General features: G+C 37.7%; 16 protein-coding genes and 2 long non-coding RNA genes across 53 annotated transcripts; 13 read left to right on the top strand and 5 right to left on the bottom strand.

Moving 5' to 3' along the window:
- Nucleotides 1-92,044: 92,044 nt before the first annotated feature.
- Nucleotides 92,045-114,311, bottom strand: LOC127978955 (angiopoietin-2-like). Its single transcript, XM_052583979.1, has 9 exons — nucleotides 113,574-114,311; nucleotides 106,337-106,483; nucleotides 104,828-104,949; nucleotides 102,129-102,361; nucleotides 101,774-101,898; nucleotides 99,175-99,276; nucleotides 97,168-97,334; nucleotides 94,124-94,254; nucleotides 92,045-92,789 (listed from the first exon to the last, which is right to left on the bottom strand). The coding sequence occupies exons 1-9, from the start codon at nucleotides 113,853-113,855 to the stop codon at nucleotides 92,629-92,631; spliced, it is 1,470 nt and encodes a 489-aa protein (XP_052439939.1). The 5' UTR covers nucleotides 113,856-114,311; the 3' UTR covers nucleotides 92,045-92,628.
- Nucleotides 114,312-135,392: 21,081 nt separating this feature from the next.
- LOC127978956 (trafficking protein particle complex subunit 3-like) lies at nucleotides 135,393-143,281 on the top strand. Its single transcript, XM_052583980.1, has 5 exons — nucleotides 135,393-135,559; nucleotides 136,646-136,743; nucleotides 138,589-138,688; nucleotides 141,780-141,962; nucleotides 142,053-143,281. The coding sequence occupies exons 1-5, from the start codon at nucleotides 135,518-135,520 to the stop codon at nucleotides 142,170-142,172; spliced, it is 543 nt and encodes a 180-aa protein (XP_052439940.1). The 5' UTR covers nucleotides 135,393-135,517; the 3' UTR covers nucleotides 142,173-143,281.
- A 63,708-nt stretch (nucleotides 143,282-206,989) lies between these two features.
- LOC127979706 (collagen alpha-2(VIII) chain-like) lies at nucleotides 206,990-259,381 on the top strand. Of its 3 annotated transcripts, XM_052585308.1 has the most exons (4): nucleotides 206,990-207,644; nucleotides 238,380-238,476; nucleotides 250,422-250,586; nucleotides 255,173-259,381. In XM_052585308.1, the coding sequence occupies exons 3-4, from the start codon at nucleotides 250,439-250,441 to the stop codon at nucleotides 257,083-257,085; spliced, it is 2,061 nt and encodes a 686-aa protein (XP_052441268.1). In that variant the 5' UTR covers nucleotides 206,990-207,644; nucleotides 238,380-238,476; nucleotides 250,422-250,438; the 3' UTR covers nucleotides 257,086-259,381. The 3 variants fall into 3 exon arrangements, with proteins under 3 accessions (XP_052441268.1, XP_052441269.1, XP_052441267.1); XM_052585309.1 differs by lacking the exon at nucleotides 238,380-238,476 and having other exon boundaries at nucleotides 206,990-207,639; XM_052585307.1 differs by lacking the exon at nucleotides 238,380-238,476 and having other exon boundaries at nucleotides 206,991-207,644.
- Nucleotides 259,382-260,342: 961 nt separating this feature from the next.
- LOC127978926 (protein tyrosine phosphatase type IVA 2) lies at nucleotides 260,343-288,916 on the top strand. Its single transcript, XM_052583943.1, has 7 exons — nucleotides 260,343-260,507; nucleotides 276,394-276,670; nucleotides 276,968-277,076; nucleotides 277,178-277,270; nucleotides 285,825-285,955; nucleotides 287,334-287,408; nucleotides 287,759-288,916. The coding sequence occupies exons 2-7, from the start codon at nucleotides 276,666-276,668 to the stop codon at nucleotides 287,868-287,870; spliced, it is 525 nt and encodes a 174-aa protein (XP_052439903.1). The 5' UTR covers nucleotides 260,343-260,507; nucleotides 276,394-276,665; the 3' UTR covers nucleotides 287,871-288,916.
- LOC127978927 (uncharacterized) lies at nucleotides 278,940-282,369 on the bottom strand. Its single transcript, XR_008158672.1, has 2 exons — nucleotides 279,811-282,369; nucleotides 278,940-279,388 (listed from the first exon to the last, which is right to left on the bottom strand). It is a non-coding gene; the product is annotated as an uncharacterized LOC127978927 (long non-coding RNA).
- A 1,473-nt stretch (nucleotides 288,917-290,389) lies between the features above and the next one.
- Nucleotides 290,390-305,417, top strand: LOC127978604 (anillin). Of its 6 annotated transcripts, none has more exons than XM_052583379.1 (26): nucleotides 290,411-290,573; nucleotides 291,763-291,913; nucleotides 292,012-292,422; nucleotides 293,053-293,378; nucleotides 293,492-293,870; nucleotides 293,954-294,150; nucleotides 294,235-294,339; nucleotides 295,762-295,843; nucleotides 296,014-296,100; nucleotides 296,311-296,528; nucleotides 296,626-296,780; nucleotides 296,869-297,013; nucleotides 298,117-298,252; nucleotides 298,348-298,536; nucleotides 298,630-298,756; nucleotides 298,840-298,888; nucleotides 298,992-299,042; nucleotides 299,123-299,176; nucleotides 299,429-299,461; nucleotides 300,224-300,245; nucleotides 300,337-300,449; nucleotides 302,994-303,047; nucleotides 303,332-303,418; nucleotides 303,525-303,632; nucleotides 303,710-303,882; nucleotides 303,967-305,417. In XM_052583379.1, the coding sequence occupies exons 1-26, from the start codon at nucleotides 290,556-290,558 to the stop codon at nucleotides 304,079-304,081; spliced, it is 3,585 nt and encodes a 1,194-aa protein (XP_052439339.1). In that variant the 5' UTR covers nucleotides 290,411-290,555; the 3' UTR covers nucleotides 304,082-305,417. The 6 variants fall into 6 exon arrangements, 5 of the variants coding, with proteins under 5 accessions (XP_052439340.1, XP_052439342.1, XP_052439339.1 ...); XM_052583378.1 differs by having other exon boundaries at nucleotides 293,951-294,150; XM_052583380.1 differs by lacking the exon at nucleotides 302,994-303,047 and having other exon boundaries at nucleotides 290,390-290,573; nucleotides 293,951-294,150.
- Nucleotides 305,418-306,828: 1,411 nt separating this feature from the next.
- LOC127978603 (adenylate kinase 2, mitochondrial) lies at nucleotides 306,829-311,307 on the top strand. Of its 2 annotated transcripts, none has more exons than XM_052583376.1 (7): nucleotides 306,829-307,019; nucleotides 308,379-308,504; nucleotides 308,616-308,726; nucleotides 308,820-308,914; nucleotides 310,247-310,319; nucleotides 310,406-310,601; nucleotides 311,132-311,307. In XM_052583376.1, the coding sequence occupies exons 1-7, from the start codon at nucleotides 306,921-306,923 to the stop codon at nucleotides 311,191-311,193; spliced, it is 762 nt and encodes a 253-aa protein (XP_052439336.1). In that variant the 5' UTR covers nucleotides 306,829-306,920; the 3' UTR covers nucleotides 311,194-311,307. The 2 variants fall into 2 exon arrangements, with proteins under 2 accessions (XP_052439336.1, XP_052439337.1); XM_052583377.1 differs by having other exon boundaries at nucleotides 310,406-310,653.
- Nucleotides 311,308-312,858: 1,551 nt separating this feature from the next.
- LOC127978602 (E3 ubiquitin-protein ligase RNF19B) lies at nucleotides 312,859-330,338 on the top strand. The gene is made up of 10 exons (XM_052583375.1): nucleotides 312,859-313,140; nucleotides 318,672-319,854; nucleotides 323,553-323,752; nucleotides 325,060-325,204; nucleotides 325,286-325,448; nucleotides 325,777-325,891; nucleotides 326,745-326,885; nucleotides 326,981-327,170; nucleotides 327,291-327,425; nucleotides 328,473-330,338. Exons 2-10 carry the CDS (start codon nucleotides 319,274-319,276, stop codon nucleotides 328,891-328,893), a joined length of 2,091 nt encoding a protein of 696 aa, XP_052439335.1. The 5' UTR covers nucleotides 312,859-313,140; nucleotides 318,672-319,273; the 3' UTR covers nucleotides 328,894-330,338.
- Nucleotides 330,339-331,243: 905 nt separating this feature from the next.
- Nucleotides 331,244-334,119, top strand: LOC127978652 (NADH dehydrogenase [ubiquinone] iron-sulfur protein 5). The gene is made up of 3 exons (XM_052583453.1): nucleotides 331,244-331,397; nucleotides 332,580-332,806; nucleotides 333,879-334,119. The coding sequence occupies exons 2-3, from the start codon at nucleotides 332,591-332,593 to the stop codon at nucleotides 333,981-333,983; spliced, it is 321 nt and encodes a 106-aa protein (XP_052439413.1). The 5' UTR covers nucleotides 331,244-331,397; nucleotides 332,580-332,590; the 3' UTR covers nucleotides 333,984-334,119.
- A 2,451-nt stretch (nucleotides 334,120-336,570) lies between these two features.
- On the top strand, nucleotides 336,571-500,575 carry LOC127979107 (microtubule-actin cross-linking factor 1). 25 transcript variants are annotated; one of them, XM_052584264.1, is made up of 102 exons: nucleotides 336,571-336,750; nucleotides 341,659-341,893; nucleotides 401,457-401,518; nucleotides 403,528-403,617; nucleotides 404,284-404,379; nucleotides 405,793-405,870; nucleotides 406,491-406,583; nucleotides 414,539-414,705; nucleotides 414,812-414,924; nucleotides 415,049-415,155; nucleotides 415,268-415,387; nucleotides 416,088-416,183; nucleotides 416,453-416,580; nucleotides 416,665-416,758; nucleotides 417,096-417,250; nucleotides 418,749-419,169; nucleotides 419,375-419,452; nucleotides 419,822-419,983; nucleotides 420,282-420,386; nucleotides 421,094-421,189; nucleotides 421,274-421,399; nucleotides 425,347-425,499; nucleotides 427,000-427,154; nucleotides 427,873-427,999; nucleotides 428,090-428,273; nucleotides 428,355-428,521; nucleotides 429,981-430,159; nucleotides 430,265-430,403; nucleotides 430,789-430,982; nucleotides 431,060-431,219; nucleotides 431,304-431,387; nucleotides 431,514-431,621; nucleotides 431,732-431,830; nucleotides 431,969-432,088; nucleotides 432,222-432,313; nucleotides 432,592-432,727; nucleotides 434,474-442,108; nucleotides 442,199-442,357; nucleotides 442,458-442,673; nucleotides 442,771-442,920; nucleotides 443,032-443,322; nucleotides 444,321-444,470; nucleotides 444,592-444,825; nucleotides 444,898-445,068; nucleotides 445,155-445,496; nucleotides 445,584-445,775; nucleotides 445,856-446,032; nucleotides 446,202-446,325; nucleotides 446,583-446,782; nucleotides 446,889-447,206; nucleotides 447,320-447,486; nucleotides 448,715-448,871; nucleotides 448,970-449,081; nucleotides 449,638-449,700; nucleotides 450,639-450,877; nucleotides 451,400-451,529; nucleotides 451,822-452,021; nucleotides 452,277-452,784; nucleotides 453,089-454,083; nucleotides 455,128-455,628; nucleotides 474,725-474,886; nucleotides 474,968-475,138; nucleotides 475,305-475,471; nucleotides 475,636-475,795; nucleotides 476,233-476,559; nucleotides 476,815-476,899; nucleotides 476,985-477,211; nucleotides 477,349-477,555; nucleotides 478,369-478,596; nucleotides 478,822-479,040; nucleotides 479,578-479,781; nucleotides 481,084-481,309; nucleotides 481,404-481,630; nucleotides 482,154-482,276; nucleotides 482,361-482,462; nucleotides 482,551-482,652; nucleotides 482,744-482,917; nucleotides 483,273-483,428; nucleotides 483,515-483,712; nucleotides 483,965-484,093; nucleotides 484,923-485,105; nucleotides 485,235-485,390; nucleotides 485,997-486,203; nucleotides 486,286-486,405; nucleotides 486,497-486,666; nucleotides 486,765-486,924; nucleotides 488,053-488,247; nucleotides 488,342-488,614; nucleotides 488,722-488,910; nucleotides 489,013-489,124; nucleotides 489,698-489,852; nucleotides 489,974-490,136; nucleotides 490,221-490,375; nucleotides 490,460-490,534; nucleotides 491,252-491,269; nucleotides 492,362-492,479; nucleotides 492,872-492,934; nucleotides 493,562-493,594; nucleotides 495,117-495,328; nucleotides 496,687-496,800; nucleotides 497,238-497,343; nucleotides 498,947-500,575. In XM_052584264.1, the coding sequence occupies exons 2-102, from the start codon at nucleotides 341,671-341,673 to the stop codon at nucleotides 499,183-499,185; spliced, it is 24,948 nt and encodes an 8,315-aa protein (XP_052440224.1). In that variant the 5' UTR covers nucleotides 336,571-336,750; nucleotides 341,659-341,670; the 3' UTR covers nucleotides 499,186-500,575. The 25 variants fall into 25 exon arrangements, with proteins under 25 accessions (XP_052440224.1, XP_052440225.1, XP_052440237.1 ...); XM_052584268.1 differs by lacking the exons at nucleotides 336,571-336,750; nucleotides 341,659-341,893 and adding exons at nucleotides 347,449-347,708; nucleotides 348,137-348,324; XM_052584265.1 differs by lacking the exon at nucleotides 404,284-404,379 and having other exon boundaries at nucleotides 336,572-336,750.
- Nucleotides 500,576-502,704: 2,129 nt separating this feature from the next.
- On the top strand, nucleotides 502,705-511,490 carry LOC127979109 (bone morphogenetic protein 8A). Its single transcript, XM_052584281.1, has 7 exons — nucleotides 502,705-504,023; nucleotides 509,643-509,835; nucleotides 509,997-510,145; nucleotides 510,386-510,577; nucleotides 510,672-510,751; nucleotides 511,035-511,145; nucleotides 511,235-511,490. Exons 1-7 carry the CDS (start codon nucleotides 503,528-503,530, stop codon nucleotides 511,382-511,384), a joined length of 1,371 nt encoding a protein of 456 aa, XP_052440241.1. The 5' UTR covers nucleotides 502,705-503,527; the 3' UTR covers nucleotides 511,385-511,490.
- LOC127979111 (uncharacterized) lies at nucleotides 508,799-513,200 on the bottom strand. The gene is made up of 2 exons (XR_008158727.1): nucleotides 513,070-513,200; nucleotides 508,799-509,805 (listed from the first exon to the last, which is right to left on the bottom strand). It is a non-coding gene; the product is annotated as an uncharacterized LOC127979111 (long non-coding RNA).
- A 675-nt stretch (nucleotides 513,201-513,875) lies between these two features.
- Nucleotides 513,876-515,595, bottom strand: LOC127979110 (zinc finger protein 706). Of its 3 annotated transcripts, none has more exons than XM_052584285.1 (4): nucleotides 515,454-515,595; nucleotides 514,737-514,879; nucleotides 514,512-514,642; nucleotides 513,876-514,418 (listed from the first exon to the last, which is right to left on the bottom strand). In XM_052584285.1, the coding sequence occupies exons 2-3, from the start codon at nucleotides 514,869-514,871 to the stop codon at nucleotides 514,547-514,549; spliced, it is 231 nt and encodes a 76-aa protein (XP_052440245.1). In that variant the 5' UTR covers nucleotides 514,872-514,879; nucleotides 515,454-515,595; the 3' UTR covers nucleotides 513,876-514,418; nucleotides 514,512-514,546. The 3 variants fall into 3 exon arrangements, with proteins under 3 accessions (XP_052440245.1, XP_052440244.1, XP_052440243.1); XM_052584284.1 differs by having other exon boundaries at nucleotides 513,876-514,447; nucleotides 514,737-514,957; nucleotides 515,454-515,526; XM_052584283.1 differs by having other exon boundaries at nucleotides 514,737-514,957; nucleotides 515,454-515,520.
- A 303-nt stretch (nucleotides 515,596-515,898) lies between these two features.
- On the top strand, nucleotides 515,899-518,508 carry LOC127979609 (proteasome subunit alpha type-2-like). The gene is made up of 8 exons (XM_052585191.1): nucleotides 515,899-516,033; nucleotides 516,803-516,879; nucleotides 517,160-517,292; nucleotides 517,433-517,555; nucleotides 517,637-517,718; nucleotides 517,822-517,895; nucleotides 517,985-518,042; nucleotides 518,125-518,508. The coding sequence occupies exons 1-8, from the start codon at nucleotides 515,993-515,995 to the stop codon at nucleotides 518,239-518,241; spliced, it is 705 nt and encodes a 234-aa protein (XP_052441151.1). The 5' UTR covers nucleotides 515,899-515,992; the 3' UTR covers nucleotides 518,242-518,508.
- A 1,953-nt stretch (nucleotides 518,509-520,461) lies between these two features.
- On the top strand, nucleotides 520,462-521,661 carry LOC127979608 (forkhead box protein Q1). Its single transcript, XM_052585190.1, has 3 exons — nucleotides 520,462-520,761; nucleotides 520,838-520,933; nucleotides 521,029-521,661. Exons 1-3 carry the CDS (start codon nucleotides 520,561-520,563, stop codon nucleotides 521,569-521,571), a joined length of 840 nt encoding a protein of 279 aa, XP_052441150.1. The 5' UTR covers nucleotides 520,462-520,560; the 3' UTR covers nucleotides 521,572-521,661.
- Nucleotides 521,662-528,628: 6,967 nt separating this feature from the next.
- LOC127978988 (protein NDRG1) lies at nucleotides 528,629-538,743 on the top strand. 2 transcript variants are annotated; one of them, XM_052584046.1, is made up of 16 exons: nucleotides 528,629-528,794; nucleotides 531,706-531,777; nucleotides 531,887-531,922; nucleotides 534,236-534,341; nucleotides 534,440-534,560; nucleotides 534,660-534,722; nucleotides 534,804-534,864; nucleotides 535,088-535,174; nucleotides 535,257-535,313; nucleotides 535,406-535,509; nucleotides 535,600-535,662; nucleotides 535,741-535,792; nucleotides 535,901-535,948; nucleotides 536,338-536,373; nucleotides 536,645-536,696; nucleotides 537,427-538,743. In XM_052584046.1, the coding sequence occupies exons 2-16, from the start codon at nucleotides 531,721-531,723 to the stop codon at nucleotides 537,633-537,635; spliced, it is 1,152 nt and encodes a 383-aa protein (XP_052440006.1). In that variant the 5' UTR covers nucleotides 528,629-528,794; nucleotides 531,706-531,720; the 3' UTR covers nucleotides 537,636-538,743. The 2 variants fall into 2 exon arrangements, with proteins under 2 accessions (XP_052440006.1, XP_052440008.1); XM_052584048.1 differs by lacking the exons at nucleotides 528,629-528,794; nucleotides 531,706-531,777; nucleotides 531,887-531,922 and adding an exon at nucleotides 533,137-533,558.
- Nucleotides 538,744-539,919: 1,176 nt separating this feature from the next.
- LOC127978989 (CCN family member 4) lies at nucleotides 539,920-544,365 on the bottom strand. The gene is made up of 5 exons (XM_052584049.1): nucleotides 544,074-544,365; nucleotides 542,038-542,329; nucleotides 541,526-541,780; nucleotides 540,679-540,872; nucleotides 539,920-540,584 (listed from the first exon to the last, which is right to left on the bottom strand). The coding sequence occupies exons 1-5, from the start codon at nucleotides 544,119-544,121 to the stop codon at nucleotides 540,285-540,287; spliced, it is 1,089 nt and encodes a 362-aa protein (XP_052440009.1). The 5' UTR covers nucleotides 544,122-544,365; the 3' UTR covers nucleotides 539,920-540,284.
- A 25,574-nt stretch (nucleotides 544,366-569,939) lies between these two features.
- Nucleotides 569,940-574,314, top strand: LOC127979640 (src-like-adapter). The gene is made up of 8 exons (XM_052585226.1): nucleotides 569,940-570,279; nucleotides 570,873-570,971; nucleotides 571,077-571,170; nucleotides 571,343-571,429; nucleotides 572,115-572,218; nucleotides 572,348-572,479; nucleotides 572,560-572,689; nucleotides 572,778-574,314. Exons 2-8 carry the CDS (start codon nucleotides 570,905-570,907, stop codon nucleotides 572,980-572,982), a joined length of 819 nt encoding a protein of 272 aa, XP_052441186.1. The 5' UTR covers nucleotides 569,940-570,279; nucleotides 570,873-570,904; the 3' UTR covers nucleotides 572,983-574,314.
- The last annotated feature ends 2,402 nt before the right edge of the window (nucleotides 574,315-576,716 follow it).

Genomic DNA, 576,716 nt, shown 5'->3' with positions numbered 1-576,716 from the left:
TTACTCTCAGTCAGATAAACAAACATGATGATAGTCGATCAACTTTCTGTAGCTTATAATGTGAAATCTGAATGGCCAACATTATGAAAATCTATATATTATTTAATATAATGTTATGTGCCACTTTTTCTGAAAATCGGTGTCTGTATACTAAGCTGTAAGCTCATTTTCATGTTAGTTAATAATTCTAAAAGCATTATTGCTATGTATATCCATACATAGAATTTCAATTCTAGCAAAACACCAAATCCATTTTTTTAAGGACATGGTTCTTCAACTTTTTCGTTTTATCCTACTTTTTCAAACTTGTCCTAGGCCATTGGTTCAATTCACATGAAAATTGATGTGCATTATCTAGTTGTGCTACAAACAAAAAAGGTATCAAAAGAATTTTGATTGTTAATTGTTTTGCAAATATAGGCCAATATGTTTTTAGGTGTGGCCCAAAATGAATAATATCTTGTGACTGAAAAATCCAAACTTCTTTCATGACTGATGCATCTTAAATAGACAGTCAGCAATCACAGATAAAAATAAACCCCTAAGAAGGCTAACAAGAGGAAGGCATTATTTGCTGACTTCTCCAATGGCAAAATGCTGATCATGTATGGTGCTTTCTACCTGTGCTTGTCTCCTGTCATGCGTATCGGTGACCCGAGTCACCTCAGCCATAAATTGCCGGCAGCGAAGCAGGAGACAAAAGCATTCATCAATGTAATTAGAGTGCTGTGCACACAGTGTGTTTAATAGGGGCAGTAGGGAGATGGATCCCTGGCTCTTTGACAGATGAACAGTGCGTTCGTAGGCCACAGGGATACACGGTGCGTGAGCTGCCTGTCAGGAATCTGCATGTGTCGGGAGATTGGCGCCATGTACTGAAGGCTTTCAATGGGTTTTAGGGCTGCGGTGGCAAGGAGGCTTATTATGGCATCATCCAGTCATCATTTCAGCAGAGTGCTGTGGTAATTACAGGGGAACGTGGCTTATTGCCATGAAGAAGGAAAAAAATCAAAGCATTGTACTCCCAGTGGCAGGCACGGAGTTCTAATCAGAGAGCAAAAAATGTCCCTGGCACTCGAGTGGTCGTGACTTGAAAATGATTTTACAGATGTCAAAATGAGAACGGTGCCAGCCACTAACTGTGACATGTCACACATCACTTTACCATGCTAATTATCATTTTCATATTAGTTGTGACCTCAAGTACGTTACATCAACCTACTCTCATCACCAAAAACCCAAAGTGAAGTTTAATTGCAGAGGTCTGGTGATCAAAAACTTGACTCCTCCACTGGCTCAAAGTCTATTTTGGTGTTGACGTTGACTGTCAAATTCTGTCACCATTTCTATACTGAAAGTCTTCTAAACATTGCCATAAAACTAATGAGAGTTATATCTGGTAACCTGGACAATTAACGTTAAAGACCCCGTAAAACCACAGAGAGAGTTTTGCGGCTTTTGGTATTTTTTTTTTTTTTTTTAGCAGTGGAACTGAGCTGGACTGGAACAAGGGATAATTTAATTACATTATTTTAATTTATGACAACATGTTAAAACAAATGTATTGTGTTCCTAGAACAGACTAACCTGATATTAAACTAGTTACCCCACCCAGTCCACGCATATATATATATATATATATATATATATATATATATATATATATATATATATATATATATATATATATATATATATAAAATCACAAGTATTTACAATAACAAAACGGTGAAATTCATAAAAGTACAATAAATGCCACAGAACTCTGACACCAATATCACATTTGATTCAGTCTCAGCACATCATATAATGAGGCTTTGGTTTACTGTGATTGGAATCAATCACATTTATTTCCCTGTAATAAAATGGGCAAAATAAAATTTTACTCAAGGTGAGTGAAACCGGCTTTAGCAAGAGAATAAAACTTGCTGTAACTTTATTAGAAAATGTAACACAGTATGTGGTTTAAATCAAGTTTTAAGAATTGTATTCTGACCTTCACTGATATGTGTGGCATGAGCAATTCAAATCAAAGTCACACAATCCATCTATTAAAAAAAAAAAAATTCCACAAATGTGAACTATAACTCGCATTAGGCCATGGAAATAAAAATACAATGAACAAAATCACAATACAATAGGTATCTGTTTTTTGACAAGGGCAGTTTCACTACAAGACTCATCTTATACAACATGCAGTGAGTGACTCCATAATCCTAAATAATCCTATTGTTATAGGGCTATGATTTCAAATAATGACCAGATCCAGATCTATTTCTCTTCATTATCCTCTTGGAAATGAGTGGGTCTCTATGGCAAACAGGGTTTGTTTTCCCCCATGCTAAACCAATGTTTCTTTGGAATCATTATTTTACTCAGACGTCATGGACATGTTGACCTGCTGTTGTAATAACACATTTAAATGATACCTAGGTGAAATTGAGGGGCCTCCTACTCCCGATTTTACAGATAACTAGTAGGGCTATTTAAGCAATGCAATGCAAAATCACTCAACAAGACATATCCGGAGTCAAACAGCATTCATGGGGTCCCTTCTTCATCCTGGAGCTATCTCGCTCCCAATCTGACACAGTGATTACATCCTTTCTGGCTTCTTGACATAATTACAGCTGTTACCTGTGGAGAACACACTCGTCTGCACGCTCTGATTGGTTATATAGGTTTGTTGACTCTGTGTCCGGTCTGGCAGGTATAGTGGATTAAAGCAGAGACATTCATTTGTCAGTTCTGCACTATAACAGTGACCCTTCTTGCTGATGGAGGAGATGACCTCTCCACTCTTTTTGGCAACATTCATCAGATGGGCTGGGTCGAACACCGGCCTCTGCTATATTGCTGAAGTGCGAAAGTACAAAAAGAAAAAGAAAGATTTCACTGCCATAAAGCATAGACTGTAAAAAAAAAAAAAACATTTAATCCTTTAATCCACATACTTCAAATTCAAGTTTAATTCAATGGATTACTTGTAATTTCTTTGTAATTGCTTAATAAATTTGCTACAGTACAGTTATAATAAATCTTTAATAATAAAAAACTGCAAATAAAAAATCTAATTAAATGTGACATTTTAAAGGATAAATGAATTAGATTTATTTTTTTATTTTTTTTGTAGAACTACAATAATCTGTTTTTTATTATTATTTTTTAGAAATGTTCTGTATGTGAGCACAATGTGAATTAAGCACAATGTGAGACATTATTGTTGCATTTATTTCCATTTGTCTAAACATAGTATAACATGAATAACATGTTGCTTAGTATAACATGATCTTAGTTTTTCATATTTTTTCAGTTACTTTTTTTCTTTTGTACTTGCTGTTTTAGCTTTATTTTAAGAACTTGTCCCAGAAATTTACTTTTATTTTATTTTATTTTATTTTAAAATATGAATAAGTAAGAAGAGGCTTTCTGAATAAAACAAATAAACCAAACTCCCATGTGATGGCTTTAAATCCACAGAAACAAGTAGCACTTTGACTTATGACAGAAGCCTGCTAACTTGATGGATATAATCCAAACGCTTTCATTTGCATTGCATTTAATTATCATCTACAATTAATCACATCACCCTATTCCTATGACTTGTCTCACCGCTTAAAACCTTCAACGGAGACTAATTCTTTTGATATGCAAACTGTGAGATAATTATTACGATGGTTCAAGAATCAATCCATATTGTGCTATTTAAAATGCTGTCATCGGTTGACGGGTTAAAGCGAAGTGTGAGTGTTTGAATGCTGATTCAAACATGAAGTCAAATTGAATAATGATATGAAAACGATGCTGTGACCTCAGTGAATTTCTGCCGCTTCGAACTCAACCCCCTTTGCACAAAACCTGGGCTTTTTAATCAAAGTTTTAGCATACATTATTTGCATAATTGGTGTCATTAAGCGTTATCGCATTGTCATTTTGCCAGGACATTTGTGAAGAACAGATTTTTTATCTAGTTGAAAAACATGCATGATGTATTCAAATGATTTATTTTGTTAAATTTCAAGTCAGGTATTTTATCCAGTCTGAGTTCTGCTGGAAAACAAAGTATTAAATGATTTCTCTTTTGCATGATCACACACGGACTCCAAGCTGCAATGTTCCGCCAAAACCTGAAATGACAACGTAGTATTTTGCCAGAACAAAAACTTCAGTTTCAGTATAATATGGACCTGAAATAGAGTTCACTCACTCAAGGTGTTGTTAATGTCTCTCTGATTTGAATTTTTATTGATGCAGCCAAACATCTCGAGTCCTGACAGGTGAAATAAAAAGCGTGACACAATTATCTGCCTGATTACACCTACCGTGGAGCATATCAAACAACTAGCATGATACTGGTGAGCCAGTCATTCATAGTAAATTCAGTTGGCTTCTTCAAACAGAAGTGAGCATATGTAAGCTCAAATAAAATCATGGCTTATGGACCAAGCTGCATCAGAAAATTAACAGCAGCTACTTGAATGCAGATAAGTAGTTGACATCCAGATCTTGTAATCATCTCGAGTAAACAAAACTGTCACTGGGTTCATAATCCATGATCTGCATATTAAATAAGAAGATTTCCCTTTCCGCTGGTCTGGTTTTCTAGAAATGCTGAAGATGTATTGCAGGTAGTGCAGATGGCCGGTGTATACCTCAACTCTCGTGTTTTATAAAAGAGTGTTTGTCATCTCCCACCACCACGTAATTTTGTCATTCCAGATGATTGAGCTGGCAGTGGAGCGTGGGAATGTGACAGAGTTTCATCACCGCGTGGCTTAGCCTACAGTCTGCAGTTAGAAATCCTGACACGATTTGTGTCAAGTTTTTTTTTTTTGTGTCGCCGTGTCTTGTAAAATTCAAAATGTAGCGCTTTATTGGAATGTTAACCTTAAAAAAGGACACTTTAGGCATGCATGAATTTCCCTGCTGGTCTTGTCTGGATAGTGTTGCTTTGGTCTAGCATAGCCATGTAGTTCACTAGCAAAGTGTTTACTTACACAATTTCTTTGTTTTTCTGGATGTGCATGCTTTCTTTAATACCTCAGAAGTTAAGAAGACTGTTTTGTAAGGTCACTAGCACAACTGTGGACGAACAAAGACTTGACCAGCAATGCTCTTTTCAAAATACAGTACAGACCAAAAGTTTGGACACACCTTCTCATTCAAAGAGTTTTCTTTATTTTCATGACTATGAAAATTGTAGAGTCACACTGAAGGCATCAAAACTATGAATTAACACATGTGGAATTATATATGGAATTATATACATAACCAAAATGTGTGAAACAACTTAAAATGTCATATTCTAGGTTGTTCAAAGTAGTCACCTTTTGCTTTGATTACTTCTTTGCACACTCTTGGCATTCTCTTGATGAGCTTCAAGAGGTAGTCACCTGAAATGGTCTTCCAACAGTCTTGAAGGAGTTCCCCGAGAGATGCTTAGCACTTGTTGGCCCTTTTGAATTCTGTCTGCGGTCCAGCTCACCCCTAAACCATCTCGATTGGGTTCAGGTCCGGTGACTGTGGAGGCCAGGTCATCTTGAGCAGCACCCCATCACTCTCCTTCTTGGTCAAATAGCCCTTGATGCCTTCAGTGTGACTCTACAATTTTCATAGTCATGAAAATAAAGAAAACTCTTTGAATGAGAAGGTGTGTCCAAACTTTTGGTCTGTACTAGGGATGCACCGAAATTTCGGCCACCGAAAATTATCCGCCGAAAATGGCCTTTTCGGTTTTCGGCCGATAGACTTTTATCACCGAAACAACACGGCCGAAATGTTGTGATGACGCAAACAGAAACCGTGACCTGCACGTGCACCTGCATAGCAAAGACCACGAGCTCCACGCGACATTCACTTAACACCAGTGAGAACATTCTCTTCTTATTCCTTTATTCGCAACACTAAAGCGTCTCCAAACAAAGAGATTAAGACGGACCACGAAGTAAAAACAAAGAAAAGTACAGTCTTATAGAGTCTGTTAGCACACGTCTCACTGAGATCTTTTCGGATCCTCTGCACTTCATCGCGAATGTGCTTGATCCGCGTTATAAAGAACACTACTTGGATGCGGAAATAAGGCAGCGCGCACGAGAAATGATCCAGGCCGCGCTGGATGCGGAGAACCCGCGTGGAGACGGAGAAGCGCCAAGTGCAGGAGACAGATCAGAGCGCAGAAAAAAAAGACTCGTCTCTGCACCAGATGAGTGGCATGCACCATCGTTGTCTGATATGTTCAGTGGAATTCTGCAAGAAAGTGCCTCAAATAATAATAATAGGTTGGCTATTTTGTTCTTAGGCTACTATACACACACACACACAAACATATATACATACATAATATCAGATTGTAGCCATATTTATGTTAGATTTTCTGCTAGATTTCTGCTTTAATTTGATAAAAATGTTCATTTATGCCCTGACCCTATTTAAATACACTCTCTCAAATATTTCTCAAATGTCAGGCAGATGACAAGCTCAACTGCTCAACAGCTAGATGGTTATCTGTCTGAAGTCCCCATCCCCAGAAGTGATAACAGTCTTGCCTACTGGAGAGGTAATGCACTTTCTAGTCCTACATAGAAAAATTTCAAATGCACTTCACCTAAATGCACTTTGTTTTTATGAGAGAACTGTTCATTTTAAAACCTTTCTGCAGGCCAGTAGGCCTGTACATTATTATTAAATATACACATGAGTGGGATAAATTTTTAGTTTGAATTTTATTATTCAAATTTTATTATTTTATTTTCTACTGTGCATTGTTGCAATGTGCTTAATAAATATTTGCATCATTTGTAATTATGTATTTTTATGTTTTTAAATAAGTTATGTAATTGTAATTATTTTTGAAACTTTAATATTAATTTATGCAATTGCAATGTCTTAATTTTAGTAAAGTTAGTACACGGTCATAGCAATAAATGCAACGGTACTAATAATTGGCATATTTTCTTTCGGTGTTTCGGTTTCGGTTTTCGGCCTTGGTTTTCTCTTTTTCGGTTTTCGGTTTCGGCCAAGAATTTTCATTTCGGTGCATCCCTAGTCTGTACTGTATAAGGTGCACATTTTGTTGTCATTATACTGTTTACAAGGCTTTTGGAAGCACTAAAATATCAGTGTTTCACAATCTTTGAAATAATTGTATAGCTGCAATATCTCTGTTTCCCGAGCAGGTTTCAGGAGGAACTCATCAGCTCATTAGTACAGCGCTCTATGAACTGAACACAAAATAAAATCCACATATCAAACTGTATATGAAAGCATGCTGTTCATAGCTTTCATCATCAGCGTTAACAGTACAGCTTCCAATGCTGGACCATTCAAAGCCCAGTAGTATGATATCAGGATAATATCTAGCCAATGAGCCATCCAGCTTCAGCGCGCTGTTGTCCAGCCGCAGACCACACAGCCAAAGCAGCTAATGATTCTGGCTGAGTTCAGTCGTTGTGAGAGCAAAGAGATACACTAGATAATAAAGCAAAGGGATTCATACAGCATACAAAATAGACAAGGACCCCAAGAGAAAACTTAGGGCCTAAAGTGGGACTCTTTCATTTGTAATTCATTTGTAAAAAGTTCTAGCTGTGCTAAGGCCTCATGAATAATTAAATCAATAAACTAATTAGTTCAAGTACTTCAAATAGAATATGTTGTGCTGCTTTTGCATTAATGTGAGTATTTGATGATTCATGTTTATTAGTTTCATATTGTTACAGCTCCCTCTGAGTCATTTCAAAGCCCTCCACCCTGGCAAAGATAATTTTTTGAGAAATGATCCGATCAGTTTTGAGTTGATTTAAGGTTTCTCGGATATGATATTGTTATAGTTTTCATGTTGTTAGTATCGTTTATTTTTATGATGATTTGTTATGCTTTAATATCAATCTCATTTATTTCCACTTACTGTAGAGCAGTTGAGGACAGAGCTGTGTGCTACTGGGTGCCAGCTGAGAGATGGGAGATGTGCATATTAATCTTGTGGAGTGATGCTTGTGAACAGTTGGCTGCTTCTCTGGCCTCAAGCTGCACTGCACTGTTGCGCTTTGAATAATATGACTTGCGAGATCATGCCAACTTTCTGTCTCACTCTGCAGTAACACACACACATCTTGAAGTCAAAGTAATAATGACAAATGACAGAAGTTTAAGATATATACACATTCACTTATCTAAATCAGGACATTGTTGTTTAATATATAGCTAATTATAAAACTAACCCTCACAGAAAACATAATACAAATTGAACACATTTCAACAATGTAAATGTTTCCTTTCATCAAATAATCCTGAAATATTAAGCAGCTTTACTGTTTTAAACTCTGATAATTATGTTTATGTACAATTTGGATGCATTAAAATGCTTAAATGTAAAATTACTACATACAGTATTTACAACTAAAAACATCAAATATTGATTATATTGAATTTGACTACTGTTAAATTAAAATATAATAGTAGTAAACTTTGAGTACACAACTTGTTTACATCTATTTTTTGTTTGTACTGCCACTATATTTAAAGTGAACTTATAAGTATACTGATAGTTTACTAATTAAGTACTTGTAGCATTTGTGATACACTTTGAAGTATAGTTTCAGTAAAGTTCTAGTTTAGTAGTTTTATACTGCAAGTATACTCGTAAGTTTTCTTTAAGTGAACTTTACATCATACTTTAAGTATACTACTATGTCCCTATATAGGTATTAATTTGTACATAGCTTGTTATATGAATATCTGAACAAACAAAACATCAAAAGAACAGGTTGTCTCCTTGGAAACCAAAACATTGTATTGTAGCTTCATGCATCCTTTGTGTGTGTGTGTGTGTGTGTGTGTGTGTGTGTGTATATAAACACTTGAATGTGGGTGTTATAGAAAACTAAAAAGAAAACATTTGAACAGAATGCTGAAAAAAGACTATTAATTGGATTCAGAATGATAACCAAAATGTAGATGGAGTCGATCAACACCCCAAAGCTTGACAGTCTTTAGCTCTTCAATCGTATATAGACATTTTATTCCATAATATTGCACAGTTCTAATGTTCTAATGTCTGATGATCATGTTAGATTACACATGAAACCATCTGTTGTTTCAGTTTCTTCTTCACTTGTTTTTTTTTTTTCTATACAGAAAATGTGTAATAGTGCCCCCTACCGTATAGTAATGAAAACACAGATTCAACTATATTTACACTTTTTCTAAGTAAAGTGTTGTTATCTAATGGCTTCATCTTGTTGTATTGTGTTGGTCTATCTGAAGTCTTCTGAAGATATAGATATTCATAAGCGTATAACTACAGATGCAGTGCAGATGCAACAGCAGCTTACTCAAGTGTTCACAGACCAGCTTTGATAATCCAATATGGCTGTTTATGTATAGCTTCCAATAGCAGTGTTGCCAGATTAGAAATTCCCAAGTATCGTACAAGTGGCTCAAAATGATCGTAATTGGAAGAAAATGATTGTACATGAGCCAAACGTAGAGAATACAGCTATTTACCTACTAACAACTTGACACAACCTGAAAATAATAGATAAATAACCACAATAGATAAATAACTAAGCTACATTATTGGGAAAGTCCAAACTTCTCCTAATTGGATGCCTGTGTGTTGCCAGATGTTGAAGGCGGGTATCCTTTTGTGCTACAGATCTGATGCCGTGATGGACTTTGATGCCGTGATTTTTCTGGTGGAATCACAATCAGATTTTTTTCTAGATCCTGCATTAAATTAATATTTTGACCTCACTATTCGGGGAACACACACAGTCTTAATAGATTGGACAGCGCAAATAATTCTATTATTTAAGCAGGTAGAACAGAATCCATCATAGCAGTTTTTTTGAGAATTGGCTTACTATTCGTTTGGAACGTAGCATCCTGGAGATGTTGTCTGACAGGAGTTCTGCTCAGACTCTGCAGACCATCAGTGCGAAAAAGCCTAGAATGTCTCAGAAAAGATTCCAGTTATTAACTAAGAGCAGTTTCTGCTCTTTACACCATAACAAAAACCATTCATTTAAATCAAAAAGTCTACTGAAACTTTTGTGTCCTTGTTGATTCATGGTAAGCATTCCTGACATAATGCTGCGCATCATCTCGATGAAGCTCCTGAAGTCCCTCTTCAGTGTCTCAATCTCCTGCAGCTTGGTGTCATTGTTTGATGTGTAAACTTTACCTTCTGCTAACGTAGCACAGACGTGCCGGACTGTGTAGAGGTGGTAGGACTGTTAGCAGTGTGCTGAATACTCATCTGCGTTTCCAGCACGGTTCTCCGCTCTCTCAGCTGGGCCTGCACCAGATCACGAATCTGTTTCTCCACTGAATGCAGTTTGAATGTGTCCTCACCTGCACTCACAGGTAGACAAACATCAACCATTAAAGCAAGTAACAGTGAGTAAAATGGTAAAGTGTGTGAATAGAGTATTAGCAATTTACCTGAGGTTAGCGGCAACCACGCTGCCAATGCTAACTGGCTATATGCTAAAAAAGTGGAAAATCTAAATAAAACTATAAGGTGGTCTGATTGTAGAATACGATAGAGGATATATTCTAAAATGATGGTGTATGAAATTGATTTTAAGATAAAAAAATAGACGATAAAGGATTAACTCAAAACACAAGGCAGCAACAAACAGGGAGTGACATCAGTGACTGAATACAATATAATAAAAATGTATGCAGCGATATCAATATTCTTAAGAATTCATTTGTAAGTTTTCAAGGTTGTTCATAGGTAAATAATTTACATTGTATCTGTTGTCATTATGCCAGTATTATACGTTTTACATTCTGTAAACACTTTGTAAACGTATGTACAGTACATTTTGTAGAACCACATTTTATGTAAAATACATAGGGATCCTCATGAGATCACGTTGAAGATTCAAAATAGTAGCTTGTTTCCAGAATAGACTATAATCTTCTGTTGATTCAGTAAATACTTGATCGCAGAAGTGTAAACAGTACTGCAGAATTTTAGGACATGGTTTTGACATCATATGGCCACCAAATTATGCTATAAACATTACCTTGACTTAATACAGCAACAACTCTTATTTTTGGATATATTGCTTCCTCAAACTTAGTGTTTACCTAATTTTTCCCCAGATTGCAATATTACGACTGAGGTTAATGAAGTGCATGGACATGAAGCATGCCTCATAGAAGTGGTCCAAACAACAGCTGGAGAGTGTCTCTCTGGTGGCCAGCTGTCCAATGGTGTGCCACATTAGTTTGCTTAAGATGGCCACCAGCCATGGCAGAGTATTAGAGAAGCACATCCAACAAGACTTCAGCCCAAAAGACTCTAACCTTTCTGAGCATGACAGATTCCACCAAAGTGGTTAGTACCATTCAAGGCCACCAAAGCCTTGATTCACAAAGCACTGAATAGATGCAAGAAATACAAAGACATCAGAGAGCGCATCATATCCTGTTCACTCTGCCTGATGGCCATATGGCCAGTGTTATGATAACAGAAGCACCACTAAAGCCCAGTTGTTTTCCTCAGAAGGCTAAAGCAGCTTGAATTTGTGAGTCATATTTTCTTTTAAACACAGATTTTAGAACACTTTGGGATAAGCAGAGAGTCAAGGCATGGAATTTCATGCTAATTGTTTGAATAACATTTAAAGGGAAATTGCAACCAAAAATGAAAATTCTGTCATCATTCTTTCACCCTCAAGTTGTTCCAAACTTGTATGAATTTCTTTCTTCTGCTGAAAATAAAAGAAGATATTTTGAAGAACACTGGTAACCAAACAGCTGCTGGTCCTCATTGACTTCCATTGTATGGAGAATATATATCACTATTATTATTAAATATTTTTATATTTAGTGTAGAAAAGACTGTTATGTTACATTTTAGGCTACTTGAAATTCCTGAAAACAAGTATTTTTGTGTTGACCATTTAGTGCACTCAAATAGCATGCCAAAGAGCTTGGAGTAATACAGTGAAAATAAGCCTCTGATACTCACTTTCTAAACCTCTTTGCAGAAGGCCAGGAGGTGAATCTTTATCTCCTGTTATTGAATCTAACACAGTCCTCTCTCTTGCTGTGATCAGATACTTGACTAGATTTTGGTGTTCTTCTTTTCCTCCCAAGCACTTTTAAGGGCAGCCATTCAAGTCAATGTGATTCAGAAGAGATGAGCTTCAGGGAATGATTTAAAAATTCAGTTGTACTGACACTTATTTACTGGACAGATTGATGCCGAATGCTGTGTCTGTGAATCTATTAGAGAATACCTAATTAGTGATGCTACTTAATTACATTTTGAGTAATGGTAGTTTAGCAGTTTTTAAAATGGTGTTTATTTTTCTGCTAACAGACTACTTGTTCAGTTAATGCTGCACCTCAAATTAGATTTGTTAATTTATTGAAAACCCTATTTGTTTTTGGTTCCATAAGAATGTGGTTCTAAATAAATTATAGTCATATGGTAGTTTTACATATATATATATATATATATATATATATATATATATATATATATATATATATATATATATATATATATATAATATGATAATAAAAAAATCCTATAAAATTAAGAAACCTGATCTTCCTGACACCAATGTGTATTGTTTAAAATTTAGCTGCAGATATTTATTATGATGCACCATATCTTTAACAACTTTATGCATTTTAATATACAATTTATTTGATTATGATGGATCTCCTGTTTCATGCAGAGTGCTACAATCTAATAGGTCATGGGCAAAATGAAACAAAATACAATTTGCTTTACATGAACATGACATTATACATTCATTCGTGAAGGTTTATGGTTTTGGTTCCCAAATGAGAATACGTCAGCGCTGAATCTAAAACCCAAAGGCCCGAGGATAATACAAAGGCATCTGCATAAAGATGTAATGAGATATGACACACATTTACTTCTCAAGGATGAAATTGATCTTTACATGACCATTTAAGCAGGGATAGTACTAATGTTCAATTGGCCCTGTCCACTTTCCAGCAGCATTAGCATTAGATCAGTGCTGATGCTCTGTCACATGCTTGTGTTTCTTCTGGGGAGCCATTGATAAAAAATAAAATAAATAAAATACTTTTGATAAACTGATAAACCATTTAATGATTCTGTTCTCCATTTTTTTTAAGCAATCTGAATAAGAAATAGCAGGAAAACTTTAGTCTCCTAATGAGCAATAAATAAATCCTATAAATATATAAGAAAGAATATATATAATAGATTTTACTAATTCCATTCAAAAAGTGAAACTTGTATATTATATTCATTCATTACACACAGACTGATAGATTTCAAATGTTTATTTCTTTTAATGTTGATTATTATAACTGACAACTAAGGAAAATCCCAAATTCAGTATCTCAGAAAATTGGAATATTACTTAAGACCAATACAAAGAAAGGATTTTTAGAAATCTTGGCCAACTGAAAAGTATGAACATGAAAAGTATGAGCATGTACATGTAACGATCGGGACACAGGAGACGAGAGATCCAAGAGTAGTGTGTGCTTATTGGGTAATCCAAAAATCAGAATCCAAACAAGCAGGGGGTCATAACCAAAAATCAGTCCAGAAACAAACAGGAACAAGAAACTCGAAACACGAGGAAACCAGGTGACGGAAAATAAGGACTCCATGACACAGAGAGAAAACAGACAGGTTTAAATAGACAGGATAATGACGATGAAAGTGAAGACAGCTGAGTGAAATTAACAGGTGTGCAATTACCGTGATGAAAGGACAAGTCTTTGTGAGAAATGTAGTGCCTGCAGTGAGGTGCCTATGGGGAAGTGAGACCACTATTGGACACCCAGGGAAACACAGACCAGACACCGTGACAGTACAGCACTCAATAATTAGTTGGGGTTCCTTTTGCCGAATTACTGCAGCAATGCAGCGTAGTATGGAGTAGATCAGTCTGTGGCTCTGCTCAGGTGTTATGAGAGCCCAGGTTGTTCTGATAGTGGCCTTCAGCTCCTCTGCATTCTTGGGTCTGGCATATCGTATCTTCCTCTTCACAATACCCCATAGATTTTCTATGGGGTTAAGGTCAGGCTGGCCAATTAAGAACAGGGATACCATGGTCCTTAAACCTCTAAAACTTCCTGGTATACGGCTGCGTTGACCTTGGACCTCAGAAAACACAGTGGACCAACACCAGCAGATGACATGGCACCCCAAACCATCACTGACTGTGGAAACTTTATACTGGATCTCAAGCAGTGTGGATTGTGTGCCTCTCCTCTCCTCCTCCAGACTCTGGGACCCTGATTTCCAAAGCAAATGCTAAATTTGCTTTCATCAGAGAACATAACTTTGGACCTCTCAGCAGCAGTCCAGTCCTTTTTGAAGCGAGACGCTTCTGACGCTGTCTGTTGTTCAAGAGTGGCTTGACACAGGGAATGCAACAGCTAAAATCCATGTCTTGCACACAGTACGTCTGTGCGTAGTGATTCTTGAAGCACTGACTCCAGCTGCAGTCCACTCTTTGTGAATCTCCCCCACATTTTTGAATGGGTTTTGTTTCACAATCCTCTCCAGGGTGTGGTTATCCCTATTACTTGTACACTTTTTTTCTACCACATCTTTTCCTTCCCTTCGCCTGTCTATTAATGTGCTTGGACACAGATCTCTGTAAACAGCCAGCCAGCCTTTTGTGTCTTTTTTTTTTTTTGTTTCTTTTGGACAACTGCCAAGTCAGCAGTCTTCCCCATGATTATGTAGCCTACAGAACTAGACTGAGAGACCATTTAAAGGCCTTTGCAGGTGTTTTGAGTTTATTAGCTGATTAGAGTGTGGCACCAGGAGTCTTCATTATTTTTCACAATATTCAAATTTTCTGAGATACTGAATTTGGGATTTTCCTTAGTTGTCAGTTATAATCATCAAAATTAAAAGAAATAAACATTTGAAATACATCAGTCTGTGTGTAATGAATGAATATAATATACAAATTTCACTTTTTTGAATGTAATTAGTAAAATAAATCAACTTTTTGATGATATTCTAATTATATGACCAGCACCTGTGCGTGTGTGTGTGTGTGTGTGTGTGTGTGTGTATATATATATATATATATATATATATATATAATTTTTTTCAAAACTGATTACAGTTAAATGATAACACTTAATGTTATAAGTGATATAGGTGCAATTAGAGAGAAAAATTAAAAATTTAATAAAATCAAATATCTGTAGGAAAAAACACATTTTTGAAGAATATCATATAGGTATTTATTTTTTTACTATACTTAATTATTTAATTTAGAAAATGGCATACAACAACACTTAAAGTTTTATTAATAAGAAATTACTAGTATACTTTGGTAACCATAAATAAAGGTTGTTTTACTCATTAAATTAATTCCTACCTTCTTAGCTTCATGTATTGTCTTGACCTTTGCCTCTGACAAAGACTACATTCTTTAATTGTACGTCCATTCATTCCTTTTATCTCTGTTACATCCACCTCTGTGTATTAGATTAATTGTGACAGACTTATGCATAGACCTGCTCCATGTAGTGTAATTAGGGTCAATGAACCTTCAGGATGCATGGGCCATTGACCATTATATTGACTTTGACTGCCACCACAAGAAATTAAAGTTAAACAGCTCAGCGTTTATAGCCTGGACTCATCTTCATTCCAATTAATAAAGGAAAACACAATGCTTTCAGAAGCAAATTACTTCCTTATAGAATATAGTAGCACTTGTATATACTTGAATATATTCACAAAGCACATGTATGTTCCCCTGTAGTTTTCTGTTTGTCCTTATTTGGTTTGGTTCCTGCTCTCATTATTAAGTGGTGGTGGGCCACCTGGCAGGATACATGAGGCAGGAATTCATTTAATGAGTAAAACAACCTTTATTTATGGTTACCAAAGGATACTAGTAATTTCTGATTAATAAAACTTTAAGTGTTGTTGTATTCCATTTTCTAAATTAAATAAGTATAGTAAAAAAAAGGAAAAAAAAGTCAATATCGTTTATTTAACTGATAATATCATATGATATTCTTCAAAAAAGTTTTTTTCCTACAGATATTTGATTTTATTTAATTGTTCTCACTAATTGCACCTACATCACGTATAACATTAAGTGTTATCATTTAACTGTAATTAATAAAAGTAATACAATTTATATATATATATATATATATATATATATATATATATATATATATATATATAATATACACAGACAGGTGCTGGTCGTATAATTAGAATATCATCAAAAAGTTGATATTTTTACTATTTAAAATATTTGAATATATTTTGTAATTGTAAATGTAATTTATTTCTGTGACTTCAAAGCTGTTTTTTGTTGTTGTTGTTGTTTTTTTTTTTTACATTACTCCAGTCACATGATCCTTCAGAAATATATATATATATATATATATATATATATATATATATATATATATATATATATATTTTTTTTTTTTTTTTTCAGGTTTCTTTGATGAATAAAAAGTTCAGAAGAACAGCATTTATCTGAAACAGAATCTTTTGTAACATTATGAATGCCTTTATCATATTTTGATCAATTTAAAGCATCCATGCTAGATCATTTTAATTGAATTTTAATAAATAATTCTATAATTCTATAAAAACTCTATACTGAGTCCAAGCTTTTGAATTGTAATGTATAAAAGCTTTTCATCAAAGAATCCCGAAAAAAAAAAATGTACTCAACTGTTTTAAATTTTTATGATAATAATAATAATAAATGTTTCTTGAACAGCAAATAAGCATATTAGAATGATTTCTGAAGGATAATGTGACAATTAAAACAGGAGTAATGATGCTGTAAATTTAGCTTTGATCAGAGAAATAAATTACATTTTAAAATATATTTCATTAGAAAGCAGTTAATATAAGTATTTTAAATGTAAATGTATTTTGGCTCAAATAAATGCAGGCTTGATGAGAAGCTATTTCACATTAGTAAAAAATATATATATATATATATATATATATATATATATATATATATATATATATATATATATATATATATATATATATATGAATTTGTGTGTATATATATATATATATATATATATATATATATACAAATTAAATAATAACTTCAAATAGTAACTGTATATATATATATATATATATATATATATATATATGCATGTATGTATCACACTCATATCACATCTAGTTGTTTTGGAGAAGAATAAAACATCAAGTCCAACAATATCGGGATTTTTATAATTTAAATCTAGATTTATTTACATTGGCTCTTGGAAACTTCTACGAACACACTTGACTGGACTTGGTCAAAAAAGCACAGGTGCCGAATTAAAGTTTTATTTAAAAGTGTTTCCATATTCTGGGCACGCACATACATTATAGGTTAGATGCCTGTCTCCGCTGCGAGTCCCTGTCATGCACTTTACTGATTCAACTACCCTTCTCCTGCCTGGTTCTTTGGCCCACATCCCTCATCATGGAGCAAGCCTGTTCTTGATAAATTTGCTGTGAAGATGTGGGAAAAGCCGATGAGGAAGAAGTTGGAGTGAAGTGATCTTTATATAGACAGAGGAAAGTAGGCTACTTCATCGCTCCATCTATAGTGCATTGTGATTGGATGATTTACACTGTCGATATAGCAGACAATCCAATGTAACTTTTCAGTTTCTCTATAAATGTAAAGTTGCCTGTTTGATTTTCCTCGCATTCAATAACAAGTAAAATCTAGGTCTAAATTTGACTGTTGTGCATGAACCTGTCCATAGCAGTGAACCTGTCCATACTGACAGCCCATTTCATATTGGAATGAAATAAGACTAGGCTGATAATCCTGCAGTCTGCTGGCAGCATCTGGGTGCTACATCTGCCTGCTTATTTGCTTTCATTTTCTATGACAAGCTGTGTGTGTTCTCCCATGAGGCAGTGCTGGTGTCTGGGCAGGAGGTTTGGGAAGTAGACTTGAGGGTGAGCAGGGACAGTTCCCCAGTGTGTGTGTGTGTGCACTTGCAGGGGTCGTGGAGTGCGTTCTAAATTGAGTGTGTTCTTCAGAGTATTCAGAGTAAAATCTCTAGAGCGTGCTACTTGCATTTCAGTGATGTTGAAGAGCAAAGCTCTCATAGCCAGAGTTTATGTTTGGTACTTTAGAATGGAAAAACATTTTAATGCACAGAGGCAACATAAATGTACTAAGGCAGTTAGTCATAATCACACCATGCAATCCACAATAATAATAATAATAATAAAAACATGAATTTTATTTACTCTACGCATATATTCAAAAATAAAATAATTACTGTTACAATACCCCCAAACTCTCAGTTTCAGTTAATATTACCTCATTTGCATTGGCTTTAATGTTATGTACACTAAATTAAGCTGATTATATTTAATTCTGAATAAAATTCTTGCTGTGGAAGTCATACATCCTTCATATCTGGGTCCTTTGTCAGCTATACTGAAACACATAATAATCCATATTAGGCCACTCTGAAAGATATTACTTAATTATACCACCATCGTTATAGAAATAATTTAAGCATTTGAATGAAATCGACCACATTAGTTAATTATTTTATTCTTTACTCATTTTTTTTTTTGTGTGTTTTACCCTTATTATCTGGCTGGGTTGGCGGTGATTAAGACAGCATAATTCCCGCAGGCTGCCACACTCATTTCATCTGGCTCATCTGTATTAAAATTTCCCTGATGCTATTTGCCTAGTAGGGCACCAGAGCCTATGTGTATGTCATTTTGCTGGAGACGGACACTCAAGGCCAAGGACAATGGCTACCCATATCAAAACAAATGACCATGGCCTATTACAGAGACTAGAAACAGAACACAGCCAATGACAAGCGAGGCTGCATAACTCAAAAACACAACAAAGAATATGCACATACAAACTTGTTTTCCCATGAACCATCTTGACATATTTGAATGTTGGTTGTTGGTGCTAGATGGGGTGGTCTAAGTATTTTAGAAAATACTGATCTAAAGGCTTAGAGCCGGAAATCGGAGACTGCAGTTCACACAGACTCACCAATACTGGACAATAGAAGACTGTAAAAGGTAGTCTTTTGAAGACGCGCCACCATTTCACATACAATTCATAATGGACTGAAAAATTCATGCAGAATTTCATTTGCTCAAGCAGGCATCAGATTTCTAATGCTGTCCATTTTGGCACTTTTTTTCCTGGTTACTGCTCTCATTGCACAATCCCTATTCATCATCATAAACTGAGCCTCTATTTATTTTAGAGTCTCTATTTATCAGAAACTGAGGACCGCTCACACAGTGTGTTGCATATTTTGGTGCAATGTAAATCAGGTCCCTCATCAGAGAGGAGGTATAGTCTTCTCATTTTGTCCATGGGAGAGCGACACAGTTCATAAAAATTGTGAATTTTAGCAGGGTCCCTGATGTACATAATGTGTCTTTACTTGGCTCATTTAAAGTTCAGGTAACAAATACAGTGTGTGTATTGTGTCTGCTGTGGACAGTAATGTAGTAGGCCTAGGGTGTTTTTACAAACATTCCATTGGTATTATAGTGTTTTACATTGGTAATGTCATAGGGAGCAGGTAATCTTATTAAAATAGAACCATGGTTTATTAATCCCCAAAAGGGATGTGTCATATTTTGGTATGGTTAAGGGTAAGATAATGGCAGATTTATTTACTTAGAGCATTATGGAAGAGTCACCAGTAACTGGGATTGATATCAGTGATGTACTAATAGGATGGGCACATCCATGCAAGGATGTTTTAGTAATTTATCTTTGCTCAAATCTTTTAATTAGCTGCAGTGATAAGAGGCTTTGTAAGCATTTGCACTGGTGTGTTGTGAATGCATGCAGTGTTTGGTCTCTTGGTAGTCGCCAGCTGTACCTGGAATTAATACAGTGTTTCATCCAAAAATGGAAAATTGTTTGTCAGTCCAAACTTCTTTGTTGTATTTTATGGTGAAATATCGTATGGTAATTAGTATCTATGGTGAATTATTCATATACTAGCTTAGCATAACTGAACATGACACAGCAGTTTTAATATCAGGGATTGAGAATGCAATTTGAAAGCTTCCGCTGAAGGTCTTCAAGTAAATAGTGACAAAATTTCCTAGTGATTGATGCTTCAATTGGTTCTTCAGTGAAATGTGTATAAATATGTGCTAATTACCCATGCAGTATAAGTATATTCACTGTAGTGGAAGTGACTTTCAGAGTCACGAATTCTGGTTAATGTTTTTTTCTGTGTACATTTCTTATTCTTGTCATCTTATCTGTCTGCTGAAATCGTTCCGTTTTTTTATTTCTCCTGACATTGCAGGGTATGTGTGTTTGTCTAATGGGTCCTGTGGTAAAGATCAAGTATTATCTGCCTCGCAGGATGACTAATTTCTAGTATTCTTTCGTGATACTAATTCAGGCATACACATATCTGACAAAACATGATTTATTTTTCCCCAGGCCCCTGCATGTTATATGTTGATAAATTGACAAATCAGGTGTGATTGGTTCCCATTTAATCACATAGAGAGATGAGATGCCAGGGCCAGGGCCTGGCTGCATGCACAGTCTATCAGACTGAATCTATTCAGGCTAAATCCTATTTCAGCTGAGGAACAGTTCTTGTCACAGCATCCCCATTTTTACTTTGATATGCTACAACACAGGAGCAATGGCTCAGGGCTGCCACAAAAATATGTTTCAGATTTGAACAAAAATAATTATAGCGGAATACTGAAAATGCCTTAAAATATTACAGAAATATTGTCGCTTTGACAACAACAGTGCTACAGCAAAGAATAACCCAATTCCTTGCAGAAATGTTTTCAGTATTCTAGAAGAAATCGAGTGCAGAACATCATTTGATAGCAGATAAAGACCTTATGAGGTGGCTAATGGATCCCTAACTCTAATTAAAAATGAGGCCCTGAATTCCGGGGAAGTCCTGATTTTATATCCCCTGGTGATTAAGGGACACTAACTGTCCTCTGGATCCATTTCTTATATGGCCATTTCAGAGATCCAGACAAGAAAAAGTGCCTTTTATTTTACAGTTATATAGAGCTCCCATAACTGTCTGCTCTTGTACAGTATTTAACTGATGGCTGTACAATGACAAAGATAAGATGGTGCAACGTTTTTTAAGTCAGAAAGGGAACAACCACTGAGATAGATTGTTCTAGAGACCACAGAACTGATAGATTTTTCAGGAATTCATACTTAATAACTATTGACCCACTTCAGACTCATTAGAAAATGCTGACTTGGACAATGAATGAATCAGTTATTCTGTATCAGGTCAGATTTTGCTTGAAAATAATTACTGCAGCCTAAACCTCTAACAGTCCCTGGGAGAGTACAAATCGGATTTTGTATACATTCTCTTTCGTTTAAAACATTAATCAGTGCCTCCATCTAAATCAAGGTTGTTCTCTATGATTAACACAATTACGATCTTATCTGCCTGCAATGGCACTTTGAGGCCAAGGCATGATAGCTAAATCACTGGAAAATGTAATTTCCAAGCCCGTCCGAATTGCAGTATGTATCCTCCCTGAACTCATTTCGTATTCCCCTCTCCAGTCTCTGACGTTCAGAATTAGCAATATCGGATGGTGGCGGCACAAACAGCTTGTTAAACTCATGATGAACGATACAAATAACTGAAAATTGTGTTTTCTGTTGAATCACCTTGCATCACATGCCCAGATGATCAAGGTCTTTATATGTCATGGGTTTGTCAGCGGCTTTGACAAACACTACAGCCAAGGATACGCTGTGAAAGAGACGATTCCTTGCTTTTCTATAAATGTTGAACACGTCCTTCGAGATACAGTTGATTTAATGGCATATTTTAGAGGTCCAATGAAATGCATAGCCATCTGCTCCTAAAATTAGGAAATCTGTTTATCTCAGAACTCAAAGACTGAAAATAACTGCAGTAACCATTTATTTTTTTAGCTATCTCTTCAGCAATATTATACAGTAACAATCTTCATAATTGGTTTTGAGATTTAACTGTCATTTGACTTTTTGAGCTTTTTTATGCTTATTTTTATAAGTTGTATTTTTATGGCTGACTGATGAAAAAGGGATATGACATATACTGTATTTAGCACTTCCCTTAATATTCCAAAACAAACACTTTTCTTCAAATTCAAATCTAGTATAAAGTATATGGTATTTGTGTTTGGGAAATTGCAATCTCCTTTTACAAATGACTGAAATATAAAACATCTGAATTGCCAGATGGTTTAGATTTGCAAAAAAAAAGCATACATTGACATGTGGAAAGTCTTTCCCACTGAGATATAAATTGAGCATTCACTCAACCTTATCAGGCACAGAGGAGGAACGCACAGCAGTTAGGGCCCTCGTAGATGAGATAGAGAAAAACATCATGATATCATTTCAAAGATTCTCTTCAGAGTGTTTTCCAGACTAATGATTGTGCCTCTGCTAAAAATCATTAAGTTTTCCAGTGATGTAAAGGCTTCTATAAACATAAACCCTGATTGCTTCATTCTTGAGGCTAATATGGATAAAAGAAGCTCTTCAAAAACTTAGAGCAGTACAAAAGCACGCCCAACTATAATTAAAGAATACACCCTGGTGAACAGTTTATACAACAGTTCAATAAACAAGTAACTTTGAGTAACTTACTGTACATAATACATAATATTGCCATTTCATTTGTCTGTTTTGCTCTGCCAACAAAGCAACAGAAGAACTGTTGCAGCAGCGTGCAACGGCGTTGTTGTTTATTTCCTGAATGAATCAGCGCTTTTGAACAAACTGGTTGAAGGAATAAATCAAAAACGTATAAAGATAGTTTCTAAAATTAAAATGCATACCTGTATATCTTTACATGGCAGAGCTAGTAAGTATAGTTTGAAACTGTTACAATTCCAGAAAGAATCAGTTTTTGAATGAATCAGTTGAGTGAATGACTCAAAATACTTGCTCATCGCAGTCCCATGATTCTTATAAAAGATTGAGTTTCGAGTTATCATAATTGTGCACCATCTGGGCTTCATCAATTCACTACACTGGCCAAACATTTTGGAGAACCTCTTTCAAAAAGGGTAATTCTGTGAAGAACTTACAAGATGGGGTTGCAACCCATGATTTCCTGCTATAACTCGTCTTTGGTTCCACTATAACCTTATCATAAGGAAAAGGCTTTGAGGCATGTAAAAAATATATATGTAAGTTCATTGAGTACAAAATAGGATATCTGAGATCATTTTAAAAGGTTACCTTTATGTTCTTCAGAGGTTTTCACCACTGTGGCAGTCTCAGGCCTAAAGAATTGTTTCATTATTACAGTATAACATATTCTTCACAGGTTTCCCTCACATATATTGGCATAAAGAATCTGAATTACTGATGATGTGGACAATCCTTCAGCTGTGGCACTTTGTGGAAGGAATGAGGTTTTGAAATGGAAGAACAGCCTGCAACTCATGCAGAATACTATCAGGTTTTAGCTATATTACTGTACATTAATTTAAGGTCCCTAGTTTAATGGAAACTATACCTTCACCTAATGCAGAAAGAACTCACTGAGGCTTCAAATGCAAGGTCATCTCTTTAGAGGCTATAGCGAGCGTAGTATCTATTTAATGTAAGCCCTAAAATGCTAATTTTTATCTTTTCCTTTGAATAAAAAGGGCTTGTTTAATATTAGAGAAATGTACTTTAATATTGGGCAGATGTACTGCAAGTTCCTCAAATCATCTTGCAAATTACTTCCATGCCAATAAATATCATGGCATGTTATGTATTACATGCTAATCCGGTATTTGTTATTTATCAAATGCCGTTGTTGTTTATTTTCAAATACATTATTAACCAAATTCCCTTCAAAGAGGGATTAGATGCATCCTTTGTACTGTTGAAAATGTCAAATCCTGTTGATATCATTTACTTTATAACATGTCAACACTGCTACAGTTAATGCCTTGGCCATTATGGGTGAATAAAAAAAAATGTCTTTCAGAGAAAATCAGTGATTTCATGCATTCATATGATGGTGCAACTTCCTGCTGTCTGCTCGTAATGTATACAACTGGATAATCTTTGAATCTGTCATTATAGGCTTTCAAGTAACTCCTTAGGGTAATGGTTCACCAGTGACCCCGTGAATGATGGAGAGATTACCCAACCATCATCCTTTAAGTCAAAGGTGTCATTTTCATTATAGCTGTAGGATGAGTGCTGATGACAGGTTTGCCAATTTTAAAATCCCTGCGGACATCAGTTGGAGTGACAAATGATGAGGTTAATTGCGTTACGGTCACTCCCATTAAGTCCACTCAGATTTTATTTGCAGGAATAAATCCATAGTTAGGTTCCATTTCTACATATCTATACCTAGTGGAAGAAACTACCCCAATCGTCTAGAGTGTTCTTTAGCTTTTCAACCGGAAATGATAAAATGTGAAGTACTGATAGCTGTTGTGGTTGTCAAATGATCAGTATTCAATTGTTCTATACTTATTATGGACTCATCTGAGATCAGGTATTGCTTATTAAGGTCTTTAATGAGTTTGGTGGTAAAAACTATAGAGTAGAATTGAGGAAATGAAACAAAGACAGCAAAGTTACAAGATCATAAAGCCATTCTCATCTCCACTGCAGAGTTTAGGCCAGCAATTGAGCTTCACCCTTTTGTTGATGCGTTTAGCAATGGGGAGCAGGGAAAGAAACGATTCAAGAGGGTGAAAGAAATAGCGATCCAGGCTCTATAAATGGCTAATGTCTGAGTCACTAAGCATTTCTTTCAGCATTTCACCAACTTTCATGCCTTCTTGTTTGTATAATCTCTGGCATGTAGAATAGGGAAGATAGAGGGCCTCAATCATGAAAGGCGAGTCAAACTCCAAGCCCCCTCCACTTTAGCAGTGCGAGGCACAGGCATTGAAGTTAGGAAGCAGCCCAGGTATAGACTTTTGTTACTGATTATGCCTGTAGTGAGACTCGGGGTTAAGCCATGCAATCTCTCGTGTCTGACAAAAGGAAGAGCCTCTGTTCTAATGACTCCTGCAGGGTAGGCCAGCTGCTCGTGTACCACATGACCTAAATGCAAATGCTCAATTAAAACACAAGCACAATCTACCTTTTATCCTTTGGCTTAGAGTAAGACCCCATAGAAGATCTTAAAATATGTATCCGTAGTGTCTATCACATGTGAAATGTAAGGCATGTAAGGAAAAGTCAACCTTACATCTAATCTATTATTAATATCTTGTTCTGCTGCCAAGCTCTGCTTTTATGATACATGTGAGCCCTCTAGTGTTCCTATATCTGAGACCTTAATTTAGAAAATGAATGGTGCTGTTTGGGAACACCTGTAATGTTGGAGATGGTTTAAAACTGGCTGAGAACCCAGCGAGCTTCGAGATACTCGTGTTACACGTTATTGTAAGGGACAATGGTTGTATTTGAGAGAAAATGAAAGAAAATTCACTAGGATTATGAACGATTGTCCTCAGTGTAGATATTATCAGCCTGGTGTGAAAAACTGATCCTACAAACAGACATTTATTTGGAAAATTCTGTTTTTGAAATTTCACTCAGGAACAAATCAATAATATATTCAAAAAATATGTGTAAAAACAATTAAATGTGAGACTTGAGTCATGTCAATAGACTAATAAAAGCTTTAACTGATATGCAAATCATTTTATCCTGGGAGGGAGCCCAGTTAAATGGATGTCTCAGCTGTTTCCATGCTATTTCGGTCTTCCTAAGAATTATTATATTGAGGTTTTAAATATTATGACTCCAGATAATTCCTGCTATTTGGATCCTGATTAGTAAGTTGTCGAACATATGATCTACAGTGATTGCTTCTGTTTTACACATTTGCTTCAATTGTTTCATCATGGAGACTAACCTGATTTTCACCTGTTTTCCTGTTCAGCTCATTTTTGAAGGATAGTGAATCGTTAGTGTTCTCAAACTCAGAGTGTTCATTCAATTTTTCTGATCCTAAATTGGATAGGCATATACCGCATATACCCTGCAATTTGCAATGTAAATGTTGTCTTACTTTCCTTTTGGCATATTTTCCCTGATCTAATCCAACTGCTTAAAAATAAATCAATCTCAATCACTAACAACAACTACGAGCCCTCTTCCTGAGCTTGCAGAAATGACTTGCCAGTACACTTGATATTATTATAGATTTAGCAGCATCTTTAGCTTAGATCTATCTGTGGAAATTACAGTTTTACTTATTTTGATACTTTGGGAGAAATAAAAGCTATATGATGAGTAGTTTTCTTAAGTAGATGAGACATTTCAAAGGTGGAAAACAGCCAAGATATTGAGTAACTTTTAGCCACAAAAGAAGATATTTTGAACCAGTTGATGGTAGCCACTGACTACCATAGTATGGAATAAAGACCCACGTTTCTATAAAATATAAATATTCTGTTTCTGTAGAGGTTAACAAACTTTTTACATTTATTTCATGTGATCCTGGACCACAAAACTAAACCTTATTTGAATGAACTGATAATTTCACAAACTCTGTTTGCAGTCTTCAAAAATGTAATTAGTTCTCTGGAGATAGCTAAAAGAATAAAAATATATCACACTTTCCTGTGATCTACTGTTCAGTTGAGTAGATGTTTACTGAAAGACAGCGATCATTTAACACTGTCTGGGTTGATACGTTGAATGAGGAGGAGATGGATGGGCAGGCCAGCAGGTCATGCCACAAGGGCATTGAGACTTTACACAGGGAAGGTTACAAGGATGTGATGTGTCTCCCTGTTGATGACAGATAAATCAATCATCAGCGAACTTTGCCATATGGTGTCTGCTTTTTAGTTTGGACATTCAGAGGTTTGACACTGGACATGGGTATACAAAAAAATCCTCATTGCATCCATTGTAGTCTTTTTGTTACATCTAGACACATATAATGAGAAAATGGGAAGAATGCACTAATATAACTGTGGAAAGTGGACAATTAGAGGTGGGAGCTATGGAGACGTGTTTTATAAGAGCATCATTTGCCTGTGAATTATAAACTGCAGTGCACCCATTATCACATTACTAATAACATGATTTTTTGTCTTAGCGCTGCTCTTGATGGCTGTAGGTACTTAGACTGTGAGCCATTTACCATCATTAGTGATGAATAGACACATTTTTGCCTCAATCTAGCATATTTAGTTTTTTTTTTTTTTCTATTTGATGAATGCTTTAAAAATGATCAAAGGGTTTCACTATCTGTAATATTCAGATCTAAACTGAAAACGCCTATAAAGTCTGCTTTATAAATTAAGGTAGCAAACTGGATGCAGATTTGAAATTCATAATATAAAGTTCAAAATAGATCTAACAATTTTGTCATTCCTCTTCAAGTTCAAATTCAGTACTAAATCACACTCATGTTTTAAAGCCAATTCTTCAGTTTTGACTTTTGCACCACCTTGGAAATGTTGCAGTACAATATATTCACAGACCATGTGTGTGCAAAGCAACAAGATTTCCATGCAATTCAAGTCAGGAAAGACAGTCAGCCTTGGGCGAACAGCTAGACCTTCAATCTATAGGTCTACCACTTGGTATATAATAAATCTCTAGCAACTTTACTCAGCTCTTATGAACAGCAGGTCAACCCCACTGACTGTATTGTGCTTTAGACATGATGGCTGATGTATGGGCCATTATTGTGCAAGTGTGAAATGTAAATCTAGTGATAAATCCCTCCATCAAATCAGGTTCCACACCTCATCAAGGCAACTGTGCTGCCCGCTTTCCCCTTCATTGGTAGAATAATGGGGCGATGTAAGGGCCGTCCACCAAGCAAAATTGACGATCAGGTCCATTAGTGCAGCTTTAATGGCCAAACTCACAACCCAAAATCTTAGTGGGGCACCACCATTTGAAAAGCTCACAGTAGGTATTGTAGGTGGAGGAATTTTTCACAGTGGATTTTTAGAAGCTATGAAGAACTTCCAATCAGACTTAAAAAATGCCTACTGTAAGTAAAGTAAGGTGTCTTAAATCAATTCATTCCTTTTTTAAAAGGTAATTTCTTTATTAAGCAGAGCAGCTCTCAGACCTGTATGTTCATACTGCAGACACATTTGTTTTCTAATAAACCTAACATCCTTTGAGCATGTACATCTTATCAGATCAATAAAATAACTGGTATTGTTATACCGCAGGGAGGGTGAGAAATGAAGGTGTTTTTATATTATTTTTTTAAGACCTGCAGCAGTGTATTCCTCTTAACAGTAAGCATCCATTAAAAATAATGAGGCTGTTGGGTTCAAATCTCGTTCACCATTGTCAAAATCCTGCAGATATTTTGTTTATGCAGACATGGCATGGCATGCTTTCATCAAAATCTGAAGATGTCAAAGAAGGATGAGGAATTTTAAAAATCAGCCAGACAATGATGTTCATGACCCATGTTATGACCATCTATCTACCTCTATGCTTGTGATAATGATATGGACATTTTAAGTGTAGTACATAGAAAGCCTGCTTCACAGTATCTTTTAATGTACATGGTTACCTACATTTTACAAAAAAAGGACTGGGGTGATGCTAAAGCACTGAGAGTTTATAAATCTACTCTCTCTCTCTCCTTTTAATTTTTTTTTTGTACAAATTTTATGAAGTTCAAAGGAAACATCCCAGCTTCTACAGCACTGTTTTATTTTACCATATTAATGTTTAATATTAATAAGTTGTAATGGAAGTGATGGCTCCGAATCAGACAATACTGAGAGGTTTTGTGGACTCAAGCCAATTGCTGTTTCAATTTGCTGTCAAGCTAAATTTTGGGTTGTCATCTACATTAACATTCAAATCATTTCTCTTTTGTTGTGGCAGCAAATGAGTATGAGGTTGTTGGACTAATTCAGTTATGTGAGTGATTTTGCTTATTTGTGTATCTTATGAAATACATATTCATATTTAATTAGATTTGGATGCACAACATTATTTTATAAATGTGTACACTTTTTTAGTATTTAAATGTGCTATTATTGTTGTACAATCAACTTAAGAGATCAGTGTTCAGAACAATTGTTTCTCATTAAATATCCTTAAAAAAATGTGAAACAGAAATCCTGGCATTTGATTGGGACAGATTCTACATCTTTTATATATATATATATATATATATATATATATATATATATATATATATATATATATATATATTATGTAATATTTTCCAAAGTAAGCTGATGTAAGATAAATTCCCCTCAAAACAATCCAACCCCTGACCACAATATTGACACCAAGACTGGTGTACCGCTGGAGGCTTGTTTGGTGCGAATTTACCCAACTGCCAGAGTAGAGCCAAACAGCAATTCATCAGGCTAGCTTCGGTTTCTGAAAACACTATAACACTGACAATGTAGTATTTCAGAATCGAAGCAACTTGACTCCCGGCAGTGTTTTTTTTTTTTTTTTTTTTTTTATCTCAGCAACTTGTGTCTTAAATTCAAGGCTTAAGAGGACTGTGAGCTCAAAGGTGTCTTTGTGAGTTTGTTAGGCTCATTTAGTCACAGCCAGAATAATGAGCTCCAGCAGTACATCTGCATCTGTGCCCCAAGATCCTGGCATCCAAACAGGAGAGAGAATTAGCCTTGTCCGTAGATATATGACACTGTCTCACCTGCCAGCATCTCACTATCACATGTATATTTTATTTTGTTTATGTCATAAAGTTGAAAAATAACGGTCATACTGGCTCCTATATGATGAAAGAGAAGCCCTAGGAAACATTTGGTTATTATGTAGTTCTGAAAGAGTAAATGGCTGTAAAGAGTAATAAAACTGTAGAAAAATAATGAAAGGAATAAATTAATGTACCTGTGTCAAAATCAGTTAAAATAAAAAGCTAAGCATACCTGGCACTGAAAGCATGATGCATTTACACAGTTTGATTTTCCCAAGGTGGGCTATATGATAAACGTATACAGGCTTATTTGTATAAAACAAGAATGTTTATTTGTTGACTGGTTGTTAATCATTAAACCATATAAGGAAGTTTGAATCACGAAAATTCCGGGGGGAAATGTAGCCTTTACAAATGAAATAAATACTGTGAAACTTATTTTTCAGACAAATAACTCGTGACTATAGAAAGTGAAACTAGGGCATAAAACTGACCTCAAACAGAATCAAAAGACAAAAAACATTTAGAGTTTTATTTCATGAATTATACATTATGCACTAAATCTATCTTTTGAGCACTACGTCTGTAGCAGGCATCCACTCCTTTTGATTTTTAATCTTTAATCAGCCTTCTGGTGTTCTTTTAGGCATTTATTTGCAGAACGCAGTCTGTGATGCCAGTTAATTCCAGTTTAGCTTTGTGCTGTACTACCGTGAACACCTTTTAATTGGAATTATAATGTAATGCTTTCTTAACATGAATGCTTATTTTATCCAGAAGAGATTATAAAACTTCATTCATTCTTCGAATATGGCTAATTCTTCTTTAATGTGTGGCTTTGTGCCTTGTGAAAAGTATGCATATTAATGGTTAAAATCAGTTTATGTTGTTGTTAATGGACTGATAAACGGCAGAGCCAAATAATTCCGTATCAGAGCAAAGCCACCATTTGGCATTCAGTCGCAGTTTTCCATTAACAAAAAACAGTCAAGTTTATGCCATCATTTCAGAAACAGACTTAAAGGCAACTGAGATATGCTTCAGGAAATGATGCCGAGTGTCAAACTACGTCACATGACATGGAGTACTGAATGTATTTAATAGAAAATTAAATGATAAAACGTACAATATGGGAAAATGAAGAAGGTTTAAAAAGAAGATTAATAGACAGATTTGTGGCATAATGTTAATAAACAAAAATAAATAAATAAAATAATTTTCCGTTTGTTCTTTAATTGGGGCCTAAACATTTTTAAATACTTCAATATTATAGACATAATATGGAAACAATATGGTTTTATGCATATGATTTTAATTTCTTAATAACTTTCTCTGTGTAACGTTACATTAAAAAAATTATGAGAACTTAAAGAATACACAAGTTTTAACAGAAATATATTGTAGGCACTTTTATAAAATGATGAGCTTCATATTTCTGCTTTCAAATTCCTCAAAAAATCGACCACTCTGTCTTTCATTGTAATGTTTGGTATTCATATCAATGTCAATGTTGCACTGGGCCCAAGTTTTGATTTATTTATTATTTTTATTAAAAGGGGAAGAGTCAAGTATATTCAAGATTATGCCCCAAATGGATTGAGTTTAACTTGAACACAAAATGTTACTCGAGTAGCATCACCATTTGAGTTGCCAAGAATATTCAGACTGAATTTGTTTAAATAATCTGTCTCTGTCAACAGCTTGTGTCTACACACTTCAGTAATTATCACTGATCGTCGTGTTGAGTGAATGGTTTGATATTCATGTTCTCTGGTATGTTTATCTGAATTAATAACATATCAAGAGTCCAGTATTCATTATGTGACTGATTTTAGGCATCAATAAAGGCATTTCCTTACTTTCTACATTTATTTTGTGGAAAGGATTATCATCATATTTACAGACAATCTTTCCCTTTGTTGACTGTGCAGTTCGGTGTGAATAAATTAGTTATCCACCTCTGAGTTCTAATCCAACAAGACTGATAATAAAGGGCACCTACATAGGAATTATATGTTTGCCAAATCCATATACAGAAGCAATCTCACCATCTTTATGAATATTCATGAAGGTTCAATCAAAACACTTTCAAAAATGTAGATTAGTTTTTAAAGCTGCCTTTAATTACTCATGTGAAAGCGCATTCCAATTTTATCCATTTATTTAATTATTTTTTGTAAACAAATGAGTTAATTGCTTTACCTTGATTGTGTTATGTCGACTATTGGTCTCAGTTCTTGGCTCTAATGGACTGTGAAACTTAAATTGCAAAACTACGGACGTCATAAACAGATGCTTCTCATCCAAATCTCTTAAATTGTAAATGCTGTCTTTCAAACATATGTTAGCATAGCTGACAGCTCTTAAGGAGAAAAGATGATAAATGGATGAGACAGCCAATGTATATAAATGAATCACTTATCAATTTAAAACTTCACCATTTGTTCTCATTAAAAATAATATGCTAACATGCTAGCATTGTTGCTCTTGACATTGTCCTCAGGCTTTGGTCCCGCAGCTATGATTGGTCATGCATGTAAATAGTGAAGATGAAAGGATGAGCAGTGATTTACCAATTATTTATTGATGCTGATTGAACAATAAAAAAACAAATGTGTTCCTGTGTGCATCTGGACCCTTAGCTCTATTGTCCTGACAAGGATCATTATGCATATGGTAACATGGGTATATAAAATTGGCCAGTGTTCAGAGCGAGGTTAAATGTGTTCATCCTGTTTTATTCAAATAGATGTTTGAGGCTGTAATCACATCAAAAGAGCATTCAGGGCAAATTATTGCAAGGTTTACACAATGATTTAAATGAATAGTTCAGCCTAAAATGAACATTTGTGCAAAATGTACTCACCCTCAGTCCATCCAAGATGTCAGTGAATTTGCTTCTTTAAAAAAGCTTCTTCAAACAGCTGATAAAAACATCACATTAATCAACTAGTAATCCACACATCTCCAGTTGATCAGTTAACATCTTGTGAAGCAAAATGCTGGGAGTTTGTAAGAAACAAATCCATCAAGGTGTTTTGACCTTAAAACTTGTGAACGTTGCTTGATCTGTGCACATTTCTCTCCTGATTCACACAAGATAAATTTATCACTGAAGAAAGCAATATTACGGATAGAGATCGGAATTAACATAAAAAAAAAAGCAATTTTCAGTTTTGGTCGGACTAGAGCTCTTTAACATTTATGTGTGTTATGATGGTCTTTTGGATATTTCTTTTTTGTATTGCTAAAAAAAAGTATAGACTGGCTTAAATGAATTACAGTCTTAAAAAAAATCTATGTGATGTCTTTGATAATTGGTCAGATTGCAGTTTATGAGAAATAAAATCTTTGATTTCTCCAAAAAAAAAATGCCAACTCTTGACATCAGATCACATTAATACCCTTAATATATATATATATATATTAAGCCAGGCTGATGAAAGATGTGTATTTGCTCTGCCACTCATGTTTCTCAACTGTGTACCCCCCTTCCCCTCCCCAAGTGGTGTTAGTAGCCCTGCTTTCATGTGTCCGTCTCTCTCAGAATCATTTCACTACATGGACGGAGTCTTGAGCTGGCCATAGACAGCTGCTGCATTATACACTGTTCCAATATTATTACTACATGAAGAGCATCTGGAAGCATCCGGGAGAGGTTTAGACAAACATGCCATGCCACGTTTCTTGCATTGCTTCAATCAGTGCTCTGAACTGTTGCTGAGAGGTACCGGGTTTGGGACAAATAATATTTCATGTTTAACTTATTTTATTTTGATGAGTTGCTAATTATACAGTGGTGGCCAAAATGATTAGAACAGTCAGTTATTTCTATCTTTTGATGTAGTGTGTCAATAGGAAATATCAGTTTACATTTCCCAAAAAATAATTTAGCCATTAATTGTAATAAATCAGGGTTTTTTTCTGACAACAGCCAGTTCTCCACACTTTACTTTAAGATTTTCATTTTAAGACTTTCATTTAATATTATAGGCCTATACTTTAGTTTTTAAAGCTGCGAATATGTAAATACATTTAAATTTTGATGCATATGTCTGTCCATTTTATGCAATCATACAAAAATGACAGATAGAAGTTGTTACACAAGACCTAAATATACTAAAGAGAACTGGTTTCTTTGGTGTAGGTGGTATTTTAAAAACACTTAGATTCAGAAGAGACTAAAGGGTATGAAATTCAACTGGATAAAAAATAATTTAGATTCAAATTTGCTGTTGGAAAAGACAAAAACAATGTGCAACAATACGCCAACACATTTTCCATGCATCGTCAAAATTTGTCTTTTGTAATTCATTTGGACTGTTTTACTGATTTACTGGTTGACTTTTTTTAAGCTAAGCAAATAATTATGATATTTTCCCTCAGTATGGCACAGAAATGCATGGAATGCAAATGAGAAATGACCTTTGTATCTTCTGTTCCGCAGTTACAAGCTGGAACAGCCACAATGAGAGAGGTTCAAATGGGAAATAATAGACAAAAATATACTCTGTATAAATATGCACTGCAATTTCAGAACTATATAACAAAAAAGTACTGTGCATCATTAAAATGGCTCTTATACCAGTCGTAGACTTAGATGATGGTTATCATTTATAGATGGTTTCCGTGGTGAGGGGAATGTCTCTGCAAGACCCAACATAACTATTTTAAATAGACATAAATATACATTATACAGTGAGTTAGGAAGATTTGAAAAATCACAGGCTACAGGTCTCCATTTCACCTTTTTTTTTAGGTGGATGCCAAAGAGCTTCAGAAGCAGAGATTTTCTCCTTGGCCGTCCTGTCAGGTTTCATACTGACTAATGGCCTCGTCATGATTGACTGCTTTGCATGACGTATGATACACCCATCAGTCTGAGTCTATCATGCCGTTAATCACAGTTGAAATATGGAAGAATATGTGTGGACAGTCTCAGTAAATCATAGTTATCCTTCATCAGGTAGTCAATTATGCAACACCAAAAAAGGGTTTCTGCAATAACCTTGAAGATCTACAAATAAAGAGAGAGAGAGAGAGAGAGAGAGAGAGAGAGACCTGAAGTCAGAGAGCTATAAGATCAAATCTATGATAAAATGTCAGGCATCGCTGAATATCCCTCTAATCAGCTTCTATCCAGTTTTATCTCATTTTTATGATTTTATCTGTCTTACAGATTAGGTAGGTATTAGTAATAGATATAATCCCTTTAGAAGTTAGAAACTGAAGGATCTTCTGAGATGTATTCCAAAGCACCCTCAGTATTTCAGCGGTGTACAGTACTTACTAGCACTATTTGATTAGATTGTCAAACTAATAAAATAAATACTGTACAATTATTAATATAGGACTTTATGTACTATCTATGTTTCTATGATTTCATGTACTGATTTGAGGCATTGCTACAGAAGTGTCTATTGTCTGGATATGAGCATTAAAGTTATGCACTTAATGTGCACATCACAAAACATTGAATTTATATAAAGACTTAAATAGGCACACAACTATGTATATAATTAAGGAAAGTGATGGATTATAATAAGGATTGTAAGTGCCATATCAGCAGGTTATCAGAATATATATATATATGTGTGTGTGTGTGTGTGTGTGTGTGTGTGTGTGTGTGTGTGTGTGTGTATGTTTGTATATATAAACACACTTTTAATAAAAATTAAATATAATAAATAAAAAATTAGAAGAGATGCTCCACCCCAAAATTAAAATTTGTCATTAATCACTTACCCCCATGTAAGAGCTTTGTTTGTCTTCGGAACACAATTGAACATATTTTTTGTTAATGAAAACTGAGAGGTTTGTGATGTCCCATAGACTGCCAAGTAAGTTACATTGTCAAGGTCCAGAAAACTGTGAAAAGCATCATCAGAATAGTCCATCTGCCATCAGTGGTTCAACCATAACGTTATGAAGCGATTAAAATACTTTTTTTTTTTTTTGCGAAGGAAACAAAAATAACGACTTTATTTAACAATTCCTTTATCAACAGTCTTCTCTGTGTCTCGCCACATCACTCAAACTCCCTACTCTCTTCTGTGTCAGCTGGGCCACAAGGATGCACTGATTCTGCATGTATTTATGCTTTGATTTGAAAGAAAACAGTGCACCCTTGTGGCTTGGCTGACACAGAAGAGCGTGGGCAGTTTGAGTGATATGGAGAGACTGTTGACAAAGGAATTGTTGAATGAAGTCATTATTTTAGTTTTCTTCGTTTACAAAAAGTACTCTCATCGCTTCATAACATTATGGTTGAACTACTGATGGCAGATGGATTATTCTGATGACGTCTTTCATACATTTCTGGACTTTGACAGTGTAACTTACTTGGCAGTCTATGGCACAGTCACGAGCCTCCCGGTTTTCATCCAAAATAGCTTAAATTGTGTTCCGAAGATGAAAGAAGCTTATACAGGTCTGGAACAACATGGGGGTAAGTGATTCATAAAAACATTTTCATTTTAGGGTGGAGTATCCCTTAAATCTAATGAGATGCAAGCAGTACTGAAACACCAACTGTTAAAGTTTAATGCACAATTAATTTCAACAAACAGTGAATAATAATAATAAAAGTTTTACTTTACACTTAAGTTAATAATAAACATGGAGAAGCAGTGTGAAAAATAATACAAATAAATCACAGACATTACTATCTGGAGGGGCTATGATTTCTCACAGGACCCCTGATTTACCTGAAAAATTATAGGTAATATGCTCCATAATTTTTACTGAGGTTGTGAGAGAAAGAAAGAACAAGCTTTTAGGATTTGGATCGGATTAAAATCACAAAGTACATCTGTGAAGCACAAACTCACCTAATTTCCACAGGGAAATCTGGTGTCATCCAAATGGAGCATTTGCCTTATTTTTTATCACTTTGCATACATTTCAGTGAAGCTATTCAAATTTGTATTTCTTTATCTCTTTAGATAGTGTTCAGAGCCACTTCAAACAGCACAATTGGTTATGACAGGTTGGATTTCAATTTGGAATCCATAAAGCTGTTATGGCGGTCTTGGAACTGATGCAAATATATTACTATTTCATTATTTCAGTTTCATGGGCAAAACCTGAACAATATGATCTGAGCTGGAACACATGCTATCCACTCTTATTTTTTTAACATACAGTTCTACTTGTAAGTTTACATACACCTTGCAAAATATGCATGTTTGAGTTCTGAATAAGCTACTTCACACAACAGATGTTTACATGTATTCCAGAAGACACAATAATAACTGAATTTACATAAATTAGTTTACCTTTGGATCGTAATTTGCTGTATAACCTGCATGATCAAAGACTGCTTTTATGTTTTGTGATAGTTTTGTCCTGAGCAGTTAAACTGCCACAGTTCTTGAACCCTTTCCAAGTCACTGCACATTTTCGAGATACATCTTGGTGAAAACATGTTCTAATGCTCAAGAATGATGCATTAAGAGCCGAGGGCTGTAAACTTTTGAACAGTATGATGATCTGTAATTTTTCCATTTTGTTTAAAGATCATATTTTTTCATTTAGTTCAGCCCACGAGGAGCTACATAAGTTATTTACATGTTTCCCAGAAGAAAAAATAAGTACAAAATTAGCACTGTAAGCGCAGACCCAGCCATTTGTAGCTGTGCAAGGCTTCTGATGTTAGTCGCTTCAGTTATTTTATCTGTATAAAAACAGTTATGCAGGAAAACTGGTCGTTGTTATACTATTATTTTTCTGTATTATCATTATCATAAACACACTGGTTTTGTAGCTTATAGTGTTACCGTTTACTATGCTTTGTCATTCTTCTAATAATTTTCTGTGGGTAATGAATCTAAAATCTCACATATGGTACTGAAATAATCAAAATAATGTGTTTAATTGTTGGTGTTCACAGAACATCAAAGCTAGATAACATAAAGTAGCTTTATCCATTATCATTACCCAGAATGCCTTATCTGATTGCAGAGGCAGGTTTACAAAAACAGGTAATAATTCATGAAAAGATTGTACGTGCTGATCTTAATAGTGAAAATAAAAATCAGTTAAGGAGAAAGAAAGATGTCCAGTCCCAGGCACCAGCCAAGAGAGATGTCTGTAGTAAATAGAGTAATGTAGAAGAAAGTCTCATCACTCCCTGGACAGTTTTATTCTCCTGATAAAATCGCCCTCTCAGAGCTGAGAAGCAGTCCCAGCCTCACTGGATGTTTATCAGACTCTGTCAAGCAACAACTCTTTGAGAGGCTCATTCCCTTTAACTCAACGTCATAGTCCTGCTGTATGTAGTGGAGATTGGACATACATTCCCCCAGGCAGGTCATTACACTAACCTGCTAGAATATGACTTTGACCTACCTCCATTCTATACCCCTGCCTCCCACATGCAGCTGTAAGCATGTTTCCGCCTGCGTCCGGTACGTGATGAACTGTTTTAACACTGCGCAGCTCCAGTAGGCAAGAATAAGTTAATTTGATTAAAGCAGAATTTGTGTATGTCAGCAGAGAGCGAAACAGTTGTGGATGGAAGGGGGAGGTGTAGCAGACATAAAAACAGATGAGGAAGTGGGGGATAAAGAACATAAGTGAGTGAGAGATGGAGGCAGAGGGGCAGAGGGGTTGTGCATCAGTGGGGTGAGAAATTGCTGTCAGCTCATCAGAGTGCTGCAGATGGCACAGGCTTACCTTCATCGGCAGCAGGCTGCCATTTGTCTGCAGTGGTCTGACGCCCTCTCCACTTACCACGTCCTTCACTCCTCACTTTGCTCCGATGCATCGCTCTGCCTAAGCCGTTGCTTCTTCTACAGGGTCACAGGAAATGGAAACAATTAAATTCACAAGAGCCTGCTGCTTATGGCAGACTAAAGCAGCTGAAAGGTAGGGCAGAGTGGGGTAAAACGCCATCTTTTTTACCCCACCCATGGGGGACATTTTACCCCACTCTAACCTGCATCTTGTGGAAAAATTTGTAAATAACCTTTGTTATTTACCTATGTTTATTTTGAGAATTTATGAAAGATACAGCTAAGGCACTGCTTGAGGCAATGCAAAATTATGCTCTAAACCTTCACCCAAAGCAGATGCATGTGAATCTTTTTTTTTTTTTTTTTAAGAAATCAATACTTTCATTCAGCAAGGACACATTAAATTGATCTAAAGTGACAGTATGTGTTTATTTCTATACAGTAAATATCACAGAAATGGTATATTTAATATATATATTAAAATAGAAGCAGTTATTACATAATACAATAAACAGTATAATTTAATATGCTAGATGTTAATATACCAGAACTTACATTTTAGAAACTATTTTTCTATTTTTACATTGTCAGTAAAAATAGTTCCAAATGTAGCCAAATCAGAATCAAGCTTGTGTCATGTAACACATAACAGTAGCGCAGTGTATAGTTCTGATATTAACATAAATGAATCATAAAGACAATCACTTGTCAGCCTGCATAAAGTTTCATTATAGTGCATTCACATAATCAGACTAAACTTATATTTTTCCTTTATCGTTGTAAGACTACAGAACAAAAACTGACTGACTTAGCTTATCACTTTTATTTCTCCTGCCATGTAAATGCATTCTGTCAGATTACTGAAGTGCAAGTGTAATATATGTCAGGAAAATGTCCTTATAGAAAAAAGTTATCATCTCATGCAGCCATAGGACAAGTAGTGCATTTGTAGAAACTTCAAATATGGGAATGAGCAAGTTTCCGCTTTATTTAACACAACTAGTGTAAAAATGGAATACTCTGAGTACAATGCATGCTTACAGTTTGATGTCACCACTGGGAAACCAGATTTTCTATTTAATAGTCTTGTAAATATGGTTTACTTCCTTTGCTGGGTTATTGATTTGCATGTACAGTTTGGTTGTTTTCAGCATATTGGTGTGCATGTAAACACTCTCAATGAAAAATCCCCACCCCACAAACAGCCTTTGTGGCATAAATATTCCACATATTGTTTGTGTGATTTATATATGAGTTCTTTTTTAATGTCTGCAAGAAATCATATATAATACACTAACACAAAGGCGGTATTGTAATGCACTTCATAATTACAGGTACACCGGCTCTGAGGAAGATACAGTAGTATGGTGTTTGAACTATAATTTTGATTGGATGACTTTTTTGCAGCCACAGAGCCACGGGAATCCTAGAATATCTATCCAGTGGCATTAAAAGACAATAAGTGAAATATTACACAGCTCCACTGTGAGTTCAGGAGATGCAGAGGTAGGCTAACTCCAGGAACAGATGTGTAGGCTGTAATAAAGCTGCTGGTGATTGTGTTTGCGAATTTTATCGGCCCCCCATCTGCTAGGGATTTACAAGAAATATCTCTTTTTCACAACACGCTCTGGGGTTGACATTCCCAGCATCACCCCTCAAGCCTTTCCTCTTATTTCACTCACCTACAGGCCAAACATTTACTGTAATTTCTGAAACCATATGTGACAAGATACCCACTAAATACCCACAAGTGCATACTCAGCTTACTATATAACACCAACCCAGTGCAGAGTCGCTTTGTCTTGTCATAAACAGCAATGGGCTTTATTATTTCATGTTTAACAGGTAATCAAAGGCAGAAGCAATAAACAAATCTGATAACCAAAGTTGCCAGTTTTTAAAGGGTTAAGGTTAAGGTTAACAACAAATTAAAAAAGTACACTTTATAAAAAAGGATATATAAAATACTTATTGCATTAATAATGTACTTTGTAATGATATACTGTACATGTACTTAAGTGTGTACTGAATGAAATAGCTTTATGATACTTAATTTCATGTTAAATGCAATTAAATGAGGAAAAAAACTGCAAAAAGTGTAACACTTTATTTTAAGATGTACTTGTTACACTTGTTACATGTAATTACTATAATAATAACAATTAATTATGCATGATTATAAGTAACCTTAAGCCAAACGCTAATCCTAACCCTAACCATATAGTAAGTACATGTAGTTAATTCATATTACTCAGCACTTAAATATATAATCACACTGTAATAAGGACACCTTAAAGTGAAACACACACACACACACACACACACACACACACACACACACACACACACACACACACACACACACACACACACACACACATATATATATATATATATATATATATATATATATATATATATATATATATATATATATATATATATATATATATATATATATATATATATATATAAACTTTTAAATATAATATCAAACTACAGTTATAAGTCATTGTAATCAAGTGCATGTACATTAGTAGGTAGTCAACACATCAAAATATGTGTTTAAATTCATATACAATTATTTGAAATGTGCTTTGAATTACGGTAAAACTTTTACTTTTGACTATTACAAAGTGCACTTTTTAAAAGTGTTCTTAAGTTAAGAAACAGAAATTAAAGTGTACAATTAAGTACATATAAAGTGTATTTTTTCATTAATATTTAACCTGCAAGTACAGTTAAAGATATAGTTTAAAGATGTCAACTGCATTACAAGTGCACACTTCTTTTTCTGCTAGAAGGGATTCGCTGTCGCTGTTTTAGGTTTAGCACAGTTAGGTTTGTTGTTTCGTCATAATATCTTTGTAACTGTACCTGTGTAAACAGATAGAAGAACCAGTGTTTACTGTTTTATTCATTTCCACATCTTCAAAATATGCATACATGTATAACAAGAAAAAAATAATCTGTATGAACAATCTGCAATTTTAGATAGACATGGTGACTCATCTGAAGAAACTTGTAGAATATTTTCTTGGTTCATTGTGTCATGTCAATCAATTTGCTTTTAAAACTCACAATAAATTCAGCGCACTTAAAAGAAACAGTGCCTGCCATGAACCCTCAGTCGCCGAAGAGCGGATGTAGCCTTTAAGATCCAATTGTGCCTTTTATAAATCACCCTAATTGTGCTTTTGCATAATGTATGGTGCTAGGAGAAGCAGATGGACCAACTCAGCAGCGATTCCTGTATTGTACTTTAAGTCTTAGGGATCAGGTCGACACCATTAGGACATCCCTGTCATAAAAAAAGGGAGAGGTAGGGTAATTTAATTCCACTTTTGACCCTTTTGTTTGATGGCGTTGAGAGAAAGCTCCATTTTTCTCCTGTCACGTTATCTCATGCTTGATTTATTGACATTGCTACACTGCTATCTGAACAGTACTGTTACCCTTAAGGGGAAAGGAACAGTCATCTTGCTTAGGGATCGTTCAAGCGGGTCAAAAAGGCTCGTTTACAAGTATTCTGAATTTGAAGATCGCCAGCGGCAAAAAATCCCGCTGTACTCTCGCTGTCCCCTCCAGGCTCCTCCTAAATCTATGATGGGATGTTGTGTGAGAGCAGTTGATTTGGAGATAAGAGGGAATGTAGAAGCAGCACTTCCCCTCAGAGAGAAAGAGAAATGGTGGCAGCAGTGATAGAGAGGGGTTCTCACAGAGTCCAGGTCACCGCATGAACTCTTAAGGCACCCGGTAGATCACAAAGTGTTAGACGGGTAGAGACAGTTTAGGAAAGAGGAATGTGTTGCCTCCTTTTGATTTCTCGATTTTGATCCTTTGGATTGTGGCAAGAGGTAAATGACTAGAAGAATAACAGTGTGTGATAAACGGTTGAACTACAGTAAGTGTGTTTATGATTAATGCAATACATTTAAATAACGTGATGATGATAGAGAGAGGTGGTAGAACAATTTTGCTAAGATCAATTTGTTTATGGGTATCATTTATAAATGTGAATAATGTGATAATTACCAGTTTGCAACATCAAGTAGCATATTTGACTGATTTTGTACAGCTAAAATAACATAGTTCACGGTTTAAACTCCAAAGGCATCTGGTAAATCACAAACTACAGTGTATCAGATTAGTTGGGACAGTTTAGGAAAGAGGAATGGGAAAACAAGGTTTCACTCCTTCAAAAGGAGTAATTGTGGAATAAATTGAGTGAGAATGAGAGGGTTGTTGCTAGAGGTGAATCATTGGAAGAATAACAAAGTGTAGTAAATGGTAAGACTCTTTTGTGCTACAATCAGTTTTTTTTATTAATATAATAAAGGACCTGATAGATGATAAATGCATGAACTCTAGAGGAACCCGGTAGATCACAAACTGTCAGATGCACTGGGACAGTTTAGGAAAGAGGACCAAGAAAACAGAATTCCCTCCTTCAAGAGCAACAATCATGGGAAAGATTGAGTGAGAACGAGAGGGTCGGGCTGGACGCCCCCTCACCCGTCTCTATACACTTTGGAGATATTGCTCAACTCCAGGCTTGACGGACGGTGGATCAGGGAGCCATATTGATCAAAACAATGCCAGCGGCCAACGAAATGGAGGACGGTATCAGACATGCAATCTCACAGCCCGGTCTGGTGTGGGGAGACGGCTGGGGCCATCCATCTCCTCACATTACATTCAGCTGCTAGGACATTAAGCTGAGGGATAAAGGCTGTCTGGGGTGCTTAGAGAAACGTCTGGTTATCAAATCATGAGGCCGAGTTCAATACAGATTTACACCGCGGCATGGGCACTGCTCTGCAAGTAAATCCTTAGCATGAATGTGGAAAACAAGGGCTTGTCTGCCTCATGAGGAATCCTAGTGGAGCCATATTATTGCAGGTGGTCTCAGAGGAAATTGTACCGGACAGCAGCAATGCTCCTGACCCCAAACAAAGGCTTATTTACCTTTCGGTAAGCTTCTCAGCTAGGGGATGACTGTGTGCTATTCCTCTCAGCAGAAAACTGCTTTTCTGATGCATTTCACACCACTTTTATTGTAAGTGCACCCGCTGACCAATGTTTGGTGTGAAGAACAACTTTACTTATCTTGACAAAGCTTGTTGTGCTTCCAAAAATCAACTGAGAATGATTTCTCAAGATCTAGCTTGAGTCCTTGAGTCTGCTATCTTGCCTTATTTCATAAGATTGACTCATCTTTATGAAGTTAGTCCACCAACAGTTTTTCTATATCTAGATATTGGAGAAAATATACCATCGGTGCAGCTTCTATCATAAAAACCAATCTCGCATAGACCTTGTATTTGTTTTATTGAGGAAACAGCTTCAAAGCTTCATAGCTTTTGGTTAAACAGGGTGAAGTAATTTATCACTATCTTCCATAACCAACTCCTGGTGTTAAGATTTACTACTACTATATCCATAGACTAGAGCTGCAAACAAAAGTGCATTCCCCCCTTTTATTATTTGTATTTGTGCTAACTAGGCCAGATTAATGGACCTAACAGTTATTGCAGTTCCATCCAAAGTGCTCATTGTAATTAAATGTAGATCTTCTGAATACATTTTGCCTAAATGCACTTAGATGAGCTTGTCCATATGTCACTTAATCACAGACATACCTTTGAAATCCTTCATATTCATGAAATTTTCATTGTATTGCCCCTTTTTTCATACTGCCATGTTTGAGGACTAGGACACATATAAAAGTGCACAGTTAATCATCGACAGATGCTAAACCCAGGTTTAAAGATAACAATAAAGTATGTCTTAAAATGAATATACAGGGTGCAGCTGGCTATTTTCTTCCAAGGGGCTAAAATGATGGAACTAGAGTCCTTCAGACAGATAATAGGCTGGCCGGAGAGGTGTAATCAAAGCTGCTAGGTCCTAAACATTTCACTTGCCTGAGGCTTTTTTCTGAGTTTTAACAATCTGCGGTCATACCGACCTTATATTAACACTTGCACTTGCTCACTGCTACCTATATTTACTTGTGAAGACCAAAGAATATGATTTAGAAGTGATAAAAATACATATTTTCATATAAATGTGAATATGTCTTACTGTTGTGCCACATTCTAGGTCTTTAACACTAAATATCGCAAACACACCAAGCAAAACAATGCTAGCAAAACATGCTAACAAAGCCAACAGTTATTAGCTTTTAGAAAAACTGCATTCATTTGTCTCAGACAAAATCGTTCCTAACATTCCACTTTTCCCTGAAAAACGGCAAGCTATTCGATTGAGTATAATTTGACTATTTCTGTTGTGTGCATATAAACTCCTTGGCTCCAGACTGAGAAGAATTCTTGATGGCTGCCAGCGATGTTGATGGTCTTCATATCACACATCTAGTTTCAAACGTTGCCAAAAGTGGAACAGAGCCGCCTCCTCGCTGTTTGCCCATTTCACGGTAAATTGTGCTAGTGTATGCATGGTGATTCTGTAGCCCACAGAACCGTGCAGGCACTGCGGCTCCAGGGACCGAGTGAGGAGAAAAGCAAAAAATATTGTGTAAATACAGCTTTCACAAACAGGTCCGGTGATATGAAAAGTCACATTCATTTAGTTGGCAAATACACTGGATTTGATGGTATCTATAGAATACATATGAGTAACAAACAGCTTAGCTAGGCTAGTATGGGAAACTCATTTAAAATAGAAGTTTGATTATACTTCTTTGAAGAATGCACAATGTTCCTTACTCACTGTGGACTACACACTTTTTGTTGTTGTTTTCTGTGTGGAATTTTATAGATATTGGAAAGCTTTCAGCTACAGAGTGAATGTGGGGTTATTTGTGTACATACACACATACACACATTGAGCTTTCACCCGCAACATTAGACTAATATGTTTGTGAACTATAGCCGTGGGAGATATGGCTACTGAAAATTATTACATTTTTACTTCAGTGCAACCAAAGACATGATTCATCAGCGCTTAGGAGATAGATTTTTCTAAATCTATACCATTATAGCAGGATTAGTATGAATTAAAAGCATTATAAACAATCAGAGATCATCAGAGCTCTTGTTTTTTTTTACTATAGGTTCGCAGTTTCTGACAGTTTCACAAGTCTTTGAAATCGACACAAGCAAAAAAAATGGTCACATTATGTCTGAGTGTAAAGTGCTTATACCCTTAGAGTCAGCTACAAACATGAGTTAAGCTTATTGCTCTAATATAGCTGTGGTTGGGTCATTTGACAAGATCTCATTTGTTGTTAAAAACATTTAATTCTCTGAACACTCCCACAGGAAAGAGTAATTACTAACAAGACCTCTTTAATATCACGGTTGTTTCTCCTAGACGGCAGTGAGATTAAAGTCAGAATGAAATGGAAATTCCCCCGTCGTATTTTCTACATGCATGTTATTGATCTTAATGTGAATAATTCATCAATGCATGTTTAAGTATTTATTTATTTCAAAATCCATTCAACATCTGAGGAATAGCAGTTAAAGAGCTTTTTGAATCCGTTACTCAGATTTACATCACAATACTGAAGAAAATATCTGTTTCTACTTCCATTACTAAGTCTAAGATCTCAATATCTCACACTGTGATTAAATTTGCAAAAAGTCTGCAATCAAATGTATTTTTTTATTATTTTTTTTTTTTTATAAACTCAGTTTGTAACACTTTAGTATAGGAAAATTCTCAATGTGAACTTTTAGCTTATTAGCATGCATATTACTAGTGTATTGTCTATTTATTATAAATTACATAATTTGCATGACCATATTCTATATCCCTAATCCTACCCAATACCTACATTTAATTACATCCATAATAACCAGTATTTAGTAGTTTATTGAGGCAAATTCATAGTTAATAGTTAATTAATATTGAGAATTGGACCTTTAAAATAAAATGTGACCACTCAATTATTTTTGTTAAATAAATTTTTTCCGAAACCAAATTATTTCAGCAGTTCTATCTACATTTTGTGAGGCTCATTGTATTGTGTATCAATAATTGTCTATTTGTATCTACTTTTATTTAATATATATTTATTTTAATTTATTTATTTAAATTTAATTTATTCCATTAAGACTCCTGAGCAACATCTGAGTGACCAGTGATGTACACAATCACCGCTGATGCATTCATTTATCCATTTATTTAATGTTGATGTGTTCATTTATCTGTGAATTAGTTTTTGAGGTGTCCTGAATACCTCTCTAAGCAGAAGAATGAGGTCTGTAGGGACATTGTTTTTCAGCTGTTTGTTGTATTCCTCACAACGCCCAGCAGGGTGGGGAAATAATAGAATGTGTTTATTCTTTCACTTGTTCCATTAGTGCGACTGACTGAAAATGCTAGCACAGACCCCCTGCCTCTTTCTTCTCCTCTGCCCTATCGCAGCGGTGCACATCCTCTCCCTCCTGCCCCAAACCTAATAAAGCCGGGCTTTCACTGAAATTACTGCAAATCATTAGCACAGTGAAATTCTCTGCCAGTCCAAGCAACACTCTCTCGTTTGCCTTTCACATTGAGGAGTAGCATCCAGGCAGTTAGTATCAGTGGTAACCGCATTATATAACAACCACTGAACAAAAAGAGAAATCAATTAAACATTTATGTTTCATTAACTCCATGATTTAAAGTCGTAATGTGACAAAAGTAGTGACCAGAGTTATTTTAATATCAAATATACTAATACAGTTTTTATCAAAAGGGATAGTTTACCCAAAAATGAAAATTCTGTCTTTAATTTTTATTTAATTACCCTCACGTCGTTCCAAACCTTCATTCATCTTCGGAACACAAATTAAGATATTTTTGATGCAATCTGAGAGCTTTTTGACACTGCATAAATAACAACATAACTGACATGTTCAAGGCCCAGAAAGGTAGTACTGTCAAATGATTAATCGCGATGAATCGCATACAAAATAATATATGTATGTTTTCTTTGTATATTCATTATGTATATATAAATGCAGCCACATACAGTATGTATGAAAAATTTATAAATATGTATAAACATTAAGATGTTTATTATGTTATATTATATTTATATATAAATTAGGGCTGTCAAATGATTAAAAATTTTAATCAAATTAATCAGAATTTTCAGTGGATTAATCATGATTAATCACTATTTGCAATTACACCTGAATCGTAACCATTTTTTTCTGAAATGCATACCAAAAGATAAATAACAGGACACAGATACATAATTTTCATGTATTGATTCATCAATATGTGGTTCTTTTTTTTCTGAATTTCAAAAGTTTAACATTTACATAGATCAAATTTACCTGTGCACTATATCAAACCATGCCATTTAACTACAGATAGTGTAAGAGTTTTAGGTGAACCAGTGGTTAAATATAGCCACATATCTATGAAATTATGCATAGAGAAACTCGAAAGAATGAACTCAGAAACACACTCTGGGCTCTCTTGTTTTTGGGAGGTGTTCATTTGCTCTGCCACAATACTTTAGGATCGATATTTTCACATTCTGAAGGCTTCAAGTGCCAGTAAAACCAAGTAAAAATGCATATGCTTTTCCAAACAGCTGTAATTTTCCCTGCATTGCATGTATGCGTTCTGCGCATGGGAAATGTGAAACACAGGACGCTATAACAGGAAGAAGCTCCAGCGTATCAACTACCAAAGTCTTCTCAGTTTATCGAGCTTGTCATGAATGTATTTGAGAGTAACTGGTGTAAAACCTTAAGCTTCTTCTGTGTTTTCGTCTCAGCGCTCGCCGCTGTTTTTTACTATCTTGAGAATTCAGAAATCGACGAGACTTTCCTGACCTGAAAAATTTGTCACACTGAGCATGCGTGAAATGCGTTAAAAAAATTGACGTAATTAACGACAAACAACTAATTAACGCCGTTAACGCGCAATTTTTGACAGCCCTAATATAAATATATTTGATATAAAAACGAGATATATACATGCATGTTTTTTCGTATATAAATAATAAATATGCACACATATGTATAACACATATATTATGTAAACAAAAATGTTTATTAAAAAAAACTACTATTTTGAATCGCAATTAATCGTTTGACAGAACTATCTATAATATATATATATATATATATATATATATATATATATATATATATATATATATATATATATATATATATATATATATATGTGAAGGAATTTTCCATATTGATTTTATTTAAATTTTTTTAACCTGTATTTAGAATTGTGCTATTCACTGCATTGATTTTTTTCTATTCACATCCAGGTAAAACACAACCAGGCTTCTGTCCATTAGCTCTGTATTGGATAGACTGCAGTTGAATGTAAAAACGGGGCAGATTTAAGTAATTGATTGGAGCACCAAGTGAGAAGTCTGTCATTCCACCAGAAAATCAAGTTATGTTTTGATTAAAAATGTCAAAATAGAGGGAGGGAGAGCAAGAAGATCTTTAAGATCTTTGTTAAGACCAGCCATTTTCATGCTGACTTTAAGTGCAATGTGAAACATTTCCAATGTTATGCAAAGCAGTTAATTCAAACAAAATGAAGTACTCTCCAGAATGATTGTTGAATAGTCTGGTGGCTTGTGGGAAGAAACTGTTCCTTAATCTAGATATTTTGTCCTGAAGGCTTTTTAGCCCTTTTCCAGATGGTAAGGGTGGGAACAGAACATTGGATGGGGCAGAGATCCTGCTTTATACACTTTTCATTAGAGATATCCCTGATAACAATAAGATTGGTATCAGTGACGAACAGGCCACAGCTAAGGCTTCCTGCCTGAGCTCAAACCATTTACTATACCTCAACATCTGGCCTGTTAACTTGGATATGCATTCATCATACTTGTCACTTTGAGATGGCCTCCAGATGATCTGTAAATAAAAATGACAAAAAAGCAGAATATTTTTTTTTTCATAGTGCCAATGCCAGCAAAGATTTGCTCAAGGTAACATCACAGTAAAAAAAATAAATAAATAAATAAAAATCATTGTTTTTCATCTCATCTGTAACACGTGATGATTGTGTGCTATTTAGGAAGACAACAATAGATCAAGAAAATGAAAGTCTGCATACAGTATGTGTCTTACTACCAAAAACAGCATGACATTGACAATGACCTCAGATGAAGAGAACTGGATGAATACATCAGTTCATGCTAGTCAAATGGTTTCGACGGCACACATAATGAATGAAAACAGTGCAGCACGAATAGCTAAGGTTGGGATCACTTGTTCTATGCACATTCAAAGTATTCGCCAGTGGATCTGGGAGGCTTTTAAAGTTAGCATGAAACAATGCTCACAACTGTTTTACTTCCATAATCACACGTTTCAGGGATGATCGAGAATACAGAAAAATGTAGGGTGTGCCTTGATATTATTCATAGGCAATTGATTGGATACATGGTGGCTGGAGGGAAAAGGCTCAAAAATAATAGTGCTTGGTAACATCAACTGAACAAAAAAGTCATTTCAAAGGTGGAGAATATTCACATTTTATATTTACGTTACATTTTGATGTGAGCTTATGACGACAGACCTTTTTTCTTTGGAAATAACCAAACCCCTGCTGGCACATATCATAACTATACTATCCCAGTGGCAAAAAGCATTTTTCTCCAGTGATGGCTGTTCAAAAGGTAGCCATGTATTCAGATTGAAACCATCACAGAATATAAATTGTTGACAAATAGCTTTTTCTTATAGACCTCCCTGGGAATAACATGTACTGATGAATTGTTCCTAGTAACACCTGGAAAATGTATTAAGAAAGTAAATAGGATCAATTTTGGTGTTTAACAAACCAAGCAGCTAGCGCATTGAGACTATATGCACTTGATTCTAACGATTTGTATGCCTTAGATATCCTTAGAACTGCTTTCTCTAAATCTATTTTGAATGTTTAACAGTGGTCTTGGCATATGCATGCAATAGTGGCAGTGAGGACAAACAATAGAGTTTGAGCTGCACTACTTGTGTTTTTCTGTGAGATGCTGCAATGCCTCTTGAGTGCACTGAAATATACATGCCATTTACATTCATTTGGATTCCCATGCAGAATCCAAGCGCTTCAGAGTATCTCTGAGGCAGAGCAACTCATTTGGCATTCCTGTAGGTTTACCTGAAAAGCTGCTTAGCATACTCAATCACGCTAATTCAGAATAGTTATCTGTCTCTCGTTCTCAACTTTGAGGCTTTAATACGACAACAAATATGTAATACCTGACACACAGACATTCAAATGAAACATAGCTCCCTGTTAAGTTCTGTCAGGAGTGTATGTTTTACACCTACAAATCCCTAAAAATCATCAAATTCTTATTAAAATGTTGTAGAAAAGCCATCCAGGAGGAATCAGGGGATGTCATAGATTTGGACGTAGGAGGAAAGAATAATACTATCTGAACTTTAATATGAGAATTTAAAGTTTTATTAGCTGAGGGGGAAAAAAATCAATTTTCAATGGGAGGAGAAATCAACCTTTTCTCACTGAAGAACCTAATATATGACCCGAAAACAAATCTATTTTGTTTTAGCCTTGACAGGGAGTCTGTCTGGTGTAATTCATCCTAAAACCTGTTAAAACGAAATGGCCCTCTTCACTAGGTGCCATTATAACACAGGTGGCTGGGACATGGGAGCTGGTGGGACATTGAAGAATGCACTTATGTTATTTCTGGTAAAACAACACCACCATGAGTAATTGAGTGATTGTGGTTATTGCCTACTCTATTTTTCCAGCTTTACCTCAGGCGACAGGTGAGGCATGCAAGGGGGTTGCATGTGTTGCCCAGGCCTTGGCCTCTCCAGCTGATGGATGTATAATGTCATGTCCCATATACAGTATAAGCTCACTGCGGATGAATTTCACGTCCATCCTAACCCTCTGAACCAACACTTTGGTTCCCTTTACCCTCCATTTGCATACAAGGCAAAACAGTAGTTTTGAGCAGAGACTTACAGACACATTCACTGTTCAATGAATTTTCATGGGTGGAAACCAGTTATTTCAACAGGAATCCATGCAAATTTGGATTTTCACCCTGCACGATCCCATTAATTCCTACTGAAATAAAATAATTCCAAGTTTTATATTGGACATGCTTCTTCGACCAACAGAAATCTGCTTGGTTTCTAGTCTCATGTGTACTGACAATAAACAATGGACCTTTTTGCCCATGAAAAATTGTCTAATTTGATCACACCTTTTTGAAATAATCAAGTTCCTTTCAATAAGCATTATTGCTAGTTATAGGGTCAAGAATGTTATCGAACAAGTATTAAGCAGAACTATCATGTTGTGAAGTATGCCTCCAACATTAAGTTGAAGGCATACTTCACAACATGATAGTTCTGCTTTTCATATTTTACTGAACAATAATTAAAGTTAAGGGAGTATCTGTGGTCATTATGGCAAGTCAGATATCTTTTTTTTTTTCATCTTTGCTTTTGCCTAGTCAGGCACTTGTTTATATTATAGTAAAACACCTCAGGTTCCCTAGGGAACAGTAGTGGCTGAGGTACTTACATGAATGCTGTACTTTGTTCCAAGACAGAAAACAGCACAACAAACTCTTCTCACTTTATTATTACATGCAGCCCCTGCCAGTTGGATGGCTGCTGGGAGGTCAGTGACTCGAAAAACCTGTGCTACTTCTGAGAAATCATTATTCCCCGGGTCTTGGGCTGGCAAACATGATAGAACTTTTTTTCTGTGCCTTGCTACCACAAGGCATTTACATGTCTGATCAAAGGAAGTGTGCACCCAAATAGCAAATGTCTTCTGGCCCAGATCCGGGCCACACAACGACTTTTCCTTTGGCCCAAGTACCGCAAAGAATGACGGCCCGAAAGTGGCCCAGAACTGGATTAAAGACTCGGGCCACACATGGGCCATAACGGGCCCGAATCTCAGCCAGTTAATCAGCCTTAGCTGGCCCTGATCTGGGCCAAAACAGGTTTTATTATTGGTGCCAATTCTCAGCCTTAAGTAAACCAGAATCCCCAAATCTGAGCCACACCTGAGCCTTATATCGCCCAGACCCAACCAAGACATCAAGCAGTGTCGGCCCAGATCCGTCCCGAATGGATTTCAGACAGGCCAGATGTGGGCCGGATCTGGGCCAACACTATATTGCTGTCTGGGAATTTTTATATTTCATATTATTACCTTGTATATTACTATGATCACAATTATTCATTTTGTGACATACTTTAATGTAGACACAAACAATTTCAATAAAGTACATTCAACTGAATAGAAAATCAGACTTTAAAACCCATACATCGTAACTGTGCAAAAAAAAAAAAAAAAAAAAAAAAAACGTATGCCAAACAACTGAGAATGTGATCCCAGGTTAAACAGCTGGTCTTAAGTCTGGTCGTGACTCCTCTTTCATGCAAGGCATTTCTAAAGATAAACAAAACAACAATACATTCATGATATATTGTTGATGTATTTCTTATTCATTTAAGGATATTTTAAGACACATCCCTTAAGGACTATTTAAATCAAGAGCTTAGTAAAATGTTGATGAATAGCAAGATTTTAATTATTATTTATGGTTGTGTAGCATGAGCAGTTTGCAAAACACACACTATTGAATCAAGAATAGGAACAACCTTAAACAGAAATAAACGTGACATCTATTTAATTCCGACTTATAACTCCATCTGTTAAAAAGGTGATGAGTTTTGATCAATATTGTATTGGACACTGCAATTTTCTGTCATTTTTATTTGCAAGAGATGAGAAAAAGGGAGATTACACAAAGAAAACCACCTAGAGAAAGAAATGTATAAACAGAAAACACCTGGAATCTGAATTTTTGGAAATAGGTTTTTTTTTTTCTGTTAATTATATCTTGTCAGACCTTATTCTTTCCGCAAGAAAAATTAACGACATTAACAACAACAAATAATATTGTCATGGTCTCTTTCCCTTACCTCTCCAAGGGTTTATTCGAGGAGCCCTAGGGACCAGTGTGCTCTTTTCCCAGAACTACGAGATCAGACCTGCTTTAGCATATCAAAGCAGTTTGCCGAGAAAGAAATGCTCTCATTATACCAAACCAGAAGCATATGACAGAGTCAAGCAAGAGGAAAGCAGTTTATGAATCTCTACTAGCATATCATTACTGTAAGAAGCACCTTAAGCGTCAAAATAGCTGGCCATTAACATAATATTATCACTTTGGTCACACACGGAAAAAATATCACTATCATTATTTGAAAACGTGTCTAAAAAGAACAGGTGAAATAAAACTCTTGAAAAACTCCCTTTTTTGTTTTATGTCAGATGTATTTTATACTGGAGTATACATTTCTGCCGCAAATTGGGTTGTAATGAGGCTTGGATATTAACTGCACTTTTACAAATGTAAAAAGTCTGAAATCATTTACTCACCCTCATTTTGTTCCAGACCCCCATGACTTACTCACTTACTAAAAAAGTGGTTTTGAATATTATTCTGGCTACTCTTTTCAATATAATGAACATGACCGAGAACAAAGACTGTCAGAAAAAAGGGAGAGAGAGAGAGAGAGAAACATCATAAAAATACCACAAGTACTCCACATGCAAGTTTTCTGAAGCTCTTTGTGTAAGAAACAGACCAACTTGACTTGTCCCTGGCATGTCAATTAGAGAAGTGCATACTGTATATGAATCATTTTAAGTCAGATCTTTTTACCAAATCATTTGATCCAATTCAATAAATTATTCCTTCACAAATCACAGATCCAGTCACAATGGTTAACAGCCCACTGTGAAAGATAATCGCTGAATAAAGATTTTAATTTCTATCAGTTCATCACAATAGACTTGGGAAGTAACATGGATCCAATTTTATGATAATTTATGGAATTTTAAGGTTTATTTGAGTTCTTCTGGAAGCTTAGAAGCTCCAGTCACTGTTACTTGTGTGTCGCAGAACAAAGACACACATGTTTGGATCAACATTACGAGTAAATGATGACAGACATTTTCATTTTGGAATAATGTGCATGGCAGTTAAGTAATTCTATATCCTATTTCTTCTTATCTGTTCCCTCTTTTTTCTTACCATCTTACATCCTGCACTCTGTCTGAGCCTGATAGGCTGCTGAGTTTCAGTCGTGATTAAGTCAGTGAGTCAGTATGGTGTGTAATTTGGGAACGTGCTGATCCATATCAGTTTCAGCTATCACACAGACATAGTGTTGGGGTTAAAGGTCTTTACAGCTGCATGCATTAATAATATAGATTTGCTCTCTTCACTGTGTCAGGAAGTGACACGCTGTCAAGTGAAACACAGATTTCCTTCATTCATATTCTGCAAGATGGTCCTCTTGGACATGTTGCACTCTTTGCTGCATCCCTCAGTGCTACTGAAGTGTTATGTGTTCAATGGCATTGGTTTAGCTTTCTAAAGTTGTTTTGGACCCCATTGACTGAATGGCATTGTATCAGATTCTTTAAAATTCCTTCTTTTGTGTTGCTCAGAAGAAAACGTCATACAATTTTGTAACAAAATGATGAGAATATTTATTTTATGGGTGAACTGTGTCTTTGTGTATTTTAGGGATTTGGAGTCAAATTGTGTCAGTCAACTGCCCTAGCAATCAATGTGAGCGTGCGGTTTTCTCCCTAGTAACCAGGTGCTTGTCTCTTGTGAGTGCATTTGCAGAACTGCCTTCCATCAATTCACATAAAAAAATGTCACATTATTTTCCACTGTGGGGAATTCATTTCTGGATATGATTTTCTTTGGCAGTAAAAATGGATATCTTGTCCTTAAATCAGAATGTCAAAAGAGTTTTCTACATGCTATATGCTGGTACACTCAAGACATTGGTTTACCTAAAAATAAACTGAACCTTTTTTTTACGTTCCCTATCTTTCTCTTACTAATGTCTTTTTTATAATTCGTATTAATTAAAAACTGTTTAATGAGTACCCAGTATTAGAATGATTTCTGAATGATCAATTGACACTGAAGACTGGAGTAATGGCTGCTGAAAAATAATTTTTGTGTTGTTTTTTTTTTTTTTTTTTTTTTGTATCATATTATTTATCAAAATAATGCAGCCTTGGTGAGCATTAGAGACTTCTTTCAAAAACATCAACAAATATTATTTTATTAAACACTCTTTTAGACTGCACAGTTGTGGACTCTGATATGCCTCACTGTTCAAACTTTAATAAATATTTGGCAGGTAGTCTTTTTGAAAAACATCTAAAACAACATCTTCTACCACTCTACTTCCTCATTTTTCTATGAAAAGGAGAGTCAGCACTCCTCTCAAAAGGCGCTTTTTATTATTTCGCTGAGTGCTGAATTCAGAGTATTGTAATTATGAGGAGCCAGCTCACTGTTGCAGCTACCGCACAAACTGGCACGTTAGCGAGGTGGGCAGCTCTTATGCCAGAGGTTCATTAAAGTACTGTGCACATTTCAACGCCTGCCGACCTTAAAAGCTGTGATTTGATTGTAGTTTGATGCAGTGAGACTAGCTTTAAAAGCATTTTGTTGTCATGCCATAGCTGGCACCAAACACCAGCATGGCTAGATATTCTAGAAAAGCAATATACAGATCCTGTAATGTTGTTTCAGAAAATCATTAACATTTTTAGCATGAACGAGTCTGCACTGCAGACGTTCAAGCAGAGCCAGCAAGTGTATTAGCCAAGATCCTTCAAGGCGCGCAAGTGATCTAACCACTTAGAAGATAAAACTAATTGGTCCAGATATGGTCTTTCAGTCATTTGTATTGGCATCCAAGCACTATAAGCTTTTTGGATCATTTAGTTGTAAGCCAATATCATTTTGAAAATATGCCAAAATGATCCTTGTTTCCAAATACTGCATCTTAAAGCGGCTTATGCTAACTATTTCTTTGCACAGCAAAGAGCTTTTAATGAACAATTTGTAACCGACGTGAGTCACATTTATTGACAATTGTACAATGAGAGGTTACTGTACTTAATTGAGTGAAAATAAGCACTAAAAACCTAATCACCAATTTCAAGGAAATATGCTGCAGAAGCTTTTGTCTCTGTCCTTGTCCAGTTCATTTTGGCGCAATCATGCAGTCCCTAAAATAAATTAATTTAAAAAATCAAAACACCACAAGCAAGAACAAAGGCCTGCATGTACAGAAATAAACACCACACTGAGCTCCGTGGTCTATTCAGGGAAGTTTCCAGAGAGTGATGTGAATGTGGAGGGAAAGAGTGATGAACATTCATAGCCAAGGTTGCCGGTTGATTTGCCGTACTGAAGAGTCATCTGCTGAGCCCATCGCCGGCCACAGCAGTCATTTAAATCTGCTCTTATTGGTGCTGATTTTCCTCATCGGTACACACTCCTCTCTGTTAGCGACAGAGCATCAATCCCACTTATACTGATAACAGGCAATGTATTTGTCAAGGATATACACACTTGAATGGAAGTCCTTCTCTGGATTGCAAAGTATCGTTGGTGTTACTGGAGTCTGCAAAGCCACTTTTAAACTAAGTGTGTGTGTGTGTGTGTGTGTGTCTGTACACATAAAATATTTTAGCAACATTTTAGCAACAAAATTTGAGTTTAAATGTTTATTCATCACATCTACAGATGAATAAACAGTAAGCAATAACAACATCCACTTACAAACTTGTTTTAATCATACACCCTCAAAGCAGCTGTTTTAAATGGGTTTTGGAGAATCCTCTCTCGCGCTTTCTATCTCTTTCGGTTTGCTCCCTTTATCAGGGGTCCACGCTGCCTGATTTGGCACATGGTTTATGCCGGATGCCCTTGTTTTGGAGAATCCTAACAAGCAATATTTTCAGCTTTCATCTGTTCGTCTGTTAAATCTACTGTTCATCTGCCTGAATGACACTTGTGCTCACTTGTTTGAATCACACAGAATGCACATGTAAACAGAACAGACTTTTCAGATTTTGTGTTACAATATAATATGAATTGAACAAATTTTGAGACAGCCCTGCTACTGCAATCTCACAAGTATTCATCTTTAGCACAATGTTTTAACTGCTGCACACAACTCCCAACAACTGTGTTAACCTTGTTTTGGAGAATCCTGACAAGCCTCCATTATTTTCAGATGTCATCTGTTTGTCAGTTGCATCTGCTGTTCATCTGTCTGAGGTTGGGATCACTTGTTTGAATCACACAGTATACACATGTAGACAGAAAAGACTTGTTCATATTTTTGGTTACAGTATCATATGATTTGATTGAACAGATTTCGATTACTGTGCACCATGTCACAAAATGTAAATATATTTACAAATATGACCAATAAGTTCATATTTGTAATAAAGGATAAAATTCACTTCATTTCTATGTAGAGAATCAACTCATTTCCCTGTAGGACTTTATGATAATCACACACAATGAACAACAAAAAATGCAGCTCACGGGCTGGGTATATCTTTACAGAAACACTGAAAAAGGTAACTAGCTGGGATGTTCACAGCTAAAAAAAAACTGACTGAACATGATTTGAGCGAGTTGAGGAGGGGGTTTGGGAGAAGCATCTTGACTGCCCAAGACGTTCTCCGCATCTTCATGCCAAACTGGTTTCTCTAACACACTTTCAGCTTGCACTTAAAACCGAGATGGCTCAAATCTGTTTTTCTTTTAAAAACACTGAGACAGTTCTTGGGGAGAGACAGACAGTGTATGTTCCCTTACTTTTCATGAATGATTCAGCAGGTACAACTTGGAATAGAGATGGTCCCTTGCTCCCGCCCCATCCTGAGGGGGCATGAAGTTGAAGATGCAGTCCTGGAGGACTGGGGAGGGCTTTGGTGTTCTGTTTCTCTCTCTCTGTCAGATTGTGTGAGGAAATGAGAGGTGGAAAGATATTGAATTATGAATGATTTTTATCTCACAGTTCACAGATGAGAGAGAGAGTAACACTGGATTAGCATTCAGGGAATGTCTTGCGAGTGAAGGGGGAACAGCAAAGGCAAGAAAGAAGTGAACAGAAGGGCAAACGCTTCACCACACCACCCAGAAATGCCCTGAAGTACTGCAAATCTCCAAACGTAACAAGTCACATTAGTAGAGCTTTACTACTTGTAAAAGCAGCCTGTTTCAGAACTGTCTGACACATTGTTAACATCTATTACTGTATCTGTATGCTTTATGCATATTTGGATCCCATAAACATATACCAGTGTAATTAGGCTGACATTTTCTTAGATGTTGTTGTGTTGTTTAATCCTCACAGGGACAAAAAGTTTTTCAAGGGCGATTATTCTGATCTAATTAAAAAAAAAAAAATTAAGTTTGTCCCTCTAGGGAAATTTGTAAAGTGCTAGACAGAGCACAGATACTGACAAAAGATTTTAGGTAAAACTATAAGGATCCTTTAAAGGGTTAGTTCACCCAAAAATCTAAATTATGTCATTAATAACTCACCCTCATGTTGTTCCAAACCATTTATCTTCGGAACACAGTTTAAGATATTTTAGATTTAGTCCGAGAGCTCTCAGTCCCTCCATTGAAGCTGTGTGAACGGTATACTGTCCATGTCCAGAAAGGTAAGAAAAACATAATCAAAGTAGTACATGTGACATCAGAGGGTCAGTTAGAATTTTTTGAAGCATCAAAAATACATTTGGTCCAAAAATAGCAAAAACGATGACTTTATTCAGCATTGTCTTCTCTTCTGTGTCTGTTGTGAGAGAGAGTTCAAAACAAAGCAGCTTGTGAAATCCGGTTCATGAACGAATCATTCGATGTAACTGGATCTTTTTGAACCAGTTCACCAAATCGAACTCAATCGTTTTAAACGGTTCGCATCTCCAATACGCGTTAATCCACAAATGACTTAAGCTGTTAACTTTTTAAATGTGGCTGACACTCCCTCTGAGTTCAAACAAACCAGTATCCCGGAGTAATTCATGTACTCAAACAGTACACTGACTGAACTGCTGTGAAGAGAGAACTGAAGATAAACACCGAGCAGAGCCAGATAATGAACAACAGACTGAAAGTTAACATCTTAAGTCATTTGTGGATTAATGCGTATTGGAGACGTGAACCGTTTTAAACGATTCAGTTCGATTTGGTGAACTGGTTCAAGAAGATACGGTTACATCGATTGATTCTTTCACGAACTGGATATCATTGAACTGCAGTGTTTTGAAATCTCACAACAGACCTGAAAGAGAAGACAATGCTGAATAAAGTCGTAGTTTTTGCTATTTTTCGACCAAAATGTACTTTCGATGTTTCAAAAAATTCTAACTGACCCTCTGATGTCACATGGACTACTTTGAAGATGTTTTTCTTACCTTTCTGGACATGGACAGTAGAACGTACACACAGCTTCAATGGAGGGACTGAGAGCTCTCGGACTAAATCTAAAATATCTTAAACTGTGTTCGGAAGATGAATGGTGGTCTCACGGGTTCGGAACAACATGAGGGTGAGTTATTAATGACACAATTTTGATTTTTTGTGTGATCTAACCCTTTAAGGTCATCAAAACATAAAATTACATTTAAAATGCTTTTTTTAACTTACATAAATTCACAGCTTTCTAAATACATACTTTACTATGATTTTAAATGCATTAATTCAAATATTTTTCTCCGTTTCAGCATAATTTGATACATTTACAGAAAAACAGCTTTACAATATTTTAATCACTTTATTGTTCAGAACTTATTTTATAACTAGTCATTTATATGACCTCTTGTGGTGGGGAGGTGGAGGTGCATGTCCCCAAACCTATGATCTCCTCATTATTCTGTGTCTTTTGGATGTTCCTATAGGCCTATATGAGCTGAATGGTTTGCATTTTCATAGCAAAAGTTTTCAGAGATGATTTCAGTCCTCATCCAAAGACCATAATCATTCTTCTGAATCCTTGTAATCCACAAGGTTACATCTAACTGCTTTGGGAAGTCAGGCTGGCCAGACTTTTGGTTACATCTAGAGCAGGTGGTGTCAGAAGACTGGGTATGATTGAGGACACAAGCGTCAGCGGGGAGTCATGAAAAGGGGGTAGGATATGGTAATTAGATGGGAGATGTAAACAGTATGAAACCAGATTGATATGTCTTATTACTTTGAAGAATTCATTCCTTGGACTGAGTTTACAGCTTGGGACATCCAGAGCGAGATCTCTTGTAAAAAGCCAGACCATCTGTCAAAGTTGGAAAGTGGGTGCTGGTCTGCATCTGCCATCTGCTTGGATCTTCTGGTGTCAAACAGCACATTGTAACCTGACATGATTTGCCTCCCAGTTCCTTTCACTGCTGCACATACTGTCATCCTCTTCTGGAACCTCAGAAGATTCCCCAGATCATGGAAAGTGAGTGTCCAGAACACAGTAGGGATGCCAAACCTGTTGATGATGAGTTTGTGAGGTAAACAGTTCTTCATGCATCTGGCCCAGTGTCTAAACTTACTCCACTCTCACTGACTGCTTGTAAAATGACTCTAGCAATCTCCATATTCAGATGTTCCTGTAGATGGCAACCACTTAGTGCCCCTCTGAGTAGTGTGATTTTTATTGTATCATTACTAATAATCCAGACACTGACGCATTGACTCTGAGTGGCAAAATATTAGCAAAATGTGAGAAGTGGCAGTATGCATAAAAAAGTGAAGGTACACCCCACTGATTCTTTACAAATCTTTACTTCTAAATATGTTATTCTCTATCAGATTGCATGACAGCAATCATCAGTGCTGTGGCACTGATTATTGCACGGCACTGATTATTTCAGCACTGATTATTGCTGTCATGCAATCTGATAGAGAATAACATATTTAGAAGTAAAGATTTGTAAAGAATCATTGGTGGCAATGGCTCTACGATGTACTTATCTTATACTTTTGGGAAACACAGCCCTGGGCTTAAAGCTTAAAGGCACAATATGTAATTTTTTCGCTGCTTGAGGTCACATATTAAAAATTAGCAAAGACAGGTAGCGTAGTTTGATGATGCCGATGAGTGTGGAATCATGGGAATTGTCGTCTTCATCCGCACAGCCGATACAATCCGACAGGACTTGGTCAGAAATCATGTTCATGGATGAGCTAATGATTTGTTAACGTAGTAGAACGAAGCAGATTGAGGCAGCAAGCTGTTGATGCAACTTCGATACACTGATACAAGAGCCTTTTTTATTTAATTTTTTTGTGCATTGTGTTAAAAATACTTGTTAAATGGCAAATTTTGATGTGATGTTGAAAACTATTTTAAAATGGCACATTAGTATTTCAAAAATATTGTAAATCAAGAAACGTTGAGATAAAAAAAAAGAAAAAAAAGAGGTTGCACAAACAGAAGAGGGAAATTCAATGTTTAAGAAATTATCAATTTTATGGACACCTGAATGCCATTTACAAAGATTTATGACACTGGCAAAGGCAGTTGTGACAAACTTTGACAGTTGACATTTACTCTAAATGCTAATGTTAAATGCTTTTACAATGCTGTGCCAATTAAAAATAAGCCTGAACCTAGAATTGCCATATTCATAAACAGTAAAAGTAATGGTTTCATCCAATGGGTTCTGTAATACCTAGTGAAAGCTACCATTTAAAATTAATCTTAAAAGCAGTTCTGCAACACCATTTTTATGTAGAATACTGCACGTTTCGAGTGAAAAGTCCAGTGAGGGGCGCTAAAACGCAGGTTCAATACGTGGCCCTGGCACTTTTTTATATGCTGATATACACACGCATTGCTGTATTTTTATTTATTTATTTATTTTTATTACATTGCTTCAGGTACATATTGCGGTAGTTCATAATTCAAATATCCAGGGAGTGCTGCTAAAAGTTAATGCTATCTGTTGGTAATATGCCCGACCAAACCCAACCCTAAACCTGTCTGATAGTGTTAAAAAAAAAAAGCAAAACTGGTATAAAAAATAGATTTGCTGTTGCAACCATTTCATTTGAACTTCCTTATTTGCAGGTTTGTTTTGAGAAGCCATAGTTTCATGGGATACGTAACCGAGCTCGAAGTCGAACTTCATACTGTGTGAGCTTTTTTCAGTTTTGGGGAAATGTATTTAGTTGTATTTTGTTTTTTATAAATGCCCCATATGAGTTATTGTCTAATATTTATATAATAAGATAAACAATATCACACGTGCAGCAAGAGCAGTAGGCCTATTACTTGAGTGCTGAATTTTTCCTTAATATCCGAGTTGCATTTAGTGAGAAGTAAGAACTTGATATTGTGTTATATTTTATACACAATATTTTCATTTTTTTTTTTTTTTTTTTTTTTTTTTTGCGAGATGAACACATTACCTTTAAAATCTGTGTGAACTGGAAGTTGCTGCTGACTTTATTTCAGTATGGTGACTTCTTTCCAACTGAAACCGAATGTTTAATAGAGGGCGGGGTTTTAATTTTGGCTCCTTCTCCCCATCCCAGCAAACTAACGGTTGGAAGGATGTGGTTAATGATATAGATAGATATTTGTATTGTTTTAGAATATGTTTGCAAAATTTACTTTTTCTGCAGCAATTACTCCAGTGTCACATGATAATTTAGAAATTTTTCTAATACAATGTTTTGGAACTCTAGAAACATGCATTAGTAGTAGTAGTAGTTGTATCAAATGTTGAAAACAGTTTTTTTTTTTCATAAATAAAAATATTTTGTAACATTTATAAATGCCTTTGTACTGTCAAATTTGATCAATTCAATTACAACCTTGCTAAATAAAAGTATTAAAAGTATTTAAAATTAAATAAATCTCACTGATCCCAAAATCTTGAACTTCAAACTCTCAAAATTGGGACTGCCCAATTTGTATCAGCACCTGTTCTATAAATAAACTGCTGGGTTTTCTTAATATCACATGTCAAGCATCAAGCACATCATTAGTAGTGAAGAGAGGAGTCTGACAGCCAGATTAAACTTAATTATGTCAGCTATTCCAATACAGTTCTCCATTGCAAGTGACATGCATTCAAAGCTGTCAAACTGTGCTGCTAATAAGCTAATATCGCCAACAATTGGTAATTAGGCGTCCCAGAGTAAGCAATTAATTATCATTTTACAATGTGGCTTCCCTCGTTAATAGTTGGTAAAAGACAGCTCACTTGATGTTTTGTTTAATAGTCATAAACTTTATTGGCTCTCAAACATGAAAAGTCAATTACATGTGACTGAGAATGCTTAACATAGGTCCCTGCAGAAGGGGAGGTTGATTGAGGGCACGCAATTCCTCAAAGCATTAAACGGATGCCGGCCAAATAAATGAAAGGCTGATAATTAAAAATCATCAAGAGACAACAGACTCTCTCGGTTTGCCTCTCTCTTTCAGTCTCGCCACAACCCTGTAAAGGTGTCACAGTAAGACATCTGGATTACCAAATCCCTTCGGCAGGCGCTTTTCTCTGTAACATTCATCTTTTCATTCTTTTTTTTTAAAGAAAAGAAGACCATTTTGAATATTTTACCGTCTTAAATGATTTAGATGGTGAACTAAAAAGTTCAGCATCCTAAAAACATGATAAAAGTGTAAAAATTAATGTCTCAAGAGGGCATCTGAACAATTGCACATTCATAATGGTTCCTCTTATATTTTAGAGGTTTGCAGTGAGTGGGTGCTATAAATGGACACGGTGATGCTCCAGTAGTTTCCACAACAGACCAAACTGGCTGATGACTCATTCACCCAATACTCTCACAGCCACGGTGGCTCAGAGGTTTCTGGCATGTCATATATTGTTAAGAAAGCTACTTGTAAGAAGACTACGTTTGGATGGTTGACAGGATTAAGTTTAGGTGGCTGACGGGGCTAAATTTGGATGGCTGCCAATGCCAAGTTCTGATGGCTGATTAGGGTTGTCCTATGGGACGAAACCCAATTGTGCCAGACCATTTTTTTTTTTTTTTTTTTGCTAAAATATTGGAGACAGGGAATGGTTGAATTTAGCTCTATTCATCTCAGACTTTGACTTTTTAATTAAAGCTGTTTAAAAATGTATAACTTATCCCTAAATGTTGTAAATTAATGTCAAGTAGAAATAACTCTGTTGTGACAACGTAACACTATTAGAAAACTTTGGACATCAGTTTTAGTTTGGTACACTACCGTTCAAATGTGTTTACAAGATGCATTAAGAGCTGGGGGGTGAAAACTTTTGGAATTTGAAGATCAAGGTAAATTGTACTTAATTTGTGTACCGGGAAACATACAAGTATCTTCTGTTGCTCACGAAGGGCAGAACTAAATGGAAACAAATTATATTTCAACAAAATAAGACAAATTTGGCCATCTTCATCGTGTTCAAAAGTTTTCACCCCCAGTGAAATAATGCATCTTGTTTCCTTCTGGAGCATCAGTGAATGTTTGAATCTTTTTAAATAGTTGTGTTTGAGTCCCTCAAATGTCCTCAGTGTGATAAGGTGTATCTCAAAATCATAAAGTCACTGCTGGAAAGGGTTCAAATATGCAAAGGTACTGGAAAACTGAAGAATCTGCAGGACCTTAAAGATTTTTCTGAAGAACGCTGCTCAGTTTAACTGTTCAGAACAAACAAGGGACTCATGCACAACCATCACAAAACAGAAAGACAGCCGAGGATCATCAGGTAACAGCACACAGTACTAAGAACCAAGGGTTCCCAAACTTTTGAGTAGGGTTATTTTAATAATTTCAGCATTTTTTTTGTCTTGTGGAATAAATGTTAATATCTTTTATGCACAATTTCTTACTCAGGACAGTACTAAATAAAATATAACATGCATTTAGGATGATCTCTCTTATTTTTTGAAAATTACTCATATTTTCACAGATTCTGCAAGGGGTGCCCAAACTTTCGAGCCCCACTGTACCTTATACAGACAAAATATATCTTGTACTTTTTTTAAGCATATGTATTTTTGCTTTTTTACGGAAATGTACTTACAGATATCCTAGAATCATAGAATATTTGTATTAAAGTATGTCAGTAAAATAAATAAAAATATATGTTATTCTAATAAATTATTCTATTCTACGTCTAATAAAATAAGTATTTTGGGCTCATGTGTATGTAATCATAACCACTGATGAGAAATACAGCCTAAAGAAAACAGAACAGAGAAAATGCATACTGATTTCTCAGAGAGCTCTTTGAAACCAGATTGTGTTTGGCTTGTGTTCTTTTCTAATTATTTGTTTGTTTTGACATGTTAATGGGACAGCTGATGGACTTGTTTTCTGATATAATATGGCTGCTTGAAGTTGCAGCTGACAGTGCTTGAGAAGGTCAGCAGTCAGTCAGATCACCTTCTCTCTGCTGTCCTCAGTCACTGAGGCAAAGCTAAAAGCCGCCTAAGGCTGGACAGACGTCAAGCCAACCTCTGGAACATGCCACCTGTCACCAGCACATCAAGACAGAAGGTTTCCTGACGTGAATTGCAGAAGAGGGCCAAGATATTAGGGCATGAACTACTGGCACTTCCAAAGGAACAAAAGAACACTCATCCGTAAAGTGTTTTCTGATTGTCAGTTGATTTTAATGGAACATAAAATAACAGGTCATTTAAGGTATTCCTTGATAATAATTAGGTTATATGCAAAAACATATGCTTGAGTAAATGTTTATCATGCTAAATTTCGGCACAGGTGCACATGCACATAAACTTACAGTGACTGTGGAGTCTCTTGGCTGTGGCCGAGAACGTTGTTTTGTTGTTTTCAGTTATAATTAGGCCCAGATTTGAATTAGGCTACAAAGAAATTGCTCTTACAGTATCCAGAAATAAATGAATGAATATCATCACCTTGTTCAAAATCATATGACGTTTTGATAAACAGGAATGAGAAAATGTGCACATTATAAAATTGATGGCGATACATTTGCACAAACCAGTTCTTTCTTATGGTTTAATTAACTGAACCTGTTTAATGGATCAAACTGAGCTTTTACACACAGCGTCCTTCTGTAGTTTATTACTTTTCTCACTGAAACTGTATGGACACTTTTTTTTCAGTCTCTGGGTCTGTCACCCTTTTTTCTTTCTTAAAAGCTAGGCTATGTGACCATGCTCTCATGTCAACTCTTGATTTTATGTTTTGGCGAATAGGATGAATTTGTATGATTCTCATTAGTTGTCTTCTTCCTCTTCTTCTAAAAAATCAAACATTTCCCAACAAATCAAAATGTACAAATTCCCAGGATGTTGTGATGAACCTCTGACAGAAGAAGGCGAGATTTCAGCACATGCAATCCAGATGCACCGAGTTACCCTCAAACTGGCTCTAAATTCTTACATTATTTAAAACCCTCTACTTTTGGGCATTGGTGTTCCTGTTGACTGCAAAAAAAAAAAAAAAATGCAACTAATCCTACAACTCCAGTAGTCTATTGTTCTCTTGCCTGAGGAGCAGCCATACAGGCAAGTGTATATCAGCAATTCTTTACGCAGCATGTACCCACTATTGCCGACTATCACTTTCCAGTTCTAGGTGAAATGTTGTACAGCAGACCAGAGAACAAAAGGTTGTTTCTCCGTTTTTGCCAGAAGATTGCATCTACAAGAACACAAGATGCTTTTTCTGACTGAACTTCTCTCTGTCTCCACCGCCTCAAAAACTAGAAAGACACACATGACCCATCAGCCATAATAAATGTAGATTGTTTATTTGTGTGAAGTTTTAATCTTGTCAAGAATGCTTTTTGAACACCTGGTGGTTTTACAGCAGCACTTGTAATGTATAGAGAACAATAGGGTGGATTGCACCTGTATATCTATGGATCTACAGTGACCCCTGATGGTTGGACGAAGCAGTCTTGCAGCAGACAGTACAGTGAATGCAATCCTTGACCTACTTAGTGCTTCTCTGAGTTTCTTACTAATCTCAAAGAATTGTGTGCAGAACTAATGCAAATAGATCTGTACAGAGTAAAGCGTATTTACACAGAAAAAGAAGGCTACAATAAAAACCACTGTATATATATATAAATATACATTTTGAAACTTGTGCATTAAAAAAATTCAATGCACACAGACTGAAGTAGTTTAAGTCTTTGGTTATTTTAATTGTGATGATTTTGGCTCACATTTAACAAAAACCCACCAATACACAATCTCAAAAAATTGTAATATGGTGACATGCCAATCAGCTAATCAACTCTAAACACCTGCAAAGGTTTCCTGAGCCTTCAGAATGGTCTCTCAGTTTGGTTCACTAGGCTACACAATCATGGGAAAGACTGCTGATCTGACAGTTATCCAGAAGACAACCATTGACACTCTTCACAAGGTAAACCAAACATTCATTGCCAAAGAAGCTGGCTGTTCACAGAGTGCTGTATCGAAGCATGTTAACGGAAAGTTTATTGGAAGGAAAAAGTGTGGAAGAAAAAGATGAACAACCAACCATGAGAACCGCAGCCTTATGAGGATTGTCAAGCAAAATCAACTCAAGAATTTGAGTGAACTTCACAAGGAATGGACTGAGGCTGGGGTCAAGGCATACAGACGTGTCAAGGTACAGTATTTGGCTACAGTTGTCGTATTCCTCTTGTTAAGCCACTTTTCAGATGGGAGCAAGTTTTGTATTTCATTTGGAACCAAGGTCCTAGAGTCTGGAGGAAGGGTGGAAAAGCTCATAGCCCAAGTTGCTTGAAGTCCAGTGTTAAGTTTCCACAGTCTGTGATGATTTGGGTGCACTGTCATCTGCTGGAGTTGGTCCATTGTGTTTTTTGAAAAACAAAATTCACTTCACCTGTTTACCAAGAAATTTTGGAGACCTTCATGTTTCATTCTGCCATCCAGCTTTTTGATTTCATTCTCCAGCAGGATTTGGCACCTGCCCACATTGGCAAAAAGCACCAAAAGTTGGTTAAATGACCATGGTGTTAGTGTGCTTGACTGGCCAGCAAACTCACCAGACCTGAACCCCAGAGAGAATCTGTAAAGTATATTAACATACTTTCCAGAAGGTCTTATGAAGTATTCTAATCTGTTGAGATAGTGAAGTGGTGGATTTATTTTAAATGTGAGCCAAAATCATCACAGTTAAAAGAACCAAAGACTTAAACTACTTCAGTCTGTGTGCACTGGATTTATTTAATACACAAGTTTCACAATTTTAGTTGAATTACTGAAATAAATGAACTTTTCCACTGTATATATATTAGTGCTGTCACAAACACATTTTAGATATTTTATAAATATTTACATGTATTATCTTCTATATTTATAGTCATATAATTTATTGTATAAATATATTTAATATATAAAAAATAACATATTTTTCTGAAATATATATATATATATATAATTCTCAATGGCTGGTTGTTGTTATTCATTTCACAAACCTCAGTATCTGAACCCATTTGTCTCTGAATAGCAGGATTATTGTGGATCCTAAGATTAGCAGACAAAGTGGGAGCATGTAGGCTTGCAAAGACCATTTTAGTTTAACCTAATCTCAGAGGAAAATTCATATGTTGATTCAATATTACGATATATAGCCTTTGCTTTCCATTATGATTTTACTCTACAGACGTGTGCAGTACATATCTGATGCTGCACCCACTAGATCATGAAGGGAATGATTTCATCCCTTCAAAGGCTCTGATCTTTGCAGGCTCAGTAATAATGAAAGCCAGCACTTGTTTACACAGGCCATTTACTCAGACCTACTAAATGTATACAAATTGTTTTGAGTGTCAGCAGGCGGTGAGGTGTCTTCTTCTTCTTCTTCTTCTTCTTGCTTTACAGTGGATCGCAGACTTAGAAGTACATTACTGCCACCTATCTCTCGAATGGACCATTGACACTCTATCTACAATCTTAATTAGGAGGGTCAATGGTCCTCTTGAGAGATAGGTAGTGGTAATACACTTACATATCTGCAATCCACTGTAAATCAAAAAGAAGAAGACACCTCATGTGCCTGCTTGAGAACACGCTTAGGAGGATGTGCTAAGGACAGTTGGGACATTGCGTGAATCAGAGGTTAAAAACTAAATAAATACTGTTCTGTTTCTTGCACAGAATGATCATTTTGTGTCTTTGCACATCAGTGTATCGTCACAAGCCCCAGGGCTTAATTGTTTTTTTCTTTTGTTTTTTTGTATGCTTTAGCCTTGATTCCAATTAACCTCCATTATAAGACTGCAACGGTTTGAGCTAAAAATCTTTGTTTGTATTCTACTGAAAAAACAAAGTCACCTACATCTTGGATGCCCTGGGGGTAAGCAAAAAAAACATCAAATTAAAATTTTTGAGTGAACTATCCCTTCAAGGCTAAATATCTTGCTCTGACATATCTTAAAATATTTCAGTGCCATTGTTCTGTCACAAGGTAAACACCTGTAGCATCTTTTTCTAAGGGATTTTTATAAAAAGTTGCTTAAATACCTTAATTTAACTAAGGCCAAGTCCTGGTTTAAGAATAACTCTGAGAAAGAGGACTGTATGAAATGATGAACTGATTAAATTCAAACCTTCTCATGTTTTTATATATGAGAGAGAGAGGTTTCATCATATTACAGTATAGCATGAACAAAGTAGCTTACTGTAAAAGTTACACTATTACAAAAACAGCTACTCCTTTTACTGAAGAATAGTTTAGATTAGTTTGTTGCTTCCTAACAATGTCTCACTAAAGCTTCTGATTTCTTGACCAACTCAACAGACTTTTCCATCCAGACTACCTGAGGGCAATTCACGTAGGGTTGCTCTGGTTCATTTCTGACATTCATACTGTATAAAGTTAGGTTCTGTGGGAATGATTTTCCATCCACAAAGCAAGTCTACCATATCTTCCACCAAATCTCCATGGCTCCCACCAATCAAACACTTCCCTCTACCTCCTATAAAGTCTCAGTCTGTTAATTTCCTCAAGGACCCAGTACCTCAGTCCAGGGTTTAACCTCTCTGAGCGCACCCTTGCCCTTCTTTTGGCAAAGCACTCTTTTGACTTTAAACTCTTTTATCCTTGTTCTCCTCTAAGAGGATGTGTTACCCAGACTGCACATCGGTAACCTCTCAGTCCAGTCTGCAATTTTCTTTTCTGACATACATGATTACTGACTTTATTCTTATTTTGAAATGAAAAGGTAATTTTTAATACAACTCATTAATCCAGACTGTTAATTATATTTTTGCTTCTTTTTCATATTCCTTAATGTAACAAATTACAAGTGTTTACTAGTACTGGAGAAGCTTTTAAGACTGAAATGCTTTGCATTTAACATTATTTTTTTAAGTCAGCTCTATTATCATAGATGTTTAAATGTTTGATTATTATTATAAACAAATGTAGCTTTGAAATGTGAGAGATTTAGGACAACTCAAACGTCTGTTGTCAGAAGTCTCTTATGAAAGTAGTCTCCTACTGTATGCTCACCAAGACTGCAATTATTTGGTCAAAAATATTGTAAAAACATTAATACTGTAAAATAGTCTTACACTTTAAAGCAACTGCTTTCTATTTTAATACAGTTTAATATGTCATTTATTCCTGTGATGACAATCAGTCTTTAGTGTCACATGATGCTTTGGTAATCATATTAATATTTGGATTTGGTGCTCAAGAAACATTTCTTATTATTTCTTTCTATTTTAATAAATTTAATGCATCCTTACATCCTTATTAACATTAATTTATTTGGAAATGAATGAATGAACTTTTGACCCCAAACCTTTTGGAAAGAAGGCCACAGAGTAGAAGTGACATAGCTTTGGATGAAGCTCATGGTTGGTAACACAACAACCATTTCATAATTAATGTTACCTTGACGCCCCCCTTTCAGGAGCAGATAAGGGGCAGTGTTTAATCCTCTCTTTCACATTGGCACTGAAACCATCATCACTCACTTGTATATTTCTCCGAGTGGAGCAGACCTCCGGGGCCTCTTAAAGAAGAAAGTGATGCTTTAAAGGTTCAGTCACTCTGCATTGCCTGACACCAGACTGATATATTTCCAGCTGCTCAGGCTTTCTGTCAGCAACAGCTAATGGAATCAACATGGGTGACGGATATACCAATGAAAATAAGTTGTCAAAGAGACCTAGGCCTTTCATCAATGAGTCTGATGTTTGATGCTGCCATGACCCTCCTGAAGTTTCACAGAAGGTTTATCATCTGAACACCGAAATTGCGGTTCAAGTGGTTTGACGTAAGGACTAGGGCAGAGCTGTTTGTGAAGGTCAGTGAGATGGATGCAAGAGAATCCCTCCCATGTTCTTAGACCACAACAGGTTCAATGAATATTAAGGTTGAGGTGGAACCAAACCGATATGGAATACTGGGACCTGGAATGTAGCACTTTACTGTACAGTACTGTTCAAAAAGTGAGTCTTAAGTTATTTTTTTTATTTATTTTTTTGCTGTTGTTTTATTTGAAAGAAAAGAAAGAAAAATACTTTTATTTAGCAATGTTTCTTGTGCCGCAAATAAGCATATTAGAATAGAATGATTTCTGAATGATCATGTGACACTGAAGACAGCTTTGCCATCATAAGAGTAATTCACTTTTAAAACATATACTGAAAAAATAATAAATAATAAGTTCTAAAATAATGTCTGATTATTTGTTTAATAATTGTACTGTACTGAATTATACTTGGGATCACACATTTTTCATTTCTTCCCCTGAAAACAATTCTCTATTTTTTTCTTCACTTCTAATCCCTATTTGCATTCATTACTAAGAAGTTTTATGAAGAAGGTAAACACAGAAAATTATGAAAAAAAAAAAAAAAAAAAAACATTTTAAATTGTCCATTTGTTAGTTTTTTTTTTTTTTTAATTGTTAATGAAAACACTTCAGTTAATGCAACCTTTCATGCAATATGTAAGGGTGATTTGCATTTTGTGGGGGTAGAGATGCTTTGGAATGAACATGCACACATAAATGTGCTGGATATGAAATTCCCAGTATATTGCCATTGTCACTGACTGAATGAAACCTTCACTGTTTTCTGACTTGTGTGAAATGCGTCATTCTATGTGGAGAGACATTGTTTAACGCCGCTGATTTTGCCATTTTCAAGACATCTTCACTGGTATATCTTATTGATATTAATTTCCATGGAATCGTGTTTCAGAAGACTGCCAGGGTCCGGAGAGTAGTCTTTTCAAGTGACGTTTCAGCGTCTCAAACCTCCCTTCTCATACAGTTTGCAGTGAAAAAGGAATATGCAGATCAGAGACCTATATTTAAACTTTAATACTGACACTTGAAGTTTTCAGTCTGTTTTTCGTTTCAGAGACGGTGGCAGCAATCACACCCCGACTGCTCGCCAATCGTGTCAGCCAATAAGCTGCTTGATGGGAGTGTGAATCTGTCCCCGTTTTGGAGTGAAGATTAGGAAATCAATATTCTCATCCCTCTTGACATTTTTATTAACTTCATATCCTGCATCTCCTCAGATGCCAAGATTGTCATGCGCAGCAATCTCAATGTGCAAGTGTAATAGGAACATAAAATCATACGAGATCTCTAAATTTCAGAAAGAAAATAGCTAAATGGCCTTCCGATTCAAATACATCATATGCAGTTCATTTTATTTTATTCTGTCAGGGAAGGGAGTCATGGAGAGATTCATTATGCATCTGAGCAAAGATGTGTATGAATGTGTTCACTGTTGCCATTTAATAAAGGCTCTTGGTACTGACAGATGCATTTTGAGTGTAGCATTAGTTCCCACAGATAGATAACACATTTATCTTTGTTTGTCATATTAAAATGAAGGGTGCCATGTACTTTAAAAGGTTTAGAATGGGAGGATATTGATCTGTAAGCTGGTTCAGGTAAAAGCATCTGCTAGATAAAATTGAACTTGCAACAGAAAAGTTGAAGTGACGTGAGGTTAGAAGCATAATGACAGAATGTATTTTTAATTATATATATATATTTTTATTATTTGCACTAATGTAATCACCACAATATCACAGACACAGAAAACATAAACATTAGATATTTGTTAAGTTTAGAAAGCTACAGTAATTTAATCACAAATTTGTATTAAATATTTTGTTGGTCAGGTTATTTGATTAATTACAGAGTAACTGTAAAATTCACATGCAGCAGTATTATTTTATTGAACATGAACATGTGGGTGAATTTCTGGGTGAGTCTCTAAGCTCTTAAAACTTTTGATTAGAAATTTGGGAAAATGGAGCCTTCTCTAATATGGTGTAACCTGGTTTTTCTATCTGCATTTCCATGTTTTCACAGGCAACAAGCATTTACTTTGTGGGTTTGGCAGAACAAGACGTGTGTCTATGTGAAAAGAATATGAAATTTTCATCCAGCACGAGTTCCCTAAGGCCTCACAGTCTGCTGAAGGAATCGTCTGCATCTGTGCTGGTTGAATCACAGTTCAGCAGCCAAACATCACAAGGTGACGTGAAAGTGAAGTTCATAACCAGCATCATCTTGAATTCATATATACTGTATGTACACCTGCAAGCTTGTCCCTTTCCGTTTTGGGAAATGGAGATGTGATGGTCTCTTGAGATAATCTCAGTAGAAGTGCATATGCTTAAGAGGTCTCCCCTACTGTTTTAGAAGAGCGCATTGTATTTCAGGGGGGCATAACTAATATCCTTGAACATATTGCTGCTATGGCTGGCTATTCTCATCTCCAGCTAATGAGCTCTGCTGAAATCACAATTACCGTCACAGTGAATGAATTAATAAATGAATGGGTTGCACCCTGCTGGTGAACTCTTATGTCTATCATTATATAATAATAATCAGTTCTCTGTATATCTTCCTATCTGTATGAATCGGACTTTGTTCAAAAGGGTTTAACCCACACGGCAAATATATATATCTTCATATATATATATATATATATATATATATATATATATATATATATATATATATATATATATATATATATATGAAGAGTTTGATTCCAAAATGAAATAAACCCATTTTGATTGAGTAAAAATGTGTTTTCTTTACCAAGAAAGCGGCTAGATAAAAACCACTATTTTCTGTTTCAAACTTTCACATAGCATGTTTAGTTTATAATAACATAAAAAAATTAATCCGGGTTTTGATTTTCAAGTTTTTCATTTTGTTTTTTCTTTTCAAAATGCAATAAATCCATTGAATCAGTATATATATATATATATATATATATATATATATATATATATATATATATATATATAAAAAAAAAAAATTTCATATTGAAACTGATGAAAATGCACAACATTGTAAGTTGATCCACATATGACAGCCTCTGAACTTGGTCAATACTAATCTTATATACAAGCACTGGACTAAAAATACATTGATCAGTCATCGCTTCCAAAATGAACTCAGTGGGTCATCTCATTAATGCTATAAATTAATTACAGCAATAAAATAAAATTTCATCATGAACAAGAACATGAACAACATCAAATTAAACCACAGAAATTCCAAAATTACATTTCCATTACATTCAACTTCCAAAAGTGCATTAATCTTTGCCATGTTACATTAATTTAGTTGACTAGTGCTATGTGCTGTATTACAAAAACATGAATGGTGTTAATAAAAACAATAACACTGACAAGTTACGCAGTGTTGTTGTGATGTTGTTCATGTTGATAATCAAATGTGATTTATCTAATGAACGCGTTATAACATAGCTTGTCGGTGATCTACGGCTCCGTGTATTAAATGCATCTGAATAATTTCCATTTGAAAGCACGTGATGGAGATTTACCTGTATTATTAATCACAGAACCGGCTTTACTGATGAGATGCACATGGCAATCACATGCGATTTATCATGCAGCCCTTGTTTGTTGATCACAAAGTACAAAGTAGATGAGGAAAATTAGGATGCCGGGTGTATTCCTAGCGCTTCCATTACTGTCTAGAGTGCATGGAATGGTGCTCTGTGATTGGTTGACCGGATATATCGAATTCTGCAAAAAAGGGAGACTGGCGTTTATCTGGGTTTTGAAAAAAGTGAGAAAACATGACCTAATAACTCTGCAAATATTGCATTTTGTGTGAAAAAATAAAATAAATCTTTTCAGCACTGACCAGATGCAATACTGTTTTGGCAGAAACAGTAATATTTATCTCGTACAAAAAAAAAAAAAAAAAAAAAAAAAAGTTGTTTAATAGTTGATGATAAAACCATTATTAGTGGATAAGAGCATAACAAATACTTTACAAATACATAAACATCAAATTTTAATATTAACATGGGTAACAATATCTTAGGTTTTTACCCATGAAATCAAAAATGGAGAGAGTTTCATCTTTGACTCTGTCAGTTTTATTTTTGTAAAATTAAACAAAAAAATAGCACTGCATTTTGCAAGATATAAGCTTTGTTAAAAAGAAGCTGATTATAGTACTTTTTTTTTTTTTTCCTGAAGAACAGACTCATCAAGCCTCTAATTACTGTGACTTTAAAAACTAGGGCTCAGTTGGAGCACAGTACTGACCCTTGTTGGCCTGCAGTGATGGACATTTAGTGGTAATTTGAAGGTCAGCTCCCAGTGGGCATTTTACTACTACACGTATAAGAGATGCCGTTATTCTTCTTCTTAACTCACACTGCTTTGTCCAGGAGAAATGCTCCAAGTCATGCTGTAGTAAACTACCCACCTAAGTTCATAAGAATTCATTTTGACATTCTGGCTTGTTTGGAACACAGCAACAAACTGTGCCGCCTAATGTGGCTGCAAATTTGTATTTTCTCTTTGGCTGCTATTCATCTAAAAATTCCTTCAATGCTCTTCAGTTAAGAGTCAAACACACTTTGCTAAACAGTAGAACAGATACACTTGGATGAGTGTTTGAGTGAAAAACAATCACTCTTACCTCTTAATCGCTGAATTTGACTGTCATGGACATAGATAAGGGCTCGGTGACAAACAGACCCTGAGGTATGTTTCTGTGGCGTATTTAAACACCCCGAAGTCCAAAGATATTTAAATTGCAGTTTTCACTCCCAAAGCATACACAAATTGTGAGAGCCTTGACTTCTTTAAGTCCTTAGGGTTCACATCTTCACAGCTACACATGCAGACTGAGAACAACATTTACTTTTTATGGCATGATAAACATTTCTACTGTGAAACTGTATTTTAAAACTTAAAAAAAAAAAAAAAAAAATATATATATATATATATATATATATATATATATATATATATATATATATATATATATATATATATATATATATATATTTTATTTTTTTTTTTTTTTTTTTTTTTTTTTAAGTTTTAAAATATATATATATATATTTTTTTTTTTTTTTGTAACCAGGATAATGAAAATACTTAACTATTTTTCTATAACTATCTTTTCTAAAAACAATAAAAAAGCCATTGTTTCACTTGCAGCACTATATACAGGACAAGTCTGCATTTCTGCTGAAACTGAATCTGTCACAAATCCATTGTGTTGACACTTCAGTATGGGAGAAAAATAAACATTTTCAAGGCATCCCAGGAAGATATATGAGGGTTATTTTCCACACTTTTTCTTTAGTGCACATATGTAATTTATCAGTTTACTGTTCAATTGAAACCATATATTGTGTTGCATTTCCTAATAACGTTACTGGTGAGTAAGTCTTTTATTTTATTTTTAGTTTTATTTAGTCACCAAAATCAGATTTTACTTTTATTTGGTACTTGAGAAGTTATTAAAATATTTTGAGACTGAAAAAAAGCTAACAATGTTTATTATTATTAAACCAAATCTCATTCTGGTTTGCACTGGCTTCTATAAGAGGGACATAAAAACAGTGAAAATATATTATTTTGCGTTCCAGTGAAGAAAGAAAGTCAGAGAGGGTTGGAGCGAAATGAATGTGTGTAAATGATGACAGGATTATCATTGTCATTTAGAAATGTTGCAAAAGCTCATACAAAAATAAAAATAAAAATATAACAAATATTTAAAAGTAACTGAAAATATAAAATTAAAAGCTAATTGAAAATATATAATAGCTAAATATAATTGTCAATAGACACTATTTGTAAATCAAAAAAAAGAAAAAAAGAAAGAATAATAATAATACTTTTGTTTTTATTGTACAGTAGTATAAAAAGTGTAAAACAAAGTCTAACTTTGCTGTAAACTCACTAATGAACTTTGAATATCATGCACTGTGGAACACACTCAAAAGGTTCATTTATACTGGGACTCTTGAATGAGAAGTTTTGCAAATTTGAAACGGCTCAGTGAATTCTAGAGGAGTGTCATTTACTCCCTCTCTCTGCACAGCTGCTGTGCTGGTGCAAATTAAAAATGCTCATAGGCATATTTTATCATGCTACTCCTCACCTAAAATTAGCTTGGGTCAAATACAGTTCCTCTCATTTGCCTCTTCTAAGCTGAGCTCTGGAGTTAAGACTCTTCTGACCGTGAATAAGTTTTCTCTTCATTCTTCCTGATGTCCCCTAAGCCCATGAGAGGCCTTAAGCGTTGCTAAAGGACCCTGCAGAGCAGATGTGCTGCCCACCTGCTATATTAACACTAATTCTGTTTCATTTACTTCACCCCTTCTTCATCATCTTCCTCCTGTTTCTCAGTCTCTCTTGGAAGCTTTGGACTTTCAGAGCAGGTGATGTGTGCCAGAGGTCTTTACACACAGTTACTTCTTTTGCCCTTCCACCATGAAGAAAGAGGCAGTCATGTGGAGGACATTATGGCATCTGGCCCTTAAGTCAAGAGCTTACATGGCTGCAAAGTCTTAGCGAGATGACAGCTAAGGCTGAAATAGTTGACCTCTTCTATTTTCAAATCTAGTAGATGTTTTTAATTTCAGATTTACTGCTTGTAGCTTTTTCATTTGACTTGGATTACCGAGCATGCATATCTTATTATATATCAGATCTTCTTTACAGTTTATGCAGAACTTGAACCGTTGAGCTGCCACATTTTTCTAAGGAGGAATGTAAATATGAATAAAAACATTTCGTTTTCGATACTTGAATAGAAATGGTAAACTGATCTGACTTGTTGTCCATAATGGATCCTATACAAACTGCGGTAGGAGTGAGGTACACATAACTGTTCCACTTCGATACGTTTCTTCAGAAAAATGCAGCAAAATAAATAAATAAATGTAAAAAAGAATAATAATACAAATAATAATATATTATAACAATTGAAATAACTATTTTAATATATTGTATTTAATATATCTCATTAAAAAAAATTGTTTAATTTTTTTAGCACCACTGAAAACAATTTTCAAGATTTGATTAATAAAAAATGTAAAAGAACAGCATTTGAAATCAAAACCTTTTTTATTTATTTACGGTCACTCTTGATAAGTGTAATGCATCCTTGCTGAACAGTACTATAAGAAATCCATTAAATAAATAAATCCATTTAGTAAAATCATAAAATAATTGAATAAAAAAACAGAAATAGATATTAATAAAACATTGTATCTAATAATAATAAAAATATATAAAAAGTTTAAAACAAATATTTAATTATATAATAATAATGAAGATTTATGATACTGTGGCTAAACAGAGTTGAATGCTCAACAGTTGTCTGCTTAGGCTTTTTACTCAATGATTTATCTTTCTTATTATAAACACACTCTATTAAGTCGGGTCATCAATTACAACCTGATTGTCCGAGAGGAATGTTTCTGGCTTCCTTTTACAAAACTAAGTTGTTCATAATGTTTCATATTGCCTGCCAAAATGTATTTCTCCAGACCATCTGCTGAGGAATTCTGAAGTTTCACATGACAGAAAAGAAGCACTTTTTTCTAGCCCTCGTGAAAAATGTCCCATTTATAGCTGTTGTAACACAAACATATTCTTCATCATGTTAGGCAATCTTTAAATAAGAATGAAGAGGAATTGGTCCTTGTGTTAGTTGCTGTACTACAAACAATATATGTTTAAACAGGCTCTGCTGGTTTTAGATAAATGGTGATATAGTGAGGAAGAGAGTGAGGAAATCATTCTTCTGTGGACTGTTGATTTGAAAAAGTAATATAAAGCTTGAAATAACATATAGTATTACACCCTGGTATTTGCAGCCTATTGAGAAAACCAGTGCTTTAGAGAAGAATACCAAAATTCAGCATGACTTGCAAATGAGCTCAGACACATCTGTGGGAAATACAATGCTCTGCATAGAAACCAACCATAAAAGAGGTTTAAAATCAAATCAAATCTCACTCTTTGGTATCTTTGGTGTGTCCCCGTTGAAAGGGCAAGTGTGATGGGCTATGAACTTTTTATTCAGGCATTAAAAACAAAAACCAATGAGTGCACCAGCACACAAAGTTAAAATGCATCAGTGCTCTTTCACCAGTTCAGTAAATAGACCCTTTGAACCTCACACTTCCTCACATCTCCAGGTCACTCTAGGAAACTGACTCTGAGAGCTAATGGTGTTTTTGCCAGGTTTATCAGCACCTTCTCCTCTCGCCGTGCTTGTTCCACTTGAAGGATTGGGATGAATTGAGAAGGGATATATTAGAGGGTCAAGTGAAGGAGCAGAAAATGGCTGAGGAACAGTGCCGGGAATGAGCTGCATGTGTGTACAGCAAGGGAGCAGAAAATGTCATGAGAAGGGGAAAGAAATCAATGGGCTTGAATTAATTTCATCCAGCCATCAAATATGCCATGACAACTGGTGCGTGAGGCTTATTTCTGCAGTTTAGAGGTACTTTCAAGCATTCAGTACAGATTGCGGTGGATTTTTACTAAGTATGCAATGCACTATTCGATATTTAGCAGGAAACCAATGTAAAAAAGATATTGATTTGCTAGTAATATGATTACTGTTTTGTGTGCTTGTCCACTCTAGTAGTTATTGGTATATGGTTAAAGCGACGGGTGAAGAAAAGCTTTTTGAAACTTTAAATCAACTGAACCAATTGCTTCACAAAGTTTTTCACTGTTTCAAAAGCAATATACGCTTAAAGCCCCAAAAACAATGCACAAAAAATGTTCCACAAAACTACTGTGTATTGCAAATGATTTCTTGAAATTTAATGCATAATATCAGTTAATAAGATTTAAGATCCACAAATGTAGTGCTTTAAGCCGATTAAAGAATATTTTAGTTTTTTTATTTTTTTATTCAAAGAGTCAAACCAGTGACTCGTTATGAAGCCTCCATTACTGAATTTTGGTATATTGTACTGTGTTCTTATTCACAAGGTCCCTAGTGTTTACTGCTCTTTACTCCCTGATCATAGTGTATCTGGTGAAGTTCACTTCACTTGACAAAAAGTGTTCATTTGAATGTGGAACACCCTGCAACATTATCCCACACACACGCCACAGGAGTCCTGCATATTAGAGGAGTATGATGTCATAGGCTACTTCTGTAAACAAATATAATAGAAATAGGACATCTGTGTATAATACATTTAAGTGCATTTATATAAAAAATGTTATATTGTATTTAGAAGTGTAAAATATTATATAATGATTTATTTTTTTTAAATTTTTTTTTTTGTTGTTGTATGTTAAGTGCCAGTATTCAATGCAATGACATATTCACTTAACCCAGGTTTAACCTATAATTTTATCTATTTATACTACTGTTCAGAAGTTTAGGGTTATATTTTTATTCAGCAAGGAGACATTAAACTAATTAAATGAAAATAAAGACTTTTACACTGTTTTTTTATTATTATTATTTTAAATAAATGTTGTTCTTTCTATTTTAATAAAAAAATAAACTATGTAGTTATATTAGATTAGTAAATTTATTTAACTGTAAATTTTCCTTTCCACTTTAAAAGAAGTGGTGTGCCTTTATTCAGACTGCCGTTTGAGTGTGAACTTAACCTTCACACTCCCTTCAGACTGGAAGTCCACTTCACAGGGCACTTACAGTGTGGTCGAATTTAATGCATCTTCAATCAGTTGCTTCAGTCAGCACTGATGTAAAACAAAAGATTCATCAAGCTTTAATCTCCATTCTTCAAACAAGCTCATCACTTGTTATTACTAGACCTGATTCTACTTCCTGTTTCAGAGTGATTTTCCACAAATGCTGGCAATACATCGGTGGCAGGCAAACAGCGTTCTGAATCTGTTCATTCGCTGTTAAATCTGAAGCAACGAAACATGAATAAAACAGCAAAGCCGGCATGTTCTTGTCCTGAATCATCTGGTAAACAGGTGAAAAAAGCCTGAGACTCACATGCTTGAGGCAAAGTGGTGTCAAGAGAAGGGAATTTGATGAGAATGGGTCCTGATGGAGCTGATGTAAAATTTATTTGGTGAGCATATGGGACATAGACTGGAATAAGAAATGTACACATGTAATGGTAATTTATCACCTGTATTTGTCTCTGCAATTTTTAGACCCTCTTTGGATGCAAAGATATTTTACATATTGAAAATAAATTGACAGTATAAAAGCAGATTAACACAAACATTAACTGATAAAATATACCAAATCACTCAAATAATTTGATAAACTGGTTAAACAAATTTTAGCTTTCTCCAAAAGTTGTTTCGTATAAATAAAAAGAAAAATATGCACAGATCAAGTACCATTTACAATAACATTTAGCAGATGTTTTTATCCAAAGCGACTTACAATTGAGGACAATGGAAGCAATCAAAATCAACAAAAGGGCAATGATACAATGATATGCAAGTGCTATAACAAGTCTCAGTTAGCTTAATGCAGTTCACATAGCAAGTTTATTATTATTATTATTATTATTATTATTATTATAAAGTAAAAAGAATAGAGCAAGCTAGTGTTAGAGTCCTTATTTTGTTTGTTTGTCTTTTTTTTTATTTTTTTTTATTGTATAATATTTAAGAATATAATTAGAATAGAGAGTGCTAGAGTTAGAGGGTAAAAAAAGATGGAAGATACGTGTTTTTAGATGATTTTTGAAGATGGCTAAGGACTCTGCCGTGATTTTGTGCCTTTTTGGGATGGCACAATAAAGTGACATTCACTTGCAGAATGTCCTATGCCAATAGGAAGATCTGGTGGTTAACCATGTCAAAAGCAGCAAACAGATCTAGCAAGATCAGTATTGAAGATTTGGAATCCACTCTTGCCAGTCTTAGGGCTTCAACAAGTGAGAGCAAGGCAGTCTCGGTTGAATGTCCACTTCTGAAACCAGACTGGTTGCTGTCAAAGAAGTTGTTCTGTGCGGAATGCAGAGACTTGGTTGAACACAGGTCATTCAAGTGTTTTTTTGTAATAAAAGGAAGAAGGTAAGCCAGTCTGTAGTTCTCTAAAAGAGATAAGGGTGGGTTTGTTAAGTAGTGAGTGAGGTACAACTGCAGGAGAAATGTCTTGAAGGAGATTAGATAGAAAAGGATCAAGCGGACAGGTAGTAGGATGATTAGAAAGGATGAGTTTGGAGACTTCTGCCCCAGAGACTGAAGAGAAGGATGTGAATGAGTGTATGTTTATATTTGTAGTGATTTTTGCTTTCGCCAACCTAGAGAGGTGAAATAGTGTACTGATGGGTACTCGCCAATGACACTTTGTTATTTGGATCACGTGTCACTTAACGTGTGGATATGAGTACATCACACAAGAAACATTGGTGGGATCTCTAACTTACAGAACCTCTTTCTGTATCATCAACACAAGGTAGACACAAGTGTAATAAAATAGATTTTATTGACAAAAGATAGACAAGAGTAATCAAAAGCTACTAAATGAATACCATAAATTAAATAGGAATAAAGTGCATAAGATGCATAAAATTCAAGTAATTATGTTGGGTGTTGCAATTTCAGAGCTAATGTATTTGGAAAGATAAATTGTTGCTACTATGAAAGAAATAAAGTGATCAGAATATGTAAATCATTGTCACATTATAATTTTCTACATTTCAACCATTTACCAATGAAACTATTGTGTTTGCATGCATCTGTGATAATGGAAGTACTCTTCGGTGATAGGAGAGATGGTCTGGCGGTAGGGTAGACCAGACCAAATTGATGAGATGAGAGTTCAATGTTATGCCCTTCCTTGGTAGTGAGTCTTATAAAGTGGCATTACTAATAACCCAGACACTGACTCATTGACTCTGAGTTGCAAATGAAAGTATGAGCAACATGTGAGAAGCAGTTTTTTCTGTGGGACATGGTGAAAAACAACTGCTGTGGATACAAACATCTGACAGATGTCTTTAAGATGTCAGTTTTACATACATTCTAAATCATTAGCATCTTAAAGACAGCTAATAAACGTCTATTTGACATCTAATAGGTAACATCCTAATACTTCAGTTTATATGCATGTATCCAAAATGCTTATGTTTCATGTTCTGCATGTGCAGCCAGGTGTCAGTTACCTGCGACAGATCTATGCTCTGATAAATTGTACATCAGTGTTAATTTACAGTGACAGAAAGTTACTTTAGGGGACATTTACATTTCACAGAGAGACTTTTGTTTTCCTCCAACAAATTCCTAATAATGTCAGAAATTTTCCCTTTTCTGTTTCCACAAGCAAACCATACACTCAGCAGCACATGCTCATTGCATGTGCACCTTTTATAGGTGTCAAATGCAAACAGATGTACACTTATAGAAGCATGTGATGTGAAAAATGCTGGTACTCTCTTGTGCACAGTCTAGCATTTGCAAATCATTGTCACAGTGGGGTTTTTTCAAATACTTGGAGATATTGCTGGTACATGATACATTTATTTACTACAGGGCACAGGGGCCAAATTGGCACCAACACCAGATAGTATGGTTTATATAGTCTCATTACTAATCCAGACACTGACGTTTTGACTCTGAGAAAAGAATATAGAAAAGAGAATGAATATACCTGTAGAAGTGCTGTACTGCTAAATTGCCCACTTACAGCATTGATTTCGAGCATTTTTACAGTGTTTAAGCACCAATGTTATACAAAGGTCAATAAAGCAAAACAGCATGGGACCTTGAGGACACTGTGCCTTTTTCATTTGACAACAATTGTTTCGGTCAATTTGAGAGAATTTTAAAACCCATGGCAAAACTTGAAATAGAAGCCTGAAATAGAATGATATTTCTCCTCATTAAACACTCAAGGTCACTGAAATCGCCGCTTGAGCCCCGAAGGGTTGCATCAGTCAGGAAACACATGCAGCAGCATGAGAGCACTACAAGGGGGGCAAAGAAGAGGCAGCGGTGTCCAGTGGACTTATCAAAGTCTATTGCTGTATTGATGTGTTTGCACATCGGATATCTGCCCAACTTTTTAAATGTCAGGCCTAAAGGTGTTTGAATGAATCATCAGTCTGCCTGCTCGAGTTCATCTTCAGCTCAGCTTTCTCAGCCATTGGCCATCTCCTAGCACTGACCTCTATCAACATTAAGAGTCTGAGAGGTGTCACTTAAAACCCACCTTCTCTTCCGGTGACCCTTCAACAGCTGTCCCAAAGAGACATTTTACTCTGCAAACAAACAGGGAGACATTGAGCCCTGCCCACACTGACAGTCATTGATAGTACAGTTCATAAATACATAAATAAATGTGTTTATTCATTATACGCAAACAAGCTCACCTTCACATGCATCTAGTTAATGATAAACAGACCATGAGTCTCTAAATATAGGATGTTCTCTGTAATGATTAGTAATGATGGACAAGATGGCCAGTGTAGCCAAAGCTCATTACCTCTCTCTGGTCTAAGGCAACTGTGCATGTTAGTGCAGCGTGAGCTCACTGCTAATCATTGGCCATGGCTCAGCCCCTCAGTACTGTTATGACAGTAATGCACACATCAGATAGCATTAGTGCAGAGGTGAAATAAGTGAAATGTTGGATGTTTTTTAAATGCTAATGTAACTCATTTTCCAGCCTTTGCACAACATACATAACATTTCCAATTAAGTTACATGCATTTTTTTTCTATAAGCTTTTCAAAGCAGCATAATGGAATATTTTATAAGAGTGGCAGTATTCAGTGTAAGGCTGTATTTAAAATACTACTTTTTACTTTATGTAGAACACATTAATTGTATTATTTTATTTTATTTGCATCTCAATAAATTAGAATGTCTTGTAAAGGTTCATTTATTTCAGTAATTCAACTCAAATTGTGAAACTCGTGTATTAAATAAATTCACTGCACACAGACTGAATTAGTTTAAGTATTTGGTTCTTTTAATTGTGATGATTTTGGCTTACATTTACAGGTGCCAAATCCTGCTGGAGAATGAAAGCAGCATCTTCAAAAAGCTGGTCAGCAGAAGGAAGCATTAAGTGCTCCAAGATTTCTTGGTAAATGGGTGCATTGACTTTGGTTATCAAAAAACACAATGGACCAACACCAGCAGATGACATTGCACCCTAAATCATCACAGACTGTGGAAACTTAACACTGGACTTCAAGCAACTTGGGCTATGAGCTTCTCCACCCTTCCTCCAGACTCTAGGACCTTGGTTTCCAAATTAAATCCAAAACAAGACTTTGGACCACTGGACAACAGTCCAGTTATTCTTCTCCTTAACCCAGGTAAGATGCCTCTGATGTTGTCTGTGGCACAGGAGTGGCTTAACAAGAGGAATACGACAACTGTTGCCAAATTCCTTGACACGTCTGTATGCCTTGATCCCAGCCTCTGTCCATTCCTTGTGAAGTTCACTCAAATTCTTGAATCGATTTCAGTTGGTTGTGCATCTTTTTCTTCAAAACTTTTTCCTTCCACTCAACTTTCTGTTAACATGCTTGGATACAGCACTCTTTGAACAACCAGCTTCTTTGGCAATTAATGTTTGTGGCTTACCCTCGTTGTGAAGGGTGTCAATGATTGTCTTCTGGACAACTGTCAGGTCCTTGATGGAATTCTTTAATGAAGATGAAAAATGTATAAAGGGCACTATTTTTCCTTGGCCCTCTGGAACTGAAACCCTAATTCCTTATATGTTCATCTTGCATCCAATATTTTCAGCTTAAAATATTCTTATTAATGGGGACAATGGTACATTGAAACCTAACAAAAATGTATGTGGTGCAGAAAGATCTGTCAAACAAGAATGTTCAAGTTTGTGAGCTAGTTTCTCACCATCGTTTCTGTTTTTAGAAACAAGCTGGAGAGTGTCGGCTGAGAAATAGCGCATAATAGTGGAACTTAGAATCAAGAAGTTTTCCGAAGTTTTCGAAATTATATATCCATGCATCCAACTATTTTGAACTTTTAGGTTCCTTCATATAATTGCACATTTTTGAGTTTATGGATGATGGTTATGGTTATGGTTTGAGTTTATGGTTGATGCTTAACTAGGGATCATCATCTTTTCACCATCAGATAAGACCAGATATAAGAAATACTTTTATAGTTTGTAGATGTCCAACTTTTTCCCTCTTGAAATGCATTGGGAAATTAAAACATATAAATGTCAAAGCAGCAATTAGCTCTAATTGAGCCTTCTGGATAAATTCATGATGTGAGTCATGGGGAGAGTGGATACGGACGGGGGCATTTGCAGTGCTTAAGGAAACAAAGGTTATTAAAATGCATTTCTAAATAAAATTTGGTGTTCTGCACTGAAATTATAAATGGCAAGTTCTGATATGAAGCATTGTGAGCACAACATCTGCTATGGGACTTACTGTACTGTGCATTTCAATTAGCATGGTATGCAGGACCCCGTTATATTCCCATTGCTCTATAAGCTTCTTGCGAAGTGTCTTATTTCTCAACAAATTTAAATGCAATGTTCCCTTTTTCCTGACATTTTGATTGACGGTTGGTGGTGTAGTGAATTTGAAGTTGACAAGCCCAAGGCTCTATGTACCCATTCAGTCGACAGTGCTACTTCATTGCATTCTTTTTCTCCTCTCTCAGCACACTGCAATGGAGACAGCCAAGCACGACAGACAAAAAATAACTTTTATTCCATAACACAGTTTCCTCCTCTTCCTTGAGTCAGTTTCTCTCCGTCTTCCTGCTTCCCCTTCACACACAGGAGGGAGCAGTCAACAAGTAGCCAGGGGTCATACCAACAATTTTATTTGCTCTTCACGTTCGCTCCTAATACATATGCTATTGGAAGAGGGGAGTTTTTTTTTTTTTTTTTTTTTAAATAAGCTAAATAAATAATTAAGTGTATTAACTCATGGCCTGCATTTCCCATCTGAATCAAATATTTATATATTTATATATTTTGTGCCCTGGGTCAAGACTGTGCTTTGCCTTAGTAGATTCTGTTGTGATTTTTCACGCTTTTCCCTAAATTCTCTTTGAGGTGGAAGAAGAAGGAGACACATCAGCTGTCAGGGTTGAACTGGAGACTGAGTTCTAATTTTACTAAAGCTTCAAGAAAGTAGGTTATTAAATATTTTACGTTAAAGTTGCCTTTTTAGATATTTACCTAAGATATCATATATACAAAATACTTGCATATGTTCTACTGCTAGGATCATAAGCTAAGCATGTTGGGTTTTTTGAGGTGGGGTTGCGAATTTGATGACTTTTAGCTGATTTTTTTGCACATAAAAATATCATAAATTATGGTAATGTGTAAATGTAAAAAAAAAAAAAAAGTTATATTCTGTTCTAATTTTACTCTATTATATATTATTTTATACTATTTTGCCAGAATAAATTAAAAATAAAACACTAAAAACTAAAAAGTGTATTTGGCTCCAATACAATATGAAAAATGGAAATAAGATTTGTTATTAAACTATTAGTCTTTTGAAAGGTTGCCTTTAAGGGGGTAAAATGCTTGTTTTCACTCAATATCCTGTTAATCTTGAGTACCTATAAAGTAGTACTGCAACCTTCATAACTCCAAAAAGTCTTTAGTTTTATTATATTCATAAGAGAATAATAGTCTGCACCGATTTTCCCCGGAAAAACACGATCGACTGGAGGCGTGACGTGTGGGCGGAGCTAAAGAATCACGAGCGCCAGTAGGCTTTTGCATTGAGAGCGTTTGGAAGCTGTGACTTTACCTTGAGGAAAAAACCATCATCCAAAACAAACCATGGCTAACAGTCAGATTCAGCCATTTATTTATGATCCAGAATCAGATCCCAAGGCTGAAACTGAACGAGAGCAGCAGCAGCAACGACTCGCTCCGAGCGGGACTCGAACCCGGGTCTCCGGCATGGGAGGGGACGCACTAACAAGGAGGCAGAGATATTTGAAGCAGTTTTACTCACCGCCTGCGGTTCCAACACACGATCGTGACCCTTTTTCGTTGGGATTGCATCATCCTTAAGAAATAAACGATACGCAAATCCGTCGTCAAACTGGGCTTTGTTTGTAAAACAAGCATCTTCGAAATGTAGGGAACAAACACAAACACTTGCACAACTCCGTTGATGCTCTGTAAAAATAAACTCCATCCACTGGTCCCTTAATGCTGTTTTTTCTTTGGTAATCTGTGCAGGGTTGTCTTGCCCTGGCAACCAAAAACACACTCCTTTTGTGACATTTCGCGACGCTCTCGCTCTGATCAGTGATTGTCTGTGCTCAGCCTTTCTCTGCTCTGCTATACGGGAGTGCGCGCTCTTCCGGCAAACGTGCCCTTAGCACCCATATAAGGAAATTCCGCTCCATTTAACGTCACACAGAGCCATCCTCAAAAAAAACTTTCCGAAGCTTGTGACAAACCGGAAGGAGTATTTTTGGAACAGAAATACTCCTTCAAACGTAAAACTTAATTTTTGAAACTTTGTCCATGTTTAGTATGGGAATCCAACTCTTTAACAGTGTAAAAAACTCAGTATGCATGAAATAGCATTTAGCATAAGGGTTATTAAAATAAGGTGAAATTTGCATTTGTCTTTTTTCATCCTGACAGATCCCTAAAATTGGTGGGGGGGGGGGGGGGTGGGGGCGTCCGGTAAAAAGCTCCAATTGTCACCGAAATTGTGCACATTGCACTACTAAGAAAATTCAGCATTGCTACTACAAGAATAAATTACATTATAAAATATATTAAAATATTAAACAGTTATCTTAAATTGTCATAATATGCCACAATATTGCTGTATTTGTATGCCTTTGTGAGCAAAATATATATTTTTTTCTTTTTTAAGCATTAAGCTTATTAACCCCAATCTTTTGAACAGTAGTGTAATTCATCTGTAAACAGATCCCTGATGATGTCTGCTCCACATAAACACATCTAGATTGCTATTTCACACGCAACACCAGATCATCTTGTCAATATAGCAGAGCGCATTATGAACAGACTGTATTGTTGGTTTCTTTTCCCCCTCCTAGCCCTCCTCATAATTCGAACACTAGGTGTAGGCATTATTGCTCCACTTGCATCCTCTTGAGAAGGACCCCTCCTTTTGGAATGACAACAGCAGAGTGCAAGTCGTTTCTCTTTCATATGTAAATATGCTGTTGGAAATAATGAATTCAAGTAAAATGAAATGGAATCAAGGTTGAACAAATGGAGTGGATTAATTACCAAAATATAACTTTCAGTTCGTTAGGTGTTGCACTGAATAGCTTAACAAATTAACATCAGAATCTAAGAGTCTAAGAGATGAAAAACAACTGTAATAATGCTGCATATGCAGCATATGCAGCATAAGAAGACACCCCCACCACAGAGACAGAGAAGGAAAGACCCTAGACTTTGAAGTGCTAATAGGTTAGATCATTACCCAGCTGACACTGACAGATGACTAGGTTCGCAGAAGCATTTGCAACAATATGTTCTCTGTGTTTCAGCAGCATTAACGAGCCCATTCTGATGGTCTTCCAACCTTTTTTGACTTTCACTTGTTAGTGCACATATCATTAACAGATTCCTGATGCTTTATGAGCAAGTATCACACGATTCCACCATCAAACGCCCCTTTTTTTCCAGCCCTCCATTCGACCATCCGTTTGAGACAAAGGCACAAAAGAGTCACCTCATAATAGTTATGACTAACATGCATAAGAAGTTGCAACAAAAACAGAATAATAAGAGAGAAAAGGCAGAGCAAAGAGGAGACAAACTCCCTATCAGTTCTGTAATCCAAATAAACAGCTTCTATTTGGTTTTAGAAACATGGTTGGCTGTTTCTGTGTCTCCAGTGCCCCCTACTGGCAACAAGAAACATTTTGTCTGCAAACATGATTAAACATGCTACATGTAAACAAACAAACTGAGAGAGAATACAAAAACCGTTTTCATTCGAGGTCAGTAGTCTCTGCTCTGCTGAGCCATCAGTATCACACCGTCCCCTAGATTCATTATGACACATCCCTGACTTCACCTGTCTTCACATCCGGTCTACCATGTGGAACTGAGGCTGGACAGAGATTTATGTGTGGAAACCATGCACTCCCTCCCTACTGAGCTTGCTTTCTTCTCTGTTCTCTTGCTCAAGGAGATGATAAATTCTTGGAGGCGCTCAAAGGCTCTACTGGTGCGGAACCCCTTGTCAGTGTAGGGCATCTCATTTGCACACTGAACCAAGTCAGTATTATGAAGGCGTCAACAAATAATACATGCTCCAAGCCCAGGATCATACCTGCTCTAAACCGAGAGGAGCAAGCTGTCCAGATCTCTCTTTAAACTCAAATATGATGGAACCCCCCCAAGCTTAACCCTCATTTCACCAGCAGTAATCTATCACAGCTGCTGCTGCTGGACCCATAATAAAGTTGTGCTAGCTGTTATTGCACATGGGGAAAGTCTTCTTCCATACAAGCCTTGCAGTATATTTCTGGCAAATGGCTGGCAAATCAATGCAGAATCTCATGCGAAAGAGCACGGCAGGTAAGGCTTCTCTGGGGTTGTAGACCAGAGCATTAAATCATGAGAGTAGTAGCATGGCTAAGTGCTGAGTGTGAACACAGGTCAGCAGGCCAAGAGAGCCAGCCTCTGAGAAGTGTTTTATAGGAACAGCCTTTACTGAATGATTCATCAAGCGATTGGCATAAAAGCGTGGCTAATATAGACTCTTTTAACACGCTGCATGGATGGTCAGTCTTCCACAGCCGCTTTAAACCAAAGCTGCTGCTTTTGCAATTATGAAAATGGCAGAGTGCAAGCGTAGACAACACCACAGTAATTACCTCATAGTGGATTTGAGGCTTTTTCCTGCACCACGTTCCAGCAGAGCTCTCGCTACTGCTGAATCTCCAGCGCCACAGCAAAATAAGCGCGTTTGCAGTCTGTAACAAATCCAATATAGAGAAGCATACTGTAAAATAATGCCAAGAAATGTCTATCTGTTGAACTGTTGTCACGGGATGTACAGTATGAAAAAAAAAACATACAGCGTATGTGTGTGTCTGTGAATCTGAAACAACAATGCTTTTAATCTAGTTTGATTCCCAATGAATGATTCTTATAAACTGGTTCTTTTGAATGATTTAAAAACATAGTGTGAACAGTATAGTGTGATTGCCAAATGAATGGCTGTTGAGAATCGGTTCTTGTTTGGAAATCAAAATCCATGACCAGAATGACAATCAAAAAACACCACAACCAGTGTAGCCTGATTCACGAATAAAGAACTCTTATAAACTGATTATTTTTAGTTAAATGAACCCATAAATAAATCCAAATCTGATTCCCAAATGAATGAGTACAGTAGTTTGAAGAATAGTTTGATGACTTACCGGTTTGAATCAGATGATGAATCCTTCACTTCATTCAGTTGAAATGAATTACTGAATCAATACTTCTCACATACTCACAAGTTATCATTTGAGTCACGTCAGTATCACATTTTTTTTTTTTTCTGTTTGATTAAACAATCTTTTTGCTAAACATACATTTAACAAATTACACATTTACATATCATGAAAAATATAAGTTTGTAATGAAGGAATATTCCCAAAGGCCTTTATTGTATGGAAGGTTGGAACAGAATTCTGTAGGAAAGTCTGGATTAATGTCTGTTGTTTTATGACAAATATATATTTATAATGAAAGGTATGCTTATAAAACATACACCTGTTTCAGAGTCTTGAGCGCTTTTATAAAGGTATTCTCTCTTAAACCCTTTAAAAGCACTAGAATGGGAGAAGAAATCTCAGGAGAGCCGTCGTTCCACTGGATAGAGGAGGAAGATAGGTTAGTGTTTTACCAGACAGACATTGGGCTCAAACACCAACTACAAATGTGAGCACTGATCAGCCATTTCAGTTCATTGCATTTTTCATTGGAAGAGTTTGCTATACAGGGAGATAAAACATTTATGGTGCAATTTGTGTCTGTTTCGCCAGACTAAACAAACAGAACGGAGACAGATTGAATGGCTAAAATGGCATGGGCATAAGCTGTCCAGTGCTCAAGTTGGCCATAATTTTCATTGATGTCACCAGCTTGTTTGGATGATTTGGCTGTCAGTAAAGTCAAATGACCCATTTGTGAGAGTCTCTTCCTGCTTTTAGAAGTCCACAGGCCGTATCATCATAGTGGTCATGGTCGCCATCCAGCTCGGCCCTTTCCAGTAGTACCACTTTATACTGTTATACCGTATCACATTGGAGCTTCCAGAATAGTATATCCCATTGAGATTGGAAGGACCACAAGCTTCAAACCACCACCCTACAGGGACAAAAGACAGGTAATTTTAATTATTTTTGGATTGGTTTAAATGTCCTTCATTAATATTTAAGAGGTCATATCAATCAGATTTTCCTTCATCTTACGAAATAAAATAAAAGCTTTAGTTTGAGTGAATTTTGTTATGGGCATATTATATGTGTCTGTGTGTGTGTTTCAAAGCTTAATTTATTTTTTCACTTTTATTAATATTTGTAGTTTCACATATTATTATCTATTATTATAACATAAGCTTTTATTTCAATTAAAAGTAATAGTTTGCTGAAGAAAATTTGCTGAAAATGTAATGAAATTTAACATCACTTTCTCACCAAAGGGTCCTCTGAGTGAATTGGTGCCATCAGAATGGCAGTTCAAATTGCTGATAAAAACATCAAAGTAATCCACATTTCTCCAGTCTCCATTATTGTGATGATTTTTTTTTTTTTTATCATTTGTTTAGAGTCTCATTCTGACGGCACTCATTCACTGCAGAGAATCCATTAGCAAGCAAGTGATGTAATGCAGAACCTCTCCTAAAGAAAAACTGATCTACTGTACATCTTGGATTGCCTGAGGGTAATCACATTTTCAGCAAATTTAAAATTTTGGGTGAACTATTCCTTTAATAATAACAACACTGAATATTGGCTTTGTAAATGCAGGCTCTGTCAGAGGTAATCTGCCACAAGACTCTGCAGAGGTGCATCACACTGACTTGGCATTGAGATAAAATAGCAGACAAGCTTCACATTTGATCAAATATGTTTTGATTTATTGTAAGCAGCACACAAGGGATGGATTCGTGGATATTTTGTGAGTTACTTTTACCTGTTTGAGGTAAGGACAGAGCTTGGTTCCAGCAACTCTGATCTGTGGCTCTTCCTAACTTTAGTAAAGAGTGTCCAAAGTTTGTTTTTAACAAGGTCCCTGATCACATCAACCCAAACTTCAGAGTTTGTGCAGCACAGTAAAGTGAGGATTGTTTTGTGGTTCTATCAGGGTGGAATGCAGGCTTTGGAAAAATGCTGCTATTAAAGTATAAGGCACTGCCTACTGTATTGAACCAACAGCAAACCTACATTACCTGACTAATCATATCGATATGAAAAAAAAATTAGTTTATACCCCTTTTGATACAGTGCCATATTTTGTTTCGATCAACATCATTATTTAAGTCAAGTAAATGTGAACTGCTGTTTTAATTAACACACACTATCACTACTTTCTCAGTTGCCATTGAAATCCCATTGACTTGGTTGATGTTGGAAAACAAAAATTCTGTATATGCAATTTAATAATTACATACACTGTTAGAAAGAATGTAAATGTGATACCTCCTGTGGCCATCTGAGCACACTTGCAGCTGCACTGGTCATTGTCCTGATCCTTAGTGCTGAACAGAGTTCCTGAGTGGGTAAGACTACTGGTGCGTCCAGCTGTACCACTGAAACCACTTGCATGGAGACTAAAGAGAAAAAGAAACACGTGGATGGATACAGAATAAATAATACACAAAACATGGTTTTTAATGTTTTTTGATACTGCAGCCTCCCAAATATGGTGTCCCCCTTGTGAGGGACCCCCGTATATAAATATAAAGGCAAATATATATGCTACCCTTAAAAGGTTTGGGGTTAGTATGATTTTATTTTATGATATACTTTAAATACTTTTATTAAGCACGGATCCGTTAAATGTAAATGAAAGTAAAGATATTCATAATGTTAATCTTTTGAACTTTCAATTCATCAAACAATAGATCGATCATAATAATAAATGTTTCTTGGGCAGCAAGTCAGTGTTTTAGAAAGATTTCTGAAAGATCATTTGACACTGAAAGCTGAAGTAATGGCTGCTGAAAATTCAGCTTTGCCATCACAGGAATAAATCTGATTTAAAAAAAATTATAATAATAATAATATTCAAATAAATAAATATGCTTCTTTAATAATAATAATAATAATAATACCACCCCAAATCTTGAGCACTATTTTCATGCATATTTATAAATATTATGGGGTAAAAAAAAATTAACTTTATGTTTGAAATATGATCTGGATTTTTAAATTGACAGTGTGTTTTTTTGTCTAATTAAAATAAAATAATTTGATTGATCTGCAACCAATGACAAGTGTAGAATGAAACTGTAATCATTTCTGATTTATTATTGTTGTTGTTGAAAAAGTTTTCCCAGACCCCAATAGCACCTTCAAGGTCCCTTGGGGATGTAACCCCTTGAAAATCAATACTTTTACAATAAATATTTGCATAAACATTCCTATCATGTAGTCTTAGTCTTAAATCTACCTCTATAATGTGTATGGTAATCTATGTCTACAGCTGTGCCAGAAAACTTTGCTACTACCACCTTCTCTTTTTTGCCACTTGTTGTATTAATCAGCCCCAACACATACCCTGTTTTAGATTAGTTAACTTAAATACTATACACAAAGGATCACGTATAATGTTTTAGTTTTTTTTTTATTATATTTTTAAATAATCAGATGAAAGCATCTACATCTATTACATCCACTGTTAACCCCAGTAATTGGACCTATATAAGATATTCCTAAGTGATTTATCTTTTCCTCTTTCTTATTTTTCGCTCTAAGACTCATTAATGTGTATTCCAAAGATATTCGCCCTCCATTATCCACAATCCATTGTTGATTTTGTCTCATCAGGAAGAATTGTGAACACACTGTGTCAGAATAAGGACCACACAGCTAGGAACTGCAGGAGATTGTTTTGGCATCAAAACATATTTGCACCATAGGTTGCTTGGCTGGTTAATCCCAAACCGGCTCAACACCCTCGAGACCATGCCAGGATTCTCAGCACGCTAATAAAATGCACACTTACCATATGAGGTAAACTAGAAAACAAACATGGTGGGATTTGGCAAGTGTTTGTTCAGCAATTTCTTTACCTGTTTACACACACACACAAACACAATTCAGCGTTTCCTACTGATACCACTGCTACAACACTCTATCATTCTATAGCTGTATTCCAAATCATTTATTTTGAGTTAAATTTAATATTTCTGGTTCTGGTTCATTCACTGTATAAGTATGCCCACAAGCAATGCTGCATGTTTAATTGCATCCCTTAAGAGAGGTGTGAGATTTGTTTAACTCGGCAGTTTTCTGGCAAAGCCTCATGCTGGAAATTGTTTGCCCTGTTCCTCTTTTGTAGGCAGATCTGCTCCTGGGATCAGCAGACCAGAAGCAATAATGATGCTGGGAGCAATACTGGTTTACCGTAAATTTAGCTCATCATTTTTACTTGTGGACATAATCCCACAAGTGTCTCTTATCCCAGGAAAAATGACAAAGAGAAAACATTTAATGTGTCAATAATATGCTGAAAATATGATTCACTTTGCAAATCTGAATGCAAATCAAGTCTTAAACAGATTCTAAACAAGAACAATTAGATACTGAACATATTCTACTTAAATGACACACAATGCATAAAAATATATACAGCATTACTCCCACCAGCTCAGTTCAGTCTGGCTTTGACTAATACATAGAATAAAACACGGCTCTGATGAAAAACCCAAAATACTAGAGATTTTATCTTCTGCTAATTTGTTTTTCCTAAGTCACTTGTATCCATATAGGGGTTCTTTATGATGGAGACTGGTAGGATGTGTTCGTCATGGGTGATTTTATCCCCAGCACTTGATGAAATAGATCAGGGATGCTAATACTAGGAAGCATCTTCAAATGCTGAGTAGGAGTTTTCAATTTGTGAGAGGGTATTATAATGAGTCTTGTGCTGGAAGTAATCATTTTTAATGTTGTGTTGAGTGATTGTTGCAGTTGCCATCAGTGGAGGAAAGCTTTTGCCTGGAATGTCCTCTACCACACACTGCTCTGCAACCTCCCTTTCACTTTCCACTGCTTGTTATCCGTTCCAGTTAAATCACAGAACAAAATGCAACCAAATGTTTTTCTGTTGCTGATTTTGGTTTACTCAAGTGAAAGGTTATATTAGGGAACCCCTCATAGTTAAGGCAAAAACACTGCCAATATACCAATCATATCCGAGCTCAAGTTGGTTGGAAAAAAATATTGCACCCTCAAATAACTGTGTAAAAACAGCCACTCAATGTGCTATTGAAGCTGGTTTAAAAGATTAAGTAGTTTTTTGGTAATAGAAAAAACAAGCCTAGACCAGCTCAATACATCACTGAGACTATTTATCAAAGTAAAAATAAAACATTATATTATTTGCACATAACTAAATTATATAAATTGTCATGAGCTAATTGCAAACTTTCCATGTGCATCTCTTTTATAAGCAAAGTTATGCCCATTTGTATGCATCACAACATCTAGAATCAAGAGAACAAGGAACATTTTGGTACCTGTATTTCTTATCCTCTCCATCAATGTAGAAATGGTCGTATTGAGAATAAGCCTCCTGTCCCTCTGCGTCTTTGAGGTGGACCCGGAGAGTGTAGTCTTTTGATGTTGTAAGCAGGTAGATGGCATCATTTCCTAACCAGTGTTCTCCCGATGGATCTCCAAATCCCTACGTCATACAGAATGTGAAGTAAAATAAAAAATATTGCTTTATCTGCTTGACATACATCTCATTTTAACAATCTCCGACAAACAACCTGAAGTCATTCCTTTCCCGTGAAGAGTGGTGTACAGTTAACTTAGAACCTATTTTCACTCAAACTGCTGACAAAATGTTTAAGTACAAAGAATTAAATTAGATTTTCCTATAAAATGTACTCACATATCTATTGATTATTTTTTTTACTATGAAAATTATCATCTACATTGTACAGGAGGTATGTAATTCATATTATTTGTAAATGCCAAATATTTCAGCTCCAGCTATAAGCTTTGAGTGGGATGAAATATTCACATTTTTGCGGCTAGACTGTATGTGACTACCACACAGGATGTGATGTGTTATTTTAAACTAAAACTAAGAGCATGAGGTGTAAATTACCAGTATTTTTGTATTCTGTAAAACAGACAATTATGAATAACTATGTCTACAATGATTATTTTATAAGTATTGCATAATTATTTACACTGATAGCAGAAAGACGCGTCAGAAGAACAATCCTGGAGTTCCTTGTCACATACTAGTAAACATTTCACAGGACCTCCCATAACCACAGGAAAATGCTGCATTTCCATCTGTTTTGCCCAGCAAATGAGACGGCACATTTGAACACTGTGAGATGTGGTAGTGCAGTTGGGCATTCAAATGCTTCAATGCACACGTTATCAACAATCTACAGGGGCTCCCCACTCCCACGCTCCATCTGGGACCAAATATTTATCATTCACTTGTAAAAACATTTTTCTTGGAAAACAACAGGGAAAAGAGAAAGCAAAACTTATGCGGTTCTGACGCACTCCCAGAGCAGCTATAGCAATTTGTCTGTTGAAGTGACCCAGGTGAGATGTATTACCACTGTTTTTGCATTTAAAACTCTATAGTTTCCAAACATATCAGCTCTCCAGGGAATTGTTAATTTCACAGGTAGAAAACACTGATTTTAAGCAAGCATTATAGCATTGTGTGCTCTCCTTTTATTCTATAACTTGTTTTAAAAAATGGACGTAGTGCGTGAATGATGACATCCTACTTAAATTCTAATGTCTTTTCTTATCTTTCCTTTTCAAATGACCCTGTGACCGAATTAATATATACTTATCCTCCCAGATAGGGAGGGGATGCAGGTGTAACAACATAGGGAGACATGGGAATGCAGAGAGAGCCAATCAGAAATCCCTTTCTTGAAGAAAGGTCAATGGGGTCACCAACACATCAGTATTCTATGCCTATACACATAAGACACATCACGCATGAGTTAGACTTTCTCCATCAGTGCAGGTTAAATATGTGTTTTAAATGTTAGGCGCCTCAGATTAATGGTAGCTGAAGTGGATATAAATCAGAAATCTCAATGAAGGATAGACGGACCCACATGTAAATGATAAAGTATGTCTTCATTAAAGGAGTGATCATACTTCATCGTCCAAAGCAAAATCAAAAAAAAAAAAAAAAAGTTAAGCAATCTTGAATGGTGGCACAAAATCTAATTAATTCAGCTTGGTACTTGGTACAATGTTCACCTTGTCAGTTATGATGCATGACAATATGTGCATTTTTTCAAAACATGACTGATATTGTGGAATTTACCAGATGGGTTTTCTTTATTCCAATCTTTCTCAAGATATTAGATAAATGTAGACCTGCTTAATGTAGATGTCTGTGATAAAATAAACAATCAGAGATCGAAGATTGAATTTTAAGCCAAACTGTGGAAAGTTACAACACTTGCTCCTAAAGCTATAGCATACGTATACAGTTAAATGGATTATATGTGCGAAATGCTTCCTACCAGTTTGTAATCATTCCAGCCAAGGTTAAAATTGACGGATCCATCATGGCGATGCTGAAAGACAGTCCAGCCTCCCCCTTTAGTTTTCATGTCACAGTATACCTGGTTAGAAACAACCATTAAGAAAAAACACATACATGCAATATAAATATATCTTGCCAATATGCTTTGTATACATTTTACACCGGCAGAGACTGAGCGATAACACTTGTATGAGCTACCTAGGAAACTAAATTAAACATTCAATTTCTTTTCAGATAATATTTGTGACAAAACTATTTGAGAAAAAAAATGCTGTGAGACTCTTTACAGGTGCAAATTAATTGTCCATGATTTCATCATTACATTGATGTTATATTCTAAATTTGGTAAATATTCTCACACTATTCAGAAAATAAGTGCCTTTTTTGACATTTGACCACTCGAACTACTGTAATTTCCCAGGATATGCCACAAAGCACTAATCTCAACTCATGATGTTTTGAATAAGGACCTTTCTTATATCTGTGGGTTACACTTACTAAATAAACTGATAACTGAAATTGTAGAATATGAACTTTAAGAGTCATCATGAAATCAACAAAAACTAAGGCCCACAATCCTTTTAAATGTGCATGGGGATGAGACTGCTTCACAGACCACAACATTTGGACCTCCGAGGCAGGACATTCTGTTCCCGTCCACAGTGAGATGGTAGGTCTTTAGGCTATATGAGTACTCTGCTGGATTTGTATTTAGCTTTTAACTTTGGTTAACCACTTTGCTGTAAACTTGCCAATGATGAAGTGTACCAATTTTAACCATACAGTACAAACAAAGTCTCCTGCGGACATTTTTGGGACATGAGCACACTTGTCTCGGTGCAGTTTAAACACTCAAACTTACACTAATTTCTTCATTGTGATTCCACTGAATCTTTTACTTACCATTGATTTGGTATTGAACACAAAACAACTGAATAATTTACTGTTTTGTGGCAAAAACAGCAAATTAGTATGAGCTATGAGTGGCAAAATAAAATAATGAAAGGCCAATTCATTGAATTCCATCATCCGGATCCATCAAAACTAATTAAAACCAATCCCGTAAAGGATTTTATTCTGAAATATTAAATAGTTCTAGCCTGTGGGTGTCAAGTGAAAACATTCCAAGTAAATATCCTCTGAATGATTTTTCTCCAATTTTCCCAGCTGTTTTTGAGAAGAATTAAGCGTAAGAAGGCTAAAAGCAATAAGATCTACTTGGCAAAAACAAAAAGTGGGATAGTGCACATTTCCATCCCTTGGCAGGACCAGCTCATTTAGCAACACATGAGACTGTCCATCGTGAAACTTTAAACGGCTAATCAGGGTTTAAAGACAAAGCTCTTGCATTAATGACATCTGTAGAGAGTTTGCTTTTGGGGAGTATGAATTGATTTCATTCTTATTCGGCACAACTTATCCTTCTATTTGCATAACAGATGTAAGGGAGTCTTTTCTTAGCTTGTCTCTGGCAGCAAAAAAAAATAAAAAATTGAAACTTTCACAGAAGTTTTTTTAATAAATGAGCATGACTGATCAAGACTTTCCAAAGGAACCATTTATCAATCAATTTCAATCAGCACTGATCAATATCCTTCAAAATATAAAAAAGAGCAATTTGAACTCTAAATGAAGAGAGCCACCCAGTGTGTTTCTCTGAGGGGTAGCACAGAATGAAATGTTGGTGATACTACAAATACCAGCTCGCTCTCACTTTATGTATTAAACCCTGTGTTGGCAGGAAGATCCCGAATCTTTGCCAAACACCTGGCTCCTATGCCCACAGGAAATGGAAGGAAAGACGAACGAGTGCACAGGAAAACAATGAATAACAAAACAATTTGGGCCACATTTTTAAAATGTTCATCACCTCAAGAGCCTGCCAGTAATTAGATATGACTCTGGAAGTCAAAGGCAAAACACAAACCTTTAGGAGTTTTCTTGTGGTTCAGTGGGGCAAGATTTTGAAATAAATATGGGTGCATATTCTGAGTTAGATGGACTGAGAATTGGCCTGAAGGAAATGTTTCTGACTTCTTGATTTGGTTTTCTTTTCCACATGACATTTTCATCTTAGCCTTTTTTCAAAGACGTACTAAAATTGCAGTACATTAAAAAATGTTGTCCTTCCAGGTTATAATTTAGTACTCAAAAACAAATGTCAGGAGAGCTCAGTTTCTTCAGTAATCAAGATACATGCCAAGATTCATACTTTACAAACTGGTTTTGTTTTGAATGCAATATGTATTTTTTATTTATTTATTATATTTATATAGAATTCTGTCACACTTTATTTTAAGATCCAATTATCGCTATTAACAAACCATTAACAACGACTTTTGCCGCAGTAAACTCCTAATTTGCTGCTTATTAATAGTTACTAAGATAGTTGCTAAATTTAGGTATTTGGTAGGATTAGGAATTTAGAATATGGTAATTATGAATGTGTGCATAAGTACTAATACACAGCCAATATGTTAAGAATAGGCATGCTTATAAGCAACTAGTTATTAGTGAAAATTGGTCCCTACACAAAAATGTTACATGGAATTCCATAAAAGTGAAAAAAAACAAACCTTAGTTTTCTGGGTGGAGTTAGGAAGATGAATGCTGTATATCCCACTTTCTGTAACTCCAGATTTTAATATCTCAGCACAGTCTCTGAACTTTAACATCTCCTTTTCAACTGGAGTGGAAATATCTGGAAACACACAAGGTATTATTAGGTTTGAGAAAAATAAATACAAGTATACCCCAGTCCTATTTTGATTGATTGAATCAATTTTGATTTACACTGCAATCTTCTTGGAAAATTGTTAGACAGACCACTTCTGGGAATTTAAGCAATTGTCCAGTTTAGAGACACTCTTTTATTCCCACTGAGCTGGTCGTATGCAGCTTAGCCTTTGATAATGTGAATTTGGCACTAACCATTACAGTGAGTGACCATAGCCAGTAGCTGCTGCACTGTGTCAGTGAGTGTGGCCTGCTGTTGTTGGAGCAGTGTGCTGTTAAGAGTGGAGCTGGCCAGTTCTCCCTCCAGCAGGCTGACCAGGTGATTCTGTCTGTCCAGAAGCTCCAACAGCTGCTGTTTCTCCTGCTGGATGGCCTGTAGCTCCCTGCTGTGCTTGGCCTCCATGGCAGCAAAACGCTGTTCCAGATAGCTGAGAAGAAACAGGCTGGTTCATATATGGTCTTGCTATTTGCATATTACAAGCACAACAATTTTAGAAAATTATTTATATATTTTCTGATATAACAGTCCAACAGCACTGAGATTTTTCACTGTTTGCATACATTTTAATGCATACATTTTAATGCATACATTTTAATGCATACATTTTAAATAAATGTATGCATTTAGCAGACGCTTTTATCCAAATCGACTTACAGTGCATCCAGGCTTACATTTTTTCACATGTTTGGAACGACAAAAAAAAAATCACTTTGTTCATTTCTTTCATTTGAGCGGAGTTAAATTAAATTACTATGGCTAATTTTTAATATGTTCCCTGAGTGATATTCTTGATTATCAGTAAATGTTGAAAGACTTTTTATTAGCAAATTTATATATAAAGGAATTATTATGTTTTACCATTTGGATTGCTCAAGCAGGCTACAGTATGTTGACGGGAAGCACATAAATCGCACCTTTAGACACAATTGTTCTGTCTTACTATATTAAGTGTCATATCAAATCCTAATTTTAAATACTTCACTCTGTGTGTGAATAGCTGTTTGTTGGTTCATGCTGCTCTCAGCACAGACGACACCCTTGAACAAGCCTCTCAGATTCCACATAACACACCTCTGTGAGCTCAAGAGGCTAGTAGACCTGTAAACACCTGGACTCGCTGCCATTCACAGATGGTGTTGTTGCCTGGGCTTCTCTATCAAAATCAAAATCAACACTCTGACAGGCTGTGTGAGCTGGCACCGTACCATGCTCCAAATAAAGACAATAAATCCCACAGGCCTGATCTTTATGAGTCCGACTAATGACTTTGCAGCAGTTTTGTTATTGAAACGATCCACCCACACAGATTGAATAAGCGACTTTCAGCTAGTCGAAAGAAACATTCCCTAAATCTCTGTTTGCTTGCTCTTTCTGTTCTTCCAGCATGCATCCCTTCAAGGAGCTCTGCACTTGAGTATACCTTGTCATGTTGTCTGAAAATACACAAAATTGTTTTTAAGTTATCTATCTTTTAAGTTTATTTGTGGACATGAAGCATTGCTGTTGTTAAGCTGCAGCTTTATTGTAAAGCAGCTTGTCTCAAACTAATATCCAACAATATTTCACTCCTGAATAGATTATCTTACTGTCCCATATCCAGACAGAAAGTTTCCACAAAAAACCTTGCATATTTTAATTTTGGTTAGCAGAAAGATGCATAATTACTGAGCCATACTAAGACCACCAGGGAAAGATGAAAATGTGTTTCCTTTATTACTGGCTCTTGACAGCCAATTTATTGTAACAGAGTGCTGTTTTTTGTGTCAAAGGTACTTGGTTCTCTGCAGCATCATTGTTTATTTGAATGTAATTATAAAGTCATAAAAGAGATGTGAAACAGGTGATGCTTGTTTTCTAACTCATTTTCAGTATATAGGATAATAAACACCTGGAATAAACAAGAAGATGAGATGATTTTGGTCTTGTTTGCAGCTGATATTAAAGGGATTGGTTCAGCCAAAAATTTAAATTCTCTCATCGTTTACTCATCCTCATATTGTTTCATAACCTGTATAATTGTCTCTCTTCTGTAGCACAAAAAAATGAGATATTTTGAGGAATGTTGGTAACCAAACATTTTGTTTCCCATTGACTTTCACTGTATTGACAAAAAATACAATGGAAGTCAATGGGAACTGAAACTTCTTGCTTACCAACATTCTTCTTTTGTGCTACACACAAGAAAGAAATACACACAGGTTTGGAATTACATGAGGATATGTAAATGGTGACAGTGCTCTTTAATCTTTACTCACTTTTATTCATCTTCAAAACACAGATGAAGATATTTTAAAAGAAACCAAAGAGATTCCTGTCCCTCCACTGAAAGTCCATTCTACTAAGATACCATCTTTTAATTGTATATATACATTGATCAAAGTAGTGCATACATAAAGAATATCAGATATTGTAAACAGATGCTCAAATGCACTTGCTTGATGCACAAGAACAAATTTCATTTTATTCTTGCACATCAAGCAAGCATGTTTTAGTTTCTGTTTACTATATTTGATCAGGTCCATGAATGTGCGTGGAATCAATGTTTAATACTAGAGTTAAGTACAGGAGGACATGAGGTCCAGTGGATTTTATTTTGTATAAAAAAATAAATTAAAAAAAACTACATAAAAAGAAAGCTGAAAAGAGGAGACATGCTCTAATTAATACTATTATTGTGTGATGTGTAGTTCATGGACAGACACATATTCATCTTTTTGAACAAACTTGTATGTATGAACAACTTCTGAGGTACGGTTTAATATCACTGTTTTTTTTGCATCTTTTTGTGCTGTTTGCCTTCCTGTGTCAAAAATACACATTGTAACAATTTTAGAGACAGAGTTCATGTACAGGAATGTGTGACTGAGACGCTGCACATTTACAGATCACTCACCTGTTTTTGTCATTGAGGCGGGAGACCTCCTGGGTTTGCTCTATGAGCTGCTTCTCCAGTCGGTTGGTGCTCAGAGAGTATTCCAGCAGCTGGATCTCCAGACGACTGGTTTGGTTCAGCACCTGCAAACAGGCCCACATGACAGACAAGCAGAAAGAGAGATTACCTTTAAAATATTCAAAGACATGGGAGAATGATGGCGCTTTTCTTGTCCAACTATGGTTTTTCATCTCTGCTTGAATGCAAATGTACAGGATTTCATTTTTTTCCCCAAGAAAACGCTGTAGTTAAATGTTGAAGGTAGTACCAGATGTTTCCTTGCAACATTAAGTTTGCCAGCTTTATCTGAGAACAATGTTTGAAGTAGCAATTCTGGAAACAAATACAGTGTGTTAATAAGCTTTCATCAGGGTTAAAGTAATAGTTCACCCAAAAATGTAAATTCTGTCATTACTTTTATGTTGTTCCAAATCCGAATTGCTTTCTTTCTTCCAAAGAACACAAGAAGGAATAATCCATAGACTGTGCTGGTCACACTTTTCCATTCAATTACAATATATGCGGACTGAAGCATTCAAGCTTCAAAGAGGATGCAAATGCACCTTAAAAATTGTATTTAACAAAAAGTATTTTAAACTCATGCATTATATTATATGATAGTTTTGTGTTAGGAACACTGAAACATTTATGCATTCACTCGCAATCTTCCTCTTAAATAAGCTGTAAACCACTGTGACTAAATCTTTTGATTCACTGAAACGATTCAGCTCGAAAGAATGATCACAAATTGGACAGATCCTCTTCATAGCTGCATAAAAAGACTTAAAATCTATCCTTTTGTGCACCACAGAAAAAAGAAAGTTATGGATTTGGAGCGACGTGAGAGTTGGTTCAATTCTGGATGAATTGTTTCTTTAAGTTTGTGAAGCCATAATCAAGTGATCCAAACACTCCAAAAGTCACACATAGATCAGCGGTGATTATCCCATCATGCCTGTTCCTTCAAACAGCTACATGTTTGTTTTTTTTTCAAGCAGCTCAAACACAGCAAACACACTCAATATTTCTTCTGGCTGCACTATGAAGTTTAATGTACTGCTGATGGTTAAAAAAATTAAGGTAAAACATAGCAGTGTGAAACAATCACTCTTTGAGAGGATAAACACTATTGCTGTTTTAGTTGGACTGTATTCACTGTCTCTCTGATTCTTTTCCAACACTACTCTGCATGGCCACTTAACCTTGCTTCTATTGGCCATGAATTCAGATGAGTAAAAAAACAAACACACACACACTATCCAAAATGGGCAGCAGTGCTTTAAGTGTCAAATGTGATGCACTGAGGCCTAATTTTGTGAACTCACTTACTGCTCAAAATTACCAATTCCTAGCCATTGAGCTCCAAGAATTTAATTCAATTGTAAGCCACCAATGCAAATTATTGGGCAGTTTTCTCATTATAATAGAGAATTTTGGACAGTTCAGACAATCCCATTTGATCAGCCTTACCTGTGTCTCCACATCTGTGAGTTTGCGTGTGTTTTCTGCTGATTGGCTTAGAAGATTGGTTCCGATCTCCAGCATGGTGGCTGTCTGAGTGTGAATGACATTCCGCTCCATCTCTGATCTCACGTTCTCCTGTATATAGCTCTCCAGCTGTAAATATGGCACAAGACACATCAACAAACATACTGTACACCAACATCTCCACAAGAGAACTTCACAAGAGAATGTAAGCTTGCATAGGCAGTATTAAAGCACGCTAACTTAAAAGCCTATTGTTTATGTACATATATATATATATATATATATATATATATATATATATATATATATATATATATATATATATATATATATATATATATATATACAGTGCCGTGAAAAGGCCCAATTAATGTTTTTTTTTCATTTGTTTGTTTTTTGCATATTTGCATATTTGTCACACTTAAAAGATTCAGATCATCAAACTAATTTTAATATTACACAAAGATAATGCAAGTAAATACAAAATGCAGTTTTAAAATGCCCCTCCTGTTAAATCATGATCTTTCAAAAGAACTGGCTATACTGTATGTAACACATTTTATCAAACAAAATATTTCTTGCTGAATCTTCTTTTTGTAATGCTGATTTGATTCTTTACACAACAATGACTTTAAATTATCTTTTGGGAGTCATTTTTCAAAATGTGATGTGTGATTAATCAATCGCACATCATTTACAGTAATTAATTAGATTAAAATTACCAGCCCTAATGTGTATGTATATATATATATATACACGTGTGTGTGTGTGTGTGTGTATGTATGTATTTACAGGTGCATTTCAATAAATTAGAATGTTGTGGAAAAGTTCATTTATTTCATTAATTCAACTCAAATTGTGAAACTCTTGTATTAAATAAATTCACTGCACACAGTCTGCACATAGTTTAAGTCTTTGGATCTTTTAATTGTGATGATTCTGGCTCACATTTAACAAAAACCCATCAATTAACTATCTCAACAAATCAGAACATCGTGACATGCCAATCAGCTAATCAACTCAATACACCTTCAAAGTTTTCCTGAGCCTTCAAAATGGTCTCTCAGTTTGGTTCACTAGGCTACACAATCATGGGAAAGACTGCTGATCTGACTTTTGTCCAGAAGACAATCATTGACAAGAAGGGTAAAACACAAACATTCATTGCCAAGAAGCTGGCTGTTCACAGAGTGCTGTATCCAAGCATGTTAACAGAAAGTTGAGTGGAAGGAAAATTATTTTAGTGAACTTCACAAGGAATGGACTGAGGCTGGGGTACTGTTACCAAGTGGTCCAAAGTCCTCTTTTCAGATGAGAGCAAGTTTTGTATTTCATTTGGAAACAAAGGTCCTAGAGTCTGGAGGAAGGGTGGAGAAGCTCATAGCCCAAGTTGCTTGAAGTCCAGTGTTAAGTTTCCACAGTCTGTGATGATTTGGGGTGCAATGTCACGTGCTGGTGTTGGTCCATTGTGTTTTTTGAAAACCAAAGTCACTGCACCCGTTTACCAAGACATTTTGGAGCACATCATGTTTCATTCTGCTGACCAACTTTTGAAGATGCTGATTTCGTTTTCCAGCAGGATGTGGCACCAGCCCACATTGCCAGATGCACCAGAAGTTGGTTAAATGACTATGGTGCTGATGTGCTTGACTGGCCAGCAAACTCACCAGACCTAAACTCCATGGTGAATCTATGGGGTTTTGTCAAGGGGAAGATGAAAAACAAGAGACTGTGTGCACTGAATTTATTTAATACACAAGTTTCACAATTTGAGTTGAATTACTGAAATAAATGAACTTTTCCATATATATACTGATCAACATCAATAGATGCCAAGAGGGGTAACACACAAAACAAACAAAACCAAAATACAAATCTGTCTGTGGTTACTGGCACCAGGCCAAAACAGCACAAAACAATCAATATGAAATGCATGGTCGGATATCAACGCTAAAACAAGTACTCTACAATTAATCTTACTGACAATGCTTGACTCCCTTCGGACAAATGGACATCAGGGCACACTGTACAATTCTAATGAGGCAATACAAATACACCCTCATCCATCTTCAGTGCCACTGTCCACAACTAAACAGCATCTTACAGAGAGGCCATGACACTGTTTGCTCCATATTCACTATACATTGCATCTTTTAGTCACAACTACTGTACCACTACTGTAACACTGGTGTGAGTGCCCTTGAGTAAACAATGTTTTGTTCACTCAGTTTAATTCCTCATTGGATGTTATATGAGGGAAGGCAAAAATAAATAATTCAAGATCTTGACCCTTAATGTTTTGTTCACTCAGTTTAATTCCTCATTGGATGTTATATGAGGGAAGGCAAAAATAAATAATTAAAGATCTTGACCATTTATGCAAACTATAAAATCGAGGCACCAAGCATCTGAGAGTTATAAACAGATGTCAGATTGATGTGGCCCTTTCATAAAATAACAGAAGAGAAGAGAAATCCTGTCATATCTTCACCATACCATATAATTTCAACGTTTTTCTTTAAGGATTTTTTGCCAGTCTTTAAGTAGGTGAGCTTCTCAGCAAACTAAAGAAGCATTGATTAAACCATCTTTAATATTGCTGTTCCGCCACTTTCAGTAATGAACATTCAAAGGGTTTTAATTGAGTTAAATAACGAGTCATAAAATTGCAACTGAATTAAAAAGTGGCCAAGTCCATTTGTATTTTCCCATTTCCTGGAAAATTAGATTTATTATTGAATGGGGCCAAACATGAACACTCTAGGCTGTCTGTAGAGCTTTACTGAAAACAATAAATGCGTCTTCTCAAGGACAATTGAGCAAGAATTATTTTATTGTGCAAGACTGAACTTTTTTTACATTATACTCACCCCCCTGATGTTTAAAAACTGTATGTTCTTTTTCTCCCCATGGTACGCACAAAAAGATTTGGTAGAGAACATTCACATATATATTTTACATACAGTACATTATCACCCACTGTCAAGATCCAGAAACAAACTACAAAAGTAGATTTGACATTATGACATTTGGTTTTGAAACGTGAATCAATGATGTTTGCTGTTACTGACATCTAACCTGCACTAATGATGCCATATTTAGTATACAAATTAGTAGGACTACTTTTATAATGCTTTTAAGAAGCTTTAAAGCCATGGAATTACCATATTATAGAAAAAAATTGCATTCATGTTTGGAAAATAAAAACCTTTAATTTTGGGTTTGAAGTAATTCCTTAAAACTAATGTCCCCCTAAAAAGAAAAACTCACCACTCACCCTCAGGCCATCCAAGATGTAGATGAGTTTATTTCTTCATTGGAACAGATTTTGGGTTGAACTATTCCTTTAATTCACTTTTTCCTATGGTTCTCTGTCTCGTCTGTCTGTCTCTCACTCATTTTGTTTTTCCTATCTTTTTTTAGCAGGACATGTCAGTGCATCTTGGCTGCTTTAAACTGAGAGACAAAGGCTGCATAAGCAAGCAGCAGATCTGTCGTAGAAGATTATTTTGGATTAGAACACAGTGTTAAGAACGGATGTTGGGAAGCCAAGAAACTGCAACTGCCTGTGTAAATTTCACATCAAGACGTGTTCTTGCCTGGAAGAATGGTGATTTATTCACCTCAAAAACAAAAAATATATAAAGGCTCTTTGGTTTGTTGTGCCAGTGCTATGACACAATGAGCTTGTTGTGTTTTTTCTTGTTTGCTGTTCTCTCTTTTCTGAATAGTGATTGAAAAAACATTTCCGTGCAAGAGGATTTGTGTTAATTGCTGTTCATAATAGGTTTGTTTAGTTTTACACCCATGTATGAATCACTTTTTATACTCAAACCATTCATGAAATGTGTGTCATCTGATTGTGCGTGGAATACACACACACACACATCAACATTCAAAATGGATCTATAAGATATACAATGCATTATTTATATTTTTATACCTTTTTCAGAAAGACCCAACCCTTTTTTAATTTAAGTTTCTACCTTTCTGAAGCAGTAAATGCTGGTGTTCATCATTGTTTTCTATTCAGTTATATATCTTGCAGATTTATTTCAACTGTGATCCTAATTCAGATCTTAAATGCCCTCTTAAAGAACTTAAATGAAGTACTTTTTCTCATTAAATTTTCCTAAAACATGCATTGACTGTAGTTTTACCATTTTTAATTACCTTTGAAAGCTAAAGTTTAAAAATAGCTTCTCTAACACTGGCAAAAATGTAACCTCATTCTTTTAGCATGTTGGCTTAAAGAACCAGACTACATCTGTCATATAAGTCTAATATGAATAGCAAAAAGACCTAAAATTTGGAAAGGATGACTTGTTTTTGATCAAAATTTCTCATACATTTAATTTATAACAGCATAAACACCTCATATTGACCACCCACAGGATGAATGTGATTGAACAGAAAGCAGAAACTTCGACACGTATTTCGGCACGCTTGTCCCCTCATTGGAAATTCATTGAAGAACATCCAGGAATAGCTCATGTTTTCTTTGGGGGGTATGGGTCTTGAAGACCCTAGGGGCCAGATAATCATGTGGGAGCATAGTGTGTGTGTGTGTGCGTGCGTCTGTGCGTGCATGCGTGCGTGTGTGTGTGTGTGTGTGTGTGAAACGGATACACCGTCTCATGTGTGGCCTCTGGCCAGAAAGTCTAGTAATACATATGCAAAGCAGATCATCTGTGGTGTTGAAAACCCAGTTCAATCCACTCAGCAGCGGGCCAGAGGTCAACACTCGCCAGTGCTCAGGAAGCTGCTGCTCCTACCGCACGCTGCACTCAATGACCGGAGAGGGAGTAAAATAATAATTTATACAACATTTGGCCCGCTGGTGAAAGCGTGCATATAGGCATGTCAAGAGGGTCTGTCTAGACCGCTGTTTCTAAGATATAGTAGCCACTTCACTTTTTTCCCCCTATACCTTCTACTGTCAGTTAAATGCACCTTATGCCAGATGCATGGCCTGTAAAATGAAAAGTGAGCCAACTCATGTGTGTTTTTGACCCTTTTTGTAATCCTTTGGCATGCAGGAACATTTCTGTTATGCACGTATTATACTAAGCCCACTTCGTCTCCATATTTATGGAGCAAACCGATAGGAGGGCTGAATAACGAGACAGACTTTCCAAATGGCCCATAGGCTGGGTGACAAACAGAGTAGGCCAAAGCTGGGACATGTAACATATAAACCATGTTGTTGTTTGCTTAGCACAGAACAGGCATATATTAGAAGTACTGAGTGTTTTAGAGGACCTAAATAGCAGAATCTGCAAGTGGTGATGTGACAAGTAATGACCTTCTCTTTGAAATCTAGTGCAAAGGGCACAGAGATAAACTGACTACAAACGCACAATTGATTTGAAATACTGTATGAAAAGACTGTGCCTTAATCTTATCAGACTTTAAAAGACCTTCACTGCAAAAACAACATTATCTCAAATTTCCGAACAATAATCTGCAGGTTTTAACTGTTGGTATCTTTATAAACAGCAATATCCCTGTCAAACAGAATGTTTTCTGAGATAAGCTTGAATTATGTTAGCCAGAACCACACTGTAACAATGTTTATCAGGAAACCTAAAAAAAAAAAAAAATGCAGAGAAGTTAAATAGACTTATCAAAGTCAATATATTATATGATATGACAGGAATATTTTTATTCAAGCATGGGATAAAATGACCTGCAATTGTAATTGTAATTGTAGTATCAACCTGATTTCATTCGATTACATAAGCAAAAGTTATTTTTAAGGGTTTAGATTAGGTGGAAATATATATAGACTATTCTTATTACACTGCAGAATCAATGCTGCTGTTTTATGCTCTAAAAATATGCTAGAGAGAAATGGATCTGGCTCTTAATGGAGGCCAAATCCGTGTTTTAAAACTGATACTGACAAACTGTCCGCCAGCTTAAAAAGATCTACACATTCAGGAAATCTTGCTTAAACATGTTCAAGATTTACCTCTCTCTTTCTCTTTCCTTCCAAATTCAACAACCATGTGAGGATAATGTTTAATGCAGATTGGTACACATCTATAGTGCACAAGGATAAATAATGCACATGAACTTGTTCACAAGTGGTTTGGCTTCAGAATCCAGAATTCACATTAGACATCAATTGGCGGCCCAAAAAAGCATCAAAATTATTTATTGTACGAAAGTAAACGAAATCCCCTTACATTCAAACACTAAAAATTTATATTTCCAAGAACTCACAAATTATCCATGACGTAGTCTAAACAGCTCAAATATTTACAGTTTGGTTTCTAAATGTCTAAATTTCAACAATTTCACGCTTGGCTGCCTATAATTCACTAGACGAATACATTGTGGTCAACACAAACCATGTTAGTCAGGGTTGTATTTCCTTTCACAACTTTGTTCATGGTGTTCGAGGACATCACACAACCTTTCAACCTTCTACCAAGAAGAATTTTGTTCTTGTTTTAATTGAAATATGTCAAATTCTGCACTTCAGTTTCCCAGGTCACTAAAATAAAGCAGTTTTGGAACACAAACCATGTGATCTGCTTACACATACCAAATTTTGCAGCATAATACCATAACGTTTGATTGCATCCTTTGACGATCGCAGCCTTTGACGTCAACAAAAATGATTTCTAATTGCTTTAAAAGTTGATAAGCCTCTTGGTAACTTATCTTGTTAGTTATCATTTAGCACAAAGGTTCCCAAACCAAGCCGAAACCCTTAGATGTAAAATATTTCCTTTAAATCCCCCTGACATTTAAAAGTAGTATTTCAATCATTTAATGACACATTTGCATATTCACGGTTCTCTGATGTCAGTTAATGAACACATGGCATGCAAGTAAACAGATAAAATATTTATTTATTTATTGTTGTTATTTTTTTGTAAGTTATGTTTTTTTTTTTTTTTTTTTTTTTTTTTTTTTTACTTTTTAAAACAGGGTTGCAGCACCATGGTGAAAAATGATGTTGCATTTATAACATTTTATTTTTGATTTCATTAATAATTTTTCAACATCCCATGAACACCAGCATTCCTTTCACAAACCTCCATTTGGTAAACCCTAATCTATCAGTTAAGTATTTAGCTATTTTTTTTCTAGCTGTATACGACCAGGATGAATATGCAACACAATTTGAGAACCACTGAAGCAAATGAAGGTTTGAGAGTGAAACAGACAGAATGAGGTTTAGATTTATGAAGCTAATTCACAATACCTTCTGCAGCCACTGTGTATTGTTCTCTGTGGCACTTTCTAGGGTCTCCAGTTTCCTTTCCTGCCAGGTGGGTTCAGCGTTGGGCGACTCCGGGGCCGAGGGCGAGTCCCGCTGGAGGGAGTTAGTCACCTGGAAGTCCCCTGCAGGCCGGCACTGCTCCACCTCTGGAAGGATAAAAGTGTAGCGGCAGGGGCCATGCTGCACCTGGTGCTGTCGTCTTTCCGAGCCAATAGCCACAGCCACTGCTGCTGCCAGGTAACACAGACACAGCAGCCAGCCCATCCCAGAAAAATGCTGACGGTAGGAAACTTATAATCCAGGGAAGGATGGAATCGCGTGGGCACTCCTCTAGAAGCAGGTCGGATGAGAGCGCTTCGCTCGGATTTGCACTTTTATGAAGTTCGGAGTTCAAGTTCTACTTGCTTCTTTCTTTTTTCCTTTTTCTTTGCTTGATGAGTTGTTCCAGGGAGATCTTATTCTACAACAGCATACTTGTAGTGCAGTTTGCCAAAAAATGCAGTAGATTTAAAAGCAGCACTGTCCAGATGACAGCCTGGAGGGGGAGATTGTTTCCTATTCCTTGCTTACTTTGCGCTCAGCACAGCTCAGAACTAGAAACATCCTCTCTGTTTATTTACCCTCTTTCTCAGTTCCCCGCTCTGGGTTTGCACCGTCCTCACTCACTCACTCGTTGTGACTGTCCAGGTTTGGAAGTTTTGAGTCTGGGAACTTCTGAACTCAGTGCCAGAGCTTTTTAAAGACTGAATCTAAAATCCCTTCTTTTGACACATAATCACTCAACCCCCTCCTTCATTCTTCCTCTCTCTCTCCGTCTCTTACATACTCCCCCTTCCCTTTCTCAACATTTTCGAATGGAAGCTGCAAAAATGCCCACAGCAACCACCACGAAATACCCAAACAGATAACATTCTCTTTTCATTAACCCCCTGCCATCTCTCCCTCAGAGTAATGGCTTATGGGTCCACACCTGCACAGCTACATGGGAAAAGAAGCTGGATACGGGGATGTGTGATGTTAGTGGGGGTTAAACTGGGATTTTTGAAGTTTGGAGGCTATAATCTGATGGTGATCATGCATTAAATAATTTGGTAAAAATACAGTGGATCTAAAAGAATTTCCTTAAAAATGTGTTGATAACCACCACAAAAATGCATGAGTAAATAAAACAGAGTCACGTGATCAGTCAGAGATCATCCATTAAACAGATGAAGCACACAAAATAAAAACACAATCAGGTTTACATATACCTGTATGAAACTATAATAATTCAATAAACATGAACTAAATGTAAGCAAAAGACAACCATAATGTAAATTACAGATACTAAAAAGAGAAGAAACAAAAATGTTTATTTCAAGTATAAATCACATGTGATGCGCCATCTAGGAAATTCTGGGAATTCCCTTCTACTGGTTATTACTGTAAATTATGAGGTAAATCTTAGTTTTTATTTGCAAAAACAGATTTTACATTATTGCGCTTACAATTTATCACCTTAAATGGGAAGTTCTTTCCTTTTTTCTGTAAAAGTTATATTTTTCTCAGATTGGGACTGCCACTCATTATAGGAAGGTTAATATTTAATATAATGAAGCTTGCTAAATAAAGCTGAAAGAATTGCATCAAACCACATCTGCACTACATATGAATTGATCGACAAAGAGTCTGCAAGTTGTTTGAGTCTTGCCTGGTGGAATAGCATTCTAGATCGCTCTGACCCAATTTAACCCCTGGCCATTATTCTCATAGTTTACAATGTAGATTTCTGTGTACTATTAAAGTCATCCTTCCATTACTGGTTCCCACTGACTAATACAGCCTGGCCTTTAGACTGCGTGCCAGAAACTGGTATGAATAGTCTCAGGAAGATCTGAGAGCTTAAATCTTCCTCCTTCTTTCATTTGCTTTTGCCAGACGCAAGATAAAATCAAACAGAGTCAATCTCATTCACTTAAACTGTTTCCTTTAACACTTTTACATGCTATAATTCAGAAATGGTTTACGCTTAATGGAAAGTTAGTAGCTATAAAAATCCTGTGGGTATATAATGGTATTAAGTTGCCAACACAGAGAAAAATTAATTGTCTATACATGTCTTTTCTTTGACAGGAGTTCGTCTCCTCCTCTCCCTCCCTCTTCTTATCTTTCTTTATGTCTGTTCTGACAGAACCAGGTTCATCTGTCTTGCTAAATTCTTTAGCGCAGCAGCTAAATAAGAACAGTCTGCTGGTAATGATGTGATGCCTCATGGATCAGGGTGTTCTAGAGAGTGTGTGGGCGATGTTTTGCAACTCTCTGAATGCCTTTATTGTCGCAGTGTCCATCATAGAAACTGATCAAAGTATGCATAGCGGTGTGAGGGGGTAGTTGAGGTCACGGCGAAAGCTAAAAGCTATGATCAATTGTGCAGATGTGCGCGGAGAGGCTTCAGAATATGATATGGTTTGTTTAGGTTCAATAGTTCATCGAAACAGAACAAACCACTAATTTTCCTACTCTGACTGGTGAAAATAATCTTGTTTCATCATTGCCAAACTCACTTTCACACTGAGAACCATGTGCTGATATGTTGCTCGAGTAAAAATGAGGTGATTATCACAACATGAACACACACAATTGATATAAAAAACAAAAAAGACAGAAAAAAGACTACAGTTCACTTGATATTCCATTAAAAAAAAAACATTATAAAAAATAAATAAATAAATTGTTAAATTAATCATGGACCCCAAAATTAAAGCAGTCAAGCATATGACATTATTGTGGCAGACAACAGCACTGAACTAGATATTATAAAGCTTAACACTGTCATTATATCAATCTTGAATGGCTCAGATAGAAGGAAAATTACTTATTGCTGATCAAACTGAGAGTATGTTTTATTATTATTATTGAAAATGTTTTTCACTATAAATAATAATTGTAATAATTGTAATGTAATACTTTAATACAGAGTGATTTTTATGGCAAAATACATGGAAATTAGTACTGAATTATAATTAATTATAAGTATTAAAATAAGTTAATAAGCATGTGTGTGTGTGTGTGTGTGTGTGTGTGTGTGTGTGTGTGTGTGTGTGTGTGTGTGTGTGTGTGTGTGTGTGTGTGTGTGTGTGTGTGTGTGTGTGTGTGTGTGTGTGTGTGTGTGTGTGTGTGCAATGTATAAACATGTATATACAAGGGAAGTCGTGGTCTAATTGTTAGAGGCTAGGACTCCCAATCGAAGGGTTGTGAGTTCTAGTCTCGGGCCGGACGGAATTGTGGGTGGGGGGAGTGCATGTACAGCTCTCTCTCCACCTTCAATACCACGACTTAGGTGCCCTTGAGCAAGGCATCGAACCCCCAACTGCTCCCCGGGCGCCGCAGCATAAATGGCTGCCCACTGCTCTGGGTGTGTGCTCACAGTGTGTGTGTGTTCACTGCTCTGTGTGTGTGCATTTCGGATGGGTTAAATGCAGAGCACAAATTCTGAGTATGGGTCACCATACTTGGCTGAATGTCACTTCACTTATACATTGCGCACAGACACACAATCACACTCACAATTGAAGTACTTAAATTCTGAATTGATTTTAATTGATTAAGGTGCAGTATAAACAACTTTTAGCTCTATTAGTCAAAACTATCATGTTTTAAACGCCCGTTTATGTCCATCGAAAGCATCAGAGCAGAATGTCTTGATGAGCAGGGACAGAAGAAATTTGCAAGTACTTAGAGAACCAGTCCAGTCAGAGCACTGGGTTTGCTCTACGTCAAAGGGCTGGTATTTTACTAACCTCCCCAAAGGTTCTAAATCAGACAAACCAGTCCTTCTGCGAAGTGACATGAACCGGCATCTCTGTCAGGGCAGAAAGAGTTTGGCTTCTTTCTTGGGCCTGTCAAAAGGCAGGAGAGTCTTATTTCAGCATGGAGAAAAGAAACAAGCCTTCAGGGCAATATCAATAGCCATATAATGTCTATTTTGGTGGATTTGTCACTCTACAAACAGCAAACCAAACCAGCTCTCACAGCACGTAAAGAAGACAGAAAACAGTCCCTTAAACAAGAAAAAATCATTATTGGCCGCTATCCCTATTGTTGTATAAAATCTGCTCAGCATTCCAAAACCTGCATGTCTTTCTTTCTTCTGTGAAACACAAAAGGATTTAAAAAAAAAAAAAAAAAAAAAAACACTTGGGAGGAACAAAATGAAAGTAGATGGTGCCCAGAGATCCCCAAGCTTCAAAAAGTAAAAAAAAAAAAAAACACAATAAAGCATCAATATTTTTTTTATAGCTTTCTTTGAGGAAGAAAATTAAAATACAAGTTGTTATTCTGAAATTCTTGCTTGATAGACATGGCCGCTATTCATTTTATAGCATTAATATACAGCAATAACAGGAAATTATGCATAATTACATACAACTAACCCTAAACCAAACCCTATAATAAGTACAAGTTATTAATTAATATTATTCAGTACTTAATTGTTTAATTACACTGTAACAAGAGCAATTTAAAATAAAGTGTAACCTAACAAAGTTTTTAAAGACATGGTGGTATTTAAATGATGAACTATTCCTATGAAGGCCAGTCATGTGAATGATGGTATTGCAAACATTTATTGCACTGCTATCAGGACTGCAAAATGAACTGAAATTATTAAAAAGCTTTAAGTTCACAGTATTGCCTGATGTCATGACAGAAGTGCATGTTTAGCATCAGTTTTTAATTTACAGGAACAATACATGTAAAACATATTCCTAAACTATAGCAATGGTGATGTCATTCAACGCCTTTAACCCCTGACCCCACTAATGTTTCTACACAAACAAGACTTTATTTCCATGGGGACAGGACAACACTTATATGAAGGCTCTGATTTCCAGAGCCAGGGTAATTTCACCTTTGACAGGTCTTGGCAGGAAAAACCACTATGATCCTTTGTCTTGTCATGGGATTGTGAATTGTGAAAATGACAGTTTTATTACAAGATCTAAAAATCGTGCCATATATAGAGTCCTGCGGAGAACTTTGATTCTTCTCCAAAAAAAATGCATTTTCTTAAATTATTGCAAGATAACGTGAATGCCCTCTAAACTCATGTGAACCCTTCAGAATAACATTTAAAAATACAATAAATGGACCTTTACCTGGAAGCTTAGATCATGTAATAGCGAACAGACAGGTTTAATAGTGCCAGTAAAGCAGGACATTACCAAGAGGGGATCCAGATTTTCCAGGCATTTATGATGATCTTCTCTCTCTTTTGACACTCAATGTTTCTGTTTTTGTTGAAAGTATATTTCAGGGGTTTTACCAAGGCCACATATATCATACACTCTTTTATTCAATACTCCTGTCAGGATGGTGTAAGCCTATCTGTTTTTCATTTTTATATTCCGACCAACAACTGCTCTGATCCCCGTGCTGTAAAAATATCGCCGTTTGCTCCATTTTCAACTCCTAAAAGTTCTCATTAGTCACAGCAAGCCGCTTGTAAAAAACACTGCCCCCACAAACAATCTTAAAGTGGTTTCTAAGCAATTAAAGCAATAAGCGAAATGCAGTCGTAATGTTTTAGTGTTTGCATGCTAATCTGTCTGGCTAGAAGATCTCAATACTAACAATTTAGCCTAAATTATCTGTTATTCCTAATTCAGGCTGTTCGAGGAGTCAAAAAGAGTCCTCAATGCTAATGTCACTAATCTCTGTGTAAATAGTTGTTATTGGATTAGATTATGCAGTCGTAACTGAAGGAGTTAAGCAGTTAAACATGATCACACTTCATGTCATGTTAAGTCGTCTAGCACGTTAATCTAGCATGGATGCTTCTCCTGCTGAGGTCCTGCAGTGGCCCTGGACATGTGTGTCATGTTTAAGGCATAATGAACTTTAATGTGGTTCACATGTTGTACGAATGGCTGGTTCAATGGTGGTTGGGTAATACGCAGCATTTTATGGTTAGAGAGCATATTAGAGCCAGCTGTCTTTCTCTTTATGCTTTGTGTGAATCAGGAAGTCGTAGAGACTTTACCCTCCCTACAAAATGTCCTGGAGTGTGTTCAAAAGGTCCATTTTATTTTGATGTGTGTGCCTGTAGGGGATGGCATACATGTGAAACCAGGGCATGATGCTGTGATCAGGTCTATATCTACACATTCACACATTTAAAAAACATTTACAGTAAATGACTGTGACTTTTATTCTATTTAAGATTATTGCAAAATTCAACCAAAATAACAATTGATAAATAATATAATGTGAGTGCATCGTATATCAGTATGCTGTTTGTTTGTTTGCTTAACACTACCAAAAATAAATAAATAAACAAATAAAGAAAAATGCACTAGTAAGGATGCATTAAATTGATCAAAAGTGACAGCAAAGACATGTAAAATGTTACAAATAATATCTTATTTTCTTCTGGCGCCATTATTCACGGAGATAGTCTCGGTCAAAATCTCATTTTAAAGTCGGATTTAGGATTTTGAGAATGGTTCTTACACTTCCTTTTGTAAATTATTTTTTGTTGAATGTGACAAACTGTATCGTTAACTTAGTTGCTGCTTGGCTTGTTTGGCAAATTAATGTCAGAGCTGTCGTATTCAACATTTTCAGCATACCCTCACATCTTAACGCTACTCGACGTGGAGGTACGTGTTACAGTGCTCACTTTAAGTTTTATAAATAAAGGTGTATTAACTTTTATTGTTGTTGATGTGGTGTAACGTGTTTGTTAATGAGCGTGTCGTAAAGCATCAGGCATATTAACGTTTGTGAGGTGATATTGAGCAGCTGTGATAACGTTAAATCTGAATGGCGGTACAACTGTGTTTAGAGCGCTTTATGTCTTCAACAGGAGCTGGCAGAGTAATTCTCAAGAAAAGAATACACCATTAACGTTACGACTTTTTATTTAAAAGAGATTACACAACCAAGGGAAGATCTGACGTCACGAAATTCTTCAAGGGTAACACACCTGCTGTTTAGAACTTAAAAGTGTTTTATAATACAAACATTTTCAGTGGTGCTTTTCACATTGTTAAATTAATTGATGTCATAATATTTTTGTCTTCACCTGTTTAAGGCAAATAAAAGCTACTAAACGCTTTTTTAAGAATGTTCACATGAGGTAAAAATAAACCATGTTCAATTTGTACATATTGTGCTGGATTTTTTTGCTACAAAATATTGGCCTATGTTATAAAATTTTAAATCTCTGCATAACGGATTTTCTGTTTATGGTACGGAAGAAATTTTACATTTTAATGCTGAAAGAAGTGTCCGTAAATGTAAAATGTCCCGGTAATTTTCTGCCAGTGCACTGTCCATTTTTTTACTGATTTTTTTATTTTTATTTTTACAGTGTAGATATAGAATGTATTTTTTGTATAATTTCGAAATTATATGCATTTTTACATGCCTTCCTTATTATGTTCCTTTTGTTTTTGCACTTTGACCCCCCATCAGTAGTTTTCTTCCTGGCTACAAGCAAAGCGGCTGGTTGTAGTTTGCAACACCTGACATGGACAGAAGCGTCCAACACAGCAGGGGGATTTCCTTCAGACCCATATGTCCAACTCAAGAGGTGCTGAAATGTTTGCAACTGGTCTTCTTATGAGACTCCTGACAGGTCTCTTTAGAGTGAGTCTTTTCCTCTGCTCTCCCATCAATCACAAGAAGACATGATTTGTAAACTACAAACATCCGATTCCATTGAGAAAAATTAATGTCATGCCAATCCTTTCTTCAGCATTTGCTGATCAAATTTGGTTATTTGTCTCTCAAAAGCCTTGTATTGATTGGTCAAATCATTAAGGATGATTTTCTTGCCAACATTGTCTGGAATACTCTGGGGGAACTGTGGCTTTGTATTGTATTCATTCCCATCTTTCACCTTGTATAACAGACTTTGTCCTTTCCATCCCACTTTAATATAATGAGTTGGACTGGCTAAGCGATTGTAAGGAAAAACCAATACATCAAGTAATAAAAACAACTTCAATTGCCCTGTGCATAACTGTATATCTTGCGCAAGTAACTCCTCCATAAATTGTAATCAATTGCATCACATAGATTAACTTTTTTTCACAACACCCAGTTAGCAGAATAGCTTTTAGACAATGAAGTTTTTGTAGGAAGGGGGAAATAAGCTTTCCAGTGACAAAATGGGAGTAGTAAAAGATTATTATAATTATTTTTTTCCGAAACAATTAAACGAAACAAACCAGCTCTAAACACAAATTCCAGGAATAGTCCAGTACAAATGATGCACAGTATCAAATTACTAGCTACACAACTAGCAGTATCAAGGTTCTCGAATGACTAAACACACAACACCCTTGTGCAATACACATGTGAATTCAACTAAAAAAATAAACACTAACATGCTCTTTTCCTTTATAGAAAGCTATGCAACATCAAGCAGCATGGAGATCACAGCCAAGTAACTCTACAGGTCCGAGGGAAAAGAATGCTAAGCTCCCAGTCAAGGTTTTTTTTTTTACTCTGATGTTAACAAGTGTTTTTAGTTTCCTCTAATGGTGTCAACTGTATCTTCCTGAACAAGTGTTGCCTTGCATTCTGCAGGGGTTTGTTTCATGGTGCCTCTGTTCCCACATAGCTGTTTTCACTTTTCCGGCCTGTACAGGCTGCTGGGAATGTGTTATTAAGCACAGACAGCGGCAAAAGTGCCTTCACTCTCTAAAAACAACACAGAAGCTGTATCTGAAGTAACATGCAGTATATGCCATGGCAGAGATTTAATGCCACATCGACAGCAGGTGTGTATATCTGTTTATTAGATTAAATACATTGCTTCCTGTGCACAAATGACAGAAGAAGATGCAATGAAATTTAAGATTTATGCAACTTTTAATTTACAGAAAATAACAAAGTATCTGTGTACTGATAAAAATAATGCTCCATCTGTTTTATAAATAAATAATTTTTTTCTTTACTGTATATATTATATATACTGCACAAAGCAGCTTCAAGAGAGATTTTACTTTTATTATTTCCGACTTTTACAAGGTACTGTGACTGCCAACCTGAAAATGTACAATAAATCATAGTCAATTCTAAACTCTATTTAATAGTACTTCAGTCTCTGTTTTTTAACTCAACCACCTTTTAAAATGTGAAGTAGGCTACAACACAAATATTCTCTATTGCATTGTAGTGAAATCACATAATACACAATGCAAACAAATGTGTCCTTTTCCTTAAAGGAAAAGATCATCCAAAAATTTGCTGAACATTTACTCACTTTGAATCCATCAAAAAATATGAGTTGAAGTTAAAATAGTCTTAAAGTGATAGTTCACCAAAAAATGGAAATTTGATGTTTATCTGCTTACCCCCAGGGCATCCAAGATGTAGGTGACTTTGTTTCTTCGGTAGATCACAAACCAAGATTATTAGCTCAAACCGTTGCAGTCTATCACTCTTATAATGTAAGTGGATGGGAATCATGACTAAAACATGCAATAAAAAAACATACAAACAAAACCAAATTAAACCCTGTGGCTCGTGACAATACACTGATGTGTAAAGACACAAAACAATTGGTCTGTGCAATAAACAGAACAGTATTAATATTGTTTTTTACCACTGATTCACGCAATATCTGAACTGTAAGAACTCTCCTGAGCACGTCCTGTTGTCCATGTTCTCAGGTACGGAAGAAAATACCTTTTGCACTTGAGGCATCTTCTTATTCTTGCTTTATGGTGGATTGCATACTTATGTGGACCACTGACACTCCTAATTGAGATTGTAGATAGAGTTTCAATGGTTCATTTGAGAGCTAGGTGGCAGTAATGCACTTATAAGCCTGTAATCCACCGTAAAGCAAGAAGAAGAAGAAGATGCCTCATGCACCTGCTGCTGAGAATGTGCACAACAGGATGCGCTCAGAGGGTTCTAACAGTTCAGATATTGTCTTTACACATCAAAGTATCATGATGAGCTTGGATGCCCCAGGGGTAAGCAGATAAACATCAAATATTTATTTTTGTAAGAACTATCCCTTTAATGATAATGATGATGATGATGATGTTGATGATTATTATTATTATTATTAACAACATGCAGCTTTTCACCTTACAAGACATTGATTGATGAACTGGAGACATGTGGATTAATTGTGGATTACTGTAAAATACTGTATACACACACACATATATATATATATATATATATATATAGATAGATAGATAGATAGATAGATAGATAGATAATAATAAATAAACACAGTGCACATACAGTACATATAGTATATACATAAAAACTTTTATTTTGGATGTGATTAATCGCAATTAATCATTTTACAGCACTACTTTAAATATATATATATATATATATATATATATACACACACACACACACACACACACACACACACACACACACACACACACACACACAATACAGTCCAGTCACAGTTGGTTTATAAAAGAAACTGTCAATGTTAATACACAACCCCTTGTAGCAAAAACAAGGTTACAACATCTCATATCCTATAGTCATAACTGCAATTATCTTGAAATAAATATGTTTATCTAATTATGTTCCTGTAGCTCAATTGGTAGAGCACTGCACTATGAAGCGCAAGGTTGGGGGTTCAATTCCCTGGGAACACATGTTTGGTAAAAATTGATAGCCTGAATGCACTGTAAGTCGCCTTGGATAAAAGCATCTGCTAAATGCATACATTTACATTTATTAAAATACTAAAACGGATTTTTCAGTGTATGATCAGACCTACTAGGGAAGAAAACTGGAGACTATATATCTTGGATATTTAACTGAATGTCTGTCATCAACACTCATGTCTGTTTTCAATGCAAGTCATTGATTAAGTAGACAATTATGTGTACAAGTGACTTGAAAATAAACAAAATATCTCAGAGTTTTAAAGATTAAGATATTAGCAGCATACATCACAAAACTCTGACAGAGAAAAAATTCTAGCGTGAATTCGGGGAACATCGTGTTCCCAGTGAATTATCGTTTTAATGTACCATTCGGAGCAAACAGTCCATTCCTCAAATAGGATGTGGAACCTCACAAGATGATTTCATCACGAGAGAGAGAGAGAGGCGGAGAGAAAATGAGCAAGAAATCATTTAGACAGATTTATGATGATGAAAGAGGAGCAGATCTCTCTAATTGTAATATGTGGGTGTTATCACATCCCGAGAAACATGTCCTGCTGTTTTAATGGTTTGGACTAGAGTTCAGGAAACAAAAGAAATCTTTGGGTTAAGCTTCTGTACAATGGTTGCCAATAATAGAGAAACTCATTCGAGGGCTGTTCATTATCATTTGCTTGTACAGCACTATAAATCACACACCTTAAAGCCCAATCTGAGGGCATGTTTTATGGTTGGGCATTAAACTGGTCTGCAGGCATTTACAGAAGAACACAAAGCCGTGATCTGAATGTGCATGAAACGAGTCTGTTTATTGCAACAGCTGATTTAATCGATGTGCTGTTGATATCTGTGAAATAATTTGTTGGTTTTCATCAAGTGAATCGTGTAGTCTCCAAAACTGGAAATGTTATTGATTTACTACGGTGAAAAATGGACTGTCTTATAAATATAACGCTCTTCTATTTTAGAAAAACACTGTAAGTAATGAAAGTACACCGATTCAATTATTAAACCCTTTACATTGAAAAAGGGTTAGTTAATGCTTAGCTTCAAGGTACAGTACATGCATAATATAACAATTTCAGGAGGGATTTTCACTTAAGAAAGTACAAGAAGCAGCATTATCTCTCGTTTTCAGAAGAGACATCACACATTCATTTTCAGAAAAGGAGAATGCCTAGGTTTTCATTCAAATATTATATATGCTCTTACATAATGAGGCTAATGACACAGCTCAGAAGTGACTTAACCAATTGTTTCCTCTGCCTTCATCTTTCAGTCTGGTCCCTGTGGCATTCATTGGGATCTTTGTGGTTTTAATAAACATGTTTAGAGTTCAGGGGTCACCGAACACTCAACATTTTTCTTCTAAATGCATACTCACTCATGAACATGACAGGACTTAATACAGGGAACAAAGTATTTCCCTTACTGCCTCAGATGGTTGGCATGGGAGAACTGAACTTCTAATGTCACTTTTAACAAATACAGCCAATAAAACCTTGTAAATAACTTAAAGGTCTATGCTGAAGCATTCATCACCAAATAAGAAGTTATAGGTGCAATTGCTATGTAACCCAATTCTACTAATCTATTTTCTACACCAGGTTGTATCCATCACAACAGAACCCCATAAATATTTTAAGAAAATGATTGTATTTTTGTATATTTTTCTCTGTTGTGTCTGCATTCTTTGCAGCTCACAAATACTTAACTGCAACATCAATGCAGAGCAAGAAAGAAAATTAGACATTTCAGAGAATGCCCACTTGAATGGATGCAGATGTTGTTTCATGGATGCACTGTGCTTCCGAGTGAGTTCTGCACAGAAAACATCCCACTCAGCAGATGTGAAAACACGTGAAAAGCCCCTCATTTACATTCAAGCTGTATGTGAAAGTCAATTTGTGTGCATGAGTGCGTTCACATTGACGTCCGAGCAGTGCATGAAAAGTAGATGTAAATTCCTCACTTCACAATGACAAACTGGTGGCCGGAACTATTCATTTTGAAGCCCATTACATTGTATAACCAAGGCAAAGTGTTAGATTAGTTTAATGTGCACATTCAGCTTCCTGTAAATTCTCGGAAAAACACTGAAGAAAGTATTTACAAGATCGATCTCTATTTGCAAACATTGTTTAAATCCATCCATATCCTAAGGTTCTCATCAAACACATGACAAGCACTTGTAGAGAAGTGGTAGGTGTGTGATGTATCTAATAGCTCTAGACAAATCAAAGGGGATAATCATGTTTTGGAGACATGGGAGGAATTGAGGCAGGCTGATAATATATTTAGCGGTGGGGTGCTGTCACAGATAGCGATACACACTGAGCAGTATCATAAAGTGTTGAACAATCTCCAAGTAAACATCTCAGTGCCCTGAACAAATTCTGCACCACTCGTTGAGTCTCATTCACTGTGTCTATATAAATTTGTGTTTGAACATTTTCATGAAGAAATCAGTTCATCAGTGCATTTGCAAATAAATTTGGGAATAAATATCTAAATAAATGTGTATACAAAATAAAGGCTACATACAAATTAAAATACACTCAAATTAAATTATATAATATAAATGAGAAATGTATTAACTAAATGGTTCAACAAATCACAAAATATGCAAAAAAAAAAAAAGTATGTAATCTATGTCTGTATAAAAGAGTAAAAGTGTGCATCTTTACAGAACAGAATTATTTCCCTCATATGGAAGTTGTGTATTACACTAAACACTAGCTAAGGTTATGAAAGTGTGTTTCTGCATTAAGGATAAGAAAAACAAAAAGAAAAGGAACAAAAGAAGACAGAATTTTTATAAACACAGAAACTCATCAACATTCAATTTTTTATTTTTTTTTTACTCAGAATTGCAAGTTTACATCTTAGAATTGCAAGAAAAAGTCTAAATTAAGAGATATAAACTGAAAATTGTGACAAAAGAGAGAGAGTAAAAAATGAGGTAAGAAGTCAAAATTATATTATTATTATTTTTTTTTTTTTTTTTTTTTATTATTATGTTTCTATGGTGGAAACAGGCTTCCGTAACAGGCACATCCTCCCTGCAGAACAAATTCCTGTTGTGGACCCAGCTGAATTTTTTTCTGCGCATGAGTAAAAATGCAATTAGTGAATGACAGAGAGATTTATTACAGCAGAATGCATCTAAGCTCAGTTAGTTAACCTATGAAGATTATCAAATGTATATATTAAACTGCTCTTTAAGAACACGTGGTTCTGGAACTCCCACGGTTCAGAGACCATGTGGGCTGCGGTCAAAGCACTTTATCGCTTATCCAGTTGTCCAAACAAGGCCAAACCATCTCTTCAAACATCCCGCTGGATACATAGTATTTATTCTGAGATTTCTCACCGTAAATTTTCAGCCGGTCAGCTCTGGGCGCTGGTCCGAAACGAACTAAGTTAGGAAGTTGAAGCACAGCATTGTAATCCTTTGCCATTTAGAACTGCCTACGATCAGATAAAATCACTGAAGCAGCAGCAGATGGTTTGGAATCTTATATTTACTTTGATTTAACGGCTAGTTTGTAATATTTATAACATCCCCAATGTGTACACTTTATAGGATTGTTGATTTTATAATGAATGTACATTTGTCATTCTGACAAATATCGTTTCTTGTAAATAAAATATATTAACAGCCATTGTTATATTTTATTCATGTTGCAATTTACTCACATTAAAAAGTATATTCATGCATATACCACTGTGCAAACATTTGGGGTCAGTAAGACTTATTTATACACTTAAAAATGGATGCATTTAATTGATCAAAAGTGACAGTAAAGTCTTATAACCTGTAAAGAAAGATTTCTATAATTCAAATAAATGCTGAAGGATTCCTTAATAAGATAATGAAATAAAATAATGCATCAAGAAACTAAAAAATATTAGATTTGTTTTTAACATGGATAACATTAAGAATAATTTAGCAGCAAATTATCATATTAGAATGATTTCTAAAGTATCATATGACACTAAAGACTGGAGGTATGACTGCAGAAAATTAATCGTTACCATCACAGCAATAAACTACAGATTAAAATATATTAAAATAGAAAAAAGTTATTTTAAATTGTAATACAATTTCACAATATCTTTATTGTTTTTACGCTTTTGAATGGTAGTGTATGCTGTATAGTTTATGAAAACCATTGTCTAAAAAATTTATTTTACAAAAAGTCAATATAGTGTAAACTGTAGTTTAACTGTAAAATATAATATACTAATATATATATATATATATATATATATATATATATATATATATATATATATATATATATATATATATATATATATATATATATATATATATATATATATATATCCCCTGCTGGAGGCTATATATATTGTATGTTCTATCACTTTATATGACATTTACTTTGTACTGCTTCTGCCTTCTTAACACCGCCCAATTTAAATAAAATATATATCTACAAACAGCATTTGAGATAGGTTTACTCATTCACCATCAGAGCTTTCCCTGGCAAGCACTCTTTGATAGGAAGCCTGACTAAGGTCTGCATGGTGTTTAGTCCTCCTACTCAAAACACTGGTTGCCATGGAGCCTCAGCTGTGGTGTCTACCCCATCCTTTGCTTTCTTTTACTCTCTCCCTCCTTCTGTGCTTTCTAATTTCCTCATGGCACTGGTCACCCTCCCCTGCTGGAGGCTGCGATTTCGTAGTGTGATATTCCCTTTTCAGCACTCTCTCTGTTACTCTAAAATCAGCCAGCGTAATACAGACATCACAGTCCTCTCCCAAACAGATGGTCTCATTTTCAGGAAAGGCGCTGTTCCTGGACCAAAGATGCTGCTGTATGATTAGAGTTATTATATGAGCCCTTTGAAACTCTAGCATAAGAGCTATGATATAGTTTAAAGTGATAGTTCACTCAAAAAAAAAAAAAATATACATTTAATAATTTTCCTATTTGTATGACTTTTGTAGAACACAGGAGGAGATATTCTGAAAAACATTCTTCAAAATATCCTACTTTATCCGCAGAATATATCGGACCATATTTGGAAGGGCGGTGAGGTTGAGTAAATGATGACAGAATTGTCCTCTTTAAGTAACACATTTTTGATATAGCATTTTTTTTTAGTCTAGCTCAGCTTTATTTAGTGAAAATACAAAAGAATATTTCCGCTAAGAAGTGTCAACATTGTGCTATCCAACATTGTTCAGTTTCTTTGAGCATCCCTACCAGCTTGTCACAGGAACGTTAGCTCAACCAGTGGCAAGAGTTTGAGGCGAGACTAACCAATTGCAGATATTTTCTGAAAAACGTACAGTCTTTAAAGTTGTCATGAAACCAAAGTAGTCTTTTCATCTGTATTCTGATATACACAATGAAAAAGAATGTAGGGCAGGACTTGGTTCATTCATTGATTGTTGACTGGACGGAGGAAGATCTGAACACAAGCATGCAGTTGATTGTAAGGAGGGATTCAAATAATTTTCTGAAGCTATGAGAATACTTTTTGTGTGCAAAGAAAACAAAGACTAGGACTTTATTCAACAATTCTTCTCTTCCATATCAGCCTCTGCCAAGCATTCGTGAGTTTGGGTGAACTAACTCTTTAAATGATTTGAGATGTCCACCAGAAGACCAAGATATGACATTTTGAGTATTAGGTAGAAGAAAGAAAAAAAAAGAAGAAAAAAAAACATGCACAGATAAACATCCATTTTGAAAATACATAAGGTGAATTTTCATCTCATCCCAGCTTTAAAAAAAAAGGTGGCTATAAGCAACATCAAAAAAAAAGCATAATTTAAAATAAGCTTGAATAGAATAAAGTCGATGACAGTGCTCTCCTATATTGGTTTGAATTTAAGAAATGAAGCTCTGGAAGCATTGCAAGATGCATTCATGCCAAAAAGCATAAATTCAATCTAAATTTTACACCTTGTACTTTTGCATACTTTAGATTCAATCTGACAAGGCACAAGCCTCCTTCATTGGGTGAGAACCTTTTCGGTTTTCTGCTGATCTTTGCACTTAAGAGACTGGATTTATAACACTGCCAAAAGGATGCCAAATGATAACACGGGAGAGAGGGCTATCCTGGCTCACCCTCACTGTAGCTAATGTAATAGATGAGGACAGAGCAACTAACATTATCCAGTGTCCCGTTATAAGCTAAAAAAAAAGTACATCAAGGCCTTCTTAAGCAGCCTTTGTGTGTGTTTTTTAGTCCTCTTATAATGTAGTGTGAAGAAGAAAGTTTTTGCAATGCAACCCAGGGTTTATACTTCAATCTTTGCTAAAAGTGGAACAGATGACTCAAAGATATTTTGAATTTGCTGCAGATTAAATATCTGTAGCAAGAGTGATACGAACATAATCTCAAACCCTTTCCTTACGATATTATGCCTGAAATTGTATTATCTCTCCATGCAAAACGGCAATAGAACTTTTTTTTCTTTTTAGTAAGCTGTATGAAATGAAATGATACTTTAAAAAAAATAAGAAATACAAGTGCATTTCTGCATTTTGAAATTATTATCACGTATTAGCTTAAAATAAAGCCTGAGAGGCACATCATTGATTTTCAGACTGCCACTGGCTGCCCCATAACTCCTCCAGATCAAACCTCTAACAACTGCTTTCCTTCAAAGCTGCAGTTTTAGAGATTGTTGTGAGAATATATCCTGTGAAATGAGGATAATACCTTTCCCAACGGCCAGATTGTACTGTTTCTGTGTTACTTCTTTGCTAGGCAACATTCCATGAAGTTCAGCCAGAGATCACTGACATATACAGTAGATGCACGCTGTGATGGGTGGACCAAGCAACATTATGGTAGAATGACTAATCACTACTCTGAGAAATGATTCCTAAAGGCCTTTAGAAATCACAAATAATTCCACACAGACTAATAATTTGACTGTGTATACCATAATGTTGTCACTTAAGATTTAAAAAGAGAAAGAATCCCAAATAAAGTACCACTTTAAGTCTAAGCCAGCCTTTTCCAAACCTGCACGAAATTCCCTGGGTATTCGGTAATGACATGCCAAATAGCTACAGAATATTTATATATTGTGATATGACGTCTGCTGCTTATGATCTCACGAGTGGGTGCACAAACTACTGGGTTTGCTGGTAGCCTATTTACTTTGAGGTTTCGCTGGTATTTGCTCTGAGTGCATTAAGTTATTCCAAGTCTGTTCTGAGGAGCTTATCCGTCATTTCCAGTCTGTACAGCGTGAGAAAGAAAACATCGGGAGAGAAAGTGAGACAGCTGCTATTGAACAGGCAGAAACTGAATTTTTCTCCTCAAGTGAGATCAACTGACTCAGCACAGCGTGACATTAAGTGTTGTTGTCAAAATATCAATTTTTGGAGCTCTGCGAATAATCTTTTTAAGGAAATATCACACTTTTTTTTTCCTGCAGGATATGAATACCACTAAGCAAGTTTATGATAGCTCTAATGTACTCAGAGATCAGATTCTAAGACGGTCTGTATTTGTATCAAGGATTCATGGTCACGCCACACTATATCACCTGTAAACGTACATGTAGTTGCACAGCCATCTAGTGGAAGAACAAAGAAATGCCACAGAACCGCGTCTGTAAGGACAAATAGAGCAGTTTGGACTGTTGTTTTAAATCAAGAAAATATTGGAATGGCAGTTGGCAAATATAGAGTGGTTTAGATTGACCGTTTTCAATTTGTGATGAGTAAGATGTTAAGGACTGGTCAACATTCTAGTGAAGAAAAAATGTTTCTTATATGAGAGATTATGTAAAGTGACCTAGCCTAAGCATTATTATAAAATAGGCTTAACTTCGACAGTGTGATCAGGATTCCTAAAATAAATTTATTTTGTTACATTTGTGAGCAGGCCGCTGTACATTACTCCACGGTTATTTATCAAAATATTATTGATTTCAGTTATGATTTCTTATCTCATAGCAGGGTTATTCAAATATTGCCCTGGAGGGCCAAAGCGGTGCAGAGTTTGGCTCCAGCCCTGATTAAAGTAACCTGCCTGTGATTTTCTAATGATCCTGAAGACACTGATTAGCAAACTCAGGTGTGTTTGATTAGGGTTAGAGCTAACCCAGATAGCATGTACAGTAGTAATTGGCCCAAGCTTGGCTGCTGAGGGCATCGGCGAGTGTTATCCGGGCCGAGTGTGGCCCGCAGTATGCTCTGTGTTTGTGATGCGGCTGTAAAGCACTGGACCGATTCCTGTTCAACCGGACCGAGTCTGACTGTAAAGTCCAGACCACTTCTGAAAATGACTCTGCTTGGTTCAGTCATAGATGGTTACTTAAAATGGCAATAATTAACATAAAACTGTGTTAAACTTGACTCAGTAACTTTACAGTATCTTATCATGTTAACTAGGCTAAACGTTAAATGTCGTGAATTTGTCAAAAACATTATCTGCCATAATAAAAAAAAAAATTAAGAGTGCTTTATATTACAAAACATTCTCTAATATTTATAACAGTAGCAGATCTATATTTATAAAATGCATGAGGTCATTCCTACGCTTGCTTATATGTATTTTGAACGCTAATGGCTTCATTTGCGCTCTCAGGTGATTTATTCACCTTCACTTGCGCAGCGTTGACGGAGTCTCGAGTCTAGGCCTGCCTGTGCTCATTGAGAAAGTTACTTTTAAAGTTACTTGTAATATTGCGTTACTCCCTAAAAAAAAGTTACTCATTATGTTATGTAATGTAATGCGTTACTTTTGAGTTAGGGCCTACTTTTTAAAATACTTTTAAAATCTGGGCGGGAGTTGCTTGTATTTTTTTATTTATTATTTTATATATGAAAAGCCCTTTCAGAACAAAGATGAAATGAGCAATGCTCAGGCTGAAGGAAATGTAAATTCATGTCTGTAAAGTAGAGGGCGCAGCTCAAACAAATTACATGAAGAATGTGACACTGGAGAAGAAAGGCCACCATTATTCAGCAATAAACAAAAATGAAACACAAATGTGTTATTTTTGCTTACTAAGGTTTAATTGGATTGTCGAAGGTCAGCAGTAAATACATGGTTTATTAAAATGGGATAAAATACATAAATTACATTTGTCTTATTTAACATAATTGTTACAGGGGTGTATACTATTCTGGTTTTAGATTTGACTCTTTTTTATTAATTTTGAGGGACACTAAATCTGTTTTTGTGCAGGTAAGATGAGTAAATACATGTTCATATTTAGTCTAGAACTAAGCATCAAGATTCACAGAGCACACATAACACCTCTGCACTTACTCCTGATTTCTCATGGCAACACGAGAAGCTGTCAGTCAAGACATGGGAACAAAGTAACTGGCATTACTATTTGAAAAGGTAAATCAGATATTTCCTTCTAAATTAAAAAGTAATGTTTTACTTTACTAGTTACTTAAAAAAAAGTAATCTGATTACCTAAATTACATTACTTGTAATGCATTACACCCAACACTGCAATTTCCCTACAGTGGCTAATAAATTGGAAATCTCGCACATTCACAGAAAAATATGTTTGTGCTTGTGTCTTAATGGTGTTATAACATGATGCTCAAGTTAAAAGAAGTTTGAACTAGGAAAAAAACATCCTTAGTCATTTTTTTTCTATGCCAACGTGTGCTAGACAAACATGTTTGACCGTTGCACTTGTGTCTCCTAGCTTTTGCAGTGTCATGACACAAAAACATGGCACTCAGGTTAAAAGTTCAACCTAAAAAAAAAAAGAAATGATTTTTTTTATGCCCAGCATCTTGCTTTTTGCATTCCATTTTCTGCACTTTCATTGATGACTTTCTAAACATGCTCTAAAGTTGTGGCGCTTAACTATAAAGAAGTTTGACCCTCTATAAAACATGCTTTCCCACTGTTTTTCTTTTAACATGCCCTAGACACATGTGTTTGACCTTTGTACTCACATCTCGTACATGACATTCTAAAATGAGACACACAAGTTGAAACACACACAGTAGGCTAGTGACAATGCCCCTGAATTTTTTAGATACCCCTACCGGAGGTAGAACTAAACCCAACAATGTTTTTCCTCATCTCTAAGGTCTCCCATATATGAAATGGATTCTACAGTGTTCTAAAAACAGCACTCAAGTTTAAAAAAGTTTGTCTTTTACAAAAAGTGCTTTTCCATTGTTTTCTATTAATATGGTGGATGTGTTTGACTGTTGCACTTGAGTCTTGCATCTTTTGTACTATAGTCTTGCACATTACACCATGTTCCAAAAACACATTGCTCAAGCTCATGTTTAAAAACATGTTTTTCTATTGTTTTTCTGTTAATATGACAGACGTGTTAGACAGACGTGCATCTTTTGCAGAATCTCACCTTACACTATTGTCCAAAAATGCAACACTCAAGTTAAAAGGTTGCCATACACCGAACCAGTTAAAAGTTAAACATTTAAAAGTGCATACATTGCGTTTTTTCCACCGCTTTGCATCTCATACTTTTGCATTCCCCTGTGCTTTCATTGATTTTTCGATGTAAGGGTGTTTTTCGTAGCGTTTTGTGTAAATGGCGCCTAACATGTGAACATCTCAGAATGCACTGCTCCAGTTCTCTTGTCAACATTCTTTACCTGAAATGCAATTGAGATGCCAACTCCTAGAGACATGACTAAATAAATAAATCAATAAATAGATATAAAATTTGTTCGTTTGAGTTTAAATTATTTTAGCTTGTGAGAAGAGACATCAGAATGTCCAGGAAAACAGAATGGAATCTCCTGATCAACATCTCAGTGTTTAATTTGCAACACTGACCTTTTGCTTATTATGGATCTTATTTATAATAGACATGAACAACAAATTTGGATCTGAATATAACACAAGTACAACTATGATGTTTTCCAAAATGTTATGTTTTGCTTTGATCTAAACTTGAGGTTGGAACATGCAAAAAAGGCATCCTAATTTTGAAATGATAAATTGACTTCCCATACTACAATGCCATATTACAACTCCAAGCTCCACACTACTAATGTTGTGGACTGGTGGTGATTAAATGTCATATAAACACATGGTCAATGATTCAGTAAACTCCATTAGGTTACACGAGAAACTTTTAACTAGTCAGAACTACAGATTGACTATAATACCCACAATCCAGAGAAGAAAACACTTCCGGTGAGTCAGCTGCGATTCAGGAAGTAAATCTATTATAGTGACAGGAACAACATCACGGGACTCTCATTGCATTGAGCAGATTAATAAAATATTACCTGTGACTGATCTGTACACACCTGTAATATAAGACAACATGTCTAGGCAGTCGAACAGAGCCACAGACAGCAAGAAGATGGTGAGTTTGTCTTGTGTTTCTGCAGATCTGAGCTAAATGCATGCAGCTAGCTAAACATGCTATTATAATAATCGGAAAATAAGTTTGTTTGAGCAGTGTTTGTATATTTCCATACATATAAATAAAGCGTAGTATACATGTTACCTAAACGTGCATTCGTATATTCCACTAGTTATTTTTTTTTTTTTTTTTTTTGCTAAGACATGAGACTTTCAGTCAGTCAGTCAATCGTGGCTGGCTTTTGAATAAAAAATCTTGTGAAATGCTTCTTTTTTTTTATTATTATCGTTTGAGGGAATTATAATGATATAGTCCCATTGGTTAGAATGATGCTTTCATAGCATTATGCATTGTGTGTGATACTTTTTATTTTAGTATAAGTATTACTGCACTGGGCAGTAGGTTATATGAAGTATTGATACACTCTCCACACGGAACAAACAGTACAGTAGTGAAAGCAGAGAAAGTTTATCCAGATGTGTCAATCCAAGCATTACTAGAAATTACGTTTTGTCTACAATTTGACATGTAATAATTAATGTTTGTAATAACTTCACGTTGTGCCGTGAGAGGGCGCTCAAGACCACTGTGTGCCCGCATCCATTCACTCCTGAATATTACTAAAGACAATTTATATATATATATGTAAAACTTTTTTTTTAATTGTGACCCAGTGTACTCATTTTGAAGCTTGATTTGCTATTTGGATCCTCTGAAATCATGCAGAAGAGCACAATCTTTAGGTTGTAAGTTCAAGCAGACCATGTGCTTCTGTCATTAAAGAAAAAGGGGGCTATTAAAAGTATCTCCAATGTTAATGTTTCACTCCAATTAATATGCTTATAATAAATTTTGAAATAAAAAGCAGGTGTATTAATTTACCATATGCAAAATAGAAGCATTCCACTAGAAATCTAAGACCTTTGGATAGTTTTCTGTTGTTATGAAATTCCCATTTTCTGATCTAAGAAAAGCAATTGTAATATTTTTTATTAAATTGTTAACAGTGGTTAACCAGTAAACACAGTGAATATTGTGAACATGGTGCTGGGTAATTTTGAGCTGTCTTGTCTTTCCCTTGAACAGAATTCAGAATTGTTCACTCTCACTTATGGAGCCTTGGTCACTCAGTTGTGTAAGGACTATGAAAATGATGAAGAAGTCAACAAACAACTGGATAAAATGTGAGTCTGTCTTCCTCCGTTTCTCACCTAGCCATCCAATCGGGTCACATTAAACAGTTAACAAATTACGTTTTCCCTCTTTTCTAAGATTGTAGATTAAAGCAGTCTATGAAAGTGTAAGGATTAGGCGCTGGAACTGGTCACCTTTTTTCTTTCTTTTTTTGTTGTAACCGAGAGGGTTTAGTGTGGGTGTTGTATAGTCGGTGTATGCGCTGGGTGTAGGCTGTTATATTAGGTGTGGTGATTGTGCCATCCAGTCTGCTGAAGTTGGGTTGGGTGGTATGAAGTGTATAAAATGTGCCACTCTAGGTTTTTCGAGAGCTGTCTTTCTCCCCACCCTGTTAAATGAATCGCCTAGCTTTAGGTTACACCCCTGGTTTTTCAGATGCCTGATTGTGTTCCCCACTTGGCTGTACTTCTCAGATTCAATTCCAATGCTTGAGTGGATCCAGATGAATGAGATGGATGAGAGTGTTGATGGTCTATTTTTTTTCTGTTTGCTAGTTCACATCTCATGTTGTACAGCACTGATTCTTTCAGCTGGTGGGTTGCGAGGCAGGAAAAATCAAAAATAAAATGTATTTAAAACATGTTGACCATTGTTATGTTTTTTTAAGTAAGGCTGCATTTATTCAGTCAAAATAAAGATAGAAAAAAGCAATATTCTGAATACATACATGTTTTCAATTGCAATATATTTTAAAATGTAATTTATTAAGTCAAAACTAAATTTTCAGCATCATTACTCCAGTCTTCAGTGTTACATGATGCTTCAGAAATCATTCTAATATGCTGATTTGATGCTCAAGGAAAGAAATCATAATGTAATCAATGTTTTAAACAGTTGTAATATTTTTGCGCAAACCGTGGTACTTTTTTTAGGACCTTTGGTGACTAGACAATTAAAAAAACAGCAGACCTTAAACCAGTATATAGTTAAAATAAATAGTCTTATCAATTTTTCAAAAGAAAAGAGAAATTTCCTCCATGTCCAATCAAAATCTCCATCTGTCGCTTGGTAGAAGTTCAAAACCTTGACGTAAACTACGCAGGGTAAAAAAAAAAAAAAAAAAAAAGCAATAACCCACACTACAATGTGTTTTCACTTATTTTCTTTGGTGTTAATCGCACTGAGATCTCACTCAGTACATTTAAATGCACTTATTGAAATGTATGAATGTTTTCCTGCACTAAAGGCTGTGCGTATCTCATTTCCAGTCATAATTTTGCATATTATTGGGCCTGTTCAAATAATTGTATGAACTAATTTTTATGTTTTGAGCAAGTACATGTTTGTTGCTTTTATTTGTAGTAATAGTTTGGTACTGTGTCGGGTCGCCACTTGATGTTCAATGAAAAATCTGAGCCCTGACTCAAAACCAGTCAGGAAGCTCTGTTTTAAAGATTGTGGGAAAGCAGTGAGGATGCGTGGAAAGCCCTGAGATGCTTGGAGTCCAGCAGTTGTGATTTAGAGAATCAGTGGGCAGCGTGTGTTCTTTGGCTGGGTGGTCTTTTCATTTAAACCGTGCCTTGAACTAATCCAGTAGTCCCACTGATATTGTGTTTGGCAACATGTCTGAAATACAATCTTTTTTTCCCTCTTGCTTCTTTAAAGCATTAAATATAATATAAGCAAAAGCGAGATTTGACTTTCTCTCCATCCAACAAGTTTGTGTCTCTCCTTTCGAGTGCTTGAAGCTAAAGGGCTTTGGTAAGACCTTCAAAGTAAAAAGAGATTATAGTTCTTAGGGTTGCGTCGGTGGGTGAAATGAGGGCGATTGAAAGCGAAGTTGCTCTGACAATGACAGTTTCACAGTTTCCCTTCTCTTCTTCCATCCTTTCAAGGGGATACAATATCGGAGTGCGTCTGATTGAGGACTTCTTGGCTCGGTCCAGCGTGGGGAGGTGTCACGATTTCCGAGAAACGGCCGATGTCATTGCAAAGGTAACGTGAGTACTTGGAGCCAATCAGAGCGCATGCTGAGCCCTCCCTTAGGCCAAGCGAGAGAGAGAGAAAGAGAGAAGCAGGAAGCAGGCAGGCATGTTAATGCGCAAGCAAGTGACTGGAATTTGAACTTCAACCTGCAGTAGCCCACATATTTTCTTAGCTTTCATCACAACTTTCTACCGTTTTAAATTTTTCACAGTCACAGTTTGAGAAACATCCACGCTATGCTATCGCAAAGCCAATTGGCGGGACGTTTGTGTGGCGTTGGAGTGAACCGAGACACTCGTGTTCCTCTCGGCGTGTTTTCTTTGGTCTGCGAGAGACACGGACTCTGTTTTTTTACGAAACAATGCACCTCACCCTAAGCGTATAGGGTTCAACTTCACACTGACAGGATTGACAGAGCGTTCTTCCCTCTGTCCGTCACCTGTCCAGGGCTTGCTTGGTCTCTGTCTGTCTGTCTGTCTGTTCTCCTTTCTTCTGTTTTCTCTGTCTTTCTCTCCTCACTTTCCTCCACGTGTGCCACGTTGTCGAATGTTAATCCAGAATGCATCAGTTTGCTGGGACCTTGATCAGAATCCTAAATCTCTGGGTGTTAAAACATTTTTTTATTAAGTCACTGAGGGTTATAATGTGTAGGATTTTGTTTAGTTGTTTATGGTTGCTGAGCAATGTAGTGACTGGGAGTGTTAATACAAAATTGTGCGCTCACAGGTGTGTGTATTTTGGCTATTTTACGGCTTCAAACAGAGCACATCCATTTTGGAATGAGGATGAAAACCATTTTTTATTGTGGAGTTACTTGTTGTGTAGCAGTTTTTGCACTAATATTCTGAGGATGTAAGAGATTCACAGTACTTAAATTCTGTTCAATATAAGCCAATAATTGTTTTCATTATAATATTCATTCAATTTATTTTTACCTTAAAAATTAAAAGCTATTGCTTTATTGCTCCAAGATGTTTTTATTTTTTATTAAGTGTATATATGTGTTTGTGTGTGTGTGTGTGTGTGTCGTATTATTTACAGACTATTACAGTTATTATATATTATAGTTATAATAATTAAAATTGCTTTTATTTTTATATTTGTACTTTTTTTACTTTAATTTTAATCATTTTAATTTTAGTTCATGTTTTAGTTGATGTGCATTTGTCATTTTATCGTTTTGGGGTTATTTTTATATTTGTGTAATATAAAATAATAAAAAATTATATATATATATATATATATATATATATATATATATATATATATATATATATATATATATATATATATATATATATATATATATATATATATATATATATATATATATATTAGGGGTGTAACGATACGCGTATTCGTATTGAACCGTTCGGTACGACGCTTTCGGTTCGGTACGCGGTACGCATTATGCATACCGAACGGTTCGTTGGACTAATTAATTATATTTGAAAAAAAAAAAGAGAAATATAATGATATGCGTTCAACAAGGTAGCCCAATAACCCAAACGACGTAACAGGCAACGCCCCTGACACTCCCGAAGAAGAAAAAAACACCAACTTATGTTTATGTTAGGCTACTCAGCAGGCGCTCGCTCACTCAGTACGCGCTGAAGGCTCGTTGCAAAATGGCCAATGCGTTTAACAGACTAGAAAAAGAAGATGACTCTCAAACATATTGTTTGAGATGCATGATTCCATCTATGAGCTGCTCGATCAGAGTGACATGAGAGCCCCTCCTTAGAACATTATTTGTAAATCCATGTTATGGTAAGTGTGCACGTGAAGTCTTTGCACACTTTCTGAAATCCACACTGTGGTAAGTTTGCACACTACACTAGTGCTCTGCATTCTTTCTAAAATCCTATATAGTGAGGGCTTCGCGCGGTTGCTTCATTGCTTTAAAAAAAAAAAAAACACCAGCGTGAATACTTGAAACATGTCAACTCATTTACGCCGACATCACCTTATTGTGTCAGTATCTGGGAAAAGACGAAAAAAAGGAGAAACATGCACGCAACAAACTATGCCTGCAGCATTTAGACACCAGTATTATAGCTTACAGGGAATCCAAAGTGCACCCAAACACCAGACCTGTTGGTTATTTTAGGATCTTATATTTCTGGTCTGTTAAATGCATTAGACATTTTGCAATGAGCCTTCAGCGCGTGCTGAGTGAGCGAGCGCCTTAGGGTCCGTTCACATATCGCTCCTAAAAACGCGTGGAAAACGCTAAGCACGTCTTTCTCCTCCTTTCCAAAGCGCTCGGGCAGAAGCGCTCATGAGGCGTCTGTCTTTGCTAAGCAACAATGACGTGCTCTGTCCATGAGACGCGGAAATTTCAGCGAAGGATAAATGGATTTGCAGCTCTAAAAATCGCTTGCAGTAGCTCTGCTACTAAATTTATTTCAAAATTGCAATCCATATACAACTATAATCAGCTGTTCCTTCATCTTGAGTTTTCAACGTTGTTATGGGAAAGGATGAAGCTGATTGGTTAGTTCTTGTCACATGACCCGCGGTGCGCTTGCGGCATTCTGAAAAGTTGAGATGTTTTTGCATTTTGCTGTATCTAAAACGTACCGAACCGAACCGAACCGTGACATCAGTGTATCGTATCGAACCGAACCGTGAATTTTGTGAACCGTTACACCCCTAATATATATATATATATATATATATATATATATATATATATATATACACACACATTATAAAAATAATAATAATAATATAAAATGTAGTCTTAATACTAGCCAGGTTTCTAAAATAAAAAGAAAGCATTTAATGGATTATCTAAAATTGTTAGTAGTTAAATGTTTTTTAAGTTACTTGAATCTCCAGCAAAAATTATCACATTTTGCTATACTGTTAAATAAAATCTTTGATCTTCTTATGGCCTGTCCTCAAAATGTCTTTTCAAACCCGCACTGTGCAGTTGGGCAAAAAAACAAGTCACTTCAGTGTCAAAGTTGTGAATACACCACCTAAAAAGAATGTAGCAGCTCTGCAAATTCACTTAATGTGGCCCTGACATCATAGATGTAGCCAAGCGAGTTAACATGAAGACTCGAGAGCCTTTTTGTCTTCACATTAACAGGTAGCCTTCAAGATGTACTTGGGTATCACCCCCAGCGTGACCAACTGGAGTCCTGCTGGAGATGAGTTCTCTCTTATCCTCGAGAGCAACCCCTTGGTGGACTTTGTAGAGCTTCCTGACAACCACAGTAATCTAGTTTACTCCAACCTGCTCTGTGGAGTGCTGAGAGGAGCCCTTGAAATGGTGAAGAGCATGTCTGCGTGAGATGAATCGATGATCTTCTGCTAACCCTCAATCACTGTTCAAACTGAAGTTATTTTTCTACTTCTGCAGGTTCAGATGGCAGTGGATGTGCGATTCGCTCAGGACACACTAAGAGGTGACAATGTGACAGAAATTCGCATGAAGTTCATCAAAAGGATCGAGGAGAACCTGCCAGCTGGAGATGAATGAGACTGAGAATCTTTTGATTCAAGAGACTTTTTTTTATGTTTGATTTGATGAAGTATTGCAATGCGAATTCACTGTCAAGAAGACATCTCTTGATGTGTCACCAAGGATGGCATGTTCTTTCACCTGGTCCATGTTTTTTATCTCTTACAAATACCTTCTTAAGTTTCTATTTGTATGTCAGTTTTAGGGCCGTGCAAAAAATAGAATGCGATTTTCATGTGCATCTCATCAGTAAAGATACTCCTTTAATTAGAAGTATATCTCCAGCACATGCGTTCAGATCAGGGTTGCCGGGTTTTCACAACAAATCCTGCCCAGTTGCTTCTTAAAACTAGTCCAAAACTAGTCCAATCGCGTTTCCGGGAGGTTCCCTGATAAAAATTGCTTCCCGGGGTTAAAATATACATTTTTTGAAAGGGTTTCCCTGGTAAAATTCGCATTTTAGGGGCTAAATATCACGTTATTGGTATTGGGGTTGCTTCAAACCGCCGACATGGAAAAAACAATCGCAGACTTGGCAACACTGGTTCAGGTGGAGCAGCAGTTACTACACAGAGCCGTAGTCTACCGACAACTAACACAAAATCGTTTTCAAAAACGACAAAGAATCGCTGCCGATTTTAACATCGATTTTGTGTAGATTGTCTGTGGTTGTTTTTCATGTCCGCGGGTCAAAACGACCCCAATACAAATAACGTAATATATTATTTAGCCCCTAAAATGCGAATTTTACCAAGGCAACCCTGCTAAAAAACATATATTTTAACCCTGGGACGCAATTTTTTTTTTTTATCGGGGAACCTTCTGGAAGCGTGATTGGACTAGTTTTGGAGTAGTTTTGAGAAGCAACTGGGCAGGATTTGTTGTGAATACCTGGCAAACCTGATCTGAACGCACATGCTGGAGATATACTTCTAATTACAGGAGTATCTTTACTGATGTGATGCGCATGAAAATCGCATTCGATTTTTTGCACAGCCCTAGTCAGTTTGTCCCCAGTATATTTTCTGTTATTCTTTTTGCATTTAACTCATAAATATGGCACAGAATGTCTAATTTATATAGTCAATTATCTTAATTAGATTGAATAAACCATTAACTACCAACAACTGTGGCCAGTCCCTTCATTTAGCGTTCTTCTACTCAATAGGCCTTTGACACAAACTAATATTTACTCAGTTGCAATAAAGCGCTCATTTGAGTGGACCGTATCACACTGCTGTTTTAATGTCCATAACACTTGTATCAAAAACAACTTTTAGATGGCTAATCTAAAACTAACATTTGAAGAAAGGGCCCCATGTTTGCCAAGAACAGAGACGCAGTCTTTTGAGACACACATGTTTAGTAGAGAGCCAGTGGTGTTAAGGGGAGTGTAGGGGGGGACAAGGTATGTAAATAATGGGACCTGTGTGTGCCAAGCCTGGGGCAGATCCCTCCACACGTATGTAATGAAGTGTCACGGCAGCCCCCATCGCCGTCTTCAACTTGTCTTGTATTGGCCATTGCGTCGTGGGACTGTTATTCCTACAGCGCGGCAGCACGATGTGGTTAGAGTTAAACAACAATAACAAGGGCCTAATTCGTCTCAGATGTTTACTCAAGGAACGTGGAAGCAATCAGGGCCTGGAGGGTCACTGGTGCGTGTGCAGGACAGGGCTGTTTTGGGAGCCAGTGCGTTTTAGTGGTGTAGCCGAGGGGTTCACAGTCACGCTGACCAGTGGGAAGGGGAAGGCCGTTCGCTGAAAGCCATTCATTTCTCCGGAGCAGCTCAAAGTTCATTCCTGACACCTGTTAATCGCTTTACGTCATGATCTGGGCTTCTTTTTCCAGAATTCCACACCTCGTCAATCACAAATGGAAAGACATTTACTGCTTCTACTACTGCTTCCAATAAGCTAGTGTATGGGTTCGGGTTTATAAACTTTAGCCCATTCAGATGCAGTTTTCATGTGATTTGATTCACACTGATGTGTTGAATAATGCATTCATTGTGTAAGTGTATTGGTTTGTTTCTTTGTGCCACTAGAGGTAGCTGTGAGCATTGTGGTGGGTGACCTTTTTTTCTCTTTCCATTCTCAAGGATTTTTCTGTGTTTCACTTTAATTTGGTATTTGATTGCTCATGGAGTCCACCAACTGCTTGTTTTTGAATCTCTGGGGCTGGGAAATTATTTTGTGGAATATGTTCCTTATCCACTCGCTCTTGATTCAGGGACATTTACGAGAAAAACAGTGGAAAATGTATGCGGAGCCCTGTCAGGCCGAATCCCTCGTCCCCTCTCACTAGATTATGCATACAATGTATGTATTCTGTACAATGTGTATATTGGAAAGCGAGAGAAAAGGAAATGGTTTCACACAGACATTTGATGTAAATCATTTGGCAGAAATAGACCCCTGTATCATGTGGATATACAACTGGGATTGTGTATTGCGTATTGTATCACTATTCCATATGCTCTCAGGAATTTCTCTTGCTCCTTCTTTCTTCCATCTTAACAATCCAGGATATCTCCTTGGCCAAGCATCCGAAACAAAGTGATGTGTCAGTGTTTATTAACCATCACGGTCACCGAGAAGAAGAATGGACTCCAGATGAGATGACCTTCTCATCATCTTTCCTATACTTGAAGGGGTTTTTGTTTTTTGTTTAGTTTTTTCTCTCATCTGTATGCTCATATCGCTGTGACCACCATATTAGGCCAGTACTGAAATTCTTCATGGAGAAGGCACAAAAGAATTCCAAGAAGCCCTTTTCTACCATAATTAATTGATTTTTACAAGCTATTTTTGTTGCATTCCTAAAGATAGGTCAGTGGTAGCAAATTAAAGAATTGACACCTGAAACGTCTTGCATTTTGTGTAAGTTCTGTTATATGGATGGATTTTTGATTGGATTTTTAGATGTGGTTGTTGCACTTCAAAAATTAATGTGAGTGTTCAGTCGATTGTGGAGGGGATTGGTTTGAGCAGACTAAATAATTGGAGAAGTTTTGCATACATCACCAGAGATCAGTCATTTTCACAGAATATTCCAATTTCGATTTTCTGATTAAACATCACAAAGTCAAAAAAAATGTTTTATTTATGAATTGTTCTTAATATATATATAACATGCATTTAGAAAATAGATTTAAAAAATATTTTTTTACTTTCATGTGTTTTAAAACCTGTATAATTATTTGAATGCAAATACTAGATTAGATGTCTAGCAGGATGTCTAAGTTGCTCTTTTGCATACAATGAAATTGAATGGTGTCCAAGACTGACAAGCAAGATTTTCTGTAAATATCTTAATTTTTTTTCATACTGTGGAGGTCTTACAATGGCATATAGTGCATATACAAAAAGCTGGTCAGCAGAAGGAAGCATGAAGTGCTCCAAAATTTCTTGGTAAATGAGTGCAGTGACTTTGGTTTTCAAAAAACACAATGGACCAACCCCAGCAGATGACATTGAACCCCAAATCATCACAGATTGTGTAAACTTAACACTGGACTCCAAGCAACTTGGGCTATGAGCTTCTCCACCCTTCCTCCACACCTTGGTTTCCAAACGAAATACAAAACTTGCTCTCATCTGAAAAGAGGACTTTGGACCATTAGGCAACAATCCAGTTCTTCTCCTTAGCCCAGGTAAGACGCCTCTTGCGTTGTCTGTGGTTCAGCAAATTCCTTGACACATCTGTGCGTGCATCTTTTTCTTCCAAACTTTTTTGTTCCACTCAACCTTCTGTTAACATGCTTGGATACAGCACTCTGTGAACAGCCAGCTTCTTTGGCAATGAATGTTTGTGGCTTACCCTCCTTGTGAAGGGTGTCGATGATTGTCTTCTGGACAACTGTCAGTTCAGCAGTCTTCCCCATGATTGTGTAGCCTAGTGATCCAAACTGAGAGACCATTTTGAAGGCTCAGGAAACCTTTGCAGGTGTTTAGAGTTGATTAGCTGATTGGCATGTCACCATTTTCTAATATGTTGAGATGGGTTTTGATTGATGGGTTTTTGTTAAATGTGAGCCAAAATCATCACAATTAAAAGAACCAAAGACTTAAACTACTTCAGTCGTGCATTATATTTATTACACAAGTTTCACAATTTGAGTTTAATTACTGAAATAAATGAACCTTTCCACGACATTCTAATTTATTGAGATGCCTGTACTTGTTGCCAGTCCACTTTCATTACATGGAATAGTGCAGAGTGAACATTAAAAATGTTCCACAGAAGAAAGCAAGCCTTACGGGCTTGGAACAGCATGACTGTGAGTAGTAACTCATGACAGACTTTTTATTTTGGGGTGACTGTCCCTTTTATTATTTTATTAGGACAGTTCTAGCATACAAGTAGCAAACGTTGCGTATGCTGGAAACGAGACGGTACACAACAATCTCATTTAAACCCTCTAAATGCAACCATGTGCAACTATATCAGAAACAAATGCTGAATGGCACGCTGAAACAATAAAATCCTGTGGACAGCCTGCTGCTGGCTCACCATTACTGAATCCCCCTCATCCATTCTTCCGTCTTTCTTTTCTTCTCACTTTCTTTCTCTGATTCTTCCACTGTATCCCCTACTTTCAAGCCTTGCCAGGACAAAAGGATTGGCAGCGAGATGATGGGAGGTCAGAGGAGGGAAACGGTGCAGGGCAAGACCGAGTGCATTTCAAAAACACACCTTGTGGGAATATCAACATGCCCTGGAGTGCGGAGAACCAACCCCATGCTGGAGAGCCATCATAGCCCATCGCATGGTGTCCAAGTCTCCCACAGCTGTTCTGGAGCACAAAGGAGATGACACACGAATGGATGATCTTCCCTGGCTCGCAGGAACAGCAGCATGCACACTGTTTCCAGTAAAGGTCACGAGACAGTAAATCAAAGGATACAAGATGGAAATGCAACAAACCCTCTTGTCTGAGGTAATTCTCAGATGTCAAGAAAAGATGTAATTAGATCCTTGAGGAACGCCATATGTCAAAGACTTTTCCTATTAGTCCTCAAACATTTGTTTGTTTCTTATTTATTTAATTGATAAAATCTTCTGTTGAACTCAGATTTTCATTTTTAGCCACCACTATTTACAGGATTAACTTGGATAGGTCACCATATTTATAACATGTAAAATGTGCTACTTCCACTTTCCCATGACTACTGGTATATGCTGATCCGAATCAAACACATCTGGGACAAATAGAGAGCATAAATCCTCACACAGCAAACTCTGGACCTGTTGCCAATGTCTTAAATGGTACTTGAAAGGTCCTCTTTTTCCATTGTATCCCCAGACTAATAGTTCATATCACAGTGAGTTTCATTATTTTGATAGGATTGATGGGAATTAATAAAATAATTCATTTAATTGTTTAATTTCAGTAATATGCCATTGTTTACTTAAGGTCATATGTTGTTGTGTACTTGTATAGTATAATTTAACGTTATATAACAAAATATCAAACCAAGTAGAATTTATGCGAACAATTAAAAGTGGATCTTTTCTCGTTAGAGAAAACAAATTTCCATATTCAGGCACTGACAGATTTGGGTATTTAAAAAGCTATACAGGGTAACATATTAAAAAACACCAATGCTTATCAGCCAAAACAGTAACATTTATTTTAAAGAAACATAGCATAAACACTCTTTTCAAGGGAAACATTTTAAGGTTAACATGGTACAGCTGTACATATATGTGGTAGCATTCTAGTTATCAAACATTAGTGGACCATGTTCGTAGTTAATGTGATCCACTACACCTGCAGTTACTCAGTTAGAACATCTGTGCATTTGGGACCTCTCTTTGTTTATACAACAAGATTGGTTGTGAAACTTTCTTAAATTAAGATATGTATGACTACTAAGTAGTTCCATGTTTGCTGACCGAATTAAAGTTGCATATCACTGTGCCATGTTTAGTTTTTAGCTGTTTCTAGACTAAAGGTGACGAAGTAGTTCTATACACAAGAACATTTTAGGAATAAAACCTCAAATTGTCTTTAGATAAACATAAACATTTGGTAACTGGCACAACGGTGTAATGTAGTTATACTTATTTTTGCTGTCAAGTGACAGGATACACTTAACTCACTCAGGTCTGCACAAAGCTGCATTAATGTATGAAAATGCATGCTGTTCATTTGTATGTTGACATTGCAGACTGGACAGTCCTTTAAAATCAAACCGAGCACGTTTCCAAACTAACCAGTTTTCTAACGAATGACATTTCTTGAATACATGATTGCCCTCCTGACATGTTTTTCTCAAAGTCTCTGTTTTAATTAATATGGCTTCTTTTGGAAAACCAAACAAAGCATGACACCGCCGTCCATCACCTGAACATGGCCCACTGGTGATGTCATTACTAGTCCGCTTGACATGAATACGTCAAAGCTGCCATTCCAATCAAGCAGTCAAGAATGTTTTGAGTTCTTTATTGTGTAATAAACCAGGTCCAGGACCAGAGCCACCCTTTTAACCAATTTTTAAAGCGAATGAGGTTAAAACAGTTCAGTCTTTCACTGCAATAAATGCACATACACTCCACAGTGGAGGTCTGGTCATACTTCGGTATGCTCACTTGAAGAATCACAATAAAGCTTTTTCATTTATTTATTTCCCTTCCGAACAGACAGAGCCTTTTCTGCATTTCACAAATTTTTATAAATGTTGAAAACGATTACAAACCACCCGACAGAGTCAAATTGCCCAAATCTTAAAATTGCAGGAAGTGCCATTTAGCTCCCTGTTTTTCCTCTCTCGCTCGACTCTAATTTGCTCGTGATTTTTTTTTTGTGTGTCCCGACTCGATCCGAAAGAGAGAATGTTCTGGAACAGAGCATGGGCTGTGGAGACCAGAGTGGTTTCTGTCATGAGGAGATGGAATGCTCAAGCAGACCCACATGAATGAGTCACTTTGGAAACAGTCAAAACGTTCCACTGTAACTTGTGTACACATTGCGCCATGTGTGCCCAGCGAACTGAGAAGAAAAGTACAATTCTTACGAGAGACTGTGTTTTTAATGGGTACGCTCTTTACACAAATGTAGGCACCCTTTGAATGTTTCTCTTGGAAGGAGAGATTTCTGGAGTGTATAGAAATGATGCCATATAATGAGATGTTTGGATTCATGGTGGTTTGATCTTTGTTTCTTTCTTTATTTGCTAAAAACACACCCTATAGATGTGTTTACTGAAATAAATGTTTTGCCTCATTAAGTTTAATGGTTCATATCACGAGTGGATGAACCCTTTGTATAAGCGGTGCTAATTCTTTTGGCATGTATGGCAATAAACTTGCCCGCAAAGAAGGATGTCATGGAGTGCTGCATTGTCTGAAAGATCGCTTTTTGGCCCATACCGAAAGCCCTCCAGGAGCAAATGCTTCTTGGGCCACCAAGAAACATTGATTAGCATCTGATTATATAAACTGGCCATGAACAAAGCGATTCCCCAGCTGTGCTTAAAAGCTAGAAGAGTTCTCAAGAGTTCAGATCCATCGAGTATTACTGTTGTTTAATAGAACCATATGAGTGTGCTATTGCTGCATAATTGCAAGTAGACGTATTTGTGTGGGCGATGACAGTCCAGAGAACAGACGTGCTGACCTTCGGTGCAATAATATGACAAGAGGCAGGTGTCACTGGCACGTATTCTGAAGAACCTCTCCGAGCTATATCTGAAAGCCAGGTGTTATGTCTGGGGCAGATTTGAATCTCATGACTCTTGGGCCAATCCTATTTCTAATTGAAAAAAGGTACATGTGCTATGAAGTTCACCACCTTCTATAGATATAACACTCACTCTAGTGCACACATCAATACAACCACATAAATGGCTTAGAAACTGTGCTTTCTGCATGTCTCTGAAGAGCAGAGCCATTAAATTTATTTTCATATTCAACTACAGTGCTCATATTGTGAGAGGAAACCAAAATTTGGAGACGGCAACTTATAACCATAACCCTTAAGTAACCTTATAAACACATTGGCTCATGAATGTCAATTAGGTGATGTAACGCAGTGGATTTCAAGCTGTGGTTTTTGAGTAGAAATAAGGGGGACGTAAGTGTGAGAATGATGCCTTGCCAGATATGTGAAGATCGTTGGTGGGCATATCATGACATCATTGATCCCAGCAGCATTTCCTGCAACGTTTTCAGTATTCCAAGGGTTCAAGTTGGCATGTAGACTGCAAATGCGAGTATAACCTTTGACTCCATGTGAAGGGTGTCAATGATTGTCTTCTGGACAACTGTCAGATCAGCAGTCTTCCCCATGTCTGATTAGACACATTCACAACATATTCGGACGGGACTAGTTTTACAGGGGGTCGTTAGAGAAATCTGCGTTTCACAGACGTACTTGGTGATTTTAATCCCATCCGAATCTGCCACGTCTGTGTTTTTCTCACACAACCTCTGTGATAATTCCAGAGCAAATAACCTACCGTTTTTCAGCAAACTCAGTGATCCTCTGAGAAAACTAATCCCGTCCGAATGCGAATGTCTGTGATTGCCGGTGATATTTTATTTCACAACGCGTTTCCTTGTGTATTTTGGCCAACGCGAATTACCGTAGATGCTCTTACCGCGCGGATGTTTGATATATTTGCTTAGCGGCAAATAAATAATAATAAAAAAATAATACAACTAATAAAATCAAGAGCAAGATCGCGTAAACTGTTAATACCGGCTATTGTAATATCAGCATCAGGTAAGATTACTCACGTTCATTTATGTACTCAGTTACATAATTTTTTAATTACATTTGATTAAAAAAAAAAAAAAAAAAAAAAAAAACAAGGAAAACGTAGACTGAAACTAAAGTCTAAACTAAAAGGAACCACACATTAACATGGTTTTGCTATACTAGCCATTTAGTATTTATTGTGTAATAATACTAAGGCAATCATTCTGAATGAATGCAATGCACGCATACAGAGCGCGTGATCTCTGTGACGCCCAGATGCACAAATCAGACCCTCCTCTGTAATAAACACGGAGATGTTAGTCCCGTCCGAATTGGTACATGAAAATCACAGAAGTCAGGTGCTAAGAATCGAAACTCAAATGTAGTTTAGAAAACTAGTCCCGTCCGAATAGTGCTATAGTTGTATTATATGTAATATCTTAACAATGTAACTTACATTGGAAAATGTTTTTCAAAATCTTGCAATTTTTAGTTCCTGAGCATGATAAATGATAGGTTAACATTCAGGCCCAAACTTACAGTGGGATGTGTAGTCTTATTCATAGCAAATTATTCAGTTCAACTGATTCTTTAAACAGGCTGAATCTGATTAATCCTTCACTGAATGAATTTGCCAAATCTGTCAGAGAGGCTGAATAAAAATATGACTAATTTACTGAACAGCAAGTTACATTGTATTAAGTGGCCTTAACTACTACGTACTTAACGTCAAAAATAAGTACTGTAATGAATGGGTCAACAGTGTAATTACAAATATAATTACAGAAATGAATTACTATCACTATACCGCACAATCTTGTCTTTAATGTTTATTATTTTTATAGCTTACAATAAGGCTTGTTCAATCAGTCAATGCAACCAGTTGGCAGATGCTTCTGCTTGTTGCTTAAGCTGTCATCTAAAGAACCAGGTTTTTATTCCAATGCAGCAAAGCAAAACAAAGCTTTTAAAATATGATTATTGGCTAAAATCTGCACCTGAATGCAGAGTGAAATTTGGACTAATGCGTCTTTCAGTTCAAAGATGAAGTGTACAAATAGCCATTGGCGTTATGTGCAAAGAGGAGGAAAATGGAAAACCCAAAACTTCCATCTTGTGGGTGGAACTCGACACATGTTAGGCCTGGCATGGTGAATACTTCAAGGCCCTTTCACACTGGTGGTTAAACCCCGAATGTGCAAGACTGAAACTTCTTATTTTGACCCTGGTGATAATGAAGTGTTGACAGCTTGTATTGTTTTTATAACACTTTATACCTAATACCAGGATTCTGGAAATGTTTTCTTGGGCTTCATTAGTCTTCCCACACCTTAGACAGAAACGGCTATACAAAATGCAGTACAGCAGAGCATGTCAATAGCAAAGTGTGCTGGTTCTGTGTTTACGAACATGTGTACAGTTATACTTGCTCCCTAATCACATACTTGCTGCCTGATAGCTTTCAGACAAATTGTTCAAATTAAGTTTTCTCAGCTGTATTGTAATGGTGCCAGATATTTGGATCCAGATCTTTGATACACTACTCTGTGTGTAATATTTTTCATACAAATGAACAATGTGTTTCTAATTCTACAGACAAATAAATAAGAAACCCTCCTGACTCTATTTTATGCTCTAAAATACATTTCCAATGGTTCCAATGGCTGGTGATGGCGCAGTGGATAAGACGCATGCCATTGGTCGGAGAGACCTGGGTTTGAATCCACTGTGAGACACCAATGTGTCCCTGAGCAAGACGCTTAACCTCTAGTTGCTCCAGAGGCGTGCGACCTCTGACATATATAGCAATTGTAAGTCGCTTTGGATAAAAGCATCAGCTAAGTGAATAAAAATAAATGTATTTTGTTTTGGGTGCATATTAAGCACGGGTGCCCACCCCTGGTCCTGGAGGTCTACCTTCCTGCAGAGTTCAGTTCCAACCCTGAAGTTGAACGATGGAAGAAGACTTAAATATCTGTCAAACAAGGCGCTAACAAGCTAAATCTGTAATTTCGAACTGTATATGAGACCATTTCATCTCTTTCTTCCTTATACTTGAGAAAAAATAAACATGTCATGATTTATAACATAAATAAACACTTTATATCCTTTTTAGGGCTCCCATCACATACTGCATGAATCACATGCTCTTTGTGATTGCTGAGCCTAACATTTTAGTTATTAGTCACCAGAGGCTCCATAACTCAAAGTAAGAGTAAATTTATGTGCTCCCCAGCTTCACGTTCTCTCTGAATGTTTTCAGGTGATCAACTATCTATTTGGCAATTGTACCTACCTTTTGTGGTGATAAACGGAATTTCATGTTGTTCTGCCCTAATTCTAACAGAAGCACATTTGAACCATGTTTTGCACATTTTGATCTTTCTGAACTTCTTTTCAATGTTCAGAAACCTGTTTTGAACAATTTCTTCAAAGCCATTTCTTTTTGACAAGACTAAATTTTATTTTTTAGTTTATATCGTGTTTTTTTTTTTTTTTTTTTTTTTTTTTTTAGGGTTAGTTATTAAACACTAATCAGTAAAATCTGAAATTGAAATAGCATTTTCTCTACTAGAGAGGTAGTAAGCGAAATTGTATCTTTCAAAAAATAGCTGTAAGATCATTGGATTTAAAATACACTTTTATTTCCCTCTGGTCATGTTCATCTGTCAACATACTCAAGTTGCAGTCAGTGTGTGTATGTATTTTCTCCCTGTTAAGCTGTTTAGTACTTGAGTTTGACCATGAACAGAACACATGTAGCCTCCTGTGGTAATCATTTAGCAAAGCAATACATGCCAAATTATTTTTTACACCAAGAAGGAGCAAGACATAAATCCATCACCCTGAACGAACCATCCAGGGTTCATCTCATAGGTTTAATATTCCCTGTTGATGTATAAATGTTAGTGTTTTAGGGTAAAAGTGGTAAATGTAAGCAGATGGCAAACATTGATTTGCTGTACCACCTGGGAGCAGTTTATAAAGACAAGCTCCAGCCTGGATGAGCAGGTTCCCACCATCACCGATAACATAACATTCTGTTGACTCAATAACATCCACAAAACAGATTGCCATTTTCCCAACAACAAACCCAAAACAGCCCAGAGGGATCCTCAGTGAAAAGTAAAGAGTGTCTGTAGCTAAACAGAATCTGTAGCGGAAACAAAACTGTTCAACAAAAAGGTGAAATGAGCCATCCAACAAGTTAAGAACAAACAGTACAAAAACAAGGCTGTGCAGAAGTTCATTCAGGGTGCATGAGCAGATACTTCATGTTGAGTCTGAGAGGAGATGTGAATGTTGAGGGATATCAAGAGATTCTGTACTTGCTTTGAGAAAACTGACCAGATCCTTACCCTACAAAACAAGATGTGCTACACCTGCTTAAAATATGTTCTATATTTGGAAATATGTTGAAATGAGTAATTCAGACTATAGTTAAATGTTATGGATTTCTGATGCTACGGGGGTCATTTATATCAATGGAAATGACAAATAAAAGCTGTAAAAATTGTATTATTATACACTAAAAGATAAGTAGAAACAGGTGGGTAGAAAAATGTTTTTTTTTTTTTTTCATTTTACAAATGTAGCCTATTACTTCTTGATTTTGTTTTTTTATTCTGTTTACATACAGTTTTCTAGCTTTGTATATGTGTGTATGGTATAAATCAATTTGAAAACAATTTAATGGGGCTTCACACCTGTTATTTATGTTATAGGTTTGTTTTAGTTTCAAATGAGTCTCTTGTACACAAAGCTGTTAGTTCATTCATGGAAGAGTTCATGAAGAAACCGTTGTAAAGTATTATCCATTTGCTGATATTCCATCCCCTCTATCACTGAGACAGGGTAAAGGAAGCCCATTTCATTTTTGAAACAGACCAACCTGCACAGTTTTCCCATTAGAAATACAGTCTGGGATTGGATGCCCCTGAGAGCTTATTCTGGCATTATCCCCAGATCACCTTTCATACAGTAGGAATTCATTTCCTGAATTGTCTGGAAAGATTTCATTCACTTATAGGTATAAGTTTAAACCTAAAGGTTTGGCTATAAATAACCTCATTTAACTGAAAGTGTAACTTATTAAGAAATCCATTATGACCATAATTGTATGCCAAAGGCAGGTTTTTAATTACAAAACATTTGGCTTTCATTCAATTCAATTCAAGTTTATGCTTTTTATGATACAAATCATTGCAAAGAAACTTTACAAAAAATTAAGTTTCTACAAAAGAAAATGATAAATGTGTCCCAGACAGACTGTCAGTGGGGATTTTCAGTGAATAGATGGCAACAAATGACCTTGTTTATGAGCGAGACAGCGACCCACTCATTCAACTGATTCATTCAAAAACAGTGATTCATTCAAGAACTAAACAAGTAAATATGAGTGTATCACTGAATCTTCCACTCATAGCTCCTGCAACCAGTTCTGCTGCTGCTGTTCGTGTTGGCGAAGAAAAAAAGTTATTTATTAACGATGTTTTAAACTTTCTGATTGTCTCTGATTGATTATTTTAATGCTGAAGAGATGTACAGTATGTTGAGGTATTACCATGTTTTACTCTCAGTTCTTAATTTCACATGGAATTTAGGGCCAGATTAACTGTAAAAGGCAAAATAGCGTTAGCGCACAATTCCATAAAAAGTACAATGGGAGGAGGATATTGTGCAGGTGATTTACTTACAATGCACACAATAAAGAACTCAGACACAACATCTAATATCTATAATAAATGGACTGCATTTATATTGCGCTTTCAACAGACCACATGGCCATCCAGAGCGCTTTACAATTTGCCTCACATTCACCCACCGACTGCGGTGTCTGCCATTCAAGGCGCCATCCAGCTCGTCGGGAGCAGCTGGGGTTAGGTGTCTTGCTCAAGGACACCTCGACACTTGGTCAGGTGGAGCCGGGGATAAAACCACCAACCTTCCGGTTTGTAGACAACCTACATGAACCACTGAGCCACTGCCGCCGATAGCCACTGCAATCTACCAAGAGCAGCTCAAATCACCGCCTGCTTTAAGACATGCTCTTTTTTTTTTGGCGTTAAATAATGGTGAAAATACCAGTGAATTGATGAGTGCATATCTTTGTAAATTGCATTGGGTGATTCATTTAAATACTCTCCTCCCATAAATTTACAGATTGAAATGGAAACTCCTACAAATGCACATTCAGTAAAGTGAGTGGCAAAAATCACTGTTCACGCCTTTTCAGTGCCAATTTCCCTCTGTGTCTTTAGGAAATCCTGACAGTATTTTTTAACATGAAATGAGGGTTTGTGTTGGAACTGCAACACTGAATGGGGACCTGTTATACAAAAATCACTTTTATAAGGTGTCTGAACAAAGTTGTGTTGCCGCAGTGTGTGAAAGCAACCAGGCTATAATGTTAAAAATCCACCCACTAATTTTTTTGTATAATACTGATAAATCATAAATTCATCCCCACGGACCGATGGCTGAACATCTGATGCATACGGCTCACTTAGCTGGAAACACTTAAGGAGTTTCAAAGTTGTCCTCTGATTGGTTGAAGTATACAGGATTTCCGGGAGACGCGCGTGTCATGTTCTTTAATGTTCTGCCTGGAAACAAAGAGGCTGTGATGCCAAACCCCCATCATAGAAGAAGAAAGCCATCGTGTTTACAACTGTGACGATGAGAATTTATCAGAACCCCAACCTTGTGTTGTGTCCCCATCATTTTAATGAAGACTGCTAGTGTTTCCCAGAGACTTACACTCTATGTGTGGCAGAGCTTCCCCCGTGGGATGTATATACCGGTTCATATTTACGGCTCTGAGTGTTTGCTTTATAAAACCATCAATCAATTTTTGAGTTGGTCTGAATGAAAATGCAAATCCATTCTTTGCCACCAGGTGCTGCTTTTGAAGCAGCAAGATAGCTGTTTCCCCTGTAGCAGCTGTACACAAAGCAGCACTGTGCTCACAATGCGTATATACAGTATGTCACATATAGGCATAACTGAGGTGCTTAAATGTGCATATACAGGAAATATAGGTCTCCTGTATTGCTTCTTCATATCCACATATAAGCTCTATGCATACAAGATATGTCTTTTATATAGCTAATGGCAGGATTTGGTCATTTTGTAGCTCACATCTAATTTTTGACTGTCATACATGCTGCCTACCTCATATTTTCTATTATCAAGGCAAAAACTAAGAATTAAGGGAAAAAAATTATGCAAGAACATATGTATGTGCGAACACGTGAAATTGGTATCACGTTAATTGGCATGTTATGGAATTTAACTATGGCAATATATTAACATGATATACAGAGCCAGACAGTAACGGAGTACATTTACTTGAGTACAGTACTTAAGTACAATTTTGAGGGATCTGTACTTTACTCGAGTATCATATTTGGGGAGTACTCATGACTTTACTCAAGTACATTTGAGAGGCAAATATTCTACTCTTTACTCTGCTACATTTCTATCCATAACCGTCAGTACCCGTTACTTCTTCGGCCCTGTCCACATGGAGACGGACCCCCGATCTTTTATTCCCTCGTCTCAAGAAATATCCGCATCCACACGGAACCAATGTAGTATACATGCCAGACCAGCAGGTGGTGCTGTAATTCTAACACAGAGATACACTTCAAACGGAGAAGAAGACATGGATTTGCTGAAAAACCTTGCGCGTGGTAAGCAAACGAACATGGAACAATACATTTATTAATCCATGTTAATGTTAGCATTCAGTGTTTGTTCATGTTTTTGTTGCTGTTACGTGATGTAGTGGTGTTTGACTAGGGGCGAGACGTGGGCTGATGACGTTATATTTTCAGAAAATGTTCGGAATCGCCGTCCAGACGAAACGCAAAGGCGGCGCTTTCAAATATATCCACTCTGGAAAACAGTTTCAAAACATCGGTTTCACTCTTCCAAAACGGCAGATCCGTGTGGACGAAAATGCCTATCCGCTAGAAAATTTGTGCGCCGAAAAAAAAGAGGAAAAAATAAAAATCTCTGACACCCTATGATGATGAACGCGACCAGTGAGACACAGGAGAGAGTAGATCCAATTGCAGATGTTCTTTTATTGAGGGATAATCCAAATCGTTGTCAACACAAGCCAAGGTCAAAACCAAACAAGCAGTCCAAAACAAACAAACAAATAAACAAATAGGTAATAGGAAAGGAAAAGGAACGGGAACTCGGAGGACGAGTAGACAATGATGAATCTCGGAAGACGAGAAGGCTGGACACACGAATGGTAAGGACTCTATACAAACAACAGGAAAAGACTGGTATTTATAGGGAGGCTAATGACAATAAAGTGAATGCACCTTGTGCAATTAGCAGGAGTGCAATTACTGTGATGACAGGACAAGACTAGTGGAATTCTAGTGCCTACAGTGAAGTGCCTAAGAGGAAGTGAGCCCACTGGTTACCCCCTCCTCCACGGAGCAGCTGCCAGATGCTCCACCCGAACCCAAGGGAAGACCAAAGACACAAAGATACCAGGAGGGAGGTGGAGCGGCGTAGGACCAGGGGGAGGGACGAAGGGCAAGGTAAAATGGGGAAAATAAAGACAAGAGGACCAGGTAAAATGGGGAAACAGAGACAAGATGACCAGAAATCTCTGACACCCTATGTGACAATCGAGACCAGTGAGACACAGGAGAGAGTAGATCCAATTGCAGATGTTCTTTTATTGAGGGATAATCCAAATCGTTGTCAATGCAAGCCAAGGTCAAAACCAAACAAGCAGTCCAAAACAAACAAACAAATAAACAAAAGAGGGAACAGGAAAGGAAAAGGAACGGGAACTCGGAGGACGAGAAGACAATGATGAATCTCTAAAGACGAGAAGGCTGGACACACGAATGGTAAGGACTCCATACAAACAACAGGAAAAGACTGGTATTTATAGGGAGGCTAATGACAATAAAGTGAATGCATGGGGAAACAGAGACAAGACGACCAGGTAAAATGGGGAAACAGAGACAAGACGACCAGGTAAAATGGGGCAACAGAGACAAGAGAAGTACAACACAAAACAAGGAGTCCAGGAGGGAGGTGGACCGGCGGAGGATCAGGGGGAGGGACGGAGGGCCAGGTCCTTAGAGGGAAACAGAAAGAAAGACACAGACAAGAAACCCAGGAGGGAGGTGGACCGGCAGAGGATCAGGGGGAGGGACGGAGTGCCAGGTCCAAAGGTGGAAAACAGACAGAAGAAAAAAAAAACACAAAAACACAAGTTCAGGAAGGATATAGCGTGATGCCCAGGGCGGAGCAGAAGACCACCACATTCTTGCGGTCAAAACAGACGCCCCCCAGGGCGGAGCAGAAGACCACCACATCCATGTGGTCGAATGAACAGGAGGACAAGTCTGGTTGGGCAAGTCTGAAAGAGAGAACATGAACAAGTTAAGGGTAGCCTCCGTGGCCACAACAGGATCAGTCGGGTGCTCAGAGAGTTCGACTGAGACATGACGAGACTCTGGAAGTTCTGCAGAGATGTGGGGAGGCTCTGGTAGGTCCACAGAGAAGTGGCGAAACTCTGGTAATCCCATGGTGTTTATACTGGATTCCAGAAGATTAATGCTGACTTGACTCTGCTCATGAATATTATTGGTGACTTGTTTTTGTTCATGAAGATCATTGGTGACTTGCATTTGTTCATGAAGATCATTGGTGACTTGTATTTGTTCATGAAGATCAATGGTGACTTGCCCTTGTTCATGAAGATCACTGGTGACTTGAATTCTCCCATGAAGAACCCGGTGACTTGACTTTGTCCTTGAAGATCCCCGGTGACTTGACTCTCTCCTTGTAGAGTCAACCGGTGACTTCACTCTGTCCTTGAAGATCTCCAGTGACTTGACTCAGTCCTTGAAGATCACCAGTGACTTGACTCTGTCCTTGAAGATCACCTGTGACTTGACTTGACTCTGGAAGGTCAACGGTGACTAGCCTTGACTCTGGAAGGTCCACGGTGACTAGCCCTGACACTGGAAGGTCAATGGTGACTAGTCCTGACTCTGGAAGGTCAACGGTGACTAGCCCTGACTCTGTAAGGTCAAAGGTGACTAACCCTGACTCTGTAAGGTCGACGGTGACTAACCCTGACTATGGAAGGTCGACGGTGACTAACCCTGACTCTGGAGGGTCCACGAGCACCTGACTCGACTCTGGAGGGTCAACCGGAACCTGACTCAACTCTGGAAAGTCAACAGGCACCTGACTCGACTCTGGAAGGTCAACAGGAACGTCAATTGGATTGTGCAGGAAGGAAGAGGAAGAGGAGGAGGAGGCGGAGGACGAGGAGGATGATGAGGCGCGTCATGACAGACCTTCAAAGAATAATAAAGATAATTTTTATTATCAGTTTTTTGTCTTATTTTTGTTCTTGTACTATTTGATTGTCCTTGTAAATACATAATGTACATTTCTATATTTTGGACTTTTATGTTGCCTAGCAGGTTTTTTTGTCTTATTTTTTTTCTTGTACAATATTTTTTGTTTTGTACTATTTGATTGATCTTGAGTAAATAAATAAATAATGTACATTTCTACATTTTGGACTTTTATTTATGTTGCCAATTTTATATATGTCACATATATTAAAAACCTATATTGAAACATATATGTTTATATAGGTTTTTTCCATGTGGGTTGTGATAGCATGCTATGGCACCATGAGACCAGCTATGTCATTATTTTATTGTGCCATGCTTCCTTTATGTGTAATACATAACCGCTCATTTAGTATGCACAGCACAATCAGATGACTGACTTTTAGACTGAGTATGTTTTCTGTAAATATATCAGGCTTGTAATAATAGTGAAGTGTTTGTATGACGAGCTTCAAGAAGCTCTGCCCTATTCTGAAAAGGGTACCATTTGCATTTAAAGGGACATACACAAAAAACAATTGTTCAATATGTTTTGGCTCATATCCTAAAAGTGGCCATTTTGACAAGCTAACTCCAATCATTCCAATAGGAATCCATGTGATCTAGAACTTTGTGTGAGAGTATAAGATTTCCCTATGCAGATAGATATGCTAGAAAATATGGACAATCCACCCATTTCAAGGACAGTGGGAGTGGGATGCATCTTTCCCCTGTAAATGAACACTTGAGGGATCTTGGCTGCTACTGGCAGCTGGACTAACAACCCATGACACACAGGAAAGGAAGGGTGGAGTTCACTGAAGTCTTTCCTGAACTAAGGACGTAAGCTAGCTTCCTTTTCCTCTCATTTCTTTGATGAATAAATTTATTTTTGGGGCCTGAATTGACCTTTGTATCTTTAAAACCCCCTAATACTGCAGACCTGTGTGTTATTACAGTGTTTTACAAAATTGTGAGGTCCTATACGGGCCGTGTTAGCTGAAAAGAGCCTGTTTGTGGACAGATAAGGTCTCAATTTCACTTGTGGCAGACTGTGACATGACCTTGTATACTTAGCAAATATCACCCTGTGGTAATTGATGGGTAATTGTCGTTGGACTAAGAGACAGACATTTAACGGTCACTGGTCTGCAATAATTGCCTTCTATTATCCTAATTTGGATGAGTGAGGGCAAACAAAGCTGTCAAACAGCAACGGTGAACAATGGTTATCAATGTCTTTGGCAGGAACACAGGCGTATGTTACACTTGAGTCGCCTGGGAGCCCGTCCACATGGTCGCTGTTAAGAGTTTTTAGGGAAAACAGAAAGACTTCCGAACCTCACTTTGCCCTGATGAAACACGCTGCTTTGAGTTCATGTGCTATTCCCAGATGTCAAATTCTGAAACGTGGTTTTTAAACATATTATACTGGTTCTCCTCATGTAAGCAATCATGGAAAAGATGTTTCCTTCTTTTTTTCCCCCGTTGTTTATTTCCTGTTATGTCGATGAAATGCTTCTTAACCCAACCAGACCTGGTTCTTGATTACTGAACCACATGGATTATGTGATATTTATTGTAAATTTGAATCTGAACGTGAGGTTGATCTAGGTTAGAATGACTTCACTGCTCGAAGACAGTATGTCTGTGATAATTTACCACACTTGTTTCCATTTGGAAATTTTGAGTGTGACTTCTGCTGCTATGCTCAGTAAATATTAACTACACCGGTAAGAACAAGATGGACATGGCGAAATAAAGAGAGAGAATGTGTTGCCCTGCCATTTACTTGGCAGTGGAAAGAGAGGGCAAGGAGCCGAGACTCTTTCAGGGTCTAATTATGACTTGCAGATGAAGAGAAACCACAGGAAAGCCGTAGATGCATTCTCTCATTCCAGGGCCACTGGAACATCTCTTGCCAATATAGGGATTCCATCCCTGAAAAAAAGCTGTGAATTAACCTTTCTGAGGCCATTTTCGTCCATTTTGTTGACTATTATGCTTGCATATTTCAATCTGAATAGGGAAAAAGGAAAAAGGAAATATATTGGCAGCGCTGACCATCTTTCTCCACTATAAATGAGGTTGAAACTTAGTATTCGTTTCCTTTTAGTATTTTATGTCTGCGTGTAGTGTACTTGCACATGTTACGGAGGCCTGAGGGAGCCGATGCTGGGCAGAGTGTGTGAAGTTACATAACCATGTTGGAAACAAGGTTTTGATAAATGTACTTTAACTGCTTTTCTCCAGACAGCCCTACCAGGCACGATACTGCTGCGGTAACGATTGGAATCACAAATGGTAAACAAAAAGATGAGGTCCCAATATATCCCAAGAAAGATGAAATTTATGATGGTAAATAAGGAAACGATTAACTCGTATCTTGTTTTGTAATACAAGCCAGAGATTCTGTTGATTGACTGATGAAGTGTTTTGGATCATCTACTAACCAAAATGGCTTTCTTAATGTTTTATGTAGTGAGACAGAGAAGCTTCCTTCGTCTTATTGTAGGCCAGATATTGCTTTTAGTAGTCAGAAGTGATTAACATTTACATTAAATTCATGCATTTTGCAGACGCCTTTATCCTAAGTTTAATCCACTTACAACAGAGGCCTAACTGGCCTGGGGTTTATTTTGCTCAAACGTTGTAAATATCAGGCTGCAGTTATATGTATCAAAATGCAAGGTTGTCTGGAACTGTAAAGCTAACCGTATATAAGATATTCCATCTGTGAATCTGGTGTCGTTCTTCTTTTCCTTTTATATTGACTTGACATATGGGTTCAGTTGATGTCATATAATTTATTGACAGAGATGATTTGATGGAACACATACATGCAGAGTCCAAATAAACTAGCATACAGTGGTGGTAAATTGAGAAAATGAACTGGCCATGAATATATTATTACCAGAATTGAAACTTTATTGTGCAAATCCTTATTTTATTATTAATAAAATTTTTCATCACCATAAGTTCAGAAAACAAAAGTGTTTGGCCACTCATATAAACATATTATAACATCTTTAAGTATTAAATCTCTTGAATCTCTTTTATTTGATTCAGTCATGGTGCATTATTGTGCATTGATTAGTTGAGCAGCCGGCCTGTTTTATTTACTTGCCAAAATTACTTTTTTTTCTTGTATATGGTGTGTGTTAATTGTGGCCTGACATGCCTCTGTGGCTTTATTCAGTTAGATGAATGCACTGAAAAATGTCTTTATGCTGGACAGGGTAAACCATTTAAAAAAAAAGAAGAATTTATATATATATATATATATATATATATATATATATATATATATAAAACACTTATTATAAGATTAATAGAAACAAATAAAGCAGTAGTCTTTTTGCATCCATGTTTATGTTTACATCATGAGAAAGAAAGCTTGCAGGAAGACCATTTGTCCTGAAAGTCAATATTAGCAGCTCATCCTGGACCAGGAGCACATTGTCGCCTCTCACTCTCTGACCTCAGTTCAGATAACGATGCTAGTTTAGAGATGCATTTTCTCAACAGGATACAGTATACATCCTAATATTTACATCTGTTATTTTAACCTATTTTGTCTTTATGGTCTTTGTCACTCTTAACATTTGGCTGACACAGATATGGAAAAATAGTTTTACAGTTTACAGGTATGAAAACAAAGTTTTTTGATACAGATAAACTGTGAAATTTCATCAGTGAGAGCACACATAAAGGTCAGATGTTATAGCCACTGATTTCACTAGACTTCACTTTAATATTTCAGAGATAAATAGTTATAAAATTGTTGCTCATTTATACTGTATATATATATATATATATATATATACATATATACATAATCATTTTCACAACAGTTTTAGTTGTAGTACAATTAATAATGATTTTAATCTAAAATATACTTCTATAATATTAATAATAATGATTCATATAATTTAAATCTAAGTATAATATAATGTAATATTTCAGCATATTTGTTAAATATATTTCAACTATTTTAATTTTGATAGTTATACACAGTAGATGTATATATTTACTGTGTATGAATATAATAATAGGGATATGCCTGTATCAAATTTTCCTGTTGTGGTTAATTGCTCATGCTTTTATCACGGTATACGAATATTGAAATTTAGATGGGAAAAAAAGTGATCATAATACAGTATAACAAATAACTGTTTTCTTATTACAAAAATAACTGAACATTTAAATACAATAATGCAAAATAGAAAAAGATATCAAGTTTAAAGTTTTACACCGATTAAAGTGCAAAAGAACTATAAAGACCCATAGGTATCACTTTACAATAAGACCTCATTGGTTAACTTTAGTTAATGCATTAACATTCACAATGAGCAATGGCTACATTTGCTACAGAAGTTATTAATCTTTGTTAAATAAATAAATACAAGTCTTAGTTCATGTAAGCTCATTAAATAATACAGTTGCAACTTTAGATTTTAAAAACGTGTTATTAAATATTGGAATACCTAAGGTGAATGAATGTTTAGAAGAATTTTTCACTGGCATTATATATTAACTATTAAATTAACTAATGTTAACTAATGAAGCCCTAATGTAAAGTGTGAATGAACAATAAAGAATCAAAACACTTTCAAACAATATCTAGGGCATGTTGTAGTCCAGATTAAAATGAAAAAAATCTTTAAAAAAAAAAATAAGTATTTGACACTGTGACGAACATCATAGTGAATGCACAAATCTGGCAAATGGCAATTTAAAAATATTTAAATATGTTTTAGAAAGTAGCAGCTGCTTTATTTATGGGGTTTCCAGGGTAACAGCTGCATTTTCTGCAGTTTAGCGCCATCTGCTGTCAGAGAGTGAATGTGCTTTCATTCAGCGCATCTCTCACATGTTCCTCCATGTGCTTCTCATGTGTCTTTCAAGCAGCATACAGCAGTGTTGTCCATTTTAACCAGTTGATGGGAATAGTATTCTTAAAATGCATTCCAAATTCTGAATCATTTGTAATCATTTTTCATGGTATTTAGAAGTGCCCACAATAACAATATTCTGCATATTCATTACCTTGATATATCGCATTACCGAATACTGGCACATCTACTATAATTTAAATATTATTTCAGAAGTGTGTGTGTGTGTGTGTGTGTGTGTGTGTACATTTATTCATATTTATTATTTCAGAATAACAATGAGATTTTTAAAGCCGCAGGTTCCGTATTGAAATGTCTGAGGTGATTTATTGTTGGGCTATTCTTTAGCATGGTGAGGTCTTGACACTGTATGGTTTCAGCTGCCGCTTTCTGGCACTAGTTCAGCTTGAGAAAGATCTCCTTATCGCATGGCTCCCTATTCTTAAATGTCAAGAAAAGGAGGAGCCGATTGGACTGCTGATAGAGCTAAGACACACTCTCTCTTTCACTTTCTCGCTTACTCCCTCTCTCTTTCTCCTTCCTTACAGTAACCTAATGTGTGGCACCATTATATTTGCTTATCTTGACTCTAAGCAGAGTTTCTTCCTTACACTCAACACAACAAAAAGTGGGTGTGGATGGGGAAAAGGGGGAGCCATACCCTGGCCTCTGACTTCTATCAGGCCACCTCAGCGTCTAGGGTTACCTCTTTTCATTCTGGCCCGGATTTTTTCCCTCCCTTTTTCCACATGGTACCATGGAGACTCCAGCTTCTCTCTGTGAGGTGGCCTGCCCTGTCTAACTTCTCCTTGAGAAAACCACATAGTTTCTGCATGCCTTCCACCAACAAAAGCCCCTCAGCCCATCCTGCCCTATTATACTTGCTTTATTCATAGGCTCATTCTATCCCTTTATTTCTTTTTCTCATACACACACACACACACACACACACACAAATAATGCAATGTGTTTTGATTTTTGGCTTTGTGAAGCCGACTTTTACAAGTGTGCAAACATGTCAGAGGTAATTCACAGTGATTGTAGCCTTTTATACAAATATTTGTACTGCAATTTCAAGTCGGAATTCAAATAGTGAATTATTTCATGTCAGGTATTTGCTGAGATATCCACAATTTCGACCTGGATGCGTTTTATAAATACACTGTTATTTAGCTTTTAGAGAAGACCTGAAAGCTTAAACACATGGACTAACAGTTGATGTATTTAAAATGTCCTTTAAAAGCAAATTATTGTGAAAATGAGGGGATAAAGGGATGGATTGCACAAAGCCTCTGTTCGCAGATGTAAACAATTTGGGGGAAAATACAATGAAAAAGAATTTCTCAGGCATGCCTGCGCATTCAGATGTTGAAAGCAGGATCTGTGAAAGGGATCATCCAATTAATTACTGTGAGGTATTAGATGTCAAACATGTGGAAACACACAGTGCACGTCTCCCTCGAGTCGCATATGAATGCAATTACCGCTGCGTCTGTGTAAACAGTATTGCTCTTATGAATGAAAATATCTTCAGTGTGACGTGAAAATCAAAAATGGACACACTTGCTGGAACCCATACATGGAGAGACTCTTCCAGATGTTCACTCCAGAGAGAATGGGTGGATTTTACTCAAACATGAATGCTGCAGCTTGTAAGACAGGCTGCTCCTTTCATTAGCTACAGAATCTCTGCACGTTGCTAATTATAGGTAGTCACTTTTTGTCAGTCTTAATTTTTAGGTTATGGATAATAACATATATATTTGAGAAAATGGTCATAGCATATATTAGCAAAAATATAGCTAGAAATGAAACCTGTATATTACCATATAATGCTGTGTTGCAGAAGCAGCGCAGGAGGTATCAAAGAAGAAAGACCCAGAAAGAATTGAAAACTTCTTATAAGAAACTTGTTAGGGAATTTCCAGAACTTATGATGTCACAAGACATTGGAATCCACCTGCTGTCTATAAGGGACTGAAATGCATTTAGGAAATCAGATGCTGGTTCTGTTTAACAGCTCTCCGGTGCTAGCTGCCTTGCTATCGATGCCTCTGAACAACCGAGCTTGCAAATTATATGCTTTCGTTTCTTTATTCCTGTTTTTATATTAGTGTTTTGTTAATTAAGTATTTAACATATTTACATTAAAACTATTTAAATTATAACTAAGAACCTTGTCTGCCAAAAGACTCTGATTATTAGGCTTGAGCAGAACAGACCACAGAAAAGTATTTTTGTGACCTGTTTTGTAAGTATGAAAATTCAAATGCTTCAAATGACAGATTTGACTTACTTTACCTAACCTGAGAATAAATAGAACAAGGTAGGAAAGGTGTAGGAAATTTAGCACCTTAAAACAATATATTTAAGTTAATCTGTATCTTTCAACATATGGTCTGGTATTTATTTGTTTATTTTGTGCTATAACAAGTGGTAAAAAGGAAAAGATTATTAGTTCACTCATGAATTGGAATTTTGCAATGAAAGTGACAGATTTTTTTTTTCTTTTAGCTTTGCTTTTTGCTTGTCACAATTCTCTACATACAACACACTGCGACCCCTGAGAGCATATGAGCAACATATGTTACTGTCAAATTTAGATTCTGACATTTAGCCAAGCTGTAACTGAAATTAGAGCTGGGTGGAAATGTCATTAATGTCTTCTCTTTTCATTTAAACCTCATTAGAATACGAGGGGGAAAATCTATTTGACCACAGACCATATAACAAAATATTGGGTTGTTTTCAAAAGCAGCTCCCTTCACTGTAATTAAAATCAAGCCATACAGTCACCAAGGCACTAGTGGATTTTTTACCATGCTCTGGGGCCAGCTTCATACTTAACGTGTTTTAGCTTTATTTCACAATTCGTTACACATTGCATGAACTGTAAAACAAGTAAGACAGTGGAAAAGTTATATTCTTTCAGTCTTTGTTTTATTAGCACAAGGTAATGCATGTATTTCATGTAAATCTTAATATGTACATCTAGACATACAGCGAGTATTAGACCTCATGCCATCAATTCAGATATACCAGTGGTCTCCCCGTCTGAAAATGCACTTAAAGTGTGCCATAAAGGCATAGTTTAAACTTCTATGATTTAAAGCTCAATACATCAAATTGTCAGTGAATGTGTCCACTAGAGAGAGCATATTGTTGATATATTGTCCATTTATTACTTAGTTGCCTCTGAGTATAGTTTGGCTATTGTTGAACATTCATTATAAACATTATTTTGATTTCGCAGAGGACGGTTGCCTCAGCATTAAGCATGTGGATTTAATAAACATCTGATGTAATGAATAACATTACAATGTCTGCTCTGTGAGAAAGAACTGAATATAATGTAATGTAATGATGCATTGGCCAAGTTGGTGCGTGCTCGTACAAACAGCAAAGACGTTTTCTTCTTATTTAATCTCCCATTTTGGTGATTTATTACCATTTCCCTATTACAAACTTGGAAAACATGCCAAATTAATCTGCTGAAAAGTGCTGTCCTTGTTTTCACGTTTTCTTTTTTTTCACTTTTGATTTGTATTTCTGTATATGGAAAGGAGTATAATAATTATGACCGACATACTATTCATTTATGGGGAAAAATGGATTCGGTAGCTTACTTAGGCAGCGTTTAGCTTGAACATTAACCGTAAGATGACACAATGTCGCTGGTGTTGGATTGATGACTGTAATTGGTGGACTCCCATTGATGCTTTTATTCACGATCAGGCATGTGTCTGGCCGACTGTGCTAAAACTCTCCCCTTCTGAATTCATTCACTCAGCCTATGCTGTGCCTGACTCAAATCAGCCCATGAGAAAATTATATTTTCTTTTTTTTTTTTTTTTTTTTAGACTTGAGAGTTATGTGTCTGTTTCCTTCTCAACTGGAAGCTATGAAAGTCAGTAAGGTCGGAAATCAGAGCGCTGAAGAGTTTCCTCTAGTTTTTGGGGTTTTAGAGGTAATCCCATTTGTCGAAATGATCCACTAGGCAACTGCAGACGATGGGATTGTAAATAATAACCTACTATAATTTGACAAATAATGATTGTGAAGGAACTTCAGCCAGCAAAAGTCACTTTGTAGACTTGCAAGGCTGGGTTTTTGGATAATTAACTATAAGCGCTATCTGATCAAATTCAGTCTGTTTATTAATTTTTCAAAACGTTACATGTGGAAGAAAGTTTATTTGATGGAAAATAACTTAATAATGCCAAACCGATTGGTGACTACTGACTTCCACTGTATGGACAAATAATTTATGTTCTACAGAAGAAAGTAGTACAGGTTTGGAATGACATGAGGGTGAGTGACTGATGACTTAATATTCATTTTTGAGTGAACTATTTATAAAGAATCTTTCAGGGCCTATTGAATAATGTCTTGGAACAGATTGCTGCTATTGTAATATAATTTCAAGTGCCTTGAATACCTAAGTATGAAGTATTATTATATCAAGTCTTCCGAAATCAGAATAGGTCTGTGAGGAACATTTTTAATTTACAAGTTCGCAAAACATTTGTTACAGTTTGACAACAATGCCCCAGATGCATTTTTTTTTTCACTACAGACCAAACTTAAACATTGAGGCTAAATTTATGCCAATATATTGCTTCATGAGAGGCCCGATAGTTGACAGTCTGATATACAACTCTGTGCTATCAGTGAGGTACGTGCCAGTAGAACCATTTTCCCCTTTTTGTTCCTTCTAAACATCTGGACAACAGCTGAACGCTGTTCAATGTCTGCTGCAGCAGAATCTCTAGAAAGACGGATGAGATGTATTGAATGTGTGCATCTCTTTACCATAAAAAAAGCTGTTAACCCCTCCTTGCATCAGAACCCCAGCAATTCCTTGAGCTAATATTTTATCAGGTAACCAAATACAACTGAGCCAGACCGGCCAGACAACTGTGCAGACAACTCCCTCTTATTTTTAGCAGGGCTGAAAGATGGGCCAGCAGACACAGATGATCGTTCAGTGCTGCTGTGGCGTGCTCTGTGGACGCCCAGTATGTCATAAAGAGGATCAAGAAGACTGAGATGAGGCAATGTGGGATGCTCTTCTGGATCTCCAAAGGTCAAACTATACAAAATGAGGTGTTCGCTGAACTTAAAAAAATTGAAGGCAACTGTTGGCAAGACTTTGTGGTGTTGCATTAATCTTATTTAAGTACCTTTCTTGACAAAACTGAATTGAAAGTGGCATTAACTTAATGGGAGTTTTATGCAAATTTCTTGTTTTTATTTATATGTTTGATGAATATTATTAACTTCTCACTGAACACACACTACAGTTCAAATGCTCAGCAGAAGATTCCTATAAAGAAGTATCTTGGCTGCATTTATTTGATTAAACCATTTTGATGATATTGTGTAATACTTTTACAATTTATAATAAATGCTTTCCATTTGAGTATATTTGTACAAATTAATTTATTCCCATGATGGCAAATCATTACTCCAGTCTTCAGTGTCACATGATCCTTCAAAAATAATTATAATATGCTTATTTTCTGGTCAAGAAATATATTATCATTGTTGAAAATAGTTTTGCGGCTAAATATTTTTGTGGAAACTGAAATAGGAATAATTTTTTAGCGCACTTTGATGAATAAAATTAGAAAAAACAACAAATTTTCTAACATTATAAATGCCACTTTTGACCAGTTGAATGCATCTTTGCTGAATTAAAGTGTCAATTTCTTTTAAAAATAAAAAATAAAAAATCTTACTGGGCCGAACCTTAGTAGATAAGGGGGATACTGAAAAGCTGCGTTGAGATGCATTCATGTTGAGTAATGGAAGTTAAAACCGTGTTTGAGTTTTTAAGCATTATTTATTTGGTCTAAGAATCTTTTTTTCGGTCACTGCTTTTCCTAAATCTCAAGGTTTATTTATTTATTCAATTATTTATTTAGTCTTATTCTGTAGAACATATACATTTTGATTGCGAGCATGTGTTGTGGATTTCCAGATTTATGTGACATCATTATCTCCGATTCTCTAATCTAATTTGCCACAACATCCCAGTAAAACAAACTGCAAGTCTGAAAATGTGTGTTGTTTGGTCAGAAATACAAAACAGCCTCCGGAACAGTATATAGATTCCCAGAAATGTTCCAGGGAAGTCCGCATGATTAAGTGGTTTTAAATGTGGCGTGTTGGAATCATGGTGACTTTTTCCACATTATCAAAAAAAAACAGTTTTGTTCAAAAACACTGACTTTAGACTTCACCCGACCCTTACGATCTTAGAAGTTTTCAACATTGTTGCTTTATAATTTCAATGGCAATTGATATTGCATGGAATATTCTGTGGATTTTACTCCAGCTAAATAGGAGATTTTAAAGTACTTGGATTTACGAGGGAAGCAAATATACATACCGGTGATCATTATAGGTCAATGGCAACAAACTAACCCAAGGGGAACATAGCACAATATTTATAACACATATTAATGCATCTAAAAGAGGGGCCCATGCTAACCAGACTTGCCAGACATGGGACCTCAAATAAGACTGCATACCAATTTAAATACTTCACATCATGCATGTACAGTACCACCATGTGTGCTACAGACACCCAGACTCCTGAACATGGGAATGGAACAGAAAGAACGATTCAAATCAAACTAACAAGTCTGAGATATAAATCAAAGGCCACTTGGATGTTGTGTATTTTATTCAGAGGGATCATTCTCAGTTTTTATGGCAGCTTATTGAAGGGTAACCATGGGAGCAGACGTTAAAAATGTATGTTTTAGGCTGAGGCCTCTTTGAGTCTGTCATCATCGAGTGATTGCCTTTGCTTTGATTTCCTGTACTAGTCCCATGCTTCACGGCGCATGCATGCGCAATGATTTATTTAGAGGTCAGCTGCACCTATAAAAGATGAGTGACATGTGAGAGCGTTGTTAGCCGGGACCACAAACCTCTGGCTCCAAACCCAGCTGAATGTTTCTTAAAAACATACTTAACAGACTTTAAAAAGAAAACGAGAACAGGCGATGGGTTTGATGAGCTGATGATTGTCATATTGCCCTGTTTTTAAATAACATTCGGCTGATGCCGTTTCTAAGTAGGAAAGTCACGTAAGCCTGATGAACGAGCATTTATTTTCATTTTGGATTGTTTAGATTCAGACAAATAGTATCATTTCCACTCTGTTGTATATGAGTTGCAGATCTTTGCTTCACTTTGAAGTTCTTTAATTTGCTTCTTTTCTTGACAACTTTATGCAAGATTCATGGAGTGAGCTGTCATTTCATCAGCTACAAATCAAGAGAATCAATCAGAGCTCAGTTATACAACCTCATGAATGATTCTCAGCTTGTGCTGCTGTCTTCCACATGTGCATTATGGGTAGGATGCATTATTTGCTTCGTTTTTTAACACACCGGTAGGGCGCTTTTTCCTCAAAACCCAAAGTATTTACATGTGCCCAGGCCTCTTGTTTAAAGAAACACCTTCCTCTGCAGGGTCGAGGCAGTATGATTTCCTCAGATTGTGTTTAGGCCCTCTAGGGGCAGGAAACAGGAAATGGAGGTCAGCAGTATGGTGTTAAAGCATGGCTCTGACAATAACGCTAAGTGACACTTGGCAGGGCTTCGAGTGCAGCTGTTAATGCGTCTTTTCCCCGTGGTATTTGTCTTCTCACAGACAGACGGTTGACTTAGCGTGCAAAGATGATGAGCGATTAGAGATGGGCAGAGAGGACTCATAAAGTACTCTCCCATCACAGACTGGCCTAGACATAAACTCTGCACACTCTGAAATGCACACCATACTCACACACACTCGCACCGTTCACACAAACTCAGTAGAAGAATCGCATACTCCTACATTTTTCTCAGCTACTGACACCATTAAGCTTATTTCCCTGTATTTTGCTTCAAAAACCACTGACTTCCCTTCTAAAAAAGGGATTCATAAATTGAAAAAGGTAGTTGAGAGTGTCTGTTCTGCTGAATATTCCATAGCTTTAATGGGCAACCATGTCAAGCAGAAAATTATTTGGATATTATATTAATATTATATGAAATGTAGTTAAATATTTGGGTAGTTTTAAATTAACTAATAAATATGTTAAGGAATTTAAGTCATTTTCCATAGTTTTTTCTCCATCTAATTTAGTTACTTTAAAGCAAGTCAGTCACTTGGTGGCCATCTTGATAAAACAACAAAATAGGCAAAAGTTACAGTACAAGTACAACTCTTATCTTCATTAATGGGGAAAGAATAAAAAACCCAAAATCTGTTTATTGGATTTCATATTACATTTTAAGATTACATAATATACTGTATGTATGTATCTGACAGTTGAATCAAGTTTGCTTCTTTAGCTCAAATCTTCAATATAGTACACTTTATTAAAGGAACCAATTCTCATTTTTGACTAGTTGCTTATTAGCGTGCCTATTATTAACACATTGGCTGTTTATTAGTGCTTATATAACACATACACTATTCTGCATGATCATATTCTAAATCCATAATCCTACCCAATACCTAAACATAACAATTACCTTACTAACTATTAATAAGCAGCAAATTAAGACTTTATTGAGGCAAAAGTCATACTTGTTTGTTAATAGCAAATTGTACCTTAAAATAAAATGCAACCATTTTTGAAATACTGTTTTTAACATATTTATTTATATTTTTCACGCTAGTCCACCTTGAGCATCTTGAATTGTTCTACAGTAAACAATAGGGGCTTTATCAAAAAGCTTGTATCAAAAAGGTGATTGGCTCTTTTAACTGAAAGGCAGGACTTCCATTATAGAGTGAAAAATGTTCTTAACATATTATAAACATTTTATCTGAACATTTTATTTCATTTTTTTTATTTTTATATTTTTCATGTTATTGTTTGTTTATTTATATATATATATATATATATATATATATATATATATATATATATATATATATATATATATATATATATATATATATATATCTGACAGTTGAATCAAGTTTGCTTCTTTAGCTCAAATCTTCAATATAGTACACTTTATTAAAGGAACCAATTCTCATTTTTGAATAGTTGCTCATTAGTGTGCCTATTATTAGTGTGCCTATTTTTTTTATTATTATTATTTATTTATTTTTGCAGAGGCATAAATGTTATTCTAAATGACATTATGGTCTACTGGTGCTGTTTTGGTTTAGCATAAAAGTGTAACCTGGGTTTAATTACTGTTTTACCATGGTTGTAATATTGAACCTTGACATCTGTTGCTGACAATTTTGTGTCATAGGGAAAAAAGTCATACAAGTTTACAGCAACAAAAAGGTAATGCTATTAAATAATGACTGCATTTTCTATCATCTTTTTACGTACAGCAATCAAAGCTACTTGATTTTAAATAAATATTTTTTCATTGTGAATTCTACATGCACATAAATAGAAACTGAAATCAATAAAAATAAATTATAATAATAAATACGCTGCTACATATTAGGTTAAAACACAGTGTCTTTTACTGTTGAGAGCTCGTTCTTCAAGCGCAAAGACACGTCCTGAGAAAATAAACTATTTTGTTAGCAATCATTTGTTAGCCAAATAGCTGCATATAAGAGAGTCATGCCAGACTGTGTGGTGTCCATGCAGAGTAAATCTTGTAGGAATTCTCTGCAGCAGAGGTCAGTGATTCTGTGTTTGGTTTGCTGTGACACTGTGGTAGAACAGTATTCTCAAACAGACCCAACAGATGACTTAAATATTCAAAAAATGTGTGTCCAAAGTGCATTTGAGTTCAGGAATTATTGTGTCTCCTTTCATCAATAATAATCAGTTTTTTTTATTTCTAGAGCTGTGGTTATCATCTGGGACATTCCAAGGCATTTCCTCCCCCACTTTTGCTAATATTTGTAAATGTTGATGAAGTATATGATGATGAAGTGAACAAAGCACAACATGAATTTTATCCTGTTCTGCAGGCCTACAGTATTCCTATCATAAAAGAATGGCCGGAAGAGATAGCTAGATGAGGAACAGTTTTTGAGGGAGTCGGGGAGAAAGACCAGCAGTAATGCTGAAACTCTATAATTGATGGTGTTTGATTTCCACTGTAATTAGCATTCCTTTGGATATTTGAATTTCCAACCTGGGCCTATCTTATATCCATGCTGCATTCCAAAAATGGCTGGCTGGCTTACAGCTCCTCTAAACTGCCCATGAATTAAGTTTGGGATTCTTGTGTATTTAGCGTAACAGGCACATTTCTCTCAGACTCACACCGTATTACTTTCTTTCTACTGTGGAACACCAGAGACAGATTTAGCAAGATGTTCAAGCTGCTTTCTTCCAATAGGAAAAGGAAGTATATTGGTACCAGGATACATCCAGTTTTAAAACTGATAGTATATTCGACGTATAGCAACTATATTCGTGCTCTATATTCCAAGCCTTCCAATGTTGTACAATATCTTTTTATTATATATTGTAGTAGATAACTCAGCAGATGGTTCACTTTCACTGTTTGGGAAAAAAAAAAAAAAGAGAAAAGATACTTTGAATGTTCTGCTAAATGTCTTTCTTTTTGTTCCTACGAAGAGAAATGTCTTATGAATTTCAAAAGACATAGTGACAGGGTTTTCATATTTGGGTAAACTATCATATATTTCACACTTCTTTCCCTCAAATGGTATTTTGGCTTATAAACATTAATATTCGGGCGAGAGAGATATATTCTATAAGAAACATATTTTCACCTTCAGTCGTCCAAGGACAAACTTACATTCTTCTCTATTCCTTGAGTCTTAAACTTCTGCAAGTATTTAGACGGCCTTCTCTTTTCTCTTCCCAGTGGCGGCTAGATAAATATTTAGCATGTGCCCAGTCCAAACTTGTGTCCTATCAAAAGCTTTTTTTCGGGAATGTTCACAGGTGCTTGTCCAAGTTCACAGCTTAGGAAATGTTTTGTTTTGTGAGGTTGATCGATAGGGCAGGAAGCAGAATGGACTGTAGCCATGGGCAGGGAACCATTCAGAATTTGGCCATCAGCAATGACCGCGTAAAGTTCCATGGCAAAACAATCCTTTTCTTCCTTTTGATCATGGCAATGAGAATAGATGGTATTTTTCTGTTAAGGAAATCTGCCACAGGGAAATAAATGAACAAACCTGAATAGCAGAAAACTGAGCTCATTATCCTAGATTTTTTACTCTCACTTGTTTAGTTTGATAATTAACAGTGCCTAACAGTGAATATGCATGCATCACAGCAGAGTGGTTTTTTTTTTTTTTTATTCCACCAGAGTGTATTTTCAACCACATATTGAATAGTGCATTGTGCTTCTTTCATTCTGTGGTTGAACATTTTAGACAATGTTGGAATAAACTAGCTCTATTCATGTACACTAAATACACATAATTTAATACATTTGTGGAAAAACTGTAATTTATAAAGAGCTAAAAAGACGATATTATAATTTGCATACAATACATATTGAAATGGTTTATTTCACTCTTTCATTTTAAACAATTAATGATTAATAACTGTATAATCATTATACATTTTACATGAAAAAAAAAATTGAACAATATTTAGTAAAATCTAAATAAAGCACTTTAAGTAGCAAAAACACTTGATAAAGGCATAATAAAACTTTCCAAGAGTGTCTGTAGTTTTAAATTGATAATCAGCCCCTGGGAGGTAAAAGTTCCAGTATGTCCAAAAGTGAACAACCTAGACTCATTTCACAACACTTTCAAAGTGAAATTTCCAGTGAGTGGCGCTAGAAGTTTTGTTTTGTCTTGCATATTATGGAAGCTTACTAATGAGTAGTACTACAAGGTGAATACTATATGCATAGCATTAGAAATTAAAGTACCTACCGAGTGGTTACAAATGTAAACGCGAGGTGATAAAACTTGCTGAGGAAACTATGCCATTTTATGTTGCTTTCACAAGTCTTTGAGCATTTTTATTCAGGTTTCATGGGACTGTAATTTAAGTGCTCCACACCACAAGTACCAACACAATCTCATGAAAGTGTGTACCAATAGCATGAGTTTATGTTACAATTTAGTGTACTGTTTATACGCAGAAATTGATACGTAATAGGTAGGATTAGGGTTGTGGGTCAGGTGCATTTCATATGTACGCAGAAACTGCTTATCATATGCATGACAACAAATTGCGTACCATATCCACACGAACACTGCGTATTATATGCACGGCATACATGTGCATATCATATCCACGTCAAGGAAATTTTTGCATATCAATACCATGTTTTTCTGTTTTTATTTTGGAATACTATTTATACGCATTTTCATGAGACCTGCTCCAAGTACAGCATTGTACCAGGTGAGGTACCGAGCAAGTTTACTACATGAGAAAAGCCATACATACTGGAGATGGTTATGTGATGCAAACATCAAAATGTATTACTTTATGAAAATCATGTAATATGGTAATAGTGATTTGAGGTCATAAACAGTAACCATGCAAAACTAAGTCTGTATAAATCAAAGTTCTTCTTCTGTAATTAGACATTTTTGAAAAGGAATAAAAGTAGTTAATTTCAAACTGCAGTAAATACTCTAAAGGTATAGACTTTGGTAAATTCGCAGAAATGTAGGTAGAGGCACATTTTTCCAATGAGCCTGTGTTGAAAATGAAGACTGTTGAACATTTTAAATCTGTATTTTGTGATGTTTCTCTGAGCTCTCAAGTGCTTTCATTCAGCCAGGTTCAAGAATCCCCATCTAGATATGTTTCAGTGCACGTGTCTCTGTAAGTCATCCTGACCACATCTGGTGTGGAGGAAATCTATCCCCTAATATTACAAGAAAGGTAGTACATTTTTCTCAGAAGGGCTTCTCTTGCCTATGCAAGTGATGAGGCAAAGCGAAACCTTATGTTTATTCAGGGCATTCAGGAAAAATCATATACTGAAACACCAGCTGCCCTTCAGCATTTAATTTTTTAGCAGGTCTGAACATTCCCAAACCCATACTACCTCAACCATGCCATAATACTTTCCCTTTCCCATTTTCAAAAACATTTATCCCTCTCTCTGGAGTTTATATGACTTGAAACTATTGCAAAAATGTGTCTGTCTGTTTCCTTTTTAGGACTTGTGAGACATAATCCCCTTCTGTCTTTTTCATTCTTCACTTATGCAGCGGGCACCAAGACACACGTCTGGACTCCTGTACGTAAAAGTCAAATAAATCAGGTTGGGATACATTATGCTACACCGACTGTTAAGAGTGCCTATGAGATGTTTATAATAGTTGGCATTGTCGAGTGTGGAGACCCCCAGAGTCAATACGCACAATAAAATAAGGTTCCAGATTCCCAGTCTGGCACATTTCCTTTTGCAAACACCTCTTTTCATGCTCCCCCTCCGTGACCTTCATGATGTATTGACTGTGCTATCTATGCTTCTTGCTCCAATCTTAAGGTTGGTAGGGTGAAATAAAGGAGAAGACCTTATTGCTATTATTTGACATAGTAAAGATCATTTATTAGAAGTTGCTTTGTTCTAAATTATACTGTTTGAAAGCCATGCTAAACTATAATTACGTCATTGCCTTTAAATTACAACTTATTTTTAAGAGTGATAGTATTAGAAATTTTTTATTGTATTCCTATTTGATTCCTATGAAATGCATAAATGTAAATATTAATATTAAATAATTACTATGTTAGTTTAGTAATTTAGTCATTGTAAATGAAGATGTTTTTGTTTAGCTACAGTAGTTAGCAGTATATTTTTGTGATTTGTTGATGAAGAATGGTGAAAGTTTGCCAGAAGCCATTACTAATTTAGCTGGTTTATTAGCTGACAGTTCTCATCATTCCCATCATTCTCTATGGTAGCCTGAAAATGATCAAATATCCTGAAAAGGCATTAATTATACACCTAATGTGAAGTGTTTGCTATGCATTAGGTTGCATTACTGCTAAACAGCTTACTGTGACATATACAGTATATAATACAAATATATTATTGTCATATATTCATTGTATTCACTTGAACACACTGTGGAATTACAATGTATGGAGTTCCCAGGAGGACTTGAACATGGTATTTGACTTGCATGTGAAACAAATGTACTCATAATTGCTTAAAAGTCACACACTATTTTACCCCAGTTCACCTTATATCTCCTTACATTTTCACCATTTTGAAACTTGTAAAATCTAATAAAACCAGCTAGTTTTAATCACCTCATACTGTAGTGTGTGTAGTAAAAACAAGCATTAGCTTGGTGTTTGTGTATTTTAATAGGTGATACTGATAGGTACTCATTTGACCCTCATTCTGCTCCTTAGAAAGCAAACCAGAGCTCATCCTTGAGAGGTAAAGGTCATTGAGAGTTCAGGTTAATCGAGTGCCAAGAATCTTTCTCTTAGTAGAACTATTAGGCCTTGTGCCCTGTCACCACATTAATTTTTAATATTGCTATTCATGACATTCATGACAACTGGTTTGTTTGGATGTGCAGTATTGCATGGCTTCCAGAAACTTTCTTGATGAAACGTCCTTCAGTGTTGGCAGTGTTTTGACACAACAGCAAACAGTATTATAAACTGACTCTGGATTTGGTTCTGCATCACGCTGACAAGCATGACGATGCATTATAATCACATGTAATATACTGTTTATTTTAACATTAATTTCCACTTGCAGAACCCTTCAAACATTCAGGAATTTTAAATGTGGGTTCAGAATTCCACATTATCTCCACTGCGAATGGGTTGAACTTAAAGTCATGTCCCATGCTCAATGTTCCGTGTTTACAGTATATTATAGCCAAGCTGTTGTCTAAAAGTTGTTTAATAAGAGGTTTTTATTGGTCTAACTACCATAGAGTATTTTATTTTATTGAATTGTATATTTTATTACATGCCGTGTTCTGACTCTGGGAGGCATTATGATCAGGAAGATTTTCAATGCATTTACAAGTAAACAGTCTTTCACAGAACAATAATGTATTGCAAGTGAAAGCAAGAGTATTGAAATATATATTTTGTCATATCACCATGTCCTATTAAGCTATCCATATGACTTACGGTCTGTTCTTCTTCTTCTAAATACTTATACTGTACACTAGGGCTGTAGTACTCGAGTCCGGTCTTGGACTCGAGTCCGGACTCGAGACATTTTTCTGTCGTCTCGGACTTGTCTCGGACTCGTTGAATTTGCACTCGGACTTGTCTCGGACTTGGCCATTGGACTCGCCAAGTCTTCTTGTTTGTCTCGACCGAGTCCAGCAAAAAAATAAAATAAAAAATTTCTCCTTCAAAACAAAACCACATTTGCATGATGTCGCGACTGAAACTGTGTGGAAAACGCTAGGCGCGCCGCTCTCCTTATTTCCAAAGCACTCTGTAATCTGCGCTCGCGCTCCAGTGGCGTCTGCTGTTGCTGGGCAACCATGACCCGCTCTCCATGATGACGCAGAAGTTTCAGCAAAGAATAAATGGAATTCCAGCACTTAAAATCACTTGCAGTAGCTCTGCTAATAGATTCATTTAAAAAATGTCTATCCTTGTACAACTATGATCATCTGTTTCTCCATCTTGCCTTAGCTTTCAGTATTGTTCCGGGAAAGGATGTGCATGACCAGTGGTGCACTTACTGCGACCTGAAAAGTTTAGATGTTTCTAATTTAATTTTCTACCTGTTAGATTGTGTTTTATTTACGTCTACACCTAGATAGCCTTTTTTTTTATCAATAAACGCGTATTAATGTATAGCCTTATGCAACAATTACATATGTAAATTTTAAAAACTTTATATATGACATTACATATTTACATTTTCATGTAACAGCCAGTATTTGTATCTGTAACAATCACAAAATGTTTCCTATCTGCATTCGGATACAACATCGTACAGTTACTTGATAAGACTGTTATGACTTTTTATATATTTTTTCGTAGTTATCACTGAACAAGTATGTCGTGTTAAACTGAATTAATTATTAATTTCTAAAATAATATTTATCATGCAAGCAGAGAGATGTCATGACAAACGTGTCATAGTGATCATCTGAACACGACTGAATCCATTCAATGCACACATTCTCATTACGCAGAACACTTTGAGCGAGTCTATAATGTATAGTCGACTTCACTAAACAGATGTGTGTGTGCCGCGCAAACCAGCAAAACATAAAGATGCAAACATGTAGGACAAGTAGACAATGTATCCATATCTATGTTGATTATTAGCCTACTTTTGAGAGAGAACTGATTTGGTTTTTGAGAGACTGAGACGCGCAGCGCGGCTGTTTGATTGGTGAGCGCGCTGTGCTTATTCCATTCATTCGTATCGCCTAAGCTTTCAATATTTGCCTTTTAAATATATACAAATAATATAACGTGTAGCTATGATGTATTATTATAGGTAAAATTACTCTTGCAACGCTCTGATTTCTGAGAGATAAACAGAGAGGCGACAACAATGCGGTGTTTGATTTGCGCGCTTTTCACTCATAAAGTTTACATTCATTCACTTCTGGCGCTGATGCCCTGGCTCACCTGTTATCTAGCAAACACCAGACTGTGTCAGCTTCAGCCGAGTATTCAGGCAGAATTATTCCTTGTCCGTTATTCGTTTTTTAAGCCATTATCCGTGCCATTCCGAATAAGGTATTCGGCTTCAGGCACAACCCTAATTATTACATTACATAGGCCTATTTTATTTTTACATGCAACATAGATAAGGTCATATAGTAACAGCTCCACGCAATATTGTAATTCTAAAATTCACGTCGTACTTGCAAACACTTTGTATGCATTATGGTTAATACATGCTGGAGTAGTCGATTGTTTCCGACAGTGCTCGACTAGTCTATGCAAACACTAGCACAGTATGACAAAAATTGCTGTATTTATGTGCGCATGTCCAGTAGAGCCAAACGTATCCATTCTAGCCTTGCTGCGTGCATTTGTCATATCCCGAGCTTTGCGTGTGTCTGTGCACTGTGCCAATTAGGCATAGTCATATACATTTTTGACCACAGATATAATGTCAACAAAAAATAAAGTACATAAAAATTATTTGACCTTACAGTTCCAAACTTTGTTTGTTTATCCAAGTTTAGCTCCCAGGGTCGGACTGGGGGTAAAACCAGTACTCATTAGCAAGGCCCCAAAGGAAGAGAGGGCCCTTGAAAAGTATGAATCTGAAATATATTTTATTTTACCTGGATATTTTCATGGGTGGGGGGCATGGGGGCCCATCAGGACTGCCTATGCATAGGGCCCAGGATCTTGTTTAACGCCCCTGTTAGCTTTAACCCTAATTATACACACTTGAACCTAATCAAGCTCTTACTAGACACACTAATCTTCCAGGTGTTTTAAGGCCAGTTGGAGCTAAACTTTTCAGGACATTGGCCATCCAGGATGTAGTTTGGAGACCCCTGTCCTACAGAGTTGTTACTTTGCGCATGCTTTTTGATCATTACAAATAATAATGTAAAATGATTTTCTTAGAATAGGAGATATGCTTTCTCTCGCATCACAAACATTATCAGTAGTTAAGTATGTGGTCTTGAATAGGACCCTTTTTTCACTCATTTGGACTCGGTCTTGGACTTGGACTCGAAACTTTTGGACTTGGACTTGACTTGGACTCGAACCTCTTTGGACTCGGTCTTGACTCGGTCTCGACTAGTCCTGGACTTGGACTTGACTTGGACTCGACAAAGCCAGACTTGACTACAGCTCTACTGTACACCATGTCTAATAGTATACATTATTATAAAATCATGCATACTCTATAATATGTCATACACTTGTTTCAATTTCAAGTTTGACCTTTTTCCATTTTATTAACATAAACATGAGAGTGAAGAGAAGAAACAGTGAGCCAAGACCTGGCAAGGAATATGAAAAGCTGGATCCGAACTTGGTTCTCTGCTCTAAAAACATGTATTGATATACATTGTGACCTGATGTGGCTTGATAATTTCATCCACCACACAAAATTCTCTGATGTGATACTCTTCACCTTCACATGCACCATATGTGGTTTGTTCTCTGGCGATTCCTTCCATGGTGTAAAAAACTAACACACGGCCATACCACATTAAAGGTTTGAGTGTGAAACCAAAACCCTTTAGTATAAATTGAGATGCCAAACGTCATTCATCATGCCTTTGATCAGCAATTTTGATTGTTTTCCACCGCTTTACCTCACAAATTCCTGTTGTTTGAGTGCCATCAGTGTCTCTTTTAATATTACAGAGAGCACCGGCTCTTATCCCAGTAGCACACGGTTACAGCAACAGACATTTGGAATTATTTAGCTCTTCAGTTTTTCTCATGACTACGGACTCATCTCATCTCCTGCTCTTCCTCCTTTCATGCACATGGAACAAGTCCGAAGAAAACTGAGAAGAAAAATGTGACAGGCTTTTGAAAAGAGCTATTTTCTGTCAATCATCTCCGTAATGCATAAAGCAATAGTTCACCAAAAGACTTAAATTCTCATCATTTACTCACCCTCATGCAACTCCAAGCCTGTGTGAGAAGATATTTTGAAGAATGTTCAGATGCTTTTATCCATACTAAGAAAGTCAGCGGGGTCCAAAATGAGAAAACTAGAAAAAAAAGTCACACAGGTTTAGTAAATGCCAGAATTACTATACTGTACCTTTAAATCAACACTAGTCTTAAAGTATTTGAATACTGTCCTCATAAAAATTCCCACCAATTCACTCCTACGCACATGTGAGCGTCTCTGGCAAAGCACGCCTCTGTTTGTCTGTGTCTATGCATGTGTGTGTATGTGTGAGGTCCCACCAGACCAAAACATGTGGACACGGTTAGAGATCGATTATTTTCAATTGTTGAATGGTTAAAAATATCTTCGAACTTAATTTTCCACCCTCTTCAGAGGCGAATGGATTCTAATGGCATTCCCCAGATTCTTGGGGAGCGGGGCCGGTGTTTCCGTATTTCACGGATCTCAATGGTGTGGCAAACGCAATCTTTGCTGGAATTCCTGGCAGTGAGATCAGAGAATGTGATTTATTGGGATGTACTTTCTGTATCATCGGGGGACGGGAGAAGCAGCAGAGGCAGGCCTCTTTGATGAAGCGTGTGTGAGGAGTGGGGGTCTGGTGCTCTTGAATCAGCAAAGTTGATCCCTCTGGGGGTTTGGACAGGCTGAAGCACGTGCCCCATGTCACTGAGGTTAATATATTACCCTTAAGCGCTGAATGCTCTGTTTAGCATTAGCATTGTGTTACTGTTAACCTCTCCTGTGTTCTTCTGCGGTATACCAGAGAAAATGTAGTATACATTGTTGCTGGAAGCCTGTTTCATCCTTTCAGAACTACTTGCTGTTGTTCAAAGGCTTTATTTTGTTCTTGATTTAACATTAATTCCTTCATGGCCTCCTCTACAGTTCAAGCTTCCATTGAATTCCTAGAGCCAACTCAATTTCATCTATAAACCTGTGTCCAAGAACACACAGCCAGTTTTTCCTTCTCTTACTGTTTTTATTCATCTGATGTATTATGCGCGGTTTGTCAAAACCCAATTTACAACAGAGACCGAAATGGAGACTCTTAATGTAATATTTTCACTTGATTTTTATCTTGTTCTCTATGGGAGCCTGTTTTCGACTGCATTTATGCTAAAATAATCTGTGAAATAACGTTGAAAATACGAAATAAGTCACATTGCAAGATAGAAAGTTGCATTGCTCCAATTATGAGAAACAAAGTTGCAACTGCGAGATGTAATGCTGAAATTATGATAAAGTCACAATTACCTGTTTTTATACCCAAAGTATACTTTGTTATATGTGTTCTGAGCTGATGATAAAATGTGTGCCACAAACGCTGTATCCCATCTTACATGTAAAACAAAGTATTGCCAAAAAATCTTCTTGCACAACCATTAGTCCATCAAACAGTTCCCACAGTCCCCAATTCCCGCCCCAAACATACTGTAGACCTATGGTTCAGCTAGTGTCATCATGTCTACCTAGTGCTGGACAATATACTGTACCAGTTCAAACAGTAAACCTGTTTCTATTACACACACGGAATGATGACAGCATCACATTGGAACAAAATTTTAAATATTGAATTGGGGTTTAATGTATCTCTGAGGGAAACAGGCTGTCTTCAGAAAAGTTCAGATGGGATTTTCTATTTACCCTTCCTGAATAAAATGCATATTAATAAATTATTTAAAAGCGCAGTGCTGCAGACCATCCTGTTTTTACTTAAAATTTTGAAATTATACAATCTAATTTACGTCAAAAACTGCTCACATAGGTGTAGCATGTTTGTTCGTTTTTTTCATGAAGTCTGATTCATATGAAGGCACAGTCAGGGACAAATTGTGATAAACCGTGAAATCCGCAAAATCTTTTTTGGTCAAACCACCCAGCAGTATGTCCAACCCAGTCCGGCCTCTCAAACAAAGATTGCCAATTTTACGTAGTGCTGCAAGTGATGCAAAAACAACACAATTCCCCTTTAAGGAGTTATTTCTACGAGATCCAAACATTAAAACTTTTTTTGTTGTTGTTGTTGCTCAAACTGTAGAGCAGGATTTTAGCATTATGAAAGTCGTGGGGTTTGAGTCCCAGGGAATGAATAAACTGACAAAATAAACCTTGAATGCAATTAAAGTTGCTTTGGACATCAAATTCTTCCAAAACGTAATGATGTTAGGTTGATTCACTCATTTTTTTTAATGTAACAGTTAATTTAGAGGAAACCACAGTTTGTAAATATTGACAAAACTTTTTTCTTGGACTGAACCAAATAAGGAAAAAGTTTAACAGCATCTTTTTTCAGGCCTTTAAATTGAGGTGGAAGCACCTCATGTCCATCATGTCTGTACTCAGGTTTATGAAACAGCATATTGTTTTAAGGGCCCCTCATGCACCCAACTTTGGAACATTACTACGACCCTGGTGCTCCCGTTCAGAGAACGCTAATGAGAGAACCTTTAAGGCCAGTCATTGTGGGCTCTGAATTTGAGTTTGAACTCTTGCCATTCTCACCACAAAAGCCCAAGCCAAGAAATTCAGTGATTCATTTTTGGCAGTCCTGATACCAAAATTTTCCCTTCTTCTCCCATAGTCTCTTTCTGTTGATTTCAGTGTTCCCCTCCTTGTTTTGCTAACGTAACCCCAGAGACCTAAAGTGTTTGCCATGCTCTGAGACACAGTGTAGAATCGAGTGTTCTGGAACACTGGCTTGTGGAGGTTTTTGGGTTGATCCATTCGGTTCTGATAGACTTTAGTATTTGCATGTGTTTTACGGTCGTAATGCACTGAGCCCAGCACATGACATGTGGGTGAAAAAAAAAAACAACAGATCATAGCCACATTGTACTAATTTGTTCCCTTGTTTTACTGACATTGCGGCCACAATATAACTAAATTAAAACAAGGGAACAAATTATTACAACATGGCCAGAAATTAATAAGTCATGGGAATGGATGCTTAATTTATAGCCTCTAACATCTATTTTTCTTCCACATGTAATTTGCAGGGCTTCATTGTAATGCACACTTTTGGCAATTTTTTTTATTTTATATATTTTTTTCCATTTTCTTTTGAAGAAGTCTCTTATGCACACAGGTGGTGCATTTATTTAGTGAAAGTAAACCAGTAAAAACGATTTTATATATATATATATATATATATGTATGAAGTTGATTCTTGTGATGCAAAGCTGAATTATATGCATCACTGCATCATCGAAAATGTATAACAAAAAATACAATGAAAATTGCTGTTTTTTGATAACCATCATTGAGAAGAGGACATAGCAACATGAACGGGTGGCCATTTCAAAAGAAAAGGATCCATCTTTGTAAACAACACCTCGTTGAGGGGAGTTATTAATTAACCTCAGTCATTTGCCAAGGATTTATCTGATCCCCCTCCCTCCATCTGACTCCAGCTGACTGGAGGTATTCAGTGTGGTAAAAACCGCATGGACGTGTGCCCTGTCTGCAGAGGGCCCTCGACCAAGTTGACCATAAATCTCTCTGACGCCCACTTACAGCGTAGACTTCTCGCCACAACCACCAGCCGCCCCCACCCTTGTCTGAGAAGAGAAAGAAAGGGCCAATGTGGTTACAATTTATTATTTCATCAACATACTGTCAAACAAGAACTTGCGCCTTTTTATCCATTCCCTGTAAAGTTTGGGAAAGGGGGGATCATCTTTTTTTTTCCTGCCTTCAAGAATGTCAGCAATGCTTCCCAAGAATCCCATATTGTTGACTTTGGTGTAGGATGAAAGGTCCAGCTTGTCTGTTCTCTCTGTAGATCTTAAATACGATAAGATGGCCTCAACATGATCAGATGCACAGAGGCTAGGACAGATTATGTGCTTCTATGCTTTTGTTATTTTGAGGAGATGGTTTGCAAATACAAAAAGAGAAAATGTAGAGTGAGGTATATGCTTTTTGCCCAAGGGTAGCAAGAGTTCAGCTCTGAATATAGTACGTCCCTTCGATGATCAAATCTTTACACGCATTTATGAGATCCATGCTGTCTCAGACAGGTGATGTGTACCACAATTATTCTTTGACAGTGTAGTTTCATGGTACTTTTAAAACAGTAAGTCACAAATATCACTTCTGTTCTACTATAAATATTTCAAATGCATAGTTGTGCTGAAAATGAGTCATCATTTATTCACCATCATGCTGTTCCAAACCTGTATGACTTTATTAATCATGACTAGAACACAGTGGGTTGAAGTCAGGAATCATTAAGCTTCATGAATTAATAATGTACACTGGGAAAAAATGGTGTAAAAAAACAATTTTCACTCAGAAACTGATAGTAACATTTTTAAATAGTTACAAAAATTCTTAGTAACACATTGGTTTAAACAAGAAATTTTGAAGTAGAACAATAAAATTTTATTCTCTTATAAAACTTACTCTGACGATCTTTCATTACAACTTAGAAAAATCTTTTTTTACAGTGTACATCGATTTTGTGAAACCCAAGTTCTGTAGTGAAACCATAGATGGTGCAGTCCGATAAGTCTAACTCATTCTGACATAACGACATCATTATCACATGGTGCAGCTGATTGGTTCTGTCTGTATGAGCAGCCAATGAGCTCTCGGCTCAACATTCAAGTGCTTGGCTAGTGTTTGCTGTAGCAGTTGCAGAGCGCTTTAAAAACCCTACACCTTCCCCAGCTCCACCTGTATAGCTCTGTTACTGGGTGATTCATGTATATGGAGGTTATTTCATATATGTTATATTTACAGCAGTATTTCTTACATGGATTGGCAGTGAGCAAGTCCCAGCACATGTTCCGCCACAGCAGAAGCAGCATAGCAGATCTATTCTGCCAAGACCAACGACTTTAACATTGTCATATACATTACCATGCTTAACCCTTTCATGAGAGATTTCGTGATAGAACTGTGAGTCATTTTCAAAGATTTGACTCAACAGAACAAATCATTCACAAATCTGACATTATTGCTTATTTAATTAACTTGAATGGTGCTTTTTTGGTAATTTCATAGCATAAAAGTTTTCATTTATTTTCATTCATCTAAAGAGCTGATTTCTTTGAAAATTGTAGAATAAATTACTAATCATACAGGTTTGGAACAACATAAAGGTGAGTAAATAATGACATCATTTAAATTTTGGGGCAACTGTTCCCTCAATTAATTTTCCTTAATTTTCTAAGGAAGTTTAATTTTCTAGGGATATTTCAAACAAATTTTCCATGAGTAGTACACTTCCAATACAAATAGAAACACTGACTGCCTGACTTTTGCCAATATTAACATTCAAATGAGCAGGAGAAATTCAAAGGCACTATTGTTTCACGCTCCATCTTTCTTCTTTTTTTCTCCCTTGCAGTAACGAACGTTTCGTTTTAGAAAAACACAACAGCAGAGTTTGAGGCATGTGGAGATACTACCTTTTCTCCAAGCAAGCGGGGCCCACCCAGAATGCTTTGACATGGAAGATTCTGCAACCATTAATGGAGACAGATATGTTAGATTCTGAAGTATTTAGCTCAACCCACCTGCTCTCACTAAGAAAATAAAGCTTGGGAGAATTTCCTTCTCTGGATAACTGAACCATTGAAGTCTTGATGTATTATTTGTGTTTAAAAAAAAAAAGGATACATTTTCACCATTTAATTCTACTGTAAATTAATAGTGGTGGACTGTTGGAATAGCATCCTCCTTCTGTTGCTAAAACCATTTATTGTCAGAGGTCTAATCTGCTGGGCTTTCAGCTGTTATTCTAACAGTCTATCACTGTTAGTATCAGCTGTGTTTAACTTTGCATGTGAAACATTTAGCCATGAGTATCTTGGTAATTTAGTAATAAGATTACATTATAGTGAGAACTGAAAACGTGGTTCACAAGTTATGCAAAGATTTTATGATTAAAGCATTTTTTCTCTTTCTAATGCGGCCTGATATTTGGCTCCCATGCAAACACAATCTGACCCAGGCGAACTACACATTCCTGTTTCTAACATTATTCTCTCAGATCTGTATTTGAATGAAGTTAATTAAATTTCTCGCTGTGAATACCAAGCGTCCCTCTACGTTTTAATTGGTGAGGAAGAACCAGGTGGGGGTTCAGGTTAAGCCATAGGAAAACCGGATAAGGGATGTTTCATTAGAGGCCTATAGTGATGACTCAAACCGAAGTGGGTACAATCTGAAGGGGTGTATCAATATGGCCATTGTTGCAGAGGGCGTAACAGCCACGAATGGAGTCTGTGACCCTAGTGCAGGAATTCCCCCCCCTTCCAGAGCATTCACACACAGCCTGGCATCTAAGCAACTGTACGAGGAGATTGAGAGCATGTCAAATGACTCCTATCAGCTAAATATCAGAGACAAATAATAAGAACTCTTACTGTGGTTTCATTAACATTTGTTTGACTTTGCTGGAAACTGTGTCTGACTCAAATTTTCATTTTTATACATGCTTGCCGATTCTGAGGTCTACTGTTGGAAGCACATTTATGTAATCATCTCGTTTGTTTGGATTTTAAATGTGATCCACTGTCGTATTCATAAACGAAATGCCTACTTGCATTGGCTATGTGAGGAAAAATATGAAATAGCATATTCTATAAAATGTAAGATGAGTTGTCATACAAGATAAAAAGATATAATGTACAAGCATTTTGTGCTTATTCATTTAATTTTGTGAGTTTAACAGAGAATAATTACACATGATGATGCATAATAAAGAATAAGAAATGTTTCACGATACAAGCCACCACAAAGACTTTCTACATAATATATAAACAGCTACATCTGTGGTTTAATTCACTCACTGGTTCTCAAAATTGAGATGTGGTTTACACCGATGACTGAACAAGTCAAGGACATGTTTCACCCCATATTAGACAATGTTGTATATATTTAGACTGTTTTGAAAGATAGGCAGACAGAAAGTCAGACAGCTTTGTCTGCCAAAAGGCCTCGAGTCCACATTTATACTTATTTTCATTTTGCAACAGAAATATACAGCATGAATGTCTGCTAATGTTTGCAGGCTTTCTGGAAAATCATCTATCCTTATTTTCCGTGTGCTTACATTCCTTAATTTACAGCTTTCACAATGAGGAATCACACATCATTTTGGTCTCACTCACCTTATGTGTTGCTCCAAGCAAAAATGCACTTACTGACTAATAATTCCAATTTATTTATTTATTCAAAGGTCAAATAGGTAGGTAAAATGGTCTAATTGGTTGGCTCTGAATTATTAGGAGATAAATTCCCAATACGAATCTTCATAAATGGCAATGAGTTGATTCTTTTCGATGAGTCTTTAGTAGCTATCTGTGACCTGGAGACTTCTACCGAATCAGTTATGAATGCAGTTTAATCATTTGGGCAGTTCACTCACTCAGTAGACTGTTTGAAATGGCTTCTTTCAGTACAAACTGATACGTACCCCAGAAAACAAGCACTAGATGAAGTGGGTATGTACCTTTGATCAAGTGAAGCCGTACATTTCCAAAGACGATCTTTATGATTTTCTCTGCACATGCATCTTGTGAACGCCTGTATTGAAGGTTTGTTTTCCTAACAAAAGTGTATCAAATTAGTATACAAAAACTCAAGCATTACAGTATGACTTGACATTACATTACCTATTTATAGGAAATGTTGTATATTGCCTATGTTTAACATCAAATATTGTTTAATTAACATGATATGATGAATATTAAAGGGGGGGTGAAATGCTATTTCATGCATACTGAGTTTTTTACACTGTTAAAGAGTTGGATTCCCATGCTAAACATGGACAAAGTTTCAAAAATTAAGTTGTACGTTTGAAGGAGTATTTTTGTTCCAAAAAAACCTCTTCCGGTTTGTCACAAGTTTCGGAAAGTTTTTTTCGAGTATGGCTCTGTGTGACGTTAGATGGAGCGGAATTTCCTTTCCTTCTGCCGGAAGAGCGCGCGCTCCTGTATAGCAGAGCAGAGAGAGGCTGAGCACAGCCTGATCAGAGCGAGAGCGTCGCGAAAAGTCACAAAAGAAGTGTGTTTTTGGTTGCCAGGGCAAGACAACCCTGCACAGATTACCAAAAGAGAAACAGCATTAAGGGACCAGTGGATGGAGTTTATTTTTACAGAGCATCAACGGAGTTGTGCAAGTGTTTGTGTTTGTTCTCTGCATTTCGGATTGCACATCGTTTATTTCTTAAGGATAATGCAGTCCCAACGGAAAAGGGTCACGATTGTGTGTTGGAACCACATGCGGTGAGTAAAACTGCTTCAAATATCTCTGTGTTGTTAACTTAGCTATCGGCGCGTAAGCACATCAAGTAAACAACATGCGATGTTGTCATCAAACTGCACTTTCCACATGTACAGCTTAAAAAAAAATTTAAAAAAAGACGACATAAAGTGGAACTTAGTCATTTTCCAAAACCGCTAAGCAAATATATACAGTTTCAGTACATACCACATAGCATACCGCCTTTGCTGATGCTGCTCTTGTTAAATTCCAGCCTCTGGATCTGTGTCACAGCTTCCACATGCTCTCAACTCAAAAGCCTACTGGCGCTCGTGATTCTTTAGCTCCGCCCACACGTCACGCCTCTAGGCGCTCGTGTTTTTCCGGGAAAAATCGGTACAGACTATCTTTCTCTTATAAATATAATAAAAATAAAGACTTTTTGGAGTTATGAAGGATGCAGTACTACTCTATAGGTACTCAAGATTAACAGGATATTGAGTGAAAACGAGCATTTCACCCCCCCTTTAAGATTATTATTGATTCTGATACAAAAAAAATTAACCGAGACAATTAGTTAGCTCTGTTTTGAATGGATTGAGGATTTCACAGAATCCTGTAATGAGCTGCATTCTTTCTGTCCTTGTTTAAGGGGATAAAAATTGCTTTAGAGGAAGATTAGGGTTGGCTGACCTTCTGCTTACATGCATGCCTACTTCAGTAATTACAGCTAATGGGTCTGTCATCCAAGACAAGGACTGTTAATATAAAGCTTGGTTATTGTATAGTTTCTGTATTATTTTTTTATCCCCCATTTCTTGCCAGTTTTCATTTACCCAGTGCTTTTCAATTGAGTTTATTTATATAGTGCTTTCACATAGATTGAAGGAGAATAAAGCCAAGCCAAAGGCAACAGTTACTAGGGAAAAATCTAAAATGGTTTAGTACGATCAGGCAGAAACCTTGTGGGGAACCGAATTTCAAAGGAGCTTGCATGTATTTAAACAAACTGTTTAAAGGTCAGATATGAACTAGCTATAATATATTTACAACAACGTGTTAAAATGATCATTAAATAAATATAATAACCGTTGGTAGTCCATCCTGAGACAACTGACTGTTTGTCAGATGTCTTTGTTACTTTATATTTGAGGAATAGTGTTTTACAATAGATTTAAAACCCAACAGGTGGCAATGTGATTAAATTGGCTTGACATGCTGAGATTTTCCAAATTTGGTAAGAACTCTGGTTCTATATTTTGAACTAACTGAAGCTTGTTTATGGAAACTGTAGAGCATCTTTCCATTGGTCGTCATCTCTTTGATGCATGTGCATGGTGGCCCTGGTTCAGTGAAGTGTAGTGAAAGACTCACTTACTGTCTGGAGAAGGCTTTATACATACATTTCAATACATACATTCCTAAAATGTACAGATAAGTTAATAACAATGAGATGTCAGTTATGTGCTGGGGAAAACTTGTCTGATTTGTGAGCTAATTCATTTACTGTTTGCATCACATAATCTGCTCCATACAGTATATATGGCTTTATGTAAATTGCTCGGTACCTCACCTGATACAGTTTTGCACTTTCAAAGCAACTCCCCTGAAACATGAGACACGGTAAAAGAGCTCAAAGATTTGTAGAAGAAAACTGGTTGCTTTGCTCTTTTTAACACTATTTGTTAAGTTTAGGTTTTGGTTTAGTATAGTTATTTTCAAACATGTTAGAGTATTAACCTTTTGGCACCACTCATTGGACATTACATTTCCTAAGTACCATGATTGGTACAAGAACTAAAGTAATAAAATATTGCCCCATTCACGTTCATGTGTTTCAAATAAAACAGAATAGTTGTTGCAGCAATATTAAAAACATAGATCGAGGTAGGCCTATCCTAGTTCTTGCATTTCTAGGAAGCTCCCATTGCTGGAAAATATGTAATTGCGGTTGTCAAACAGAACAAGAAAATGTGAGCAGAGAAAGAAATGCCCTCTGAATGTGAAGGATAATTTTAAGCAGCCCTGTATATTTTCACAAAGCCAACTTACTCATGTAACATATTGCTGTGCTGCAGCTATGAGCGCATGAACATTTTTCATCTGAACATTAGCAGGCCAAAGTACACAAGACAATTACGCTGCGTTCAGTCTCTTTAGCTGTATATACAGAAAGCAAGGCTTGAACATTTTCCACCCTTTAGAACTCTCCCATCCTCCTGGTGTCAGCTGAAAAGCAAAATCATCGGTCCTTTTTCCTGTGAAAAAAAAAGGTAGTCTCTTCCTTGTTTTTCTTACAGAATCAGAAAACTCTAGGAAGAGATTAAGGAGGGAGAAAATGACACAGGATGTGATTAGAAAAGACCTGCCGTTTATGATTTTGTATTAAAAGTGTGCCAAATATTTTCTCCATGGAAGGAATGTTGTTCTAACCAGTTCCATGTGAATGGTCTGGAGGGGAATGCAGTCCAATGGTTGGGCCGTGGATTAGTTTTTAAAATGACTGGGAAATAATCATGTAGAATGAGTGGAACATTAAGGTTTTGTCTTATTTGTATGTACGTTTTTAAAAAAAATATATAATAATAATAATAAAATAGAAATGCCAGCTGTGCAAGAATCTGGTTAGGTATACTATTTTATCTGAGGTCAAATGTTATCCATATATTTGTATTTATTAAATAGACTGAATAAATAATAGAATATGAAATGTTTTCATACATACTTAGAAGTGGCATTCAAGTTCATTCGGATGAGTTTAGCCAATTAGATGTCTTTCAAACTGGTTTATGAAAGTCATTCTTTCAAGTTATTTACACAGACTCAGCCAGATGAACAGAGTACAGATAGATACAGATCAAAGTGTTTGTTTGTGCTGGCATTTGGCTGTGTTAAATCTCTATTCCTGGTTTTTATGGGTCTTGACATCAAAAAGACAACACAATCTTCTGTATCTCAACTGCATGCCTTGCACTGGAGGTATGATAATAGCTAATGTCTGTCAACTGGGCAAAGAATTAATAATGTTTTTACATACAGAGAATGACTTAGGACTGCTAACCCCTTGGACAGGATAAAATGAGTGATAAAAGGGAAATTTTGCCACATTAGAAAGCACAAATGGCAAAAAGTCTTTAAACAGCAGAATGTTTTTGACTTTGCTTTGAAGTTCAACACTGTTTTAACAATACATAGTGCATTAGCTAACATGAGCTTTTCCTGATGTACACCATTCGATGAATTCAATGAATGGCTTTAAAATCCTAATGTTATTCTTAAAATAAAAATTGGGTAGAAAACTGGGTGCATTTTGAGACCATTTGATGTCAGTATTTGTTTCCTTCATCAGGGGTCAAAGTGGTTTCAAACTCAGGTGTGCGTAAAAGAAATAGAGACTGAAACAGAACCTGAGTCTGCTTAAAACATGGGCAGGGATACAGTTTATATAAACCTTGGTACACTTTGCAATTCATAAGAAAGCAATCCAGCCTAATTCACCAAAGTGAACCGCTATTCATGATGTGTCAAAATGTGTATCTTTGGATGCTCCCAGTCACACTAATTATAGCATAAAGCATTTCTTTAGCTGCTTGTCTCTGAATAAATTGGCTTTGGAGAGCAGCTTGCATTCTTTGCGTCTCTTGCAGTACATCTTCTGTGATTTGTGTGTACAGTTCTGTTGATACAGTAAATCCAAAGGGACAAATGCTTAAATAACATAAAACTGGCATTGTCTCCCCCACCACCTTCATATAATGGAATTAAGCTGCAACTAGTTATCATGGTGGTTCCCAATCCTGCTTATTGAGGGCCAATAACTACATGCAAAGTTTATCTCCAGGCTTCTTTTTTCCCTGGAAGACAAAATATTTTTGTTATTGTTGAGCAAACAGTTTGGTGACTTTTTATTTCCATTGAACAAAAAAAAAAAATACTTTTTTTTTTTTTTTTATATGATCCACAAAAGTGAACTATCCCTTTAAGTTTATTTGACCATCCGTATAGAAAGACAGTTGTTAGAATATTTTGTTCATTCAGTCACTGGACAACACTGATAATGCATAGGAGAAGATGGTCAGCTGCAAAACATGCTCTAGACAAACAAGATAAACAAGACATCCCATAAAAATGACTTATCCTAGTATTCTCTCGGTATTCAGCTCATCCATTTCATAATGATTATTGAATTTGAGAAAAGGGGGAACTCACCAATCTAATTTTCTAACTGAGGTCCTTTTCAGGCTAGTCAGAGCCCATGTAGGTCCACTCAGTTAACATTCACGCTCTGTTAGTGAACAAAAAGAATAATATAAAAGTGCTTTTACTGTGGTCGGCTTGATCATCATTGTGCTGCCTATTCAGCTGACCCTAGCTCCACCTTTAATCAAAATGCCTCTGTGAAACCTCATGTTGTCCTGGTAGACAATGGCTCAGAAGGTCTCAGAAGAAGAAGATATCTGTGTTTGTAATTGCTCTTACTCATTTAGAGCTATGAGAACCTTCACAGTCTCTAGTGCACATATTGTAAACTTCTTAAATGATCAACAGTTTTGACTTGGCGCTTAATGTTAGTCAGTTCCAAGTAGTGAGCAAGTTTAAAAAAGAGCATCATAACAATTTGCATGCACTGTAAATATTTGAATATACCATATGGATTGACCATTGTCTCCTGCCCTTCATCTTCTAAGCTTTAATGAAGTTCTTTGAGAAATAATGTATACATATATTGCTATCTCCACCTACAGAACTGACCTTATGCAAATGTGAAGTTTAATCAGCTTTCAGGGAGTGGAACTTATTGGTAAACCAGTTCTGCATTTAGTTCACCCACATGTAAATTGCTTATCCTCATGCCGTTCCAAACCCATAAAACCTTCGTTCATCTTCAGAACACAAATTAATATATTTTTGATGAAATTCGAGAGCTTTCTGACCCTCCATAGAGAGCAAAGTACTGCAACTGGAATGTTTTCAGGACCAGAAATGTTGTAAGGACATCATTAAAATAGTCAATGTGACATCAGTGGTTCAACCATAATTTTACTAAGCTATTAGAATACTTTTATGCACAAATAAAACTAAAATAATGACTTTAACAATTACCACGACACATGTACAAGGTGCAGCACGTGCAACGTGCTATTCTCGATAATGGCAGAAGAAAAATTGTTGAATAAAGTAAATTATTTGTTTTCTTTCCACAAAGTATTCTGTTGGTTTGTAAAATTACTGTTGAACCATTGATGTCACATGGAATATTTTACTGATGTCCTTACTACGTTTCTGGGTCTAGGAACATTTCATGTTTATTGCAGTCTATGGGGGGTCAGGAAGCTCTTGGATTTCATTAAAAATACCTCAATTTGTGTTACGAAGATATACAAAGTTCTTAATGGTTTGGAATGACATGAGGATGAGTAATTAATGACATAATTTCATTTCTGGATGAACTAACCCTTTAAACCGCAAAATGTATATCCATATGCAGTATTCGCGAATTTGTAAAGACCTGTTTAACTAGATTAAGATCCACACACAAATAAAACCATTTTCTTTTCATAAATACCAAGTGTACACTCTCAGAAAAGTTGAGAAAGATGTTAAACTGAAAAAAAAGATGTTACTGGGACAGTAACCTTTCAAAGGGTAAACCTTTGCATATTAGTACTGTACCTAAATGGCTAATATTAGAACCTTTTGAAAGGGTACAGACACAGTGACACCTTTTGTACCTTTTTCTGGTGCCTTCCAGATGTTAACTGATATTATTTGAGTACAGATCATTATCTTCTTGATACCAAACTTAAGATCCAGAAAAATGTTTGTCTCTTTACCAGAACATCAGGAACATTGGGGACATCTCATCTATCTTTGAGTCTTGTGTAGAGTCTTCAGTTGATCAGAATTCTTCTGGGTTCCTGGCCCCAAAAATGTAAGATGTTCTGCATACTGCCTAGTTAATCAGGTACAGGCCACCAATAAGATCAGGTTAACAGCCAAGTATATCTAGAAACCATCAGTCAGAATTGTAACCATTTTAATCTTCCTGCCCATTGTCAAAAAGTTAGATACCAAACTCATACAAATATTGGTATTTTGGTTTTGAGTGGCACTGTTTTGATTATTTGCCAACTAATTGTCTAGCTGAATACTCATGGAGAAGGGTGAGGATTAATTAATAGTTCTCAGTTTAAAAGTTAAAGTTCTTCATACTGTTTAGAAACTTTAAACCTGTAACCCGTTACGTTTGTGGTGGCTGTAGTGCAATACTGCCAAATACTAGGAGAGAAAACCACCCTGAAACAAACAAACACGGTCTACAAATGACTGTGTTTGTGGCTAGACAAGAATTCAGCAGAAATCTGGTGATTTCTGTGCGTCACAGATTTCATAACGAAGCGTGGTTGAATTATGTGACTTGTGACTACAGTACATTTAAATTTTCTATGGCAGTCATAAAAATATTTAGACTGGGTCTTTTTTATGCAATTGCTTTACAGTGTTAAAAGATGCTCTCAATCATGCTCACAACAGGGAAATTTATGAAGACTATAAAACTGATTTGATTTATTTATAATGTTTATGTATTTATTTGAACAAGAATACCCACAATAAAAGATATAATGCAAACTGATGCGTAGTTTCCTTTACAGTCTTGTGCCATAAGAAACAAGAACAACACAATTTCAAAGGCGTCTGGCCAGTCAATGTCTACTTACGTAAGGGTTAGTGCCAGTTGCGCTTGTTAGACCCTGCTCTGGAGTATTAGCTAATTTGGTTCTTGAAAAAGGCAGTCTGTTATTAAAATCACACCTAGTTCCTGAAAACACCCAAAAGTGTGTAGTTCCACAATTAGTTCTGGTGATTTGACAAGGTTCCTGCGGTGCAAAAGGCCATATTACTACTTTTTGGATAGATAAGGTATAAAGTGGTCTCTTTATTCCCCCAATGACAAGCTAATGCACCCCAAAAGGTAGTAGTGGACACAAATGCAGATATTTTTCTAACAGTAATGATCTCTACCTTTCATTGCAGAATACTTATGGAGGCACATGAATGAGCACATGAATTTGTTGCCGCACTAAAATCACGTTCATCTTATTTTCTCTGTAGCACATAATATACAAACACATTCAACAAGGGTTAAAGCTATTGTTCTGATTCTAGTGGGCACTAATTCGCTAAGTACCATGAGTCAGGCCCTCCTAATTCAATCATGAACTCAAACCCTCAAATTGAGATGGATAACACTGCTGTATGCTGCAGATGATGTGCTCATTTGGAAAACCACAGCAAATTTCCAGATATTTCACCCAGCTTCTCAGCCTTCTACTGGTCAGAGAAAGTCTGTTTGGGCTCATTTGTAAGTTTGCCACCTCCGTGGGTGGTCTAAAGTTCATTTTTTATGTTTGGTGTTTGCACAGTGTTGGAGCACTTTGTTTTTCTGGCACGTCTTTCACAGCTCTCAGAAAAGAGCAGACTGGTGGGCTTTTCTATTGCACAGCCTTTTTCTGAAGAACAAATCTCTGTTTTCAAAAATGTTCCTTTATAATGTCAGCCTCATTCTCTCCACATAAAACGCAGTCTTTTGGCACAGCCTTTACACGTATGTTGACAGCGCAGAACTTATTCAACATTTTTTGACATGCTGTTTCAAGCAGTGTTCACGTATATTTCTGTCTTCATATCGCTTCTGTTTTTGATTGAAATATAAGGTTAGTTAGTTAAGAATTCAGTCAATTCAGTTTTTCTGGTATGTGTTTCATACCAATTCATTTTTCCTTTTAAATTTTCCTCTGCACATTATACACAACTTTTACAGCATTTTAAAGTTTGTGTTTAGACACAGTTTCATAAATGGCAAAGAAGTTATTTTGGAGTCTCTCTATCCTAAACAATCTGAAGATTAAAATCATCTCTTAGTTTTGGTAAAATGACGTTAGTGGAAGCAGCTGTTTAGGGAGGGAATGAGGGATAGACATTCACAGAGGTCAGTGTTTGTCCCAGTGGGTCATTGGGTGTATGATGAGGGTGCATCTTTTGCTTTTATTTGCTGGTCAAATAAAGCATCTCAGTGGATATTGATGGCATGGATAATGGACTGTAAGCGCTTGCTTTTTCTTAACATCTGTTGCTAGATTTGTCGCACTGATTTGTTCTGTAGATAATTTTCCATTTTGTTTTCACATGTTTGGTCATTTGGTCTAGTCAGGAAGGTTAGTCTGTGCATCAGAATGGTCCGATTGCTTGCATTATTGTTGAATGTTCATCAAAAATGTTGCCCCCTTGTGTGCAGAGTTCAAACCACAGTGCTGGTGCCTTCAATGTGCTTTTCTTCTGTCTTTTCCACACTTGGAAGTTTGAGCGTAAGCAGTAAAATAAAAGTTGTGGCCCTTAAAATCCATCCATGTAAGGAATTTGGACTTATGCCTGGGATTTTTAACTCAGGGAGTTTACCTTATTTATTCTAACATGATTGTTTGGGTTTTTGGATTTCACTACCCTCGCCGTGGAGGAAATTGCTCTCTCGCCTGCTGATTTGGAAATAGAATTTTATTTTTTGAAAGAAAAACAAAGTACAACTATGTTTTTTTTTCAGTTGTTGAACCCTTTCAATCCCAATTATCTCTTACGTCTGCCGTTCTCATCCTGTGTCGCACGTGAATAAACATTTGAGGGGTAAAAGAAGCTGAAACATTCAATGCTCAGAGATAACAATCAGTGAAAGTACAACTCTTATCGGCAGCGTCCAGACATTTACAGTTTATGTGCGTGCCTGCATCTGAGTACATGTGTGTCTGCTTCTGCCTGTCAGTGGTTGTCTGTGTAGTAGGCAATTATGATTATTTTTATTTTAAAGATTATGAAGTCTTGTCGAGCTCCATTAATTCACTTTTCACCGTTCACTCAACCATGAACAAAATAACAAAATTTTATTGTTTACTGTTATTGTTCTTGTGCTAACTTTGAATGAACTATCCCTTTAAGATTAATAGTCTAGATCAGAATTTGCATACAAACAGACGATAATATTGTGTTGCCCTCATATTTAAATTCAAACTTCACATACTTTAATGTCTATGTTGTTGTTATTGTTACACTTCATGACTACATTAAATCTGAACAGATGTTTAAACACTATAGGGATCATGCACTTGCCGATTTTGTAAATACTTACAGAGGAAGAACTGGTCATCATACACTAAGCAAGGCTTCCAAGTCATTCTGATCAAAAATAAACTCAAGCAGAAATGTGCACAAAAGTGATTTGGTATTTATATTATATGGTATTTGTTGCATCTAAAGGACTTTCTATTTGAACAGCTATCTGATCAGTAAAAGTGTAAATAGTAAGTGCATATGGCCCGACAAACTCAATTCAACGTATCTGTCCAAAATATGACCAAGTGAGGGTCTCTTTTGTTGTCTGAATGCTCATTTTAATGTTATCCATTTAAGATTAACTACTAAATAGCTGGCCTTTAAAGATGGCAACAAAGAACTGTTTGTTTTTTAGTATATCAGACTTGCTGAAAGTAGGCTTTTAGTGCAATCGGTAGTGATGTAAACACCCTCCTTTTTCCCCTCCCTTGTTAGGAATTCCCTAATGGATCCTGTCATCTAGCCATAGTGCTTGTTTCCTCTTTCTCATCCAGCCAGAAGTGAAGCTTACCTGCCCGCTCTTCTAATCTCTATCGTGCACTTCTAACCCAGAAAGAAAAGACAGTGTTCCTTCTGTCCTCTATATCTCTCAACCTCTTTAGTGCTCCTTTTATCAATGTAAAATAATTACCTTGAGGAAACATGACTGAGGTACAAGATGGGTCAGGCAAGGCATCACTCTTCTCTTTTCCTGTGCCAGCCTGAGCCTTGGCAGTCTCACTAACTGTACATAAAGGAATTTCTTGGAGAACTTTATTTCAGTTTCAGTGGCCAGCCATCCCCCTTCATCCACCTCTACCAGCACCACCAGCTACCAAATGCCAGGCATTCCACTTTAAGGTTACAGGAGATAAAGGTTGGGCTCCATCACCCGAATAATGTGCCACATTGAAGCTAAGCCAAGTGCCACAGGCTTATCATGACATAGCTATGGAGAGGAACAGAGATTATGAGTTAAATTACAATAATAATAATAATATAAAATATTAATATAATTTAACATAGCTGTTTTCTTTTTTTAAAATTATATATTTCAGTGAATTTTAGTCAGTCATTTCTCCAGTCTTCAGTGTCACATGATTCTTCAGAAATCATTCTAATATGTTGATTTGCTGCTGAAAAAAAAAGATGTATTATTATCAATGTAAAGAAATTGTTGTGCTGTTTAATATTTAAGTGGAAACAGTTATAGATTTTTTTCAAGAATTGAATACAGCATTCAGAAGAACAGCATTTATTTGAAATATAATTTTTGCTGTAATGTCAAATGTCTTTACTGTCACTTTTGATCAATTTAGTGATTCAGTGCTGAATAAGAGTATTAATTTCTTTCAAAAAATATTTTACTGTGAATCAATTTGTTTATTTTTTGCTAGTGAATAACAATTTCAATGTTGTGTTTGTTCACAAAATCACCATCTTGACATAGTGGCAACACATTTAAAGGGGACGGGGGGAGTATCAATAATTATATTAATTTATTCATTTGATAACACATAAATATATCTTAGTGTGGGGTATACCTTTAGATTTCTATAATTCATTATCTTCTTTTTGATCCACCAGTTCACATTTACTACTGTGTGTTTTCTGCATAAAAATAAGGGTCGTTTTTGTCTTTGGTCTAAACAAAAAGAGCAGAAAGAGCAGAAAAGAGATTTGGCCTTATTGACAAATGCAAATTCATTCTCTGCCAGCAGGTGGCACTTTTGGAATGGCAGAGATACAGCTATTTCTCTGGCAACCACAGTAAACAAAGAAGAGCAGCACCTAACTTTGAAACTTGCAGTGCTCATATTTAATCAATTAAACCATATCCTTTTGAAGCGTAAGCTATATCTCAATTTACTTTTAGCCAAAGCAACACGTTTTCTCCTCCAATTTCTGCTAGTAATGCTTGTTTCCTTCCTGCGCTACTTACTGTGCAGATATCAACAGCGCCACTGGGTTATAGGTTCCCAAGTTGAGGTCACAAATGGGTTGAAATTTCTATGATGTATCAGTTTTGTGAGAGGGATGTGTTTCATACAAGATCTGGAAACTGGACAACCTTGGAATAAGTTGACGTGATTATTCATATAATGAGTTTTTTTTTTTCAGAAAGATTAAAAATACGGGGAAATATAGTGGGATAATAGTGGGATAGAATGGGAAAATATGGGAAAACCCTGGGAGAAACAGAAGGGTTGACAGGTATGATGGTGGGTTGTATCCTTTCCAACATTTAATATTCATTGGTTGTTACGTTTAAAAGCCCTCACGACACTTGTTGTAGATCAGTTTAAATGACAAAGAACTTTCCATCTTGGATTTGATTCCCCTGATAACCATTTGGAGATCAGTGGTTGACTAGCGCCTCTAGTGGTGTGGTGGTGTCTGTCTTTCTCTCTGGTTCCTCACTCCTAATAGCTCTGCTGAGAGGTAATGGGCTGTGAAAGTGCTTGGTTCCACCCAAAACATATTAACATACAAGGACACAGTGGTGCCTTCAGTAAATCACACACAGGCCCACACATGAGCACTGATTTAACAAACTGGAGCCTTGGGTGGGGTGTCAACCATCACAGGTGTCACAGCTTACTTTTAAACCCTGGCAGACGTGTAAAGCAAAACAGCTTTTCTGATGCAATGCCATGGCATTCAGATTTGAGATGGCTGTTTATTTTCATATACTTCGCTCACAAAACATAACAGGGTGAAAGAAAGGGGGAAACTCTTATTACCAGGAGAGTTTCCATGGGGTGATTTCACCTTGTAAAGGCAGGGTGGAGGTGGTGAGGTCGGTTTGTGAATGAGCTCCAGTGGCAGGCCGCCCCTTCTCCTGCTCTCCAGATCACTTCACTGAGATGTGTAAAAAAAAAAACACCCTGACACCTGGGTGTGAACGGCAGCCTACAACTCAAAACCGCACACACAGGATACTCTTGATGACGATCACAAGAAGACGCCCGGAAAACTCATCTGTTCCTCCATAAAGTCTGTGAAGACTGTAAGGGCCTCTTCAACGCAAGTAAGAATTTCCGATTTCACATTTGTTGACACTGATGATGTCGTATGATTAATGAGTGCATATTATGGCAGTTGTTGATTCAGGATCCTCAAAATTGGATAAGCTTTTTTCCTTAAAAGGTTTTTCTTTCACAGATCTGTTATTCTGTTAAAGCAGAGGTTTAGCAGTTTTCAACACAATATTAGCTTGGTAAAATATTTTAGACCTTGACAACTAGAAAAATGTATCGTCAATATAAAAATGTGATAAAATGTATGACTTTTTCAGGACTTAAATCTCACATTTATAATTAGGATATTTAGAATTTTTAGAATTTTTTTTTCCAAGTGGGAATACTGATTCCAAAATTTGTTGAAGGAGTGACTTAAAATGATATTACTGAAATGTTATTACTTTTAATTAATATTTGATTTTTATTTTACTTTCTTTCTTTTTTATATAATTTAAGGCATTTTGAGGCCCCATTTAAAGTGATTCACAGTGATTCATCTTTTATGAATAGTTATGCTTTTTATAAATAGTTAACTTTTTGTATGAATAGCCAAGAGACTGTGGCATGCTTTTATTGTATAAACAAAAACAGATGAAGCATTCAAAATATATACATATATTATTTTGTGTTACTTTGCAGGGTGAGTACATGATGACAGAATGGGGAACTATCCCTTTAACAGTGACACTAATTAGTTTCATAGGTCCTCTTATTAGGTCATAGCAAAACATTTCTGTGGACATCAAGACCAGAAATGGTTCATTGAAGGATCTTTGACTGTTTACTTCAGTTAATGGCATCGTCATGAGCTAAGATTAGTGAGATTATTACGTTTGGGAGCAAAACCGATGTCTGTTTTCCCTTTGCAAAGCACTATTCAGACTCATTTCAATATCTGAAAATCTTTGAGTGACTCTCATTGAGAAAATTGCTTAGATAGATCAAACGAACCAGCAAAGAACACGAAAAGCCATTGCTATTAAAGTTTGTGGCTAATGATGGTCTTCAAAGCCCCCAACCCACTGAGGAGAGCAGTCATTACAAAAATATGCTTGTCCTCATAGGGAACAGTTCACCTGGTCATGAAAACCAAGAGCTTAGTCTCGCCTCACTCCTTTTTATCACGCATACGCAGAGGTAGCCAGAAACATCGTTCAAGAACACAATAGGTTATATTTATCCAGTAAAGGTCTGAATTCACACGAGAGCATTAAATCGACTCATAAAGGAGTATTTGGGTTCAGTACGAGTTGACAGCATTTTTGCCATGATTTAAAAAAGAGAGAGAGAGAGAGAGAAGAAAAGTTGTGGTTATGGTGAGGTGCAAACAATGGAAGCAACTGGGGCCAATTTCTGCAGAATTTATAAGAAAGTTGATGTTTGAGAAGTTTATAGTTTTTATAAAAGCATTCCCATTATTATTATGTTGAAATGTGTAAAATTGTTCTTCTAATTTGTAGAATTTTTTTATGATTTTAGATGTTTTCATGGCAACGGCACTATATGTTATAAAATGTATATAATCGCATAAAAAGGGGGGGGGGGGCTAAATTTGTACGAATTCATGCGATTTGTGGAAAATCGTAATTATTTTACCAGGTGACAAATTTGTAGGAATTTGTACGAAAGACCACATAACCCTGTCGCTAAATTTGACCATCACAAAAAAAAACATACAATCGAGGTCATATGACTTCGTACAAATTAACCACCTAAAATATGTACTGGCAGTGAGATAGCGTTGAAATGATCCTATAATTTTAATTCATTGCTATCATGTTTTGTCAAGATTCAACCCATGAATTGTACAAACACAAATTAGTTTTCTTGAACATTGGGCTGCCATATGAACGCAGTGCATGTAAACAGATCAGTAATTAACCAGTGCTTCTTTATTGTCTGTTCCATTACTGACGAGACACCCAAACTCAGATTTGCATCTGATAACACACCTAATATCCAGCAATGTCAGGGGCTGCATGGATGGAAGGTATCCAGTGGCTAGTCTTAGCCGTAGCGCCCTCTGAGCACAATGCCCCACTTGTTGCTCCGTCTCCTTTGGCATGATCCAAAGCCATATCAGGCCCTTCACGAGGCTTCAAATCCTCCATTTTTCAGTGTGCACTCAATCTAATCTTGGGATTTATGATTGGATATTACGATAAAGTTAGCATTGCAAATTATCTACAGATCGTATATGTTGCACAGTGGCTAATTGGAACTGAATGAGCTCATTGTTATCGAAAAATCGTGTTAGATGAGGAGCAGAGCACCACAATGATGGTTAATTTCAGTCTAGATAAAAGATTCTGTAACAGTGCTTATTCTTACACACTCTTTGCACAATTATGCAAGATAATCGAGGGATTTTTATTCCTGGAGAATTCGTATCGGCTAATATGGCCCATTAACTGTATATCCTCAAAACGCTGCTTTACACATTTTGAATTAAGCAGTTGTACATGTTATCGCAGCAATTCATCTGGGAAAGGTTCCACTTGAGAACTGTTGCTAAGTGGTTCGCAGTCTCGATCAGTCAGCCAAGAAATTTAATCTCATCTCATAAAACTGATTGGTTTAATTGGCTGAGACTCTGGCAAGATTACACAAAAACAGACATCCACTGTACTTGCTGCTGCATACGTGCTTATAATCTTGTACTGGAACGGTTCGGACAGCAAATTTGAGCCGTTTTGTGAAAGAATGCTCTCGCCAAGGTGAAATCGATGCACTGTGAGCTGCGCCAGCACAGTCTGAATTTTCCAAAAGGTGCTTTCTGGGAAAGATTTGTCTGTTTGTACGAGTGCAAGCATTTGTTTGCAGATGTTTTTGTTGGAGGTGGGAAAACAAGGGCTTAAATGGATACCGGGAAAAGAGGAGGGGTGCAAATCCATCCCTTTTCTCCACCTACCCCACCCCATCCTCTATACTGCCTCCTTATTCTGCCTGGCCACAGACACTTGCCTTTTGTATGGAGGGAACCAGAGAAACAATCCACTCTCTCTGTTTGGAAAAAAATACTTGCAAGAAAAAAAGAGACTGGGAGCTTCCAGGTGCTTTGCCCCCAGTTAAAAGCCCTGTAAGGAGGTCCTCTTCTTGCCTGGAGTCAGGAGAGCCACTGCCTCGTGAAGTTGAGCACCCTGCCTCTCACATTCTCCCTCTCCCTCTCTCTCTCTCTTTCTTTCTCTCTCCCTCCTACTTTCCACCCTGTGAGAGGGAACAGAGAATCAGAAGGTGCGTCTGAAACCTACTTGTATCCAGGCTGGAGACAGCACCACAAGGACTTTTTCCCCCTTTACTGCAACAAGCACATGGACTTAATTTTCACCAGAGACAGAAAAAAGAATACAAAGCAGACTGGCACCTGCCATTGAGAAGCAGAACTTTCTCTAGAGTTGTTCGTTCTTTCTTGCGAGTTTGTAAACAATATTTGACTGCGACCAAGTGCCAAGACATTGCCGAGACTTCCCTGCCTGCGGGGTCCCGTCACATCTTCTCAAGTAAATTCTCCAGAGATGACTGTCTGAAGAAGGGAACGCAGAAAAGAAGCCACCTGACCTGCAGAAGTTACCTGCCTGAGTAGTTGAGGTGAAGCAGAAGGGTGAGGTGAGTTCATATCTGAATCTTTCATTCTCCTTCCCCTCTGGGTCCAGGCATATGTCATCTCTGAAAATGTTTTTCATATCCTGTTGCTTCTCAGCAATTGAATCCAAATGCAAGACAGGGAGAGAGAGAGAAAAAGAGAGAGAGAGAGAAAGAGAGAGGAAAAACAGTTGGGTTCACATCTCAATCATGAGACCAACATAATTCTCAGCGCACGGCTACACACAATGCAGATTAACAGAATGTTTTAGTGCTCTACCCCCATTAATCTCTGCAAAATATGTGGCGCAGTTTTCTAAACAGAGCCATGTGGCTACCATTGCATTAATGCTGATGCTGCTTCTGTGTGCTTGTGGTTTGCGTGTGCTTGTGGCTGTATAGGATGTGTGGTTCAGGTAGTGTGGTAGGTCTCACAGCTGTTTCGGAGCTGGAGAGGGAGCGAGTTATATAACTGCTGCAGTCTTGCTCTCACTAACACCTGGGACTGTTTGGTCTGCACTCTGTTGTGCACCAGTGTCACTCACTTAAATGTAGCTCCGCCCACGGTGTTCTGAAGTCCATGCCCACTTTTCAGCTTCTGAAAGCATTTCATTTTGACCTGTCAGCCATAGTCCACTTCAGAGGTTAAATGTCACGTAAAATCGGCTCTTTTGAAGTCAACGTGAAACCAAAATGAAATTATTATCATGAAAGTGTTGCATTTTGATCTGTCAGGTATAGTTCACTTCAGAGGTTAATAGAAATTGGACCCTATTTATTATTAGTAAAAGTAATAATAATGGCCGTTTATTAGGAGCCAATAGGTTTTTAATGGATAAAATCTTGCCATCCTTAATTTTTTCTCTTTAAATGATCTAAAAAATATGTCCGATTATGTCACAAAAGGCATTTCATGTTGACTTGAATTTTTTTTTCAACATTTGATGTATCTTCGTCAGCTGTAGCTTCTCACCTCAGCAAGTTTTGTACATGATGTTTTGTCATAATAAGTTCTAAAAGAGCTTTTCCACACATAATCAACTACTGGACATGGCATGAGCTCTGTGCAGCAGTCTTAATTTCAGACCGAGAGCAAGAGAGGACTGTGAGAGAGAAGGGAATGTGCTTTCATAATACATTCTTCACCGAGAGCACTGGGGAATAGTATTCAATAATACTTTTTTCTCGTCTGAGTAGCAGGGCCCAGCTTCTACAGAACTGAAACAGACCCAGTCTGGAAAAGACGACATGCTCTCCTCTAAAAACATTTGGCGTCTCAACATGATGGCTTTCAGGAGGAGAAGCGGTTGAGGTCTGTGCGAACCTGTGTGTTGGTGCCGCTAGGGCTGCCACATTACACAAGCCTCCGACGTGATCTGAACCCCTGAGTGGAAAATAGAGGTTAGAGAAAATGTGTCCAAGACACTCCACAGATAAGGGGCCCATCATCCTCACACCCTTCTGATTCCTCCGTCTGGAAATGGTCCAATGCTTCTAGATGGGATGCTGTCTTCTGTGGTTAGTTCAGAGGACGGTAAAGTCAGCTCTGAAGTATGATGTGATTTTATGATGAATGTTTCTCATCTGGTCCTGTTATCAGGAGATGCAGCAGACAGCGTCCCACCTTTCTGACTGCTATTACAGCAAAGGCTTCAATCCACCAAACACCCCTCTTCTTCTCACACATACTTTGACCCTTCTCCCCACATGCACATTTCTGTTAGGTAAAGCCAAGGAGATCTGTTATACCTGCTGAAAGCCATTTCTTTGCATTCACAGTTTATTTTTCATTTCGAAATCTGACATTTTGCACATGGGGCCGTAGACATTTTTCAGCCAGTCACCTGAGCGGTCAATGTCATGCTAGTAATCTCTCCTGGAGCAGCAGGAAAATGACATCATGACTAGTCAGTTCTAAGATTTTAAAGGGATAGTTCACCCTAAAATGAACATGAACATTTACTCATCTTTATGTTGTTCCAAACCTGTACATAAACAGAAAACATAAAATAAAATATTTCGAAGAATAATACAGCTGGTTTTTCGTTTGTTTTGTTTGTTTTTCATGCAATGAAAGTCAATGGGGTCCAAAACATAATTGGACTACTGTTATTTTAGTTTTATTTATATACTATTATACTGTAGTATTTAATAATATTTAGAATTAGCTTTTATGTTTTATTTTACATTTTCATTTAAATGTAAGTTTTTTAGTTATTTTATGTGATTTTTTTTATTTTTATCAGTTTTGTTTTAAACATTTCTGTTTAGCTTTAATTGATTTTTTCCTGTTTTAGTATTTAGTAATTTTCAACTTTTCAACATTTTTATTTCAGTTATTTCCCAATAGTTCAAGGTTTTTTATTTTTTTATTTTTTTATTTTTATAAATACAATATTATATTTTATTTCTAAATATTTAAATATATTTACATTTTTATTTTTATTTTTATTTTTTTTATTTTTATTTTTGGGGGGGGGGGGGTCCAGATGGTGTATTTATGGTATCTAACAGCAGGAGGAGCTGAAAGGATCATGCTGACCACTCAGTTTTTGACTGCTTGGGCAAAGAACACAAAGGCAAATACTTTGGCAGTGTGAAGCCTTAATGGGAGGCAACACTGTAACCATGGAAACCCACCTTTGGGATGGCCCAATAACTCTGCTGACTGCTTTTTATGATGCCGGTTGGCTCTGCCAGGCTGGGCCTGATGAAATGCATTTCTTTCTTTATTACATTACATGACTCCAACTGACCTGACGGAGGCTTTTATATATGGACCATTCATAATCGGTGCACACTTATTGGTTGTGCTGGTCAGTAAGCCTTTGTCCATGCCCAACCATCTGCCTTGTTAATTGTAGGGCAATTTTCAGTCACCGAATCCTGTTTATAAGATCCAACGCAGACAATAAAAATCATATTTCCCTGTGCTTTAGATTCTTTTATCTCAAGGTGGATGTAAATGTGTGCCCTAGAGAAGCCATATCTGAGAAATAAAAAGAAGCAAAGCTTATTTAAACCATTATAGATGTCTCTTTTCATTCAGCTTGTAATGGCTTACTGCAGATTCAATTCCCATTTGAGTTTTTATTTTTTTTACTGTGCAACGGAGGAAAATGATACGAAATCCATTACACATGCTCAATCAGTGGGAGAGACTAGACAGAGAATCTGGCCCAGTGCAGACTGAGAAGCATATGGGAAATGTTGGACACACCAATAGGTTGAACTTTTACTTCGGGTTTATGAGAGGCGATGTCTTGTATGTTGGCCAGCGAACCCTCACCCAAGGTGAAGGAATAAATGTGTATAGGACAGAATTGAGTGTCAAACTTATGAAGCATGTGGATTGTCATGGCATTATGGAGAACCTTCTTCTCTTTTTACATTATTCATAAACCTACTGATGCTTGTTTGCCAACCAGGAAATGTATTCCTTCTCTGGCGAGAGGACTAGTAATCCACATCGTTTTATATATATATATATATATATATATATATATATATATATATATATATATATAAATGGTGCCACTAGAGGGCAGAGTTTCTGACCTTTACTGTGCAACCACAAACCCTGCTACATGGGAATGTGAGGAACACACACAGGCTCACAGTCTGTGCCTCTGCTGCTGTGTGTACATCTGAGAACTTTTAGATGACAAAGTCCTCGTTTCTTTCTTTGTAAATTGTAATTGCACCTTAAATTGTACCTTGAAAATCCATTGGTAACATCTCACAATGAGGTTCTTATTAGTGATATCTTCAGTGTCTCATTTGGCTTGTTTTTCATGTTGCAAATTATCTGAAAATTCTTGAAACGAGCTTAATTTTATTTTTTTTCTTAATTTTTTTTCTGAAGAACATTTAATTTTTTTTTTTTTTTTTTTTTTTTTGTGTTACCAAAAATGTTTCTCAATAGTTTCTTTTGTATTGTACAGAAGAAAGTCATACAGGTTTAGATCAACATAAAGTTAATTTGTAAATTTGTTAATTTATACATTTTATCTTGAATACAGGTGTATTTTATCATACTGCACTGGCACATTTTTTATCTTTGTTATACTTAAAATGTGTAAAATATCTGTAAGTGTTCTAAAACTAAACACACTTTTATTAAAGATACATTCTCTGATAATAAATCCTAAATTGATCTTGTTTTAAAGAATTTGTAGCTATTTTTACTGCAAAATAAAGCAAAAAATACTCATCAATAGGATTTTTTTGCACTGTATAAATTGACATTAATGTATTATGAACAACAGACAACAATGTTAGTTCATGATACCTAATGCATTATTAAAACTTCACAGTGTAATCAATGTGTCTATATTTTCCCTGCTTTGTTTGGCTTACTATGGTATCATACTCTGTTATTTTGAGCCCAATAATGTTGGCAGAAAGGTTCTTCTCATTAACCGCATAGTAACCTTCAAACCTCCTTTATTTGGTGTTCACTTTAAACAGGAAATGAAGGCGAATACCACTCATGCTCCAGGAAAAGCATATGCCTGACTGTGTTACGTTCCAGGAACTCACGCCCCCATCTCTCACCATTACCATTTGTTTCTAGATGTTTTTCGCTCTCCAAGAGAGAGGAAAACCAGTTCTGTTCAATGGTGCTACAAGGCAAGCGGTGCATTCCTTTGAGGAACTGTGCTTTTCCCCAAAGTCTGTTTGATGGTGCTCTGCAGGCTTCGTTCCTTCCGCCCATTCTCCACTTAAGGTATGACAGACAAAAGAAAAACAGAGAATGAGGAATTACCCTCAAAGCTGTCGGAAACAGCACTTTGGCATAAGCCGACTCTGCAATCAGCAACATGCTTAGCCTGCTTCGCCGATTAGATGAGGGTGCGTGCCTTTGTGAGGGAGTGTGTGAACATCTCAGACCTTAGCGAAAAGTGCCGCCGGTCGCTCAATCAAACATCCTGTTGCATGAGGCTTTGTTCCAGTGGGTTGTGCATGAATTGGTCTGGACAGGAAAAGAGGTGCAAATACATCCAGGAAAGGGGAGGTTATCTGTGAAGGCCAACGGGTTTATTCTGTGGGTGCTAGGGTGTGAAGATGTCAACTGTTTAATTGATTGAGTGGAAAGGTGTACTGCCCTGAACAGATGTGTCTGTTTTACTATTCTCAGTAGGACAAAATTGAACACATGCTTGCGGAAATTAACAGATTTAATTTAAGTCTGATGAATGCGGCACAGATTTGGGCTTAGACTCAGGGCTGATTTAAAATATCATAAATCACATGAATGCACTGAAAAAAAATAAGTGCATTCATTATTTAAAAATAATTTTCTTAATCAGTGTTTTGTATCAGTGTTTTGTATCAGGATAAACTCTCTAAAAACTATTATTTACTATTATTTACTATTATTTACATATATATATATACAATATATATATTAGCGCTGCCAAACAATACATGTAAATATTTTCAAAATATATACTTATATATACACAGTACACACAGATATATTGTGTAAATAAAAACTTTTAATTTAATTGTGATTAATCATGATTAATTGTTCGACAACACTAATATATATATATATATATATATATATATATATATATATATATATATATATATATATATATATATATATATATATATATATATATATATTTCTAATTTAAGTTCATTTATTTATGTGAATATTCTATGAAGAATATCTTGAAAACTAATGCCAGATATATATAAAGTATTAAGTATATTAATAAATTAGTAAATATTTAACATTTAAGTAAAATAATTTATATGAATATTATATATAGTATTGTATATACATATATCATTATATATGTAATGGATATTATTTGAGTGTGCTTGTAATTTAGAATATATATTTAAATAGATTTATGCTTAAGTCAAAACAACTAAGCAAGTAAAAACAATATTAAGCAAGATTCAGGTATTTTTATTGAAAAACAAGATATAATTAAACCTGTTTGCAGTCAATGCCTTGTGTTTGTTTGTTCTCCACAATGAAAAAGAAAAGAATAAAACAATAACCAGCATCTCTCCCCTCAAACTTTGTTACTTAAGCTATACTTTTGGCTTCCCAGTAATCTCACAGTTTTACTAAATTTCCCTTCAGGGATCAATAAAGTTGCTATCTGTCTTGTCTTTCATTTTCACATTCCCCTCTTCACTGCATTCCCTCATTTTCTTTCCCCTGGCTCTTGAAAATGCACTGGACGTGGATGAGATTTTCCATTCCGTTGGCAATAGAAGGAAATGGGGAAGCTTGGCAAGCAGCTGTTATTATTTTTCCTTTTGCACAGTATCAGCTCTTTCAGCAGCCTCTCTGTCATTCAGACCCAGCAAACATCTCCAAAATCACAATCTGACGCTGTCTTATCAGACAGGACCAAGAGTCAGACAGTCAAGACATTTTCACACCAATACTGAACATTAGTTGCAACTGTCAATTGCAGACAACATTGTAAACAGAAACAGTATACTTTTACGGACCTATTTTCATCCAACATATATTTGTATTGTGTTATCGTCGCCAGCTATTGATTGCCATGGTTCTTCTGGACCTTAGTAGAAGTATTAGAATGAAAAGCTGACGAAAGAGTCTTAAGAAGAAAGTTTTGAGGCATGATTTTGCTCTATTTGTGTTTATATATATATATATATATATATATATATATATATATATATATATATATATATATATATATATATATATATATATATATATGATTGATCCTCACTTTTACCCCCTTTTTTATGACTTATTACTCATATACTGCAGTTTATTTGATGTTTGTGATGAAACAGTGGTTCATGCTTTGGCACACTGAAATCCGAAATGCCTTTGGTCAAATTCTGTGACTCAAAATATTATTTGGACACAAGGAAGGAAGGTAAAATCCCAAAAGCTTCACAGAGGACTTCTAAAAAAGCAAATACAACATATTTCTTTGGTTTTCTATGTTTTAATTTAGCAGCCAAAATAGCATATTTTTGCTTTGTGTTTTGCAGAATAAAACCTTTATTTTCGTGCATGATGTTCCTAAATCTTGCATTGCAAGCCATTGACAGAATATCGAAATAAGATTGTTTGGTTTAGTTCTACCTCCACAACCTAACCCAGCTGAATCATAATGGCACATCTGTTGACGGGCTTTAAGGCTCAGAGGGACTTGATTTCTTTTAATTGGATGCTGGTTGATTTTACCGGCTTTCTCATTAGTCTTGTTCAGCATCTGGGAGCCAAACTGATGAGGGACTCCAAGACTACAGGAAAGACACAGAACAGTGCCAGTTCCTCTCTGGGTCAAATCCTTAAAATAAAACTCCAGTTATAACTTTGTCTTTGTCCTCCCAGGCCAAGATTCTTTACCCTCTTTTCTCACATTAAGGGAAGGGTTGATGGATGGTGTGCAACAGCAGAGATGGGAATAAGGCTTCAGAGGTTATTTACTTCAGCTTAAGTCTTGGATAATATTTCTTTGCATGTGTTCCCAGTTTTTCCTCCGACGACTTCTAAGGGGAATTGAGAACACTACCGACAACAGTTCCAGTTGTTACCCTTGCACTTTTAAGTAAGATTCTTCCAGAAGTACATTAGAAACATTACCCATACTCATCTTCATCCAGCTTCCATCAGATCATTGTTATTTTAGAAATGATTTGTGGTTCTGTCATGGTGATTGTGTCTTTCAGTGCAGGTTGTTCATTTTATAAAGCTTATGTTAGACATACTGTATAGACAAATCCTTAAAAATATGTTTTCATTTGTTATGCAGTAAGCAAAGATGGACAGTAGGCATTGCACAGGGCCTTAAAGATAGAAACAACATGCATATAAAAAGTTTACTATTAAACAGTTTGGGGTTGGTTTTTAAAATAATTTCTTAAAGGGGGGGTGAAATGCTATTTCATGCATACTGAGTTTTTTACACTGTTAAAGAGTTGGATTCCCATGCTAAACATGGACAAAGTTTCAAAAATTAAGTTGTACGTTTGAGGGAGTATTTTTGTTCCAAAAATACCTCTTCCGGTTTGTCACAAGTTTCGGAAAGTTTTTTTTTGAGTATGGCTCTGTGTGACGTTAGATGGAGCGGAATTTCCTTATATGGGTCCTGAGGGCACGTCTGCCGGAAGAGCGCGCGCTACCGTAGAGCAGAGCAGAGACATTCACTGATCAGAGCGAGAAACCGAATTGTCACACAAGGAGTGTGTTTTTGGTTCCCAGGGCAAGACAACCCTGCACAGATTGCCAAAAAAAAAAAAACAGCATTAAGGGACCAGTGGATGGAGTTTATTTTTACAGAGCATCAACGGAGTTGTGCAAGTGTTTGTGTTTGTTCCCTGCATTTCGAAGATGCTTGTTTTACAAACAATGCCCAGTTTGACGCCGGATTTGCGTATCGTTTATTTCTTAAGGATAATGCAGTCCCAACGAAAAAGGGTCACGATGTGTGTTGGAACCGCAGGCGGTGAGTAAAACTGCTTCAAATATCTCTGTGTTGTTAACTTAGCTATCGGCACGTAAGCACATCAAGTAAACAACATGCGATGTTGGCATCAAACTGCACTTTCCACATGTACAGCTTAAAAAAAAAAAAAAAAAAAATCGTCATAAAGTGGAACTTAGTCATTTTCCAAAACCGCTAAGCAAATATATACAGTTTCAATACATACTACATAGAGACGTCCTGCTGTAGTCGTTGCTGCTGCTGCTCTTGTTCAATTTCAGCCTCGGGATCTTATTTTGGATCATAAATATACGCTGAATCTGACTGTTAGCCATGGTTTGTTTTGGATTATGTTTTTTTCCTCACGGTGTCACAGCTTCCAAACGCTCTCAACGCAAAAGCGTACTCGTGCTCGTGATTCTTTAGCTCCGCCCACACGTCACGCCTCCAGCCGCTCGTGTTTTTCCAGGTAAACCGGACAAACTATCTTAGTCTTATAAAAATAATAAAACTAAAGACTTTTTGGAGTTATGAAGGATGCAGTACTACTCTATAGGTACTCAAGATTAACAGGATATTGAGTGAAAACGAGCATTTCACCCCCCCTTTAATGTTTTTTTTTTCTTTTGTTTGATTTTGTTTTTGGAAATAAATCAATACTTTTAGTCAGCAAGGATGCAGTTGAATATAAAATTTGACAGTAAAGTATTTCTATTTCAAATGAATGCTATTCTTTTGAACTTTCTATTTGTTAAACAATCCTAAAAAAGGGGAACACAGTTTCCACAAATAACATATAAACAGTACAATGGTTTTCAACATTTACAGTTGCTCTCAGTAGCTTTGGTGCATTTCTCGCATCACTATTAACATTTGCACAACAGTTAATGCCGTTCTCAAAACAATTAGTGCAAACTGCAAAACCTAGTTGATAACCTGCAAAAGCGTGTCACTTGCTCAAAATGGATAGGTCATTATTCAAAAGCAAATATTCATGTCAATGAAAGTGCCTGTGTCATCAATATGAAAAGTCCTGACACCATTGTTTATGAACAAGATAGTTAAATGGCTTTGTCATTATCACAGTTTACTCTGTCAATGTTTTCCAATGCAAAAAAGTCAGATCTTGGTGACACTACCTGAAAATGCTCAAGACAGCACTATATACTATTTGCACAGCCATTTGAAAAAGTTACACATTACTGTATTTAGTGATGTAACTGAGTACAAGACACTGAATATGTATGTTTCACATTTTTATTGCATTCTTTTTGCAATTCTAATTTGTTCACAGCATTGTGCAAAAGAAAAAATACACCCTTATACAACAAACATAAACTCCCTTTGGGTAGAGCTGTGCACAACTGTAAACAATATTGCAGTACATATTGGAACTGAACATACAACATACATAGTACTGTAATCATTCATGCACATCCAGATGTCCTCTCTGTTTGGCCACAACATTTTATCTTCTGTACATCACAGCAAATATCATCTCTGGCAATGCAGGGAGGAAAGTATCTCCTCGTGTGGCAAATCCACCCTCTGCAGGACTCTGCTGTGATGTCATCACAAGCTGCATCCATGGCCGCTAGCAGGGCCATTTGGGTATGTGGATGTCGGTCATATACCTTCCACCTCCAGGAAGAGAAAAACTCCTCTAATTGGATTTAGGAATGGTGAGTAGGGAGGGAGATATGCCACCAGCATCCTATCATGTGCTGCAAACCACTGTCTGACGACATCTGAACATCTGAGTGGTGAAAATGGACATTATCCAAAACAACAACATGCTTGCTCAGATGGTCTCCAGTTAGACCCCTCTCATTCTCAGGGATTATGAAAAAAGAGTGTAAAGAGTGTCTAAAAAAATGTGTAAAATTTGCTTGATAGATTTCGACAACTAGTTCAACATTTTTGTACGTAATGACTCAACCAATGAAATGAGGACTATTAGTTTTATATGGAATGACTATTCAGCAAGTATAGTTAATTTTGACTGACATGACATAAGCAAATGATAATATTATAAAGTAGCAGAGAGTTGTATGAAAGCAATTGATGCATGTCCAAAAGCATTTGCAATTTGTTTGAAGGAATGAGAAACTGCTACTATGATGTGCACAAATTACTTAATGTTGTGGAGGTTGAATTAACTGTTGTGCAATGTAAATAGTGATGTGAGAAATGCACCAAAGCGACTGAGAAAAACTGTAATAATAAGACATTTTTCATGAGCAGCAAATCAGCATATTAGAATAATTTCTGAAGAATCATGTGACACTAATGCCTGCAGTAATGATGCTGAAAATTCAGCTTTTTCATCACAGGAATAAATTACATTTTAAAATATATTAAAATGGAAAACATCCATATTAAATTGTAATAATACTTTACAATAATATTATTTTAACCACCTTTTTTTAAAAAACAGTAAAAATGCGACAGACAGATCAATAGACAGACAGACAGATCTGACAGACCATTGACAGACAGACAGATTAACAGACAGAGAGACCATTGACAGACAGACAGAACGATCGACGGACAGACAAACAGACCAAACGACAGACAGACAGATAGACAGACAAACAGACCGATCGACAGACAAACAGATAGACAGACAGACAGACCGATCGACAGACAGACAAACCGATCGACAGACAGACAGATCAACAGACAGATCTGACAGACAGACAGATCAACAGACAGAGAGACCGATCGACAGACAGACAGACAGACAAACCGATCGACAGACAGACAGATCTGACAGACCATTGACAGACAGACAGATCAATAGACAGAGAGACCATTGACAGACAGACCGATCGACAGACAGACAAACAGACCGATCGACAGACAGAAAGATAGACAGACAGACAGACCGAACAACAGACAGACAGAGAGACAGATGGACAGAACAATCGACAGAAAGACAGACCGATTGATCGATCGACAGACAGATAGACAGACAGATGGACGGACCGAACGACAGATTGACCGATCAACAGACAAACAGACTGACCGATTGATCGATCGACAGACAGACAGACAGATGGACGGACCGATCAACAGATAGACCGATCAACAGACAAACAGACTGACCGATTGATCGATCGACAGACAGACAGACAGACAGACAGACAGACAGATGGACGGACCGATCGACAGACAGACAGACAGACCGATTGATCGATCGACAGACAGACAGACAGACAGATAGACAGACAGATGGACGGACCGATCGACAGACAGACAGACAGATAGACCGATCAACAGACAGACAGACTGACTGATCGATCAACAGACAGACAGACAGACCGATCGACAGACAGACAGACAGACCGATCGACAGACAGACAGACAGACAGAGAGATAAAGAGACAGACAGACAGACAGACCGATCGACAGACAGACAGACAGACCGATCGACAGACAGACAGACTGATCCACAGACAGACAGACCGATCCACAGAGAGACAGATGGACAGAACAATCGACAGACAGACAGACAGACAGACAGACAGACCGATCGACAGACAGACAGACAGACAGACAGACAGATAGACAGACAGACAGACCGATCCACAGACATAGATAGATAGATAGATAGATAGATAGATAGATAGATAGATAGATAGATAGATAGATAGATAGATAGATAGATAGATAGATAGATAGATAGATAGATAGATAGATAGAACGGTTGCCGTAAAGTCTCATTACATGTTATCCTATCACATTCTGTTCCAGAAGTCCCACTTTCATACGCATCCAAAACACTAATAATTATAATTTTAAATTCCCCCTTCCCTCCGCCTCATGCTTTACCATTGCCCAGTAAACTTTGCATCTCCGGGCAGTTTGGTGTGACAGAATGAAGGAAGAGCTTGACAAGCTGGCCAAAGATGAGAGCGCTTAAATGGGCCGTGCACCATCCAACTCCCAAGCACAACAGATCGCTTGTGTTCTCCCTTAACCACAGCAAGGAAGAGATTCATGTTAGCATGGAGAACTGGCTCCTGATGCAGCGCGGTTGACCTTTCACATATGCTAGCACTTGCTGAAGAAAGATGGAACATGTTGACTAAATAAGTTGGTCACTATGTTCCTCCAACCCTATAAAATGCCTTTAAAAAGTTTCAGAAAATCTAATCTAATCCAAATGTAATTTCTGAGCTGTTTATTTGAAGACTGATATTGCTCCAATCAGGTTGATGCTATTTTCAGTTTCTTCATTTAATTGCTTTGCGCTTAATGAGACTTACAACTGATTAGACACTCTGTCCTTGTTCTCTCTTTCCTTTCGTGTATATTTATCCATTAAAACCTTTGTTTTTTGCTGCTTTGCTAATGCAAACCAGAGCTTTTGTTAAATCTGTCTTGCCAGTAAGCGACACTGTCGTACCTGATCCAAGTGTGGCTCACCAGCACTTCCAGCCCCATGAGCAGTTTTTTTTTAATCCTTTATAGTGTATAAGGAAAAAACTTTCCCATGTGTTATGAGACTGTGTGATATTCATCTTCAAGTGGCTTGATGCCTGTGCAATAATTTAGCTAGAGTGGCTTTAGTGCTTTGATCAGCATGAGGTTTTAAAAGGTTTTTACAGAAACGTACAGGCTCGCTTTAGTTTTGCCTCTAGCTGGAGATTTTTTCCTGATTAAGGAGACCGTCCTACATGCAACCCTTGTTTCCTGCAATTTGTTTGTCTCGTCTCAGAATGTCCCGTGCCTTGCACCGGTTGTGCAATCAAGATCAGTGTGCTATTTGTCTAAATCTCAAAGGCCCACTTTCTTTCCTTCGTGTAAAAGGTACACTGTATCCCATTACCCCGGCTAAAGCTGCTGAAAATGCAGAGAGGAAAGGATTTGGGTTTGTCTCTCTCAGAGACGATCCATCCTCATTCACATCCTTTTGACATCCCTTTTTGAAGCTCCTGTTTGACCATAATTTGATTCAAGACATTTTGACTTGATTATAGGAGACATATACCTATAGAAGTTTGTTTCTATAAAATAAATAAAGGCTATTTATTGTGAGGTGCAGTGGCATGTGAAAGTTTGGGAAACCCTTGCAGAATCTGTTAAAATGTGACTACAGTAATGTGGCAGTTCCTTCTATTCATTGAATAATTCTGAAAAAAAAAAATGTATCATGCTTCACACACAAAAATATATATATTTATTAAGCAGCAAAAAATTCTCAACATTAAAAGCGGCATATTAGAATGACTTCTGAAGGATCATGTGACAATCACAAAGCTTTCTAGCCCCAAAATTGTGAATGTGAGAAAACAAAGTCTGTCAGATACAGTCACTGGTAGGAGGTGAGGTCTCAGTTTACTTTTTTATTATTATATTACTCTGATATAGAGATAGATTTCCATAAATCCCTTATATTTCTTCCCATTTCAAGTGTTTGTGTAAAGTGAGAGACCACCTGTTCCAAATAATTACAACAAGAGGATTTCTTCTGAACTTCCTGTCTGAGCCACATGTCTGGAAAAGCTGCTAACTCATGCCTGCTCAGAAGAAGGTCATCCTCAGCTTATCCACTCAGCTTGTGATGCCCGTTTTCTTCTCTGACAAACACGTAAATCTAAATGATGCCATGAAGTGAGTGAAAGTTCAGAAAACACCTTTCTGAATTATCAAAATCATTTGTTCAAGTAATAAGTCCTTTTCGTTTTGTGCATTGTGTGTCTCTTTACCTGGTAATTACATTGGAAAACTAATCCTGACATCCAGATGTCATCATCATAACCTTGTTGAATCGATGAGAAATTAAACCAGGGGCGTTTTAAGTTCAAAGCAGCCTGTAGTACAAGCCATGACAAGACAAAGTCTGAGTTGTTCCTGTTATCCTGCTCTGAAATAAAGATCTTCCAAAGGCGCTTCCAGTCCTGTCCTTATTGAAGATGACCCAACTCAAAAGACAATGCATGATTTCCTTTGGTCCAAACATAGTTATCCCTGTCACAGATTTATTTTCCTGGCATAGCTAGAAAGAGTCGAACTATTAAGCTTGTTTGAGTGGAGTGAAGTCTCTATGAACATGATCCGGCCTTCACAGGCTCATAACATTGCCAAGACTCCCTATGGGGTTTTTTATCTGATAGCCCAGTCGAAACAATACAAAGTGTGACCCCTGCAGGACTAACCCACCTGCTTTAACCAAATGTAGGTGAATCTGGAGAAACAAAACCTGCAGAATCTGAGTTCTCCAATTGCACCGCGTGATCGAGTCCAAGTAGCAACTGCTAATCCGTTTACATTCAGCCGAGACTCAATAAGAGGATATTAAATCTGGAGGGTATTGTGTGGCAGTTCTTAAGCAACCAAACACACTTCCTGCATCCCATCATGCTCTGCAGAATAGAGTGCCACCGTATGCTTGGGCAATGCATTAGGCAGCTCAAATGAGTGTGGGGGTTTAAAAGTAATTGAATTAGGAATGTTTCTGTTTGCAAATAGCTGCATTGGTCACACTGTCCCACAGAGTCATTGCATAAATATCTCTATTAGGTATTTATAGAATCCAGATGAGCCCACAGAGGAATGTTTTCATTTAGCCTTATTATTAGTATCGCAGTGATGTACCAAAGTTGAATAACTCGTATTTACTTTTACCATTTAGAAGAGGCTTTTAGCCAAAGTGACTTAAGGAAAAGCACTATCAATTTATTTATTTTTTTATGTTGTATAAGCTTATAATATTATCATCCACAGGTGAGAGGTTTGCAGACATAGAGATGATCTGACCGGGACAAAATGCTCTTCATGAAATCCACTTTCCCTTCCAAAAACGTCTTTTTCAGATTCTTCACTGAAAAAGAAGCAAAAATTGGTTACGTGCCTTACTGCTGACTAAATAGTTTTGAATCCCATCAGACAAAACAGTACCTCTGCTGTCCTTCTACTGAAATACTGCTGCATAAAAATGATCATCAACTGGACTGCAAATGTTCTTCTGCGGTTTTAATGACCGTCTTGTGTCCTCTTAGGGCTGTACTGATGTAGTTCAGTAACCCAAACAAAGCCATGTGTTTCTGAAAAATACTGGAATTTAAGTCACCCTTCTACAAACTGCTCATATAACTACAGTCATAGAGACAAAATGAGGCTCGGGAAAATGTAAATCACATGCACAGGAAGTTGGGAATGGTTTGATTTAAAAACAAAGTGGATGTCAGTGGATTCCCACCTTTCATTTGGGATTGGGAGCCAGAGCCCTTTAAAGGGAATCCATGAGAACTACAAAATGAGAAAAAATACAAACTGTACTTTAACAGCATATCATTTATTAGTTTATTCAAGGAGAAATTATTTGTGAAACTTTTTGTGTTGTATCTCTCTAGGGAGTTTTTCCATGCTATTGTCTCCTCTTACTAACTACATCTATGGCGAGTTTTTATAAAAGCTGCTTGGGAACACTTTTTTTTCCATTATTAATTTTTATAATTTAAATGAATTGAAATTATTTCCTTTATATTCAGATGTCGGATAGATAAAAGCTTACATAAAGTAACTTAACTCAATAGAAAGTACATATTTTCCCTTAGAAAAAGTTTTGATGATACATATTGTATTTCATACAATGATATTTAATTTTGGAAACAACATGTCTATATATCATTTTTTTTCACGTGGTGTATGGGTCTTTATATATAAAAACATTATATGTTTTTATATATAACGGGATCATCATATTGGGGGTCCTTGGCATTAATAAGTTTAAAAACTCTGCGCTAGTGAACTAAGCAGCTCGATGAGGCTGCTAGAGTACATTTATAGTGAATTATTCATCTTTGGGGGAGATATGGGGGATGAGAGTGATTTTGGCATTAAGCATGGAAATAGATCCTGAACCATGATGCCCACAGACACTAGTACAATCATCTCTCGTCTGCCTCTCTCTCACTTTCCCATCACAGACTCTCACACAAATCATTAAAATAGCATTTTAAGCACTAGTTAAGTCATTCCAGCAGAAACCACAGTCTCCTTATTAGGCAGCCTGCGATTCAGCAAACGGCACCCAGCACGAGAAAAAGAATTTGGAAAAGCAAAGAAAGAGTTAGACTGTGTTTGTTTTCTTGTCTGTCCTTTGTGTCTATTTCCTGTCGGTTTTGCGAAGGCGTTGGATGTCGTTGTCTAGATTTAGGGATTTAGTCTGCGTAGGAGGGTGTGAAAAGTTCATACTTTCCCCATTCTTAAAAATGCCGTCTTTATTGCCTTTTTTCCCTTAGGGAACACGTATATGCTGTATCACTAACATAATTTTTCCCCAATTTTTTATTTTATTTTTTTCTTGCAGAAACGATAAAACTGCATGGAGGAGTCTTGTCTAGACCAGGCAAGTTTTTCAAGTGGGGTTCATCTGCTTGATTCATGGCCTCAAAGTCTCCTCCAAACCCTGTAACAACACACACTTGTAGAGGCGAACATTCCAGCACTATTATTTTTGCATTATATTCCTATTGCTTGACAGACAGAGGCAGTTATCTGCTCCATTAGCTCCACACGCCATACAAATCAGCCTACTATTCCTGAGGTTTCATTACATTTTGCAGTGTTTATACATTAGCAGGTATCTCATTTTCTATTGATAACACACTTCATCTTTGTCTATCATATCCTTTCTGAAAGGACCACCTTAAGGCCTTGATATACTCATTCCAAAATTCTTTTTTGCTGTTTGCTAAGAGGTAAAAAAGAAGTAACAGCAGAAAACTGTTATGAAACATCCTGACATCTAAACCTAGATAGCTTTAACGCATTAAAGGGTTAGTTCACCCAAAAATGAAAATTATTTCATTAAAAAGATGGTTCACATTGAAATAAAATTTTGGTATGTTTTAGCTTACCTAAAAGGCATCCAAGATGAAGGTGTCTTTGTTTCCGCAGTAGTTTCAATTTTTATATTTTTAGTTCAAATCATTCTTGTCTTTCACTCATATAATGAGGCCTATGGTCACCACCTCAAAGAGCATAGACACAGATGAGTCCAAATGAAACAATTTCCCATCGTAAGTACACATTGATGGTCTAAGACACGAAACGAGCGGTTTGTGTAAGAAAACGAACAGTATTTATTTAGTTTTTACCTCTTGCACACAACCACGTCCAACTGATCTGAGGGCGCGTGTGCTTCCTGTTGTGTGACGTGTGAGCATGTTCTGGCTTAGTCTGCACAAACGCCTGAAGTGATCTCTTGCGCATGTACATCACTCATTGTTTACTGTTTACCACACAATAACACTCTGCACTGAAATATAATGCAGTAATTGTAATTATTTGGTTTATAATGCACCCTATAATCGTTGCGATAATAATACAAATATAACAGATTACTCACTCTATTGACAGTGTGCCTTTGGATCCCTCTGGCATTGGACGTTGCCTCCAGTTTATACGTGGCAAAGTAAACACAAAGAGTAAAACGCTGCAGCTCAACAGCGGAGTAAACTCAGGATCTTCAGTCAGGGAGGTGTGCGATGCGATACTGTCAATGTCCTCGTCGTTGTCTTGTAGTTGTGGCATTGCTATGTTCCATTCGTGACAACATATGCTCTCCACTTCTGTTGGCATCTCACACCACCAATTTTGAAGAGATCTCTGTCTCTCTGAGGCTTGAAGACATGCTGGTGCAGCGGATGCTTCCTCCATAGCTTTGAGTTCTTGATCTGTGTAACGTTATTCTGGTTAAAATAATGTCTTCCATTGCAATGTCCTGTACGTCTAAATATGTTTAGATCTTCACAGTGAAAGGTAACACCTCCGAAATCTCTGTGTAAACAATGAGTGACGTTCATGCGCGAGAGATCACTTCCGCCGCTTGCGCAGCAATCTTCCCAATCTTCCCAATCTGAGGGAAGCACGCGCGCCCTCAGATCACTTGGGCGTGTTTGTGTATAAGAGGTAAAAACTAAAATTTGGACTTCTCTGTGCATGCTTTTTGAGGTGGTGACCGTAGACCTCATTATATGAGTGACAGATAAGAACGGTTTGACCTAAAAATATCAAAATTGAAAATACTGCGAAAACAAAGACACCTACATCTTGGATGCCTTTGAGGTCAGCTAAAACATACCAACATTTAGTTTCAAAGTGAACTATCCCTTTAATTACTCACTCTCATGTCGTTCCAAACCAATAAGACCTTCATAACACAAATTAAGATATTTTTGATGAAATCCAAGTGAGAATTTGCATTTTCAGGTGGACTATCCCTTTAAAAATAAAACAATGTCAGTGCCACTTTCAATTAGAAATACAATACTTCAAATGCTACTATAAAGCAGCTTTTCAGCATGTTCATGTTTTTAATCATGCTTGACCTTGACGGCCTGAATACAAGAAATGAACTGGAGATGATTTCCACATTAAAGAAGGCAGAGCCCCAGAGCACACCTACCTATTACGTATTCGCCACAGATCAATGGTAGTTCATAGGCGTTTACCAGCTGGAGCACATTTTTCCAGCAAGTTTACTTTGGCAAGCTGTTTTGAACTCCTGAAACAAACAAACTTCATTTTGGCCTGATTTTGTTCAAAATAATGTCACGCCAGTCTGTTCTTCAATTTTGCTTGATCTAGCATAACCATACTGTTAAGCCTTAAGTATTACTTTCTTTCTGTGGAGAAAAACAAAAATATCATTTGAAGAATGCCTTAGTGTTTTATTTTCCATACAATGAAAGTCAGTGGAATTTGATGTTGCATTGGATCCTTTTGTCTTTCACTACAGTATAAAGATAAAACTTTCTGTCTGTCTGTATTTTCTTTTCTTTTTTTCTAAACTGATGCTTTAAGACTTTACACCTACCGTTCTAATATCCAAAACACAATATATGCAGTAGAAATCAAACACTTTTCCATGAATATCCCTTGCTTTGCTACAAAATGTTATGTGGTATGCAGTTCTGTAGCCATTGTCCTCAATGAGGTGTCACCCTAACATCTGCCCCATAGATTAGCGCACACATGCAGCAGTCTGCTTTACTTTGATATATTATGTCTTAGCATGGAGGCTCCTAAGTCTGTGTCTCAGTAGTAGGTTTGTCCAGCTCCAGGGTGTCTATGGATACATGCCCAGTCTGAAAAGATCTACAAAGCCAAACGAGAGGACCAAAGAACCCTTGTCTTGTCCAAAAAAGGGGCATGAATCCAACAGGGATTAAAACGGCATTCCTCTGCCACCCCACAGAAGCCACAAAATGGTGGTTGCATGGAGTGAATTGGAATGCCTCGTCCATGACTTGACTATTGGCTTTGCTTCAGAGACTGAACATAGCAGTCACTAAAAAATTGCTTATAACCATTAAGCTCTCTGTGATTGGAGCCATTTCAGTTCATATGATCTTTCATGAGCTTTAAAGCAGGGAATGGTGTTATTTAGTGTGATATTTTTATCTTCAGGCCACAGATTGTTAAAACAGGAAGAAGAATATTAGATGGCTGTGCTTAGATTTATAATTCATTTGCCTACTGACAACCCTTTTTACTCTTGTGCCATTTGAAAGTAAGTCTTTGTGGTGTAAAAGGCTGTTTTCTGCCATTATGTTCATTTGAAGCAAATGGTCAATTTGCTATAAAACTGCTAATTTGTCAGATGCTATTTCATTTCATTAATTCTTCTCCCATTTGTGTGTAAAAACGGATTGCGCCATATTTAGTGGCAAGGAGTGGTTTTCTCATAGCTTTTCCCCTCTGTGGCTGTGGTCCATTGATTTTAGCCCCCTTTCCCTAAACCTAAGTAAACACATTCCTTTCCAAACCATACTAAAGAGCAGAGCTCTTGGTCAGCAACTCGTGAATGATTAGAGAAAGGGCTGTTTGGGTAATTTGCATGTGCTTTACTTTGTGTCACGAAGAGCTCGTTTACAGGCTGTGGTGTTGACTTCAGCCAATTAATTATCCTTGGAATCAATGGGGTGGCACGTTCTCACCTTCTGCTTTGTTTCATGTATTTGAATCCATGAGACATGCATTGCACTGTACATAACACTGTATTTTTCTGCTCTCTGTTAGTACATACATTCATATCATTGCCAAATGTTCTTACGCACATTCTCTCTGTTTGCAGTCATTTCAGGTTTTTGTCTACAGATGTGGATCTTAAAGGAACAGGTCACTTCATCAATTCAATCATTTACTCTCATTGATTTACTCTCACAACCTGCACCTTTTATTTTCTTCTGTGACAGATCTTCTTTTATGATGTTTAACAGATTTCTAAAAATAACAATTCTAATATACAGAAGAATTTGTATATAAATATTGATCGTTTCCATTCTGAGTAAATAAATCTGTTAATATAAATAGTGTAAATGCAGCCTTGGTGCCCTACAAAAGCTTTTAAAAAATCTTATCAGCACAAAACCTTTTAATGATCGTCTAAGTGTTGGTATATTTTTGATATATGACATTCCTACATATTGCATTAATGCTTGCATTAATGTGTTTTATGTACAAATATGAATGATGAATGAGAGCAGACAGAATTCAATCTCACAGAGGCTGTTTGGGAAGGTTATGTGTGTTTTTTTTTTTTTTTCACCTCTATGTTTCAGTCCACATCAAGGGCTTTTCTATAGCTGTTGTGCAGCACTGATAAACAATGGGTCGTCTATTTAATGGAGCTCCAGCAGTGCCCACCCAGGCTTCTAAAGGAATGTGCCACTGTTCATAACAGATGCCAGAGACCCCAGTGGTGCAGTATTCAGCATTACAAACCCAGAATTCAAGTATCCAAATGAATAGTTTGGAAAAGTGGTCATCCAGAATAATTGTCCTGAAATGTAGCAGAAACTTATCTAACTGTTTATGGCTCACTAATCAAAGCCACAAAGTAAAGCCCCTGATATGGTGTGGACAACGGACTTTCTCAGCTGTATTTCGCTCTATAGGCACCTGCTGTCAGGGTGAGCATGAGGGTGACCCCAGTGCTGGTCCACAGATGAATGAAAAGAGAAAGAGAAAGAAGGAATGTGTGCAAGGAATTTTAAAAGAGTTCCTCTTTTGTTGCATCTCTGAGACTAATGGCCACTCCTTACAAAGCAACCATCTGAGTAAAGTGTTCAATCAAAAATGAGAAGCAAGAAAGGGAATGATTGAGAGAAGGTCTGTACCACGTCTCATACCAAGATGCAGGCTTGTAGTGTGGCATGGGCCGAGGATTTCCATTAAATAGCAGGTTTCAGAAAACAAGATAATTGTTCTAGCAGAACTGACCCCCTGTCACCTATTACTCATCCCATCTTTCTCCTCAACTCTTTCACTCTACTCTCTACTCTCCTATATGTGGTCTGTCTCTCCTCTTCCAAATCAGAGAGCTGCAAGAGAGGTCATTTTCACACCTTAATAAATAAATACAACAGACTTCCCAGCATAAAGTGTCATTCACAATTTAAAAAGTCCTGGAATGTGTACTATTTATCCTAATATTTATATCTATATTAAACCATTTTCATGATGAGTATGTTGCACATATTTGCATTAAAGAAACATGTTTGGATCAGTTTGTCCAACATTTAGAAGATTCTGAAACATTTACAATTGACATTTACAAAAGTGCTGAAAATAATGTGTTTTAGATGGATATTCTTGGTCATTGTTTGGCACAATAAGGTCGAATTGTTGTTGAAAAAAGGTAGAAAAGACTCTCTAAACTGGCTTCTTAATGTTCCTAGTCATTTGTTTAGTCTGGAGTCCTGATAGCTAGTCCAACAAGCATAAAAGTTGCAATTTACATTGACTTTAAATAGTTTATGCAAGATGTTTTGCCAGATTTGCCTCTCTACCTGAACATGCTATTACTTGGTTCCAATCGCAGAGGTCTTTCTTTAGCTTACATTGGAATATATCGTGTCATCTATGATGAAAACAGGCCATGCCTCGGAAACCATTAAACCAGTGATACACAGTCTTTTGAAGTGAATAAGGCTGATAATAATCTCATTAATAGTGACTGGCCTGCACATTCTAGGGCAGTCTGCCTCCACCCGGAGTTGCACAACAACCATCATTCATCCCTCCCCTGAGAGGTCTGCTTTGGCTGGAGCTTTTATTTGGGTGGAAACGTGTCTATGGCATTTTATCTTCTGGCTTATCAACTGTTGCTCTGCAGAGATAGGAGCTCAAATTATTATTAGGCTCCTCAGACTGCGGTTGAAGGGAGGAAGATGTAAGGAAGAGGAAGGAGGCTGTTCAAGGGAATTTAAGAGGAGCTGAACTGTGTAAGACTGAGCAGTTTTTGACATGAGGAGTGAAGGCTTGATTTGTTTTTAATTGGCTGTGCGGTGTCGGCATTGAGTAACGGCGGTGCGTTTATGGCCTCATTATTTTAAAGCTCCTGTCTACATGAAGTGAAAACCAAATGGAGCTGTTCTGTGTGAGAGGAGGAATCCAGACCACTTTACCGGGTATAAAACAGTGGCTGACACCACAAGTGCTAAAGAAAAGGTGTCATTAAGCCATTAGTGTCAGAGAACAGCCAAGCAGAACCTAGTATTTGGAACAGATGTCTTTAAACCATTTTAGTACTGATCATGGATCAGTGACAAATAATTATGCCCCAAATGAAGTAAAAGGTAATAACATATTTTCCATGTGAGTGTGCACTAATGTGCACTAATAAACACTAATGTGAAGTAATTTCTAAGTAAAAAATTAAATAAATAAAATAAAATTGTAAAGTAAAAAAGTAATGCATTAGAAATCATTTAGTATTTTTACACTGTAAGTTTTTACTGATTTATTTTATTAAACTTTATTCTAGACAGCTGTGTCACCCTGACATTGTTTTCCTTATTCTCCCTCAAAAATGTATTTTAATTCAAACATTTTAAGTAGAGAGTTGCACAAGATGACACTGTAAAAGTTTTTTTTTTTTTTTTTTTTGACAGTTGTATCACTCACACAAAAATATTTAAATAAACTTGAATTCAAAAATGTAAAACATGCTCATCACTTATGACATCATAAATAGTTTTTAAAGAGTTGCACCAGACAACATTTTACTGCCTGGTTTTTATTTTCAGGGTTGTATGACCCTGACATATTTATTTTATGCTCCCAAAATTATCTAAATTCATTTAAATTCAAAAATTAAAAGCATGCTGATAATAGATGTGTATTCAAATTGATGTATTTTTTACAGTATTTTTTTAAACAAAAAAAAAAACATTACATCTTTATCTGATTTATTTTATTTTATTTTAAAATAACTACCTTTAATTGGTTTACAAATGATTAAACTGTAAAAATGTAAAGATTTCTCATGTATGTGTGTGGTGGTCCTTCATACTTGCCCTCAATCATCCTGTTTTTAACAGTGTTACTATGGAGAGCCTCCTCAGTGCTAGCCGACCTTCTGACCTCTATAAGTGCTTTGTATAGTCCCATTTCCCAGGTCAGATTATGTCAACAAGTGTGTCCAGTGGGTGGTGAGCTGTTGTGATGGTCTGATGCTGACAGGTGTTTTATTCACTGAGAGCTGGGGAATGATATATACATCTACAGTGAAGACAAGGCCCAATAATGTATAAAAAATGAGCTCCTCTCCAGCACTCAGAATGTTATAGGTCACATTCCTCTGACCTTCACAAGCTCGTAAAACTCACAGTTCTCAGAGATGTTTCCAGAGAATACAGTATGGCGGGAAATACACTTGCATAAATAGACCACATATGTAATATATATATCATAAAGGAATTTCATTTGCAGTTCTTTTATCAGTGGCATAATGCTTTTCTTTATGTGGATCCATTATTATTATTATTTTAAATACACTTAAAAAAGCAGTTCATACATACAGTAACTTGAATAAACCTCTTCTATAATAAGCATGTTTTTAATCTATTAATTAAATTTGGATTAAAATATATTAATGCCTCATATCAAATCAAAGAGGGAAATTCTGGAAATGCAAGAGGGGGCAGAAGTTGTCAGAGGTATTATTTAGCTGTAAGATCAAACTAAATGGCTTTCATGTTGCTGCCCACAGTCAGTAAAACAGGCTTGTTTTTCTCACACAGAGCCTGCACTTTGTCAGCTGTGCTCCACGGTTTCTCTTTTTCTTCCTTCTGTTTCTTTGTTTAAAAACAGACATGCTTTTTTGCTCCTAAATGGACGCCAAATGAACTACTTTAACAAGCTTTTTGAGTTGAAACAGTACACATACTGTCCTGTCTTCTGTCCGGTTACCTTTAGTCATAACTGGCTACTGCTACTCTCACAGGACACATTTAAAACAGACCACATGTGCCCCTTTTCCAGGATGCTGGTGCCCAATCAGGAACAATTCTATTTTTCAGTGTCTCCACCGAATCCGGCCCAGGAAAAATTGGCTCTGCTTCAGAGTTTTTGCATTCCCCATTGAAATCAATGAATATTTATAGAAGCGCTTGATGTGTTGATGCAAGACACATTCATTTTACAGCACAGCAGCCAGACGATAAATCTCCCCCATCTGTCCAAAATAAAATGTCATATTTAGAAATATCCCCTATTTGATGTTTATAAATGATTAAATGTGCTCCCCAAATTCAGACGTCATGTTTTAAATGTCAATAAGGTTATGTAGTGATGTAGTCACTTACAGCATAACCAAGTACAATCAATATTTCCATGGAAAACCAGGTATCTGTCATGTGAAGCGTCTCCAGTCTGCTTAGTCTTTCTAAACGTCGCCTTTACTGGAGACCCAGGAAGTCAGCAGAAGTGGAACATGCCACAAAGTGTTATTTAAAGCCATTAAAGAGCAGGTTTGTAGGCCAGCACTATTCGCTCCAGGTTGCTGACATAGGTGAGTCATATTACGGGAAGGGTATGAGGGTCTGCCCATGTGATTTACCGCACAATGCTGGCTGATTTTGGTCACTCAGATCACTCTTCACATCATTGCCATATAGCTATTTACACAAACAACATGTAGAGAAACCTGATAAATATGACATTCCACACTATATTAATTCTCTTCTCCACTGTAACAGTCTAAACAGTATGTCTTTATGACTTAAAAAGCTGTGTTTGCCCACATTTTTCTGTCACCCTCTAGTAAGTAATGAGTTCTCGAGTGCAGTCTACATAACCCAGGTGCATTGCTAGACTTCCAGACTTCTGTTCAAATCAATGTGGATGCATTTACGGTCCTAATTGAGCCAACGGTCAGAGTTTTGCTCCCTGTACTTGTTAGTACGATACGATCTGATTCGTTGGAAGCGTTCTCCTCCGGTCAGCAGGCACTTCTTTGTTTCCCCTCAACATTTGGATATTTAGTGCATGAATAATCAGACAGTCATTACGTCTAGCCGGGCCACACAAGACACACAAGCCCTATTATATATGGTTTGGCATCATAGCAAAAATGCAGTCAAACAGGTGGAAATGAGCTCTTGGAGGTGTAATTGTCTGGGTTAAGTCCACCTATCCATTTTTTTGTTGTTTTGTTTGGTTTTTCAGTGGGGTTTGGGAGAGCCCCAGATCTTTAAACAGCCCATTAGCCGTAAATTTGCTTGAATTCCGGTCTGTTTACGACTGGAACAGATGTGAAAATCATTTCACGTCTGCCTTCCTCAAATTAAATAGCATTTATGAGTTCTGTGGTAATTAGAAACGAGCGTTTCTCACCTTCTCTGGCAGGCTTCGCCTCTCTATGCACTTTAATAACAATGGTCTGGTATTACATCGTAACTCACTTAACGCTCAGGATGTCAGACTTGTGACTCGAATCATATCATGTTGTGACATTCCCGCTCCATATCTCATCCACAGTGAATGACACGAATTCCTTGTTATGAGTTACTGCTGAAATGATCCACCGCCAATGTTAAAGTGTCTCCAGGCTTATTTAGTCATTCATTCCCTCATTAGGTGGAGGCAGAAGTGGACCTCGCCACAGAGGAGGGGCAGGAAACGAAGATGGGAAGGTTGTGAGAAAATAGGAGGACAGGATGCGGATGAAAGTATGGGTGGAAGTATTGCGTTAACCCCTCCTGTCCGACTCCAGGCCTGGCTTAGATTTATGCCTCTCCTTCCTCTTTCCCCTCCATCTTTTCTCATATTCACGCTTTAGGCACATCTGGTGTTCAGTGCATGATAGTGAAGGGAAAAACCTGCTCCCTCTCTCCTTCCTCCAGCTGTAGAGCAGGAACAAGGTCTTATTTTGTATGTACTTACCAATAGAGACTTTGATTGTCAGTAATGAGGCCTCTGCTCATGGTTCAGTGGCAATGTACAACTTCTTGCCTCGTCATGTTTGTTTTTCCTTCTGAAATCTGTAAGGTCTGATTATTCATCTGGGGGTTGTTCGGGGCTCTTGGCTAATCGCTATGTCTCGCTCTTGAGAGAAACCCACACAGAAATGTGCTGCCAATGGCGCTGCTGTTATCTTGCAGTCTGAGAAATTGTCTAAAAAAGGTAAATATTGTGTTTGTAGTTAAATATGCAGGCTGTCCAATGCAACATTAAATATCAGTTATGTCTCCGGTAATAGATTTCAGACTCTTAGTTGAATGTTATTGCTATTCCACTTATCCAGCTTTTTTGTTGAAACCTGAGGCATTAAAGGGATAGTTCACCAAAAACAAAATTATTCTGTCATCATTTACTCAAAATCCTAGGTTTTTATGACTTTCTTCTTTCAGACAAATACAATCAGAGTTATAGTTAAAAATATCCTGGCTCTTCCAAGCTTGATAATGGCATTGAATGTATGTTGATATTTTAAAGCCCAATAAAGTCCATCCATCCATCATAAAAAGTACTCCATATGGCTCCGGGGGGTGAATAAGTGTTTGTGTAAGAAAAAATATAAATATTTAAAACTTTATCAACTATAATCTCTACCTTCCGCTAACTGTTGTTGACTATGCCTTCGTCCTACTCTCTCGTGAACATGAGCACGACAGAGAAATCTTGGCAACCATTCACTGCCATTATAAAGCTTGGAAGAGCCAGGACATTATTTAATATAACTCCAATTGTATTCATCTGAAAGGATAAAGTCATATACACCTATTTTGGATTGAGGGTGACTAAATCACAGGACAGTTTTCATTTTGGGGTGAACTATCCCTTTAAGGGCCCATCTGACATCTCCACTGCCAGTATTACAAGATCCAAAGTCTAAACTGAACTTATCCAATCCCTAAAACAAAGGTCACCAATTAGAAGACAGAGTGAATGCTCACCATTTCTCATCAGAGAAATAGAACAACTGGAACAGCATATATCATTAAAAGCTTGTTGCCCTTTAAAGTATACTGTTTTGACTAAAAACCAGTTTGAAAACATTCGGACACACAACAATTACTTTGTGGTGCTCCACTTTACCTACAGAGGACAGTAGGGAGATGTGTCTTTCTGTTTTACCAGACAAATTAGTTAAGACATCTTTATACTTTTCAGTTGTGCAAGGAAGTCAGAAGATGCTTGCAACTGTACTGCATGCACTCACCAAAGCGCACATCCATTGTTTTTGTAAGGTATTTCATCTCATTCAGCTAGATTTTGATAGCAAAGGCTGTCTGTGAGCATCGCCACCTAGTGGACACACCAGTCTGGAAAAACTAAGCAGTTTGGGGTTGGTAAAATTATTTGTGTTTTTGAAAGAATTCTCTTGCTCTCCAAGGCTGGATTTATTGAATCAAAATACAGCAAATATTGTAACAGTATTTCTGTAAAATATTATTACAATTTAAAATAATATTTTAATAGATTTATTATTTTTAATATATTTTATATTTTAATCCTGTGATGGTAAAGCTGAATTTTCAGCAGCCATTATTCCAGTCTTCAGTGTCACATGATCCTTCAAAAAAAATCACTGTAATATGCTGATTTGGTCAGTGTCACATATCAATGTTTTATTCAGGAAAGCTTAAGAAAAAAAGAACAGCAATGTCTTAACTGTCACTTTTGATTAATTTGTCTGTTTTAAACAAAGCTAATAATGTTTGAAACATCTTACTGACCACAATTTTTTTTTTTTTTTTTTTTTTTTTTTTACAAGAATATTAGAAAAAAATACTGTATTGGGTTGTGTATTGTATTTCTTTCTTTTGCATGTTATTTAGCCAACAACTTGAAAAATTTTACTATGATGACAGTTATTTATATTTTTACACATTTTAATTTATTTCATTTCATATAGGATACAGACCTCTTTGAATGCGGTGGATCTCTAAATCAAGCCATTCTTATCATCAGTACACCTGTAGAGATTCCCACTGTGAAGGCCTAAAGCACTGTAAACACTACACCATTCCCTGTAGAAAGCACATTTATTACATTTTATGACTCTTTTCCAGAGAGGCTGCACATGCTGGCTGGACCACCCTGCCATCATTCAAAGTTATTGTCCTCAATTTTTGCTCCCTCCCTAGCGGACAATTAAGGATTAAGATCCCACTATCTTCCTTTTTCCAGCAAAGATGTTTCCACATTTTACATATCCCCTTTGCGACTCTGTTCCGTCTGTCATCGTACCAATATTCGGTAAATAAGCAAAACGGCAAAGAGCTTTCTGTGATCCCTGAATTGTCCTCCTCTTCATCTCTCACGCCCCCCTCACTATCCTATGTTTTTCCTCTCACTTGCTTAATCCCCAAACTATGTCTGTCCTTCTTTTGAGTACGATGGTGGTAAGATTTCATTCCTTGTGCTGTTTACCCAGAGCTTTTACAGGCCTTTAAGAGTCAGGGTGAGGCCGGTGCTGAAATTGTTGTCTTAAACAACGTGCGCCTCGGACAATACAGTGCCTAATCTTCCGTGGACTGCGATCTGGGATCTCTTTTGACGGGACTGGTCAAGGGAAATCCCTAGTCCCAACTTAAATGATAATAGCTGAAGCCTGTTGAGGAAATTGCAGAAGTTAGTCTGTGAAGAAGCCTGGCACTGATACGCTAAGTTCTTGTAAGTTAAATGGAAGTCAGAACAGCAATTAAAGAGCTGGAACAGTAACGTCTGGTGAGGGATACCGGCCTCTCGGGATCTGTATTTGTTCCACTTTCCAGGCCCAACTGGCAGTTGGACTTTTGTGCTGGTAACAAACCCACAGTTTTTTCAATTGCATTTATTTAATCTCAACTGGAGGTCCTGTGAAAGGGTGAGGTTTAAGAGCAGAGGGGGAATGAAAGCCTCACCTCCAGGAAATGGAGGAGAGAGTGCAGATCCCAGAAGCTCAGGGAAATGAGATGTTGATCCCACACCGTGGCTCGACGTTTCCTCTTACCGCCCGATCCGGACAAAAGTGTCAATGATCGCATTCCCAAAATGGAATCTTGACCGTTCATATACTCTCTTTCTCACACACACACACACACGTGTGAAAACAAGTTTAAATCAAGTTTTGGCACTTATGGATGGCTAAAGCTTTCTCCAGGAAACACTAAAAAGCAAGCTTCAGAAGATAGATGTCCGAGGTGGATTCTTTTGATCACTCTTTTGGTCAATAGTGTATATGTGCACAGAGGTGAGAGCAAACTATAATTGATACCAAATGCTCACTCACACAGTCCCACCCCAAACCACAACACCCCCTCACACACACACACACACTTTGAGAAAAGGCACTCACAATCTGGTGCAATAATCCTTCATACATAAAGTTTCTGTCGGATGGGTGGGGTGGAAGGTGTCAGTCAAGTTACCAATATATAAACTTTTGTGAGCAGAATTAATGTGAACCTGTAGAGCTCTGCTTCTCTTGAAGTCGGCGTTGTCGTTTCTGTTGTTCTTTATTTGTTTTTATGTTTTTGTCTCTGTCTATGGTTCAGTCTGTTTATCTGTATGTCTGTCTTTGTCAATCCTCATTATTTTGTCATTCTCCCATTCTAAAACAGTGAATGACACTTATATTATATATATAACAAAATATATTCATTCTTTAATGTTTCTCTAAGGCCTTTTTCTTGTACAGTGTTGCGCACTGACAAACACTTGAGCAGATTGAAAAATCATTCTATGTGTTCTTGGACTCCAGAAAGCATCGGTTAAGTAGTAAGATGTGTCAACATCCTGCAATGTGCGGTTTCCCATGTTTTTCTCCCTGGGAATGATGGAAGAGGCTTCAGAACAGTGTATCCCCACCTCAGACAGTGGCTTTGGCTGTGGTTTGCGACCTGTGATGCTAATATAGCTGGCCTTTCATCCCTGTGTCAGAGAAGCAGACCTGTCTCACCGTCTGAGATCCTGCTGTCTGCCACAGAACACCACATCTTTTCATCCCCTTGAGAGGGTTTGACAAAGATTTCCTGGCTCTTATTAAATTATAATCCCCAAACTCTCTCACCCTTCACTCTCATCACAGAGCCTGAATCCTTTTCTCTGCCATCCAGACTGTGAGAATACAGTGGAGGATTTCCATGTGTCTTGGATACCCATCAGGCAAAAGTGATACTGTGATTGTAAGTAGTCATTTAGCAGACACTGTTATTCATTCCCCTAGTTGAGATTGAAGGAATAGTTCGCTTCATTATTCATGTTTTCATGTCTTTCAAAACTTGTATAACTGTCTTTGTTACTCCAAAACTTTTCTTTTCCATACAATGAAAGTAAATGGTGGCCATATACATTGCTGCAAAATGTAAACCATATTATCCAACTTTATACTATTTAGCAATCTCGCCTGCTTCATTGTTTGAATTGTGGCAAAATGTAAGCTATTTAAATATTATAAACATTAACATCATGATGTTCTGTAAAGCTGCTTTGAGACAATGTGTAAGGTGAAAAGTCCTATAGTTTTCAGGCAAGATTTTCATTCAGTACCACATATAATTTAGTCTGTTCCTCACACAAAGCTATTGTGTAATTTCAGAAGAATTGATAGTGTATTAGTTGTATTGGACTGCTTTTATGATGCATTATTATGTTTATGGTTCTTTTGGAAAAAGCCCTTGGTGTCCATTTACTTTCATTGTATGCAAAAGAACAGTGTAAACATGCTCGAAAGCATCTCCTATTGAGTTCCACAAAAGAAAATAAGTCATACAGATTAAAAATAAAATGGGGGTGAGTAATTAATGATGGAACCTTTACTTGTTGGGTGAACTGTTCATTCTGAGGAATCCGATTGGTCTCTATTTGCTTCAAAATCTACCACTGCACCATTCGATATCTCCAATGGGTGACGATGGAAGTGTAAAAGCTAACAATTACTTTACTATTCTGCTGTGGGCAGCAAGCAGACTGAATCGGCCAACACCAACATCTCAGTCACTAGTCATGATAGTTTAGCAAGCATTTTAACACTGGATCAGCAATGGATCAGAATTTCACAAAAGAATGAATCCTGCAGGTCACTAACTCTCCTTCTGGAAGCGATTCACACTTGTGACCAAGTCTGAATTTTTCCAGCCCTGGAGAACAGTGAAACTTTGGATTAAGTGTGATTTCCCAGATGTAAGCCAATTATTTGGTACTCCATAAGTTCAGACCCTGCATAGCTAAAACAACTCTAATCCATGTAGCCATTGGCCTGGTTTCCAACATCTAATTGGGCCTCCTTATACCAAGAAAAACTTGTCATTTGTGACTGGATGAGCTGAATGAAAAATATTTGGATGATCTGAGAAAAGGGCAAGATTTAAGTACGGTACTCATTTATCATTCCTAATGCATACTGGAGAGGAGGCGGAATGTGCCTTGTTCTAAGAATCCCAGTGTAATTTTAGCTTGACAGAATCCCGGGGCCCCACATCCACATCAGACATAAGTATGTACATGTTATGCATCCAAGGAGTTCACCTACACATGTAGGTCTTGCTCCACTGACGAGTGCCACCCACATGGAGGAGTAGAGGGGGCCATTCGTCATTCGGACTGAATATATGGCACAGACTGCGGAGACAAAACACAGCCAGCAGATGACTGCGCTTTAATGCTCTGTCCCGTCTGCTACTATACACACTCCGGTGTTTTTCTGTCCTCCGTCTATCCATTGATTCTTTTCTCTCAGTACTGCTTCTGTTCTTTCTGTACCACCCAGGGAAAATGTGAGTGAACCGCAAGCACGTGTCTGTGTTTAATGAGAGGGACATAAAAAAGAGCCTTCTGCATCTTCAGGCCTTGGCAAACTACAGTAAGAGCATTTGCACAAGTACTGTGCTATGCAACGAAAGTGAACTCTGAACTAATTTTTTTTAATATATATATATATATTTCATACAAAATCTATTGTTTGAGAGGCATTTAATAGAAAAATGCAGTTATGCACTCACCGTTTTGATATTTCAACTCATATGACTCAAAAAACTTGTGGTTTTCATCCATGCTATTACAATGACTTTAAAAGGACCTTTTTAAAAAAATAAAAAAAGTGTTCCACATAATTTGTGCACTATATTTCAGCTCTTCTATGATCATATGTTGGCTTTGTGGGAGAAACAGACTGAAATTTTAATTGTAAATCACTGAAAATCTTTTCCCAAGCTGTTAGCAGCTTCAGATGGATTGAGTAACAAGATTGGTGAATTATTCATTAAGACTGGTATTTTTACCATTTTAACCTTTACTTTTCTCATGAATTCTCTTGGACATGCCACAGAGAGCTCGAATGGATGTCAAGGTTTTTAAAAGTGAGATGAGTAAGGACTGCTTAAATGGTTATTTTGTGTTCATCTTGAATCTTTAAATTGAATATTCAAATATTGGTATTGGAAATCAGGGTGAGTAAATGGCGATAACATTTTAACATTTGATTGCACTATCCTTATCTACTTAGATTGAATTGTTTAATTAAGTTTCTTTTTAAGCATAAATCTAAGAATTCTTTTTGAGGCTTGTGCTTAAAAACGGGTAGGGAAACTAACATTATATTATGTAACAGAATATTCATAACATTATATTTGTGACAGAAAATTAGACAAAATTCCTGACTAAGAATTATTTTTGTAGAGAAGAAGCAAGAGAGAAATCGGAGAAAAGGAAAGAGAACTATGAAACAGAGAGAAGTGACTGCCAGCTCAACCTAAAAAAAAGACATATAATAGGAAAGAAGAGAGAGATGTCGAGAGAGAAGAGGAAAGGGAGATAGAAAGTGAGAAAGAAAAAGTGGTAAAGGGAAAAACAGAGACTGTTGACGGAGGTGAGGAAGGATGTGGGGATCAGATTGTGTCTGTGTCTGGGGAGAGAGGAGAGAGGAGGGCAGACCGACCCAGACACACTCAGTAGGGATACAGCCAGAGCACAGGTCACTGAACCAAACACAATTATTACTTAAAAATCGATTTTTATTTACTTTTTTAGAATTGTGATTTAGTATATTATTATTTGTATTTATTTCTATACCATTTGTGTGTGCTCTCAAGAGTTTAAAGCTTCATATATAGTTTTTTTCCAGACCAGTCTATTATGTTTTGATTTGGTTTTTTTAAGAACAGACATCATAGGGACAAACAAACCATACTAATCAAATGTTAAATGATTTAATCTCAATTAAGCATGTATTTCCTTTCTATTTTCTGTACACATTTTACATTTCCTCTTTCTATTTATCAAGTATTTGTTCATGCTCTAAGAAATCTCTCCCTCCGGGTATCAGTCCTGATTACAGCGCCTTTATAACTCGTTTTTCATATTCATGTGGAATAGGAAAGAATGTGAGTATTTTTCTGTAAGCTAAGCTGAATTTTTAAGCTAACACCTGGACTGTATTTGGAGCTGTCTTAATCAGATATTTTTCTCAATTAACAAAACAAAGTGCCTCTCAGTTGGAGACTGGGTTTTATTCTTATTACTGTTTCTTTCTCCACAATCATTTTTCTGTCTCTTAAAGTGTTCAAAATCAACATCAGATTCCCTTTGTTTTCCATCGTGATAGATTCAAAAACAGAATATTTCAAATATATAATGAGCTTTCTGTGTGACAGAAACGAGGTTACTCACCTAAACACATCAACCCTCCGTAAGTCCCTAAAGAGATGTGCTGAGCCAGTTAGAATTAAGGCTGTGTTCACAAACCAAAATATATCTGACTGAGGCCTGGAGTTGTAACTCAGCTGGACTAAATCAAATTATGAAGGCATAAAATGAAAAATACTTAAGACAGTGGGCTGATCTAACAAAACAGAGAAAAGTGGAATGTTATCTCACCAGAAAAACATAGGAATACTTGTCTACCATGACCAACCGGGACCTATTCCTCCACAAAATTACACTAGATGCAGGAAGTTGTATTCCTTTTCACAAAATTGTAATTATGAGTATCAAAGGCTAAATTTTCACATGAATAATAAAGACATTTTTTGCTCAGTTCATTGCATAATATGACTTCAAAACACTTTTCTTTGAGTGCAAAGAAAACAAAAATAACTATTTTATTTAACAACTTCTTCTCTTCCGTTTCAGTCTTTGGCGCACATTCATGAGAGTACCATGATGCATAGGCCTTCATTTTTATCATGTTTATTATCTAGTTATACATAATGTCTTTCCAGTTTTGTTTTTGTTGTATTTAGATTCCATGTTAGTAGTTAGTAGTGTTGAATTGTTACTGTGTGCAATGCTAGCTAATGCATTAGCAATGCAGTCCCTTGTTTATTATGCTAAAGCTTTAAATCTTAAGAGAATGAGTAATAAAAGGTCGAACTGAGAGAGGAAACTAAAACATATGTTTGGTATGATCTCAGACGAGGCACTCCAGACACCCTAATGGCCAATTTCTGTTTCAACCTAAACAGAAAGTCATAATAACCCAAGCTAAAGGAGCACCTGTGCTAATGGTCCAGCTGGTGTAAACCAAACACTCACTTCTTGTGCATGCTACATGTGTGTCTCTGTACAAGAAAACACGCTGCTGTATTCCCAAGACCGCGAAAGGTATGTGCATCATCCGCACAGCCAAGAAATCGAGACAGCTACGATGAATGGTGTCTGTTATTTACTGTGTCAAAGAGAACATTTCCTCTGGGATGGAAAGAGGGAAGCTGGAGGGAGCTTCATCTGAGCTACCTAAGAAAAACATGTTCCCACAGTATCCACAAACCCTATTTGAAGATGTTAAACAGTAGAAGAGCAGCACTTGAATTCACTGTTTATCTGTCAGTTAACTTGACAGGAGTGTTAGTTTTAGGGCCATTGCATAACGTCTATGGGGCCCTCGGCGCAGGCTGGAGACCCGTTGAAGGAAAAAAGTGAAGGGTGAGGAACAAAATGGCAGCGTGAACAGCTTAAGTCACACCCCAGCGGGACCCTGACAGCATTTAAATGGATGATTTATTGAACGATTCTGTTAAATGTTGTCCCAGCGGGGTTACGGCTGCATATTACCCAGTGGCTTTTGAGACTTGCTCTGTAGGTCAATGTGTCTGAGAAATGCTGTCTAAGAGCCAATTTAGCCAAACCTCCATTTTAATATCCACACTGGGCTGAGGTCACGGTGGCCACTAATACACCACGCAATCAGAGAAAGTTAGCGTGCAGCGTGTTGAAAATGAGCATCGCATTCTTAAATGTTTGTGCAGTGCTGTATAGTTACTAAGGAAGCCGATTACATGGGGGAAAAAAGGAGTGATATAAGATTGGCAGATGGGGAGGCCGTTACAGGTTAAGCACCGTTCACTCCCTCCTGAGATTTAACTCATGCTGAAAAGTTGATTTATGAAATAAAACTCTCAGACCCAATTTCCGCCTTTCTCACTGACTCCATAAGCAAGGTGCCTATCAAATTAAAGTGTGCCTATACTGTGCAAACACACACATGCTCTCGCAAGCCACACACAGACACACTTTCATTTACATTAACATGCCTCTAAATTCTTAACACTATTTCCTTTTGGACTTATTATTTGCAAATGCAATTAAAAACAAATCTTAAAGTAAAATTATTATTTTTAAATGTTATTTACTTTCATTATTTATTTACATTTGTATTTATTAAATTGTGAATTTAAATAATTTGTATTGTTATTTTTATATTATTATTATTATTATTATTATTATTATTATTATTATTATTATATTCATACAAAAGTTAAATTTATACACATTTGAATAGCCCTTGTATAATGAGCATGTTTTAATTTCTAGGTTGGTTTTTTTTTCATTTATTTACTTGTACTATTTATTTACTATTTACTGTATTTATTTTATTTTATCATTTTGTTGTTAGTTATATTTTTCATATTCTTATTGCAAACAAGTTTTTTTTATTAATATTCCTAATCAACACTAACCCTAAACCTAACCCTAATCAAATTAACTGGTTAATATTAATTAAATATCTATAATATAAAATTATTATCTAAATTTATATTAATTGTAACATTAACATTCCTGTTCATCTTGTTTTTAGTCTCTCGTTGTTTTGTTTTTTTACTTTTATTAATTTACATTTGTTCTTTTAAATTAATTATCCATACATTATTTCCATTATTTCTATTTCTATGGGGGGGGGGATTTACAGCTTATTCATATTTGAAGACAATTGTTAGTAATATTAATTTTAACATTAATATTTTTCTTGGTTTTAAGCTGTCAACGATATTATATGAACTTACACACCTGAGTGGTCTTACACTGGGCCCTTTGGACTGTTTGTGGGTTTAAGTGGAGAACCAAAGTGGACATTTCACAACCATCTTGGAAAGATCCATCTGTTTTAAGGTGATGAAAAGTGGGAAGAGCTTTCTTTTGAGCTATTTACTTGTGGCTCCCTCAGTTTTGGTGTCTTGGTTGCCACCTGAGCTGCCATGTTGTTTTTAGAGATTACTGCTAGTAGGTTTTGGCCCCTGCAGTGTTTTGGCTCATTTTCCGCCACCGTGCAGTAAGAGTAAGTGGTACAGTGAAAAGTAATGCATTATGTATTTGTTCTTTCTGTTTTTATACAAGGACCTGTATGAGAACATTCCACTTTCTGACTGAGTTTCACAGCTCTGGTTAGACATGAATTACACAGATCTGCTTTTAAAGCTCATTTTCGGTCTTGGTGAATTATTATTCCCTGATATTTTCTGATTTGGAGGCCGATTTATTATAGGAAAGCCATAAAGTTTGTAATGTCTGGGACGAATACTTGCTTATTTCCCTTTCTGCTCTTAGAACAATTTCTGTTTTGAATTTTGGTATCCTATTACCGTAAATTCTTATGCGCAACTTCTTTATAAATCTGTTTTAGATAAACCCTAACCAGCGTTTGCCAAATTGTTCCTTTTTTATTGTTCTTTCAGATGGTTTTACACTCAATGGTTGTGACTGGCTTTAGTTACTCAGAAGCTCCTTATTTTTTGTGTTATCGACGTTTGGCAGTCGCCCATCCTTATGTGCATATCTATGTTTTAGACCTCAGCTGTGCGCTGTAAACACAGAGCATGGCCGACCATGGCCGAGCGCTTGGCCAGACAGATTGCGTGAGACTTTTTTACTGCGTCTGCAGAGCTTTTCAAGAAAAACATTAGATAAACAGATTGTGCCGGCCTGTGGAACAGGGGTAACGTCTGATTCTGATCGTTTCGAGTGTTAAGACGCCTGCTCAGAGCAGGGCACATGTTCAAGAACGTCTAAATTATCCTCTTCACAATACCACAACCCCCCAAAAGAGCCTCAGCCACCCGCCCCCGTACAACCACCAGCGACAGCCAACTATTCAACAACTAACCAAATTGGCTGTACCAGCAATGCTCTCAGTCGCTTTCTGTTTTTGCCCATTTGATGTTTGTCTGACTCTTTCGTTCTCACTCTTGGCCTCTCTGTTTTCACTGTGACTTGTGATAGTGTTTTTCCTGGAGTGGGAAACGGCTGTATGTGAGAACTAGGAGGAAGCAAGTTTTTTATCGAGTGCAAATACAGATGCTCACACAGACGTGACTAATTATTCAGGCTCACTCATGGTTTTTGGGACTGCACATCCTTACGCGGCAGTAAAATAAGATGGTAACCGCAGCGCTATAAGCTCATGGTGGCGAAAAAGCATCACACTACGCTGTACACCGTAGGAAGGCTGCAAGGTCGGAGCAAAGCCCAAAATTGTCCTGCTGGAGCCCAGCAGAGCCCCGAACCGAAATTCCAGTAAGAACAACAATAAAAATTAAACTCGAAAATGATAAAAGAGGGAAACGCCAGTGAACCACAGTGAATTAGGCAAAGCAAACAGGCACAGAGTGGCCCATTTGGAGTCTAGCTGATTGGGAAAACACAGTGAGGCTGAGCATGTCTGGCATTTTTTCCTCATCTCTCTGGCCAGCTAGTGCAGGAGCTGCAGTTGGACCAGGTTCCCTGCAGATGTGGTTTAACATGGACATGTGCTGTGCCATACTTTTCTTTTTTGATTTTCACTGATGCAACACAGGCACATACTATATGTTGTTAACTTTCCACCATTTGCATGCTGCCTTTGCAGGCTTCCTTTGAAGTAAGCACAGGCATTTCTTGTCATGACAAAGAGTGAAGTGAAGTGAACTTGGATCTTCCCTTATTAATTCATTTTTTAAATTATTTTTTAAGGAATTTGATTGTTTTGTTTGTTTGAGAATGAGAGAGAGTGTGTGTGTGTGTGTGTGTGTGTGTGCGTGCGTGCATGTGCGTGTGCGTGTGTTTGTTTATTGCTGGGGTGGAATCGTTATATCTCTCATGATTAAAATATATTTTCATATTACTTTGACATTATTGTCGAACTGAAACTTCATTTATTTTAGATATTTATTTAATTATAATTGTAGTGACCAAAAATTATGACATCAAATGTATTATATTTTCAAATAAATAATTATTTTATATATATTTTTTTTCATATATAGTGAAATATATGTTATGTTTATTGCTAGGGGGAAAACTATCAAAAGTTACACAAATTCATATTTTAATGTATTTAGACATCCTACTAACACTTACAAAAATATAAATAAATGCAGAAATTGAGTTTACTCTGTTGAAAATGTTTCGGACCCTACTCATGGAAAGTGTCTCAAATGATTAAAGTCTCTGATATGGTCCTTACAGGAGCCTCTTACTGTTTAAACTGTGAAAAGGGTTTATATTTGAGAAAGGGGCACCATTAACCTTTGGTTAGAATTTAAAGAGGTTCTTGCTGAGCTGTGGCACTGTGGAGAAAGCTGATCTGAGCTGTGGGTCTCATGCTTGCAGATGCAGTCGGGCTGACTAGTGGGTTTCTGTGTTCAAACCTGTGGTTACGAGAGAGAGTTCAGCTGTCACAGCACATTGAAATAGGAAGTGAGGTAGGTTATGAATGTGTCTTGGCTTGGCCAGGTCCACTGAGAACGGCAAACCAAAACCTGTGAACTGTGAAGGCCACAGATAGGATGTCCATGTGCTTTTGGAGAGAATTTAAGATCAGCAGACTTTAAGCTCCATCGCTCAGGCTTCGCAGGTTCAGCACTCTTGAGGACACAGTGTACAGAAAGAAAGGACTGGGAGATGATTCAATCAATAAACTACCTGCCATCTTCAAGCAGAGCACAGGAGTTAGGATAACTCATCCAGGTGTGATGTCAAGTCTAGAACAGACCACAAACAGTCATAAATGAGTTCTGAGACTCTTTTCTGTTACACAAAACAAAATATTCTATAGTAATATATTATTTATAGCTAGTGTTTTTTTTTGTTTGTTTTTTTTGTTTTTTTTTTTGAAACAACCCAATACATTCAAGGGTCTTATAAAAGTTAGCGCTTATCTGAAATTATAGTAGTTAATTATGATGTTTTAGAACAATCAAGAATATGATTTCATTCTTTAGATTTTTATTTTTTTTAAACATCAATATACTTATTGATAAGTATTCTTATAGTATTCTTGGAAATACAAAATGGTTACCTTTTTTAACTAAGAAAAATAAAAAAAATCAGTTTAAATGTATATTTATTTATCTTTATATATTGAAATATATTAATGTTATTACATATGTTAATGATGTTGTTGGTAACACTTTAGAATAAGGTTCCATTAGTTAATGTTAGTTAATGTATTAATTAACATGAACAAACAATGAATAATACATTTATTACTGTATTTATTCATCTTCGTTAATGTTAGTTAATGAAAATACAGTTATTCATTGTTAGTTCATGGTAATTCACAGTGCATTAACTAATGTTAACAAGCACAACTTTTGATTTGAATAATGCATTAGTAAATGTTGAAATTAACATGAACTAAGACTTATAAATGCTGTAGAAGGATTGTTCTTGCTTAGTTCATGTTAACATAAGTAGTTAACTAACCTTAACTAATGGAACCTTATTCTAAAGTGTTACCATGTTGTTTAATTGTATTCCGCACAAAATTCAATCGTGTCATCATTTACTCACTCTCACTTCATTCCAAACTGTTTGTTTTCTTCTGCGGAACACAAAATTATGTATTTTGTGCTTGATTTTTTAATTAGAATATATATTTAATTGTTAGAGAAGATAAATTTAGACATACAAAACTACCACAACTGCTTATGGATACAAAAAATAATAAAACAGTTAATGCAACAATTTAGTTTACTCTCCTGAGGTTGACAGTCAACATTCCTTGAAGCTAAAGCACGCATAACATGTTTCTTAAAATAAGATATTGTGAAGAATGTTTTTGTCTACACGATCAAAGTCAAAGGGGTCCAGAATAAAAAACCAAAACATATTTTAAAAGATCTTTATATTTCATAGAGGAAACAATTTCAGATGACACTATTTATTTGTTATGACCATGTCAATGATGACGAATGTTACTTTTTGACTGAACTGTTTGCTTTAAAAATGTTTCAGGAGTCAGCCCAGTTCTGATGGGCTTACAGAAAAAATGCTAAATGTGAAGAATAAAATGCAACTAAGTGTATAATCATAGATAATTAAGATAAGAAAATGGGCCAGCATTTAAAATTGAAGAGAAAGCAGCAATTGAGATCAACTGGTGTGTAATCCATGAAGGCAGGTCTGAAAAGAGACATTCAAGACAACTGCTGATGTGGATGTTAGACGCTCAAGAGGATGCAGGATTAGACAGAAGTAATCTGCCATCCTCAATATCTCCACTGTTAGACCCTAACTTGATGCCATCAGCACCCCTCGTCTCCAAGCCACTGGTCTCTCCCATGCACCTGATCAAATCTGTGTAAATATTTGGTGCGAGTAACATGAGGATGAAATTACCATTCCTTCCTGCAGTAAATTAAAGCAAACAGCTGCAGCTGTCTTGGGGAACGACTGGTTAAACAAACGCTGAGGCACTGAGCCCTACCTAGGCTTTGGCATCAGTAACTCATCGCCCAGGCATAACTTGTGTGGGGTCAATAACTCTACCCAGTGACCCGTCTGACAGCCAGCCGCGTAGGAAGATCCTCTTGGCTCTTGTTGTAAGCATCTCTTTAGGCCCTCGAGTGAAACCATGAACGTCTGACAAGGCCGCTTTTCTGCACCAAAAAACTGAACCCATAGACTCCCATAGATTTTTCCACGAAGCACTGAAACAAGGCCTGAAATAACATTTCACTTCTAAAGTTTAACCTGAAGGGCTTTACTTCTGCTTTTTCAGTTTTGGGCCAGTGTTGTGGGTTATTTTCTCAGTGTTTAGTAGCCTATATGGTAGCCGAAAAGGCCTTTCATGAGTTGTATCCTGTGCCAGGCATCACTGATCAGGCTAGCACATGGACAGCTGTTTATGTATGCTACTGTCACTCAGTATAACACCTATTGGAAGTAGTGCTGACTGGCATAGGACTTTGAAATCCAACCGAGCACATTGGTAAGGCCAACATAAACGGGAACGTGAAGCGAAACTGAACGGGAATCCAAAAATAATTGGGAGTAAAGAACATGGAGTAAAGAACTCAGTCTTTGAAAGGAGATGAAAACATGAAAACAACATGCCTGCAAGAAGATCATATTTCTTGGGCTGCACGATTTCTATTGGTGATTTTCCATCAAAATAAAAGTTTAAATTATGACATCCATAAATATTAGTATTGTAATTGTACACTTGTGACGTAACAAAAATATTACATAATTATTTTTCTTAAATCTTAAGTTGTATTTACAGTAAAATATTATGAATAGTAATATTTCTTATTTTGTTTTTTTAGAAATTTTATATTACAATAATAATTAATAATAATAATAATACTGATAAATAATCACCTCATTTTGGCCACATTGTGCAGCCATACAAATAAGCACAGAAAATTTGTAATTTTCTATCAAATTTGAAATCACAATTTTTATAAGCAGCTTTATTTATTTTTCTTTCCAAATCATGTAGCAGCCTTATTAGGGTTGTGACATAGTATAAATAGACCAAATGTATTAAATATGACCTTTTGAATGTATTGGTTTTTTCGTTTTTTTATGTTTGTTAGCTAAAATACCAGTTGATTGTTCTAAAAGCAGTGAAAAAATGACCTTTCTCTTTTTGCAGTTTGAAAGCCAGTGACAATGCTGACCGTGCTCTGTGTCCTGCTAACGCTGGGGAATCATGTTCTGGGGGGAGGTTACGCCCCCATGCCTCAGATGAAATATGTGCAGCCCATGATGAAGGGGCCTGTTGGGCCACCCTTCAGAGAAGGCAAGGGCCAGTATCTTGGTAAGTGTTTGCAATTAACAAAATCATCCATCCATCCATCATTATATTATTTTTTTTCTTATCCATCCTGCCATCTATCCAAAAATCTAATCAAATAAAAATAAACTAAATGTATTTTAAAATCAAATTCCTATGATGGCAAACCTGCATTTTCAACAGGCAAAACTCTAGCCTTCAGTGTCATTCGATCCTCTAGAAATCTTTCTTCTTACCTTCTTACCTAAAAATTCTATGTACCTCTTTCACCTTCCATATTTCTCAGCAGTGGAAGTCATTATAGTTGGGTAAATTTCTTGTAGCGGTTAATTGGGGGCTAGGCCTACAAAAATATTTTTTTCTTTACAGAAAAAAAAATCCATGATAATGTTTTCATGACTTTTAAAAAGAGGAAAAAATATATATAGAGAGAGAGAGATTGATAACAGCAGTTAGAAGAGAAATCTATGTTGAAATAATTTTCATTTTACCTTTACTTCCATAGACGCTGTAGGAGAGAAAAATGCACAACAGTGGTTTATAGTTTTTTGTGATTTAATGCAAAGGTAACACAATACAAAGCAAAGTGTAATAAATGTATATACAGTTATTTAAAAATGAAAATATAAAAAACTGCTGGATTTACGATGCAGATGACAGTTAAAATGTCAGTGTGTTTGAAAGGGGTCCATTATTATTAATGTTCAGGATTCTTTGATAAATAGAAAATATCAAATGAAAGAACAGCATTTATTTGAAATAGACATCTTTTGTAACACTATACATGTATTGACTTTCTTTTGATCAAAAATGTGTCCTTGCTGAACAAAATTAGTAATTTTATGTAAAAATAAAATCTTACTAACCACAAACTTTTGACTATAGAATACGGTACGAGGTAACAAAATGAACATACCTAAAAATATATATACACTCAATTACTCCACATCCGATGCCCATTTATATAAGAATTGTTTCTGGTCAGTCAGCACCGAGACTTTTTACTGTCTGTATCACACTCTGTGTGTGTTAAGGACATATTGTCAGTGTCTGCATTAGTGAGGATTCTTCAGTGACTCTTACTTGCAGTATACATTGTTACAGCAGTAGGTGGCACAAAGTGTCTTGAATGAGTCATTTGAATCCTTCATTCAATTTATGTGTTCAAAAGTACAGATTCATTCATGGAGCAAAATCATTTTATGAAATTTAAAAATTTAAAAAACAGCTTCTCACTCATAAAGACACCTAATTTCGTGAATAAATGAATTTGGCTGGTTAAACTGAATTGCAAAAGGTTAGTCAGTAAGAATCAACCTAGTTTATAAACAGAATTTTTTTTTTTTTTTTTTTTTTTTTCACTAAACTGGCAAAGTGGTTTAGTGTATTCATCCTTTTGATGACTGAGATTCTTCAGGGAGAGAAAGAAGTTGGAGAGTTAAGCCAGAAGTCTGTCAGACTGAAGCACTGGAGATGAACAATAAGAGAAGGCATTGTGAGAGTGTCATGGGAAGAGATAGAAGAGGAAAAAGAGGGACGGGGTGGGGTGAAGTCACCTCCCTTCTGAGCAGCAGTATATCATAGGTCTATAAAGTCCAGTCTTGAAGGGAATTAATGGGTACGTTATGTTAAAACAGTGTCAGAAACAAGCAGGAGAGGTCAAGAGGGTCTTGAGCTGCTGAGAAACCCAGGATGTCAAACGGAAGCTGTTGTGATACGCTTAAGATAGACAGGAGGTCTCTGTTTCACAGGTAAAGGGAGAAGGATTCAACACAGCAAAGAGAAAAGAGCAAGTGGTCAGATACATGTTTGATTGGTTACCTGCTGCTGATAGTTCAGCTTTTAGGGATAGTTCACTTCAAAGAGGAAGTCATCTGCCCACACTGAAACACTGTTCCACAGAAAGAGGAAAGTCATACAGGTTTGAGCAACATAGAGGTTAGTAAATTATGACTGAATTTTTATTTTGCACACATGGTTTATTTTATAAGTATGGAGAGACTGATAGTAGGCCTGTAGATCTGATAACATTACAGGCAAATACCGTTTTAACACAGTTTTATGTATTACACAGAACAGAACGCACAGAAGTGTTACATTTTGTGTCCTTCATTTTTAATTAAAACTGCAATTAATGTACTTAAAGTTTGAACAATTTGAGACCTGCAAGTTCAATTAAGATTCAGAACATTTCTAAAGAAATGCTGTGTGGTCACTGCCATCTAGTGGACAATGGAAGACTTGCACTGAAACAGAGTTTGTTGGAGAAGTGTTTGTGATATATTACACTTTGCTAATCCAGTTGAAACATAACACCATTTTTTTTTTTCATAAAAAACAAAGAAACAAAGACATACTAAATAAAACCTGCTATTGGGTATAGATAACCAACCTCTCTAAAGAGCCAACCAGCCTAAAACAAATCTTCCCATGAACATTTGTTCTGAAACTACTGAGAGGAATATGTACTGAGTGTGTGTGTGTGTGTGTGTGTGTGTGTGTGTGTGTGTGTGTGTGTGTGTGTGTGTGTGTGTGTGTGTGTGTGTTTTAGCTGACCATAAAACAAATTATGAATTACACTGACTTTTATCCAATACCGGTATGTATTTTAAGAGATTGCCTGTAGTTGTCTAATTTTGAGCATGAAGGTTAAGGTGGCACAGTGATGGTATCAGAGTAATTAAGTAAATGGAATTTACAGAACATGATTTTGTATTGTGTCATTTTGTATTTATATATTTATGTAAAGTGTAATGATCTAAATTCTTCCTCTTAACAAGTTGAGACATATTTGGAATACTAGGCCTATGCATTAAATCATTTTACCACTTGAGGGCGCTTCACAAATGTAGTATACTATTCTATTTCTACATAGATGAGGATATAAAAAATATTTACAAAGAAGTGGATTACATATATATATATATATATATATATATATATATATATATATATATATATATATATATATATATATATATATATATATATATATATATATATATATATATATATATATATGATGTACTCAAGAGCCATAACATCTATGAGATAACTATGGTAGATCGTGTTTATTTTAACTTGTTGTTTAAATATATTCCTAAAATAAATTCCTTTAGAAATGACATATACTAGAAGCCCAGCAGTTTGCATTTATGTGTGGTATGGTTTCTGAAGAGTAAAGCATAAAGCACATATTAACATTGGCCAATTTAGCTGAAGATTTGGCTAAGGATTTGTATCTCATGTTGATGTCAAATTGGCTTTTGAATATGACACATTTGCCATGATAAATTCAGTGAAATGGACCATTTTAAAGGCTAAATTATGAAGGAAGATCAGGCCATTTCTTTCAGAGCAAGCTGCACAACTTCATGTTCAAGCTCTTGCTCTGTCCAGGCTGGATCATTGCAATGCTCTCTTGGCAGGTCTTCCAGCCAGTTCTATCAAACCTCTACAATTAATCTAAAATGCCGCTGCAAGATGAATCTTTAAAGAGCCGATAAGAATGCATGTCACACCTCTGTTCTTCAATTTGCACTGGCTACCAGTAGTTGCTTGCATTAAATTCAAGGCATTAATGTTTGCCTACAAAACCACCACTGGCTCTGCTCCCATTTACCTAAATTCATTACTTCAGACTTATGTGCCATCTAGAAACTGGCGTTCTGCAACTGAATGCGTAGTATTGTGCCATCTCAAAGAGGAACAAAATCACTGTCACTGACTTTTTCATTAACTGTTCCCTCCTGGTGGAATGACATGCACAACTCAATTCTGAGTCCTTAGCCATTTTCAAGAAACGAATAAAAACACATCTGTTCCATCTTATTTGACCCTCTGTCTCTAGCACTTTCTATTTTATTTTCATTCTACTTTATCTTATCTTACCTTTAAAAAATCATTCTATTTTTTCTATTCTTCTTTGTGTGTGTGTGTATTATATATATATATACCTTGCTATGTGTACTGTGTTAGGCAAACAGAGACTTGTCATTTGCACTTATATATTGTTGCTATTTTGTTAGTTTTGACTGCTTTTGTTGTCCTCATTTGTAAGTCGCTTTGGATAAAAGCATCTCTTAAATGACTAAATGTAAATTTAATGTGATGTTAATTCTGAACTCATCTCTCAAAACTTTGAGTGAGAACTGAAGTGAATGCATCTTTGAGGTGTTTTCCTCACTTGCATAGTTTTTTGTTCCTAATACAAACATGTCAGTCAAATGTCATCACTGCAGTTTCTCCTTGCTGAAATTCCAGTGAGGTCAAATGCTTTAGAGAAGTCTGTCCTTCTCCTTTGTTTATGTTTTGTCCATAAACACATTCATTTTCCCCAGTATGCCTTCATTGCATACCTGTGTAGCTGCCACTGAGTAGACACTTGAGCATAATGTTGGGTAAAACACAATGCATAAGCTAAATGTAGTCTCACTAGCACTTTAGTTTTCCCATGGAAACAAGGTTTATTTTTTATGGCACAGTGATTCGTTGACAATAACGTTTGTCTTTAAATTCTCACATTGAAAAAATCTTCTTTTATGAATGTAGTTATGAAGTTATTTTGTTTATATGATTTTTTCTTTTTCTTTTTTTTTTTTTTTTTGCAGAGTTTCCACCTGTGATGGACGTTAAAGGAGAGCCAGGTCCTCAAGGGAAGCCAGGACCAAGGGGACCACCTGGGCCTCCTGGATTACCAGGGAAACCAGGTATAGGAAAACCTGGTCTCAATGGTCAGACAGGTCCTTCAGGGCCTCCAGGATTTCCTGGGATTGGAAAACCAGGACTACCAGGGTTACCAGGAAAAATAGGACCTAAAGGACCTCCTGGACTAAATGGTGAGGTTGGACCTCGTGGAGAAGTGGGTCTACGTGGACTTCCAGGTCAGCCAGGACCACCTGGACCAGCAGGTCTATCGTTGAATGGCAAACCAGGGTTACCTGGGACTAGAGGCCCACCAGGGTCAAGAGGTGACCCGGGACCTAAAGGTGGACGTGGTATTCCTGGTGAACAAGGACCTAAAGGTGAAAATGGCAATGGAAATACAGGTCCAACAGGTCCCAGGGGACCCACTGGCCCTCAAGGACCTCCAGGTCCTCCAGGTGTTAATGGGTTGGGTAAACCAGGGATTGATGGGCTGCCTGGACAAGTAGGGCCAAAAGGAGATAAAGGACTTCCAGGAGTTCAAGGTTTCCCAGGGCAAGCTGGTCCTCCTGGACTACAAGGTCAGCCGGGGGCAGCTGGTGTGGGAAAACCTGGACTTGATGGTGTTCCAGGTAACCCAGGCCCAATAGGTCCAAAGGGTGATGTTGGCCCCAGAGGAACTCCTGGGTTTCCTGGCCCCCCAGGCTATGGGAAACCAGGACTTTTAGGACAGAAAGGAGATAGAGGTCCTGGTGGATTACAAGGAGCCCCTGGTGACAAAGGAGAACCTGGGATGGATGGTCTACCAGGAGATACAGGGCCAGCTGGACAGCCAGGGCTTCCAGGTCCACAAGGTCCTATGGGTATTCCAGGAAAACATGGGATGCCTGGTCTAAAAGGAGAGAATGGCCCACAAGGACCTCCGGGCTTGCCAGGGTTTAGAGGAGATCAGGGTCCCAGTGGGCTCTCAGGAAAGCCTGGCCTGCCAGGGGATAAAGGCCTTCCTGGTCTCAATGGAGCCACAGGCAAACCTGGACCTAAAGGTGAACCGGGTCACATTGGACTGCCAGGTAATCCTGGTTTGATCGGGGGACAAGGTCCAAAGGGTGAAAATGGGTTAACAGGACCCCCTGGGCCACGTGGCAATTCAGGAATCCCTGGACTCCCAGGTCCTACTGGTCATATGGGACCTCAGGGTGTTCCAGGGATAAAAGGCGATCAAGGTCCACCAGGGCCCCAAGGATTTGGAAAGCCTGGAGATAAAGGTATGTCCGGTCCACAAGGACCTCCAGGAAAACCTGGCCCTCCTGGACATAATGGTATGCAGGGCCCTCCAGGTCCACCTGGACCTCCTGGGCCTCCTGGCCCTCCAAATGGTGATATAAATCACTTAGCAGTTCAAGGACCAAATATTGCAGGAGAATCCATTCAAAAGCCAAGTGGTGAGAAACCTTCTTTTGGTCAGGCTGAGCTCTCTGCCTCTGTGGCTCCTGCTTTTACTGCCATTTTGACGACACCATTTCCACCATCTGGAATGCCGATCAAATTTGACAGAACTCTATATAATGGGCAAAATGCTTACAACCCTGCCACGGGCATCTTCACAAGCCCACTGCCTGGAGTCTACTATTTTGCGTATCACGTACATGTAAAGGGAACCAGCCTGTGGGTGGCACTGTACAAAAACAATGTGCCAGCCACATACACCTATGATGAATACAAGAAGGGCTATATGGACCAGGCATCAGGTAGTGCGGTTCTGGAGCTGAAAGAGAATGACCAGGTTTGGGTGCAAATGCCCTCTGACCAAGCAAACGGGCTCTACTCCACTGAATACATCCATTCGTCCTTCTCAGGGTTCCTCCTGTGCCCCACATAACGGTTCGTCACAGTGGAGAATTACTTGCTAAAGTGCCCTGTAGTAACATCTGTGATAACAGCGACTAGATTACAAGACTTGCTGAACGACAGAGGCTGAGTTCAAAGCAGAGGATGGAGAATTCATGCTGTGTCTGTGTCCCGATTTGATCATTGTTTTACTTTCAAGTGTTGTCATTTTCTGCCTATATGATAATTTTATTATAACTGTTATGTTATTTTTGTTGATGTTGATGTATTGGTGTTATTTTATTGATGTTGTTGTAGTTGTTGCTGTTTATCGCAATCAGACTATTAAGTACTTTGCAATGTGTAGGTAACCCTTTAAAGATTTACCCATGTGACTGCACACGTTGCCATATGTTTGACTCCCATTGAGGTCCATCACGTTGACTCTGGGGTTGTGTGTTCCCCTGGTTGCAGTCGAATTCACCTATATCTTTCCCTCATATAACACAGGCTACTTGATTTGTGCCACATTTCACATTTTAGAATGCAGACATTCTATACAGCATTGTTATTGTATTTGTATGTTTAAATACATCCGTAATTTAAAGAATAATCTTCAGTTCCATATTGTTTTTTTTTTCTTACTAATGCCAGACAGGTGAATATCTATCTGCTTTAGTCATTAGGTATGTATTTTTTGATTGATTTACTGTGTTAAAGCAAAATTTATGTGCTAATCTGTCTGTTTCTGCGACAACTGCATTGTGTTTGAGAGTTATTAAGAAAAAAATGTACTTGATGATTTACTGAGTTCTTTGCTCAAAACATGGCAGGTTTAAATCAGTAGTGTTCCTAAAGGCTTCAGTAAAACAGTGCCTGCATTAACAAAACAAATATGCAATTTTTGTGGCACTAATTTCATACACTTTCAGAAAAAAAGTTTGAAAAGCTGTCACTAGGGTGGTAACCTTTCAAAGGGTACACCTTTGTGCCTTATTTCTTCCATATTACATACATATTAGTGCCTGAAGTGTACATATTAGTACCTTTCAAAAAGTGACACCTTTGTACCTTCTGAGAGTGTACTTAAAAAATTATGACATCAAAGCTAATACATAGCGTATAGCTTCTCATCAAAATCTTAGGATAGAGTGCATTGGTGAGTAAGGGACTACTAGTAGATTGAGAATATTATCATTCAGATTTTTATGTAATAAATTAATAATACTCCAACACAAAATCCAAACTACTGCATTGTGTACTCTAAACGTTTTACATTCTCTGACGCTTTACTAATTGCTGCTTTAACAATGACACAACTGACATTGTTCTTTACATTCTTCTGAGGCTTGTAATTACGCAGACATGATTGACATTAACATGAGTCATCTTTTACATTTGGACAAAAAAGTTACATGATTTGGATAAATCGCACTGTAATAGAACTGCTCCAGTGGTGTTTATGAAAGGTTAAAAAGTAAACATCCTCAAACAAAGAAATAGTTCCTTGCACATTTACTGAAGTGAATGAAAAATAGCAAATGAGGCTTGAAGTCCCTCTTGAAAGAAATTTTTTCACTTCTGCTTGTTTGACCAACATGTAAAATTATGAAGCCTGAGGAGTGTCAGTTCTTAAATGCACCCACTCACTGAGGTTGCCCATGCATTCAATACACAGTTACATGACATTGTTCAGATTATTTACTCTTGAATGATGTTTTGGCACCAGAACTTTCCTATTTCAGCATGTATTTGACCTTTTTTTATTGTATATTAACACTGTGACCAATATTTTCTATGATGAGTGTATATTGTTTATGTGCAATGGATTGAAGATTTCAACATTCGTTGTACTGCAATTTCGCGAAACTGCTTAGACTATGTTGTTTTCTTTTGTCAATTTAAAACAAACTAGAAAAAAAAAAGAAAGAAAAAAAAAAAGCCTTGATTCAGTTTCACGATATTTACGGATATTTATTCATTTTCAGTCAGATTAAAAGAAACAACCAATCACATTTGCACATAAATTGAATGAAGGCATATTTATACAATTGTGATAGTCCAGTAAGGAATGTCCAACTACCCAAACCCTGAACTTACAAATAAACGTATATTTAACAGCATCGAGGAGTTTGTAGTACACACTACCATTGGTTTTCTTTCTTTCTTTCTTTTATGATGTATCTATCAATCTATAAGACTTTTGTCGAACTTCATTCACTTTATGCAATCCATTTTGGTTATTAAATACAATGCATTCTTTCAGTGAAAATTTTTTGTCAGCTCATACAAAATCTACAAGTACTTGACAGTACTGATGCAACATCAATAAAGACTTTCTTAATCAAGGATGTCTTTGGTTGTTCTCTTTAACTAAATAGACTAAGGTGAATATATGAATCAGGGCTTGACATTAACACCCCCCAACCCCCCAAAAGCAGTTCTAGACCATAGTAAAACTTCAGTCATTTTTCACCATATCACGTTTCCCTGCAGTCTCTAGAAGTAATCTCTAGCAAATTCAACTAAAATTAATGTTTTCTCGTGTTTCATTTAATTTGACCAATAATTTTGTATTGTAGTGTCAGGCATCATTTAAAGGGGGGTGGGGCGCTCTCGTGCTTTTTATGTGACACATAGCAGCTACAAACTGGTATAGGTTTATATCCCTAAAAAAAAAAATAATAATAATAATAATATTAAAAACAATAAAACCATTAAAGAAACACTTAATGATTTCCACAACAAATAACAAATATTACAAACAATCAACTTTTAACCATTAAAACCATTAAAAATGGTTTCCTGTGGTTTGTTTTGGGACATTTTTGGGACAGGATTTATTGGTTTTAACCTTAACCAGCCACCAATAGAAGGCAACCAATTACCAGTAGAGACCAACGCTGATCTGATCAGATTATACTAATTTTATTAAATTAGGTGCAAATGGCAATTTATAGTGGATAATGCACTGACAAATTATGCACTACACTAGGTTTTGTTAGGCGGAAGAATATAAAAAAGTATATTTTTCAGCACATTCAGCTTTGTACAGAAATTTGTGACTAACACCAGGGGGAGTGTACATCCATTTTAGTTTTCCTTGCAGGGTCACAAGTGATCATATCAAGGTGGCTAAACTGCTTCATAAGTATTTCACACCTATAATGATTCATCTCTACATTTTGTGACTATATAAACCAGAAACAAAACTAATACTTCCAAACTAGATAGTCGGTCACATTTGTTTTCTTGAATTAAATAATACACAAAGTACTGGAATATACAGTCCTCGTAAAACGTCAACAGGCTCGTGCGCAAAGGTGACGCAGTCGCTGCTTGACTCCTCCCACTCCGTTTCATCTCAATTCAGTTTTTACTGAGAGAAAGAAAACACGACTTCACCCTCACAGCGGTTCTACGTGCACTTTCTCCGGGGTTTGCCAAGGGATTTCAATGGTTGGCCTGTTCTTTGTAAGTATCCCCTATTATCACTCGCCTTCCGCCTCTAATATGCCAGGAGGACGTTAATAACTACTACCTGAGACGCTTGTTTGACCGTTTCTAGTGTAACGTTAGCTGTGAAAGCTCACGCTTCAGCCGGTGAAGGAGCTCGCGAGGGTGGCAGCCATTTGCCCGCGTACGTTTGAACGGAAACTCCATACTTGCCTGTTTTATTCGGTTTGACGGCTAGACGTGTTGTTTAACGGGGTCAAGGGGAGTGTTTTCGGTTATTTCTATATTTTTTGTCGATAAATTAAAGGTCTGGGGTTCTCGTCAGGCTGTCCAGCTTTCCTGGAATACGCTGACTAGCCGCTTGCTAGCGGTTTCACCAACGGCCAGAGACCGTGTCAAGAAGTTACTCGGACAGTTTACAACTGTGATTACAAATTTGGACAAATGGTTAATTCTGTGTCTGGACATAAAACACAGTGGTCACTTGGTCATTTTGCACGATTTGAGCGGCTGCGAGGGTCAGAGAGAGTGAGATTGAATTGTTAGCCAGCGAGCTAATGTTAAAACTGTAACGTTAAGTCCAGCCAGATAACACTTTATCGTCACACTCCAGAATGTTCCTGATTTCAGTGTTTCAATGCTTATGCAAAACGTGGAAGATTAGAGTCAGTAATTTGAGTTTATTTTCAGTGTACCACAAAATTTGCCACACAAGCCATGCCAGTTCACGTGCGTGTAACCTTAATCAGATTCTTCTTATTCACGTTTGCTTCATTTTAACTCTGAAACTGACTTCTGGTTTCCCTTTGAAATAGGGTCGACTCGTGATCGTTCGCGTATCCAGCACTTGGTTAAACTGTAAGCTGATGACCTAGCATTAGTCCTAAACTGCGTTGTGAACTATTTATTATCAGTATCGAAATGTCATACTTGTAGAACAGGTAAGATGATGTATGGGTGGAATATGATTTCAGCCGGTTCCCAGAATGAAATGCTTATTGATGGCATGACATGACCCTAAATGTGGAATCCAGGTGCCCTGTATAATGTTTAATGAGTCACCTGGCTCCACCTGTTTTCATCCTGTTCCTGTGTAATTAATACAAGGAAACTGTATAGCTGTTGGTCAGTGGATTATGCCTTCTTGTCTTTGAGATGGACATGCAGGCATTCATGACACAATCTGGAAGTTGTAAAATTGCCAGGTGGGAACAAGTCAGGACATGTTTTAGAACTTGGTATCTGGATAATATTAGATGCAATTTCACCTGACAGGGTTTTTGTTTTGCTGTAGGGTGAAGCTCAGTTGTTTGTAGTGCTGAAACTGTGACAAGGTTGCTTTTTATCACTTTGACTATCCCTTATCTACAGTGAATTATAAAATGAATACCTTTGTGTGGGCATATTTATTGGAGAAGCAATTTATAGGGTGTCTGAATATGATAATGCTACAGTGTATTTTATCACCATACAATGTACATATGTTGGTAGATTGACAAAATGTCTGTGTGCTACATTGGGACAAATTTAGATAAATATGAGCAAAATAACTTAAGTAAACAAAATCTTGGATAGTTTCCTTTTTTATTTAGATCCATTACGTGCATTTTCTTGATGGACAACTAGGTTATTTTGAAGTGACCACATTTTTATTTTTGGCGAGTCATGCATCTTTACACTAGAGTTAATGGTACGTTAAATACAGGTGAAAAATAGCACAGATTGCTTGACAGATGAAACTCTGAAGCACTCAGTCAGTGTGTTTGGTGAGTGAAAATATATTTGTGCTAAACTTATACTGAGCCTCCAACTCACACACTGGCAAGTAAAATCTGTGAATTTATTAGCCAGTGGCTAATATTAGACATAATTTACTCACCATAGTGAAGATTTAGTTGCATATGTGAGTGAATTACTCGCAATGTAGAGGGTTGGTCTGAATCTTCATTGTGTTGTCTACCAATACAATGTTTCTATAGCACTTATGTTTTTATTAAAGTATTTTAACTTGCAGATCTGTAATAGGCTATACATTGTTCCATTAACAATTAATCAGTATTTACACAATTTGAGTTTCATGAAGCAGGAATACTCATCACAAATTGCTGTTATAAGTCAGATGTTAACTCCGTTTTTGTAACTGCGCCAATGATTTATGGAGTTAATTCAGTGAAGTATTTGCCAGATTAATTGAGAACAATAACGAATGTGAATGTTTTTGTTTTGTTTATTTATTAATTTAAAAAGCAGCTCATAAAAGTTTGTTCATGAATCAGACTATTGTACTGCTTTAGCCATTCTATAGGCTAAAGACTATCTAAAGTTTCATCTTTACATTGGTTGCTTTCAAGAACAGATTAAGTCGAAAAGGAGTTTAAATGGAACTGTGTGTGAATTCCATCTTTAGTATCTTTTTTTTATGAACAGCTGATATTTTCTGTGTGCATCCCTGCCTATACTCATGGGTTCTAGTTGTCCTGTATGGTTCTGTTCACATGGCAGGGCTTCGCAGAAAATACAGTTTTGAGTTTGGATACAGAATGCCTGTCAGTCCCGTAAATAACCAAAATTTGTGTGAATGCACCTGTATTATTGATCAAATACAGGACTCCTGTGGGAACATGGCCACAGTATAGGTAGACCTCCAGCATGGTACTGCTTTAGCTCTAGAGGCCTTGGTATTTTGAAAAGTATGCTGAATGCTTTCTCATTATTAACTAATAAAATCTGTCACCTGATACGCCTGATAACCTTTCAAAACACTAAAGTACAAACATGGCTTTTTGATCAGCATTAGATGTGTTTAGACCATATTTATAGCTGGTTTGGCATTTTGGTTGATCAGAGCTGTCAGTAGCCACTCTTACTGGCCAGCATGTTAAATGTCACTGGTAGCAGTAGTTCACAGCTTTTTAACAAACATGGATCGAGTTGTGCCTCACAGCAGGTTCTCCTTAAACATCTACACAACTGGCAACAGCATGACTCCCATTCCTCCCACTGTCTTTTCAGCCTGTCTGCTTAAATATTGAAGGAGTTGTTGTAGCCTTTGAGCCAGTATTGCAAGCCCAGCAGGAGCACTGCTAACCCTTGATGAATGAGCACGGTGCTCAACACAGTCTCATCCTGACCTGACAGACATCTGCTCCCTCTGCATGGCTTTCACAGACGCTGCATGATGTGGCCTTTCAGAAGACAGTCAATCCTCAAGATGTCTTTGTTGAATAACATATACTGTCTGTTTTGTTATTTGAGTCATTCTATTAAGTTTACAGTCACAATAGCGTAAGCAGCAGGCTGACAGGAAGTGGGTCGGTTTGTGGCGGCATTTACAGGAGTTCCCACCCTCTTAGCGGAGTTTCCACTGAGCGGCTTCTTGTCTTCTCACAGCGCTTCTTCAAAACACTAATATGGTGGTCGGTGGTGTGATAGCTTTTTGGGGTCCTTTGGTTTTACCTTATTTTGCACATGAGTTTCGTCAACCATTGTTGCAACTTGAATTGCACCAGCTGATAAAGAGTAGGCCTTTTTTAAAGTCATTCTTTAAGAACATTTTTATGGTTCGCTTTTAAGCAAACATTTGTAAAGCCCTGAAAGTTTGTTAATCTAAGAGGATTTTTTTGTTTGTTAAGACATTGTTTTGGCTCACAACTTTTAAGAAATCAAATTACAATGCTGATGCAGAAGCACTTAGGTGGTGGTTGTGTTAGCCTAATTTACTTCAGTGCATCTGTAACTTGACCACCGGTAGCTTGCAAGGTGCATGTAATCCTTTTATTTATTTATTTATTTATTTATTTATTTTTTACTGTTTCCAAAGAATCACTTCTATGTCTTTGCCATTTTTTTAATCTAATTGTTTGACATATGACAGGGAAGACAAAAGCAGCAGGTGCATGAAACAAATGGCCTACCTTATTGAATTCATTCCCTTTTAAGATGGCTTCCTATTTTTGAGGAACATTGTGACTTTGCAAAGCACAACACAAGAATGATGATGGCTTCTGGCTGTACCTTATTACCTTGTCTGTAGAGTGAGATTAGCACTGCACTGAACCCCTGGCTTTGGCTGCAGATTTCTCTCTTTCCTGCACACTGCTGTCTTTTTGATGCATATTTTCATACCACCTGCTTTCAGCAGAAAAAATGTCGGCTGCTGTCTTGAGCTGACCTCAAAGCTAATTAGATTTGTGACGATATTATGGCTTATCATTATCAAACTAATTTGATGCAGTCAGAAACAGCACAATGTATCACAAGCCAGGTTTCCATCCAAGGATTTTTTGCCAAAAAATATTTAGTGCTTGAAAATTTTTACAGACATAGCTGATGGAAATGCAATTTTTCAATAAAATTTCTCATGTGTCCAAACAATCTTTTTCATTGAACTTTAGCTCATAAATTCTATATCGATACTTCAGATGTTGAAAAATTATTTTGGTAACACTTTATGATGAGAAAATGGGATTTAACGCAAATAAATGTGGTATCACATGACAGGATTTCCTTATAAGCAGTGTCTGTGTTCGTTTTGTTGCTGACTTTTAAAACACTTTCTTTGTAGTTCAAAATTGCATTAAAGGGCTAGTTCACCCGAGAATTAAAATTCTTCCAGCTTCTACTCACCCTCGAAGCATCTTAGGTGTGTGTGACTTTGCTCTTTCAGAATAGTCCAATCAAAGTTATACTAAAAATGATCCTTGCTCTTCCAAGCCTTTCAGTGGGGTAAGCTGGTGTTTGTTGTCAACTGTTCAGAAGACATGAAATAAATTGTGCACATCTGTAATATAAAATGTCACTCACATGGCTCCGAGGGGGTGAATAAAAGGCCCCCTGTAGCGAATCCATGTCTTTTTGTAAGATAAATATATCCAGATTTCAAATGTAAGACCTTTTGTCTCACTTCATTCTGACTACTGGGAACTGGAAGACATGCAGGTGGAAGATGGATTTATAAAAGGTGATTTTGGAAGGTTTTTTTAAACATTCGTTTCTTATTTAATTGGTTCCACATTGTTCGCTGATTTTTACTTTATTTAAACTTTGTCATTTATTTCTTTGACATCAAGGAATATGCCGTGCCTCCAAACTTTCTTATTAATTTGCTAATAAACGTTCTACGTTTCTTATTTATTTGGTTGCATATTATACATGTATACTTAGCCTTTTTCCAGTTTTGTATACCTATTTAAACTTTATGCTATTTAAAAGTTATTTATTTTATATTACGCATAGCCTGCCCTGTAACATGGTGTATTTTTATTTTTGGTAATAAAAGTTATATGTTTTATAAATAGACAAAAGTGAGTTTGATGTTGTATTTTGTTGTCGCATTCAAGAAATTGACGCTCAACTGCTAACTCAAAAGTGAAAGTAAAATGATGGAAAAGAGGGACAAATTAAAACAAACTAAAAATTAACAATTGCATTACGCCACGCCGAATTGCTTCTATTTGAAAGTGAAAGCAAAATGCACACTTTCAATTTTAAAGCTATTTAAAATTGAAGTAAAGCGAGGAAAATAGGGAACACCCTGCTCCCATGGTGATACCAGTATTACTGGTGTTGTCACACATCAATTTACCAGTAAGAAAATGTCCACACAGTTACAACCCTAAACTGCTCCTGCTTTATGAATATTGCTTGATGATCAAGTATCTAAATAGTCTATAACAAAGTACAAAAAAAAAAACTCCTTAATAAAAATACATTTTATGTAGGCTTTAAGGCTTATAATTTACTTATAGGCTATATAATAAAGTTTTGTTTCAAATGGATTAAGAACAGGCTGCTAGTCCATATAATAGGTAAAATTATGTATGGAAACAGCTCAAAGGCAAAACCTTTATTTTGCGATTGACCAAAACTTATGTATCATTTCGTTTTTGGAAAAGGCCAGTTGGATGGAAAATTTCAAGTTTTTTTTTAAACACATTCTCTTTGTCATTAACAAAACAGCAAAAACTGGATGGAAACTTGGCTAATGTCACAGTATAATTTGTGTGATTTGCATGGTGCCGTCTTGTTGACACATCAGTTGCAAATTCACAAGTAAGATTTTGTGTATAAACCGACATGTCTTTTTATGTTCTGAGACTGTTGTAAATATACAGCTACAAAATTCAGATTCAGTGATCCTTTGTCCAGCGCTCCTCTGAGAGACTGGTGAGGAATGCAGACAGACAGGCCTCAAGAATGTGTGTGGCATTCAGTGTGTACCTCAGGTGTATTTATAGCGCACCAAGTAGCTTTACACAGATTTTTATTTCTGGCCTTTATGACATAAGGTGTGCAGTATTCTAAATTAGAGTTGCTATTTAAACCGCTAAATAGCTACTTCAACGTCTTGACCCTACGGTCCAATGCTTTTTTTTAATGCCCTTTGTTACTTTCTGCATGGTGTGGTTCAGACAAGTTAATTGTGTGAAAGTTACTTTTCCTCTTAGCAACTTAAAAAAAAAAAAACACCTGGAGAGATGGGCCATTAATTCTCACTCTGTGTTATCCTGTCTCGAAGCAGGACCCATATTTCCTCTGCTTTGCTGAGAATGGCATCGGTGAGTGGCTCTTCACACTTGAGTGGCTCTGGTGTAGCAGGCTGAAGGAGCGAAGTTCATTCTCTGTGTCCGGTTTTCCTGTGTAACGTGACTTCTTGACCTTCTGGTGACATTAGGTGTAACATCATAGTGATTTTTGTCAGTTCACAGTTAGATATTTACCTGAGGGGCCATGTATTGTTAAAAAAAAAAAAAAAAAAAGTAATCCGTCAACCAAGGTCTTTGGCTGTATGTAGTGCTTTGGTTGTAAAGTGTACTTTACCTGTTTTAATTATGCATGTGAATGTTTAATTTTTTTAACCTTTTTTTTTTAGTTCTTTGATGTGGTGGCATACTTGATTTCTTCAATCATTTATTCCACTTAAAACACATCCCTTTCTTTCAATCGACTGCATTCATATTAGAGATGCACCGATTGATCGCCCAGGGATCCGAATCGGGGCGATTTTCCTCATGATCGGCCAGGTACAGTCTCACTTCTTTCCAGTTTTGGTTTTCATACTCGCATTGTTGCTCAATTTTATATTTTCAACAAAATTGTGAATATTCAATGTATCGCTCAGCCCTACCTGTACGTTAACAGATAACAACATTCCATTTTTACTACTTGTTAAACAGTGTGAATCTCTTTATGGCAGTGCCAGTGATAGACCTACATCTGCACAGCCAAATCTCTTTTTCTGATCTCACGAGAGTGTCAAAAGTCCCACCTTTCTCATTTGTAATGTCCAGGTATGCAGCAAACAAAGCTGTGAAACTCATTGGTGGTTTCAATTCAGGGAGTTTAATTCAGAAGCAGTTGTTGCTTAATACAGTAATTGGTGAAGGAATGTGTACCTCGTTTTTCATGTGTACATTTGTGGTGGCCCAACTTGATCTAACTTGCTTTGTCTCTTACACTCCATACCATTATAATTAAAGAATCTTGGCAGCTGTTCTGATGTGAATGCTTGTGACATGGCCTGTGGAAACCTGCGTGATTCTGCATATAAACCTTTCTGGAGCTGGTGTTAAGTTTACTGCTTGTGGTATTTGCTAAATGGCCTCAGATCAATCGCATCCTGCTTAGGATGGACTTGCACTTATCTTCCCTTATCTAGATGGAGCATTCAGGCATTTGCTCTTGCATTTTGAATTGTCGCTGAGCTTGAACATATGGCCTCCACAAAGTCAGCACAGCATTGGTCTTGACAACAAATCTGAACACGGTTATTTAGATTTTTAATGGTAATAAAAATAATTTAGTTCAAGAAAAAAAAACACTACTATTAAAAATTAAATGCATCTGTTTAATGCACCATGCGGAACGACAGTCGCATCACAGATCAGAATTCATTGTGTTATCCAGTGAGTAGAGTGAGTCTAGCTGACGGACAAGAAGAGTGAGGTGAGACCGACGAAGAAGACGATGGCGGATGATTTGTTTTGGAAACGTGTCAAAAGCGCCGGTTTGGCAATATTTCGAATTTTAAAAAGCCTGTTGACTTCTGCTGTTTATCTAAGGAGATTTTGGAAATTTTTTAAACATTTGTTAATTTCGTTCCACATTGTTTGCTGATTTTTACTTTAAACTTTGTGTCATTTTATTTATTTTATTTGACATTTGACAAGATGTATGCCGTGCCTCCTTTCTTATTCGTTTTGCTAATAAACATTCGACATTTCTTATTTGGTTATATATTATACGTTACGTTGTCCCACAGTAAACGTTAAAAGACCAAATGACGCCACATTTCAGTTTTGTACACTCGACTCTAGCTGAAGTAGCTCATTCTCTCAACTCCATAGCCCAACCGGATGATACACTGCACTGTTTTTCGTACGCATTAATAATGTTGTATTTAATTACAAAGGAAAGGATTCACCAGTATTTGTATGTTTAAGTATTTTTTTGTTTTGTTTTTTTTGTGGTTGAGGGAACACGTTGGGAAAAGTCCCCTGTTCAACACTGTATCACTGAAAGAAATCTCGGCTCGCAAACTTTTACACCATCGACAAACAAACGCACAGCGTTTTTAATACATAATTTTTACGCGTCTCGTCACGCCAGAGCTGTCAAACATGTGTAGTGATACAATGTTGTTTCTACATAACTTACAACCCTCTACGGACACCTTGGCAATTGAATCGCCATTGGCTAGTAATTATTTTAGTTTACTCGCCAGTCAGTCAAGCTTTATACTAATCAAGTATCATTTAAGAATAGAACTTTAATAATTAGAAGTAAATTTGATAACCATGTTTGAATGTTTATTAGTCGTTTTAACTGAACATTTTAACATTGACTGGTGGTGGTGCTTTTTTGGTCATTCAGTGTTTCTGGGAAAAAATCAAAACAGGGATGATAATAGGTGAGCGCCAGCCAATGAGATTGCCGTTCGCACCTTAACTCCACCCACTACTGGAAAACCCAGCTGTTCTTACAAGCTGAAGTCTTCCATTGGAACGCTGTTATTTTGACAGGAAAATACAACAAAGAATATTGTTTAAATGTAGCACATCAATCCCCCCTCTCTCTCTCTTTCTCTGAGTGTGAGAAAAAGCAACGGCGATTTGTCGCTAACACACTGGCAAGTAAAATCAGTATTTATTAGCCATTGGCTCATATTAGCCATCATTTAGTAGCCAGAAGGAAGATTTAGTCGCATATGAGAGTGATTTACTCGCAATGAAGAGGGTTGACATACTAGCCACAGAGCTAACTTCTGAAAAAGTACTTGAAGACTGGAAATAAAATGCATCCCCCGGACAGCAGTTATTTATAGACACGCGACCAATAATACTGTTTGTTAGTTTGCTTATTATGCCGTTAAAAACAAGAGTAAACAAAAACTGTCCATATAATGTAAAATGTTGCAGAATGCTGGAGGAAAATTAACTTGACAGAGACGTGACAGTATGCAGAAACTTGTGCGTGATAACAAATTCAACTCTTCATGCGATCTTGTATATCATGAGCGCATGCTATAAAACGAACTGTAAATAACCAACAAATATATCACTCCGCCGGCAGCACTAACTTCAGCTGCAAACACTGCACTGGGAACAACGCCGCTGTTTAGAGCCCGGTTTACACCGCCTTTCTCCACGGAGCTGCTTGGGATTATATTACACTTTATTGCGTCTTGTACACACACCGGGGATGAAAATGTACTTTTTTTTTTTGTCCACCGGCCGGGTGAAACGGTATGCTATTTTTATTTACCCGCCACAACACACAAACACCCGCATTTGGCTGGTGGCGGGTGCTAATTTCCATCGCTGCTCCTGTGTATCGATATTTTCTTACACCCCTCAAAAGGAGTAGAGAGTGTGTAACTGGTGCATTTTTGAAGCTGCAGAAGTTCTAGTGAGAATGAGATGACAAGTGAAGCCTTTGCAATTTTGTGGTAGAAAGTGGCAAGGGGTAACACTTACACACTCATGTTCTCGTGCAAGATTCACAGATGATCTGTATGCGGCTGTTCCCCGAAGTGGCAAGTAGACAGAAGTTGCAATCGATGGCAGATGTCCAGGGAATCCTTATCACCTGAGGGACATTTGTCTTGTGCATTCATTCAGTGTTTTTGGGGATGGAAAAAAATGCTTCAGTGCTGTCCGGAGTTTTTTCTGTGAATTCTCAATGCATGGGTGGTGGGTGTTTGCTCTCAGCAGGGTGGAGTACATATGTGTGTGCCAAAAATGTAGCACTGTGGCTTGATGAGATGATTAGTTAAACATGACACTGTTTGTATTGCGGGAAGTCTAGAAAGTGTGTGGCTGCATTTATTTGACCAGACATACTGTAAAAACACTTATTTTGAAATATTACAATTTAAAATAACTTTTCTATTTTTAAGGAGTCATATGGCGTTGCTAAAAATAACATTGTTGTTTATTTGGTGTAATGCAATGTGTTTAAACCCAAAGTAAAGTAAAAAAACACATTATTTTCCACAATGTACATTATTGTTGCTCCTCTATTCCCTGTCTTTCTGAAAAGTGTAGATTTTTACAAAGCTCATCATTCTGAAAAGCGAGGTGTATTCTGATTGGCTATCCAGTGCATTGTGATTTGGCTTAATACCTCAAGCATGTGAGTGAAATGTTACGCCCCTAAACATACTGTGGGAAGTCTCCCGCCACGACCAGACAAAACCAACAAAACCCATTGAACATGAGGCATTTGTTATATCCAGTGGCGACATAATTACTGATTATAATGACTTCTACTGTCTTTATGTGCTGCAATGCATATCACGCCGTATGAACATAAAACCAAGTCTGCATTTGTGTCAGAAGCAGCAGACTGTCCTTGCAAAGTCGAACTGCCTCACTTTATGGAACAGACCTTGATCACAGACCCATTGTAGGCTAGTCTGCAGGTTCAGGGAACAGTCCTCCATAAAATGCGTCACACACTGCAGGCTTGAGTTAGGAACGTCCGGTGGGTTAGAGAATGGCGGGCCAGCGGATTCGACGAATGACACATGTGATAACCCCGGCCTGACTCCGCTTCATCCACAGTGAAAGCCGTTCCAGCGATCCATAACGCGAAGTTGATGTATTTTCTCAGCGACCAGCAGGGATCAGCGAGGATTTCGATAAAAGCCAAGATTAGACTGGTTTTCCTTTGCTAAAGTAAGGAAACTTTGCTTCCTTTGCTCCTATTAACAAATGTTTGTTTTCACAAGGCTCAACCGGGCATACACAAAGCATTTTACATCATTTTACAATCCTGCTAGTAGCATTTTATTCAGATTAAAACCCCTTTGGAGAGGTTTTTTTTTTTTTGGTTACTTTGCACTGTGTGCTGCTGCAGTAGACACATTTTGCAGCATTAAGGTTAATGATTAATCAAGTAATCGTTCATTAATGAAAAAAAATTATTATGGAAATGATCACAAATTCACATCCCTAATTAGAATCCTTCTAACTCAATGACATGTTTACATGTGAGTGTGCATGGCTGTGATGTCATTGACTATGCTGCTGGCAATAAAATGATCAGCTCAGAATCGGCAAGATGTGAGACTGACCAGTCTGTCACTGATCCGGGCCAGTCATGGGAAAAATTTTACGAATCAGATCACTGGCCGGTCAATCAGTGCATCTCTAAGATTTACTTATTTTAAATAAACTTGAAGGCTATGTGCAGTTGCTGTAACTTGTTCATGTAACCCCAGTATGTGATATAGCCAGAGGTTTGAGCAAAGCATGAGCTGGCACAGCTCTTATCTTTGGTTCTCTCTGCATCACTCCCTCCATCCCTCAGCCCAAGGCCTGTGATCTCTCCGAGTCATCCTCTGAAAGCTCTGAAGGAAAGAGCATTGCAACAGACTCTGATAGAGGTTGATCTTTGGGTCAATAGCTCATACTGATCTCTAGGGGAATAAAGAAAGAGTGCTTTATGAAGTAGAAATGAAGAACGTGAAATAAATGAATGTAGCATAGGTATCACTGTATTTTCTAAAAGCTTTTTTTTTTCAGTCAAATGACTTTAATTTCTCATGAGTCAGTTTGTTCCTTTAATCCTGGTCTGCTTCTGTGTTCTGACATGCTGTGCAATGTGCATCCATACACAGAGCCTTTGGCCCATATCTACAGCAGGTTTTCGATTGGAATTATCATGAAGAACGAAGGCAAAACTTCAGAAAAAGTGACGTGACATTCAACCAAATATGGTGACCCATACTCAGAATTCGTGCTCTGCATTTAACCCATCCAAAGTGCACACACACAGCAGTGAATACACATACACACTGAACACACAACCGGAGCAGTGGGCAGCTATTTATGCTGAAGCGCCCGGGGAGCAGTTGGGGGTTCTGTGCCTTGCTCAAGGGCACCTCAGTGGTGGTATTGCCGGCCCGAGATTCGAGCCCACAACCTTAGGGTTAGGCTCTTAGGGTTTATGGGTTTTTTCCAAAGCCATAAACGGTTAGGTTACGTTATATGTAAATATTCTCCCTCATCAGATATAGATATTCACACTCACCCCTATTACCGTTGTGTTTATATAACAACATGAGTCACACTTTCCTGCTACTGTTCCTACAAATTCATTTCGTAGTAGTGCCAAATCCCTAAAATTAATGCAACATGGATAGATTAAGATGCTCTTACAGTATGGGATATGCTCAGTCACGCTACATAAAAAAAAGTCTGTACTTCTATAACCTGTTTGGGTTGCTGTGTTCTCAGATAGAGCGCTCATTATCACTATGTACAGTACAATCCTAGATTGCGACAAGAGCAGCCATATGACCTTTCAAACTTTCTCTGCTGCATAGGGTCGAGGGAAAGAGTGCTCAGATAGAGGAAGGCTTGAAAGAGAGCAAATGGAGAGAGAGAGACAAAGTTCTGTACCCAGTGACCTCTCCTCTAGATAACAAGCAACAGTATTTCACAAAACAGTGGGCAACATGAAACTGTCATTTCTGAGAAGTCTTCCTTTTTCTTCCAGTTTTCTGTTCGTTCATGCACAAAGCAGCTGATGTGTGTGAGTTTGTGTATGCGGCAGGGGAACTGAGCAACATGTACGTGTGACACAGCAGAGCCTTCACACTGGCTCACCTCCGGTGTTAAAGAGAAACTGAATGTTTCTAAATGCTAGTAGGGTCTTGTGAGAGAAGATTGTCAGTAATGTGTTAGAGCTGACTTTGCAATTACCAAGTGACTTTAAATGCCAGAAAGCTCCTGGTGATTTGGTGTTTTTTCTTTTCTTTGTGTCTGACTGTTTGTTACTTTGCACTCATTTTTTCTGTTCCGTTCTTACAGGAGTGGCTTGCAAATGTGGTTTGATTTGCATGAGTTCCTGGTAAAAGTAGAGCAGGAGGAAGTAGGGCCTTCATAGGAACGCCATTTCACACAGCTGCATCCCTGACTGCATGGCTTCTTAAAGAGATTTTATGGTCATTGCTTACGCTTGGTATTTGCATGTTTTTGGCGATCAGTGTTGAAAACATTTTGTGTCTAAAACCACATTGTGAGGTGGTGAGAAATGAATGTGATAAAAGTTGTATATCGTGTAAAAATGATTGCATTCTGCAGTTCCTAATTAACAAAACTCCCACCTATAAATCAACACTAAAACAAAAAGTGTGCTGACATTTGTACTTCTGTGTATGCTTTAAGTACTTTACGTAAATCTGATTAAAAATAACAAGAGACATTTGTAATTTTACTTAGTTTATTTTTTTTAAATAAATGCTGTCAATAAATCAAGAAAAAAAGATTCCCACAAAAAATGAGCAGCAACATTTTTTTTTACATTTGATAATAAGAAATGTTTCTTGAGCACCAAATCAGCACATGAGAATGATTTCTGGAGAATTATGTGAAAGTACTCTACCTTCACAAAATTATTGTGTTAAAATGTAAGAGGAGGGCTGCTTTGTAAAACTGTATTTCCAAACAATTTTTGTTTTACATATCTTACTGAATTCAGTAATTCTGTAAGTTGACATGGTAATATTTTTATCTAGCAATACTTTCCTTGGTAATATCACTTTTGTTAATTCATATCAAGTCATTTAATATATGAATACCAAACATGTAATCAGGAAGCAGGTCATCTGTATAAGCACAAACAATGAGAGCTGTTTCTTATGAATCTTGTTTTTCAAATCAGTTGAAAGACTCCCAAACTTGCCAATTTGAATGGGAATTGTCTCTTGTGGGGGCATAAGCTATTTTCAACATTTACAGGGGTTATTCAGTAATTTTTATTGCTGTCCAAATCCAGATTGTCTGTGTTTTCTCAATGTAAAAATTCCCATCTGAATTACCTGCTGTTTTTTGGCAAACACCAAGGTCGTGTCGTATGGTAATTTGTTTGCCATCCGAATCCACATTTTTACATCATGGAATTGATTCAACATTCACTGTTAGAATTCTGACCACTGCTAAACACTGTACGGTAACTGTTGCTCTTAGCTGTAATTTGCATGCATATTTATTATTGAAATGCTGTAAAGTATTTACATGAATAATATTTCATAACTGCTCCACCACAGCGAGTGGAAGCTGTTAGCAACAAAAAGACATTGACATTGTATTTACAGAGCAGTGCATTCCCTGGTTCGTAGGATCACTGAACTAGCTTCTCTACTGTGAAAAAATTGTCACCTGAATCCATAAGTTTTATTGTTGAGGTGCCATATGAATTTATTTTTACAGCTGCCTAATTGAAAAAAAAATTGTCCAAATAGGGCTTTTGTCTGTAACACAGACTTCACTAGAGACACTTGTTAATACTAGACGTTAACGCTATTGTCAGATCAACCAAGACTGATATTAATATCTGCTTGTAAATGGGATCATTATCTTATTTGCACCTCAGCATCACAATAGCATCTCTTTCCAACTGTCCTATTCCTTTGTGTGATTGTGCTTCCTTTGTGCATCTCAATTATCCTGTCTGAACCATTGGTTTACCATCAGGCCCTTGGGGAATGTTTAAAAAAAAAAGCACTTGTGGTCTTCTAGTCCTGAGTGTGCTTTTTAGCTCTGGACCTCTTTTGATAAGATAATCACATCCTAGACTTGCTGCTTTTTCTCTTTTGAAGAGACCACTTTCTTCTCTTTTTGTTGCCGTCTATTTAACCTCATCTGTTGGATCTAGCATTCGAGACTGCCTCTTTCCTTCTGAGAATTGCAACTTGTTGACGGTCCAAGTCTTCTGATGTTCCTTTTCTTTTTTTAAATCGTGTCTGTCTCAACATGTCCAAGTCTCGTATCGTAAAGACTCGCATTGTGTGTCCTGTTTTTTTTTCCTTTTTTTTCTTAATGTGGTTATTCAATCTGTTACAGAACAGGGAGCCAAGATGACTTGGTTACTTTGATGGGTGTCCTTTTAGTGTAGATGGGGGTGGCGAGTCGAGTAGAGAAGCGTGGGACTGTGAAACCATTGATGCTGTTTGAAGCTTTGCCTGACTTTAATCCTTGCGAACTCTTTAGACTTTTCAGAAACAAGCCCTCCCTGTATTGTCCTTTTGCATGTCAACCTTTCTCATTCACTCTCTCTACCCTTCTGTTTTTCTCCAGTGTGCACTGTGTTTGATTTGAAAAAGACTCAATTTTAAGAGGCAAAAGTGGCATGACTCAAGACATTGTGTTTTGTGCCACATCAGGATGGTAGGTGCCAAGGTGTCCTAGACTCGCTGTTATTACCTGCCTTCTTCAAATTGCCTTTCTCAATGGGACGAGTCACTGGCTTACAAAGCCGCAAGGGTGAATCATCAGTCAGAGCTGAGCAGTACTACTCTTAAGATGTTCATAGGGATTTACAGGATGTCTAAATGACTGTTCATTCAAAGATGTTTTGTTCTGCTCTAACTGTATCTTCTTTCTCTCTCTCTCTCCAGCATTTCTGTGTTGATTCGGATCACACATATATGGCGTTTGTGACCGTCTGTGGAGAGTTCTGCCAGGCTCAGCACCTCACCTTTGTGGACAAGTGAATTGCTAGCCACCCGCGGGACTACGCTACCCAGAAGCCTCCCTGACAGCCAGCGCACTGGGCCCAGTCTGTCTCTTCTATACCCTTTTGGGATCCCGTGTAGTCCTCAAACACGCCAGCCTGACTTCCTGCCTACAGCTTTCTCTCCCTATAGCCAATTAGAAACTCTTCTCCTGAATGGGGTAATCTCAGTTGTCTGAATTGGATGACTGAAGGATAGTCTCCTTTTTTCTGAAGTTTTCTTTTCCAGTTTCTCATCCCTTTTTTTATACATCTTTTAAACATCGTGGACTAGATCACCCTCCTTTTGACTTTATTTGTACTTCTAGTAGTCTAGTGTCCACCCTCCATTGCACCCAGTATATATATTTTTTGTCTGTATTTATTTTTTCATACTGCTGAAAACTGAGCCAAAGATTTTTTTTTTTTAAAAACAAAGGAACAGGAATTATAAGTACTTCATTGTAATTGTTTTAAAGACGTCTTGCCAACATGAACCGCCCTGCCGCTGTTGAGATTTCCTATGACTGCATGAGATTCCTCATCACACACAACCCCACCAACTCCACTCTCAACAAGTTCACTGAGGTAAGCGATCCGTCTAGATCCGCCTTTTGTGAATGAGTCGGTCACGAAAGGGGAAACCCAAATTTCCTTACTCACACGTTTCGTTCTGCCTCCCCCCTTAGGAGCTGAAGAAGTTTGAGGTGAACACATTGGTGAGAGTATGTGAAGCCACCTATGACAAGGCACCAGTGGAGAAGGAGGGCATCCAGGTCCTGGTGAGTAAATCTAATTAATGATTTGAAGAACAGTGTTTAGGGGAGGAAGGAAAGAAAATATACTTATTTTGCAACACTGAATGACAGTGCTTTTCTGCAAGATCAGCTGTCCTCTCTTGATAAAAAGGCACATTTATGCCTATGCCACACTCTTGGGAACTCCCAGTGGTAATTCACCAGCACAAAAGGGCAACTTTTTAGTTTCTTCAGCTAGTCCAAAACTCCCACACTGGCCCCAAGCAATAGTTACTGTTCAGCCCTGTTCATTACTGTTTACTGTACCTTTTATGTTTATGTTTAAATGGTAACTATTGAGGTCATATTCACCTTATTCCGCCCCGCCCACTTTTAATACTTCGCATTTCCGCATTTTGTCATCCGACTTCCGCTAAACCGATACGGCACGTCCGGTTACTAGTTTAGTAGTTGTACGATTGTTTATAGTTTGCTATAACTGTGGAGAAATGACAAAGAACGTTATTTTATAAATTGGGAGCACGATGAAAACGTCTTACGACGATCAAATGGTCTCAAATTGTCCCATCCATCGTCGCTGTTAACGTGGGTAATGTTAGACGATATGAAGAAGTGGCCAGAGTTAACCTATATATTTAACTGCCCTGTCAGGAGGAGTTGATGGAGCAGCAAGGAAAAATGATTTAAAAAAAAAAATGTACCGAGGCTTACCAGTATTTACATAGTGAGACAGTTGGTCGTGTACTGTTACACAGCGAGGGTTTTTTCGTCTTTTTAAAATTGAACGTGCAACTAGACAGTCGAGCAGTCTAACCTCTCAGCGTGGTGCTGGTTAGTTTTGTGTGTGTGTGATGTTAATATACACGAAGTTATAAATGTTTAAAAGTATAATAACGTGTTTGATGACCATCATCAGACTAAGTATTTTGTCTAATAACTTAATTGCACAGTGGAGTAAGGTAAGTGAACGTTTATCAATTACACATTAGAAAAGGAGGAGGCTGGAACTTGGAAGTGAAAAACGCCTTATATCCAGGTATGCATAATTATTAGGCAGATTTTATTTTACAGATAAAACAAGCCAAAAAAAGATTATATATCACTTATAAAAGATTAAATGCAAAATTAATAGTTAAGATTGGTTTGGAATTGGTACATTTTACCAAAAAAATATGATCAGAAAATCAGCTTGCCTCTTAATTCTGCGGTGTATATGCAAAAGGTAAGGTAAAGGTAAGATTTGGTTGGTGTACGTCAAGTCTAATCAATGAATAAGGTAAACGTCAAGTGTAATAATAATGAATGATTCTGAAATAAGACAACTGTGAAATCTTTGAAATGTATTTTAGGTTTGCCATGTTCTGTACAGGGCTGAGGGCCTGTAAGCTGCTCATCTGGGTTCCATCACAGCAAGTTACATGTGCCACACAATCAGCAATTCTGTGCCAAGACTGTAGCTAGACTACAAACCTTTTATTTTAAGTGTATGCTTCCTCGTGTCAGATGAGTTTCAGACAGGCTACCTGCTGCTTTCAACAAGATAGTTGCAGCTTTGTAAATAAGCAGGAATGAGAATAATTAGGTTAAGGATAGGATATTAGGTAATTGGGATGGGGTGTAGAGGGTGTGGGTGAAGAACTATATCAAATAAGTTGTTTTAAATCAGTTGTGTTAAACAAGAGACAGACTGTGATTTGTTTTTTAGAACATGGATCATTTAATATAAGTTGTATAAAATCATTTGTGATGTATTGATCAGTGTTTGTTGTTTTCAGGAAGCAAGAGACACCTTCTACTGACCATCCTATAAAATTTCAACATTTAATTTCCATATGTAATAAACCAAGATGGAATTAACTTGCAAACTTGACATGAGTTATTCCTTCAAATCAGAGATTAAAGATGAAAAAAAGATCAAATTAAGATAAATAAATAAAAACTATTTACAGCAGGTAATGTCAGGTGACACTGTAAAGGTTCATAATAACTATTACAGCAGGTAACTTTTGGTGACTTTGTAAAGGTTCATAAAAAATAACTATCACAGCAGGTAACTTCTGGTGACTTTCAGCAAGATCAGGGGCATGTGGATCTGATGACCCTCACAGCTGTCCACTGCATCACTGGCGGTCATCGATACATCTGTGGAAATAATTCAACATTTTTACATTAGAACTTACAATATATCATGAAAATTAATATATTATGTGACCCGAACTTAGAACTGTGTGTGTGTGTGTGAGAGAGAGATGCATTAGAGACAAAACAGTATACACACTATTAACTGTAGTGTTCAAACGTAGGTCAGTATCTGAATGAGAAATGAGGCTAGCTGGCCTGCTATCACCTGCAATCTCTGTAGCAGGAATAATGTGAGCTATTTTAATGTACTATAATATTTTGTACTACCCTAAATATTAAATAAATGGGTGGACAATGGTCATCATGGAACATTCGTTGTACTTTGTTAACTGCCTGTTACTGATCATAAATGTATTCATAGAACGGACTTCATAAATCTAACGTTAGGCGAGCAAACACATAGCTAGTTAAGGTTAGCTTACCCGAATCTGATAACCTTTCCATCCCCGGCGTGACCTCTTTAACGGGACATCGTAGTCGAGCCATTTCTCGGGGTAAAAGTGTTCGTCAGTCGCCTTCCCGTCCATGAAATGGTACGAACACACATAAGAGCGCTTGGGTGGGCGCTTCAAATTTAGCGCCTTCATCCATTTCCTCAGGTGCTTCTCTTCTTTAGGTGGTGGGTGTAAATTGTAAAGTGCACCACAGCACTCCGACCGCGTCACAATGTGTTCGCTACATCGTTGGTGCAATTATTTTTTAATACAATTGTTATGCAGCCCCTAACTGAGCATATATCATACTTCTGTTCGTTCTGCGTTCTGTTATCTAGCCAGCCACTAGCTTAGGTACGTTACATCCGGTCCCTCAGCCGGAAGTAAGATGACAAAACGAGCGCAATGGCGGCACCGTTGTTGCCATGGAAAATAAGGTGAATACACTGCAGTTCAAAAGTTTTGCTCAGTAAGTGACAAAAAGTGACAGTAAATAGAGGACAGGAAATTACAATTTTTTTCAGTAAATGTTCTTTCGAACTTTCTATTCATCAAAGAACCCTGCAAGAAAAGTGTCACAGCTTTCACAAAAGTATTTATCAGCACAAAGTGTTTTCAACATTAATATTAATAATGAAAAGAAATGTTTCTTGAACAGCTAATCAGCATGGTAGTATGATTTCTGAAGTATCATGTGACATGGAAAACTGGAGTAATGGCAAAAAATTAAATTTAATTTTTTTTTTTTTTCATTTGTAAAGATTCAAATAGAAAACTGTTATTTTGACAAATATTCCACAGTATCACCGTTTTAGTGTATTTTTGTGTAAATAAATTAACATAAGATTATTCTTTTAAAGACGTGAAGAAAAATCTTACAAATCACAAAATTTTGAACTGGAGTGTATTACTCCATTCTCTTAATTTTCAGTTTGATATCCTCAGTTTGAAAGCATGCCAAGCAAAAAAAAAAAAAAAAGTTTACATTTTTTACAATTTTCCCCATGAAAATAGAAATACTTGTGGTATTGTATAATGAGGATTGCAGTAACTGTGCTGCAATTTTAGTGACTGTTTTTACATTTGAAATTTTTTTTTTCTGTGACCTGATCTCAAAAGGGGCACTGAACAAGCACATTCTCAAACATGCTCTTTTCCAAAGTAGGTCGTTTCACCCAGTGCTCCACTGATGTCACCAACAAGTGCTGTATGCGGGTGTGTGTCTAATAAAGACATCTCATTCTTAGGGGCCTTTCTAAAAAACGTACTCCGCATGTTGAGCCATTATTTACATTTAACATTATCTTGTTCTGAGCCTGCTGGAAAAAGATAGGCCTCTGACAGAGTTTTGTCTTTATATGTGTCCGAATTCGCTTACTCGTTCACTCATTGAACAACCCTATATAGTGTATAGCGGATGAGTGGACTATATCAGAAAGGAGTGAACACGTAAGTGAATGGATTCGGACGGTGACGTATACACTTCGCGTAAGACCTGGAGCTGTTGCAAAAACATTGCCATATGTACTTTTATATTACATGTACCTTATTTAAGAAAATAATATAGCAATAATACTCAAAATGACTGATGATTATACATACCTCTGCGTCAGCTTTGTGGTTTCATCGATGGTATATTAATTTGTTTTGTAATGTTTTTATTTTCATAATCATAAAATGCTATTAATATACTGAGAACAAAAATAAACATACATTAACACGTTCATAATGTTATGCATTTATTATTTTTAGTATCTTGACACTTTTGAGCTCAGATCAGGTAATGGTCATAGAGTGCCCTCAGGTGATCATTAATTTTACAGCAAAATCAATACGCTACCTACTGTGATTAACGAACATTTTTTAATTATCCACCAAATTATCATCATTTTTGTAAGTTAACAATGATGCCATCTCAGTAAATTAGTAAAATATTAAACTGAGTTATTGCCTACGTAACATATGTTAATATAAATAATGAATGAAAAAAATGTAAAACAGAAATAAAGATGTAAACGGCATCTCTCGTTCAAACTCACTCTCTCCCGCTCTCGCTTCTAGTTTGCCCGGTTCTTCACATAGGATTGTGGGAAATAGTGCTCTGCGAGTATATATCGCTTGTACACTCGGAATCAGAATGTATCGTGGGTAAAAAAAAAAAAATTCCTTGGGTCCTCAGCCTTACACTGTGTCTACACCGAACACGAGTGGTGTGGCACGACAAAATACTGCAGAACTCATTATAAACAGTCTACACTGGATGCAGCACAGAGCGACACTAAATCCAACGGCAGAAAACTGCTGCTGTGTTCTATTTATGACGTATATGGTGCACATGTTAACAGTTCAGAGCGTTCACACTGCACTTGTTTGCTGTCCATCAGTGTGCTCCAGGAGAGATGCATCTGTAGCAGTCATCCAGCAATTGTTTCTGCATGGAGTCCATTAATGTCTGCTGTTTCAAAGTCAACACATGGGTTTTTGGCTAGATTTAAAACAAGGAAAAGTGCACTTTTAGATAAATAAGGCAATAATAGATGGCACTCGTGGAGGTAGGATAACAAAGTTATATTTATTGAGTTTGAATTTGAACATGTCTATGAAAGATTGTATTACTGTACTGTGTTTAATATAGAATCACAATGCTGACAAAGCATTTTCAGAGAAAAACTTTGTATTTGAAATCAAAATAATGGATAAATGTTGAGTTTGTGGTTAAAAAAAAAAACAGATCATTGTCACGCATACACATACTGTATTCGCACTGCAGATGTAGTACGTGTGAATCTAGTGCAACAGATCCATTTCAACACCTGAGGTAATGCTACAATGAGCTCCTATGACCAATGCATAGCCAAAGCAAAATAAAAAAATCCCTGATCACTGGATTTTTTTTTTTTTTTTTGTCATATGTTTAGACATTTTGTCACACCTTTACTTAGTTTTTATTTGACCTCATGTCTGTTCTAGAGACATGTTATAACTTTTTGATAAAACTGTAATTGTTTTTCTTTTGGAAACCTGTTTCAAATTCATTTATGACTTTAAAGCATATCTTTGTATGTCAAAATTGAAATCGCAAAATTGATCAAAGAAATCGCCGTAGGTTTTTTTTGTCCATGTTGCACTGCCCCACTCTAGACTACACAATACTTTGATCATGAAATACTTATTGATTACTCATTAATGATTAATTCAGAAGATATAAAATGTAAAAAATATATAAGATAAAGATTTGAATGAGATCAATCGGTGCAAATAAAAAAAAAAATCCATAACACCTCCCAGATAATTTATTTACCATCTGTAATCACCTGTACTCTGCATGCTAGGTTGGTAAACAGAAGATATATTGACAGCTACAAATGTTTTAAAAGCAGCTATATATGGAGATATAGGCAAACCAAAGTTTCTAATTTAAAAAAGGAAATTTCAACATTTTACTTTTGTTCCCTTTTGTGTAATTGATAATTTTCCATGACCTACAGAAGGTTATTTTTAAATAATAAGGAAGCAAAGGTGTTAGGGGAACAATATCCTTAATTCCTTAAAGAGAAGGTACAGAGTAGTTTAAACTGCTGTCATGGTAGTGTGGTAACCGTCAACATTCCCTGTGTGATAGTGATACATGGCCCATGGCATCTAACTCCAGCTGTAATTTAATACCTGAGTAAAGATTTACATCCTTGCTATTCAAATTCAACAAAGTGCACCTTGTCCATTTTTCTTTGGAAGCGTCTGACTCAAAATTGACACAGGGAATAGCTAAATAAGGTTTGATTGTTAACTAGGGATTCCATGTTTAAGGAGCTTGGAAAGTGAGAGACTGCTGTGAGCTGAAGCTGTCCGCGGGACAGCAGGAGCACAGCAGCCCAGATAGCTGCATAGACAGTCCGTTTCCATTTATCTTTCATACTCGCAATACCAATATATTGAGACACATTTCACGATTCTGTTAAATTCAATTTTGATTATTTTGGATACATATCAGGTACAGTACAAGGAAAAAAAATATCTCAACTAATGCTAATATAATACGTAATATATACATGAGTCAGTTGGTTTTACATTATAATATTTTTGGGCCGATTTACGATATTTACAGTATTTATCACTGTATTTTCTTTTTTGTACATATATAAAAAAAAATTATTACAGCCCAATGTTGTCCAACATAATACATATTAAAGGCTATGAAAAACAAATAACTATGTAAGTGTAAATATGTAAGCCTTTACGTTGTGCAAAAAAGGGTTAAAATCACATTTTATTGTAACATTATAACATTGCAATCTAAAAACAAAAATAAGGCTTTTACAGCAGAAGTTAAATTCACTAAACTAAAAAGTGAAAATAAATGACAACAAAAGCACATGGTTGTTAGGCTATTTTGATTATTCTACCCCATTACACTCACTTTACAGTCACATTTATTGTCCAACTACAAATATTTCAACGTAATGTATATTTTTGCTCCAATTTAATTGAGCTCTGCCTGTTTTGTGCGCATTTGCAGTGGCGCTCATTCACTGAATGCGGCACATATAGCCTTTCTGTCAAAGCATATGATACGCCGATCCACTTAAGCTAATATCCAAAACGAAACCATAAACTAACAAGTTTTTAAAAGCCTTAATATGAAGCTTGACACGTTTAGAACAATAATATATCGATATAAATGGTATTGCCTCATATAGAATTGCTTATAAAGAAAATATTGAGATCGTAAAAACTTGATATACAAAAACGAAAATACAGAGATATATACCGTATATCGCAAATCAGCCAAATAATACTGAGATATGAATTTTTGCCTGTATTGCCGAGCCATACAGTCTTCTCACGCACTCAGCTCTTGGTATATTCAAAGAGGAAATGGAAAGCAGGCTGAGATAACCACATGAAACTATTGATAATTAATGCTCCCTAAGCTGTGTTTAGCGATGCAAATGGGTTTACCAAAAAACCACCTTACTCCCTTGAGTATGATAGTAGACTTGTCATTTTGCCAAACCCGATACGTCTTGCTGCAAACTCCTCTCTGTACTGATGGCTTTTCTTATTGATCTTTTCTCTTTTCAGCATCACATTGTATCTTAATTTCCTTGGTTCCTCATCTCCTGCTTTGTCTTTGCATATTTCTGTCCTCTTCTCTCAGCCCTTTCTTGCTAGTGGTGTGGTTTGGCTGGGAGGGGGCCAGATCTCTGTGGCCTTCTGCTCAAAAACAGTTCATGAGAACATTCTGCTCTCCCACAATGCCTTGCTCCTAAGGCCTAATGAAAGTTCTTCAGCTGTTTTACTTTGCGAATGTTCCCTCCAGCACTCTACCCAGTGCAATTATAACTCATTTGAATTTCATGCAATTACTGTAACTGCTCCTATAAAACTCCAGGTTGTGGTAATTTACCGCCCTCCTGGGCAAATTCTAGACGCCTTCCTAGAGGAGCTAGATGGGCTGCTGTCCTCATTCCTGGAGGATGGCAGTCCACTTTTAGTGTTTGGCGACTTCTGCATTCATCTGGACAAGCCTTATGCTACAGACTTCACTATTAACTTCTTGCTTCATTTGATCTCAAATGACTTACTACAAGCACACACAAATCAGGCAACCAACTTGACTTAATTTACCCACACATTTGTATTGCAGACAACATTTTGGTTGAACCGCTAAGCAGTTGACCATTTATTTACATTTTGCTACCTGTGTGCCACCAACCCCTATACCGGCCCATTAAAAAAATAAAAAAATGTCTTTCTCTTTATTTATTCCTTCACTTTTTAGCTTATACTTATTTAAACAATGCCTGAAATGTGGTAGTAATGGCACTTCCTGGGTCTGTTTGCCTATTTAAGAAGAAGCACTTTGTTTTCCTTAATTGTATGTCGCTTTGGATAAAAGCATTTTCAAAATGACTAAATGTGAATGCTCTCATGTACAGAAGACATTATATTGTTAAAGCAAAATCTAAAATGCTGTTTGTGTGTGTTTTTTATGGTTGCAGGACTGGCCCTTTGATGATGGAGCTCCGCCCCCAACCCAGATTGTAGATGATTGGTTGAACCTGCTGAAGACTAAGTTCAGAGAGGAGCCAGGATGCTGCATTGCTGTTCACTGTGTTGCGGGGTTGGGCCGGTTAGTGTTGTATTTTCAATGTGCTGCTTCAGGTTTTTGGAACAAAAAAGAGAAAAGGGTTAGTCCCTCCTTCAGTAGCTCTCGTGATACGACATATGTATTGTCTTAAGAAGTCTCTTATGGTTTACCAACACTGTATTTGTGAGATCAGAAATACAGTAAAAACAGTAATATTATGAAATTCAAAGTTTTCTATCTGATTGTTTTATGAAATGTAATTAATTCCAGTGTCATGTGATCCTTTCAGAAATCATTCTAATACACTGATTTGGTGCTAAATACACATAACTTATTATCATCACATCAGTGTTGAAAACAGTTGTTCTGCTTAATATTTTTAATATAATTAATATAATCTTTTATTTAGGATTTTTTGAAGAACAGTGCAAAAGAACACATTTAAAATAGAAATCTTTTGTGGCATTATAATTGTATTTATTGTTACTTTTGATCATTGTAATGGATCTAATTAATTAATTTCTTTAAAAAAATAATACTGAGCCCAAACGAGACCTTAATCTTGAGTGTTAAGCACATTCACACAGTGTACTGGATCCACTCTGCACATCCCTAGGAACCAACTAAACCGTAGGACTGACTCAAGAATGTGTTTTATGTAAATGTTCACTCAGTCAGGTAAACCCTACATCTGCCTGATTATACTGGCCTTCTAGATAAGATAGATGAGTTGATTAATTGCTCAAGCAGCCCATGACTTTTATGAATTGGTTGTGTAACCAGTAGCCTGCATATGAGACCCACTTGTGTTCTCAAACACTTCCTAATTTTTAGGATTACCATTCAGCCTCACTCACCCCTGTTTGAGCTGACTGGCACACACTCGCACACATAACAGTAACCAGTCTAAACCTGAGAAGGTAAGCGTCTGTGACCTGCTGGTGTTAGTATGGTGTAACCAACATTGTTTGCAGTACTGTGCACTCTGTACTCTTGCATTCATTTTCCTAAGCTCAGTTTACACCAGTTCATTTAGGGAAAAACGGCAGCACCATTTTAAACAAGCCTGTGGTCACGCTGCTCTCCAAGCGCAGAAGTGTTTTTGTTGTTGTTTGTTCAGCGTTTTTTAGGGATGGTGTGTGTGTGAGAGAACTCAACTACAGACTGCCTTCTCAGCTCTTGTCCTTTTTATATACACAAGCGTCTCAGAATATAGTTTACTCTGTGAACACAAGCACACTTGTTTATTAGCTCCCAAAGATGGCACACACTGATTCTATCATTGTTGATGCAGGTGCAAAAATTCATGACCTTAAAAAAGGTTCTTTTTCTTTATTTTTCTTTTTTTTTTTTTTTTTCATCAAGCTATAATTGAAACCTTGCATTGTATTGAAATTTTTTTTTCTTCTCAATTTCATAGAGCACCTGTACTGGTGGCTTTAGCCTTAATTGAGTGTGGAATGAAGTATGAAGATGCGGTGCAGTTTATAAGACAGTAAGTAGTGGTTTCTCCTTGATATACATTTGACATTCTAACTTCTGTTTTAAGGTTGCTAGAAGATGCATAACAAATGAAAACCGTGTGTTCTACAATCAGCTCGAAATCTTAAACTAGTTTGATATTCTCTGAGTGGATGGAATTATAGTCTGAAGTAAAAAAAAAATTAAAAAAAAAAAGAAATCTGAGTCTGTGCCCTTCTTACCAACTACCCAAAATTGGCAGACGGTCTGACATTCTGCAGCTTGCATTGACACCTCTGGACTGAAGAGTGGCACATAAATCTGAGCGAAAGTAATTCCAGCCTTTAGTAGGTTTAACCTGACATAATGTTTTTGTTTTTTTAGGAAGAGACGTGGAGCTTTCAACTCCAAGCAGCTTCTTTACCTTGAAAAATACAGACCCAAGATGCGTCTGCGGTTCAAGGATGCCAACGGTCACAACTGCTGTGTCCAGTAGTGCGTCTTTCTGTCAGTCATACAAAACAACAGTGGGAAGTTCAAGAGCTGTGGGTTATAATTGTGGTGATTTTATCAAATGAATCATGGCTAATCGATCACAGAGATGTAATGAATGAAGGCTGATCTATGGATTCTTCAGCAGTATCAAAGAGAAGGGGTCAAAGCACACAGATGAGCCCACAACCTGGTTGGTTAACCAGCGTTAACGGTCACGGGCAAGAATTTACACCGGTTCGCCTGATTCCCCAAATTTCTGATAATGTGATGACTTTTTATTTTGTGTTATTTCCGAACGAGTCCTTTGAACCATGATGAAAAGATTTACATTTGTTATCATTGCTGAATTTTATTAAGACTTATTGCTGGATCTGTAACTTTTATCCTTTTTTTTATTATTATTATTATTTCCACACACAATAGCCAATTTTGTTACAGAGACAACTCTGAAGTAGGCATATATTTTTGCACAAAATTTTTTTTTTTTTTTTTTTTTTTTTTTGAAGTTCCTCTCCAATGCAGCAATCGCCCCCTTTGAAATGACTTTTAGGTTCAAAACTAAACTTTAGGTTTAGTTTTAAGTTTTAAATATGTCAGCTGTATTTATTTACTATAATTAGTGTGTCTTGTCAGGAGTGTGGGTGGGGTTAGAACACTTTTCTTTCTTTCATGGAGCCATGTTATTTTCTCTCGTTTTCTTTGGGGAGTGCAATATTCAGTCCAGCTTAGAAAAGCCCTCACCCTTAGGACCGTCCTACACCTAAATTCAAATACAGGAGGATACATGGCTTGTCTTTGGTACTCACTTTCTATAGCTGCTCAGTAAAAAGCTTTACTGTTGGCCAGACTGTGACACCCACACATAATGTGTGCACTTTATCTGTCACCCCACAGACACTGAAGGAAGTGAGAGGCAGGAGACTGGTCAGCTCTGGGTTTATTTTAATTTTTTTTTTTTTTTTTTTTTTGGTTTTTAATCATTGTGCCCATTTTGAAAACACCCCCACTTCATCTTGGTTTTAAGACAAATAAATGAATTGAATTTGATTCTGGCCTGTTTTCATTGTGTGTTATTTCCTGTAATATGTTAGCTATTTACTGTGCTTGGCAGATGAGTCACTTCGTGATGACTGATTTTTTTGGCCAACTTCAAGATAAAATCTGAAATTATGGCGGAGGATAATGTGAAAAGTATTTTGATTGAAGTGATGTGTACCGTCACCTGCAGCTGAAAGAGAGAAATCAACAAATCTGTGATTGCTGTTCCATAAAAGATAAAGGAAAAAAGATGTCTGTGTGTCTGTTCAAACCCAGAATGTACCACTCTCAGTGGTCATTTTAAGACTAACCAAATATGACTCATTTGACTCCATGAGGCTTTTCCACACCATGACGTTCTGGACAGAAAGGTCCTGACTGATCAGTGACTCATATACATAAAGGAACCCGCTCATGTGGCATTTCTAGTGTGAAGAGTGATAGTGCAGATGGAAGATGACTAAACTCTTGAAATATTTAAGTCAGTCACATGGTTGAAATCCACAGGAAGGATGGAAATGACCGATTCATTTTCCATCTCTACACCTACTGACAGATGCAGGACACGGTGTTTATCATTTATGTGTTGAGTTCTAATGCATAATCAAATTTAATAGGAAACCACAGCAGTACAGCTTAGCTCTCTCAAGCGATTGTTGTACAAAAATTGAATTCCGATCATCCCGACAGCACAAGCCTGGGCTGGTCTGTCTCTATCTGCAGTGCCATCTGCTGGATCTGCTCGTGCCTTAGTCAGGTTAGAATAATGCCGACTTAATATCGCGTTTAACTCTATTTGTATTCGTCAACTTTGACTTAAAAATAAAAATATCTACACATGTATCTAAATAAATTAGAATATATTACGTGTGTATATATATATATATATATATATATATATATATATATACAAAAAACAAAATCAATATGTATGTATGCATATCTTCAGCCGAGTTTGCAGTGCAGGCTGCAATTATTGTCATGGATTAATTATTGGATGACAGACAGACAGGAAAATAGATGGTGTAATAGTAATTGGAAATATGTAAGTTTTTTTCCATCACTTCATAGACGTCTTTGTTTATCCATATGAAAAATACAGTTATTAAACTGCTTTACCTTAAATGTTAGGAACATTAAATGTTAATTATCTGGTTGCCAAAACAGACTGCGTGCAGCTAATAACGTAAAGGTTACGTAATAACATTAAATGCCATCAAACTGCATCACAAACGAAATTACTTATTCCAAAATAAATTTAAAAAAAATTAATTTGAAAATGTAAATACTAAGAGCTGTTGGATTTAGTGAACACGCAAATAATGAAATTTAGCAAGTGCAACTTGGCTAATTTTAAATGGGAGCGTTTTCTTTTGGCGAACAGTTCAGTTGGTGTGTAGAGAGTGGGTGGGCGTGTCTGAGTCAAGGGACTCAGCTCTCATTGGTTCAAATGGTGCGCAGTGACGTGACCACGACCGTTGGCTACAGTGAGAAGTGAGCAAGCGCTAAATTCAAAATTTTCAAACAGCTGAGGAGCGTGTGGTGTGAGAGAGGGAGCGGAGACACTTTTACTCCCTCAGCAGGCTAATAAGGAAGAAAAACAAAGAGGATTGTACTTTAATACAAGCTTATCATAGTGTATATCAGGATGGACCCATTCACGGAGGTGAGTGCCCTTTATAACAACATATAATCGTTAGTTGGTGAAGGAGGGTATGGATATAATCTAACGTTAGCACAAGTCCACCCTGTGCCAAGTTAAATTACTGTTATCTTTATATAGCATTAAAGTGCTGTCTTCCGTCTTTATTTGTTTACTTAACATTTTATTAACCTACTAAGTTACTTATCAGCTTATGACGTGTCGATTTGCAGCTTTTATTTATATTGTAACGTTTGAGTAAAGCTGATGCTTATCAACATGAACATAATCTAGCACATAATAAAGCTGATATTACTCGCAATATAATTTAAACAAACTGATTTTGAAAACATGTGTCATGCTGATGTTTTGAGGGGATTTGTGTTGTTTTTGAGGCCAGTCATATTCGCCTTTAAAAAAAAAAAAAAAAAAATGTTATACGTGTGTGACTTTAAATCACTTAAGGTAACCTCTGTTAGAGTTTGTTGTTTTGTTTATTGTTTGAGTAAGTTACGTTATATGTGTTTCTGTATTCACTGAGCCGATGTTAAAGCTTTTAAAAAAAGGTTTTGTGTCAAAAAGCGTCTGCTAAAATGCAAAGTAGGCTCTGAATAAGCACTGCATTCAGTCCTTAAAATATCAGAATTGAATATCTTGCTACACATAATTATCAGCCATTTCAATATCAAATGTTTTTGAATGAGGGGAAAACAATAGCTGTCAGGGCTGTGCCCATAACTTGTGGCCGGTTGAATACAGGAAGCCTGGTTTGACTCTAGCCAATAGGATTCATCTTCACAGAGTCACATGACAAAATTCCATTGACATGAAATCCTCACTAACTGAAATTTCCATTCATTCCCTGGGAGATGGCCAACCAACAGCCACAGTGCAGGAATGTGTTTGGTCTTGCTCAGTAACAGGGCTGTTAATCATGAGTGTGAGATGTTCTGCTAGAATGAGCCGCACTCAGAGATGATCGGCACAGATAAAAGGGACCCGTGCTTGAAAAAAAGGAACTAAAACTTGGACATTTTGATACTTGAATGCAGTTTTGCATTTGTCATGCATATCATGCAGACTTCAGACATAAAAAATGTTGTACTTGCATATTCTTGTGTTTTAAGAGATCTGTTTCTCTAAACACTGTCATATAGGCCGTAGTAATATAATGAGCACTTTGCAAAGCTAATTTGTTGTTTTGTTCACTCAGAAACTGTTAGAGCGCACACGTGCTCGTAGAGAAAATCTGCAGAGGAAGATGGCAGAGAGACCAACGGCGGCCAACCGTCCAATGGCTAAAAGGACAAGAGAGCCACTTACAGACACAAACAGTGTCAAAAGTGAGCCGACCATTGAAAAAGGTTTGGTTTTCAAAATATTATTTTGACATATGAACATTAGATGTTTCATTACTGTCCTTCTATAGCCTAAAAATATGTTTTCCCCCTTTTTTGGATAGTACTTCCCTCTTCCAAGCCATCCCCCTCAAAGCGTCGCTGTTCAGATGAAAATACTCTCCTTTCTGGAGAAGAAAACAAACAACCCGTGGCCCCGCAAATGACAGCCTCTGAGCCTATGACGGACAAGAAGCCCCCCCTGGTTCCAAGCAGTGTTCGTCCCATGCCTGTGGAGCAAAGGTCTGCTCGTTGTACACCAGAACCAGAAGTGCTGCCCACTCGACCTCCTCCAGACACTGAAAAGATGATGCGCCCACATCAATCTCCAGCAAAAAGCACAGATAGTATAATGAAGCACGCTGCTGTAGATGGAGCCAAAGAGGCACAGAAAGATGCACCAACCCCAGTCCTCTCCAACATGAGATCTCGTCTACTAAGACTGGCTGAGCAAAGGCATTACTGGGACTCTGAGGGTAGGCAGCTCTCTCGCACATCCTGAATGCACAGAACTAAATTACAGATTTATAGACCATTCATTATATTGAGTTAATAAGTGCCCGTCTAACAAAGGAAAACACTATACTTTTTTTTTTAAATAAAACATTGCAGAAAATAAGCAGATTTCTCCAAACTGCAGCAGTGGTTATGAATGTGCTATTGAATATTAAATAGTGTGATATCAAATGTATCAGCTCTATAATGGCCATCAACTACCCTGCTCTCTAAATGAACACCATCAACCATAAAAAAAGCTGTATCACTAGCCTTTAATGGTAGGCAGAATTTCAAAATCCACATAGGCTGTTTTAATATATTCTGACGAAATGAAATGTCTTTATAAAAAAAAAAATATATATTTAATTAAAAAAGAGAGTGGATAATGTATTTTAAATACACAACTTAGTAATGTAACACCCGTAGACAGCTTCTTTGAATTATTAAAGTTGTACTGTTTTTAACATTTTGATAAAATGCAAGTACACATTTAAAGTCCTCCAGAAGACAAAAATCTAGACAATATGTGATTATAGTATGTAAAAGGACTCTCAGAATGACAAAAAAAGTGATGTAACTATGTATTAAACTCAAAATTGTGCTTTCAGGGACCTCAGAAACAGTCCCAGAGAACATAGTTTCTCCTCTGAAGTCCAACAAAGTGGATCTCCCTACTGCTTCCACAACAAGCTCTGAGTTCCCCGTTGGAAGAAAGGGTAGACTGGCAAACCTTGCTGCCACGATCGGTTCCTGGGAAGATGACCTTGGACACCCGCCCACTCGCCGGGACAATGCACAAGCACAGCCTGGCATGGCCTTTGTGCGCCCTCCTGTCAGTACAGTGACTAGTAACAGTACCAAGCCAAGTCCTGCTGTGAAACGACCTCAGACTGCCCAACCAGCTCCACAAAAGTCTGTTGCCAGCGGTCAGCAGGTGGGTCACGCCAACAACAGATTCTGTTCTAGCCTTTTTATTTACAGTGCACTGAATGTCTTTGTTTTGGGGGGTCTTGTATAAAAATATATAAAACAAATTTGTTCTTCTAGCCAACAGTTTACTCTCCAGTCAAGTCAACTAGAGTGGTTCCACCTAGTCCTCAGAAGACAGAGTTTCCTCAGCCCAGACTGGCTCAAGCAGATCCTTCTCCTGTTTCAAGCCCACTAAAGATGTATCCCTCCAGTCCACTTAAATCTTTGACAGCATCTCCCTCCAGTCCCCACAGAGGTTACGTCTCTCAGAGCCCCCTGAAGAACCAGGGCCCATCTAAATTGAGTTCTGGAGCAGCACTTAATTCAAGCCCTACAAAACCAGTTTTGGCACCTAAACCCTCTTCTACTACTGATGTTTCTGTCATACATCAGACTCGTGAGAGGTTTACCAAGGACTCCACACCCTTACAGAACAGAGGACCAGCTGGAACTACTGGTCAGTGCTGTTTCTCTTTGTTTCTTTTCTACACTGAAGTTTAAGCCTGTGAACTTATGTTTGCTTATGTTGACCTTTAGTAGGTGTCAAATCATTTTTGGAGCGTTTTGGAGAAAGGTGCCAGGAGCGCAACCAGAACTCTCCCTCCGCATTAGGAGGTCGAGGACAAACATCTGTGGCAACTCCCTCTGCCACCCCCAAGTCCAGGCTGCTCCAGGAGAGGCTGGGGTGCACCCAGGCCACCTCCACTACAGCCGTCCTCGCTCAGAAGCAGAAAATGGCACGTATTCATAAATATTTAAAGGACATATTTGTTGAATTCCCTATGAAACATCAGAACTAATCATTTATTTATTATTAATAGGAGCGAGATGCAGAACTGGCACAAATTCGTAATCGATTTCAAAAAGGCAACATGTTGAGGAGCAGAGAGGATCTCAGTGAGGTTGAGAATGACCCTGAAAACAAGGTTTGCTATCATGTTTTCTGCTGCTGCTTGTAATAGGATAGTGCAACACAATCTGAGTGTGTAAGATTTAGGGTTGCAAAATTCCGGGAAACTTTCCATGGGAATTAACAGGAATATATGGGAATTAATGGGAATACATTGGAAATTTGTAAAATTGCAAGAACTGGAAACTTGCAATTTCAGTTTAATTGCTCAATCACATGCACACAGCACTCTGCTTACTGCAGGACTATTGAGGCCACACCACCTACATGCATTGTACTTTCCTCCATAATATGGACAGATTGGTAAGTATTCATGTAAATTACATGAATATATATTTTAAAAAAAATTAAAACTTAATTGTGCTGTGTGTAATATACTGGGCAACTAAAATAGGCTATACAATAAGCATTGAAAAACAAATACACTGACTGAACAAACATTTAGGTGAGAGAAAATAAAACGGAAGTCTAAAAATGACCCTCCCCCACACACCTAACAGGGATTTCCCTCCATTTTCTCTGAAGCCACATTTGAGCCAAAAGACTACATGTAAGTTTTGTTATCCTAAAGATTTGATCTATGGGATTCAAGTTTACCTAGTTTAACAGGGCCATCCTTTGAGCGGTGTAACTGGGGCCGTCACACTAGGCCCTGCAGCAAATGGACGAAGTTACGATCTTTTCTCACTCTTTTTTTTATTTATTATAAATTAATACTTTTATTGAACAAGGATGTGTAAAATTAAGTCATTGTTAATATTTTTATTGTTAGAAAATATTTATATTTTTAATAAGTTCCTAAGTTTTTGTTTTTCAATCAATCCTGAAAAAAGCATCAGATTACCCCCCGAAAAATCCCCCCCAATATTTATTTATTTATTTATATTAGTTTGCATGCATTGTGAGCCTAGGATCAACAAAATGTTTATATTTGTACATGATCGTTTTATACATTTCCAGTTAATTCCTCAAAATTCCTGTAAATTCTGATAAATTCCTGGAATATTTCCAAAATTCCCCAGACAAAGTTTCTAAAAAATTTACCATACATTTTCCGCCCCTTTGCAACTCTAGTATGATTATTGTCCATATTTTTCCATAATGTAGTGTTATAAAAAAATTCTGTTTTGGCAATGTAAAATCTACAAAAGAATCATTTATTTTTTTCTTTTGTTTCTTTTTTTTGTCTTACCTCACTTTTTTTAAAATAATTTTTTCATTTAGCTGACATGACAAAGCCAAATAAATAAAAATACTAATATTAATCACACTGATACTGAAGAGAAATATAGCGGTATAAAGGATGACTTTGATTTGAGCTATTAATTATTCCAAAGTCTGTTGTGCCGCTTTTATAAACGCAGTACTTAATTTTATGATAGGAATGGGAAGCCAAAGAACTTACTGTTACTTAATATAACCATTTTTTTATCCTCAGGAAGTTGAACTGTGTGTACAAAATCAAACTTCTGCGCTGGTGCCTGAAGTACTCAACAGTCCTGCTGAATCTAGTTCAAAAGGTATTTTATTATAAAAACTATATCATATAGTTAAATGTATTCTTTTTAATCGTCCTGCTGTTAATTTTCTTTCTTCTGTCCAATTATGTTAATTAGCCATATTTGTCTTTGCTGCATTTAAATGTTATTTTATTCATAGTAATGTTATAGGTTTTTTTTTTTTTTTTTAGGTAAGGAATGTGCTTTTCCAAGCCCTGCAAAGGAAGTGGAATTTGCAGAAAAGATCCCTATGGTGAAAGAGCAAGAGGAAGTGAAAGGTGATCATATCTTGATGCTGTTCAGCATTTAAGATATTTAAAATGCATCTTGTATGTTAAATATCTTTTGTGTATCATTGGATTATATTTTTATTGTCTCTTGTACTTTCATTTTGATATCATGGCGAATATATTTTGAAACATTATTATATCGCTAATTCACATTACCGTACATGTTTTTGATCATGAACTTTCTTGTTGACTTTGTAGAAATAGATGATGTGTGTGAGATAGAGATGAACGTGGATGGCTCGGTTAACTCTGAGGTGATAAATGAGCTGTTTGATGGAGTCCTGGATGAGAGTGAGGAACAAAGTGATGAGGAGGATGCAGATGAAGATGCTCTGAATATCTCCTCCATGTCTCTCCTTGTTCCACTCGCAGAGACTGTGGCAGCTGTGGTCAAGAGCCCAGAAAGAATTCCTATGGTGAGGCCTAAAGATGATGCTGAAAAAATCCCTAAAAAATCATGCTGAATAATGAGATCTGATGTTATGTCTCAATTTAACTTTTATTTTGGTCCAGACATCGACTCCTGCCAGCTCATTTATTGAGAAGAATTCCACCCCTGAGAGTGTGTCCAGACCCAGTAAGTTCCAAAGGACACGCATGTTACGAGCTGGATCATCTGACAGCATTGATGTCGCAGATGAGCAGCAAAACCAGAACCTTCCCTACAGGTGCGTGTCCGCTCCTTGTCTCTTTTCAAGCAACATTCAGTCTGAATTGAGTATGATTTGTAATTAATGAATGATTGTTTGATTTCAGCATCGATGCCTACAGATCCACAAGAATTAAGACCGAGACAGAGAGACCTCATGTTAAACAGGTGATAGTGAGGAAAGAGGATGTGTCTCAGAGAATGGAGACCAATGGGAGCTCAAGTCACATCAACATCAAGCAAAAAATGAAGGTCTGTTCAAAAATGTTTATATATAATGTTTCAGGCCCTGACAAATAAAAATCATACATTTTCTTATTGGCAAGGAGTTATGTATGTCTTATATTTTACACTTTACATTTATGCATTTAGCAGACAGTTTTATCAAGTCCCTTAAAATAGAAGAACCTAAGCAATTTGTCCCAGAGCCAGACAATATTTCTAGTATAAAATGCCAGGTTTATTAGAAATCTAGATTATGAAAACAAATAGTGCACACACGCAATGGTGGCGATGCTTTGACCTTCTCTGCCAGACTATAGCATGAGAAATTTATAGATGACATTAAGGTAATTTATAAATATAGAATATATATGCAATGTAGAAATTATGTGCTGGCACTAGGGCTGTGCGATTAATGGAAATTGCCATAAAATCATGATTTGAGCATGCACGATTTCTGAATTGCTTTATAGCATGATTTTCCATGGCCCCGACCTCCCGCAGTATGCTATCCGATCCAATCAGAATGCATCTTTAGAACAGAACAGACTGGGCATATGCCTACATAACTTCAGGTTCACACACTGTCTGTAATGCGTTTTTCCGAGCCCATGTTAACGGATCAGAGCGTTCACACTGCACGCTGTAAAAGGCTAGAAATGGAAACGTGCGAAAATAATGAATATCTAGCCCATGAGCATAGAGAGAGTTGTGAGTGCACAGGGCTGCAGTTTGAGTGAGAGGAGACACGTTTTAAGCGCGTGCACTCTCTAGGCGAGAGCAGCGTGTTTCTGAGCACGCTCCTCTGTTTTTTTGACAAAGTAAAGGAAATCTGCATGAGATTGCAGAGATTTGTGCTCGCACATTACCGTAAGTATAAGTCGCATCAGTCCAAAAATACGTCATGAGGAAAAAAATTTGCATGTGCAGCATAGGTCACAGGGCTCTATGGGAACTAGATCTTCTAACAACAGCTGCAGTGATACAATTATTTGACCAATTGCAACTGGCTCTTTGAATTAGAAGGCAGGACTTATTTTGCCCTTTTGCACATTGCAATTTCTCCTAGTCAGTGTTATGAGAGGACTGTCTTTGATCTGAATGGAAATGATTATGCCACGTTGTGTTCTCAGATGTTGACCAATGAGATGAACCTGCAGCAGACAGTGATCCATCAGGCTAGTCAGGCTCTCAACTGCTGCACAGATGAAGATCATGGGAAAGGATCTCAAGTGGAGGCTGAGGCTGACAGACTGCTGCTAATTGCCAGTAAGTGATATTTTTGTTTTTGCACTACACGGGTGAATTTTTCAGATGATTTATTTCTTAAACTTTGACTAATCACTTCTTTTGTTCTGCCTCAGCTGAAAGGAGGGCCGCTCTTAAGGCTGAACTGGACCGGCTTAAAGCAGAGGGTACAACAGCACAAAAGAAAAGCACAAGCAGTGCCCAAGTGGATATGGGTATACCTGCTTCTAAAGGGTCCATCTCACTGCTGGAGCTGCGACTCCCTCTGAAGGCTGACTTTATCTGTTCTTCTGCCAACAAGCCTGGTGAGAGTGTTTCTGCTTTTATATATTAATACTTTTTGTTTGGCACCTTAAAGCCCAATCAGACACTCACTCATGACATAATTTTGATGTAAGAGTGTGGAAACCATTACTTCTTTGTGATGATCCGTGCTGGAGCGGAGAACACAGTGGCGACTCCTCTGGCAAGCGCACGCACTGGTCTAAGTGGCGATGCTTTAACCTTCTCCACCAAATTCACTTTGTAAGTGTCATTTCCCATCAAGCCACTCTTGACTTCCCTATCACCCCAGTGTAGTGTTATATTATTACTTTCCTTGTGTGCAGATCCGATGTCTCTAATGACTTTGAGATTGATATTGAAGTCTACTGTTTAGTAAGTACAGCTTTTTGATTTGCTCTCAAATGAAATGCATGCCTTTTCAACACAAATTATACCTTTATCAAAGAGATTTAGTAAATGTTTGTTTTTCTCTTAGGTTCAGAAAAGGGAGCTGAACCCTGAGAAGAGGAAAAAGCTCAAGTCAAAGGTAGACTCCTAGATGTACTAGGTTAAAATTGACTGAAGTGTAGTGTGTAACACTAAGTTTTAATGAACGTTACTTTAAAGAGCAGCAGTGTCCAGATTCTCCTGAGGCATTTCCATGACATGGAATGCTTGTTGGTATGCTGTATTTTAAAATCATCACTTGCTGGTGTGCAAGTAGTTTAAGGTTTTTTTTTTGTTTTTTTGTCTAGTCTCATCATTATAAACCGAGTGCACGGTGAAGGGTATCTTTTTTTTATTAATTTATTAATTAAAAAGGCCTTTTGTTTCCGTTCTCAGTAGTACTCATTAGTGCTGTGTTTTTTTTATCATAAACTGTTATAAGTATTGTTCTCTATATTTTACTCTGAAATAAAATTATCTCCACAGGCTATCACACCAAAAAGGTTCCTTGCTCTCTCTGTAAGTAGTCTGTTCATTTTAACCTCAACACATGCTACTGGCTTTAAAAAAAAAAAAAAATTCTGTTCAACAAGTATACACTGAATTGATTAAAGTGACATTTTGCAGTGTTGCAAAAAAAAACAAGCATAATTGTTTTCAACATTGATGATTAAGTATGTTTCCTGAGCACCACCAAATCAGCATGTTCAAATGATTTCTCAAGCACATTATTCCATATATCACTACATTTATACTGTTATTATTCAAGGACACTCCGACTTCATGTTCAGAGGAAAATGTGATCCTCAAAAGAAAGTGAAAAAAACTTACCCGTGTATTAAAAGACAATTATTAATAATAAGTGAAATGATCAAAAATTTGTTTAAGGCCAAATTCATTCTTCCTCTGGGAAAAATTCCACAGCCCGACTTTCATCTTGATTTGAGGTTTTACTATGGATTCAATGTCAGAAACTTAGACTGCACCAAATCTCAAATATTTATTTGATAATATCGGTAAAAAAAAAACAAAAAAACATAACTAATTAAATAATAAAAACTGAAGAATTTAAAACTGCTTGCATTAGCCTACAAGGCCTCATCTATCTTTAACTTAAAGAAAACTTCACCACATGCATGCCTTCTCCTTCATCATGTAATATTGTAACATGTAACACAGCATTTAATATTTTACAACATGTAATAAATTACCATAACATTCATTTGTTATAAACAATATAGAAAATGTAAATTTTTCCCCCTCTCTTTTTATCTATTTTAGAAGAGCAATCTCCAAACACCTGGTGAGTATTAATGAGCTTTTAAAAGGTGTTCAATTCAACTAATTTTCCAAACAGTTACTAATTTTTGTTCGTTTTGTTTCTTCCTTTTCAGTTGTGGCAAGCCCCGGTGGTCCAAACTCAGTTCGCACCAGTAGCTTCGTACTTGTCGGATCACACAAGCTAACTCTTGCCTCTATTGGGAAAAACAAATTCCTGTTGGAGAAGGTACTTTTCTTCCTTTGGTTCTGTCTCTTTATCATCATAACTCTTGCACAAATCAAACAATACTAACACCATCACCTGGCGAAACACTGAATGTATAGAGGGTATGCACACAACGTCCCAGTAGAAGGAAGTTAGAACATAACGTAATGTGTTTGAATGCAGTGAAAATGAAAGATTCTCACTGATTCAATCACATTAGAGAACTCCATATCATCTGACAGTTGTGCAGATCGGTTTCTGCTAAATATATTGAAACAACCACAATATCCGATGATGTTCTCATTCGGCACAATACAGCGCTTCATTAACCCCTTACTAGTAACCCCCCTTTTTTGGCATGGAGACCGAAATTACATACCCAAAATAAAAAGGTTTCTGCTCATGATTCTTTCTGACTAGATACATATTCAACATATGTTCACAAAGCTGACACTTTAAAGTTTACTGTTCAGGAATCAGAATCACTCAGACTGTTATGATAATAGAGATATATAAGCTCAAACATAAAAACAAAAATAAAAATATTAAAAACATATGTTTTAAATGTATTTAAAAAAATGTTGATGTAGGAAATGAGTTTGAAAACACAGTGTAGCTAAGGCCACAAGTCTTCCAAGACTTCATAAAAAATTTCATAATCGAATCTGTAAAACTGCGAATTTTATGAAATATTTTCTAAGGCCATGTCATGTGTGTTTTTAGAGAAGGCTAATCAGATTGATTTATGGCCCTTGTCATCTCTGTAAGATCTCACATGTAAACTTTCCTGTGCTCTTTGTGTATGTTTCACTGTAGAAAACTGCCCGAATCATGATTGTATTGTTCTCACCAAACGGTTCTTTCACACCTCCGCCAAGTATGACACATTATCCGCATTATTCTTTTATCATTATTCTTTTGTTTTTATTCCACCTTTATTAGCCTTGATTGTGGTTTTTCAGGCTTTACAAAGCAACAAAGCAGCGATCTCACTTCAGTCTCTCTTTGCATTTAGCCCTTATTTATCAAAAGTCTTACTATAAAAATACAACAAAACATTTTCTTACGACCTTACGTGAATTATTGAGACAAAAATGCATTATGAAGAAGAAAAGCACCTGCTATTAGTAGCATTGGTGCTAACGTTAGCATCAAGCTACATCTGACAATTTATGAAATTATTAGTACACTTTTACTCAAAACTCACTTTAAACCCCGATCGAGTGTTTATAATAACTTCCTTTAGCGATCAGGGGTGGAATTTGGTCGTTTACTGTTGTAAAAATATGTTATTTGTTGCCTTTTTCATCGCTGCACAAGTTAGCATTTCCGATGTACATTTTCGATTTTTTTTATAAAAACGCCCCAGATCTCAAGAAATTCTCATACCAAGCTTTACTATCGTAATCGCGGGTTTATTATTCGGATATTTTGTGTGTACAGAGGTGTTTCAGTGTTGTTTTGGCAAGATAACTACCAGGAAGTGTGCAGGAAGCATGTGACACGATGGGGCGGTGTCCAGATATGAAACTCTAAGATTGATGTTTGAAAGACCCAATCAGAGTCTGAGTCACACACCGCACGAGCTGTGACTACTGCACGCACACAGAGATCGCTGGGAGAGGCTGTTTATCATCTGATCGCGTAAATCCGTGGAAAATGAATAGAAATGACGATTCTGTCTGAAGAAATATGAAGTAAACATCAGTAAATATATCCATATATCTCCGCAGATATGCATCTTTGGTCTGTAAATCCTTATTGACGCTGTTCAGTGAGTCTATGTGAACACAAATAAACCGCTCTTGACGTGACTGAATATGAGTGAGTTGTGAATTTCTATTCAAAATGTGGCATAATACGGATTTATTATTTTGCACTCCTGACATAAATCACTAAATATCTGTCACTGCAACAATGTTTTATCAAAATATTGGTCAAATATCGAAGCTTGAGTCTTTAAACTCAATTTCCATTGATGCACAGTTTGTCCAGATGAAGTAAGACAGTGATGTTTAATGTGCTGTGAAAGTGAAACAATAATAAACTGGGGCCGTCAGCGATGTTTGCACGCAAAGGGGTTTTAAGCACATTGTTATTTTTGTAAAGTTGTATAGCTGAGTGAAATGACAATATAACCAATACCAGACTTTGATCTAACTGTATTATATTTATAGTGTTTTCTAGAAGATCAGGTGTGAAGGCTTGTGTAGCTTTGCTTATTTCTTTGGCATCAAATTTGGGTGTATATAAATGCCAGGAAACCCTATTCTTGGCCACATGTCAATGTCCACTTTTTTTTTTGGTAACGTGTTAGGATCAGTGTTGAGTCCGACTGCTAGTGCCAGCCAAGTTGCATGGTGTTTTACCACTCAGTCGGACTCGGTAGGTGTGTTCCGTCACAAAAAGGACGTCAATGCATACCCTCTGTTGCTTGCTAACGTCAGAGAGGGAGAGGTTTAACCACAGCACTTCTGTTCACAGCTTAAAAGGGTTTTAACACTGCTCTCTTGTTTTTTTTGCACAGTGCATGCCGTTTCACATGCAGTCATTTCTCTCTTTTAGATCAAATATGAAGGGGTTGAAAGAGAGCTGCTCAGTGACATGTTTCACAAAAAGGTTGCTATATTTGCTCTGTGTTTGGTAACACAGGTTGTTGTGTGTCTGAGTTTTTTACTAACAAGGCTTGGTGTCTTTTCAGTTATACTAACTGTCACTTTAAGCTGCTGCTTCTATACAGTTGTGTCCACAACATTGCCTTTGTATTTGGGTGAATACCAGTTGTTTTCATTACTCCTTCAGGCAAATGTGTAGCTACTACATTAATGGCTCGCTTTTGCTGCAAACGACGCTTCTCTTGGATATGTTTGTGTTCTGGCCCTTAGTGTCCTGTTTTGCTACAGGTACCTTTCCTTTGTCCTTTGGAGGGGCATGTTTACCTGAAGATGCAGTGCGAGGTTGGCTCACGGATAGAGGAAAGAGGCTTCCTGGTGAGTCTTTATACTGAATGAGTGGTATTAGTTAAAGTAATTACTAAACCCTTTCTTGTTATACTTGGCTTTGTGTGATGCCAGTGAGGTTGCCTTTTATTTGCAGACTATGTTTGAGGATGTCAGTGGATTTGGAGCATGGCACAGGAGGTGGTGTGTTCTTTCAGGATACTGCATCTCTTTTTGGACCTACCCTGATGATGAAAAACGAAAGGTAGGCCTACTCAATTTTTTATAGGTTTTGAGATGCATTTAATTCATGTTAACAGGTAATTCTTCTTTTTCACACAGAATCCAATTGGTCGCATTAACCTTGCCAACTGTACCAGTCGTAAAGTGGAGCCAGCAAACAGAGAGTTCTGTGCTCGGCCCAATACCTTTGAGCTCATCACTGTGAGACCACAAAGAGAGGATGACAGAGAGACTCTGGTCAGCCAGTGCAAGGACACACTATGTGTTACAAAGTAAGACCTAGTTAAAAAGTGAATTAATGTGCTTTGATGGAGAAGAGCAAGTCCTAAATCAGAACTTCCCTTTGTAATGTGCAGGAACTGGCTGAGTGCCGACACTAAGGATGAGAGGAATCTGTGGATGCAGAAGCTCAACCAGATCTTGATAGACCTGCGCACTTGGCAGCCAGATTCATGTTACAAACCCATGTAAGCCTGCTCCCATCGGGCACCAAGGGCCAAAAGTATCCTAGTCTGACTTTCGCAAAGACTGTGTATATGTCTGATTTGGAAGTGCAATATGGCATCACAGTTACACAGTGTTAACAGGTGCATTTTACAAGTTTGTTAAAAGCCATACATTTAGAGACATTTAAATTAAACTACAAAATGCTTTGCCTTTCAAGGGTATTCAGGTAAGTTTTTGATACTTTTGTCTGTGTAATTTAGCAAGGATTGCTTAAAGACTAATGAAAGTTTGTATGCTTTGTTAGATTGTCAATTTGTTTACGCATATGTAAATGTCTTTTGCATGACTGCTGTGTGCTGAGGTACCTGCTGTAGTCAGATATCTCCGAATATTTGTCGAGCAAGACAGGAGGTAGTGTCTGACTCTTTAAATGATCCACACATTTAATGTCAGTACTTTCTGGTGACCAATTTCATTTTCATATTAAGTACTGCCAAAACCCATGATCAGTTTTTATATTTGCTGTTATAGGGATGACTTAAAGGTTTTGCTCATCTGTCACTGGAATCAGAAATTTATTTGAATGAGATTGTTTGGGATTTGTTTGGATTAGAGTTATGAAAATGGAGAAATTTATATTTATATATCAGCTTCTTGAAGTACACAGTGGAGAGCTCACTTGGATAATTAAAGGGAAATGTTTTTGTATCTCCTTTTTGACATGTATGGGCAGTGTTGGTCCTGTCTGTGGTTAAAAAGCTGCAGACAATTGAAAACACAATTAGATCCTTCCCTATGTCACCAAAGCTCTTTTGAGCTCAGTTTCTGCAATAACACTATGATGAGGGATATGTGCCTTCAAGAGTATGGAATTGTTATGGATATTTAGCATAGAAATTCCCCTTTTTTTTATTGAAAAGGTTTTTGTTTTCTTTACGTGACCCAGATAACTTCACAATAATTGAGTTGAAATATTTATCATGCACACCCCATATTTTCTAAGCTCTCCACAACATATATTCTTGTTATTTTGCTTTCTGTAACTTTTATATGAACATTTTATAACATTTTAAGGGTTCTAACTAACTTTAGATTAATTTGATCTATATCCAAATGTGTTTGAATGTGACATTTACAAAAGCTTTTTTAATATACACTAAATGTCATATTGCCTTGACTGAGACAAATTTCTTAACCTTGTCATACACAATACCAAAATTTAGCCCCCATCACTGTAGTAATCTTCAGGCACTTTAGTGTTATGGCTGTTTTGTGTGTTATTGTATGTTAAAACACTCCAAATGTGGCTTCCATGTATCAAGCAGAGCTGCAGTTTAAATAAAACAAGATTTTGACAAAATACTTGTCACCAGTTACTTTCTGTTTTGTTTGTTTAACTGCCTTGTATCTTACCAGTGTTTAGTTAGACTAGAAATATTTAGTATTACTAATTTATTACTGTATGGTAATGTAAACAAAGTATAGCATTTACATTTAGTCATTTAACAGAAGCTTTTAACAATTGAGGCTTACAAATGAGGACAATGGAAGCAATCAATAATCAATTAAATTAAGAACTTCAATTTATATTAGAAATGCCTTGTAGTGTTGTAGTACTAGCCTATTTTTGAAGGTCTTGGTCTCAGAGGATTCAGGATTTTATTTCAAGACGTGTCAAGAACAGGCAATTAATTACATTTCAGGATCATTTTTAAACTCGGGTTTTTGTATTTTGTCAACAAAAATAGATCTAAAAAAAATCCATGGCAGATCTGTTGTGAGTTTCTGATCAACTCGAAGTGGTTTCATTACAGAATGAATAGTCTGTCATAAATAAATCGGTTGAATAAATGAATCTGCGACTCATTAAGTGATTAATCACCTAACTTACTGGCAGTTTTAGTGTAATTTAAAAGTGTTTTTTTTTTTTTTTACTTCAAATATTTATGTAAAACTTTGATTTTAAGACCAATCTCAATAATATTTTTATGCAGTTGTAATTGTACCAGTTCAGATGCAACTTATGTGCCGCCTCTATAGTGCCAAGATGAATTTTGTTCTTCATGATTTCATTTGATTTGTCCTATTATTGTAATTGTATTTATCACATATAACACATTTATCAGGCAGTAAAGTTAAATGTGGATGAATTTGAGAAGTGATGGTTTGGTCTTGGTCTTGCCCTGCATCAGTCTAGTCTTGGTCTCAATACCCTTTGCTCTTGGTCTCGACTTTAATTGGTTTTGACTACAACACTAATGTGCAGTCAGCTGACTGAAACTAAAGTATTTAAATGACTAAAGCTGAAATATATCTAAAGAGACATATAAAAATAAATGACAAAAGCAAGATCCCAATTATAAAGTAAATTAATAATACTGTTAAACTATTTGAAGAAAAGTGCATAAATGCAATTGAACGACCTTCTGTTAAAAGAAAAGTTCAAGTTAATTTTAAGGTGACCACTATGGTGCTTTAAAATTATGTTCTGTGGTTAATATAAAGTCGTAAGAACAAAAGCAAAATAACAACCTTTGTGCCGTATGATGTGAATATCAATATGTCATTTCAGATACTGATATTTTATTTTTTCCTCTAAACTTTCACATCTCCTTGATGTGTCACTTTATGCCAAATTCCGGATATTAGAGTATACTGAGGCATTCGATTTTATCCAATGAGATCGCGCTGTGGATAAACGACGTGCCATTGGCCAATCAGGTGGATGGCTTTGTGCTAGAAGGCGGTATTTTGAGTCCAAACTCAGCAAACGGAGGCGTTACGACTTCCTTTCCGAGTGAGTTAGCGGAAGCCAAGTGTGTTGTGGAGAGAAGTGTCCTTAGGTCGTTTATAACGTGTAACCATGGCCCCCAGCACGCAAGCGAATGATACAGTCTCCGGTGTAAGGAAAGGCATTCGAGCCATTCTGCTCGGGCCGCCCGGTGCGGGGAAAGGGACGCAGGTGAGAGCTCGTGCTGCGTGCCGCGTGGCTCATTCTGATTAAACCGTCCAGCGGTAGAGGGATTGAGAGTAATTAAAGTGATAGTTCACCCAAAAACAACATAGCCTCATTGTATTACAGACCTACATGGATTTCTGTCAATTTTTTTTCCCGTGTAATAATTTTAGAGACAGTGCTGGAATGTTAAATGACAGTCTCGGTCACCATTCACTCTCATTACGTTTCAGATGACGTCATAATATAGGTTTTGAGTTTGACTGTTCATTTAACTGAACTAAACCAAATGTTATAGTTCTACTATTTCACACCGTCGGTGTGATGGTCTCTGTGACACCTGTGTCCTGTTTCCCAGATGGTGTTTTTCGATCAGATTGTTCATCCAGTGCAATTGTGGAATTATTATTTAATATAATAATTTTAAGAACATTTGAGCTGATTAACATGACAACTAACACGCGTGAATTGGTGAGCACTGGGAAAACTAGAAATTTCTGTTCTGCTGGGTGATAGTGTAACTCAACAGACCATAAATAACAGGCATACCAGCAATACTTAGCAATACTGATTGCTGATATTGAGCAATATTTGCTGCACATTTTGAATGTCAGTAAAACAGTTCAAACTTGGCTTCTGAATGTGGTTATGACAGAAAAGTGATTGAGTTTTATGGTTTTGTTCATACAGACACTAGGATTTTAAGACGTTTTTTTTTTTTAAATAAGTCTCTTATGCTCATCAAGACTATTTATTTGCTCAGAAATACAGTACATAAAGTACTATTGTGAAATATTATTAAAATTCTGATAAACCACTTTATATCTGAATATATTTTAAAATGTAATTTATTTCTGTGGTGGCAAAGCTGAATTTTCAGCAGCATTACTCCAGTACACAATCCTTCAGAAATCATTCTAAGCTGATTTGCTGTTCAATAATTTTTATTTTTATTTTTGTATCGTTATCAATGTTGAAAACCGCTCTAATATTTTTATGTGGAAAATGTGATAAATGTTTGTTTTATTTTTTTCTAAATTATTTTATGAATAAATAGTGCTTTTAAAAGAAAACTTTTTTTTGTAGCAGCACATTTGATTGATGTTATTGCATACTTGCTGAAAACGCTATTATTATTTTTAAATATTACAGATTGGAGGTTGTTTTAATTCAGTTATTTATTTCAAGACAAATGTTACCTATCAATATTAAGTTTGTGGACCAATTGTTCAAATGAAAGGTTATTCGACAAACAAGTGTTTGGCTTTCCTTATATTCTAAATGTTATTATATGTAATGTAACTGATCAACATTTTTTATTGTTTCGGAGTTAATTCCATAAATGTTTCATTTCGGCCTCCACAGGCACCCAAGCTTGCAGAGAAGTACTGTGTGTGTCATTTAGCTACTGGGGACATGCTGAGGGCCATGGTGGCATCTGGCTCAGAGCTCGGACAGCGGCTTAAGGAAACCATGGATGCCGGCAAACTGGTCAGATTAATAGATGTTCTAATTTGATATATTTAAAAATGTCTTCCTCTCCAATGTGCATTTTAGGTTTGAGGGATAAAGCCCTGACTCTTTTTGTCATCTTCCCTTAAGGTGAGTGATGAGATGGTGGTGGAGCTCATAGACAACAACCTGGACACGCCTGCATGCAAGAATGGTTTCCTGCTGGATGGTTTCCCCCGCACTGTCAATCAGGCAGAAATGGTGAGGACAACTGACATAAATAGACACAGAACACTCTGAAGTACGGAATTTAAAATGCATTAGTCAACCTGTGTCTCTCTGTCTTATTTCTAGCTGGACGACCTCTTGGAGAAGCGTAGTGAGAAACTGGACTCTGTGGTTGAATTCTCAGTAGATGACTCTCTGCTAGTGAGCAGAATTTGTGGGAGGTATGAAGATGGAGGGGCTTGTAAATTTGGAGCTTATTATTGTAGCTAATGTGTTCTAATGGCTCGGTTTAATTTCATGAATGCGGAATATACTGAAAACATGTCACTCATTTCAGGAACAAGAGAAGACATATTTTCTAGGTACGGCATAATAGCTGTCAAACACTTGTTTCTGTTGTCTTTAAAGGAGGAGGTGGCAGGAAAATGTTCCTTTTGTGGTTTTGATTGTATTTTAAAAATGAAGTGTACCTCCTTACTTCCTCCAGTTAGTAAGAATTGTAAATTATTGAAAATGACTCATTTGTTGAAATGTAAAAATCAGTAATGGACAAATACTTTTTAAACACGTAATTAACTCAGTAACTTTATTAGACACCCTAATAATGTATTATTATATTATTATTATTATTATTATTATTATTATATATATATTTTTTTATATATAATTTTCTTTTGTGAACCATGTTTATTAATTCTAGCCTGTACTAGACAGATTTATTATACACATTTTTGCAGACATTTAATATTTATTTAGCTGTACAAGATTTTTTCTCACTAAAGCATGTAATATAAATGTATAAAAGCATTATATTTGAATATACTAAAATATCCCTTTAAGATAATGAGAATTTAAGTATTCAAACATGAGCAAATATGAAACTTGTGCAAATATGTGGTGATAAATCGTATGAAAATACAATGTTTAGACAAGAAACGAAGGAAGATGTGTTCATATTTTAAGAGGAATGCTATGCAAACATACTAGTTTCATGCCATTTGAAGCTACTACAGCAGGGGGAGGATGCATGGGCATTATTAGCATTATTTTACCTTTAAAAAAAACCTGTCCTGTAAAGATGGTGACACAGAAATGTAGATTTGTCCACATTTTAATAAGCTTAAACAATCTGCCGTATTAGTTTGCAAATAACAAACTCTCCTGACCGCAGTATGATTGTAATTTTCAATAGGCTGATCCAAACTAAAAACTCAGCCTTAGTAACACACTTTAAGTCATCAGTTGAGCATCCGGTTTATTGAATTAGTGAGTTGTTGATTCAAGAACGGCTGCATTCAGATCAGTGAACTAATTCAACAGGAAAGAGTTAGCTCATTCACAAATCCAACATCACTATTGCCTCTCAGAGCGTGTAGCATTTTTCTTCACTTCATGATGGTTAGTTGAAATGAAATGTAGTGGAGTAAAAAAGTATGTTTTTTATACTTTGAATTTCTCACAATTAAAATACTCTGATAAAGCACAGATGCTTGAAAAATGCACTCAAGTACAGTAGCTTTCCACCGCTGAACACAATGCATTTAATTCCTCAGACTCATTCATCAGCCCAGCGGCCGGTCTTACCATGAAGAGTTCAAGCCTCCCAAAGAGCCAATGAAGGATGATGTGAGGAAAAAAAACGGTCTTATTGTAATTAACAGGACAGCTGTGAGCATCGTTGTAGAGGTTTGGTCTGATTCGTATGTCCACAGGTGACCGGGGAGCCTCTTATTCGCCGCAGTGATGACAACGAGACCACCCTGCGGTCCCGACTAGAGTCCTATCACAAGCAGACGGCCCCTCTCGTGCACTACTACAGCGACCGCGGCCTGCACACTGCTGTTGATGCTTCTCAGTCCCCCGACCTCGTCTTTGCCTCCATCCTTGCTGCCTTCTCTGCTGCTAACTGTAAAGATCTCGTTTATTTTGTCTGAATCATCTCTACATCCACTCTTCCCTTGTATGCATTATAAACCCTATTTGATTCATTTTATGTTTTGTGTTTGTCTTTGTGAGTTTGTCTTTAGACATGGTTTTGATTCATCTGCTGCCTTGTACAATGGGTAACAGAACTCTTGACTAAAAAGCCTAAGAAATGTTAAACTCTGAATGTAGAACCCAAGCTAAATGTAATGATCATATACAAGGTTTAATACCAACTGATATGGTTATAAGCATCAATATAATGAAAAGAGTTTTTTTTTTTTTGTTAATTCTAACCAGACATCTGTAAAAAGGTATAGTTATGTCACTTGCACTATTTTCATTCTTGTAGTAATGCATGATATCCAGTAGAGGTCATGTGAATCCTTGATTTAAATGTTGAATGGAAGAAGCTACTATATTAATTGCTTAATTAGCTAATATTTATTAATTCATGCTCTGAGTTTAGTCATTAATTTACTTGTGGACTTTTTTTCCCTTCTTTTTTTCTGCAGCTGTATGGAATCCAGTTTCTCTCATCCAGGTTGATCCAGATGTGAAAATAAGCTGGAAGTGACTCAGATGTCTATTTTGATCATTCCATGTAGTGAATGTGTTTTGTAATGAACACAGATTGAACTGAAACCCAGTTGATTACCTCCAATAAAACATGGGAGACTATTTTCTACTACCTTTCAGGAAGAGGTTAATTCTTTGTGTTTCTGTATTACTGTCCCAGTGACCAGATTTTACATCCACTTCTCAGTTTGGTATTACTTTGAAGAAACTTTCACGAGTTTGTGACACAGAAGTACAAAGATAACTGGTAGATAAAAAAAGAGAAGCAGTGACTTAATACATCAGCCGACCAGTGTATGAAGTGCATTACAGGGTTCCCCTGGTCATAGACAACCTAGACATATCAGGGAACTTTGAATTTATTTTTCAAATCTAGAAAAGTCAGGGAAATTCCAATCAACATTTGTTTTCTAGTTAAGCACTGATCTGAAAATGTTTAATCAATATTGCTAGATAGTGTTTTTATCAGTTTGTGTCTGTGAATTATTCATTTGAATAATTTTAATTAAAAAGGTCTCAATCAAAAACCATAAATGTAAAAAAAAAAAAAAAAAAAACGTTTAGAGAATCAGAATCAGAATTAGCTTTATTGCCAGGAATGTTTACACATACGAGGAATTTGTTTTCGTGATCGAAGCTCCCCAGTGCAACAGAATGACAGCGACAGAACAGAGAAACTAAATAAAAGAATAAAATACAAATAAGTTGGTAAGGAATGACAATATACAAATTGATAATTGTATGGCAGGTATATTACAAAAAGCAGTTATGTATGTACAGGTATATTATGTGCAAAATGTAAGTGTACACTGAGTATGTGTGTTAGATAAATAAGTGTATGTGTATATAAATAGTGTAGTGTACTGTGTTCCACAGTCATTATCAGCTGTTCATAAGATGGATTGCCTGAGGGAAGAAACTGTTCCTGTGTCTGGTCGTTCTGGTGCTCAGTGCTCTGTAGCATCGACCAGATGGCAACAGTTCAAAGAGGGAGTGTGCTGGATGTGAGGGTCGAGAGTGATTTTACTGGCCCTTTTGTTCACTCTGGATAAGTACAGTTCTTGAATAGAAGGTAGGGTTGTACGCTCAGCAGTCCGGACTACCCTCTGTAGTCTTCTGAGGTCAGATTTGATCAGGTCAGAAGCTGAATTGAACCAGACAGTTACTGAAGTGCAGAGGTTGGATTCAATGATGGTGGAGTAGAACTGTTTCAGCAGCTTCTGACAACTGGTAATAGAAAATGTCAGAAAATCTTTTGGTCTAAAGTTCTAGTGTGGGAACACTAGAATTAAAACTATTTCAGGAATATAAATTATCTATAAATCAGTGGTTCTGCTACTTTTTGAGTCCTTAGCTCTAAAAAAAAAAGTTAAAAGACTCCTTAGCTCTCGTTTGTCCACGATAATATTTAAAGCCCTCTGTCTGATAAGTTAATACGTTTCTGTGATTATAATAATATCGGCCCCCAGTCCCCTGGTTGAGAACCACTGTTTTACATGACCTCATTTTTTAAAATTCCGTGTTTGTTGCTGAATCGTAGCAATAATAATTCAAAAATGTTTTGAATATGCAAATTCTGTTCCTGGCAATGAGACGCGCTTTCATTTCCGTTCTGAGGTGACGTCAGTGGGCGGGGTTTCCGCCCGAAAACGAGTGGCGTCACACGCAGGGGCTTTCCTCGGTGACGTGAATGGAAAAGAGTCTCGAGCTGCGGACATAATCTGAGCAATATCGCGTTCAGGACAGGAAAAAAAAGGGCTGACATCTTCCCCACGAACTGATTCTCGGGGAATGTAGTAGCGGATGCCTCTAGGGTGAGATTTGTCAAATTTACAGGACAGTTGGTTGGATGTACACGGTGTACAATAGCACCGCAGCTCACTGTGTTCCGCCCTATTCTGCTTCACTTGCTCTCAGTAACGTTATTATCAGATCCATCTGTACGGTAAGTGCCCAGCAGATACGCTTTAGTCAGTGATTTTAAAGTACAATAGTGTTGTCAAAGTGTTCTGATATTAGTACACATCCCAGTGAGGTGACAGGACACCTGGACCTCATCAACATCGGGTTGTTTTACTGTAGACGCTTCTTTAATAAGGGCAGCAAATAAGCCAGATATTTTCTGCTCACTGCTGATTTATTTATGTTTCATTAGTTACACTAATCATACGTTACACGTATAATAATTATCTATGTGTATCTATCTATTGTAAACGAACTTTTTTATACTTTGCTAATTTAGTTATGTTTTAGTAGTTAAGCTTATATTTAAATGAAACCATTTAGGGACAAAATTTTGTAGTAATTTAGTGGTTCAAAAACAACTTTCTGAATATAAAGTGTACTGGTTCATCATTAAATTTACAGTATTTCATGCACTCTTTGTAACTGAGTATGTTTTAGGCGTTTTGGCAACACTTCTAGAGTAAGCAAGGAATGCACAGGATGACTTTGGTTTCATTTCTTCTTTTGTGTCAGCAAGCACACGGTTAATTCCAGTCTTTCTTGTCTTGTTGTTTTTTTTTTTTTTTTTTTTAAATGGTATCCAATTTACCGTAAACCAGCATGCGATTGTTAAGAACTGATAAAATCGAGATGTTTGGTTTCACAGGAACCCGTGGCTGTTTTTCTTTTGTTCCAGCCTCATTTAAAACAGTAGGTGAGTGTGAATGTGGCATACTGGTGTTAGTCATGTTTTGTCTTGAGGATTGTTAGGCAGTCTTTGAACAGCGCCTGAGATGTGATATATGAGATTTGGACTTCTGTGAGGATACAATAAAGGATGAGGTTAGCTGGAGATCAGACATGCTGGTTTTAGCGAGAATGAGACATGGATGAGCACAAGCACCTGCTCTTCACAGACATTCACACAGACTCACAGCTTAAAGAGATTTCACAACTCATCTAATGGGTTAGTTAGACCGTCTGCCAGTGCATCCTGCCCTCCCCGTCACAATGGAGAGGTTAAACTGCGTACGTGTGCTGGAAACTTGACAGAATACTGACAGTTCTGTCCAACTAAATCATCCGTGTATGGATTAGTTTATCGCTACACCACAAAAACATGTGATAATTACATTATTTACAATCTAATCCATCTAAAACCAGTGTTATTATAGTATTATTTAAGTACTTTATTATAGTATATGTTAATATTTGAAGTAAGCCTTTTTACATTTTCAATTCTAGTTTTAGTTTAAGTTCTTGTAGTGTTTTTAATGTCATTTTTATTGAGCATTTGTTTTTAATTAGCTTTCATTTTTTATTTTAGTTTAGTAATTTTTGTGTTTTAACTTAATTATTTTTATTTCAGTTTAATTTACGACTTTTTTTTTCTCTTTATTTTTCATCTTTTTAAAACTAACACGTTTGTTTAAAAATAGTTTTATACTTCAAAATGAATCATAACACTGTTCTAAACCAGTATGAGTTTCCTTCTTCTGTGGGACAGAAAAGGAGATATTTTGAGGAATGTGCTAGTCGCCATTTTTTATGTATTTTAGTGTCCCATTTGTGAATCCCTTTTTTTAAGATTCTTGAGATTATCAGAGTTAAGTGTGGTTCTTACACAAACCTGTCACATGTTTTCAGAAGACAAGAAATAAATATAGCTTACCAGCCATTAAGAACTAATTTTAAAAGACATTTCCTCTTTTTTTTTTAGTTTTTGAACTAGTAAATAACAATTCTGTTCATTGAAATCAACAACGCTCTGAACCTAGTTTGTGTAATATGATAAAGATGCAGACGGAAAACAAGACAGCAGGACACATGCAGGCTTTGCTAAGAACAATAAGCCTCAGTGGAGCTTCAGATGTGACTCAAATGATTATGTAATGGCTAGAGATCCAGTAGCCCACCTGTACACCAACTGCTCCATGTGACTGGTGTGTGTGTGTGAGATCGAGACAGATGGAGCCGTGGTCTAGAGCTGTAGGATGATGGGAAAGTGCTGAGGTGTGGTTTCAGGGTCTGTCGCGGCGGAAGTGCTGAGGAAGTGTCAGTCTCGCTCGCTCGGTCTTCTCTCTCACGGTAATGAGTTTGTCTAGATGGGTTGTGCAGTAAAGCGCTGGCGGGAGGCCAAACAATGCACAATCATTTTCTGTTTCTCTGCTTTCAATGCTCTGTCGATTGTTTAAGTATCTTATATTATTCTGCGCTGTGTTCTCATAATAGCCCAAGAGTTTGCTAACCTATGCTGATTTGTAGCCTGCATGGTTCATTTGTGGTTTCTGTTAATAAATCATCTTCAGAATGCCTCTGTGACATGTTGATAAATGGTCTGGAAAAAACATTATTCATTCCGAAAACAAAACTTTACAGTAAGAGATCATGAAGGGAGTAAGGAGCTGCCTTCATTAGGACTTCATCAGAAGTTGTTTCCCTTTTACATTATGAAAACCTAACCAATATGGATACAATAAATCAAATAAAACCAAAATAAACTTCACTCACTGTGATCAATTTCCCAATATTACATGCTTAATACCATAATTTAATTATTATTAAGAGTCTACAATTGTAATAGCAAGGTAATAAAGCCAGAATATATAGTAAAAACATTTTGTCAATACAAATTATATAATTTAATAAGCATTTTGTTTATTAGTGTAACATTAATATTACATTTGATTGACTATTAGTGATTATTATTGTATACTATATATATTATATATCATTTTACTGTATAATGTCAAACGTATCAAACTTATCCCCTGTTGTAAATTAAAAAGTGTGAGAACATGTTCGTCACACCTATGAACCACAAGACGAAACAAAAAAATCCCAGACCGAAATAGAATTTCCCCTTTCTCCATGATCAACGTCTCTTTGATCAACTCCCTTGTGTGTGTTTTATACTTTGCATCTAGTTTCAAACTCTGGCTGTGGTGATTAAAACTGAAAGCAAACTCGCGGTGACGGGGATCCATCCTTCATCAAACAAGGCCTGGGGTCCATGTGTTTTCAACGTTTTTAAATCAACTCTTTCCTAAATGGAAAACGCAGGCTGCTGAATTCCAGCTGCAACACTGTAAGCTGAAAACAGCTTCTTGTGAATCGACATGTCATTCACAGATGATAAACAATAGAGCAACATCTGTTGTACAACAAACGGAGCCACGCCCATTACACACACACACACACACAGTGGGTTCTGCTTTGTAAACTTGTCGAGATATGACACAGATTTTCCAGAAACCGCTTTTGTTGTGCACCCGCTAGCATCCCTCACACACACTAAACCTCAGAGAGCACAGATGGTAATTCTACTGTATGTCATCGGTTGCATTAGTAGAGGCTGCTGAAGTGGAATGGAGTGCTATCACCATCTCAGCCCGAAGTTATATAGATAGACGAGAGACTCTTTTTCATTTAACCTGCTATGATTCAACACCACCTTTTCATTCCGCGTGTTTCGAATAGGCAGATCGGCTGAGATCGTATGGAAGTTTCCTGTTTCCGTCGACTAGACTCTTGCATTTTTAATGCATCTATTCATGCCTCTCGGTCACGTACAGTATAGAGCAGATAGTGTTTGATGATTGTTGCATCCTCTTGACATAATGGGTCAGGACATCAGGACACAGTGGCTGTGAACAATGCGAAAGCACTCTGTGGAAAAATGGGTCATACTGACTGCTGTCACTGCGCACCTTGCAGATTCATGAACCGCAGCAGAAAACAGGCTGCTTTAGCTTACTGGGCTTTATGCTGTTACTCTCTTGATCAAATACAGTGCTAACTAGCCATTTATGTTGGAAAATGCAGCTGTTTTTTTTAATGTTTTTTAAACATGTACTAATACTCTTTTTGGACATATTAGATCATAATAATACCATGTTTATAAAAAAACTATCTGAAGCACCATTGCATACTGTGTTAATACTATCTCTGTTCATTATTATAGGTGCATTCATGATTATCATAATCATGAGATTCCGTCCTTCTGTCCTCGTAGAACTTGTCCTGAATTTTCTTGATCCACCTGACACTACATCATACAGAAACACTCAAGATGTAGTGAAGTAGATAATGATTTCATTATATTTCTGTTTTAATACTGCAAGATTATTCTAATACATGTATAGCCTGTTGGATAACTAATGTATCCAATACATTTTACTTTATTAATAAGACATGTATATAATTGTTACTGTTACTTGTGGTTTGATTAGTTGTTGTCTAGGAATTACAGCAATTACAATGCAACTTAAGGGCCTGTGGTACAGATATAATGTCGCTTACTTGTCCATTAAATTATCCAAAAATTCATTTAAAAATTCACCCAGAAAGTGACTTAAATACACCTTTTTTATGGGTAAGTAAAAAATAAATAAATAAAAAGTAGGCTTCATTCATACAACTATCCTGATGTCTTAATGAAGACAAAAGAATGAAGTTCTAGAAAAGTAAACCGTCCTATTTTATTATTATTTTATACATGTATATGTTTAAACAAACTGCTCGACTGAATAATAAATAGTTGGCATAAACGTATGTTTCTTGTTTATTCTTTAATTTGAATTCTTTATTGACACACTTAATTATCATTGACCCATTAACAAACTTAACAATTTACTATGTTTTCATAAAACTAATAAAACAAATTGTGTGTATATATATATATATATATATATATATATATATAAATTATAGTAAATTGTCAGACTACAACATGATGGTCACTTTCCCTTCCCCTTCGCACAAGTAAACAGATTTGCATCACTCCAAGGTTCATCAGAGCAGAAGACCAGGCCGCAGTCTTATATGAGTTTGTGTAGATGTAGTATGTTTTTATTGAATAGGGAATAGCCCATGGACCACAGAGATTGACAGATTATACTGGCCTACTAAACCATTTCCTCAGCTTCAGTGTGCCATTTGCATTTGGTATTGATGTTCTTCTCAGATAAAAATAAATGAATAAAGTCCAGTGGAGGCATTCACTCTTGTGTTATGTGAGGCGCAGTGTTAATATCTGCCGGGTGTGTATATGTGTTCATAAGGGCCAGAGTCACTGTGAGGGTCCTTGTTTGCTGTGTTCATAGTGGGAATCTCCATGGCAACTGCACTAGCAGCGCAGTGTGAAGTGGAGAGCGAGTGAGCGAGCGCTCGAGTGTGTGAGAGAGTGTGGATGAGAGGGTGTCATCAACAGTGAGACAAAGAAAACGAGAGACGTCAAATCTAACACTAGATCTAAGGACAGAAAATGTGATAAGCGAAATCAGTTTTTAACAAGCTGAAGTTACAGAATCAATTACTTCTCGGTTTTAATCGGCTGGTGAGTGGTTTATGTCTGGCAGTCACTTCGTGAGTCGGGTGCAATGAAGAGTTAACTGTGAAATGAAAGAGATTGAGAATAAAAGAAGGGAGGAGTGTGTTTGTGTGTGTACGTGAGCGTGTACTAAGCATGCTCCTCCCGCAGACTGTCTGTGCGCTGTGCTAACTTCCTGTGCTATTTCTCTTCCTTAACAGACCAGCCGATTCAGAAGAAGAGAACCGCTAGCTGGAGCACACACATCTCGGCTCTGCAAGCAAGAGAATTTAGCGGAGCCAAAAGACGACAAGCCCTCAAAAAGGATTACATTATCTGGAGCCAGAGTCTTTTCTTTTTTACTAACAACTTGAACTTCCTAGTTGTCTTTAAATGCCTTATATTTAATTGACAGTATCTGTCAGTTTGGTAGTTGTAACACATTTGGGGTGCAACAGTTTTCTTTGTTTCATTTTCTTTTTCTATTTACGAGAACATTTTTGGAGTGAAAGGACTTTCCCTCCCCCGTCCTTTTCCCATTTTGGCTCACTTAATCTAGTTACCTTTGCGTTTATTGTTTAAACACGAATCCTTGTTGTAGTTATGACTTCATAAACGGAATGTTCCTAACGGGTGAACTAACTGGAATTTGTTGAGACCTTGACAAACATTCTTTTGTGTATCGGGAGTGTCCGTGTCCTTGAGGTTTGGAGCTTCGTTGAAATTACATTCCGTGGACGGAACTGAAAAGCTTCACACAAACTCCTCTAACCCAAACTCGCTGACCTCCCGTAAGGAATCAAGTGGGAGAACATTACACGAAATGGGATCCGAAAAGGACTCCGAATCCCCCCACTCCTCTGTTAGCGGCATTCCCAATCCGAAATGCCGTGGGCCGGGCAAGAAGCAAGGCAGGATCTCTTTTCATAGTCTCTTCCATGGCAAACGCGGATCCAGGGGGAACAAGGCCAATGTGGGAACTCCTCTTGCGCAACCGCTCCAGCAACAGCAGCTGCTCCAGCCCCCCACACCCACCAATGTTTCATCAGACTCCTCTACGACAGACCCGGTTGAACCGTTGTCCACTAGCCAGGCCTCTCTGGGAGGTCAAGAACTCCTAGAGTGTCCCCTGTGCCTGGTGCGGCAACCTGCGGAGCAGCTTCCCGAGCTCCAGGGATGCAGCCATCGGTCGTGCCTGTGCTGTCTACGGCAGTACCTGCGTATCGAGATCACGGAGAGCCGAGTGCAGCTCAGCTGTCCAGAGTGCGCCGAACGACTTGCCCCAAGACAGGTGGCCCTCATCCTGGATGATCCCAGCCTGATGGAGAAGTATGAAGAGTTTCTACTGCGCCGCTGTCTGGCATCGGACCCTGATTGCAGATGGTGTCCAGCTCCGGACTGTGGGTAAGAATGATTTGGATGTTATGGATTTATAATATAATACAGAATGTTTTGAATTGGAAATGTTGCTTTATATATATATATATAAGCTGTATGACCAAAAGGTTGCAGAGCTTCTAATTAAGTTTGGCAAGACTCTTAACTTCCAGTGTGAAGATTTGTCACTACAACATCCAGTGACGTTATAGGGAACTGTGGGATGTGGACTTCTGTTCCAGTATTAAACACCCCCGGTGCACATAGTGAAGTCATTCTAAAAATGATTTACTGAGTAAATGATGTGGAGGAACATGACTAGCCCAAAGCCCAGATCTGAACCCCAGTGATATTTTTTGAACAAACCATCAATTAAAGGACCTTGATCATATTCAGAATGTCTGTGTGTATGACATCGCATTGCAGAAAGAAGTCTGGAAATAACATTGCCTCACGTCATAAGTCTCATTTCCTATTTTCTCTACCACATAATATCAGATATGACTGCTGGCCTATTCTCTTCCTGATATCTGAGGTGACCTCACTAAGAATCTTCCCTTAGCTTTTAACATTTAGGTGTTGTCCTGTCTTGAAGTCAGTGAAGGACATGGTCATAGGTGAAATAGGGTGGCAGAATTTTGGCTGCCTTGCCCTACAGCTGTCACACCGCATTTCTCTCATTTCAATGTTTTGGTTTCAGTGAAATCACAAAATGAAATGCAACCTAATCTGCTACTGAAACTGATAAGCATCTACTGATAATCAGGTGGAATTTTTACCAACCCAAAATATTAGGCCAAAACTGTGAAAAAATACATGGGCAAAAAAGTTTTGGAGGGGCAGAATCATTGACAGAAACTCCTAAATGAGGTAGAGCCGTGCAAGCAGTGTGGACACACTGCACTGTTACAAAAAATAAAGAACTTTACTGGTTTAATGTATCCCCTGAGAACACAACACCTTGAACAGCATCCTGAGATCAGTTACCCAATTATGCAAATTGAACCTTATTGTAATTTCAGTTTCAGTTTTTGGCTAAGTGAACATTTTAATTTTAGTTCTTCAAATTTGTGCTCTCTGGCACTGAAAGCAAGAGACACTCCACTGAGCCACATCAGCTCATGTTTTGAGACTGGACTGGTCCCTCCTCAAGACTGAAATCCTAGAATCGCCCCAGAAGTAAGCGTCCATTGGCCAAAGAGAATTTCAGAGTCTGCTCCAGCTTTAGGAAAACCAATTTGCTGTGTTCCCTCTTGATTTCAGCCTAACACAGCTCTTCCCACACCCTCAACACAGAGCTTACGCATTCATATTCGTCAAACACTCTCTACTGTTGTGTAGGCATCCTAAAATTGCCCAAGCGTTGGTTGAGAGATTTCTAGTTTCTCGCCCAACATGCTCTCGTGTCTGAATGGGAGTAAATCCAGCTTTGTTCCAACATCTGAAAACCTTACCTAGAGACTAGAAGCTGTTAGGAGTAACCAGCTCTTTATTTAAGCCAATGCTTTCAAAACTAAAATCGATTTTGGCGTCCACGAACCAAATCATGTATTAAATGCATGTATTTCAGATCTTTGTCAGATTCAGTAGAAGTAAGTGGACGTATGTAACAGGTTCTGTTTGTTCTGTGTGCTTCGACAAGCGTAGGAGGCATTTGGACAGTTAAAAGGAAAACTTGCGTTTGTGTGGGAAGCCTAGTTTAGCTGATGTGTTATTCAGAGAAAGTGTGATTTACTTCAGAGTTTGGTCAATCACAATGATGCGCCAGTGACCTACATTTAAGGGACGTGATTTAGTCTGCTTCTCTGCTTGTTTGAGTCACAGCCTCTTCCTGTCAGGCCCACGGCTGATAATAAGGGGTTTTCAGATGGACTGGGAATTAAAAAAAAAAAAAGGCCATTAGAGATCACACCATTGGTGAGTTGGTTAGTTAGTTGCATCATATGAGGTTATGAAATGAAAGTGCGACAGGTTTTTTTTTTTCTGTAGGACACACTGAAGTTCACCCAGATGGTTAATTTGCCTATTTGTAGACTAACTAGGAATCTCCCACCTTAGATGATAAAACTTTTGATCTCAGAACCACAGAAACAAACCCTGACAGAAAAGCTTCCCCAGTATATATCAGTTCCAGTCCATGGTGCTGCTTATTACCCATTAGACCCCCAACTAGCTTTGCTTCAGCTTGACTGAAAGTACAGAGCTGCCAATGGCAATGGGAAACAGGAACATCTTGTTTCTCTCTCCCTCAGTGATAAGTTGCTGTGGCAACTGAGATGCAGCACTGATGTAGAGTTGCTATGGGTAACTGAGGCTGGTATTTGATTAAGACAATCATTGGCTACTCACTTGACCGTGTGTGCATGCCACGGTGTCTTTGTGAGCTTCAAATTCGAGTTTTGATTTCATTGTTTTTAATTCAAGTGCGCTCCGGGTGTTCAGGGATACCATAATCATGTGTAATGAGGTCGGTTTCGGCTTGACTCTACTTGTAGGATGTGTGTGCCAGTACGTGCAGGTAATTGGAAGCTCTTTGTATGTGACGTTACACTTCTCCATTGCAACTGAGCTGATTAATGAGGTGTCGGGCTGGAGGAGGAATGATTTCTTCAGAACCTGCTTTAACTTCGACCAACAGGTCAAAACTTGCGCTTCAAATCAAAAGGGATTGTTTTTGTCACGCATAATGGAAGACAGGGAGGTTGGGCAGGTTTTATTTTGATTCAGAGTGTGAAATCAGCTTTTTCTTTCGTTTTGAAAAATCCATCTATCCAGTTGATCTACTCCCAGTGTTTATTCAGCTGTAAAAGCATTAAAATGATCAAGGTTTTTTTTTTTTTAAGACTTGGTATGTTTGTTGATAACCATTGTGCTTACTGTTCTGAGGTCTGAGGTAGAGGTAGAGACAGCCAAGAAAGTTTCCTAGGAAAGTAATAAAATGCTACTGGATTACTAGGAAACTCTCACGGCAGGAACATACTGACTGCAATAAATCGTTCTTCTCATTTTCCATAATGTAGTAGTGTCTGTACTTGCTAATGTTTTCCTTGACTTTGAAAGGAATTTGACATTTACAAAGAATCTGAGTCGGGAACACACAGATATTATGGCGAATGTGATTACTTTTGGGGCCATTTGATTCAGGTCTTAATCAAGATCCATTTGAAAATGGCGTCTTCCTTTCAAAGTACATCCACATTATCCATTTTCAGATTTATCCACTCTGGAGAGCCATTTCAAAAAGCTCAGTTTTCTTTGACAAAAATGCCATCTGGATGCCAAAATAGAGAGAAAAAAGCTTTTTCAAATTGTCCATGTTAATTGTATTAGTGTGAACACGGCCTAAATATACATTATCTGAGAGCATAATCATCCTTATATGTCCTTTATAGATGGAGAAATTTTTAAAACATGTTTAAAATGTCTGCGATATTTACATGGTCCACATATTGCTCAGCCACAATTAAAGAAAATATGATTTTACAATAATCCACTTTTATTGTTTTTTTTTCTTCTATCTTTAGCACTGTAGACATATCAGTGTTTGTGAATATGGTAATCATATATCAGAGTACGATACTATTACCGTCTGATACCCGTCTCTGTACCATGTACTTCTGTAAGAGTAGATTGCACATAACTAGGTGTAATGATATCTCATATTACCTAAATTATAGATTTTCTAGGAGAGTCTGATGACCTGGTTTGTATTGTTCTCCTGCCAGGTTCGCAGTTATTGCCTCCGGATGTGCCAGCTGCCCCAGACTGGTGTGTCGAAGAGAAGGGTGTGGTGCCGAGTTCTGTTACCACTGCAAGCAAGTTTGGCATCCTAACCAGACGTGTGACTCGGCCCGCCAGCAGAGGGCGCTGTCCTTGAGAACGCACAGTAACCATTCACCCAGCTACACAGGCGAGCAGGGACACGGTGAGCGTTAAACCAGCAGCCAACCACTCTTTTCTGTCACATAAACAAAGAGAGACTATAATATCATTCGGAGTTAGGCTCTTTGTACCTGGGCAAGGAGGCAATCACACAGCAATGCCCTAGAAACTAGGGGTGGGCGATATGACTAAAATCTTATATCATGATATGAGTCATTGTTGCTTTTAATAAGGTCTTATTCATAGCAAAATTTTTGATACCATGGAAATTTCATAATTCTTGCCACCAATGTCAATATCACAGAATACTAGCCTAAATAAAATAAAAAAACCTCAAGTAAATTGTCAGCCATTATACAAGAATAAGAAAATAATCACAAGCAGTAGAACTACAAAAAAAAAACAAAAAAACAAAAAAAAAAGTAGAACAAATAAATAAAGGCTACATGCATTGTATAAAGTAATCAAATGTATAAAAACACTGCGTATTTTTCACTGTGTAAATATATATTACTTAATAAAGTTACAAACTTGATTTAGTCAAGCGCAAGTGAGAGATTTTCTCTCTTTTGTTGTTTGATTGACAGGAATGACAGACAGCAGGAATATTAGACTGCTGTCACTTTAAGAACTTCCCAGATCCGATATACAGTTACACATGCTTTGTTTCACAGCTGTTTGCTTTCACTTACGATCTACTGTGTTTAAGAGTATACTTGCAAAGATGGACATTTTGACACGAAAACTAGAAACCACCCAAATCACTTCAGCAAAAACATAGCAATGCCCTAGAAACCTCTTAGATCCCACTAGAAACCACCCTGATCACACAAGCACAACAACAACAAAAAATACTGGATCATGTTTTGCACGTACAAATTGTCATTCACATTTTTATTCAGAAAATGTACTAATCTAGTATATGTTTTGCTGCGGGGCAGCAGTATATTAGTCCTTCACTGTATACTCTAAGTATGTATCGCAAAGTGTTTGGAATTAGTGGATAAAAATAAACTCAAAACTCTAGTGTGCTTTCTGTCTGGTTTATTGTGTTTCAGAGTGCCATATAATTTGATTTGCTGTGTGCTTCCCCCTTGAGCGCTTTCATTTTGTGCACTTCAGTGTTCACTGCAGATTATTGAAGTTTCTCTTTCCATAAAGGACTGCACTCTCTCCTCCTCCTCCTCCTCAAGTTCTCTCTAGTTTCTCTCCTGAATTCCAGCAGGAGTCTGCTATCGTCTCTTATTCCCTGTCTGGCATTCAGAAAGTGCTTCCTCAGCACACATTGTTTACAGCAGATCCTGTCTACCTCTTCAAATTCTAAATCCCAACCCTCTAATCCCCCCTCAGCTGATGACATCAAGCCTTGCCCCCGATGCGGTGCCTACATCATCAAGATGAACGACGGCAGCTGTAATCACATGACCTGTGCTGTGTGCGGCTGTGAGTTCTGCTGGCTCTGTATGAAGGAGATTTCAGACCTGCACTACCTCAGGTACCTTCTGCCTCCTATCAGTGGGAATTTCTCAAACGACTTGCTCGAATTGAAAAATAATAATATTCTGTGTCTTCTCAGTCCATCAGGTTGTACGTTCTGGGGAAAGAAGCCATGGAGTCGCAAGAAGAAGATTCTGTGGCAGCTGGGCACTTTGATTGGTGCACCGGTGGGCATCACTCTAATCGCTGGCATCGCAGTTCCTGCTATGGTGATCGGCATTCCTGTTTACATTGGACGCAAGGTGCGGAGTGCCAACATCACACCTTACCCTACAGCGTTACAGTTTAGGTTCATGTGGAAACCTTTATCAGCTGCAGCCAGGAAGAGAACATCCATTAAAAAGCCTGGGAATTTCCCTTTAGTCAGCCGTGTCAGCTACTCAACCAGCTTAATTGCTTTTGATATCGAACATGACTTCCTGGTGTAGGATACAGAGCGGGCATTAAACATTATTTCCATGCCACAAAAGACATTTTGAAGTTTTAGGATGCCACTAGATGAGATCTTTGATTTTAGCAGATAAAAGCACATTTGTGACTGTGCAGTAACACAGCTGCTGTTTGTCACAGATCCATTCTCACTATGAAGGCAAGAAAACATCCCATCACAGGAGGAATCTCGCTATCACTGGTGGTGTGGCGCTGTCGATCATCACGGCTCCAGTCATCGCTGCTGTCAGCGTGGGTGAGGATTCCTGAAATCATTTACATTTTATTCCTTTTGTGATTTACAAATGATATCCTTACAATGAATGTTTCAGAGGTAAAAAAAACTGTGATTTCAATAGTAATCCACACAATTGGTAATTTAGCAAAAAATCTACTCCCAGATTTTGCTAAATGTTCAAGTTGGTCATGCAGATTTGCTGCACTGACCTAGAGAAAGGTTTTAAAGTGACTTCATATATCGCTACACCAACAACAATAGACAATGGACCTTTTTTGTTTGCAAAATTTTGCTAATGTGACCAAACTTTTAGATGTTTTACTACGATGGATCAATGGTCAGTCAGACTAATACATTTCATTCTAGTTCAATTCATTGTCTCATTGTGATTCGGACACAGCAAATCAGTGAAGTCAGTTTCTGTAGATTTATCACCCAAATCATATGGCTTCGGAAGATGTAGTAGAATATGGAATATATGCTGTATAGACTACATGAATGATTTTATTATACTCTGGTGCTTTTGCATCCTTCACAAAGGCTAAGCTTCAGTTCCTGTTCATTATAATGGACACTATAGACAATGGCTTCTGCATTTAGCCTCAGTGGCAACCACAACTTCCGGTGCAGTACAATGTATGGAAATTGTGAGAACATGAAGCACAAAATTCAATCCTGAGGAAGTATGACAGCAATACTGATATGATCCACCTACACACTACAAGTTTCCACAAAAATATTAAGAAGTGCTACTGTAAGCACCATTGACAATATTAAGAAATGTTTCTCATTGAGTCCAGTTAAACACATTTACTCGTCAACTCTCCTTTTAACCAGACATTGACTATAGCTCCATATTTCTCCCCTACAGGCATTGGCGTCCCCATCATGTTGGCGTATGTGTATGGTGTTGTGCCTATCTCTCTGTGCCGCGGCGGGGGCTGCGGTGTGAGCCGGGGGAAAGGACGGGGCGTTAGGATAGACTTTGATGAGGATGGCGGGCCTATTACAGGTAAAAGATTAATCAAGTGTCTCAGAAAAAAAAAAAAAAACTTGCCAGTGCCGATTATTGTACTGAACCATCAATCTGACCCTTGCTCTCTGTAGTTGCTGATGCATGGCGAGCGCTGAAGTCTCCCAGCCTGGGCGAGAGCAGTTTGGAGGGAGGAGTCAGCGGCCTCAGCACCACCTCTCCCAGCGAGGGTCTGTCCGTCGCCCCAGGGGGTCTGGGTGACACACCCCACTTCAACACACTCGCAGGAGGAGCACTTGGTGCAAGGACAGGAAAATACAGCAGGTATGAGGGCATGTGTGATGCCAACAGAAGGGTACCATTCTCTGTATGGTAAATACACAGAAGCTACACTGTAAATATGGGTAATGTTCTTGTTTTCATGGAAACATGTTTATGTTTCAGGCTGGAGGTGCAAGCATCGGAGCTGGGAAAGGAAGGTGCTGGAAGGGAGACGGGCAGCTTGGGAGCGGCCAGTGACTGTGCCAGCACTCGGGGCATGGCAGGATCAATCACTTCCTCTTACACCTTACCTGACCGGTGTGTGAATCACTTCTACTATAAGAAACTGCTTGACAAATAAATGCACGAAACCGTTCAAAAGGAATTAGTAAAACTGTATAATGTTTTTGAAAACTGTCTCTTATGCTCATCAAGGCTGTGTTTAATTTAGGAGTCAAATAGTAATATTGTGAAATATTATTACACTTCTAGATAACTATTTTCTCTTTATTAGAATATATTTTAAAATGTAAAATTACTGTGATGGCAAAGCTGAATTGTCAGCATCATTACTCCAGTCTTCAGTGTCATATGATCCTTCAGAAATTTTAATATGCTGATTTGCTGCATTACTTTTTATTACCAATATTAAAAATAGTTGGAAGCAGCTATACTTTTCTAATGGACTTTTTTTTTTGAAAGTTCAAAGGAACAGCATTCATAATATTTGAACTGTAATCATAAATTAGACTTTTCAATATTTTTTTCAATATTTTTATAATTACGTATTGGATATTTGTTCATACTAATTTCTCTTATTTTTAGATTTAGATTACCTTTTAAATGTTAAATGTATTGATCAAATCTCAAACTAAATATCCATTTTTTTACACTGTACATTACAATGTTGTGACACCTTAATTCGCATTTTTATTTTATTTAAACATATTAGGAAATCGATATTAGATTTATTTAGACATTTAAATATTAGGGTTAGACTCTATTTAGTAACACTTAATTTTAATGTGTGTTTGTTACGTTAAATGTTACACCGTTATTATACATTCAAGTACTGAATAATATAAATGTTAAAGGGTTAGAGGTAGGATTAGGGTTTGGTTTAGTGTTAGTTGCTGAAATTATGCATAATTTATAAGTACTTACTATATTAAGTACATGTAATGCATAACAAGGACATTGTAAAATAAAGTGTTACTGGTAACCCATTGCTCGTTTTGGCCTTAACATAATTAAGAATTGGAATATTAGTGCATCCATGCAACAAAATAATAATATATAGCAAACTTTAAACACTGCTGGGAGTGTTGCATTGTCTCATCTTTTCTATGATCTGTTGTGTTTCAGAGAGGGCACTAACCTTGAGATCCAGGTGGACATTGAAACGAAACCGAGCCATCTCTGTCTAACCACTGAAGAGGATCTGGCTCCGCCCACTGCCCACATGGCTCCCGGTTTGGGGGAGGGGCCTCAGGACTGCAGCTCCCGCAGGAGCGGGGTTGTCATGGATTCCCCTCTGGGCCTGTCGCCAGGGATGTCACTCAGGGAGGGTCTCCGAGACGTCACCCTCGCTCAGCCGGAAAGCATCCGCAGCGACCTAGAGATGTCCGACACACAATCAGATGACATCGCAGAGCTGACGTCCGATGACTGCGACTCACCCCGCCCCAAGAGCTGCCACGCCGCGCCCCCACCGCAGACCACCTGCAGAGCCTTGAACCCCACCGACAGCCTGCACTGTCCCGACAACGTCATTCTGTACGTGTGAGAGTCTCTCACCATTGCACAAAGCCAACCGTTTCTGAGCTTTTGACGCTTAACCCGTTCATTTGCTGCTTTTTAGAATTATCAAAACACCTTAATAACATCCAGACAGCTCAAGGAACTGAACTCATCGCTCTGCTCGCCTGTCCCATCTGGTTATCACAGGCACGGACACGTCCTCTACCTCTTCAGAAACTCATACTGTTATTCATCGGTTGGTGTTTACTTCTCGGTGTGGAAATGCCTTGAGCAACAACAACAAAAAATCGCCGAATCGGTACTATCGCGACCAGAAGAATTTCCCTAGGAAACAAACAAACAAATAAAGACAAATAATGCGAGTTGTCGCCAAGCACATGTATACGTGAAAGGCTTTCGAGTGGTTTGTATGTTTGTTTTACTTGGAAATCGTGTGATTTGCAGCATGCTAGTATTGTTTTGGTGGCGCTGGTGTTTGCACAGAAGAACTCACACCGTTAAGACTGATGGGAGACTGATCTGAACTTCACTAGCAGACAGTTTGAACTGAATCACTGACTGCCTGCCTTACAGACAGAGCACATGCACTCCGATCCCTAACACTGTCTGTGACTCACTGACAGCACTGTTTGTGCCCTCTTGAGCTGAGACGTGAGAGATGTGGATGTTTACCAGTGTTGATTTTATTGCTGGGTATTAAAATAATATAGTATCAAAGATGGAACTGCCATTCACATGCATGTCTGCTGTTATTAATATTATTTAATTCAGATTTTTAGCCTATTTTATCTCTTTCTTTAAAAACATTTCTTTTATGTTTTTTTTTTAATTCTTTTTAGTTAGTGCAATCGTAGTTTTTTTATTTTTTATGTTGTTTTCCCTGCTAGCTGGATGCATGGATGGAGAGAGATGGGTCGGATGGATGAGCACTCCTGCACTTTATCCCACTATTTATCATCGTTCAACATTGTAGGCTTATATTTATGCACTTCCTTTTCTTTTCTTTTTTTTGGAGCTTCTCTGGGAAACATTTGAATGGCAGAGTCATGATTTTGTTATTTAATTTTGGGTATAATTGTGACATGCTATGCTTTCTGAATCTCATAATTATCTTTGGCTGCAGAAAGAGAATCCTCGGTTTTTACATGTAATGGTGAATTAGCTTTGTCTTGTAATCACAGAAAAAAGGAATTGTGCTCGTCACATCTTTTGCTTTTTTTGTTTTGTTTTTGTTGTGTGAAGATGCTTTCATGTTTTCAGGTTTATGAGTGGATTGTAAAAACTACTTGATAAATTTGAACTATAAACTGGTTATGGTGAAATGAGTGTTAACTAAATTCATTTACATAAGCAATATGTTTAAAAGGGGTGTTAAATGTGGCATTGTTTTGTACATCCCAACAAAGAGAACTGCGCTGGCTGTGAGTGTTTGAATCAACATGAAAATAAACATCTCCTCCTTTGTGGCAAGTTGGACTTATTTATTCAGCTCTTTTATTTGCATATATATGACCTTGGAGCACAAAACCAATCTCAAGTCGCTGGGGCATATTTTAAGCAATGGCCAAAAATACACTGTAAGGGTCAAATGTATAAATTTTTCTTTTATGCCAAAAATCATTAGGATATTAAGTAAAGATCATTTTCCATTAGGATATTTTGAAAAATTCCTACTGTAAATATATTTAAACTTAATTTTTGATCAATAATATGCATTGCTAAGAACTTAATTTGAACAACTTTAAAGGTGAAGTTTTGTGCTCAAGGGTCACAAATGCTGATTGGCTTCTATATTAGTCTATAATATATAAATACACACTATATAAACATTATTGCAATGTGTGCTACTTAAAATCTTAAATGCTTAAAATCCACTAAGAAAACACTAAGAAGAGCCCCAGTTTCAGAAAACACTGAAAGAATTGTTGTAAAATTCATCAGAAAAAAAAGCAATAGTCCTATATTACAAAACAAATATTCTGTAAATTTTCTAAGTCAAAGTTATATGCACCTCGGGACGGGTATAGTGTTACTGTGAAAACCTTGAAAAAACTGAAAATAGAATATTTCATCAAAAACTTTAAAAGAAAATAAGAAATGTGTCATGGCAGAAAGTTTGATCCACCTATCTAACTATCTTATAATAAAATATATAAAGGACTAAAGATGACAAAAGTACATACCAAACTACAAAACAATTATTAAACTACTAAAACTACTATAAGTTAACTAACTACTAAAAAACAATAACTGAAATTAAAATGAAAATTATAAAAAAAAAAAAAAACTAAAAGCTAACCCAAAATGCATGTGAATTATATTTATTAAATTTAAATATTTAAAAAAATCACTCTGGTTCCGGCGTCAGTTCAAAATCCGAAAATGTGCCAACACTGCCCTCTACCGTGAGCGCGACATCAACGTCTGAGTGTTTGCAGCAGTGGCGCAAACAAGCCTGCTTTACGGCAGCTGAGAGGTCGTTCGTGAACTGTGGGCCTGAAGAAGGTTAAAGTGACTCTGAAGCGAACGGTCAGTGTTTGTATTTACAGTTTGAGAGCTTTTGTATCATTCGTGTAAAATTGATAAATGTTCTGGCACGTATGTAAACCTTTCGCTGTAAATTAACATGCATTACGTTAGAATAAATGCACAGTGGTTTGTCGTGATCAGGCCTGTCGCGAGGCAATCCGGTTAACATCAGCACAACTTGAGCTATTCTGTAATGATAATATAACATAAACTAGTCAATGTTGCTAAACGTGAAAAGTAGTTTTGACTAACCTGACCGAAATCTACGCCAGCTAATGAATATCATACTAATCAGATTCATTAATTGTGTTTTTAATCGTCCTTCCACAAATGAAGGCCTTAAAAATGTCGTAAATTGGAGCAGAAAGTCCTGAATTCAAATGTATTTATGGGATTGAATGTTTCAAGTACTAGAAAAAGCAAACAAACATAAAACAACCAACTTATTTATTTTATTTTATTATTATTATTATTTTTTTTTACAATAAAAATATTTAAAGTTTCTTATTTTTTCCTCTCAGCGGGTAAAACCTTCTCTCTTCTGATTTTTTTTAAACTCAGTTAATTTTCTCACCAGTTTTATCTGAAAACTTCTTGTGTCATTAATCTTGATTTAAGAAATTTTAGACATTTGCACAGAAAATCTTTTTTTTTTAAGAACTCCTGAGAAACAACCAATGTTTTTTGCATGTAAGTTACATTAAAAATGTATAGTTATTTCCATATTTGTGTTGTTGGGAACAGAAGTATTCTGTGTTTGTGTGAAATTAATTAAATGGATGGAAGCTTGTTTCATAGTTTTAAACCATTTGTTGTTAATGCATTTGGGAACATTGACATCAACTGTGTTGTTCCCTTCAAATTATTGTTTAAATATTATTTACTTGGTCTTGAAAAGATTTTTAAATAGTTTCAAATTTACCTTCATGAAACCATATGGCTATAATATATGGAATAATAATTTAGGCATGCCTGCTGTCAACAATAAATATATCAACATGTCAATATAATAAACAAGTTTTGGAGATAATAGTTGCATATGACCACTGATCTTATTTAAAGTCCTAGCAATTTCCGAACCTTGAGATGTAATTGAATATAGAAATGAATAACTGCTTTGTTCAGTGTTCTTAAACCCGATTGCATTATTGCTTTTGTTTTACATGACATTTTTATTTTCAGTTCCAGGAATCATGCCATTCGTTGACCTCCAGTCAAGGCTGGGTATTAATCTGGACCAGTGGCTCTTGGCTCAGAGCGGGGAACAGCCACAGAAGAGGGTCGCTCGCTGCCATGCCTTTGAGAAGGAGTGGATAGAGTGTGCCCACGGCATCGGACAGACCCGGGCCAAAAAAGAATGCAAACTAGAGCTGGACGACTTCTACGAGTGCATGCACCGCCGAAAGACTGTAAGCATATTGTCGTGTAAATTCTAATTTAATAACAACTTGTAGAAACTGAGAATGAAAAACCAAATAGAGTTTTGTCTTTATATTGCTTTAATGAAAAACCAAATAGAGTTTTGTCTTTGTATTGCTCTCTGCAGAGAATGATCTGGTTTACACACAGCTTCTGAGTCTGTGTGCAAAGAGATAACACACAGACTTACACCCCACTTTTTATAGAATGTAAAAGATACATTGAAGGACAGACTAGGATCTTTGAGCCAATCATGTTGCTTAGTGCACATCACCCCATAACACATGTACATTACATCGTAGATGTCTGGTTACTCTCAAAAACTGTCCATCTCTGCTACAGTTTCTACAAATGTTGTTTTTCAACCTAAAGCAGTTGCATGCACAAGTTACAAAAAATAACTCCATGTCCCTATGGACTATATATACTACTTTATTCATTGTATGTTAAAAGATACTTAAATGAGATTAATGCAAACAATTGATTAGAAGATTAGCTAAACTAAAATATTTCCACAACAACATTCAGAAATATTCAAGCAATGTATCTTAGGCTGACAAAAAATCATAATTGTCACTTATTCCCTTGAAATAGTAATTGCGATTATTAATTACGATTATCACAGTTTACATTGAATGATGTTTATACCATTGTTTGACGCAACTGCATGTCATATTTTCACATGAAAATAAACAAGCTGAAAACACTTTTCTAAAGTGCTTTTCTATAGTATTAAGCCTCAAATGTCAACTATACAATGGATTGGTTTCTTTAAATTAGAAATATATTTATATAGTTTATTGTATATATTTATATGAATGGTATTATAATTTTATTTGAAAACTAAAATAAAAGATAGTTGGAAAAACCCTTAAGATCCCATATAGAAAGAAAAAAAGGCTTCTTAAGCGTGCAGAATAACATAAGTGGACTTTTAGCAATGAATTGCTGCTTTGAACAGTTACGTAATAGTGACATCAATAATTGTAAACGCGATTAGGAATTGTATTAATTGTGCAGCCCTATTGTTTACATTGCTGACACTATTATCACTGCTTACAGCAACAGCGCTTATATGAGGTGCGTAAGCAGAAGGAGAAGATGATTAAAGAGGGAACTTATACCCCCCCTGCACACCACGCAGGCAACGAGGAGGCCCGGCCCTGAATCCAGCAACCCCCGTACCATCACTCTCAACACAGTCAAACTGTTGTACAGTTGATTTCTCACATATGTATTATAATATTACTGCTGTATCAACATTGTTTAATGTTCGAAAAATAAATATAATGATTCTGTGTAATTGTTATTGTCTGCACACTGTCTGTTATTTCGTTTAGTGTAAATATGTAAAACAAGTTTTAAAGGGACAGTTCGTTTTGTTCCTCTGTCATTTACTGACCCTCATGATGTCCACGGCTTTCTTTTTTCTAGAAAACAGCTTCTCTTTCTTGTGATGTGGCTGTGTGCTTCTCTAAAAGAGCTAAAGGATTACAATGCAGTGGTTCTCAACATAATTTTTAATCAGAAGAACAATATTCAAAGGACCCCCCATAATCAACAATATTATAGCATATAAAACCAGCAGTGAAATGTTCTGCTATCATTATGACAAAGCTGCTTGTTCTCAGACATTTTTCTTTTTATTAAAAAATTGGGAATATTAATTTATATTCACATTATCACATTAACCATAATTTGTATTGTGATGGCAGAAATCTTCAGTATGTTCTTCAGTGCAAACCAATTATCCTTTAGGAGGATAAAGAGAAATGTGATTAGGTCACATGTTTGTGTGTGTGTGTGTTTCAACATTTTAATTCAGATTATAGTTTATTTTAATACATATTAAGATATATATCTATATATCTTAATAGTATATATATATAATACCTAAACCTAAAATCAAAATGTGTTCTTAATGTTGACTATATATACAGTACAGACCAAAGGTTTGGACACACCTTCTCATTCAAAGATTTTTCTTTATTTTCATGACTATGAAAATTGTAGATTCACACTGAAGGCATCAAAACTATGAATTAACACATGGAATTATATATGGAATTATATACATAACCAAAAACAACTGAAAATATGTCATATTCTAGGTTCTTCAAAGTAGCCAACTTTTGCTTTGATTACTGCTTTGCACACTCTTGGCATTCTCTTGATGAGCTTCAAGAGGTAGTCACCTGAAATGGTCTTCCAACAGTCTTGAAGGAGTTCCCCGAGAGATGCTTAGCACTTGTTGGCCTTTTGCCTTCTGTCTGCGGTCCAGCTCACCCCTAAACCATCTCGATTGGGTTCAGGTCCGGTGACTGTGGAGGCCAGGTCATCTGGAGCAGCACCCCATCACTCTCCTTCTTGCTCAAATAGCCCTTGATGCCTTCAGTGTGACTCTGCAATTTTCATAGTCATGAAAATAAAGAAAACTCTTTGAATGAGAAGGTGTGTCCAAACTTTTGGTCTGTACTGTGTATATATATATATATATATATATATATATATATATATATATATATATATATATATACACAGAATTCATTTGAGCTTGAATTTATCCTGTAGGTAGCATGAGAGCATCTGATTATTTGTAACGTTTGGTACAGAATATTCAATCTGGTTTTAAGCCTGAACTGAATGTAACTGTCTTTAAATGGTTTTGTTAATCTTCCCATGGGACAGCTTCCATCTGAAAGCTTAATATGAATACATCAATCCATTTGACATCCCAATCACATTACCAAGCCAAGATTAGTTATTTGGTATGTTGCTCAGTAGGTGGCAGTAAAGAAACAACACGATTTTTGAGCTTCAATACTATTTATTTAAATCTAATAAATTAAGCATCACACTAGTAATAGCACACTTTTATACTACCGAGACATTTCTGGAAATAATTATTCATAAACTGTTAGCTATTTCTGTTAAATATGATAGATCAGCTGAGCTGTCTGAGTAAAGGTCAAATCAATGACTGTAAAGTCGAGTGCATCACATGAGTTCAGTTTAGCCTATTTAAGGTCAAAAGCTGCCTTTATACAAACTGACGTCATTTTAGATATTGTTTGTCTTCACGCTATAATAATCATTCTAGAGTTAAACTTGGGAAAGAGTGCCCACAGGATGTCCACTGGTGTTTTTAGCAGGGCTGCTCCACTGTGAGGGGTTTTGTTGGATCAGTTAATCCTTCACTGTCACACTGAATTCACTGCAGCTCAATGAGGACAGACAGATTCATTATTATGCTTTTATTATTTTATGGGTAGCTAACTACAGTGTAGTTTCCCAGTGTTAAAAAAACATACTCGAAACCCAGTCAAGAGTCCAGAATGGGAGACCAGCAAACACCCTTTAAAACCATCACTGGTTTAAGTCAAGATGCTTCTTTTTTTTTTTTTTTTTTAACAGTGATGGCACAAATGCAATGTTTCTCATGTTAAAAACTACATTTAAAGTTTGTGCATCCTGTTGCGTTAACAAGAATTAGAGGTGTACCCTTTCCTTTTATTGAATTTAAGATGGAAATTAGATTATTCGATTTAACTGATAGGAATTTAGATTGAATTTGATATGCCCTGTGTGATTTTATGTAATGCTCATAATGAAGCATTATTAAAACCATCATCATTGAAGAGGGATGGGCTTAAGGGTGGATGAAAAAAAGAAGAGAGTGAGGAAGAGGAGGAGGAGGAGGAGGGGGCCGGAGAAAGAGAGAGCGGGAGAGAAGGAGGGATATGAAAGGAGGGGAACAGACAGCCATTACCGAATCACGGTCTCCATACTGCTCCTCTGTCTACCGGGTCTGTGCAGAACGGACCGAGAGTCAGTGTTTCTGTGTCCGGCTGAGAGGCGTGTTTGTCGGGATCGAGCGCCAGCGCATCTCCGCCTCTGTCACGCTGCGTGCGGTAACGGACTCCGCCGTTATACGGTAAGAAGGTCCAAATGTCCGTCATTATTCTGTCCGTCAGCCTCAGGGTGTATGTGTCTGATAATCTTCGTTTTTTTAATATAATATGTGTGTCACCATGCTTCTAGTGCTTGTTACAATGATAACGTTTGAATACTAAACGCTTAACCATCATGTAAAATCACTATTTCCTGCAAGCATCCTCTTTTCCATTTAATAATCGGGCATCGGAAGTGCTTCTCTCTGCAGGGAGAGAGCCGAGGCGTTAATTTCTCACGTTAATTAATTACAAAAAAGGTAATGATTTATTCATCTCACGCCCGCATGAATGGGTCTTTATAGACAGACCGTTATTCAGTGTGTTTGGACAAAGAGGCTCTGCACACCTCTGTGGTCACTCTCCTCGGTTTCCGCCACATTACGATGTCTGATGTGTGAACGAATCGTTCTTTGGAATCGGATCCTTTAGTGGTTCTTTTGAGCCGATTCACAAATTCATCAACGAATTGGACTGAATCCGCCCGAGCGGTTCTCGAATCAACAACACACTGACAATGTTTCGAGTTTAAACGTAAGGAAACATTGTTATTGTAAGTTTGACAGTTGTATTAGAGTTTGTTTTTTTTAGTAAATCCTATTTTTAGAAACAGTACACAAAACGTTACATTTAAACTATGGTGGTTATAGTATATTAACTTTAGCGTTTAAAATGCAGATCTTTTCTTTGCATACAACTGACTAGTTCGTGAGCTAAATGCAGAAAATCGAACAATAATTCCGTCATGACGTAAAGCACCGCTAAATTCGATTCATTTAAATGAACTGTTCGAAAGAACCGATCCGCGAAACGAGTCAGATTTTCCATCACTTTGCAGTAGTAGTGGTAAGTGCTGAAAGAAGGGGCGTTTCTAGGGAAATATTTATGATTCTATGCAAATATCTTTCCTTTCATAAATGGTGAATATTCATTCATATCTCCGAGAGACTAACAAAGGCTTGTGCTCAATGTGTTTACATAATCACAACCATTCAGTGGCTAATATGGGAAAGTACAGAAGGTTGAGTGGGTAAAGGCTATTTCTAACATGATCCACAGATGGTTTCCTGCCCTGTGCTCCTGTAGAGATGCACATACACCATGTTTGCCTGCTGTGTGAGTGTAATCATTCTGCTCATTTCAGTTTCAGACAGTCCGTTTAGATTATGGTGCAAGGTTTGGGGCACTAGCCCTTAACGGTTTTTGCTACATGCTAAGTCTAAATAATAAGTTACATAACAAATATATATATAAAAAAAAAAAAAAATCACAATTACAAGATAGTTGCAACTACGGCATCAAAGCTGCAGAAAAGTGTTCAGAGGCTCTGATAATATTGCAACGTGGTACCTCATTTACATCACATTCAGGCATCGTCCATGAATGAGTTTGACATCTCGAGGTTCCTGACAGTTGGAGGCTTCAGGCACTGGCCACATTGGCCTGGTACGTAATCCATCCTTGATCTGATCAGATGGGGCTTATTGCAGCTACTGCCCTTTGGCAAACTTGCAAAACCTCAAAATTAGGACAAATAGTGTCTGTGATTGCAGCATGTCTCGTGTTTTTTTTTTTTTTTTAGACTCCAGCACTAATTAAATCCAATCAAACATTTTAGCCAGTAATCAAAAAATGCTTCTACCCTTGCAAGCAGGATTGTCTGTTTTAGCACTTTATATTTACTGTATCTGTCTTTTGCAGGCTGTCTTTTTCCCAGGTCAGATTTTTTTAAATAGATCAGTGGTTTTCAGCTGGTGGGTTTCAACCAAAAACATGAGCCACAGGTCTTTTCTGTGGACAGTGGGTCAAAACAAAACTAGAAAGTAACATAATACAGCTAACCACAGAATTACAACAACCTAGACTACATTAAATATGGGTTCACAACAAAAGTGAGTTGGTGTTTACCACGATGTAATTTGTGTTATATTAATGCATTTTAGTGATTTATTTAATCCTCGTGTTGTGTTTCGGTCATACCTTTTTTTATTGTTTTTTTTTTTTATGTGATTTATCAGCCATTTATATATGTGCTTATAATTATGTTTATGTTTGTATTTCTTTTTAGAACTCAGTTTTGATTGAATATTGCCAAAATGATCATTCCTACAAAAGAAATGTAAAACCTCAAATTAGGTAAAGGATTCTCAGCACAAGGCAAGGTTTTAAAGGGATAGTTCATCCAAAATGAAAAATTCTGTCATCAACAGTTCACTCTAGACATTGACTTGTGGAACTTAACTACCATTTGGTTTCTCTTATGTTCAACAGAATAAAGTAACTCACACATGTATGGAACAACTTGTGGGCGAGTAAACATGACAGAATTTTCATTTTTGGGTGGATTGTTTTTGTTGGTTTGATGGGCCCTGAAGCAAAACCAATTTAGAGCCCCTAATCTATAAAGACACGAACTGCTCTAAACTTGCAGAATGCTTGACCATGTGATATTACGCCCAGATGAAATGTCATATTTTCCAGAAGAGCTAATACCTACATGCCCACAGTTCTCTGAATAATGCAAAGCCATTATTTATTGCTATGATAAGATCCCCTCCTCCATAACCATTCCCAGCAAGTGTCATTACTGAGTGAGTGTGTCTATAGTGATGTGTCAGAGTTACTCATAGCAGATGCTTCTATCTTCATGGGTGAAAGCGCATGAACACATCTTTGCACATATTGTATAAACACAGCAAGAGAACAAATGCCACAAGCCTCCGTTCCACAAACTTATCATTTCTCTCAAAGGGAAATGGAGCAATGGTGCAATACTAAGGCTGTTCTGGGACACGCTTGGCAAAGGTTGTGGGAAGCCAGACTCTTTGTGCAAATGCGGACCCAGTTGCACACAGACTTTAAATCAACACAACAGCACTCTGTCAGTGCCCTGGGTGCATTCAGCTGTAGTGAACTTACTCAGTGTGGTGGTAGGAAAGAAATGAGAGATGAAATAATGTAAAAGAGAGCAGTAGTTTCCTTCATAGGCATAATGACATAGCAAGACTTTGAAAGCAGTATTGCCTCTATTTATATCTGTTGGCTGCCACTGAACCACCATGCTGTCAGGCAACAGCGGGATGGCACAGAGATCTAGCTTCAGCAACATGGTTTTGAGTGAACTTAGTCCTGCTTTCGAGAACCAGTAATGGACATATATGATTATATGCAGGGAATATACACTTTCTGATGTATAGAAATGGTTTCCAGGACAGACTTGTTCACATCAACATTACATTTAAGCATTTTACTGACACTTTTCCATCCAAAGCAACTCACACTTCATTAATACAACATACAAAGATACCTTTTGTCAAGTTATTTGTTATTTTGAAATCAAACTAATGACACTTAAGTTGCATGATAACAAGCTAGATGATATTATACAGATTATGTATAATGTTATGAACATACCTAAATGGCAAGAAAAACTAAAAGAATCACTGAAAGAAAGAAAAATGCATGAATACATAAATATAAATCAAGAATTAATTTACTATTTTCTTTTTTATATTTTTGAGGAAATAGAACTAGTAATATTTGGGGGGAAAAATATGCATCCATTTATCTGGGACACAGGAAAAAGATTCATTAAAAGTAAAAAATAAAAAATAAAAATACATGCATGCGTATATACGTATATCTATAGATATACATTTAGTGTATGGTAAAAAATTACAATTTATTTGAACTATTTTTAAGGAAATAGAGGATAGCTTTGATAAAAGTGTTTTTTGATTGTTGTGGTTAATGTCAAATTAATGAAAATGAATTTAAGAAAAATATTTATGGTTACACCCAAAGCGTTGCCTCGAGAGAAAAAAATAAATGTGTGAATCCCCTTCCCCCTCTACTTAATTCATAGGCTATATACTATAGAAAACCCACTCATCACACGGCCTGGGACAACATTCCCGGCTGTCCCCTCGACAACGACCCTGGTCCCACCACATTTCAAGAAGTTATTAAATCAAAGCTTTTGTTGAAGATGGTATAAAAGCTTTTAAAAACCATATGACGCCAGCACAAATACAGAGCATTTTACACAATTTCTTTATAAAATAATTACATATTTTTACATAATTTTGGACACCCTTATTTGTCATTAATTCAGATCCTTTAATTAAGAATTTTAGTGAATAATAAAAGAATAAAAATAATTGACATTTTAAAATACAGTTACAATTGTATATATATATATATATATATATATATATATATATATATTACACACAAAAACGTATATAATGTCTATCAATACATAAAATATATGAATATTTTAATATAATATAATATATATAAATACCATTCCAGAGTAGCCATAGCTCTTCTAGCAAGCCTTTCATGAATGACGTGAGTAGATTGGAGAACACAGAGGCACATCCCCAGACAGCTTTCACTGAGTTCACTTGTATTGATGAGTTCAGCTGCTGTGGAGTAATGTGACGGACAGGAACCTACTCTAGCCCCCTTGGGCCCCATTCCTTCCAGCTGATCATAGAGGAATGCTCATCAGAGAGGTACGGCCCAGCCAAATGCAATGTCCTATACTGATCAGGAACAGGTCTCTCTTCAATGAGAGTTCGATCCTCCTGCCACTTTTCCTTCTCGTCATCATTGTTGAAGTGAGTCAGCGCTGCTCACCTGGTCTCCAGAAACATCAGAAGCATGTCTTCATCTCGTTTACTTTCATTTTATTGCAGAGTGTTCAAATGAAATGTTCTCACAAATCCGGCCTTATTTTCTACTCATGTATTCTGGTGTATGGTAGTAGTGCGTCGCCCTATGGGTGATGAATTATACATCTCGCACACTTACACGCTTCTGTTGCCGTCCTGACCTTATTTCTGTTTCCCTTTTTACTCTGCCGCCCCTCGTATACCTCCTCCCAGCCCTCTGGTGAGATGTCTTCCTCAGACGAGGAGAGCCTGAGCGAACGTTCGTGTGTGAGCGAGCGTTCGTTCCGCAGCGAGAGGTCTGGGGGCTCTCTCTCGCCCTGCGCCCACAGCACAGCCGGGCCTAAAGGGGACACTCTGCCATGGAACCTATCCAAACACGAGAGACGCAAGCGCAAGAGCCAGGACTCAGTGCTGGACCCCGCAGAGAGAGCAGTCGTGCGAGTCGCAGGTAAGAGATTCGACTATGATACTGAAAAGTGTGTTCAGAAAGTGTTCTTTAGGATATCATTGACAAACCCTCACGTCGTTCCAAAACTGACCCTCTTTCTTCTAAAGAACACAAAAGGAATGTTTCAACTGTTATAGGACCACGTTGACTTGCATTATAAGGGCAGAAAACACTGATACTTTTTTTTTTAAATGACCTCTTTGAGCAAAATAATGAAATCACTTTAAATCAAATCTAGACTTACCGAGCAAGTGGCCTTTGTTTTGTGTGTCCCGAGGCCGTGATTTGATTTAAAACAGTCTGGAAGTTGACTGAAGTTGGAAAGGAGGACATGCAGTGCTTTCTAGATAGATACTGTCTAAACATTAGTGTTCTGGGATTCGGCATTGATACATACAGCTGCATGTGGATCAGGTTCTGTGAAATAAACTGTGATTGGGCTCGTGTGAGGGAAGAGAGGCCAAATGTTGGGAGCCAAACTCTTTTTAGACACGCTGGCTGTTGGTCTGGCTTTTCCTGCTGATTTCATTACTCCTGACAGACCGTGTCTGTGTTGCTGAACTGAACAGTTGTTGAATACAGAGAGAAAACTGGTTAAAGGGAAAGAGGTTTAGTTACTTTTTTGTGACTTGGTATATATGCGATTAAAAGTGGGAGAATACACTAGTCACTGTTTAAAAAACGGATACAAGTATATCCAAGGCACATCTGGAATGCTTTGCAGACTGTCACGCTATGGCCTCAACAGAGTTTTCCTGCCAATCCTAACCTCACATTTTTTACGACCATGTGTCGAGCTTGTGTCCCTCTAGATTTGCCTCTGTCAGACATGATCTGTGTTTGTTCCAGCAACGTTTGGCCTTTTTTGTTTTTGGTCTGGAAACCTTGTTTGTTGTAATAGGGGAATGCGGGATGAAACTGTTATGATTTTTTGCAAAGTCGTAAAGCCAAAATACTGCGACTTGACAGCAATAACCATTTTTGAAGTCTATATTAGAGTCAACGATATGTCGCACAATTAATTTATATTTTTGTCTGGATTTATTAATTTATTAATTTATTAATTAATTTATTAATAAATACAGGTACATTAAAAATAGCGCTGTCAATAGATTACAAAAAAAAAATGAACTGATTAATCACACATTTTTATTGCAATTAATCTCACCTAACATTAAAGTTTTTAAATAAACTTTTATATAACTGCAATAATTTCATGTGCAATCTTCAAATTAATGCAGAAACAACATAAAGACTGTATATTTGTAATATTTGTTTAATGCCATTATTTTCATGAATGAAGGTGAGTATCATTGATACAAATACTACTAATGTCTCTAGGAATGTTTTCCCCCGAAATGTAACCATCGACTATAGCCATTCAATATTACAGTGTAATTGAAAGCTATTAATTTTAACATTTTTAAAAAATAACAACTTTTAATTTAAGTGAACAATCTTCATGTAAAAACCCATTAACCCATCGAAGCCATTAAAGAAGGAAATATACAGAAATTGAATAAAGTTATCAAATACAAAATTCTAAATTAAGTATATGTGAATCCTTAAAGCTACAAAAGTTATTGATTTCCTTTTTTTTAAAGTGCTGCTGCTGAACATGTATTAAATACTAAATGCACTGTTAAACTGGAAGAATTAATCACCTGCATTAACACGCTCATTTTGACAGCACTAATTAAGATACATGCACACAATTACTTGAATACACCTCTTCTGTGATGAACATGCATTCATTTTTATATTTCAAATAAAATATGCAAAATTTGAAATGATATGAATCAGGGTAATATAGCTGTCCTGATATTATAACAAATAAAAAGCCTCATTAAAAGGATGAAATCCTTGAAAACCGAATTTTATTGAGTAGTTAAGGAATCCTTATTATTATTATTTATTATTTCTTAGGGAGAAAAAATATTTAAAAAAAAAAATCTACAAAAAATCATTTTTTTAAAATCTGATAATTTGAACTTTTTCAAATGATACAAAAAAGGAGTATGACAAGTCAAAACTGACTCGGACCTGTCTCCATTAAAACTGCTCCTTTTCCAGGCAGCTGAAAGCGTGACTCAGCCTGAATCCCACAATTCCCTGGTTGCCTGGGTTACCTGTCTGCTTCTCCAGTCCCCCTTAGTTTCCATGGTTATGAAATAGGAGGGAAAGGGAACTAAAAAGCCCGAAAAACAAGTAGTGATATAGTAAGCAAGATCATTTGAATTTCAATTTGAGTTTCAGAAAAGAAAGAGTAGTTTTGTGAAGCTCAAATCATGTAAAAGAAATGATTGTAAGAATAAAGAGAAAATAAAAAGAAGGTGATGACAATGGATGAGAGAAGAGAGAAGCGGCAAAACAAAAAGGAGAAGGCAAGTGATGGCGTTTAAAGGGACGAGGTAAGAGAGCCACAATGAGCATGGAGGGAATAACTGGAAGCAAGGCAAGTGTGTGTGTCTGATTTACTGCACTTCAGTCTTGGAATGCCATGCTGCAAAACAGTTATGACAGTTGCCTAGAAAACATAGCGAGTTTCCAAGCACATGCACACAGATCTCCGCTCTGACCACCTTTCATTTGATGTGTGCGTGCAGGTGAAGCCGTTCGAACCCGAGCTGCAGTCCAAAGGCAATAAATTGGCTAAATGAGTCTGGGTGGCCGTTTACTGTTGTGAGCGGTGTCTGAATCAGTACACACCACAGAAAGAGGATGAAGCCATCATTTCACACTGTTTAAATGAGTCATGACAGGGAGCGGCACAATGGAAAAACACTTTCAAAGCTCTTCCCATCAAGGTTTATTGTTGTTGCCCACCTACAGAGTAAGACAAGAAACAAAATGTGTGCTGTTTTCCATTGGAAAGAAATTGTTTGTTCGTAGAGAATTAATGATATTTCACAATACATATTTTTGCCCCTCGTGTCATGTACAGGGCTCCGTAGAGACAATTTTTTTATATTCATAATACCTTTGCCTTCATTTACTGCTCACTTACTGTAAATCTTTAAAAACATAAAATTTTTATAACACTGAAACATAATCAAATCTCAAAATGAGCATTTTTTTCATTCTGTAAGTTGTAATATTGTGCTGCTAAAAATGTATTGTAGCATTTAACATGATTGAAAGAATAGTTCACCCCAAAATGAACATTTGCTGATAATTTACTCACTCTCAGGCCATCCAAGATGTAGATGTTTGTTTAAAATGAAAGGAATTGATGGACTTCAGTCCATCAATTAATGTCTTGTGTAGTGAGAAGCTGTGGGTTTGTATGAAACAAATCTATCAACTATTCCTTCACTTCCAAAATATGAATCCATAATCCATAATTAAAATCCACAGACATTGTTTAGAACTGTTTTGGACTGCTTTTGCTTGTAACGGTGCTTAATCTGTGCTCAATCTTTTTCTCCTGATTTAAACTTTTTCTCCCGATTACTTTTTCACTTGAGAAAGCAATATTGATAGAGGACTAAAGGATTTAAAATCAAAGATGGATTTTCTTCTTGCCAACACACAGCTTTTCACTTCACAAAACATTAACTGGAGTCATGTTGTGGACTATTGTGGTTTATGTGGACTATGGGTGCCGTCAGAACTCTCATTCACTCCCATTCACTGCAGATAATCCATTGGTGAGCATGTGACACATAATGCTAAATTTCTCCAGATCTGTTCTGGTGATGAAACCAAATCATATTTATCTTAGATGGCCTAAAAGGGCCGAGGCCTGAATTTTCAGCAAATTTTCATTTTTGGGTGAACTGTTCCTTTAAGTTGTGGATTCTAATGTTTCATTTCGACTTCATTCAGACAAAACAGTATTTTATTACTGGCCTTGTATTGGTTATGAGCCAAAACATGACAATAATAATTGTTGATTAATACTCTGTACTGGTCAAAATTTTATTGGTCCACCCCAATGTGAAAGTTTAGGAGTCCCAAAGATAATATGGCATGTTTTTGATAATGGTCAGAGCTTTAATGCACCACTTCAATCCCAGAACTAAACTCCATTACTTTTGCATATTTCATATTACTCCTGCATATTTTATAAGGGTATCTGTTTGGCAGAGACACATTTATGTGGTTCAGTGTAAACAGAATGTGCATACCTAGTCAAATTGCAGTCCGATCGATCAAGCACTTGAAGTGACTAATATTAAAGAGACCCTTAAGAGCTTTTAAATGTAGACTAACTGTGAATGCTATAATGTTATCCTCTTATTCTGAGCTGGATGAGAAAAGGGTTTTATTTATATATAAATCAGTAAAATGAGCCACTGTCACTGAAGTCAATTGCCAGAAACATAATCCATAATAATCGTGAGCCTAAAAAATACTGTGCTTTTAAAAATTAGTTTTATGATAATTCCACCTGCAAGAAATGAATGACATTATAGTTATTTTATTAGAGCAAGAATACTTAGGCAATCTTGCTTTATTTAATTATGATGCCCTCTTTTCCCGGAGATGTGTTATGTGTCTCAGTGGTGTGTGTTTAGGGACTCATTGGGCCAAAAGTAATATCCGCTGTCAGGCTAGCAGTTGTTAGATGTTCTGTGGGTTATGTGTGCCTTCTAGGTCTCACACACTACTTTGTTTTTGTGCAAGTGTGTGTATCTTTGCTGTATTAGCCTGTGGTATAGGATATAGAGGAATATGGTCGGATCTAGTTTTGGAAAGTCTGGTCTTCTTATGAAACTGATATGTTAGGAGTTTGGAGGGGTTGTATGTATTTTTTTCCTCACTACTAGTGCGTTAATGTGGGAAAAAGCCTATCCACTGATTTTTGAACACTGGGACAAAAAGAGGCTACAAATTTGAGAAAAAAAGTCAGTATATAAAGGAAGTATTCTGGGTTGATCTGTTCAGCATGCTCTGAGATACTGACCTATTTTTGGATGTCCAGCTACTTCCATTTTCTAATAAAATATTATTTTCGTTGCCTACCACGCAATATATTTGTGTTAATAATATAATGTGGTTCAGCACTGCCAAATCCACAAATGATGTGGTTATAATAAAATAAAAGTATCTAGCATTCCCTTCAAATGAATTAATTATGACTTATCAGTTCCATCTATCACCACAAGCAAATCTAATGGCATAGACAAATAATCATACATATTATATTCAGTAGACATGTTATTTTACACGTGTACTATGATCTACATATATTTATGTTACTAATAGGAACATTTCTCAAATCCCACATGATTTATTTACAATTTGTGTGACAGAGTTGATATGGCTGTGACAGAAAATATGACTTAAAACAGAGCCTGTGGGCGTTTTTACATAACAGTAAGAATATAAAAGCTGCCTTTAATTTTTCCTGGTTTTATAAAGGTTTTCATACATTTCTGACAATGTTGATAAAAATGAATCTGTATCAAGCAGGTGGTTGTAGTGGTAGTAAGAGATGCGCCTCTCTGCTTTAACCAGTCGGGGGCGACAAAACCCAAGAATCAGACTCAATAACATCAGCCATCGTCACCGTGAACTTCCTGCGCTGGATCTGCCTGGCGTGGCTGTGGAAGGAAGGGAGGGATGGAGGAGAAGAGCGCAGGCACTGCGGGAAGAATAGAAGAAACCTGAACCCCATTCGCACTGGGGGAAAGCGAGGGAGGAGTGAGACACACGCCGTGCGATTATTATAGAAGCGGCCATACCATTGATCAGCACGGATGGAAATCACATAATATAGCGGGTACCGGCAAACCAACAGCGCATTGACAAAGGAATATAAGAAGCACTGTCCGGATACCGTTTCACCGAGGCCTCATATCTGCTTTCGGTAGGAGCCGAACGGACCGCCCACCGCACAGAGACACACACAGACTCGAGAAGCGCACACATATAAACCCAATCACCGGCTCGCACGCGCTACAATGGACTTTAAATTCGATAACCGTCTGGATTCTGATCTACACCAATGAAAGATGGGTTTATATGGCAGTACATCTAGATTTAAACCGTTTCAGATGTTTAACCGTCATATATGATGCGAGATATTTACTCTAAACATAGATGTTTACGTATTGTTATTTATCTTATCTTTTTATGACGGCACGTTTATAGGAACCGCCGGTCCTAAGTAGCTTTATAACACTCGCTTTATTTATTTAATCGCGTTTACGATCACCAAATATAATATAATACGCTTTAGAAACACAGTGAAGCGTCAATAAGTGCTTATCCACTGTGAATATTTAACGCAAACAGACTTGACAGCTGTTGTCGGAGGACCGAGATCCACCGTCCTGGATTACTCTATCGGCGGGCCGCTGTAAGTCGGCCAGCGGGACTGAGAGACGCTATGGCCGGCTACATCCCGGGCTTACTGCCGGCGAATCACTCCCAGGAGAAGGAGTTCGCACAGGCGTATGAGGATGTGCTGGAGAGATATAAAGGTAAAAGACTCACTAAAGCTCCAGTTTTTTGTTGTTGTTTACTTTGGGAAAAGTCTGTATGCGGTTGCTGTAGCTGATATTTTGTGCCTGCTTTACTTTTGCCATTTGTTGTCAATTGTCCAAGGACAGTCAAGATGGTAGGTCTCTTTTCCCACGGGTTTGTGACAGGACAGAGGACATCAAGTGCCTCCGTGCAATGTTAGATACAGGGAATGTTGTTAATTAGCAAATTTTCAAAGTGAAAAAAGAGGTGTTTTTTAAGAGGCCACACTAAATGGTGAATTAGTGAACAAATAATAATAATAATTTATACCGCAAGCCTATCCAGTATTCCATTGCTTCCAGTTCTGGTTCAGATTTCCACCGCTGTCTGAGCTTGTCCAGAATCCTTCAGTGTGTCTAGTTGTGATGAGTTTGTCCAGTTTTCCACTAGTGCAGGGTTCCCAAACGTTTTGTTTTTGTCAGCCTGAAACCTTAGATGAAAAGGGAAGTACCCCCTGAGATTTTGTGTTAATGTTTCAATAAATTAACAATACATTCAGATGTTAATTTAATTTAATTTTTTATATCAGTTAATGAAACCACAACAAATATAATAATAATAATAGTAATAATAATAATAAGTATTGTTGTTGTTAGGCATATCATATTATTAAATGGAACCCTAATTAAAAGTGAAATTTCAATTTTACAGTAAAATACAAAATAAATTTATGACAAAATAATATATTTTTTTTATTGTATTTAGAATTTCTATATATTATAATGACATATAAATCATAAATGTATATTATTTTAAATAACATTGAACTGGTGCTCATTACGTTCCCACAGCTCATGCAGAGATTGATTTCACTGTATTTACTGTGGACCAAGCCGCTGTGTGACTCTGAAAACACTTGTGCGTAAATGATCCCAGTAACATGCAGCGCAACATACAACATGCTTATTTAATTAAACCACAGTGTTTGATTTGATCAACTGAAATATCAGTTTATTTAGTTTAGTTAAGCTGCTTCATTTATGTTTGCAATAGTTTATTAGCTTTTCCTTAACTCTCAAACCTCCTTTAGAGAAATCTTTCCCTAGTGTGTTAGCTTGTCGACTGCTGTCTGTGGATGTCCAGTTGTTGGGAATCAGTGAAGGATTGTCCTCAGATGGACAGCAGTGAACCCCAGAGGGCCTCAGACGGCTCTTGTGTACTTCTGATGACGGTGTTCCTGTGAAATATGAATACCTCAAATCTAATTGAGCATGATGCGAATACAAGGGAGAGCGAGTGATGTCAGTTGATTCGAAGAGCATCTGTGATGCAGCCCTGATGAAAAGAGGCCTTTTAATTATTGATTATTGTAATGAAATGCGATTCTGTCGGGCCATTGGGACAGGGGCCTAAGATAACACTGGGAGCTTGTTTTGTAGACCGTGATCTTAAAGGATCCTCTGTTTATTAACTGTTTCGTCAATCTAACACTTTTGAAACAACAAGGCTAATATGAGCATGAATGCTGCCCTCCACAGAGAGCATGGTAAATCAGGCTTAATTAATTGTATGCATTACACCCACATTAGCCAACAGAAAGTTTCAAAGTGGTTGCTAAGGGAGTTGTTTTATTTTGATGAATGAAGGACTAAGGGCAGCAAGATCTGAACTTATGCAACCCTCGACTTCCTTCTTGTGATCTTTTTATGCCTCTCATTTATTCTTATTCTTTATGTATTGACGCAGACAGCCTAGCTCTTTTCTTCCCAGGCTAGCTTTGTCAAAGGTCAATTGATTTAACTTTATACGCCCCGCTGACTCTCAATTGGACGTATGTCTACGTATCTTTTGTGACATGTACTTTGTTTAATGCTGAGTAATGTTTGAATGTGCAATTATTTATTTTTTGATTCATTAAACACAAACGCACTATCAGTAAAAAGTTTGGACATACTTGAATAATTCATGGTCTTTTGATTCTAAAAGCTTAAAATTAAATTACTAGGTCCATGACGGAATTTCGTTGCTTAAACATTCAATTTTTTAAATGTTTAAATAGGTTTGCTGGACTGCATGTTCCAGAATCTTACGATTAAATCCTTGAAATAGTTCGATAAATATAGATTGCGATTAAATTTAATTGCTACAATATTTATTTATTTATTTATTGGTTAGTTGATAAACTTGGCTGCATAGTAAAAGAGAAGGACACTGGAACTTTAATACTGTTTAAAATACTTTTTAATGCAGAACTGTTGAGATATTACGTTTTTGATTCACTAAGCGCTACATTATTTTAATATATGGAATGTGTCAAATATTACACATGGGTGTCAATATCTTGCAGACTTCCCCTGCTGTATACAAATGTATATATTCCTTAATATTTTTCTAAGGCTTTCAGCTGTGTCACTTGTGGCAGTTTGGCGAAGAATAGGAGAGGAAATGTGAGAAATGTGGATTTGGTGGCTTGTGAAGGTGTCACTTGAAGCTGAAATCTGAGTTGGACACATGAAACTGGATTAAATAATTCATGTACGTGAGTGCATGTCTGTTTATAAGAGGGTGGTGGTTATTTGGACCATATTTGTATTTTGTTTTGAGCTTAAGTTGTTTTTCCGTATGCATTCAGTTAACTGAAGCTCAGAGACAATTGCAGGATATGGAAAACCGACTACTGTCCAGAATGAGAATGAGACAGAACCTAGGGTCAGAAGAAAACAGACTCGTTCAGGGTATACAAACCACAGCAGCTTGCAAACAGCAGACAGGGAAACACCCCTGGTACCGGTGGTCTGCTGTCGCTCCATAAGATAGATACAGTTGATATCCTGTATTTTGTACACAAGTCGAATTCTTAATGAAATGCATTGGAAATGTGCTCCTTTATTTTTTTATGTAGATGCTTGTAACTGAAGGTTTTATTCTGTATCCACTGCAATGCAGTTTTTTAATTTGGCTTTGTCTCATGATTTCTCTTCCCCCATAATATTTCCCTCGCTCAGTTTTACTGGCTTTTGGCCCGTTCACCCTGTAGTCCCTGATCCCAGTGACCCTCAAACAGAAAAAAATCAGTTTCCTCTTGTGAGCCAGAGGAAGTGGCCGTTTGGAGGGAAGCCTCTTCCTGCTGTCTCGTCAGTTTCTTTGTTTGTGCTGTAAATACCCCAAAGATATTCCTGCTGCTTTTGTCTTTAATCCAGTTAGAATGCTTGTCATGTCACTTTCATATTAAGTCTTTTATTTTGAAAGCTGTAGTTGTGCTTTCAAATCCCTAACTTTGGTATTTATGTTGCAATGAAGTGAAAGTAGACACAGATCAATTTTGTCCATATTATGACGGATGTCTGAGTGAAACAGATTATTGAAAAAGAAAAATGTAGAGGACTAGGTTGTATCCATCAGTTTTGACTGGATGGAGGAAGATCTGAATGTCTACTTGCCATCAATTGGTTAATTGTAAGAAAGAGGGCGGGTTTAAGTGGATGAAATTACTGAACAAAATCCACCATACGTCACCAGAAAAATGTCTGTCGGTTCAATTAAGATTAGGACATTTTGTTCTCAAATGATTGTTTCACCAGTTAAACTACTAAAATGAAATTAGCTTTCTATTTAAAAACTTCCTATTTTCAGACGGAAAGTCCCAAAAACACTCCAGTGTTTGTTTATAGAACCTTCAAAGTTTTGCTAGTTTGGAGGGGAAGTGTGAGCTTGAGGCAGTGCACAGAGGCAGACAAATGATCAAGGATGGATCGGTACAACTGTATTTTTCCACATGGCCTAGTTTCCCCTGAACTCTTGACATTCTTCCTCTCACGGTAGACTGCGGTGACCATGAGTACATTCAGCCTTGGCCTCTGTCCTCCTCCCTTTCTCCCTTATTCTCTCTCTCTCTCTCTCTCTCTCTCTCTCTCTCTCTCTCTTTTCCTCTATACTGCAACGCTGCAGGATTTCCCTCCTTGTACTTCCTGTTTGGCCACATTCTGCACCGGCACCTGACTGTGTCAGTGGGGAAGAAGCCGTCAGAGGGCTGATCCTCTTTGGTTCAGGATGTTGGGTTTCATGGCGGAGGCGTCCTGTCAATGCTAATTAGACATCTTTCCTACGTAGCAGATCTGACATATTAGTGTCTAAAGTCTGGAATACATTACATGACTTTTAAGATTTGAAAACATTTTATAAAACTAGGCATCAAACGACTTTGTAAATAATGACAAAGGAAAACTGTACATCATACAGTACACGACCGAAAATCATACAATAACAGATTTTAAAGTCATTCCAATCAGAACAAACTCAGAAACGTGCGCCATATTGCCAGTAGACAAATGATGACACATGAAAGCAATATGTGTCTGAAAATATGTTTGATATCCTCCGACTGGATGGGATGAAAGTCTGGAGCTACAAAATCGGTGTCTGTGACCATCATGCACTATGTGATTTTTCTTTGTAACCTGTCTGCAGACTGGCTCTGACTTTCGGCATATAGCATCAACTTCTCCAGACTGTAAATCGGCAGGAAATAGGGTGAAAAATTGCGTAGTGGATTCCAGTGTTAACATTGCATTCATTACAAGTAATGGTCTGAAAACGTCATGCTCATTCAAAAAATATTCTTGATATGTTTGTAATGGAATACATTTGTGCTGCTTGCTGCAGCATGGAGCCAAAATAACATTTGGCTACAGTGTTGTCCATTAATGGCAAAATATTGCATGTTCAGTTATACAAGTCCCTTCCATTCATTGGATATATGGATATTTGGATCCAAATGGACTATGCGAACAGTATTAAAGCTATCATTAAAAATATTAACATATTGACATTAACTAATGGGATGCTTTTAAAAAGAAAATGGGAAAAAAAGCTTTAACTATGCAGAGGGAGAGATTTACCTCTAACAATGAATTTTATATATATATATATATATGTGTGTGTGTGTGTGTGTGTGTGTTTTAATATTTTTTTGTGAATAATCAATTATGTTTCATTCATTCTCTGTTTTTTTTTTTTTACACAACATTAAATGCAAGGTGTTTTCAATGTTACTTTGAAAAATTATTTAAAGAACTAATTAATTTATCCACTGAGCCACAGATTACTGTAGCTGGCGTGAAATTCATGAAAATTGATTCACAAAAATGATGTATGCAGAACATCTCCAATCATTTTGCTTGTATTAACCCTGCACTTTTCTTACAATCGACTGCTAGCTCTGCCTCCATCCAATCAATAACTAATGTACAGAACCAAGCTCTACATTCTCTTCTCCTTCCATAATTAACACATTGACTCATTTAATTCCAACTTTAAACACTCACATCATGTTGACAGATGCTTGATTTGAAAGTAACTTCTGTGAGAACTACTTCGTACATCTTTACACTGTTAACAGTGGACAATGGACCTGTGTTTGAAAGCAAAATTGACTGCACCTTAAGCCTCCTATATACTGAGCATGACTCAGTTTTCTAATTTTGTGCTAGTCTGGTCCTGTATTTAAACTCTTTGTCCTCTTGGTGCATGAGCAAGCTGACTGCCCCACTCTGCAGTAGTCGGGCCTATGAAGAGCTGTTGTGTAATGAATCCTCAGCTGACTTTAAAGGATACCTTTAACTCCTTCAGTGACTTACTTTTGCACTTAAGTCTCACAAACCTATTGCTGAGCTGTGTTTGACATGGTTCCCCCTTACAAAATGTCTCTAGCCCTTCTTACACAGACGTCCTGCTGGGGGGAGGCAGTGCTGGTGGGCACTGGGTGCTGAGCTTTCAAGACAATCACTGATGATTCTCAGAGTGGCAGGGTGTTCAGATTTGAGACTGTAGCCGCTGTGCTCTAGTACCAGGCTCTGTTAGACACACACACATGCACACACACTCATTGCTGTGTTATACCTCAGGGGATGCTGCCAAAAAGAAAAACTGTGAGGAAAATGAGCAGGAGCTGAAGAGCTGTTTTTGAGTTGAGGGTGCAGTTGAAGATGGCCAGATCTGCGATCGTGAATTAATCATGAAGGTTGTGTTAAAAGCATGAGGCCACGTTGGCTTGGAGAGAAATTGATTTATGATAGATTGACAGAGAAACGCTGCTCATGTTCCCCTTTTATACATTACAAAAAGCAGATGACTTCTCAACATTACACACTGTGAAATCATCCTACCTGGAATATTTCCTGCTTCGCTGCTTTTCTACAAATGCAGCACTTTTATTTTTGTGATGATTTATGTCTTTAATACTTTCAAGCACCATTTGAAGGATTTTCTGTATTCTAACTCCTCTTTTTCTTGTATTGTCTGGTCAGATTAGCTCAGTAAAATATTAAGGGCTGATTACAGTATATTTTAAGCATGCAGTATTACCTCAGAACTCTGTTATACGGTCAATTGGAAGTGATTCTGTTTTGATTGAACAATGAATTATAAATTCAGAAAATGTAAAGAGCCACAAAGATAGGAACTCAAAAATGATCTGTATTACAGTGTATGATGTAGCTGTCCATCAGTGTAAACAATGTGCAAAGTAATTAAACCAGAAAGTACACTATTTATAAAGTTATTGGCTTCTAAAGTAAGGATTCTACTCTGAATCGCTGAAACGAGTCGTTATAGATTTCAAATCTTTTGCCCATCTCTATGTACGTCACTAGGACACTTTGCATAATAATCTCCGCCTACCGTCAGTATGTCGCGCTAGCACCCTCTGGAGTCGATTAAAGCGGATACGCGTTATGAGTCATTTTCCCCTGATAACCCCGAGAAGAACTTAAATTACACTTTCAGTTTTAATCGTACAGATAAAAGCAATACATCAATCGAATCTGTAAAGGCTTTATTTCTTTGGATACAGACATAACTTTGTGCACTTATAAAATAAAGATAACAAACAAGGTGTGCTGTCTGCAGCCTTTGTCTGTGCTGATCTTCATTTACAAACACGTCATTAAAATGTGAATACTCAACGAAGAGACATGAGAGAGATATCTATAGAAAGCTTGACATGTCTTCTTTAAAACTAAACAAGTGCTGCCGAAAACAGATATTCTGTGATAAAGTAATCCATATGAAAACAACACGATGTCTGTTTTTCATGTCTCCCTTCTAATGTGACCATGCCCACGCGTTGAACGCGCTATTCAGATTCAAACTGAAGCGCGCGGCTTGAATACACCCACACAGAAGAAAAAGCAGCGAGACTGTTCAAGTTTTTTATTTTACTGTTTGCTTCGCGATGATAGGAATAAGACATAATTCACCCCAAAAAGATGCTAACGCATTGTTTACCATGAAGTTGTGTGCGGAACAACCAATCAAAACTGACTATGTCAGTTGACCAATCAGAACACAGTATGCTACTGAAAGATGCTGAATCTTTTGAACAGCTTTGCGCGAACCGTTTGGGGATCTCTGAGAATTGAGGTAATTTTAAAATGATATTTTGACAAAATGACAATGTTTTTTAACCTTGGATGGATTTAAACCTGTTGTACAGGACTTATAAACAGTGATAGGAAGCTTAGAATTTTCTTCTTACTGGCTCTTTAATTATGCAATCTTCTGTAAACCTTGCAGCCTTTTTAGTCTAATTAAATTATTTTTTCTATGGGTGAGTCTTTTCACTATTTTGATTTGCAGGGCCAAGTTCACTAAAACTTTGCAATGTACAAAAATATTAATAAATTTATTTCTCCAAACTCCTGTGTTCATAATAATGTGAAAGGAAGTGAATTTAACACAATCTAGTGTGACTCTCCAGACGTAACCTATAAAACTGAGATTACATGACATTTCCTTATCCTCTTCAGGTGGTGGGAAGCACCTGTGTGTGTGTAACAAGGACATTCACTTCACTCATCCTCCCCTGCTCTTGAAAAGAGTGTGTGCATGTGTGTGCTTTTGTAGGAAACCCTGTACAGAATATTTCCAGTTCTTTTAACTCCATCCGCTGTTTTAACAATTTCTGCTGTCCCTTTTGGAAGAGTGAATGTGTACTGGTGCCGATTATTAATTTAAGTTTAATAATGTTTGATAAATTAAGTTCAGTAATACAGTTAAGGGCTTGAGGTATAGTCTCAAATTTTATTCAGAAGTAATGTACTGATGAAATTGATCAATAGTGACAGTAAAGACATTTATAATCTTACAAAATAATTTTATTTTGTCTGTGTTCTTTTAAACTTTCCATTTATCAAAACAAAAAAGCAGTTTGAGTACCTGAAGTTTTAAAATATATTAAAATACAAATGGTTATTTTAAATTGTAGTAATATTTCACACTATCTACTGTATTCTTAATCAAATAAATGCAGCCTTGGTGAGCATTACAGACTTCTCTAAAACTTATGAATGATGATGTGCAATGAATCCCAGTGTGCAAATATTTCATCAGATCAAGGTAACCTGATGACAAATATTTTAGTTTTTTTATCCTATATTATTTGCATTTTGTTAAGGACGGTTAATAATGGTGAGGTTAAAATGCTGGCTCTAATGCTAATAGGGTAACTTGGAAGTATCGTGCTTTATTGAAATACCTTGGAGCACCATGGAACATGTAATATGGTAATCATTCAACTCTTGTGAAGAATTATGATTTATAGCATAGCCAGGCTCTTCACAACCAGATGAATGTTTTTGATGTTCTGAAAGCAGTTAGGCGCATGACTCTCAGCTGAGAGTTGCAGTGGGAATGTTGCCCGCTGATTGTGGTGGCATCTGATTCTTTAGCCACACCAATGAATGCTGGGACTGTCTCGCAACAGGGTGTGGATCTTAGAGAGCTTTATACCCCAATTAGATTACAAATAGTTTCCACACAGGTGAGTATTTTAAGCTTTAACATTTACCTTATTAGTTCCAAATGGAATGCTAAAGAGGAAATGCTGAATGTGGTTAATAGAGGATGGTAAAGTTTCTTATAATTAAGACTTCCATTAAATTTTGCATAGATAGGTTTGTCACATAAAAGCCAATGTATATAATTCTTTAAAGTTCTTACCTCTCTGTTAATGATTAGTTTGCTTACATATTCATGATTAACTTTTCATTATACTGTTACACAGAACTGTCTTGTAATACTGTAAATGAACAGTTGATGATCCAGAGAGAGAATGAGAGGGCATTTGCCTGAAAGCTGAGAGATTTGCCATTCAAATCAGTCCTGTTTGCTAATCTCTCTTGCCGGATATGTGCTTTACAGTCAGACCTCCTGCAGGGGCAGCACTAATCTCACTTATCCACCTACTGCACGTAATTATTGCCATATTAGAAATAAGACCAGCATCTCTACTCGCCTGCACAGTGGGCTGACCCACACTCTATTGCTCTGTCTGTGCTTGAAGTTTTTGATTGAATGCCCTGGTAAAGAGCTCCACTCTTAGTGCCTTTTTGTGTCTTTTTTTTTTTTTTTTTTAAGGATTTCTGTCTTTCCTTGTACAGATAAGGGCTTCCACACAAGGTCTATAGAGTCTGCTGACAGTGAAGCAACACATTCAGTCAGACCTGTGCATTTGGAATGTGAAGTTAACAAAACTGGACAAGAATGTCTGGGTCATATTTAAGGCATTATTTTTGCAATTTTGTTTCACCATTAAGATTAGGGGTGCTCCGATCACGATCGGCCGATCGTTAATGCACATCTCATCAGTAAACGGTTCTCTAATCAGCGGTTAATTCCATCAGGTGCGTGATTTCTCATAGAGCAGCTGTTACTACAACGAGCCGTTGTTAACTGAGAAGATGCACCATAAAACGCTGAAAATGAAGTGGATTTGCGCATCTTTTCTATTAACCACGGCTCTGTGTAGTAACAGCTGCTCTGTGAAATCACGCACCTGATGGAATTAACCGCTGATTAGAGAACCGGCTTTACTGACGAGATGCGCATAACGATCGGCCGATCGTGATCGGAGCACCCCTAATTAAGATCCCTAAAGGCGGCATACACGGTGCCATTTTTTGTTGTTGTAGTAGTTTCAATCGTGTGGAAATCGTGTATGCTCGTATGGTCGCGACTCATATCATGTGCGAGGAATTATGAGCCAAGCAGAGTGCCTTACGAGGACTTCCGACCTCCAGATCATTTTTAAACCGGTCTAAAAAGTTTGTGAGCTATCGGTTTGAATTTATGACGTGTGCGGTTGAACGAGCTGATTTGTTGATCTATCTGAAGTTGACCAATCACAGACCTCATATAGTGCTGTCTTCTTTTCTGTGTGAGGGGCACTTACCATAGACACTGAAGGGATATGATTCTTCTTTGTAAGAGCTGGGAACCAAGAGTCTCCAGTTTTGTCTTCTCATCCTTACACTTTTTCAGTGACTCTGAATAGTAGGTCATTAGTTACCGGGAGTTGTAATCTGTTTTGACGAGAGCTGTGTTAACAAGATTTACCCCTAACTGACGTGGCTAAAATTATCAGTTTACGAGACACGGACATCTGTAAAAGGCGGCAAAATCATTTTTGCCATTGAAGCCCTTTTCAGTCAGTGTTTATCTCCTTAATCTTGGTTTTTGGCTTCTTTTGGGTTTTGGACAATACTATTTATTGTTCCATTTCAATGAAGACTAATGGAATTTGGCTGCAGTGTTCTAAAATCTTTGCATTTTTTTGTTTATTATATTAGATGTTCCTTACCTCCCTAGCCTGTCCTTAAAAGTGCTTTTATAAAAATAAGAGGTGGCAGATGGAACAGACGTTTGGTGACGTGAATGGAATAATACATTCGCATATGTCTGCAAAGTATCCAGCTGTTCACTTTCAGATGTGTTTCTCAAATATGCTGTCTTTGAACAAAGGTGAATTTGGAAGAATATCCACAAATTTCAGGTCACTGTAAACCTGTTCCATGCAAGATACCATTAGCCTTTAAAATGCAAACATCAAAAAAACAAAAACAATGACTGTTGTAACAGTCCGTAAATCAGACCTTTCTGTAACGCTAACGCTAATAGCTTAAATGAAAATAATGAATTGTGTAGCGTAGTATTTTTTTTGTACACAGTGCCGCGTACTGTCAATCACTCCTGTACGCGTGCATCACTGTCCTCCTCGCAGCTGCAGAAACTTGCGCTCTCTTTATCAAGCTTTAAAACAAAAAAGGGGACAAAAAGGTCATATTTTCTTTGTACCTATAGATTAATTAGATAAATGAATATCTAAATTCGTGCCTAGCCACATACGGTATTTTTTTTAGAACTTAGAAAAAAGATGCTGCAGCCAATGAGCAGCCAGCGGGGGCTAGTTGCAGGACGACTCAACCTCTGCAGACAGTTCTTAATGTTTATCAGACAATAACTACTCAAGATTTTGCTTAAGTATAATTTTCGGGACAATTAGGGCCAGATTCGGGATTTGGGACAACAGTTTAGATTTCGGGCTGTCCCGAATTTTAGGGACGTCTGGTCACCCTATTCAGGTTAAACAGCTATCATGCTCACTTTGTCGTTTGGGGTCTTTTTTGGTAATGTGTTTTGCACATCTGGCCCTGTCAATAGGGAGGAAAGGGGTCAGTCAGCCCTTCTGGTGAAGGATGACCCACTCCATCTGTCTCCGGTCAGGTGGGTGTTTATGGTAATTCCATAAACTTGTTGGGGGGGGGGGTATTGGGGGAGTTGTGCCTGAAGCATGAATCCTTATAAGGGAAAACAACTAACGATTCCTAACACCATGTCTACACCGGATGCGAGCGGCGCGGCACCACAAAATACTATAGAGATTCATTATATACAGATCAGTCAATAGAATTCATTATAATCAGTGATGTTGTCTACACTGGATGCGGCACGTCATGACAACACAAATCCCTGACAGTAAACTGCTGCTGCATTATTTATGACGTGCTGACACAAATTTCAAATGAGTTTCAACAGTGCCTATATTGTGTCCAGGTGTGGTGCCATGCCACACGACAACTTTTGCATCCAGTGTAGACACGGTGTAAGGAGAGATGACTGAGGATGATAGCAAATGATTTTAATATACTCGGTACCTCTGAAAAACATATAATCTTGTAATATGTGTGGTAAGTACTGCATGCTCCATAGTATAAACAAATTTTGTGCGATCGCGAATCATGAAAGTGATAGTGTAACTAAAAAGCGATCATGCATTCTAAAAGGTGGGGTTGGGGGGGCGGCATCACGATGTTGCGCTGGCATCGTGATGTCTATCAGCCATCGCCATTGGACAATGGCATTGTCTGTCGGCCTAAAACTACTAAGAGTATTTTTCTAGTTACTATTATGACTTAGTGTGAAAAGTTTGTCAGTAATGGAAACTTTCTCAATAACCTTTCAGTTTCAATCTACACATCATTTACTGTCTTTTTTGCTGAATGTAATAATGAAGCGACAGGAGGTAGCAAGAGACATTTAAAAAGAAAGTAAACTAGAAATAATTTTGACTGAAATATATCCAGTGGAAGGCTGAAAGTAAGATGCCACTCGGTCACTTTTCCTGTAGCATGTGTGTGCCTGTGACGCACTTGTTTTTGAGTGGGCTGTTAATGAAATGTGATGTGCTTGAGAGGGATGTAAATGGAGGTGTCTGTCTAAAAACAGCTCTGCACACTGTATATTTGTCCTCCAGCTGAAGGAGTAGGAGTGGAGGAGCGGTCAGGGTGACATAGCAACACACAGCTAGAAGCAGAAGTGGGACCAGAGCTGCATTCCTTAAATAACAGCAAGTTTTGGGAGGTGACGGGAAGGAGGAAGTCACTACATAGTCCTGTTTCTGCTTGGGCCAGTATTAAACTCTCATTTGTCTGGAAACATACACATAATTTATTTTGTTTTAATACCATCTAGGTTTACTTATCTTGACTGTGTTTAGCAAACTGGCTGTCTAGATAGCGTTTTTTGGCATGTTTCAAGTCAGCTAAGGTCACAAAGTCTCGCGTTTAGCTGACACAAAACATGCCTCCAATGCCAAAACATGCTGTCTAGGTAGGTAGCTCACTAAATTTTAAACCCAGTCCTTTCACTACTACCTGGCCTCATTTTGGAAACTTTGAATTTACATTTTGTTCTACCCTTACTGCTTTTCTTTTTCTACACACACTTTTTCTTGATTGGTTTATGCAATGACTTATGTTTCATATTCTTCTTGTAAGCAACAGCCATGTCAAGAGCTAGTCTTAGGTCTACCCAGAAACAGATCTTTTGTAAGCACCCCAGACCCTGCTGATGAAATTACTTCCATCCTGATGAAGCTGTTTTATGGAGCAAATCCAATCCAGTGTCTCTCCATCACTCTGTCCCACTTTCGACCCTCAACCTTTCGTACTGCTCTATCAGAGACAGTTCTGTTCTGCTCCATTGCCCCTGCTAATAAACACGCCTCGAATGGATCTCAAGTTTAGCAGTCTGCATGGAGTCTATGGACCGAAATGGATGGTAATTCTTTATGATGTAATGGGTTGAAACCAAATATATTCTGCTTCTTAAAAATCTCAATTTCTCTCTTTTTTTTTTTTTTTTTGGAAATGGGATGTGAATAGTCCAGGGTCAGAAACTTTGGGGATGTCAAATATTAGTGATTCTAATATACATGATGAATGTCTGGCCTGGAACTTTCTTTTCAACAGGTTTCTGCAATATTTGATCAAGTTTCAGTGTTATTGTTCAGTATTTATATATATATTTGAAAAAAGGCTCTTCCAAATGACACCTAAAGCTGTATTTGTTTATTTATGTATTACTAATCGAACAGATACAGTAAAAATGGTAATGTTGTGAAATATTAGATTTTAGAATAACCGTTGTAAATGAAAACGAAACTAAATCGCACTACATTCAGCTGCGCAGCGCGGGCCGTTTATCAGCTCTGACTGCGACGCAAAGAAACTTGTCCAAGCTCAGAACAGCTTTACTCGGGAGCCAAAGTTGATTTTGCGATACTGTTACTGCACAGATGCAACAGTGCTGTTAGATGCAGTGAGAATCATTTAACTTCTGCACCGAAATCTCTGTTATAAACAGCTGACATACGTCAGGAAACCAGAAGCGGTAACGCTAACTGTAACCATGGTGTTGTGGTAGAAATACTCAAATGCATTATATCATTCATTTCAGGGTTTGTACAACCTTTTCAGAGAGAAATTCAAGCTCTTTTCAATGCCTTTGAAGCATTTCACACAACTGTTTTCAGCACTTCAAAGCTTTAAGATGATCAAGTTTGAATGTTATTTTTAATGGGATAAACAAAATTTACTTTGTGGTAAACAAACACTTATGTAAAATTTAAGAAATACATCAAATCACAATTATATCCAGTAGACAGCAGCAGAGGAGCACTTATTGGCTTATTAGTCATTCATTTCTACTTTTTCTCTATATTTTGAACCACTGTAGAACTTGCTGGTGCCACTGCTCTCAAATATTAGTCTGGAGCCCTGCCCTAACTTTAATAGCGGTTCACTCCCGCAACTTGGTACGATTGTGTTCACATCAGCAGCAAACTGTACGAGAGTTCACATGAACTGTACTCCAGACCACCCTTTTTAAGCGGACTCCAATGCGGTTCGCAGGTACGCTCCCAAGTTCGGAAGACAGTGTTCACATCATCCAAATGAAATGAGCTCTGATGTCAGTCGAACCCAGGTGTGCACCAAAATTGCTAGTGTGAAAGCACCTTTAAATTTCTAGAAACATTTCTTCTTGTTATCAAGGTTGAAAACAGCTGTGCAACTTAATATTTTTGTAGAAACTATGATACATTTTTCCAGGATTCTTTGATCAATAATGATTTGTGATTGATGCCTTCCTCTTCACAACAAACATCACAGGCAGCCCATCTAAGGTCTTTCCAAGTCTACAATCTATTTTGAAGTTTTAGTTTCTAGTCTTGAAATATTTAGTCTGTAGACACATCTTTCCTAAAGTGTACGAGTCTTAAATCTTCACTTCTGTAGTGTTACACTTTTTTTTTTCCTCTATGAATTAGAAAATTTGGAATTGTGTTTTTTTTTTTTTTTTTTTTTGCAATGAAAACTGTTCTTGTAAATCAAGCAGTTTTCTTGGCCTTAAGATAAATTATTATATGTTCCACCTCTGTGATGTGTGTTTGATGGAATTGAATCTGTCTGCATATGTATTTTTATGTTTTGACATGTTGGATATGGGTAGTGAAGTGACTGCATAACCGAAAGAGACGCCCAAAACATCTGCTCTTGCTTTTGGCACACCTGGATGGGCTGCTGTCCTACTGCATGATGGTTATCTATACACACTTTCTGTGTATCTCCCAGTTAGTTTATAAGGAAATGAAAAGACAGGGTTCGACATTAACACTTGTCAGCTTGTCCGGAACAAGTGGATTCTGTGACCAGGCAAGTAAACTGATTAAAATTTGAATAACAATCAGTAACTAGGGCAGTACTGAAACTTTGGCGAGAATGAACGAATCTGTTGAATCAATGATTCACTCATTAAGACAAAGACTTGCCACCGCCTACTGGAGGTTTAATTTCATATTTAAACGTATCATTGCATTTTTCCAACATTTCATATTTGTATGTCAAAAATGAAAAACATTAATCTAATAACATTTTTTATGCATTTGCAATTTTGAGTAATTTAATTTATGTAACCTTTTATCTTCATTAAACTGTCTGAGTAAATACATCTAAATGGCACTTTCGATGCAGCTTCAGTTGTTCCACTGCAGTCGAAAGATGGAGTTTGTTGATACAGATTTCATTTGAATAGTAACAACCACACAGTGTGTTATTGTTCTAACTTAATGTATTGATCAAATTTAACGTTTAATATACGTTAAATTAGAATTTGACGTAAATGGTGACATGTACATTTAATCAGTTTTTGAAAATATTGTCCTGCATAAAGTTTAAAAGTGTAACAGCAATCAATGTAAGGCAGATATCACAAATATGCTAAAGTAATACCTGAGCACTGATGAGACCATTGCTTCAGAATAAATTACATTTGCGCCAAAAAAACAAAACAAAAAAAAAACACCTTTTTTTCCCCCGGACAAGTAACTTTTTTACTCTGACAAGTGAATGACTGATGTTTCAAAGCTTAATTTCGAGCCTGAAAGAGAAAGTACAGATGTTGCTTTGAGCGGTTTGCCACTCCCTTTAACACACACCTTTATCAGCCACACCTAAAGTTGAGAGTGTAGACAGTTATTTCACTGTTTGTTATTACAGAGACCGAAAGATGTGGTTAATGGAGTAAAATGACTTTATTGAAATGTCTTTATTGCATTAACATAAATTAATGAACTTTCATTTTATATTGACTTGTGCTGACATGACAGTTAGGAAGATAGATGGGAAGGGTTAAGCAAAGGACCTCCCTGATCTTTGACCTCTCACACACTGATCCTGGAGATCTGCCTGTGTGGGTTTCCCTGGGGTCCCTGTGCTCATATAGAAATGTGCAAATAGTGTTTCATGGCTATCTAATGACCGTCCGTTGATGCTCAAGTCTTTAATTTAATCTGCCCCTCCTTTCTGTGTCTCTCTAATGGAGTGTTTTTTTTCAGATTTATTCTCCATTTCCCCCACACCTTATCAAGTTATGTCCATGCGCCTGCTCATTTGATGACACAGAGCATTCTCTTCAGTTGGCATTGTTTCCCACTAAAGGCTTATTTTTGGATCATCTCCCATTCTTTATTTGCATCTTTGAACATTTTTTAATTGTAGTTCTGCTGCCTGCACTTGCCCTAATTAAAATGATAACCTGTAACTTGGAGTTGCCAAAAAGTGATTCTGCCATTTGTCAGTTGTGTGCCAGTTTTCCTTAACTAGAAATCATTATGTTGACAATCGATTAAAATGGGGGAAATAAGCCACTGATGATTTATTAATGGATGTGATGTAAGAAATTAAATCTGTTCCCTATTTCAGAGGGATGTGGGTGGTGTCCCTTATGATGGTAAACTACTAGATGGTCACTTGCCTGTTTGGTCCCAGAGTTATAATATCTTGATGAAAGATTATGAAAAAACATCTATTTAAACCAGTAATATGCACTAGTATGCACTAGTATGCAGTATCCAGTAATGGATTATGCAACATAACATCAGAGGCATTCATTATTAGGAAAGTAAAATGGATTGAGTTTAATTAGTTTTTAAATACTTGAAGACGTTATCTCTTCATCTGTACTAGTCAAGCAGGCTAATAGTGGTTTGTTTTGGGATTTGTGGCTGATTGGGCTGTTTTGCTGCCAAATTGTGTGTGGGATAGAGTGCAACAGTCGGATTCCAGAAGTAAAATCTCATTCATTTTCTCCATAGGGGAATTGATTATTAAATGTATTAACCATTAAAGACAGACCTGCTTTGAGTGCTGAGGTTATTAATCAATGATATATGCTTTTGTTGAAGCCATCAGTCTGCGATATTTTAACTTATTTTTTAAATATATATTTTTTTTAAAGCAAAATTCCTAGCAGAAAACTACATTACCCATGATTTTGCAAAGAAATATCCAACAGTCAGTGAACTTAAAAGTCATTTTGCAATGATAAACTTATCACCCATCCACTCTCATGAAGCACTGCAAATGACATTTGAAGTGACATAAATATTTGTTTTTGTGTGTGTGTGTGTGTGTGTGTGTGTGTGTCTGTTGATGGTCCACTTTGGACTTCCATAGTATTTTTTCTATACTGTGGAAGTCAATGGGGACCATCAGCTGTTCTTTAAATCAATCATTTAGTTTAATTGCATTATATTGTTTGCAATGTTTCACAGGATTGTAGTTCTTTCCCTCATTGTAGTAGTTTCCCCCTCATGCCATAGTTTTAGATTCATACCTCCATGTTAAGATGAGCTAGAGTTAGATCTAGAGCTAGATCTATGAGCTTGATGGCCTGTCCTGCTTCTTCCTGTCCTAAAAGTCTGATTGAGAGTCTGGGGTCTTGATGCAGTTACTCACAGTGTTGGAAGAGTAAACCAGTTCCACATCATTACATTACAGCACTGCATTCACCTTAAACCGCCCTTAAATCAATACAGAGAGCGAGGGAAGGAACAAAGGCAGTGAAGAGAAGAGGAGGGGGGAGAAAGGAAAAGGGTTGCTGTGTTTTTCAGGGGCCAATGAATGAAATCTTTCTCTGGATGGATGGAGAGCTGAGAAGTCTTTATTTCTCTCTCTTGTTCTTGTACCTTCATTCTCATCAGGCCCTCTGCTGGCCTACACTGATCTCTCACTCATCTGCTGCATGCTTTTTAAACCATTTCCTTGTTCTGGATTAGACCATGACTCCTACAATGCTTGTTTATAAACTGTAATGAAAACAAAACCGATGCAGCTGTTTAATGAGTGGTGAAAGAGTTATTATAATTTATTTATATTGTAATAATAATGCATCGGTGGAATGTGTGGGCATGTACATGTCAGTAGTGTGAGGCACTGACAGGAAACCAAGCAAGGAATGTTGTAATGTAAGAGGTGTGTCCTAATGGGAAAAAAATAGTTACAATTTACTGGAAAGGAAGATAAAAAGGACAATGTGAGAGAAAATGGTAAAAGTTATCACACTTACAACTGAACTTTGACATTTTCTGAAGAAAATGTAGTAAATGTTTGCCTATTTGCTACTGTTTTGTTAAGATATTGCTGTGTGTTTGATAATGTGTTCTGGGTGGCTGCTTACAGGTTAAAGGAGTCAATCCCCAAGTTCGATATATAACGGTTCATAATTATCTTTCATGAAGTGAATATCGTGAGTCTGATCGCTTAAAAAGGTTTAAACTAAAATGTTAAAACTAAAACTGAAATTAAAATAAAGACCACAAATAAAGATACCGATAAAAATAATCTAATTCAAAATATGAGTAAATACTCATTATGAATGAAAATGCTAAAATAACACTTGATCATTCATGTATGTTGCACAAATTTTATGAGCTAATAATTATCCTTGCCTTGGCAGGTGCAATTGATAAAGTCATTCTTCTCTTTTCTATTTTCATTCCGTTTTATTTATAAATAAAAAAAATTATAAAAAAATCATTGGCCACTGTACACCAGACACTCCATGATGCCGTTATAATGCTGATCCATTTCATTTACTAATGTTGAAGCTTTATTGAGTTTTAAACAATGGGGAGAAGTGCAAGTCCGTTAAAAATGCCTGTGAATGAAGAACTGTCTATTCTACACCTGCCGGTTTGAAGTGTTTATTTAAACTACTTTTAGTAGTGAGAGCTATAGACACTGAGCCTTTACTCTGAGAGGCAGGTGATCGACGGCCCCCGTGACAAGCACATCTTCATAACAAAGTCTTTTTGTGTGTAATTGCTTTAACCCTTCCTGGCTTTTGTAGGGAGTACAGAAAAACAGACAGGTGCAATTAGAAGTGGATCCTAGGCTTAAATGAGAGCATGGATGTGAAGTGCATGTGTGTAAGGAGAGATTTAATACACTTAGAATTTTCTCTCAGCTGTCACCCTGCCCATTTCTACTAGAAACAGTTGTTTCATAAAACGCATGTCAGCATTTTAAGGGTGCCTTTGGATCGACTGTTTCGTATTGGTTTTCTGCATCAGGGTGTGGTTTCTCCTAGTATGGTGTGGTTGCACAGAAGAATGACAGCTGCTGAAGAGAGGAGAACAGGAGATGGAAGGATGGGTGGAGAAAATGGAATTCAGGGGATGGTCGTCATTAAAACAATCTGCTGAGATGGCTGCACGCTGTCTGGAGTGTTGAGTGGAGATGAGGTCATGCGTGTCATCCAATCGGAGATTGATTTTCGAAGGTTGCATTTGTGAGGTGGATGTGATCTGCTGCCCCACTGTTAATCAAACGTTCATTCTCGCGCATTAGCACAGTGCTGTTAATAGTCTAAATGAAGCGTGGCCAAAATAAGCCTAAGCGGTCATTGTTTGTTATAGTGCAAATGTAATATGTGAATTTCTGTAAACACAGAATATGAAATGAAACCTATACACTACCATTCAAACATCTGGGGTCAGTAGGAGATGTAAAGACATTCACATCGTTGCAAAAGGTTTCTGCTTCAAATAAATGAAAGAATACTAAAAAGATCTAGGTTACCATCAAACAAATAAAGGTTTAGGTCACACAAAAATGAAAATTAGCCTGTTTTACTCACCCTTGAGGCATCCTAGGTGTATATCTTCCAGACGAATCCAGTCGGAGTTATGTTAAAAATTGTCCTGGCCCTTCCAAGGGAAATAATTGCAGTGGGTGGGTGAGCCTCGAGGGTGAGTAAAACACAGGCTAATTTTCATTTTTGGGTGAACTAACCCTTTAAGCACCAAAATTAAGCACCAAATTTAGCATATTAAAATGATTTCTGAACGGATCATGTGACACAGAAGACTAGAGTAATGGCCATTGCAGGAAAAAAAGTGATATTGTTTTTAATATTAAAAAAGCGAAAAAGTGTAATATATATATATATATATATATATATAAACTGTTTTTACTGTATTTTTTATTGTATAATTGCAACCTTTGTGAGCATCAGATATACACACAGAAATAGTCATATTTTTAGAAAATGAAAATGTATATACTTTTTAATCACAAATGCTTTTGGCAGTTAAAGCTGAAAAGCAGCATCCTGTCAAGAAGTAGTAAGTAACTTTTTTAATATTTTACTGTAATATTGCCCAATCAACATTTGTCAGTTTCTCTTACAGTTCTTCACAGTGAGTTTGTGGAGCAGGTGTCACCTGTTCGTTTTGAGCAGACAGCTGTGCAATTGAACTCCACGGATGACTATGAACTATGTTAAGATACATTCCTGTATATGGCTGACACTCCAGCTGCCGGAGGAGATTCTGTCACACTAACGTCTCTTGTCTGTTACTTATGTTGCTGTAAACCATATGTGACCCTGGACCACCAAACCAGTCTTAAGTGTCAATTTTTTTAAACTTCGATTTATACATCATCTGAAAGCTGAATAAATAAGCTTTCAATTGATGTATGGTTTATTAGGATTGGACAATATTTGGCCAAACTATTTGAAATACTGGAATCTGAGTGTGCAAAAAAGCATTTTAGCATTTTAGCATTTTACTAATCAAAAATTACGTTTTGAAATATTTACAGTAGGAAATTTCAAAAATATCTTTATGGAAAATGATCTTTATTTAATATCTTAATGATTTTTGGCATAAAAGAAAAATTCATAATTTTGACCCATAAAATGTTTTTTTTTTTTTGGCTATTGCTACAAATATACCCCAGCGCCTTAAGAGCGGTTTTGTTGTCCAGGGTCACATATTTTTGTATTTTTATACCTTGCTTCACCTGTTTCTCAGTCTCTGTCATTCTCTCTCTTTCTCTCTGTCTACATCACCCATTTTAGGTGACATCTCTCGTATTTCTCCTCTTTATAGCTGCTCAGTCTTGACAGCAAACGGAAATCTCTCAGTTTAATCAGTTTTATGGTTGGTGTTTCTCCCCCCATCCCCATGTGCCACGACACATCTGCTGATATGTGGGGGCTTGTCAGGGCCTGTGCAGAGTATTTGGTCTGTTCTGACCCGTCGGTGCTTTGTTCTACCCCCTGGTGTCTGCAGAAATGGGTCAGTGTCTCGAGTTGTATGTCTCAGGCATGTGTCTGGGTGCCAGGCTTTGAATTGATTCGTGCACAGGAAATCACAGCTTCTGTTACAGAAATCCTAAATAGCAGCAGCCCAGACACATCATTGTATGTGTGGTGTGTATGGATGCAGTATTTATTTCACAGTCACTCCCAGTGGTTTTCATCACCGGCGGGCAGCTGTTCACAGTCCATAGAACTGAATAATATGCGGTTTCTAATCAACATTTGCTCATGTACTGTTTATATACTGTATTGTATTCTTCATTTGTATGGTTTAGAATTTTGTTCGCATGTTGCAATTTTAATTTGCATTTGTTTTCTGTAAACTGTATATTTACAAAGCTATTATAAACCTAGGCTGGATTCCAATTTGCATATTTTTACTAAAGAACAAAACCTTCTGTGTTGATGATGGGAAAGCACACAGTTTCTGCACGCCATTTCTAGTATACTAGATAATAATGTCATCTTGATAGAGAAGCTATCAAGAAGCTTTGCTCATCTCCGGAACCCAAATTAAGATATTTTTGATTTCTGATCGGCATAGACAACAATTCAACTGATATGTTCAAGGCCCAAAAAGTTATAGGAGATCGGTAAAATAGTCCAACGTTAATTTTCTGAAGCTACAAGAATACTTTGAGTACCAAGTAAACAGAAATAATTTTATTCAAAATGTTCTTTCTCTTCCGTGTCAGACTTTGATGCATGTTCACAAGTACCATGACACATTATTTTACATTTAAAACAGTAATTTGCATTGTGCCTAAAGTCAAACTTAGAATTTTACATTGTTTCAAAATTTACTTAAGTGTATAAAATGTATTCTTCTTTTAAGCACACTTTTGTGGCTAATTTCATAAATATTTTAATATCATCTAGTACAGTTTTTTTTAAATGCACTTTTGCTATTTAAAGTACACTACAAGTGCACATTCAGTGTACTTTTTAATATATTGTAATTTGGAATACTCTGTCTAATCAGGATGGATATTGGATAGTATATGAAATGATGTTAAGCCCTAGCATGTTTTACCCTTTTTTAGCCCAACTCTTTTTAACCATTTTTAACTGTGGAACACAACACCATACTGCAGCTGTAGTCTTACGTGTGTGTGTTTGTGTGTTTTCATATGCACACAGTTATAGACTAGACTGGGGCTGCTTGGATCTGTGCAGGTAAGCAAAATAAATCCTGAGTTGGGCAGTTAGTGGACAACAAGGTGTTTCAACACCTAAATGTGAGCAGCCAAGCAAACCTGCCACTTCTGAATCAGCATTATTTGACCTGCAGAATGCTTCTTGAAGACATGCTCCTAAATGGACTCATTGCTCACTAGATTGTGTAGTTCGCTTGCTACATTCCCTCCAACCCGGTGAGCATGAGTTTATATGTTTATGAAATATCAGATCATCTGAAATGAAGACAGCAAGAATGCATACGCTCATGCAGGGCCCCTAATCCACAGCAATCTGCTCTGGGTGGGATCTGAGGAGAGACTTGGCTACTCGCTCAAACAAGATTTCCCGAAATGCCTCTGAACAGACGCCCACCCTGACAGCAGGTAGCCCGTTTAAAGAAGCGCTCATTCTTCCGTGCCTAGGAGTGTTTTTACATAGCCATGTCCTGTTTGAGATCAGCTTGATCTTTTGTTATGCTTTTCAGTGAAGCTTGATAAGACTATTGTAGAGATTTGTGTGGGCCAGAACAGCTTGGAACCTCATAGCAACCCGCTAAAAACACTCAGAACACCTTAGCAAACTTATAGCATCATAGCAGAAAATATTGAATATTTTTTAGACCAGTCCAGCATCACTCTTTGTTTTTATACAGAAAATGTATCAGACAATTTTTTTGATACACCGTTCTCTGTCTTTTAGTATTCTTCATTCTCTCTCCGTCTGTCTTAATCAGGCAGATCTTATCGGCTTCATCGCCTCACCGTTCGTGACCTACATTTTGGTGTGGCTTCATGTCTCTCTCTCTCTCTCTCTCTCTCTCTCTCTCTCTCTGTACCTTTCAGTATTTTTCCAGATTTCACTCCATCCCCCTCTCATCTCTTACTGGCCATGTGAGACCTCTGCTTTGCCTGTCTATCAAGAGGTTTTATCATCCTTGTCTGTCTCTTAATTTTTTTTTCTTTCCATCCTCTTTTCTGTTCTCTTTTCAGTTCTTTATTTTTGAGTTTGGAGAAGGCAGCATTGGGCTCTTTTGATGAAAGCTTCTTTGTATTTGAGGACAATCTGAGTTTGTGTCTATGCATTTTTAATGTATATGACATACTTACCTCCCATGTCTTGTGTGTCACTGAAGCCGATGTTCGAGCTAATGCATAGAGATGTCAGGGAGTGCTGACTGTGTTTTCATTATGGTATTTTCGTATAAAATTAAAATCAAGCCTAGAGCCTTTGGGTGTGTATGTCTTTAAGATGACAATCACTTTATCACTTGAATCTGGCACCATATTGTCAGACTCTGCCCATGATTCACCTGTGTACTAGTCAAAACCTGACATTTTATAATGTCAAGCAGTTCTTAGAAGTGGTGTTTACAATTGCAGTGGAATATGTGTGTAGTGTTTGTGCAGCATTGCATGCTTTGCTGTGGGGAGGGGGGTGTTTCTCTACATCTGCACTGATGCATTGTGGGAGATCCAGTCCAGCTATAGCAGAGAATATTAAAGCAGAATCCAGTATGTCACACCATTACTCTTTCCCATTAATGTCTGATACCACTGACCTCTACCAAACAGAAAAAATCAATGATTGGTTCAGTGGAGCTTAAAGGCTTGCCATAATGGTTTGATAGGTTTTCTCCGTCTGAATTTTTAATTTTAGGTTGGTCTGCATCCAGACGACATCTTTGCAACATGCATTTTGACAAACAATACTTCCACACTGTGTGGAGGCTGTGGCTTTTTTCCCAGACAGATGAGAGGTTGTCACTTGGCTTTTGCAAGAGTTCAAGCGTGTTTGCATATGTCTGTGTGTGTTTGACCTTGTACAACCTTTAGGATTCTTCAGTGTATGCCTTTGTTGTCATTTCTAATTTAATGTAGTGATAATTCTCTTATTCTAACATGTTTCTTTTTCTGTCTTTCTTTCATGTTGATGCTGCGCTGTTGCTCTAAATCAGGTAAGACAGATCTCCTACACCGCACATGAGCATTCACATTTAAGCCCCAAATGGTTTCTGTAGGGAAAGCAATTTCACTGAATTGTTGGTTGTTTTGTTTTTTCCTGCTGTTTGTAATTATGTTTGACCAATCTATTAGATCCAATTTGGTAACTCACCCATAAAAAAATAAAATAAAATTGAACAGAACGAAACAATGCGATCTGACACACCTGTCAGTAAATGTAACATAGTACATAGTTATATAAACAATAAATTGTATTGTTTATATTAAACCAGGAGCTATCAAAAACTCAACTTCCGGTATGCTATTCTGACAAAGTATGCTACATCGACAGAACACCGGTCACCGATCCCAGCCGATCATGAAGAAATGGCATCTCTACCAGTGGCTAATATTAGACATAATATTAGAGTGAAGATTTGGTCGGATATGCTAATGATTTACTCTCAATGTGTAGGGTTGATTTCCATAGATATAATTACAATAAAGATGCGTTTTCTATTTATTTATGTTTTATTTATTCAATTTCCTGCATTTGAATGTAAAGCTTATCACTATTAGTTTAGGCAGTGACACAGCTTTCGGTGTTTACTCCAAAGCTACCATTTTTGTAAAAAGTGTCAACTTTTTCTTTTATTATATGGTTTTATACAGTGGCAGTTAACCAACAATTATATATAAAAAACACATTGTGGCTATACTTTTAACATTGTAATGTTTATTCTTACATTTGCCCTCTAGACCTCCATTTTTAGTGTGTTGCTGTACATTTATTTTTTATTAGTTCTTTATAAATTAATGGGGTGTTTTTTAATTATTATTTTTAGTGGGAATTAGAGCATTCCTTGAAGACTTAAGAAAGTATCCAATAGTTGCAATAAATTTGGAGCTTGCAGTCGATTGTAAGAAAAAGGTTTAATGGTCAAGTCCTGAATATGTCAACAGAGAGAAATCTGAAGACATCACTTGAATATTAAGTTATGACATTTTGATTAAACATTACATTAAACTTCATTAAAAGACAGAAAAATACAAATGTAGCATATTGTACATGGATAATTCATTCACAGTAATAGCTACAACAAATTAGGGTGAATTTTTATCTCATGCTGACTTAAAAATGTAATGAGACACCTCTTATTCAGTATTATATATTATGGAGTTACACTTCATATATTTGCTCTCTTCATTGCACTCCTCCTTGGGCTGTTTATTTGCATCCAAGCTCTCTTTCATTACATGATGAATGGTGTAATGTTTTTTCGGTCCTTTTTAGCTAATCACTGCTAATTGCGGTTAGTCTTACATACTACATGAGATTTTCATTCTCACAGGCATTAGCGACTGCTGGTTGTTCAAGAGTGCTTTTTGAAACTGTGTGTTGTGAAAATGTTGAGATGTTCCGTCTGTGAAGTCTTCGACTTTAAAAGTTTGTTGTGTCTGCAATAGCTTTGTTGTTTCTGTTGAAAGTTCACAGATTACAAGGCTAGCGGATACCTTCAAAGGCCATTTTTTTTTCTTTTGTAGATTAGGCCTCAAGTAAAAGTGTTGTTGTTTTGGAGTGACATTTTGAATCTTTTTTTAACTATTGAACTCCACATAGAAGGTGAAAGCACAGGCTGTCGGGTCTTTCGCTAACTTATTTACCTTCTACCAAGATAAAAAGTAACTAAAGGGACTCCAGTCAGTTGTTACGTAACCAGTTTGGTGGATGAAGAATGAGAGAAAGCCCTTTCAAAGTAGTTCAGTTTTAAATGCAACTTATTTATTAAAAATGTTAGAAGTGTTATTTCACACTCTTGAATTAAATTATTCAGTGCGGTCCTAGATATGCTTTCTCAAAGATTGATAAAGCCAGAGGACACAATGACTACCATGAAATAGAGATAGGATTTATTTGTTCAACTACACACAGCCCAGCTTATTGATGCAAAAATTTCCTTAGAGATTAAACACACACAGAGCCTGAGTCACGCAGGGAGAGCAACACATGCTCGAGCTCTGGTAGTGACATCACCTGTCTTGTGGTCAAAGTACAGTTCCTCTATCCGGCTCTAAAACACGCTGCTCTCTCAGAGCTACCAGGCAGCCGACTGGCACACACACACAGTGACTTGAGAGCAAACTTCAGCGGTTAACTCAAAGAAAAACTTCAGAGAGAAAAGAACAGGGAAGTGAGCAAATGGATTTCCCTGCTGGCTTTGGATTGGTGACTTGTTGGATTCCATGGAGCCTTTATAGTGACCTCTCCTGCTTCTTTGCCTTTTAAACAAACTTGGAACAACCTCTTGGTTCCTTTCACTTTGAAACCTTCCATTTCTGCCCTTAGAGTCCCTCTCTGCAGTTCCTTTAGGTTTGTTGTTTCTTTTGCCGTGGCAAAATGAGCGCCACGGCATCATACCGACAGTATCTTCAGGACCTCGAGGGAAAAAAAGGTTGGTTTCATTTGATTTCTTTCTTTTGTCACTGGTTGGTCTTTTGCCATGTATAAAATATCCCACATAACTTATACTCTTAGTCTGTGCATTTATTATAGTTGTTTGCAAAGATAGCTCACATTGGCACTGCGTAAATTGAAATCCTGTGTGTTTGTGCCTGGCCTCGGGTGCGTGATAAGTGCTCAGTCAATGGTACACTGCAGGCAGGATTCAAATGAAGAGGTCGGCTGTTGTACATTAGCTTGTTAACTCTATAGTAACCGTGTTTGAATGTAGATACTTGAAGACTCTAGTACTTTGATAAAGGGAGATTTTTGATCATATTGAAATACTAGGGTCACTATTGGGTTTGAGCAAATGCACCAACATGTGAATCAAAGCTATTGAGATTAACATCAAAGTAAACTCATGCCTTTCACCTTCCCCTAGGCACTCCAAGGCATTCAAATACGTTGCTATGGTAGCTTTGAGTCATTCTCCAGTTATTAGTGGTTTTGAGCCATGACATTTGAGGTTGTTTTGGTAATTGATGCTTTGCGCGTGTCAAAAGATGGTGTCGTTCATCTTATTATCCTGCCCTCAATAATGGCTTAGTGGCTGAGTTTATACACGTGTATGAGTGTGTGTTTTGAACAGGGAGGGTGTATTCCTCTCCTGCTGTGCTGAATGGTCATAATTTGGTTAAAAGGGAGTAGTTCGCCTTCATTCAGCACCCATCTGTTTGAACCTTCGTATGACACCCGTTGTCTTGAATGAACACAACCTAGGCTTCCTGCAGACGGTGCCAAAGAGTCACCTTCCATTTTTTATATTGTTAATTGAAGATAGTATGGTATTTATTTCCTCTTAAATTCAATCCCAGATCATGGGGCCCACATTTGCACAGGCTTTTAGTGGATGGAATCAACTGCAAGTGTGTTGACCATATGGAGCACAAAGGGGTGGGTGGGGTTAGACCTATTAATACCTAGACAGTAATGCTATTGTCTAAGGTCTGCTAGGTCCTTTACAAGATAAATTCCAATATTATGTTGAGAAAGGTTATTGTATGAAACTTAACTCACTGAAATAATAGTTTTATCAGGGTAAGCTTCAAGAAGATTGTTTGAGGATACTACAGTCTACTTGGTGTCAGTAAAAGCCATATACTGAGGCCACTAAAGATAGCAATGTGTTCTCTATGGTATTCACTCTTAGAATAAAGTTTCCAAAAAGGGGGTTTAAGCCATAGAAGAACCAGTTTGTGTTCCACAAAAACTTCTAGTGAACCGATCTTAAAAGAACCATTATTTTCTTAGTGTTAACAACCTTCTTCCACTCTAAAGAACCATTTGTGTAAAGGAAATTATTTGTGTATGTTAAAAGATTATTTCGTAAAACCATAGACACGTTGTAGAAATAGGCAATGTATAGGCTAGCTGTGGTAAGTTGTTGTGGTGGATGATGTTTCAGGTTGGAGCCACTGGACTGAGCTTGAAGACAGATGGTAGATGAATGAGTGTAGATTAGAACAGCAGGTATATATGCTAGTGTTTGTCTCTTGAAATCTGGTCACCGTGGCTTGACTTGCTGTGCTGTCTCCCCCAGAACTATAATCCACCTAACCCTGATTAGTCTCAATCCCCCTGAACCCTGGCTCAGACTCTGCAAGCTCACCACCAAGCTGCAGATAGTCCATTCTCTAAATCACTGAGGTTTTTGTTGTGGTGCCTTTTGGTCTTCTCCAAGGTCTAAAAACAGATTGCATTCTTCACTTGAGTTCATACTCCGCATTTATTCATCAAATACACACCCCACCTCTCACATGTACAGTCAGACAGCTGGCAGAGAATAATAGCTTTGTACCATCCAACTTCCCATTTATGCAAACATAGGATTTATCACATACTGCAAAGCTTTGTGAAGATGCTTCATAAATGTCAACATGTGCCGTAGGCGCTCACACACTACTGAAAACTCGGACACAGTGTTTGATGAATAGGAATGTGTGAGGTCTGTTGTGAGGATGTGAAAAGGACAAGTCAGTTTGAAATCAGGTGGATACAGGGAATTGGATTTGGGTCAGTGATATGATGCTCTTTGTGATGCTTTAATCATTTTTATTAGAGCCCTGCACAGGCCTCAGATTTAGGCCCTAGCCTGGTCCATGTACATGTACGTCATTTTTACTCATAAAGGTAATGTAATCATTTGTAACTGCAAAGGGTCTACTTTTATTTGTGTGCACTCACAATATCAACAAAATATTGTGCTTGTATAAAATAAAGAAAACAAACATGATGCGCTTTCTGCCGTCTAGTCTTTAGCCCTTTCGAGTCGATTAACGCGTATACGCGTTAGGAGTCATTTTCTCCTGATAACCCCGAAAAGAACTTAAATCACACTTGCAGTTTTGATCGTACAGAAAAGAGCAGTACATCAATCGAATCTGAAAAGGGTCAACTTTTTTTGTATACAGACATAATAGCAACAAAACTGTGCATTTATAAAATAAAGATAACAAACAAGGTGTGCTGTCTGCAGCCTTTGTGCCTGAGGTGATCTTCATTTAGACACGCGTCATTAAAATGAACTGTAACTCAGTGAATACTCAACGAAGAGACATGAGAGATATATCTATAGAAAGCTTGACATGTCTACTTTTAAACTAAACAAGTGCTGCCGAAAACAAATATTCTGTGATAAAGTAATCCATATGAAAACAACGCGATGTCCGTTTACACGTCTCCCTTCATTATCTCCTAATACGACCACAACCCCGCGCTGAACGCGATTTAGTTTGAACTAGTTTTCACATAATGTGTAAATTTCTTACTAGTTAGACTTTTTCCAAACTATAATTCCTGACTAAATGTATAATCAAGTGAAACATTATGAAGTTTCAATAACAATATACACTACTATACCATTCAAAAGCTTGATGTAAATAATATAAATGTAACAAATAAATGTAAATGTAACAAATGTAGCAAACAATGCTATTATTTCAATTTATCCACCCCAAAAAAAACTGAAAAAATATTCTCAGCTCTTTCCAACATTAATAATAATAATAAATGTTTTTTTTTGTTTTGTTTTTTTTTGTAGAAAATCAGATTGTTAAAAGGATTTCTGAACAATTGTGTGACTGGAGTAATGATGCTAAAAATTCAGCTTTGAAAGTCAGCTTTGATTGTTCCTTATAAACTGTTTAACTGCACTCACAAGTGGATATTAAATTATGCTGTGGGATAATTAAATATATTCTAAATAAACTACAAACATATAAATAAATACATTTATTTTGTCTTCACATTTTTTCTTGTAACTCCTCCCCTCTCAGTGACAAACCTGACTGAAAGGCTCATTATGCAGCTCATTATGCAGGCCTTTGTTTTCTCAAGTGCAAATCCCAATGATATTCATTATAGTTGATGCCTACTCGCATATGACTTTTACAAACAAAAAGTGTCTTAGAAAATTTAAATCAATATATTGTTTTCTGTGAGTGAGTAAACAAGATGGTTTCACATAATGTAGAAAGAAAAATTCTAGGATACAAGCTCCAGTTCTCAAAAGTCCCAGGAACCAATATTCTGTATGTGTTTTATAATCTTATTCAAGTGATTTTTTACATTTTTAGTTTTTCACTAACCACGCATAATATATATATTTTTTTCCTCAAAAACACAATCATGTACATATATTATTATAGCCATGTTTGTGCTCATTAGAGTGATATTAGACTTTAGCCATTTAGATGTTAATAAGCAACTGAAAAAAGCACAAATGTAAGGGCATGACAAAACATCTCCAGGCCCGAAAAATACCCTTAGACCTCAGAGGGTTAACAGGAGTTAAAAAATTAACCGAAACTTAGCAAATACATGCCTCAAAGACATGACAAAATATTTTTAAAGAAAATAAAAATCGTTCATTATAATCATAATCTGATTCACGTATCTCTAAAAGTGCTTCTAATGAGTATATGACGATTCAGGATCGGCAACTTCATCCTTACGACACCAACTCAGAAAACACTAGTTTATTAGCAAATAATTCAAATATCTTCATACTATTTTCCCCGTCACATTTATGGTAATTAGTTTTGCCGGTGCTTTGCAGAAAGCTTGAAAGGAAAATTTTAACACATTGTTTATGCACACTGGCGGCGCCATTCAAATTCCTGCCGTGCCACAGAGCTCCATATGCATAGTTTTATATTAAATAAGATGAAAAAATTTAGCTAGTGCGTATAGAATGTGCGCGTCTTTGTGCGATACCTCAAGATGTTCTAGACGCGGCACAGCGCTTCTCGTCAGATGTGCAACCACCTTAAGCTTGCTGCCTAAAACAGGCACAAAGCCATGCCCGCATCTAAACTATGACGTGAAAATTGTCCCAAAGCCCAGACCGAGGGGCTTAAAAAAGTTGCAGGGCTCTAATTTCTTTTTTTTTTTTTGAAATGCATTTAATAAAATGCTATTGACACATGATGTGCTTTTATAATTGGCCCGTTTATGAAAGCAAAACTACTTCTGTCTGTTTAAAATTGTCATTTAACAATAAGTGCCTACATCAGAGTGTGTTAAAAGTTAACAGAGCGTCACTTTCACCTTCTTTTTGACTTTTAACAGAGGCCATCTAATTGGATCACCTTGTAACATTTTATTTCGGTTAGTACATGACCTAATATCACATGCTGCTCCCTGTTTGTATTCAGTAGTATTTCTACGGTCTCATGTAAGTCTGTCACACATTCTGAAGCTACAGAAAGCACTGACTTTAATTGCAGGCTTCCTGGCTGTTTCAAGTAAACAGCCCTGATGTGTTTCTTATTCTTGATTTTATCATCACATACCATAACGATCCTTTCATCTGCCATCAGACCTCACGGACAACCAAATTTACTCACACAACCTCTCTGTCACTGGTTCTTTGATTGAGTGCCTGTTCTGGATCATGGTAGTTACATTAAGAGTTGTAAAATATGAGGTAATTTGATAACGGACACACAGCTGGTGAATGAAGGATGATTTCATGTCATCTCTCACTGCTTTCACAGTGTTGCAGTCCAATTGTTTTTCGCCATTTTTCCCCCATAGAGCAAAGTTCAGAATAGTTTGTTTATTTGTGTATGCATGTTTGCGTAATTTTGTGTGTGTGTTCGTCTGAGATATGCAGATTATTTATTTGCTTAATTGAAATATCCATAAAGAAAATATCAATAATTACCATGATAGAATTCTACATTGCAGATAGAATTGTTCCCACAAATGACAAGTTTTAATTATAAAACACAGATTCAGTTTAATGTTTAACAACACATTTGGTTTTGATCAGTAAAATTTTTCTTCCACTCTGGTTACATTTGACATTTCATCTGCATGCTCTAGTTTGAAGTTTGACAAGTCAGTTACATTTTAATACCTATTTAATTTGTTTTCACTATTTTAAAGCAACCACTGGTAAAGGTTGTCTGTATGGATAGCACTGAATAATCATAATGAAGTTTTTGATCATTATTTGCCTTTTAAATGGTTGTTGTTGCAGTCCTAGTGGAGATGCATAGAAGGCGCGAAGGAATAGTATGCCAGTGCATGCAGGCTGAGGCAGTGACAGAGATAAGCACTATGCATATCTCCTGTGTGCCAGCTGGGTGTGGCAGATACAGATGAGAAACCAACTTAAAAACAGCAAAAACACTGCTAGTGAGAAGATGAAGGTGTTATTACACAGTCCTGTCATGCCCTCTGTGGGCATGACCTAAGTTTGGCTTAACTGTACATTTCGGGGCTGATTCTGCAGTCCTGTTTTACTGCTGTTCTTAAAGTTGATCTCTTTTAAAGTGTGTATTTCATTACCTTCTCTGTGTATCCATTCATTTGCTGTGTAATTAGGGTGGATCGTTACTACATTTTGGCTTGAGTAGGACAACAGGCTCTGGAACTAAGGCAGCAATTAAACTGCTTCACTCTTGGCTGATGAAATGATTTAATAGATTTAGTGTTAATAATTTAGGATTATTCGAATAGTTCACCCAAAAATGAAAATCTGATGTTAATTTACTCGCCCTCAGGCAAACCAAAACTGTTGTTCAGCAGTTAATTTGTGCGAAACATGAACATCAGTTTTACCTTATCTAAATATTGATTTATGTGCACTGCCGTTCACATGTTTGGGGTCAGTATTTTGAATTTTTTAAAGAAATGAATACTTTTCAGCGAAGGAATATAAATTGGTCAACAGAGACATTTAAAATGTTACGCAATATGATATTTCAAATAAATTATGTTTTGAGTTCATTTATTCATCAGAGAATCCTACAAAAGATGTCACAGTTTTCAAAAATATCAAGCAAGTTAAATCATGGATGATGGATGATGTGATGGCAGCCAAAGGACCAGTGCGCTTACCATACACCAGCTACAGATAGAGAGGAGAGAGCGAGATAGAGCCAATCAAGTGGTTGGGTATTATTAGGAGGCCATGATTGACAAAGGCCAGGGGGGTAATTTAGCTAGGACCTTGGGGTTACACCCCTACTCTTTACGAGAAGCTCCATGGGATTTTTAATGACCACAGAGAGTCAGGACCTCAGTTTAATGTCTCATCTGAAGGACGGTGCTTTTTGTAACTACAGTGTCCCCATCAGTATACTGGTGCGTTAGGACCCACGCAGACCACAAGGTGAGTACCTCCTGCTGGGCTCACTAACACTTCTTCCAATAGCAACCTAGATTTCCCAGGAGGTCTCTCATCCAGGTACTAACCTAGCTTAACCCTGCTTAGCTTCAGTGAGCAATCAGTCTTGGACTGCAGGGTGATATTGCTGTGAGACTAAGAGATAAAATCATTTTTGATATATTGCTTTTTAGTACTACACTATTATACTTCCAAGCTCTACTATATAATAATCTTACCATATAGTGGTAATCTGCTATCTCTTAAGGTTGTACGACCAAGTTAAGTGACTGGTTGCTGTCTACATAATCATAGAGGATAGTTGGAGGGTAATTATGGGTGTAGAGATCGTGGTGGGATGATCTATTGTTCCGGGCTTGTGATATGCATATTGGGTGTGTTTGTGTGTAGGAGTTCCCAGCAGTCTCCTGAGCCTTGCTCATCTTCATAGTGCAACTCTGTTCCTCCCCTACTGACTCAAACGAGGCATTACTGATAGAGCCTCCTCACGCAAACGTTTTGTCTTTCCGCCAGTCCTCCCATGTTTCAGCTCACAGGCTTTGGTTTCAAAACCTGTCATTTCCTTTTCAGACCAGTCTTTGTTGTTTTTAAGATTTATTTTTTGTGAATTATAGTTCAGTTCTTCTTGGTTGGTTTAAAAAAAAGATTTAGGCTTGCATGTGTTTTTTTTGCTTTGATATTCCATTTTGTCTGTAGTGCATATTTTTCCTAATCATAATTCAATTAAGTTCAGTGAATGTGGTTTTGCTTAAATTGACCCAATATGATAATTCTAAAAGGTCACCTGATGTACGTTATCTTGAATATGGCTGATTTGTTAAAAGTCCTTCAGGGAAGCTAATTTCATGAATCAATAAAAATCAATAAAAACATGTCAATAAAAACATGTTTACCACACCTTTGACCTTCTGGCTTACACATTTCTATTCTGTTCCTTTATGTTGGTTCTCCACCTTGACATTTGGTCTTTGTATCTCGAACTAAATCACTTATAAAGCTATCAACTGATACTAGCAGATGTTTATTACTGATAAACAATGAACTGCAAGTTATTGCTCTGGGTTCTATTATGGTGGGTGATTGATTAGTTCTCACTGCATTGTTATTACCTTCAGCATTACATTTTCTTGGCAGTTGACTTATCAAATCATTCTTATACATTTTATTTGCTTGCTTGTAATTTCATTTCTATTGGTCAATGTAAACACCTACTGAACCTAAAGTTTTTCAAGAAAATTTTAGTAGGCTATGCAAAACTGGCTGCAACAGCTATGAGTTGCCAAGGTTTCTTGAGTAATCTTAGCTTAGGAAAACCCCCTAACCTCAAGTATGAGCAAAAATAACATGCATTGCGCCTTCACCAAGATTGTAGTAAATGAGTCAGAGCTTAGTGGCATGGCTCGGCCATTGATGAACAAAGATAGAGAAGTGTCTTGGTAGTAAGCACCTTTCATTTGAGGAGAAGCAAAAGACAGATCATCATCCATCAACAATCCACCATCCTTCCCTTCTTGTCAAGTAGAAATATTGCTTTGGGTAGCAGCTTTATTTTGGGAATCATCATACTTGCTGTGTTCCAAAACCTCGGCAGCTATTGAAAGGTATCATAGTCCATTTTCTAAATACATTTGAGCATACGTTTCTCACGTCAAAATTAATCTTCCAACTAGGGGTGCGCGATAAATATCGTCCGATAATTAATGCGCATCTCGTCAGTAAAGCTGGTTCTCTAACCAGCGATAAATTCCATCAGGTGCGTGATTTCACATAGAGCAGCTGTTACTTCACGGAGCCGTTGTTAACTGACTAGCTGCGCAAATACACGTTCATTATCAGCATTTAATTCATACAACTGACCTGATGGAATTTACCGCTGATTAGAGAACCGGCTTTACTGACGAGATTCGCATTAATTATCGGACGATATTTATCGCGCACCCCTACTTCCAACGTCAAAGATTTCTCTCTGGTGACGCATGTAGGACATCTCTAATCAATTAGTCTGCGTTAACCCTGAACCTTTCTTACAGTTGACTACAAGTTTGATCACAAATCAACAGCCAGTGTATAAAAACAAATATCCCCCTTATTTTTCAACAGAGACAGTAAATGAATATTTTTCAATATTCAGTTTCACTCATCAGTTATGTCAGAAAACATCTGCCACCTATTTCTGTTACGTTGCTGCTTGACACGCTCTTTTCACAGCAGCGTGGGAAAGATTTTATCACTTGAGCTGAACCATCCCAGTAAATCATTGCAGACATACCTTGCAGTAGGTGTGTAAAAATGGAGAGAAAGCAAAAGTTACTGACCGTGAACATTAAAGCAGGAAGTTGTGCCGCATAAGAGTTAAATAGTGGTAATTCTTTATGGTTTTCTTTAACCTTATGCCAGCTGAACCATTGCCTTTAAACATGTATTTTTTTATCTGTGTTAGAGAGTGCTCATGTTAGAGAGTTATTCATGGATATTTGTTTCTTCTGTACTGGTTGGGGCCTGTTGATCAGATGAATGGATGTTGGGGCCCAATGCTTCTCTCATTCAGTTTCCCTCTCATGGCAATGTCTCACTTAATTCTCTTTCTTCTCACCATTTTCTCTGAACTTTAACTTTTCATAATGGATAATTTCATTTTAATGCTGACAACACATGGAATTAAAACACTCTAGAACCTCTTCCCTTGTTCTTAGCTTCTATAATCTTCGTCTTTTCCCCTTGTTGCCCTATGTCTGTCCTGTCCTTTATAGTTAGTCAGTGTACTAAACTTCAAACAAGCCAAATCTCTCAAGTGCCCAGTCCTTCTCAGCAAGTCTTGGGCTCCAGGCATAAAGTGGCTCGTTAAAAACGGATTACCTTTCCTTAATGAAGCAGCTGCTGTCAGACTCATTAACAAGGTGACTGGTCATTCAATGCGTTTTCATTTTAAGAAAACCTGCATTAGTGTTCGACAACATTTAGACCTCTTTACTAATAAGATTTTTCTTTTCAGGAAAATCTGACAACTTTGGTTTTGTCCATCCTAATAGAACCAAATGATCATACACAAGATAAACTAATGCTAATGGACACAAGGCCTTTCTTCTTGTTGAAGTGGACACTCTTGGTGGCCCTTTCCCAGGGTCCAGTGCGTGACAGGCTGCACTGAGCACACACAAAGCTCAGCTGTGAATCCCCTCTTGCTAAATGCTTCCCGCACTACACCATTTCATATCCCAGTGAAACCTGTCTCAAACACCACATTGCATTTTAAGTTTGGCCACAAGTTTCTTAACCCTCTTTCAGACAGAAATTCTGGAAAATATACACAGATAATGTGTCCTGGGATTTGTCCCGGTATCGTTTGATTGTGGTTCATTCACACTGCCAGTGTTTTTCCGGAATCTGTGTGTGCGTTCACACATTTACACACATCCTATAAAGACACGTGACATTACGATGTTACGTGTAATGTGATGAGTTCACTTTAGGTGGCGAGCGATCACAACTTCAGCGCAGATAGTGAGGAACCACCTGATCTCTGCTTCATCACAGTTTACCCATATTTTTTTGATGCAAACGTTGATCTGCTTTCAAAACACCCGGTAAAAGAGTCACACGATAACATGCGTCATCTCTACGACACACCCTTTATGCCATTGGTTCTGGCTTTTGTTCACACAGTGCTCGTTATGTTATTAGGGCCTCAACCCGGGATTGATCCCGGAATCAATCCTAGGACATGTTTGCGTTCACACAGAAGGCACTCCGGCACCATTTTCCGGGACCATTTTGCAATGTGAAAGGGGCCATAGAGACCAATGCAACTGAAATGCTCAGGCCCAGAAACGTAGTATTTTCTTTTTTTAAGGATTGCACACACAAAGTGTCATTCTCACTTTTGAAAACATTCTGACAAAATTGAGCGTCAGTGATCTGTCAACTTTCCTAAGTTACCGCCACTGGAAAAGATTAATCAACTGGACTCTTTTGGGTCCCTCACAGGGAAATGGAGGTCTTTAATGAAGGGTCAAGTAGCTGACAGAGGGCAAGGCGGGTACCTAATTTAAGGGTTACCGTGGTGATGACAGGAGCCGGGGGAAAATGGAGGTGATGGTAACGTTCTTTCTTTAAGTCTTCTATTTGTGTATCCCACTACAGTCCACCCCTTCTTTTTATCTTTTCCGTCTTTCTTTCTTTCCCTGGTCTCTGTCCTTTCCCATCCTTGACCTCTTCTTGAAATTTGTCTCTCTCACGACCTTCTCTTTCTCCACATCCCCTCCCCTACTCCCTCTCTTCCATTCTTTTCCCACTATTAACCTGTGATTAAGTAACCCTGTCGTCAGCTTGGGAGATTTGGCTCCTGGGTAAAAGAAGGATGAGAGACTTGCGCTCTTTCAACACAGAGGTGTGAGAGTAAATCTCTTCTTTTTCCCCCCACTTCATTCCTACCTTATGGACCGTCTCTCTGTGCTTGCCTAATGACGTTGTGCTCCACTTCCTGGCTGCAGAGGCAAAGTGGCTCAATAAAAAGCACCTTTTAAACAGCATTGAAGTGAGTCCTGGCAGCTCAGCCATCGGCTCTGGCGCAGTCATGGTGTCAGTGTCTACACACAAACACGTCACGTTAGGTTCACTGACTTCATGGCAGATGAACTTTAAAGACGAACTTTGTGTTGACAGTTAATGAAAGGGTGACCCCTCAAACTGATGCTGGAATAGTTAGGTTGGTTTATTTATGTTAGTCCATTCACATTTGTCTAAGAGGCCCAATCCTGCTATTAGCTCACATTGTATCTGTCAGCACCAGCAGTGCATGGTCCACCTGGTGGTCACACTGCGATTATCAAATTATTTCTCCTTTATAATTTTTAAGAAATAACCATCTTTAAGCATAAATGAACCCAATACTTTTTTAGAGAGATGTATTCTAGAGAATCATGTCTTCAGCTCTTAACTGTCTCTGTAGGTTCTACAGTGGTGGTTCATTCATGTAATATTTAGAGTATACGCAGACTGTCCGCACAAAGTGTTTGTGAAGAATAGATGGTCTCATGCGCTGAGAGTAAACCTGTGTATCCTTTCCCCTGTACCGTGTCAGTTGTGTTTGTTTGTGTTGGAAGCATGTGTGCTGTCTGCTGTGTAGTATCATTAGATCAGCCCTTGTCTGAATTCAGTCCACAGATCAGTTTGATGTAATCTTTTAATGGCACCTTCAGGCATATTTAAACAGGGCTGGGTTTCACTTGCTGAGTGCTGCCCATTCACCTTGTCAAAACAAGCACACTCTACCTGTTACTCTGCAGCACGCCAGTCAGTATAAAGAGCTTCATTTAGACTAAAGACTTTTTTTATCAAAATCTTATTGTCTTCATCTTATAGGTGTGTAACTTGAATTGGGCTGATGAGTAGTCTTGTGGTTTTTCCTGTTTCAATGTTCAGCAGTTTCATCATCATGATACCTGCCTCTCAGCACGTGAGTTTCTGTGTTGCTTCACCTGTGCCATGTCTGGCACATTACTGACGTCTGTCGTCATTATCAGGCAGGTGAAAAGCAGCAGATCGGAGTGAGATCAGTTGAGAACGGTCATGTCAGGTCTTGTGTGACTATGGTTGGCATCACAAGTGGCAGGCACTGGCAGTGCAGCCTTTGGCTTAAAAATGAGAGGAGTTGAGCCATGCTATTCACATGTTATGGCTGTTACCACACTGCCCCCTGTCATTATTTCTTAGTATTACAGAGAACTCTGTCAGCACTATGAGAACATTATTTTCAATTCACTTTTTGTATTTATTATTCATTTTTATTATTGTGTGTATTTAGAAGGTTGTTATGTACTTTCCATTATCCACAAGCAAGAATGTTTTCATGGAAATTACCCCCAAAAATTCGACCAGAAATAAAGATCCAAACCGTCATTTCTTTTTTCTTACCACAGCTGTCAAGCTCCTAAAATGAGAAAAAAGTGCACCATAAAAGTATCATAAAAGAAGATTTATTTTCTAAAGCTACGCCTTGTGACAATATTATTAGTCCACATTTGTTTTTGAATTCTTTTAGACCGTAGCTGAGATACAATTTATTCTTAGGGGTCCATCACAAAAAATTAATTTTTCCATTCTGTTGTGCACCTTATCTATTTTTTTTCTATTCACACGCTAGATGGACATGTTTGAGCATTGCATTTGCATCTTTAGTTCGAATCTTGAGACCTTTTTTTTCCATTCCACTACCCACATCTCATGTTTTTTCAAAGCATTCTGTGTGAATGGCACCTTAACGGGTTGTGGACACAGGTGGAGGAAATGACTGATAAACTAGCAATCTTACCAGGAAATAATGTTGTCTGTGACCAAAATTCTATTTTTTGAGCCATATTGTTCATGAATGTGCTTTATCACAGTTGTATTTTTTTCCATCTCCCTACGCCCTGCCTTTGTTTGCGGTCAGCATATTTCCTGTGACCTTGTGTTTGATTTGGAGGAGGAACTCTATGCTGAAATGGTGATGACATATTCTAGTGCAAGAACCAAATTATATTTTAGACCTCAGGGTGACCTTGTCAGCTTCCTCGTTTAATTTCATATGTAAATTTGCAGGAGATCTCTCGGTTTCTCCATGTTATCTGTGCCTGTCCCTCAGGGGAAACGCCTTTTCTTACAGCTTACCTGTGATGTCATGCATCACATACTGTTTGTCCTGTAGATGTGCCTTATGCACTGAGCAAACAGACTTCATTGTGTTTCTTCTACCTAGCAGCATTTGAACCGGACCTTCAGGAACACCTGACATCTTATGACTTGGGCTTTCCATGTTGTCTGCTTCTGACATTTTGTTGTGTTTAGTTGACCTTGACCTTTCCTTTTTCTGGCGTTTTAGAGCTGAAATTTTGATTCTGCAGATCATGTTGCTGTATTGATGTGTGTTGCTTTGTGGTTCACTGTCTGTGTTTTGGTCAATAATGAGTTAGTTGTTGGGTGAATCTTTGCAAACTGAAACGCATGAACATGAAATGTATGAGCATGTACAGCACTCAATACTTACTAGTTGGGGCTTCTTTTGCCTGAATTACTGCAGCAATGCTGTGCGGCATAGAGTCGATCAGTCTATGACACTGCTCAGGTGCTATGAGAGCCCAGGTTGTTCTGATATTGGCCTTCAGCTCTTCTGCATTCTTGGGTCTGGCATATCGCATCTTCCTCTTCACAATACCACATAGATTTTCTTTGAGGTTAAGGTCAGGCGAGTTTGCTGGCCAATTAAGAACAGGGATACCATGGTCCTTAAACCAGATACTGGTAGCTTTGGCAAGTCCTGTTAGAAAATGAAATCTGCATCTCCATAAAGTTGGTCAGTAGCAGGAAGCATGAAGTGCTCTGAAACTTCCTGGTATACGGTTGCATTGACCTTGGACCTCAGAAAACACAGTGGACCAACACTTTACTTTCATCAGAGAACATAACTTTGGACCTCTCAGCAGCAGTGCAGTCCTTTTTGAAGCGAGACGCTTCTGACGCTGTCAGTTGTTCAAGAGTGGCTTGACACAAGGAATGCGACAGCTGAAACCCATGTCTTGCATACGTCTGTGCACAGTGGTTCTAGAAGCACTGACTCCAGCTGCAGTCCACTCTTTGTGAATATCCCCCACATTTTTGAATGGGTTTTGTTTCACAATCCTCTCAAGGGTGAGGTTATCCCTATTACTTGGACACTTTTTTCTACCACATCTTTTCCTTCCCTTCGCCTCTCTATTAAAGTGCTTGGACACAGAGCTCTGTGACTGTCAGCCTCTTTTGAAATTACCTTTTGTGTCTTTCCCTCCTTGTGCAATGGTCGTCTTTTGGACAACTGTCAAGTCAGCAGTCTTCTCCATGATTGTGTAGCCTACAGAATTAGACTGAGAGACCATTTAAAGGCTTTGCAGGTGTTTTGAGTTAATTAGCTGATTAGAGTGTGGCACCAAGTGTCTTCAATTTTGAACCTTTTCACAATATTCAAATTTTCTGAAATACTGAATTTGGGATTTTCCTTTAGTTTCCTTAGTTTTTAAAATAAATAAACATTTAAAATATGTGAGTCTGTATGTAATGAATGAATATAATATAAAAGTTTCACTTTTCGAATGGAATTAGTGAAATAAGTCAACTTTTTGATGATATTCTAATTATATGACCAGCACCTGTGTGTGTGTGTGTGTGTGTGTGTGTGTGTGTGTGTATATGTATATATATGTGTGTATATATTTATATATGTATAAAATAATTAAATTCTCTCCTTCTGCTTCATAATTAAAGCCGATAGCTGAGTGCACAAAGTGCCCAATATTGCACTCTTAGTTTTTTTTTTTCAGTAATTTTTTTTTAATTATTAGTATTTATTTATTTATTTTCAGTGTGATCACAATAATCACACTATTTAAAAAAAAAAAGGTTTAAATAGTGCTAAAGCATGCAAATTGGGATGCACAGTATGTTTCTCTTTTACATTTACATTTCATTTTCTCTGTTTTCATTTTAGTTAAGGTCATCTTGTCACACTTGTTGCCAGCATGTAAACCCCAGAGCCTATGGTTCAGCACTGCTGCCACAGATTTGCAGTTGTTACTGATTTTTAGCACACATGCCCTCAAACACTTTCTTCCTATCTCTTCTTGTCACGCTAAACTTTCATTTTGTAAAGTCCCCTTCTCTCATGTTTCCCCCTTTAACTTTTTTAAGTACATGATACGACAGCAGAGAATGTGCAGACGATGAATGACAAAATGTGATTGGACAGAACTATAACACTGGAAAAATATGATTGGATGTCCCCGAAATGATCATGTGACCTCGTATGACACGTCCCAGTTAGTTAGCGTGCTAATGTACCCACCTGTCATCGCAAAACCACAATGATTCCACTGATAGCTTCATGCCGTTGCACACATCTTTAGGCACACCAAAAACGACATGCAGTTGGGAGTCACAGCGCCATCTGCACAGAGTGTAAGGTCAGCTAAAATACTTCTATTTACAGTCAAAGGCACTAACCGTAAGCATTCAGCATTCAGCATGTAATGCATACAGCATTCAGTACGGTCAAACTTCGTTGATGCCAGAATGACTCTGTAACATCAAGCACAGTTAGCTCTCATGTCATTCACACATTCAGTGAATGCAGCTTGCCCCAGATGAGATCACGGGGTCAACGGTCACACACCCGTCAATGCTATTTGCCTCTTCCCCCTCAGACAAGTGCGCAGGTCTCATGTAAATATGGAAGAGATGACAGAGCTTACTCATAGCAACAGAGATACACACGCGTAAACATAGTCATCCACGTCGCATTAACATGATACACTGTCTCATACAGGAAGGATAAGCAGCCAGCCTTGTGGTCAGATGTAGAGAAGAGAAACCTGGTTGCTCATTTTAGTTTTTCTGTTTTTTGCTCATGTTGGGGGTTTATAACGGCTCATGGAGCGATAGCTAAAAGCATGCTGCTTGTTTCAGAGGAAAGGAATTCCAAGTAAGCGTGTCAGAGAGAGAGGAGGGAGTTGAGACAGAGGAAGACTGACTTAGATGATTCGTTTCAGAAGTTACTTTTTCAAAGTAGGTGAAGCTGAGAGAAAAATAAAACATTTTGTTAATTTCCAAAGTGCAGATTAACGTCTGAAATCGGAGAAGAGAAAAGAAAGGATGCTAAAAGAGGGATCCAAGTTATGCTGATTATAGTGGACAAGAATTATAAAATTCAATTTTGATTTGACGTGATAGAGTTTGAGATCAAGTTATGGACCCTTTTGATCCAGAAGTCTTTTTGCCGGTGCTCTTTGTGGCAGCTCACCTTCTGACGGCAACTGGAGTGTGGTTGTGCTGTAGACGCCGGAACACCAGGAGAGCTGATCGTCTTGGTAATGCATGTGTCTTTCCCTGTGACTTTAGCTGTCTTTGGTAGGGGATCTCCTGGCTTCTTGTTTCCTTTTTTGGGCTCCGCCTCTTCCTATTACATTAATGCTTTGTAGAGTATGTTGACATGAAGTCTAAAGAACGTTAATGTGGATAAAAAAAAAAATCTAATTTATTGATTTGTTTCACCCTTTATATTTGCAAACATTATTACATTAGTGTAATATTGTTGACATTTCTGCATTATTACTTTTTTTAAAGGAACACTCCTCTTTTTTAAAAAAGTTCATTTTCCAACTCCCCTAAAGATAAACAGTTGACTTTTACCATTTTCGAATCCATTCAGCCGAGCTCTGGGTCTGGCGGTAGCACTCTTAGCTTAGATTAGCATAGATCGTTCAATCTGAATAGACTGTTAGCGTCTCGCTCAAAAAAGACCAAAGAGTTTCTATATTTTTCCTATTTTAAACTTGACTCTTCTGTAGTTACATCGTGTACTAAGACTGACGGAAAATGAAAAGTTTCGATTTCCTAGGCTGATATGGCTAGGCACTGTACTCTCATTCCTGCACAATAATCAAGGAACTTTGCTGCCGTACCATGGGCCTGAAAGTAAGTGTGAAGGGTTATGAGGAAGCTACAGGCAGGTGCGGATTAATTAGGGTTGGAGCTGAACTGTAAGGCTGTGGCTCTCCAGGACCGGAGTTCATCACCCCTGATCTAATCAGATTCAATGATCTAAGGTAAGCTATGCTAAAAGTGCTACTGCCAGACCTGGAGATCGGCTGAATGCATTCAAAAACAGAAAAACTCAAATGTTTAACTCTAGGGGAGTTGGTAAATGAGCCTATTTTTAAAAAAGGGGGAGTGTTCCTTTAAGTTGTTATTCATTAAACAGGATTTATAATGCCATTTCAATGCATTGTGAATGATTTAATCTGCTAAAGAGTAGGATACTCATACTAAACATAAAAAATGAAAAAGAAACCGAGTTGGACCTATGATAGTGTTTCTGTGCCAAATACACTCTTTCAGGGTTCATAAAATCTTTTGAAAGTTTTTTTTGTAATTCCTTTTATGGGCACTTCTCCTGCACATGCACACATCAACCAGAGCAAGAGCCAACCAATCAACGTGCTTCGTTCGGGTTACAGAAGTCATTGCGGCAGCGCTGCATAGGTCTTGCTCAAAAAGGATTTGTCTTTTTGTTTGTGACCACAAAATCAACAGTGTCCAAAGTTTGTTAGGGAAAGATAACCTTGTTCAGCATCCCAAAGAACCCAGCGTTATCAGCGTTGAGGGAATTATTTATGTCAATGTTACTGATATGTGTTGTCCTACGCAACGATGTGCATGCTTGTGACTCTTTAGCTCAACTGTTGTCTTTTATAGATAAAACTGAAGACCAGACTTTACTTTAGTACAAGGAAAGATCTGTCCGTGTCCAGTGACATTTTAAGAGTTTCTGTTATGTTGAAGTTTTTGTGGTTGCCATAGTTGCATAAGCAATGACTGTGCAAACACCAGTGACTAGTAATATCTAACGTTTTCATCAAATTTACATAACTTACATTTAGCATGTACTAGGTTAGCTGTTTATTTAAATTCAAATAGATATTTATTGGTTCTAGGGCCATTGCTCAGTTATGTTGAAATTAGCTGGAACAACATTTGTGTGTGTGTGTGTGTGTGTGTGTGATCGACTTAAACTTAATTTGTCTTTGCTACATATTAAGTTTCTGTAAATCAATGTACTTTATTTCATTAGAAGTTGTTATAATCAAAAAAATATTGATGCAAACCTTTAAAAATGTATTTTTGTTGTTGACTTCTAAGAGTTCCAAGGTACTTTTTATATTTGTGCTGCATGCTGTACTGTAATAAACCTGTCAGCATATCACAGTACAGCATGTTATTTTACATTCTCACACAGTACTGATACTCATGATCCTTACACAAGTGTTAAACTGTCACTGCAAAATGTGTCTTTGACTTGTAAACATTGCAGCTCAGCTGTAATTTATACAATCAGCTCACTGTCATGTGCCACATTACATGCTGTAATACTGTTGTAAACATGACAGCAGTCTGAGCATGTGAGATAGGGATTTGTGTTTTGCACCCATGTGGCTAGTTTAGACTTTGACTGCAGAGCTTTTGGGTGAAGGACAGAGGTTGCCCTGGGTAATGTTGAATGTCCTGGTGAGCATTATTGGTGATTGCTGTGAGTCAGGATGGATCAAGTCAAATGGGGATGGTGCAGGCTTGTGTTCCCATGCAGGTTGGGCACAGTATTAGTATCTATACTTCACTGGTGACAGCATAGGATTCTTTGAAAAGTAGTACTGTAAATGTGCGGTGTTGTATTAGGGATGCACAATTTATTTGTACTGTTAGTTATGGGCCAACAATGCAGTTTTTAATTTAATTTAATTTATTTATTTTTAACACTATTTAAAAAGATTGGGGTATTTTTTTATGTTTTTGAAAGACATCACATATCAAGTCAAGTCAAGTCTGCTTTATTGTCAATTTTTCCACATGTACAGTACATACCTGTACATACAGAGATTTGAAATTGCATTACTCTCAGACCCCCAGTGCATACAGATAACATTAACATTAAAGCCTAAAAATCTATATATCTATATTATCTATATATTTCTATATAAATTTGATAGACAAGAATAAATGGTACAAGGAAATGCAGGCATCACAACATTGTCTAACATAAAAAATGGATATTAATTTGGAGATTTGCTAAAGATTACATTTAACAGTGTTCATTAATTGTACAAAACAAAATATTTGGCAATATATCAAATATGAACCGATACACACCGTTTAAAAGTTTGGAGTCTTTAAGATTATTATATATTTTTTTAAGATATTAATACTTCCGCAAGTATGCATTAAATTGATCAATCATGACAGTAGAGACATATATAATGTTACAAAATACTTCTACTTGAACCGGCGTAATGAAACTGAAAATTCAGCTTTGTCATCACAGGAATAAATTAGATTTTAAAACAGATAAAATTTTATATAACTATAACAAACTGTTATTTTAAATTGTAATAATATTTTAAAAAATATTAGTTTTTATTGTATTTTTATTAAATAAATGCCGACTTGGTGAACACATTATGGAACCATTTATGGAACCCGTCTCACTCGCAAAGCCCTCTGCATCACAGGTGATCCCACCCACCCATCACACAGCTTCTTCAGTCTGCTGCCATCAGGGAGTAGACTGTGGAGTCTCCAGGCCAGGACAATATGGAGATTTTATTTGATAAATTTATGCTAACTTTGACAAATTTTGTGACTGTCCATATTAAAATGTAAGTGTGATTTTCATGACTGGATTTTGAGATTCCGTCTGCCTTTTCTGCTTCACGGAAATCATAGTGTTGTATGCATCAAGAACCGGGTTGACTCGGGTACCACCGGTACTTAAAGAAACATGGTACCGTGACATTTTAATTTTTTTAGTACCGACTTGTTACCGAAGTACCGGCTCTTTTGACAACACTAATTTTGACACATTAGCTGCTATTATACCGTAAGATGTGATTAAGGTATCGTGAGAACCTTAGAGCAGAAATTGTTAAAATCGGTTTGTCTGTCAGACAGACAATGACTTACTATGTAACTCTCATGCGGCCTGAGCTGTTGAAATGTCTGAGTGGAGAGGGGAGGCTGTTCTTTTGGATGATTTGCACCCATGCATATGTGTATGAGGGTGAGTAAGTGCTGGGTCACACAAGGTCTGTTTCTCTAGTGTATATGCTAGCTTTCATAGCCTGTGTGTGGTGGAAGGATTGAAGAAGGAAAGAGATGCAACACTGCTCCACAGAGGTTATTATTAGCAACAGCAGGAAGTGTAGCAGAACATGGGTGTGGGTAAAGTGCTGGGGTTGGGCACATTCCGTTATTAGCTTTTGTATGTGTCTGTCTGTGTTTGGTTTGCACTGGCAGCCTCCTTTTGTCCTTGCGGTAAACCTCAAGTCTAGGCAATTAATTTGGAACGTAAATACAAAACAAACTCCATGCAGAGTTCTGCCCACTGTTATCCATCAATCCCAGTGTCCTCTTAGGTTAATGCTTGTCTGAATTCCGGTACAACACCTCAATTCTAATAGAATTTGTTTTAATGGGTCTTAGTGCTTTGGCTCCTCCTTCAGAGGCTTACTGTTAGTTACAGTCCCAGCACTTCTTTATCCCTGAGAATTGTCCTGAGAAGAACATTCGGCTTTCACTTCCTCTGCCAGATGACATTAAATATTCAGGACAAACAGCATGAGTTTGTGATGGGTTTTTTAACTGCTAAATAAAAGTATAAAAGTACAACCTTGCATACTAAATACAAGCAAAAGAACCTTGGATATTCTTGGAACGCAAGCTGTAAATGACTAATGGTATTGTAAATGGAAAAGTATGTCCTCCAGATTGGTGACCAAATATCAGATGGTTTTTGGCACTTTTGGGTCACTTCAATTTTGTTAAAATAAGCTTCTTTTTCTCGCCAAGGCTGCATTTATTTGATTAAAAGGCAGACAAAACGGTAATATTGTAAAATATAATTACACTTTAAAATAACTATTTTTAAAATATAATTTATTCCTGAGATGGCAAAGCTGAATTTTTAACATCACCACTCCAGTCTTCAGTGTCACATGATCCTTCAGAATTTATTCTAACATGCTGATTTACAGACCAAAAAACATAATATATAGATTGCTGAAAACCATAATATACAGATTTTTCAGGGTTCTTTAATAAGCATAAAGCATAAAAAAAAAAAAACATTCTGGAAATTTCAATCTTTTGTAACATTAGTCTTAACTGTGTCACTTCTGATTAATTTAATAAATGTTTGTTAAATATATATATTTTTCCAAAATATGTGCTACTGACCCCAAACATTCATACATACACAGTATTTAAAATATTCTGCATAAAAATAATATATAATATAAAAATACAGATATCTATTTATCTGTCCGTCCGTCTGTGTCTGTGTCTCTGTTTCTAAAACATCAACCATCCATGTTTTCACCAAAAAACTGTGGTCTCTACACATCGTCATTGACCATTTTAATAAACCCTTATCGGTCAACCCCTGTTTCAGATGTTACTGTGCTAACAAAGTTTTTGCTCATTAGAGCACTGTGGTCACATGGAAACCAAATTTAATATGGGCGTAATCGGATGAAGTGGGCTGTCTGGGGGGGAGATCAGTTAATTGCATGGATTATACAGATAACAGAATATGAAGAGCCTGGCTCTTATGCTTTTTCTCATTCCTCTGTCCGGTTTAAAATGAGGAGCGTCATCCCCCATTTCCCAGAATCCCTTGGATTGAGCTTGTTGTTCATGTGGAAAGACAAATGCAGAAGAACAGAAGTAGTGCGTGAGGGAGGGAGCGAGTGAGGAGAAGAGGACACGAGCTGTGCCAGCCTCAGAGTGCCACCATGAAGAGAGAGAGAGAGTAACAAATCTAAAAATGAAATGAATGAAAGAGAAGAAAAACTGGGCTCAGAAAACTGCTAAACAGGAAGAAGAGAACACACGGAGGAGGGAGCTCTGTCCAACTGGACCTGATGAGAGATTAGACGTGATAACCACGAAGAAAGAGAGGGAGGGAGAGAGAGCGACAGAGGACGGATAAGCACTCTGTGTGGCATTAGGAGTGTAAGCTCTGTCTGGTATTTATAGTTCAGAGGGCCGCAGGAGGAGAGAGCAGCCGAACAACGGTGTCTTCAAAAAAATCAGATGAGAAACTGGGAGACGGGAGTAGAGAGTTCATTCAAAATCAGCTGGAGGAAGAGACAAAGATGTGATAAGTGGAAGGAGCACTAAGGGAAATCACCTGTCTTCTGTCCCTTCAGGAAGGAAGAATGAGAAAAGCTGGCATTGTGAGTGAACCAGTACTCTCAAAGGATAATCGGGGTCTTTCCGTGCCTCCAGCATCATTGCAGGGATTTACAGACCTGTTTAAATGGGACACCGTGGGATCAAATGTCAGATCACTTCTGCCTGCCGATTGGCTGCTGCTCTCTGTTTGGTTGCAGCTTTATGAGATCATGCAAACATCGTGGTAGTTACTTCACTGCTTGTTTTATTGACTCCCATGTCTATCACCTCGTTTCTGCAGTTGGTGATCATGTGACCGTGACAAATGGAGATTGAACTAGGGCTGCACATTTAATCACATTCTAATTGTGATCACAATTTATGTTTCTTATGTTCGTCCACGATGTTTGTATTAAATCCAAGCATGAATCTTGCCTAAACTGCTGTTTTAATAGAAAACCATTAACATAATTTGGAATTGAAAAATAATAGATATTTCACTGTTTTGGCTTTTGGAGCTTCTTACCAGTTTTCATAATGTAGAGAAATTAGGTAAAGTTAACATTGCGCTTGAGTTGACCTTTTCTTTATTTGTGCTTCATGAAAGTACAATAATTGAATGGCTTAATAAAATAAATTTAAGAAGAAATTTCTTCATGAAAACAATTATGATTAGTAATTGTGATTTATCATTTTTCGGGATTACTTCAACCGTTGTCATGCAGCCCTAGACCTTCCATTGTTTTCCTTCATCCCAAAAAGTCCCCAGGATTTTTCCCCACCTTTTTTCCCCTTTTCACATTCACTCTCATTTTCACTTTCACTTTCATTCTGTTATGTATACTTGTAGAGCTCTGCAGAGGAAATGATCGTGTAACATCTCATCATCCACTTGTTTATTGATGGGTGGATTTCTGAAAACAGAGACTATTCTGATGACATCATCCTGCATGGGCGCTCGCTCATCTCACCGTGCTGTTATGGAGTTCATAACAACAGTTCAGAGAAACATGATAGTCTCTCATTTGTAGGCTTGCTACAGAGACTCTTGAAGCTGGATTGCTGCATTCTCCATTAAATCACAGGAAACTGAGCAACCACAGATTGTGAGAGGTGGAAAGGACAGCACTCTTTATCGTGTTTACGACACATCTCTTCTCTGAGAGAGCGAGTGTGGCAGTGGTCTGAGGGAGGAGGGGAACGTCACTCCTTATTAGAAGTGAAGGAGGAGCTCTTGTAGAGTTTGACATGCACGTGTGAGCCAAGCTGCATGTTTGAGCTGAGCTTGATATGGCAGCAAACATGAAGACAGGCGAACGAGGAGGAAGAACGTGGGAGCTGTAGACGTGAAAACATCTGTGCCCTTTTTCCCCCCGAGTGTGGACTTGAGAGATTTCTGATTCCTGGCAGAGTGTGTTTGGACTAAATGTGCGAAACGCCACACTCTGAGACATGACAGGAAGACAAAAGGAAAGGTAGATCGTTCTGGAAGCCAATAGGAATTCGTCACCGGCAGCATGTGGCCTGAATATTGCACCGAACGGAGCCTGAATGCTCATCTGCACGCGCTCATGTGCTGCGCAGGTCAGTTTCTATTTGAGTTCCTGTGCGTGTGTCGTCACCTAGTCACATGGCCACTGTGATTTGTGTGTCAGTGGATGTGCGGTTTGCTGATTTGTTTGTCCACTATTGTTGTGGTGCCGGATCAGTGTGTGAGCCCACGTGGATGAGCTGTGTTAGGTTCTGTACCATGTTTGCACAGTATAGGGTGTGTGAACCAACACAGTAACTCAGTGTAGTGAGGAACAAGAGAGCGTGCCTCTGTGTGACAGTCACAGACATGTGGAGGAAAGGGAATAAGATATTCTAAGAAACTACTTGACACACACATTTCCTTTTAAAATACTTTTGCAATAGTGTGTGTGTGTGTGTGCTTGAATCAGATCCACAATGCCAAAGTGGGTGTGTGAGATGTGTGGAAAGCATAAAAGGTGTGTTTGCTTCACTCATTAAAGTATCAACTCCTATTTAAAAGTCGCATTGGATTCCCACAATTCTCACGCTAGTAGAGAACTCTTTTTAATTATTATTTTAATTTAGGAAGGAAATATTAAGTATGCAAAAATATCACTATCTTTTTTTAATTGTAGATTTTTTATATATATTTATATGTGCATATATTGTGACTTTGAGAGTGGGATCTTCCGTGTGTGCATATCGGAGGAAGTGGGCCGTCTGCACCACATGGTTGCTTCGTATTGCTGTATCTCTATAGCAACCAGATCAACTGAAGCCTCACAGGAAGAGGCCAAAAGAAAGTGACAGATAAAGCAGGAGTGTAATGAACTCATAGAACTGCAGGGTTGTGCGATCAACTTCTATTCTGTGCCTGGTTGTGTCACTAGTCTGGCATGTTCAGATTGTTCAGAATAAGTCTCATTTCAAAACTTCCTGCCCATAATTTTTTTTTTTGCAGTTTTTAGATCATACCAATATCTGTGGCATCAGGTGTCAAATCAAGACCGTGATATGTCAGCTGAATTGCATAATGTTCAAGATATTTGTGCATTTCTGAGTGTGGTGGGAAGCTGAAGATTGACTTGTCATGGTGTTCTGAGCATGTGTTCATGTGTGACCTCCTACATGTTATATTACGGTTTGGAGAATGTAGGTCAGGTGACCGCGGTAATGAACCTATTAACTGCTCTTTTTTTAAACTTTCAGCCTAGTTTCCAATTTTACCAAACCTCTGCTAATATAGCAGATACTGATGCACTGTATCTCTATTACCTGTTTTGCCTGACAATTTTATTTGTTAATATTGTGGATTTAATATAACTTTCTAAAAGGCATAAAAATATATTAATTATAATAGGTAAAAAAAAAAAATATCATGCATGTTTAAAAAATGACTTACCAGGAAAAAATGATAATGTTGTATTTTAAACTGGTGTGTTATTTCGATGATAATAAACAAACACACACACACTGCTATTCAAGTTCAATAGTTTGGAGTTGGCAAATATTTTAAATGCTCTTAAAAATCTCTCATGCTCTCCAAGTCTGTATTTATTTAATCAAAAATACAGTAAAAACTGTAATATTTTTGTAGCAATTTAAAAGAATGTTTTTCTAATGTTTCTTTTTGTCCTGAAGAAACATTTCATATTATTATCAATGTTGTAAACAGTTTTGCTGCTTAATATTTTTGTGGAAACCATAATACCTATTTTTCCAAGATTCTTTAAATGGAAAGTTTACTGTCACTTATCAAATGAAAAGCAAAACAAACTAAAATGTTTTAAATTGTAGTGTATTAACAATATGGCTTTCTATTAAATCGTGTGACCATGGGTGAAATGTATTATTTATATGAATGTATTAAACATTAAAATACATGATTTTGCATTTTACGGTCCGTGTTTGAATTCAGGCTATTTAAAGCAAGACTGGAGGGAGGCTTGTTAATAATACACAGCATGATGCTGTTTTCTTCTTGATGCGTTACATAATTAATCCAATCTCTCTTCCTCCCCCCCTTCACCTCTTCCTCTCTATCTCTTTCTGCTGTTTCCTCTTCTATCTCTCTGTTCACAGATGAACGAGACCGGGTGCAGAAGAAAACATTCACGAAATGGGTCAACAAACATCTCATAAAGGTACAGTCCAGCACGCAGGGTTATTTTTGTATTTCTGCTGCGCTGCACAATGATAAGGCCTGCTGGCCGCTGGGCTTCAGTCCTGCTGAACACACAGCATGCATGCTCACGTGTTAGACTCAGGGATGGGTGCTGTATTAATATTAGGACACTTGCAGTGGGTACTGAAAATCAACGATTGTCCAGAAGCTGTTAATGGTTTAATACCAACACAATGACAGCGGTATCTCCCTGGTGTTTTGTCCATATGACTCTGAAAATACACTCAGCATGTTGTCATGCTCCAGAACTATATTTGTGAGTCCGTTAATCCTCTGTAACTCCTGCCCCACTGACTAAAGATCATGAGAGCAAAGAATGCTGGGTATTTCAAGGGCAGGGCAGAGGACCAGAGTTATGGGGTTAGAGATGGTGGCCACATAACTCACTCAGCCAGTATTACTGTAATGTAGACTGACCATAGGAAATGAGATGGGTTATACCGTGCTGCTGTAAGGTTAGACTCTACAAGTAGTGAGTTATATATACTAGACCTCTGCGACTCTTTTGAGACCTCTTTATATTGTATTAGAGATGACAGACTGTTTGTTACACACACATAACAAAAGACAGACTGTGTGTCTTTAATGCTGCAGTGCACAGTAGGGCTGCAAAACGATTAATCATGATTAATCGCATTCAAAATAAAAGTGTTATATTAAGGACAATTTTATTTTATATAATATAAATTATATACGAATATAAATATATACATGCCATTTTTTTAATATATTTATATATGTGGATATACATAATAAATATACACAATACACACACACACACATATAGTATTTAAACACAAACTTTTATTTTGAATGCGATTTAATTGCGATTAATCGTTTGGCAGCCTTTGCTTCAAAGTGATTCTGCAACATTCTGTTGTGGTTTAGATAGTGGACAGGTCTAGAAATATAAATTGATAGTCGACAGGTCTATAATTCTGGAATGATTCATTTTGGAAATTTGCAGGCATTCAGTTGGCTGTTTGGCTGTTATAGCATAGCTTGTGTAGTGTGTCATGAGTCTCATTAGCAGATACTTAGTAGGTGATGAAATTGTGTTTACGCATCTCTCTCTCCATCTCTGGCAGGTGAACAGGTGTGGCGTTCCCCTCAGGCAATGTTGCACTGACTAAAAGCAGTGTGTAGATCGTGTCACATCCGTTTGTTTGCCCTTTACACAATCCTAACATAAACAGTGACCTCATTGCAAACTGGTTTAAGAGGGGTTGTACAACATTCCTGTCTACAGGAATGACTGCTGACTACAAAGAGGGGAAGCATTTGAGTGTGACACATTTTGTTATTTAATACTCCAGCGCTTGGGTATTACTCTAGTGCCCAGGTATTGTTTGTTATTCTCTCAGTCCATAGCAACAGTGCATCCCTTGGTAATATACCTGTGATAAACACTGAAATGACATGGAAGAATCAGAGATGGATCGAAATGACTGTTTTTGGATTGTGAGTCTCACAGTTGTCAGGATGTTCTTTTATACTCAGCAGACGGTTCCTCTGTGGCCCTGTGGGGAGGCAGCTGTGTTGGATTAGAATCTCTGAATCCACACACACACAAAAACACACACACACACACAGTCTCTCATGTTAGCGCAGAACGTCAAGATCCTCCATGTTTTTCTTGTCGCTGGTTTACTGGCCCATCTCAATGAGTCTGGCGCCCTCTGTTGGTTAGAGTTAGTGCACTGCAGTTTTCTTTCTATGTAATTTACTTCACCATTTTATCCAAGCTGCTTTTGTTAATGCTTTGCAACCAACCTAAAAAATTAGTTTGCCAACTGTTGTTTAAACACAGTTTAATTTATACAGTCAGACGGTAACCAAACATGGTAATTGTAGCACAAACCTTATTGAAGCTATTGCTTATAATACAAGCGGTTACACACAGGCCTCTCAATACTGTAAAGAACTTAACATCTCACTCTAACTGTATTTCTCTCTCTTTCTCTCCAGGTGCGGAAGCACATCACAGACCTGTATGAGGATCTAAGGGATGGGCATAACCTCATTTCCCTGCTTGAGGTGCTGTCTGGCGTCACATTGGTGAGAAAGCAACTACTGTCACCTTAACACACACACACACACACACACAGGATATACAAGGTTGTACACAAATTTGATTCCAATGCTTTAAACAGTTCTCCCAGGTAATTCATGTGGCAGAGATCTGCTTTATTCTCCATAATGCAATTCAGAGCCACATGGTGCCGGGGATCATGTCACATGAGTTGACCTGGGGTTAGGCTGATGTCATGAAGTGTCCTGGCTTGTTGCTGATGTTGCTGAATGCAGATACAGGCCTTGCTGCAGAGAAATAGCTGAGTCTGACATGTACTGCAGTGTGTTGTAATGACATCTGCATTAGTACATTATTTCTGCACTCAATCTTGCCCACTCTGATGGCTGGGGACCATGATGCACTGGGGCAGACTGAATGACAGGTGGATTAACAGAGACAGACTTCTGACACACCACCTGTCCTCTACAATTGCTCTCTCACTCAGTCTTCATTCCTTTCTATTACCTCATCTTTTTATGATTTATTTATATATTTATGTATGTATATACAGTAGTTTTTTTGCACTTTTTTCACTCTCTTCCTCCATCTTTTTATTTGTTTAAACTGTTGTTTTCTACATATATCATCCCTTCAACACTGTTTCTGTCTTCATCCTCTCTCTGTGACCCTCTCTGTGATGATGTCATCAGCACAAGGGCGCGTCTACTCTGCGGAGGGCGTCTGTGTCACGCGCACCCCCACTCATCCTGCTGGGTGTGGAGGATGAGGAGGATGGAGCTCAGGGAGTATGTCTGACCCCCCCCCCCCCCCCCCCCCCCATTGAAATGAACACAGTCACACACAGTCAGCTCTGTACACTGCATGGCGTGGACTCAATGACAGGGCAACATCGTAAACATGCAGAGGGGAATGTCTAATACACCGATGCGTAATTCATGATGCCACACGTAATCGGATTTATTACATTTAGGTGTTTGAGAGACCTCGCCTTGTGTACACATTTTATATACACGTCACGTCAGTCCTGCCAACGCTCACATCACATGCCCACATTGAATCTGATGGCTTTGACACATCTGACCTATTGTGGGGGTTTTCTGGTCGCCTGTTTGCAGGTTTGCTGTGCACGCTGCTGCATTTGTGGGTGTTAATGAGCATGCTTTGCATGTAAGGGTGTGTGAGTCTGCTTCATGACCTCATTAGAGAGTAGTGATTGACCGATATATTGGACAGGCCAGTTAATTGGATGATATTTGGCCATTTTGATTATTGGCCATGTCTGGATGATTAATAAAATTAGCCGTTCGGCCTTGTCAATAGATTTGACATTTTTGCCTTATCAGGAGATAGAAACCTGAGGAAATTTTGGTGCATCTTATTTCCTACTGTTACATGTGGAACTTACAGTTCAAAGGTTTGTGGTCAGTAAGATTTTTTTTATCAATTCAGCAACGATAAATTACATTTGATTAAAAGTGACAGGAAATATATTTTCAGATTTCCATTTCAAATAAATTCCTTGAACTACCTATTACTTTAAGGGAAAAAAACAACAGCACAAAAATATTAAGCAGCACAAATGTTTTCAACACCGATAATAATAAGAAATGTTTCTTCAGCACCAAATCAGCAAATGATTTCTGAGGATTGTGTGACACTGAAGACTGGATGTTGTAAATTCAGCTTTGGCATCACAGAAATAAATTACACTTTAAAATATATAGAAATAATATTACAGTTGTTACTGTATTTATTTATTAACAAAAACATTAAAAATCTTACCAACCCTGGACTTTTGCATGGTATTGTATAATGACATATTATATCGGCCATCTACTGCTGTGCAATCTAGATATTGCTGTTGGACACCCACTACTAGACTGAGGTTAGCATTAGCAAGCAAGATAAAGTGTGTGAGATATGATAATTACATAGCATACTGTTAAAATGTCAGTATTAGCAAACCATTCAAACAGTAAAGCTAACTATTCCCTGTAACTCTGAGACAGGATTATTGTTTGCTGACAGTCCAGTGAGGCTCTTGTGTTATTTTGCAGTGTGCTGCTTTTGCTGCTTTCAGGCTCGTGCTAATGAAGCTGTCCTGTTTTCACACAGACCTCCAATTTTCCCAGATTACCAATGCACTCATCTGCATTCTCTCTCTGTTTTCTCTCTGACTCTCTTCATGTCTTCAATAGCCCAGGGAAAAGGGTCGCATGCGATTTCATCGACTCCAGAATGTGCAGATCGCCTTGGACTTCCTTAAGCAGAGACAGGTATGAAATGACACTTTCTCACTCTCAAGAGTTGCTTTTTACAGATCGTCAGATCTATGTTTATAAATGCAAGGATGTAACCAAATATTTAAGATTGGGTGGGGTAAAACAAGAGTTTTAATATTTGAAAGGATGTGTCCCCTTTAGTGTTTAGGCTAGTTGCCCTAACTAATGAACTAATGTAATGCACATTTAGTGGAAATGAATACAAGATGATAGCTTGGGACGTCTGTGCCCACAGTCTCATTGTGCTTCAGTTGGCAACATGGCTCTGAGATAACATGACCTGGAGTTGATGGAAGTGTTCTGCCCTATGCAAGTCTGTCCAATCCCCTCTCTGTTGTCACCCCAGCCCAGGGTCCCTAAACCAGACAAAATGCCGACCAGCGCTCTTCTCCCAATGCACAGTACATAGCTTCTGACAGCTCTGTAAAGAGGACAACAAACGCCAAAGCTGTCCTGAAATTACTTTACATCGTCAGTTTTCAGTTGTTTAGTCTCTAGGCATAGCCTTTTATTGGCAATCAGTTGTTTTTTAACACCTTTACATCAAATTGCACCTTTAACTCAAATCAGATATTTTCCACTAATGCAAGTCTTTTTTTTTTTTTTTTATGCAGGTCAAATTAGTGAATATACGCAATGATGACATCACAGATGGGAACCCAAAGCTGACACTGGGACTGATCTGGACCATCATCCTTCACTTCCAGGTAAGTTCACCTTAGTCACAGCTAGTCATGTTCAACAGAGCATGCCAGAGGTCAGAGGTGACTCTGCTTAATGCTAATAACGGCTATTTACCAGCCTCTCATGTCCACAGCTGTCAGTTTGAGCAACAGAGATTTGACCGTTGTAAGAATATGTGAACTCAAGAGGGAATGGTTCACAAGGAGAATGTGATGGATGGAGTACAATCCTAAACTCTGCCTCTGAACATGCTCAGGAAATGGTTTATATGGTGCTTCAATAGTAAAGACCTGGCAGTCTGCCTGTTTTGCAGAATGACAGACTTTCTAGGCAGGTACTGCCAGCCTGCATGCTGATAAAGAAACAGAAATCTGTGGATATGGGCCCTGCAGAGCACATTTGTGAAATGGCCTTCAGTTTTCTATACTTATGGGTCAAGCTAGAGAAGTAAGGTCTGTTGGATGGATACTGTGTGGCTGGATGGTAGAAATGAAATGTCCCATTTATAAAAGCAATTTAAATAACTTGCATGATAGTTTATCAGAAGCAATAAAAAGAATATTTCGCCCTTGCTCCAGAATGGAATAATGGAGCACAAATTGTCTAATTTAATAAAGACTAGCAAAAATAATAAAACAGTTATGATGTATTTTTAGCAAACTATCTGCTGATAATTTAAGAGAGTTCTATTAAATGCTCTTAAAAATACGTAGTTCTAATTCACTGCATACTAGCTGCACTTCCCAGGATCATCCAGAAGAGGACACTGTTATTGTCAACAGAGTGGTGACATCACTAGGGGACAAATGCAGCTGGTTGCCAAGGTGATTAGTATGACCCCACAGCCTTTTTCAGTCAGCATGATTCAGCAGAAGAGAGTGGAGGAAGCACAGGCCTCATGAAATAGCAAATCAATTCTAACGAAAAAAAGAAAAAAAAACACCTTCAGAAAAATATTACAATTAAGAAATATTGTGAGAAACAAGGACTTTTAAAACTTGCATGCTTAATTGCAGTACTTAACATTGATTAATTATGAAACGATGGCAATCAGACAAACGTACACAATGCTGAGCATGCCACTGACAGTATGGAGAAGTTGCTTTGTTTGAACTTTTCACCATTAACTTTGTTATTTTCTGTCAACCAAATAAGTAATGGAAGGAGAATTAAAAGGTGTGATGGTACACCACTGTAGAAATGCATTGTTATTGTTGTGATGAACAAGTTGCAGCCAAAATGACCATATCCCAATATAATATAGCATGACTCATGAAACATCGTCCAATTTAATCATTTCAGAAGAGGCACATTAGGAGGATTTGCTAGTTGTCAATAGAATCATTCAAAAACCACTCCTCTAAGTGCCATTTTGATCCATACTGTACTTTCACTTCAGACAGCCAACAGAGACTAGCTATCCATCCTCCCCCCCACTCTCAATCTGGGACACTTCCCTCTGTTTTGAAACCTCCGCTGTAATTGAGGCTAACAGCAGCCTTTCGGAATTGTGTTTTGTATATCCTCATATTGACCTCACATATTTTTGTCTTAAGTTTAGGATCCTGTGGGAGAATACCAGTCAGGCTTCAGTGTGTTAGTCTAGGCTGAATTTGCACCAGCTGTCTCTGTCACAAAAACAACTGATCTGATTGGCTATTATTTTAGTCACATAAAAGGTGTGGTTGTCTGGCCAGCTGGGGTGTTTGGCAAAGATTGCAGTGTGCCGAAATGTTATGCTTTCTGTCTGCAGGGTAAAGTTGATAGGTGCTGCTCTCTGTCGGTCAGTAAACAGAAATTGACCCCATCTCAGTTACAGTACAGGAGACTCTGGATGCATGACAGTTTTATTATTGCTTCATAATTCATAACCTTCTTTTGCAATCCTGCTTGTGCATGCTGCTTCTGATCACATAATAAAATATCATCACAGTCTTGTAATATGTGTAGGTGTGTCTATAGAAGAGGGTTATCTTCATCTTCATGTCTACAGCCTCTTAAGATGTGGTCACATTTACTTATATGTCCCAATTTTCCAAATCCAATAATTTCAACAGGAATTCACATGATCGAGAGAAAGATTGTGAATTGAGGGTTGGGTTCAATTGGGTGTGTACTGACCCATGTCAGTATGTGCAGTACTGACCCAACAGCCTGCAAATTTAGATCCAGATTTAATTAATGTGAATGCATCTTAACAGCTGGCAAGATCTTTCATTTGTATCTCCTTAACTCTTTACAGATTGATCATGTTCTTCAAACCCGTTAGTGATACATTTATTCGTTCTGCCTTGTTCATCTGTGTCAAAATGTCTTATGGTTGGTGTGCTAAAATGTATAAATATGTATATATGTAAGAGAGGACAGGCAATAATATCAAGTGTTAAGTGACATATATGTTAAGGAGCAACAATTAAAATTTCAGGTTCATTCTTTTCTTGCAGTCTCAGGCTGCCATCCAGATTGATTGGTGTGCATGTGTGTGTGTGTGTGTTGAGCTCTGAGCTCACCAGGCATCAGAGCAGGGAGGGAGGGATGAGCACGTGGATAGGAGGAGAGAAAGAGTGAGGAGGAGGGAGAGAGGGAGGAGGAGGAAGCTAAAGCAGCAGCGTTTTCTTTGAGGCTGCAGCAGGCTAGAGATGAAGCTCTTTTTCCGCTGGTGCCTACCAGTGAGAGCAGAGGAGCTACCCAGCAAATGAGAAGAGGACACATGCAATCTGCTGTTACTGGAGCCCCTGGCTTCCTCTCTCCCCTGCAGGCCTCTTGAAGCACACCACATATACAGCGACACATATGCTTTCAATCTCAAAATCGGGATCGCTGAACCCTGCAGGCTCACACATGTAAGTCGCACATTTTAATTTGTACCCAGGTTGTGCAAAGGAGAGCACCGTATCAATCGGATCAATTTCGCCATGCTTGACTGATGGAGCCACGCTTTTTTCAACACTGGGGCAACCACTGTTCTCCGAGGCCAGCAGTGCAGCTCCAGGTTGGGGGAGGATTCCTCTGGATTTCCCTCTGTTCCTCTTCCAGCCATGGTTCAACTGCCCAGCCCAGTCCTATCCTGGCGGCGTTCTAATTAGATTCCACAGCCTGAGAAGCCGACAGTATCAGGGAGCGGCACCTTGTCAGTTATCACTTTTTCTCCCATCGACTCACCCAAATTGAGGGATGTACACTGCTTAGTGGCGGAACAAGGAAGACAGGATGGCTTGAAACCATGTCTGTTTGATATATGAGACTGGACTTAAACCACTTCTATAACCAACCATGTCAGCAGGGTGAAAGTGGTTGTTGAATTTTGCTGGCTGAAGGTGAGGTCCTCACTCATGGTAGTCACCATCCTCTTTATTGACTTGAATGTGCTGGCGTCAGTGCATGGGTTGCCATCTCCCGTGGCAGCAGTGGCGAGACATTTAGTACCTAGCCCCTCCCCTTCTTTCTCTTCAATGTCTGGAGACTTGTTTTAATGGAGTTTGCATGCCTGGGACGTGAAACACACAGCTACAGGTGTGAAAACCAAACATCATCTCACATAGACTGGTTATGCTTGGGTGATGATAGGAACAAAAGATATTCAGCTTTGGTGGGTTGTGACTAAATTGTAGATTAATTACTTGACACTGCTCTTTCGTCCATTAGGAGCTGATCTGGGCTTTTATGACTGCTTCCCAATACGTTACATACCCTATGTGATGTTAGCAGAGTGAAGTGATCAGTAATGTTTACTAAAGATATTCAGAAAAGCAGGTGTTTCTAGGAGTCTTACTGTACACGCATAAATACATATCCCGACATGGTTTTCTCATGTTTTTAGTTGCATTAAAGCTGACGATTAGTGCATCTTAATGATGCATCCTGATGCAGAGTTATTGAGCATGTGTGCTCGCATGAGTATGTCTCTCTATGTCTGCAGTGCAGTTTTATTGTCGTTCTCACCTTGAGGTATATCTACAGTGGCTTTAATAATATTGTGTCTTTGAGTACCATTACAAATGGCCTGCTATTTAATACATAGCTTGTGAAATGGGATAAAAGGTACCAGTTTTTCTTCAGTCAGTGCTGCATCATCTCTGCATCAAGAGCGAATGGAAAAAACATCAAATGGTTTGCCGTAGGATTTTAATATTTTATAAAGGACAGTAACCTATATTCAGCATCATGTCCTAGAGGCTTACTAGGACCTAAAGTGATATTTGGTTTAGGTTAACTGCAACATTGCTTGAACGACAGAAAGAGAAAACTAAGCAACAGGAGATATGACTGGTGTCCACACCTGAAGTTGAGACATGATGTCCTGGGAGAACCTCACCCTGTACCAAACCATTTTGTCATGGTTAATACTTCTTGTCATGATTTTCACTCCAGATCAGACATTAACTTAATATTTTAATTAACCTTACCAGCCTCAGGCTGACTTATTTGCTCCCATTGTGGACATCACTTTATTTCCTTTTGGCTCATATTTATTTGCTCTGTCTCTATGAGATATGGGGAGCTCCCTTGGTTGTGTGAAACAACCCAGGGATGCTGGACCAGGTGGTGCTGCACCACTATCACCCAAAAGAAAACTTCGCTTCAGGCGAAAACGAAAGGCCAAACAGAAGTTAAAAGGTGCCGAAGGGGAGGACAAGAAAAGCTGTGTCCTTGAAGAGAAGGGGAGTGGAAGTGTTGAAGTTACGGAGGGGTCTATGACAAGAGCCCCTGATTCCGCCAAATTGGTATCTGGACAGATAACTACTGAAACTGAAACGCCCACCAATGTTGTCCTTGTTCCCGGTATGGCCCCAATATTTGGAAGCACAGGGACATTGCGGGGCAGTAAGATGGCCATTCTTTCCCCAGATCCTAGTCCAGCTTGGCTGGGGGCACTTCGCCAGTTTGAGGTAGAGGGACTCAGCGAAGAGTCTCATGCTGAATTAGAGCAAGGCAGCACAACTCCTGGAGGAGGAAGAGTCTGTAAGGTTCGAGAGCGAGTTCAGGGGGTATTAGAGAGACCCTGTCTTTTACGCTCCAAACGTGGTGACCTGGAAATAGAGAAGGAAGGTGGAGATTTGCATGGGCAGAGTGAACTGATATTCGGTGAACCCTCGGAAACCGAGAAGAAGGGAGTTGTTCACATTCGTGAGTTTGGAGGACAACTTTGTGTGGTCCGAACTGTGTATCCAAGGGACTATGGGTCGCCCATCTGGCGTGAAAAAGAACTTGAGGTCCATTCCGAACCTCCAGCTGCATCTCCTATTACTGGAGGCATTACGAAAATACAAGTGTCCGTAACTCAAGGGCGACCACCCGGGAAGAAAGACCCTGCCAAACCAGCAACAGCTGCAGCTCGGGGAAAAAAAGGGAGAGAGTTCCTGTTGGACCACTCTGCTCAAGTAGCTGAATGCATTGGTCCCCCACCACAAGACCTTCAGTCTTCAGGTTATGCTAGCGATGTGCCTCTCATCTCACCCGAGACGGGAGGTGCTGTTCAGACTGACTGGGAGAGCTCCTCTGATGTGCTTGATTCTTCTATGCTTGAGAGTCCCATCTCCCCCCAAGAAATACCTGCTCAGCCTTCCACACAGGTCAGATTCCTTTCTCTCTGTCTTCTTAAAGACCTTTTTATATGGCTTTTGTAGTATAAGAGAGTAGAGATTAAAGCTGTCAAGGCTTGGGATTGGGGTATAGGTGTCTTCATTTTATTTCTTCACTACTATGTTTCGCGTGGCTTTTTTCTCTCTCTCAGCCAATCAGCTGTGCATAGAAAACAGCACATCCTTCTTGAACCTCTCCCAGGAGCCTAATCAGTACTGCCCAGACCATCTCTCACTGTCTGCCTCCTTCCCTTCCCTCCGTTCCTCATTATTTCCCTTCCCTCATACCACCCACTCTCTTTCCTGTTATTCCTGATGCTCTAGGTTCTGTATTCGACTGAAACTGTCTGGCAGTGCCAAAAACACAATCACAAATGATGTACACATACATTTTGTCAGCTATTGATTTTTTTTCTCTCTGCACCAGTGGGTTTGCTTCAAATTTGTGTCTGTTGCCTGCCCTCCCTTGCCTAGTGCTCCACCTGTACACTTAAGATTTATGGCTGGTGGAGAGGGATTTCATGGCCTCATTTCGGACATTCCAGTAGTGTGCTAGCTGCACTTGGTTTATCAAAATCTCAATATTAAGCATACCCAAACCCTGACTGTTCATGCTTTTTCAGTGATGTCTACCTAGCTATTTTCCTGCCAGTGTACCAGAAATGCAGCATTAATGTGGATACGAAACAAGCATGCACACACCCAGAAATGCACATCAAAATGTCAGTGGTGTGTATAAATGCAGTCTTAATTATCTCTCACCATAGAGCAAACTGTCTTCTGTAGAGTTCAGTACTGTATGTGTTGGTTGCAGTCATGATGGCATGCAATTTGCGGAAATATTTGCTATCTGTATTTTTGCTTTCCTTTCTTTCTATTACATACTATTTTATTTTTTTCTTTCATGACACCACTTGGATAGTTTAGCATGGTAATATTTATTGCAATGTTAATGTGTTTCATCTTGCATGTAGTAAGTACCTACTACTGCTAATACATCCAGAGACATGCTGCTGTGAGCATGAAATAATGCTGCTGCACATATAACATATGAAATAACGCCCATAGACAACATACTTGAAATTACCCTGTAGAAGATCTATACAGGTGGAGCTGGGGATGGTGGAGGCTTTCTGAAGCATGATGCAACTGCAACACACAAGTACTAACCAAGTTTTTGAATTTTGAGCAGCAAGCAATTTATCGGTGTGTGACATCCAGCGTTTCAAGACAAAACATTGTATTTACTTTTAATGTGTGTTGATCTGGTAAATATGTTGATTTAGATTTTTTTTTATTGGTTGGTTTTGCATTTTGTTTTTGTTTTTTGTCTTTATGCTATGTTGTATTACATACAGTATGCTATTTTTTGTTGTTTTATATTTTTTGTTTTGTTTGATTTCTCTTACTGTATATCACTTATTGCTTTCATCATCAAATGCCCTTTTACATTGCTGATTGTAGCACTTCCTTCACTATCATTTATGCCCACAATTTTTTTAATTCTTACAAGGCACATTGGTGTGTGTTCATCTGCCAGTAACATGCTTGTGTTGACTGTGAAGTAATTAGATTATTTAAGGGTTGCAGCTCATCACAAAGCACTGTCCTTACTCTATTATAATGTCACAAACTCTGTCATCTGCATTCTATTGGAAATACCAGCGTGTGTACAGTACCACAGTATGACCTGTCCACTGTTTTTATGACATACACAGCATGTCGTCAAACCCAGATTTATATCTGCTGTCATGGACGGTTCATCTTGAGGCTGATTTGACGCAAGTGTTCTTGTCAGGAAAACATGTAAGAGGAGGCAATGTTTAGGTGCATTTTTATGGCTCAGAGCCTGGATGATTGGACTAGCATTAGAAATCTGTCTGAGTTCACCTTCTAATTATATTTAGAGTAAGAGGCTTGGGCTAGGACACTTACTGTTCTTTTTCTGTATGTAACCAAATTTGCTCACGCTAATCTTGGTCTGCATTGATTTTGTGAAGATTCATTTGCTCTTATTTCTGTCCTATACTCTTAGAACTGTCTGCATTCATGCCAGAATTTAAAGTGCTCTTTGCTAGCTAGGCAAGAAAAGAAGCAGGCAGGGATGTGAAGAGCAGCATATGAGAGGAATGACAAAGGAATACAGATTAGAGCCTGGCACAGACAGATACTGCAGATACTGACTCCCTTTGTCAAGAGGAAGAGCGAGTGAACGTAGAGGAAAAAGATAAGTGAAAGGTCCATGGCCTAGCTGTGGCCTACAGAGGCTAGCCCTAAAAATATATATTTGCAAACTAGCAATGCTCAATTTCTTTAGTGGAAGTCTGACGTCAGTTCCCCTTTACATACAAAAACCATGAAGTCTAGGTACAATGTAAGCTCTTTCTATTCAACAGATTTCTGAGATCTATGTGAGCGGTGAGTCAGGTGACCTCACGGCAAAAGAGAAGCTGCTACTATGGAGTCAACAGGCAACAGAGGGCTACCCCGGTCTCCGTTGTGCCAATTTCTCCTCCAGCTGGAGCAATGGACGCTTGTTCAATGCTCTTCTGCACAGATACAGGTTCACACACAAACGCACATTAAAGCATAATGAATTTTCAGTTTAAAAATACAGACGAACATTAAGGTATGTAACCCTCATGATCTCATGGCATTGTGATTTTTAGGCCAGACCTGATTGACATGGAAGTGGTTGCGCAACAGAGTAACCGTGACAACCTGGAACAGGCCTTTGAGATTGCGGAGTCGTTAGGTGTAACGCGACTTCTAGATGCTGAAGGTAACATTGCTGTCGTATCTGTCTTCAGTTTTCATCCATTCTACATATAGGAAGTTTTATGTGCAAAAATCCATTTGTCTTAGATCATCATTGGCTAAGACTTTTTATTCTCTCTCTACATCAGATGTTGATGTGCCGTCGCCAGATGAGAAATCTGTCATCACATACGTCTCCTCCATCTACGATGCTTTCCCCAAGATCCCAGAGGGTGGAGAAGGCATTACAGCTCATGTATGTTCACTTCACAATGCACTCACTCTCTTCAAGCTGTACCTTCTTTCTCTTATGTACTTGGCTTTCATTCTCGTTCCTTGTTTTCTCTCACATGGTTTCTGTTGTTCAGGAGGTTGACCAGCGATGGACAGAGTACCAGTCTGGCTTCTCTTCTCTGCTGCAGTGGACCAGGCAACACACGGCCCTCATGGCCAACAGGAGCTTCCCCCACAATCCTGTGGAACTCAAGGTAAGAAACACAAGGGAAGGAGAAGCTGAGAGAAGAGAGCTGGATTTCACGAAGAAGGGAAGGGTTTAACTCTAGGTCAACAATAAATGAATGTTTTCATTTGGCAAGAACACATTTAGATCAAAGATGCCATTCATAATGTTCCAAGAGATTGTTCTTTCTGTTCATCAAATAATTCTGAAAAAAAAAAAAAAATAGCATGGTTTCTGCATAAATATTAAGCAGTGCAAATGTTTTCAACATTGCTAATATTAAGAAATGTTTCTTGAACACTAAATAAGCATGTTAGAATGATTTCTGAAGGATAATGTCACACTGAAGACTGGAGTAAAATATATAAATATAAAAAACAGTTATTTCAAACTTTATTCATATATTTATTACTGTTTTTATTATATTTTTGAACAAATAAATACAGCTTTGGTTCTGATTTCGAACAATCTACATGATTTCAGTAGAGTTTGATGTTAAATCATCCAATACTTTTCGGTATTGAATAAAAATGTTTATTTAAAATACATCATTATTTATTTTATGCATTCTAGGATTGCTACAATTTGGCTAAAGAAGTCTCTTACAAGGCAGCGTATTCACTCAAACATCCATTGTGTCTGGAACAAACCTGTGATGCCTTAATTTGCTAATTACAATTTGTTGTGTCCTTTACTTGGCTGTTTACCAGTAATGTTGTCATCCCCAGGCACTTTACAATGAATATGTCCACTTCAAAGAAACCGAGATCCCTGCGCAGGAGAGAGAGAAGAGCCACATCGAGCACCTTTACAAGCTTTTGGAGGTGAGATAGACTGTTACGAAGATAAAAAGAGAATGACAGAGAGAGATTGAGGCTGACCTTGATTCTGCAGCTAAATGCAGGCGACACTGTTCACAAGAGGCACAGTGGAGCTGCACATGAACAGATTCAGGCTAATGTAGAGTGCAACACTGCCATGTGGGAGAGGTGGAAGACTGAAAATATAAAGGGATCACACATGCACACACTCAGAAAAACTAGGAAAGCTGCTTTTCATGTTAAAATGATTGATGTCTGTGGTTGTTGTTTAGGCTTGGATAGAGTTCGGGCGCATTAAGCTGCCTCAAGGGCTACACCCTAATGATCTGGAGGAGGAATGGGGAAAACTGATCCTGGAGATGTTGGACAGAGAGAAAGCAATGAGGCCTGCTGTGGAGAGGTTAGTGAGTCCACGTCTAGAAGAGATGATTGCTGCATTTAGAAGAGCTGTTTGAAAGGATTTTTTGATGCGTGTTGTTCTTAGGTTGGAGCTACTGCTACAGAAAGCCAATAAGATCCAGAACATGGCAGTAGATTGCGAGGAGAAACTCACGCTGGCGAAGAACACTTTGCAGGCTGTAAGTATGGGAGTAGAGTAGGATGTTAACTACTAGGCTAAATAGCACACAATGATCAGTTTTAATTAGAATTAAATATTTTGATTTCAGTATTGAAATAAACATAAATTGATTAGTACTACGTGCCTATTATTATCATATTGGCTGTTTATATAAAGCACATATTCTACATCCCTAATCCTACCCAATATTTAAACTTTACAACTACAAATTGGGAGTTTATTGAGGTAAAGGTCATAGTTAATGGGTTGTTAATGGCAAGAATTGGACCTTAATATGAACCTTGCTTGAATATTTAGCATTCAGAAATGTTTTGTGCTTCATTGTGTTTTCTCAGGACATGTCTCAGCTAGAGAATGGGCAGCCGGTGCGATGTGAGAATGAATTGGGGATGTATCTGCAGGACTGTGAGGCTTTAGTCAGACAGCTTCATCTTGACCTGCAGGTCCTCCGAGATGAGAAGTACTATCAAGTGGAGCAGCTGGCTTTCAGGTAAGAGAGAGAAAAACAGGCCACAGAGTGGAATTAGAGGCGAGAATGAAAATGAGTGCATTTCCATTTAAAATGTTTGGGCCTGTAAGATTTTATACAACATTTCTAAACATAGATCATTTTATCACATTATCACAGTTTATTTGCTATAAACTGATAACTATCAGCTGTTAAATTTTAATAACACAATTAGATAATACCAATTTAGGTCAACCATTTGCCAAGCAATGCTTAACTTTGCCAAGTCTGAGGTGTAAAAAGGTAACCTGGTAATACCACACTCTGCTACTTCGCTTTGATTCGTAGACAGAATCTGGAAGGGCATACTTGACAAGCGTTTACTTTCACATGGGGAGGCGCTTGTCTGAAGTTTTAAAATCATTGGTTACCCGTAAGCAAATCACATAACGTTTGGTTATGACGTGTGTTATGCGCCGGCTCACACTTTCACTGTAAACACAGGTATGCAGCAGGAAAAGAAAACCATAGAGCAAGTTTTGTTGGCTTTTTAACCTGATCCTCCGTGAGAGCAACCAAGGGGGACACAATCACAATTATTGCCTTGCTGGACTTTGGCCTCCCCAGTTTCTCGCTCACGATCAGTAACAATTGATAAATTAAACTTTTCCCAAAACCTTAACATCATCTCTATTCAAAATGTGAAACAAACACTCTTCTTGTTCAGGCTTCAGTTGGCAAATCCCAGGAATTTTCTCCACAACAGAGTGAATAGCATCCCGTGTCTCCATGTCCGCTGTCGTTTTCGATTTCCCTAAACTAAAATCCTAAACTCGGTGCTATGTCACGACTCTCAGCCCATCCTCTGTTTGTTGATTGGTCGGCTGTGTTGGAGCTGGAGGAAAACTGGGAGATGGTTTGCTATCTCAGACCGAGTAAAGAAAGCGATCTGAAATTGAGTGGAATTATGAAGTCTGGCATAGTCAGGCTAGTTAAAAAGTTGCATTAGCAATTGAAGAACAAAACATGTTAGCAAAATATGGTCAGGTCAAAGTGTCCGAATAATTTTTGATCACAGTTTTTTTTATAAATGTTATACATTTTAACTCCATTGTGTAATGAATCTTCTGGTATAATTTGTCACAGTTGACTTTATTTTGCTATCCTCACATAAATAGTGTATAAAAAAATATATAAATATAAATATCTGAATGTCTGAATAATCTTTAGTTTGACTTTATATTTATTTTTGAAAGAACTCCCTGTTTTGACCAAGGTTGTATTTAAATAAACAAAAATACATTAAAAACATTGTGAACTATTACGATTTGATTCATCTAATTTATTCCTGTGAATTTATTCCTGAATTTTCAGCAACCATTAGTCCTGTCTTCAGTGTCATATGATCCTTCAGAAATGATTCTAACTGGCAGATTTGGTGCTAAAAATGTCTAATTATGTTGAAAACAGTTGCTGCTTAATAATTTTTTGTGGAAACCTCAATACATGTTTTTCAGGATTAGTTTTTTCTCTCTTGTAGGGTGTCCTGTTTGCAGGAGGAGCTGGTCTCAATGCGCCTGCAGTGTGCCAGTGTGTACAGGAAGGGTCATTTCTCCACTGGGGGTCTGCTGGGAGAGCATGCGGGTCAGAAGGGTTCCTCAGGAGGTCTGGCTACGCTGGGAGCACAGACGCTTCTGGGTGCAGTGGGTGCTGCGGCGTCCCTGCTCAGACGGCCGATGTCTCGTGCAGACCTGGTAGCCATGTCATCATCTGAGGATGAAGGCAGTCTGCGCTTCATCTACGAGCTGCTGGGGTGGGTGGATGAGACGCAGGACCTGCTGGAGCGAGCCGAGTGGGGTTCTGATCTACCCTCTGTAGAACAGCACCTGCAAGAGCACCACATCATTCACACGGCAGTGGAAGAGCTTCTGAATAGCCTCAAAGAGGCTCGAAACTATGAGGTACATGAACTGTCACACACCTCTCACACAAGTTCTGATGTAGTCTCAGCAATGCAATACAATTTGTGACTGTGAAAAAATATTTAGGCCTGAGTAAAGCTCATGAATGGTTGTATGCAGGGTCTAGTGTGAATAGACTCCAGGAACAATACTGCACGCTTTTGCATAAGCAGTCATTTATTTAGTGATCTTCTCTCTCCCCCAGTCAAGGGTCTCGCCTAATCTACGTAGCAGTTACTCTGAGACTCTATCCAAGCTGGAGAACCAGTATTGCAAACTGCTGGTGAGTATTTCTGCTTTAGCATTATGCTAAGCAGGCATGTGTGAGTGTATTTGAGTTCATTATAGAGTGCATTATGGATATTACTGTTCTCTAATCTCATCAGGGTGTGACAGAGTGCGTCCTTACAAAAGCAGAATACTGAATGCTTGAGTTTGACGTGCATAAGAGTGCTGTAAAACACCTGCTCTTGACAATAAATCCACACCCACACATGTCTCCTTAATTCAACCGAATCAGTTTTCCATGAAAATCCTGCAATTGTTCAAAAGACCTGTGAGGGTGCTTTGCTGATCTCGGGAAAATCCTCAGACTGAGCGGTGGCCCGTGTCATATGGCCAGTGTTATGTATGTTGTTTTGTGTTGTCGCAGGAACATTCGTCATGGCGACTGCGTTGCCTAGAGAGCCTTCGAACTTTTGTGTCCCACTGCACTGAGGAGCTGATCTGGCTCAATGAGAGGGAGGAGGAGGAGCTGGCCTTCGACTGGAGCGACAGCAACACCAACATGGCTGCCAAAAGAGAGCAATATGCTGTAAGACTCATCATACTACCACTGGCCACTACATGTTCCTTTACTGATATTGAGATGGTTTTTGCTTTTTGACATACAAACGAGATTATCAAAAAACAAGAAAATGTAGGTGCGTTGGTTGTTTATTGGATTTTGGAATGGATTGGAGTGGAATAAGAATGGAAAAAGATCAATAAAATGCATTAACAAATCAGATGAGGTGATTTTTCCCTCCATTCTGACTTTGATGTTGTTACAGTTGGACATTACGTTATTTTGGTTTTGAGCAATATCTCAAATTCTCCTTACTCTCTCTTAGGAGATGAGGTCAGAGCTGGAGGTAAAACAGGAAGTGATGCACTCTCTCCAGGAGACAGCTGATCACCTGTGTCAAGAGAACCACCCAGCCAAGCAAACAGTGGAGGTGAGCTGTTATACCAATATGAACAATCTACACTCAACTGATCTAAGAATAGGCTGCATTTACACTGTAAATCATAATGATCTTTTGACCATATCCAATTTTTTTGAAACACATTTTTACATTAACTTCAGACAGAACTGGTATCCAATATCTGTGTTTACATTAATTCCCGGAAAAAAAAGTGTCAGTGATCACTTTAGTATGCACATGGAAGACCCTCGGGTTTTGATTGGCTGTTCTATTAAAATGATTTATATAATTCAGATCGAGTGGCCATTATTATTTACCAGCATGGACAACAGCTGTCATCTTTTGCAGCACAAAATCTGACTGAACAGATACAGACTGGAAAATAACAATAATTTTATTTTGTTATTTTATCTACAGCTCGAAAAGGTAGAGTTCTTATTTGAAATAAAGTAGCGCCAAGGTGATATTTATTTAAATTAATTCCAATGAATTAATGAGGGAGAGAGAGAGAGAGAGAGAGAGAGAGATTGGATATTTATCCAATTAAAATACTGCATATAGGATTATAAAATGATTGTATCTTATGCAGATTTTTGTGTGCAATATGTGTGCAACAAATTACAGTGTTTCAGATGTGATCAAAAATCTTTTTTTGTACCAGTGTAAAAACATAGTTGTATAACATAGTGATATCAGATTTAGAACACAGTCGTGACCTGTTGACCTTCTGATCACAGGCTTACAGTGCTGCCCTGCAGACGCAGTGGCAGTGGATCAAAGAGCTCTGCATATGTGTGGAGCAGCATCTCAAGGACAACACTGCCTACTTCCAGGTACTGAGTCAAGCTTTTCAATGGAATTGCATTCAGAATTGCATTTGTAACACAGGGTTTTAATGACATATTTTTGTTTTATAGTTTACGAGTGATGCACGGGACTGTGAAAGCTATCTGCGTCAACTACAAGACACCATTAAGAGACAGTACACCTGTGATAAGAACAGTAGACTCGGTAGACTGGAAGACCTGTTGCAGGACTCCATGGTGGGTCTTTCCTATTTATAAAAACAGCTTTAAACATATACAGGTGCTGGCCATATAATTAGAATATCATCAAAAAGTTTATTTCACTAATTCCGTTCAAAAAGTGAAATTTGTATATTATATTAATTCATTACACACAGACTGATATATTTCAAATGTTAATTTATTTTATTTTATTATTTTGATGATTATAACTGATAACTAAGGAAAATCCCAAATTCAGTATCTCAGAAAATTTGAATATTGTGAAAAGGTTCAAAATTGAAGACACTTGGTGCCACAATCTAATCAGCTAATTAATTCAAAACACCTGCAAAGGCCTTTAAATGGTCTCTCAGTCTAGTTTTGTAGGCTACACAATCATGGAGAAGACTGCTGACTTGACAGTTGTCCAAAAGACGACCATTGACACCTTGCACAAGGAGGGCAAGACACAAAAGGTCATTGCAAAAGAGGCTGGCTGTTCACAGAGCTCTGTGTCCAAGCACTTTAATAGAGAGGCGAAGGGAAGGAAAAGATGTGGTAGAAAAAATTGTACAAGCAATAGGGATAACTGCACCCTAGAGAGGATTGTGAAACAAAACCCATTCAAAAATGTGGGGGAGATTCACAAAAAGTGGACTGCAGCTGGAGTCAGTGCTTCAAGAACCACTGTGCACAGACGTATGCAAGACATGGATTTCAGCTGTCGCATTTCTTGTCAAGCCACTCTTGAACAACCGACAGCGTCAGAAGCGTCTCGCTTCAAAAAGGACTGCACTGCTGCTGAGTGGTCCAAAGTTATGTTCCCTGATGAAAGTAAATTTTGCATTTCCTTTGGAAATCAGGGTCCCAGTGTCTGGAGGAGGAGACGAGAGGCACAAAATCCATGTTGCTTGAGATCCAGTGTTAAGTTTCTAAAGTCAGTGGTGGTTTGGGGTGCCATGTCATCTGCTGGTGTTGGTCCACTGTATTTTCTGAGGTCCAAGGTCAATGCAACCGTATACCAGGAAGTTTTAGAACACTTCATGCTTCCTGCTACTGACCAACTTTATGGAAATGCAGATTTCATTTTCTAAAAGGACTTGCCAAAGCTACCAGTATCTGGTTTAAGGACCATGATATCCCTGTTCTTAATTGGCCAGCAAACTCGCCTGACCTTAACCCTAAAGAAAATCGATGTGGTATTGTGAAGAGGAAGATGCCAGACCTAAGAATGCAGAAGAGTTGAAGGCCAATATCAGAGCAACCTGGGCTCTTATAACACTTGAGCAATGTCACAGACTGATCGACTCCATGCCACGCCGCATTGCTGCAGTAATTCAGGGAAAAGGAGCCCCAACTGAGTACATGATCATACTTTTCATGTTCATATTTTTCAGTTGGCCGAGATTTCTAAAAATATTTTCTTTGTATAGGCCTTAAGTAATGTTCTAATTTTCTGAGATATTGAATTTGGGATTTTCCTTAGTTGTCAGTTATAATAATCAAAATTAAAATAAATAAACATTTGAAATATATCTCTCTGTGTGTAATGAATGAATATAATATACAAGTTTCACTTTTTGAATGGAGTTAGTGAAATAAGTCAACTTTTTGATGATATTCTAATTATATGACCAGCACCTGTATTACGGATTCTATTTTTATTTACTGAATAAGAATTCTGATTATGCTAAAATAGTACATACCGTATTTTCCGGTCTATAAGTCGCACTTCTTTTCATAGTTTGTTTGGTCCTGCAACTTATAGTCAGGTGCGACTTATTTATCAAAATTAATTTGACATGAACCAAGAGAAATGAACCAAGAGAAATGAACCAAGAGAAAACATTACAGTCTACAGCCGCGAGAGGGCGCTCTATGCTGCTCAGTGCTCCTGCAACTGTTAATCTGTTATGTAAAACATACCGGGTGTCCTGACATTTTATCCTACCTGTCAGATTTTCCTACCTGGGTTTACTGCGCGTGCGCACATCAATATTGCGTCCTTTTTCTCATGCTAAACAATGATATTTAATGTATCTGCAATACTGTAAGAGTAGGTCTAGGGTTGGGGTAGGTGTAGACTTTAATAAAATGTAATCTAATTGGTAGAAAATAATATTAACTGTTGGTTTCCTGTAGCTGTATCCCTTCTAGCTACAACCGCGAATATAACACATAATTACTGTATTTGCAGTACTGTAAGGGTAGGGTTTAGGGTTGTGGTAGGTGTAGACATTAATAAACCATAACTTTACAGTAGCATTTTTCGTTGTCAAATTGTACTACCCACTGTTTTAATTGGAGGTAGGAAAATCTGACAGCGTAGGACAAATCTACAGAACACCAGGCACCTATTCAGCCTGTTGTTCTGTGTACTATTGTGTACCGTTAGCTGAATAACTTGCCTTTCCAGATTACCTATATCTGTTCTTGGTCTTGGATTTTGTTAAATAGATTAAGTTACTGTATTTTCTGGACTAGAAGTCGCACTTTTTAGGTCTTGCGACTTATAGTCAGGTGCGACTTATTTATCAAAATTAATTTGACATGAACCAAGAGAAATGAACTAAGAGACATGAACCAAGAGAAAACATGACCGCCTACAGCCACGAGAGGGCGCTCTATGCTGCTCAGTGCTCCTGTAGTCTACACTGAGCAGCAAAGAGCGCCCTCTCGCGGCTGTAGACGGTAATGTTTTCTCTTGGTTCTAAATAAATGCGACTTATAGTCCAGTGCAACTTATATATGTTTTTTTCCTCATCATGACGTAATATTTCAGTTAACAGTTTTCATTTAATGTTTTCAGGAGTAAGCTACAGGAGCACTGAGCAGCATACAGCTCTTGGTTCTTGGTTCTAAATAAATGTGACTTATAGTCCAGTGCGACTTATATATGTTTTTTCCTCATCATGACGTATTTTTGGACTAATGCGACTTATACTTAGGTGTGACTTATAGTCCGAAAAATACGGGTACTTACAGTAGCTGATTCGGGAGCGCCAGACTGTCGTAGCAAAGTCAGAATTACATCCTCTCCTAAGTTCACAAAACGGGTGTCCATAAATTGCATTGCTGTTCTGTTGTAAGTAACATTAATCTTAAAGATTCCTAAATGCATCTACTTTCGGAAGACCAAATAAAGTGCTTTTGCATTCACCTAGATACACACAGCCTCTCCCTGACACGGCTGCTTCAACACTAACTGTTGCACTTACTGAAACCACGCCTTCTTTCTTTGCGTGAACATTTGGGCGGCATTACGCAAATATTTCCACATAGTGACGTAGACATGTGAGGGCGTGTTTGAATGAGCTGTTTTGGGGGGCATGGCAGTCTTAGGTTTGATTAAAGAATATCTCTTTGGATTTGAGACAGATCTTCTTTATGCACCATGAGCTTGTAACACTCCAAAGAGAAAGGAAAAACTGAAATCCCATTATATGACTTTAAACATTTGATGTCTCAAAAAAAAATTACATTTGAGATTTGGCATGTTTTCCATAATTTCACCTTTTGTAGTTCTGAAAAATCCTCAGCGGTTTTGATGAATTTTAACCACATGCTGATATGCAGTCAAGTTTAATATCAGATGTTAAATTCCTGCAGCGAGTGTAATGTTATTAGCTCTTCCTGTCGGCCTCCGCTTCCCAAAGTCAGAACTAATGACGGCCTTTCATTTCCCTAAAGCTATTGCAAAAGTCATTAATCTATAATAGTGAAAGAAAACAAATATTTATCATCATGAAAGCACATTTGTGTTGAGTTTAACACAGGGCAAGGAAATATGAGTATTAATGGAAGAAAATATTCTGATTAATGCATTTAAATATTTATTGAATTAAGAGTTTATGGAAGTTTATGTGTTCTGACTGAAAAAATTAATTATGGCCACTTATAATGCAACATTAAGTTACTCTTCATAATTTAGTGCTGTTATCTGTTTTGCTGCTTGATTGACTTTCTTACGTTTTATTTTTCAGGAGGAGAAAGAACAATTGATTGAATACCGCAGCACAGTGGCCAGCCTTGTTGGCCGAGCCAAGTCTGTAGTCCAGCTCCGTCCACGCAGTGCAGATAGTAACCTGGTCACCACCACGCCAATTCGTACCATTTGTGACTACCGACAAATAGAGGTATAACATGCTCCAGATACCTCACCATCACAATTTGCTTTGCCTTAATTTACCACATCTCAACCCTGCATTGATCTTTTTGCTCTTAAGAACTGAGCTAAGATCACATCTGGGAAATGAAAGTGATCCTAATTCAGTTTTTCAGAGTTTTACGTTTGTAGCCCACTCCTACCCCACCTGAACAGAAAGTATTTTAGCTTTTACATCACTAGCCAGAGTCTGTCCACACATATTTAGTCATAAACCGCCCAGAAGCTGTGAAGGCAAGTATAATGGGAAAAGCTGCCATTTACTAAAATATATCCAGAAGGTCTGACCTCTGTTTGCCTATTTAGCTGTTAGCAAAGAATTCTGGAGAAGTGGAGGTGTGGTATATCATGAGTGATGAACAGACATGCTATAGCATATCTAATCTGTTAATCTGAATATATGACGCTCTTCATTCAAGCATCGCATACTCTGTTTAAATGATGAAATGAGATGCTGTCGTTTACTGAATATTCATTTGAATGCAGAATACTCATAAACGCTCATACACTCTCCCAGCTGCGGCCCTGTTTCTTTTCCTGATCATATTATCTCAGTCAGACGAGGTCTGCTAAATGCCCAAAAGTAATCTTTTTCTCCCTCCTTATCCCCGTCCCACCCCCCTTTTCTCTGCCCTCCCCCACTTTTCCTCCTTTTCCTTTTTCCCTCCATTGATCCCCATCTTTCTCTCTCTGTTCCCCTCTTTTTCCCTTCCTCTTTATGTGTGTCTGCGGGGCTGGGCAAGGCCAACTCTCAGGTACTATTGCCGACCGTCCTCCTCTTCTGACCTTTGCTCTCTGGCCTGGTCCTGCACACAAGGGACCCCTGCTTTATCTCAGGCGTCCTGTACATTGTTAATGTGAAATAGCACATATCTATTGTGAATTTGGTGCTTTACCAGCCCAATAAATCATTTATATTCTATGGTGAGAGCATGTTGACTTGCGATGTCATTTTAATGATAATAGATTTATTAGTCACCAGCAGGTGGTAACCCTCTGTTAGTTTACTTTTTTTTTTTTACCAATATGTTCTGTATTGAGATGTGTAATGTTCTCTGTGTGCAAGGGATAGGGTGAGAGTTGAGGTGAGACACTAGAAAGTGCTCTCATATTTATTTGATTTTAATATGCTTAAATCACCGGCTTTCCGTTTTATGTTGCCTTGAGGGTTATTGATGACTTATTATTGATGAAAAAGATGAGTGCTTTTGAAAAAAATTTGCCAGGTCGGTTGTAAAGATATGTTAGTGCAGTAAGGCATTATTCCATGAAATTCATATTCCACGTATTTCAGCTCATATGAAGGCCATTAGCATTAACATTTTATTCCTCATCCTTTAGTTAATATTTTGAATCCCTTTACTTTTTAATCAACATTGACCGTCAGCTCAGTGTTTCAAATCCTCTCTCCCTTACCTGTTATGTTTTCTCCATCTATTTTTCTGTCTCTCCATCTTTTTCTCTTTCTCAGATCACGATCAGCAAAGGAGAGGAGTGTGTACTGGAGGATAACTCTCAGAGGACTAAGTGGAAGGTCATCAGTCCTACAGGAAATGAGGCCATGGTGCCATCTGTGTGTTTCACCATTCCTGCTCCTAATCAGGAGGCCATTGACACTGCCAGCAGGTACAGCACACGGAACCTCACAGCTTCCTTACAAACACGTTAATAAGGATCTCATGTACAAGTAGGAAGAGGTCTTCAGCAATGTGGTATATTTTCAAATTGAAACAATGTTTATGCTATGGAGACGGATTACACACATAAAATGTTTTCACTTTGGCCCAAGTAGCCACCCAGAATGCAATGCAGAATTAATTGTTAGCCAAAATAAAAACTATTTAAAAAAAAAGAAAACTCATTAATGGAAATAAAGCTGAAATTAAACAAAAATATTAAATGAAAAACATGAGTTAAATATTTAAAATGGAAAAAAAAATGTATTAAATGTTGGTTGAAGTACAGTTCTAAAATTACTCTAAATAGAAAATATAAAACAAATTAAACAAGACAAAAGCACATAAAAAAATTACTAATTGCATTAAATTTAAAATGAAAACTGAGAATATGATAATAAAAGCTCATTCAAAATATTAATAAAAAAAACAGTGGTACGTCCACAATATTAAAATAAAACGGGCAAACACAACTTAAATTTTCTTACGAAAATACGGTTTGGTTTTTATTATTTTATTTATTTAGAAAGATGAATTGTGCACTACAGCACAAAAACCAATTAATATTGCATACATTTTGTATTGTATTTGTATTATATTCTATTGTATTTTTTTATTGCATAATCAACTTTGTAAACTATGTAATGTGATTTTTTCACTTTCCATAGAATGGAGCAGATGTACCAGAATGTCATGTCTCTATGGCACCAACTGCATGTTAACATGAAGAGTGTGATCTCCTGGAACTACCTGCAAAAAGACATAAGAAATATTTCCTCCTGGAGTCTGGACACAGTTAGTTACACAAGTTTCACCAATTTCCCATATACTCCCTTATCACAGCACTATCAGAGGTTTATCATAAACATGTTTCTGTTTCTCTAGATGCGCTTGCAGGCTCCAGCAGAGAGGCAGCAGGCTTTAGACAACCTTGAAGCCCACTTGTCTGACTTCCTCACAGACAGTCGCGAGAGCTCCCTTTTCACTCCAACTGAACGGCGTGAGCTAGAGAGAGAAGCTGAGAACTGCCGTGAACATTGCCAAACACTGCGGGTCACTTTGGAGACAGGTAAGTTGTTATTGTGTGTATTAATTACTTATGAAAACATATGACATGGTGCTAATTTATTTTCTATGTTTTGTCTTTTAGTGGAGAAGGATGAGTTGGCGTCTCGCGCTTACCTCTCCGAGCTGCAGAGCATCAAGTCCCATCTGGAGGATGCAGAGAGCAGACTGATGCGTGGCATGCAGACTCCACACCCCAGCACAATATCAGGAGATGTGGCAGACAATGCAGTTCACATAGCAGAGCAAGAGGTGAGGAGTGATCAGCACAACTACTCCCTCTACTGGTCAATCCCCTCCATAACCAATCTGCATGACCGGTTTTAGCTGATGCACATTAATAAAGCAGTCCAGTGTATCTGCAATTATGGAAAATACTGTAAATTCTACAAAAATGATTTTAAAGTTTTAGTTAGCAATAACAACTTTGACCTCATTCATTGTTTTTACAAACACAGTACAATCACTTTCAGTCATTGAAATATGTCACACTAATATAAGTTCATAGTATATATATATTTCAGTCAATACGATATAATTCCAATATCGATATGAACACTATAAAAAAATCACAAAAACTGCCAAGAACACACACAAGAGACGTCTGTACATACATTACAAATTTATTTTCCAAGTCTATGACACCTCATAAAAAAACACATAATATTTTAGAAAAAAACAAAAACAGCACAGATAAATTAATGTTCACCTTTTATTTGTATTTAGCCTTTATACAAACAATGTGAAATCACTTCTTCAAAACATTCAGTGCTTTGAAAAATTTGAAATCTCTGTCAAATAATCTTCTCAGACTCACCTTATCAATATTAATATCTTTAACTTCAAACTATAGGCTAACATACACTACCAGTCAAACGTTTTTGAACTGTAACATTTTTAATGTTTCTAAAGAATTATCTTCTACTCACCAAGCCAGCATTTATTTGATCCTAAATTTAATTTATTCCTGTGATTTCAAAGATATATATTTTTGAGATGATTACTCCAGTCACATGATCCTTCAGAAATCATTCTAATGTGCTGATTTGCTGCTCAATAACAATGTATTATTATTTTTAAAACATCAGGTTTCTTTGATGAATAGAAAGTTCAGAATAACAGCATTTATCTGAAATAGAAATATTTTGTAACACTATAAATGTCTTTATCCTCACTTTTAATAAAGTTAAAGCATTTTTGCTAAGTAAAAGTATTAATTTCTATTAAAAAAAAAAGTATAAATCCCCCCCCCCCCCCCAAAAAAAAAGAAATCATACTGTCTCCAAGTATTATATATACATTTATGAATATAGATATATCGGAAATGTGTTTAAAAATCAAATCACCGTTATTGAAGAAAATTATATGGCGATAGATATTGATATTGAATTATTGTCCAGCCCTAATCATGACTAGTAGGCTGTTTATGAATGCACCTCTTGACTCCAGTTGAGTCATCAAAACTTTTGTAATTTTTTGCTAGAAGAGAAAGACTGGCTTAAATGTGCATATTGGTTTAATTTTCAGTCTTCTTTTTTATTTCATTCAAATTAATAGTTCATTTTGTCAGGTTTTAGGACTAGCTACATTACCGAATGGATATACCTCAAATCTAACAGACATGGACTAAAAGCTGCAAAAGACATTCAAATTTCAAGTAGTCTGAAAACAAAAGAAATGTAATAGGACCAATCTTTTAATGGTTTCCCAGAAGCTGCAGCAGGATCTGAAAGGTCTTCAGTCAGATTTGGGTGAAGTGTCCCGTCGCTGTGTGAGCTTCTTTGAGGAGAAGCCTTCCTCTTCCAGTGTGCCTGTCCTGCGCTCTGAGCTCAACCTGGCCGTAGAGCACATAGAGAAACTCAACTCCCTCTCCTCTGTTTATCTGCAAAAGTACGTACACAGTCATTTCTATTCATGTATTCTAATTAGTCATCAAGGCTTGTTTAGCCTTAGGGACAACCATTATTTGAGTGTCTGTTTCTCTGCATCTGCCAGATTGAAGACTGTTGATGTGTTGATGAGAAGCCTGCAGGCTGCAGAAAGTCAAGTGAAAAAGTATGAGAGTCGACTGAGTGAAGAGGATATTGTCCCCGCTGATACTGCTGCAATCCAGGCCTTGGGAGAGCAGTTAAATGTGAGACACGCAGACACTTCAGTACTGTTCTCTGAAGTCCCCTTATAATTTTTGCATCAGAAAATTTTTATTTTTTTATAGAAATATCAAGATTCTCTGTCATGTCGGTTTTACTATTTTGCAAATTGTCTGAGCATTACAGCCAAACTAATAGATAGTTCGTAGATAGGCCAAAGTGGGCAAAGAAACAAATCTTTGTCATTATTTTTGTCTTATTTATCAAAAAAAAATAAGAACAAAGACACAAATTACAACTACACATAATATATAAATAAAACAAATAGTGCTTTATTCACAGGCCCAATAGGTGTATTTAGCAGGGGCATTCAATAAACTGAATGAAAAAATAAAACACTAGCATACTCTGTATGTCACGCTATTGCAGAAATGGCATTCAGAGCTGGAGGAGCAGGATCACATATTCAACAGTCTGAGTTTAGAGGTCCAGCAGGCTAGAGAGGTCGGAAACCAGCTCAACCAGCTGCACCCTGACCGCAGCCCAGAACTGGACCGCTACCAGGAGAAAGCACAACAGCTCACAGAGAGGTGGAGCGGAGTGCGCAGGCAAATGGAGACACGGTGAGTTGTTTCAAAGTCAAACTACCGATATTTTCTGTAATATTCCAGATTATAACAGAAATCATAATGTCCTACAGGCGAGCAGATCTGGAGATGCTGGGTTCGGCGCTGCAGCAGTACAGAGAAGGCCACTCCTCTCTCATCCGCTGGATAGAGGAGACCACCGATAAACAGGAGAACACACAACCTGAGCAGACGGACAGCAGAGCTTTGTCAGAGCAGCTCGCACAGCAAACGGTAAGAGGCGACACTTATATTGATGAATACTTCCACGTGTTGTAAAACAGATGAGTGTTTGATTCAGTATCTGTTCTTCTGTAGGCATTGGTGGTTGAGATTGAACAGAACCAGGTCAAACTGGATGAATGCCAGACGTACTCTAAACAGTACTGCGCTGCTGTTAAGGTAAGCACTCTGTCAAAGTGACTAGTGTCGGCTACTGCTTACTGCTAGTCATTATGGAGAAATGGAAACACAAACACTTGCTACACAATTTTTTTTTTCTTTTCTTTCTTCTATGTTATGCACTAGGACTATGAACTCCAGCTTATGACGTTCCGAGCTTTTGTTGAATCAACCCAAAAGTCTCCTGTGAAAAGGAGGAGGATGCACTCTTCATCTGATGTCATTACACATGAGGTGCATGCAGAAAAACCTGGCTCATATCACATTCATTTGATATATTTATAAAATATTAGTTTGCATCTTGACTTCAGATGCTTTAATCTCGGTTTTCTACTGTGTCTTAGTTTATGGATTTACGCACGCGCTACACAGCTCTGGTTACACTGACAACACAACATGTCAAGTATATCAGTGATGCACTGCGGCGACTAGAGGAGGAAGAGGTATGTTATGGTTTTTTAAGCCTCCTACTTTAAGTATTTTTTAACCTACTGTACACAAGTATTTGCATAATAAGGACAACAATCAGATTTCATCATAAAATGTATGCTTAATGAAAATGTTTCCGCTTTGTGGTACAGAAAGAGGTGGAAGAGGAGAGGCAGGCACGAGTGGGCCAGGTCTCAGAGCTGCTCGGCTGGGTCAAGGGCCTACAGGAGCGTGCTGGCAGATCTGCCGAGCCATCACTTGCTGCACAGCAGGTACATTTCAAGTGTTATCTATTAGAATATTACCTATTTTTAAATGCTCAACAGACAGTAGTGTATCAGTCAACACCGAGTAGATTGGTTGTGTTAAGTGCATTTGAAAATACTGTATCTGTCTAACTTCTAGGCTATTAGTGAGCAGCTAGCAGCTAAAAAGGAGGAAGTTGCTGAAGCTATCAGGAGCACCCAAGTCTTCCTGATGTCAAAACAGGCCAGCAAGTGAGTTTGCACTATACAACCTTCATCAGCGGTTCTCAGACTCTCCATACCAAGTGCTGCCAAGTCAGATCACTCAATGTCAAAGCATTTATTCCAGGTCATTCTGCAACAACTAAAAAAAAGTATTAATATTTACAGTAACCCCGGGCCACTTGAGGTTGTTTTGTATACAATAGTTTAAGAGCAACTGCACTACATCCATGAAAATGTTAAATATGCATGCACTTACTTAAACACAAATGCATACATTGTTATTAATGAAGCACATTTATCTGTAGGCTGTCTCCTGAAGAGCGCGCGCAGGTGGTCTCCCAGCTGGATGAGCTGACGGCCACCTACACTCAATTGTGTGACAGTTCTGCCGCACAGTTGCAACAACTGGAGGAGCAGCTGGCCAAAGAGGAGAAGCGCAAGGTAGAGTTAGAGGAGCAAGAGAAAGTCAACAGTGGCAGAAGTGTTCAACTTTGCCAAAGCGTGCTTCAACAGCAAAAAGCCTGTCTTGAAATGCTTCTGAATTATATTGCTTTGAACAGCTTTCTTCGTTACGGTCAAGCATCGTCAGTGTGCTAGAGATTTGCTACAGCAGTGTGTATGCGTGAGCTACAGCGAGTGAATCATTTTTGTGTCTTTTTTTATGTTGCCTGTCACGTGTGGTTTAACATTCATCACCACGCTCATACATCTCACAGACATCGTCTTATTTAACAGTTATAAAAAATGTATAGCATGGTGTGAAAACTAAATCATTCCTATTTTCTACAATATGCCTAATATCATGTCATCAACATCATCCTTATTGTCATTATTAATCAAGCACATCTGCTTAAACGCAACTCATCGGCTCATTAGAGTAGAATAGTGTGACTTTTTTGCATCAGAAACTGCTTCTTTAGCCACTTTAGTGTCCATCAAAGCCCATTTGAGCTCATTTCATTTAAATAAGGCACATATAAACATATAAATGTAAAGGCATACTTGTCATTGCATTCATATTGTTTAGTTGCCACATTTGGTCACGAACATTGTGTAGAACTGTGCACCCATACATACATCAGCCATTATGTAGTGGTTACTGTGTGAAGAATGCTATGTTTGTGTTTGAATGGCTAAAAGGTAAAGATATAAACAAGATCGATTCATAAGAAAGCAATCGTTCAAATATTTTTCCTAGGGATATTGGTATAGACTGAGCGCAAAAAGCCAGCTATGCACCTCACTCTTTGAGCATGATGTGTCCAGATCACAGCTATGTTTGTTTGTGTGTTTGTATGTGTGATATTGTCTGTTTTGAGTCCATGTCTTTAATACTGTAATTCTTTGTGAAATTTAATGAGCATTTTGCTTCAAAATCACTAACAGCTGCACGGAGAAAATGTAAGACATCTCAGGACTGGGTGTGAGAATAAAATGTGTTAATAGGAACGCAGGACTATCCTTAGTTGACTAGTAACTTGAACTTGAATTGAATTGAACTAGTAATAAGAATTCATATATGCCAGCCAAGATCTTCACACATTCATAGGTAAGTCTAAAAACAAATATTTAGAAAAACTCAGTGTATGAAATTCAGTAATAGAGGTATGAAAATGTAGATAGTCAGTCCCGGGCAGCATATCAGGCAGCTGGAGTGTGGCATGCAGAACGCTAACATCCGGCTTCTCACCCTATCGCGCCTCAAACCGCCGAACCCTCGGCCTGTCAGTGTGTGTGCGTCTAAGGACCACCTCACACGGTAAGTAGTGCTTGCTTTCTCTTACCGTTGCTTTCTTTCTGACCTAGCAATATATTCTCAAGATCCCTTTTCCCTTTTCTTTGGCTTTTTTCTCTTTTCTTTGGTGTAAATTAAAAGTTCAACTTGTGCATTTTTGCTTTTTTTTCACATTGCAGTGCTGTGCTGCCAAATGTCTTTTGCATGTTCAAAATGTAATGTTTTTAATGATGAAACTTGATATCTGTGTTCTTTTGTGAATGAATAAATGCATGAATGTTAGTATCAAGATGATTGCTTTTTATGCTAATTTAATTTACTTCAGCTATGGTGGTGGGCAGTTTTCTCTTTCCCTCCAAAATTAAACTGTGAATAAAAATACACTGCAAATTCAAATAAGAAGCATTTTTAAAATGTATGATTTTATTTATTTATTTATTTTATTTCCATAGGGCCAAGAGATCATCGCTGGAGTAATTGACCTTGGCACCATGGAAACCTTTCCAGTTTTCCAGGCAGCACAGCATGGCCTCATAGATCAAGATACCTGCCTTGTACTGTTGGAGGCACAGGTCGTCATGGGTGGTCTATTCCAGCCTGACTCCCCTGATAAACTGTCATTAGATAAGAGTCTTTCCAGTGGTTTGATTGATCAACATACCTACCAATCACTGAAAGAGTTAGAGACTGCCCTTGGTCTTGTCAACACAGTAAAATTTGCAGAGGGTCAGGAATTACCTGTAGCCACTGCTGTGAAAGAAGGTGTCATAAAGGAGCTGATGGGGCTCCGTATACTTGAGCTGCAGATAAGCACTGGAAGCCTGAAGGCTGGTTCCAGTGGAGAAATAGTCAGCATGGATAATGCAAGGGAGAGGGGATTGTTATCCCCTGATCTTTGCCAAAAGCTACAATCCTGTCTTCACCGGCGAGAACTTATTGATCCAAACACAGCAGAAAAACTAAGTCTGGTTGACTTTCAAAAGCGATGTGTTCTCAACCAGGAGAAGGGTCTGCGTTTATTTCCAGTTAAACAGAAGCCAGGAGGAACTGTCTGCTTATGCTCTGGCAGAAAGGTGGGAATATTCCGAGCTGTTCAAGAGGGGCTTATCGATCGGCATGTCACAGTTCGACTTCTGGAGGCTCAGTTGTTTGCTGGGGGTATCTCAGACCCCCGCTCAGGACACAGATTGACTGTTAATGAGGCTGTCCTGCATGGCCTGATGGATCAGGACTTGGCCTGCACCCTCATGACACGACAGCTACAAACAGGAGGAATAATAGATCCTGTCAGTGGGGAGCGTCTAGAGTTGGATGAGGCCATAAAACGAGACCTTCTCTCTCCTCGCATAGCCTTGCATGTTCTGGAATCTCTCCAGGCCTTTACGGCAGTAATGTGGCCAGAATCAGGCGAGCTGCTTCCTGTAAGCGAGGCACTTCAGCAGGGTGTTGTCAGTAGAGAGCTTGCTGCAAAAGCCTTGAGAAAACGCCATTCTGTTGGTGCGGTATATCTGCCTGAGACTGGACAGGTGGTCCCTCTCCGTCAAGCTGAGAAGATACTTAAGCCACAGGCAGTGGAGATCCTAAAACACATCCAGGTTCCAGATGTCCTTCCCCATGTGTCTCCCTCAAGTTCCTCATACATAAAGCGATTAAGTTCTGGATCTGCGTATTCTTCATCACCCCTTGCCTCACATGCAGATATCAATTATGACTTTCCCATCATGGAGGAAAGCAGGTCAGAAGAGCAGGTTCAAAACCACCTTCTCAGTCAAGTGATGACACACAGCTACATTAATGCTCACTCAGGAGAACGCCTAGTCTTACTAGAACCAGAATTGGTAGAACTAATATGTAGAAATGTCAAAACTGCAAACGTTGCCAGACCAGTTAGAGTTATGCTGGACAGCAAAGCTATGAGTGGGATTGAAGAGGAAAAAAATGAAGAACTCAAAATTTCACAACATGAAATTGCCTGCAGGGACTCATATATGGAAGAGACTGTAGGAATGACAGGGGAAAAACTTGCACCCTTGATGATCACCAACAGAACCTTTAAAGAGCCTTTGCATAAAGTCGTTGTGCAAAAGAAGGTTCTATCATCAGAAGAGTATGAACAACACAAGATAAAAGATAAAATTGCTGGCAAGATAACTGATAAAGGAGAGGTAGTAGAAAGAACAGAAGATCTAGCACCATTGACGGAAACAAACATTACAGAGCTTTCAAATAAACAGATTCAACAAGAAGAGGTTTTGTCATCAAGAGACTATGTAGAACCCAAGATTAAAAAAGATGACACTGACAGCAGAAATACTGACATGGGTAGGACTATAGAAGGAGCAGGGGAAGAACTTGCATGCTTGACAGGCATTGTCCGAACTTCTATAGATCCTTTACATGCAGAGGTTTGGCAAGATACATTTCTATCATCAAGAGAATGTGAAGAACCCAAGATTAAAAAATATGAAATTGAGAGCAATAACACTAATGTGGGTGAAAGTATCAAACTGGCAGAGAAAGATTTTATAGTGCCTTCACATAAAGAGAACTTGCAGGAGAAAGTTCTGTCACCAGGAAGACATGAAAAACCCAAGCTTTTGAAAGGTAAAATTGCCTGGACAAACACTGACACAGGTGAGACAGTAGAAAGAGCAGAGGAAGATCTTGCACCCTTGACAGGCACAGAAGAATCTTTTATGGAGCCTTCACGTGCAGTTTGGCAAGAGAAAGTTCTGTCATCAGGAGAATGTGATGAATCTATAATTTTAAAGGGTAAAATTGCCTGGACAAACACTGATATAGGCGAGACAGTAGAAAGAGCAGAGGAAGATCTTGCCCCCTTGACAGGCACAGCTAGAGATTTGATAGTGCCATTACATAAAGAGAACTTACAAGAGAAAGTTCTATCATCAGGACAATATAAAGAACCCAAGATTAAAAAAGATAAAACCTCCAGCAAGGAGACTAACATAGTTGAGACAAAAGAAAGACCAGAGGAAGAAGCTGCAGCTTTAACAGGCTCAGAAATAACCTTTATAGAGCCTACATGTGAAGTTGTTTGGCAAGATAAAGTTCTGTCATCAGGAGAATATGAAGAACCCATTATTAAAGGTAAAATTGCCTACAAGATCACTGGTATGGGTGAGATGAGAGAAAGAGCAGAGGAAGATGTTGCTCCCTTGACAGATGCAGGCATTGCTTTTATAGAGCCATTAAATAAAGACAATTTACAAGAGAAAGTTCTTTCATCAGGACAACCCAAGATTAAAAAAGATGAAACCGTCAGCAAGAAGACTGTCATAGGTGAGACAAAAGAAAGACCAGAGGAAGATATTGCAGCTTTAACAGGCACAGAAATAACCTTTATAGAGCCTACACATGAAGCTGTTTGGCATGAGAAAGTTCTGTCATCAGGAAAATATGAAGAACCTATGATAATGAAAGGTAAAATTGCCTACAAGATTACTGGTATGGGTGAGATGATAGAAAAAGCAGAGGGAGATCTTTCACCCTTAACAGGCACAGAAGAATCTTTTATGGAGCCTTCACATGTAGTTCGTCAAGAGAAAGTTCTGTCATCAGGAGAATGTGATGAATCTGAAAATAAAAAAGATGAAATTGACAGGAAGAACACTGAAATGGGTGAGACTAAAGTAAGAGCAGAGGAAGATATTCCACTCTTGACAGTCTCAGAAAGAACCCTTAAGGAACCTTCACAAGAAGAGTACTGGCAAAAGAATGTTCTGTCATCGCTACAATATGAAGAACCCAAGATTAATATAAGTAAAATTGCCAGCAAGAAGACTGATATGGGTGAAACTGTAGAAAGGACAGAGGAGTATCTTGCACCCTCAACAGGGAAAAGCCTCAACTTAACAGTGCCTTTTCAAACAAGCTCAATCCTACCAAAGACTATATCAGATATTGGGGCACCCTCTCAAAATCTATTTATAGATTCAACATTAAATGAATCTAAAAATAAGCAAATACTTGACCTGGAACAGGTGGGGTATAATAGTGGGGTACCAGAACAAAAGGGCGAAATCAGTGCATGTACTTCAAATCAAGATACTGTAAATATAAGACAATATGATGAGCTAAATGTCAATCCAGATGAAGCCAAGACAGCAAAGCAGTCAGATGAACTGAAGAAAATCGTTGAACAAAAGGAAAATAAAATTATATTTGAACAACCTGGTAAAGATAAGAAATTATACCCTTCAGAAAATACTTTGTCAGTGGAACTAAGTACTGATGATGTGAAGCTTGAGAGTATGGCTTTGGAACTGCAACAAAGGGGTTTTGTAACTGTAGGTGGTCAAAAAGTCCTTCTGGATGAAGCTGTGGATCAGGGTTTGCTTCCAGGGCACACTGCTATTAAGCTTATGGAAAAAGCTGGTCTCTTTGGTGGTTTTCTGGATATTAATGCCTGTAAGTCACTTAGTGTTGAGGATGTGATGCAAGAAGGCATGTTGGATGAGGACCTGATGGCCAGTGTGCTCCATTCAGAAAAGATTTTAGCCGGTGTGATTGATGTGGAGCATGGGCGGTACTGTTCAATAAAGGATGCTGCTGAGGCAGGCCTGTTGGACTCCGATACGGCTGCTCATCTCCTTGAAGCCCAGGTTGTGTCAGGGGGAATAGTTGACCTACGAAGAGACAAGAAGTTATCAGTTACCCTTGCAGCCAACCTTGGACTGATTGAAGAGGGTAGAAAGGAGAAGCTTCTTGCACTGGAAAAGTCATGCCGGGGAAAATGTTCAGATACAAATGCTGTGCAAACCAAGTTGGCACTACAGTTACAAATGAAAGGAGTGGTGGACCCAAAATCCAAAAAGCCTGTCCCTCTGGAACAAGCCCTTCAAACTGGGTTAATTGGACAGGATGAGGCTCAGACGATTCTATGCCAGCAGGTTGCAGAAGGTGGCATTGTGCATCCTGGCTCTGGAGTTCGCCTTGCTGTTGTTGATGCTCTGCAACTGGGTCTCATAGATCACACAGTTGCTGCAAAGTTAATGGAACTTGAAAAGGCATTCAAAGGCCAAGAACAAAGTAGTATAGATCATAATACTTCACTTATTCAGGCTTCTACGGGTTCTATTTATGATGATGCATCAAAAAGCAGGATTACTCTGAGTGAGGCTGTTTCTAAGGGCCTCATAGGTGAAGAAACAGCAAATAAAGCTATGGACTCATCCAATGTGAAAAGTGGATTGTTGGATCCTCATAAAGCTTGTATTGTGTCCTACTCTGAGCTGATAAACCAGGGTAAAATTGACATTGAGAAACGACAGAGATTCCTTGAAGTGAGACCTTTCAGGGGAGTTGTGCATAAACAAACTGATGAAATGATGACCCTACCACAGGCAATTAAGGCAGGCCAAATAGATCCCATACCAGCAGTGAGAGTATTGCAGAGTCAAGCAGATACAGGGGGTATCATTAACATATACAGTGGAGAGCGTTTGGCTCTTCCAGAGGCTATAAATAAAGGCCTAGTTGACAAAGACATGGCTAAATGTATTGCTAAAAATCAACTCTCAAAGGGGGGGTTGCTCAATCCAGCAAGTGGACAAAAGGTCTCCAGCATTACTGAGGCGATTGAATATGGGCTTATTTCTACTGAAATGGCTGCAGAACTTCAACACAGTATGGGCCTTGTTGATGTGTGTGAGAAGAAAAGTTTTAAAATATCAGCTTCCTCAATGACAGAAACTTCTAGTTCTTTTGTTCCTGAGATGATATCGGAGCGTGTCAGTCCTAATGAAATGTCACTTGAGAAAGGTCTGTTGAGTATACCATCACCACCATCATCATATCGTACAGAGGCTGAAATAAAAGATGCAGATCTTCAGAAAAAAGAGGAACGTGAATCTTTTGACATCTGTCATGATTTAGAAAGTATGGAACAATTTGTTGATGCCGTGACGCAGGACAGCAATGATACATCATTGAAGGTTCTGACAGAATTTACCTTGAAAGCTGAAAAAAGACTTCAGCAGGCCATTAAAGAAATAAAGCCCACAGAAAGAGAACATTTCGTATCTCAGCCAATCCAAAGCCCTGATCGACATGAAGAGATGTCTGATTTCAAATATCAAAAGGTGGAAGATAAGAACTCAACAACTTTACTTGACCACACCCCAGGGACGGAAATCAAGAGACAGAGAGTCAGTGTATCTGCAGTTACTACTGCCATTTTATCAGAAAGCAGTGATAACAGCAAAGAGAAAGTCCCATCTACCGAGCAAACAATAGGAGAGACAGGGATCCAAAGGCAGACAGTAAGTAAATCTGCAATCTCTGAAGTCAGTTTATCAGATGCTAATGATGCCTTGCAAAAAAAGGAACAAACCCCATTTATAGAGCAAATAGAGGGGCATAGTTTCAAGTGTGAAGCAGATCAGTCTGTGTCCAAACCAGAGAAAATCAAGGACAGCCAAGAGACTGGATTAGATCCTAATGCTTCTACAACCACAAGGTCAGTTAAAGTATCAGGAAAGAAGAAAGGCAGAGGAAAAAGTGACAAGCAAGCTAAAATGGAAAGTGATGTAAAGCTACAAGTTTCAGAAACCTCAGCCAGAATTTCACCTATAGAAAAAGCAGAGGTTGATGGACAAAGTGGCTTTACCACTAAACAAAAGCGTATTATGAAAGACGACAAAGAAAAGGTGGTTGAAGTACAGCAATCAGAAACAACCCATGAAAGTGGTAGCACTGCACCTTTGACAGGGAGTGATAAGACTGTGCAAGGCAAAGATTTGGAAATGGGGGTGGATAGAACTGCTAAAGAAACGGAGACCCCCAAATGTGAGTCTGATCATGAAACCAATGAAAAACAAAAAGAGAAGACACACAGTGTCACGACTTGCATGGCAAAAACAGACCAGAGTCAGGAAGCTGTTGTGGTCTCTAAGGACCTTGGCACTGAGGTATCAGAAAAGAAGAGAAAGAAGAAAAGCAAAAGTAAAAAATTTAAGCAAGTGTGTGTTGTTGAAACAGAAGGTGTAGAGAAAAGAGATGATGAGACTGAGCAAGAGCAAAAGACAGCAATCCATGAGGTTCAACCTCAAAGCAATCAATCAGATGAGAAAGAAAGTATGAAGAAACTTGAGAAAGCCAGTCAGGCAATGGCACAGAAGGAAATACTTTTAATGAAAGCTAAGGAAAGCATTCTTAGGAAGGTGTTTGAGCGAGGAGTGAGTGAAAAACAAGCTGCTGAAGAATTAGAAGCGATGCGTCAAGTAGCCAGTATTGGAGAATACCACATTACCACCCAAGAAGAAACTGTTGTAGAGAAGACAAGCACTAAGCCTCCTCAAAGTAAGAAGAAAGACAACAAACCACACCAGACGAGGCAAGAAATGAATGAAAGTGTTGAAAAGTCAGTGCCAAACATTGCAGAGAATCCTTTAGCTGGGTCTGATATTGATCCATACTTCTCAGCTAAAGCACAGCTTCAAAACCCAGAAGAAGATGGGCATGACAATCTTACAAACACAGGATTAAGTGGAGATGATATGAATCAGAATATTCCATGTATGAAAACATCTGATGACATTGTGGACATAAACCAGAAAGAACTGGCTCTAATCCAGAATTTAGAAGGGGAAACCAAAGAAAAAACAGCAGAAGAACACGGCATTGAACAGTTATATACAGATGAAAAGGTGATAGACCCTGAAGTGACTGAAGTGACCTTGCCATCAAGCACTGCAGTGACTGACAGCCATGAAATTGCTAAATCAGTACCCCTCAAATGTGTCTTCGACGTCCCAGTGAAGAAGGACTCCAAAGCACTTCAATCAAGTGAAGTGTGTACTCCTTTACAAAATACCAAAACAGCAGTGAAAGAGGCAAGCAGTGAAGTTCATCAAGAAAGAATCGGGGAGACCCCTTTCAGTGATTATGAGACCACAGATGCAGCTTCAATCCAAAAATGTAAAGTTTCTGGTCTACCCCTTATGGAGGTGATCTCAGAGTCTGATACCAAACAGAAAGAACAGGTGGAAGAATATGCAGAGGCTTTAGTGGAAAGGCAGCCTGGAGCAATTCAAATAAGCAAAGACAATACAAGAGTTAGCAAGGTAAACAGTAGTTCTGAAGAACTTTCTTGAGGTTTTTCTATATTGTTTACTGCAAGTCTATTCTTTTTAATCTCTTCCTTTTCTTTTCAGTCCTCACTGGCTCGCCAAAAGTGCTTAGAACATGACCAACAGATTGTGTCCTTGCTTTCCATGGTGAGACACATTGAGGTCCGCCTAAAACAGCAGCAGCAGCACCAACCAGTTGGTAGAAGTCTCTCCACACTTGATGACATAATCAAACAGACAGAGGTAAAAAGATTTGTATTAGAGCAAATGTATGATATGTAGCAAATTTAACAGGTTCTTTTAAGCTTACACATGCTGCTTTTTCCTTTAATTCTCTTTTCAGATGCTTTTTTTGGAAATTAGTGACCTGGAACCAGAAGTGCACAAGAAGACTGAAGCAGCCACCCAGCTGCTGGAGTCTTGTCCTCAGGATGTTCCACCTCAGCTGCTTATAGCCCTGGAAAAAGATGGGCGAAGCTTAACTCGGGCTTATAATGCAGCCAGAGACCTTGCCCAGAATACTTTGCAGGGGTTACGAGAACAACGTGATGCACAAAACGTAATAAAAATTCCTATGATGTTTAGTTTAGAGAGTTTGTTTTTCATGACCAAAAAGTATCTTTTAAATATCTTTGTATGACATATATGTTTTATAGAAAGCTGTAAGCTGTCAGCTGAAATCTTTACAAGAGAAAGTTGACAAACTTCTTAGCTGGCTTAAGGATACTGAGACACAAATGCAGGAAGAAACAGGGGTAGATGGACAAACGGTGGCCGAGATCACTCGTAAGCAACAGTTGTGCAAGGTAAGACATCAACAGTGATGGTATCAAATCTAGCTTTACAGAACACATATTTGCATTTGTAGTTACAGTGATGGGATCCTTTTCACAGTCATTCTTTTTTTCCCCTTACAGATGTTGCAGAACTCCCTCGCTGCCCGATCTAATGAAGTCAGCAGTGTGGCATTCAATATTCAAGTGTTTATCTCTGAGCATGCTCAGGACCTGTTGCCTGATCAGAGCAGGCATCTCCTTGGACAACTGGAGCAGTTACAGAAGGTCTTTCACCAGGCTGTTGGTCTCAATCATGCCAGGGCAGAGGCACTATCAGCCCAGAACGCAAGAGAGAACGAACGAATGAGGAGAGAACAGGAAGAAAAGGAAGAGAAAATGGAAAAAGAGAAACAAACTACAAGGGATAGAGAGGTTTGCAAACAGAAGAATAAATGCTTGTGCTGCCAAATTATAAACAAGAATATTACAATTTGCTTTCGACAGACTCAAATTCATTCAACTGAAATAAAAGAAAGCTTCTAATGCATTAAGAACACAACATTTGTGGTAACAGTTGACCACACTACTGATGCATGCATGAATACTTATTAGCACGAATGCTGCATTTAAAAAAAAATGAAAATAATGTTCACATGCATGTAACCATCAGTATGGTCTACTACTTCAGTTCATTTTACAGCACTATAATAATGCTGATCTGTTGTTTCAGTAATGCTTCTGCAGGACTCAACAATAACGACTTTTGTCTTCTGGCCAAGTTAAGCCATAGTTTAGATTTTAGTTGTCTTACACAAAAGTCTAATGCCTTAAACAATTTTTTTTAAAATAAATAAATTTCTATATGATGTTTACTTAGAAATTAAAACAAAAGCTCATGTATGTTATCCAGCTAGATAACATTACCTTAAATCAATAGAATTCCTTATTGTTGAGCTCTCTTCTCTTGCCACCTGCATTTTTAAACTTGAGTATGCTAGCTGCATTGATGAACATAACGTGTGTATTAACCTGTCTGCCTTGCTCTTACAGATTGCCACTGAAGACACATTTGGAAAGCACTAAAGATTTAAATGTAGCCTCACTTTATAGCTTGCTTGTTTTTTAACCTTTCTTTTTAGTAAAAGAGGAAAATATCTAGCTGAGTTTTATCATTTGTCCTAAGGTCTTTGTATGTCATGTTTCTGCTTTACTGGCCTGTGTTTTTTTTGTTTTCGTATTTGTGCTTTGTGTGATGAATTTGGACACATCATGCTCAACCAGTGTATGTTTTTTACTTTGTGTGAAATCTGGCAAGTGTGAGTTTAGTGGGGAAAAAAGATTAATATGATGAAGTTTAAGAGAATTAAGATTATGATTGATCAAATGCATCTTTATCACTGTTTCTTCCTCCTTTCTTACCATGGATGTAGGTTGTGCAGCAGAAGAAGGCAGAATGCTCTCAAAAACTGGAGAATCTCTCAATGTGGTTGGCTGGTGCTGCCAGCCTCCTGGCCAATCAGATAGTTGGAACCGAGTCAGATGATGTGAATGAGTTACAGCAGAAGCAAAGAGAGCTTAAGGTGCGATAAAGAGACACATCTGACATTTATTTAATGCAGCTTTATTACACAATGTCTTAATGAAAGACATTACTTTTAATGTTTGGTAAATTGTTGTTATTTTTTTACCCTATAACTATAGGAGGTGGAGAAGGACCTTCTGACCAAAATTGACTTGTTGAATGAAACTATACGCTCAGTGGAGGAGTTCCTGTCTGATCGGGGTGATAGTTTAAGTCCTGAAGAGAGGGCCAAACTACAGGGGACTCTTTCACAAATGAAAGAGCAGCACAGCTCACTTACAAACTCAGTCCGCTCTTCACTAGCTAAAGTAGACACTGCCATTGTCACAACAGTGCAGCAGAACACACAGAAAGTAAGCAGTTCATATTTCGTTCTCTTTAATTTGTCAGCATTTGTTATTCATCGTTGCATTCTTCTACCCAAGGCTAAAGCAGAAGAGCAGATGCAGGAGACACAGGAAAAAATAGACACACTTCTCAGAGAATTGTCATCACTGGATGACTCAAAGAGGAGGTCGCTTGGCAGCACCGTCACTGACACCCCATCATCTGGACCACCAGAGAATGCTCTGAATTCTCACAGTGACATGCTTCAGGTCAGATTCTTAAATAGATGTTGATCCTCATCAGTTTTACCAGTATGCCAACTCAGTTCAGTTTTGCATTTTGTTGATTCCACCAGACGGAGCTGCAGCAGTTACAAGCTCAACAGGCTCACCTTCAGCAGGTGGCCCAGTCTGTCCGCTCTCTCCTGGAGCAGCCAGACTCCAGTGTGCCACCAGAGAAGAAGGAACGCTTACGGGCAAAACTAGACCAACTACAGAGTCAGCATCAGGAGCGCCTTCAGAACTGTCAGGACCGGCTCAGGCGGACAGATGCCCTCAGAGATGAGTTTGCCAAGTTTGTGCAGGAGCATGGGAACCTGGAGACTTGGTTGGATCAGAGTCAACAAGAACTACGTACACTTGGGGAAGGGGAAACTGATGCAAAGGGTCTACAAGACAGGATAGAGGAGCACAAAAAGGTATCAAAATATGGTGTTGTCTAACATAATACATTTACTCCGTGGAGAAAATAAAATACTTAGAATTTGTTTCTCTGTGTTATACAGCTTGCAGAAGATGTCATCTGTCACAAAGCTGATCTACGCTTTGTGACAATCTCTGGGCAGAAGGTTCTGGATTCAATCCAGGGGGCCTTGGAGAAGGTGGGCAGTACGGATCCAGCTTTGGAGGAAACCAGACACCTAGTGAGTGGCAAGCTCCAAGATGCCACACAGCGCTACAGTTCATTACACAGCAAGGTGGGTACAAAACAGCTTGGTTTTCTGTCAGTCAGCAATGGGCTGAAGACATACTGACTCCTGTGTGTTCATTCTTTCAGTCCTCAGAACTTGGCACCCGTCTCTCAGGTCTCCTGGAGCGATTCCAACACTACCAAGATGAGGCTGGTTCTTTAGGATCCTGGCTGAGCACTCAGGAGCAAAATCAGACAGTATTTAAGCCCAGCGGAGAGCAAACGGACACTCAGACATTGCAGCAAACTCTCAGTACTCTACAGGTGGGATTATTAATGCTTTTCTGACTAAAATATTGGAGGAAAGCTTATAAACAACTTTACCGGATGGATAAATGAATGGAAATGATCACCTAAGCAAAATGTAGTTTACGTACTCTTAGGAATAATCATAATTAATCACCTTTTTCTTTCTTCTGCTGTCTTCTCTCAGCTGTTGCAGGATGAGTTGGCAGAGCGTTCGGTACAGCTTGAGAAGGTCAAGAGGGCAGGAAAAGAGCTGGTCAGCACTCAGGAGTCCCCAACTCTCAAAAATGCAGACATTAACAATCTTACAGGTAATTTCGTTCTCATTATCAGCAGATAACTTTGAAAGAGTGTCATTTTGTAGGTTCATTCCACCATTCAAGTGTGGACATGCACTGTCCTTGAAAACTTTTTGTTTTTGAAAGAAGTCTCTTTTGCTCACTGAGGCTGCATTTATTTGATCAAAAAAATGCAGTTAAATAATATTAATACAGTTCAAAATAACTTAATTTTTTTTAAATGTTTTATTTTTGAGATGGAAAAGTTGAATTGTGCTTGGTCATTTCAGATGCTCTGGAGAAGCGCTTTGAAACCCTGTCTAATTCAGTGTCAGTGAGAGCTGAACAGCTTCAAACCGCCGTTGCCCAATCAGTCAGCGTCCAGGAGGGGCTTAAAGCACTGCTGGCATGGTTAGATGGACTACCTTTATCACCTGGCGAAGTCCAGCCCACTGCTCAAGCAGTTCAGGATGCCCTGACACAAAATCAGGTATTTTGTTAAACGTACCATCACAGTCATCAGTATCAGACATAAAAAAAAAAACTTTCCTTAACCTCGAATTATGTTTTCTTCACCCATGGCACTTCCCCATCAGAAAATACGCCAGGAACTGCTTTCAAGGCAGGGCAGCGTGGATGCGACTCTAGACTCTGTGTCCAGGCTTCTGAAGTCTGCAGATGCATCGACCGCATCTGACCTGCAGGGGGCACTTCAGGACCTGAGTCAGCGCTACACAGCGGCCCAGGCCAAACAGACTGAAAGAGAGACTGAGCTGCGGGGACTTTTGCTCAAGTTGGAGAGCTTTGAGCGCCAGAGTGCAGACCTCCGCGGCTTTACGCAGAGTCGAGAAAGGGCTCTCAGCCCAGTAGGCCAACCTGACTGCAGCGTTGATGACTACAAACAGACCATAGAGGTCAGAGAATTAGGTTTTTGTTATCTTTGGCCACAGATTTACGTACTTTCTAAAAGATGACATGTTTATTGGCTGATGTCCGATTGTCATCAATTCTGTCTTTTCCATTAAAGGAGGTGAGATCAGAAATTACCCAAGAGTCAAGTCAATTAAAGTCATTTATCGAGCTTGGTTCAGACCTAAGCAAGTCTGGGATCCTTGCCAATGCACAAAGCCTTCTGGACACAACCAAAGAGGTTTCTGAGGACTTTGCACGCTTGGAATCCAACGTCAATGAGAGGTCAGTGGAAAGAGTTGTGAAAACATTATATTAAACCAGTTTTTTTTAGAATTGTTTTTTTTATGATTATAATTTGTATTCATATTTTGAAATATGCATTTTATTAGTTATTTTAAATAGTGTTATGTGTTTTTGTCAATTTGAATAATAATAACTTGGGAAAGGTTTTATTTTTATTTTTTCTGTTTAGTGAAAGTAATTCTTCAACATATTTGACATTTATATTTAATTAGTTGCCATCTGATTTTTTTGTTAAGTTTATGTATATTTTAAAATCTAAAATGTATATTTGATTTAATTTCGGCTTTATTATTCCATTGACAAAATGTTTTCAATAGTTTTAGCTAGCAATCATAACTGTCTTCCACATTTAACTTCGTTCTCCAGACTGGTAAAAGAATTATTGCCGTAATGAAATATTCAGGAGATTGTAATATTGTCCCCCTTAATGTCTATGGCAGTTACAGTCATGAGTAGAACAGTTAGTCTGTTCTAAGCTATTCTATGTGCCATAGTTTCATCTTGAAATGTGATGCCCCGCCAACTCTAATTGCTTTGACATTTGACATGTGACAAAAATAAAGACAGTATGGACAGGGTCAGAATACTCTGCGCCATAAAAAATAGCATCATGCTAACCCAGTTTGACAACACTGTATCCGCCGTTATGGAAACCATTTGGCCACATCCCTCCTTAAGATGCCAGACTGGGGCTCCAAGCATTTCAGATGTCCTCAGAGACGCCTCATAAACCAGTTGGTCATGTGCTCAAGTCTAAATCCACTCCACATATCTCTAGGAATACTTGTAAGTGGGAAGTGGGATTATTGTAGTATAAACTGAATGTAAAGGGTAGCATGTTGGGACATGACTTCTGACCCTAACTGCTGTTAACAATGGTAGAGAGGCATGCTGTCCACATTAAGAGTCTGGAGTGGAGTCTGGCTCTGCTTAATATTGCACACAATGTCCTGATCTATCACCGTGACCTAAAATAGCAGCATGTAGTGTTGACATATTAATAGGAGGTCAAAGATTTCTGGTTGTGTCCTTTTACAAGATATTTTACTCCTCTGGTGGTTTAGATTAATTGTTACGAAAAATTACGAAAGCTGATTTATTTTACATGGAGCAAGTTGCCTCATTGGAGCCAGCATTGTGTTACCATTAACGAAATAGAATCTTTTTTTGTTGATATTCATCAGACTTTTTCCTGCATCCTTCACAGTTTTGATTCCATCCAGAGCTGCGTCCAGCAACTGGCCGAGTTCCGCTCTCGCTCCGGCTCCCTCCTCAGGTGGCTGCAGACCGTACAAGAACAACTTCCTGCTAAAGAGCCCAACCTAAGCACAGAAAGCCTGCAGAGAAGAGCACAGCAGCTTAAAGTAGGACTGTAGTCCCCTCTATTTACAGTGCTCTGACATCAGTTTCTGATTTTAGTGAGGTGAGCTGTAATTAACACATCTCATGGATTTACTTTTAGGATCTACTCACAGAATGGGAGACCCAAGGAAGCCAAGTCCAGGAGCTGAACAAGACCAGTTCACAACTGGAGAACTTGATTATCAACATCACATCTCCCAAGAATAAGACTGGTAAGCAAAGCAACATTGTGGAGGTTCAGGGCCAGGGCAAATTTTTTGTTTGAAGCTAGTACTTCATGTTTCCACTATGAATATTTTTGGACTCCAAAGATAATTCACTCAAAAATGAAAACTGCCACCATTTACTCATCTTCATGTCATTCAAAACTAGTAAGAACCCTATAAGAATATATATGAATATATGAGCAAAAAAGCTTGATTTGTGTTCCTGATTAAAACAGTTTTATGGTGATTTTGCACCCTTTCCCAAATAATTTTGTTACTTTATGGAAAAGAGCAACTGGTACATTATTAAACTTTTCTCCTTTTGTGCTTCCAAAGTCATGCTGGTTTGGAATGACATGAGGGAGGGTTTTTGAGTGAACTATCCCTTTAAGCATCTGCCACCTTCCAAACTACCAATTTTCAGCATATTATGTTTGTGTCTCTGTGTGTAAATCCTCTGTGTTGAGTATGTCTAGCTGCTTCTGTATGTGTGTGCTGCGCCAGCATGCCTGTGAATTATTGTGGCGTTGTCTGAGCGTGTGTCTGTGTGTCTTTCTCTCAGGTGTTTCCCAGCTCAATGGTGCTTCCAGCCCCAACAGTGTTAATGGCATTCACACCTGTAAAGGTGAGCTTCCTCCATACCTTTAGCCAGTGAGCTGTGCAGCATCCACATCACTGGAGGCTTTTCTCTATTAGACACTTCCATTCCTCTTCACCCTTTTACTCACTCGCCCTGTTTTTCTTTGCATTGCTTCTTGTCCTGTTCTGTTAGTTTGCTCTCAGACAATGTGCAGATTGGTGTCATCTGTCTTTGTGCATATGACCAATGTGTCCAATCATTTAGGCTTTCTTTCACACCAACAGTGCATATAAATATAGTACAAAGGACTGTTGACACTCTGTTCCAATGTATTGGTTCCCATTGTAATGCATCAACAAAACTGCAATAGTATAATATAATGTCAAAAATAATATTTTAAAGGGTTTTTTATGGAACTTCACACATGAGTCATGGGATGGATATATATATATATATATATATATATATATATATATATATATATATATATATATATATATATATATATATATATATATATATATATATATATATATATATATATATATATATATATATATATATATATATATATATAGAAAAACTAAATTTTTAAAACAAAATTCAATAAAGGAAAATAAGGAAACAAATTAGTACAATGTGGCAATGATTTACCTAAAACAAAGTAAGGAATTAATCAAACATCCTTGATTTAAATAAAACAAGGGCATGAATTAATAAAACATGTCCACACGACAAGTCGTGAAGCATATTCTTAATTTGTAGCCACAATCAATATATTATGTTCCGCACATCATGTGCAGAACTCAAGATTTTGTTTTTCACAGCTGAATGGATTTTACTACAGTCAAAATCTAACCTTCAGCTTCTATATCATTGCTTGAAAAATAGCACAAACATGATGCAGTTTTATAACTATGTGGGCTTGTCATCGGCCTGCTGGGTCTGTACTTACATCAACATTTCTTCACTCTTACCCTCAGACTTGACAGAGATCCAGGTGGCAGTGGCAGATGTGAACTGCAAGTATGAACAGCTGGGCAGTGACATGAGGGAAAGGAAGGGTAGGCAAGAAGCCTCTCTAGACCTGCGGCAGAAGGCCAGGCAGGCCTCTGAGGCACTCATCCAGTGGCTGAGCCCCCGTGAACAGAGCCTGGCACAAGGGCAGAGCGCCTCACCTTCTCGGCCCGAGGCGGTGCGTGCTCAAGCTCAAGAAACCAAGGTAACTTTCTGAGAGAATTTAATAAATCTGTAACAGAGGTTTCAAACTACAGGCCCCTACAGAATAAATATCTGTAATCTGGCAATTCATTTTCTGTAATTTAGTTTTGTCTTTAATGTCATCCCATCACTAAAGGATTGTTAAAAGGGTCATGAAAAGCAATAGTGATCACGTAATAAAAACAGTTACTCACACTTGTGTGTCGCGTCATGACTGTCGGATCCAATATAGACAGCACAGCATCGTCTTTTAGTTTCAATCTTTTTGAAAATTTCACGTCAAATTGGGCCTTGTTTGTAAACAAATCCGCGTAAGGATGCCTTCAATATAAGCTGTTTTTAGAGTAACTACAAAGTTTTGAGTTCTGAAACGTACAGGATGTTTTTTATAGTACAATGACCTCTTAAAAGATCAAGGGAATTAAGATTTCTCAGTTCATGACCCCTTAAAACAGTAGCCCTAGCCATCATTCCATGTGATTACATTGTGACAGACATCTGACAGACAGGTACCTGTGTCCAGGTTTTACTTACTGAGCTTGCCGACCATTCTGGGAAAGTGGAGGATCTAAAAAACATTCTCAATCAGCTAATAACCGATAATCCTGATTCTCCTGATGCTGAGACTTGGAAACGTCAGCTTGAAGACATAGGTCAGTGATGTGTTTTAAGTTCATTTTCATTTAATGAGCTTCGTCCCTGTACCAATAACTAACTATAGCAACAGGATAGTACATTAATATTCATTGCTGGTCACAAGGCGAGAGCTGGGTGCAGGAAATGTAAGGCTGAAAATAATGTATGCTCCAAGAAAAGCTCTTGACCTTCAGATCAAATATCCTGAACTTTTATTCTGCTTTTCCATGTGTTGTCAAAGTGCAAATTTATTGTGTTTTAATATATTTATGAATACATTCAGAATCTGGATATTGCTCTCTCTCCTAGACTCGCGGTGGACGAAAGCCAATCAGACTGCAGCACAGAGGCAGACTGAATTGGAAGCGTGTGCTGATAGGCTGGGAAGTTTTGCTGCAGCAGCCAATCAGCTAGGACCATGGCTACGAGAGAAAGAGCTGATGATGAGTGTATTAGGCCCACTGAGTATCGACCCCAACATGCTCAACACACAGAAACAGCAAGTGCAGGTAAATTAATCTTCTCGCTTTGTCTACCAAATTACAACAAATCTATAAATATCACTTTAGTAGTAGTCCTACTTCAAAATGCAAATCAATTATTGATCCATGAAGTTATATTTTATAGAGTACAATGCAAAAATTAAAATCTTGAAACTACAGTTGCTTATATTCTTCTGTTTTTAGTGCATTGATGTATTTTTCTACTCACATAATAAAAAAAATGGTTATTGACATCATGTGTGACATCTCTTTCTTTATTAGTTCATGCTACGTGAGTTTGAGACGCGGCAACCCCAGTTTGACCAGCTGTCTCGAGCGGCAGAGGGAATCCTCTCCCCGTCTGGAGATGAGGGTTCTGGAGATGGACAGGATCTAGAGGAGGTGAGGCAGGAGCTGGCAGACATTTCACGGCAATGGGAAGACCTCACTTCTCGTCTCACCGGCCGCTCGCAGAAGATCGACCAGGCGCAGGGAACCAGCGAGCGCTACCTGGCCCTGCTCAGAGAGCTGTCTCAGAGCGTGACCGATCTAAGCGAGAGGCTGGATGCGCAGGCCTCTCTAAGCGCTCAGCCTGAAGCCCTGCGCCGTAGGCTTCAGGAAACTGGGGAGATCCGTGCTGAGCTGGAACAGAGACGGGGTCAACTGGCCCAGGCTGAGCAGCTGTGTGCAGAGCTCAGCACAATTGTAGCCGAACTGTATCTCAGAGATGAGTTACACAAGAGACTGGAGAGTGTGAGCGGCCCCCTCAAAAACCTAGAAGAACGGGCTGGTGAGTAACAGTTTACAGTTTGGAAATGAAGAAATTAAGACTTCAATATGTTAGTATTTTACAGTTAAATAATTTTTTTTACTTGACTTTTTTTATGCAGATGCACTCTCCAACAAATGTATTAATTATTTCCAAATATAGCTACTCAAATCAAAACTCCTGTGTCTTTTTATTTCGTGATGTATATCACAGAAAAAAAAAAATACGGCAAAGTCATTTTTTACCCAATATTGTTCGCCTACTGTAATGTGCGATTTTGTGCATGTACATAATAGTAACTGCCCCCGTCACTGCTGTCTTTCAGCTGATGGTTTGTCCCAGCTGCAGGCCGCCCTGTCCAGCACTCAACAGTTCCAGCAGATGTTTGACGAGCTTCGTGGCTGGTTGGACGGGCAGGCTGGGAATCACACAGCTGGGGTTTCTGAAGCCCTTCCTTGCCAACCTGATGCTCTAAAGACCCTTCTGGCCCAACAAGAGGATCTCCAGCGAGCCATAGCACAACAACGTGGATCCTATGAGCTCATCCAGGCCGAGGGGGCATCTCTACTGGCATCCCTTCCCGCTGGAGATGAGCACTTAGCCCTACAGACTCGACTAAACATCTTACGGCAAGACTGGGAGGGCATGAACCAGCAAACCTCTAATAAACACAGTCGAATAAAAGAGACGCTGTCCCGTGCTGAGCTGTACCAACAACATCGCAATGAGCTTGTACCTTGGGTTGCAGAATGTGAGGAAAGGGAGGTGGAGATCCACCCATCACTGGATCCCGCCACCTTAGACGAGGCTTTGCAAAAGGCTAGACAGTTAAGTCTGGACTTGGATCGTCGTCGCCCTCTCTTAGAGTCTCTGAACACGGCAGCAGATCAGCTGCTGGAACAGAGCTGCACTGGTGAAGAGGAAGTGAGGGATGAAAAAGCCCAGCTTAATCGCAGGATAGACTGTCTCTCTGAGCGACTACAGGGCCGCACGGCTCAGCTAGAAGAGTTGGGAAGCAGACTGAAGGAGTTTGAAGATGGGAGACTGGCCGTGGAGAGAAGACTTGAGGCAGCCAAGCATCAGATCGAGGTTCAGGAGGCGCTGGGGCCGCAAGCTTGTAGCAACAAAAGCCTGGAGCGTCTGCGTAGCCAACAGGAACTGTTAAACTCTGTACAGCCACAGGTGGTGTACCTACGAAATCTGGCGCAGGGGCTGCTGCAGGATGCGCCCGAGATCTCCAGGGCCGGTGAAGATGGCGGCCAGAGGCTGCTGCAGCAAGCTCTTGATACGGAAAAAGAGTTTGAAGAAGTTACTGAGAAGGTGAGAGAATCTGCATATGATCAGGAGCCTCTGGAAAGTGTCAGGACTGAGGCAGTATTTCGGATGTTATATATATAACCTGATTTGTAGTTTATGTCTGCGCTCCTGTCGTGTTTGCTGAAATAAGACACAGTCTTTTTCTGGCTGTTGGTCTAGATTTGTCTCGTTCATTTTTAATAGCTTGTATTCATGATTTGTAGTCAAAAGTTTAAGTATTTAAGAAGCACTTGACTTTGGACGTTTAATTTTTTTAAATAAATATACTTATGTTGTTAGTGTATTTATATAAATGTATTGAGCTGACTTTCAGAAATATTCTGTGGTCAAGCTCAGACACCTAGCTTTTTTTTTTCTTTTTTTTTTTACAAAAATAATTACACAACAACAACAAAATTATTTGGATAATGTCTCTAGTTATAGAAAAAAAGTTACCTGTCAATTATTGAGGGGTTGCAAGTCAGCCACGTCAACTAGAAATTAATTTTGATATCACTTATTACACTTTTTAAAACTGTTTAAAACTGGATTATTAATTTTTTTAATTTAGAAACCAAAAACACCAGAAAATTGATCAAATCCATTATCAAAACATTTTTTTCTTGAAAACAATGTCATATCTTGAAGAATGTTTTAACTGTGGAACTACATTTAGTTAGTTAAGGGGACATTACAGTCTGACAGGATGGAAAGTGGAATTTCAGAAATGGAAAAAAACTATATTTTTATAAACTCTTTTCTCAAGAACACTTGTTAGAAACATCTTAGGAACGATTGAGCATTTCGTAGTAAACTGACAGTACTTTGTTAAAAGCCCTCAGGGATGCGACCAAACTGACAATATGTGCTTAAACCAAAACAGTGAAATTATTCAAGTTTGTTCATATTCCTATTCAAATATATTAACATAGTCATATTATGAAATATTATGACTTATTATATTAATATGTTCTCCAGTATGTTTAGCAACATATGATTGATATGTTATGATATGAATATAATTCCAGCTTCAGTTACCTGCATGTGTCCCCTCTCTTTCCCCCACAGACTGAGCAATGCTGTTCATCTTTGGAGTCCCGGCTGCAAGGTGTGGGAGAGGTCCAGTCACGTGTGCGAGATGTTTTCTCCCGCCTGGCTGATTTGGACGATGAGTTGGACAGCCTTAGCCCTGTGGGGCGGGATGCTGACTCTTTGGCCTCACAGTCTGATGCTGTCAGGGGCTTCCTGGGTCGACTCGATGCCCTCCGTGGCGAGCTGGAGAGCCATGGTGGAGAATGCACGACTATGCTCCGTAGAGAGGGGAGCTCACCTGATCTCCTGGCCCTCAGGAGAGAGACCGAAGCCCTGAGCAGACAGGCAGGCAAGCTGGCAGAGCGGGGTCAGAACCGTCTGGCACTCATAGAAGCAGCAGAAGAGCGTGTGAAGGAGTTCTACGGCCGTCTAGCTGACCTACAAGGGTTGTTGGGACGAGCAGAGGAGGCGCTGAACACACAGGCTGTCGTGGGCACAGAAGTGGAGGTCATCAAACAGCAGCTTCAGGAATTCAAGGTAGGAAAAGAGTTTATTTTTGTATGTACCACATTCATGATTTGCAATATCAGATTTCATTCTGTGCAAACCACTGTGTTTGTGTACCACAGGCGATTCTAAAGTTTCAGTCTTTAGTCTTCAGTCTCTAAACATGAGCTCATGTGGCACGATGATTACATCTTGTTTTTTTGCTGATGTGTAAACAAGGTATAGCAAAGCTTATGATGTGCACCCTGTGGTTTACCCAAGTATGACGTGTTCATGAATCAACCACCTTACCCCTGAATTCAGTGGACATCGATTTGCAGATGATGCAGGATGATGTTCCAAAACCAGTCAGGAATGCTGTTTCAGAAACATGTACTTATTGTGTAAATCACATTAAGCCAGGGTTGCAGGATGTGGGGTAATAAATCAAATAGCAATTTTTATCCGATTAAAAAAAAAGTGCATGTTTGTTTGTGGAAATTCAGGATGCACGATATATATCACCCGATATTTAATGCGCATCTGGTCAGTTAAGCCGGTTCTGTAATCAGCTGTTAGTCTCTGATTTCACGCGGAGCAGCATTTACTACACAGAGCCGTTGTTCATTGACAAGCTGCGCCTAACCGCGATCATATTTTGTGCATGTTTTGTGCAGCTTGTCAGTGAACTGCTTTGTGTAGTAAAGGCTGTTTCACATGAAATCACGCAAGTGTAGAGATTTACCACTGATTACAGATCTGGCGTTACTGACAAGATGCGCATTTAATATTGGGGCGATTATTTATTATGCATCCCTAGTGGAAATCTAAGTCATCTCCAAGTTTTTTTTTTTTTTTTTTTATGGTTTGCTAAAATGGTTTCGGCCCTCAAGCTTGAAAGGATATGTTTCTCTAGAGCGGGCAGATTAAAGATGTTTGACAAAATCTGGGGCACCTTTCTCAGGTCTATATTTAATGGATATCTTTCCTATATTGTTACTGTGCTACATGTCATTCGATCTTGTTTTTTGCTTTTTCTTTTCCCTCTTTCATTTCCTTGGTCCGGAGAAGTGTGGCATGGGGTAACTAGGTTGGTTATATTGTATTAATAATATACATATATAGTATGTTATGGAGTGTTATGTTTTTGAAGAAAGAAGTTTTACAAATAAAATGTTTGTGGAGTGGCACAATTTGGTTTATACTGAAAATCAATATTACTATAAAATAATAATAATAATAATAATAGTATTTTAGTACAACTAAAAAATTACAATGCTAATGTATGGCTTTATATGCAGAGATGAAATTAATGTGGTGCATTTGATTTCAGTTAATTGTGCAGTTCTTTTAGTCTAATGTTTGTTTAGAGACGTTTGCGAGAACATTTTCACACGTTACTTCATTATACACGCTCTCTGAAATCTTGTCTCTCGAGTGTGCTTGTTTAAAAGCAAGGAAAATGTGTTGAAATCTGCGTGGTACTTTTAATTTGTGTTACTGCAGGGTGAAAGCGCTCCCTCTTAATGAATCCTTTTTTGCCAACATGTTCTTGCTGTTTTCTTCTCATCACGACCTCTGTGATGGTGGAAGGAAAGAATAAGGAGAGACATGTCAGCTCTTACTCCTCAGAGTGGGCTGCTCAAGTTCACCTATCTTCCCCTGACCGTCTGATGAAATGTCTGAATCTCTCTTACTCATGCCTCTTGAGGGTGGCGAAAGAAAGGAGAGTGTGAGAGTGAAGTGGTGTAGGTGGAAGTGGGAAGGAGTAAAGCTGAGGAAATGACGGATGTGGTGGGCATCAGAGACCTCCAGGAGCAGGAGAGTGAATCAGTGCTGTTGAAAATAAGTCTTGCTGAGACTGAATCATTCCTTCCTCCGCCATGTTTGTTTGCTCAGCAACAACAGGATGACTAGTTTAAAAGGCTTTGAGTGGTATTGAGGTAGTCCAGTGAACTTTAACTAAAGGTTTAAAGATTTTAAATAGCAATGAACATTTAGTACTTTCTGAAGTTCTTGGAATTTTGGAAGGGTGAAATTTTTGTCAGTCGACAGTGTCAATATGAGAGCGTAAAAAGAGAAGGGGTCAGGTGCAAGAACCCTATGTACTGTAATCCACCCCCTTCCAGCTCTACCCTATGTATTCTGTATATTAGAATGATTTCTGAAAGGTCATGTGAAACTGACAATTCACTTTGGTTATCACAGAAATAAATTACATTTTAAAATATATTAAAAGGAGCTTTAACATTTCAAAATATTAATGCTTTGACTTTTTGTGACCTAATAAATGCAGCTTTGTTTGATCAAAAACATAAGAAACGTCTTTTAAAAACATTTTTAAAAATCTTACCAACCCCAAACTTGTGATTGGAAAATGAAATGAAAAAAATCAACTAGTAAGGCTATCAGTTTTAATCAGCCAAGCAGGCTGGGTTATTGATCAGTGCTCAAATATGAATTATGCATACCCAAATATGGATTATGGACAATTTATTGGGCTGTCATTAGTTAAATGTTTTATTTTTCAATGAAATGCCCTTGATTTGTCTTTATCATGAATTGCTTTGTAGAAACGTACAATGAGGAAGTCTTGAGAAAGTATTTTCCTCAAACTTTTTACATTTTTGAGTATTTCTGCTTTTCTACTCGTTGTCTACCCACTTGCATGTCTCATACCTTCACTCCTACCTCATCTCATCATAGGCATAGCGGTCTATTAAAGCTCCCCATCAAATCTTTAACGATATGGTGGACTGAATGCACACCAGCAATCACCATCCCCATTTCTGCTTTTCATTCTGATATAAATAAAAGTAGGTTGTATAGATGTGTTTCAGAGCGCAGACAGACAGCGCGAGGGCCAAAAAAGGGAATGAATAGAGAACGGAAGAAGACGTAGCTGAATAAGAAGTGGGTGTTGTCAGTATGGTCTGCAATGAAGCTCATGTGGATGTCTAATCAATACAGGGGTGAAGTAGGGTTAAAGAATTAAGTCAAATCCAGAAAAAAGTGGTGAATGTATAAAATATAAAGTGCAGCGGGCTTCAAAAGTCTTGTTGATGTATTGATGGATTACACTTTTATAAGATCGAAGTTATTCGATTTTTCTTTCCATCAGGAAATATAACTTTAAAAATAATAATTAATAGATGCTTAATGTACTTAATACTCTTTGTCATGTCTTTCTAAATGCCCAGTCTGACTCTTACTGACAATTACTGCTTCTTAACATTGTCTCATGGCCTTGAAGACCTTAAAATAAAGACAACCACGTATCTCTAACTCACAAAGACAATACAAGTTGCAATTTGGGCTACAACACTAAAAGCAAAACAATATAAATCATTTTTATACATTTTATTATTTTTATACAAATAAATATAAATGTCATTACATTTTTTTTTAAATGTTTAAATAATGTGTATATAAATTTTATTTTTCATTAAAACTAAAATACTGACACATTCAGAGAATGTACATTTTTCATGGAAACTATGCTTATATTAATGTTATGCTGAATGAATATCATTTGTAAATTTGAAAAACTGGACTTTTGAACCCCACTGTATGTTTTTGCATTCTGTAGGTTATTTTTAGGAAGCTACAAAATGGGATCTCATTCATTACAAAGGGGAAGAAGAGAGAAAGACGGATAAAATGTTTTCAGGAAGACATCTTTGTCAGCATTCGTCAATATTCCTCCATCTCTGCCCCATTTCTCTCTTTTCCTCTACCACTTTGCAATAAAACATTGTAGGATAAATTTGAGTGCAGCCCGTTCGTCTGCCACAAAATAGTCTGCTCTCATTTTCGACCCGCTACACGCAAGCCAGACTCCATTTCAAAGACACCAAATCCAAAATGATGTCATTGCTTAAAGGGGAGGAGAGGGGAGGGTGATCCCGTGTGTGTGTGTGTGTGTGTGTGTCTGAGAGGTTTTTTTGTTGTGTAAGCTCCATTGGGGCAGCTGCGGGGGGCACGGGGTATTAAGAGAAGGTGTCAGATTAGTCAGTATCATTGTTTAGCTTCTCAACAATGAGTGTATTGAGATGTCGTGGAAATGCGCTGGAGAGAAACAGTGAAACTTGTCGCACTTGTGATTTCATTGTGAAATGTCTTGCTAGTGTCGTCCGGTGCTTCCTGTCTGGATATGTTCTCATATTGAGCAGCAGGTCGGCGTGTGCTATAGGGTGATAATAAGACACAGAAGGTGTGTTTGTATGTTGTGGGAGTGTGCCCGCAGGTCCATGTGTGAGAATGTTTCTAATTCCAGTCTGTGTGGAGCGTCCGGCATCCCAGCTGTCTCCCCACCCTGGACCCTGCAAACACACTGACACTCGTTCACATAAGCAGGGTGTGGTTGCCCCCTCTCCCTAAATTCCTGTCCCTCATGTACCCTTGTGCGCTCCCATGTCGCCCAGTCCCCGAGCAGCTGAAGCTTGAGCCGCCGAGGTGGGGTGAAGTTCTAGACTGGAGTAAAAACGAGGGCCCCCTGTCCAACTGGGAATTCCTTCACAGGGCTGTTGGGATGAAGGGAAGGGCTTCTAAATCACATCAGGTTGTCCACACTGTCCTCACCCTCGCCTCTTATATCTTCACTCCCTTTATTCTTTCCATCCCTCCCTCAGTCCTGCCGGTTTGTCTTTTTTTATCAACCTCTTTTTACGTAGTTTGTGATCACAGCTTTTCCTCCACAATAACAACTGCGCAGACAATGTCATGACCTTCCCTCCTACTCCCACCCAAACCTTTGGGGTTTCCCTCTAACATCATCAATCTTGTGACCTCACAGACACATGAAGCAGATTAGCACTGATTATTTTTCATGAAGATTTTATTTATCACTCTCGCAGTAAGATAATGCCAAGTTCTTGCATTGAAGTACAATGATATCAACATTGTGAATAAAAATGAATCAAATAAAAATAATTTGTGTTAAATCTGTTGCATTAAGTGCAAACAAATCCTAATGTATACTTGTACAGATTTTGGATATCCTGTTGAGCTGAAGACTCTATCGTGCACGATTTAGGGCTGCAACAAATTATTATTTTGATAATTGATTAATCTAAGGATTCTTGCCGTGATTAATCGATTACTTATCATGTCACAGATTAATCAGTTAGCCTTTTTCTTTATTCACCTTTTACCATTAGTAAAAATATTAAGTTACACATATTCAAACTAATAAATAAAATAAGGCAATCACTTCAGGTTTTTTATATTACTATTTTACAATTAAAATTGTTATTCAATTATTTTTTACAATACAAATAAATAAATTTGGCACACAAAATGAAATGACAGAGACAGATTCTCATTCACCATTTAATTAGTCTTTTGTAGCTTTATACAGCTTTTATGTTTAAGTATTTCAGTGCTATCTGCAGTCTGCTAATTTCCAGTTTATTTTTATTTATTCTTTTGCTAAGGGATTGATCAAATTAGGAATACATGGTTAGACAAATTTAATGAAATTTCTTTCTCTGACCCTGTTCTATACATCACATGCTGGCATTAGAGTGTATGTGCACATGTGTGTGTTATGTCATGCTCTAGCTGTTCCCATTCAGCTGTTGTGCATTACTGTGGCATTCCATAGAATCGCCCACTTTCCCTTCCAGTTACTCTCACCAAAAGATATAAATAGGAACTTTAAGTAAATAGGGTGACCCCTTTGACATTTGGAAATAATTACAAAGATAATAATCGGTGCAATGACTGGGTGTGGGAACAAGAGTTTGCTGAAGCAGACATTTATTGTATTTCATTGAATTTATTTGATTTACTTAACAAATAGTTTTAATAATCTAAAAATATTAACTAAGTGTGAAACTAAAGGTCAATGCTGTAAATGTGTTTAAAACTTATTTTATTGCTTTAATTTTGTGGCCAGATCAGACTCCTCTCTCATTCTTAGGAGAGGTGTTTGTATTCCTGTCTGTGCTCCATATGTCTTTGTGTCGGTGGTGCTGAGAGAGAACAATGCACACATTGAGTCATTCAGGTAAAGCCTGGTGGTTAATTATAAATCTACTGCTGAGATAGAGAAAATGAGAGACATGCTACCTAGTAACCAGTGTGGCAAAGGGAATGAGAGAAGAGGGGGGTAGAACCATAACAAACATATGAGGCTTTCGGTACCTTTTACTTTTAGTGCAATCAGGCAGGGAGAAAGAATGAGTAAGAGTGGTCAAGTGACAAAGAAAAAAACCCAAAAGGTGCTCTGCTGAGGCAACAAATAGCCCTCTAAAGTCAATAATGTTCTCGGGCCTCGTGCTTGTTTTGCTGAGTGACAGCCAGGCTTTACATGGGGGCCATTTTAGCCACAAAGCACTTGTAGCACTTTACCTATGCCAGTCAGTTCAGTTCCAAAGACAGAGTCTCTTTAGGGGATTTTGGGGCTTTGAACCCCTCCCTCTTCCTGTCTGATTCAAGACTGTGACTCTTTAACCAGGCGTGACTGGCCAAATGACCAGTCACTGAAAGAATGAGGAAAAGCAGAGTGGGGGATGCACCAGTCAAGCAGTCATGAATTTAATTAGTATCAGGAAGTGCGAACATTTAGATGAATTACACCGGTTTAGATTCATTGTTATGGCCTCTTGTTTAGTTTTATTTTGTGTACAAATGTATTTGGTATTATTGTTTATTGTCCAGCTTCTAAGATGCACGTGTCTCGTTTTAAATGAGGCAAGTAATACACTGCTCACTGAAACCTAGTTTGATGTGGGTCGAGGGAGAGAGTACAAGCACCAGCAAAAGGGACAACAAACCTCTTTTGTTCCTGTAGGGAGGTTTGTGTTGGAAGCGGCCATGACAGCTGCAACCCAACTGACACAGAGGGGGAAAGAGTTTATAAGAAAGACAGAGTATTTAGCTTGCTTGACATGCAGGCCACGGGGAGCATGGAGGTTCAGAGCAACAGTTAGATCACTGAGGACGAGCAAGCCCCTCCCCCTTTTCATGCGTGAGTGTGTGCATTTTTCTGCATGCATTTGTGCTTCTTGGACTGAGTGCTAGGAAGAATGGGCAGACATGCTTTCAGTGTTTATTCTCTGCTGGAACTTCTTAAAGGAATAGTTCAAAATTGACTCTCTTCATTTACTGACCCTTATTGAGATCCCAAACCCATATGACTGACTTTCTGCCAAGGAGCACAAAGGGCTATTTTTCTTTTAATCACAAAGAATGGGTACTGAAGCCTTTCAGTAGGGACTTTTGAGCTTTTCCACGTCTTCTGAAATATATATTAAATATAAATTAAATTTATTTTTTATTTTTATTTTTTTAATGAAAGTTCATTACAGAAGTAGTAATGTCCAATATGTCAGGGAATAATGATTTATATATCAGTCTTTTGGCCACACAAAGCTGTTGTATAACTTCAGAAGGTTCAGAGCATTGCACACCAGTTGCATTGGCCTTTTTACTAGGTGCTTTTCCATCATTTTTAAATGAAATTGAATGAAAAAGTGCCTGGAAAAAAACATTCTCCTTTTATGTTGCAATAAAAAAAATCATGTGGGTTTGGAATGCCAGGAAGAATGAACTATACTTTTACACTTGTGAAATAAAGGATAGACCGATTGTGATCTGTGCAGTACAACAGTGAAAATTAGGTGTTATAGCACATAAAAATATTAAAAGCTCACACTTTATATTTCTATTTATTGTTTGTCTGGGTCGGTGGATCTTTTAAATGGAATGTTCATTCATCTTCATGTTACGTTATCCTGGAGCCCCTCATCAGAGGCCCCAGCCCCCACTTATGGTCTCTCCTGACAGGATTGTGTTACAGAAGAGTAGCAGACGGGAATGCACAAGTGGGGTGTTTGAATATGGCAGACTTTTGCATGTCCTCCTGTATTGTTTTGCTTTTACAGAGGACCTATCTGAAAAAGGAGGGAGGGAGGGGACAGAACAGTAAGAGGGAATGTGTGCAGGGGATTTTTGCTTCCACGTGTGGCACTTTATTTGAGGGGGTAAAGAAAAGCAGCCGTTATTTCTTTAATTCCCTCTCAGAAGCTCCCTCCTCTTTCAGTATGACCACTCCCACTTTAGTTATCATTTTCACACTCACTTTTCCTGTCTGTCTGTCTGTGTTTTGTAATGTTGAGTTTGTGTTTTGCCTCAGGCATTTGCTCTTTTTGAGTGGGAGTGTTTATCCCAGCTGATTCAGGTTTATATTACAGCAAAGTGATGAATATAACAAAAACAAAATGAAAATGAGCTGTATCAGTCACACAGTTGACTCGTTGAAGCTCACTGGACACAAAAACTCTTACTGTAGCCACTCGTTTCTTCCATACTATTTTGCATTTACAAAGATGGATTTTATAGTGCTTAGTATGTGATAAGCTGCTCCTGTTATCCAGTGATTCTGCAGAAACACGTCAGATCCCCGGCTTGGTCACTCCCACTGGCTCCATGGTCCCTCCTCCCACACACTTTATCTTGGGCTCACTCCTCTAGCCTTGTCTCGTCTGTTTTTTTGGAAGAGGAAACCGGCATGATTGGACTACTTCCTGTGTTTTAATACCATAGCAGGAAACTGAACAAACGGAGCTGGATTCAAACAAAAACAGAGAGAGAGAGAGAGAGAGAGAGAGAAAGGAGGGAGAGAGAGCAAGAGAAAAAAAGAGCTGAGAGTGTGTAAGAGAAAGGGGGAGTGAACGAGAGAGGAAAACTGGGAGATTTTTTTAGCAGCTGCAAACCATTTGAGCTGTGTAGTGGCTATAGAACACAGAGAAAAGCGTGTATGAGAAAGAAAGTCTGCACAAGAAGAAATCAGAGAAAAGAAGAGCAAGGAACTTTCATGGAGCCTAGCTGAGCTCTTGTGTTTGGAATACTGAAAGAAGAAAATAAGGGAAGAGGGAGCGTGTCCGGGGATTGTCTGGAAATCACAGTGCCTGAAGTGCAAGGCAGCACTTGGAATGAAGCTCTGTCTGAATCTCTGCCTTGTGGATTCAGTCCCCTGACTCTTCACTATCTCCCCGGCTGCACCGGACTCATTGGATCTCCAAACCCTCAACCCTCCTGGACACAGACCTTTTGGACCCTCGGATTTTTTCCCCAAGCTCTGGATGAAAGGATTCCCTAAAAGAAATGTTTCATGTTCAAATAACATCTTTTTTACTTTTAATATGAGATGAACATGTCACAAAGAGTGTTGGGTTTCATTGATTTCAATCCCTCGTGCTCCGTCTGCTGAAGAGGACTAGATAAAAGAGGAGGATGAGGTATTTCAGGACAGATGGCTTCTCTTCCTGACATGCTCTATTAATGCTTCGTTATAGGATTAAAAGAGGAAGCAGAAATTGATAAAGAATACACGGCTGGAACACTGGTAGGACTGTCGGAAGCGTGAGTCCGTTACAGTTTTTATGACTGTTTCTTTAAATATACTCTAGTGTTATCAAGTAAGTTTACAGCCTAATTTTTTTTTTTTTTTTTTTGTCAAGATGCTTTTGGAAATATTTCCAGGGAATTATGGCTACTACATTATGTACGTAGAAGAAAAAGGGAGATGAGAGACAAAATCTCTTGACTGGCACTTTTTGTTTTTCTTTGCTGAACTCAGTTTTATATAACAGAGTGTGGAGTTCTCACCTTAAAAGGAGCCTCATACAGCTTTGGCTGCTACTCTTGGAGATGGTGAAAGTAACTGAAGCCCCGATTTGATTTTTCCTGTTGTTGCAGCGGGAAGGAGAGTCAAGAGGAAACAGCACTAAGGAAGGAAAGGATTTCGGATTTTGCCCTTGTTTTGAGGGTTTAGGACTCAGCGGTTCATAAAGGAAACAAAGGAATATTGTTCATGAGGGATGTTATTATCCTGTTATGGATTTTGCATGTCTGATTCAGACACTTACCAGCCTTTTTGTATATTTTTTGTAATATTTAGTATGTTACTTCAAAGATTCGTCTGTGGAAAAGAGACACTTCTAACGCTTATCAGCATTGCACGTGCAGATGCCGCCATGTAGCTCTGAGTCGAGGGCTTGTACCTTTTCTTACTCTGACATTTATGCTAGATGTTAAGCATCGTAACACATTGTTTACTGAGAATTCAGTGCGTGACCTTACATGCCTTTATTACAGGACTCATGGGTGAGCTATAGAAATAGTTTAGAACCTCACTATTGCTCACAGCAGGCTTTGTTTGTGGAATAGTAACCATCCCATCTCAGCCTCTTGAGGGCGCTGTGGTTTGGGATGGGAAAACCTCTAAGCCGCCCGGACTGCTTGCGGCAGAACCCCAGGTGCCTTGGGAAGGGTGATGATGAGGAGGCATATATTGAGGACTGCTATGTACCCCAGCGCTCAATTTACGATACTATGCGCATCAATGAGCAGATTGATCAAGGCCCAAAGCTCAGCCAGCCTTCTCGCAGCACTCTGGCCTCGGGGGGCGGAGAGGGAAGTACGCTCTCCAGCAATGGGACATTGGGAGCCGACATAGGTGGAGTTTTTGTTGCACGCGGAGGGACTGCAGATGCAGGTGTGAAAAAACTGGATGAAAGAGTTATTTTTGATGCTCTGAAACTCACTGGTGACCCTCAGAGTATGTCACCTGTCGGAGGAGTAGGCACTGCAGTGGTCATTCCTGCATCAAATTCAGCTGCCGTTGGGGCAGCTGTTGTGACCAAAAGGCGACACCAGGGCAGTGACAAGAAGGACAATCCAAATCGGCGCTCCTGGAAAGCTTTCATGCCCCCTTCTTACCCTGAGTTTGCAGAACGTTTAGAGCTTTCACCAGGAGAGAGTGGAGAGAAGCGTCTGTCTGGGGCTGGAATCCCAGTCTCCCCTCTCCATCCTGTACCATCTTTACTAGCCTCTTCTATTCCTTCTACATCATCGACACCTTTGGTGCCACCTTTTTCACCTTCCCCTGCCTCATCTGGAGGTCCTCAAACTCCACCCGTCTCCAGCTCTCCATCTTTCACTCTCACAGTTAGCCCTATACCTTCCCATCTTCCGCATCTGCTCAAACAAAAACAGCCCCTTCAGCTGCACTCTCACAAACCGGCTACTGCTCTGTCTTCTCCCTCGAAAGAACAGCCACCCTCAGAGACTACTGCTTTTGATCATTCAGACTCTATACAACCTAGTCCTAGTATCTCTCAGGCTGAGAGAAACAAAGGTGAGCAGAGCAAACAAACTCAAGCTCCAATGTGTGTAAGAAGTATATCTGAAGAACCACCACAAAACTGGGATACTACTGCAGCTAAAACCTCTGATAATGAGCGAGACTCACCCCTACTGGAACACGACCAAGACACTACTCCGTTAATACCCCCAAAACCTGTATTTTGTCCCCCCACTAAAGCCCGTACCTGGCCCCGTAGTATGAGGGGTAGTAAAAGGTCACTGGGGCATGGGAGGGTTCTTCCTATCCTGCCCCCACTGCCCCCAGTTCTTGGCGAGGAGAGTGATGAGGAATCTTTGTACCTGCTGGATCCTCCATCGCCTTTCCTGCAAGAAGGAGAGGGACTTAATTATGGGGGGTTGCCCCTGTCTCCCTGTATTAGTCAAGAGGGTGGTGAGGAAGGTTTACTGGGCTGGCCTCCTCCTGCTAGTGGGCTAAGGGAAAAGACTGCCTCAGAACTTTGCTTTGAAGAAGATGAACGCAGAATCTTGGAAGAATTGGAGGATGAGAAGAATAAAGAACAAGAAAAGACAGAAGAAGAAGAGAGACTAGAGATGGAGGAGAGAAACTGGAAAGCGGTGTTGAAGCTGGAGAGCAGTGAAACAAGTGGTATATCTTGGGAGGTAGAAGAGGAGGAATCGCAATTGCAGGACTGGGAGACGCAACAACTTGCATCATCAGGGCACTGGCCCCTTTTGATGCCACCTGTAGGATTTGGAGGCTCAGAGGCCCCCAGTGCTTCTCCCTGCCCCAGCTCAGAGGCAGGTTCAGATGAACTCTTTCTTGAGCTGGAAAGACAGTGTTTAGAAGAGGACACAGATAAATCAACTTTTTCTGAGCAGAGGGATCTTTCTCATACTTCTGAATACTTGGATACCTTTGACAACCTGCTTGTGATGAAAATGGATCAAGTTGATGCCAAACATGAATTTGACATCAAAGAGCTGTATGATGAAGATGGTGCTGTGATGTCAGCACGTAGTGTCACCGATCACGTAGAGCACACAGTTCCGACTGAGCCATGTGTAACACAAATGAATCAAAATTTAACAGAAAGCACACAAAGCTGTTTTTCGGTTGAAGATATTGACCAAAGACTAGACCAACTGCAAAGTTGTCTTCCCTGTAATAGTGAGGGTAATAATCATGACCAGGATGATTGTACTTCATGCATTGTTGATGCAGATGCTTTAGATTCTGAATCCAGTGGCATTCAAACCTCACACCAAGATGGGACTGTGCCATCTGATGCATTTCAAACTGTGAGCTATAAGCAACCACAGAGTGATTCAGATTTAGGCAGTGGAGCTTCATCAGATCATGAGCAGCAAGAGGATGAGGGGGTAATGAAACAAGATGAGACATCTGACATTCATATGTTCTTACAGCATGGACTTCTCCCCTTAGAGAATTTGAATTATGCTGAATGTAATGTGAATCTCAGCATCTTTATGACTGATTTAACAGGGGTGGAAATCGAGGACAGTATTCAACAGTCCCCAGAGGTCTCTGTCTTGGAAGATGAGGGAGAAAAGGAAGTTAAGAACAGTCACTATGAGACTGCCTATCACGAGGATGCTGTTTCCTCTGAGCCTGCTCAAGTAACTCTGGAAGTGACCTCTGACCAAGAGGGAGCTTCTTCAAAATCAGAGAAAAAAGAAGAGATTTCAGTCTCTGTGGAAGTATTTGTTCAAGAGGAGGTATCTTCACATGAGTGGGAAGTAACAGAGGCTGTTCAGGGAACCACAAGTACACCAAATTCAAGTGGCTCATACACCCAGTTAGACTCTCCAAATATCAGTATTGAATCTGCTCCACCTTCCCCTCTGTCCCCGTCGACCACTAAACATGAGTCAAGAACAGCAGGACTTGACAGCAAAGATGCTGATGCTTTTGTCACAACAGATAGTTTTGTTTATTTAGCTGTGGCTGCGCCACCTCAGTATCCTCAGGAATGCCCCTCATCTCCATCAGTGGAATCATCCCCTCCGAGCCCCCTCCCAAAATGCTGCCCTGAGCCAGAGGAAGGGGCATTTCTCTCCTCCGATAGTTTTGTTTACCTGGCAGCCCCTGAGCGACTTGTGTCCGATGGGGGCTCTGCTTGTGAAGATTGTCAGGATTTGGACTACGAGTCAGAGGAAACCCGATCAGGTGTTGATTTTGTACTTGGATCAATGACTGGGGATAGTGAATGGGACTCGGATGGATCAGGCTTAGACCCTGTATACCAACAGAGAGACCAGTGGGAGGAACTAGAGCCAGGTCTTTTACATGGTCTTTTTAACGAGGGCAAAAATGAGGCAATCTCCCAGGAGGCTGTGGAATCACGTGAAAATGACTGTGAGGACCCCTGTGAAACAAGTTCTGTGGAAGAAATCTCACCACAAAAACATGACCTTGATTTGAACACAAAGGTAAAAATTTATTTGTTTAATGTGGTCAAACATATATCAGGTCAATACAGGGAATTAACTGATTGTATCAACATTTAATTGTGAGTTTTTCTTTAGTCTAAAAGACATTTAGACCAGCTTTCTAGCTAGCAAACATTTAGCTCTTGACCTGGTAATGGTTGGCAATAGTTGATGATTTCCCCTCAGTTTTTATTTATTTAATTTTTTTCTAAGTGCTCCTCTACCTGAAATCGTTTTGGGATACACTGATTTAGAATCACCTTACCACTATTCCTGTGAAATCTACTAATGTTAACCTTGGGGGGCTTTCCTGAAAATAGTTGTACTTCACAAAGCTTTGTGGTTGTTGTTCACTAGTGTTCAGTCAGTGAAATAACATAATTTAGTGCTGCAGTAAATGTTGTCCTAGTTTTATAATAGGGTTCAGTTGGGCTAAAGTTAGCTTTAGTTAATTGTGCTTTTCACTGCTCCCAGTATATGATTGCAGAAATGTTTATTGAATTTACTGAACATTAATGGAGCAATATGTTTTGAAGGAAAATTTAAATGTTGAATTCAGCAAAAGTATTTTTCAATGTAAAGATTCTAAAAGAGTATTAAGAATACAAATTATATTTTATAATATGGTATGATTAGTATAATATTTTAAAATATTATGGTTTCATTATTATGGTGATTATTGGACACCAAAATTAATTCATGTCATGCCAGCCGATGGAATAGTCTCTCAGCTATTTATTATCATGTTAATTATTTTGCCTTTAGCCCCAACAGCAGGGGTGCTTTTACCCCAAATACCATACTTCTACATATTCTTCAGTTACCGAACAGCTGTTGATTTAATTACCTTGAACAAAACTGAATATCATTTACAAGTTCTATGTCGGTATATATTTTATAAATTCTTATTTGCTACATAAATCTATAATATATTATCTTTAGCTGAGAAACAAGATAAATAAACATTAAATATAAGATCATATTAGCAAAGAATCAACTGTGTTGCGGCTTGTGAGCATCAGCCAGGGATCAGACAGATATTTATATGCATAGTAAAAGTGCTTTTGGTGCTATCTTGAGAATAAACTCAAATTTAGCCTGCTGCACATTTAGTCCTATTTTACACTACAAAGGAGCACAATATTGTCTGATCAAAGTACTAGTGAATGGGTTAATCTTCCAGCATATATCAGCATTGATCCTTCCGGTCTGTAAGAGGGTGTTTGTGTTTAGATTGAAGGGATATGTGTGTGTGTTTTTTTTTCATGGAGATCCAAGCACAGTCTTCTTTTGAATGACTGGTTAATTCTTGTTTGTTAATGATAATACACATAATTACGATTGTCTGGGATGGTTTTGAGTTCATAGTATGTGTATGTATCCTGGGATTGATTGTCTATTGCAGTGATGGCACATGAAACACAAACATGCTTGCTGAGTTAAAAAGCATGCTTTCTCCAAAGTATTCAAACCCTAGCGAACGTTTGTGTGTTTGGTTACAGGCAAATGGATTTGTGCACACATTTGCATGGGTTTGCTTTTTCTGCCTGTTTGAGCACTGCTTTGTCTAAGCGAGCACACCGTGTATGTGTTCGAAAGAGATTTAGGAGTCAGAAAACAGACAGGAATGTTTTTTTGTAAATACGTGTTAGATTTCTTGACATAATGTGTGTGCGCGCCTGACATTCTCTCTCGGCTGCCGTGATGAGGCCTGTGTCTGCTCTGTTTCACAGTGACAGTGGTGGGTGGCCGAGAGACTGCCTGTAAGTTCTTAAGCTCACTGGATAGTTATTGCATTACTGTCTCTATCAGTCTGACTGGTCATCCACATCTCATTTGACCCTCAGCCTTAGCCAAATCTGCCTTTCTGCATGGTCACTCTCAATACTCCCTGTCCCTTTAGATGTAATCAGATGCAGGAACCCTGTCAGGCTGGATTTGGGTAGAGAGGATTATAGCAACTGATGGACTGCAAACAATATTTAAACTCAGTTGGGATTGAAAACTTTAAAGAACAGAACAAAATGCCTGATTTGAGTGGTGGTTATCGTCCAGTGCCAAACAAACTTCAAATCCCACTCCTGCAGTCTCATGGTACTGCAATTGAGATAAGGAAGTGAGAAATAAACATCAGCCTCTAAAAGAGGAGCCACAATTGCCAGTAACACACAAACACTGTATAAAGTTGTTAGAAATATAAATAGATGATAAGGACATGTCAGTGCTATCAGTGCAAGGACAGACTCTCACCCCCGTTATGCTCAAAGCTGAGGGAGTCCACCACAGACCTCGGGAAAGATCTTTGTAATCTTTTGGAGCAGTTCTCCTTTATGGGCCGTCTCCAGTGAAATCGCACACTTGCAATGGAGGCTGTTTAGAGGGCAAAGTTAGAAGATTTTGCAACAGCCTGATCATGTATGAACAAAGGGTCTCTATGGCAGAGCACCTGGTAGTGCTCAAATAAGAGCTGCATATAACATTCAATAACATCTGAGACCCACAATCAGTTTTGAGTCTGTCCAGGGTAGGGTTTTAGTAACGGTCAGGTAAACAAACGCACCAACTGATATGCACAGTGGAAAGGGAAGAGGAATCAGGGAGGGAGTGAGCACCGATGTTACGGCGTATGGTAACAGCGGGTATATTTGATTGTTTGGATAATGATGCCAATGAAAGACAGTGCGCAGGAAACACCTGTGATGAAAGACTGTTGTAAACAAAAGAGCTTGAACAAACTCTGCAGCTCCGTTGGCACAACCACAGCCATAACAAAGCAGTCACAAATGTTGCAAACTCATTGACTATGTTTTTAACATCATTTACTCAGTATTTATTAATGGAACCTTGTGAATTATGTTTTTGTTAGAACATTTAAGTCAGATCAAATTAAGCCATCCAAAGTCCTTTAAAAAGGAAGAAGAGATAAAGACGAGGAACTGCGAGGCCGGAAAAACACAGGAGGGGAAAGCAAAGACAGGAAGAGTAGGACTGGAGAGTGTGTTTTGGAAAGTCTCTGTAGAACAAGAAGTTTGTTAATGGCTATGTTTTCACTGATTCAAAATAAATCTTATTCCTGTGATTTCCTGGGATGTCCAGAAATTTTACATTTAAGATTTTCTCCGCAAGACAAGATAGACTTTTATTAGTTTTTGCTGTTTTTAGACATTTATAGTATTTCATTTTTTTATTGTATGCTTTGATTATTATGCTTTCAAGAGGAAATTCCATGCCTTGATTCTACCTATGCTATATTTGTCGAACATAAAAAAATACCTTAAAAATACCTTAAATCATTCACAAAGTATAGCCTACATTATGTCTAGCATTTTAACATGCATGCATTTTTTTTTTCTATTCAGCAACAGAAATTTCACATACAGTACCAGACAAAATACACTTGAGAATAGTAATAAAGCCATCCAAATTATGAAATAATGCAAATGGATTTATGGAAAATATGCAGAAACCAAATGGTGTTTATAACATTGAGTCATTCATTAAAAAACTCAACTGTTTTGTATGAAATTCATACATAAGCACAATTTAAGTCTCAAAAGACCTTTGAGATAATGAAAAACATAAATTCATTTGGGTGTGTCCAAATTTATTACTATACTATAATTACTATAATTTAGTCTGATTGATTTTATCTTGCCTTAAGCAAAAATTGCATGAGAATAATTTATCTTGGTGCTTTCAGATACAGAACAAGGTTTAGAAAGCTCAGCAAAAATCAGCACATAGTGTGGGGGATATAGTCTAGCCAGCTATTATAATATTTTCTTTACTAAAATCTGGGCATACACGGTATGGAGTTGTGGTTTGAACTGAAGTGAGAGAAACAAAAGACTCCAATGGCAGTGATGTTGTGGGTTGGCGGTAGGATGGAGTACTGCCAGTAACTAAAAGTGATCTGTGGGGGTTTGAGTGAGAAACAAAAGAGTTGAAAGTTTGGTGACAAAAGAAACTGAGAGTGTTGGAGACATACGTGTGAAGCAGTTGCGTGTGTGTGTGTGTGTGTGTGTGTATGTGTGACCGGCCTGCTGGCCAGATTGGTCGAGAGCATTTGAGTGGAATGACAGGCATCCTAGATATTTTCCAGAGGCCTCCATTACAAGAGTCAAATGCTCTCTGAGAGAATGGGTAAGGAGAGAAGAGATTCTTGTTTGCGCTGACCCCTTTCTGTTGTATGTATGTTTATAGCTACTTACATATGGACATGAGCATCCTTATTTAGATTTCAGAGTTCTGACAAACTTAATTTTCTCTCTTCCTGTTGTGAATTGTTGGTCTTAGCATATGTAATATAGATATATAATGTCTATGAAAAATTAACAGCTTTCCCTTTTATTTGGCAACATGAGTTGCGCCACAGATGCAGATGAATGGCTTTATTTCTGTGCTGGTGGCTGAAAAGTGCCAAATGTGATGAATGATCAGGATTAAAAACGGGAAATGGCTCCAAGTATATACACTGAGGATGAGGAGGAGGCCTAGATGATGGATTCAGGATAATGTTAGACAGGATATAGAGAGACAAAAGGGGACCAAACACTCTTCGTTGCATAGACACGGACATTCTCACAGTCACATATACTGTCGACAAGAGGGTGGAGCAGGTTGAAGCTGTGGTTCATTGTTTTGAGGCCGACAGACATCCTGTTTGAAGCAGGAATGAAGCCCCTCGCCACAAGGCAGCTGCAAACAAACACACACTCAAACACAGGATTTAGGACTTCCCCTTAGCTTTATAGATGATTACCTTTGCTATCATCTAACGCTCAAAGTTAATCTTTAAAAACTAATTCAGTTACACTGTTAAATTGTATTCTTTATCTTGAAATGAAATTATTTTTTTCATAATATACATTATATGTTGGGATGCCTAAATTTACATTTAAAATCCAATGGGACTGAGGGCATAGGTCACATGAATGTAGTACTTCAGAATTTCATTCATGCTAAATACTTTTTTATTGGTTGTGGTTTAATAGCAGCCATGAAAATAACTATGTGCTTTAATGGTATAGAGTATAATTTAAATAATGGTGCATGTGCATCCTAGTGCTGAGAGTAGTGAAATTGTACAATCCCCTTTGACTTCCAAATCCATTCTGGTATATAATGCCCACTTCATGTGATCCAACTAATTCCAATTGGTTGCACTAAAGTGCCTTTCCTGTTTAATAGTCTGTTTCTTTGAGATCAGTCACATTACAGGATTAAAATGGATTTTATGTTGACTTTGGTAACTGCTGGTCATGGCGTTGGTCAGGGGTGTTTGGCAACCTGTATGTGGTGAACCACTGTGTTGGATGTTCTGTCAGAGCTGTAGTGTTGGGTTGTTGGGGAAATAGAGCTGTAAAGTGTTGCTGCCAAGGCACTGTATTTAATTTCAGTTAATATGTGGGGGCTGAAAACTGCTTCCCCATTTATAAATGGCCATGCCACCATTATCATGTTGTTGTGTTTGTACAGCCTTGACCTGTTTAGACACATTCTATCATATCACATGTCCAGTAGCAGAACAAGTGTCCAGTAATATACTCAGGTCATTTGTTCTCTTCCTTTCGTTCACTAGGCTGTAGAAAGGGAGCAGATAGACAGCATTCAGCCCAAACTGCAACATGTCAACGCTGTGGGTCAAGGTCTTATCCAGAGTGCAGCCAAACACACTGACACCCAGGCGCTGGAACATGACTTGGAGACCACCAACCTGCGCTGGAACTCCCTCAACAAGAGCGTAAGCTTTTAGCCTTTTATTTTAGCTGACTGATAGGATTAATTAAATATTATTATTATTATTCATTTTTTTAATTCACAGGTTGCTGAAAGAATTGCACAGCTGCAGGAGGCCCTGTTGCATTGTGGGAAGTTCCAAGATGCTCTGGAGCCGCTCTTGAGCTGGCTGAGTGACACAGAGGAGCTCATAGCCAATCAGAAACCCCCGTCTGTTGAGTACCGTGTGGTCAAGGCACAAATTCAGGAGCAGAAGGTTAGATTTGAATCAAATTTTTATGGTATCAGTTTTTTAAAAGGAAATTTAGTTGGAAAAACTTTGTGATGTCTTGATTTCGTAGCAGACTAATTAGAATAATTTATCATGCTAGATTAAAAAAATAATTTTAATTAAATTAACTGAGGTTCCATATTATTCCTAGCTGCTGCAACGGTTGCTGGATGACCGGCGTGGGACGGTAGAGATGATCAGGGCAGAAGGAGAGCGTATCGCTGCTACGGCTGAGACACAAGATAAAGACAAAATCCAGAAACAACTTAAGAGCCTAGGAGAGAGATGGAAAAATCTGCTGGAAAAGGCCAGTGCCAGGTAAACTCCATAATCAGAGCAATATGGACACCCAGACACAGCCATAAAATCTCTTAATCGAATCTCTTACTCAGAACTCAATCACTTGGTTGCTTTACAAGGCCATAAAAACCGAGTAGTCATAAGAATATAACACAGATTTCCTCCTCACGTCATGTCCTCAGGCAGCGGCAGCTAGAGGAGCTGCAGGTGTTGGCGCTGCAGTTCCACGAGGCAGTGGAGCCGCTCGGTGAGTGGTTGAGCGCCACAGAGAGACGCCTGAGCTCCGCTGAGCCAATGGGAACCCAGACCTCCAAAATCACACAGCAGATTGTAAGGCACAAGGTAGAGTATACACAGCACCTGGGAGTCTGCTGCCAGAATCATTGCTGCCGAACCAAGATCTGTCATTTTAGCAAGCGATTTTCAAAGTGTCAAGCATCATTAGACTGACTAGAGATGCAGAGGAGAGAACAGATTGTCAGTCTCCTGTGGTTTTAAATGGACTAGTAGGAGTGCGGTTATCTAAGAAGGCGCAAAATTCAGGTCGTGATCCTGCCCACGTTCTTTCCATTTTGCAGTTTAATTTCATCATGATTTTGTGTTTCTCATCTCATCTCGTGTTGATTCACATATAATTTTTTGCTCACATCAGTTAACTATGATTTGTCATTATTCGGCATTGTCATGTTTGTTTATGTTTGCATTGTTTCTTTTTTTTTTCTTTTTCTCCTTCTACTCATTCAATCACGTCTCCTCTTGACTCTGGGCTATAATCCCAGGCTCTCCAAGAGGAGGTATCCTCTCGGGAGAATGGTGTAAAACATCTTGAGACTCTCAGTCAATCACTGCACCCGCTCAGCTGTGCGGCTGATCGTGATTGGCTGGGCGAACGTGTGGCGGCAGTGCGCAACGGGCACACGGAGCTGCGCGATTGGTGCAGTCGAAGAGAGGTCATGCTGGAGCAGGCCCTGGCCAATGCACAGCTATTTGGAGAAGAAGAGGTGGAAGTCCTTAACTGGCTAGCTGAGGTGGCCCAGAGACTGGATGAGGTCTCAGTGCAGAGTTATCAGCCGGAGCTACTAGAGCAGCAACACAAACACACACTGGTATGATTCTGAAGGTCATAGCTGCCCAGGATCAACAATAGTGTATAAATCAGATTAGAGAATATTAATATGTCACTCAGTAAGATCAGAGCTATACTAGGTCTGTCATTCAATTAAAATGAATGATGTGATATTCTGATTAAATAATAAAATGAATAGCATAAACCAATGCAGTGTATTTATTTATTTATTTATTTGTTCTTGTCCCCTTGTATTATGTCCAGTGTTAATGTTTCTACTGCTGGCTCCCTACAGGCTCTTAATGAAGAGATTATCAGCAGGAAGAAGACAGTGGACCAGGCTGTTAAGAACGGACAGGCTCTGCTTAAACAAACCACTGGTACTTTTCCATCCCGCTCTCTGTGTTCATTGGTGTATCAACAAATCCCTGCTTTGACCGTGATCATGTCTGATCTCTGTGACAGGTGAGGAGGTCCTGTTGATTCAGGAGAAGCTAGATGGCATCAAAAGCCGCTACGCAGAGATGACAGCGGGCAGCAGCAAAGCCCTCCGTACTCTGGAACAGGCCCTTCAGTTGGCCACGCGATTCGCAAGCTCGCACGATGACATCAGCCAATGGTTGGATAGCGTGGAGGCGGAGCTTAGCAACATTGAGTCAGACACAACACCAGCCTATCAGGACAGACAGAGGGTGAGGATGTCTACCGTTTTATCTTTTTTTAAGTACTCATGAATCACTTTTTACTTTTTTTGTCTTTGCTAAGCCAAATACATTATTTATGCATTCTGTGAATTCATTGTATTATGTCGTGTGTATGTTTGGCTCAGGAGCTAAAGTGCGTGTCTGCTGAGAAGAGGTTAGTTCTGGATACAGTGAATGAGGTGGGCAGTGCTTTACTGGATCTGGTACCCTGGCGTGCACGAGACGGCCTGGACCGCCTGGTCGCCGATGCCAATCAGCGTTACCGCCAAGCTGAAGAGACCATCACACAGAGAGTGCAGTTAGTACAGGCTGCCATCCAAAGGTCACAGCAGGTACTGCAACAAATACTGTACACACACATGTATATGTATATGTATATGTATATGTATGATCAACACACAGCCAAAAACATACTTGACTTCGTTGAAATGGAATATTATTATTTCCATACCTTGCAGGCATTGGTATTTTTATTTAGGAAATTCAAATTGAATTGTTTATTATTATTTTACAATGTCTTTTTTTCTTTTTAGAATGATGTAATACTTTAAAGTACATATAAATTGTTATAATAAATGTAAAAAATAATGGTAACACTTTAGTATCGGAACCAATTCTCACTATTAACTAGTTGTTTATTAGCACACCTATTAATAACATATTGACTGTTAATTAATACTTATAAATTGCATATAGGTAACAATTTAGTATAGGGACCATTTCTCACTATTAACTAATTGCTTATTAGCATGCATATTTAACATGCTGGCTGTTTATCAGTACTTATAAAGCACATATTCTAAATGACCATATTCTACATCCCTAATCCTACCCTATACCTAAACTTAACAACTACCTTACTAACTATTAATGAGCAGTAAATTAAGAGTTTATTGAGGCAAAAGTCATAGTCAGTGGTTTGTTAATGGTGGGAATTATACATTTAAAAATAAAATCAGTCCAAAATATAAAGTACATTTACAATTTTAACATACATTTTAAAATATTATCAATTTTATAAATATTTAACATAGGCAAAGTTTGATTTAGGATCCTCTGTCCATATTGCCGCCTTGAATTTTTTAATATTTTCAACATACTACCTTTTTTTTTTGACAGTGTATTTGTGTGTGTTATTGTTTCAGTATGAGGAGGCAGTCGATGCAGAGCTGACCTGGGCCGGAGAGACCGAGAGGAAGTTGGCGTCTCTGGGGCCTCTGAGTCTGGAGTCTGATGTGACTGTGGCTCAGCTCCAGGTGCAGAGAGCCTTTAACATCGACATCATCCGTCACAAAGACACCGTGGACCAACTCCTTAAGACACGAGAGGACATCCTGGAGAGCTGCAGCGAACAACAAAGAGAGGCTTTGAAGGTTAGAAGCAAAATAAAGAAGCGAGGGAGGGGGGGGTCAGAACGAGCCATGTAATTATTCCTCTGCAAAATGTTAGATCTGGGAAATTGAATTTATGTGATTTTCTGGTGGAGATTTGATTTGTTGAGTCATGTTTGGGACAAACAACAGTGCAAGCTTGTTGTTTCAGTCTCGAAAGATTCATTTGGCTGACCCGATAAAACCTCTTTCTGCTTCCTCCTGTAGGTGAAGACGGATTCTTTAAGTGCTCGTTATGAAGCAGTGAATCAGAGTCATGCTGAGCGCTTCTCAGCTCTAGAGCAGGCTCAGGTGTTAGTAGCACGTTTCTGGGAGACGTATGAGGAACTTGAACCCTGGCTGGGTGAGACAGAGACACTGATTACCCAGTTACCCCCTCCTGCCATCGACACAGAAGCACTTAGGCAACAGCAAGACCAGATGAGGGTGAGTGGGCAGTATGTAGACAAAGGACTTGAGTCCATTTCACTCCTTTGTGGCTATTTGATGCATTCAAATAATGTCAGAAAGATCATATTTATTTGTTGAATGCATATGAAAGTCACCACAGTCTAAATTAAAAGTGAGGATTTTCTTTGGATTTTCTAAAATCAGAGTTTGGGGTATGTAACTGAGAAAGTATTTTAGATACAGTGAATGCAGCATGTGTATTAATAGTACATTTGTTAAAATGAATGCCGTTTTTAATTTAAAATAAAAGTATCATTCTTGCATGCACAAAATCCAATGTATTTGTGCAATTAGAATATATAACGATTCAATTTACAGTTCTAATTGAATATAAAAAAGCAAAAATACAACCAGGAGGTTCCCAAACTCATGAATATGTACTTCCCAGGACATCTTGAATGCACCATTATACATGAACTAAGACCCACAAAAATCACAAACCCACAAAACATTTTTTATTTCATGTAATAACGTATTGACATCACATAACATTTTATATGCATTCCTTCCTAGCTTCTGAGAGAGTCCATTGCTGAGCATAAGCCTCACATAGATAAACTGCTAAAGATCGGCCCACAGCTGGCAGAACTGAGTGCCCAGGAAGGGGCAACAGTAAGACAACGTTATAATGAAGCAGAGAGACGTTACCTCGGCATCAAAGAGGAGGTCAAAGGTCGAGCCACAACACTAGATGAAGCAGTGTCACAGTCTGTTCAGGTATTTGCTGCGAAATGTTTGCATGCTTATTTTGGACTGCTGCCCAGATTGTGATTTATTTAAAGGTTGTTACAGCCCACAGCATTATACAGCACATTATCAACTCATTTTGTACATTCAAGCTATTTTAATGACACACATCACCTTTATTTTACCCATTGTTTTGGACTAAGGCATTTTTTTTTAATAACATCACTGACATCTGACATCAGGTGCATTTTGGCTTACTGTTTGTGTTATTACTTCCGGCTGGCCTGTTGCATGCTATTGAATTAACACATTGTTCCATTTCTCCACCTCCATCCCTTCAAACTCTACTTTACTGTGACTCCACCTGTCCCACCCCCGTACCTCATTTCCTGTCACCCTCTCCTCTCCAAATCCTGTATTCCCTAACCTTCCCCCATTCCTGCTTGTTGCACCTCTCCCTCCCATGTCCGTTTGGTCCATCACTCACGTTTGTGGATGTGCTGTGTGTGTCCATCCCTCCATCATCACTGCTCTCTGCAACTCCCTCAGCTGGTAGAGGTAAGAGCATCATCACCCACTGATTCGACCACTTATATAACATCTGTATCGGATCGAGAATCACGAATTTTCAGAAATACTTGAATCCAGTGTTTTATATACTTTTATTCTGAAAGTAGTTTTAACTTACTTCAGTTGACCTATAGATTGTTGTTAGTAAAAGAAATTGCCGTATTTTTCGGACTATAAGTCGCACCAGTCCAAAAATACGTCATGATGAGGGAAAAAACATATATAAGTAGCACTGGACTATAAGTCGCATTTATTTAGAACCAAGAACCAAGAGAAAACATGACCATCTCTGACTTATAGTCCGTAAAATACGGTAAATTAACAAAGGTATTTAACAAAGGTTCTTATCTAGATGAACTACCAAAGAGTGATTTGCCTTCATTTATGAGAGTGATAACTGAAAGTTAACTTTTTTGCACTACCGTTCCAAAGTTTGGGGTTGGTAAGATTTCTATTCCAGTTTTTGGTGTCAACGCGACTCTTCAGAAATCACTTTAATACGTTGATTTGGTGCTCAATAAACATTTCTTATTATTATCAGTCTTGATAATAGTTGTGCGGCTTTAATATTTTTGTAGAAAACATTTTCAAGATTATTTGATGAACAGAAAGTTTTAGAAATCTTTTGTAGAGTTATTATTGTAGTCTTTACTGTCACTGATCAGTTTAATGCATCCCAGACATCCTTGCATGCCTGGTGCTTCTGCACTTACTTTTGTGTGCTGTATTTGTTCTGATTGTTGTCTTCTTACTCTCCATCAGTTCCATGATAAGATGGACCCTCTGTTGGAGACTTTGGAAGGTGCGGTCCAACGCTTGCGGCAGCCTCCTCCAGTGGCGGCTGAGGTGGAGAAGATCCGGGAGCAGCTTGCGGAGCACAGGGCAACAGGGCTAGAACTGGACAAACTCCTTCCGTCTTTCAGCGCCCTGTGTGCCCGAGGAGAAGAGCTCATCGGTCGCGCCCCACACGACGATCCTGCCGCCCAGGGTAACGATCTTTAACCTGAAATGAAACTTTGTGGTTGTATGAAACGCTTTATCCAATGTGTTTTGGTAAATCTGTAATCTGTTCCCATCCTCAGCGGTGCGTTCACGACTCTTGCGGCTGCGCTCTCTGTGGGAAGAGATCAGGCAGAGGGCAGAGGAGCGAGAAGGAAAGCTTCAGGATGTTCTAGATCTCGCCGGAAAATTCTGGGCTGACATGGGCGCGCTGCTGAGCACACTCCGTGACTCTCAGGACATTGTGAAAGATCTGGAGGACCCAGGGGTGGATCCTTCACTTATAAAACAACAAATAGAGGCAGCAGAGGTCAGTCCAAAAATAGAGTCACTAGCAAGACATGATTTCTTTTTCGGTATAATCCCATTTCCAGTGGAGATGTGCAAACATGACATATTTTCAAAATTGACTAGGTAGTAGGATAAATCAGAAGTCTTAAAGAAGCTCTGTAAAGATCAGAAGTGTGCAATCACTGGAGGACATCAGCAGAATTAAAAGGGATCTGTTCAAAAAAATCTGTGTGTAAACTGAAAGTTATTTCTTGTGTACTGTTATAATATAAGAACTGTTGTTGATAATTGATTGAATTCTCGGACCAAAATGTAACTTCTGAAATCACAAAATCACTCATTAAGTTGTTTAAAAAGAAAGTTAAGTTTAAAAAAACAATCAGCTTTGTCATTATTACAGCAGAAATACTGTGAATAGCCTTTGAATAGCCGTGTTCATTTTAATAAAGCGCTCCTTTATGGGGTTCAGTGCAGATTAAACTACATAATCAAGAGATTGATCACAAGAGAATGTAGTCATGATGTTTTTGTCTCGAACTCAGGCCATTAAGGCAGAGACAGATGGGCTGAGGGAAGAACTGGAGATCGTACAAACACTCGGAGCTGACCTCATCTTTGCCTGCGGAGAGACTGAGAAACCCGAGGTCAAGAAGACCATCGATGAGGTAAGAGGGTAGAACAATGATCCGAGTGAGTTTCACTCACATTTAAACAAATTATCTCCAAGTTGTTGATTTTGTTCCTCCTAGATGAATGCAGCCTGGGAAGGCTTGAACCGCACGTGGAGAGAGAGAATGGAGAGGCTGGAAGAGGCCATGACTGCCTCTGTGCAGTACCAGGATGCTCTTCAGGTGTCTGTCACCCTATTGGTACCACAAAATCTGCCCTGATTGGTCAAGCCAACTGTGTGTTCACAATTATCACTTTATATCTCCCCAGGGCATGTTTGACTACTTGGACAACGCTGTGATCAAATTGTGTGACATGCCAGCTGTAGGGACAGACCTCAGCACTGTTAAACAACAGATCGAGGAGCTCAAGGTTTGAAGCAGACCTTATCTAAAAAAAAAAAAAAAAAAAACACACACACATGGAGAAAAAGATTGACCCTTTATCTTTTTACATGGCACAGCAATATAAAGTAGAAGTCTACCAGCAGCAGATTGACATGGAGAAGCTTTGCCACCAAGGAGAGCTGCTGCTCAGAAAAGTGAGCGACCAAACAGACCGAGACATGATCCAGGAGCCTCTCACTGAGCTACGCCACCTGTGGGACAACCTGGTGGACAAAATCACAATCAGACAGGTGAGGAAATACAGACCAGTTATTATCTCAGTCTCCTTTTGCATTTACAAAAGAATTACTTATAAAACAGATCATTTATATAACTAAAATGCAAATAAACACACACTGATAAGAGTTCAATTAAAGCAGCCTTCCATTAGGCTAATGAACTGTGAATTAATGGGTTATTATTGCTATTAGCATTATTTTTTATATTGCTATCATTATTGAATATTGGCTATTGTAAAATTGGAATTGTAAAATGGAGTATGCAAGCTAATATCAAATGAAATTAAGTTTAATTCTTCTGCATTTAAGAGGGCAGACAGGAAATGCTTTTACTGTTGATTGTATTTGACTCTTTTCTCTCTCTCAGCACAAACTGGAGGGTGCACTGTTGGCTCTAGGTCAGTTCCAGCATGCTCTCTCTGAGCTGCAGTCCTGGCTCAGTCACACTCACGCCACACTGGACACCCAGCGACCCATTAGCTCTGACCCCAAGGCCATCGAAATTGAGCTGGCTAAGCATCACGTACGGAATATTTGGGACATTTTTATGTACTCTGCTTTTTAATTTCCTTTTTAAAGCAGTTTGCTGTAATCAAGCTGTCTTTTTAGGTTTTAAGAAACGACGTGCTGTCCCATCGGGCTACAGTGGAGACGGTGAACAGGGCAGGTTCTGAGCTGCTAGAGTCCAGTCCTGGAGACGAAATCAACCACCTGAGAGACCAGCTGGATGAGCTGAACCGCAGCTGGAAGAACCTTCTGCTGAAGACTGATGAGAGGCAGAAGCTTTTGGAAGCTGCCCTGCAACAGGTGCTCTCTAGATATTACTACTGCATCTTTATACAGAGAGATCTGATTGAAAGCACTAATTAAAACAAGTGCTTTTGCATATGGTTGTAGCCTGAAATGAGTCATTTGCAATGGATTACATTCAAGTTGATTCAATAAAATGGATGCAGTTTGGAGGGTTACTGTGCTGTGAGAATGGTTCTCTGTAATATTGTAGTACAGGTGTCGGCTCAATTAGCTCATTGTCTTACCCTTGTATGGTTTCTGTGTCAGGCGGAGGGTTTCCATGGAGAGTTGGAGGAGTTTCTGCAGTGGCTCAGACGCACAGAGAGTCAGCTGTCTGCTGCCAAACCCACAGGTGGCCTGCCTGAGACCGCCAGAGAGCAGCTGCAGCAACACATGGTACGCAAAAGGAGTTCACCTCTAGTCCACTTATTAGATATGCAACCACTCTCAAATATATTGTTATTGGAGCATTTGCTTTGTTTTATTTATTTAGAATTCTTTGTAAATGACAAGAAATGACATTAAATGAAGACCATCTGTTGCCTTTGCATTCTATTAGAAAAAGCTTAATTGTGTTATATTATTATTTGTGACCCTGGACCACAAAACCTTAAGTAGCACAGACACATACATTTGTATCAATAGCCAACAATACATTTTATGGGTCAAAATTCTATATAAACTTTTATGCCAAAAATCATTAGGGTATTAAGTAAAGATGATATTTTTTTTTTTTTATTTCCTACTGTAAATATATTAAAACTTAATTTTGGATTAGTTTTTCAGATTTACAAATACTTGTATCTCAGCCAAATATTATCCTATCCAAACAAACCATACATCTATGAAGAGATGATGTATAAATCTCAATTCCAAATATTGACCCTTATGACTGGTTTTTTGGTTCAGCGTCACAACAGTGATTATTTTAGTGATTTTTGAATTCTATTTTTTGGGGGGGTTCTAGAAATTTTGTGCTTTCGTCATTTTTATAAGTCTTATTTTTTTAATGTCTAGTTAGCTTTCATTTTTTGTTTGTTTTATTAATTTACTTAAATGTTCATTTCATTTAGTTGCCTGCATTTTTAATATTCAATTACGTTCTTCATCTGTTAGTTATATTTCAGCTTTTTTTCAGTTAACAAAAACAAATGAAGTAGTTTATAGTTAATAATAGCAACACTTTTTATATAGATCAACTTATCCTGCTCTGTCCTGTTTACAGGAGCTCCAGGCTCAGTTGACCCCGAGGAGTGAGCAGTACCATCGACTACTAGATCAGGGAGAGTCCATTCTGCTGGCCAGAGGAGGAGAGGATGCTGGACCTGGTACCACCCAGACCCAACAGAACCTGGCCATGCTACAGAACAAGTGGGCCAGTCTCAATGCCAAAATGGATGACAGAATGGTGAGATTTATGACCTTACACTCATGTTTAAATAACAGATTTGATCATTAATGAACATATGAATGAAGTATCTCGTTCTGTCTTCCAGTCTTAAGATGCCTCTGCCTCTGTATCCATCTCTTTCCACAGGGTAAACTGGAGGAAGCCATCTCATTGGCGACAGGGTTCCAGACCTCCCTGCAGGACACCATAAACTGGTTGACACAGGCAGAGCAGACTCTCAACATGGCTCAGTCACCCAGCCTCATTCTCGACACCGTCCTATTCCAGATAGATGAGCACAAGGTTGGTCAGAAAATGTGGCTTGCTTAAAGCTGCAGTCGGTAACTTTTGACGCTCTAGCGGTTAATAAACAGAACTGCTTGCGTCTTGCGGAAGAACATCGTAGCCGGAGCTACTTCTCTCTGTTTATGTCTATGAAGAATCACAAAGGTACTGGGTTACTCCGCCGCGGTACCCCCGAAGCAATCTTAAATAGTCCGAATATAAACACTTATTATAGGTGCACCCTACTGATTCAGGACAAGCTAAAAACACGGTTTGGAAAATGGATTCATGGTGTACTCGCTTATTATGTTCATTTTTCTACATTTTGAACACAAACAAAGTTACAGACCGCAGCTCTGATTGGTTGTTTCTTACTGGGAGCGCATGAATTTCTGCTAATGGCAATAGGACCACTGGGAGGAGCCAGAGGAGCTTGATTTTTTTCACAGATTATCTGTATCATATTCTACTGTCAGGACATAATGACAGGTTTAACAAATATGTAAAAAATATTTTTTTTTACAAAAGTTACCTACTGCAGCTTTAAGTACACATTTTTTGCTTTTGTTAAGAGTTTTAATAGAATGTAACTGAAGTCCTTGTCTTTATTCCTGTATGTTTCAGGTGTTTGTGAATGAGGTGAACACTCACAGAGAGCAGGTTCTGGCTCTGGAGAAAGCTGGCTCTCAGCTGCGGTTTGCCAGTCTCAAACAGGATGTGGTTCTAATCAAGAACCTGCTGCTCAGTGTACAGGCCCGCTGGGACAAACTGGTGCAGAGATCACTAGACCGAGGACGGCACCTGGATGAGGCCCGCAAGAGAGCCAAACAGGTATATTTTGGTTTACCTCACTCGGTGTAGCTCTGATCATACCTTTCTCTGTGTCTGAAATTGACAGTCCTCTCTCGTCTAGTTTCATGAGGCCTGGAGGAAACTGACAGACTGGTTGGAGGAAGCAGAGAGCAGGCTGGACTCGGAGCTGGAAATCTCTAATGAGCCTGACAAGATTAAAGTCCAGCTGGCCAAACATAAGGTACAGCCTAGATGCATTAAAATGCTTTGTGAAGTTGAAAACTTTTAGACTTGTCTCTTATGCCCTCTGTCTGTTAATCACTGTACTGCAGGATTTCCAGAAGTCTCTTGGCTCCAAGCAGCCAGTGTATGACACCACAGTGCGCTCTGGGAAGGCCATGAGAGACAAGGCCACACTGTCCGCGGATACACAAAAACTGGACAACTTGTTGGGTGAGGTCCGTGACAAATGGGACACAGTTTGTGGAAAGAGCGTGGAGAGGTGAGAAGTTCTGCCATATGACTTCACCTAGTTGCGTAATGATTGAATGTTTAGTATAGTGAAGAAAAGAAAATAACTGGAAATCTTTTTCTCCTCAGGCAACACAAGTTGGAGGAAGCCCTCTTGTTCTCAGGTCAGTTTGCGGAGGCTCTCCAGGCACTTGTTGACTGGCTGTATCGTGTGGAACCTCAGCTTGCAGAGGACCAGCCTGTCCATGGAGATCTGGATCTAGTTTCCAACCTAATGGATTCTCATAAGGTACTATTGGGCTCATTTGTTGCTTTCAAAGATTTTAAACATGAAATCTGAAGACTTGCATCAACAAATTTCCTTTTTAGTCTATATTATTACGAGGTCTATAGTATCTCTGTGAGTCTGTAAATGTCAAGCTAATACTTATATTTTTCACATTTCTTTGATTATTAATAGTCAGTCACATATAATGCATTTAATTTGTTACCGCAGCTGTCTGAATAATGTCAATTCCATCAGGAAAACTAAAATACATTTTTTGATTTTAGATTTATAACAATCTAGCAGTTTCTTGAAACATTGAAAGTGTATATATTTTTTGACTTATTTGAGTGATTTCTCTCATTACTGCAATCCCTTCCACAATTTACAAGCTTTTATTTTTTATATATATATTTTTTTACCAGATCATATCATTATAGACACAGTAGCTGCATTTCCATTACCCTTCAAATTGCGCAAATTGAAACCGAAAAACCTTCATATAATGCAAAACAAAAAAGTTTTTATGCTCTCACAAGCTAGTTTTTCAGGTAATTTGAAACAGGAATATTTTGTAAAACTGCAATGGTTTTTTTTTTTTGCGTTTGCATTTGCAGGTCACCTACGTATAAGTCACATGATCATTCTTTAATATACTATAACCTCAAAGAAACACCACATTGTTGACCACTATCAAGTATAAGAGGCTTTCCTTGCCATTTATGCTTGGGAAAGAAAAACCTTATTTACACTGCATATGTTTGCGGCACATTACAGCTTCGACATGACCTCGGTCAAGTCGGTGCTTGTGCTTACAACAGCCACGCCACGTTTCAGAAGCCACACTCCTTCTCTAAAGATATGCACATACATCTCCTTTGATTAAAATTAATGGCTAGTGCAGTGGCTGTGATATACATAAACCTAACTGCATCTGTTGCCATGACAAAAATGTAGATTTTGTCGCATAACATGGGTGAATGGAAATGCGTCATTTTGCTAATTATTTTTTAATCGACAGATATAAAATATCACAGAAGTTTGCACAAATCTCAAATGGAAATGCAGCTAGCAAGACTTGAATGAGGCATTTACTAGGAAGGACATTTCTGAGTAGGTCAGAGATTTAAGCTTTATTTTATTGTTCCTCAGGTCTTCCAGAAAGAGCTGGGAAAAAGGACCAGTAGTGTGCAGGCTCTGAAGCGGTCAGCCCGAGAGCTGATGGAGACAGGCCGCGACGACACGGCCTGGGTCAAAGTTCAACTGCAGGAGCTCAGCAACCGCTGGGAGACAGTCTGTGCGCTGTCCGTTTCCAAACAGACCCGGCTCCAACAGGCTCTCAAACAGGTACGTCTGATTGTTTTTCAGATTTTGAATGAAACCAAGAGAATGTAGTGTTAATATTTGCTTCTGGCTATCTATTTTCTCTCTCTTTCTGCAGGCAGAAGAGTTCCGCACAGCTGTTCAAATGTTGCTAGAGTGGCTTTCGGAGGCGGAGCAAACATTACGTTTCCGGGGCGTCCTGCCAGAGGAGGCAGAGACCCTGCAGGCACTACTGCACACGCACCAGAATTTCATGCAGACGGTGGAGGAGAAGAGAGTGGATGTGAATAAAGCTGCTGGCATGGGTGAAGCCATCCTAGCTGTGTGCCACCCAGACTGCATCACGACCATCAAACACTGGATCACCATCATTAGAGCTCGCTTTGAGGAGGTATGAAGCCTGTCTACGCCAAAAGTTAGATAAATGTCTCCGCCTACTATAATAGGTCTGAAATGTGTATATAATACGAAAGTCATATAATAATGTTTGCTCTACAGGTGCTGACGTGGGCCAAACAGCACGAGCAGCGCTTGGAGACGGCCCTGACTGAATTGCTCAACAATGCTACACTTCTGGAGGAGCTGTTATCATGGCTACAGTGGGCCGAGACCACACTGGTGCAGCGTGATACCGAACCACTCCCCCAGGACATTACTCAACTGAAGACACTAATCTCAGAGCATCAGGTGAGCGGGACAGCTCCATTCATCAACGGCCCCTCAGTCTCTTAGATGAATTGCTTTGTTTAGGGCGGAGAGGTTTCTTATCGTTTTGTTCTCTTCCATCAGATGTTTATGGAAGAAATGACCCGAAAACAACCTGATGTTGACAAAGTGACAAAGACTTACAAGAGGAAACCAGCAGAACATCCCAGCAGCCTTTCAGACAGGAGAGGGTCCCGTAAGAGACTTCAAACACAAAACCTTTACATAAGCTACTGTTTAAATATTTGTGGTCAGTGTTTGGTATGTTTTAAATGTTTTTAAAAGACGTATCTCACGGTAGTCAGCATTTATTTGTTTGAAAATACAGTAAAATAGTGTGAAGTGTTATTACAGTTATTGCAAATTTTGAGTGGTAGTGTAGATTTGAGGTTCAGTAACTGCTCACTGCTTAATATTGCGTATTCAGTGTATATTGTATACTCCCTGTTATGTTTTAAAAATAGAATGATAAAGGGATTTAAAATGTATGCATTTAGCAGACGCTTTTATCCAAAGCGTCTTACAGTGCATTCAGGCTATCAATTTTTACCTATCATGTGTTCCCGGGGAATCGAACCCCCAACATTGCGCTTGATAAGCAGTGCTCTACCAACTAAGCTACAGGAACTTAGAGATGAAGCAATTACAAAGGAATAAAACCAAGAAAATAATGTGTATGCTATGCACGGTATGCATGCTAACATACTTAAGAATTGAATTAGTACAGTAGTGTGCTATTCCAAACATGTGATCTGTGCTCTCCTTACAGGAAAACACCAGCAGCAGCAGCAACAGCAGCACTCAGTATCAGTAGCCAGTGGTAACCCTCGCCTCACTCAGCTCTGCTCCCGCTGGCAACAAGTGTGGCTGCTCGCCCTCGATCGCCAGCGCAAGCTGAATGATGCTCTCGACAGACTAGAGGAGGTAGTGCATCCCACTATTCTTTCCCACTCTTAATTGTGCTGTTTGTGTACTAGTAGTAAAGTGATATCAAACTCACAAAATCTGAACAGTAGAAGTAATACTGATCTTTCTTCCCCCTCAGCTAAAAGAATTTGCCAACTTTGACTTTGATGTGTGGAGGAAGAAATACATGCGCTGGATGAACCACAAGAAGTCTCGAGTCATGGACTTCTTCCGACGCATCGACAAGGACCAGGATGGAAAGATTACCCGCCAGGAGTTTATCGATGGCATCTTGGCATCAAGTACGGCCTCTTGGACTTGTCTGCTGATCTTGCTTTTCATGTACCGTTTTAAAATGCCACTTTAACTATGCGGTTTGTTTGCAGAGTTCCCTACCAGCAAGCTGGAGATGACGGCTGTTGCTGATATCTTTGACCGTGATTGTGATGGCTACATCGACTATTATGAATTTGTGGCTGCTTTGCACCCCAACAAAGATGCTTACAGACCCACAACAGACGCTGACAAGATCGAAGATGAGGTACGGACGATGAATTATGTAGATTAGGCATGAGAATGTACTTTTAATGTGTTTAAACTGAATTAAATCCATTTTTAATCTCAGGTCACCAGACAAGTGGCCCAGTGCAAGTGTGCCAAGAGGTTTCAGGTGGAGCAGATCGGAGAGAACAAGTACAGGGTGAGAATCTGCACCATCAATCAACCATGAATTTAAATCTAAAAGTTTTAATGCATTTAATATGACATTTATATAAGTATATAAATGAGCTGCTTTATCTCACCACACCTTCTCATTAGGATCATCCCTGAGCTTGCCACTGTAATAATATGACTCTAACCAGAATCACAATCTTTTAGTTACATCAGTATGACTTGTTCATTTTGAAATAAAGATGCCTTGGTAGTTTTGTGTGTGTATGCAATACCACCATAATACTTCACACCCAACTAACGATCAACCCATGAGACGTGGCTGCTGCAGTCAAGATCACCGAGTGGTCTTCCATTCCTCAACATCATTATCCATTGGTTAATGATCTTTGACAAGACTGTTTACTAACTTGTTACGTTGCACAGGCTACAGATCCACGATGCTAACTCCACATCCTGGTGTTTGTCTGTCTCTTTACTATCTCACCTTCTGTGGTGGCCTCATTGTGTTTGTTTTCAAGCAACCATTCACAAGCACCCTACCCTGCTTATAGCAACAAATCACCACGCTCCCTATGGACATTTCCTCCATTGTATGCTATCTTTATGAATAGTTAAAAGGAAGTTAATCATTATACCAGCATAAAAGTTAATGTGTTTATGTATGTATGTGTTATTTCACTCTTTTTTTTCTTTTCTTTTCTCTTGTGTTATTCCTCCTCCATGTGCACCGGACTTTTTATAGTTCTTCCTTGGGAATCAGGTAAAGTGAGCCGTGTGTTTGTGACATGTCCTCTGAAATCTGTTGCCTCTGTAGAGTTCCCATGAGCTCCCCACTGTAGAAGCTGGTCTTTTATTCTTGGGTTTTTCGGAGAGCCAGATCTAAATCAGTTATGGGACGGTTTCTGCATGGACTAGCTATGAATTCCCTGTGGACAGCCCACATTCTTGGCTGCTGCTTGAAATGGGGATTTCTTTAGTCCCTTCCTGCTTTCTCAGTGGGCATTTCCTGTCTGGGAGACAAAAATTGCAGTACTATTGCCAAAATATTAAATGCATTTATATTCACCTTTCAAATCCAGAGGCAAATTTCAAAGGTTCAGCTTATGTGCTGTGGTTGGGATGTGCTTGTTTTTTACCTAAAATGATTTATCATGATTTTTTTTTACAGGGCTTTTTGTTATGATTTAGTTTTTTTTTTTTTTTTTTTTTTTTTTTTTTTGGCTTTTGGTGGAGGAAAACGATCCAATGGCTGATTTCTTGACTTAGAGAAAATAAACCTTCAACCAAAGCAGTTCTTTGAAGTAAAAAAGGACAAATGTTCAGGGAAAGATTCCAGAGAATTGCTGTGGTGTGGTGTTTATTGTAGAGATGGGATTTGAACTGGGCAAGCTTTAACATAAATCATGTAGATTTGGAAAAATGTGGTTTGCTGCATGTCACAGTGTGATTTCCTTTGACTCGCCTGGGGCTTCATAATATAATTAGTATAATAAACTCATTTGAATATGATCTTAAAGCAATAGTTCACCCTATTGTAGTTCACAGTTATTTGCTTGACCTCATGTCATTCCAAACTTCAGTGTTACCTTTTTTGTGTGTGTGTGGAATATAAAAGGAAACATTTTGAAGAATCTTCATGCAAATCATTTTATAGAAAAGTTTTCCTTCTGTTTTTTTACACACACAAAAAAATGACAGCATACAGGTTTGGAACAACATGAGCAGAACTGTAACTTTTGGGGTGGACTGTCTCTTTAAAAAACGATAATCCTTTATCTCTCTCTGTCTGTCCTCTTCTCTCTCATATCTACGTTTGTTCCTCTCCTCTCCGCTCTTCCACTTCTTTCCTCAGTTCGGAGACTCACAGCAGCTGCGTCTTGTACGAATCCTGCGCAGTACAGTCATGGTCCGAGTTGGAGGAGGGTGGATGGCGCTGGATGAGTTCCTGGTGAAGAACGACCCTTGCCGAGGTAAGTCTGACATAAGCGCTGGAGGAAACTTGCTCTTCAGGGACGTGAAAAAGAATTCCAGGAAGTGCTCAACACTGACAGACACAGCATTATTCATATTTCCACTCAATACTTTTATCATTTATCTCATCATCTTTCACTTCATTCTTTTCTTTGAGTGCGCTCATCTTTTCAGTACTATCCAATTCACTCTCATCTCATCTTCCATCATTAATCTCTTTCCAACTGTTTTTTTTTTATGCATGGCCTACACATTTTGGCCCTTTCTCTCTTTCTCCCTGTCATTCTCCTTTTTTTTATTTTGTGCAATTGTAGTGCATGATGCATGTTCCTTAGGTCTCTCCCTCCCTCTTTCTCTGCCCCGTCCCCTATCTCTCTTTCTCTCTCCCCAGTGCAACATCCAGGACTTAAAATCTTCCGTTCTGACTCCAGCAGCTCCATATCATCTCGCATAGGTTGGGTTTTTCTCTCTCCTTCTCGTTCAGATATTCTTCTCTTTCACTCGTTTGGTTCCCCTCTCTTTCCCTCCGTTTCACTCACACCTCGTTTGGTTCTTTGTTGCTTTGCTGTGCTTTGCTGACCGTGACACTGATCTAATCGGCCCTGACCCTCACGCCTGGAGCTCATAATGGATCAATGGCGCTTTGAGAATTCTGGCTCCGTTTTTTACATCGCTACATGCATATTGATTTGAGATACAAAATGCATATTTATATTCCAAAAATGGTGTTTGTAGACAGTTTGTTCCCTTCTGCTGCCAAGCAAGATGTCTTAATAGAAAAGTTCACCCAAAAACATTTGATTTTTTTTTTTTTTGTCTTCTTTCGTGAAACATAAAAGATGTTTTGAAGAATGTTTAAGCTGCTGTTTTCTATACAGTGAAAGTAATTTAATGTCAATCAATTGATTGGCATGTGCTAAAGTTTTCATTAGTACATGTTTGGAAAAAATTGAAGGTGAGTAAGTGATAACCACATTTTTGGGTGAACTGTCCCTTTCAACAGAACGTGAGTGTGTGTATGCGACTCTTTCTGTGGGATGGTGTGAATGCGTGTTTTCATGTTGTCTCTTGTGTCTCTCAGTGACGGTCACTCCTGGCTATTTCTGCTGCAGAGGTACCTCACCTTCTCTCCTTCTTCACCTCTTTTTTTCTGTTTGACAGCATCTGTCTGATAATTTCATTCTGAGCCTCTAAACCTTTTTGTCCAGCTTCCTGTCCATCCCATTACTGCTGTGTCTTTTAGTATGTAGTGTGTGTGTGTTTGTCTGAGAGTGTGTGAGGACTATGTGAGGTCTATGTGTCAGCTAGCATCATGCTAACCATTCAAACCAGGCTTGGCCAGGCCTGGACTCGATTCCTTTCATGTGTGTCCTGGATGAATATTGCAAGTTAAAAGCATCCAGGACCAGGGTGTGGCCAGGCTTGGGGTTTCTAATATTGCGTAAAGAGCAATTACTCATGGAGAAATGAATTACAGGCCCCACCTGGTTTGTGGGGAGGAAATTATATGGTGCGGCAGTTATCAACAGCCCTGCTCTGTCTGGGTTTGATGGAAAAGCGAGTGTCATGCAGTATTGGGGAAGCTGCTTTGAAACCGTAGCTTGCCAAGCAAAAAGCTACTTATAATTTAAAATAGTTCAACTACAGTAAAGCCACATTTTTAGAAAATGAATTAGCCACACTACACACTAATAACAAAACAGTAAAACTTGCTTTTAAACTATTTATATATTTCATATAATATATAGCTTTATTTCAGTTAGGTTTCAGTTATTTCAACAAAAAATCTTTATTTTAGTGTCAGTTAATAAAACCAATGCTAGAAACACTCTTTATTTATATAACTTAATTGAATATATTGATGAATAGCAGCATTAAATTATAAAAAAATATAAAAACATAAAATATTTTGCTAACATTAGACAAACATTAAATATTATGTAGGGATTTTGCGCAATAAATTATTTAAACGATTGTCTAAAGCAAACCCCATTTACTGAGCGTCTGTTGCACTTCGCCCATCTATATGGCTACATTCTGTGTCCTACTGTAACACTACTGAAAACTGTAACTGAATTGTCTGTGCATGTAGTTAGTTACTCACCAAAACTGATGTCTTGAAGACATAACAGAGAACTTCTGACCACAGCTATTGCTGCCATTGTGCACAGCCCTCCCTCTCCCTCTTTTTCTATCTCTCTCAGCTGTCCGATCTGGTCTGTGTGTTGTGCAAGGGCTGCTGCATTGGGTATCTGTTATTGAGAATGCTCCGTGGAGGCTTGCGTTGGTTTTCATTGTTTGCTAAAAGCATTATCAGGCATGACCCTCAGGTGTCTGTCCATGCGGTTTATGCGTGTGCACACTTTTACATGGTGGGCTGAGGGAAACTGTGCTTTTGGTTTGTTTTTTAGTGAGTTCTTGTTTTGAAGATGCTTGCTTTGACTCACTTCACTGTTAACCCCCTGCATCGTGTCCACCATGTGCACTGATCACTTTTAAAGTGGGTAAACAATCCCTCTGTCTGCCTCGAGTCAAAGCAGTGGTCCGGAGCCACATTAGCACACTGCTCTCCACCTGATCATCGTCCCTTAAGGCCAAGCAGCTGATCTCATTTCTCCTCCTTTCATCTTCTGCAGCTCGTGGACGTACCAACCTGGAGCTTCGAGAAAAGTTCATTCTTCCAGAGGGAGCTACGCAGGGTCTGGCGGCCTTCCGGTCCCGGGGTCGTCGATCCAAACCTTCGTCGCGCACAGCTTCGCCTACCCGTTCATCTTCATCCGCGTCACACAGCGCCCACAGCTGCGCCTCTCTACCCTCCGCACCCGCAACACCCACAGCCTCCTCAAGGGTGAGTGTCACCACAAACTTTTGAACTCTAGTGTACATTTAATCAGTTTAACTAGATATACAGTTGTGCTTGTTTACAAGCATTTGTAAGGACACCATTTGCAGAATCGATAATGAAGTTTAGCATTCATAAAAACACGTGATAAAATCGTATATATATATATAATTTATATGTTGTACAAAATATGAGACAAAATCTAATAGTAATGATAGAGCTCTAGCAGACTCTTTACAGTTGAGCATAACTGTAGTTTCTCTTGCAAAAGTTTTGGAAATAAATGTCCTTTGTCACATAAAGCATAACATCATACTTCATATCTGAATGTTCATGGTCCTTGTCTACATCTGTATGTTTCATGAGTATTTAAACGTGTAAGTGCATGTGTTTTATGTTTTCATCTAAAGTTTAAACATTAAAAAGATATATCGAAGAAAAAATTCCCATGAGCTTTTATAAATTTGTTGGCATTTAATGCATTAAGTCCTAAATTAAATATGAACAAAGTTTGTAATCCTGGTTTAGTACGGTGCCAACCTTTTTGGGTTTTTTTTCAATACACACACACACTACTTTTTTTTATTTAGCAAGAATGCATTAAATGGATCAAAGGCATGTAGAATGTTACAAAATGTTTTCGTTCGAATAAATGCTTTCATCTAAAAAAGTACTGAAAAAATAGCAGTTTCTACAAAAATATTAAGCAGCACAACTATTTTATATTATAAAATAAGAAATATTCCTTGAGCTTGAAAACAATATTGTAGACTGCTGAAAAATCTGCTTTCCCAGTACATGATTAAATTTCATTTTAAAATATATTCCAAACAGAAAATATATTTTAAATTGTAATGTTTTACTACAATGTTTTACTTAAATTTTCTTATGCTTTTGGTGAGCATAAGAAACTTCTTTCAAAACATTAAACAAATATATATATATTTAGACACCCAAAATGACTTGGCCATGCCGACAATTTGAGTCTTGTCACTAATCCTTGAAATCAGCGGTGTGATGTTTCCTTTTTGGTGGATGGTTTCCTCTGTCTCTGATTGTGGTGTTTGTTTACATTGTTGTTTTGGGATTAGAACATGATCACTACTGTCTCTGCATGTCAAAATCATATTGTCATCTGTGAGATTTTTATTTGTTCTTTGTCTTTTTGTCCCTCTCCCCTCCCTTGCTTGGAAAATGTGCCTTCCTACCTATTTGTGCTCATCTCCACCTACAAAAACAACACGCTCTGCCATGCTGCATCGCCCTCCCTGCACTTTACTTCTTTTTCCGATTATCCTGGCTTCTTCCCACTGATATTTTGCTACTCCACTCTTCCTCATCCTTCCTGCTACCGCATTTCCCAGTCCTCCCAATCCCAATCTCGTGGCTATGCCAAGCCCTGGCTGGCACACAGTAAAACTCCAACACCAACCAAGTGCCAGTCCTGCCCAGAGCACAGCCAGACCCCTGGGCATGAGGTAACACACTGCCCCCTCCCAGTGCCCTAGCACACTAACAGTAAAAGCTTTAAGTGCAGCCTGATCTCAACAAATGGGAAGGACCTGAGGTAGATGACTCACATGTCTACTCTGTGGCCCTTATATGTTGCTCAAGAGTGTAAACTGTTACATGATGCAGCTTAGTCTCCAGTGTGAGAACAGACAGATGTAGCTGGCTTGAGAAACAGTTAATTTCATGTTCATCAAGGAATTATTCTGTTAAACCTTCTTGTTATGACAGTTTTCCCATGGTAGAGCATCTGGTAGAACCTTAAAAGTAGCTGGATTTTTCCAAAAAAACATATTCCAGTTACTTTTAGCTACGTTTTACCAGATTTACCCGTTGGTTTTATGATCTTTAGCTCAACAGGGAAATATGCCTATTTGAAATAAATGTTCTCCTTTTGCTTTTATAGGGAGGCTCCACATCTAAACTGAAAAGACCAACTTTCCATTCCAGCCGTGGCTCCTTAACCGGTGAGAACGGTGGAACACCAACCGCTGCTAAACCTGGACGCTCCGGTACGAAACCCTGAACTGCTTGACTCAGACATTTTAAACTGATGTGAATTAATATAATCTCCAGTGGTGGGGAAAGCTACACTGAAACTATAACATCAAAAATGTAACAAGCGTTTTCTGTAAAGTAGCTTTAAAACTGTATGTATTGTGAAAAGAACTATACAAAGAAACATGACTTTAAGTGTTATTGAAAGTGCTAACAGACCCTTCTGGAAAACAGAAAAAGCACTATATTGAAGCCATTTAAGAGGACGATATATTTTAGGGCAGCAACCAATAAGTTTATGATTTTTTCAAGTTCAAGATAATCTTCACAAATAACTTTTATGAATTTTGAATCCTAAATACAGTTGACAGAAGTAAAAAGCTAAAGCTAGGCTATAAATGAACTATAAGCCGGAGACATGACTTCAACACCACCAATCTTTCTAACTTTAAGATGCACAAGTTGGAAAGTTTGAGTTGTAATTGTTTGCAAGAGTGTGATTTTAAACAAAATGAGGCCGTAAAAGTGGACTAACGAGTAGATGAGTTTTCCTCTTCTGGGTAATGATGAATAATGTCCCAGACAACCTCTGTAGTCGCAATTAGCCAGTTGTTGACAACAAAAATTAGGTTTTACTGATATACACTGAACAAAATTATAAATGCAACACTTTTTTTTCTGCCCCCATTTTTCATGAGCTGAACTTAAAGATCTAAGACTTATTCTATATACACAAAAGGCCTATTTCTCTCAAATATTGTTCACAATTCTGTCTAAAGCTGTGTAAGTAAGCAGTTCTCCTTTGCGGAGATAATCCATCCACCTAACAGGTGTGGCATATCAAGATGCTGATTAGACAGCATGATTATTGCACAGGTGTGCCTAAGGCTGGCCACAATAAACGGCCACTCTAAAATGTGCAGTTTTACTGTATTGGGGGGGTCCAGGGGCTCCAAAAAACAGTCAGTATGTGGTGTGACCACCATAGAAACTGTTCAGTGTATTTTATGTCATAGAATAAATATCTTCAGCTTGTGTTAACCACTAAACCAAAACCCATTAACCCGGATATGTCTGGTATTAGGATGCATTCGTGCAGTGCCCTATTATGAATTTATACTTTGGCATTGTTTTTTTGTCTAGCATTATGAAACAATGTAACAATTAATTTACACAAAATTCACTGAAACTAGAAACCACCAAAATGTATATTAGTCAAAGATACAGTGATGAACAGAGGGAGAAAGTCATCATATCAGTAAAAAAGAAAGGAAGAAAGAAAACCGTTAGCAAATTGGTTAATATTTGATGTTGCTGTTTGTTTTAAACAGTTCATTGATCGAACCAAACAAGCCTATTTTCTGATATTAATAAACTTGCTCTGCTCTAAATCACAGGCACAAGAAATGTCCCATTCCACTTCTACATGTTGAATAAACTAGCCAATCACTGCTCAGTAATTAGTCAGATACAGCAGTAATTTTGCTATTCCCAACTCTGCTAATATAACATTTGAGATCGTGGTGGTGTTTTGATCTGGCTTTCCTTTATGTGTGTAATACACCCTGATTTGCTATATTGCCAAACCCTTAAACTCGAATCCTCTTCCTTCGTCAGACACCAAACGCACTCCGTCCTCGACAAGTGGCCCAGCCAGTCGAGCAGGGAGTCGCGCTGGAAGCCGAGCCAGCAGCCGGAGGGGCAGCGACGCTTCAGACACGTCTGAGCTCATGGAGACACGCTCGGCTTGCTCCGATACCTCAGACACCCCTCGCAGGCCTGGGGCCAAACCCTCTAAAATTCCCACCATCTCCAAGAAGACCCCCAGCCCCAAAACACCAGCGGGCAAGAAATGAAGCCTCCACCCTATCTATCAGTCTAAGTGACTGACTCACTCTGAGGTGGTTGTGATTTAACCAGCAGGGGGAGAACATCAACACCTTCCTCTCTCCAGCGTCCAGCACAGCCGCACACTGCTACACCACCCAGATCAATACCTACCATAATGCTGCCTTATTTGTGTTCTACATCATGTCCTTAATTTGACTGACATTGCGTTTTCTTGAATGTGTGATGGAGAACATCCACATATCTACACAGACACTCGGGAGGGACGTCAGTCCTGCACCAGGGGTTTTCTCTATTCTTCACTATGAATATGCAACCGCCCGTTACTCTCCAAACCACATGCATGGTTGTCACTTTGGTTGGACAAACTCACCCCTTTCAAGTGTATGCAGACCAGTCTCGCCGGAGTGTCTGTGCCACCGCAAACAAGAGGAAATCAATTAAAAACAGACGTTTTCCTCCTGGACACTTGAGACTTTTTGGACTCATGTATGTTTATGTGTGTGCCTGTGTGTGTGTTTGTGTGTGTGTGTATGTGTGGCAGTTCCTGTCATGGTAAATTAACACAGTGATACGGAGAGGAAGTGGAGGATACATATCTCTAGCCTTCCCACGGCGTGAAGATAATTGAAGACTAGATCCCTCACACATGATCACACGTGATCCTTTCAAAGGAACTCCTATAGCACACATTCGCACCGACAGTCTTCTCCGCCGTGTGTCCACGCATTCTAGTTGTGTCCTTTTGTTACAGACATCATGTTTCAGAGCTTCTCCACAGTATGCAAAAATAATAATTACCAATTGTGAATGTTTGTTTTGTGGTTAATTTATAATCCTGACGTTTTCTTTCTTTTCTAGAGTAAAGAGCTGTATTTATTTGTGATTGCAGTATCATATCAACTCTTAAGAATGACTAGTATTAACACAACCGGAACCACTCTGGGTATGTTTTTTGTACATCCACTCCTGACGTAATGAATTTCTCCGACTGATGTTATAACTGACCAGGAAGCTTACTGATTCCAATGGTGGCCTTTTTGCCGGTGACTACACACTTTAGATGCCGTCAACAGTGGCTTCCTTGTTGTTCTTTCGTGACGGAAGCACCCTAAATAATGAATGATGGGGGCGGCTCGCGTAGCCCCTGTTAAAAACAGCGCTTTGAATCTTGTCTTTGACAAGCTGAAGTATATGAATACCTGAAGAAAGGTGATTTTTATTTATTTATTGTGTCATTGGGAGGGAGGTGAGGGCTGTGAAAGTATCCACCTTTTGATTGTGTTATTCTTTTGACATGACTGAGCGAAACAGGGGTGCAATTGTGTAAAAGTAAAGACGTTATGATTATAATTCCTTTTTGTTCTCTTTTGTATTAAAACAATGCTTGCAGTAAAACAGTCTGGTTTTTGTGTTGTCGAGTGGCGTGTGTGTGTGTGTGTGTGTGTGTGTGTGTGTGTGTGTGTGTGTGTGTGTGTGTGTGTGTGTGTGTGTGTGTGTGTGTGTGTGTGTGTGAGTGAGCGTGCAGGGATGCCACAGTTAACAGGAAATGGCACAGTCATTACAAGCAGCAGAGATAATGACACACCCCATTACATCTTCAAATTGGGACGAGGCTCTGGTGTGTGCAGACATCTGAACACACTGTGCTTCTGTAGAAGATCTACACATTCATTTAGTAGTTCAGAAATGGCCCAGGAGTGTACACCTTTGTATGTGCCGTGTGTGTTGGTCACACGTAAGTAGTGTGTGTTTGTACTGGACTCTGTGTATGTTTGGTGGTCAGATGCAGCGGATGGGGTTTGGGAAGGGTGGTGTTCCATCATCTCCATTCTGCAGCTGTGCGTCTGTGTTTATATACAAATATTTAAACCCACTCACATCCTTTCCCATCAAACACCATCCACACCACTGCTGAGCTCTCATGGCATCTCACAGTCCTGTCGTCTCATTTGAGTTTCATAATCAACTACTCCTAAATACACACGACCACTCACTTTTTGCATTTTTAGTGGTTCTTATCAAACAACTGTTTTTCTTATTAAAAACATATCAGTAAGTCTCCTTTATATTGGTGTATTTGCACAGTTGACGAATGGTATCATTTTTTATTTCAAATTTCAAAGAGATTTTAGGTCAAATTAAAAAAAGGAAATATTTTGAATATTAATATTCTTACATTTTATATAGGATTAACTCGTATTTTAAAAGCATCTGCTAAATGTAAACTGTACATTCGCTAATCTCCTTAGTCACTGTTGCTATTTCCGACAATGCGCTCTCAGGCCAAATGCCAACAACATTATGTTCTCACATCGCCGAGCGAAGAGGAAACTGATAACAGGCCAACAGACAAGACAAAGCAGGCTACTTTAGGTATGAAACAAAGTCTCTCGTATTTGAAGAAATTCAGATAAGTGAAGAAAAATACTCTTTAATGTTTGAGACAGATGCTGTAGCGCCTCAGTTAAAGCAGCACGTGAACTGATCATCTCTTCATATCTACTTATAACAAGAAGAAAACATGAATGAACATCAGAAGGTATTATATTTCAAGTTGTCACACTAATTTTCAAGTTTAAGTCCACCCACGTAAATCTGTTCTCCTGACGGTTTGTCGGACATAGGCCTAAGGCGGTTTCGGCGTTATGATTGGTCAGATTGCCTGTCAATCAAGCTCCCTGCGAGGGTGTGTGTGTGTGTGTGTGTGTGTGTGTGTGTGTTTAAGAAAAAGTATAAAATGGTTTAATAGTTTTAGATTATCAAAACCAATTCTGTTACTGGTTCATATTGTGACCCTGGACCACAAAACCAGTCACAAGTAGCATGACTATATTTGTAGCAATAGCCAACGATACACTGTATGGGTCAAAATTATCAACTTTTATTTTAGGCTATGCCAAAATCATTAGGATAAGTAAAGATCATGTTTAATTAAGATATTTTGTAAATGTTTACTACCGTAAAATATATCAAAACATAATTTTGGATTAGTAATATACATTGCTAAAGACTTCATTTGGACAGATCCTAACAATATTGTCCTATCCTTTCCTAATGAGCTTATTTATTCAGCTTTCAGATGATGTATAAATCTCAATAAAAAAAATGACTCTGGTTTTGTGGTCCGGGGTCACATTTTTATTACCTGTCTGCAGGGACAGTTTTAAGAGTTAATTTTCTATTCACACCAAGCAGAACCCACAAATTTCTTGAAAATTGCCATCTTTGTATCTTCAGTAAGAGAGCAGTGATCTGTCACTACTGTTGAAACCACAGAATATAAATATAGTTTTCATATTACCATAGCCATAAGAACTCATTTCTAGTCTGTGCTAAGGCTGGATCACATCTGAGAACATCTTTATGCCAAACCACATGATAATTGTCAGCAATTTGTGAGGTATGTGTAGAAGATGAGACGGTTTGATAGTAGATGGAGATTGAGGTGAGAAGGGTTTTGGGAAGAGAGGGCGGAGGAACCAGTCGTTGGGAACACTCCCTCTGCTTAAGCGTGTATCTTGGAGGGAAGGAGGTCACCCGTGTTCAGATTATGCCTTCAACGCAAGCAGCACACAGGCTAAGAATACCACAGCTCACTGGGATCTCGCAACTTTACAATTCGGAAAGACGTTTGGGGTCCATAACACTGCTCTGGTGAACAAATCATTTAATTTTGAAATATATATATATTTATTTATTTTTCAGGAGTCTTGGCTGTTTCCATACATTGGATTAAATTGATTGATTACTGCAAGGAAGTTTTGTAGCTTTTTGTTTTTCAATTAAACTTTGAGGATTTCATCAGCTTGGAGTCGTGACTTATCCTCTCAAAAGGAGCATAAACGGGTGTTGTGTTTGATCCAGAAACTTTGAAGAAGAAAAAACATTGCAGCCTTGTGTTTGTGAGGCCCTGTGTTTTTATTTACTCTAGCTAAAGACTTTAATTTCACATTGTGCTTAGTCCTTAGTCCTTCGAGGTCACAGCTGAAGGGAGTTGAGCTTCTAGAAAGATCTGTTTGTTTTCTCTTCCAGTTTCTAGGATATTGTTTGTCGTCCATCTCCGTAAGCACACTGTAGTAGATTATGAGAGAAGCCCCGCGGTTTGGTAAATAAAGTGATAGCATGAGGAACGACTGTCAAAAGGTGATAAACTGAGCGGCTTGTAGCAGTAAACATTGCACTCTCCTAAATAACGATGACTGCTGTGGAATCTGAGTGGCTTGGACATCTGAGTGTCATTCAGAGTTGAACTTCAAGACGGTAGTCCGACCATTCCAGAGAAGACCGACATCAGGTAAACACCCAGAGGTTTTGGAGGGACAAATACGATCTTTATAGACTGCTGCAATGGAGCAGAGCTCTTCTGCGGCACCAATGGACAAACAAGAGTGTGTGGTTGAGTTTGTGTCCTCACACCGCAGCAGAGGGAGGGAGGACAGCTGTGGCAGCCGAACCCGAGGCCGCCAGCGACTATTTCCTCTGCCTGTACTCCTCCCTCTGTGCATGCTGCTGTGTTTTTGGGCTCAGGTGGAAGGAGTGGTTCATTCTAGCTTCCGCAGACTCAGTGGTCGTGAAAAGAAGGAGATGCAGAAGGAGATTTTATCCATTCTGGGTTTACCGGGCCGGCCTAGACCTCACCCACCACTGCGGCCCCCTTCCTCTGCCCCGCTCTTCATGCTGGACCTTTACCATGCCGTGTCGTACGAGGCTGATGATGGACTGGGTTTTGGCTTCACTCCGGAAGGGGTCAGTCACGCGGCGCTGCCCACCTTAAGCACGCACACGCCGCCCCTTGGCACAGTGGTTAGCGAGGCAGACACGGTTATGAGCTTTGTCAACCTGGGTAAGTGACAGCTGGCAAGGGCTAAACACACTTCACTTACACAGAACACATTTATTACTATACAGCGGCTCATGTGTGAACATAAACCACGTTTGAAAATGTAAATGTCACTGTGTATTAGACCAAGTATTATTTATTTTAAAGCAAGATGAGGCAATCTAAACATTGCACAATGAGAAGTTTGTTGCAACAACAAATACTTTAACAAAAAAGTATTTTGGACAATTTCTCTTTATCAGACTGGAACTGGAACTTAATGTCAGTGTTAGTTTAATATTATTTATATATACTATATTTGATTTATAGATTATCTTTATTAATATTTTGAATTAACTTTTAAAGTTTTAGTAATTTTGTTGAGTGCTTTTGTCATTGTTAGTTTTTGTTTTGTTTTAATATTTTGATTCAGTTTTGTGTGTGTGTGTTTCAAATTGAGCTTATATTATTTTAGTTAGTTGCCAAGGCAATACTTCTATTTTTATTTTATTTTTTAATCTACTATTTATATTTGAGCTTTCAAATTAATATTTATATTTGAGCTTTCAATTTATTTCAATTTTATATATATATATGTATATGTATGTGTGTATATATATATATATATATATATATATATAATAGATTTAACTAACATTAAAAACACCGGTTTATATTAAAGCCCATCTGCCTTATGCCATGTGAGATCAATTTAATAAACTAAAGAAACGTCAGGTGCGCTCCCCTCTCCTTTTATCCCCCTAGGTCATTTTGCAGCCCATTTGGGATCCTTTCTTTTTATCCACGGCCAGTTGCTGTTTTGCTCAGCAGCCTCTGACAGCGACCTAATGGCTTGTCATAAGGCTGTTCTCTGACTCCTAACCCCTTCAGTAGCCAGGTTGTTGTCATGGTTACAAGACCTCTGCACCCAAACTCTATGGTGAGCAACTGTGTTCACCAGCCCCATTTTACTGCTTTGGTTAATAATTCTGAATACTTCAGCCTTTTACGTTTTCCGTTTGCTTCACTAATTGCAGCCTCCCATGGCACAGTTAGTTCCACGCTGAACACCATTTTTTGTGAGGTTGACCACAGTATTAGGTCTGGCCTGAGATTAGTTGTAATTATCTCAGGTGGAAAGCTGACCTTCTGGTCCAGATCAACCTGCATTTTCCAGTCCCAGGCAGTATCCAGCAAGGTTGTTTTCATTTTTGTAGTTGGCTTTCTTGGAAGCTGTCCTGATCTTACGAAGGTGGTGGCTTTTGATAATCCAAGCCTTGGATGAGGGAGGGCATTGATGGTAATTCTCCTTCCGTCCAGGATAATTGCCAGCTGTCTCAGAAACTGATTGTGCCTCCAGGTATAATGTCCTTGGGAAAGACTGGTTTTGCAGCCAATGCTTCCTTCCATCCCCTAAAGATCCTTCCAGATAAGTTTACGTTGCTCCAGATTTTCCCAATTAGTCCACTGACCATGTTTGGACTGTGAGACAGCCTTTGTGCATCTCTCTGCCTCCTCTTGCTGCTACCATATACATACCATTGCAGGAAGTCATGGCCTAGTGGTTAGAGAGTTTGACTCCTAAACCCTAGGGTTGTGGGTTCGAATCTTGGGCTGGTAATACCACGACTTAGGTGCCCTTGAGCAAGGCATCGAACCCCCAACTGCTCCCCGGGCGCCGCAGCATAAATGGCTGCCCACTGCTCCGGGTGTGTGTGTTCACTGCTCTGTGTGTGCACTTTGGATGGGTTAAATGCAGAGCACGAGTTCTGAGTATGGGTCACCATACTTGGCTAAATGTCATGTCACTTTCTTTTTCTTTTTTTCCCATATGGGTTGGCTTGTCCCAAGTCCAAAACTCCCTCTTCCCTGCTACACCTGTCCTACAATGTCTCCATGCCTGAGAGTGGATTTTGCCTCCTGTATGGCCTCAGTTGGGGTACACTTGCTCCCAGTTGCCAATCTGGGAGCAGTCGCTTGTATTATAGCATCTTGAGACTCGGTTAGAGTCATGTCCAGTATCACTTTGGTTCATGAACTTATAATATTCAATGAGGGTAGAGACAGGCAGTTCCAGGGCACTTTTCCCATGCAGGACGATATTGCTGAGGAATCGCGGGAGTCCGAGCCACTTCTTGATATAAAAACTGACTGTGCTCTCCAGCTTCTTGATTTTAGTAATGGGGTCCTTGTAGACCGTTAGAGGCCACATTCGATGAGCGATCAATCCAAATTGCAGGCAACCACAGTTTCAGCTTGCCATGAAGCAAGGTATTATTTATACTGTCAAGGCCTTTAATGGCTTCTTCCCTCAATTGTTCACTCTGATCTGAGTCCATGAGGCTTGCATTGTACCATCGCCCTAAGCTCTTGACTGGTATCTCCAGTACCGATGGAATGGGTGATTCATCAGTGTGGAATCTCTGGTCCATGAGTTTCCCTCTGACAATGGAGATTACTGGGTTTTAACTTCATACACACCGATATTATGTTGGCAAGAAGCTTTGCCAGTAGACATTTGGTACACGCAATGGTTGAGGTCAGGGTGGTCATGTCATCCATGTATGCACAAATAGGAGGAAGACACTGTCCAGACTGCAGACTTTGTCCTCCTACTACCCATTTGGTCAAATAATCAATTCCATTGCCATGGTAAAGGCTGGGGGAGATGGTACACCTCGCCATTATTCCCACTTCCAATGATTGCCACGATGTTGTAGACTCAGTTGTTGTAAGGCAGAATTGCATATCTTTGAAGTAGTATCTGACCAGATGTGTAATGGTCATTTGCACTTGAAGAACTCAAAGGCTGTCCATAGCAGAGAATGGGGGACGGATTGGCACAGTCCAGGAATAAGATATGCAGACATATTCCTTCCCTTTTTCGAGGCATCATTTTCATTTGGGATTAGCACTCCGCCTGCTTTTCGCCATGTTTTTGGGATGGTTTGCTTTTTCCAAACCACTTTCACTTGCCTCCACAGGAACTGAAAGACCTCTGGAGCATTCTTGTACAGCAAGTATGGAACTCAGTTTGGTCCAGGAGCTGAAGCTGCCCTTTCTTTTGTCACGGTTTTCTCAACCTCGCTCCACCTTGGAAGGCTGACATCTAATTGATGTTCTAGCTGAGGAATGGGTGGCATGTCTGGTGGTATCACCCTCTGCTCATATCTCTGGCTGTCTGTGTGTGTTGCTTTTTCCTCCAGCTCATTCTTTGACGTTTTAAGTGACCCACACTTTTTCTATGCAAAGAAGCCCTTTCCACAAATCTGAAGGGTTCTTTGTAGAAAGACTTTCTTGTTCTCTCCTTCTTGCGTCAGGTTCTGATGTTTTCTGCTCTTCGCAGTATTCCCAGGTGTTCCTTTAGATATACTTGCAGAAGGTTTATGCCAGCTCTCTCTTCTGGTGAGGATTTCTTCCACTGTTTTCTCAAATCCCTTCTCTCTTTGACCAGGAACATTATTTCTTGCTACCTTCTGGACTTGGAAGGGGTTGTTGTTTCCTTCTTTCCTCTCTCTTTTGCTCAGAATCTTTCCACCCTGTATGACTAGTCCAGATCACTCATTTACCCAGCTTCTTATCCAGAGTTCATTCAGGACCTAAATCAGGTCTGCAATGGCTGTTGTCTGCTCTTTCTTGCTGCCGGACTTTGGCCACTTCACTTGAGGTCTGTAGCCTTAAGTATTCTTCTCCGTAGCAAGCTGCATCTGGTTGGGTTCCAGGTTCTCAGATGTTGTGCTCAAACTGGATTGTGGGTTTTGTCCTGCCACTGAGCTTGCTTAGTAAATAATGATTTATTATTTTTATTCACTTTTTAGTTTAGTTTTCAAGGAAATAACAGACCATGTGTCCACAGAAATTCACCTTGGCTTAAATGTCATTGCAAAAATGACTAGAAAGTGGTTAGTTATGAGAACAAGTGTAATATAATTTGTTTGCAAAAGCCACTTGGTTTAAAATTTTAGCGAATACAATGACATTTTAATTCTGCCTTCGGTGCCCTAATGTTTTTTGGGGGGCCAATTCTAATAATACATAGCACAAAAAGCCAGATTGTTATTCATTTGCAGGGACAATTGCCAGTGATTTTGAGAGGCTGACAAGGCTTGTAGTGTATATTGATAATACATTCTGTTCACTGAGACAGACCCACAATCACTTCATCATCTCTTCCTGTCTCAGCCCAAACACAGACGATACTTATCTGTCACGAAACAAACAACAGTTTAACATCCCATTTACAATTACTGCATCTCTTTCCACGTCTTTCCTGCCCCACTTTTATTGGTCAGTATCACTCCTTTCTCAGATGTAACTAGTGGTGTTTACGAAGGCAGGCATCTCTATTATTATTGCTCATACTTGGGTTAGTGATTTAAACAAACCAGTTAACCCTATGAAACTCTGCTGCAAAACTGTTTGTGCTACAAACATTAATGATGCCTCAAATCATATGGAGAGGGTGTGTTATTGCTTTTCTAAGTGATTAGACACTCTTAAACAATGGGTCTAAAGACATGAATTTAAGTTAACTTAAATAGTCATTTTTTACTAGTGTAGGGAAGATTTCAATAATATAAAAAAAACTTTCTCCAGTAGTCTCTTGAAAATAAAGGTTCCAAAAGGGGGATATTTGCTATGGTGAAAGAACCATTTTAAGTAAAAAAATAAAAAAATAAAAAAATAAAAATAAAAACAACTATAATAAAAGTGGTTAAAGAACATTTGATTAACCTAAAACAGGGTCTTCACAACAGTTCCATTAAATAACTATTTTGGTTCTCTAAAGAATGTTTCAGTTCTTAAAATAACCATTTTTATTTGCTTTAAAGAAAAAAAACCTTTTTCCAGTACATTAAATGTATGTTTTCTCTCAAAAATAAAGGTTCAAAAGGGGAATTATACAGTTACATATATGAACCATGTTTGGCTCCTTAAAGAACTTTTCAGTGATAACTTTTTTTTTATTTTTTCTAAATAACCTAAAGTTCTAAAGTTTCCATGGATTATAAATGTTCCTCATGCAACTATAGATGCCAGTAAAGAACCTTTATGTTCAAGAATAGACTTTTCACATTACAGACATATTGCAAAATCACTCGCAACACTCTAGCATCATGGCCTTGAGTTCATGATGTTCTTCAAAAATCGTAAAAGTCAAGTTGTTTCTCCTGCTAGTTGTCTTTAATATAGTGTTTTCCTTTTCTCTATGCTTTTCTAAAAGTAAATCTTGATTATTGTGGATCTACAAAGGCCAGTCCAGATCACGCAGGCCATGTGATGTTGTAGTGGGCACACAGCTGTGGGGAATTACAAGCCCCAATGAAAGGCAGAAAAAAGATGAGATGAAAATACCGTTGGGCACTCCTCTAAAAATACAGTGCTGGACTGTAATTAGTGGTGGTGCGCTTAGCTGCAGCAGCTCCACAACGCCTCTAATTACCCCACTGCAGAGCCCCAGCCGTGGGTGTCAGTCCAATCTGCCGAGCTCCACCAGAACAAATGTTCCATTTTTTGTCTCCCCTTCTTCTCCTGCCAATCAGTCTTCCAACATGTCTTCTTCATCTCAAGTGTCTTCACACATTTACTCTGTGGTAGTTGTTGTTTTTTAATTCTCTCTCTGGCCTCTGTGTCTGACTGCAGTGGAGCAGGAGAAGGATCTGCTGCAGCCTCGGCCGTACTGGAAGGAGTTCCGCTTCGATCTTACTCCGCTTCCTCAGGGAGAGACGGTCACTGCTGCGGAGTTTCGCATCTATAAAACTCTTACCATGGGTTGGCGTGCAAACCGCACCCTCCATATCTCTGTCTATGAAATACAGAGGGAGAAAAGACACAGGTCACAGTCATATATGATCATTTATACAGATTTGTAGTACTGAATCTGATTCTTTAATTGACATGAAATACTTTTTTGGTAATTCTACGTTCATCAATGTCCCCGAGATCCATTGTCTGTCATTATAATGGAAATTATATTAAGATCTTGTGGTTCGACAGGGAGCCTGAGCTGGTGTTGCTGGACATGCAGAGTGTGCCCGCGGGTCAAGAGGGCTGGCTGGCATTTGATGTGACTTCTGCGAGCAATCGCTGGCTTCTCCACCCTCGGAGCAACTTGGGCATCCGCCTTTATGTGGAAACTGAGGAGGGTGAGCTATTCCTTATGCACAGCATGGAGGCTAAGTAACTCTGAAAGCAGTCTAACATCATTGGATGTTGCTTCTCACTACAGGTTTGACTGGTACTGAATTCTGTTATAGCAAGCAACAAACATTTGGTGTAAAGTCATGAAAAACAGGCTCTTTCTTGGCAAAGCTTTGACCTATTGATGCAAAACATGTTCAGTGTCCAGGGTCAAATGGTAAAATGCAGAAGTCTTGTTTTCACAGACCGTTCATTGTCAGCCGCATGGGTAGGTCTGGTGGGTCGGCGCGGGCCGCGCTCTAAACAGCCTTTCATGGTGACATTCTTCAGAGCCAGTCAAGCCCCTTGCCGCCCACCTCGTGCTCTGAGACACAACAATTCACGCAAGAAAAAACCCAAGTACGACCTGCCACACCCAAACAGACCCGGCATATTTGGTGAGCCACAATAAGCAGTTTAAGAGGCAGATTGTGTTTAAAGGAGCATATGAAATGATTTGTTTTTGAGCTATGATCATTTCACTTGTTCCAGACCAAAATCATGCAAGCAGTGGACGCCAGGCCTGTAAGAAACATGAACTCTATGTCAGCTTCAGCGACCTTGGCTGGAAGGTGAGACATCCTGGCTTTTATACATTACGCATTCAAACACAAAGTTACAAAGAAGTCACTTACATTTTAGACCGTATTAAAAGTTGATCTGTAAATTTTTGCTCTGCCACTAGAAAAAGTTATAAAAAAGTTAAAGAAGAATGAACTGAATCAATTGTTTTTAAACGAACCAATTAAGTGAATGATTCAGTGATTCACTTATCGCCACACATACAGACAAGATAGTCTCTGTCCTGTGCTGAGTGTTTAAATATTTAATTTATAATTTTTTTTTTTTTTTCAGGACTGGGTTTTGGCCCCGACAGGCTATTCTGCGTTTTATTGTGATGGGGAATGTGATTATCCTCTGGGCTCTTGTATGAATGCCACAAACCACGCCATGATCCAGCTACTGGTGTGTAATCTCTCCTTTAGATATTTTTGTATGCATTGCTAGGAAATGTCTTCAAAATGAACTAATTGTTAAAACGTCTCCTCTGGCAGGTTCACCTTTTAAGACCAGATGAAGTGCCCAAAGCCTGCTGTGCTCCAACTAAACTCAGTCCCATCTCAGTGCTCTTCTATGATGACAACAACAACGTTATTCTCAAGAAACATCGAAATATGGTGGTCAAGAACTGTGGTTGTCTATAACCTCTTGTACATTTCATTTCATTTAATTCTGAAACCATGTATATGTATTATAATACTCAGAGGCACCATATTTAATATACAGTGATTAAAAATTTATTTAGCCAGATTTGAGCATTCTTACCTGTCCCAAATGATTGACAAATGATAGTTATTGATGTGTCATGATGGTTTATCAGCATATTTGTACATTTATTGTGAGTGGATTTAGGACTGGAATCCATCCCATAATAAAAAAAAATACATATTTTGCATAGCTGTCTTACAGTTAAACTTTCCAAATTTCTATATTTGTGGAATGTTGTGTTTCACAAAGTTGCATTGCTTTGACTTTCACATCACTTTTTCTTTCATCTAAAACTGGTACAATGCTTTTAAAAATAACTTATTCCACCCACACCCAAGTGAAGAAGAAAATAGACTAATTCAGTTTCAGCAGGCTGCACACATGGACAAAATCATTGTATGCATTCAGTAGTTTGTTGCTAATTTAGTTCACCCAACAATGAAAACAATGGCAATCATACTTCCAAACTTGTAAGAGTTTCTTTTTTTTTTCAGTTGAGTACAATAAAAGATATTTTTAGAAATTACCAGAGTATGCTACGTAGCATGTGGGGACCAAAAGTGGCTCCAGTCAAGGTTTTAGTTATCCACATTCTTCAAAATACCTTCTTATGTGTTCAGCAGATGAAAGAAATATATACAGGTTTGGAACAATCAGTAAATGATAAGAGAATATTTATTTTGGGTGAACGACCCCTTTAAGAAATACGTTTTCGAAATGATTTGAGAAAATTCTCATCTTCATTGTCTGCGGATTCTTTAGATTGTGTAATTTGGTGATGCAAAAAGCGAAAATTAATGTAGATAAGCAGGGGCGCTGCACAAGATCCCGGGCCCTATGCATAGGCAGTCCTAATGGGCCCCTCCCCTTGAAAATATATATTCCAGACTTTTCAAGGGCCCTCTCTTCCTTTGGAGCCCTGGTAATCAGTACTAGTTTTACCCCCAGTCCAGTGCCCCTGTAGATAAGGTAACAGCTTATTCAATTGATTTACCAACAAGAGCCGACGAAGCAGACTCTTTTTGAAACCAGAAAACAAAGAAAAAAAAAACCTAAGCGTTCACAATGTATGAAGATTTGCTGACGGAGAAAATCTTGAATAGTGATGCCAAGGTTGCTTCTTTCTTGTTGAACGGGTAAGGGATTTTTTGTTTATTTTTTAGTAAAACGCTCAATTAAAAATAGTATCCGTGTACTGAGACTGTGGTATCAGTTATTAAAGGGTCTGATACCACAGGGTCAGTTATTCATGAGACTGCGTGTTCTTATCCTATGAGAAGGCGTTTCGTTTAATTATTCACAGCAGCTTGTGTCGATTTGTGAAATCGCATACTATTTAAACGTTAATGGATCAAAGGAGAACGTTTGATTTTTTTTGCTTTGTAACAAGAATTCGGCACAAACGCGATTAATTCACTTGGTGAGCATTACAGCTCTGTAACACAACCCGAAAAGAATATAAACGCCACAGCATAAGCCTTAAACGTTCTCAGAGGTGCAACAGTGCGTTCATATAAACGTTTTCGATGCAGCGTGCATTTATTTGTTTTTAACTCGATAGGAGCGAAACGAAATTAAACCGTGTCGACGAGCAGCTGTGTGTGATGTCTGTCTGCCTCACCTCTTCCCCGCCTCCGCTGCACACACCACGCCCACTTTTTAGCACTTTCTTTTTTTTAAACGGTGGTGAGACCTAACCAGTGCTGAAACATGCAGTAGGACATTTTTGGAAAAAGCTATTTTTAGCCTGACAGCACTGATAGAGAAAATCCCACCCTCTCTGCAGATTACAAAAGATTCCAAAGCCACGCCCCCTGAACGCGAGACAATATTACAACAGTACGTCATGTGTCATTCACAGGTGAGAAAACGTATTATAGTTAAAGAACTACAATACCAGGCTGTTGATGTTTGCCTGCCTTTTTCACTCTGTCTGCACAGCATATATGATGACGTATCTTGTTTGCGCAAACCAGGTGCGCAGAAGTATGCAAATGCACATGTTGACAGAAAGGTAGGGAAGTCCTACATCAGGACATTTTTTTGGTCCTACGCCTTCCTTCAACAATATATACACACACACACACACACACACAGAGACATTAATTTAGGCCACTTAATGATAGCTATCGGGATGTGAAGAGACTTTCAACCAGCATAACAAAAAAAAAAAAAACATTTCTGGAGACGATCGCCTATTGCACCTTTTGAAGTACAGGAAGATCAGCAATGCAAACAATTACTGAATGCCGTTTTAACACAAGTATTTGTTAACCAAATTCCCTTTAGATTTTTGCAAATAGTGTGGAAAAATCCAATGCTAAGAGCTATTTTCACATTTATAGTTTCCATTACAGCCTTTTTACAATTGTCAGGTTAATAACACCAGTGCTCTTGATGTTGTTAAAAGTAACCATGACACACATATGGACTATATGCATATACATTTATTGAAAACTTTAGAAAACAAAGTAACAAAAGTGTATCCATGGGCCCGGACTCATTATTCTGACTTCTTTAACAGGTGCAGATTTACAGAATTTGTAATCAATTTGAACATGTCAATCAATGAATATCAATTCCAATCCTGGTCTGTACTAATAACAACACACACATTGGTGGACCTCTCCATTGTGGTTCACAGTTAAAAGATCAGGGCACATACAGTTTGATGCATTGTAGCACCTAGTCCATTAAAAAAAAAATCAAAATGGGGACAGGGACATATTGTGAAGTGGGGCATTGGTGAATAAATGTGTCAAGTTTGAGCACATGACAATGAGACGGTTTTAATTCACAGCACACTCGAAAATGATGGAAGCAATATGCACATATAAAAATATAAAACAATGTGTGCGCTGGTGTGCTCGAGTCCGTCCTAAGATCTCCTTGTTGTTGTGTCCACATGATTCATGGTCAATGTTATACAGCAAGTCAAGCCAGGTCGAATAATTCTCCTTTCCCCAGGGTCTGAAAATTGGACCATAATTATGAGATGACTATACAGCCATATTGACACGTTTACATTTTTTGGCTTGATCCTGATGTCTGTATAAGACTCACCCCTGTTTTAGGTCCATGTTGGTTTATTGCGTCCTTTAGGCTTGAACATCCACCAGCTCAGGAGGCATAGGAGATTTTGGGTGTTTGCTTTCAAAATGCTGTTTAAAGGTCTTGGGGTCTGGCATCTGTGTCTACATGAGGAATTACACGGTTTCTCGTTAGTTAAGAGAAGTTTGAGGTACGGTGATACCTCAGAGAATCAACTCAAACCAGTAAGTTTCTCACCTTGCAGACAGGACACGTGTGGACCAGAGCTGCTTTGGCTGCGGTCTTCTGATCCGCTCCTTGAGCTTTCTTCTTCTCGGCTGCTTTCTTTGCGTTCTTCTGTTGAGACTGGATCTTCTGCTGCCCTCGAGCCATGGCCTTCTCTGAAACACATACATCAGGCATACTGACTCACTCACCTTTCATTGTTTCTCTCGATCCATAGAGTGAATGGTGACGGACTGAGGAAAGTCATAAAGGATTGAAACATTCAGATAAGTAAAAGACAGAAGTTTCATTTGGGGGAGGGAATTATCCATGAAAAATACGCCTAACGCGATAATCTGATTTACACAAGTGAAATAAATCGGACAATCTAGCGACAAGGTTTACCAGAAAATGAATCATCATAACGATAATAAACGTTAGAAATGTTAAACATATTTATAAACAATGTAAAAAATACACGTTCAGAAATGTATAAATCACGAGAAGCGTCTTTCACAGGAAGAGAACCCAAAAATCGCAAGGTGGGACACCGCAAAGATCACATTAACGTTAGCTGTGAGCTAATCCGCTGTTATCAAATCTGATTCAAACAGAGTAGTGGCGATGTATAACACCGCCAAGATAAAAAAAAAAAGAACACTACTGTTAACCACAAACGCATTTAAAAACAACAAACGTGATATTTATAAGGTGAAGTGTGGCAGATTGTTCAATATTTAAACACAATACCTCGGCGTTGAGACACGGTAGGAAGTGTAGTTCGACTGAGGCTATTCAACAGCTTCCGCCGGAAAGACGTACATAATAAAGGTTCCCCTCAAATGCTCAAACTCAAACAAAGATGATGATTTGAATAGATCATCTCACTCAGGCCCGAGATTGATAAATTGATGTACTTTTATTTATTGTATTTTGATTATTGTAATAACTATACATGTGACTTTTCACAGACAAACATGAGCGAGGCTATATATATATATATATATATATATATATATATATATATACACACACACACACACACACACACACACACGCACAATTCGTGTCCATGTTAATACAATAGTCGTGTTTTATTTAACACAGCTATTAAATAACGGTATTTCTCAAAGAGGTACGAAACGATTGATTCTCTGATACAGAATGAGTGGTCAGTTGTCTTTTTAGTTTAGTACGCTCTCTGGTACGCTTTTATTTTGACGAGAGTGTTCTGTTCACAAAAAGTTAACGGAAGTTGCGTTGGTGTACTTCCGTGGCAAAAGACAAAAATGGCAGAACGGGGATACAGTTTTTCTCTCACAACATTTAGGTAATTCTGCGATTTACTGATTTTTAGATGGTTGTAATATTTCATTTTAAATCTCTTGTTGCATGCATTCAGCGAAAATAGTTGGGTTTTGTTCGAAATGTGTGTTACACGTACTTAACTGTAAGTCACATAAGAGATGCAGTGTCACGATGTTAATTGCTGTGGAGCTTTACTACTTTAGCTTATTTATCTACTTTAGGGCTTTGTTGTTTTTTTACTAAAGTTATTTATTCCTCTTTACTGTTTTATATCGTGTATTATTCACTGTACTTTTGTATTTTATTACGTTTTACGTTGCAGATTTTATTTACTTCTCTTTGTGATTTTTTTTATTATTAATTAATGTTTTGTGGTTTTTACTATATTCAGTTATATAATATTTAAAAGAATGTAAAATTGAGTGTAAAGCTTTTGTTGAAGCTGAAAATCACAGTATTAAACTATAAAAATTATTATGATGATGGCATTTTAAATTATTTAAAATTAAATTAAATTTATGCATTTAGCAGACGCTTTTATCCAAAGCGACTTACAGTGCATTCAGGCTATCAATTTTTACCTATCATGTGTTCCCAGGGAAACGAACCCCAACCTTGTGCTTGATAGCACAAGTTCTACCAGTTGACCTACAGGAACTGTACTGTTTTTTCAACCAGTACAAATTAAAATTATGTACTGGTTGAGAAAAAAAAAGAAGCTATATATTCAGGTTCAGATGATTGCAGATGTATTTCTGTCAAACTAATGCATTTTTTTCTTCCCAACACAGCCCCTCTGGCAAACTGGTGCAGATTGAATATGCTCTTTCCGCTGTAGCAGCCGGTGCTCCATCTGTAGGAATCAAAGGTGTGTTTATATATAGATCAGTGCAATAGAAACTTCACAAACCATGATAAAATGAAAAGGACATGGTTATTTTTTTAAATAACCTGATGCATATCAAAATTATCTGATGCAGAAACACTCCTGAAAGGGCATTTAAGTGTCATTGCCCAGACAGAAGACAGAAATGCATTTAAACAGGAATCAAAACTATATACTTTGATACTAGGGCTGTGGTGGATCAGAGCTGCTTATTTCCAAGGGTTTGACAACCACATCAATGACCTTTTTTTATTATTTGCAGCATCAAATGGAGTTGTGCTTGCAACTGAGAAGAAACAGAAGTCCATACTGTATGATGAACAGAGCGTGCACAAAGTTGAGCTCATAACCAAACACATTGGCATGGTGTACAGTGGCATGGGTCCTGACTACAGGTATGAAACAACAGGGCAGTGTTTATTTAAAAAAATGGCAGATTTGTTCTAAAAATGAAACCCTTTTAAAATAAGTTTCCTTAAAGGAAAAGTGACCTAGAAATGGAAAATCTGACTCTGGGAATGATCTCTCTTGACAGGGTGCTGTTGAGGAGAGCAAGGAAGCTGGCGCAGCAGTATTTCCTGGTATACCAAGAGCCAATCCCCACAGGCCAGCTGGTACAGAGAGTGGCTTCTGTTATGCAAGAATACACACAGTCAGGGTATGCTGAGTCCTTTCTATCTTTTATTATAGCTTACTTTAATTACAGCTCTTGTAGTAATATAAGTGTCATGTTTTGTAGAGGTGTTCGGCCGTTTGGAGTCTCTCTTCTCATTGCCGGTTGGGATGAGGACAGACCATACTTATTTCAGTCAGACCCATCGGTACAGCAAAAACCAATAACAAGCTTTTCATCACTGTTTATTCTTAATTCAACATACAACCATTTATTTTATAAAACCATGCCTGAATGGTGATATCCCGCAGGGAGCATACTTCGCCTGGAAAGCCACAGCAATGGGAAAGAACTATGTGAATGGAAAAACATTCCTTGAAAAAAGGTATAAAAAAGTAGTCCTCTCATTGAATAATCATAGTGTATAAGATGGAAATTATATGGCAAAAGATTTACAGCACAGTTTCAATACAGATATAATGAAGATCTGGAACTTGAAGACGCTATACACACTGCCATCTTAACTTTGAAGGTGAGTTCATCTCTAAAGAAACTCGTATATCAGATTGCTCAAAACAAGATCAAGATATAGTTTTTTCTTATTTTTCTTACAGGAAAGTTTTGAAGGTCAGATGACGGAGGACAACATCGAGGTGGGGATCTGTAATGAGGCAGGATTTCGCAGACTGTCACCTGCCGAGGTGAAGGATTACCTGGCAGCAATCGCTTGAACAACAGCACTACAGCTGCTTACACAGTTCATTATTTCGGTTTGGTTGTTCATTTGAATGCTGAATTGATATTATTTGTACATCTGTGTAACTGATTTCTCTATAAAAGGATGCATATTATCGACAAATGTTACATCCTGTGTATTTCACTGACATTTCTTTGTGATTTTTGTACCTGACTGTAATTATAAATTACCTTCACAGTACTGTCAGTGCTAAGGGGATCTTTCCTTGAGGCTAAGTTCATGTACATTTTTCAAACATAAAGTGTTGGCGTAAACAAAAAAAAAACAATTATTTCAATCCAAAGTGTTGAACAAAGTCTTAAGGGTGGTAAACCTCTCGACCTCCCCTAGCGCATTAATGTAGATGAAGTCCTCGAGATTCATTTTAGAATCTGTGAAAAGAACACATACAGTGTAAGAGGAAGAAGAACTCCAATCATGATACTTACAGAAGTGTGGCAAATAACTGACCAACAATTTTACAACAAACCTGATGTCTCTAAACATGGGTATGGTGGGGGAGGCATGCACTCCTAAAGGCAAGTGCACAAAAATAAATCTTATATTAGTAAAAGTAATTTTTCCTTATTAAAACAATGCTTTTTCCCAGATTACTGGTTGATCCCCTCGACTGGATTTTTTTCCACATGGGTATCTGCATTAAATGTAAAATGGCACACAAATTTCTACATATAAACACGGTACACTAACATAATTGTTATATGTGAGTAGAGACGTCAATCAGCCTAACCATTTTTCTTTTATTAGATATAAAGACTCCATACACTTCATCTGAGGATCAAGTGCCCTGATCCTTGACATATTCACACAATTTAATTTTATTTAATTTAATAAAAATGAAGGTACTAATGTGATCTTGCACTTAAGTAGCAGCTGTGCGCTTTATTCGTTCATTCTTCCCATTCACGTTACACTAGGAAGTATTTTTTTTTTATAACGATATTACGAAAAACAACATATAACACAACACTAAAGCTATTCACAATGCACTGCAACAGTGAGGATAGGTGTCTGTTAGAGTTTATTTGTTCCGTAAGAAACTTTAGACAGATTTCTCGTTCCGGTGTGTCAATGGAGTGACGCGTGAACAGTCCTCATGTGAATTGCAAATGTAATGTGTACGATTATCACTGTACTTGTTGAACTTTTTTTGCTAGTTTAAAAGCACAATTAGAAAAACACATTAGCGGTAGATAATGAGCAATTAGACATCTCTTTCAAATAGGCCTAAAATGGTTGATGGGTTAAACCAACCTAATTCTAAATTTTATAAAGATTTATTTTTATAATAGGGTACATCAATAAGTTATGATACTACAGTTGCATTAAATTAGTTGACAATTACCGATTATAAAGATAATACATTTTGTGCATTGTATTCAAATAATCTTGACTAGAATGTTTAGTGGTTTCTACAAAATTATTAATCAGATAATAATTATAGGCCCTAAATGTTTCAAATCAGCATATAATGATTTCTAAAAGATCACTGAAGACTGGGCCTGATACATGAATTAATTAAATTTAAACATTTGTATAAATTTTCATAATATTTCACAATGTTCCTTTATTGTCATCAAATAAAGTAAACTATGGTGAAACTTTCTTTGCAAAATCTCAAAACTTTTTCCCTCGCAATTTTAAAGCTTACAATTAGGACTCAATTATGCTCAGAATCGCGAGCTTATATTCAGAACTGTGCGATTAAAAGTGGTACCTTTACGATTTTTATCTGTAGATAAAATGATGTGCACTGGCCTTTTATAAGGATGTACACACCTGCTTCAGGTAACTGATATGGGTTATTTAAATTCTAACTAATCTGAATACAAACTTTGGCATATAAAAACACCGTGTGGTGTAAATATTCAAATGATATATAGGGTTTAACACGTAAACAAAGAAACAATTCTGGGGCAGTAGCTATTTTTAATCGGATCCTTTTTTCTTATAGACTTGCTTCTCAACTCAAATAACGCAGTTTAGCGAACTGAATTAATTTACACTGTGGACCTGTTTAATTGGGAGGAAAATTTACATTCCACCGCTATTTGCACTTTTGGTTACCTAATTTTGTAATAAAACAGGCCCAATGTTTAGACAAAAAAAAAAAACACCAACAACAAAGTAGGCTAAATCAACAATTAACCTCAATTCTAGTTGCAATGAGTGTTTTATTGAAATAAGAAACCGCCCAGCCATTAACAGCTCGTTTTTATGAACAGCACTTACAAACAGAATGCAACGCCTTTAGAGCCATTGAAAACTACAGCATGGCTATAAAGAAGGCCTGATGTCCTCAGTGTTCAGTCTGAGTCTGGACCAGGAGCTCATCATGACTAACGGAGTGAATGGAGGACTCGGTGGTCTGCTGGCAGAGAGGTCAAGTGGAGCTCCGAGGAGGAGATTCAAAAGATACACAACAGGAACTTACATCGGACTCATTGCTTGCGCAATTCAAGGTTCACCAGACAAAATGCTCACGTTCAAACAGGTAACATGACGTAAACGTTGTAAATGTGCTACATATAAGACGGCGTTGACGCATGCTAACATCCCTATTTGTGCAGATAATGAAAAAGCTGGAACCATTTGTCTTCGGGGACAAAAGGGGAATTGAGAACAACATCAGAGTATGTCTTTCATCAAACAGGTGTTTTGAAAAGGTGAGTTATTTTATTTTAAGCAACGAATCACAATCCACGTGTATATGCTAGTGTTAGTAACATAGTTTTTTTGTTCTATGTTTGTGTGTTTATAGGTGCCAGTCGATCCGAATTATCCAAATCCTAAAAAGAACTTCTGGAAAGTGAATGAAAATGGCATTACTCCAAAAATGTTTCGCCGGCATTTCAAATATCTAATCAACATTTTCCCTGGCCTGTCGATTCCGACACAAGCGGTGGATGAGTGTAAAGACAATTCTCATGCTCCTGAGCCTCTTGCCTGCAAGGTCGCAGAAAGCAAAAGTGTAGGCAAATTTACAGGCCCCTTTTCCATAGATTCATTATTGAAGAGCGACCGTGAAGTGAAGCGCATGCGCAGCACGAGTTTGGAGGAACGTGTGCACTACGGAGACGCACAGCGTGGCACGGCCAAGAGAAAAAATGTTTATGAATATGAAGCAGTGGAGTGTTATAACCCTGTTTCAGTTGTAGGACGTGAACTAGCCTCAGCGAAAATACCTCTTCTATCTTCTGGACCTCAGCACGGACACTCTCTGCCTCCACATATCACATATAATCACCATGTTCTCTTCAGCTCTCCGTTAATGTATAGGCCTACTAGATATGTCAGCTGGTGAACAGCCAGAGTGACCACATGTAGCCAAATGGGAAGAAATTGCACTTTATTTTTGTTTTGTTTTTGCTTTTTAATAAACCAATCCATTTCACATTTTTGTTGACTTTTGCTTTGACAGATTAAGGCAGTTTTTGATGGCATAAATGGGCTAGTTATATAATATAATCTATTAAAATATTCACTATTTTATACCGAATAATACTTCAGATTGCTATCTTTGACTTATTTATAGAATATCACTATAACATATATCATGTGGAACACATCCAAAGGCTGACATTAAATGGTTTTAAACTCACAGTTTGATGAAATATAACGAAGAACCATAAAATGATTTATATTGTAAACAATGTCAGCTATGCTAGATAATCTAAACTTTTCAAAGTTTATAACTTAAAGTGAAAAAAATCTCAAATGTTAATATAATTTAGGATATCTTTAGGGGAAAACGTATAGCCTATGAAAAAAGAAAATAATCATGATGTTCGGGATATGGCTAACAGTCACAAACATTAACATAACCTTTCATTTAAAGTGACATCTCAGAAAACAAAGTAGCAAGCCTATTTCAAATACATTAGCATTAATATAATGTTTGTCCAAGTCAATCAAAACAGGTCGATAATTGTGGTAATCGGTGATTAGTACATCATCCAAGATAATGTTCATATAATAGGCCTAGTGGAGCTACATTCCAGTAAAAACATTTGCCACGGGGTGGCGGTAAAATGCTGTGGTTGGATATTGATGTAAATGACATTAAAACAACTAAAGAACATTGAATTATGAATTCATTATCTATATAGACATAAACTCTAGGAGTATAAAATGGTTTGGAGATTGACTGTTTGTGTTATTTCTATTGATTTCAGTTCTAGTTTTTTAAAAGGTGATGCCAGGTTTGACCTGTTTTCAGAAACCCGCAGTAACTGATGGCTTGAAACCTTTTTTGTCCAACAACTTTCCATTGTTCCCAATAACACAATGATTCTGCATTATTTACCCAAAACACACACTGTAAAAAAAAATTGTAAGGTAAAGTTGTAAATGAATCAAAGATTACTATAAATATAAGCTTGCCTATAAAAGCATTTATTATTTTTTTTGAAATATATCAAATCAAAAAGTAAATAATATGTGACCCTGGACCGCAAAACCAGGTCGTCATTGATATATTGTTTGTTAGGATAGGATTCTATTTAGCTGAGATACAACTATATGAAAATCTGGAATCTGGCGTGCAATAAAATATAAATATTGAGAAAATCATCTTTAAAGTTGTCCAAATTAAGTCTTAGCAATGCATATTACTAATCAAAAATTAAGTTTTAATATATTTACAGTAGGAAATGTACAAAATATCTTCATGGAACATGATCTTAACTGAATATCATAATAATTCTGACGCACCATAATTTATTGTTAGCAATACAATGGTGGACTGAACTGACATAAAAAAAAGTGATTTTAACATCTACAGAAATATAAGGACAGAAACATTTGAATAATAATCACATAATGAAGTGTTCTTCACTGCACTGAAAAAATGGTATAGAAACAGCTTTCAATCAGAAACTGGTAGTAAATGTCACAGTTAGTTACAAAGAAATGGCAAATAGCTAACACAGTGAAAGTTTAGGCAGTACATTTTATTTCAAATGTATTTCATTAACCTTTGATTTCAGTAATCTTTGTTTTATATTACAACTTTGGATTGTTTTTATTTTTTAGAGATTGTGTGTTTTGGGCAAATACATGCAGAATCATGATGTTATTGTAAACAATGGAAACTTGTTAGACCAAAGAAAAAAGAAAAAATGGGGTTCAAGCTATCAAAGTTACTGCTGGTTCAGAAAACAGCTCACATCAGCTTTTTAAATACTAGAAATGAGATTAATAGAAATAAAAAAAATTACAGTTAATTTCCAAAGAGTGTGTATAGGTCTATATCGTTAATTATTTAATGAGCTAATGTAAGTCAATGTTTCCTTTAAGTCAAAGCCATTTAATGTATGGGCACTTTCAGCGGGAGATATTACCTTCCAAGATATCCAAATTAAAAAAAAATAAAAATAAAGAAAATGTACAAAAACAAAACTTTGATGGCTTGAACCCTTTTTTGTCTAACAAGTTTCCACTGCTCCCAAAAACATCATGATTCTGCATTATTTACCCAAAACACACACTTTAAGAGAAGATTTTCTGAAGTTGTAAATAAAACAAAGATTACTGGAATATGATTTACAAGAAATTACCGTTTCAGTACTGTTTTACACTTTTTTTACTCTTTCGCTGTTTCTTTGCATTTAATTGTGAAATTTCTGAGTGAAAATTGTTTCAGTTTGATGCTTTTTCCCCACTTGCTTGTACAGTGGTTAGGAGAAAAAAAACCTATGTCAGCAGTTATATGTAAGAATGTATGGTACTTAACAAACTGAATTATTTTTGAAACTACAGTTATGCTCTCTCTCTTTCTCTTTCTCTCTCTGTGAGTGTGTGTGTGTATTGTCGTCCATTACAGACAGTAATTACAGGCATTATAAAATTCTTTCACCCCCTCCATTATGATAGTTGTACTCTGGTATTTAATGCAGACAGACAGGTACACTAAACATAGGTGTTACCAGGAAGTAGTCTTATTGTTTAATCACATAATTAATATTTGTCTCAGATGCTTAGTTTGTTAAGAGTGCTGTTGGAACTGATGTTACATGCTTGGATGGTCGGAAAACAAGCTATTTGTGTGTCTGCTGTAGAATTGATCTCTTTGTAAAACGAGCCAGCAACAACAGGCTAAATAAATGAGACAGAACCGTGTTTCGTTCATTCGAGGATTTGGAGACACCACAGCAGGATCTCTCTCTATTGTGAAATCTATGATTAAGGTTTCACATCACCATATACAGGAATAGGATTTAGGTTACTGCTTCTCAGATTTTAGACTTCAAATTTTCACATTATTATTAACAATATTCACAACATTTAAATTTGACAATCTTTCGCTTCAGCTTTGCATATTAAACAGCTCAAACTACTTTAAATATGAATATTAGACAATATAGAAGTTTATGCTGTATTGCATTTAGAATATAATTTTTACAAATTTTCTCACATAGTCTAATTGGGTATTTTGCATATTTTTGCAACATTAATTCCTCTTAAAACAGTCTTATAATCTAACCAGTCATTGACACTACGGTCTTGATGACCAGCGACAATAATGATAAAAGAATATCCAAGTAAGCTCCGCCCATTACAGACGCAGCAGTCACGTCGGCCACGTCTTCTTGAGTACGTGAGGTCATCCACGTTTGGCTCCTCGCTAGTGTTTAGTGGTAAACTGTTCAGGTGGTTTACGCTGTGTTGGTAGGGCTGAGTCAGTGTGATGCTTAAGCTCTCTTCGGTGTTTCTACATCTCATGGGTGGGCCAAGAGCTTTACGTGACGGTTGCATCAGGTTAACCCTATGATGCCCGATTTAAAACGGCAAATTAAAGGGAAAAAAAGACGAGATTATTTATTTATTCATTCATTTATTGTCCTCAACATAGTTTCAGATAAGATCAGATCAAGATCAGACTTGACCTTTCATTGGAAAACAACTTTTGGTTTATGGTCATGTGCTTTTGTTTTGATGCTGTGAGCATGTTGTGTAGACAGAGAAGAAAATGCCCAAAGTCTTATGACTGATTAGAAGGTCAAAAGGTGGATAAAATGATTAACAGAGACACTGCCATAGCAAGGCAGCTGTGTCCATTATCTAGCTCAGCAATGGAGTAATTATTACCACCGCCTTTGGCTTAGGTTTAACTTACTGAAAAAAAAACAGTGGGCAAGTAATTTCTTCATTGTATACTTATTTGGCTATGAGACATAAAATCTTTCTTTCAGTGTGTATTCTAATAAGCCCTGTAAATCATGAGCTTTGAAGAAGAGAAAAACATCTCGGCACCATAAGGTGTTACTTTCAACACTGGATTTTTCAGGCACTCAATCACTCAATTTTCAATCACTACACAGGCCTTGCCAGAGAAGCCTGCGATGTGAACTCAGCCTCTCCAGCAGTGGAAGATGAAGCTGAAGGTGAAAATCTGAAATGTTTTGACAGAAATTCCAATCTCAGTTTTCCTGTTTCTAGTAATATCGATATCTGTGGTGCAGCGGTCCTGCTTGCACCACCAGAAAAAATTCCCCATCTAATAAAATGCATGGAAATATGGGTAGGCCTATACTATACTCCGTTATGTATGTTGTCAATTCAAGCAATATTTGAAACCTAAAGATTCAGTTTGGATGGGATGGTGGCTGGTTACCTTGTACTGTCGCCTTCAGCAATTTGTTAGTGAGTGAGTTTAGGTCCTGTTTTAAAGGTTATTTTCATGGAAAACAAAACAAAGTCAGGTCGGAGTAATTTTCCACTTCAGTAATTGGTTGCATCTTATCAGCAGAGGCAATGACCTGTAGCAGGAATGCTACCATGTTGCCAGGTCAGAGTAAAGTGGACATGGTGGAGCAGGAGTTTTCATGCGGGTGATCCCTCTGTATCAGGTGAAAGTACCTCTGATACAGTGACTCTTAGGAAATCAACTCACTTCCACAAATTTGTGAAGATGAAGCTGCAAAAATAATTCATGCCGAATGTTTATTATTTGGCTGAGGAACGGCCCAGGGTGTGTCTAGATAAAACTGCTGCGAGAAACCAAGAAACAACTGGAATATCTAGCACTTCTCAAAGAAAATGCATAAACCCGGAGGGAGGGAAGTCTTTATAAAGGTTTTATGATTGTTATGGCTGTAGTTATTGAGTAACTTTATCATCCTGAGCATCAAAGTGAAATGAGCAGTAAAGTGCAATTCTAATTGTTTCTTTGACAAGGACTGATAAACTGATACAAAATCTGATACAAAAGTTTCAGTCAGAAACGGCCTCTAAAAATATTATATATATCACAGTGACACAAATAAAGTGACAGCAAAAACCTTCTCACAGTTGATAAATGGTTAAGATTTTGTGTAATTGTATGCTGGGGGTAAAACGTAAGTTCTTTTGCACTTGCTTGTTTATATTGTCTGTTTATGAGTCGCACACATTAATGTATAATCCATAATACTTCGATCATACTGGTAAGATTTTTTTTGTTGGCACATCATAACCTAGTTCATAATTTATTGACCATCTACTTCATGACCATTATTAAACCAACTATTATCCATTGCGTAAAACGTACAAAAATGACCATAAACTGCTTTAACAGTCCCATTATGCACCGCAAATAATGTTTATTATCACTATGTAACTTTTAAGTTGTCCTATTATCCCTTTTAGTAAATCAGTAATACATGACATTGAACTGAGTAGCACCCGCTCTGAGGAACTACGTGATATGTTGAGGTGAGGCCTACATCTCAGACAGTCCTGAGCACTGTCTCATGTCATGTGCATCTGAATCATGGCTTAGTATGATTCATACTACATCTGACTATACGGATATTGCATCACATACTGCCTCGGCACTATTGCAGTTTATTGCAGTTTAACAGTAAAAGGTTTGGTTTGTGAATAGATGGCACGTTTTAGACCTAGACAAGTCAGCAAGGGACAAAAGCTAGAATCTACTATACTCTGTCAGTCAACATTTCTACGTCAAACTAGCCTCCACTGACCTTTCATTACCTGAAAGGAAGGCGTGTAGGCCTTTTATAGTGTAACATAGGGTGCCAATACCAGCAGTAATGTTCATTGGGATGATGTGGGCACGTCTGTGTGGTTAAAATTATAACATAATGACTATTTTGTCTTGTTCTTGGATGGCCACTATAGAAACAGCCTTTGGTTTTGAACCTCCTTTTATTCTTTTGATTTGTCTGATGCCAAGAGCCTCTAGGGAGACGGAGGTCAATGTTTATCTGTTCTTTTCGAGCCATCCAATAACCTACATGTTGTGCAAACCAGATATGAGGTGTTTAAGATGAAATCTGCTCTGTATTTCAAGTACAAGGACACGAACATAAGCCAATGTCATGAACCCAGATTCAGTGAAAAACAGAGACTTGGCAGAAAGGTGAGAAATTGACCCCTTCAATAAACCATAATTTAATTCAAATTCTGGCATAACAGAATGACATCCTTTACGATTTGTGGTATCATATTTCATTTAAAATGGCTGCAAGTAAGATAGTATTTTGCTATTTATATCTGTTTGTGTTAAATTTATTGTAGTTTATTTTTCCAGATTTGTGCAATAATTATAAGAATTAAAAATCTAGGTTGATGAAATGTGTGTAGCACCAGATTCCATGAGAAACACTGTGAGTACACAGACACATGAACCTGTCAGGTGAAAGTCCACAGTCCTTATCAGTTATTATTCTCTTTAACCCAGTTTATTAACCCGAGCACTAAGCAGTCAACTCTTCGATTCAATATGCATTTTGCCTATAAATTTTAAAGTCATAAAAATGTATCTAGTAAACAATGGTTTCAGTATTTTTCCACAACACAATTTCACCTGGCCGAATGCCCATTTTTACATCAAACAACCTAAAAATAACTCTCATCTAATGACAGTTTTGATTTATGAAAAGTGTCTCATGCTGAACACAACTTTAGAAGTAAATTCTATCTGTATTTATTCTGCCATCGGATTCAGTTTGTGGTGTAAATTTTGTTCGAGAGTTGATCAGCATAATGGTAGTTTCGGTGCAGTGTGTCCATTGTGAATGTGCTTTTTATCACTGGCTCACATTAGCTAACCACAGTGAAAGCATTGTGCTGTTAGAGAGAACACATACGCATAGGCATGCACTTCTCTGACAAATACTTTATTGATTTAAAAGAATAACCAGCTTTTAGATTATTCTGTATTATTTTTTTATTTAATAATATTAAGGGACAGAATAATACAGGTCTAAAAGTCAACTTCACAATCTCTTCACTAATAGTTTATTTTATCAATTTTGTTGTAATGTGAAAGATTAGTCCTATAAAATAAGACGGTTTGTCATATCTCATGCAATGCTTTGAAAGGAAGGCATTACTCAGTGAGGTTGCCCAATAGAAGGAGGAGTGGGCAGGACTGCCTAAACACACATCTTTATAAAATTGCGTGCTAGGCTTCTACATCCTGTCGCGAGCAGCACGTAGTCAGTTGTATCTCTCAAACTTTGCAAAAAACTTGTTAGTTTTGTCCGACACTCTTGTTTCCATTTAGTGGACAATTAAACGGTAAGTCATAAAAATGTTATTTTATTCTTTCAAATTTATTTTTAATGTTACTGTTGCCTATTTCTGTGTCTAATAAAACAGCAGTCCGAATCTAAATAATTTCTGGCGTGATATCGAACACGGTATAATATATTTATCGCCTTTCAACTAAAGCTATAAGTTATACAATGATTAAATTCAACATCTGACACCAAGAAACACTAGTATATAGCCACTGTTTATGATTATATAGCGAAATGCGATCGTTAATGTGGTGTCTGTTTATCGTGATATGCGCGTGCGTGTGGGTGCACGTGCATATGTCAACAAAGCAGAGTAAGTTGAGTTGGAAAACAAATTGGCTACGAACAGTGCGACATATAAAAAAAACTACACTAGTGGTTTTCTGGCCTGCGTGAGAACCACATCACTGCACATTTTGTATGTTTTTAGTATAACTCACACTTAAAGCTCAGTTTATAGAGCCCTTTCTTCTATGAGCTGATGAAACCACTGTACTGGACTAGAAGCAATTACTTTCAGGATTACATGATACAGGTGTGTCTGCATTATCAGACACAATTTGCTATCTTAAATGTGTTTTGTTTTAGTTTTTAGTCTGAGACATCATTTCAGATCTTATATAGATTCACTACTTTGTTGCAATAAAAGCATTGAATTTGTTTTGAGATTAAATGAACATTTAAAATATTAAATTAGCAATATACTAAATATACAAATAAATATGAAATGAAAACGAAAATCTAGATTATTATAAATGATATATGTAATTAAATAGAAGTTCATACCTAACAGTGGCAAGTTTAGCACTACATTGTTGCATTTCATTTGCACAAAAGCAAGAAAGCATCAGAGCCGCCTCAGATCCAAGGCACTGGGGTGCATCAGAGCTGGTTCATTTTATTTAAGAATTTCCTGTGTGGCGTCCTCAAAGCAGACTGTGTAAAGAAGACCCCTAGAAACATCAACTGAATACACAGCAAAATAGTGTATGCATGCATGTAAAACATAAATAGGAAAATCAGAAATTATCTTCTATTTTTTTTATGTAGGTCGACAAGTGTTATTGCTTAACTGAAGAAGAAATTTTGTAGGATCCCTGCAGTGATTGGTCTCGTATACATTGAGTTCAATACCTTAGTATGAAAATGTAATCCATGAATTGGATTTCAGAAAAGAAGAATAAAAAAAGTGGTTATGGGAAGTGAAACAAGCATTCCCCCTCCTCTGCAGGGTGCAGCTGCAATGATGGTTATGTTCCAACATAAATATTTTACTTACTGACATTGATGCAACGGCAACCACAGTAAACCTTTGAATCTTTATAGTGTCTCAGAGGTAATGAAAACAAATATACGCACATTCATACAAATATACAATACGCATCTGTTACAAATTTGTCTGAAGCATTCCAATATTGATAAATTTATAAATTAGTATTTAATTTAATTAAATTTACCATTGTAAACTGTAATTGATTCCAGGTCCTTTGGTGATTTTTGGAGGTTTTGAAGTATAGTGAGTATTCTAGGGCATGGAAAGGGCAGGATCTGTCCTCATGTTGCTCCGGTTTATATCCTGTTGAGATGACACTCCCAGGTAAAAGATTGCTCAAAAGAGTCCATAAGGGCACACAGCTTAAAAACAAGCAGATGACCTACTTGCCAGCTAACCGTCACTTGTTAACATCTCTTATATTTGATTACATACTAAAAAAGTCTCATTAAGCTGATTTCTTCTAGCTTGGTCTGTTATTCATGAGTAATTTTGGTTCCCACACGATTCTGGTCAGGAATTTGTGTAGGGGTTTGCTGTAAAGACCTCAGCAAATGATGGACTGCACAATCGTGGTTTTTGAACTGCAGAAATTCCTCCTGATGAACAACTTGGCTTGGTTTTCTAGAGCTCGTGTGTGAATCAAAAAATCAATCGCTGCTTTTTTATAGGGGCTTGGTGCAGGAACGCTCCTTGAACCTGTAGGACGATAAGACACAAAGGCTGTGGCTGTGGAGCAAAGTTGGGAAAAAATGGCTAGTGTTAAAGGGGTGGAGGGACTGACTGCAGGAGCCATGGAAGCAGCTGTGTCAGTGGCTTCCTGTGTGTAGCGTCCAGGCCCACTACACAGGAAAAGCCTGACATGTGACCTTTAGAAACCTCAGCCAGACAAAGAGCCTGTTCAAGCTCCCATTCCATTTACATGCGCATCAACATTCAAACTGTCGTCTTTTGAAATGCATCATCCAAAACAGATTAGACTCTCTTGAAGAGCTAAGGATATAATCAAATAACAAAATTCAAAGAAATGTATCTGAAATGTGTGCCAAATGTGTGGGAAGCCGCAAAAGAGTTCAAAAGCTGCATCAAAAGCTGCATACACATTGCATACATTAATGCTATTTAATACTGCACAGCATTTCATAAATGTCCCCTAGATTACAGCTGCAAAATAATGTTATGAAATTGATGAATTAATACATTGTGTAGTTTTGAAAACTACTTTGTTGTTCTTTTTTTGTAATTATTAGTTTTACATTTTATTATTTTCTTTTTATTAGTCATATCATATTCTATTAATATTATTCATGTTGCACTGTTGGACGAGAAACTTGGTCGAAGCATTTCTCTGCGATGCATCACATGTAATGTGTATGTGAAAAAAACCTGTAACGTTAAAATAGATTTGTAAATTATGAAATAAAAACACCACAAATGGTCCAGAGAAAAATCGACGAATGAGCTCCAATAATGCTGTTGTACGTAGTTACTGCCAAAGCTGAATTACGCCACAACACAAACAAGGAACTAGTAATTTGATACTTCCTGCTGCGACCTTGAAGGAAGACAGTGGTAAATTATTTGAAGTGCACCAATGGTAATATGGTTGTATTTATGTCACCTTTCCTACCTCTAGGTGTCCTAGTTGAGAATGGATGATATCCAATTAGTTGAGTCGAAGCCTCTCATCCCGGACAGGGATTTGCAAGTATGTAAAACACTATACTTTTTAAGATTGGTACTAAATGTACATATTAATGTATGGCAATATAGTGAACAAATATTGTGGTAACACACTGTTTTCTTCTCTATTCTAGGGGCTAAGAGAGGCTGTCCAGCGTTTGGAGATTAAGGCAAGCATTTCATGTTTTTTTGTATGATATTTATTTATTTTAATTCATTCAAAAATCGAAGAGGTCATTCTTTGCTGACACCATGGCATAACTACAGTACAGATTTGCATCCAGCAGGCCTCTCGTGCTGATCCTCACAAAGATTAAAGTCCTGAAGGATGCAGGTCATGTGTTTAATAAGAGTGTTCAGCCTCAGTGACGTGGGCTGCTGAGGGATACACTGGCCATCTGTCCGAGGTGCTCACATAGGGCTCGTCCCGTTTAAAGAGATTAGTGGCAGTAGGGAGACCGCATATGTTTGTGTTCAGTCACTATACAGAGACGAGCACAAGGTGTTTATGTCCTTGGCAGTGTTAAAGATGTTATTTGACTTTCTTAGCAGCTCGTGCTGCAGCTAGTTTCTGCAGCGTCAGCCAGCTGATCTTTGACCGGTGGCTTATACTCAAAGACTTTTCTCAATGACTTTTGCAGTGCATGGTGGTTATTTATCATTGATTGTCACTAGTGTTAAATTAACTTTAAGAAAGTTAAATCGAAAGTTAACGTTTAATCCGTTGATGATGATTTATGATTTGTTTGTTTCAGTGGCTATGAAGCTTCGATTTTTAAACATCGGGGAAAAAAAATCTAAAAATAGAGATGCTCATTGGAAGTGATATTTTCATCAAGATGTGTCTTTTTTTTTTAAGTCAAAAGTTTAATGAGTTGGGTTCTTTAAGACTGAAATGAATGAAGAATTTAAAGTAGCAGCACATATTGGCCTTGACCATGTGAGTCTCTGTTTAGCTTAAAGCTGCGGTAGGGAACTTTTGACGCTCTAGCGGTTAATAAACATAACTGCTTGCGTCTTGCGGAAGAACATCGTAGCCAGAACTACTTCTCTCTGTTTATGTCTATGAAGAATCACAAAGGTACTGGGTTACTCCGCCGCGGTGCCCCCGAAGCAATCAAAAATAGTCCGAATATAAACACTTATTATAGGTGCACCCTACTGATTCAGGACAAGCTAAAAACATGGTTTGGAAAATGGATTCATGGTGTACTCGCTTATTATATAAATTTTTCTACATTTTGAACACAAACAAAGTTATGGACCGCAGCTTTGATTGGTTGATTTTTTTTTTCACAGATTATCTGTATCATATTCTACTGTCAGGACATAATGACAGGTTTAATAAATATGTAAAAAAATATATATTTACAAAAGTTACCTACTGCAGCTTTAATTGCACTTTATTGTTGATCTTTATTTTTCTTTACTGCTGAAAGACAGCAGTTATTCAGTGCAGACATCCATCACATTTTTGTTTGGCTGCAATTGCTTAAGATTCCGATGGCCTAGAGGTGGCTAGTCAAAGCATCTGACACAGACTGATCCAATTTACAGATGTCGTTAACTAGAATTAACTGGTTTTGATTTCGTGCAAAGCATGCTGGGAGTATGGGGCTTATGTCGAGTGACGGCAACTGGGGTATAAAACCCTGTGCACAGATGAATATTAGCTGAGTGCACAAACAGGAGCTTACTTTCAATCGGATCTAACCTACTCGTTCTCATCACTACTACTGATTACCATCAGCAGCCATGGTTCTGGAGGACTCTGATATGGAATTAGTTTTCGAGATAGAAGTCGCTGTGAGTAGAAATATTCATGCTGCTTTTGGTTCATTCTTTTTGAGCTTTTTATTGGCTGTTTTTAATCATTTTAGTGGTGAGTAAAGAGTAAAGTTCAAGACACACATTCAAGGCAAATTTATTTGTATTGTGCTTTTAAAAAATGCACAATGTTTTAAATGTTGATGTTTATAATATCTTAATTTCTATGTGCCTTCCAGGCGGATTTAGGAGATTAGAGCTTGGTTATATAGATTAGAGCTTGATAATATTGTTTACATGTAATAGAAGTCTTTTATTTTGTTCCATTTTATCTTTTTCATCTCATACAGCACATGTTTATAAAATGGATTTAACATTGTCTGTGTCAGTCTTAATTAGGATTTGATGTTTTGTTAAATTGATGGATGCAGTTGAACATTATGAAATCAGGCAGACCATTTTCATAGACTGCAATTTTACTGATTACGGATAAAAAATTTAAAAAAAAAGTGCATTGAATGTTGAAATGTTTGCAGTTTGTCTGTTCATTTGCAGAACATTTCTTAATTGTGCCTGTCCTTAAATGTTACATTTAAACTACATTGTGAGCTATGATATATGCGCTGTTATAATACATTGTACTGCAGATGAGATTAATGCTGCTTATGATAGTTCAGCAGATGCTGATAAGCGTTTTCTTACCATGTTGCATGTAGGAACATGATGTGGAGACTCCGTATGGCAGAGTCCACTGTACCATGAAAGGGGTTCCTAAGGGTGACCGGCCCGTCATCCTCACCTACCATGATATTGGACTGAACCGTAAGATTATATCAGTTTAAATGATATAAATCTCTTCGTGTTGAGAGATCCTTCTAAAGGAGATAGGCTTTAATGCATAAATTATGCTTCTCCAATAGATAAAAGCTGCTTTGACACCTTGTTCAGCCATGAGGATATGCAAGAGATCATGCAGCACTTTGCTGTGTGTCATGTAGATGCACCAGGGCAGCAAGAGGGAGCAAACACCTTCTCCACTGGGTGAGTTCTATCATGTGCAGGTATATAAGTGGAAGTCTTTTTTTTTTTTTTTTTTTTTTTGTAAATCAATGCAGAAGAATAATAATTTATTTTTTATAGATATGAATACCCTTCCATGGACCAACTCTCTGAGACCCTTCCATCAATCCTTAAACATTTTGGGTGAGTTGATTTCTTAATAATTTAAATTTTAGGTAGATTTCAGATTATTTTCTGTCTTAACTATTTTCCTAATCCCCACAGTTTGAAGAGTGTGATTGGCATGGCTGTTGGAGCGGGTGCTTATATCCTTGCTAAGTTTGCAGTGAGTTTGACTTCCTTTTTGATTATTATTAAGTGATTTAAAGTTTTAATCAAACCAGGATAAAGAGCTAAAGGTGTTTCTTTTCCTGTGGATTTTGGCATTTATTTCATTAGTTTAGCTGCTGAGGAATGTCCAGTGTGGAAAAATAAAAAATCTGCTTGATTTGCGGGTTGTTTATTTAATGAACTGGGGTTTTATATGTGGTTTGTTTCCTTTTTTATAGTTGGATTACCCTACTATGGTGGAAGGCCTTGTGCTAATAAACATCAACCCATGCGCTGAAGGCTGGATGGACTGGGCAGCACACAAAGTGAGTGCTAACCACTTTGTGATTGTAATTCATACAAAATTCACAAGTTATATAGAGTTTCACGATTTTTCTTGAATTGCAGATTTCTGGTTGGACTCACGCCATGCCTGAAATGATCATCTCTCACCTGTTTGGAAAGGTTAGTCAATTTTGGACCCCATCTGGATAATTTTTGACTTAATGAATCTATATTAGCATCAGTGTTGTTATTATTGTTTCTTATTTCTCCAGGAGGAAATCCAGCAGAACCATGACCTCATTGGCAGATACCGTCACCACATTGTGAATGACATGAACCAGTACAATCTGCAACTCTTTGTCAAGTCCTACAACAGGTAATCACAACACGGCTACTAAAACATCCTGCTAAAAAAAGTTTATTTAGCATTGACAATGTTTAATCAGTGTTTTCCTCTACTTCACAGCCGAAGAGACCTGGAAATCGAGAGGCCTGTACCTGGTGGTCACGTCAATGTCAGAACTCTAAAGTAAGTAGAAAATCTTTAGAAAAACTCTAGACAGTTCAGGATCAATTTTCTGTAGTAACGACTTTGATCTGTTTTCAGGTGTCCTGCACTTCTGGTAGTTGGAGACAGTTCCCCTGCAGTGGATGTAGTGGTAGGTTTCTATCTTCACTCATTATCATTATTCTGCACACAGGTTGCTTCGCCCTTTATATCCACTGCATGTGTATCTGGTTGTTTAACATGTCTGTTTTCTGGACAGGTTGAGTGCAACACAAAGCTGGACCCGACCAAAACCACACTGCTTAAGGTGAGTGGACTCCAGTGAAGCTGGCATGTATTTATAGCCCACATGGAAAAGTCAGGCACTGATAAGATTCCGATAGCTCAGCATTATCTAGTGACTTATTTACCCAGGTAGTGCAGAAGCGGTGCACACTGGCCAGCTCAAGGGCTGAGTCCTACCTCGGCTGACCTAATTTTCCACAGCCTGCCCTCAGGTGGACTAAGAATTAGGTTTATGGCATCTAAAATGGCCTATTTATCACTGATAAGTGCTGAGACTAGTGGAGTTAATGAAGCACTAGGTGTTTTAGACACCTGTGTGAATGGCCGAAACAGAAATGAGAAACAAGCAGTGACGCATTAGAGTTTTTCATGCATTTTAAATAACGTTTTATGTCCCTTCTCTTTCGTCAGATGGCTGACTGTGGAGGCTTGCCCCAGGTCGACCAGGTGTGTATTCATAACGTGTATGGCCATTTAGATTCATTTACAGGTTTGCTCAAGGCACAGGATGATTATTAGGGATGAAGCGCGCCATAATCTCTTTGCGGACAGCATGTAGTTCTCAGTTCTAATACTCTGCTCGCCACCTGCTCCTACCGGCTGTTCGAATCTGTCCGCTTTCACAACATGTACTTAGGGAAATCTGTTTTCCACCTCGACCTGATTACCTGTTTATGTAGTCAAATGAACTGATTTATGTTTTTATTTGTCTCCTTAGCCTGGGAAGCTAACGGAGGCTTTCAAGTACTTCATCCAAGGAATGGGTTACAGTAAGTATTGATATTGTATTTTTGTTCAGTATACTCTCTATTTAACCATACAGCTGTGGCTTTATAAGGAATTCCCACAGTACATTGCCCGAAGTCTTTTGTTCATAACTTATAACTTTTCGAATACTAGCAATATATATGTATGCCTGGGCTGTGCTGCCCTCTAGTGGTGTGTTTATAATTTTCAACCTGACTTGCTCAACTTGATCACTTGACCTTTTTCTGAAAAAGCTGTGTATAATTTATAAATGGCTGCAAAAACTGATTAATCTTGGATATGCACTACTGTTCAAAAGTTTGGGACAAGAAAGGCTTAAAAAAACGTGTTCAGAAATATTAACCAGCACAACTCTTTTCAACATTGATAACAATAGGAATGTTTCTTGAGCACCAAATCAGCATATTAGAATCATTTTTGAGGGATCATGTGACACTGAAAACTAAATTGGCAGCTTAAAATGTTGCTTTGCCATCACAGAAATAAATTTCATTTTAAAACGCATTCAAATAGAAAAGTTTTAAATTTTAATTATATTGAAGTTTTTACTGTGTTTTTTATTCTTGCAGTCTCGGTGAGCATAATAGATTTATTTTAAAACATAAAAAAAATCTTACCAACCCCAGTTTCTTGAATGGTAGTGTACATACCTATATAAAGTATTTAAACATAAAAAGAAATTAAATTTTTTAAAGCATGAAAAAGCTTCAAAATCTGTCCTCTGCCTCTTAGTGCCCTCTGCCAGCATGACCCGTCTGGTCCGTTCCCGCACAGCATCCGGATCCAGTGTGACTTCCTTTGAAGGCAACCGCAGCAGGTCGCACACTAACGAGGGCCGGGCCCGAGCCCACACTTCCGACAACCAACGCAGACGTTCGCACACTGACAACATGGACAGTTCTGTGGACCAGGCTCCCAAGTCCACCGAAGTGTCCTGTTAGACTGGTGACCTCTCTCTGGTCCATCTCACACATGCATTAACCTCTCTGTTCCGACTGTGCTGCGCTGCCACTAACTACACACACAACAGGACTGCTGCATGCCGCTGTGCTGTTTCCCTCAGGGGTCTTGCACTGTTTTATTTGTCAGAGAGCATTTATGCCAAAGTGTCTTGTGTTTAAGACCATATTTCCTGAGGAAACGCTAAGGAAGGAGTTGATGGAGTGAATGAAGGACAGGATAATGGAGATATTTCTTTTTTTGCACCCTGCGCAATAGCTGTCTTGTTGTTGTTAGAGGCAATGCAGCACAGAGATATTTTGATGGTCGTCATCATCCAAGTAAGCTGGGCACTGAGAAGGGCACATTTGTAAATTTATTTTGATTTCTAGTCTGCAATTAATTTTCTTAATGTCATTATACTACTTTTACACTCTAGTTTAAGTGCATAATTCATTTGTATAATCTGTATATGTTGAAATGGAAATCACTGAATTGAAAAGGGATTGGTTGACCACAGAGTAGAGACTGGTATATTTTTTTTTCATGATGCTAACTTACCTTATAAAACTAAGGTTTAAACTCATAATGTGTTGATTTTACATTTTCCTTGTTGGGAGTGTCTCATTATTTTGGGTTATATGTGTAACTCGGTGATTGATGCTCTTGAAAGTGATTTGAAATGATTTTTATGGGATCAAATGTTTTGAAAGAATCTTAACATTTAGTTTTAATTCAACAAAACCAATTTGTAGATATAAAAATACAGGAAAATTACTATATAATATTTTTGGTGGTTTTTTTGTGTAATGATTATGATGATGATGATTTCTATGCAATCAAGCACAACAGAACAAAATGTGCCATGGAATCCTCTACTTGGACTGGATGCTTTTTTTTCCTGAGGCTTTAAAAGAGTAAAACCAAGGACTGCTCAGAAAGAGATAATAAGCAACTCACTTGTTCTTCCACACATACTAAAACAAATGCTTGCAGCTTGGTAAGGCACTCTGCTTTGTAAAGATGTAAAACAATCTGATGCACTGCATTTTTAATGGTATAACAGTTTGTATTTATTTAAAAAAGGAAAATAAAAAGCTGGTTACTCAACTTGTTTGTCTTTTTTTTGTCTCTCAATTAGAACTGTCTATACAAAACTTTATAGTACATGGAAAGCCAAACTTTATAAGGAAAATTGGCTTCAAGGACTATGCTTTCATTAAAGGGGGGGTGAAATGCTATTTCATGCATACTGAGTTTTTTACACTGTTAAAGAGTTGGATTCCCATGCTAAACATGGACAAAGTTTCAAAAATTAAGTTGTACGTTTGAAGGAGTATTTTTGTTCCAAAAAAACCTATTCAGGTTTGTCACAAGTTTCGGAAAGTTTTTTTCGAGTATGGCTCTGTGTGACGTTAGATGGAGCGGAATTTCCTTATATGGGTCCTAAGTGCGCGCTCTTCTGCCGGAAGCAGAGAGAGGCTGAGCACAGCCTGATCAGAGCGAGAGCGTCGCGAAAAGTCACAAAAGAAGTGTGTTTTTGGTTGCCAGGGCAAGACAACCCTGCACAGATTACCAAAAGAGAAACAGCATTAAGGGACAGTGGATGGAGTTTATTTTTACAGAGCATCAACGGAGTTGTGCAAGTGTTTTTGTTTGTTCCCTGCATTTCGGATTGCACATCGTTTATTTCTTAAGGATAATGCAGTCCCAACGGAAAAGTGTCACGATCGTGTGTTGGAACTGCATGCGGTGAGTAAAACTGCTTCAAATATCTCTGTGTTGTTAACTTAGCTATCAGCCTGTAAACACATCAAGTAAACAACATGCGACGTTGTCATCAAACTGCACTTTCCACAGTGCAAAAAAAAAAAAACGACATAAAGTGGAACTTAGTCATTTTCCAAAACCGCTAAGCAAATATATACAGTTTCAGTACATACCACATAGCATACCGCCTTTGCTGATGCTGCTCTTGTTAAATTTCAGCCTCTGGATCTGTGTCACAGCTTCCACATGCTCTCAACTCAAAAGCCTACTGGCGCTCGTGATTCTTTAGCTCCGCCCACACGTCACGCCTCTAGGCGATCGTGTTTTTCCGGGAAAAATCGGTACAGACTATCTTTCTCTTATAAATATAATAAAAATAAAGACTTTTTGGAGTTATGAAGGATGCAGTACTACTCTATAGGTACTCAAGATTAACAGGATATTGAGTGAAAACGAGCATTTCACCCCCCCTTTAAAGAGCATAAATGTAGAAAAGACATGAAGTTACAAAATCTGTACATTATCAATACATAAAAGTAATATAGATTTATTTAATAGAATTTGTTTAAATTAAACTGAAGTCAATATGATATTTTCTTCTTACATCATTTGTACAAAAGGATTTGTCGCAATATGACAAAAGCTGGGATTATCTTGGTTGAAACAACTCTACGTACATGAAAATTTTGGTTGCAATAGGCCGCATTGTCTTAAAATAAAATATATTAGGATGAATTAGTGTATTTCAGTTTTTTCCATTTAAAAAACTCCAAAAAAAAAACACTGATGATGGTCAGTCAAATATCAACTCTTGCTCAGGAACACAAAAACTGGCTTTCTACCAAATCTTTCTATTGACTTTTCTGCAAGGTCTCGTACACTCAGTTTCCAACCTCACCTCTCTCATGGTACAGTTCTAGATCTGTAAATATGTCATTGGGGTTCTTACAGCTCAGGTTGCAGAAGCAGGCATTGATCCACATAATCTGCCAGGTGAAGCCGGATCCGTTCGGGCACTGAAAGTCGATCTCAACAGTCTTAGATTTATAAGGGATGCAGCAGCGCTCATCTGTACACACTCCACAGTACTTGGGCCAATAATTGTTTGTACTTGTGCAGCCTGAGATAGTGAAGTTATGTGGCCTTTCCTCCCTGTAGATGTTCAAGCACTTCTTTCCAGGCTTGTGGAGGGATGGCAAAAAGGACAAAAAGACACAGGGTCAAAACATATCCTTTTATACACTATAGACATTCATGTCACTCATGATCTGAAACCTTGATGTGTTTTGTGATGTCCACTTTGCAAGGCCGGATGTTGCAGAGTCTGCTCTCTTTGACCATCTGACACTGCTTGTTGTTGTTAGTAATGCGTAAAGACACTCCACGGCCGCAGGTCTTAGAACAGGGACTCCAGGAGCTTGTCTGGGTCACACAGTTCTTGTGCCAGTTGTCTTTTACACTAGTTAGGGCTGTAAGAATGCAAAGACAATGAATGCTTTTAACATGTTTCTTAATTAAGCCTTGCCATCACAGAAATAAATTCATATTTTATTTTAAAATATATTCAAATAGAAAACTAATCTTTTAAATTGTTATAGTTCACAGCTGTTTTCACTGTAGTTTGACTGAAAAAATGCAGCCTTAATGAACATCGTAAAAAATCGTATCGACCCCAAAGTTTAGATAAGTAGTGTGTACACATACACACGCATGCACGCACACACACACACACACATTAATGTGTTTTAGATCACTTCTTTAAAAGAGAAAAGTCCAAATCTTTCCACCCTCAAACTTCTGAACATTTTCATTTTTATAATAATAATATAATATGTACAAACTGGAACTGACTTTAGAAAACCTGACAATAATTTTTTGTTCATTTTTGGTTTTGCTAAACCTTTGGGTAAAAGGATGTTTCCTTGTAATATCCTGTTGTACGTTTTAATTAGTTTGTTCACTGTTGTATATCAAGTCTTAAACTGTACTCTCTTATTGGTTTTGTTTTGTTTCTATTTTCAAGTGCATGGTATCACTTAAAGGGACCATTATCAATGAGTTATCTCCCCAGAATGAGTTTCCAGACAATTGCAAGAGGTTTCTGAGACCCTGGAGATCATACCAGCCATTGTGTGTCTTGGTGCTGTCTTGCGTCCCCTCCTGGCCTCATCACAGATCCACTGCTCACAGCAGCGGCCGGGGATTTGAACTCGCTGTGGGTTCTGGCACCAAACCCTGGGGGGCTGAGACTCATTACACAGCGAGACACATCCGATCGCCCCATTCACACACAAACACTGGTATTTGCAATTGGGCTGGAAGCTCTGGCCATTGCGAAAGATCATACCTTTGTGCTCACAGCCGGTGCCTGGCAGATCTGGATAGCAACAAAGAGCAGAATGAGTGCAGTCAAGTTCATCAAACACATACTGGATGGATACAATACCAAGAAAAGTGTGTGATGTGTGGCGCTGTGCTAAAAGGTGAACAGATTTCTAATTCTGCTCAGCATCCCCTGGCTTGGTTTATCTGGGTTCCGCCACCTTAATCCACCCTTTAAATCTTCACCGTAATCTAATCTAAGACCAGAACACGGTGTTAATAAGAAGGCTGTGTTAGTACAAGGACACTTACACGCACAGACTCCTTTTTCGTACCTAGGCTTGTCTGCGCTGTAATCACAGTAAAGGCCACGATGATGGTCACAGTTTTCTTTCTCGTTGCAGACCTCTCCCACCTGTTTGGCACATGCTCTGCAGCAATCGCAGCCGTCCATGATCAAGCTCACACCTGGTGGGCAGCTGGGGGGAGTTTTAGGACATTTGCAGGGCCACTGGCAGTACTGGGTGCGATTATAGGGCTCCGGGGTGATGGGCTCTGGTGTGGACTGCATCTTAGAGGAATCATGGGCAAATGCTCTGTGAATCTGTAAGACAAAAGCCCCGACAGATTCTTGTTTCTGACATATTTAGGCTTTTGCCCCCCTCCCCCCCCATCCAGATTCCTCCTGGCTACAGACATTGTGATAGAATAAATAATAATAATAAAATAAAGAGGGATTTTTTTCCCTCACAATTTCACGTTTATATCTTATAATTGCAAGTAAAAATTTTTTATTTTATTTAACACATTTTTATTTTATTTTATTTTTTCCACCTTACAATCTTGACTTTATTTCTGAATTCTGAGGTAATAATTCAGTTGTTTATTTGTATTTATATAGAACTGTATATCAGCATTGTGAGAAAAGAAAGTTGTTTTCTAATACTACTTCTTTTTTTATCCTGTTGTGGAAACAAGTTTTCACAGATAAATGTTTTAATTAGTTGTTCTTTATGTGAGCACATTTCAACCGAACCTCTAAAAGCAATTTATGATGCCATTTATATTTGGAATCAATGTAGATTAATTAATCAACCATACAACCTACCTACATATCTCATAGTAATGAACCAATTCTAATGACACTTTCCTGCATATATCAAATTATAATAGCTATAGACCTGCTGTCAGCTCATGGGCCTGGATATTCATTGCACATCAGGTCAAAGAACAAACACAGCTAATGGGTGTGTAGATTAAATATGATTCATTTGAAGTTTTCCAGTGCACTTTCTTTGTACATCGTCAGCCACTTTTTATTTTATGGTATGTATCTAAATCTTTCAACTGATGTAAATAATGGGGTTTTGGATGACAGATTATGTTGATAAACGATTTCAGGCCTTTAGGTTCAATAAATAAGATGATTGATTGACTTGCCAACACACTTAAGTAATACACCACACCCAAAGTGAACTGGACTGGTTCACAACTGCAGGGTTCCAGAACCTTTGACCTCTAGTCTTTGTGAGATAAGCAGCAGATACGGATGGTGGAAGAGACTAAGAGCTAAAGATGAATACATTTAAAGCAGGATAAGTATGCCCTCTGGGTCACAGTTATCAAAGAGGGTGGCTGTCATGTTCAAAGACATAATGGAGGGACTTGGCTGTAAAGAGTAGGCTATGTAACTTTAATGAGTCAATAAGTGATATCGCTCATGCATTTTGACAAACATGTCTATTTCTGTCCACAGGGCGGCAGTACACTCTCACACATCTCACACTTGGTTGTTAAGGAATTGCATACCTCAAATGCGTGAAACATGAGGTCATTTGTTACAAATGCAGGTCACATATAATTAAATAATAATCTATAGCGCATTTAAATCTAAAACTTTGAAAATATGGTATGCATTTAATGTGGAATAGAGAGGGGTCAGATTTACTGGTGCAAACACTTACGTAAAAAAACTTTGATAACGTGTGTCATTTTCACTAAAAAGTAGAATATATTTAAAGAATAGGAATAGCTTCATTATGTGGTTTCTTTTAAGTTTATTTTACAGAGCACATTAAATATTTAAATTCAAAATTGTATGTGCAGGCACCAAGCAACTTTTACAGTGTTCATGCAAAAGAAAATAGGCTATTATTTATAATAAATAGTAGCAACATTATAGTAAACGAAGTAGCCTATTTGTCAAAAATACGGTTTTCCAAAGCATGTTTAAACAGTCTCCTGTTTAAATTAAACTGTAGGTGTGTTGCTTAAGCGTTATTTCATCTAATAATTCAGATACTATATTAAAAGAAATATAAATATAAATACACAAATATATTTGTTACCTGTGGTACACAAGCAAATAGCAGAACCCACATCAGAAGCCAAGTCATCACTGATCCCGAGTGATAAATGCATTGAATCCAGAATTAGATGATGCTGGAAAAATCGCCCATACGCGAGCAGGATCCATTCATTTAGTGAGCTGAGTGTATCTCTCTCTCTCTCTCTCTCTCTCTCTCTCTCTCTCTCTCACACACACACACACACACACACCTTGATGCCGCTGCAGCTGCTGTAAAGTTTTCATACTCAGGATCCTTGATGACTTCAGAGCCAAGCACAAACCGACCGCGTACAAGGAATTGAACACGTGATTTCGCCAAACTAGACCGTGAGGTGGACTTTATAAGTCTGTCAGTATAGATGCGTCCAAATTGTCTTTGGTCATCTTTAAAAAAGGTTTTTGTGACATAAATGTTATAGCTTATGTGCAATGTGTAATAATGTAAAAAAAAAAAAAAAAAAAAAAAAACTTAGTTTTGTCGAAAAAGATAGAGGCTATCGATATATTGCAGCTCTGACTTGTAATTTTTTGGGCTAAACTTAGATACATGCAAGAATAATATAAACATGACACAAACACTAGCTCCACAATTCGTACCATGCAGCACTGAAGCACATTCTCTGTGAGAACTTTCCACTAAAGAAAGATTGGATTGGGCTTAAACAGATAGAAAGCAAAATCTTTTTATACTCTGGTATACCTAATGGATTTTACTTGGGCATAGTCTACAAAATGCCATTAGATACATTGAAAAAACATTGTCCTTAAGTATTTCTGTGTGTAACTGACGAGTTTAAATAGCACTATGCCACCTGATCCCACATAACCGGAAACCATAACCACACTGATTACATCATTGTTTCTTGTCAATAAATGCCCTTATTTGAATATATGGAATGTACTCTTTATATTGTCTGCTTAGCTGAAAGGCAGTTATAATTATTTATGCATTTGGCAGACTCTTTTATCCAAAGTGACTTTTACAAATACATTTAGGCTAACATTGTTTAGCTAGCATACATGTTCCCTGGGAATCAAACCCACATCCTCTTGCGCTGCAAACGCAATGCTCTACCACTGAGCCACAGGAACAGTTGCATAGCGATGTTTTATACTTTGGAAACACTGTACCAGGCAGAAAGAGCAATGAACACTTGAGAACAAAGAGACTATTATTTCTAACATAGAGCTACACAAAGGTTACTAACTTGCTGGCATAGTCAGTGAAGTGTACCATTTTTAAGAAGAGGCAGGTGTGGACCTGTTCAACTTAAAGATCTGAGAGTAATTGTAGTCCTGCTACAAAAGGAAAGTGCATCTTACCCTTTTAAGAGGATGAAATGTAATATATGGGTGTAAAGTTAAACATGATGTAAACTCTCATTCTCAAATGACACCTGATATAGCAGCCTTTATGAGAAAGATAGTAAAGACAGAAAGTCATAGAAGATAAAGGAACACAATAGATAAGGATGTACATCAGCTAAATCAAAACAGCATTTCCAATCTTATGATTTTAAGTTAAATACAGTATAAAGCCCTCATAAGACTGCCTTTAGCTTTTTGCCTCATTATGATTAAAAATACTGAAAAGTCAAAGACTACGTAGGAAATCTTAAATTCTCTGAATATTTTTTTTCTCTGATTGCTTATGATTAAATGTCCAGTCATATCTTGTTTATTCTAGTGACAGCTCATTTGTCATGACAGCATGAACAATTTAAACAATAACAGTGTGTTCTTTTTGAAAACTCAGATTCCACTGAACATTGGCTTTGTGCCAAATGATTTGGGTTAATAGAAAAATATCAACATAAATCATTAAACTGATCTTTATTTTGTGTCAGATCATTCTTCATTTCTAAGTTTTATTCAGGTAACATTGATTTATGATGAAAAAAATAATAATTTAATATGTGAACCAAAAGCATTGAGCATCAAGCAAAGCCTTTCAATACCTTTTAACAACTCCAATGTCTGGTACTTTCACCCCTTGCTTAGATGCACTTGAAACAATAATAAATAAATGGATGCATGGGGACCACTTTAATTCACTTTAGATAAAAAGCATCTGCTAAATAACATTTTCAAACAGCAACCGTAAAAGTCAATCCTATTTATTTTTTTCTTCAAATAAGTGAATATAAAACACGCACATATACCAAAATGCCAAAGGTCACAGTAAATATGCACTTTCTTGCTTGCACCAGATTGGCAGGTTTAGATGAGGTAGAGAATCTAGGCTGGATGTCAAAGCCAACAAAGCATGGTTGAAATCCACAGTCCATTGCACAACAGAGAGGTAGCACTGGCACTGAAGCCATGATGGCATAACCCCTGACATATTAAATTCTCAATTGCTCTGATGTGGTTCCCTTATGAAAAATAAATTTATTTGAGTGTGCTATTAATATACTTTTATTAATATACTATACTCCTAGAATTCGTGTTTTCATTATTATACATTAGAGGGCTCTATCCCTCAACAGCTAATTTACAAACTGTCGACCTGGGGCTCAACAATTCACTGTGCAACTTGCTGTTGGACTATCTTACTGGAAGACCTCAGGCAGTACGGGTTGGCAGCAACACATCCAGCACCACCACACTGAACACTGGGGTTCCCAGGGATGTGTGCTGAGCCCCCTCCTCTTTACTCTGCTGACCCATGACTGCACACCGTCACACAACTCCAACCTCTTCATCAAGTTTGCGGATGCCACGACTGTGGTGGGTCTCATTTAGCAACAAGGATGAGACAAACTACAGGAGCAAGGTGAGCCACCTGGCCAGATGGTGCAGTGACAACAATCTCTCTCTGAACGTGAAAAAGACGAAGGAGATTGTTGTTGACTTCAGGAGAGTGCACACTCAGATTGTTCCTCTGTCCATCAACTGTGCGACTGTGGAGAGAGTGAGCAACACCAAGTTCCTGGGTGTGCATATCACAGAGGACCTCTCCTGGACTGAAAACACAGCAGAACTGGCCAAGAAATCACAGCAGGGTCTCTACTTCCTCTGCAAACTGAGAAGAGCCAGAGCCCCGGCCCCAGTCATGAACACCTTCTAGAGAGGCACCATCGAGAGCATCTTGTCGAGCTGCATCACTGTGTAGTGTGGCGCCTGCAACGCGTCCTGCCGGAAGACTCTGCAACGCATAGTAAGAGCAGCTGAAAAGATCATTGATGTCTCCCTCCCCTCCCTCCAGGAAATTTATGGATCCCGTCTCACCCACAAAGCCCTCTGCATTGCAGGTGATCCAACACACCCATAACACAGCTTCTTCAGTCTGCTGCCATCAGGGAGGAGACTGCGGAGTCTCCAGGCCAGGACCAGCAGACTGAAGAACAGCTTCATCAATCAGGCTGTCATGAAGCTGAACACCCTCCCGAACTTGCCCCCCATCCCTCTTCTGCCCCAGGCACTACTGAACTATGAACCCCCCAGTCACCAGTCACCTTGTAAAGCATTGGTCTGCTCAATACCTCATTCCAAGGAACTGATGTCATTCTACCACCTTTTCAGTCAGTTTAAATAAAATAATTGCTCTTGAGCCCTTTGTCACTTTAATCAGACTGAATAAGCTTTTTATCTGCACTGTTTATTCACTTCACTGATTTGCACTCTATCTACCATGTGCCTTGCACTGCTTTATTTAAATTTATTTTTATTATATGTCTTTTTTACATTCCCTTATTGTATAGTTATATTTTATATTTGATCTAGATTTTTAGACTCTACTGTTATTGTTATCTGTCTGCACCAGGGGTCTTAGAGTAACGCAATTTTTATTCTCTGTATGTACGTATGTACTGTACATGTGGAAGAATTGACAATAAATCTGTTTATTCTGGTGCACACGTGCTCATAACAGGATGGATTCTAATTGACTGTCAATTTTTCCGTTCATCAGGTGGAAAATATAATTCTGAAAGCAATTAGAACAATGTAGTTTCTTTGTGCCTTTATCGTTATAGCTGTGGTGTGGACTCTGCTATTATTTAATACTGAGAACGATTTTTAGAACTATATCTTTATCGTTATCTTTATAGTTATCATCCTTGGTGTGAATGGGCCTTAATCATCCAGTCATGTCAATCATCATTACAAGCCTAAATAAGCAGGACACATTGTGCCATCCCTGCGACAATCATTCCGCCATCCCTCCACCTCCCCAGCTCCTCCTTTATTTCCAGTATTCTTCCTATGGAGCTCATGTCGGTTTGAGTCTCCATCGAGGACAACAAGTTAGTTACCATTAACTACTACTGGATGGGCGGGTGAACTCATGAAATAAAATTTTTAAGGCCAAAGGTGAAGTAAATATTTGCATGGAAATGAATAATTTTTATTGGTCAGCTTCACAGAAATAGTATTTAAAAAGTGTGTTTCTGTTCACTGGGATACACCTTAAATGAGTTTATTAGTTGTAAGTTTTCTTATTTAGAAAAAGTTCTCAAATGCCAAATTTTCAACATTTTCCTGAGTCAAGGGTTTGATATTCATGGAAAATAAATAAAGCTGTTTAAAAGTAGCAGTGTCTAGGCTTTCAGTAACTTTGCCAAAATAATATTTATCTTTATCAAAATCCAACTTCATAACTACCATAATTGTTTGTTTGTGGAGTTAAATATTTGGACAGATTGTGAATAGATATTCACATCCTTTTCCATTTATAGACACCATTACTCAAAATACGGAATGAGCTGATCTGCACAAAGATCAGAAAACAGTCCCTGTTTTTATTCATTTATTTATACATTCAGCTCCACAAACCTAGGACTAGAAAGACACCATAGACAATACACTCAAACAGCAAGTGTTCAGTTTGTAGTCCTAAAATAAGATTTTACGAACAATGGGTTTTCTATTTTTCACCCTTTTAGAGGAGTGGTTTCCAAATTATGAGTCAAAACAATGTCTGTTAAAGGATTACCTCATTTACAATTACAAAAACTTTACAAAAAACTTTCAAGCTTTAAAAATGATACAAAAAACATGGTCATAAATCATCAAGTTAGTTCATGCAACTTGCATCTTTTGAAGCCATGTGACAACTTGATGTGAGGAACAGCTGGAATTTAAGTTTTACATTTATTTTGTGGATAGTGGTCAACTCTCTCTAAAAAGCAAATCTCTAGGATTCAAGGCTTTGGTAACATAGTATTCTTCAGTGATAACTAAAAGTGTTGAGAGAGATGAAAACAAAGACAAATTAGGTTAGATCACTCCCATAGATTTTATTTATGTTTATTTCAATGGACAGCCTTTGTAATCCTTGTTAGCTTTAGTTTAAGAATTAACATTTAAGGTATGTGACTGCTGACAGTCTCTTCAGGTAGTTTTCAAGTACCGTACAAATGGAAATATAAGATAACTATGTAAAAATACATGGTACTGGCTAAATAATAACAGCTATTTAATGTATTGCATATCACAATCTTCAATAAAAAAATATAGGAATGCAAGAATGTGGCAACTGGCCATTCAGAGTTTCCATATCCAAGGAATGCAATCTTTTCATCCATGTATGGTCAAATTCAGCCACTTATCAATTTTTTAGCTCTCACCATACACTTTGGCCAAATGATAGAGCTTGCTTTGTTTCAGTCCTCATTTTAGATCTGATCTGACAGATGTCCTTTCTGATTTTAATAGCCCTGGCAACCGAGCAATGCTTCTGTTTGGATTTTTCCTCTGTCCAGCTCCAGAGTGAAATGTTTGGCCAGTTCCAAAGGACATGATTGTGCAACAGTGTGAGTGGTTTTGGCTTCCACAGTCTAAACAGGACAGCATTTAACTCCTAATAATATTTAGTTTCTCATTTTGAGAAAATCGCGTTCTGCTAATGCAGAGATTAAGCGCAAAAGTTCCAAATAGTCCAAAATAATTGACTACAGGGCAAGAATACTGGCATAGAAACACAGAAATACACAGAGGTTAATGTAGGAATAATTATGTACAGTCAGTCATTGGCACAAAATAAATCCAGACAGAGTGTATGTCAGCATTCAGGATAATTAGTATTTTTTATTTTTTACTGATAATGTTGGAAATTGAAAAAGAGTCCACTGTGTGATGCGATCAAACCGCTGAATGGCATGACTGACAAATCAGAGTCAAACATATGAAAGACATTCATATATTGTAATATATATATATTCTTTTGTAATCCTGTCAATAGACCTGTGCCAGTGTGTTCAATTAAAGCAAGTTAACATAAAACAGACCATCTCTAAATCCTAGATTAGGCCAGATATTATCTAAATGTCATGTACCTGTTATTATAATAACCCTCATTTATGTGTCATTAAAATACCTGCAGGATCACAGCACTAGAGACTCCGGCTCAGCCTCTCTGAAGCCTTTATTTGCAGCTAGCCAGTATTATGGGAAATGTAAAAACAATTAATTTATACGTAAGACAGGAATTGCTTAAGAACATAAACTATTGTAGTTTAAAACTGAAAATACATCATTTGTAGCTGCTCTAAATCAATAGTTTCGTTGTAAACTCTTATGATGGAATATTCTTGTTAACACTGCAGGTTAAAGAGAGGTAGACACACAAATGGCCTGTTCAACTATAATTGCTCTTGCAAAAATTGTATGTGTTTAGGCAACATTTGCATTGGGTGGAATACATCTCTCATTTACAAGGTTTCAAATTTAATGGATGAAGTCAAAGTGTGGTCAGTTGTCAAAAATAGAAATGCATACCATTGTCCAGTTAGCTTTTTTCAAAGAATAATTATTAGGTCTTTCCTGACAAGAAATATATCCTCATTATGCCTTAATATGTTGGATAAAATTATTATTTTATTTGATCGCGACAGGACATTTAAGTGAAGTCCACTACTTTGGTCTGGTTGGATGTTGCCATTTCTGCTGTGTCATTATGTGCTTATATAACATACAAATCTACAGATTTAAGACATATTCCTCATGCAAATTAAATAAGGTATTATTGTATTATCAATATAACTTTCATCCTGAGTCTTTTGAAATATTAAAATACTTAAACAATACTTAAAATCCTTAAACAATACTTAAAATCCAGGGCCCACATTTGCAAGGGGTTTTGCAAACAACCCGTTTCTCAAAGACATGGTCGTCCAGTAAGTGACATCAACTTTTGTGGAAAATAAACAGCAGAAACATAAAGAATTAGTGGATTTTCTAGTCTGTTAATCTCAAACATTCTGTTTTGCTAGAATTAATTAAATCTGAATTAACACCCCCATGCCAATCCCTGACTCAGCAATGTTGACCCTCATTATTTACATCCTGTTAAGTTCTGCCTTGCCACTGTGTCAATAATCAAGCTATAAATCATAAAGTTGAAGTATGTGAGATGCAAAGAGCATATTTATGAAAGTCTGCATGGTATTCACAGAAATGCTCGAATCATAGTTCAAAAGCTAATGCATAACAGGAATGATCCACCTAAGGATCCAGTTAAGCAACTAGTCCCATAATCAAAAACTAGGTAAGCCTTATTTAAACATGCATTTTTCTTCAGTATCTGTTTTTGCACTAAAAAGTAGATTACTGTAAAGGGCAGTCTTTAATGCAGATGAACACTTGGGAATATTTGATGTGAATAACATGACCATGTCCTTTGAATCTATTTTAAAACAGCTTCATTCACCACAGGATGGCTGTAGTTTTGTTTTTGCTCGAGGCAGCCTATTACTGTGAGACAGCTCGGAGTCATTAGACCTGGCTAACACAGAGCTCTGCCACGTGTTTCTTCCTTAGTACTGCTGTGTCTGCTAAGTTCCATCTAACTTTGTGTGGCGTGATGTTATACCCACAATGCTTAATTTGCACTGTGACTTAATCACCCTGTTCTATGTCAGAGTTTCCATTCAAGACTACATGCAGTTTATGAGGGGCCCATATCAGCTTTGGTCGGCATAGTTTTGCAGCCATTAACCAATCCTATTATGCATCACTAAAAAAATATTAAAATATATTATTAACAGTAAAAGCTTGTTGGTAAACCAATTTAAAAACGTAGTTTGCAAAGTTAATGTATGTTGTCAAAAGCTAACTTTTATGGGAAAAATAGCTAGATTCTGTACAAATGGCTAACCTATGTAAGTAAAGGTGCAATAAATCTACATAAAAAAACCTACATTAAACACTTCTTTTACAGATAGCTACAAACGTGTCTCCCTCCTTCCATTCATAGCGAAAACCCTCAAAAGAGTTGTTTCAACCAGATATCATTGTTTCTTTCACAAAACAACAAACTGAATGCTAACCAGTCAGGTTTCAGGAGTGGCCGATCAACAGAGACTGCTCTACTGTCAGTCACGGAAGCCAAAAGATTGCAAAAGCTGATAACAAATCATCAGTTCTTATTCTGCTGGATCTATCTGCTGCTTTTGACTCTGTCAATCATCAGATCCTTCTGTCTGCCCTCTTATCCCTGGGGATCACAGGGTTTCCACTTAACTGGTTTGAATCTCACTGGTAGGTCTTTCAGGGTGGCTTTGGGAGGGGAGGTATCCAAAGTACATCAACTTGTCACTGGGTTCCTCAGGGATCAGTTGTTGGACCGCTCCTCTTCTCCATATACACAACATCACTGGGTCCCATCAAAAAGGCACATGGATTCTCCTACCATTACTATACTGATGACACACAGCTCTACATTTCATTTCAATCAGATGATCCACTGGTAGCTGCACAGATCTCAGGCTGCCTGGTGGAAATCTCAACATGAATGAAAAATATCACTTACAGCTCAACCTAGCAAAGACTGAGCTTCTTGTCTTCCCTGCCTCTTTTAACTCTACAGTATGATTTCTCCATCCAGCTATGCGGTTTTACAATTTCCCCATCCACTTTGGTCAGAGATCTTGGTGTAATCTTTGATGATCAGCTGACCTTCAAAGACCATATTGCAAAGACTGCTCAATCTTGCAGGTTTGCATTGCACAACATCAGAAAGGTTAGGCCCTTTCTAACGGCAAAAACTGCACAACTGCACTAAACTGCACAACGTCTTGTCCAGGCCCTTGTCATTTCTAGTCTGGACTACTGCAATGCTCTTCTGGCTGGACCTCAAGCACAATCAAACCTCTACAAAGGAGTCAGAATGCAGCAGCAGGAATGGTCTTCAATGAACCCAAACGAGCCCATGTTACACTTCTCTTTATCTCCTTGGACTGGCTACCAGATGCGGCTCGCATCAAGTTCAAGACATTGATGCTTGCACATAGAACAGCCACAGGCTCAGCACCCACCCAACATCCACTCACTATTACGAATCTACATCCCCTCCAGAAGTCTGAGATTCACTATTGAGGGAAGGCTCATGGTACCATCACAGAGAGGCTCAAAATCACTTTCCAGAACATTCTCGTTCACCATTCCTGTCTGGTGGAATGATCTTACCACCCCTATCTGAAATGCTGAATCCCTGCCAACTTTCAAGCGACAGCTGAAAACTCATCTCTTTTGAAACTACTTGGCTTCATCGTAAAAAAAATAAAATAAAAAAAAAACACTCAAAGCACTTTGCATAGTCAGGGGGTATCTCCTCATCCACCACCAGTGTGCAGCATCCACCTGGATGATGCAATGGCAGCCATAGTGCGCCAGAACGCCCACCACACACCAGCTTACTGGTGGAGAGGAGAGAGAGTGATGAAGCCAATCAATTCAATTCAAGTTTCAATTCAAGTTTATTTGTATAATGCTTTTTACGATACAAATCATTACAAAGCAACTTTACAGAAAATTACATTTTTCTACTATATTTAGTAGTACAGTAGCTTATAAGTGGTGATTGTCAGTTTGTGTGCATATGACAGGATTTTTCAGAAAAATTAATACAAGATGTCAGTCAGATGATGAACATTATTAACAGCAATTATTATGATGCAATCACACTTGTAGCAATATTTCTTAGTTCTGTTTGTTGATTCAGGGTTAGCATCATCTGGGGTCCTCTGAGGGGTCAGCATCATCTCTTCTCAAGTGTTCTGGATCCAGACTGGAGCTTGTGTACATCCTAGTTACAAAACAGAGAAATAAATAGAGAACTAATTAGCATAGCTGCTGTTTCAACAAAGTAAAATTAATTAGTTCAACCCAAGCTAAAGAATAAGAATGGGCATTTGATCAGATGCAACTGCAGTCACAATTTAAGAGATGCATTATTCGAATGCTTGGCGAAAGAGATGCGTTTTTAATCTAGATTTAAAGAGAGAGAGTGTGTCTGAACCCCGAACATTATCAGGAAGGCTATCCCAAAGTTTGGGAGCCAAATGTGAAAAAGCTCTACATCCTTTAGTGGACTTTGCTATACAAAACCTTAATATTTGCTTTCCTTATAGGTAAGCAATGATAATTTGTAACTGATACGGAACTTAAAAGGTAGCCAGTGCAGAGACTGTAAAATTGGGGTAATATGATTTTATTTTCTTGACCTGGTAAGGACTCTAGCCGCTGCATTTTGGACTACCTGTAGCTTGTTTATTGAAGATGCAGGACAACCACCTAGAAATGCGTTACAATAGTCCAGTCTAGAGCTTTTCTGTAACCAGAAACATGTAACATGTTTCGTAGCTTGGCAATGTTTCTAAGATGGAAGAATGCAGTTTTTGTAACATTGGAAATATGGTTTTCAAAAGACAAGTTGCTGTCTAATATAACACCCAGATTTTTGACTGTAGAGGAAGTAACAGTCTAGTTGCAAATTGTAATCTACAAGATTCTGTGTACTGTTTTTTGGTCCAATAATTAACATCTCAGTCTTATCTGAATTTAATAGGAGAAAATTATTGGTCATCCAAAGTTTTACATTTTTAACACAGTCTGTTAGCTTAGATAATTTAGAAGTTTCATCTGGTCTCGTTGAGATATATAGCTGAGTATATCAGCATAAAAGTGTAAACTAATATTTTTTAATAATATTTACCTAGGGGCAACATGTATATTGAAAATAGAAGGCGACCTAGGACGGACCGTTGTGGCACTCCATATTTTACTGGTGATAGCCTAAATGAGATGACTCCCCATTTAAATAAACAAATTAGTAGCGATCAGACAGGTAGGATCTAAACCATCTTTGAGCCTGACCTTGAATACCTGTAAAGTTTTGTAATCTATCTATGAGTATGTCACGATCTATGGTGTCAAACGCAGCAATAAGATCAAGTAAAACTATCAATGAAATGCCGCCTTGATCTGACGCAAGAAGCAGGTCATTTGTAATTTTAACAAGTGCAGTTTCTGTGCTAAGGTGGGACCTGAAACCTGACTGAAATTCTTCATACAGATCAAATTTTAGACATAAATGGAAGATCTGAAATAGGCCTATAATTTGCCAGTTCACTAGGATCTAGTTTTGGTTTCTTATTAAGAGGCTTAATAAGCAGCAGCTTAAATTGTTTTGGGACATGACCTAAAGATAACGACGAGTTAATAATATTGAGAAGCTTTTCTTCAGCTACAGGTAACAACTCTTTCAGTAATTTAGTGTGTACACGATCTAATAAGCATGTTGTTGGTTTAAATACAGTGATACGTTTATTTAGCTCTTCCTGTCCTATAGTTGTTAAGCACTGCAGTTTATCTTTGGGTGCGATGAATGAAACTGAAGTAGTGCTGTAGAATCTACATTCACTATAATATTTCTAATGTTATCTATTTTATCAGTGAAGAAATTCATATTACTATAAACATTAATGGAATATTTGAATCAGGTGGCGTCTGGTTATTTGTTAATTTAGCCACTGTGCTTAATAAAAACGTTGGATTGTTTTGGTTATTTTCTATGAGTTTGTGGATATGCTCTGCCCTGTCAGTTTTAGGGCCTGTCTATAGCTGGACATACTGTTTTTCAACGCAATTCTAAAAACTTAAGTTAGTTTTTCTCCATTTGCATTCAAGACTACGAGTTTCTTTCTTGAGAGAGTGAGTATTACATGGCAAGGTACGTTTTTCTCTAACCTTTTTTAAATTAATGGGGGCAACAGCTTCTAATGTATTAGAGAAAATACTGCCCATGTTGCCAGTCATTTCGTCTAGTTCATGTGTATTTCTGGGTACAAATAGCAGTTGAGCTAAATCAGGCAGGTTATTTGCGGATCTGTCTTTGGTTGCTGGAACAATATTTCTGCCCAGAGTCATATGGTTAATATCAGCAATACGCAGCATGCACAATACAAGGAAATGGTTTGTAACATCATCACTTTGAGGTACGATATCTATTATGAGTAAGATCAATTCCATGTGATATAATTAAATCTGGTGTATGATTAAAACGATGAGTGGGCCCGGTGACATTTTGCATGACTCCAAAAGAGTTTATTAGACCAGTAAACGCAAGTCCTAATGCATCATTTGTATTATCAACGTGAATATAAAAAAAATAAAAAATTCCGGTTCCCAGACGTACTGCCGCTCGGCCCTCCACCAGCTGGGCGATCTCCTCCGTGGTGCCTGGCGGTGGCACTGGACAGCCCTCGGCGGACGGCACAACACTCCTCCGCCGCCCGGTGGACAGCGACGGCTCCTCCGGTTTTGGGCAGCCGGCAGGAGTCCCCCGTTCCCTATTTCTCCCTGTTCAGGCAGACGGCAGCAGGCTCCGGCCCCCTAGCAAACGGCGCCGACTCCTCTGCTCTCTCACGGATGGCAGCCGCCCCTCCACATCATGGGCGGACGGCAGCGAGCTCGCCCGTCCCCGGCAACTCACTCCAGCCCACCGCCTCAAGCATCCATGGTGGCACACTTCCTCGTCTGCTCAATGGCACCGCGGATTCACCACAGCGGCGAGGGATATTCAGCAGCAGCGCGGGAAGAAGGAGGCGGGAACCGGCGGACAATCAAATGAAAGCTTTAATAATAAAATAAACACAAAACAGCGTGGCAGGCCCTGACGGACGACTGCCACGCACAAACAATATCAAAACAAAAAATAAATCCAGGCCTTGTACTCTCTCATCCTTCACTGTCGTCGCTCCTGTTTTATATCCTTCCATCTTCTCAGTTTCCAGCGCGGATCTCTGCCCTCTCAGCTGGGCCTGCCTCACCTCCAGGACCCGAATCTGCAATCAAAATAAAAAATTAAAAAGAATATATAATTAAAAAAATTAAATGAGTGTAGCAGAAATGAGTCAAATCAGACAAATCAAAGAGTCTATCAGAGCTGTGTGCATTGAAACATGAGCTGAATTCCTCAGGAAGTCATAAATCAGTTCTAGTGCCACAAGAACCAGGCAAGATAACCAACCAACCAACTTGTTCACACAATAGCTTTCAACATTAACACCAATAGAACAATTATTGACAATTTTAATTCGAAGAAGAGATTGTCAAATTTATTGTTTGTGATTGGAATGCAACGCTGGACATCACATGTAAACCCAGGAGATCAAGTTAAATACTTGCATTGACTCCCCCCCCCCCCCAGCCAGTGAAACCAGACTGAAATTCCTAAGGGGGAAGGGCTTTAAACCTTTGTCTTCACAGAAAAGTCCTTTGCCAGAGAATGGCAAAGAAACCCTTTTTATACATTATATATGGACCAGAATGAACTCAAAAAAAGACTTATGAATGAATCATTCCATTGCTTAACTCCATATTCATTTACGTGTAACCCACACATTTGACTATCATGTATAATCACTTATTGTGTATGTCTTTTGATAACTATAGGATACCTAGTCATGTCTAGTATTGAAATAATCACATTTTCTTGCTTGATATTGTCCTGACAATCATTTATTTGTAAAATATATCATAATCATGTTATAGGAATCATGTCCAAAATTAGACCCTGTGAGGCAAGAACTACATGCTTGGTAAGATAAACAAATGATTTATGATACCCACCCCAAGAACATATCTGATTGGTCAAGGCAACATTTGAGGGGTGGCCAACAAGGAAGTTTAAAAACTTTGGACACGATTAAATCTTGCTTTTAGTTCTAGTCTGCCTGCTGCTATTAGCCATGTCGGCTTTTAGTCGGCTTTTAGTTCTAGTCTGCCTGCTGCTATTAGCCATGTCGGCTTTTAGTCTGCTTTTAGTTCCAGCCTTGCTCGTGCTATCAGTCATGCCTGCTCTTAGCTTGTAGCTTTGCTACCTAGCTTTAGCTTGTAGCATCTAGCCATGCGGTTAGTCATCATGGTTCTTTGAGCGCGGTTCCAGCGTGCCTGCCTGCTGCTACTTATGCCACAATGAGAAGGGACACAACCTAGTCTCGTCAAACTTTATTTCTTTTCTTTTCCGTTTGAGAGTTTCGTGTTCTGAGTTAAGTTTGTAACGTCGACCTCGTCTGCGCGTTTGAACTCCGACCAGCCACACAACTCCAGCTTCAGCCAACGCCCAAGCACGGGCTTCCCAAGACGTCACTTCAGCCAACTGAACTTCCAGCCAATCAGCGACACCGGGAAACCCCTTTCAACTGGAGTCCCTTTCACAGCAAACGAAGGCAACGTATTCCCAGATATTTGTTGTGCTGGTGTATCTAATATAATTTTAACCCCATTGAGGAACTCAATGCGAGCGCTAATTAAGTGATTGATGGTTGTTCCTGTCTATGCAATTTAACGTATTGCTGTAAACTTGGGATTCCATATTTCCATTCTCTTAAACTCATCTTTCCCTAACTTTCGATCTTCCTGCAACTTGTGTGAATGTGTGTGTGCGTGCGTTTATGTGTTAGATTAGTTTATATGTCTTAGATTTATCTAATAAAGCCTTATTCATATTGAAAAGAGAAGTATCTTGTGTTTTGTGCTTACAAGTTAATGTCTTAAGCTGCCGATCTTGTTACTGTGCTAATTGATAGTGTTTTCACTATAGTTTGGATATTAGTATCCAGCGCAGATTTGATGTTAAACGGCTCGTTCACTGAACCGCAGGCGCGTCTCCGTGAACAGCCGTGAAACAGTGATTCTGTTCAAATTCCCTTTAAAATCTTAAATGATTCCCTTTGAGCTAAATTGACCTGTTTCCCTTACATGAGCAATGATATAAGTGCAATAACAAGTCTCAGTAAGGTTAACACAGTACACATAGCATGGAATTTTAAATAATATAATAAATAAAAAGAAAACAGAACAGAAAAAGAATAGAGCAAGCTAGTGTTAGAGGTCTTTACACATACACACACACCCACACACACATACAATTGCATAATAAATGAAAAGAAAATGGAATACAAAAAGATTAGAAAGGTAGTTCGATTTTTTAAGAATAGAATTAGAATAGTGAGTGTTACATTAGAGTGTCAAATAAAGATGGAAGAGATGTTTTAAGAGGTTTTAAGCAGATTCTTGAAGATGGCTAAGGACTCAGCTGCCCGGATTGAGTTGGGGAGGTCATTCCACCAGGAGGGAACATTTAATTTAAAAGTCCGTAAAAGTGACTTGGTACTTCTTTGGGATGGCACAATCAAGCGATGTTCACTTGCAGATCACAAGCTTCTAGAGGGTACATACGGTAAGTTTGAAGTAACAAATTTACGTAAATGGGTGCAGAGCAAGTGGTAGTTTTGTAGGCAAACATCAATGCCTTGAATTTTATGTGAGCAGCTATTGGAAGCCAGTGCAAATTGATAAACAGAAGTGTGACTTGTATTCTTTTTGGCTCATTAAAAACTAATCTTGCTGCCGCGTTCTGAATTAATTGTAATTGTTTGATGGAATTATAATTTATTATATTATATTATATTTCTATATAATTATATAAAAAACGGTGAGCCTGTTCAGTGCCAGATCAGATTATTGTAAAAAGGGGCAGGAAATTATAAGACTATGTCTTCTTCATGATCCTATTCACAGTGTTGGGAAAGTTCACTGTCTACATGAACTAGTTCAAAGTTCAGTTCACAAATTTTAAAATGAACGTCTCAGGTTACGAATGTAACCATGGTTCCCTGAGAGGCAACGAGACACTGCATCCTCTGAAGGGACACTATGGGGAACACCTCGTCGTGACCCATGTCTGAAGTATACTTTGAAAAACGCCAACGTGTTGGCCGGCGACAGCCTCTGACTTCGCTACCGGCGTGACTATAAATACGCGGCCGTAGGACCTGTCACTTATCTTCTTCGTGAAGCTTGCGTCCGAAGCATGGCAGGGAGCTAGAGGACGCAGTGTCTCGTTCCCTCTCAGGGAACCATGGTTACATTCGTAACCTGAGACGTTCCCTGTCAAGGGAACTTCGAACTGCGTCCTCTGAAGGGACACTATGGGGAACAGTATACCCACGCCGCCATGCTGAGGGGAGTGCAGGTCAGAACCATGGCAAACACTAAGTACCAACTCTACCATTTCACCAGGAGTCGCCCCTGGAATGGTTCGACGGCTGTCCATGACATTATCCCTTATGGCCAAAGGCCTAAGCTACATACCCAACTTACCTGAAGGGCCTCAGCCCGGGGTAGAGCTGAAGGCTTGGAATCACGAAAGATTCCTTTAAAGGGATACGGCTAAGAACTTAGCACTGCTAAGTCTTGCCTGTCACAAAGGAGGGGCTCTCGTGGCACTCTGATAGAGCAGCTCGTAGATGGAATGGCCCGGGAGCAGAGCAATTGGAGGACGGAACGTACAGATGAAGCCTCGGCCATGCCTGTACCATGGCATCCAGCCCCAATGGAGCTGGATGAGTCAGAGGAAGCCTAAGGAGATAGTGCGACGCTCTCTTGAGTAGCAAAACCGATCCACCCAGGTCTGGCCAACTTCTCTAACTCTGCTTCAACACCTTGGTGTGAAGGCGCCATTCCCCGAGCCTCAGCCCCTGCCTCAGCAGGATGTCTGCTCTCACAGTGCATCTCAAAACAGTATGTAGTACTGGAGCGCTCTGATGAAAAAAAAAAAGAGAATTCAGTCCCCCATGAGAGGAGGACTCCGAGCTCCGAGTAGCATGCTCATAGGCGAACCTTTTTGAAAAGGGGAGTGCTGCTAAACTACCGCGAGAATTGCCCACACAGCCCCCCATGTTGAGGGGCGGTGCTTGAGGTGTATAACAAATACACACTGGTTGGATGAAGCCCAAGGAACCCTGGGGCTAATCATCTTAAGAAAGGGAACGAAGCGCAGCACGTAACCCTTACCATACAGGATTTTAGAAAGTGCGCAGAGCCTTGCGTACACTTACCACTTACGTGGATTTAAGACAGTGCGCAAAGTGTTCACGTGCACACTAACCACCATGTGGTTTTGAGAAAGTACACAGGCTTAGCGTGTGTACAGAAAAGTTACCTGACAACCACTGTATGTGGGAGCTTACCTTCAGAGAGACCTGTGAAGCCTACTATCTGAAAACCACAATATGTGGGAGTTCACCTACAGAGAGGCCTAGAGAGGCCTACTACCTGTTACCAGATAACCACCTCAGTGGAAGGTAATATGGAACTCGACTCCAGGGAGGCCTGGTGAGGCCTACTACCTGACAACCACAAACCGTGGGAGCTTGTTTTTTAGTGGAAACGCACAGCATGTGGGAGCTAAATCTGCAGGGAGGCCTGGTGAGGCCTACTACCTGACAACCACAGTATGTGGGAGCTCGCTTTCAGAGAGACCTGGTGAAGCCTAGGAGGAGGTAGGAGTGGAGGAGGTGCGGGTATGTACAGGAAGCTGACTGCGGCAGATTGGACTCCTGAATGCGAAAAAGCTTTCCAGAAGCTCAAGACAGATCTGCTCAACTGTGCTGTATTGGCCCATCCTGATTTATCCAGACCATTCATCCTGTGCGTTGATGCATCCCTGGACAGGCTTGGGGCTGTGTCGTCACAATTGCCAGTAGGGGAGGACAAGGCTCGCCCCATTACTTTTGCTAGTAAGACCCTCAGCAAGTCACAGCAAAGATATCCCGCTCATCGTCTTGAGTTTATGGCACTGAAATGGAGCGTCTCTGAGAAGTTCAGTCACTGGCTGAAGGGACATAACTTTACCGTGTGGACAGACAACAACCCGCTGACCCACATCATGACCAAGCCCAAGCTCGATGCATACGAACAGAGATGGGTAGCCAATCTGTCTTCATACAACTTCGACCTGAAATACATCCCAGGCCCGAAAAATGTTGTAGCAGACGCATTCAGTCGAGATCCCTTTACCACTTCAGTTAGCAGGCGTCAGTTCGTTGGCATTACTGAAACACTGAGAGAGGCTAGTCATTCGGAATGGTCTCTTGTACCGAGAAACGAGGGACCGTGTGAGTAGGATGAAAAGATTCCAGTTGCTACTGCCAGCCAGTTTGAGGGGTGATGCCTTGAAGGGAGTTCATGACTTGGCAGGGCACCAAGGACAGGCGAGGACGCTCCATCTGACGAGACAGCGCTTCTTCTGGCCCAGTATGGAGAGAGATACGAGAGAGCATGTGCGATGCTGTGAGAGGTGTGTACTTGCAAAATCCCCGGAGCCCTCAGCACGAGCCCCCTTGGAAAGTATTAAAACTTCTGCTGCCATGGAACTGGTCTGCATTGATTTTTGGTCAGCAGAGGATAAGAACAAGAACTCTGTTGATGTGCTGGTGGCGACTGACCACTTTACGAAAATGGCTTTTGCCTTTCCTTGCAGGAACCAGACTGCCAAGCAAGTGGCCAGAAAGTTATGGGATCGTGTCTTTTGTGTCCACGGGTTCCCTGAGCGCATCCACTCTGACCAGGGCCCTAGTTTTAAGAGTGAGCTGGTGTCCGAGTTGCTGCAGCTGTCTGGGGTGGCAAAGTCTCATACAACGGCATATCACTCAATGGGCAACGGGGGCACAGAGCGCTTTAACCGCACACTGGGCAACATGATACGGAGTCTTCCTCTGAGAGCCAAGCAAGAATGGCCACAGCAGATCCAGACACTGACATTTGCATACAATGCGACTGCTGACAAAACAACCGGCTATGCACCCTTCCACTTAATGTTTGGCCGCGTGCCGAGGCTCCCAGTTGATGATGTCTTTCAGTCTGTTCTGCATGACCTCACTGTGACAGACTTCAGCAGCTACTCAAGGACCCTGCTATCTTACCTGTCTGAGGCAGCCAACAGCACCCAGCAGCATGCCACTAAAGAGCAGGAACAGCAGGCTCGTCAGTACAATAAAAAGGTCAGAGGAGTTTCCTTACATGTTGGAGCCCGAGTGCTGCTTGCGAACAAGGGAGAGAAAGGAAAAAAGAAGTTGGCCGACAAGTGGGAACCTGCAGTGTATACGGTAGTGGAGCGGAACCCCAAGACTCACATCTACAAGATCAGTGATGCCTCTGGCCAGAGCAAGGTTGTGCACAGGAACCTTTTGCTTGATGTGAGCTTCCTTCCTATCCAAGACACCCTGGAGAATCAGTCTTTTGTCAGCTCATCAGAAGTTGAAGGCACAAGTGTCTGCGGAGATGTGGATAGCCTGAGCAATCTGGAGCGAGAGTCTTCCATGGCACGGACGTCCTCATGGGTTCTGTCAGACCCAGATCGAGCTGCTGAGGCTTCAGCAGATGAAGAAGTTTATATTCCTGAACTTGAGGATGAGTCTCACGCTCATGAAGACATGGCCAGTTCACCTAAAGCAACTCTGTCTGACCCAGACCTTGTTCAGTCAAATGCACCTACTGACGTTGATACGTCTCCCACTGATTCAACCCCTACTCAAGCCTGCTCACCTGCTGACTCTACTGTTACTCAGACTGCTGTAGTTGATAACAGAATTCCAGGCAGGGTCGTAACTAGAACTGGGAGGGTGGTTAGGTCTGTCAATAGGCTTATTGAGAGTATGGTTCAGAGATCTGTTATATGGGGCCTCTCTTTGCCTCAGAAAGTTTGATTTAGAGTGCACACCGTTAAGTTTTTCTCTTTTCAAACGGGTTTTTTTTTTCTTTCCTTGAATGTGAAACCGTACTGTGGGGTTTTTCAAGCCAGGGAACCAGATGTTTAGGGGTGTAGGCTGCACCTTTATGTTCCTGAGAAGATGAGGGCCTGATCAACCTTTTTTCTCTTGATCTGTTTTACGGATAGTTTTTACTGAACATTGGGATTAGATTTCATTGTTATTTGGTCCGGGTACGAGTGCGTTTACATTAATGCATTTTTGGTGCTATTATGGAATTCAGGGGTGTCGTTATTTTGGTGGAATTCAGGGGGGGGGGGGGTGAATGTAGCAGGTTTATTTGTATACTTATGAATTCCACCAAAAATATTTCTTTTTGTATTACTGGGAGTTTCGTTTTGAGTTCATTCTGCCCGCGCGTCGGGTTAGTGCAGTGCGTGCGTGTAACGTCATCAGACGCCGTGCAAGGTTGACCTCAGTCAGAGCAATGCTGGATTTGACTGAGATGCTAATCTGATGTCACGCAACACTCATTGCCATATTGTTTATGACCGCAGATAATAAACCACATTGTGACAGCCAGTGCCCCTGTGTCTACTTGAGAACAACCCAGAACACAACGCAGACAGACAAGACAGGTTACATAAATACAGCACGTTCAGTTCACGTTCGCCCAAAATATGAACGAGTTCATGAACTATCGTTCAATGAACGCGTTCAGGCACAACACTGCCTATTCAGCATTAAATGTTTTTTGTTTGTTGTGGATGTGATTTCTTTTTTGTTGTGTGTCACGGTAGGAAATCCATTGTTTCCTCCGTGTCATGTTTTGTGTTTGTATTTGTACTCACGTAGTCTCCATGTGCTCGTTTGGTTGATTGTTGTCACCTGGGTGTTGATTGTCTCGCTCCAGCTGATCCTCATCTCCACTCAGCTACTTATACTCACTCATCTCTCTGTCTGTTGTCAGATCCTCATTCATGTTACAGCCTCACAAGTTGGATTACCGTCTCCCGTGTTCTGGATTGTGTTCGTGTTGTCGTCTTCGTGTGAGTGTTCCGGTCTGTTTCTGGGTTCATCCATTGACCGTCTTCACATTCACCACCGACTTCACCATCCAGCACTTCTCACGCCACCGTAGACCTTCTATCACCATTGCCTACATTCTGGACTCAGTCTTCATCGTACTCATTGCTGTGTTTTACTACCATCTTCAATAAACCATTTCTGATTGCCTGCATTTGCTTCCTCCTCTTTTACGAGCCGTCACATTGTGTCTGTAATAACTTCATTGCTGAATAAAAAAAAAAAAAACATAGCAAGAGCTTGAACAAGGAGTTGTGCAACATGTTCTGAAAGAAAGGGCTTGATCTTCTTGATGTTGAATAAAGCAAATCTGCAGGATCGTACAGTTTTAGCAATGTGATCTGAGAAAGTCAGCTGATCATCAATCATAAATCCAAGGCTTCTAGCTGTTTTTGAAGGAGTTATGGTTGATGTGCCTAACTTGATGGTGAAATTGTGATGAAACAATGGGTTTGCTGGAATCACAAGCAGTTCTGTCTTGGCAAGGTTGAGTTGAAGGTGATGGTCCATCATCCAGGAAGAAATGTCTGTTAGACAAGCTGAGATGTGAATAGCTACCGTATAGGATCATCAGGATGGAATGAGAGGTAGAGTTGAGTGTCATCAGCATAGCAGTGGTATGAAAAGCCATGTTTCTGAATGACAGAACCTAATGATGCCATGTAGACAGAGAAGAGAAGTGGTCCAAGAACTGAGCCCTAAGGGACCCCAGTAGTAAGATGATACTTTGATACCAAGATACTTTGAAGGACCTATCTGATAGGTAAGAGTCAAACCATTGAAGTGTGATTCCTGATATGCCTTTTGCCAGCAGGGTTGATAGGAGAATCTGTTGGTTAACAGCGTCAAAAGCAGCGGAAAGATCAAGCAGGATAAGTACTGAAGATTTGGATTATGCTCTTGCCAGTCTTAGAGCTTCAACAACTGAGAGCAAGGCAGTCTCAGTTGAATGTCCACTTCTGAAGCCAGATTGGTTGCTGTCAAGGAGGTTGTTGTGTGTGAGAAATGTAGAGACTTGGTTGAACACAGCTCGTTCAAGTGTTTTTCCAATGAAAGGAATAAGGGAAACTGGTCTGTAGTTCTCTAAAAGAGATGAGTTGAGGGTGGATTTTTAAAGTGACGTGACATTCAGCCAAGTATGGTTACCCATACTCAGAATTCGTGCTCTGCATTTAACCCATCCGAAGTGCACACACACAGAGCAGTGAAAACACACACACAGCAGTGCTTGAAGGAGATGAGATGGAATAGTATCAAGCGGGTAAGTAGTAGGGTGATTAGAAAGGATGAGTTTTGATACTTCTGCCTCAGAGAGTGAAGAGAAGGATGTAAATGAGTGTAAGGTTGCTGGTGATATGAGCTTGACTGATTACTACAGTAATATCTTCACTAGAGGGAACGGGGGCCGGTGAGAGGATTTTTCACAAGTGAAGATATTACTGCGCCATGACGAAGTGCATACAAGCACTTGCCATGGTATTCCGCCATACAATATAGTTATCCATTTTACACGCTTAGAAAAGCGTATTACTGTATTTAAATAGGGAAAACGTGGAGGTGTTTGGTAGCTTCTCTGCTTGGCCCAAATTGAATGAATGGGCTAAGCTAAGTGCTTTCAAAGTGTCACCGCGTGCCAAAGCGATTGAGTGCACGCACTGAGACGAGAGAGGTATGTATCAACTCGTCTTAGTTAAGGGAAAAACATAGTTTAATATGAAAACACGGTGGAGTATCCCTTTAAGATAAAAAATAGTTGATAAAAAGAATATAGTGATGGAGCTCAAACGCAGTACAAACGGCAACAACAAACAGGAAGTGACGTTTGAATCAGCGGATATGGGGATTGTTAGGAGGCCATGATGGTCAGAGGCCAATGAGTGAATTTAGCAAGGATGCCAAAGTCACACCTTTAATCTTTTCGAAAGACATCCTGGGATTTTAACTGACCACAGAGAGTATCTAAAATTTGGTATTACAAGCACTTCCTGTGTATGTTTGCCTGTGTAAGAAGAATTGCTTTATGTGTCCCCCAATTTTAAATTGCTTTGGTTTAAAGCATCTGCAAAATGACTACATGTATATGTAAAACCTATCCAATATTAATTAAGCTATATATTGTATACTATAATTTACTCAGAGATGTTTTGCTGGTTTACAAAAAATAAGGGGTTCAAAGTTTTAACAGGTTAATTTATAGTAAATACAGTTCAAACATCCTCATTTATATATTCTAGCTGAAAACATTGACATGTCTCAGTTACGTGAAAGATTTATTATTATTGTATTATTATTAGTAGTAGTAGTATTCACATTAACTGTTCAAATGAGTTATGCATAAACCGATTCACAAAAAAAAAAATCGGATTTTACAATACTACTTATAAGAGAGATTAACTAATGAATCGGACTTAGCTATGCAAAAACAGTTGTTTTGGTAAGCGTTTTATTCTTTCCTCAGCTCAGACATTAAACAGCGTTTAAAGAAATTTTAACCAAAGTTTGTTTTAAACTTTTTATTAAGACCATAAAGAATCATATCAACTTGTGGAAAATAGGCATCCTATGTCCTCTTAAACAAGTGAAACCTGCTTATTATTCACACCGGATGTGTAACCCTAACCCTACCGGTCTACTAATACTAACACTCTAATAAAAGCAGTGCTACTTATAGTCAACAGAATGTGTTAAAGGGACTTATTTTGAAAATGTATTTCCAAAACAGTGGAACTAGTGTCGCTAATGAAAATTATACTTTAATGGCATGTTCACACTTGTCAGCTTTGGTTTGATTAAAACAAACTCTGGTGTGATTGCTCTGCTAGTGGGGTTCATTTGAATAAGTGTGAATGCTGCCAACCGAACCGTTGCGGTTTAAAACATGTTGAAAACATAGATAAAGGCCATTTTAATTGTGTGCAAAAGAATTTGTATTAATCTAAAACAAATAGAAAGTGATATGGTAGACACCACAGGTTTACTTGGTAGATTTGAAGATAATTACAAGTCCTAGTGCTTCTTAATAATGAGAACGAGCCTAGTCAGTAGACATTCGTTGTGTTTAAATAAAAAATAAAAAACGATTGAGATGTCACAAAATGTATCATGTAATTAGAGAGTTATATCTGCGGTAATGGCACCAGCTGGTTTGTAGCTTTTGGCAATCGATCAAGTTTAGATGGGTGAGAAGTGAGCGGATAATATGCAGTTGATCAGCAGAACAGCACTGGTAGCTTTCCCAGACTGAGATCACTCAGAACATTTTTGATTCCAATTCCCTGTCAAAAAGTAAAAAGTGCACATATTTTTCAATGGAAAAGGACATTAAAGTAAGCCGCGACTAAGCTTTTGGAAATGCATTTTCTACAGCATGATCATTTTTAGGGTTTAGGCTAATTATCATGCTGAGTAAACAGAAAAGTAATGAAGCAAATATATTTAAGATTAAATTTTGTGTCTACTGTGAACTCTGTAATCCTCTTCTGTCTCTTCTCATTCAATTATGATGCTTTAAAAGAGCATTAGAAAAGAGACGCAACTGCACTTTGATCTGTTCAAAACTCCAACGACCTAAAATCAGCTTTCCATAATGAGTTATCAGCAGAAATGTAGAAGGGAAAATTGTATTTCACTACTATAGTCTAAAAGTATTATTTTGGCAGTGTGTTTGTGGTGTATGACATGCTAATTTTATATACTTATAATAATTAACAATACTTATAAAAAAAAAATGCACAATTAATTGTGAATACTTTTTGAATTACCAACACTGAATATGTCGGCCAGATACTATGATTTACATAATTTATCCATACTTTTCCTGGTGCATTCTGGTTGTAAAGACGTGTTAGTCTGAACCAGATCAGACAAGCATACTCGAGATAATTAATGTATAATATATATTCCCAAATTTAATTAGTAGAACACATATTCTTAGTTCTTAAGAGCTCTGAGCTCATATGTTTACACCAGTGTGTATAACAATTGGACGATGACTGCTTCAGCGGTAATGAATCATGCGACCGGTTTGAAACTGTGAAAATTGTACAGGAAACGGGGTGACTGGAAGGTGATGGCAACCAGAGTGACAACAAATACTAATGTTTCATCATTAGGTATCCGCTTCTTGAAAAACTGTTTAAAAGTGTGTTTAAACCAATAAAAACTATTAACGTATTTAACTCTATCTATTTAACTGTATGTGTTTCTGCTAATAACAAAGTTATGAAACTATAAAAAATAAGAGAAGTTCAAATCTCTGAACCAGTGAAAATTAGGTACTTGAGGACATGACCAGCAGCTAGTTGAATATTTATAGTACTGTACAATAAGGGACATTAAGAAAGCTGAAATACTTTTGAGTCATCTGTCATGTATCTTTTAGTTTTGCAGTCCAAAGAATACAACTGGTTGATATGGTGGTGATTTCAGAGTAGCAAAATGAACAGACACCTTTAAGTGTTTGCACTTTGCATCATCAGCTGTAAAACTTGACTATAAATGGAGTTTATTGTATATTGCAGGTCTCCAGAGGCATAAGGTTTGGGATGGCTGTATAGTGTTAACTTTTCACATGTATAAGAAGCATGTGGATTGCATAAACACTCTTGCATGATTTGACACACTTCCTTTTTTCCAGCTGATGTCTAAAAATTTACAAAAATTGAGTCTCATTTGGAGAACAAATGCTAAATTCTCAGTTGTGAAGACACTTTTTATTGTAGAAGGTGGATCTGCAGGGTCATATGAAAACCTAAATAAAGCTAACAAAAACACTGAGGCTAAAGCTAAAATGCTAATGCTTAGCACTACATTTTGAATAATTTAAGCCATTTTAATGTGTAGCTATAGACTTCTGAGACAGAAACTCACACCCAAGACATTCACCCACTAATGCCATACACAGGAAGTTGCACAACACCCATTTGAGCACTGTGATGCTGAGAGTAAAACTCAACGCAAGCATTGCAAACTGTACTTATTTGCATTAAAATATGGTTAGCTTTACTGTATTTTTATTTGCATTAAGGATAACTAATCATTTTTGTTGGTGCACATTGAGGGGATGAAGGAAAACAAGGTTAGGGAGCTCTTCCTCATTTTAGCAGAGGAAGTATGTGGCTGTGTGCTGTTTTCAGTAGACCAGCGCTCAGTTTAGATAAGCCCGCAGAGCAGTGCAGGCCACTCACAACACAACTGCTCTTACTGCTGGCCTTCGGTCTGAGACCAGGGCAGTATTTCTTTGCTCTGAACCACCTGCTTCAACTTTATTGTGATCAGCCAGCCAGAACTGAAGCTTTGCCCTCCGGAGGAAACATGGATATTTAACTGCTCAAGTGAAAGGTAAGAAAACTGATTTATGTACCTAGCATATTTCTGAGTGGAGTGTGGAAATATAATTTTTTAGTGTTGAGTGGGAAATAAAATGGAGTTTTGACATTCATACGGTGTTCCGCTGCCAGTAATCTCCCTCTATCTATAGTTTGATTTATCATGTTTCCAAAATATTACATTAAGTGCACATACATAACACTTCTATGCATTTGTCAAAATGCAGATGTCATGTTGAGGTTGGTTAATGGCCTGTGACACGAAAATGCATTTTCCCATGTGTTTTACACATCTAGCAAATGTTAAAAAAATGCATAAATAAATAACCAGAAAAATATCAGAAAAAAAAATTAAACAGTTCAATGGTGCATGTACTTTTCTTTTTTTTTTGCACTGTAGAAATGCGAGTTAAATATTGACATTGTCAGGAAGAAGTTAAGTGGAAAATAGTGGTAGACTTGGGCTCTCCGCAGCTTCCCTGTTCTAATTTTTGGTAGAGATAACACATTAGCTGAGAGGAAGTTGCAAAATTAAAACAGCTGTTGCATTAACTGTTGGACTATCAGATGCAAAACTCATACTGAAATGTGCCTTTAACATTCCAGCTTCTGTAGAGCTGTGGCCCTTAAACATAACCATGGGCAATGTGATGAAGCAGGAAAAGACAAACCCAGAGCCAAACAGCTCTGATACCATGTTTAAAGGTAAGCTATGGTTAATCAACTGCCTTATTCGAAGTATTTTGCTTAAATGTGTATTAACATGGGTCTTTAACATCAATTATACTGTTTGTTAATGTACATTTACAGACTGTGACAGTCTTGTGGTGCTCTCTGATTACCCATGTCGAGACATTAGTGAACCAATCTTTAGGATAGGGGACAAACTCAAAGGTCTTTCTGAGTAAGTGTACTTTTGGTGAAATACAATGTTTTTGATGCCATACAACAATAAATGCCTGCTAATACATAATGCATCAGCAGTTTAATGCATATTTAATTTTTATTTTAATTAATATATGTATATGCATGCGACCCATAATATGACTATTTATTTAATCGTCAATGCTTTACAGAGATGGTTGCTGGTGGAAAGTCCGTTCTCTTCAATCGGGAACTGAGAATTACATTCCAAGTAATTATGTGGCAAAGGTTTATCATGGGTAATATTAGATTAATTATCCTCATTGATGAATGTTTCATGATGATCCTAGAAATATATTCCAAAATTCAAAATAACATCTAGACATAATACAATAAGTACCGAATGATAAATGTCGCTAGAGACATATTATTAAGATATTATTAGGCATTTGTTATTTACACTTCCTTTCAGAAGTGTGGGGTTGGTAAGGTTTTTCTTTTTCTCCGAAAGAAATCTCTTATGCACAGCGAGGTTGCATTTATTTGATCAAAATACAGAAAAACAGTAATGCTGTGAATTTTTTTTTCAATTTTAAATAATATTCTGTTAATTAAATTAATCCTCGTTGTCACATGATCCTTCAGAGATAATTTTAAAATACCGATTTGCTGCTCAAGAAATATTTTTTGTGATCATCATTGTTGAATATAGCTGTGCTGCTTTTGTTAAAAAAAAAAACAGCAACTTTTTTCAGGATTCTTTGATTAATAGAAAGTTAATGCCCAAAAACTTTTGAAAATCAGTGAACATCTTTTGATTTTATTGCCTACAGATTATAAACCATATTGTGTGAAACACCAGTAAAAATGTATTTATCGAGAACTTTGTTATTTATATAAGATTTTGTCATTTATACTGAATTGTGAAGTCATTATTTTCGGTTGCTTACATGATTTCCTCTTTACTATGTTATGTTTCTAAAGATGGCTGTTTGAGGGGATAAGCCGACAGAAGTCAGAAGAGCTTTTGTCATTGCCTGGTAACAGTGTTGGATCATTCCTTATTAGAGAAAGTCCGAGAGAAAGAGGTAAGTACCTGGAAGTACATCGTCTGCTGTTGCATACTAACCACAAAGTTTTCCATTCACACACATTACGGCAATAAGTGTCAGTGCAAGTGAAAACGACAACGCAATCATAACTGCTGTTCCCTGCAGGTGTATATTCTCTCTCTGTGAGACACAGGACCGTAAAGCACTATAAAATATTCCGTCTGACTAATAGCTGGTACTACATCTCCCCACGGCTTACCTTTCAGTGTCTGGAGGACATGGTCAATCACTACTCTGGTGAGAGCTAAAGACAAAACTCGGATGTTCTGCTTATAATGTGGAATGACTCATGCTAATGTGTTTTGGTTTTCCCTCAGACTCATCGGATGGGATATGTTGTGTTCTCAGCGCTCCATGTCTGGCTCTGTCCAACCCTGCCCAGAGCACAAACCTGCAAGCGCCTCCTGTGGTAATGCGCCGTAACTTGGATTGGAAGAAAGTGAATAAGTACGTCTCTGTCTTTTTAGATCCTGCTAAGCATTTCCTCCATTTGCTGAGCTTGTATAGAATGACTTGTATGTCTCCACATGAATAGGTCACAGCTGATGAGCCCAAGCGAGCTGGACAATGCGGACAGCAAAGATAACATGATGAGCTATGGTGTGAGGAGCAGCATAGCCGCCTATATGTCTTTAACATCAGTACCTGAGCTAGACAACACCAAAGGTCGCAAAAAGAAGAGCAAGTCTGTCTACGTGATGCCTGACCACAGTAATATAAATGAAGATGAGGACTATTAGCTGATGAATGTAGACTTGTAATCTTTTAACTTTAAACTAGCACATTGCTATGGACGGTAATATTTTTGCACTGGGTTACGTGAATCTCTCACATACACGTCCAGGTCACTTTTATATGGAAGCCGTTTCTGCCACTTCTGAGTTTACATCTTACAATGCTACATTTACATTTAGCAACTTTGAGCTTTTCTCCAAAATCTGGGTTAACATCTCATAATCTTTTTTTTTTTAAAGTTGTTTGTTCCATGGAATAAAAATAAAAACAGTAATTGCACATTTTTATCTTCCAATTCTGACTCTCTTTTTTTTTTTTCCCTGCAATTGCGAATTAATATTAGATATATAGATATTTAAGAGTTCACATTTATCAATTCTGAAAAATTTCTAAAAATTATGAGTTTATGTCTCATAACTCTGAATTCTCAGTCAGATCAGTATGTTGGTCAGTCAAAATTGTGGTCAGTCAAAACCTATTACCTTTATTTTTTATTCATTTTTTTCATTTTCATTTTAATTTTTCTGTGGTGGAAACTGGCTTCCATAAATTTCACCCTAAAATCAAATAGAAAAAAGTGATTATTTTAATGATGGTTGTTTACATTTACTGTAATGTGTTTGTCAGTGGTGAGTTATTAGATTCTCAGTAATGTGTGTGTGTGTGTGTGTGTGTGTATATATATATATATATATATATATATATATATATATATATATATATATATATATATATATATATATATATATATATATATATATATATATATATATATATATATATAATTATTATTATTTAAAAGAGTATATAAAAGGCAATAAAACAAATACTAAAATTAAATATATAAACATTTTAACATTTAAATGTATATAATATATATAAAAGGCCAATAAAATGTACTTTTAATTTTAGGGTGAAATTTGACCCAGACATGTTCCTTTTCGGATTTTGTGAGATTCACACATTTCAGTCATTTCAGTATGTTTCACTATTAATCTTCACTATTAAGGTAAATCAAGAAAAATGTTAACACTACTTTTTTCCTGATTTACTTTACATAGCCAAGCACCAAACATGCTTTTTTTTTTTTTTTACTTTTAAACTTGTTAAGCACACAGTTCCTTCCTTAAAAACACTGAAGCCAAAATGTTAATAAATAGTGCAGCGATGGAATGTTACAGGAGCAAGTTTAATAGCAATACTTGACTTACGGTTTTATGAATATTTGTGAGTGTGTGTAAATTCATAAGCACTTATAATTTAATGTACATACGTCTTTATCAAAGAGCAACTGTTTTCTTTCTTTAGTGGGCACATTAAAAGAATGAGAGATGGGAGACTTTGTCTTATATTTTAATATTTCCTTTTGCAGTGTGTTATTTTGTTTATAGTTCTTCTGCACACGAAACCTTTGGAAACTGTAACTGTTTAATATTTTACATCTGAACTGCATTGCAGAAGCACACTGAGCCTCTGTATCCAAACAGCCACACAAACAAGTTCTCAATATCATGCCATTGTTTGGCTCATGTTGTGTTCATACAGTGCATTAGGCAGTGAAATCCTAATGGTAACCAAATGGAGTGTTAATTAGAGACATATTTATTCCTATCAAACATTTAGCTCATGCAACACAAGCAAGCCGTAAACAGAGCTGAAACAGAGACATTAGATTAAAGACTAATGAATACACTAAACTTTCATCATCTACTGGTGCTGTTTATTGTTGCAATAAATGTAATAGTCATTTCTCAGTAGGTGTGACATTTCAATTCACACATAAATGCAGTTACATTAAATATTCAGCAAATATAGGAGGCTCATTTTGCAGTAAATGTGACATGATTTTAATATCAACCAAGATTTCCCCTAAAATTCTGAAAATGTTATTATGTATCAAACATTTAATATAGGCGACTCAACAGATGTACAACAATATTATTACATTATACATAATTAATAACGACAAAATAGTAACTATTGTATTTTTAAATGAAGAACTAAACAATGAAGTGTGTACAAAAAATGGTTCACATTATAATGTAGTGTTTGTTTACAGCATTCACAGGACATTTCAGTCAGTTGGCCAAAAGAGAGAATGGTTGGATTCACACTGATAGATTGTGATGATCTAAATGAGAATTTCGCATGTTTATGTGTCTGAATGTGCCTGATTCTGTCATACAAACAAGTGGTCTTGCTTGCTTTCCCACAAAATAAGCAGACTTAACCTTCTACACAAAAGCCAACACTATACCCTTGTTGTACAGCTCAAATTGTTTTATGGAAAGATCACAACTATACCTCTCACGTGGTCAGCTAAACTATTTGAAGAAAGCCACATGCAACTAAAAATAGCCTCATGCTTGCAGCTTTATCAGATTGCACTTGATTGGCTCAAGTATGAGTAAGCGTTTTCTCTGTTTGGTGACAGGTTTTATAAAAGCATATGGCGCTCACACATGGTAGTGCACACATGGTTGGTTTGATGTAAATGTATTACAGGCCCTCTCCTGCTGCCGCTTTAATGGAGCTTGTAATTTACTTTTGTCGATTTATCAGTGAGTGATCTCAACTGATCGTCTAAAATGCCAGCCCCAAACTATAACCATTCAAAAGAGTCAACTCAAAATCTGCAGACTGATAATATAAAGAGGTCAAAATGCCTAGCATGTGTTGAACATACCATGCCATAGGTGGGAGGAGATCAAAGGTGTGGATCAAAGGTAAATCTGAAACCATAAAACTCATATAATTGCCAATGAAAACATGGCCAGAAGGATGCATGTCTGAGACAGATATTTCCTATAGCAAGCCAAAGAAAATCCTGTTATCTCACATTTAGGCCTCTGAAACAACAACTAATGCTGTTAGATACTATCATTATGGCAGTTTTACGATTGGTAGAGCTGCTCCTGGACTTTGTTCATAAACAGTTGGTAACTAGAGCTAAACCCCAATTCCTTCAGATGGGATGGATGTGGTAGATGAAGATAAAGACCTCTTCTTTTCTGCTGTGGTAACATCTCTACATCTGTGTAATGATCTAACAGGCCCCAGGATCAAGTAAACACCAAAAGCAGTATGTGGCGGTTTAAGCCTTTGATTATAAAAACATACACGTCTGCTCTTCCTTTGACTGTGAATAAGAATAGAGCCAGTGTTGAACTTTGTGTCATTGAACAAAATATGTTTGATGTAATTTAGCCTCCAGCCCAGCTGTCTAAACCTTAGGATGGACCCTGCCATACTATGGACAATTAAACAGGTTTGATTTCACTTTAAAGGTGTTTGGAAATGTTTTTCTTGATGGGAGGACACCAATCTGTGTTTTATGTTACGATATCTTAAAACTTTGCAAAGTAAATTTAATGAACCGGCTGTGTATGGTCACAACAAAGATTTGAAAAATTAGGAGAAAACTGTTTGTTTAAAAGCTTGAGCGTGAAGACTGGAAATTATATTTACATGCAGTTTTGTGCGTTGCCCAATTTATATACTGCTTCCGTTTATTTTGTCATGCTTTCTGTAAATGAGATGGAGAGAGTTGTACTCAGACTGCAGTCTCGGTCAAGTAGCTATCAAGTGTTAGCTCTGACACCCTTTTATTTGAAAAGCCACAAATATAATTCTCTCATGCAATGCTATTTAAAAAGCATGATAGCAGACAAGTGACATCTCATGTCTCCGAATGACAGATCACGAAAATCATGTTTTGAAATGAACGGATGAATAATAG

Source organism: Carassius gibelio, chromosome B19 (assembly GCF_023724105.1).
Source record: "Carassius gibelio isolate Cgi1373 ecotype wild population from Czech Republic chromosome B19, carGib1.2-hapl.c, whole genome shotgun sequence".
Taxonomy (NCBI): Eukaryota; Metazoa; Chordata; class Actinopteri; order Cypriniformes; family Cyprinidae; genus Carassius; species Carassius gibelio.
The sequence above is the reverse complement of the archived record's forward strand: the minus strand, read 5'-3'. Positions and strand labels throughout refer to the sequence as shown.

Coding starts and splice junctions, on each gene's coding strand:
- LOC127978955 (XM_052583979.1), bottom strand. CDS start 113,855: ATGGGCTGGCTGCTGTGTCTGTGTTACCTGGCAGCAGCAGTGGCTGTG. Junction 106,484..113,573: donor ATACACAGTGGCTGCAGAAG/GTATTGTGAATT, acceptor CCATATTTACAG/CTGGAGAGCTATATACAGGA. Junction 97,335..99,174: donor GCTGGAATGATTACAAACTG/GTAGGAAGCATT, acceptor TGTATGACGTAG/GGATTTGGAGATCCATCGGG.
- LOC127978956 (XM_052583980.1), top strand. CDS start 135,518: ATGTCTAGGCAGTCGAACAGAGCCACAGACAGCAAGAAGATG. Junction 135,560..136,645: donor CCACAGACAGCAAGAAGATG/GTGAGTTTGTCT, acceptor TCCCTTGAACAG/AATTCAGAATTGTTCACTCT. Junction 138,689..141,779: donor CGGCCGATGTCATTGCAAAG/GTAACGTGAGTA, acceptor TCACATTAACAG/GTAGCCTTCAAGATGTACTT.
- LOC127979706 (XM_052585309.1), top strand. CDS start 250,439: ATGCTGACCGTGCTCTGTGTCCTGCTAACGCTGGGGAATCATGTTCTG. Junction 250,587..255,172: donor AGGCAAGGGCCAGTATCTTG/GTAAGTGTTTGC, acceptor TTTTTTTTGCAG/AGTTTCCACCTGTGATGGAC.
- LOC127978926 (XM_052583943.1), top strand. Junction 277,077..277,177: donor CTCTCAACAAGTTCACTGAG/GTAAGCGATCCG, acceptor CTCCCCCCTTAG/GAGCTGAAGAAGTTTGAGGT. Junction 285,956..287,333: donor TGTGTTGCGGGGTTGGGCCG/GTTAGTGTTGTA, acceptor TCAATTTCATAG/AGCACCTGTACTGGTGGCTT.
- LOC127978604 (XM_052583378.1), top strand. Junction 294,340..295,761: donor AGAATGACCCTGAAAACAAG/GTTTGCTATCAT, acceptor TTTTATCCTCAG/GAAGTTGAACTGTGTGTACA. Junction 295,844..296,013: donor TGCTGAATCTAGTTCAAAAG/GTATTTTATTAT, acceptor TTTTTTTTTTAG/GTAAGGAATGTGCTTTTCCA.
- LOC127978603 (XM_052583376.1), top strand. CDS start 306,921: ATGGCCCCCAGCACGCAAGCGAATGATACAGTCTCCGGTGTAAGGAAA. Junction 308,505..308,615: donor CCATGGATGCCGGCAAACTG/GTCAGATTAATA, acceptor TCTTCCCTTAAG/GTGAGTGATGAGATGGTGGT. Junction 310,320..310,405: donor AAGAGCCAATGAAGGATGAT/GTGAGGAAAAAA, acceptor GTATGTCCACAG/GTGACCGGGGAGCCTCTTAT.
- LOC127978602 (XM_052583375.1), top strand. CDS start 319,274: ATGGGATCCGAAAAGGACTCCGAATCCCCCCACTCCTCTGTTAGCGGC. Junction 325,449..325,776: donor CTGTTTACATTGGACGCAAG/GTGCGGAGTGCC, acceptor TGTTTGTCACAG/ATCCATTCTCACTATGAAGG. Junction 327,426..328,472: donor TCTTACACCTTACCTGACCG/GTGTGTGAATCA, acceptor GTTGTGTTTCAG/AGAGGGCACTAACCTTGAGA.
- LOC127978652 (XM_052583453.1), top strand. CDS start 332,591: ATGCCATTCGTTGACCTCCAGTCAAGGCTGGGTATTAATCTGGACCAG. Junction 332,807..333,878: donor GCATGCACCGCCGAAAGACT/GTAAGCATATTG, acceptor CACTGCTTACAG/CAACAGCGCTTATATGAGGT.
- LOC127979107 (XM_052584254.1), top strand. CDS start 411,054: ATGGGGAGCTCCCTTGGTTGTGTGAAACAACCCAGGGATGCTGGACCA. Junction 415,388..416,087: donor ACAATCCTGTGGAACTCAAG/GTAAGAAACACA, acceptor TGTCATCCCCAG/GCACTTTACAATGAATATGT. Junction 488,911..489,012: donor CACTAATCTCAGAGCATCAG/GTGAGCGGGACA, acceptor CTCTTCCATCAG/ATGTTTATGGAAGAAATGAC.
- LOC127979109 (XM_052584281.1), top strand. CDS start 503,528: ATGGAGCAGAGCTCTTCTGCGGCACCAATGGACAAACAAGAGTGTGTG. Junction 504,024..509,642: donor TATGAGCTTTGTCAACCTGG/GTAAGTGACAGC, acceptor GTCTGACTGCAG/TGGAGCAGGAGAAGGATCTG. Junction 511,146..511,234: donor ACGCCATGATCCAGCTACTG/GTGTGTAATCTC, acceptor CTCCTCTGGCAG/GTTCACCTTTTAAGACCAGA.
- LOC127979110 (XM_052584284.1), bottom strand. CDS start 514,901: ATGCCTGATGTATGTGTTTCAGAGAAGGCCATGGCTCGAGGGCAGCAG. Junction 514,643..514,736: donor ACACGTGTCCTGTCTGCAAG/GTGAGAAACTTA, acceptor TTCCTCATGTAG/ACACAGATGCCAGACCCCAA.
- LOC127979609 (XM_052585191.1), top strand. CDS start 515,993: ATGGCAGAACGGGGATACAGTTTTTCTCTCACAACATTTAG. Junction 516,034..516,802: donor TTTTCTCTCACAACATTTAG/GTAATTCTGCGA, acceptor TTCCCAACACAG/CCCCTCTGGCAAACTGGTGC. Junction 517,293..517,432: donor GGCATGGGTCCTGACTACAG/GTATGAAACAAC, acceptor CTCTCTTGACAG/GGTGCTGTTGAGGAGAGCAA.
- LOC127979608 (XM_052585190.1), top strand. CDS start 520,561: ATGTCCTCAGTGTTCAGTCTGAGTCTGGACCAGGAGCTCATCATGACT. Junction 520,762..520,837: donor AAATGCTCACGTTCAAACAG/GTAACATGACGT, acceptor CTATTTGTGCAG/ATAATGAAAAAGCTGGAACC. Junction 520,934..521,028: donor CAAACAGGTGTTTTGAAAAG/GTGAGTTATTTT, acceptor GTGTGTTTATAG/GTGCCAGTCGATCCGAATTA.
- LOC127978988 (XM_052584046.1), top strand. CDS start 531,721: ATGGATGATATCCAATTAGTTGAGTCGAAGCCTCTCATCCCGGACAGG. Junction 534,561..534,659: donor GCAAACACCTTCTCCACTGG/GTGAGTTCTATC, acceptor TATTTTTTATAG/ATATGAATACCCTTCCATGG. Junction 536,697..537,426: donor CATCCAAGGAATGGGTTACA/GTAAGTATTGAT, acceptor TCTGCCTCTTAG/TGCCCTCTGCCAGCATGACC.
- LOC127978989 (XM_052584049.1), bottom strand. CDS start 544,121: ATGACTTGGCTTCTGATGTGGGTTCTGCTATTTGCTTGTGTACCACAG. Junction 542,330..544,073: donor TATTTGCTTGTGTACCACAG/GTAACAAATATA, acceptor TTTGTCTTACAG/ATTCACAGAGCATTTGCCCA. Junction 540,873..541,525: donor ACCAAGACACACAATGGCTG/GTATGATCTCCA, acceptor GCATTCTTACAG/CCCTAACTAGTGTAAAAGAC.
- LOC127979640 (XM_052585226.1), top strand. CDS start 570,905: ATGGGCAATGTGATGAAGCAGGAAAAGACAAACCCAGAGCCAAACAGC. Junction 571,171..571,342: donor AAACTCAAAGGTCTTTCTGA/GTAAGTGTACTT, acceptor AATGCTTTACAG/AGATGGTTGCTGGTGGAAAG. Junction 572,219..572,347: donor AGAAAGTCCGAGAGAAAGAG/GTAAGTACCTGG, acceptor TGTTCCCTGCAG/GTGTATATTCTCTCTCTGTG.